This window comes from Gorilla gorilla, chromosome 9, assembly GCF_029281585.2.
Source record: "Gorilla gorilla gorilla isolate KB3781 chromosome 9, NHGRI_mGorGor1-v2.1_pri, whole genome shotgun sequence".
NCBI lineage: Eukaryota > Metazoa > Chordata > Mammalia > Primates > Hominidae > Gorilla > Gorilla gorilla.
Genome location: NC_073233.2, coordinates 90,591,211 through 91,076,773, shown reverse-complemented (window position 1 = coordinate 91,076,773; position 485,563 = coordinate 90,591,211). Strand labels below are relative to the sequence as shown.

Genomic DNA, 485,563 nt, shown 5'->3' with positions numbered 1-485,563 from the left:
TAAGGAAAAGAATAAACTTCTTGACTAATATACTTATAAAATTCATTAATTCCCCCTTCACTAGTAAATAATAAATACCTGACTTAGGATTCCAAAATAGGTCTTGAATTTTTCTGCAGGAGCTCCTCAAAGTCTCTGAATTCCCACAACCTTTTATTAGATCACTTATCCCATTGTATTATAATTATCTGTTAAACAATTTTTCCTCACCCCTAAAGGACCCTGAGCTTCTGGAAGGTAGGGACTGTATCTTAAAATCTTGGCATTTCTGATGTCTAGAATATTTCATTTAAGAGAAGGGCTTAGTAACTGTTGTGTGGGTGGTTGATGCGTTGACTGTCAGGCAGGTGAACTAATAGGCTGAAGATAAAGTTTTTCACTGTTGGAAGTGAATTTGGGATTAGTCATCCTAATTCCCTCACTTTTAGAGATGGGGCAACTGAGTCAGCCGCGGTGGCTCACGCCTGTAATTCTAGCACTTTGGGAGGCCAAGGTGGGCAGATCACCTGAAGTCAGGGATTTGAGACCAGCCTGGCCAACATGGCGAAACCCCATCGCTACTAAAAATACAAAAATTAGCCAGGCATGGTAGCAGGAGCCTGTAATCCCAGCTGTTTGGGAGGCTGAGGCAGGAGAATCCCTTGAACCTGGGAGGCGGAGGTTGCAGTGAGCTGAGATCGCGCAATTGCACTCCAGCCTGGGGGACAAGAGCAAAACTCCGCCTCAAAGAAAAAACAAAACAAGACATGGGGCAGCTGAGGCCTTTTGTATACCAGGCATTTATCGAGTTACTCATGTGGGCCAGTTTCTGTGATAAATGATTTGCAGATAATACCCAACTTAATCTGTATTGTTATTTTTATTTTTACAGATGAAGAAACAGCTCAGATTTGACCAAGATCACACAAGTAGGAGTTGAGGAATTGGAACCCACTATGACTGACTCCAAATTAATATAGTGTTTATAGCCACTTACATAATAATGGTAAAGGTTTTATTTTTTTCACTATACAATATGTAGTAGATAAATTTACTGAGGAAATGAGACAGCACGTGACAAATCCTTAAAGGATACACACATGACAGGAAGGATTAGAAGAGGAAACAGAAACAGGTAACAGAGAAGCAGAAAAAGTAAAATCTCCCAAAATAAAAATAGAAGGAATTAAAAATAAAAGCAGATTCCGGGTGCAGTGGCTCATGCCCAGCACTTTGGGAGGCCGAGGCAGGTGAATCACTTGAGGTCAGGAGTTTGAGACCAGCCTCGCCAACATGATGAAACCCCGTTTCTACTAGAAATAAAAAAATTAGCCGGGTGTAGTGGCATGCACCTGTAGTTCTGGTTACTTGGGAAGCTAAGGCAGAAGAATCACTTGAACCCGAGAGGCAGAGATTGCAGTGAGCCAAGATCATGCCATTGCACTCCAGCCTGGGTGACAGAGCAAGATTATAAAGTCTTCTCAATAAAATCATCTCAAAAATAATAAAAATAAAAGCAGAAGTTAATGAAATAGCAAATAAAATTGATGATAGTAATTAGCTGGTGTTTGAAAAGAACAGTAAGTAGAAACTCAACAAATCTGAGGAAGAAAAGGAAAGAAAATGGTATTGGAAACAAAGGAACCCATGGACGGAGGATGGCTTGAGCCCAGGAGGTTGAGGTTGCAGTGAGCCATGATTGCACCACTGCACTCCAGCCTGGTCAACAGAGCTAGACACTGTCTCAGAAAAAAAAAAAAGAAACAAGCCGGGCATGGTGGTCATGCCTGTAATCCCAGCACTTTGGGAGACCAAGGCAGGTGGATCATGAGGTCAAGAGATCGAGACCATCCCAGCCAGCATGGTGAAGCCCCATCTCTACTAAAAAATACAAAAATTAGCTGGGCGTGGTGGCAGGCGCCTGTAGTCCCAGCTACTTGGGAGGCTGGGGCAGGAGAATTGCTTGAACCCAGGAGGTGGAGGTTGCAGTAAGCCGAGATCGCGCCTCTGCACTCCAGCTTGGTGACAGAGTGAGAGTCCGTCTCAGGGAAAAAAAAAAGGGCAAAGGGACATATTACAAAGGAGACTGTGAAAATCAGAAACAAATTATTTTGTATAATATTATACATGTTGAGCACCCCTTATCCAAAATCTGAGATTTTCAGTCCTTATCCAAAATCTGAAATCCTTATCCAAAATCTGAGTGGCTGAGATCACGCCACTGCACTCCAGCCTGGGCAACACAGCGAGACTCTGTCTCAAAAGCAATAAAGTGAGTGTGGTCCAGAAGAGATTAAGAAGCTAAGAAAAGCACACTGGTTTTAGCAAGAAGTCATTGATAATAAGAGTAATTTTAATAAAAAAGCTAAGATGCAATATCCAGACTGCACGGGATTTCAAGGTAAGTGCCTGACTATGGAAGAAATTTCTTTTTTTTTTGAGACAGAGTCTCGCTGTGTCACCCAGGCTGGAGTGCAGTGGCGCAGTCTTGGCTTACTGCAAGCTCTGCCTCCTGGGTTCACTCCATTCTGCCTCAGCCTCTCCGAGTAGCTGGGACTACAGGCGTGCGCCACCACGCCTGGCTAATTTTTTTATTTTTAGTAGAGACGGGGTTTCACCGTGGTCTCGATCTCCTGACCTCGTGATCCGCCCGCCTCGTCCTCCCAAAGTGCTGGGATTACAAGCGTGAGCCACCGCGCCCGGCCTGGAAGAAGTTTGTTAAGTGAAACGGGGTTCAGAATACATCCTGGAGTGGTCATCTCAGTATTCTAGAGAACTGGAACCTTTTGTGAGTAGGAAGGTATGATTCCAGTTAGTAAATATGACTAGTCCTCCACTTCTACCTCAGTTTTTCTAAAGTGGGGTGATAAAGCAGGATATCATAAATCAGCTTTTTACATCTTGTTTCAGAGAAGGGAGCAGGGCCAACCCCAGGCAAAAACAAAAAACGAAGTGGATATTGGTGACAGTCTGTACTCCTTTCTGCCTATGTGCCATTTTCTGTTATTTCCCAGTCATTCTTGTTCTTCTTTTGGTGCTCACTCCCAAATCTTCACAGGGGTACTCCATGGGTACCTTTTGGCTCTTATTTAGCTACTCTTCCTCACCTGCTCAACACAATGCCCATTATCTCTGGGAGCTGACCCCATTTAGGATTAGGAAAAAACTTCCCAATTCTACAAGAGTGCAGGTCTTTCTTGATAATAGTCTTTATTTTCCATTTCTACCTCCAGTTTACCTCTTTAGGCAGCTACATTTTTCCACCTGCAGCATGGTTAGATGCCTCCTCGGATTTTCCTGAATATTTTGTGTAAACCTCCATTAGGTTGCTTACTTGGTACTAAATTGTAAGGTCAGTCATATAAAAAATATGTATATACTAAGCTGTTATATGAGAATTTTAATTTTTTATATGTAATTCCTTATTTTTCTTCCCAAAGCTTTTTATTTTTAGCTGAATTGCAATGAGATTGCTTTCTATTTTCCAAAGCATCAAAGTTGGACATTTTCAGTGGGAAAATTACACTAAAACCAGGAGGATATAAACTTAATGAAATCTTTAGATTTTAGGAAACACATGCTTTTCCTTTTACTTGTTCTCTCAAACTTCAATTTAAAAGAAAATGTTCCATCATCTCTGAGGCTTCCTTTAGTTTTCCTTACTGCACTTTACAGTGTTAGATTACTACTTCTAGCTAACAGTGTTATGTATTGACTCTTTTTCTGTCTTTGGGGATGCTGTTGATGTTGATTTCTGAATTATTTACCAGATCTGGCTGTTCATTAGAAAAAACTATGGAGCTTAAATACTAGAAGTGCCCCTGAATGAGAATCAACTAAATGAGACTCTCCAGAGATTAGGAATCTCTTAATATTCACTAATTCTAAGCCAGGTGTAGTGGTGTGCACCTGTAATCTAGTTACTTGGGAGGCTGAGGTGGGAGACTGGCTTGATCCCAGGAGTTCGAGGCCAGCCTGGACAACCTGGTAAGGCCCCATCTCTAAATTTAGTATTAAAAATTGTTTTAAATTCACTATAATTCTAATGCACAGCCAAATATGGGGCAGATCTGGATCACTGCCTTACATCTGGCCTTCTACCTCAAAAGAGAAAATAAGAATTGAACTCAAACCCAACTGTAAATACTAGTGGCCATCTTGGAGAACACTGGCCCACCTCCATTCCAAAGCTAATCCTCCCTGTGCTTTTATTTTTTTTGCAGACAGTGTCCCTCTAGTTTTTCATATATTTGGTAGAGACAGAGTTTCACCATGTTGCCCAGGCTGGTCTTGAACTCCTACACTCAAGCAATCTACCCACTTCATCCTCCCAAAGTGCTGGAATTACAGGCATGAGCCACTGTGCCCAGCCCCTCCTGTGCTATTGTTGATACTATCTTGTTACAACCTTGAGACTGGTATACCGGTCATCTCCATCTTCAACCCATTTTTCCACTGAGCTCCTCTTAACATGCTAATGCCTCTCCTATTTGTCTAACTACAATTCAATCTCTGGAGTTAAGCTTTATTAAAAAAAATAGCTTTTAATATTTTGTTACCTCTCATCCACACTACCCATTGCACCAGGTGTTGGCACCCATACTCAGCTGTTCTTAGGTCAACAGTTACAGAGTATTTCTGTCTTACATATTTTCTTGACTTCATTTTGTTGACTACCTTGTCCATTGAAATTTTCTTCCTGCACACACCTGTAATCCCAGCACTCTGGGAGGCCAAGGCGGGCAGATCACTTAAGGTCAGGAGTTCGAGACCAGCCTGGCCAACATGGTGAAACCCCGCCTCTACTCAAAATATAAAAATTAGCCAGGCATGGTGGCGGGCACCTGTAATCCCAGCTACTTGGGAGGCTGAGACAGGAGAATCACTTGAACCCAGGAGGCGGAGGTTGCAGTGAGCCAAGATTGTGCCACTGCACTGAGCCGAGATTGTGCCACTGCACTGATCCAGCCTGAGCGACATAGCAAGACTGTCTCAAAAAAAGAAAAAAAAAAATTTTCCCATTGCTGGTTTTCCCATTTTCTTTCTGACCTTCCCACCTACCAGTCTTTGTTCCCCCATCCTTGACCCTCTTCTCCATGTGGATACCATTGATACACTTTTAGGTTTGAATGTCACCTTCCTTTTAGAATGTTCCATACCTTTAAGCATTTGATAAAAGCTATGGTGGTTTCCCCAGAAAAATGTTCAACAGGAAGTTTTGCCTACATTTTTGGATTCACAGACCTCAGTTCCTATGGCAGTGTTCATATACGTAAGTTCAGCTGTCACCTGTTTACAACTCAAATCCAATGGCTACCAGTTTTCCCACTGGACCTCTCTGGATTTAGCAATCTCTAAAATTGTATTCACTTGATTCTTAAAAAAATAAAAAAGCTTAAATGCAGATAGGATGTCAACTCTGTTTAAAATTTCTAGTGGCTGCTCTGGTCATCAGTTTAATAAAAATTCCTTAGCATGACCAAGAAGGCTCTTCACTACTTAAAAATAAAGGCCGGGCACGTGGCTCATGCCTGTAATCCCAGCACTCTGGGAGGCCAAGGCAGTAGGATCACTTGAGCCCAGGAATTCGAAACCAGCATGGACTACAGTGAGACTCCATTTCTACTAAAAAAATTAATGGCTCATCATAATCTCCTATTCAAAACTACTGAGTTTTAACCATAAGAAGTCAATTTTTGAAAACACAAAAGTGTTTCAAGCCTTTACATTTGCTGTTCATTTTCCAAAGATACCCTTCCCATCAGTATGGACTCCACTCCTGGTTATCCTCCAAGACTCAAATGTCACCACTTTTGTAGAATCTTCCTTAGCCACCTTCCAGTAGTTTGGTGTGCTTATTTCTATCCTAACAAACAATTTGGGGGTATCTTTTAAAATTGCAGAAATTGTATGGAATTAGAGGAAACAAAGCCACGTTCAAATTCTTATAAAAATTTTAAAGTGAGTGGCTTAATTTCATCTGTAAACTGGGGACACCATCTACCATGTAGTTATTATATGTGAATACCATAGAAAATACATGTAGAAAGTGCTAGTGCCTGCCACATACTATGTGCTCAATAAAACTCAGTGTTTTATATGCCTATCTCCAATAAATGGCAGAAAAGACTAACCTGTCTCAAAGAGTGCCTGGCTCATAGCAAGTACCATGTTCATGTTTCAAAAAACAGATGAAAGACAACAAGAAAGTCACATTCTAAAGCTTTTCAAGAAATAAAGAAGTACAAACAAAGTTTCTTCATCATTCTATTTATTACATGTATGAATATTAACATCTCATGGTGTCCATCTAAGTCAAAACCAACAAAAGAAAAAAGTTAACCATATCTCAAGCAAACATTCTTACAGATTCCCATTACTTAAAATAGAAATATGTTCATCTGCATTAAATCATTTGACAATTTGAAAAAGTCTTTAAAAAAAAATCACCTTTAGTACTTAAATATATTTGTTAATTGTTTGATGGCATCAGTGTCCAAGTTCAAGAATAAAACTTGCATCATTAGATATTTTCAAAAGTGAACATCTGGATGGTTCTCTATACCTGGAGATGTGTTTGTGTATATATATATATATATATCTGCAAAATATGTCCTATTTTGTCTTTAAAATTTTTTCAAAATCTGGCTTTTCTATTTGAGAAAAGCCCTACGGTGCTCTCTCGGAACCCCCTTTTGAAGGATGAAACTTCAAACTTGCTTCTTTAATCAGTGGGAGGCTACTAGAAAAAAAATCTTATGTTGAGGTTGCTGTTCAATTCCATTTTTACCCAATAAAAAGTACAGAAACTATTTGATGGTGTGCATAAATATTACACTCCATGAATAGCAAAAATATTTTTTATTTATAATTTACAGTTGCACAGTGAAAAATCGTACATTTTTACACATACAATTTCATTTTGTTAAATTTGCACACATCTACAGAACTTTCACACAACAAGCACCTGAAACTCTGCAGGCAGTAGGAAATGCAAATACTAAAATGTATTTATTAACCAAATGATAGCTGAAGGCCCTGCCTCAGCCAGACAATTTATATAGATATGTCTATATATACATAAAAAAATTCTTCACCTTCTAGACCCAACAGCAGCTTTTTTAAAAAAAAGAAAAACATACCTTTCTCATTTTATTTAAACTGACTCGACTGTGTCATTTTCTGTTTTAATTTCAGAGGGTGTTGCTATGCTTTCCTCTGTACAAGCTGGTGGTGTATCAATTCGTTCTTCCTTAACTTTGGGACTTTCACAGGGTTCCTGCAATTCGTTTTTGACAATGTTCAACATAATATTCAAGGGGTTTTCAACTGGTGTCTTGCTGGGAGATGGTGTACAATCAAATGAAGATGTCTACAAAATGAAAGGCCCTATGAGTACTGATAAAAGTTCAAAATCCTCACATTAAATAACATTTAGTCTTGTAAGACCCTTGTACAGACAAGAAAACACACACACAACCAAATGCAAATGAAACACGTGCCTCCCAACAAAATGTGCCATAAAAACAACCAAAAATAAAATATATATTGCACGTTCAATATGTACTCAGCAGTGAGTTAAGCAGTTAACAGCTAAGTTGTAGGACATTATACAGCCAAAAAAAGTTGATTAGACATGCTTCTACATTTTAATCTCTACATAGATGTTAAACTCATACATATATCTTGGGACTTGTTACTACCCTAATTTCAAATAGTCTGAGGATTTTTTAAATCCCCACAAGCCATCACCCTCAACACTAGTCTTCTGACAACCTAAATAAACCTTCCAAATTGCCTCCAACCCATTATCTCTAAAAACCTATTTATTCCATTACTTGATTTTAAAAACAGACTACAAATATGACCATTTGAACTTTTTTTTTTTTTTTTTTTTTTTTTGAGACAGAGCTCACTCTTGTCGCACAGGTTGCAGTGCAGTGGCATGAACTCAGCTCACTGCAACCTCCACCTCCTGGATTCAAACAATTCTGCCTCAGCCTCACAAGCAGGTGGGACTATAGGCACCCGCCACCACACCTGGCTAATTTTTGTATTTTTAGTAGAGACAGGGTTTCACCATGTTGGCCAGGCTGGTCTCGAACTCCTGACCTCAGGTGATCCACTCGCCTCGGCCTCCCAAAGTGCTGGGATTACAGGCGTGAGCCACCACGCCCAGCCGACCATTTGAACTTTTAAGGTCAACGACTGGTATCATTTTTAGATTCCGTATGTGATCATTAAAAAGTATACCTATTTTGGCCGAGCACGGTGGCTCACGCCTATAATCCTAGCACTTTGGGAGGCCAAGGTGGGTGGATCACTTGAGGTCAGGAGTTCAAGACCAGCCTGACCAACGTGGTGAAACCCTGTCTCTACTAAAAATGCAAAATTAGCCAGGTGTGGTGGTGCACGCCTGTAATCCCAGCTACTTGGGAAGCAGGGGCAGGAGAATCCCTTGAACCCAAGGAGGTGGAGGTTGCAGTGAGCCGAGATTGCGCCATTGTACTCCAGCCTGGGCAACAAGAGCGAAACTTTGTCTCAAAACAAAACAACAAAAAGAAATATACCTATTTAGATGGCTGAATAGAGATGTAAGAAAAAAAATAGTAGTAAATGCTACCCATAGCTCTAGAAACGTATCCCCATCAGGATCCTTATCTTCACTTTTCCTCACATTTCTTTGGGCCTAGTGGACTAGTAAAAGATACCATGATTCAAGTGAATAAAATGCAAGGAATGATAAATTTCAAAATTTTAATTGTTTGCGTTATCACAGAAAATGATATTCATATATGTCAATTCTGTCAATCTGGCACCAATTTTTACTGAACAACCTAAATGCTATATCAAAAAACAAAAACAGTTCAATATATTAAGTTTAAAATAACAATATTGCTCTGATGCAAAAAAAACTGAAAAGTAAAATTTATTAATGCAAATGAGAATACAGTAACCAAAAAGAACTTACATTTTGATAATCTTCATAACATGATGGATGATAAATCTGAAGCAAAAAGAAAAAAAGTAAATATGTGCATATTCATTTCTAATGGGCTATTCTGATATTTCTTTTTAACTTTAAACCAGAAGATAGTCTTTGGAAAGAAGACAAAAATTATTTGGTCCCAAAATGGATAAAACCAAATTTTCATCCTTATGCTTAAAGAGTCTGAAAAACTGACTTCCCTTGGCCCATTTAAGTATCTAGCCTAACTTGCTTTGTTTTCAGCACAGTATAGTTTGATGATGAAATATAAATCCACAATCAAAATAGTGTGGGCAGACAGAAAAACGACTAACTAGATTCAGAAGACCTAGTCCTGGGTCTGTCACTAACTAATAGTGCAACCTCCCGTGTAAAGTGTACAGAACCGGGTGACTGCTAAGATCCCTTCTAATTCAAACATTCTATTACTAAAGTCCAATACCTTTTTTATTAAGACCAAAAATCAAACAAAAACTATTATGAACCCCCTCCTTTCAAAGTAATGTGTTAACCCAACAAAAAAATACTAATCTTAACACTTCCTTATAAAGAAATGAAAATTACCTTTCCATCTACTCTAATAGCATTTTTCAAATGCCATTCCTCCTCTTCTTCATCCCAGTATTGTTCAAATTGTTCTTGACAGATTTCACAACTCTAAAATAGAATCATATAAAATGAAATTTACATAATAGACCATATTTAACCCCATTAAGTAAAAATATACAAACACTGTTAAGTGGAGTAAAGAATTTATGAGTGTTCCAAAAGTTTGAATAATGTCCAATATACAGTATGATTCAAAATACATTTACGGGATTCTGTCAATCTTTCCAGCAAAAAGAGTAAACATTTCACTGCTTTTGGCCACTGTAGTTATGAAACTCAAAGCTAGATTTTAAGAGTAAAATTGAAGAGTAGAGCTTTCAAGAAGTCTTAAAATCATTAAAACAGGGATATAAATATAGTGATGTGTTTATGAGTATTTACTTAAAGGAAGTGAGGGACACTCCCACTGTGAGAAAACTTAAACGTTCTTCTCTCACCTCAACTGCTCCAGCTGGTCCAGCAGGTACACTTTGGAACTCTTTTTCTTTAGCAGCCTCTTGAGTTTTGAGCACAACTTCTTCATGCACCTTTTCAAAAAACTGGCTCTTTGCCCGTTCTTCCAGATCAGCTATCTCCTCAAATTCTATCCAGTCCTTAAAAGGAGTTGATTTTTAAAAGATTATTCCATTTATTTCTAAATTTTTACTGTGTATCTTCAATATAATGCCATTTAAAGGTAGGGGTATACTATTTTCTACATTATGCTCTAATATTATTTAAAATTATACTTTGAAACATATAACTAATAACAACATGAAACAACTAATAATTAAGATCTTTTCCATTAACTCTATAGTTACAACTACTAATTCAAAAAAGACAAGCTTCAAGTATATATATATATATATTTTTTTTTTTACAAAAAACAGTCCTAGAGCCTTGGAATTTTAGAGCTAGAACAAGCCTGTAGGCTACACTCTAATCTTAATTAAAAAAAAAAAAAAACATTCCCTTCAAAATTCATTTTTTAAAAAATGTGTTTATATTCCAGGGGTCAAAGCCTTGGACTTTTAGAGCTAGAACAAGCCTGTATGCTATACTCTAATCTTAATTTAAAAAAAAAAAACTCTTCAAAATTCATTTTTTTAAAAATCTGTTTATATTCTAGGGGTTTTATTCAGGAAATTTAAATGTTAGATTCCAGCAGTTATTAAAATTATTAACTTATTTAATTAAAATTAAATTTTAATAATTAAATTATTTAATTAAAATTAAATTTTAATAATTATTAAAATTAATATACTTTTAGAATGATATAATTTAAGCCTAAAAGATACTATGGAGGCACATGGGTTACTTACTGTTAAACTGTAGTACCAACGTCTATGAGTGACTTTTCTGCTAACATCCTTTTCAGTTCTATTTTGCCGATAATGCCAGTCCAAATGATCTGCATAAACATCTGTCTGTGATGTTGTAAACCTCATTCCACAAGAGTAACACTGAATACCAGTGTACAGTCGATTTATAACACTGTCATAACGTCTATTTTGAAAAAGAAATAATCTTTAGTGTTGATAATATGGCTTAATGGCCTTTAAAAGCCAATTACAAATATTTCAATTTTCCATATCGTAACAATGGTGAAACCAAGAGCTGGCTGAAACAGTTAATACCCAAAGATCAGTATTATTCTCTAACAATGTGATTGACCCTCTTTACCTTAACTTTGGTGACTTTTGGAACATGGAGCCTGTCTTCTTATTGATAGCCCTGACTCAGTTATTTACTTCCTTTTAGCTAAAAATGAAATGATCCTGTGCTAGCTAAGAAGGCAATAGTTAGCTTATTCTAGTTTGGAGTCAAGTCAAGATGGACATGGCAGAACAGTTAAATTTCACCTCTCTAGATCTTTGGCATTCTGAATAATTCAACTTCTCCACTCTGGTGTAACAGTGAAAAAAGTACAGAAGAAATAATAATAGTATGGATAACTAAAGAGAAAACTTAGAATACCATTGGGAAACAATAATTAGTTTGCTGTGGTCAACAAATAATTAGTTTTTTAAATTCTGGGCTCCCTATTTGGGAAGAAACAGGTATATATAGAAGACCAAGTAAGTGAACAAACAGAGCAGTTATTAACTCCAAGAAAAAAAAAAAATAGCCGGGCGCAGTGGCTCACGCCTGTAATCCCAGCACTTTGGGAGGCCAAGGTGGGCAGATCACGAGGTCAGGAGCTCGAGACCAACCTGACCAGCGTGGTAAAACCCTGTCCCTACTAAAAATACAAAAATTAGCTGGGTGTGGTGGCACATGCCTGTAATCCCAGCTACTTAGGAGGCTGAGGCAGGAGAATCACTTGAATCGGGAGGCGGAGGATGCAGTGAGCCAAGATCATGCCACTGCACTCCAGCCTGGGCCACAGAGTGAGACTCCATCTCAAAAAAAAAAAAAAAAAGTAGAATAAAGCAAATAACAGAACACTGGTACTTTGTTACAGCAACAAAATAAACATCTAGTCACAATATTAATATTGAATAATAAAAAATAGTCTTATAACTACATGGAGGGGAGTTAGTAGGACACTACAAGAGCTAGCTAAATCCACCCCCCCACCCCTGTTTTTTTTGGAGATGGAGTCTCGCGCTCTGTCACCCAGGATGCAGTGCAGTGGCCCGATCTCAGCTCACTAAAGCCTCCGCCTCCTGGGTTCAAGCAATTCTCCCCACCTCAGCCTCCCGAGTAGCTAGGATTACAAGTGCCCACTACCACGCCCAGCTAATTTTAGTATTTCTAATAGAGACAGGTTCTAGTAGAGACACGTTACCATGTTGGCAAAGTGAGCCACCGCGCCCAGCCGATTTTTTTTAAATTGTAAATGCTGGACTATGAAAATCTCATTGCTGAACCTCAAAAATGTTAAGAATATCAATACAGAAAAAATGATGATAAACAAAATGAAACTAAACAGGAATACATGAATTATCAATACCTAATATTTAAACTCCCTAAGTTTTCTGTATCACAGATTAAAAAATGAAAATTTTGAGGGACCAGGTGTGGTGGCTCACACCTGTAATCCCAGCACTTTGGGAGGCCAAGGCAGGTGGATCACTGGAGGTTAGGAGTTCGAGACTAGCCTCGCCAACATGGTGAAACCCCATCTCTACTAAAAATACAAAAATTAGCCGGGTATGGTGGTGCACACCTGTAATCCCAGGAGAATCACTTGAACCTGGGAGGCAGAGGTTGCAGTGAATCAGGATCACGCCACTGAACTCCAGCCTGGGCAGCAGAGTAAGACTTTTGGGGGTGGCCTTTGGCCCAAATACTTGTACAGCAGACATATTTTAAAAGACGATTTAAAAATAGGCTTCCCAAAGACTATGTTATGTATATTTTACCACATTAAAAAAAAAAAAAAAGACTTCCAAAATGTTAAAACAGTAAAAGGGATAAAGGGAAAGGGAAAGCACTAATAGTAACAATGTCCACTATAACAGTGTTATTAAAGTCACTGCCTCTTTATCTTAAAGAAAATTAGATTACATACTGTTTCAATTCTTCAACTGTAAAATTAGTAAGATCTGGAACATCTTGATCTTCATTTTGATCTTCCTCCTCTTCAGGGGGAGGCTGAGCAGTTACTTCACTTACTTCTTCAATTAAGAAGAGACATACAAATTTCTTAATACCATTCTCCATGTATTCTCTACAGAGGAACACTATAGTATTATAAGCAAATAGAGAAATCCACCTAGTCCATTCAGTGCTTCTGATCTCAAGTTTACTGGCCAAGGAACCTAATACAATTTTTTATTTTGATATGTGATGTTAACTCTGATCTCTTAAAAGTCATCTATAATAAAAGTCATTTATTTCATCAATATTCAAAACCTTTTCAAAAGTTAATCTAACATACAATTACTGGTAAAAAGCCTGCACATTAGGTATGTTAGTTAACTGAAACACATGTCCACTACAAGGTAGTTCAATCTTAGGAAATCTAAAAGAATTTCATTATAAACTGAAAATCAAAAATAAAAGCTATACCCAGGAATTCAATTATTTTAAGGACCTTTATCATAACTTATATCATTATATTACATCATACATCTCAAAAACTTAATGAAGCTTTGTGTAAATTTAAGTATAAAATCACACTTACGTGTTGTAGCTGAATCAGTTTGGGACAATTTGAGAATTCCTGTTTTTAGCAATTTTGAAAACAATTCATTTACATCCACCTGACTGAGATGATTATCAGGATATGCCTTAGGGAGGGCTCCTAACAAAAAAAAAAAAAGAAAGAAAAAAAACCACTTTTGAAGTTAATGTAGAACTTAAAGATGTAAATTATACTAAGCATTTTTCAAAGTTTTCTTCAAGATGTCCTGCCAACAGTAAATTTGACAAAATCTAATTTATAAGTTTAATTTCAAAAGCCCCTAAGATTATCTTTTCATTTAGGTCTACAAGTCAGCATGACTTGAGAATATATTCTTTTTTCCTTCTTTTTTTTTTGTTTATTATACTTTTAAGTTCTAGGGTACATGTGCACAACGTGCAGGTTTGTTACATAGGTATACATGTGCCATGTTGATTTGCTGCACCAATCAACTCGTCATTTACACTAGGTATTTCTCCTAATGCTATCCTTCCCCCAGACCCCCCACCCCCCGACTGGTCCTGGTGTGTGATGTTCCCTGCCCTGTGTCCAAGTGTTCTCATTGTTCAATTCCTACCTACAAGTGAGAACATGCAGTGTTTGTTTTTCTGCCCTTGTGATAGTTTGCTTAGAATGATGGTTTCCTGCTTCATCCATGTCCCTGCAAAGGACATGAACTCATCCTTTTTTATGGCTGCAAAGTATTCCATGGTGTATATGTGCCACACTTTCTTAATCCAGTCTATCATTGATGGACATTTGGGTTGGTTCCAAGTCTTTGCTATTGTGAATAGTGCCACAATAAACATACGTGTGCACGTGTCTTTATAAAAGCATGATTTATAATCCTTTGGGTATATACCCAGCAATGGGATTGCTGGGTCAAATGGTATTTCTAGTTCTAGATGCTTGAGGAATCACCACACTGGAGTTGAGAATATACTCTAAAACAAATGCTGACAACACTGAAAACAATGACCCTTTATGCTCCCTTCTCCCAAGCAATGCAGCACCACCTCATCTCCAACTTTCCACCTTTCTAATTCTCTCTTCCTCATCTTCTAAGTACACTGAAAAAAGTAGTTTTATATAGATGAAATAGTTTATTACCTCTTAGTACTAAGCCTAAGTGGAAGTACTCCTGACCTCAATGCTCCCTGACGTAACAGGAGAACTGAAACAGGGAGATGAATCAGATGGCTCAGAGTATACCTGCTCCTATGACCTTTGCTAAAAAGCATACTGCCCTTGCAAAGCAGCTCAAGCTATTGCTGAAAAGGTGTCATGGTTACTAAAGCTTCAATAACTTGAATAAATAAGATAAGCCTAACAATCTTGTTCTTCTTGATAAGGAATCCTCATTGGTGAGGAATCATTCCAGTCTCATATTTTTCCAAGCACTATTCTAATAATTGTGATTCTTTTTTTGTTTTTATTTTTGTTTTGAGACGGAGTCTCGCCCTGTTGCCCAGGCTGGAGTGCAGGGGCGCGATCTCAGCTCACTGCAAGCTCCACCTCCTGGGTTCATGCCATTCTCCTGCCTCAGCCTCCAGAGCAGCTGGACTACAGGTGCCTGCCACCACACCCAGCTAATTTCTTTTTGTATTTTTAGTAGAGACGGGGTTTCACCGTGTTAGCCAGGATGGTCTTGATCTCCTGACCCCATGATCTGCCTGCCTCAGCCTCCCAAAAGTGCTGAGATTACAGGCATGAGCCACAGTGCCCGGCCATAATTGTGATTCTTTAACTCAACTATGAAAACAGTATTTTAGGCCAGGTGCAGCGGCTCACACCTGTAATCCCAGCACTTTGGGAGGGTGATGCAGGTGGATCACCTGAGGTCAGGAGTTTGAGACCAGCCTGGCCAATATGGTGAAACCCTGTCTCTACTAAAAATACAAAAATTAGCTGGTTGTGGTAGCCCATGCCTGTAATCCAGATACTCAGGAGGCTGAGGCATAAGAATCATTTGAAACCGGGAGGCAGAGGTTGCAGTGAGCCAAGATCACCCCACTGTACTCCAGCCTGGACAAAAGAGCAAGAAGACCCTATCTCAAAAAAAAAGAAAACAATATTTTAATGTATTTGTATGTCACTATGATGCATCTCACTACACCTATACAGAAAAGTTCTGAACCACTAAAAATTCCTCTTAATGGCAGAAATTCAATTTGCATCCACATACAGATAATCCCTACCTTAACCACTGTATACACTTATCATACTGCCTTATATATCGTAGGCTAATTAATGTCTGTTCAAACTAAATGTCTGAATACATGAATGAAGAGATCAACTTCAATAATCAATTACAGTAACATTTAACTCACTAGTTTAACCTTTACTTTCCTTTAAATTAGCTATTTATATGCCTAAGATGCAAAATTAGCTATTCACATGTCTGAGGGCAGCCAAGTCTAGTAACCAAGAGCATAAACTGTGGAACTAGACTCCTGGGATTTTAACCAGAAATTCCACTTTCTAGTTGTGTGACTAATCAAGTTCCTTATCTATGCCTCAGTTTCCCGTGCCTGTAAAAAGGGTAATAATAGTTCCTACCTAAGATTGTTATGAGGTTAAATGAATTAATATTTGTAAGGAACTGAGGTATTTGGCATTATTATGTGTTTTTTGTTAAACCAAAAAAAAAAAATCAATAGCCTTTCTACATTATAAAGCTCTTTGAGGCCGAGTGTGGTGGCTCACGCCTATAAACCCAACACTTTGGGAGGCTGAGGTGGGAGGATTGCTTGAGTTCAGGTGTTTGAGACCAGCCTGGGCTACATAGTGAGCACCCTCTTTAAAAAAAAAGAAAAAAAAAAAAAAACTTTAAAAATAAAAATAAAGCTCTTTGAAGGATGAACCTTATTAAATTCATCCTAGCATACTGCCTAGCATACAGCAGATGACTAATATGTCTGAAAAATGAACATGGGTATATTTCCTACTAGAAAAGGGATTTTACACTTTCAAATTAGAGAAGGAAACTTGAGAGAAGCTAAATATAGCACACTGAAAACTGTTGACACATCTTTTAAAAGTAAGAAGAACTTGAAGAATGAAGACACACCTAATGTCCCATTCAATACCCCCAAACAAGGGGAATAATTGTAATTTCCTCTGTGACACTGCTATGTCCTGTACACATACACATATAACCCAAGGTTGTAAAAGCAAAACAAGGCTGGGCACAGTGGCTCATACCTGTAGTCCCAGCACTTTGGGAGGTCAAGGCAGGTGGATCACCTGAGGTCAGGATTCAAGCCACCCTGACCAATATGGTGAAACTCTGCCTCTATTAAAAATACAAAAATTAGCCAGGTGTAGTGGCATGTGCCTGTAGTCCCAGCTATTGGGGAGGCTGAGCCCGGGAGAACTGCTTGAACCCGGGAGGCAGAGGTTGCAGTGAGCTGAGATCATGCCACTGCACTCCAGCCTGGGTGACAAGAGCAAGACTCATCTCAAAAAAAAAAGAAAGAAACAAGAAAATTTGTAGTTTCTGTAGAGCGTCTCATGCCACTAACCCCAATATAACAAATCCTCTGCTCAACAATAAAAACTGAGTTCTAAAGGAAAATACATTAATATAGCAGTTGACGAGTTACAAAGTACTTTTGCATATACTATATCATTTGATTCTCTAAAAAAAAAAAAAACAACAAAACAGACAAATACTGATACTACAATATCATGTTTTTTTTTGGTTTTTGGTTTTTTTTGAGACAGAGTCTCACTCTGTCACCAGGCCTAAGTGCAGTGGCATGATCTTGGCTCACTGCAACCTCCACCTCCTGGGTTCAAGCAATTCTCCTGCCTCAGCCTCCTGAGTAGCTGGGACTACAAGCACGCACCACCACACCCAGCTAATTTTTGTATTTTTAGTAGAGATGAGGTTTCACCATGTTGGCCAGGATGGTCTCCATCTCTTGACCTTGTGATCCACCTGCCTCGGGCTCCCAGAGTGCTGGGATTATAGGCGTGAGCCACCAAGCCCGGCCCATATGCTGTTTACAGAGGGAAAAAACTGAACCTCAGGGGAGATACTTGCTTAAAGCCTGCGCATTTATAAAGTAACAGAGTAGAGATTCCAACCCTGGTCTTCTGGGCTTTAGATCCCAAATTCTTTCCTTCTCTTTTCATTATAGTAACAAAATAATAATAATAACAAATATTAATTAGTCATAATTGTCCATGTAGAAATTAAAAATTAAAAGCTTCCAAATTCATTGAATTTCTTGACACAATTTAAGGACTAATGTATAAAAAAGAGCTTGGCTAGGATTTCCTAATTACTTCAGAAGTTTTGGAAAACTCCATAAATTTATTGTAAACTGATTAACTCAATACTACAGTAAAGCATGTTTCTGAAACAGCTGTTTCAATGATTCAGAAATGAAAGCAAGTATCACTAATGTATATACTTCCCACTTACCACATATTAAAACTAAAATTCATTTTGCCGGGCATGGTGGCTCACACCTGCCATCTCAGCACTTTGGGAGGCTGAGGCGGGCAGATCACTTGAGGTCAGGAGCTCGAGACCAGCCTGGCCAAGATGGTGAAACCCCATCTCTAGTAAAAATACAAAAGTTAGCCCAGTCTGGTGGCGCACGCCTGTAGTCCCAGCTACTTGGGAGGTTGAGACAGGAGAATCGCTTGAACCCCGGAGGCAGAGGCTGCAGTGAGGCAATATGACACTACTGCACTCCAGACTGGGTAAGAGAGCAAGATTCTGCCTCATAAATAAATAAATAAATAAAACTAAAATCCATTTTAAAAGTCCTTTTATCTAGTACTAAGCATCACCCCATAGTAACAAAGATGCTTATCAGTGAACCTGGCTAGGAAAGCCGCTTTTTGCTATTTGAGTGCCCATAAAAACATAAAAATTAATCAACTTTATTAATGCAGTATCCTCAGTATTCACTGAGATTTCTGAGGTCTGTCATTTATTTCATTCTATCTCAACACAAATGACATACCTTCCCTCCCACTCCCAGTTTCCACCCAATAGGTTTCCTTCCCTTTGTTTAGTGGACTACAAGTCCCCGCTAACCATCTCTAGCTGTAAATAGGGTCAGTATGAATACACATCCACAATGTAAATAAACTTAGAAAAGGAACAAAAATATGTCAGCCAGATTAAATTTCTCTAAATTAAATATACCTTTGCAAAATTGTCATTTCCTAAAATTCACAAAGTTAGCTATTCAACAAAACAATAATCATTTGTCTTTTGAAAAACAAAGTTCAGAAAGTACATACCTGAAGGATTCTGAACAAATCCAGGATTTTGTGGATGAACTGGTAAAAACTGTTGTCCTTGACCAAAAGCTACTGGCTGAGCAACACCACTCAGAACCTTTAAGAAAAACCTTAATTTTAAGAACATGCTTTCTATATTTCAAGTAAAACTTTTAACATCCTAATTACATAAAAATATTCATAGATGTCACAAGGCCTGGCTTATAAATAAAGATTTAGAAAGGTAACTTGGCTGCATCACTTCACTTCTAGGTCTTCTACAAACAGGAACAATAAAACCTTCCCTTATCTGTTTCACAGAGGTATAAGTTACTGAGAATGGGTTAAAACTTCTTTGAAAAGTTTAAGGTACCTACTAGAGAGGCAAAGTAGCCCCCCAAAAAGGAAAATGTAAGATACCGTGCAAACATAAGGTAACTAGCTGTGTTACTTTACACAAGTCACTTTACCTTGCTGGTGCTTTCCCTTATTTTACAAATAGAAGAACTGACATAATGCAATATGATCTATACACAATCACAAGGGCTAGTTAGGAGCAAAACTGAGGCCAGAACTCCTAACCCTTGCCACTTTTCCACAGATATCAAAAGCCTGTTTTAATTAGCAATCTGAATTACCAAGCAGGTAAGCATCTTGCTTGGCCATCATCTTTGCACATGGTTATAGCCACATTACAAAGTAATCTTGTAAAAGGTCTTGTAAAAGATGTCAAAGGGAATGTTAAAAAACAGAATAGTCATGGAGCAAGAACTATACTGGCATACAAATACAGCATTTGCAGTCCAGAGGGAGGCAGGACTTCTACATATTGCTGGTATGTGAATAAATATCCATTTATAATCCTTGTTCAGTATACATGTGGACTTTTGGTAGTGAGTACACATAATAAAAACCCCACCGATTCTGTGTAATGTAGAAACAAGACTAAGTAAGTACCATTCTAGAGTATCTGTCAATAACAGTATCATTTCTTTCAAGGATATACAGTAGAGTAAATCTAGGCACACCAACTGTTTTTTCGTACCATTAGAGATGAACAGAAGGACTACTTTCTATCAATAATGTTCCTAATGTACTTTTAAAATCTTTCTTATTTTGTATTTTCTTCCATGCAATCTCACTACTATAAAATAAATCTGTCACAGTAAGAAAATGTCAGCACCTGGAAAAGAAGTAAAACTCAGCCTAGGAGAATTTCAGCACGCAAGCAAAAGTAGTCATTCAAAACCAACCGACCGAATTAATCACAAATTGTAAACATACTGCCTTAAAGTTATTTCAGCATGCATTTTAAAATGTATACAGAACAAGTGTGAAAGAATACCAACAGGTAACTGTGCATGTTTCGTAACCAGAGTGTATTTGGAAGGCTATTTGCTATGTTGTCATTAATATCAAACAATTGTGTTTAACTGAAGTGACTGGAAAGGTGATAAAAAGTAGGAAAAAAGGACCAAAAAAAAAGAATTGTAGACTGTGAAAGCAGGGACAAAATTTGATCTTCTTATTTAACTCAGGTTAAGGAAATTCTTGGTCAAAGAACAGTTCAATCAGTTCTATGGCTACCTTAAAGCATATCAGGGCTCAACAGTTCTGCAATGTAGAGGTCTATGAAACACAATTGTATAATATCTCAAAAGCTTTAAAGCAAAAAAAAAGAAAAAACAGAGCTGGAGGTGGGGGTTTGATTGAGATATTTCCCTAGATCCTGAAAGAGCTAAAATCAATTTTGGATTTAAGTTGCAAATTTCATCCCCAAGAGATGCTCATCCCACTTCCTTAGCATGTGGCTTTAGAGTACATTAAAAACTTCTTTCCAATCTACACAATAAACTATGTCCTGAAAACCTTCCTAGAAACATTAAAAAATGGTTAACTTATCTGCATACAACGCAATTTTAGAATAACAGACTTACCTGTTGAGATGCCTGAATATTTCCTACTGTCATTGGAGCAGGTATATTGCCAAAGTTTCCAAACTGAGAACTCTGAAGATTTTTTTCATCAAAATAGTGTCCAGAAGCTCTGTTAAGTGGATTAGAGAAACTCTGGTTTCCAGGGCCATGTGGTCCATTAAAATTTGGTCCTTGAGGTGAATCAAATATTTGTTCATGTCTTTGGAACTGTAGTCCTTGGGATGGGGCATTAAAAGCATTGCCAGGTGGATCATTATATGGACCAGTCTGATTGAAAGATACTGATTCAAGCCTTTGTGAAGGATGATTGTCAAATCTTGTGCCTTGAAGACCAAGAGGAATATCAAACCTTGATGCTTGCTGATGTTGTGGACCATCAAATCTTTGAGGTACACCGTCAAATCTGGGTTGAACCTGCTGTCCAGGTGGTCCATCAAACCTCTGAGGGCCTGGCTGACCAGGAGTCCTTTCAAATCTAGGACCTGGCTGACCATGTAATCCATCAAATCTTGGCAAGAGTGACGGCTGACCTGGCTGCCCATCAAACCTTAAAGCATGACAACCTTCAAATCTTGGACCACCTTGACCCAGAGGCCCTTCAATTCTCAGGCCACCTCCTGGTACAGAAGGACCCTCAAACCTCATTCCACCTCCTTGTTGGACTAAAGGGCCTTCAAACCTGATACCAACCCCTGGTTGACCATGTGGACCCTCAAACCTAAGGTTCCCACCAAGTTGATTATGTTGTCCCTCAAATCTCAGACCAGCTACTGACTGACCATGGGGGCCCTCAAACCTCATTCCAACCCCTTGCTGTAGCAAAGGGCCCTCAAATCTGATTCCACCTCCTGGCTGACCATGAGGTCCATCAAACCTAATCGCAGCCCCTGATGGACCATGACCCCCCTCAAATCTAAGTCCACCTACAGGCTGACCTCGGGGATTATCAAATCTAAGTCCACCCACAGGCTGACCATGAGGTCCCTCAAACCTTAGACCACCCACAGGTTGACCACGATGTCCCTCAAACCTCAGACCACCCACAGGCTGGCCTCCTGGTCCCTCAAATCGCAAACCACCTGGAGATCCCTCAAACCTCAGACCAGGGGAACCTTCAAACCTAAAACCACCTCCTCCTGCTTGACCAATTGGGCCCTCAAACCGCAGAGGTGTCCCCACTGGTCCTGGAGGACCTTCAAATCTCAAAGGACACCCACCTCCTAGCTGACCTTGTGGTCCCTCAAATCTCAAAGGGCCTCCTCCCCCCATTTGTCCTGGTGACCCATCAAACCGAAGAGAAGCTGGTGTGGGAGGTCCATCAATTCGAGGGCTTAATTTATTAGGTCCTTCAAAAATCATCTTCGTTGGGCCATCTCTTGCTACTGATGGCCTACTAGGTCCATCAAATAACGGTCTGTCTTCAGCTAAAGCTGTAAGTCGCTGATTTGTATCCAGGCCGGCAAATCTTGATGCTGGACTATCTACAAATGGTTTATCTGAATCTTCATATCGAGGTCGCTTAAGTGGAAAACGATCATTGAATGGAGATCTCTGCTCTTCTCGCACACCTTTTAAAAAGGAAAAAAATTATTTTCACTAAATCTAAAGTTATCTTAAAATCTTCTATTTTCGTATGAATGTTTATCCAAAGATGTAACTATCTCACTACATTAGAGGGGCAGGAGAGACCGACAGCATAAAGCAGCAGATAAGAGGATGCCCTCTAGAGTCAGACACACCTGAGTAACAAAAAAATTCCCATCCTATCAACATACTAATTATTTCATTTTGAGAGCAAGTTATTTAACCTCTCTTTTATTTCCTATCTGTAAAATAGGGAGAATATACACTTCATTGTGTTGTTGTGAGGATTAAATCAAATTACATATTAAAAAAACCTAATGAAGTACCTGACACACAACTGGCCTTAGAAATATTAGCTCCCTTCCCTTCCCTTTCCTTAAAGGGAAAAAACATAACAAAATAAATGGGAAAAAAATGGTAATCTGAACAGTCACAAAAATCCATCCCCACTTAGCTTGTTCATTTTCCCTTCACTGCTGTGTGATTCAATAGGCATAATCTGATTTAACTTTTTCTACCTTTAGCAGAGACTTGCTCGTCATGTCTTCTCCGGCCCTCATGGGGTGAAAGATTCTCAGCATAAGTACGACTCCCAGATATAGGAGAAAGACGTCTTGCTCTTTCACTAAATTGTTCTTTTCTGTCAAACTGTGCTCCACTATTCCTACTTGCATGTTTACTTTTGGATGGCTCACATTCTATTCCAGACAACAAGGCATCAGTCAAAGGGTAGTCAAAAATATCAGGATCTAAGAGATCAAGTCTTGGAAATGAATGCTGAACCTGTGTCCTTTTCAGTTTTGCTTTATGTTCATAGTAGGTTAATTCAGCATCAGATAAGAGAGGTTTCTTTTTTAATCCACCTTTATTTTCTTCTGTAGGACTATCCCGTACATTGCATCTATGTTTACCTTCTTGATACTGAAATAGCTGTCGAATTTGATGCACAACAACAAGGAAGTCATCCTGTGTAATTTCACCAGATGCTAAACGTTCACTCGTCTGTATAGGGGTGATAAAAGGAAATAAAATATTTTAAATATAAAAAAATACCAAAAAAATAGACGATAGATAATGATGACTACATGGGATTAATCATAGTAACTACCTTTTGAAGTAATTCTCTTTTGCTTGCAAGAGTTAACTCTTTAGGAATCTGAAGATTGGCATCTACACTTAATCGATGCTGTTGCTGCTTTGGGGCTCGAGGTGATAAAATTCCTTTAGTGCTTGACCAGCTCTCCCTATGCCTCAGATGAGGAGGTTTACTATGTTCATCAACCTGTTGTAAGCTGAAACCATAAAAGCAGTATGTTACATTGAAATGTTTTTTTAAAAAATAATCAGGACCATATTTAAAGATTCTTTTCAAAGGATATGGTTAAAATGGGCATATGTAACCACAAAAAGTAATTAAATGATTAAGAGCACAAAATATGAAATCAGCAAAAACAGATATGAATTCTGATTCTTGCATGTCCTGGACTGCAGCCTTAGGTAGATTAGTTAACCTTTCTAAACTTCAGTTTCCTTATCTGTAAAATAGAAATAATAGTATTTAACCCACAGAGATGTAAGAATTAGATGGAAAAAAAGTACTAATAGCACCTAATAAACATTTTCCGATTTTTAAATTAACACTATCTTTTGAAACATATACACTACTACACTTGACTTAAAATGTTAACATCATACCTTTTATTTTCTTCCCAACCAGATTTCCATCTTTTGGCAGACTTGGAACTTTGCCAGTTTTCTACATTCTCCTTTGGTTCAGTGCCTGACTTTGTAGAATGCTGATTTGTAGTTTCTTGTGGTCGCTCCTCTTCAGTCTTTTTCATTCGCCTTGGATCCCGAATATCCTGTTTAGTACTTCTCTTAGCATTTCTGTCTTCCCTAGAAGGTGGTGTAAACTCTTCCATATGTGACTGCTTAGCTCCAGATTGGCGAATCTTTCCAGCTTTAGGTGTCGATGTTGGAGACATACTTCTTTGCCTTCGTTTGGGTGACCGCCTATCTCTTCTCTTTGGGGAATGTATAATTGGTGACCTAGACTTGGGTGATCGAGATCTTGATCGCTTTCTAGTACTCGATCTCCCTGGTTTTGTCCCCTGTTTTTCTGACTCTTCTGTTATTGTATCCTGTTTTTGTACAATGCCATTTATGATTTTATTTCTACTTCCAGCCAGTCTGTGTTCGGATGACTTCATGTGCTCATCTTTATCCTTTTTTTCTGCAGTTTTTCTCTTCTCTTTCACATCATCATCTTTGCCATCGGTCTTATCCTGAAGATGTTTTTTTAATCTTGGATCTCTCTTGTTCATATCAGACAACCTCATACTTTCCGATTCTTGATTTTTCAAGTCTTTTGTGTGAGATAATTTGTTTTTCAAAGGTGAGGGTGATTTCGATTTCGACTTCGATTTAGAATCTAATTGGTCAAGTTCTTTCTTGGTTATTTTTTCACCTGATTTACTTTTTTCTTGCTTGGATGAATTTAGTTTTTCAGAGGGTATAGTTTTACTTGTCTTAGTATCAGACTGGTTTAATGTGTTCATTAGAAATTCTTTCCTGTGACTCTGATCTTTTCCATGAGAATGTTGGCTTATCCTGTTCAGACGAGGATCCCGGTTAGTTCCTTTTAAATCCTGAATTTGTAAGGATGGTCCTGGACGGCTTTTCTCAGATTGCACAGGAACCTGATGAGGAGCTTTAACTGCCATAGGGGGAATCTGTGAAACATGTAATTTGGATGGTGCAGATCCAGGACCTAAATTGGATGTTTCCTGCTGAACACTAAGAGAAACTGCCTAAAACACAAAATAAATGTTCATGTTACTGTAAAACATGCGGATTGTCAAGAAATTGCAAACAACTGAAGAAGATAATGCTTTATTCAATAAATATATTTACTCAGTACTACATTTAAATTGTACACTTATAATGTATAAATTGAGATTACAATGAAAAGAAAAAGTCCATGATTTAAGTTGCCCATTATTTCTTACTAGTATTTTTTGAGACTTTATAATATAATCTCTAAATAGAATGAAAAAAAATTGTTTCTCTTCCTTATTGTTCAGGAATCTGAGCCATACTGCTCCTAAGAAATTGCTAAATCACTACACTCCGGCTGCACAAGAATCAGAGTCATTTCAGCTAAATTCTAAGTCCTAAAATTTAGTTTCTCCCAAAGTGGTGCTATTAATGAACTTATAAAATTCTGCCTTCCTGCACCTCATTGTCGAATAAGCTCAGATGCTAAGCAAAATAACTTAGTATAAAGTCATTTATGTGTAGAAAGATATAATCTTCCTGGCCTCCTTAATTTTGTCATTTCTGTTCAGGAAGCATAAGCTCATAAAACATTAAAGACTATGCAAAAATATTTGCCACAACATGCCTACTATCTTGGGACTGAAATATTAAGTCCACATAATGTAATGATTAAACAAAATTAAGATGCTATTTTATAAGATAGCAATCTAACAGAAAACTACCTGGAGGAAATAGTGTAGTTTTGTAGTTTTTGGGGGGTTTTCTTGAGACAGGATCTTGCTCTGTCAATCAGGGTAGAGTGCAGTGAAGCAATCATAGCACACTGCAGCCACAAGTGATCCTTCCAACTCAGCCTCTCGAGTAGCTGGGATCACAAGCATGCACTACCCCACCTGGCTAATTTTTTTTTTTTGGGTAGGGCCTCACTATGTTGCCCAGGCTGGCCTCAAACTCCTAAACTCAAGAGATCCTCCCACCTCGGACTTCCCAAGTGTTGGGATTACAGGCACGATCCACTGCGCCTGGCCTATGCAGTTTTTAATCAAGTGAATTTTACAATAAAGATATAATAGTCTAATAAATATACTGATTTGTAAAATAAAAGTGAAAAAAGAGTACACTATTAATAAAAGTAACATGTTAATAAAATTCAAACATAAACATTACTTCCCTATTGTTAGACAGGTTTAAAATATTTAAAATGAGAATCTCCCTTACTTACCAACTGTGCCTTAGCTTGCTCTAGCTCAAGCTCCAGCTTTTTCTGCTGAAGTTCTAACAACTGTTTTTGCTTTGCCAGTAACTGTTGCCTTATTAGTTGTTCTTGTGTAAGATTCTTTTGTATATCAGGAACAATTGGAGGAGTGGAGATGCTAGGGGAACTGACCACTGTACCAGGTGTTGAAGGCTCCTCGGGCTATAAGAAAAGACAATTTGTTTAAGAAAAACATATCAGCTAAAACGGAAGCTAGGGAGTAAAAATTATCAGCTTAACTCTTAATATTATCCAAATTCCTATCACACAGAAGACTTATCAGAAATTTATAACCCAAAATAAATGTTACATAATACCTAAACAAGGTGAATATATTTCTAAATAAAAATTCCAAACATATACGCACTATTTTTTTTTTTTCAAATTGAACCAATTCACTACAGAGTATTCTATTTTGGCTTTCTGGCAGTAAGTTCTGTAGAAGAATTCAAAATGTGATACTTAAAAGTATGTTACTTACTATTCATATTAAAACTTACCGATTTATTTAAAAATTTAGGATTCACGTGGATGCTAGACGTATTCACATTGGGGGGTAGAGGTTTAATAGGCCAAGCAGGATCTAATGAATTGACTCTCACATCCAGGGCATAAAGTTTCTTCAAAGGGAATATTTCATCCCATGTAGAACGTAACTTAAATAAACTTTTCCTAGTATTTTCATCCACCTAGAACAACAGAACAATTCTATGGCTTGTTAAGTTACTATAGAATATTTTATATATTAAATATAAGTTATATAAATCTGCTCTACTTCACATATAGAACTGTACTACCCATTGGTAAGTATATACAATAGTAATAATTTATTAAAGGTGCATTTCTCCTTCAAAAACAAAGTAATTAAAACCATTTTCACCTAGCCTTCATGCAAGCAACCAACCAGTTGAGCCTTTCTATATACAAAACGTTTCCACATCTTAGAGCTTAGTATAATATTCCTAATGTTACTCTTTCTCTGGGAAAAAAAAATATAAGACAACTAGAAAATATAAAACTAAAAAATATAAAACAACTATAAAAATTGATTACCCGATGGCTTAAATGTTTTAAATTATTTACATAGTAGTACAAAGTTAAAATTAAAGCAAAACTATCTCACTAACCAATGCTCAGCAATACTATATATGGTTGGGTACATAGGAACAAGATATTGTGGTGTGGAAAGCACTTTAACAACTGAAATTCACAAAATCTTAACCACTGATAAGCCTTAGTTTTAAATAACTTATCTGTTCAGGTTTGTGATGGCGTAAAAATGTTTAGAAAATTTGCCATTGCCAGGCACAGTGGCTCACACCTGTAATTCCAACACTTTGAGAGGCCGAGGCAGGTGGATCACCTGAGGGAGTTCAAGACCAGCCTGACCAACAATGGTGAAACCCCGTCTTTACTAAAAATACAAAATTAGCCAGGCATGATGGCTCATGCCTGTAATCCCAGCTACTCGGGAGGCCGAGGCAGGAGAATCACTTGAATCCGGGAGGCGGAGGTTGCAGTGAGCCGAGATTGCGCCATTGCACTCCAGCTTGGGCAACAAGAGCAAAACTCCATCTCAAAACAAAAAAAAGAAAAAGAAAGAAAATTCGCCATCAAGAAACCTAGGACTTGGGAAAACTGAGTTAGATTTTCAACATTAGGATAGACAGTAAAGCCTTAACTATATTCATAAGTCTTCAGATAATAATGTATTTATTACAAGGTCATTTTAATCAACTGTCATGTTAATGCCCAGTTAGATTCAGTAAAGGTATGCTACCAAACACCCAAGTGAATTTGAACATACTGAAACCGAAACCAAGAGGTTGGTTAAGCTTCTCCTTAAGACTACAGCCTCTGGTTAGCAGTATTCAGCAAATGTCTACAATATTCTATTAACAAGCATTTTAATGCTATATGATATAGAGCTTTCCAAATTTCTTCTGCATACACTATTTCTCTAAGAACTTAAAAACATTTCTCAAATAGCAACTACTTATTTTCTAATAAACATGTAAAATCTAATACCGAATAGTTCTTCCAAAAAAAATTCCAATTCTACAAATCTGACAACTGACACACAGGTGTTCATCTACTAAAATATAATAACTACCACCAAATATTGACGTTAGGAAACAATCTTTAAACCTAAGTATCTCATAAATGCCTTTTTGTTCAATGTGAAAGATATAGCCTGACAGGCAGAGAATTACCTCAGCAAATCCCTTGTCTTCCTCAACATAATACTGCTTTAACCAAACCACCATGTTACAGTGTTATGGAAGAAATTTACAATCTCTAGATATGAAAAATAAGCCTAATTTCTGAACACTAAGGTAGGGGGAAAAGTATTTCCAGAATAACCAACAGCAATTAACTGGTCCACCATTCACACATACCAACAACATTCACCTAAAACATACTTGAACAATGTAACAAAAGTAAACATTTCCAGAAAACAAAACAAAAAAACACAGAAGTTTCAGGAACCAATCACAGGTTGAAACACTGAGGGATTATGCTTTTTACCCCCCCAAGAGAACAGTCAACATCCTAACACCAGAAATGTAAACAATGAAATTTTAATTACTCTTAACAATTTCAGATCTTTTTGCCTGGTTTATAAGTGATGAAACAGATGTTCAAATGAACACACTCAATTTTTTTAAAAAGCACAATTCTAAAAGCAAATCCATCTATTCTTAAATGGATAATGTAAACCCCTGGAATCTGTTCTAAAAATCTAACATAAAACATTAACTTCAGCCTCTTTCTTTGAAATGGTACTAACGATAAATGTCCAAAAGTATAAAACATTTCACCACCCAAGAAAACCCAACACAAAGCAAATATTTATTTAATCAGGAACACATTTTTTAGAAAAAACGCAAATGTTTCTAAATGCATATGTACCTTTTCAAACACACAAATAAATGTTGCAACTAGATTTTTAGTAAAGGCAGTGAGATACTCTCTTCCAACGTTTTTCACAATAGAATCCATAAGGTACATAACAGGAAGCTTCTCTGAGGAAGGAGCCTGAATAAAAAGAAACTGAGAAGTTTAGTATAATGAATTACCACCAAATCGTTATTTAAAAATGAGTTTTTAAACCTACAATACAGACCTCTATTTTTGTTGATACTAAATATTTTTGAAGTAATCTTTATGAAACTTAAGTGTTCAATCAAGCTCTCAACTCTTACAATCCTTAGTTGAGCACAAAAAAGCTCAGAATTACCAGGATGAACAACAGCTGTAATCCCTAATATACTCATTTAACACTCAATGAAATTTCAAGTTCATGTGGTAAAAAGACCTGTGTTTTAAGTGACAAAAATAAAGAGGAGGCGAGGGAAAATTACTTTATATAATCCAAGTGTCAGTTTTGTGACCCATATTAACTTACAATGGTGTGCCTACACTCAAAGCAGTTTTTAGACCTCTTGTAGAAACTAATTTCCATGGGCATATTTTATATGTTCAAGTCTATGAAGCTTTTGTTACCTGTAAAATCACTAGGATTACTTCTCTATAATCCAAATGAACAAAAATTAAAAACACTTCACCTAGGAAGTCAATGGCAAAACACTGAAACTTGCACACGAACATGCAGGGAGTTGCAAGTTTGTTACTCAGACAAGAAAAACTGGATAGAGCAGCCGCCGAATCATGTAAATCAGGTTGAACTTGACTCTGGAAACCAGGATTTGTCCTGAAGATTTTCTTCACAGCCTGGACTCTCCGCCGAGATATTTTCCTCTGACATGCACAAACCAAGGGTTATAAATTTGTGCAGAGCCAGTGTGGTGATGCTGATACAGATGGCCCTTTCCAAAGTAAAGAAATGTTGCCCCAGTTCAACTGCAATGCCTACCCACCACTGGCTTTTAGAAGGCACAGCAAGCTTCCAGAAAGCATCAGCAGGTTCACAGACTTGTTGAGGAGCGTTAAGACACACCATAATAGTTTTAACTCTGACTCCAAAGGAGCACCCATCATTTAAAAAAAAAAAAAAAGACAAAACAAAAAAAACAAACTTAGGTTATCCCCATTTACCCACCCCACGTGTATAGGAATCTTAACCCTAAGTAACACTTACCCATAGCTGCCTGAAGCTAGGGTAGGCTCACAGTTCTGGAGTACACAATGCCATCATATATAAGAAAACCAATTGCCCATACAAGTGTGTGGAAATGCTCTTGCTTCTGATAACACCTTTACAACCAAAAGTTGGCTAAGGGAAGCTTTGAATAACTTTGTATGAAAAATTTCTTTTAAGGTACTGTCTAATAAAAGGGTTCACCCACTGCATGTGGGTCAACTATATTAAGTACGAACACGTCAAATGGTTTACTGCTGTGTCTTTACCTTACCATGTCATGTTTTACACCATTTTAGTCATTATTGTGCTTATGAAGATAAACAGGCTCTCTTAAACACCAAAGTCTGTTAAGTAGGCTAATTTTTTATTGTACAAGTGAAGTCCTTTTATGTATTATTTTTCGCTACTGCTCTCTCTTGGGAGGAGTCAAATTAAGTGTGAATCCTTTAAGTTTAGTAACGCAGAGAAACTAAAGAATAAGGACACAAACATTCACCTCCAAAACACAAAACCAGGCCAGTTTGCTACCAAATAACGGAAATCCCTCCCCTCACCCTCGATCCCAACCCAGATTAAGATAGATCCCCCAAAGTGACTTTTACATCTTTTCCTCAATCTGGCTTTACAAAAATAACCAGGAAACGTGTGCCCCCAAAATTTCAGCTGTCTTTTACCAGCAAATAGCCCATCTATTTTCATCACTGTGTAGCGATATACAAACACAAGTTTTATGTGGTCACTATATTCAGCATTTAGTTTTCGGTTCTCGAAGGTCTTCCGGATCCATTAAAACCCAGCAAGGAAACTGTTCTTTGAGTGACAACCTGAGCTGCTAAATATTAGGCGCTGTGGAATATTAAATCCCAAGATACGAGGTAATTAGATTTTAAAAATCAATGTTTTTGCCTTAAAAACACAAGTGCTTTAAGGCATTTAATGTCAAGTTAAGCCTTCAACAAGGCAAAAACTAAGTTTTCATGTCCAAGATGTTGGTGGTATCAATAAAAAGCATGTTGAGTATGAGGAATGCTTCCTTTTTAAATCTCATACTTAAAAAAAAAAAAGCTGTTTTACATACACTTTCACAGGAAAAAGTGAACGAAAACTTGTATCTTAGCTGTCAGACTGAGCATGATAAACTTGTTGAGGCCCTTAAAAGGAAAAAGGAAAAAAACCCTTCCTTTTCGTCCTCTTTAAATTATGAAAGGACCACCTGAAACCGTGTATCTTGTGAAGAGGTTTACCCAAAAGAGTGGATGGAACCTAAAGAAGAATGAACCCAAGTCACTTAAAGACTTTTGTTTAAAACACACAACCACGTAGATAAAAATAAGTCTTGGAAACAGATTCTACACCTTACAAAGGTAAATAAAAAAGACAAATACATATTTTATATGTTTTATTCACAAATTTTATAATACCAGTCACACATTTCAAAACCATTTATTAGAGTCAGACCACTCAAGTTTTACACTAGACAGAAACCGTCTCTAAACAATATATTGGTGGTTGTTGTTAAAGTGGCCTTTAAAAAGGGGTTCACTCTGCTAAAAGGAGGCTCATCCTGATAATTGCAATCACTAACAACTAGAAAAAACTAAACCATGAGTACAAGCTTGAAAAATAAAATGTAGCACTGGGACGCTATTAAAACTCATTGTAACTAAGTTTAACAGTAACTTTACTTAAATGACATATCGCTCCCATATGAATCCACAGAAGAGGAGGACTACAGGGAAATATAAGGTGGCAGAGGACCACTTCTGTCAAGGGGTAAAGAAAAACACTCCTTCGCTATCAGGGAAGGGAGAAAAAGAGAAAAGGAAGAGGAGGAGGGACTGAACTTTTCAGAGAAACTGCAAGTACTTGTTACCCTCTGGGCCAGTTCTCCACCTACAGGTTGGATAAGATCTCCTCCCCCCACCCAAACCCCACCCTCAACCCCACTTGCCCCTATTTTAGGACAAATTAGACCCTCCAATAGGAGAATAAAAGTTTTATCTAGCCGCCCCCACCCCAAAATGGGGCTGACGGGAGTGAGCAGCTGCCTGGCTGGCAGGGAATGGATTCTCCTCTCTTCCCTTTCGCATCATGTGCTTTTCAGGCGCCATGTTGGGCTCCTAACAGGCGGCTGCTCCACTCGGGGCCAAATCCCTATTCCCACCCACCAACAGCTCGCTCCCAGGTCCCCCTTCACCTCCTTCCAACCCACAGAACACAATTACCAAAAAGGGTGCTTGGGGAAAATGGGAGACCCACTCTCCCACTTCCCAGGGGATTAAAATGGCTTATGTTAACTCTTACTTCCCCAAACCACAAACTGCCTTTAAGTCTCCCCCACCCCAAAGGGCTCTCTATTCAAAGCGTGTGTGTGTCGGGATATACAATGCGGTGGCCTAAAAAGGGAGTTGGAAAGCGGAAGTGGGACTCCACCCTTTATCCTCCCCACTCCCTCCCCCGCAGAGGCCCATGCTCGAAGCCTGGGCCAAAGACCAAGCCTGAGTTGGAGGGGGGGTGGGGGGGTTGGAGAGAAGGAACACTGTCCCCCTTGGGATGGAAGCGAGACCTGGGATGAGGCTGACACTAAAATCAGGGAGTATTAGAAGTAATAGGAGGCTGCGGGGTGTATAAAAACCTTGGCGGTTTGGGCCTCGATGAGAGAGACGATCTCCTTGGCGAAGGGCAGGTTCTCCTCGGCTAGAATGGTCAGCATATTGATGTGCGGCTTGCTATTGAAGGTCAGGTCTTCGAGCGATGACTGATAATCCCGACAGGCGTCCTCCCGGGCCCCCGCAGCACCGGCCTCGGCCGGCGTCTGCTCTGACATTGCGCCGCGGCCCCCCTCCGAGGTCCGCTGCAGCTGAAGCTGAAGCCGCTCTGGATACCCCGCCTCCCTTCCGACTCCTCTTCCTCTCCCCGGCTCTCTCGCGGCTCCGGCTTCACCACATGCTGACCGCGGAGGGGGGATGGGGGACGACACAGGGGGAACCTCGGGTATGAAACGCCGCCGTCTCGCGGGTGATCTCCGTCCACTTCCAGCCGCCACAGAAGCTTCTTTCTCCACAGACACAAAATGGCGGCGGCAGTGGCGGCTCCAGCTCCGAAAATGTCTGTGTTCCCAACCGCTGCGTCGTGCGAAATGAACTAGGGGAGGGGAAATGTGCGGTAAAAGGGCGGGGCCGCTGATAAAACCAGGCGTGATTGGCTGGCCCGGCAACGTCACGAGCCCCGCCCCCGGCCCTTCCGCAGGACGTCCTGGCACCGCCTTCTTCTCCGGCCTCTACCCGGACTTTCGCAACATCTACTGCTCGGAGGCGCACTGGAAAAGACGGCCCTTCTCATTGGCCGATTCATAAGGGACTGTTCGGTCATTTGTTACCATAACAACCCATTCAGGGAAGCCAATAGGCCTGGGAAGGCAGTTCCCGCGGCCCAACCCAACCACTTTAAGAAGAAGATTCAGCCGTCCCCTCTTCGTCCCTCCCTCTAGCTTCCCAGCCACTGAGCGGGCCTGTCAATCATCTTTCCTCCCGCCTGCCCCGTAGCTGCTACCGACGGTGGGGGGTGGAGGGAGCGGAGGCTTTCTGCCGCCGCACCCCCTCTCCCTTCGCGGCTCAGGTGCTCTGGAGAGCCAGGGCGGGTCCAGCTGCCCCTTTGGGAACTGGGAAGTGGGAGGGAGGTGCCGAATTTACCCTGAACTTCGGAAAGCACTGCTGGAGAGTTTATTCCAGCACGCCGCTTCCCACACACACAAAAATACCTAGGCGAGCTTGCCTGACTTGCATCCCCAGGAAAATGCCTTTTATTTAGAGGTTAAGTGTGAAAGGCTTTTTCCTTGGGGGTTTGGAGGAACTCTTTAAGGAGCCCACTCTGAGCTCTAGGAAGAGTTTTTCACAACAGCCACACCCAGCTGGACCGTAATATCTCCACTGTGAATCTGCATTTCAGAACCTCCTTAGCATACACTATTTGGGGCACGTAGGAAAACACACACGCGCATGCACTTTTGTTTTAAACTTGTGGGGCTGTCTTCCCAGGTTGGAAATGATGCTCGCAAAACACACAAAGCTTTCAAATAGTTCACCGTGGAGCTGCGACATAACACAAACCAAACGTAATTTTTTCATTGAGTAGCGATATTGACCTAAACATAAGCTTTTAAAATGTGTCAATTACGGGCTGGGCGCGGTGGCTCACGCCTGTAATCCCAGCACTTTGGGAGGCCGAGGCGGGCGGATCACGAGATCAAGAGATCGAGACCATCCTGGCCAACATGGTGAAACCCCGTCTCTACTAAAAATACAAAAATTAGCTGGGCGTGGTGGCGTGCGCCTATAGTAGTCCCAGCTACTCGGGAGGCAGAGGCAGGAGAACCGCTTGAACCCGGGAGGTGGAGGTTGCAGTGAGCCGAGATCACGCCACTGTACTCCAGGCTGGTGACAGCGAGAGTCCGTCTCAAAAAAAAAAAAGTGTCAATTACCTAAAATTGCTTTTCCATTGCCTTCCGTAGGCTACTAGGCATTTGAGAGAGAATTTGTTGCTCCCCAGAAGAAATTGCTCTTAAAAAATAAACTTAGCCGGGTATGGTGGCGGCCGCCTGTAATTCCAGCTACTTGGGAGGCTAAGGCAGGATCACTTGAACTCGGGAGGCAGAGGTTGCAGTGAGCCGAGATCGCACCACCGCACTCCAGCCTGGGCGACAGACTCTCTCAAAAAATAAACAAACAAACAAACTACTCTTTACTTGTCCCATATAAAGTAACATTTTCATTTCTTCCTTTTGTTTCTTTGAGTTTTTTAGCATCTTTATTGTTGTATAATTGAAACATAATGAACCGCATAAAGTGCGCTGCAAAGGTTAAGTTTTGACATGTATTTTCCATTTTTTTCTTAGCATGATATCACACATGAATGAAAAGTAAAACCTGGGGAGGAAAACTGGTCTTCCCTCATTTGAAGCTAAGAAGTATTGTTGAATAAGTATTTATAATCTCAATAATTTCACACTATTGTTAGTGGTGCTATTTAGATATACTAGAAAGTTTCAACTAATAACGTCCAAAGGTTTTATTTTCTGGAGGGAAATGACCAGGGTGAAATAGTCCTCTGTTCATTTTCTTTTCATTTTAAAGGTGAATTTCATTATAGAAATGTCTGCCTTTTACAGTTTTTAACTTTCTTTTAACAGCAGAGTGAACTTCTAAAAAAAAAAAAAAAGGCTCCAAAGCTCTGATTTGGCTTTTATTGTATCCCTCACAGACTATATACAGAGTAAACAATTAAATATATTAGCACATAAATCAACAAACTTATGTCCCCACAAATGACATGGAAAACTCAAGAGACTAGCAATCTTATTCAAATCATGTGCTGTACTGTAACAAGCATATTTTTTCTTTAAATACTCAGGACAGGGCACAAACTAGATAACTGGAATTTTAAATACAAATAAGTGCACAAAACTTCTCTCATAGATTTTCACTACCAGTTCTTTCATCAGAATATGCAACGAATTTACTTTCCACCAACATTAAGCCCCGGTTATTTCCTATCTCTATGCTAGGTGCAGTGGTGAACAAGACAGCCCCTTGGCCATACCTTCATGAAATGTATACCTCAATCATAACCTCATGTAGTAATGTGAAAAAGTACTACGTTTGTCCAGGAACCAGTGGTATCCCAGAACTATTTTCAATAATCAAATCCACTAATTATTGTGTTTCTGCAGAATATGAAGCATTTCCATTGTTTTTGAGGAAAATAACTTTACCCTTCCCTTGGTTCACAGAGTATTTACAAGAGGAGTTAATTCCTCCTTTAAAAAAATCTCTCAGCCTGGGAGTGGTAATAATTATCAAAAAATAAATTAATTAAATTTTTAATTTAATTTAAATTTTAGAAACCTCTGTTGTATCTAATCAATAACTCTTCTCATGTGAATTTTTTATATCATTAGAAAGAAATGTGGATACTAAACACAAAAGTAGAAAGGACATAGGCCAGGTGCCATGGCTTATGCCTGTAATCCCAGCACTTTGGGAGGCCCAGGAGGGCAGATCGCTTGAGCTCAGGAGTTCAAGACCAGCCTGGCAAACATGGCAAAACCCCGTCTTCTACCAAAAATACAAAAAATTAGCTGGGTGTGGTGGTGTATGCCTGTAATCCCAGCTACTCCTTTAAAATTTATAGACTGAGCGCCGTGGCTCACGCTTGTAATCCCAGCACTCTGGGAGGCTGAGGTGGGAGGATCACTTGGGTCCCAGAGGATGCACTGAGCTGAGATCATGCTACTGCCCTCCAGCCTGGGCAACAGAGCCAGACTGCGTCTCAAAAAAAAAAAAAAGGAAATAAAAATTGAAAGCCAATCCCTTTAAAATCAAATAGTTATCGAGCACTGTCAGCAGGTAGAATTTCCCCCTTTTATGTGTAAACCCAGTGTATGTAGATAATATGCAGCAATAATATTTACCTGTTATATATGTATATACATTTATTTATTCTTGCTAGAAATATGTAGTTTACTTATATAAACTTTTTTTATTTTTGGAGACAGGGTCTCACTCTGTCACCCAGCCTGGAGAGTGCAGTGGTGCAATCTCAGGTCACCGCAACCTCCGCCTCCAGAGCTCAAGGGATCCTCCCACCTCAGCCTCCTGAGTAGCTGGGACCACAGGCCTGCACCACTACAACCCAGCTAGTTTTTTGTATTTTTGATAGAAGATGGGGTTTCGGCATGTTGTCCAGGCTGGTCTTGAACTCCTGGGCTGAAGCAATCCTCCCACTTTGGCCTCCCAAAGTGTTGGGATTATAGGAGTGAGCCACTGCTCACTGCAACATTATTATTTACATGTTTTATTACCACAAAAGCAATGCATGCTTATTTTAAAGAATTCAAACACAAGTACACAAAGAAAAAATGAAAATTCCATCTCTCTGCCCTTGGCCATAAGGTAACCACTGCTCACAGTTTAATATCCGTCTTTCCATGCCTTTTTCAATGAACGTACACATAAACACAATATGTAAAGCTTTTTTTTTGTTTCTTTAATTTCACCACCTTTCTGACTGGGAAGTGTAAATCTTTCTATGTTTTCTTTTTACAAAAATATAATACACATGTGCATATATATCTATTTAATATTAATTACTTGCATTTACTTATTTATTTATTTATTTATTTTGAGATGGAGTCTTGCTCTGTCACCCAGGCTGGAGTGCAGTGGCACAATTTCGACTCACTGCAACCTCCGCCTTCTGGGTTCAAGCAATTCTCCTGCCTCAGCCTCCTGAGTAGCAGGGATTACAGGTGCCCACCATCACTCCCAGCTAATTTTTGTATTTTTAATAGAGAATGGGTTTCACCATGTTGGCCGTGTTGGTCTCAAAGAACTCCTGACCTCAGGTGATCCATCTGCCTCAGCCTCCCAAAACACTGGGATTACAGGAATGAGCCACAGTGCCCGTCCTAACTTGCATTTTAAACTCAAGGTGTCACATTCATCCTTTCATGTGCATGGACTTCCTTTAAAGAACAGTCGAGATGCTGTATAATTCAAAGCATTTGTTTTTAAAGTCTGTGGCTTAGAAAGATAGCTACTGCAAGAATCAAGCCATTCTAATGTTGGCTCTAAACCAGGCTCTAAAATTGGCATGTAGTAGATATTCTATGAATATATGTTGACTGATCCAGGCCCTGATTTCAATTTCACCTTGCTTGTCCATTGTTATCCTCCAACAGTATGAATAGACAAATGCAACATTAGTTGAGAACTTAGGGTGGAGGTTGAACTTGGTATTATGGAGTTTAGAGATAGTGATTATCAGGAAAGGACCCTGGCTCATAATTCAAATGCGTGATAACCAAATTCCAAAAACCAGATGAAGAAAGCAAAAGAACAAGCAGCAAATGAATACTAACCTCCAAAACATGAATTCATAACTAATTGTATACATAATAATCTGCATTATTATATATTATTATCTGGGGTCTCTCTCTAGAAATAGAGAATAAAAAGTCTAAGCTAATAGAAAACTTCCAAAAATATTATTTCATAAATTTTATTTATAAAATGTATAGTATTCTCTGGAATATATATATGTGTGTGTGTGTGTGTGTGTGTGTGTATTTGTATACACTTATTCAGAGAAAGAAAGAGAATAAAAGATATTCTTGGGAAAAAAGTTGCTTCTGTTCGTTCTTTCATTTGTTCATTCAGTGTGGCCCATGCTCTCAAGGAGCTCATGGTCAACTGGGTGAGATAAGAAATTAAACCAGGGTGGGGCACCGTGACTCACGCCTGTCATCCCAGCACCTTGGGAGGCCTAGGCAGGCAGATCACTTGAGGTCAGGCAAATATATAACATATAACAGGTAAATATTATTTGCCAACATGGCAAAACCCCATCTGTACTAAAAATACAAAAAAAATTAGCCGGGCACGGTGGTGAACGCCTGTAATTCCAGCTACTTGGAGGCTGAGGCAGGAGAATCACTTGAACCCGAACTTAAGAGGCAGAGGTTGCAGTGAGCTGAGATCACGCCACCTGCACTCCAGCACTCCAGCCTGGGCAACAGAGCACGACTCATCTCAAAAAAAAAAAAAGAGTTGTCTGCTTTGTGTGCCTAAGTAAAATGTAATGTTGCTTAATGAAGGGTGACAGAGTGGAAGTGTCATGGGGAAAAAGCAAATGTACTGTATATCATATATTTGGTGGGGGTTGTAAGATTGTTTATTTTACACGCTGCCATGGTTTGAATCTCTATTTTTTGTTGTTGCTTCTTCTTTGTCAAATATGTTATTTTGACGTATGGGTTTGCTTATAAAGTTTATTCTAAAACTTATGTGAATTAGTTGTTTTTGTTTCTTTTGAGACAGAGTCTTGCTCTGTCACACAGGCTGGAGTACAATGGCGTGATATCAGCTCACTGCCAACTTCTGCCTCCCAGGTTCAAGCGATTCTCCTGCCTCAGGCTCCCAAGTAGCTGGGACTACAGGCGCGTGCTACGACACCCAGCTAATTTTTGTATTTTTAGTAGAGACGGGTTTCCACCATGTTGGCCAGGCTGGTCTCAAACTCCTGACCTGAAGTGATCCTCCCACCTTGGCCTCCCAAAGTGCTGGGATTACAGGCGTGAGCCACCTTGCCAGGCCTAAAAATTATGTGAATTAGTTATAACTGCATTATATTCTAAAATTCATTTCCTGGCTGGGCAAGGAGACCCCATCTCTATTAAAAAAAAAAAAGTTTAAAAAAGGAAAAAAAAGTAAAATTCATTTCCCAAATTGGTGGTGGTTTCTGTGAGTCAAAATAAAAGAGCTCATTCTCATTGCATAAGTGGTTTTCTGCTACTGGTTTTTGCTTGAGAGGCCTGGTTCATCCGCTTTCTCCAGAACTGTCCTGTGCCAGGAAATAACTTAAGCCAAGGCAAGCATAGAGCCTGTTATCAGACAAGAGAGTTAAACCAAAGGGATGTATACGTGGATTATTACATGGAGAAACCATAATCAGAATAGTGGTTTAAAGCATGAAGTCTGATGAAATAATTGATTGTCTCTGCAGCAGCTTCTTAGCCTCATGACTCTTAGAAAGTTATTTAACTTCTGTAAGCTTCTGTTTTCCCATATTTAAAAAGAAAATAATGACAACTCTCACCTCGTAATGTTGTTATAAAGACAGAATGAGATATCATACTCTATTGTGAGACTTTACCATTGTATATTTGACCCAGCAATCCCACTAAAGACAGATTTACTCAAACACAGGGAAATAAAATAAAATAATGAAGAAACTGTACTACTGTAGAGCAATCTTTAAGATATATTTCATTTCAACTATACCACAAGGCAACCATTAAAAAAAAAATTCATTGAAAGAATAAGTAAAAAAATAAAGGCAAGATACAGAACTGTTTATATGATATTCCAGCACTGCATTAACTAAAAAAAATTCAAGGAAAAAGAATATATACATATAAATATGTATTTGTATGTACATGTAATATCACTGGAAGAATATAAAAAAGAGCTGGTAACAATAATTGCCTGTGGACCAGGCAATCAGAAGACAGGCAAGAAGAAATCTTTTCAGTTAATTCTCTTTTTAGTGTTTTAAACTTTTTACCTTAAGAGGCTGGGCACGGTGGCTCACGCCTGTAATCCCAGCACTTTGGGAGGAAGAGGCCAGCGGATCACCTGAGGTCAGGAGTTCAAGACCAGCCCGACCAATATGGTGAAACCCTGTCTCTAATAAAAAAATACAAAAATTAGCCAGGTGTGGTGGCACACGCCTGTAGTAGTCCCAGCTACTCAGGAGTCTGAGGCAGGAGAATCACTTGAACTCTGCAGGCAGAGGTTGCAGTAAAAAAAAAAAAAAAAAAAAAAAAAAAAAAAAAAAAAAAACTTTCTGCCTCGTGAAAGTATTAACAAATCTTAAAAATAATTTGTTTTTAAATCAAGAGATTATATATGTATACATTTATGCTTTCCACATGCCTGGTAGATGTTCAGTTAATATAATGCCTTTTGATTCTGAGATAAAACCATTATTTCAAAAGCCTTTTTAACAATAGGAAAAATGTAAAACAATTGAGAGAAACTTTTATCCTGAATGCATACTTATTAAACTGCCTTAGAATTAAATACACAAAATCCAAACATCCTGATTATTGCAGTTATTTTAAATCTTTTATTAGAATGATCATAATAATTGTGGAGATAGCCAAATATGGCTCTAAAAATAATGTCCAAGTCAATCAGGCAGTAAATATGAGCTATCTAGTCAATCCAATAGAGCCAGATCAGCATAAACTTTTAAAAAATGTTTTATAAGGGCTGGTGCAGTGGTTCATGCCTGTAATCCCAGCACTTTGAGATGCCAAGGCAGGCAGATCACTTGAGATCAGGAGTTCATGACCATCCTGGCCAACATGGTGAAACCCCATCTCTACTAAAAATACAAAAATTAGCCAGGCGTGGTAGCAGGCGCCTGTAATCCCAGCTGTTCCGGAGGCTGAGGCGGGAGAATCGCTTGAACCTGGGAGGTGGAGTTTGCAGTGAGCTGAGATTGCACCACTGCACTCCAGCGTGGAGGAGAGTGACACTCCGTCTCAAAAACAAAACAAAACAAAAGCAAAATGTTTAATAAGAACAATTGATTTGAAAGTTTTTGCTGCCTATCAATCAAGTTTAAACTCTCAATAGCTTATAGCCACAAATATTTATTTCCCCTCTCATAGTTCTATAGATTGGCTGTGGCTCTGCTATGCTTGGCTGGAATCCACTGGGCTTGACTTCAGACTGCTGATTAGGTTCAAAGCTGCTCTACATATTTCCTCATTCTCCTTGGACCAGTGGCTACTGCAGACATGTTCTTCTCATGAAGGGTCACTGGAGTCTAAGAAAGTAAGCAGAAACGTAAGATGCCCCTTGAGATGTTGGCCTGGAACTGGCACAATTGTCACTTTGGCCCACATCTCATTGACCAAAACAAGTTACAAGGCCAAGTACATCATTAGTTGGGAGGAGGAGATGTATCCTCTGCTTAGTCATATGAAATACATTGAAGAGTTATGTGGTAAGGATATAGATGGAGAATGCTAATACAGGAAGGTCATGAAGCATTGGAATAATAATTCAATCTATCACATCATTTTAAAAGAGCTAAGAGTGGTCCTTACTGGCTCAAGAACAATGGCTCTGGGTATATGCAGCCCAAGACAAAATCTCTGGTCCATAAACAACTTCATTCTGCTGAGCTGGTAACCCCAGTTTCCTTGGATTCGTAAATAGAGAGACAATGAAGTAAATCAAAACCATATAGGGATCATCTGTATGTATTTGGTATTTAAAGTCCTTATTGGAGGAGAAGGGAACAAGAAAGTGGCAGGAGTAGGGGTTTGTGGCCAGGGTAAGCTGCCACTTTGCTCTGTCACCCAGGCTGACTCTTCAGCCTTTCAACCTTGTTGAGTATGTCAGCTCAAGCTGCTGTTGCCCCCACACACTGAGTCATCCTGGAAGACGGGAAGATCCAGCAGCAGGATTTTGGCTCAGCGTGTGACAGAGCATAAAATTGAAACCCTCTATTATACATAAAATCTGTATTTCCCTCGAGACATTTGAAACCAAAGATGAGATGGAACTAAGTAAAGATGCAGCCCATTCCTGACCAGTTAAACTATTGATTTAATCAAAGTGATGAGCTCCTTAGATTCTTGACAGAAAAAAAAGGCATGTCCTGGGTCGGGGGTAGGAGGGTGTTAAATTATATACTTCAGTGCATAATTTGGTTGGCTGGTGGCATGTTTTGTTTTGTTTTGTTTTGTTTTGTTTTGTTTTGTTTTGTTTTGAGACAGGTTCTCTCGCTATGTTGCTCAGGCTGGTCTCCAACTCCTTGTCTCAAGTGAGCTTCCTGCCTCAGCCTGCCAAGTAGTTAGGACTACAGGCACATATTGAGTCTATGTTTTTTTAAACAATATCTTGCAGGCAGAAATTAAAAATTAAAAAATTTAAGATGACACAGGCAACGTGACTAAAAATCAAAGGAGAAAGAAAGGTCAATAAAAGCAAATGACCCAGATGGATTAGTGTACAAGGACATTAATAAACTACTATAAATGTATTCAAGGAATTTGAGAAGATATAAATGAATGAATAGAAAGAGAAACAATTTCAACAGAGAAATGAATCTCTAAAGCAAGAAAAAAGAACCAAATGGAAATCTCAGAAATAAAATAAAAAAATCTAAAGTTAAAAATGTAATTCAGTAAACTTCTGGTAATTATATCCTAGTCACCTTGATTACATAAGTGAGATAGTTTGACATAACTGATAGAAACTTGATAAACATCTTGATCTCATCAGCAGCACGTTAACATTCTAGCTCTGTAGTGAATCCTTTGCTCAGAGAATTTGCTTCCTTTTCTTTCTCTTGGTGCATATTTTACCTTTTACCAAAAGTCTGTTTTGGACTCATGACCTTTACATCTTCACTATCTAGAACACTTAAGAGGTATTTCTATAACAATGAAGCAAATACATGCATTTATTTTTTAAATGGTTTTTATGTTTATAGATTAACCCAGAAAAAATCAGCTGCTCTGTGATCACAGAGGAGCCAGGATTTTCATATGTTTCTATTTATTCACTTCATTTGTAATCAAAGAAAGATTCTGTTTGCAGGTTTCTATGGTCTTATTTGTACCATCCATGAAATGTTTTTACTCCTCCTGTTACAAATCAAAGGCCTCAACAACCAAAGACTCTAAGAACTTGCTACCTCTGAATCAGAATTGTCACACCATACCTCAGATAATCTGTATCTCCAATGATACTTTCAGAGACTCTTGTTGTATTTGAGATAGGTGGTGTTTAAATAAATTGAGTATTATATTAATTTAGGCATGTCTTCTTAAAAAGTACTATTTACAATTTTAGATAACTTTGCATTTTAGATAATCTGACACTTGACCTTCCAATTCACAATTAAAAATATGTAACTGAGTAATTGATTTTAGGCTTATAAAATAATTTTACTGTTTATAAATAGTATTCCAATATTTAAAAGAACTTAAGAACTTAGAAAGGTTTTGCTTATAAGGCCAACCATTTAAAGTGCTTAAAAGCAAATAAAATGGGCTGGGCGCACTGGCTCACGCCTGTAACTTTGGGAGGCCGAGGCAAGCAGATCACGAGGTCAGGAGATCGAGACCATCCTGGCTAACACGGTGAAACCCCGTCTCTACTAAAAATACAAAAACAAAAGTAGCTGGGTGTGGTGGTGGGTGCCCGTAGTCCAGATACTCGGGAGGCTGAGGCAGGAGAATGGCATGAACCTAGGAGGCAGAGCTTGCAGTGAGCAGAGATCGCGCCCCTACACTCCAGCCTGGAGGACAGAGTGAGACTCTGTCTCAAAAAAAAAAAAAGAAAAAGAGAAAATGTATTGAATTTATAAATGCAATTTAAGTGTTTAAAGAAACTCAATTAATTAAGTTGAAAAAAGGTTTGTTTGATAAAGATTTATTTATTCAAATTTAGTTGATTGAACATTAATAAGGTAAATTTAAATATTTTACAATATAATAATAATAATAAAATAATTAGCTTTATTTTAATTCAAAGTCCTTCAATTGTCATCTTAATATATGGAATATTAATTTTTTAAAACTCATGAAAAGTCTTTCCTATTTATAAAAACAATTCTAGGGCCAGGTGCAGTGGCTCATGCCTGTAATCTCAGCACTTTGGGAGGCTGAGGCAAGCGGATCACTTGAGGTCAGGAGTTCGAGACCAGCCAGGCCAAAATGGCAAAACCCCATCTCTACTAAAAATACAAAAATTAGCCAGGCGTGGTGGTGCACACTTGTAATCCCAGCTACTTGGGAGACTGAGGCAGGAGAATCACTTGAACCTGGGAGGTGGAGGTTGTAGTGAGCCAAGACCATGCCATTGCACTCCAGCCTGGGCGACAGAGCAAGCAAGATTTCATCTCAAAAAAAAAAAAAAAAAAAAAAATTCTAGAACAGTTTAAAAATTCTCATTAACAAAATCCTTTGTTGAGTCAGATTAGGTAATACAAGTTATAGGTATCTCTTATTATTTGAAAAGAATATATCAATTTTTTTTTGTTTAAATACAACAATAATCAGCATGTTAAATAATCCAAGCTTCAGATACATTCCTGACAACCTGATATTCTTCACTTGAAACCATCAAAGAACTTGGAGGCTATGTAGTGTACTGTGGGTTCCTATTTCTTTATTCTGCAGCCAGAGCCGTCATTCTAAATATCTGCGGCAAAAACTTAAAAAAATTTTTTTTTTAATTTTTATCCCACACTACACTGTGGCAAAAACTTAAACCCCTCTACAGCTTCCCATTGTCCCCAGTATCAAGTCCTAAATCCCACAAGGTACTACTTACTCTGGCCCTTACCTATCCCTTAAATCTCAGGAAGCCAGTCTTCCTTGGTTCTCTCTCTATTCCAGCCACATTAGCCTCTTTTTTGCTAGGGCTTTAGCAATGCCATTTCCTCTGCTTGGACTGTTTCCCTCCAGCATTCCCTCCCTGAAACATATACTTGATTATTGTCACTTTCCCAAAGAGGATTTTCCTGATACTCCAGACTTAGTGAGGGACCCCTGGGTTTAAGTTTTTGAAAAAACTTAAAAGAAATCACTTCTCTTTGTCATAGGTTGTTTAGGCAACCTTAACCCCTCCCTTCTGAAGTAAAATATATTTCATTTGTTTATAGTATTTTGCTATTATAAACAATGACCCAACTAACACCTTTGTACATTAATCTACTACAACAGATACTGTGGGTGCCCCACTGATAGTCCCTTGGCACTCACTGTTTCCTTAAACATAGTGAAATCTTTACTTCGACCACCTGTGACTATGCCTTAGGCTTTCTCAGTGGTAGGAGAGAGCTTGGTCCACAGGTGGGTAAGGCATTAACAACCCCCTCTCCCCAGCAGCCCACCATCCAATGATGAATAGGAATTTGTAAATATCCCAACTTCCTTGGGTAAGGCACCGCTGAGGCAATTTTTTTTTTTTTTTTTTTTTTTTTTTTTGAGCCAGAGTTTTCCTCTTGTCATCCAGGCTGGAGTGCAATGGCGCGATCTCGGCTCACTGCAACCTCCACCTCCCGGGTTCAAGTGATTCTCCTGCCTCAGCTTCCTGAGTAGCTGGGATAACAGGCACCTGCCATCACACCCAGCTAATTTTTTGTATTTTTAGTAGAGACAGGGTTTCACCATGCTGGTCCGGCTGGCCTTGAACTCCTGACCTCAGGTGATCCACCCGCCTCAGCCTCCCAAATTGCTCGGATTACAGGCATGAGCCACCGCGCCCGGCCTGAGACAAATTTTATATAGTCTCCTTGAGTGGGATTGAGCCTCAGTTTCCCACATTAGTAACCTTGCATTGTGTATGGTCTTCCTTCCTTTCACTTTCTCATTTCCCTACTCCTTCACCAGTGATTCTGGGGTCACTGTCCAAATAAACTACTTATACTCAATGCCTTGTCTCAGCGACTGTTTCAGGAAGAACCCAGCCTAAAACACTGTATTTGCCTATTTAGAGTCACTCAATAATTACAAAGGTGGAATTGCTAGTTCAAGAGTTAAGCATTTTAAATTTTGATATATGCCAAATGGCTGTCTAAAAAGTTGGTGTAAGAGGCTGGACACAGTGACTTATGCCTGTAATCTCAACACTTTGGGAGGCCAAGGCAAGAGGATCGCTTGAGTACAGGAGTTCGAGACTTGTGTGGGCAATATAGTGAGACCTTGTATCTACAAAAAATTAAAAAATTAGCCAGGTGTAGTGGTGTGCACCTGTGGTCCCAGCTACTCGAGAGGCTGAGGCAGGAGGATTGCTTGAGCCTGGGAGGTCAAGGCTGCAGTGAGCCATGATTATGCCCCTGCACTCCAACCTGGGCAACAGAGCAAGATCTTGTGTCAAAAAAAAAAAAAAGTTGGTATAAGAAATGCCTATTTTGCAAGGACTACAACATTTTTATTATTTGGATGTATATTCTATTTTATTTCATATGGGATTTGAGACACATTTCTAGGGTTGATCAACTGTTAGCCAAATTACTACTAGCATCTTTTGGTAAACTGTTGAGAGAACAAGGGCTTTGAAGTCACAGAAACCCAGGTTAGAGTTCCACGTCTTACTTTTTAATTATGTGTTAATATGACTTCTTAACTATGTGACCTTGGCAAGTTATTAATATCTCTAAGCATGAGTTTCTTTATGTCTAAAACAAGCAAAACAAACAAACAAAAAGCAATATCATACATTATTTGAGGAATAAATGTGATGATATATTTTAAAAGCAAATAGTGAAACTTACTATAGTGCCTGGCAAGCAGTTAGAGCCCAAAACATGGTAATTATTATTGTAGCAAAAGAACAATGACATTCATATTCATGTCCCATAGTACTAAGGACAGTAACTAGGACCTAGAAAAAGCTCAAATGTTATTGAACTGAATTACCTAGTCTACACAGTTATTGTAGAGGTCAAATGACAGAATGTGTATAAAAGTATTTCAAAAAAACAGAAAATATTGGAGAAATGTGGTGCTACCTCTCCCCTACCAATGAGTCAAAGCCTCAGTTTTTATTTTTCAGGAACAGTTGGCTAGATATGTGTCCCTCTTCCTGTTCCTCTCTAAAATCAATATTTTGAGGCATTTTTAGACTTCACTGTGTGAAACTACCATTTCTCCACCTATCCTGCTTGCAGCTGCCCCACTTACCTGTCAGGGGCAACTGCCTTCAGTGTGGAATCTTACTGCCAATCATCCTCAATCAAGCTCCTCTAAGCCAGTGGGTTCGTGCCACAGGTAGTCATATTGAAGCCAAGAGTATACAGTTTTGATTTGGATATTTTGAGACAGTCTAAATTTCAAATATTCTGATATTTTATTTTATTTTATTTTATTTTATTTCTTTTTGAGACAGAGTCTTGCTCTGTGGCCCAGGCTGGAGTGCAGTAGTGTAATCTCTGCTCACCTCAACCTCCTCCTCCCAGGTTCAAGCAATTCTCTTGCCTCAGCCTCCCAAGTAGCTGGGATTACAGGCATGCAGCAACACACCTGGCTAATTTTTGTATTTTTAGTAGAGACGAGGTTTCACCATGTTGGCCAGGCTGGTCCCAAACTCCTGGTTTTAAGTGATCCACCCACCTCGGCCTCCCAAAGTGCTGGAATTACAGGCATGAGCCATCGTGCCTGGCCTATTCTGATATTTGAAACCGATTTTTGTGAATTCTTATAATCCTTTTCATATAAATTTACTATTATCAATGTATTCGTTCTATCCTTGCATTTTTGTTGAATACCTATTATGGGATAAGCACTGTTACAATGTTGAACAAGACAGACATGATCCTTGTCCTCAAGAAGCAAGCTATAGATGTGGTTTAATTTTTATGTTTTTGTAAGACTTTCTATATGAATAAATTCACAAACGGGAAAAAAGTTTTTCAAAGCTAGTGTCCAGATTTTTCATTTGTAAAAATATGGCCACTTTAGCTGTGGAGCGACACAAAGAACAGTCCTCTCAGAAAATAGAGGAGGAAGAAAGAGAATTTTACTTTAAAACCAGGCACTTTACTTAAATTATCTAATTAAATCATAACAACTTGTGAAGAAAATGTTCTTGTCTCCATTTTAAGAAGAACTGAGAATTAGGCTAATAGTCTTGCCAAAGTCTACCACTAACAAATGCCATTACTAAAATTAGAACCCAGTGTTTCCTGGTTCCCCAACCCAAGCTTTTTCTCCAACTCCATTCTACCCCAAAGCAAGCAACCAACTATTAAGCCAGATAAGTTTTATGAAATGTTACTTACAATGGGTGGGATACAAAAGAACATGGTTCTTAAACACGAGGGCCTGACATCTGGTTGAGACACAAAAATAACATGAACTAAGCTAAGTGACTTCAAACATATTAAGAGTTCCTGGGAAATACACATGGGTATATTGAATAGTTCAAGGAAGTTTTCATAGAAAATACATAAATTGCCCTAAATTCTCCCAGGCATCTCTATTTCCCATCCCACTAGGTGATTTCTCTGATCACATTGTATTCCATTTGTTTTCTTGTCTTTCTTCTCTCCAAGAATGTGAATTCTGTGAGGTCAGAAACCATGTTTGTGTATCATTAACCTTGTGGCCCCATAATCTAATGCAATGCCTACTTCATAATAGATAGTAGGAGTTTGAGAAAAGTTGAACTAAAGTGAGATGTCACTTGAGAACTGGGTATGAAAGCATGATTTAAGATTAACAAGAGAAGAGCATTCCAGGTGGCAGCACTAGTGGAGGAAAGAAATGAGGAAGTAAGATCGAATGTGGTATGTGTGGTAGTAGTAATCTGGATGGAGCAGAGGTAGAAGTCTGAAAAATTGAAGGCCATAGCTATTCCAGTGTTGATGGGGCCACCTGTGAGCTGGAAGGGAAGACTTCCCAGTCCAGAAGGCAAACTTGAGATCTTATAGGCCCCATAAGGGAAATGGGAAAAGGTAGCCACAACCATCGTGAGAACAGAAGCTGTAGGAGCACTGGAGAAACTTGCAAAGTGCTCATGATCTCCCAACAACAACACAGATTCTGTGTACAGCCAGCCCAGAGGAATCAGACTATGGCAACTGCTTCATCAGTGCTGCTAGACTGCATTCCAGGGCTGAGTTAATGATCCCATATTTCCATTTGAACCTACATATAGCTCTGGGTGAGGTCCGAGAAAACATCCCTGAGTGCTAAGGGTAGCAATTAGAAAGCACCCCTCCTGGCCGGGCGTGGTGGCTCACGCTTGTAATCCCAGCACTTTGGGAGGCCAAGGTGGGCAGATCACGAGGTCAGGAGATTGAGACCATCCTGGCCAACATGGTGAAACTCTGTCTCTACTAAAATACAAAAAATTAGCCGGGCATGGTGGTGCATGCCTGTAGTCCCAGCTACTTGGGAGGCTGAGGCAAGGGAATCACTTGAAACCTGGAGGCAGAGGTTGCAGTGAGCCGAGATCGTGCCACTGCACTCCAGCCTGGTGACAGGCCAAGACTCCATCTCAAAAAAAAAAAAAAAAGAAAAAAGAAAGCACCTCTTCCATTGCAATCTTCCCCTGTCTCTTCACACACCCTTCCCACTAAATCATGACTGCCCCTCAGAACTCAGAATCCATTGACTGAGTTGTTAAATTCTTTAGCCTACTAGAGCAAATCAAAGTAAGACTCAAAAGATCAGAGCAAAACAAAATGAGTGTGATGATGCTGTTTCTTTCTTTCTTTTTCTTTTTCTTTCTTTCTTTTCTTTTCTTTTTCTTTTTTTTTTTTTGAGATGTAGTCTTGCTCTGTTGCCCAGTCTGGAGTACAGTGGCTTGATCTTGGCTTACTGCAACCTCCGCCTCCCGAGTTCAAGTGATTCTGCTGCCTCAGTCTCCCAAGTAGCTGGGGTTACAGGCACCCGCCACCATGCCTGGGTAATTTTCATATTTTTAATAGAGAAGGGATTTAGCTATGTTGGACAGGCTGGTCTCAAACTCCTGACCTCAAGTGATCTGCCCGCCTTGGCCTCCCAAAGTGCTGGGATTACAGGCATGAACCACTGCGGCCGGCTATGTCTCTTATCATACTCTGAAGAGACACAATTTTGAGAGGCTGAGAGGAGGAGTCTTCCACATGCTGGAGCCATTTAGCCCAAGTTTCAAGCACAAAAAGGCCTCAGATTTTGGCTGTTGTTTGGCGTAGAATTTTCAAAGGGTAGGGAAAGGCCTTATTGTAAATATTAATACTAAATACATATGAATCCCTATGACAAGCTATGTCAAAGGGAAGAAGACTGATTTCAAAATTTGAAAGCTGCTCCAGCTTCACAGAGGCTCTTTCAAGATCTAAGAATAGAGAGCAGACCAAAACTACTGCATATTTATCTATGTGCCTCGAGAACTGGGAGAATTTTACGGAGATTATTGCTGTCTTAAAAAGGACAAACTCTCCACTTGGACAGTTTTAAATTTGTTCTTGCCTAATAGTATAGTTTACAAAAAGAGCTTTTGTCCACAGTTGTTGACTTGAGCTTCACAACAGCCCTGTGAGGTCTTTATGTCCCAATTTATAGATGTGGCGTCAGATGCTCAAAGAGGCTACGGTTGCTGGGTAGGAAGCTCCAGGACTGGGACCAGAATCCAGGTTGTCCTTCTCCTGGTGCAGCGCAGCTTGAGGTTTTATTTCCCACTAAACATGTAATCCAAAAGTGCCTTTACAGTTTTTATTTCCCACTAGCAGATTCAAATCACATCCTCAGATCTGTGATCTTACTAAGAACTTGGCAAACATACACTGAGTCTGACCATTAGCCAGGCATTAGGCTAGGTCCTAAGAACACAGAGTTAAGTAAGTCATTTACTTTACCCTTCAGGTCCCAGAATCCAGTCTAAGAGGCAGACATACAAACAATTAGTTGTAATGCAGCACGCTAAGTGCTATAATTCAATTAAGAATTGGATATAGAGTTGAGTAAAGAAAGATCGGCTCTACTTGTGGTGACTGGGGTAGAGTCTCCTGGAGAAGGTGATGATTAAGGGAAAACTTTAGAAATAAGTAGTAGTGTGTCTGGTGGGCAAGGGGGAAAAGACATTCTTGGCAATATGAACAGTTCATGCAAAGGCACAGAAGTATGAGACAGTATGATTTCAGTATTTCATTATACACTAATGGGTGCAAAAGTTATACTTTCTAATGTGACTCTTTTGAATCAGCAGTGCCCACTTCTTGCAGTGCAAACTGCAGTTTGCAGTTCCTGGCACCATTCATTTATTTAGAAAATATTTACTGAACCCCTACTATACGGTGAGCACTGTTCAAGGAGCTGGGGATAAAAAAAGCCAAGAAAAGTCCCTGTCCTTAAAAAGTCTAGTGGGAAGAAACAGGAAATAAAAAAAAAATAATAGTACGTTAGGGGTTGATAAGGGTTTTGTAAACAGGTGGCTGCCACCACCACAGAGAATATCAGCTCTGGAAATACATTATTCAAGATTAGTTTGGCTACACATAACAGAAAAATCCAATACAGGAGAGACTTACACAATGCAGAATTTATTTCTCATGTAAAAGAAGTCTTGAGATAGATGGTTATGGCAAGTTATCAGACTATCAGAGGCCCAAGCCCCTTCTCTCTAGTCCACATCCTTAACAGATGACTTTAATCCTTATGTTCCAGGACAGATGCTGGAACTCCAGGAATCCTATCATCATCTAGACAGCAGGATGGAGAAACAAAGAAGGGTGGGCCTTCTTCCTTTTAAAGAGATGTAAGAATCGGCCGGGCGCGGTGGCTCACACCTGTAATCCCAGAACTTTGGGAGGCTGAGGTGGGCAGATCATGAGGTCAGGAGTTTAAGACCAGACTGGTCCACATGGAATACAAAAATTAGCCGGGCGTGGTGGTGCACGCCTGTAATCCTAGCTACTCAGTAGGCTGAGGCAGGAGAATTGCTTGAACCCAGGAGGCGGAGGTTGCAGTGAGCTGAGACCACGCCACTGCACTCCAGCCTGAGTGCAGAGAGATACACCGTCTCAGAAAAAAAAAAAAAAAAAGAGAGAGATGTAAGAATCATATATCATTTCTACTTACTTGTGGCCCTACCTAGCTACAAGGGAAACTTGAAGAATAGGGTTTTTCTTTGTTATCATTTTTTGTTATTATTATTTTTTAAGATGGGTAGCAACGGGCCCAGCTAAAAATGAACATTCTGTTACACCTTATGTTTTGCATCTAGTCCTCTTTCTGCCTCACAGGTCTTCCTCCTCTGTATTCCTTCTTTAATTATCCTATGCCTTCTCCCTGCCTGGTGCTAATTATACTATTTTGACTCTTTCTGATTTGGGTTCTACCTATCCAAAAGACAACACTTCACTTCCAACCTCTTGATCTAGAACTAAACACTCACTGACTCCGAAACTGTCCTCATGGGGTGAGCTCCCACTTTGATCTATTTCTATCCTGGAAACAAGACAGTCCAAACTTCATAGAAATTCACAAAATCTCAAGTGTAGAGAGCTCATGAATAATGATGAAAATTTACTTTAAAGATCAGCATTCTTCAATTTCAGACTAATGACTAATTTCAGAATTTTGGTCATCATTTTGCATTTTTACTATTTTATTTCGAATCTGCTATTAATTGGAGTGTCCTGCTGGTCTTTTTTTTAGATAGTTTAATTCCAGGTGTCAGCTAATAATAATTTTAAAAACCCATAAATACTTCCTCAGGCTTAACAATCACTGTCTTGGTGTTCCCTGCTGAAGGTACTGATAATGAATCCAATAAATAAGTCCTGGAAACAGGGAGGCCAACCCAGGCACAATATCTGATTATCAGATAAATATCAATGCATATGGGGTAACCACAAATCCTAGGAGAAAAACTTTGGATGCTAAGCAAAGATCGAGCATTTCTGAGAGTTTTCTCTTTTATGGTTGTTTTTTGTGGGCAGTCTGTGTAGTCAGTAGCTACAACTTCCACCACCAAAGCTGTTCATTTTTTCTAAAAGTAATACAATCATTTAAGGTTAACAAATCCTAAGATCATAATTATTTTATTTCTATAGAGAAACCACCATTAAAACTTCAGTATTTATACGCTTAGACCAGAATTAGTAGAATTAGTTTCAATATGGTCCCAACCACTTTGTGTGACTTCAGGCAAGTTACCTCACCTCCTAAGCCTCAATTTTCCAAATAAAATAATAGTAATAATAATCATATAATCCTATATCAGATGTGTCTCCATTTTTTATTTAGATGGATGGCTTCCGTAGGTGTATTAGGCCAAAGTATCCAAAAAGAAGGTAAAAAGTCCAAATGACAATAAACAAGAAGGGAATATAAAGCTAAATTAACTTATTCAGCAAGATAACTCATTGAGAACCTGGGTGTACATTATGCAATCAATTTATCTTTAGTGATACACCCCGTAGGTGCTTTGCACAATGTGGACTACATTGTAACGAGGGTCTTCTCTACATAGAACCACCAGTTCACCTGGCATATTGGTTTACAAATGCAGATTTCTGGGTTCCACCCTGGATATTTTGACTCAGTTGGTTAAGAAGACAACTTTGGAATCTATATTTTAAAAGTGTATCCAAAAGATAAAAAAAAAACTTTTCTGGGGTAACTTTTAAAAATTATTTTGCATTATAGCTTTGTTTTGTTTTCTAATTTTCCACGTTGACCATGTACAGTATTAATTTTTTGAAAGGGAAAAGAAAAACCGATATTTTATTTTTATTAAAAATAAAGCTTTCAGGGCACAAAAAGGCAAACATCACATGTTCTCACTTATTTTCGGGATCTAAAAATGAAAACAATTGAACTCACGGACATAGACTGTAGAAGAATGGTTACCAGAGGCTGGGAAGGGTACTGGGGGCTGGGTGGGTTAGGTGGGCATGGTTAATGGGTAAAAATAGATAAATAAGAAGAGTGAATAAGACCTACTATACAATAGCACAACAGGGTGACTATGGTCAATAATAACTTAACTGTGTATTTTAAAATAACTAAAAGAATGTAATTGGATTGTTTGTAACACAAGTGATAAGTGCTTGAGGGGATGGGTACCGCATTCTCCATGATGTGTTTATTTCACCTTGCATGCCTGTTTCAAAACATTTCATATACATCTACTATGTACCCACAAAAATTAAATTTTTTAAAAAATATATTTTTAAAAAATTATTAATTAAATAAAGCTTCCAGGTTATGTTCTGGAAGAATAGTTTTTGGCTATGTCCAGTGTAGAGTTTAATTGACTCCCTCATTCTCTTAGGTGCTAGAGCAAACTTACTCTTTGAGAATACTTTGAGTTACTTTTTGAGTAACTCAAAAAGTAACTTTGAGTTACTTTTTGAGAATACTCTGTAGCCATATCTACAGGGTACACTTTTGGTCTCTCCCCTCTCAGATTAATCTCAATCAACTGACAGGTTTGACATTATTTTCTGAAAATTGCAAGATCAGATCAAGACTTGGGCCCCAGTGGGTCATTTCACCATTAATCTAAAAGCATTAAATGACTAAGGTCGGTTTAAAGTAGATAAAATAGGGGAAAGGTAGAGGTATTAAGTTTCTCGATTAAATGAAACAGATAAGAATAATACATAATGTGTATAAATTAGTGTTTTCCAAAATACTTACTTAGAAATTATAATTTAACTTATTAACTATAAAAAGTATATATACTTCCAATTATAAGTTAGTACACACACATTAAATACAATTTGGAAAATACTGAAAAGAACAAATTGATTGGTTGCCTATAGACTACAAACCAAAAACAACCACTGTTGCATTTCAGTTCTTTCTTTTTTTTAACCGTCAAGCTAGACGTTTTTATTTTCCTAGGGTATACAAATAGAATTACTACAACCATCCACACAGTCTATTATTTCTTTTTTTAATTTTTTTTTTTTTTTTTTTTTTGAGACGGAGTCTCGCTCTGTCGCCCAGGCTAGAGTGCTGGAGTGCAGTGGTGCGATCTTGGCTCACTGCAAGCTCCGCCTCCCGGGTTCACGCCATTCTCCTGCCTCAGTCTCCCAAGTAGCAGGGACTACAGGCGCCCGCCACTGCGCCCGGCTAATTTTTTGTAGTTTTAGTAGAGACGGGGTTTCACTGTATTAGCCAAAATGGTCTCGATCTCCTGACCTCGTGATCCACCCGCCTTGGCCTCCCAAAGTGCTGGAATTACAGACGTGAGCCACCGCACCCGGCCCACACAGTCTATGATTTCTAAACATTTAAATATCAATGGTTTCTGGAAGATGCTGTTATCCTTCATAGTTCATTGAAAGTTCACATCCCTTCTGTGAAAGCCAAACTTTTCTTCGACCTATAAAATTGTCTTTTCAGAAGTCTCATGGGATGTTTTGTTTGCTTCTCCATATTGATCCTTAATGTGATAGATTTCATTTTCTTTCTTCCTTTTTTTTTTTTTTTGTGAGACGGAGTCTCGCTCTGTCGCTCTGTTGCCCAGGCTGGAGTGCAGTGGCGCAGTCTCGGCTCACTGCAACCTCCAACTCCCGGGTTCAAGCAATTCTCTACCTCAGCCTTCCGAGTAGCTGGGATTACAGGCACCCGCCACCTCGCCAGGTTAATTTTTTGTATTTTTAGTAGAGACGGGCTTTCACCATCAAGACCAGGCTGGTCTTGAACTCCTGACCTCGTGATCCACCTGCCTCGACCTCCCAAAGTGCTGGGATTACAGGCATAAGCCACCGCACCCGGCCACATAGATTTCATTTTCTAGTTGAACAACAGTCTGTTCAATCTCATAATTCTTACTGACCAGGGATACCCAATTTGACTCCATTTCTCTCAATTTAGATCCAGCGAGTTGCATGTTCTTTCTCTGCCCGTTAAACTCTTGAATATGTTTTCTTACCTTCTGAAGTTCTTTCTGTGAGTGTTCAATCATACGAACTAGATTTTCATTGTAAACTTTCTAGGCATTATATCCATGCTGTGACATTAGTTCCAGATTCTCAGTTCTAACTGCTTGCTGCTTTAACTGGGAAATAAAATTGTTTACACATTCTTACCATGCAGCAGTGTCATTTTTTTGACGGGAGAAAGGGGCTGGAAGCTCATATCATTTCATACTGAGCAATTCAATTGGTTGTCGAGCAGCCAGTCTTGCAAATTCATTTCTCATTATGTCAGTCATTATAATGGATTATTTTCCTTCCCCTAATTCTTCTCTGGGTTAAATGCTGTCTAGAATTTCAAATGCAGAATAATTCGGGGCTGTTAGGCAGCTCAGGTAGCTCTTAGTAGGTGAGTTTGCTCTTCCACAAGCACCTCAGCAGCTTTCCACACACCAGGGGCTTCATAACCTTGATCAAAATAAGGCAACGCCTCCACCACAACCTCTCCGGCCACCAAACTTGTGCCTGCCATTCTGGGGACCTTATGTTGGCCTATGTTTTCTCCATTTCAGTTATTTCCATCCAATTTTTAATAATATACATAACATCACATAAAATGTTATTTTATTTTTCTTACTGCTACTTTTTTTTTCTCTTTATGGAGCTATAACTGGCAAATACAAATTGTATATATTACGCTGGGCGTGGTGGTTCACGCCTGTAATCCCAGAACTTGAGGAGGCTGAGGTGGGCGGATCACTTGAGGTCAGGAGTTCGAGACCAGCCTGGCTAACATGATGAAACCCCATCTCTACTAAAACACAAAAAATTAGCCAAGGGTGGTGGCGTATGCCTGTAGTCCCAGCTACTCGGGAGGCTGAGGCACGAGAATCACTTGAACCTGGGAGGCAGAGGTTGCAGTGAGCTGAGATCATACTACTGCACTCCAACCTGGGCAACAAAGTGAGAATCCAACTCCAAAGATAAATAAATAAATATTGTGTATATTAATATTATACAATGTGGTATAAGTTGTTTTGATATGTATATACACTGAAATGATTGCCACAATTAAGCTAATTAATGTGTTCATCATGTTGCATTGTTACAATTTTGTTTTTGGTGCTAAGAAAATTTAAGATATACTCTTTTAGTGAGTTTCATGCACACGATACAATATTATTAACGATAGTTATTATGCTGGACTTATTAATCCAGACCTTATTCATCCTGTTTAACTGAAATTTTGTTCACTTTGATGAACATTTTCCCACTTCTCTCACCCCCAGCATTCTCCTCTCTCCTTCTATGAATTTAAACTCTTTCAACTCCACATAAAAATGAGATCATGCAGTACTTGCCTTTTGTGCCTGACTTATTTCACTTAGCATAATGTCCTCCAGGTTAATCCATATTCTTGAACATGACAGGACTTCCTTCATTTTGAGGAGTGAGTAATATTCCATTATGTATAGCACATTTTCTTTATTCGTTCTTTGTCCCTCTGTTGATGGATACGTAAGTTGATTCCATATATTGGCTATTGAAAATAACACTGCAATGAACATGTATATATATATCTTTTCGACATACTGATTTCATTTCCTTTGGATGTATATCCAAAAGTGAGATTGCTGAATCATATGGTAGCTCTATTTTTAATTTTTTGGGGAAATTTCATGCTTTTCTTCTACAATGGCTATACCAATTTGTATATATATATAAAATATTTTTTTTCCAGCCTGGGTGACAGAATGAGATACTCTGTCTCAAAAAAAAAAAAAACTTTTATCAGATAAATGGTTTGAAAATATCTTCTGCCATTCTGTAGGTTGTCTCTTCACTCTGTTGATCATTTTCTTTGGTGAGCAGTATAATTTGTGCTGTATAGTTTGATGCAATTGTATTTATCTGATAAAAGGATTTTTGGTTGTTTTTGCTTTTGTTATTTGTTTTTTGTTTTTGTTTTTTTGTTTTTGTCTTTAGTAGAGATGGGGTTTCCCCATGTTGGTCAGGCTGGTCTTGAGCTCCTGACCTCAGGTGATCTGCCTGCCTTGGCCTCCCAAAGTGCTGGAATTACAGGCATAAGCCACCATGCCTGGCCTATTTTATTTTATTTTTTGAGACAGGGTCTTGCTTTGTCACCCAGGCTGGAGTGCAGTGGCACTATCTCGGCTCACTGCAAACCCTGCCCCAAGAGCTCAAGTGATCCTCCCACCTCAGCCTCTGGAATAGGTGGGATTACAAGTGTGTGCCACCACATCTGGCTAATTTTTATATTTTAGTAGAGACAAGATTTCACCACGTTGCCCAGGCTGGTCTCGAACTCCTGACCTCAAATGATCTGCCTGCCTCGGCCTCCCAAAGTATTGGGATTACAGGCATGAACCACTGCGCCTGGCCTGGTTTTGAGTTGCCTTTTGTATATGGTATGAGATAAAGGCTTCAGCCTCCCAAAGTGCTGAGATTACAGGTGTGAGCTACCCTGCCTGGCCTCTGTCTTTGACTTTTGAGAATTTCACCATAATGTGCCTTGGTGAAGATCTCCCTTAGTTGAACTCATTTTGTTCATGAATTGTTTTCCTAATAATCATTTAGTTATCTGTGTTCTCTTATAGCTCCTTGAGCTTCTTTAAGATGATTATTTTGAATTCTTACAAATTTTCAAATAATTACAAATTATTTTGATATACAAATTCATGAAGTTTGCGTATCCCAATTTATTTTTTATTTATTTTTACGTTTATATTTTGAGATGGAATCTTGCTTTTGTCACCCAGGCTGGAGTGCAGTGGCGCGATCTGGGCTCACTGCAACCTCTGCCTCCCGGCTTCAAGGAATTCTCCTGCCTCAGCCTCCTAAGTAGCTGGGATTAAAGGCACCCCCGACCGTGCCTAGCTAATTTTTGTATTTTTAGTAGAGACGGGGCTTCACCATCTCTACTACCATCTTGGCCAGGCTGGTCTCGAACTCCTGACCTCAGACGATCCGCCTGCCTCGGCCTCCCAAAGTGCTAGGATTACAGGCATGAGCCACCATGCCTGGCCGTGTATCTCAATTTTTTAAGGTCAGTTATTAGTGCTTTAATTTTTTTTACCTTTGGTGGTGTCATGTTTCCCTGATTATTATTTTGTGATTCTGGAAGGACCATCTGATGAGTTCAAGGCTTACTTCTGAAGTCCTCAGATGGGCTGATCTGGTGTCTGGGTCTGCAGAGGTGAATCTGCAACCCCGGTCTGTGGATACAGTCCTTAATCCTGAGTCCATGGAGATGGCCTGGCACTGGGGTTCACTGGTGTGGTCTTGGTGACTGGGTCTGCTGGAGAGGGCCTGGAGCCTGAGTCTGCAGGAATAGGCCTAGAGCCTGTGTCCACAGGGGCTGACAGGAAGCCTGGGTCCATTGGAGTTAACCTGGCCCTGCGATGGGTCTTGAGCATGAGTCTGCTGGGGAGTGTGCTGGTGCTAAGGCAGGCCTGGTGTCTGGGTTCTCAAGGTGGGCCTGGTCTACAAGGGCTAGCCTGGTGCTCGGACAGGTGTGGAACCTGAGTCTGCAGAGCTGGATCTGGGTCCTGGGTCCATGGGGGTGGTCCATGGGAGTGATCCCAGAGCCTGGGTCTGCTGGAACTTGGGGCCACAGGTGCCAGCCTGGTGGCTAGGGCCATGGGGGGCTGGTGGCATGGCATTGGGGCAGTCCTGGAGCCTGGGTCTGTGGGGCTGGTCTGGAGGCTTAGTCTGTGGGGGCCAGCCTAAAGCCTGGGGATGTGGGGGCCAGCCTAGTGTTGGGTGAGCTTGGGTCTTTGGGATGTGGGGTCTTGCCTGGAGCCCAGGGATACAGGGGATGGCCTAGAGTCTGGATCCATAGGGACCAGCCAACCACAAGGGTTCAATGAGGAGGGCCTGGCGCTGTGGTTCATGGTGAAATGGGTGTTCACTCCTCTTCCTCCCTCAGAAGGCTTGGAAGACAGATAATGTGGGTAATGTAAAACTGTCCTTCCTACCCTCTTTAATGCATCTTTTCTTATTTCTGTGTTCCACCTACATACTGTCATCTCTTACCTGAATTCCTTAGCTCTTATGAAAGTATTTTTGCATGTAGATAGCTATGTAAATTAGTGTTTCTGCAAGGAGACAGGCACTAAAATCTCCTATTCTGCCAGCTAGCTGACATCACTCCCAAAACCATACTGTATTTTAAATGTTCCTCTATGGTCTTAAAATTTTATTAATTTATACTCTGGGAAAGTGATTTACAAATATTTCACCATCAAGTACATTTTTTGGTACACATAGACCCTATCCTTCCCATCATGGATCCCAAATTTTGAAAAGTATTGTCAGCAAAGCTATATTAATTCATAATTGTTTCATTATTTTTTAAATAGTCAAGAACATTTGTGAGTGCCCATCAGAGCTAATCTGTCACTCTGAGTTGATCACCACAGCCCCTAAGTTAACACATGACTTAGGCTGTACAGCCCCATTTGAGGTTGAAGTTTGTTCTGAAACCTCCTTTACCACTTCTACAGATCCCTTAAATATCCAGGAACCCCATGTTATGACTTAATGTTTAGAAGAAAGGGTTTGCTAAGCCAAAGTATACTTACCCAGAACCCTGTCAAAATTATCTCTAAGTCTAAATAGATGATATCTACATTAATAAGCATTCAGAATCCATTTGTTTTCTTGATATAAACTTGATCTTCATCTTAGAACTGGATAATTTACTCATTTAAAATATGCCTTAAGATGGAATCATTCCGGGTTTATTTTTGGATAGCACGTAGGTTCTCTTTAAAAATATAAATTCAGCTGGGCATGGTGGCTCACCCCTGTAATCCCAGCATTTTGGGAGGCTGAGGTGAGCAGATCACTTGAGGCCAGGAGTTCAAGACTAGCCTGACCAACATGGTGAAACCCCGTCTCTACTGAAAATACAAAAATTAGCCGGATTGGGTGGCGCATCCCTGGAATCCCAGCTACTTGGGTGTCTGAGGCACTAGAATCACTTGAACCAGGAAGGCGGAGGTTGTAGTGAACTGAGATCGGGCCACTGCATCCCAGCCTGGGTGACAGAGTGAGACTCTGTCTCAATAAATAAATAAATAAATTCATGGCCGGGTATGGTAGTCACACCTATGATCTCAGCATTTTGGGAGGTCAAGACAGGAGAATCGCTTGAGGCCCTGAGTTTGAGATCAGCCTGAGTAACATGGTGAAACCTTGTCTTTACTTTAAGAAAAGTTAGTGTCCATAATGGTTTGAATAAGGAGCACCAACATCAGTGGTGTCAACAATATTCCTAGCCACATTCTCGAATGTGCTAATGGGACACTCACAGTAAAACCTAACCAGCAGGGTGAAATGTTGGTAATACTGAAACAGGGTTAAATACAGTTGAGGTCCAGGGCTTTTACAATTCATCTTTTTATAGCAGTCTGAATCTTCAGAGTGTTTTGGTATCATTAATTTTGATGGATAGAGCCACAGACTGGCTGGAACAAAATGTTTTCTGCCCATTATCATATCCTCAAATCGGAGCTACTAACTTGTTGTCCTGAAGACTTACTCTAAATGTTCTAAGAGAAACTGTTATTGCCAGAGTTACACCCCTGATTGTTGGTTGAGAACGCAGAGTGCTTCCAAAAATTTTTTTTTTTTTTTTGGAAACGTAGTTTCACTCTTGTTGCCCAGGCTGGACTGCAGTGGTGCAATCTCAGCTCACCGCAACCTCCGCCTCCCAGGTTCAAGCGATTCTCCTGCTTCAGCCTTCCAAGTAGCAGGGATTACAGGAATGTGCCACCTTGCCCAGCTAATTTTTGTATTTTTAGTAGAGATGGGGTTTCACCATGTTCCTCAGGCTGGTCTTGAACTCCTGACCTCAAATGATCCACCTGCCTCGCTCTCCCAAAGTGCTGGAATTACAGGCATGAGCCACCGCTCCTGGCCCTTCCAAATTTCTTTGTTTTTGAGTCAGAGTCTCGCTATGTTGCCCAGGCTGGAGTGCAGTGGCAAAATCTTGGCTCACTGCAAGCTCTGCCTCCTGGGTTCACGCCATTCTCCTCCCTCAGCCTCCCAAGTAGCTGGGTCTACAAGCATCTGCCACCACACCCGGCTAATTTTTTGTATTTTTAGTAGAGACGGGGTTTCACTGTGTTAGCCAGAATGGTCTCGATCTCCGGATCTCGTGATCTGCCCGCCTCCACCTCCCAAAGTGCTGGGATTACAGGCGTGAGCCACCGCACCCGGTCTTTTTCCCTGTTTTCTTTGCACCAAACTGTATCTGAGTTTTAGACTGTGCAAAGCAGCCAACTGTTTTTATCAAAGACTAGGTAAGATGTGCTTTTCTGGGATGTGTGGCGGTTATTCTTTGCTTTGGAAAAAGAAATTAGAGGAGATATTAGAAAATATTTATTGAGTTCCTACTCTGTGCAGGACATGAGTGAGAATAATATGATGTGGTTGGTTATGAGCATGGACACTGGTACCTAATTGTATGGGCTGTACCTCTTACTAACTACAAGACCTATAGGGATGTCAGTTTCCTCATCCTAAAATTGGGGTTATGGCCGGGCATGGTGGTTCATGCCTATAATCCCAGCACTTTGGGAGGCCAAGGTGGGAGGATCGCTTCAGCCCAGGAGTTTGAGATCAGCCTGGGTGACATAGCAAGACTCCATCTCTACAAAAAATCAAAAAATTAGCCAGGCGTGATGGTGCACGCCTGTGGTCCCAATACTCAGGAGGCTGAGGTGGGAGGGTTGCTTGAGCCTGGGAGGTAGAAGCTAAAATTAGCCATGATCATTCCATTGTACTCTAGCCTGGGTGACAGAGCAAAATCCTGCCTCAAAAAAAAAAAAAAGATATAAATAAAGTTATAATAGTACCAGTTATAAAGATTAAATAAGACCGTCTTTGCAAAATTCCTTTAGTGGAGTATATGACACATTTTATGTACTACATGCTTAATAAATTAGTTTTGATTATGTTTAGTGTTTATGTAGATCTTGATTTTTCCCACTGGATTATAAATCTCCTAAGAAATGAATGAACCTCCTAAAGGGAAGGGGAAATTCACATTTCTCTTTATGTTAGATAGTATCCCTACATCTACTCTGTGTTAGATTGTTTCTTATATACTTTATACACTTTTAACTCCCATCTTTTGTTATAGATGTTATCAACCTTTTATAGACAAAGAAGCTAAATCCCAGAGAGGATAGGTGAATTGACTAAGGTTGTATAGCATTGCAGACAGAATTCACATCTGGTCTAACGCCAAGCCCCATAATTATAGACCTTAATAGTTATAAAGATATGGAGGGGAGAATCCAGTGCTTGTTGCATAATCACCTTCCTCTGTTGTTATAATCTCTTAGCAACTGTCCTAAAGTGTTTAGTGCGTGTTTCCCAAATATTAAAAAGACATATATTCAATATGGGTTATAAGTAAAAAAGTATTCATTCTACTTTCCAAAAGCAAATATAGATTTATGTCAGAGAAAAGGAACAATTAATAATTATATTTTCAGGGAGGAGGGCAAAGGAGTAGAAGGGACAAAAGGGGAAAAGAAGAGGAAGGGAAGGGAAGCTATTTTGCTGACCTGAAATACTATTAATTTAATTTACAACACTGATGAACATGAACATGCAAGAAGCCTCATAAGAAACACAGAATTAGCTTCTGCCTGGAGGAAAGAGAAGGTCAGCAGACAAATAGGTCACAGATTACCAGGAAACTCTGACGTTAATAGACTCAGGTGCCGTCAAGCATAGGAAGCATTCCAAAGACAGATGAGTTTCAATCAAAATATTAATAAAATAAAGAGTAACAGTAAGGAGAAAAGGGAGCCCATTGTCATTGCTGGTGAACTTCAGATAAGTCTGACAAACCAGCAGCTTTTGGAACTGAGTTTTATTTTTATGTATTTATTTTTAAGACGGTCTTGCTCTGTCACTCCAGCTGGAGTGCAATCACGGCTCACTGTAGCCTCAAATTCCTGGGTTCAAGCAATCCTCCTGCCTCAGTTTCCCAAGTTGCTGGAAACTACAGGCACATGCGGCCATGCCTGAAAAATGCTATTCAAAGAACTTGTGAAAGATTGGTCCATAAGAAACAGAGTGTGATAAGAAGAAAGGGAATGAATAGGACAGTTGTGGAACAGACAGGAGGAAAGGAAAAGGGGGAGGAGAAAATGGGGTTAGTGAAGAAGAATATCAAAGGTAAAGAAAAAATCAGTGCCAGTGTGGTGGCTCACGCCTATAATCCTAGCACTTTGGGAGGCTGAGGTGGGTGGATCACCTGAGGTCTGGAGTTCGAGATGAGCCTGGCCAACATGGTGAGTCTCTACTAAAAATACAATAAAATTAGCTGGGCATGGTGACGGGTGCCTGTAATCCCAGCTACTTGGGAGGCTGAAGCACAAGAATTGCTTGAACCCAGGAGGTGAAGGTGGCAGTGAGCCGAAATTAGGCCAATGTCCTCCAGCCTGGGCGACAGAGCGAGACTCCAGCTCAAATAATAATAATAATAACAATAATAATAATAATAATCCGACCATCTAGCAGATATTTTAATTTTGTATCTACTACATGCAAAAGACTGAAACTATATGCTCTCTGAGGATACAACAAAATAATAACAAATAACACCACTTTTTGAATGTTTACAAAGTGCCAGGTATTGTAATAACAGGTTACATACTTTTTTCTATTTTAACAGCTCACTGAGGTGAGGATCCCAGACTTGAGAAGTCAATTGCAGCTAGTTAGAGGCAATGAGGGATTTCTAAACCAGGCCTATCTGGTTAAGAAAAATGCACTTTCCTTCTCCTCCTGCCTTATCCTCCCTTCAATTTTCATAAGATTTTGAAAAGTGCATATACATATTGTGTTAATTATTAAGAAGGATACATATTTATTATAGGAAAATTGGAAAACACTGTTAACAAAGTAAACAATTAGTAAGGTTTTCCTAATCTATGCTATTTTAAAGAAGTATAAGAGGCCGGGCATGGTGGCTCATGCCTATAATGCCAGCACTTTGGGAGGCCAAGGCAGGCAGATGACCTGAAGTCAGGAGTTCGAGACCAGCCTGTACGACATGGTGAAACCCCGTCTCTAATAAAAATACAAAAATTAGCTGGGCATAGTGGCGTACACCTGTAATCCCAGCTACTTGGGAGACTGAGGCAGAAGAATCGCTTGAACCTGGGAGGCAGATGTTGCAGTAAGCCGAGATCCCACCACTGCACTCCGGTCTGGGCAACAGAGTGAGAGTCTGTGTCAAAAAAAAAAAAGAAAAGAAAAGAAGTGTAAGAAAGAGCACTGCTAAAGCATGTAAGAAAAATCCTGTTCTTTCACTCTCATCAACATGGAGTATCAATCTTTAAAAAATGTCTGATGAAAGAAAAAGGAAACTCATTCTTTTAATTTAAAACACGCACTAAACTCACAAAACTACCGAGGTTTTGTGGTTTCTCATGTTTTTGGCCTCTTCTGCTTCATGTGTGTGTCACACAAATATACCTGCTCTTCATTTTCTTTTGGAATGTCTGTTTCTTACTAATTTGCAAATTACATTAAGAATATTAACATTGTCTATTATAGGTAGCGATTTTTTTTCTAGTTGTTTTTGTTCTGTTTACAGTACTTTTTGACATAAGGAATCTTTTCATTCTTGTGTCATCAAATCTACTAAACTTTTCCCTTTGCATTTTCCTCTTTTGTTTTCTTCTCTTTGAAAAGGCTTTCTCCACCCCAAGATTGGCTATATTATCTTCTAATAAGCTGGGTTTTGAAGGAGGTAAGGGACATGGATTGGCCCAGAGGAGGAGGGAAGGGAGTTGAGTATTCAAGGCAGGAGCAATGATGGGGCTCGTGCAGCCAGATGTAGGGATGAGGCCCAGATCTGAGCAAATAGAAATTGGACTGTATCAGTCTATGGAAGACAGATAAGGCAAAGAAAATAGAAGGGCTGGGGTATCTTGAAGCCTCAGCTATGGAGCCTGGTATTGATTTGTTAAATAGAAAATCAAGATTTATGCCAGCTTTCCCCAAAGGGAAATCCCAGATGGGAAAAGGAGACTATATAAGGATACATTTGCTAGGAGGTGTACAGATGCAGGAAGCCAGAAGAGCTAAGACACTGTTGCTGCAATCTAGGCCTCAGGTGATGACATATTAAATGGGCAGGACAGGCTGGAGAAATGGAATGAAAGAGGAAGAGGCAGATATGAGAAGTATTTCTGTAGGGAAAACAACAGAAAATAAATAACTGCAATAAAAACAAACCCAGGACTTTGTAACTGAGTACACTAAGAAGCATGCAAAGGAGAGAGTTTTAAATGTGTCTGATGTTTGGAGAAGTAGGTAAGATTTCTATGTTTCAATGGCAGCAGCTGGGTGATCTGGAAGGATAAACTGTGTCAGGAGCAATGCAAAGGAGGAAATCTATGTTTAGTGTTTGGATGCTCTTAATTTGGGCTCGGTGGAATATACACAAATATCTATCCCTCAGCTGAGAGGAGAAAGAGCAGCTCACTAGTTGAATCAAGGAAACTTCAAATCCAGGAGAAAAACTGAGGTACTTGATTCTCCCTTCCCCAGCACATTACTCTGAGCAAGGCCTGTACTTGAAGAAGATAAAGCAGCTTTCTGTCTCCTTAGGTGTTTTGGAACTGACTAATTAATGAGCACAGGGCCTAGGCTGGGTGTGGTGGCTTACACCTGCAATCCCAGCACTTTGGGAGGCCAAAGTGGGTGTATCATGTGAGCCCAGGAGTTCAAGACCAGCCTGGGCAACAAAGTGAGACCCCATCTCTATAAATAAATAAATAAATAAATATCACAGAGCCTAAAAGGTGTAGTTATGAGAAATGACAACTTCTATGTTAGTGTCAATACTTGTGGTGAGATCCTGTAAATAAGGTTGCCACATAAAATGCACTGTAACATTTGAATTTCAGATAAGCAATGAAAATTTTTTTGGTGTAAATATAACTCAAATGTTGAATGGGACATATTTATACCTTTACAATTTTTATTCATTGTTTATCTAAAATTCATTTTAACCTTGGTGTCCTATATTTTTATTTGCTAAATCGGGCAACCATTCCTATAAAGGGAGATTCCAAAAGTCTCCAAGAGTATGGCAGTTAGTACCAGTGCTTGGTGGAAGTTGAGAAGTGGAAAACACAGCAGGAAATTTCAACTTTCCAGAGAAGAGAAGATGCCAGTGAAGCAGGAGGAAGAGAGGATAAATACGACACAGATAAATTAACCAATTTGTGTTTCTTCAGCATCTGCTATGCATTCTGCTAGGTACTTTGGGGGCTTGACTCAAGGAGATTACACTGAGTTGTAAATTAATTCCTATAGGCAGTCATTGTACAAATATGTATTGTGAACACCCTATGTGAACATACTATGTGCTAGGTTCAGGCTTTGGTACTAAATTGTCAAATAAAGAAGATAGTGCTGGAGCCTCCAAAAAAAAAAAGGGGACACTAGACTAACTCAAGTAAAACATTCAAAGAACAATTTGAGGTGAAACCTATTTGGAAACTAAAAATGTGCCTTCTGCAGAGCATGCTGTTTCACCCCTGTAATCCCAACAGCTTGGGAGGCTGAAGCAGGATGTTCACTTGAGGCCAGGAATTTGAGGATATAGTGAGTTATGATTGCAATACTGTATTTCAGCCTGGGTGACGAAGAGGGACCTTGTCTCAAAAAAAAAAAAAAATGTGTGCCTTTTAAGAGCAACTGGGTGGACTTGCAAGATGTGTCTCCTCTAAATCTGTGGCTTTGCTTAGCTTCAAGAAGCAGCCATAATTCAAAGGAACTGGCAATCAACTGAGGGTCACACATTAATTAAAGAATGGAGGGTTTTAGCCAAGCCTTGAGTCACTCTGAAGCTTTTTTGCATGACAGCACACTGCTGCTGTAAGAAATAGCTCATGAAACATGCTAATTATTTGCAATGGTATGAGGATGAAAAGTCTGCTCTCACTACTGAGCAAAAGCATTCTTCCTCTAGACCCTCTTTTTCCTTCAAGTTCTTGAATCCCTTAGAAAAGATTTCTTATGTGAAAATGTTGAGGGTACAGGTGAGCTTTTCTGATCAGGGTGAGAGATGGTGAAAGTTTCCTTGCTTGACTGGCCTGGGACAGCTGACTTTGAACTTTTTTTGTGTCAGAGTTCTCCTTTATGACCCCTTCTACCCTGAAATGTCAGTGGCCTGGCATCTGAGATAAGTGTGGCTGTTAGGTCATGAGACCTTTGCAGCCCATCTGATGGGAAACCTGGCACCTTATCTTACAGGACTATATATACTTTCTTAGGGCAAGACTGTTACAGGGCCAGAGACCAAAGGACTCACTACGGTTAAAAGTGTCACAATTTATAAAGGGCTATATATAACCCACGTTATTTCTCTTATTACTCAGAAAAATCCTGGGACTCATTTTCAGATGGGGAATCCAAATCTCAGAGATGATATGTGATTAGTTCAAGTACATATAGCCTGAAAGTGTCAGGGTCAGAACTGGGGGCCTAGATTCTTCTAATCCTAGATCTCATGCTGTCCCCACATCACAGGTGCTTGTCTTCTAGGCAATTCCTTGTAAACATAGCAATAAAACACTGCTTCTGGCAACTGTCTGGAAACTCTGGTGGATAAGAGAAATTATTGTCAAGGGATTTGGCCTCTCTTTCTGTTCTTTCTCTGATAATAGAAACTATCATTGGCTGAGTGTGGTAGCTCATGCCATAATCCCACCACTTTGGGAGGCCAAGACAGGAGGATTGCTTGAGGCTAGGAGTTTCAGACCAGCCTGAGACCTTGTTTCTTTAAAAATAAAAATAAAAAAGCAGAAAAAAAGATTATTTACTGCGGACATTCTGTGTACTATGCATCATTGTGATAAGTACTTAACAGTAACCATCTAATCTTACAATCGTGTGTGTGAGTGTGTATGTGTGTGTGTGTAGTTGTATATGTGTATGACTTGCTCAGCCTCACCTACGAGTAATTGACTGGGCCAGAATTCTAGCATTCTAGCCTAGGATTGTCTGACCCTAAAGCCACTATTACAGACTTTCATTTTCTCCCTTCTAGACTAATGTTTCTCTCTTTGAAATGCACAAACATGCTTTCATGTTTAAATTTTTACATTTCTTTCCTATATGTTTTCTTCTGTTGCAGACATAAAACAGTTCAAAACTATGATCCCTAAGAGGACTCTCAAATTTATTTTACAAAATAAAATCCAAACTTAAGGATTCTTTTGGGGATCATTGTTTTGTACTCTTCTATGTCTGTGGCCAAGAAAATCATTTGCAAATGTGTTTTTAGGGTCATGTTTATATTCCTGTTGTAGGTCAAGATATGTTTGTTTAAACTAAGGTCTCCAAAGCTTAACCATTGATTTATTCAGACTTTAAACATGTTTCTTTCTAAAGCAACATGAGACCTGCTCATCCACAGGAATGTTACAGTCTTTCTAGTGCCCAACTTTAATAGTCTACCACAGTTTCTCAATTAGATGTGGATGGCACATTTTTTTGAACTTTGGATATAATTTTCAGGGTTGACATCTCAAGGAAGGCTCAGGTTTTTGTTTACATCCTCTCATCTTCCAATGAAGACCTTCTGTGGATTTTCCTGAAGCTTTAAGGTGAGGAATGAAGTAGCAATGAAGATAGGGCGACGGGAGCAGAAATGAGTGTGGGTGCAGCTCCTGACTGGGAACATCCAGACCAGAGCTCCTGGGTGCTCACCCCTCCATTTATTTGATTAACAAGTACTTACTGAACAACTGCAGTGCCTACATACTAGCTGTACAGGAACTCTGACCATTTCCTCCTAACAGATAAGGACAGACAGACAAGTTAACAGGCTGTTTTCAGTTTCTTCTTCCTACACAAAATGCTTGCAAAGAATAGAGGGTCAGTACTCCTGATCTGCAGGTTGGAGACTGTTGAATTTCTTTTTAAGCTCGCCTATGGGTTTTTACTATTTGCTTGGTGATGTACTAAATATTTTTATGTTTTTTGTTTGTTCATTTGTTTGTTTGTTTTGTTTTTCTTTTTGTTTTTGAGATGGAGTCTTGCTGTGTCACCCAGACTGGAGTGCAGTGGCACAATCTTGGCTCACTGCAACCTCCGCCTCCCATGTTCAATGATTCTCCTGCCTCAGCCTCCCAAGTAGCTGGGACTACAGGTGCGTGCCACCATGCCCAGCTAATTTTTGTATCTTTAGTAGAGATGGGGTTTCGCTATGTTGGCCAGGCTGGTCTCAAACCCCTGACCTCAAGCGATCCACTCGTCTTGGCCTCCCAAAGTGCTGGGATTACAGGCATTAGCCACCGCACCCTGCTGTACTGAATATTTTTATATTCATCATCCAAGATTCTGTTTCTTTCCCTGTAAAATAGAAGTAGCTACCTCATGGGTTTATATTAATGAGATGATGATAATAATAGCTACAATTAGTTGACAGGAACCTTGTGTCAGGCATCGCAGTAGGCATGGCAATTACTTCGTTTAATCCTTATGAAAATCATGAGGTGAGTACCCTTGTTAGCCACATTTTGCAGATGAGCACACTGAGGGTCAGACAGATTAAGAAAATAGCCCAAGCCCATAAGGAAAATAAGTGACAAGTTTGGACTCTAATCTAGGTTGGTCAGAGGTTGAAGTCATGTACTGAACTACTGAGCCATGGTGACTTCATAAGAAAAGTATAAAAGTTTCGAATGCACTGTTTGGCAATGGCTGCTGTCTGTTGTTTATCTGAAACCCATTTTGCAACACTATAGATAAATGGGCTTTAAAATAAAAATTAAACTTTTTCTCTGTTAAACAACATGGATAGGTCCATTCTTGACCAAACAAACAGAAAAACAAGGCCATCTTTAGGGGCTTAGAAACCGAAAGTGAATACATTTCCACTTCATGTTTCCTCTTTGCTTTCAATAATTCTTTTTTTTTTTTTTTTTTTTTGGAGACAGAATCTCGCTGTCACCCAGGCTGGAGTGCAGTGGCGTGATGTCGGCTCACTGCAACCTCCGACTCCCGGGTTCAAGTGATTCTCCTGCCTCAGCCTTCTGAGTAGCTGGGATTACAGTCGCGTGCCACCACGCCCAGCTAGTTTTTGTATTTTTAGTAGAGACGGGGTTTTGCCATGTTGGCCAGACTGGTGCTTTCATTAATTCTTGTTTATTTATTGTTATTTTTTTTTTCTGGTTAAAAATAGGTCTTGGTGACCTTTGGAAGTGACCTTGAAGGGGAAAAATTCGCTTAAGGGCTACGTATAGCCTGAACTGAAGGTGAGAAGGGCAGAGAGTGGGAAGATAATGAATATTTATTTATTTATGTATTTATTTTAAAATTCTGGCCTTTATCCAGATGAAGAATTAATATTTATTAAGCTCCTCTACATGCTTGTCATCTTAAGTATGTTATTCACTCATTTTGCTCAACAAGATTTATTGTTGCTGGAGGCTGGATGTGGTGGCTCATGTCTATAAATCCAGCACTTTGGGAGACCAAGGTGGGAGGATCACTTGAGACCAGGACTTGAGACCAGCCAGGGCGAAAGAGTGAGACCCTATCTGTACCAAAAAAAATTTTTTTTGAGACAGAGTCTCGCTCTGTTGCCCAGGCTGGAAGTGCAGTGGCATGATCTCTGCTCACTGCAACCTCTGCCCCCGGTTCAAGTGATTCTCCTGCCTCAGCCTCCCAAGTGGCTGGGACTACAGGGGCGTGCCACCACACCTGGCTATTTTTTTGTACTTTTAGTAGTGGGATTTCACTATGTTGGCCAGACTGGTCCCAAACCCCTGACCTCAGGGGATCCACCCACCTTGGCCTCCCAAAGTGCTGGGATTACAGACATGAGCCACCGTGCCCAGCCAAGAAATTTTAAAAAAAAGTAATCGAGCATGGTGACACATGCCTGTAGTTACAGCTACTTGGGAGGCTGAGGTGGGGGGATGGCTTGAACCCAGGAGTTTGAGGCTACAGTAAGCCATGATTGTGCTACTACATCCCAGCCTGGGCAACAGAGCAAGACCCTATCTCTAAAAAAAATAAAAATAAAAAAAAAAGGTTTATTGTCCCTGGAACTGTGCTGATGATGGCCTACCAAATTTTCACAAGACTATTGCAAAATGAGGACACAAAGCCTTGAAGAAGTTAAGTAATTTGCCCAAGGTCATGTGACTGGTTGTTGACAGAAGCTAGTTTTAAACTCAGGTTAATCTGCTTTCTATCTGTGCTATTTCCATTACACCTTTCTGCTTTGTCCAAGTGATCCTAGGAAAGGAATTCGCCAGATTCTAAGTTGCTAAGCCCAAAGATTGAGTCTAAATTGATAGACTCACCTCCCCACTGTTCTTCCATTGGCTGACTCATGCTTTCAGAGAAGCTGGGAAATTAGGGGAGACCAATAAAAGAGTGCCTTTCTTGCAGATTCAGGAAACTAAATGTTGCTTTAAGCACTGTTCTAGAAAATTCCCAGTAACTTTGGAGTGTCCTTTAAGAGCTCTTAATGCTCTGGAAAGTCTCTCAATACCAGTTTTCCAGAGGCTGGATGCTTTGCCGTTGAGTGTAGTGTTTGCAGCACATCGCAGAGGCAGGTCACTAGAGCTAGTGGGGACACATACATCACTGACATGTGATGGGAATCCTCCAGGGGGCAAACAGGCGGGGGCCAGCTTCTGCTCTGAGCAGTCTAAATGGAGCTAGAAACAAGAGCCATCTAGTAAAACATTTCACAGGATAAAGTGCAGAGTCTGTTTCACACTTAGCCCTGTCAGTTCTGTGGAGAGGCAAGTATTTGTAGAAAGTTTTGAATTCTTCTCTCATGCCCTGGAAAACCAAACACCATCAAAGCAAACAGCCTGCTCCTGAATTCTGCGGCTGTAGTTTTTACACTCACCATCCTGTTTTTTCTTTCTTAAATTGCTTCGTGTGATGAGGACACAAATCAAAATAGTCTACCTTTTAGAAAAGATGGCAGATTGTGGCATTTACATCTCATAAGTATCTGATTGCTTAAAGAAAATCATCTAACTGTTCAAGTCAATAAACTTTTACTGAACACTTGTCATGCGCTAGTCATTGTGATAGTGACGATGATGAAGTGATGTATGGTTCTTCTTTTCAAGAAGCTTTCAGTCTAGTGGTGAAAGAGCACAGACATGAATGATACTTGGAATACAATGGGATCTCTTTTACAGCTGAGATACTTTCCAGGCAGGCTGCAGGGAGTTGGTGCCAGATAGTCCTGGATTCATAATCCCTATTGCTTCTAACAATACCAGGATCTCAACCAGATACTCAATCTCATCCATCATCAATTTGCCTCTCTGTTAGAGATAAACAATGCCACCTCATAGGACTGTTTTGAGATGCAATAGACATCAGAATTGATATATGAGATTTACCAGACTCATATCATCAAGGTGATCTGCCATAACTTGCTTAACCATTGCTCTGTGCCTGATGAAAAAACTTTGCCAGAGTAGTCTCTCTACCACTCTGAATCCCTTGTCCCTTGCTCACCTCCTCAATGGCAACCACTCCCCTTAACCCCTGTATATCACTCCAGAGATATTTTAATATTTAATGTATATGTATATATTTTTTAAAATTTTATAAAAATTATACTACATACACTGCTCTGCACTTCACTTTTAAACTTTATTTCAGAGATCTTTCCGTATCAGCACACGCACATCACTTTTTTTTTTTTTTTGAGACAGTTTCCGTCCGATGCCCAGGCTGGAGTGCAGTGGCGTGATCTCGGCTCACTGCAGTCTCCGTCATTTGGACTCAAGTGAGTCTTGTGCCTCAGACTCCTGAGTAGCTGGGATCACAGGTGTGCGTCACCACATCCAGCTAATTTTTGTATTTTTAGTAGAGACAGGGTTTCACCATATTGCCCAGGCTGTTCTTGGAACTCCTGGCTTCAAGTGATCTGCCTGCCTCGGCCTCCCAAAGTGCTGGGATTACAGATGTGAACCAGTGCACCCAGCCTGCATTATTCTTTTTAATGGCTCCGTAGGATTACATTTTATGGATACACTGCAGTTTACATAACCATTACCCTGTTGATAGACATTTTGGCTATTTCCCATCTTTTGGGATGCTTATGTTATGATACTGCAATGAATATTCTTTGTATATATCTTTGCATGTGTATTTCTGTAGGATAAATTAAAAATGCTGGGTCAAACTTTTGGTCATTCTTGATAAATATTAAGAAATTATTCTCTAGGCCAAACGTGGTGGCTCATGCCTATAATCCCAGCACTTTGGGAGGCTGAAGCGAGGGCAGATGGCTTGAGGCCAGGGGTTTGAGACCAGTCTGGCCAACATGGCAAAACCTTGTCTCTACTAAAAATACAAAAATTAGCCAGGCGTGGTGGTATACACATGTGATTCCAGCTACTCGGGAGGCTGAAGCACGAGAATTGCTTGAAACTGGGAGGCAGAGGTTGCCGTGAGGTGAGATCAGGCCATTGCACTATAGCCTGGGTGACAGAGTGAGACCCTGTCTCAAAAAAAAAAAAAAAAAAAAATCTGTTATCTAAAATGATGGTTCCAATTTGTCCTCCTATAAACTTTGAGAATGTTTCCCCACATCCTGGCCAAAATAATTTATGGTCAAACTTGTTGATCTTTGCCAAACTGATGAAAGCTAATATCTTAGTTTTAATTTGCACATCCCTTATTTTAAGTGAACATCTTTTTCATGTGTTTTAAAATCAGTTATAGACTGGGCACGGTGGCACACGCCTGTAATCCCAGCACTTTGGGAGAGCAAGGTGGGTGGATCACCTAAGGTCAGGAGTTCAAAACCAGCCTGGCCAACATGATGAAACCCCATCTCTACTAAAAATATAAAAATTAGCCAGGTGTGGTGGCACACACCTGTAATCCCAGCTACTTGGGAAGCTGAGGCACGAGAATCTCTTAAACCCGGGAGGTGGAGGCTGCAGCGAGCCAATATTGTGCCACTGCACTCCAGCCTGGGTGACAGTGCAAGACTTCGTCTCAAATAAAATAAAAAGTCAGTTATAGATCTTTTGTTCAGAAAGTTTGCTATAACCTAATCCAATCACAGAAAACGTCAGAAGCTGATAGAACGGGGTGGTAAACATGGAACATGCTGTTTGACTACGGAGATGCAAGATGAAGGAGACAAGATCCCTGCAATATAAAGATTGGTCATTAAAATTATTGAGGCAAGAAATGTTGACTCATAATCAGAACTGTGTTTTGAGAAGCTCTGGACAGTGTGGAAGATGGAATGGAAGTGGCAAGACTAGAGGGAGTGAAAAAAATTAGTTAAAAGGTCGTTGCAATCCTGAACTGAGGATTCAGGAAAGAATGAAAATTATGAAACCAATTGGAAAAGCATTGCAGAAGCCAAATCAAAAGAACTTGATGACACAATAAATGTCGGGTAAGGAGAGAGAGAAATTACTTAGGCAAATGAATGGCTTAAAAAGAAAGGGAATACATGGTAGGGAATTTGCTCTCTGACATTACTAAACACCTACTAAGTAAGGGTTTATGTTAGTTATATATACATTTATGTATATGGAAATCAAATGAGTGAAAATAAACACATTGCATTTATCCAATTTCACAGCATCTTTATTAGGGAAATACTATAATCTATTTAAGTATGAAAAAATTAGAAAAGTAACATGTGCAAGATAAAAAAAACTATTAGATTTCTCCAAAACATTCATATCAGAATGCAAAGTCAGACATCTCTGATAGGATAACCAATGATTTTTATTTTATTTTATTTTATTTTAGAGGCAGGGTCTCACTATGTTGCCCAGGCTGGTCTTGAATTCCTGGGCTCAAGTGATCCTCTCACCTCAGCCTCCTAAAGTGCTGAGATAATAGGTATGAGCCACCACACCTGGCCACCAATGCTGTTTATGCTAGTTCAAATTACCTAGATTTAAAGAAAACATTCAGGGAGAAAAATTATCTTACGTCATGCAGGATGCAAAATGCCCACAACACTTGCACCAGGAATTATTCCCCGAGCTATCAGATCATCAGTTTAATTTAAACATGGCAATTCTCAGAGGAACCCATTATAACTCACAGCTGTCTCTAATTCTGAATTGACCAGGGTTACCCTCTTTATAGAAAAATCACTCTTCTCCCCTTGTCATTTTTCTGCAACTCATTTGGGAAAACACATCAAATTGTATTAAGACTTTTGATACTGTAAATTTAGTCCTATTCAAACGCTGCATTAAAATGCCTTATCAAGAAGATAATATCTTCATTAAATATATTGATGGTTAAATAGGATGAGGATTTTGAACACATGATTAACATAACTATTAATACTTTGGAAGAGTAGTGGACTGTTGCCCATTTTAAAAAAAGATTGATTATTTGGAAATGGATATTATAATCGTGTCTGTAAAAGCAGACTTTGTATCATCGCCTATCTTGGATAAATCAAATATTTCTATTTCACTTGTAACATTTATCAACATTTATCAGCTTCCTTCCATATGTGTTATTAGTTTTATTCCCAGGCTTTTCAGTCGACAAATACTTTTGTAATGGTAATCAGCTAGTGTTTGCTGAGCCTAGCAAGGTAATTGATTACATAGTTGTTTAGTATATTGTTTCCAAAGCTAGTCATACACTTGATATAATAAATTCCTAAAAAGACAGGTTTTTTTTTTTAGGTTGAGCCTGGTGGCTAATGCCTGTAATCCCAGCACTTTGGGAAGCTGAGATGGGAAGACTGCTTGAACCCAGGAGTTCTGTGCTACAGAAGGCCATGATCCAACCACTGCACTTCAGTGGGAACAGAGCGAGACCTTGTCTCTAATAATAAAAAAAAAAGTACACATTAAACCAAAATGAAAGTATGAATTGATACCATCATTGCTTGGCCACTTTCTGGCAGACTGGAGTTGAAGGCTGTGAGTCAGTCATTAAGGCACATGAAGAAATTAATGAAGACCATCCAGTGGAAATTCATGAATATTTGTCAATGCTTGAGAATTACACCGGTGCTGTGGATAATATGCTAAAGACCATGATGTCTGTTTCTTGAAATGAGTTGTTGCAGAAGTTGGACCCACTTAAACAAGTGAAAGTGGATTTAGTTTCTATGCACACATTAAATTTAAAGTTTTGAGTTTATTTGGCAACTCAAGGAGTTAATACTAAGAAACAGCTAGTAAAGCAGGAAGGAATTGGAAAGAATCAGAATATACATGAACACAGTCAAGGAAATAACAGAAAAAGGCTGGCAAGCTGGACAGAGGTACATCTTCAACATTTGTAAAAAATGACCTCTGGGAACTGAAACCTAAAAATGCATCATAAAACTGTAGGGACTAAACTCTCCGGTTACTTAATAAGTTAGTAAAAGCTGGGTACAGTGGATCATACCCGTAATCCTAGCATTTTGGAAGGCTGTGATCCCAGCACTTTGGGATTGCTTGAGCCTAGGAGTTTGAGACCATCCTGGTTAACATGATGAGACTCTGTCTCTACAAAAATTAGCTGGGCGTGGTGGTGCACGCCTGTAATTCCAGCTATTTGGGAGGCTGAGGCACAACAGTTGCTTGAACCTGGAGGTTGCAGTGAATGGAGACTGTGCCACTACACTCTAGCCTGGGTAACAGGGTGAGACCCTGTCTCAAAAAACCAAAAAAAAGTTGTCAATAGAGGCCTAGCACAGTGGCTCACGCGTGTAATCCCAGCCTTTGGGAGGCTGAGGCAGGAGAATCACTTGAACCCAGGAGTTCAAGACTGGCCTGGACAACATAAGGAGACCCTGTGTCTACAAAAAATGGAGAAAATTAGCCAGACATGATGGCACGTGCCTGTAGTCCCAGCTGCTGGAGAGGCTGAGGCAGGAGGATCAGCTGAGCCTTGGAAATCAAGGCTGCAGTGAGCTTTGATGGTGCCATTGCACTCCAGCCTGGGAAACAGAGTGAGACCCTGTCTCAAAAGACAAAACAAAAAACAAGAAACAAACAAAAAGCTGTCAATAAACAAAAAAGTAAACATTTAATTTTTGGTTTTGATGTATACATATTCAAAAAGTATGTCTTTTTTTCACAAAATAAATAATTATGTGGCAGTGCAAGGTTTAAATGTCTACTGTATTGAATTCATATGTAAATTTGCAGTTTAAATTTTTGTTTGTTTGTTTTTGAGACAGGGTCTGGTTCTGTCACCCAGACTGGAGTGCAGTGGCATGAGCATGGCTCACTGCAACCTCGACCTCCTTGGTTTAATTAATCCTCCTATCTCAGCCTCCCAGATAGCTTGGGCTAAAGGCACATGCCACCATGCCCAGCTAATTTTTGTATTTATGTATTTAATTTTTTGGTAGAGATGCGGGTTTCACCATATATTGCCCAGGCTGGTCTCCAACTCCTGGGCTCAAGCGATCCGCCTGCGTTGGCCTCCCAAAGTGCTAGGATTACAGGCATGAGCCACTGGTCCCAGTTACTTGAGAGGCTGAAGTGGAAGGATCTCTTGATCCCAGGAGGTTTAAGGCTGCATTCAGCCATGTTTGTGCCACTGCACTTCAGTCTGGGCAACAGAGTCAGATTCTGTCTCAAAAAAGAAAAAACAAAACAAAAGCAAAAACAAAAACAAACCAAAACAAACAAACAAAAAACCCAAAATTAACTCACAGAAACGTTAATAAGCAACATTCAAGCTAACAATGACCAGTTTGGAAACATAATGAAGAAAATAACTTTATCAACAATACCAACAAAAAAGATAAATGTCTAGAAATAAATTGATAAGAAGTGCACAAGATCTATATTAAAGTGTTAAGTGACACAAACAATTTAAACCATTAGAAAGGTTGCTAAGCCTGAGCCACATTGCCCAGCCAGGAAAGAGACTTTCCAAAAGAGTTGTCCATTTCTATGAGCTTCTCCAGAGAAGGGAGTGAATCTTCATTACTTCCCCAGAGAAGGGAGTGGATCTTCATTATCCATGTTTTCTAGGGTCCCTCACAGTAGCTGACAAAGAGCAGAGTTTGTGGAGTGAATTGAATAAATTGAATGGCTGACATGGGAGGTAGTGAGTTCTCTACCACTGGAAGTAGCCAGGAAATTGTAGTGAAACTGAGAATGCATCGGGTTAGAGACTCTTGATTATATTTACGGTCTCTTCTAATAAACTATGATTCTTACATTCTAAGATTTCCAAGAAGTTTCCAAATCTTTAGAATAATATGATTAACCTTTCTCTGCCACATATTTGACCTCCAAAATATATCTCCCATCTCCCTACTTCTCTCTACCTCTACTGCCACTCTCTTAGCTCAAGATACCATCTTTTGTTACTGGACACCTAAATGATTTTCTTGATTCCACCTTTGCAGCCAATGTAATCTTTTGATGTTGTAATCAGATTAGATTTAAGCAGGAGGGCTCTCCTGCTTAAAATCTCTTAATAGAAATCAGTGAAATAAAAAACAGGCAGGAAGAAGTAAATTACATGTTGTTTAAAAATTATATAAATTGCTTACCTGAGAAAAACAAGAGAATCAACTGAAAAACTATTATAAACAAGAAGAGAATTTAGTTCAGTGGTTGGATTACAGAATTAACTCACAGAATGACTGGTCTCAGTGGCTCATGCCTGTAATCCCAGCACTTTGGGAGGCCAAGGCAGGAGGATTGCTTAAGCCCAGGAATTTGAGACTAGCCTGGGCAATATAGTGAGACCTCATCTTTATAAAAATTAAAACAAAAAAATTTGCTAGGCATGGTGGTGCACGCCTGTGGTCCCAGCTACTTGGGAGGCTGAAGTGTGAGGATCTCTTAAGCCCAGGAGGTTAAAGCTACATTCAGCCATGTTTGTACCACTATACTTCAGTCTGGGCAATAGAGTGAGATCCTGTCTCAAAAAAAAAAAAAAAAAGCAAAAGCAAAAACAAAATAAACCAAAACAAACAAAAAAACCAAAATTAACTCACAGAAAGGTTAATAAGCAACATTCAAGCAAACAATGACCAGTTTGGAGACATAATGAAGAAAATAGCTTTATTAACAATACCGACAAAAAAGATAAATGTCTAGAAATAAATTGATATATGCACAAGATCTATATTAAAGTATTAAGTGACACAAACAATTTGAACCATTAGAAAGGTAGCCCTTGGACAGGTGCAGTGGCTCACTTTGGGAGGCCGAGACGGGCAGATCACCTGAGGTCCAGAGTTCGAGACCAGCTTGCCCAACATAGCAAAACTGTCTCTACTAAAAATGCAAAAATTAGTGGGATGTGGTAGTGCATGCCTATAGTCCCAGCTACTCAGGAGGCTGAGGCAGGAGAATCACTTGAACCTGGGAGGCGGAGGTTGCAGTGAGCTGAGATTGTACCACTGCACTCCGGCCTGGGTAACAGAGTGAGACTCTGCCAAAAAAGAAAAGAAAAGAAAAGAAAAGAAAAGAAACAGAGAAAAAGATAGGAAGGCTCAACTTTTTTTTTTTCTGAGGCAGGGTCTCACTTTGTCACCCAGGCTGGAGTGCAATGGCACAATCTCAGTTCACTGCAGCCTTGACCTCCTGCCTCAGCCTCCCAAAGTGCTAGGATTACAGGTGTGAGTCACTGCACCTATCCGGAAAGCTCAACTTTATAAATAGAATCTATAACTTAAGCTCTCCTAATAAAAATCTAAATAGAATTTTGTCTTGGAATTAGATAAGCTGATTCCCAAATTTATATGAAAAATTAAATAAGAATAGAAATATATATTCCAAAAATAAATAAGAAGATCTACCAAATATTAAAACATTTTAAAGTTACAATAACTAAAAGAGAAAAGAGTTCAGCGATCCAAAAAAACCCCACAAAAATGAAATCAAATACACATAGGAATTTAATCTATTATAAAGGTCTCATTTCAAATTATTGAGGAAAGATGGTTTATTTAATAACTGTTACATAAAAATCAGGATATCCATCTGGGAAAAAAATTAGCTTAGAGCCACACTGCATACTCAATGCTCAAAATAAACTCCAGATAAATAAATTATTTAATCATTATTTTTAAAGTACTTATAGAAAAGAGGAGACATTTTATAATGTCAGAGTGAGGAAGAGGAAGAAATAATCTGGCATTATTTACCAATGATATAGTTACATACATAGAAAATCCAAAAGAATCTACAGATAAATTATTAGAATTAAAAAGTGAATTTAAGAAGGTTGCTGGATAAAGGACCAGTATGCAAATCAGATATATTTCTACATACCAACAATAAACAGTTAGAAAACTTTTTTAAAAAGATACAATTCCCACAGCATCTGAAGTTTCAAATAGGAATAAGTTCACACAAAGAAAAAGTACACAACCTGTACACAGAAAACTATAAATCTTACTGAGAGAAATTAAGGAAGAACTCAAGTTGTCTCTGCAGCCTGTTCCCAGAAGTGCTGCTGCTTGTCGTGAGCATATGGCTTCGAGGTTATGCCACAGAGTTGGAGTGCTGCCCTTGCAGACTCTGAGGGCCCATGGTTCCAGTGGGTGGCCTTGATGTGGTCCATGGCATCTGAAGGTGTTGTTCCTACTGATGATGATGTGTCTGGACTGGAGATGTAGGTCATAATGGCTGCATGAAAGGGACTGGACCCATAGAATACACTCCTCCAAAAGGAAGCTTCTGGCACCAAAGAAGACCCTTATTTAGTCTCCTCCATCACCAACAAGTGAATAGTGGGCTGCATCTGTGAAGAGTACAACAGTGCTGTCCTCCAGTTTTTGGCTGCACAAAGGTGAGACGCAGCAATGCCCTAACTGTGAAATCCATTACCATCTGGTGCCCCGCCAGTTGACCCACTGAGACTGCACTAAATTGCTCAAAATGTGCTGTAAAGTTTCTTCTTTCCAATAAAGACTAGACATTGAATTGGCTCCTTCTCCCCCCAACCCACCTGAAAAAAAAAGAAGAACAACTAAATTAAGGAGAGGCTGTACCATATTCATGGATTGGAAGACCCAATGACACTAAAGATACTGCTTCATCTCAGATTATCTACAGATTCAATGCAATTCCAATCCAAATTCCAAGAGGACTTGGTTTATAAGACTCCATAAGGTGATTCTCAAATTTATAGAAACATGGAAAGGACCCAGAATGGAAAATAAACTTTTGAAAAGGAACAAGGTAGGAGTAATTGTCCCATTGAATATCAAGACTTATAAAGCTATAGCAATTAAGTCAGTATGGTAATGTTGCAAGGATAGAAAATACTAAGCCCAGAAATGAACTTCCATAAGGACATCTAATTTATGACAAAAATGACACTTCAGAACAGTAGGAAAAAGTTTTTCAATAAATGATGCTGGGTTATTAGATATCCAAGTGCTAAAAATGAAAAGATAATACAAAAACTCCAGGTGTACTATATTCCTAAATACGAAGGATAGAACAACACACCTTATAGGAGATAACACAGGAGCGTATCCACCTCGAGACGATGAAAAGTTCCTACACATAACCCAAAAAAGCACAATAAAGGAAAAGACTGATAACTTGACTACATGAAAATGAAGAGCTTTATTCATCAAGAGATAGCATTAGGAAAATGAAAAAGCAAACCAGAGTGAGAGAAGATATATGCAACACATATAATCTACTAGGACTCATATCCCTAGTATACAAGAAAAACAGCTACAAATCATAAGAAAAAGTCTAAAAAATCTAATTTTATAAGTGGGCAAACGTCTTGAACAGGCACTTTATAAAAGAAGATATCCAAATGGCCAATGAATGTCAGTATTCAGGGAAATGTTAATTAAAACAACAATGAAATATGACTGTGCACCCACTCAAGAGGACAGACAATCCCAATTGTTGGTGAAGACGTGGAGCAACAGCTCTCATACATTGCTAATGGGAAGGTAAATTGGTATAACCAATCGGGAAAACTCTCTGTATTAGCTATGGAAGTTGAATATATACATTCCTACAACCCAGCAATTCTACTCCTAGGAATGTACTGGATAAGAATGCATGAATATGTGCATCAGGAGACATAAACAAGCATATTTATAGCAGCACTCAGCATTATTCATAGCAGCAAAAAACTGGAAACAACTAACATCATTATAAACAGTAGAATGAATAAATAAAAGCTGGCATATTTTTACAACAGAACACTACAGTGGAACAATAAACACACAACATATTAAGCTAAAGAAGTCAAATATAAAATAATATTACTACATAAATGATTTGATTCTTAAAGTTCAAAAACAAGCAAAAATTAAACTGTCATGTTTAGAAACTTATGTGGTAAAATTAGAAAGAAAAGCAAGAAGTTATTACCATAAATTCAGGATGGCGGTTATGTGTTGATGGGAGTGAGGGGGCACAAGGGGACTATGAGGATGCTACCTTTTTTTTTTTTTTTTTTTTTTACAAACCCCTGTGTTGAGGGCTGACTGAATAGCTCAGAGCGAGGGAGCTGCTCAGCTATGTACGAAACCCCAACCCAAAACCTCATTTCTTGATATTGGTGGTGGTTACATGTGCTTGTTTTTGATCATTTGTTGACTTATATATTTTTGTCTGGTCAATTTTTCTGTATATGCATTACACTTAGCAATTTGAAAAAAATTTTTAAAATCCTCTCTCTGGAGAGACAGCAAATATGGCAAAATGTCAACAATTGCTGCAATAAGATGAAGGGTATATGAGTATTCTACTATTCTCCAACTTTTCTGTACATTTGAACATTTTTTTTAAAGTTGGAGAAAAACCTCTTTTGATCTAAATTCTCCTGTGGCCGGTGACCCATTTCAAATCCCTTACCCTTCCAGCAAATTCCTTGAAAGTGTTGTCTACACTCTGAATCTCCAGTTTCTTTTCTCCAACTCTCTCCTGAACATATTCCTACCCAGGTTTCGTCTCCACTATTAGCAGTGAAACTGCTCTTCTCAAGGTCATCGATAACTTCCCCATGGCTAAATCAAATGAACATGTGTTGGGCCGGGCACTGTGGCTCGTTCCTGTAATCCCAGCAGTTTGGGAGGCTGAGGTGGGCGGATCACTTGAGGTCAGGAGTTGGAGACCAGCCTGGCCAACATGTCAAAACCCCATCTCAACTAAAAATACAAAAATTAGCTGGGTGTGGGGGCACACGCCTGTAATCCCAGCTACCAGGGAAGCTGAGGCAAGAGAATTGCTTGAACCTGGTAGGTGGAGGTTGCAGTGAGCTGAGATCGTGCCACTGCACTCCAGCCTGGGTGACAGAGTGAGACTCTGTCTCAAAAAACAAACAAATAAAAAACAGATGATCATGTTTCAGTCCTCATCTTTATTTACCATCTGCAGCATTTTACATGGTTGCTTTCTCTTCTCCCTGAAATATTTTCCAGCTTTCAGGACATGTGCCTAATTTTTCTTTTACTTTTCCCAATGGTCCTTGTCATTCTCCTTTCCTGGTCTTCTCCCTGACCTTTAAATATTAAAGTGGCCCAGGATTTTGCTCCTGGGCAGCACATGGACACCTCAAACCTTTACTTAAATGTAAGTTTTTCAGTGAAGCCTTATCTGGCCACTCTTACCTAAAATTACAGTCCTACACTTCTTAACTCCTTTCCTTGGTTTGTTATAGTCTCCTTAGCACTATCTAAAATTACTATTTTACTTATTTATTTTGTTTATTTCCTATCTTCCCCACTAGAATATAACTTTCAAGAGGGAAAGATTGTTATGTTTTGTTACTGCTCCATGTCCAGCATCTAGAATAGTGCCTGGCACATATTAGGCACTCAATTAGTGTTTGTTGAATGCATAATGAGTTGTACGTAAAGTAAAATCTATAGTCCTAGTTTACAAAACCCTGCTTAACTTGTCTTCTGCCAACCTCTCTACTCTCCTTTCATTTCTCTAAACCTATCAAGCTCTTCTCCAACTCAGAGGCCTTGCATTTAACCTTTCCCCTGCTGAGAAACCTCTTTCCTGGCTCTTCACATAACTGGCTTCTCATTCTTCAGGACTCAGTTTAAATATTCTCTCCTCAGAAAGGTCCACTCTGACCACCCCATCTCTCTTTGCATCCCTCTCTGCCCAATTACACTATCCAGATACAGTTTCTTTATAGTACTTGTCACAATTTTCTTGTTCCTTATTTGATGACATGTTTTTTGGTCTGCCTATCCTGGTGGAATGTAAGTCTGCCGGTCTTTCTCAGCGATATATCCCCAAGATCTAGCACAGGCCTGGAACATAGTTGTTGCTCAATAAATGGCTATTAAATGAATGAATAAAGGCATATGTAAATAAATGAGCAAAACAACTTTCTCAGTGCTTAGGGCAGGGTTTGAATATACATAAAGAACCAATGCCATCACTCTGTATCCAGAAGAAGACAAAGGGGATTTGTTCTGATGCATCAAGAGCCCAAGAATGAAATATTCAGCATTCCTTTAGAGCCAACTGCCTTGCAAGATTCTTTTTCCCTCTAAATAGTCTGAACAGTTACTGAGGTATAAAGAGCAAATGTGGAAATAGTCCACCTGCACCAAATGGATGCGTTTGATGTGCTAATCAGAGATGGCCTGAAATGCTTGGTTATGGACAATTAAGGACAGCTGGCCTTTGAGATCCTTTAATGTGTGCTTGAAGCAATAATGGCTGTGTGGGAAGAGAAGTGGGAAGGTGGCTTCCTAGTTAGGGACAAAGTACATGGTGTATTCTACCCACTTCTCCATTTATTATTATTATTATTATTATGTGTACAAGAGCAGGTTTTACAGCAAATTAAGGTCAAGCTTAAAAGGAAAAAGAAGACACAAAAGATAAAAATGCAATGTGGAGGCCAGGCGCGGTGGCTCACGCCTGTAATTCCAGCACTTTCGGAAGCCAAGGTGGGCAGATCACCTGAGGTCAGGAGTTCGAGACCACCCTGACCAAAATGGAGAAACCCTGCCTCTACTAAAAATACAAAATTAGCTGGGCGTGGCGGTGCATGCCTGTAATCCCAGCTACTTGGGAGGCTGAAGCAGGAGAATCGCTTGAACCCGGAAAGTGGAGGTTACGGTGAGCCAAGATCGCAGCATTGCACTCCAGCCTAGGCAGGAGTTAAACTCTGCCTCAAAAAAACAAACAAAAAAGCAATGTGGAGTGCAGAAGTTGTAGAGGCAGAGCACCCCTATATTGCTTTTGTGAGAAGGAGGATCCATTAGGGGCCAGGCATTTCACTTACATGAACCCACTGAATCTTTATAATAACCCATCATAGAATGTATGTGTGTCATTCCCATTTAACAGATGAGGGAATGGAGGTTTAGAGATGTGAAGGATCTGTCCAAGTTCACACAGAAAGTGAGTAGCAACCTCTTTGAAATCCTGATCTCTCTGATGCCAGAGCTTGTGCTTTTTCCACCATACCTGATACTCTGCCCCCCTCTTCCTCCCAATGAACAGCCCAGAACCCCCATACTATGAAACCTAAGATGATTGCCACAGTTTCCTCTGCAATGCCATCTTGTGACATATTTCTTTCCATACTAGCATAGTGCCTGGAACATAGCTGGCTCTTCAATAAAAGAATCTATTGAATAAAATAATGAAAGAATGAACAAATGAACAAAGAAGATATTTTAAACAATGTGACTTTCCTTGTGAATCACGTACTGAGAGTCGAAACACTTAGTTCCTAGGGGTCTTTCTCCCCACTGCAGTTCACCAGGAACGGATGTTTCTTCAAGAATAGCACAAAGACCTGGCAAAAGAAGGCTATAGTCATTCTGGTGTTGTGTCTCCTCTGTCCTGCTTTGGGGAGCACTCTGGTTGTAAAGCCCACAGGGTTATCTTCTGATGGTGTAGTAGTTGTCAATAGCAATAGCTAGCACTTATTGAACACATGCCATGGGCTAAGCACAGTGGTGAACCCTTTTAAAAAATTTTATTTAATTCTCTCTTTTTTTTTTTTTTTTTTTTTGAGACGGAGTCTTACTCTGTCGCCCAGGCTGGAATGCAGTGACACGATCTTGGCTCACTGCAACCTTCGCCTGCCGGGTTCAAGCAGTTCTCTTGCCTCAGCCTCCCAAGTAGCTGGGACTACAGGTGCACACCACCACGCCCGGCTAATTTTTTGTATTTTAGTAGAGACAAGGTTTCACCGTGTTGCCCAGGCTGGTCTCGAACTCCTGAGCTCAGGCAATCCACCTGCCTCCGCCTCCCAAAGTGCTAGGATTACAGTCGTGAGCCACTGCGCCTGGCTAATTCTCTTTTTTCTTTACTTTATTTAATCCTCCAAAGCCTGAGAGAGAGGCACGTCTATTGTCTGTTTCACAGGTAAGAGAAGGGAGGTTTTGGCTTGTCTAAAAATAGCAACTGCCAATTTGTAAGACAAATACTGTAAAGCCTCTTCTCTCTTTTTTCTCTTCTTTCCTTTCCTTCTTAAGACGTAAAAATATAATCCCTACAGAAACTCATTCTTTGAAAATAGAGGCACCAGCAAAAGGTTTGTGCAGTCATCCAAAATTCAGGAATCCATAAGACATTGTATTTTCCCTGGTGAATGTGGTAGGACAGGACTGCTCTCAGAAAGAAATATTGCTTTTATAGATGAGAATGCATTGAATTTTATATCAAAGAGCCTAGTTTGAGTCCTAGCTCCATGAGTGACTGTGGGTACTGGCCGGCATTAACCTTGAAGAGCCTTAGCTTTCTCGCATATGAAATGGAGATAATACAAATTCTTTCCCCATAAGATTCTACTAAGGGTCAAAAGAAATAATATGATTTGGATAGAGTGAACCAGTCTACAAATGCGGTCTATTCTTCTTCTGTCTAGAGAACTCTCTAAGATCAGGGTCCACCATGCAGCCCCAGTAGAGTGTTCCTTGCCATCCCCGCTACTAAAAGTAACCTTGTGTCCAGGACTGGATACAACAGTGCTGAGATTAACAGCAGCTGCTTCTGAACAGTTTTTAGTTCTTCCTTTTTTTTTTTTTTTTTTTTTTTGAGATGGAGTCTCGCTCAGGCTGGAGTGCAGTGGCGCGATCTCAGCTCGCTGCAAGCTCCGCCTCCTGGGTTCACGCCATTCTCCTGCCTCAGCCTCCCGAGTAGCTGGGACTACAGGCGCCCACCACCACGCCCGGCTAATTTTTGTATTTTTAGTAGAGACGGGGTTTCACCGTGTTAGCCAGGATGGTCTCGATTTCCTGACCTCGTGATCCGCCCGCCTCAGCCTCCCAAAGTGCTGGGATTACAAGAGTGAGCCACCGAGTTCTTCCTTCTTATACTGACATTTGTTTGTAGCTGACTGATCCTCCACGTGGAAGAACGGGAGGCAGGAAGTTTTCTGAAGCACAGGACTTGGGTTCCAGGTAGGGTACTATATCCAGAGCAATAAAAAGTAGGGTGAGGCTGGGTGCGGTGGCTCACGCCTGTAATCCCAGCACTTTGGGAGGCCGAGGCGGGCGGATCACGAGGTCAGGAGATCGAGACCATCCTGGCTAACACAGTGAAACCCCGTCTCTACTAAAAAATACAAAAAATTAGCCGGGCGTGGTGGCGGGCGCCTGTAGTCCCAGCTACGCGGGAGGCTGAGGCAGGAGAATGGCGTGAACCCGGGAGGCGGAGCTTGCAGTGAGCCGAGATCGCGCCACTGCACTCCAGCCTGGGCGACAGAGCGAGACTCCGTCTCAAAAAAAAAAAAAAAAGTAGGGTGAAGGAGACAGTGAGTCTGAACATGGCATATTTCTCCATTGACTTATGTCTTCTTTAATGTCTCTGAACAAAGTTTCAGTCTTCCCTCTAGAGATATATACATCTTTTGTTAGAGTCCTAGGTACTTGATATTTTTAATGCTATGATAAATTTTCTATCTTTAAAACTTTAAAAAACTATTTGTAGCTGATATATAAAAATGCAATTGATTTTTCCATATTTCCTTGTATTCAATAAACTTTCTAAGTTTCTAATAAGTCTAATAATGTATATATAGTGGTTTTTAGATTTTGATTCTTCCTTTTCAATCCTTAATACTTTTTATTTATATGTATTTTGTTTTACTGAGCTGGCTAGGACCTCCAGGACAATGGTAAGTAAAGAAGTCTCTTATTCTTGGTCTCAGAAAGAATTTTTTTTCTTTTTTTTTTTTGAGACGGAGTCTCGCTGTGTCGCCCAGGCTGGAGTGAAGAGGCGCAATCTCAGCTCACTGCAACCTCCACCTCTTGAGTTCAAGTGATTCTCGTGCCTCAGCTTCCTGAGTAGCCGGGGTTACAGGCATGCACCACTACGCCTGGCTAAGTTTTTTATGAAAAGGAAATTTTTCATTCTTTATTAAGTATAATGATATACTTTTAAGAGATACTCTTTATCAATTAAAAAAGCTCTGCTTTTTTAGCCGTATTTTTATGGATACCCATTATCAGTTTAAGAAATCTACACTCAATTTGCCAAGAGTTTTATTTTTAATGAATAAATGTCAAACAATTTTTTTTCTATATCTATTGAAATGACCCTATGTGTTTATGCCTTCAACCAGTTAAGGTGTAAATTACAGTTTTTTGTTTTTTTTTTTTTTTTTTTTTTGAGGCAGAGTCTCGCTCTGTCGCCCAGGCTGGAATGCAGTGGCACGATCTTGGCTCCCTGCAACCTCCTCCTCTCCGGGTTCCAGCGATTCTCATGCCTCAGCCACCCGATTAGCTGGGACTACAGGCGCCCGCCACCACGTCCGGCTAATTTTTTATATTTTCAGTAGAGACGGGGTTTCGCCATGTTGGCCAGGCTGGTCTCCAACTCCTGACCCCAGGTGATCTGCCCGCCTGGACCTCGCAAAGTGCTGGGATTACAGGCGTGAGCCACAGTGCCTGGCTGTAAATTACATTTTTAATTTTTAAAAATATTAAATGAAACTTGTATTTCTGATATACTTGGTTATGATATATACTTTGAATTTGGTTTGCTAGTATTTTATTTATGATCTTTGTACCCAGGTTCAAAAGTAACAACAGTCTATATATCTCATTTACTTTGCAAAGTGAGTTTTACCATCTCCATTTTATTTGTGACGTCAAAGAGGTTGAATAACTTGCCAAGGTCATGTATACCTAATTGGTGGCTATGCCAGGCCTGGAAGTCAGGTCTGTCTAAACATGAAGTTGGCTTGTGTCCTCTTAATGAATAAATGTCAAACAATTTTTTCTCTGCATCTATTGAAATGACCCTATGTGTTTATGCCTTTAATCAGTTAGGGTGTAAATTACATTTTTTGTTGTTGTTGTTGAGGTGGAGTCTCACTCTGTCACCCAGGCTGGAGTGCAATGGCACCATCTTGGCTCCCTGAAACCGCCACATAGCTTCCATGAACATTTATATTTATTAAGTCTTCAAAACTCACTGCCCAGGTCCTGAATGTTTCCAAAGCATAGGATTGTGGCTGTGGGTGGTGGCTAACACCTCTAATCCCAGCACTTTTGGAGGCCAAGGCAGGTGGATTGCTTAAGGCCAGGAGTTCAAGAGCAGCCTGGGCAACATAGTGAAACCCTGTCTCAAAAAAAAAAAAAAAAAAGTCATAGGATTGAGGGAAGTAGCATGATAAGCATGATAGCAACAGACAGTCTGGAGAGGCTGTGTTGATGATCTGATTCATCAAAGTCAACAATAAATAATTCATCTGCATTTGAGCAAAAAATACGAACCAAGAGCCTAATTAGCTATCCAGGCAATTCCATAGAAATCAATTTTGCAAGTAAGTATGAAAAATAGAAAAACATAGTAATATATTCTAGTTGAAAAATATGCCATGAGATCATTTAGTTTACCAAGGGTAATCCAAATAACAGGAATATAATGAGTCAAGCTAAAAATATGGCTCCAGCTAAGTACTGTATGTCCTGAAAATTTGTTAGAGTAAAGGAAACAATGGGTTACATTCAGGCCGACTTGAGGAAAAAATCTTAAAAACACTTCAGCTCTTTGATCTGAATAAACAGAAAACATTGTTAAGGTAGAGGAAGGATTCCCAAGGCAGTGTAAAAAAATGCATTCATACTTGTTGTTCTTTTTTTTTTTTTTTTTAACTCAGAGGAATGTGTTGAACTGATTTAGTAGGCTGTGGAGCATGAGATACTAAAGGGGTCATGTCTCCATTCATTGAGGAGTCCCCAGTGGTGTCTGCAAAAAGCTTTGGAAAGCAGAGTGTAAATCTGTGATTCTTGACATTTTTCACACTTTACCCAAAGGACTTTTACAGACACTTGCTCATAAGTTATCTCATGAAGGTAATCTTCATCTTCCTTAAGTTAATGATGCTTATCGCCCGTTTTATTTTCCATTATCTAGCAGACACTGTAAAGAATTTATCTCTCCCTTTTCTGGGTTCTTGTCAAACCTTGCTGTATTAGTCAGGGTACACTAACTCTTGCAACAAACAATTCTCACATCTTAATGATTTAACACAATAAGAGTTTATTTCTGGCTCACATCACAGTTCAATGCACGTTGGAAGTAGTGGGAGGAGAGAAGAGCTCTGTGCACCTAATGGTTCTGCTGAATCCTCCGGCAGATGAAGGAAGAATGAGAGCACGAAGAACGGAAAGGAAAGCTTTATGGGCCAGGGCTGGAGGTGGTATTGATCATTTCTTTCCATATTTCAATGGCTAGAACACAGTAATGTGGCTGCACCTAACTGCAAAGGAGGCCAGGAAATATAGTCCTGTGTGCTAAGGAGGAAAAGGAAAATGCTTTGGTAAACTGCTTAGCCTCTAGTCACTGGTAAATTGAGGATTAAATAAACGCTTGTAAAGAGTTTAGCTCAGCATCTCTATGCACATAGTGAGGAGTCAATATGACCATGATACACTCTTCTTCTCAGTGAAGTAGGTATAGCATTAATCATTCTCACTTTGGAGATGGGAAACAGGCTCCAATAGGTCGTTACTTTCCCAAAATTGCACGGTTAGCAAACAGCAGAGCTGGGATTAAATCTAAGTCAATTTTCTTAAAAAGTAGAATGTATTTTGTGTGTGCGTGGTTTTTTAAAAATAAAATTTTAAAGGCCGGGTGCGGTGGCTCACGCCTGTAATCCCAGCACTTTGGGAGGCCGAGGCGGGTGGATCACGAGGTCAGGAGATCGAGACCATCCTGGCTAACACGGTGAAACCCCGTCTCTACTAAAAATACAAAAAAAAAAAAAAAAAAATTAGCCAGGCGTGGTGGTGGGCGCCTGTAGTCCCAGCTACTCGGGAGGCTGAGGCAGGAGAATGGAGTGAACCTGGGAGGCGGAGCTTGCAGTGAGCCGAGATCCCGCCACTGCACTCCAACCTGGGGGACAGAGTGAGACTCCATCTCAAAAAAATAAAATAAAAATTTAAAATCTTTTTTCTTACTTTTGTGGAGGTGCATATCTTGGTAGAATGTTTCTTGAAGGCACTTGACAAATGTAGATTCTGCCTTTGTATGGACAGGCCATACTCTCAAAGGTTCAGATATACTTAGCTCTTCTGATTTCCTGGAATATCATGTTGTACCTTTCTCATGTCACTCATAAGTGAATCTGGGCCAAGCACTGCTAAAAATTGGATTGTTTATTCCCACTTTATGGCCACAGGTCTTGTTGCTGAGACTACTGATCTCCAAAGTGGAATGTGCTCACTCTAGAGGTATACAAGATAATTCACTGAAGTGTGGTAAGAATTTTCATAGCTTCTACTTACGTTTATCATGAGAAAATTAAGCCCTATTAATCCATATGGATTGAGGTTGGCATCCCCACATTGTCTCTATATTTGATGCTCACATCAGATGAGATACAAATGGAGTTTCTTTCTTTGAGCATTAGTGACATATTGTGGTTCAAAAGGGGATTTACGGATTTTTAAAATCTAACTTTAACAAAATGAAATATTACAAAGTGAATAATTGGTTTTAAAAAATTGCTGGGAAAAAGAAAACCCTGTGAATTGAAGATGATACATAGGATCCCCCACTCTCAAATGGCAGAACCGACACTTTTACTTAGTATGATCCCTTCATCAGTCACATTATGAAGTTAAATACAATGATTAACAAAATCTGACCAGCTGACTCAAAACATCCAAAACTATTAAAAAATCTATTTGAAATACAGTATTAATTTGTATCCACTTAATAACAAGATACAGAAACCTAAGTATATATTTTCCCTGAGATAAAAGTTTATTCATTTTCATTGTATTCCTTCAAAATTTTTATTTACATTTCATAATGTATATTTTATATTAGCCCAATAGTGGATGTGTATAACTTATAAAGTAATATACATATATTGGGGGTATATGCTCAAATTAAGTGTACTTAATTTGAGATTATTGATTTAGACAAACAACTCCATCTTTCTCCAGTTGAGAGTTCTAGCCTGTGAACACAGCAGTGATTAGTACCTAATGATCATGCAGTTAAGAACTGGTTGCTATTATTACTATTAGGTTTGGTTCTAAAGCCCAAGAAGGTACAGATGATTCGGATGCAGACATATCATTTATATAGAACCCCCACCATTTTGCCTCAAGTAAACAACATAATCTGTCTCTCTGGAGACAGTTTCTTTGTTTGCAGCTATAAAATTTGCTGCAGTTGTAATGCTGGATCTAAGAGGCTGTCATATTGACTTGAGGAATTCCAGAAAGGCCTCCCTGTAACCCTTTTCTTCTAGTGTGACTTAGGGAAACCCAGAAAGAACTCCCTTAACTCCTCCACCAGCAAAGACTTCCTTCCTCATTCTCACCTGAAGCCCCATTATTAGCATTTATTCCTGTGAAGGGGACTACCTTTGCTTCACGCCCAGAGTTCACCTATTCCATTCTGTTCTCCCAAGCACCTAGTGTAAAACTCAACAACAGCACTTTGACTGTAGGTACAGTCCTTCCTCCATAACTGTGGGGAGTTGGTTCCAGGACTCCCCTCTTTTTTTTTTTTTTTTTGAGACAATCTCTGGCTCTGTTGCCCAGGCTGGAGTAGAGTGGTGCTATCATAGCTGACTGTAACCTCAAACTCTTTCCCCTTGAAATCTGCAGATGTTCAAGTCCCTTATATAAAATGGCATAACAGCCTGGGCACCACAGTGAGACCCCATCTCTACAAAAAAAATTAAAAATTAAAAATTAGCTGGATGTGATGGCACATGCCTGTAGTCTCAGCTACTTGGGAGGCTGAAGCAGGAAGATCACTCAAGTTCAGGAAAGAGTTCGAGGTTACAGTCAGCTATGATAGCACCACTCTACTCCAGCCTGGGCAACAGAGCCAGAGACTGTCTCAAAAAAAAAAAAAAAAAAAAAAAGGTATAATATTTGCATATAACATATGACATCCTCTTGTATACTTTATTATTATTATTACTTTTGAGACAGGGTCTTACTCTGTCACCCAGGCTGGAGTGCAGTGGCGTGATTACAGCTTACTGCAGCCTCGATCTCTGAGGCTCAAGTGATTCTCCCACCTCACTCTCCCGAGTAGCTGGGACCACAGGCATGCACCAACACACCTGGCTAATTTTTGTATTTTTTGTAGAGACAGGGTTTCATCTTGTTGCTCAGGCTGGTCTCAAACTCCTGGGCTCAAGGGATCCACCCACCTTGGCCTCCCAAAAAGCTGGGATTACAGGCATAAGCCACTGTGTCCAGACTCTCTTGTATACTTTAAACCATCTCTACATTACTTATAATACCTAATACAATGTAAAAGCTATGTAAGTAGTTGTTATACTATATTTTAAAATTTGTATTTTTTAGTTGTTTTATTATTTTTTTTCCCCAATATTTTAAATCCATTTTTGGTTGAATCCATGGATGCAGAACGTGAGGCCAGATGGGCCAGCTGTACTTGTTTATGTGTCTGCCTGCCTGCTGAATACCATGCTTCCGTGGGGATAAATGCTACCTTATTCATAGGCTTCAGAATTAGACAGTGCTGACTATATGATCTTAGGCATGTTGCTAATCCTCTCTTGGCCCATGATCTCATCTATAACATAGGAAAATACTTCATAGAGCTGTTGTGAGCATCAAATGAGACAATATTTTTTAAAAAGTTTGGCTCATTTAGGTGTTCAACAAAAATTATTGCTATTTTCTCCATCCATCTACCCAACACAATAATAAATGCCTTTTGAATGCCTGTTAAGTGAAAACATGATGAATCAATTTATTTTGTTTAAGTGCTGAGATCATCTTATAAAATAGAAGTTTTCAATGAATAATGACTATTGGATAGGAAAGTATTTGAAGGAAAAATTTAAAAAATGAATAATGACTAATGTTTCAAGAGTGTTTACTACATCTCAGGTACTGTGGTATACATTTTTGTTTAATCCTCATGACAACCATATGAAGTAGGTACTCTATAACTAAAATCCCTATTTCACGAACAAGAAAACTGAGGTCTAGTAATTTATCTACAGCTGAGTGGTGAAGTCAAGATTAGATTTCAGTTCTATCTGACTCTAGGACCCATATACTTAACTGTTGTTGTGTTGCAGAATACTTAAGGTTTAAATACTCAGTTTTCAGCCCTGCTTAGGGCTGGCTCTGTGTTTTATTGCCAAACTCAAAACAAGCTGTATATATTTGGATTAGAGCAAACATTGCCTAGGGCTTTCACAAACACCTCATGGAGACCATACTGTTCCCTCCCCCACAATACTGTGCCTTCGGAAAAGCAATGTGCTTAGTAGCACCAGGAATCAGATCCTTTGAAGTATACAGCCCATGAAATCAACCTGCCTGGACTTTGGCCCATCTGCCAGCTCTGAGTCAGCTGGCAGGAAAAAGGGCCAGAGGCTCAGATGTAATCAGTTCCTAAACAGGCCCAACTGCACCACCTCCACCTTCTTCAGCCTCTCTTATCCTTCCAACCTGATTTCACCACAAGAAACCTGTTTGTGAGGGAGGGCACCACATCTCTCAGAAGTGGTCCAGTGTTTCCCCATTAATGCCTCCCGCATTAACTCCCTGCCATGGACAGCCATACTTAGATCATAAACAACAGAAAAGATTAATGCTAATTAATTCTGGAGGCACTGGCAGTCTATTGGAATAGAGTGCAGACTTTGGAGTCAAATCAGCCAGGGTTCAAAGTCCCAGCTTTCCAATAGTGCTGGGCAAATTGTATAATCTCTAAATTTCAGTTTTCTTATTGACAAATTAGGGAACAAGAATATTACCAGTATTTTAAGGAGTTGTTATAAAGATTAAATGAGAAATATGAATGATGTGCATGTAATGCCCTTGGAACAGTGCCTTTGCTCATAGTAAGCATTCAAATGTTAGCTACAAATGGTGTGGCTTGTGGCAAGTGAACAATGGAGATTCTATCACTCTCCATCCAGAAAGTTTATGTAAAAATTTAAGAGCCCCTGGTGCATAGTAAGTACTCAAAACATTAATCCATTTGATCAACGAACTCCCTGTTTCCCACTTTAATAATAATAGTAAACAACTGGAGTTTCTAACATCACAAACCTAGGTGAGAGTCAGTTTTCCAGTCATGTATAAAAGGGAAACCAGTATTGAAGATTAGGCAAGCATCCAAATAGCTGTTCTGGCTAGACTATATTAGGCCTAAAGATTCTATAGCAAGGTAGGACGGGCGTGGTGGCTCACACCTGTAATCCCAGCACCTTGGGAGGCCGAGGCGGGCAGATCACGAGGTCAGGAGATCAAGACCATCCTGGCTAACATGGGAAAACCCCGTCTCTACTAAAAATACAAAAAAAAAAAAAAAAAATTAGCTGGGTGTGGTGGTGGGCACCTGTAATCCCAGCTACTCGGGAGGTTGAGGCAGGAGAATGGCATGAACCCAGGAGGCAGAGCTTGCAGTAAGCGGAGCTTGCGCCACTGCACTCCAGACTGGGCGACAGAGCTAGACTCCATCTAAAAAAAAAAAAGATTCTATAGCAAGGTAAGGACCAGGTGGATACTTAGACAACTTTGTAATTTACACAGCACTTAGTTTTCCTTTCACCAATTTGACCTTCACAACTTTATGGGGTAGTTCTCATATCATATTTGGAATTTTTAAAGAATACTTGTTTTACATGTCATTCTCCTCCACTAAAAGACAAGAAAAATTTTTTCCTCATCTTCTTCTATCCAGATAAAATTTCACATACAAAGACAATGGTCTAGCAGAGTTTAAAGTGAGTTTTTTTTCTTTTTCTTCTTCTTGAGACGGAGTCTCACTCTGTTGCCCAGGCTGGAGTGCAGTGGTGTGATCTTGATTCACTGCAACCTCGGCTCACTGCAACCTCTGCCTCTCAGGTTCAAGTGATTCTCATGCTTCAGCCTCCCGAGCAGCTGGAATTACAGGTGTGTGCCACCATGCCAGGCTAATTTTTGTATTTTTAGTAGAGACGGGGCTTGTCATGTTGGCCAGGCTGGTCTCCAACTCCTGACCTCAGGTGATCCACCTGCCTCGGCCTCCCAAAGTGCTGGGATTACAGGCCTGAGCAACCACGCTTGGCCTCAAAGTGAGTTCTGAATGGGGAGAGGTACAAAAAGAAATAGGAATCATTCCACCTAGAAAGCCAGACATATGCTACCCATGAGATAATTTATCTGTGAAATCGCATAATTTGTACTTCAAAAGACTAAAAAAGATAAAGTATATAATGCTGATCTTTTGGTTGTAGTACATATTAATGAACCTAAAAGCAAATTGGATGGAATTTCCACTCATAAAAAGGAAGACTGAACATGACCATTTGTTAATGGTCAAGAGGCATGGTGTGATTTTCTCAAGTCTACAAAGGACCAATAAAGCATGGCAGAACCATATAGCACTATAAATTAATGGAACTATACTTTTAGTCTACCTGGATACCCAGAGATGTTTCCAGGGCTGAGTTCTTGGGTCATGTGAATGGATTACAGAGGGGCTGCAAACAGTTTAAAATCATGGGTTTTACACAAATATAGACGTGGGAATGGTTAGAGTGAGGGGAGGGACTTGGCTGTTTCCTTTTGTGTGTGGCAGGGGAGGGAGGTAACATCCTGGATGTAGCCATAGCTTTTATAAAATTTTTATAAGTCCATGGATCCAAAACATTAAGAAACACTACTATATGCATGATAAAAATCCCTACTTATTCAATAAACATTCACCAAACACTTACTACATAGAGACATTATGCTGTCTTTGTCCTCATAATGGAGGATAACATGCAAAACAAAAATTCTGAATAATTCCAGTGATTTACGGCATGAAGTCATTTTTTTCTTCTTGCTGTCAATACAAGCAGACTCCCTTTGTGATGTCTTTCTACCTGCTTATCTCAATGATCTAAAGAAGATCCATGTTATAAAGTGTCTAACACATAGTAGATCCTCAAATGTTAGTTCCTTGCCTTTCACTTATCAATTTAAAGCCACATTTATCTTCTCCCCTTCTTCCTCTCTCTAGTGTTTAATTTTTATTGAAATGAGATCCTGCTGTAGGAATATGTTATCCAGAGTCAGAGCAGGAGGCATGGTGTGATTTTACCATATCTATGCACCTATAAAGTACAGCAGCAGTACAAAAGCCCTTAAATAACGTAGGTTAAATATCAAACGTTTTGACATATAAAAGGTACTGAATGAATAGTGGCTAATAAAAATAAACAACAAAAAAATCAAATCAGAAGAACAGCAGCTGCAGACTCAAAGGAAGTGTGAATAGAAAAAACACTGGTAAGTTTTCACAGGTTTCATAGTCATGAAATATGAAAACTACAAGGAAGTTTAGAGTATGTAAGTCATTCTATACATGAGAAGACTGAGGGTCATACAGCTCTATCCACTTGAAGCCAATTCAGATCAGGCTTAACTTTGCTATGCAGCTTCTGACATCAAACTACATGAAATCTGAAGAGATCATAATGCTTGCTAGAATTCGGTTATTAATATCCCAAATGTGTCTCTCTAGTTAAAACTAGAGGACAAAACCTTAGGGGAAAAAAACCAACACATACACACACGAGTTTTGCTTCTAGCTGGAGAACTCTGAAATGGACCTTGGTATATACTCAGTCCAACCTTACTATTTTACAGATTATGAAATTGAGGCCCAGAAAGGGGTAGTGACTTTTTTTTTTCTTTAGATGGAGTTTTCGCATTTGTCGCCCAGGCTGGAGTGCAATGGCACCATCTCGGCTCACTGCGACCTCTGCCTCCTGGTTTCAAGCAATTCTCCTGCCTCAGCCTCCCGAGTAGCTGGGATTACAGGCACCCACCACCATGCCTGGCTAATTTTTTTTTATTTTTAGTAGAGACGGGGTTTCACCTCAGGTGATCCACCTGCCTCAGCCTTCCAAAGTGTTGAGATTACAGCCATGAGCCACTGCGCCCGGCTGGGGAAGCGACTTTTGAAGAGTAAATTACTTATTCTGTATAAGTTCAGTACAGAATCCCAGGTCTGTAGCTCCCGATGAAGATAGATCATTTTTTACATGAAGGTCACCCCTCTACAGGACTCATCTCTTTCTTTGGTGCCCTCTATCTTTGAGAATCTAGGTCTCTTATATTACTCAGAACACACTACCCATATCCATCCTTCCATGCACATTGTTCCATCTCAGGCCCTAATCTCCTCCTTAAGCCTTCAATCCCATCCTCTATCTAATCAAACACACACACCCTTTAGCTTTTCTGAGTCCTAATTCTTTTTCTTTCTTTTATTTTTTGAGACAAGATCTCGCTATGTGCTCAGTCTGGTCTTGAACTCCTGAGCTCAGGCCTCAGCCTCCTGGGTAGCCGGGACTACTGGCTTATGCCACAATGCCAGGTGGAGTCCTAATTCTCTTCAACAAACTACAAGCTAAGGTACTAATGATCAATAATGGTATAATTTAGCATTTCCTTGCTTATATTTCTACAAGGCTATTTGAAATGGCACTGTCTTAACCCAAAAAGGCATACTTTTTGAATAAGGAATAACTATATGAAACATTTAAAGCGTTTTTTTGTTTTTGTTTTTAGACAGAGTGTCACTCTGTAGCCCACTCACAGGGCGGAGTGCAGTGGTGTGATCTCGGCTGATTGCAATCGCCACCTCCCGGGTTCAAGCAATTCTCCTGCCTCAGCCTCCCTAGTAGCTGGGACTACTGGTGCACTCCAGGCACACTGGCCCAAACGTTACTTTTTGAAAAATAACCATTTTTAATCACAAAAATTATAAATGAGACAGCTCAAGAGGATTTTTTTTGAGGTGATAGAATTGTTTAGTATCTCAATTATGGTGGTGGTTATATGATTCTTTGCATTTGTCAAAACTCATAGAATTGTATACCAATATGTAAATTTAAAAATTAACAATACTTTTTTAAAAGAGGAAGAAAGTAATTGCATAGTCTACTGATGCCCCTTAGTTTTCCTGCCCAGAGGCAATCACAATGCAATACTGGTCTTCTAAAGAATCAGCTGGGTGTGGTGGCTCACACCTGTAATCCCAGCGCTTTGGGAAGCCAAGCCAGGAAGACTGGTGGAGCTCAGGAGTTTGAGACCAGCCTGGACAACATGGCAAAACCCTGTCTCTACAAAAACTTAGCCAGGCATGGTGGTACGCATCTGTAGTCCCAACTACTCAGGAGGCTGAGGTGGGAGGATCACTTCAGCCTGGGAGGCAGGGGCTGCAGTGAGCCAAGATTGCACCACTGCACTCCAGCCTGGGTGACAGAGCCAGGCCCTGTCTCAAAAAGAAAAGAATTCTTTTTAACAGGAGAAAAAGCATACAAAATTTTTTTTTATTGATACATACATGATAGATGTATATAATTTGGGGTACATGCGACAATTTTATACATTTATGTAATTTGTAAAGATCAAATCAGTGTACTAAGAATGACATTGTAATGCTAGAAATGTAGTCACTGAGGCAGACTTATTGGACAGATGTTTTTGGGAATGACGACTTTTTAGTCCTTGTAAGCTGATAAATCCACTATTCTATTCAAGGTAAGGTTGGCACTTATTGGGGCAAATGAAAATGAGAAAATTAGGGAGTAAGGTCTGGAGAAGATAAGTAAGAATTAACAGACACTAAAATTTTAACATTCAGGGACTAGAGCCAAAACAATAAATACATTTAAAAACAAAGATTGCATAAGAACAAAAATGTGATTGTTTTCAAAGGTTACAGATTTTACTCCAAGGCTGTGCTGAAAAAGCATCCTGCTTGATAGCCTACCTGGAATCAAATATTCTCTCCCCTTCCTACTAATATTACTCATATGTCTAATTCAATTTCTATACAGTTCTTAGTGTTTTTTCAGTTATATGTCATTCATGCCAACATATCCATTTTACCCATTTAATTGATACTGAATGATTACTAAATGTAAAATTAATAGTTCTGGCATTTTATTGCCATTACAATATTTATATTATTCTACTGTAGCTTTTTTGGCTTGCAGATCTATTTTCCACCTCTCCCCGCCAAAACTGTTAGACTCATATTGGCATATCTGTGTTTATTTATCTTGGAATCCCTAGAACCTACCTTGTATATTATCTGACACCTAGTGGATACCGAATGAATATTTGCTGAAGAAACAAAAGCCCTGTTTTAAGCAGAAGGAAATGTGAATACAAATATGGTTGAGCTCCTGTTTTTAAAAGAACTTACAACTTGCTGGTCATGTACAGTCAATATAATTAGTAGGCCACACACATAGGTGGGTAAATAGAGGACAGAGGGTAGAGAAAGACTGAATGTAGTCCGATTACATGGAAACAACTTATCTTAACATTCCATTACAAACATTAGTGCTAGGGTATGTAACAGGAGACCCTTTACTGTCCTTTCATAGACCTGTGCTGATGATAGAAAACCTTACTGGGTGACAGGAAAATAGATTGGATAGATATAGCATATCTAAAAATGTTCTAATTGTATTTTATTTTTAAAGAAACTGAGGATGAAACAGCCATTGACAAGACTGCATATTCTTGGAATCTGTTATCATAAAGAACAACGTCCTAAAGGAAAACAATTTATTTCACTAAAAAACAAGTCTGACTGGGTGCGGTGGCCAGCACTTTGGGCCGAGGTGGGCGGAACACTTGAGGCCAGGAGTTCAAGACCAGCCTGGCCAACATGGGGAAACCCTGTCTGCACCAAAAATACAAAATTAGCTGAGTGTGGTGGCGCAGTGCGTAGTCCTGGCTACTCCAGAGGCTGAGGCAGGAGAATGACTTGAACCTGGGAGGCAGAGGTTGCAGTGAGCCGAGATCGCACCACTGCACTCCAGCCTGAGCAACAGAGCAAACTCCATCTCAAACAAACAAACAAACAAACAAACAGAAGAAAATCCCCTAGTCTTTCTGGAGATATTTCATAGGCTTCTTTCAGAAGATAAACTTAAGTGTTAACAGTAATGGCTTTATGGTCATAGCATTAACTACACGATGACATAAAGCTCAACCATCAATACATAATGTTTTATTCTCCAATACTATGGTCCTCTCCTGATCCTTTCACACACTAGTTCTGATGTACTGAGAATTGAGGACTCCAATTCAGTTTCCTGTTGAGGCGAGGTAGGATTTCATCAAGAAATGTTTTATTTCCTTGATTGTCTGAAACAGTGCACTTTGCTAGTGCAAAATCTGTCACAAAAGAATTGGATAAGTGGGAGTGGGGTGTAAATTGTTAAAGGACTAAGCAATCCATCAGAGTTTTATAATTTAACAACTTACTTATCCATTAAGCAATTATTTCATGCCTACTGCTTATGTGCCAAGCAGAAGAAAACAGCATATTACCTACTGGTAACAATAACATGTGGCTGCCAAGGCAGCTTAGTGGTTTATGAGCCAGTCATTTTGCAGCATTGTGCTAAAAGGGAGGGAGAGTTAGAAGGTAAAATCAAGTCGCTTCTTACATGTTATCATCAGCTTTTGGGGAGCATCGTGAATTTTTTTTATTTTTTATTTTTAGTTGAGAGACAAGGTCTTGCTCTGTAGCCCAAGTTGGAGTGCAGTGGCATGATCATGGCTCACTGCAGCCTCAACCTCTTGGGCTCAAGCGATCCCCTCACCTTAGCCTCCCCAGTAGCTAGGACTACCAGCACGTGCCACCACAACCAGCTAATTTTTAAATTTATTGTCGAGATAAGGTCTCCCTATGTTGTCCAAGCTGGTCACAAGCTCCTGGGCTTAAGCAATCCTCCTGCCTTGGCTTCTCAAAGTGCTAGGATTACAGGCATGAAAATGTTCATTCATTTGTTCTGTTGTGTACCAAGTGTAGTGGATATAGTCAAGCTTGGATATTAAAACCTATACATTCAGGTATTAATAAAGGAGCTACGTCCTCCCCCAACCTCATCCCTGATGAAACAAATGAAAATTTAGTAATTTTGAAAAAGTATCTTAGTCTTCACCATGAGAAAAATGAGATCTTCCTTAAATTCACCTTATAGTGTAAATATTTTGATTTTAAATTATATAGGGTAAGGCATCAAATTTTTCACTGCTTAGGTGTCTACAGATTTCAGTCGGGCTTTGGATACAACAGTGAAGAAGACAAGCTCCTATTAAAAAATTTTAACCAGGGTTCTTAATTAGGAGTTTATAGATTAATTAAAGGGGTCCATTACATCTCTCTTTTATTTTGAGACAGGGTCGGGCTCTGTTGCCCAGGCTGGAGTGCAGTGGCGTGATCTCAGCTCACAGCAATCTTCGCCTCCCTGGTTCAAGTGATTCTTCTGCCTCAGCCTTGTGAGTAGCTGGGACTACAGCAGGCCACCATGCCAGGCTAATTTTTTTTTTATTTTTAGTAGAGACAGGGCTTCATCATGTTGGCCAGGCTGGTCTCGAACTCGTGGGCTCAAATGATCTGCCCACTTTGGCCTCCCAAAGTGCTAGGATTACAGGCATGAGCCACCATGCCTGGCATCTATTTTCAATAACTTCTAATAAAATGTAAACATAGCCAACCAATCACAGTAGTTAGCAGTAAATGTGACTGTCACAATTAAACTGATTATTTCCATATCACATTACAATTGCTGCAGATAAGTTGAAATATTTATGCTCACCACACTACTGTGTTGAAATTATAGTAGGGCCACTGCTAGATCTTATTCATTAATAAATTTTCTATATTTATATTTCTATATCAAATTTTTTTGGTAACTATTTCAATATTCTTGGATCCTTTTGTAATTCAATGTACTATACTTTATATGTTTAAAGGCTTTTTTAAAAAAAAGCGGTCCATAGACTTCACTAGATTGACAAAGAGGTTCATGACACCAAAAAAGTTAAGAGTAAAATGGTTTAGACGGCCATAGCCATCTGTACCTCTAGGGGCCTTATACTTCATATTTACTCAACACATACTTACAGAATGAAATAATTTAAAGTTGGTTGAAATTGTGCCCCCCAAATATTAACACTTTGGTTGTCTATAATAGAGTACTGTAGAGTTGCTTCTTATTCAAAAGCTTCCTTTTTTTTTTTTTTTTGAGACAGTCTTGCTCTGTCACCAGGCTGGAGTACAGTGGCGCAATCTTGGCTCACTGTACTGCAACCTCCGCCTCCTGGGTTCAAGCGATTCCCCTGCCTCAGCCTCCCGAGCAGCTGGGACTACAAGCGCATGCCAGCATGCCTGGCTAAGTTTTTGTATTTTAGTAGAGATGGAGTTTCACCATGTTGGCCAGGATGGTCTCGATCTCCTGATCTCCTGATCCGCCTGCCTCGGCCTCCCAAAGTGCTGGGATTACAGGTGTGAGCCACCACACCTGGCCATTCAAAAACTTTTCTAAAAAAATCAAATACTTTAGAGCAAGTTTTTTCCACCTTGCGGCCCAGGACAGCTTTGAATGCAGCCCAACACAAATTCATAAACTTTGCTAAAACATTGCTTTTGTGATTCTTTTTAAAAACTCATCAGCTATCATTAGTGTTAGTGTATTTTATGTGTGGCCCAAGATAATTCTTCCAATGTGGCCCAAGGAAGCCAGAAGATTGGCTGCCCCTGATTTAGATGAAACATAGAATGGATCATAGTTTATTTCCCCAAAAGAACTTTATTATACGTCTTTCTAGATAAGCAATACTTGCTCATGTGGCTGGACTATATTCTTTACTGAATATCATTTTAAAACCATTTTAAAATATATTTTTTGAGACAGGGTCTAACTCTGACACCAAGGCTGGAATGCAGTGGTGTGATCTTGGCTTACTCCAACCTCCACCTCCTAGGCTCAAGCGATCCTCCCACTTCAGACTTCCCAGTAGCCAGGACCACAGGCACACACCACAATGCCTCTACTTTTTTTTATTTTATTTTTATTTTTGGTAGAGACAGGGTTTCGCCATGTTGCCCAGGCTGATCTCGAACTCCTGAGCTCAAGCAATCCACTCACCTCAGCCTCCCAGAGTGTTGGGATTACAGGCATGAGGTGCCACACCTGGCTCCCCAAAATATATATTTTTAAGAGACAGGCTCTCACAATGTTGCCCAGGCTGGTCTCGAACTCCTGGGCTCAGGCAACCCTCCCACATTGGCCTCCCAAAGTGTTGGCATTATAGGCGTGAGCCACCACACCTGGCCTCTTTGTTGAATAACTATGTACATGCAAACATTAAAAATTTTGGCAGGCCGGGCGCGGTGGCTCACACCTGTAATCCCAGCACTTTGGGAGGCCGAGTCGGGTGGATCACGAGGTCAGGAGATCGATACTATCCTGTCTAACACGGTGAAAACCCGTCTCCAGTAAAAATACAAAAAATTAGCCAGGCGTGGTGGCAGGCGCCTGTAGTCCCAGCTACTCCGGAGGCTGAGGCAGGAGAATGGCGAGAGCCCGGGAGGCGGAGCATGCAGCACGCACCCCGTCTCTACTAAAAAAAAAATACAAAAAATTAGCCGGGTGTGGTGGCCCATGCCTGTAATCCCAGCTACTCAGGAGGCTGAGGCAGGAGAACGGCGTGAACTCGGGAGGCGGAGCTTGCAGTGAGCCGAGATCGAGCCACTGCACTCCAGCCTGGGGGACACAGCGAGACTCTGTCTCAAAAACACAAAACATTGAAAAAAAAATTTTTGTTATCTGTCTTGGAATTGCAGCAAGAATAAGGGGTACTGGAGCACAATTTAAATAACAGTGATTTAGGAACTATTTACCTTGGTGCTTTCAAATAAAATTAGGAATTGGATTAGGTGGAAAAATAAACTAGTAGCTTATTAAAAATGCAGATTTTAAAAATCATACATTGTGATGGTTAATACTAAGTGTCAGCTTGATTGAAGGATGCAAAATACTGATCCTGGGTTTGTCTGTAAGGGTGTTGCCAAACGAGATTAACATTTGAGTTAGTGGGCTGGGGAAGGCCCACCCACTCTCAATCTGGTGGGCACAGTCTAATCAACTACCAGCATAGGTAGAATATAAGCACGCAGAAAAACGTGAAGAGGAGAGACTGGACTAGCCTCCCAGCTTCCATCCTTCTCCCACGCTGGATGCTTCCTGCCCTCAGACACTGGACCCCCAAGTTCTTCAGTTTTCAGACTCAGACTCTGGCTCTCTCTTTTCCTCAAGCTTGCAGCCAGCCTACTGTGCGACCTTGTATCATGTAAGTTAATACTCAACAAACTTAATAAATATATGTGTGTATATATATGTATCTCCTATTAGTTCTGTCCCTCCAGGGAACCCTAATACATACATTGTATAGAAAAAAATGCAGATTCCTAGAACCCTCAGATTTTTAAGCAGTATATTCTGGTTGGGAAACCAGAATCTGCATTTAGCATATATCCCAGGAAACTCTGATGTTGGAAGTTTGCAGACCATGCTATGGAACTAATATTACAGAAAACCTTGTATTTGGTGCTCTGTTAAATGTTACCTCCTTTTAAAGATATGGAAGGCTCCAAAACCTAAATTTGCCAAAGTAGACATAGTTGCTAACTATCAGAGCAAGAATTCAGAACCCACAACTGACTCTAAAGCAATTCTTAGCTATGCCTTTGGACTTCTTACAGTTCTAACACTCTTTAACCGGGCCACAGTGCTTGTACTTACTTCAGGTATTTGCAGATCAAATCTTGAAAATGGTTATATTGGCTGGGTGCGGTGGCTCACACCTGTAACCCCAGCACTTTGGGGGGCCGAGGCGGGCAGACCACAAGGTCAGGAGTTCGAGACCAGCCTGGCCAACATAGTGAAACCCCGTCTCTGCTACTCGGGAGGGTGGGGTGGGGGAACTGCCTGAATCCAGGAGGCGGAGGTTGCAGTGAGCTGAGACCGAGCCATTGCACTCCAGCCTGGGTGACAGAGTGAGACTGTCTCTAAATAAATAAATAAATAAATAAATAGAAAATGGTTATATTACTCAGATAATACTTACCTTATCTCAATTTTTAAACTGTCAGTGATAGAAGTAGACAGCTGAAGTTTATATACACATATGCAATATTTGGTATATATAGTATCATTTACTAAGACAGGTATTTTGGTAAAGTTAAAACTGAGGGGATATTGCTTTATAACACCTGAGGTACAGAAAATCATACTTCTCATGATAAAGAGTGGCTTTTTTATAGATGTATTTTCAGTGAATCCTAGTTAAAAAAAATCTTTTTAGCCTCAAATAAAGTGATCTCACATGTGATAGTACTTAATCTATCCATTTAATTCTTATAGCAACCTAGCGAGGAAGATTTTATCCCTACTTCACAGACAAAACTGAGGCAGAGTTAAATAACTTGCTTATAGTCAAAAGTGATTGGCCGAAGTGTCATTTTAATCCTAGCTGACCGGCTCTGAAGTCTACATTCTAAGTTGCTACACCATATTACCTTTTGGGTACTTATTAAGCATTTTTCATATATTTCCTTAATTTTTATTTAATCTCAGAATGATGAACATGCTTAAAATCATGTAATGTGTTTAGATTCAAACGCAAGATTTTTGTTGCTAAACCCGAACTCTTAATGACTAACAACTTCCCATGATCATGGAGTAACGACCTTAGGTGGCTTTATTAATCATAATGCATAGTAGTATAAATACCATGTGATAGGCTGTATTTCTATTTTGACTTTAACTAGTACACAAATATTTTAATAGAATGTCCCTACCAGGGTTCTAAGATGAATGAATTACTTTCCAGTTATCTGTAAACTGTTAAATGCATTTTAAGTGAACTCTGTCTACCGCAGTACCAAGCTATTCTCTAAAAATTTAGTGTTATCTCAAACAAGGGACTATACATAGCTTTTGTGTTTCTACTTAGGTTTAGGCACGTTAAATGGACCTCTATGAAGTTGCATCTCTTACCTGACTGAGCATATATTAAGTTAAAATTAACATTAGGTTACAGGTGTGTCAAATAGCTCTCTAAATCTGGGTATAATATGGGCCCATGACAATAAACAATTACCATTAAACATTATTTTCATACCTCTCCCTCCCTCCAGCGATAGAAGATTGCTGGACCCAAAGTTTTACATTCAGCAGGAACAGGCAGGCACTGGCTTGGACACAAAATTAGGTTTTAGCCTAAATTTTTGATATTTGGGGAGTCGCACTGGATGTATGGGACTCTGCACTTAAGTTCAAAATGTGTTAACTTGTGGCAGAGTAACAGAATTAGCAGGTCACATTTTGTTTTTTCTTTGAAATGCCTCGGGTTATTTCTTCTGGTGCACATCTTGAGAGCAAATTAAATCACATTTGGACATACCAGGTTACAGTGCCAGGCTCTAGTAACAAACAACTTCTTTTGACTTTTATTATACTGAATCCCTACCTGTCTTGGTTACTCCCTTCTTTTAACTGAAACAGGGCCTTACTCTTACCCAGGCTGGAACACAATGGCACCACTGCAACCTACGACTCCTGGGCTCAAGTGATCCTCCTGCCTCAGCCTCCTGAGTAGCTAAGACTACAGGCACATGCCGCCATGCTCAGCTTTTTCTTTTTTTTTTCCCTGAGATGGAGCCTCGTCCTGTTGCCCAGGATGGGGTACAGTGGCACGATCTCAGCTCACTGCCTCTGCCTCCTGGGTTTTAAGTGATTCTCCTGCCTCAGCCTCCTGAGTAGCTGGGATTACAAGCACCTGCCACCAAGCCCAGCTAATTTTTGCATTTTTAGTAGAGATGGGTTTTCACCATGTTGGCCAGGTTGGTCTTGAACTTCTGACCTCAAGTGATTCACCTGCCTCGGCCTCCCAAAGTGCTGGGGTTATTGGTGTGAGACACCATGCTTGTTCAACTGCTCCCTTTTTACTGACTTCTTTCCATTTATTCTGCCAGTTAAATTTCTCAAGACATAAAGCAGCTTATTTACTGAATTTGATTTATGTTACTGGGTAATGGAATGAGAAGGACTTCAGGTCATGGACATTAGAGTTCGTAACTCTCAGAATTCGGTTACTTTTTATGGAGGGCTTTGTTGCCTTAAGGTGTCAGTTTCTTTCCTTGTGCATTTTTCTGTATTGATACAATTAAACCATCTTCATGTAAGTAATCTAATCAACTCAATTATCTCAGATTTCTCTTCCTCCAGGTAATGTGTATTGATAAACATAGCTGGGCAACAACACAGACAAATCCTGTTCACATTTAACATTCTGGTTCAACTGAGCATCAGTTTTCTCTAACAGTGGTGGTGGTGAGCATCCTAGTTAGGTTTGGCAAGGAAGTATTAATGATACAGGTGTGAAAAGCAAACACCATCTTTCAGAACCACGTTAATTTCTCAAAAGAAGCAGAGACATTATCATTGCCATGTGTTTTTGGAATTAAGAATCATAAATATGCACTATTCTTGGGAGTACAAGTTTGGTTAAATAGGCAGCTATGAAAAACCTGGCAAACAGGAGCTATAGGAAAGAAAAATAATCAAACAAAAATCAATTATTATGTAGAAGAAAATTACAAAAGTACTTCAGAGCTCTTCTCCCTTCCTCCTGACTGGATTTCAGGGCAGGGCAGAATTTTGTGTCCTTGAATTCCTTTAAAAAGTTATCAGACTGAGGTACAGTAAGATTTTGGCCCTTAAGTAGGGAAATTTAAATATGCTTATGCCTCTTCTCCTATCTTAAATCCTTACAATCCTGCCCTCTCTAACCCATTATTTCTTGCCTTTTTCAGAGCCAAACTTCTTAAAAGTTTAAGTACCTACTTCTTTTCTCATTCCCATTCGTTCACTTGTCAAACCTCTGAAATCTGGCTTCTCCTCACTACATTAGTTCAGTTTATCTGGAAAATGAGACAATCCAGCAACTCTTCACAGGGAAATACACGGCCAGTTGAAAAGTAACAAAATTTGCCTATAAATTGTCTCAAGAGCAGCAAGAAACAGAAGCAAAACAATTTTAGAAAGACACATAAACATGAATACTGAAAATGGAACAGTCATAGGACTGAAACTCAAGAAAGAAGCATAATGCCCAACATTAAAGATATGCAGAGTAAACAGCTGAAATGGAGACTCTTGCATTTAGACTGCCAAATATAAAAACAAATAAATGTAAACAGTTTCTCACCAAAATAACACTTTAAACTGTTGAGACTGCATAAATGTACCATACTACTGTTAGTATTCCATAGAAATAGCACATGACCAGTATGTCATTTAGATCACATATGGAACATGCTAGTTAGCTGCAGTATTTTAATTGCAATGAAAGCACTCTGTAAGTATCTCTGCAATAGTATACTTTATACATTACCACTTAAAGGCAAAAACAAAATTCTTCAGTTGTTTTATTTCAGGATATTTAAAAACTTAAGTTTTCCTGGTTTTCCTATATAAAATACAAAACATTCACAAGGAAATGGCAGAATATGCTAATAATTGAGCCAAGAGAATACATACTGTGCAGTTTTACAGGGACAAGTACTAAGTAACTATAGAAGCTATCACTTAATACCATATAAATGGCTAGAAGCCCCAGTATATGCCTGTAGTCCTAGTTACTTGAGTGGCTGAGGCAGGATTGCTCGAACCCAGGAGTCTGTGGCTGTCATTTGCTATGATCATGCTTGTGAATAGCCACTGCACTCCACATGGCTAGACCCCATCTCAAATAAATAAATAAATAAAATGGCTAAAAGTTTGGTCGGAGAGGGTAGGGAAGGAGGAAAGCTGTTTTATTTTGGCTCAGTCTTAAAAAAAAATGTATCACTTAGGTACCTCAAGGATTACAGTTACTGAATTTTATCTTCTGGTGCTGGAGCAGCTCGTCTCCAAGGTATTCAGTTTGATAAGCACCTATGTGTTATATTCATGAAATCAGGAGTTAGGTGTAAGAAAGTGACTTTGATGAACATTCCTTAAGTTTTAACCTTTAAGCAACTTTATGTATAGGGAGCACCCTCAGATTCTACATCAAATAAGGCTTCATGAATACATGAATACTTCATGAATACATAACTGCATACAGCTGAACATCTCTGCATGTTTGAATTTCCTTAAGTGGCTATATTCATGAACATATTTACACTCGGCAAGTTTATCTTCATATATTTATCCTTGCAAAGAAACATTTTCGGCTGGGCACGGTGGCTCACACCTGTAATCCCAGCACTTTGGGAGGCCGAGGCGGATGGATCACGAGGTCAGGAGTTTGAGACCAGCCTGACCAACATGATGAAACCCGTCTCTAATAAAAATACAAAAATTAGCTGGGCATGGTGGCATGCGCCTGTAAATCCCAGCTAGTCAGGAGACTGAGGCAAGAGTAGTCACTTGAACCCAGGAGCGGAGATAGCAGTGAGTCGAGATCGTACCACTGTACTCCAGCCTGGGCAACAGACTCCATCTCAAAAAAAAAAACAACAAAAGTTTTCTAGTGCTCCCTTAATTATCCAAACCTGTAAAAAATTGAGAAATAAAGTTAACAGAGGACTCTCTTTTCCTGTTAATCATTACTATGGACATTTGGATTTCAAATCTTGACCTTGGGATATTTACTGCATTTATCTTCAGCAGCATATTAAGCAGCTAAAATTATGTAAATTTGTTTCAAACTCAAGTTGGGTTACTAAGATTAAAAAGCACACTTTTTATTTTCCTGAGTATTGTTAACTAAAAGTAAAAATAAAAGTTTTCTCATTGTCCAGAATGAATTAAAGATTTTCCCTAGAGGACAGGCATAGTGGCTCACTCCTATAATCCCAGCACTTTGGGAGGCAGAGGCAGACGGATCACTTGAGGTCAAGAGTTCCAGACCAGCCTGGCCAACATGGTGAAATCCCGTCTCTACTAAACATACAAAAATTAGCCGGGTGTGGTAGTGCCTGCCTGTAGTCCCAGCTACTTGGGAGGCTGAGGCAGAAGAATTGCTTGAACCTGGGAGGCGGAGGTTACAGTGAGTCGAGATCGCGCCACTGCACTCCAGCCTGGGCAACAGAGCAAGGCTCTGTCTCCAAAAAAAAAAAAAAAAAAAAAAAAATGTAATCTGTTAGATCTGTTAGCAAGATTATATGATTATATAATGGTACACTTGATGGGAATTAGGAACATACCGATATATTCCTGTATGAACTCAAGTCACTTAACCAGACCACTTCCTAAGCTGTAAAGAGGAAGCTTTGAATATTAAATGCTTATCTGAAACCATTTGGAAAAGCAAAGTTTATTAATACCACTCTGAAGTATCTGAAGCTCATACTCAATTATTTAAATTAGGAACTTAAGCTCCTCTATTAAAAGGAAAATGTGTATTTTCTTGTTGAAACATAAAATATAAAGCACATTTCATGTGTACTACTGTCTTAAAAATTGAGAGTCCAACATTAAAATTAAACAAGTATTGAACTGCATTATACAAGAAATCAAAATCCTAGAGTATCATGACAAAAAAAATCCACTGTTTAAAGAGTAAAGAGAAACAGTGGTGAGCTTGCTGTATCATTAAAGACACTGAACAGGTAAGATAATTGGATTCTAATTCTGCCCTGCCTTTTGCCATCGATGTACAGTGTGACCACTGGCAATTTTTAATTTCATTGTGTGCATGCCCATTTCCTTATCTGTAAAACATGGGCTGAGGAATTTGTAAGATTTCTCAGCTCTAAAAAGGGGTCTCTGTGACCTAAAAGATACTCTATTATAATATCATTTGTTCAAAGATCATAAATATTAACATTAATAACTTAAAAATTCAAGACTTAGGGCAAGAAAATTTTTATTTTCAGAAAATTCTAAACAATATATTGTCTCTAGATACTTCAGCTTTTAAGTTTCTGCATAACTATCATAATTTTACCACAGCATTGAGCTCTTACTAGGTGTCTCTTAACATTAGACTTTCTTAATATTAGGCTAAACCCTCATTCTAAGAAATATACAGGTTAGTCAGGATATCATGGTTGGTCCCTTTTTTTTTTTTTTTTTTTAAACGGGAGTTTTGCTCTTATTGCCCGGGCTAGAGTGCATTAGCACAATCTCGGATCACTGCAACCTCCACCTTCCAGTTTCAAGCGATTCTCCTGCCTCAGCCTCCCAAGTCGCTGGGATTACAGGCACCCGCCACCACACCCAGTTAATTTTTTGTATGTTTCGTAGAGACAGGGTTTCACCATGTTGGTCAGGCTGGTCTCGAACTGCTGACCTCGTGATCCACCCACCTCGGCCCCAAAGTGCTGGGATTACAGGCGTGAGCCACCGTGCTTGGCCCGGTTGGTCCTCTTAAGGCTAAAACTGATCTCATCTCCTCTCACTCCCTTCTCCCTCCCACAATTGCCATGTGTAAACAGTTCACCAGGTAAATTCCTTATCTACACATTTTCAGAATTCATTCATGGGTATAATTAGCAATAAACCTAAAATCTTTCTCAAAGCTTTTGTTATTGTGTGACTTACTGCAAAAATACAAACACAGGATGTAGAGGACTACTCCACCCAACTCTTGTAGACTCACCTATAGTTTTAAAAACACAATACTTGGTTCTAACCCTGGAGATTTCAACAGGGATGGGAAGGTAACAGCCATATACTTTTAGAGCTGTATAGGTTATCCTGACACCTCTACTGAAAAAAACCCTTGCTCTAACAGCAACTGGCTTCATACTCTTAAATGAGCTACCTATAATTTTAATACAAATCAATGTCCTAATTCTCTTTATTATTTTTTTGAGATAGGGTCTTGCTCTGTTGCCCAGGCTGGAGTACAGTGGCTCAATTTCTGCTCACTGCCACCTCCACCTCCCCAGTTCAAGCGATTCTCCTGCCTCAGCCACCCTAGTAGCTGGTATTACAGGCACACGCTACCACACCTGGCTAACTTTTCTATTTCTTGGAGATGGGGTTTTGCCATGTTGGCCAGGCTGGTCTTGAACTCCTGGCCCCAAGTGATGTGCCCATCTCGGCCTCCCAAAGTGCTAGGATTACAGGTGTCAGCCACTGTGCCTGGCCCTAATTCTTTTTTGAGAGATGAAAAGCTTTACCTCCTCTAGATATTCCTAATTCCACTTTAACAATATTTTCCTAAGCTCTGGTGTTTCTATGGGACACTGTTATTTTTTCAGAAGCTGGCCTCCCCAACTCCTCAAATATCAATTTTATAAATAAAATTTATAATGAGTGCAGGATTTTTTCATCTTTATGGTCAGATGTCCATTAGATACAAGGATAGAAAAACTTCAAACTACCCAAACACATGACAAATTATAGAAATCACTGTATTCTACAGGTATCACTTTTCAAACACAAGCTTTCTTTCTTTTTTAAAAACAGACATAGTCTCACTGTTGTCCAGATTGGAGTACAGTGACACAATCATAGCTCACTGCAGCCTCAAACTAATGGGATCAAGTGATCCTCCTGCCTCAGCCTCCCAAGTAGCTAAGCCTACAGGCATGCACTACCATGCCCAGCTCACACAGAAGGTTTCTGAGTAATCTGTTGCTCTTTTTCCCTCCAATTTGTCTTCCATATAACTTAAACCGACAAGGCTATGGCTTACATAAAGAAATATATTATAAATCAACAAGACTCATGATACGTTTACATAAGACATGAGAATACACCTGAATCACCAACCGGGAAAAATGATTGAAGAGCTTGAAATTAAGCCTAAGTGTAAATCTCTGTTAAGCTTACAACATTACAATAGTTAAATCGAAGGTTAGAAAGAAAATGGTAGACATTGTTCCTTTTCCTGTACTTACCACCATTACTTAGAGAAGTTTCTGAATAACAACAACTTTGAGCCTTTTTCATTGTTGTATTCATGGATGACACCAACACATACTACTTCTGCTTAAAAATCAAACTCATTCATCTTGACTTGTTCCCAGAAACATGACACAGAAGATCATTTTTCGAAAAAGTATTTTTGTAATTACCATCTGCATACACCTGAGAGACTGTTTCTAACATGTTTTGGTCATTTTTAATCATTCTATCTGCCTTTCTTTGCTATAAGGATCTATTTTTAATTTTATTCACTCCTAACGTAGAGGGGAAGTGCATACCTTCAATGACGCAAAGTAACTAGTTAATGTTGTTTCAGAAAAATGTGCAAAAGGGAAGGGAGGAAACAGCACAAAGTGTATCAGTATTTTTACACATCAGACACCTTCAGGAAGAAAGGACATTTCTCATCTTAGTGTGACAGACTCTGAAAAAGAACACACAGCACTGTTTCAGTGACACAAGAAAAAAAGTACAGTTCATTTTGAGATACTGTGCAAAATCACTCAAAAGACAATTAACTTTGGTTTCAGTCACTTAGTAAAAAAAAAAATTTATCCATGACCGATGTTACTCTGGAATCTATTGCCAGACGTCAGAAGGCCTATCATCAATAATATCCCACCCCTCCCGCCTTTTCTGAGACACGGGCTTGCTGTCGCCCAGGCTGGAGCACAGTGGTAGGATCAAGGCTCACTGCAGCCTCAACATCCCGGGCTCAAGCGATCCTCCCACCTCAGCCTCTAGTGTAGCTGCAACTACAGGGGTACACCACCATGCCCAGCTAATTTTTTTGTTTAATGTTTTTGTAGAGACGGTACGGGGTCTCCGCATGTTGCCCAGGCTGGGGTTGAACTCCTAGAATCACGCTATCTCCCAGCGTCTGCCCCCAAAGTGCTGGGATTAAAGGCGTGAGCGACCGCACCTGGCCAATATCCCCTTTGAACATCTGCTTTCGCTGGTTGGTAAAAAAGTGTCATTTTAAATTTAGTGTTACTCCTTCAGGCTATTCCTTTTTTCTTCTTACTTGCAGGGCCAAAGCAACGTCTCTTTCCACTTTGGCCACCTTCCAACAACGATTTCTTCGGACACCTTTGTTAATCATTCCTGTATGAAAAATCAGTGAATCTGAAGCTTTGGGGAGAGTGAAAGGGGGTTGGAAAACAAACGGCAAAACAAAAATGCATTTCGGAGGACTACCCCAACTCTGTGGGTGGAAGTGGGCTTCTCCGAATAAAGGCGAGGGTCGCCGCCTCGGGTCCTCGCACCTCAACAAAAGACACCAACTCTCTCAACTGTACTGTTAACAGATCTAAATGATACTCCAAGCCCAAAAGTAAACCGACTCTCTCAATCTCTTAGCTAAAAAATGGAGAAGGAAGCGTAGGGCCCCATGCAACCCCTTCAGGAGCTGAGACCGAGGCTCACTGGGCCTCTGGATGCCGCTTCCAGTCGGTCCCGCCCTACATCAGTCCCCAGCATGGCCTCCACCCTCTGGTTCCCAGGTTCGTGCCCGCGGCTATCCGACCAGGTCGTCCTCCACCTCACCGTCCCCACTGAACCACCACTTGACTCCTGCGCACCCCTAAAACCTCTGCCCGGCTCCGCGGAATCGTCCCAGTACTCCTAACATGGCGGCCGAGTCCCCTTTGCTCCTTCACTCTGGGCGCGTCCCACTTGGAGCATTTTGGGCATTGTAGTTTCGGGGATTGCCTGGGTATCCCTCCCGGACGTAAGAAGACTACAGTTCCCAGAAAGCGCCGCTCCCGAGCATGGCTATTGGGGACGTTTGGACAGAGGGATGATGTCATTGCAAAAGCCCCACTGCATTCATTGTGCTACGGTCTCTCCACCCCCTGCTGCTGCTGGGCTTGCGATTGCCGCTCGCTCCAGCTGAGCTAAGTGTAGCAGCAGCACCAGGGCAGGGACTGACTCCAGCCCTTGGACTCAGGACATCGCAGACCTTCCCTTGCGTGCGTGACTCATTCGCACATCCATTTCTGTTTATGCCTGGGGTGGGGAGAAAAATCCCAAACCAGGTGAGTTGAAGTGATTTATTCAAATGCTTCTACCAAGTTATTCCTCCTGCTTAGTTCTCAAGGCTTTCTTTTGGGAAGCTGTGAGCGGTGGGGAGGTGGGGGGGATTGGGGAGAGGCTTGCAGGCACTGCTAAGGGGAAAAGCTCTGTGCCATTTGGGTCACTGCAAAGAACAACTCCAGCAACCTTCCTCCGCCAGAGGACGGGTGCCTGCCAATTCCCTAGTCGCAACTCCTCTCAACCTTTTTGAGGCGGAGAGAGGGGGCTGGGCTGGGAAGGATGTTGGGGAGTGCTCTTGGAAAATCTGAGGAAGGCAGAGGTGGGGGACTGCAGTCCTGTCACACACGGCCCGAGAGCTGAGGTTTGAGTGGGAAGGGGTGATGCGTGGGGAGAAATGGAGACAGTGATTTAATGTGGTCGCACTACTTTAGAACATTTGAATGTCGCTTGGACGAGCACTAGTTATTAATTTTTAAGATGAACGTGCTTAAGTTTTGTAGGGCTTTATTTTATGTGTGTATGTCTATGTGGTTTGTCTCGCCTTTTCTGCTGATTTGAGGTGACAGTGTCCTTTAATGGTGCACTCCGTGCCAGTCAGAAACATTTCACGTGTCTGGCGAAGGTTCTTTGAGGCTGCTGGAAGCAGCGTTTTTGTTAAATGTTTTCCGTTCTCCGACTGCTGGATTCAAGATTGTTTGGAAGTGGAGCCGACAGATTTGTGCTTGTGTGTTTTAAATTACATTGCATAGGCTCTTTGCCACTGACAGTGGTACCATAATGAGCTGCTGTTTCCTGAGGCATAGTCACTACTCACAAATAACGGTTTGAAGAGATCGATTAGGGAAGAGGGGTTCATTTTAACACATTAGAGAAAGGGAAAGTTAGAAGCGCTGTTAACCTTCATTTGCCATTACTGAAAGGTGCCCATGGAAGAGTGATTTTGGTTGTTTTGTTATTGTTGTTTTTTTAAACGAACTGACATTTAACAGGAGAGAAAGCATTCTGATTTACATGATGCTCTTGTAAGAGTTATAGGGATGATTAGGGCAATAGATATGTTACTTTGAGATAAACAGCTGGCTGGCTCCACAACAGATGGGGCCAGTCTTGGCTGAGAGATCTACACCCTTGGAAATGAATGGGCCTGGGGTCAACCACACCCCCTCTTGGAATGTCAAAAGAAGGAGAAATGCCAGAGTATTTGCTTAACTCTAGAATGCTAAACCTTTTCCTAGCTGAGTCAGACATGGGGGAGAGTCTTTACTGGCTGTCTTCTGCTGCTAAGCCAATTTTGTTCATTTTAAATTCAGATCCTTAGGTCTCCAAAGTTGTAGCTGTGTGATATTTCATTAAATGCTGCTTGATGCTGAATGCAAAGGACAGTCCATTGTATGGGCTTTGTAGTAGAGTGATTTATTGGGATGCCAATGAGCAGCTTTTGGATTTGGGAAAAGATCAACAGTTAGCCTTTGCCTCTACATCTCTCTGTTGATGACGCTCTGCTCTTCTGGACACCCTACCCTTCTCTCCTGTACTTTCATTTCTTCCCCCCGCCCCACCCCATCCCACCCACATCTCTTGAAATTCTGTTTATTTCCCTATCTCTCCATTTGCAGTTTACATTTTTCCTTTCTGTTTTAAAACCCCTCCTTTATCACCGGCATATCACATCTCTTTCTCTTCAATCTTAGAACACACTCCCTGGTCCTCCACTTCACCTAGGAACTCCTGGGTGGATGTAGACTATGTGAATATTTTTGCAGAATCCTCTTTGAAGAGAATTTCTTTGCCTTTTCTTTTTCTTGCAGTCTGTGCTTGGCAGGATGAGCAGCAATGAGCCTGACCCCTGGTCTGGTTTGTAGTTCCTGTGACAGACATAATTTAGCCCCAGCAGCATGTGAACAATGAAATGCTGCAGTTGGGCTCATGCCACTTTTCCTTTCACTGGCACCTGCCTATGGATTAGCAAGGTTTTTAAATGACCTACATGAAATGTTCTCATAATTCCCAAGGAATAAGTAGTCTTCAAGTGGCTTGCCTTATATAATACATTTTTTTTTCCTTATCCTTGCTGCAGCTGGTGGTGGGAAGGCTGATCTTTCCCCCCTCTTTCTTCCTGTTCCCTGTGGATTGCTGAGTAGCAATCCAGGTGGCCAAACTGCCCATTTAGTTTTTTGAAGATACTTGGAGGACAACAGTTCCCCACCCACCCTGGTTGTTTCTTCTCCTCTGTGCAGGAAAGAAGTTTGTTATTTTATACTCTTCTCTTAATGGGAAGAGTGTGATAGTGGCTGTATTTGTTTATGTAACAGCAGTGCTCCTCTAGGTGTGGAAAGTCTAACTGCTATCCATCTGGAGGCAACTAGTGTAACAGGCAGATTCAGAAGCTGTCCTCTTAGACCTTTTATGCACCATCTTCTCATTCCTAATTTTCTTCTTCTGAAATACTTCCTTACTCACCAAAGTTTCTTTTATTGTCCTAGGGAGGAGAAATGGGCTGAATGTAGTGTTAGATTTGGCCTCATCACTGCTGTCTCTGGGACCTTAAATAACTATTCATTTCTTTCTGCTTCGGTTTACTTATTTGCAAAGGGATAATGATCCTTGCTCTTTGGTTTACTGATGTTATAGCCCTCTATAATCTGGCCCCAACCTATAATTCTGACAATTTATATTGATTGAGCAGCTACCATGTGCTAAGCACTGTGGATACATCAGTGAAAACAAATGCTTTCTCTGACCTCATGGAGCTTATATTCTAATAGGGGATATACTTAATAAATAATTGCAAGTGTGATGAATGCCATTTCCAAAAGGGTTGGGTAGGAGTGCCTGACATGGTACTTTCCCCTTGTCTAGGGTTATCAGGAAAGGTTTCCTATAGGAAGTGACACTTCAAGAGACTTGGAGGGTAAACGGAAGTAGTAATTCAGGATGGCAGTGGGAGATGCTTATAGTGGGACAAAGGTTTCTGGCAGAGGGAAATTCATGTTCAAAGTTCAAAGGGAAGAGTGGTGAACCTGAGGATTTGAAAGGAAGTTAGAGACAGAGCAAGAGGAGAAAGACTAGAATGAAGAATGAGGCTGGAGAGGTGGGCAGAGGCTAGAGAGTAGGCAGTTCTTTGAGCTACAGGTGTATTTTGGTCTTTATCCTAAGGGTAATGAGAACCTAGCCTGGCTTTAAAAAACTAGATGAATGGCATATGTAGGAGGATATTAAAATATTATCCTGGCTGTTAAGTAGAGGAGATTGAAGGAAAGACTTGGTCAGAGTGAATGTGTAGAGACCAAGTAGCAAATAATTTTTGTTGTCTGTATGAGGGATGATGGTGCTTAGATCTAGGGTGGTGACAGAGGGTTTAGAGAGACACTAAGTTTTTTTTTTTTTTTTTTTTTTTTTTTTTTTTTTTTTTTTTTTTTTTTTGAGACAGAGTTTTGCTCTTGTTGCCCTTGCTGGAGTACAATGGCGCAATCTCGGCTCATTGCAACCTCCGCCTCCCAGGTTCAAGCAATTCTCCTGCCTCAGCCTCCCTAATGTCTGGGATTACAGGTGCCCGCCACCATGCTCAGCTAACTTTTGTATTTTTTTTTTTTTTTTTGAGACAGAGTCTCACTCTGTCGCCCAGGCTGAAGTACAGTGGCATGATCACAGCTCACTGCAGCCTCCATCTCTGGATTCAAGCGATTCTTCTGCCTCAGCCTCCCAAGTAGTTGGGATTACAGGCACCCACCACTCCCAGCTAATTTTTATATATTTAGTAGAGATAGGGTCTCACCATGTTGGCCAGGCTGGTCTCTCAAACTCCTGACCTCAAATGATCCACCCGCCTCAGCCTCCCAAAGTGCTGGGACTACAGGCGTGAGCCACCGCATCTGGCAACTTTTGTATTTTTAGTAGAGACGGGGTTTCACCATGTTGGCCAGGCTGGTCTCGAACTCCTGACCTCAGGTGATCCACCTGCCTCTGCCTCCCAAAGTTCTGGGATTACAAGCATGAGCCACCATGCCCGGCCGACACTAACTTTGAAAATTGTAATTGATAAGATTTGTTGATTGATTGGATGGGGGGATAGGGAGAAAAGGGAGTCATGAAATGACTTGAGTTTTTTTCTTGAGCAACTGGGGATGACGTTTTCAGAGAAAGAGAACACTGAATGGGAACCAGGTCTTTTTGTTTTCCGAAGGGAGGACCTTTGGACATGCTGAGTTTGAGGTTCCTGGAAGACATCTAAGATCTTTCACTGTTGCTGTCCATGTGTAGGATGTGGCATGATGGAGTAGAAGAGAGCTCTGGACGAGGCTTTCTCACACTGGGCACTACTTATTTATTAGCTGTATGATGTTGGACATATCACATTTTTTTTTCTGAGCTTTAGTTTCCTCATCTGTACAATGTATTTATTCCAATAATTTATACTTATCCCCAGCAAGGAAAACAACAGTATACTCAATTTACTTATTTGTTATAACAGTTTTCCATGCACCATGCTAGGAAAACAACATTGAATAAGATACTGTTTACTTTGGAGGAATTCACTCGGGTGAGGGAGACAAACGTAAATAATCACGTACAAAGAGGTACTTTGGCAATACTAGGCTGGGGGGTAGGGGTGATGGGTGTGGGAGGCATCCACACCTTTGATCCTAGACATGAAGGCAAGCAAAAGCGCTCCAGACTGTGTTTCCAGGCACCCAACAGAATGCCTCACACAAATTAGGGACTCTAAATGTTGGTAGAGTGAGTGAATTAACCTAAGTCACTAAGGGCCTATTCAAAAGCAGGAAATATCAACACATTGGAAGAGGACTATTAGTAATAATACAGATGCCAAATGTAAAATGCTTTTAAGAGACCCATTAAAATGTATTCTAGGCCAGGCACAGTGGCTCACGCCTGTAATCCCCACACTTTGGGTGGCTGAGGTGGGTGGATCACCTGAGGTCAGGAGTTCAAGGCCAGCGTGGCCAACATGGTGAAACTAAAAATACTAAAGTCTCTACTAAAAATACAAAATTAGGCGGGGGTGTAGTGGTGCATGCCTGTAGTCCCAGCTACTCAGGAGGCTGAGGCAGGAGAATCACTTCAACCCAGGAGGCGGAAGCTGCTGTGAGCCGAGATTGTGCCATTGCACTCTACTCTGGGCCACAGAGTGAGACTCTGTCTCAAAACAAAAAAAGTATTCTTGACACTTTCAGCTTTTGAGATATTTTGTGATCACTTTTAGGGAAATTCAGAAATATTTCAGATCTGGTTTCTTTTTGGGCTGAACTTCCTTTATTCAAGTCAGTTTCTCAAAAAAATCATTCTAATTGCACAGAGTTCCCTGAATCAATGGGTCTCAGACTTTTGAATTATATAGATTAGTAAAATTACAAAAAATAAAATTGAATGTACTGTGAACAATAGTTATTCTTCTGTAGTAAATTGAAAATGCCTCCTCACTTTTATCTCATAGAAAATATATTTAGCTTTATGAAAAATTGTCTACATTGGGTTTTCTCATTTTGTTGCAGAAATGAAACATCAGAATAGTATAATAATTTAGGGAACCATTGCCCTATTTTCTTGGCTGTGGTGGAAATGTGATCCATCTCCAAATAAGGGCATTCCAAGTATGGAGGAATTTAATATGGACCACAGTTAATTTATTTTTAGTTTTTTCCCTATAGGAAGCCAACTTTTGAGAACTAGGTAGGCCTCCTCAAGATTAGCCTAACATAGCAGTTCTTAATTCATGCCTGAAAGGTCCTCAGGAAGACCATGAACCTTTGAGATCATGTTAAATTGTATACATATACATATTTATGTGCTGGAGTTCATATGTACATGCACATATTTTTGTGTCAGTACGCGTGTGTCCTTGAGCAAATTACTTAATCTCTTTGAGCCTCTGTTTCTTTGTAAGGTTGTTGTGAGGTTCACATGATGAGATCATGTGTTTTAAATGTCTGACACTATGCTTGGTATAGCTGGTGCTCATGGTAGCTGTTTTTAACATTATTTATCCTTTTAAACATTTTATTTATTGGGTGGTGCTTGTTTAGTATCCACAGCGACAAAATGAGGAAAAAGATAATTTAGTGTAACTACACAACCTGATTCAATGGGAAGTACACAACATCACTGATGTAGAATTTTTGCCGGAAATGCTTAACTTAAATCTAACCATGGGGCTGGGCATAGTAGCTCACATCTGGAATCCTAGCACTTTGGGAGGTCACGGCAGGAAGATTACTTGAGCCCAGGAGTTCAAGACCACCCTGGGCAACATAGGGAGACTCTGTCTTTTCCTTTCCTTTCCTTTCCTTTCCATTCCTTTCCTTTTCTCTGTTTCCTTTCTCTCTTTCTTTCCAGAGCCTCACTCTGTTGCCTAGGCTAGAGTGCAGTCGTGTGATCACAGCTCACTGCAACCTCTACCTCCTAGGCTCAAGGGATCCTCCCATCTCAGCCTCCTGAGTAGTGGGGACCACAGGTGTGCACCACCATGCCTGACTAAATTAAAAATTTTTTTTGTAGAGACAAACTGTCACTATGTTGCCCAGGCTAGTCTTGAACTCCTGGGCTCAAGTGGTCCTCCCATTTTAGCCTCCCAAAGTGTGAGCCACTGTGCCCAGCTCTTGTCTCTATTAAAAGAAAAAAAAAATCTAACCATAAATAAATAATCAGACAAATCCAGATTGTGGGACATACTGCAAAATAACTGGCTTATGATCTTCAAAAATGTCACGCATGAAAGACAACAAAAATGGAAGGTATGAGGGACGATCTATATTAAGGGAGACTAAAGAGATATGACAACCAAATGGAACATGTAATCCTAGATTGGATCCTGGACTTAAAAAAAAAAGCTACAAAAGACATTTTCAGGATAATTGGGGAAATTTGAATGGGAGCTACATATTAGATAATCAGTAACAATGTTAGTTTTCTTGGATGTGATAATGATTCCATTTGTTTAACCTGACACGTTGTAGATATTGGTATATGATCAGCTGGCATTCCTGAATGTCTTCAGGAATGTCATAGCAAAGCTAGAACACATCAAGGGCTGCTTCAGGAGGTAGTGATTTTCCTGGTCATTTCAAGTATTTAATCAGCCTATGGGCTGGGATACCACTTTTTGGGACATTGTAAGTGTTGTTTTATATCCTTTCTAAATACAATCCTGTATTCTGTGACTGGAAACTTCTACAGCTGGCACTCTATGCGTGACATTACTAGAGGGAGCAATGCAGGAGGAACATTAGCTGTTCCCAAATCGAAGGGAAAAGGTACCTAAATTTATATCTCAAATTTGTTTTTTGATTCTAGAATTGACATAAGATTGGCTGGGCGCAGTGGCTTATGCTTGTAATCCCAACACTTTGGGAGGCTGAGACAGGTGAATTGCTTGAGTCTAGGACTTTGAGACCAGCCTGGGCAACATGGTGAAACTCTGTCTCTACAAAAAATACGAAGATATTTTTGTATTTTTTAGCTGGGTGTGGTGGCGCACACCTGTGTCCCAGCTACAGGGAAGGGTGCGGCTGAGGCAGGAGGATCCCTTAAGCCCCAGAGGTCAAGGCTGCAGTGAGCCCTGATCATGAGACCTTGTCTTAAAAAAAGAAAAGAAAGAAATAACATAAGATTAATTAAAATTCATTACAGAAAAACACATGGACTGCATAGGGAAAGTCCTCTTTAATTCTACCCACAAAGATAATCAACTGTTAGATTTTGATGTGTATTCTTCTGTCATTTTTTCCCATATGTGTACTAGCAATATTATTATAACACATGTAATTCTGCTTGTTCTCTTTTGCTTAATATATTTTGGGCATTTCCCCCATGTATTTGCATATTGCTCCAACTTACCTGTTTTAATGGTTGTTGGGAACTGTGCTACAGTGAGCCTTTGAGTACCTCATTTTGTTATGAATTTGTGGGAATATTTCTGTAAGATATCTTTCAGGGGGCAGAAATGCTGAGTCCAAGGGCACTAGCATTGCCCCCTGTTTTAAATTCTTGTCAGCAATGTTGAGAGGGCTAACTCTACATACCTGTGCCAAGTCCATTAGCCACTTGGGCTGAACTCTTTTACTAAGGGAAGCTAGTTGCGAAGGGTGAACAGAACGGGGGCAAAAATTGAACTACGGAGTTCCTGCTGGTTTTTGTCATGGTGATAATAAAGGTTGATGTGTAAATAATGTAGAAATCCCTGGAAAAGAGAAATACTTTATCCCTGCCTGCAACACAGTACAGTGTTTAAAAAGTGAACTGAAACAATAAAGCAGTCAAGAGTTTTCCCCAGAGAATTCTGCAGAAAAATTTTATTTTCTAGTTACGGTTAGTTAACTTCACTAAAATGTGGACGTCATCAACCTTGAAATGAAAATATCTTCTGCTCACTTCCTCTACATCTCAGTCATGCAACCACATTGCAAAGAGAATTTAAGCTCCACTTTTAAAATATCTGAAGCAGGTGGTTAAAAGGCCCGAGTGTTCATTTTTCTGAATTTCAGTAGAAGCAATCAAAGGGCAGATTTTTGGCATTTTTCTTTAGAGAAGCAGGTGTGAGCTTAGGAGTGGCCATCAGTGAGTCACTTTGCCCTAACAGGAACCCTGGGGAAGAGATTGTGAGGATCGCAGCCATGAATTATTTTCACTCTTTAGCCACTGTGGCTGGGTGAAGCAAACAAAAAATTTGAGCCGTTTGCTACGTGGACAACTTATCTTCTTTTTTTTTTTTTTTTTTTGAGACAGAGTCCCACTCTGTCACCCAGGCTGGAGTGCAGTGGCGCAGTCTTGGCTCACTGCAACCTCCAACTCCTGGATTCAAGCGATTCTCTTGCCTCAGCCTACCGAGCAGCTGGGATTACAGGTGCCCACCACCACGCCTAGCTAATTTTTTTGTATTTTTAGTAGAGATGGGGTTCCGCCTTGTTGGCCAGGCTGGTCTCAAACTCCTGACCTCAGGCGATCCGCCCACTTCAGCCTCTCAAAGTGCTGGGATTACAGGTGTGAGCCACCATGCCTGGCCGAGCCTCAGTTTCTTTATCTATAAAATGGGGATTATTGTGGGGCTCAAAGGAGATGTTGTGTATAAAAGGACTTTGGCAAATTTATGTGCACATAAATATATGCTGTTGTCAAAGGGTTCATGTCTCAAACTCTCAAACTGAGCAAGTTCATACTAGTCTTTCCTTTAACTCCAGTGGCCTTTGTAGGCTGAATGACTTTTTAAAAGGAATTCTGTCTCATGTTGACTAATTGTTACTTCTTCATCCAGTGTTTGTGTGCTAAATGCAAGGTCCTGTGCTGGGTATTCTGATAGGAAAACAAAGGTGGAACCATCTGAGTGCTTTCCTTGTTCACCACTTTTATTGTAGGAAACTAATATCTTTTAATGAGAGTCTTCTATAAAAGATGCTCTACAAAGTTGTATTGTGGATGCTGTCTTATTATCTCAATTCTAGGCAGTAGAATTTAGCTCAATTTTTTACATACAAATGAGGAACCAATTTTCAGTAAGGTTAAGTAAACTTGTTTTGTTTTTCGACATGACCTAGCCCTCCCCTCCCTCTCTGAAAAATGCAGATGTAGACCCTAGGTAGGCTTTCTGAAACCAAAACTATACTGTTTCTGTAGCTGCTTCCTGTTCTTGCTTTGCCTTCTGATTGAAAATATAAGCTTCATGAAGCCAGGACCGTCTGGTGGCATTTACTTTCATATGGTTCATGTTATTTTCAGGCACGGGGGAAGAGTTTTCTGTAGACCTTTTGTTCACTGGAGCCATAATGTGAACTGTCATAGCATCTACTGGGTGCCAGGTGGTTTATGTTTTATTTGATTCTTTTTCCAACTTAATTCGAAACCTTTCAAACCTTTAGAGCAATTGCAAAAATAGTACAGTGAAGCCAGGCACAGTGGTGCACACTGGTAGTCCCAGCTACTCAGGAACAGGAACAATGCTTGAGCCCAGGAATTCAAGAGCAGCCTGGGCAACGTTGTAAGATCCCATCTTTAAAAAAAAAAAAAGAAAAGAAAGAAAAAAATCCCACCTAAAAAAACAAAAAACAAACGAAAAACATTCCATGTACCTTTTATCTGGATTAATTTGCTTTTGTCTTTACACACATACACACACACGTGTGCACACACACAGATACTTTTTCTAAACCACTTGAAAGTAAGTTGCAGATATCGCCATGCCTTGTCTCTAGGCCCTTAAGCATATATCCCCTAAGAACAAGGACATTCTCCCATGTAATCACAATACCATTACATGGAAACAATCATATTTTTCTGATTTCCTCAGTCATTCCAATGTCCTTTATAACTTTTAAAAAATTTTTCTGATCCAGAGTCTTATCAAGACTACTTACACAATACAGTTGTGTTCTTTAGTTTCCTTTAATGTAGCATATTACCTGTATTAGTCAGTGTTCTCCAGAGACAGAACCAATAGGATGGATGGATGGATTGATGGATGGATAGACAGAGAGAGAGGGAGAGAGAGAGAGAGAGAGAGAGGTGGGAAGAGATTTGTTAGGGCGATAGGCTCGTGTGATTATGGAGGTTGAGAAGTCCCATGACAGGCTGTCTATGAGCTGGAGACCCTGGGATGCTGGTAGCTTAGTTCAGTCCAAGTTGGAAAGTCCTTGGAACTGGGGAAGCTGACAGTGGAACTCTCAGTCTGAGGCTGAAGACCCAGAGACTGGGGGGCTGCTGGTGTTAAGTCCTGGAGTCCAAAGGCCAGGTAGCCTGGAGTTGTTGTCCGAGGACAGGAGAGGAAGAGTGTAGTGTATTTCAGCTCCAGCAGACAGCTTGACATATTCGCCTTTTCTCTGCTTTTGTTTTCTCCAGGCCCCCAGCAGACTGAATGGTGCCCACCAACACTGGTGGTGGATCTTCCACACCTGGTCCACTGAGACATGCTTATCTCCTCTGGAAACAGTCTTGCAGACACACCCCCAAATAATGCTTTAGTAGGTTTCTAGGTATTTCTTAATCTAATCAAGTTGACACCTAAAATTAACCACCACAGTACCCTTGCCTTTTTTGCCTTTTATGATATTGAAATTTTTGAAGATTCCAAGTTTGTTGTCTGTGAATTGGATTTGTCTGATTGTTTTCTCATTATTAGATTCAAGTTAAACACTTGTGGTGAGAATTCTTCATAGGCAATGTTCTATCCCTCCCCGTGCATCATAGGTGACACCTAATGTCAGTTTGTAACATCACTGGTGACATGAGGTTTGATCATTTGGTTGAGGTGGTATTGCCAGATCTCTCCATTGAAAGGGCACCCTTTTCCCTTTGTAATTAATAAAATTATCTGTGAGGTGATATCTTGAGATTGTTTGAGTATCCTGTTCCTCAATAACTTTAATTCAAAAGTTTTAACATCTATCGATAATCCTGGCCTCGGTCAATTGGTATTCATGAAGGGATGATTTTCTAATTCTCTTTCCTTCTGTATTTATCATATGATAGATTAGCTTTCAGCCCCCAACCCCCCTGCCGCCCTGCTTTTTTTTTTTTTATGAGACGGAGTTTTGCTTTTGTTGCCCAGGTTGGATGGAGTGCAGTGGCGCAATCTCGGCTCACGGCAACCTCCGCCTCCCGGGTTCAAGCAATTCTCCTGCCTCAGCCTCCGGAGTAGCTGGGATTACAGGTGTGTACCACCATGCCCGGCTAATTTTTGTAAAGATGGGGTTTCACAGTGTTGGTCAGGCTGGTCTCGAATTCCTGACTTCAAGCGATCTGCCCGTCTCGGCCTCCCAAAGTGCTGGGATTACAGGCATGAGCCACTGTGTCTGGCCCCAACCACCCCGCCCCCGCTTTTTTGTTAATATCACTTGGACCCATGATTTCTTTTTCTCACAATGTGTTATAATCTATTACTAATCTTCTTGCCTTTTTTCCCCCTCAACCTTATGCTTTCTGATATTCAAATTGTCCCAAATGTAGCTATTGTGAGCCTATCTTATTTATTTGGCCCCAAAAGCAATCTGATAAAGTAGGTGAGATTTTGCACTTACAAGTGAGTAAATGAAGGCTCAGAAACTACAGGTAACTTTCCCAAGGTCATATACCTAGTTAGCAGAGGTGGCCAGATGAAAACCCAGTTTTGATTAACTTAAGCTGGTCCTGCTACTTGGTTCCTGCTACTCCATACTGCATCCTGTTGGACCATGAACAGAATGTCACTTGCTGAAACCAAGTTAAAAAGAAAGCACAATCCTTGCATCATTGTTGCTAATAGCAAATAATTGGAAACCACCTTAAATGTGTATCAGTAGGGAACTGGTTAAATAAATGGGTGTGTAAACACAAGGGAAAACTATGAAACTGCAAACAAGAATTAGGGTGTTCTCTAAGTTCAGATATGGAAAAATCTCCAAGGATATATTAAAAGAAAGAAGGAAGGTGCAGAACAGTATATATTTGTGAACTAAGTTGAGGATAAGAAAATATATTCGATTTTGCACACAGAAACCCTGGAAAGAGGCCAGGCACGGTGGCTCACACCTGTAATCCCAGCATTTTGGGAGGTCAAGGCAGGCAGGTCATTTGAGCCCAGGAGTTTGAGACCAGTTTAGGCATCATGGCAAAATCCCAGATCTACAAAAATACAAAAATTAGCTAGGCATGGTGTCATGTGCCTGTAGTCCCAGCTACTTGGGAGGCTGAGGCAGGAGGATCACTTGAGCCTGGAAGGCAGAGGTTTCAGTGAGCCAAGATCGTGCCATTGCACTCCAACCTGGGCGACAGAGTGAAACTGTCTCAAAAAGACATTGGAGAAGGCTGCTTTAGCCATTGGTGGCTGGTCAGGAGACAGAGGGATGCTTTAAAAAGATCCCAAGTGTGGGAGCCTACAAACTGGAGTTTGAATTTGTGTCATGGCATTTTCATGCTACACAATCTTGGGCAAGTCATAACTGCTCTGAGACTCAGGTTCTTCATCTATAATAGGGGATGTCTAGTCTCAAAATGTTTCTTCACAAGGTACTTATTACAAGGAAAATAGTTACAAGGAAATTACAAGTTACAAGGAAAATAGTAACTTCACAGTGGAGAAACATGGCAGACACCACTTTAAGTGATCAAAGTTTACACCAGTGATGGGACAAATCAACGTCTGAGAAGTTCACAGTATCACTCGTGTGGCATTCCTGCCAAAAATACAGAACCTGATCTAATCAGAAATAGCTAAGGAAATATCTGATAAACCAAAATTGAGAAACATTCTACATAATATTTTTTTCTGTATTTTTCAAAAAAGTAAAGGTCATGAAAAACAAAGACTGAGGAATGGTTCTAGATTAAAAGTGACTAAAGACACATTAAAAACTAAATGTAACATATGATCCTGGATTGGATATTAGAGAAATTTTATTTTATTTTTTGCCATAAAGGCCATTATTTGGTCAATTGGTGAAGTTTGAATAAGGGTTGAGATTAGATAATAGTATAGGATGAATGTTAATTTCCTGATTTTGATAATTATACCATGGAAACACAAGGACTGTCCTTGTTTTCTAGGAAATACTAAGTATTTCAGGGTAAAGAAATGTCCATTACAGAGGGAGAATGATAAAGAAAATGTAAAGCATTTAAGTAATCTGGGTGAAGGGTAATTAGTAGTTTTCTTGAAGCTTTTTGTAAGTCTGAAATTAATTAAAAATAAAGAGGTAAAGATGGTGAGAGGGGAGATGCCAATACTTAGAGCACAGGGTTTGTTGCAAGGGTAAAACAAGGCTCAGGTCTCAGCGTGGTGCCTGTCACCTGGTGTGCTTCCCAGTACAGGCTGGCATTGTAGGGTGGGCAAAGCCGACAGTAGCTCTTAGCCATCATGTGGGAGCCAAATTAAAATTGGCCTGTGGCATATGGTGACAGTATTGTTCTGAATCCACAATTGGAATTCATGGTCTGACGAATACTTTTCTCTCTTATTTATAAATTCATTTAATTGCAAAGTTTCTAAAAGTACACACATCAAATCACATTTAGTTATCCACTTAACAAATCATCTCAGTATAGTGTTAAATTTATATGAAGTTGTGATTGTCCTAGGAAAGCTAGGGGTAATGGTCCCTTTCCATCTGGGCCATTTTGGGGCCACTACTAGCATTTGGGCAACTATCTCTTACCTTTTCTTCCCTTTCCTCTCCCTCAACCCAACGCCCAGTTTCTGATTTTGTTGCAGAGAACTATTTTAATTAGCCATGTTAAATGTTAATTGTTTTGGCAGACAAAAGAAACTTGAATAAGATTTTCCTTCCAAAACTCAAGAACTTTGCTTTCTAAGAGTTAACATTGGAAAGAATGTTTCTGGCCTGGAAAATTTAGGTAGCAACCTGAAAAGGAATTCATGTCCTACAGGAATTGGAAGTTGGGTAGAGAGCTCAATTTCTTTTGAGAGAGATTAAAATATATACTTCTGTCTGAAATAGTAATAAAAATCTATTTTTTCATCTTTTTGCTAACAGCCTCAAAATATGAATGATTAAATTCAAAATAGATTTAGCACTAAAAAAAAAAAACCCTCAAGTGATCCGGATTTTAAAACATTTCTGAGATATCAGACAGACTATTTTGCTGAGTAAGAAGATCCTTAGTGTAACATTTAAGCCTGTCCCTTTGAAGTGACAAAATTTCTACCTTCTGAGGAGCTATAGCTGTATAACTCAAGATTCCAAATTCAATGATACAAATCTGTACTTACTGTTACTGCTGTGGAACTGTCCTTTTTTGACTATTACCTGCCACAGATTGTTTGGTCTTAGAATTCTGCATGCTTTTTGCTTTTAAAATTATGGTCAGGAAGCAAAATGGCATGTTTGCAAACATAGTAAGTTATTTTCTTTCTGTAACTTTATAATAATAATATTGGCAAACTTTTTTTTAGTTGATGACCTGCCAAGCACTGTGTTAACATGTTATATCATTTAATTTTGGCAAAAATCACATGAGAAAACTGAATCTCTGAAAACTTAAGTAGCATGCCTAAGATCGTATGACTAGCTAAGGGGCAGATCCAGGACCAGAAATCAAGACTGTCTTACTGCAGAGTCTGTGCTGTGTGATTTTTCTGCTGGACAATTTGCAATTTTATGTGGAAGATGATTCATTTTTTCACCTTATAATCTTGAAAGCTGAGTCCTTTTTTACTTGATAAGTATTTATTGAGAGCCCATCACATGTCAGGCACCTTGAGAACTATAGAGATGGTTGAAACACATCTTTATGATTAAGGCATTCACCTAGCAGCATTATTCACCATAGCCAAAAGATGGAAGCAACCCAAGTGCCCATTGATGGATGAATGGATAAACAAAATGTGGTATTTACATACAGTGGAATATTACTCAGCTTTAAAAAGGAAGGAAGTTGTGACACATGCCACCACATGGATGACCTTGAAGACCTTATGCTAAGTGAAATAAAAGCCAGTCACAAAAAAACACATTTTGTATGATTTCAATTATATGAGATATTTAGAGTAGTCAGATACAAAGAAATATAAAGTAAAATGGTGGTTACCAGGAGCTGGGGGCAGGAGAGAAGTGGGAAGCTGTTTAGTGGGTGTAGAGTTTCAGTTTTAGAAGATCAAAAAGTTCTATAGATTGGTTGCACATCAGTGTGAATATACTTCATGTTATTGAACTGTACACTTAGAAATTGTTAAGATGGTAAGTTTTATGTTATGTATATCTAAAAAACCAAACAGATACACCTTATGTCTTAGTCCATTTGTGCTACTATAGCAAAATATCTGAGACTGAGTAATTTGTAAACAACAGAAATTTATTTCTTACAGTTCTGGAGGCTGGAAAGTCCAAGATCCAGGCGCCAGCAGGCTTGGTGTCTGCCGAAGGATACTCTCTGCTTTTCTACTCTTGTGCCCTTTGGATGGTGCCTTGTTCCTGCATCCTCCAAAGGATGTGTGGTCACATGGTGGAAGGCACAGAAGGACAACTCACCCCTTCAAGCCCTTTTTGTAAGGTGCTAATCCCTTCATAAGCATGGAGCGCTCATGGCCTAATTACCTCCTAAAGTTCCCACCTCTAAATACAGATGCATTGGAGATTAAATTTCAACATGAATTTTGAAAAGGACACAAACCATTCAAATCATAGCACTCCTTTACTACTTGGTAGAAAGTGATCAGTGAGACAGGAAGGACTGAGAAGTAATAAGTGTTAGAAATGGCTTCCAAGACAGGGTAGATCTGGCTGTGCAGCAGAAGATGGATAAAATTTGTGTGTCAATGAGGAAGGTGAGAAGGGCAACTCAGGGGAAGGGAACAGTCAGCAAAGTTATAGACATGCTTTAAAGTCCAGTCCTTGCAAGGAACAAATCTCCAAGTTCATGGTTCTATAATTGTGGGTGTCCCAGCCATCTTTGTTGTGGTCAGAGACCTGAAAGCAAAGTCTAAACCAGGTTCATGAAGTTGTGGTGTGCTGGACAGGTACTCATTCATGATTCGTTCAGTAAACATTTACATAGTGCCAGGTGCTATGCTAGGCACTTTATGTATGGTGGCAGATTTAATAACCCTAACAACTTTGGAGCTATTAATAGCTCCAATTAACAGATGCAGATGCAGATGCAGATACAGAAATTGTGACTCAGAGAGAGGAAGTAACCTGTCCAAAATCACATGACGGGTAGGTGGCAGGAGTAAGACTTTTCCTATAGAGCCCATGCTGTGTCCACTAAGCCACACGCTTCTTCTTGCAGGTGAGTGCCAGGTGATGTCTGCTTTTGAACTACAGTCAAAATGGCACCTGGCCACCACCACTTGCCATCTTCTTGCTGCTTTTGAGGATACCTTACATTTCTGAGGCTCAGCTTTCTTTTCTTTTTTCTTTTTTGTTTTTGAGACAAGGTCTTGTTCTGTTGCCCAGGCTGGAGTGCAGTGGCATGATCACGACTCACTGCAGCCTTAACCTCCCATGCTCAATCAATCTGCCCACCTCAGCCTCCTGAGTAGCTGGGGCTACAGGTGCACACCCCCACATCTGGCTGATTTTTGTATTTTTTTTTTTTCATAGACACAGGGTCTCATTCTATTGCCCAGGGGGGTCTCAAACTCTTGGGCTCAAGTGATCCTTCCTCCTTGGCCTCTCCAGTAACTAGGACTACAGAGGTGTGCCACCATGCGTGGCCTCAACTTTCTTTTTTGTTGTTGTTGTTAATGTTGTTTTTCCTAGCCACCTAGATGACCAGGGACAGGCTCAGCTTTCTTGTCTGTGAAATGAAGGCCTGTATTAGACCAGGTTATTTCTAAAGTTTCTCCCAGATCTAAAAACCTAATTTATTCATTCATCAAGCACAAGTTTTATATCTATTATATGCCAGATACTGTGCTCATGGGTAGTAGCAATCAAGATTTGACAGCACACTGTTTTTGACTATAAGGAGATTGTAGGCTAAAGAAAGAGATGTAAAAGAGATGATTATCATACAGTATGGTCATAATGCTGGCAGTGTACGTAGAGATAACTATTGGAGCATAGAGGAGGGGCACCTGACCCTGTCTAGGATGAGAGGATGTTAAGAAGAAATGACTCCAGGAAGATAATGAAGAAGACCACAAGAACCTCATCCTTCCTGTTGTCCCTATGGTCATAAGCATGTTATTTATTTATTTATTTACAGAGTCTCCCTCTGTCTGTCACCCAGGCTGGAGTGTAGTGGAATAGTCTCGGCTCACTGCAACCTCTGCCTCCCAGGTTCAAGTGTTTCTCCTGCCTCAACCTCCTGAGTAGCTGGGATTACAGGCGTATGCTATCACTCCTGGTTAATTTTTGTATTTTTAGTAGAGACGGGGTTTCGTCATGTTGGCCATGCTGATCTCAGGCTCCTGACCTCAAGTGATCCACTCACCTTGGTCTCGCAAAGTGCTGGGATTACAGGCATGAACCATAACACTTGGCCACTTATTTATTAAAGTCATTAAAGCTTTGGCAAACTTTTTATTTTAAGTCTTATGGAAAATTTAGTCATATATGACAGTTAAGTTCCCAGCAATATGTCAAATATCTATAAGGTTTAGAATCTCTTCCAGATTAGAGAAAGATTATAAGGTTAAAAAGGGACCTGTGGGTTAGATTTTTTTTTTTGAAGGCATTTAGGAAGCATAGAGCAGATTAGTAAGAAACTCAAGGGTCCAGAGTTATTGGAGATGCTCACAACTAAAGTCACAGATGGTTATGCTTCGAAAAAGCAAGTGAAATTGCCAAAACACTGGGTAATATATGTGATTTTCTCAAAATTACTAAGTACCGCTGAGTTACTAAGGATTAGAATTACTAAATATACAATTTCAATACTAGGAAATTGAAGTGGAGGTTGAGGGGCAAAAGTTAGGCACTAACCATTAATTGAGCAGCTGTGCTCTGCCCTTTGCATTTATAATTTTATTTGATCCTCCCCACAATCCTGTAATATAGGTGTTCTTATCCTGGCTTTATAAGTACAAAAACTGAGGCTCAAAGAGGTTGTGACTTGCTTAAGGTCACAGCTGGAAGGAGACTAAACAGTGGTTTAAGGCTCCTTCCTCTACTTCATGCTCCTTCAAAACACTAGAGTTTCTATTTCTGGAGGAACCACCCAGGGTGCAGGGCATAGACGCCTCCCTTCCATCTATGGAGCCCAGGGGATTCATGATAGTTAGGGGAGGCCAGCTCTTCAACTTTTCTAACACACTGAAGGACAGCTCCAGTTCCCTGTGTCTTCTCTCTGAGGTGGTAGATCACCAAGTCACAGGGAAAGTTTTTTTACTAAAACATTAATATATTAATATTGCCTTGCACCTCACTTTCTCTTTTTCCAGGCAATGTATGAGTGTTTGATCTTGGCAATTTGTCTTTTAGAAGTGGCTCATAAAAATCATCTGAGAGAATGCTGATTGAGGTCAGCTACGTTTGTATTGGATCCCTTCTCCCTCCCCAACAAAGGAAAACTTCAGCTCATTTGCTCCAGATTCTGTCTTTGCAGTTCTGAGAGACCTTGTCAACTGGTTCTTAGAGGCCTTGAACTATAAGATTATGACAGGATCACATGGAAGGCTCAGCACTTCTAATCTGCTGCCTCAGGCTCCTTCTGCTCTCATGGTCCCCTGTGGGCACAGTGTCTTGTCAGGGAATGTTTTCCCAGCTGGCTTTGGAGGCAGGCCAGACATCTCTCTCAGGCCCTTTAGCCCTTGCTGTTAAGTTCCCACACATGGCTGCATGCAACATGGAAAACTAGCTTCCAACATGGGTTGATGAATTATGGCAGTGGGGAAAAGTCTCCTCTAGCCAGGCCATTTCTCTTCCCTGGTATTCCATAGTTTGGGCTATAGCGAAATGGATAGAGGATCCGAGGTCAGGAGATCAGAGCTTAAGTCTTGGCTCAAGTCACAAATCCTGGGGCTGTGAGCACTTGATCTGTTTGAGCCTGTTTTTATTGCTGAAAAGGAAGGACTGATGACAATCCCAGCTTCATGCTGCTGTTCTGAGTCACATAACTCAATATATAGTATAAATGGGCTTTATAACAAGCCTGTAGCATGTTTTACAGATGCCAGAGCTTGTTCTTAAAGACCAAATTTGGCTCAAAGAGAAATGTTTCTGGAAATTGAGCAGGAGGCCTGCTCTGTCATCACTGGTCTCCAGTTCCTGGCAAACCTGATTATTGCTCAAGGAGGCATTTGTGGCATCATTCTCCTGTTTATTTTTGTAATCTCATTTATAGTATTGTAAATGCTACCAGAAGCTTTGGTGATTGTTGAATATTTATCTTTGAAAACTCTAGCCAGGGTTGTACACTCATACCCAGAACTATTTACCCCAGAGTAATTATTTGAATTCTTAGAGCTATGTGTGATTCATTTTCCAATAAATTCTGGGACAGCAGAGCTGGCTATGTATGATAAATGAGGTGTATCTCACTTGCTAGATGAGAACTCCTGAGGGTATCTTAGTAGGTAAACCGTACGTCAGGGCTATTACAACTTCATACATGCTTCTGAGAATGAAATGAGGGTGGGGAAGAGGTGTTTTTTTTTTGTTTTTTTTTTTTTTTTTTTTTTTTACTGTAAGTGCTTTGTGAGTTTAAAGCTAGAAGCCCTTGGAAAGTGAAAAGGGTCTTTCGTGGACTCTCATCAGTTTGTTGGAATTATTACCCTGTTCTGACAAATTTTCTAGGTGTTCCCAAGACACTTAGGGATCGTTGCTTACTTCCACCTTCTTGCCGCTTCAAATGATAGCTCTTCATTCTTCCTGGCTGTGTTAGAACTCTTTAAGTTATGGACGGAAGCAACCCAACTCTAATTGGGGTAAAGAGAGAATGTGTGGGAAGGATACTGAGGTATCTTATGTAACCATGAAAAGAACAGGTACAGCCAGAACCAGGAGGTTTTAGAGCAGGTAACTTCCCTACCAGCCCCCAAATTTCAGTGGCTCAATAAAAATGAAGTTTATTTCTTGTGTGTACAGCAGTTCAACATGGTTATTCCTGGCTAGGCTGCCTTTAATGTTTCGGGCACCCAGGCTCCTTCCATCTTGTGACTCCTCTGTTCTGAGAGCTTTCTCCTTTTAACCTGCAGATGGAGAAGGAGATGGAAGGATCTCACATGGAAGGATTCCATGGGCCAGGTCTGAAAGTGGCTTATATCACTTCTGTCCTCAATCTATCGATTATAATTTAGTTTGTGACCCCATAATTTAGTTGTGACCCAGTAACAACTGAGAAAGGCCTGTCTGCCCAGGAAGAAAACAAAATAGGTTTGGTGAGCACCTAGCTAGTTTGAACCACACAGGGACTCAAAAGCTGTTAAGAGACAGAGTCTCGCTTTGTTGCCCAGGCTGCAGTACAGTGGTGCGATCTCGGTTCACTGCAACCTTTCCAACCCTTATTACCACAGCCACAGCAAATGATTGCATTTCATGGAATCTGTGTCACCATCATTTCTAACATGTACAACTATTTTATGTACCACTGAGAAAAAGAAAATGAGGTTCCTAATAAACTATCACAAAATGCTAAGATGCCGTTATAAAATGCATCCTAGTTTCCAACCAGTCAAAAATGTAAGAAAAAGTATTTTTAGAATTGATGAAGGATCATATTTATCACTTTAAAACAAAGCTCTATAATTTCATGCCTTGGTAAACTGCTCATTTAGTTTTTTCAGTCCATTTAAAAAAATACTTGCAGGCCAGGTAACAATGAATAAAACAAATTCAGCTTCTGCCTTCTTAACTCTTACTGCCTCTCCCCTTTTCATTTTCAGCGATCCCCTCTCCTCCTTTTCCATCATCCTGTTGTTATGAAGTACCTGTTGTGTGCCAGACAGTCTGTTGAACAATAGGGCTCAAGAAGGAATATGATGGTTCTTATAGAACCTCAAGGTTCTTACAGTGTGGGTAGTAAGGGGAGCGGGGTGTTGAGAGACAATCATGCAAACAAATGAGTAAATAAAGGGATTCGGGTCCTGTTATTAAAGTCTTTTTTTTTTTTTTTTTTTTTTTTTAAGACATGGTCTTGCTCTGTTGCCCAGGTTGGAGTGCAGTGGCTCAATCATGTCTCAGGACAGCCTCAACCTCCCAGGCTCAAGTAGTCCTCAGCCTCCTAAGTAACTGAGGCTACAGGCATGCACCACCATGCCCAGCTAATTTTAATTTTTTATTTTTGGTAGAGATGAGGTCTCCGTATGTTGCCCAGAATGGTCTCAAACTCTTAGGCTCAAGTGATCCTCCCACTGTAGCCTCCCAAAGCACTGGGATTATAGGCGTGAGCCACCATGCCTGGCCCCATTATTAAAATCTCTATAGGGTACTGTGGGCCCCAAAAGGAAGGGGAATGGCCAATTCTACTTTGAGGAGTGAGAATAGTTGTACCATTCTTATTCTTACTGTTAAAATGATTATACACTATTAAAAGAGTAATAGTCTCTTTGGATAATTGATGTGTAGTTATTTCCAAAGATGCCTGATAATAATCGATAAGTAGGCCAAGGTGTTTTCCAAAGCCTATTTGAATCATCTCAAATTTTCTATTGAACTTTACATTCAAAAGGCACATGTTCCAGCCTGGGCAACATAGTGAGACCCTGTCTCTACAAAGAATTAAAAAAAAAATTAACCAGGCATGGTGGCATATACCTTGTAGTCCCAGCTACTTGGGAAGCTGAAATGAGAAGATTGCTTGAGCCCAGCAGGTTGAGGCTGTAGTGAGCTATGATCACGCCACTGTACCCCAGCCTGGGCAACAGAGTGAGACCCTGTCTCAAAAAAAAAAAACAAAAACTGCCCCCTGCACCCCCCGCCTCCACCCCCCAAAAAAACCAGGCACATGTTGGCCTCCTTTTTTTTTTTTTTTTTTTTTGATATGGAGTCTCGCTTTGTTGCCAGGCTGGAGTGCAGTGGCTTAATCTCGGCTCACTGCAACCTCCGCCTCCCGGGTTCAAGCGATTCTCCTGCCTCAACCTCCCGAGACGCTGGGACTACAGGTGCATGCCATGACACCAAGCTAATTTTTGTATTTTTAGTAGAGACGGGGGTTTCACCATGTTGGCCAGGATAGTCTTGATCTCTTGACCTCATGATCCGCCTGCCTTGGCCTCCCAAAGTGCTGGGATCACAGGTGTGAGCCACCGTGCCCAGCATCTTTTTGCAAACGTTAATAAATAGTTTGCAAGGACTTTTATAGTTACAAAACAAGGCGATATCAGATTTATCTTATTGTAGAGGCAGTCTGCCCTTCTTTACATTAATTATCTACCTACTTTAAAAAGTTTCTTTTTAACCATGTGGTTCTTTTTCGAGCTTGAGTGGATGCTCCAGCTCACATACTCCAGCAGGGAAAAGGGCAGAGCATCTAAGAAGGGTGGAGTACAGCCACTCAGGGCCATGCTGGGGCCCAGCAGCAGGGCTTACAGCAATGGGATTTGGAGAGACGGTGGGTGAGGCTGTTTGGGCCTGGCATCAGCGAGCAGCCACGACAGGACCTTTCCTTAGAGGTCGCAGAGCTCAGACAGCATGAACCTAATGCAGGCTCCTTACCTGTCAAACAAGGATGCAGGCTAACATTAAACTCATTTTGATTGGCTAGACAACCCCAAGGTTGGGAAGTAAAGAGATTTTTTTTGAGGTTCATAGAAAGGTCAGCAGAGGGGCCAATGTTTGCCTACCTCCTCTGGCTATTGGAAAAAGAAAAAGCTTACCTACTGAGTCAGGGAAAGAATCCAAATTTAAACTGTCTCTCTTCTGGTGTATGAAGAGCTTAGAATTGAGCATTATAATATTCAGGATTTTTTTTTTTTTTTTGAGACAGTGTCTCACTGTTCCCCAGGCTGAGTGCAGTGGTGTTATCACGGCTCACTGCAGCCTTGACTTCCTGGGCTCAAGTGATTCTCCCACCTCAGCCTCCTGGGCAGCTGGGACTACAGGCATGTGCCACCACATTTGGCTAATTTCTTACTTTTTTAGGATTTCACTATGTTGCCCAGGCTGGTCTCGAACTCCTGGTCTTTAGCGATCCTCCTACCTCAGCCTCTAAGTGCTGGGATTAGAGGTGGGATTTTTTTTCTTTTTAAACCTTCTAGGCCAGCATATCTAGAGCAGGGTGCCTGGGGAGAGGGTGAGATTTGTGACTCCATGTCATTACTGGGCATACGGGGCCTTGTGGAGAGAAGCGAGCATCATTTTATTTTTTGTAGAGACAGGGTCTTGCTGTGTTGCTCAGGCCGATCTCAAACTCCTGGCCTCAAGCCATCCTCTTATCTCCCAAAGTGTTGGGATTACAGGTATGAGCCAGCATGCCCAGCCCCAAGTTGCTTCTTTAGAGGAAAGGAGAAAAGGCAGAATCTCTAGATCAACTTTGTGATTTATACGTAACAGTATGACAATGAAATGTGTGGTTGGGGTGTATTGTACTTGTAAATGGAGATGCTCTACTGAGGGATGGTGGAAAAGCACCCTCAGCCCTTTTCAGAACTCATTGTTAGCAATCAAAAAGAGGAAGACTGAAAGAAAAAAAAACATCCTTTGAATCAGCAAGAGGTTTATACATAGCAGTGATTTATGGGTGAACAGAGGAGGAACATTAAAAGAATAATTGCTGGCTGTTTATTTTGGGAAAGTATGTGTGGTCAAGAGTAGAGGCAGGGAGCTTTATTTTTTCTTTTACCTTGCTCTATCTTCTATTAGTGTTAATAGGATCATATATTCAAGACTTTCCTTGGCTTGTTGCCCTGACATAAATATTTGAATTCCTTGTTTTGGTATCATGTATTTTTAACAACAATAGAGGGAAAAAGAAATAATGTTGTGAGCTAAATTATTCTATATGCCTTATTGTGGATGGAATTTATTCTCTTGGGTCCATGGCTATTAAGATGATCAGTTTAGATGATCTGTGTTTCTGATAGCTCTTTCTAGATAGCTTTATAATTTGCCCAAGGGGTTTGTTCAGGGGATGGTTACATGTACTTTTTTATTTGGTGGAACAAGGTGAGTTTTAATCCTGGTTATCTGAGCTCCAGGCTTTCCATGTGCCACCGTCATCCAAAAGGCCAATAGAGTAGATTGTTCCTCTCATTGTGGCGTCCATCCTGGGGGCATTTATTAGGCAGTCACTGGATACACATTGACCCAACTTGCCCCCTTGGTAGAGGATTTAGTTCTTAGGGTTGCTGCTGCAGAATTCACTTATTCAGTTAGCAAATTGTAGTTGAGTTCCTGTTGTGCCTTTGGTATTGTTTCAGACTTGGTACTGCTCTGCGTGAAGAGCCGGAATCAGACAATTCAAGGAAACCCAGCAGAATTAGAATGTTAAAATGTCAGGGTTTAAAGGGACTTTAGAGATAATCTAATCCAGAGGCAGCAAGCTGTTTCTATTAAAAGGTCCAGAAAGTAAATATATTAGGCTTTGGGGGCCACATATGATCTCTGATGCATATTGTTCTTTGTTTTTGCAATCATTAAAAAATGTAAAAATTGTTTGGGTGCTGTGACTCACAGCTGTAATCCCAGCACTTTGGCAGGCCAAGTGGGGAGGTTCACTTGAAGCCAGGAGTTCGAGACCAGCTTGGGCAACAAAGTGAGACCCCTATTTCTACAAAATAAAAATAAATTAGCTGGGTATGGTGGTACACACCTGTAGTTGTAGCTACTCAGGAGACTAAGGTGGGGAGATGGCTTGAACCCAGGAGTTCAGGGATGCAGTGAGCTATGATCACGCCACTGCACTGAAGCCTGGGCAATAGAGTGAGACCCTGTCTCTTAAAAAGAAAAAAAGTAAAAATTATTCTAAGCTGGGGGTAGAGATATAGGCTGGATTTGGCCTATGAGCCATAGTTTGCCAACCCCTGATCTAATAGATTCCCTTCATTTTACCAATGAGGAAACTGAAGGCCAAAGGGTGGAATACCCCTCCAGCCCTTTTTCTAAGTGGTGACACTTAGAAAAGGATCCCTAGAGGTCAGGCCTACACCTCAGAGTGTCCACTCACCTTGCATATGTATAGCTTTGGTCCCGAGGGAAGTATGAATCTTAATTTTAAGACACTGGGTGCCTATCACTTTCCAGGACGGTGTTTGGGATTAAGGATACACAATTTGGTACAACAAAGCCTTAGCTCTCAGTCAGCTTAGTATATCCCATATATGCCTGGGTAAGTAATGAGGTTAAAGGAAGTAAAATGAAAGATTCAGACAACTACTGAAGAAAGGTGATTTATTTGGCAGTTGCTTTGTTTCACCAGTTTATCTGAGCAGTGTTATTGAGACATATATGAAACCATGTAAGATCAATCATAGAGCCTTTTAATATTCCAGAGCTTGAAGAGATTTTAGGATCACTTAGCTATAACCTCTCATTTAACAAATGAAGAGCATGAAACCCAGAGATTTTAAATTACTTACTCTGGGTCACACAGTTAATTATTAGAATCTCAGGGTGGACTTTAGATAGCTAGTATAACCACTCAGATAATAACAAAGATTAATAATCATAGCCAACATTTACCTAAAGTTACTATAATATGTATAGTCATATATGTAATCTCAGTTCTGACAGTAACTCAATGTAATAGGTTTACCATACCCATTTTACAGCTGAGGAGACAAAACTTGTACAGGTTAAGTCAATTTTGTCCAAAGCCACCAAGCCAATAAGTGGTAGAGTCAGGATCTAGGCTCAAGTGCTTAACCGTGGCAAGGCTGTTTATTGCAGTTTGACTAAGTGCTTGTATTGTGCTTCTCCATTCATTTGCGACTTCCTGGTGGGCAGTGGGTATGCCCTTTTAATCTGTGTTTTCCTACTCTGGGCTTGGCATATACAATTTGTTCAATAAATGTTTACAGAGCTGGGTGTAGTAGCTCATGCCTGTAATCCCAGCACTTTGGGAGGTCAGGGCAGGAGGGTCGTTTTAGCTCAGGAGTTCGAGACCAGCTTGGGCAAGATGGCAAGATCTTATCTCTAGGAAAAATTATATATATATGGGCACAGTTGTGGATGCCTGTAGTTTCAGTTGCTTGGGAGGCTGGGTGACAAAGCGAGACCTCGTCTCTATAAAAAAAAAATGTTTACAGAATAAATGAATAAATGAGTAATCCACCCTTCTTTAAACAGTTGACACTTCCGGTGATGAGTCAATGGGAGTTCAGTGTCTGTGTTAGACCATGTCTAGGTCTGCTGACGGCTAGTCCTTTCATGAGATAGGCTAATGTGCAGATTTCGGCTAGGAAAGCCTATTGCCCTGCAGTTGTTTTTACAGTGCCCCTGAACATTTTTGAGAATTAATGTATACAGTAAAATTCTCTTTGAACATCAAAGATTCCTTGAAGACCTGATAGCCTGCTTGGTTTCTCTGAATCTGAGAAGTTTGTAGAGATAACTGGAAGATTCTCTCTGTATGTGGTACCTGCCTTTTGCACAGCCATTTTAATTTAAAGCTATAGTTTCAAACTATATTCTGAAGCATCCTGGGGTTTGTGGGCTAAAAAATCAAGGAATTCTGTAAGAAAAATGAGGCGTGGATTTGGCTTTGAGCCCAATGATGCCTAAAACAAATTCTTTGCTGCATTTATTTTTCAGTTCTGATGAACGAGAACAACCAACTCATTAAATGTACAGTACCTGGCAATATTTTCTTCTCTTTCTTATATAAGTTGAATGTTTTTCTCATCTGACAATGGTAATACATGGGATTGCTCTACTGGACTTTTTCGAAGTCAAAGATCTTTGAACAGACTTGTAGTGATATTTCTGAAAAAAAAATCTTCCTACCTGGATTACTGTTTTTTATATAGAGAATGGGCTTTGTTTGCCATTCACTCTAAGTGGAATTTTTCTATATGGCATAATAAAGCTGAAGTCCTTAGATTTTAGTTCAGAAAGCCATATCCTTTGAACCTAGGCCTCTGGGTTTGTTCACATAAGTCAATATACAGCGTTAATAATTGCTGCATACCACTTGAGGGAAAATCCAAATTAAATAAAGAAGGCTTTCATTAGGTTGTGAATAAACAGATTTTGGTTATATTGGTAAGATTCTTTAGGGATTTTCAGGGGGTAGAGATGAATACAAGATACCCTTCTCATTTGCAGGTGTTTGAGAAATCTCTTAAAATAGAGAAACACAGGAATATTTGTTTTCCAACAAAAAATAATTCAAAGACCTGCCCATGTTTCTTGCCAAAGCTTTGTTCTTTTCAAGTCCCATCCAACCCTACACAAATTTTTCTTCTGATTATATTAGGAAGAAAACCTTAATGGCTGCTTGCTGTTAACATCTACCTTTAAACATTTCTTAACTATTAATGAGTCTTTCATTTAACTATATCATAATATAACCCTGGTTTACTGCACTTTATATCTACTTCCCTCCCCACTCAGCAGTAGTAGTGTTTCCTCCAGTAAAAAGGGTCAGGGGTTGGGAGATGGAAAGGATCTGTTCACTGCACGGTAGCTTGCTGTGTTATGGGGTAAATAGAGGTGTGTGGTTTTTTTTCTATCTAATTTTTTATTTTGAAAAATTTGAAACAAACATATTAATACAAAGGACAACCAAAAAACCCTTTACTTAGGTTTACCAATTGCTAACATTTTGCCACATGTGATTTATCTTTCTTTATAAATGCATATTTACACTAGGGGGTAGGGCAGACATCATGATCCTTTATCTCTAAATATATCAGTAGTCTCCTAAGTATAAGGGGGATATTCTTCTTCACAATACCATTATCATGCCTTAGAAATTTAACATTGATTCCATTATGTCATCTAATAGAGTCCATATTTAAATTTTGCCTTTGATCAGCTAGCTGATAAACAAATCATGTCAAAACTTAGTGGCTTAAAACAGCCACAGTTTATTAGTGCTCATAATTCCACGGGCCAGTTGGGTGGTTCTTCTGATGTGGATTAGGCTCAGCTGATCAACTGGGCTCCTTTATACCTCTGGAGTCAGCTGCTGGACTGACTAGGAGCTGGCTGGTCTAAGTCGGCCTCAGTTTGGATGGCTTTTCTTTGCTCTAGAGGGGTCTAGAACAGGCTAGAACAGGCTTGTTTCCATGGCTTATGGGAAGGTTCTAAGAGCGTGGAAGAGTGCAAAGCCTTTTAAGGCCTAGGCTTGGAATTGGCACAGCATCACTTCTGCGATCTTTTGGTCAAAGCAAGTCACACGCTCCTCTTGATGGGAATAACTGCAAAGTCATATTGCTCAAGGGCATGGATACAGGGGCATGAACAATCACAGCCATTTTTGCAATCTATCATACCCCTATTGTCCAAATACCGTTAATAATAATGTTAATGTTGTAATGTTAATCATTATAACTGTCGGTTTGTTTTTAATCCAGGATCCAAACAAGATTACACATTAAGTGTAGTTGTTTTACCTCTTTTGTCTTTAAATCTATAGGAGTCTCCCTGCTTATTTGTGTTTTATGATATTTTTAAGATTCCAGGTCTGTTTTCTTAACAATATCTCACAATCTGAATTTGTATAATTATTTCTGCATGATTATATACAGGTTAAATATTTTGGGCAAGAATTCTAAAGCTGAGGTTGTATATTTCCCATATCATCACAAAAGGAGGCACATAATTTTAGTTTGTCCAGATCATTAGTGATGCTAAGTGGAATCACTGGCTAAAGTGGGGGCTGCCAGATTTTGCAGTCATGAAGTTGCCATTTCCTAGAGAAAGATTTGTGGGTTTTTTTGTTTTTGTTTTTTTTGGAGATGGAGTCTCGCTCTGTTGCCCAGGCTGGAGTGCAGTGGTGCGATCTTGGCTCACTGCAACCTCTGCCTCCTGGGTTCAAACAATTCTCCTGCCTCAGCCTCCCGAGTAGCTAGGATTACAGGTGTGTGCCACCACACCCAGCTAATTTTGTATGTTTTTTTAGTAGAGATGGGGTTTCACCGTATTGCCCAGGCTGGTCTTGAACTCCCGAGCTCAGGCAATCCACCCACCTTGGCCTCCCAAAGTGCTAGGATTACAGGCATGAGCCACTGCAACTGGCCTAGATTTGTTTTAAGTCTCGACATTTGGTGTTAGCATCCTTCCAATCACATCAACGTATATTCATTAGATCTATTGTATATCTAGTCTGATTTAGTGCTATGGGGATCTAAAAGAATGGTAAGGCGTGTTCCCTGCCTGAAGGAATATATAGTTTTCTTGAGTTACTCTTTAAAAACTGAACAAATAGTAGAGGAGTGGTGATTCTAAGTTAAAAACTAATTTTTTTTTTTTTTTTTTGAGACAGAGTCTCACTCTGTTGCCCAGGCTGGAGTGCAGTGGTCACTGCAACCTCCATCTCCCGGGTTCAAGCGATTCTCCTGCCTCAGCCTCCTGAGTAGCTGAGATTACAGGCATGTGCCACCACACCTGTCTAATTTTTGTATTTTTACTAGAGGCAGTGTTTCACCATGTTGGCCAGGCTGGTCTCACACTTCTAGCCTCAAGTGAAATCTACCCAGCTCAGCCTCCTAAAGTGCTGGGATTATAGGCATGAGCCACTGCACATGGCCTAGGTTAAAAACTTTTTTTAAAAAGTTTTAAAGTTAAAAAGTTTATAAAAACTTTTTTTTTTAGCTTAATAAAATTCACAAACTGAACACATCAGGGTAACCAGTATCCAGATTAAGAAACAGAACATAACCAACATCTCAGTAAGACTGATTTTTCTGCAGCCAATTAAGCCGACCTAGTTCCTTTCCTCTTTGGGGCCTGGTGTTCAATAGCTGCAAATGGCAGCTTCCTTGGTAGTGTATGCAGCCTGTTTCTTGTATGGGTTGCTCTAAGGGACCTTGGAGACAGCCCTTTCTAATATATGTTTATGTCTCTGACCTTGTACTGTCCCCAGTGTAGGCTCCAGACAGTGGAGGTGCCTTTGGAAAGCCTCAAGGAGCCTTGATCAGGGTTCATACTGGCCAAGTTGTCTTGTCTATCCACATCAAGCTATAGAACCAGGAGCATGTGACTGAGGCCCTCCACAGGGCCAAGTTCAAGTTCCCTGGTCACCAGAAGATCCACATCTGAAAGAAGTGGGGCGTTTCAAAGTTCGATGCAGATTTTTTTTTTTTTTTTTTTGAGACAGAGTTTCACTCTGTCTCCCAGGCTGGAGTACAGTGGTGTGATCTCAGCTCACTGCAACCTCCACCTCCTGGGTTCAAGCAGTACTCCTGCCTTAGCCTCCTGAGTAGCTGGGACTACAGGCACATGCAACCACGCCCAGCTAATTTTTGTATTTTTTTGGTAGAGATGCGGTTTCACCATGCTGGCCAGGGTCGTCTCAAACTCCTGGCCTCAAGTCATTTGCCCACTTTGGCCTCCCAAAGTACTGGGATTACAGGTGTGAGCCACCATGCCCAGCCAGTGCAGATGAATTTGAAGACATGGTGGCTCTGGTATGAGAAGTGGCTCATCCCAGATGGCTGTGGGGTCAAATACACCTCCAGTCTGGGCAAGTGGCAGGCCCTGCATTCACGAAGGCTTCCACTGTGCTGCTCCCTCCTAATGCCCACCAGTAAATCCTACTTCCTGTCCAGAAAAAGAAGATTCTGATTTTTAACTGTGTAGAACTTACATCCAAATGGTGGTTGTCCTTTTCAATGCCAAGTTAGGAGTGATCCAAGAAAATCAATATTATTTTAAGTTCAAAATAGTGTTATTCAATTTTTTTTTTTTTTTTTTTTTTTTGAGATAGAGTTTCTCTCTTGTTGCCCAGGCTGGAGTGCCAATGGCGCACTCTCGGCTCACTGCAACCTCCGCCTCCCAGGTTCAAGCGATTCTCCTGCCTCAGCCTCCTGAGTAGCTGGAATTACAGGTGTCCACCACCACACCCAGCTAATTTTGTATTTTTAGTAGAGATAGGCTTTCTCCATGTTGGTCAGGCTAGTCTCGAACTCCCGACCTCATCAGGTGATCCACCCAACTCGGCCTCCCAAAGTGCTGGGATTACAGGCCTGAGCCACTGCACCCAGCCCAAAATAGTGTTATTCAATGTGATCACTCTCTGTACTGTATTCAAGGTTGATTCAGAGTAACTTTTCACCATGTCCATTTGTCAAAATCTCTTTTCTTTCATTTCTGTCTTAGAGCAGAAGGTGACTTATTTCCCAAGGGTAGCCTTTCACTTGTGTGTTGTATCCTATTCCCTCTTGACGTGCTGGAGTCTGGTCCTCCTGTTTCTTTCTTACATCTTCTCCATGTATCTTCTGTCTTCAACTTTTCCTTTTCTTTTGGCTCCTGCTTCTCACCTTATACTCTTATTAACAGTCTTGCTGCTTCTCCTCATCAGACTACTTACTTTACTTACCCTTTCCCTCCTTTTACTGCCAAACTTTTTAAAAGACTGCCTCCTCTTCCTCTTTAACCCATTCATCCAGTTGCCCTTTGAAACTTGGTTTCTTTCCCCACAGTTCCAGAGAAGTCCATTGACAAACTCCTACTTATTAAGTCGGCCATTTTTTCAGCCTTTCTTCTTTTTGATTTCTGCTTCCTGTGGAAGTCTTACTCAACTTTTCTTTGAGACCGCCTCCTTTCTCAGCTTCCATTGTTGTGTGCTCTTGGTTATCTGCCTACTGCTCAGAGCTCTCCTCTAAGAGTTTTGACTTCCCCAAGAATTTTGACTTCCCCAGGCTGGAGTACAGTGGCATGATCTCGGCTAGCTGAAGCCTCAACATTCCAGGCTCAAGTGATCCTCCCACCTCAGCCTCCCAAGTAGCTGGGAACACAGACACACGCCACCACATCTGACTAATTTTTGTATTTTTTGAAGAGATGGAGTTTTGCCATGTTGCCCAGGCTGGTCTCAAACTCCTGAGCTCAAGTTATCTGCCTGCCTTGGCATCCCAATGTGCTGGGACTACAGTCAGGAGCCACTGCGCTTAGCTGAGAATGGCATTTCTTGGGACTTTTTATCATGGACTAAGTGTTGTTATGTTGGCAGTTTATTTGCAGTTTGCAGATTGTGGTGTTAATGGCAAACTCTCAATTAAATTTATGGACATTTTCTGTAACCCTAGCTTCTTGATATTGTGCCTAGCAGGAACTCAAGAAATATTCATTGGAATCATTCATTCATTCAGTTATTTATTTATATATTCAATAAATATTTACTAAATGACTAGTTGGTAAAATGAATTGTTTGTTAATTCAACAGTAGGTAACTTTCTTTCAAATTATCTAAATATGGTTTTCTTTGTCTTTTTCTTTCAACTTTGTCGAAGTTTGTTTTTTCCTAATTTGCGCAATTACTAATTATATGACTCTTGGATAAGTTACTTTACCTTTAGAAATCAATTTTCTGATTTTTACAATGGAATAATAATAGTGGCTACTTTCTGGGTTGTTGTAAGGATTGGATTTTTTTAAATGCACATAGCACATGCCTAGCATATAGTTATGGATCTGTAGTAATAGATGTTAGCTATTTTTCTTCTTCTTTTTTTTATTTTTTTTTATTTTTTTTGAGATGGAGTTTCTCTCTTGTCTCCCAGGCTGGAATGCAGTGGTGCGATCTTGGCTCACTGCAACCTCTGCCTCCCAGGTTCAAGTGATTCTCCTGCCTTAGCCTCTCAAGTAGCTGGGATTATAGGTGCCCGCCACCATGCCTGGCTAATTTTTGTATTTTTAGTAGAGACAGGGTTTCACCGTGTTGGCCAGGCTGGTCTTGATCTCCCGACCTCAGGTGATCTGCCTGCCTTGGCCTCCCAAAGTGCTGGGATTACAGGTGTGCGCCACTGCACCCAGCCTCATTATTTTTCTTAATAGAATGTATCAGGCATAAGGCTTTGGTCCTCACAGTAAACATCTTGAGGTAGGCATTGCTTTCCCCGTATTTCAAAGAAATAAACTGAGATTCAGAGGATTTAAATAATTTGCCAGAGGACACAGCGCTAATCAATTGCAGATATGGGATATCCAGTTCCATAGCATATGCCTTTCACCTACACCAAAAAGCCTTTCAGCATCTTGTTTGACACTTAGAAATGAACTAGGAGTCACTTTATAGCGACTAAAATTAGCTAACGTTGTTCTCATTTGCCTTCTGAGAGGTAGGACATACCAAGGGAGTTCTGTCCTGTTGGAGAAACTCCAGTCCTGAAGGTTAGATTAATTAAGATTTTATCTTAAAACCACAGAATTCCAGAGTTTAGAAGGATTTTATGTAGCATTTTCCCTATTCAATTACTGAATTCTCTCTCTAACCCTCTAGTCAAGGAGTCATCTGTTTTCTTCTTTAACGCTTCCAATGACAGAGAAGTCATCATTCACCCTCTCCCACTTCCAAGGCAGCTTATTTCACTCTGACCACGAGACAGCCTTCCTTATGTCAGACTGAATTCCTTTCCTGTCTGTCTTCCGCACGTTGGTCCCAGTTTGGCAGTGATGGCCACATGAAGTAAGTGGAACCCCTGTTTCCTAAGGCATCCTTTCAGATTCTTGCACTTTACTCTCTATCATAACCCCCAAACACTTTATCTTCACCAGAGTAGCAGCTTCAGGCCTTTAATTCCTAGCTTCCCCTTGAACAAACACAACTGGGGTCCACTTTTTTTTTCTTCTTAGTGTGATATAGTTGGCTATCTCACGAGCATTTTGCTTCTCCTCCAGTCTCTCTTAATATGTGGTACCACTCTCTACCCAGTTGTTCAAGCTAGAAACCCAGGAGTTTGTTCCCTTCACCATTCACATACCATTCATCAGCAAGTATTTTCATTATTTTTTAAAAAATTCATTCGGCTGGGTCCAGTGGCTCACACCTGTAATCCCAGCACTTTGGGAGGCCGAGGTGAGTGGATCACGTGAGGTCAGGAGTTCAAGACCAGCCCGGCCAACATGGCGAAACCCTGTCTCTACTAAAAATACAAAAATTAGCCAGGCATGGTATGGTGGTGGGCGCCTGTAATCCCAGCTACTAGGGAGGCTGAGGCAGGAGAATTGCTTGAACCCTGGAGGCAGAGGTTGCAGTAAGCCGAGATCACACCACTGTAGTCCAGCCTGGGTGACAGAATAAGACTTTGTCTCAAAAAAAAAAAATTCGTTTGTCTTTTTATTTAAAATTGTAATTAAATTTCAAAGTTTTTATTTATTTATTTTTTAAAAAACACTTAGTATCACCTCAAGTATTTTCTTTCTTATTCCCAAATATAAAATCCTCTCCCCTACCGTTATCTTGGTCCAGGCCACCATTATCTCTCCCCTATTCTTGAGTCTTGCCCACTCCCTACACTCACTTCTCCACACAGCAACCAGAATTATCTCTTTAAAGCACAAATCAGATTACACTATTTCCCTGATTAAAACTCTTCTTTGATCTCCCATTGCCCTTTGGACAAAATTCAAAGTGTTTTCCATGGTCAACAAGGCCCTGTGTCATCTCAACCGTTCTTTTTTCCCTGTTGCTCACCCAGCCTTGGTCCCTGTTCTCCTTTATGTTCCTTGGACACGCCAAGCCTTTTCTGGTAGCCAACACTTGCACTTCTTGTATCTATTGCCTGCGCTCTTTTCCTAGCTTTGCAAATGCCTGGCTCATTCTCATCTTTCAGGTCTCAGCTCACATCTCACTTTCTCAGAGAGGCCTGATCCCATCAGTCCTCTAAGGCCCCATCTCATCATTCTGTAATTATCTATCTGCATTGTCATCTATCCTCATGAGAACAGTAGTTCTTTGGTAACTGGACCTACCTTACGTTAACAGTTGTATCCTCTGTAGGTGTCACAGTAGCTGGCTCATAGAAGGTGCTCAATAACTATCTGAGGAATAAATGAATGGACTCATAATTGACTGAAAGGGTGTTGGAGTCATATTAAAAATGAATTTGAGGCCAGGCCTGGTGGCTCATGCCTGTAATCCCAGCACTTTGGGAGGCCGAGGCAGGAAGATCACTTGAGGTCAGGAGTTCGAGACCAGCTCTGGCCAACATAATAAAACCTTGTCTCCATTAAAAATACAAAAATTAGCTGGGCATGGTGGTGCCTGCCTGTATTCCCAACTACTGTGGAGGCTGAAGCAGGAGAATTGTGTGAACCTGGGAGGTGGAGGTCGCAGTGAGCCAAGATTGCGCCACTGCACTCCAGCCTGGGAGGTGGAGTGAGACTCCATCTCAAAAAAAAAAAAAAAAGAATTTGAACCTGAGCTTTGCCACTTCCTGTGTGACTTTGGGCAAATTATGCTATCTTTCTGGGCTTTAGTTGCCTCATCTGTATAATAGCAGTTCTATCTACCTTACAGAATGTTGTGCAGGTCAGTTAAGATATTGGCTGTGAATGTACCCACCACAGTACCTGATACATATTAAGTATTCAGTCCTCCACCAGTCAAAGCCTGGCACTTAATTCTGAACATGCATAGAAGAGTTCTATCAAGTTTCAGCCTCATTAATGGAACTGTTTGTGTGTTGTGCCTGTGTGTGTGTGATCCATAAGATGCCTGTGACTTCCCGCAAGTAACACTTGCCTGGCTGGAAAGACAGTTCTAACCCAGGGTGTCAGCTGTTGCACTGAGTGATACTCAATCTGATTACCCAGGGGTGCCAAGCACAGAGCCTTCACTGGAGAGCTGAACACAGACCCTAAAATTAAATTATCAAACCTAAGATCGTGTGGCCCAGTCTGGTTGTCAAGATAGATGCTGTGTCTAGACAGTCATCTCCCTTGGGAAATCACAGTTGCTTAAAAAGGAGGCATGTGGTCTCCTGTTAAGAATACAAAACAGGCCTGTGAGCTGTTGAGGAAGAGGTTGCTGCTTGAGGTTGCATGGGCCTATGGAGCAGGGCCTGGGGAAAGAAGCTGTCTGCTTCTATACTCATGTGAGTCTCTGGATCATGGTGGTGGCCTTCTCCTTCACTCATGTCGGGACAACTGAGTCCATGGTGCATGGGAAGGTAGAGACATAGCTATCACCTTCCCCAGAGCCAGTGATACTGTGCCTCCACTGAAGATTGCTGGGAGGAATTGAAAGGCAAGTCTGGAATATGCATTACCTGCTGGGGAGGGGAGCAGAAATCTTGCTGCAACTTGCGTGCTTGGCATGATGATCTAGGTGGCTCCCTTCTGAATGCTGTTAGGATGAGTGTTTTAAGGTGAGCGCTCTAGAATTAGATAGACCTGGGTTCCAATCCTGGTGATGCAGTGACCTTGATCAAATTATTGAATGTCTGAGCCATAGTTTGCTCATTATTAAATGGAGGTAATAATGACCTGTATCTTATCTAGTTGCTGTGAGGATTAGATGATACGGTGCATGTAAAAATATTAGCTTAGTGCCTGGCACATAGCCAGTGGTCAATAAATGATCATTCTTTTTATTAGTCAGGATTTTGAGTTTAGTATTTCTTTTTCTTTCTTTTCTTTTTATTTTTTTCTGCTCTCTGTGAACAAAAAGTTTGATACTTCTGATGAGCCTCACCCACACTGAACTTTCAGTCTTGCTTCCCCTCTTGCTAACTGTGTTCCTTGGACAAGTTATGGAACCTCTCTGAGTCAATGTTCTTATCTGTTACATGCAGTTTACAGTTCCCATCTCACAGTGAGGATGAAATGAGATCAGAGCACCTGATACATAGTAAGTGCTCAAAATACTTATTTCCTCCCACCTTGGTTCTGGAGTATCTGAAATACGGCCCCTTTAAGCTTGTTAAGATTCCTCACTAGCCTTGTATGCAGCTGTGGGCAGAGAGCTTTGGCAGAAGGAGACTTTTTGTTTTTTTTTAAATGACTGTTTCATAATCTGTTGGCTCAAATCTGCTGCTGCCACACCCTGTGCCTCTCAGGGTCCCTGGGTCCTGTTGCAGTTATCATATGCCTCACCTTTAACTTAAATGACTCTGCGAAGTGGCTGCTATGGAAGGATTTACTGAGTGCAAAATGGATTTTCTTCCCTGCTCTTTGGGGCAAAGCTGGCTCAGAGATTCTTAGCTGCAGGGGGAGGGGCTGGCAGGCCTGAACCGCAGTTGGACTTAGCAGCCAGGGGTTTTCTGGTTTTCATTAAAATTCTCTGGCTGTCTTTCGGGATAGCTCCATTGGATATGACTGTGCACTGGAGCCGGTTGTGCTGTTCTCTCAGCTCTACACACCCATCAAATCACAGTGCCCCTGAGGACGAGAGAAAATTGAAGGTAGGCAATAGCCTGGCTGAGGGGTCTTGCTCAGCAATCTTTGTGGTAAGTGGCCTCCGTTTATAACTGCAGAGCTTGAGTTTTGCAAAGTCTTAAATACAGATGGGGAGGCAGACATGGCTGAGCTGGGAATGGGTTGCAGAGAGAATCCTGTTAACAGCTTGCTTTTGAGGATGGACTTGCTCTTGAGGACAGATGGAGGTTTCCTGGCAGCTGTCGAGGTCCCCAAGTGTTACATTAATGAAAATGGCCTGATCTGATTATTCTTTTTTGTTTTTGTTTGTTTGTTTGTTTTTCATTTGATCTGATCATTCTTTGGAGGTACTTGATACCCTCATTTGCCCAAGGGGCTTGAGGTTGGGTGATGCAGTTTTCTGAGGGTGACAGGCTGAATTAAAGAGGATTGAGATATTTTTTTATTTATTATTGTTTTCTTAATTCCCAATGTGATAGCAGAGGATTTAGTTTTGAATGTTAATTTCTGGTGGCTGAAGGAATCTCACTTGAGACTGAAACTTGAGCCTGCAAACCTAGGTTCAAATCATGACTCTGTTATTAACTTGCCTTATGACCTTGGGCAAGTTACTTTCCTGGATTTCAGCTTCACAGTGTGGTTGTAGGGATTAAGTGAGATAAATTATGTAAAGCTCTTGGCATATGGAGTGTTCTCAACAAATGGGAGATGTTATTAGAAATTGGCCTAAATTTGACCTGTCACTCCAGCTTGCCAAGATATATTTTAATTCTGTAATATAAAACGTTTGTTCCACATCCCTCCCAGCTTTGTGTCATTTAAGAACTTGAGGCAGGCCGGGCTCAGTGGCTGACACCTGTAATCCCAGCACTTTGGGAAGCCAAGGTGAGCAGATCACCTGAGGTCAGGAGTTCGAGACCAGCCTGACCAACATGGTGAAACCCCGTCTCTACTAAAAATACAAAAATTAGCTGGGTGTGGTAGCATGTGCCTGTAATCCTAGCTACTCCGGAGGCTGAGGCAGGAGAATCACTTGAACCCGGAAAGCAGAGGTTGTAGTGAGCTGAGGTCATGCCGTTGCATTCCAGCCTGAGTGACAGAGCGAGACTCTGTCTCAAAAAAAAAAAAAAAAAAAAAAAAAGAATTTGAGGCAAACATGTTCCCTAGGGCAAGCTGAAACTCCTCTCCCTGGAAAAATACATCAAAACCATATTATTATGTTCCTCAGTGAGATGCTTAAGATGTCGGGTATTTCATATCTAGGTAACTTAGAAAAAATGGATTTTTCCTATCATTCTTGATTGATAGATTATGAGAAAGCCATTTTAATTAATATTGGGTATAAATGTTCCCTGATGTTACTCCCAAGAGAGCATGATTAAGGTTCCTATTTGCCTTTAGAGTAAACTCTTTTTCCATTCTTTTCTCCTTTTACTCTACTCTTCAAACCCTGTGTTCTAGCTATGGTGGACTGCTTACATAAAAATAATTAATGCGAAACATACAATGCATATGAAAGAATGTTTTAAATACATATTTACAGTTTAAAGAAGAACATAAAAGTTGTGGCCAGATGCAGTAGCACATGTTTGCAATTCCAGCTACTCAGGTGGCTGAGGTTGGAGGATTGCTTGAGGCCAGGAGTTCAAGACCAGCCTGGGCAAAATAGTGAGATGCTGTCTCAAAAAATAAAAGAAAGAAAATTGTGAATTTGCCATCCAATTTATCAGATGGAATATTATTTGTATCCTAGAAGCTGTTTGTCTACTCTCTGCCCTGAAATCATACCCCCTTTCCTCCTCACCAGACATAATGATTATCCTGACTTTTGTGTTCATCGTTCTCTTACTTTTCTGTACAGTTTAACCACCTGTGTTTGTATTACTAAAACAAATGTTGTTTTTTAAAAAACCAAGAAGCAAGCACAAACCTAGCAAGCTTTGTTACTGTTAGATCTAAACTCTGGGTCATCATATAGCTTTAGATTCCCAGGGGGTTTAAAAGGCTCTAATGGGGAAGTCAGTGGGCAAGGATGTGAGTGAGTCCTAGGAAATAAGGATCACTACTATTGAGACATCTGACAGGGTTGTAGTGTGGGCACACACTGGACATATGGAATATGGTCACAAAGAGTGGACGGCTCTGTCTTTTCTACTTCCAGTCTTTCTTTGGCCTCCTTTCAGCTCTGAAGGGGTAGGTCAAAGCAAAACTCTTCTGTAGGATGAAGTGAACGTCACCAACTAACCCAAACAAATAGTGTGGAGATGAGCAGGTACTTCATCAGCACATGGTCAAGACAAATAGAGGCAGAAAAGAACCTCGACCAAGTTTACCTATGCATTTTTTGTCAGGTTAAAAAGAGAATATGCAGGCCGGGCCTGGTGGCTCACACCTGTAATCCCAGCACTTTGGGAGGCCAAGGCAGGCGGATCATCTGAAGTTGGGAGTTCGAGACCAGTCTGACCAAAATGGAGAAACCCCATCTCTCCTAAAAATATAAAATTAGCCAGGTGTGGTGGCACATGCCTATAATCCCAGCTACTCTGGAGGCTGAGGCAGGAGAATCGCTTGAACCTGGGAAACGGAGGTTGTGGTGTGCCGAGATTGCACCATTGCACTCCAGCCTGGCCAAGAAGAGCGAAACTCCATCTCAAAAAAAAAAAAAAAAAAAATTGAATACGCAGCACCACTTACGGAATATTCTTACCCAAATGTTGACTCCTAAAATCTCATCAAGTCTCTAGAGCTAACTTTAATATATTGGAAAGATGGGGGAAAGGATGACAAGTTGAATTACACTCTAAGGAAACAAACAGAAAAATTTAGAATGTAGAACATTCTGTCAGACAACCGACTTGGCTTCCGCAACAAGTCAATGACATGAAAAAAATAATAAAGTGACTTAAGAATTATAACCAGATGTCATGTGTGAACCTTGTTTTGATTCGGATAGTCTATGTGTTAGTTTGCTAGGCCTGCCATAACAAAATACCACACACTGGGTGGCTTAAGCAACAGAAATTAGTATTTTCACAGTTCTGGAGGCTAGGAGTCCAAGATCAAGGTGCTAGCAGGATTGGTTTCCTCTGAGGCCTCTCTCCTTGGCTTGCAGATGGCTGCCCTCTTGCCACCTCCTTGCATGGTCATTTCTCTATATATGCACACTCCCAGTGTCCTGCTACATGTCCTATTCTCCTCTTTCTATAAGGATACCAGTTAGATTGGATTAGGGCCCACCCTAACAATCTCATTTTAACTTAATTACCTCTTTAACGGCTCTATCTCCAAATACATGAACAGTCACATTCTAAGGTACTGGGAATTAGGGCTTCAACATATGTATGAACTTGTGGGGGGACATAATTTAGTTTAATTGCAAAGAGACTTTTTTTTTTTTGAGGTGGAGTCTTGCTGTGTTGCCCAGGCTGAAGTGCAATGGCATGATCTCAGCTCACTGCAACCTCTGCCTCCCGGGTTCAAGCAATTCTCCTGCCTCAGCCTCCTGAGTAGCTGGGATTACAGGTGCGTGCCACCATGCCTAGCTAACTTTTGTTTTTTAGTGGAGATGGGGTTTCACCATGTTGGCCAGGCTAGTCTCGAACTCCTGGCCTCAGGTGTTCTGCCCACTTCGGCCTCCTAAAGTGCTGGGATTATAGGCGTGAGCTACCACACGTAGCCAAAAAAAGACTTTTTTTTGAGACAGGGTCTTGCTTTGTCTCTCAGGCTGGAGTACAGTGGCATGAACACGGCTCAACATAGCCTTGACCTCCTGAGATCAAGCAGTCCTCCCACCTCAGGCTCCCAAGAAGCTGGGACTACAGGTGTATACCACCACACCCAACTAATTTTTTTTTTTTTTTTTGAAGAGATGAGGTCTCACCATGTTACCCAGGCTGCTCTTGAACTCCTGGTCTCAAGCGATCCTCCTGCTTTGGCCTCCCAAAATGCTGGGATTATAAGCATGAGCCACCACACCTGGCATTGAAAAGACATTTAAAAAATTTTTTTAAATGGCTTTTGGGTTATAAGTGGTTTTTGGTTACATGGATAAATTCTACAGTGGTGAATTCTGAGATTTTAGTGCACCTGTCAACCAAACAGTGTACACCCTACTCAGTATGTAGTCTTTTATCCCTCACTCCCCTTGCCCCCTCCTTCCCCAGGTCACAAATTTCATTATATTGCTCTGTATTGTTTTTGTGTCCTCATAGCTTAGTTCCCACTTAAGTAAGAAAATAAGGTATCTGGTTTTCCATTCCTGAGTTACTTCACTTAGAATAATGGCTTCCAGCTCAATCCAAGTTGCTGCAAAAGACATTATTCTATTCCTTTTTATGGCTGAGTAGTATTCTATGGTGGATATATACCACATTTTCTTTACCCACTCATTGGTTGATGGGCACTTAGGTTGGTTCCATATCTTTGCAATTGTGAATTGTGCTGCTACAAGTATGCATGTAGATGTGTGTAAAAAGACATTTTTGAGATGATATCAAGGAATTACTGTTACTTTTATTCAGGTGTGATAATAGTAGTATAATGTAAGAAGATGAATAATATAGAGATGAGTTCTGAGGTACATAGGAATAAAATGATATGATGTAGAATTTGTTTAAAAATATTTAAACAGCCTGGATGCTAAGGTTCATACCTGTAATCCCAGCACTTTGGGAGACTGAGGCAGGTGGTTTGCTGCATCCCAGAGGTTGAGGCTGCAGTGAGCCATGATGACACCACTGCACTCCAGCCTGGGCAACAGAGCAAGACCCTGTCTCAAAATAATAATAATAATAATAAAATATTTAAGCAAAGAAAAAAATAGGGCGGGAAAGGGATAGATTAAGTTAACGTGTCAAAATCTTGGTAAGTGTTGAACTTTGGTAATGGGTGTTGGGGGGTCTGCTTTTATGTATATTTGAAAACTTTATAATCATATATTTAAAATATTTGAACACAACATAAAAGAGGGTTTAATGGCAGTGGGGTTGTTGGTGATGGCTGTCTTCAATGTGTCTGTCTCTTGAGTTATACTTCTTTATTCTGGTTGGCTACTTCCTGTGGTAGTCATGTTGGCGTCCTCTGTTGCTTGTCTTTGGACTAGATCTCTTGATGTTTCTTGTATACCACTTGGTGAAGGACATCCTCCAGGAGTTTTTTGTTTGTTTGTTTTTGAGAAAGGGTCTCACTCAGTTGCCCAGGCTGGAGTGCAGTGAAGTGAAACAGCTCATTGTAGCCTCGAACTCTTGGGCTCAAGTGATCCTCTCAAGTACCTGGGACCACAGGTGCATGCCACCATGCCTGGCTAACTTTTTCACTTTTTGTGGAGATAGGGTCTCGCCATGTTGGTCAGGCTGCTCCCAAACTGCTGTGCTTAAGCAATCTTGCTGTCTTAGCCTCCCAAAGTAGGAGCTTCTTATAAAACGGTGCATGGAATATGAATTTCTGGGTCTTGTATACTTTAAAGTATCTTTCTTCTATTCTCATGCTTTATTGGTAGTTTATTTGGGTATTGCATTCTAAGTTGAAAATCATTTTCCTTCAGATTTTAAAGGCATTGCTTTATTGTCTTTTTATTGTTGCTGTAGAGAAGTTGGAAGGGTTCTGATTTCTGATTCTTTATATATAACCTATTTGTCTTTCCCTCCTCTCTGACAGTTTGTAAAATCTTCTCTTTGTCTGCAGTTTTCTGAAGTTTCACAGTGTGCTTTGTGTGCTGGGCCCTTTCAACCTGGCAACCTGCATCCTTCATTCCTCTGAAATTTTATTGAATTATATTGTTATGATTTTTCTGTTTTCTGCTCTTTCCTGGGAATTTCTCTTATTTGAATATAGGACCCCTCCTGTATTGGACCTTTAGAATATTCTTAACTTCTCTCTGCTGTTTCCATATCTTTGTCTTTTGATTTTATTCTTTAGAAGATTTTGATTTTATCGTTCAGTCCTTTTATTGAAGATTTAAAAAAAGTCTGCTATTATGTTGTCAATGTCTAAGAGCTCTTTTTGTTCTCTGTGTTTCCTTTATATAGCATCCTATTTTTGTTTCATGGATGTAGTTTTATTTCATTTTTGTGAGAATATTAATGGTATTTCCGCCCTTGCATATTATCTGTTTCCTTCAAGTCACTTTTTTTTTGTGTTTGCCATGGTCTGTATCTTTATTAGAGGCTTTCCCAAGATGTCACTCTAAAATATGATCTTTGGCTGTGTTGCTCCTGATTAAGAGGGGGAGGAAAAAAGCTGTCAAGACCTTGACATTATGCTAAGTGAAAGAAGTCACTCACAAAAGACCACAGAGTGTAGGATTTCATTTATATGAAATGGCCAGAATGGACAAATCTATAGAGACAAAAAAATAGATTAGTAGTTACTTGCGGCTGGGGAGTGGGGGGAATGCAGAGCGACTACTAATGTGTGTAGGATTTTCATTGGGGGAATGGAAAATGTTCTAAAATTGATTGTGGTGATGGTTGTACAACTCTGTAAATATGCTAAAAACCATTGAAATGTACATTTTATTTTTTCATTTAGTTCCTAGAGAAAATTGTATATTTTAAAAGGGTGAATTATATGGTATGTGACATAAAGCTCTTTTTAAAAAGTACTGTCAGGAAACTCTGAATACAGAATGGAGATAATTAGCTCTGAGCCTCACGGTAGGGTGATCTGGATGGGCTGTTTGTTGGGCTCCCCTGATGTTACCATCTTCAGGTTTTCCCTTGGGTACATTCACCAGCAAAGAGTCTTTCACTCTTCTTCGGATGGTGGGGTTCTATCTGACTATGTTTTGGTACTCAGGAGAAGAAACATGGGAACCTTTGCACTCTACCTTCTGTAGACATAGTGCCTTATCTATGATATGTTTCCCCCTCATCCACGCTGGATACTGCCAGGCCAAAGACACTCTTACTTTTTATTATGGGGAATGCTAAAGATTTACAAAAGTAGGGAGGGCAATACAGTGAATTCCCATGTACCCATCATTCAGGTTCACTAGTTTTCACTTGATGGATATTTTAGTTTGCTTTGTATCCCGCAATCCCCTTCCTCAGATTATTTCAAGCAAATACTGGATATTTCTGTTTTCTGCTCCCCAGAGACAGGCCTTTGGAGTTTTGTTAATGAGGAGGGGGAATCTAGGTATCTAACTCCTTGAGTAGCCTTCTCTCTTGTGTTCTTTATTCTAGCATCCTATACACCTGCTCTAGGAGTACAAGGTACTGTCAGTTCCTGTGTTTTTTAAGGATTCTGTGGTTTAAATCAGCTGAATTCCACATTTTCTGAGTATGCTAAGTCAATTACTACTTGTTCATCTGCTTCCCAAGCTTCCAAAATTTGACACCATTGTCTTCTCTTATCTTCTCTGTACTTATAAGGTTTTTTTAATAAAAAGAAAGCACTTTACTGAATTTTTGTGGGGTTTTTGGAATAAGTGAAATTAGATGCAGTAGTTCAGTGTGACACCTTCTCCAGATTGGCTGCTCTTTTTTTTCTTTTCAATCTTGCCCTATCCTATTGTTAGTCCATTTTTGCATTACTACAAAGAAATACTTGAAGCTGGGAAAATTATAAAGAAAGGAAATCTAACTGGCTCACAGTTTTACAGGCTTTACAGGAAGCATGGTGCTGGCCTCTGCTTCTGGTGAGACCTCAGAAAGCTTACAGTCGTGACAGAAGGTGACCGGGAGCCAGAATGTTACATGTGAGAGTGGAAACAAGAGAGAGTGAGGACAGAGGTGCCATACTCTTAACCAGATCTCACATGAACTACCAGAGCCAGAATTCACTCATCACCAAGGGGATGGTGCTAACCATTCATGATGGATCTATGCCATGATCCAAACACCTCACACCAGGCCACACCTCCAACACTGAGAATTACATTTCAACATGAGATTTGAAGGGGACAGATATCCAAATCATATCACGTATCCTATTCTACTCAGCCCTATGGCCTTATTTTTTTTTATGTATGTGTGTATGTGTATCTATATCTATGTCTTTTTTTTGAGACAGGGTCTTGCTGTGTAGCCTAGGTGGGAGTGCAGTGGCATGATCAGAGGTCACTGTGGCCTCAACCTCCCAGGCTCAAGTGATCCTCCCATCTCAGTCTCCCTTGTAGCTAGGGCTACAGGTACACACCACCACACCTGGCTAATTTTTTAATTTTCTTGAAGAGATGGGGGTCTCACTATGTTTCCTAGGCTGGTCTCAAACTCCTGGGCTCAAGCAATCCTCCCACCTTGGCTTCCCAAAGTGCTGGGATTATAGATGTGAGTCACCATGCCTGGCCTTGTATCTATATCTATATCATCTATCTATATCTGTTTATCTATACCTATGTATATATTTTATTTGCCTGGAAAACTCCTTTTCAATTTTTTAAGAACAAAGAGGAATTTTTCCTTATTTTAACATGCTTCTCTTTTGACCTTAAGCCCAGGCAAAGGTAAGGAGTCCAAGCTTCTGTGTACTCCCCTCTTAATATAGAAGTGTTTGCTTGCACTTTGCTGCATTACAGTTTGTTTACCTATCTGTCCTGGCTTGTGAAGTAACAACTATACGTTATTTTTCTTTGTATCATGAGCACAGTGCCTCACTCCCAGTAAACATGTTAACTCTCAGACTGGATAATTCAGCATTGTAATTTCAGGAGTGGGGATGAGCTGCAGTGCCCCTTTCCTTCTTGTCTTTTACAAGCACAACTGTTTGGTAAATATAAAGGAGCAAAACATGCCCTGAGGGCTTGTTGTTATGCAATGTTGTTCCCTTTGCTTTCAAGTCTGGTGTTTTTTACACAGTCAGCAGGTTGCAGAGGGAGTGAGGGCAGCTATAACAGTGTAAACATCCTAACAAAGAATGAATGGACTCAGTCAGAGATGTGTTGTTTCCTTCGTTTGATTAAAAGGCTTATGGTCTACACTGTGCTTCACAATGAGAAATTTCTTAGTTCTGCAGCATCTTCCATTGCTTTTTCTCTTCTGACAAAATGTCAGGAGAATTTTAAAAAATTGCTGATTTTGTTGTTAAAAAATCAGATATGAAGGTATTATCAATGTGAAGTCCTGGTAAAATGCAAATGGATAGCTTTGAAAGGGTAACATTTAACCTGTTGTTTCTTAAAGTGTGTTCTCCAAGTTGCTATACATCTTCCTCCAGGGGAAAAGAAATAGGGAACTTACTAGCGTTCAAACAAACTTGGGATGCTCGGTTAAACGGAATTAAATAGGGTTTCCTACTTCAAGACACCTCAGATCTTGAAAGATGCTATAACTCTCTCCTCCAGGAGGAAAGAAATAGGGAATTAACTAGTAGTCAAACAAACTTGGGATGCTGAGTTCAACACAGTTAAGTAGGGTTCTTTACTTCATGCTTGTTACTGTGCATTGCAGATCTCCTAGAGGGGTACATAGTAGGCAGCATTTTCTAAATTTACTTTACTTTTCATCTGAGTAACAGTAGCATTTCAGTGTTGTGTTTTGTGGAACACACACAATTCTGGAAACAGCCTCTTAGCTTAAATCCATCCTTTGTGGTCTTGTTCAAATGCCACTTCCTCTAAGGCTTTTCTGTCTACCCCCAGAGATATACAATGTTTTCCTTCTTTGAACTGTACTGCCTTCACTTGTCTAATTGTCTCCTCACCCTTCCCCTACCCTATAAGAGGTCATACATTTTTTGTACATGTTATATCACTTTCCACTGCATCAGGGACATTGCCTTCCATAAAACTGCTCAAGAAATGTTTGCAGTACTGCATTGGTTCCTTAGTTGAGTCATCCTAGAGTCCAGAGGGCACTGGCAGGGTGGGGAAGCCTGAGGCAGATCTGGAGTTTGAGACCCTCACTATTTTGGCATGTAGATGGGTGGGGAGCTTACTCGCTGTGTCCTTGCTGGACACAGGGCCAGTGTAAGAAGTTGGTCCTGAAGGGCAGAATTGGAAAGCGAAAAACAAGAGATGCTGACATTATAAATCAAATGTGCTGAAGGCCTATTGTATGCCTGTGGTAAGCTTTGAATACTTAAACTTAACGCTAACCTTGCAAGTTGGTGATATTCTTCTGATTCTCTAGATGAGAAAATGGGGCATCAGAAAGGCAAAGCAGAAGTAAGTACTGGGGCTACAAAGATGAATAAAATCCAGTCCTTCACCAAGAGGCCCCGGGATATGGAGTAGATAGTCTTATGAGTAAATAATTGTGAGCAGTGGGGTAACTGCACGGATTAAACTCGAGGTATTGTGGGAGAACCAAATAGGAGACTCTGACCTCTGTATGGGAGATGGGAGGGAAGGCATGGCAGGTGGTGAATCCAAGAAAGCTTTCAGAAGGAGAGTGATGCCTGAGCAAGGCGGAATAAGAATGCATGGGCTGAAGCATGGAGGTGAGACGTATCACGGGGAATTCACTGTTACTGGGCTATAAAATGTGAGTTTGGTGAGAACTGAGGCTGGCAAAATTGAGAGGATATTATAAACAGATTGAAGAGTTCTGGACTTGATTTTGAAATGGGAAGCCATTGTAGGGTTTTCAGTAGAAGAGCAACAAGCCAGCACGTGTTTTGGATATGTATTAGCCAAGGTGGAAGTGAATCTGAGCTGGGTAGGACCTGAGGCAGGGCCATCAGCTGGGGCTCTCAGCACTGGTGCAGGGGAGATAGGACGAAGTCTGACCCACGGCAGTAGCACGAGTAGAAGAGAGGAGGAGACTGGTTTGATAAATATTCAGCAGGGAAATCAGCAAGACAGGAGCAGACAAGAGTCAAATACAACCCTCAGGCTTTGTGCTTGTGCATGCCTCTTCTTCCCTTAACCAACATTTCAAGTCTGCCCTTATCTGAGTGCTGACCTTAAGCAAATCCTATGTGAAATGTAGGTTTATGAACAATTAATTAGGAGACAGTGTTTTATGGGGAGATTGTGACATGAGATTTCTTTAAATACTATTGCTTTCAGAGCATTTATATGTTGTGTATCTCAGAATTCTTATTTTTCTAACTTCAGGAACAAATCTATTGGGTAAAGCAGTGGTTCCCAAGCTAGATTATCACCAGAATCAACTGAGAATATTTTCCCCCAACTATTAGAAAAATTTTAATCATACTGAGAATTTGAAAGAGTAACAAATTGAACACCCAAATACCCACCAACTAAATTAAACAATTGTTAACATTTTGTCTTATTTCTCATGTTTGTGTGTATGTGTATATATACACATACATACATATGCATATATACATATATGCTGGACCATTTCAAAGTTGCAGATGTTATAACACTTCACCTGAAACTCTCATTTCAGTATGTGTTTTCTAAGAATAAAGACATTTGATACAACATAAAATTGTATCTAAAACAAAAAACAAAATGATCATCTGATATCAGGCCATGTTCATATTTCCCCAGTTGTGACCAGGGGGTATTTTTACTTCATTATTATTATTTTTTAAATTGCCCATTACTAATGAAAGAAACATTTTGTAGTACTCTAGATTTCACTTCTGATTCTGGTCAGTTTTTCTTTTTTTTATTTAAAAGTTGTCTTTATTTTAAAATTATAAAATAAAGGATACTTATTTAAAAATTCAAGCAATGCAAAAATATCTAATAAAAATATCTAAAGTAAAAATTGGAAGACCTTTCTCCATTATTGGAAGTTAATGGAACAGACTTTCTTAATCAGAATATCTAGGGAAGGGATCTAGCAGTTTTATTTTTAAGAAGCTCTTTGGACCAAGTGCGGTGGCTCACACCTGTAATACCAACACTTTGGGAAGCTGAGGCAGGAGGATCACTTGAGGCCAGGAGTTCAAGACCAGCCTGGGCAATATAGTGAGACCATGTCTCTAGAAAAATTTAAAAATTAGCTGAGTGTGGTGGCATGTGCTTGTAGTCCCAGCTACAAGGGAGGCTGAGGTGAGACAATCACCTGAGCCTGGCAGGTCCAGGCTTCACTGGCCATGTGATCGTGCCACTGGATTCCAGCCTGGGCAACAGAGCAAGGCCCTGTTCCCTGTCTCCCCCACCCCTTCACCCCCACCCCTAATAAGAAGAAGCTCTTTGGGTGAGTTTAATGCAGTTCAAATGGTACCAGCATTTAGGAAACACTGGTCTATTGTAAGGCATACCTACAGCCGTGATTTTCACTTGTGATCAAACGAAGAAGTACTTAATTAAGTGCCTATGATGCATTGAGCTATGTTCTAGGAATGTGGATTATCTAATGAAATACATAAAATATATGATCTGTCTTCAAGAACATCTTGTTGGAGAGATAAAACTGACATTCACAAATCATTAGGAGGAAGGGAATTAATATTTATAGAGCACTTCCAATAGGCCAGGTACTGTGACAGATGCTTTACAAAAATATCTCATTTAAATCTCACAACAGCCCTTGAGGTAGTGACATGGGATCTTTGGGGCGTTGCTTTTCTGGCTGGAAACCTGTGGCTAGTTGCGCCTTTGCCCTAGTTTTGCTCAGGCCTTCTGGGCTTGTTCCGCCCACTCGGCCTGGCAGGCTGTGCTCAGCTCATGCTACCGGGCTGGATCCCATGCCTCCAAGGGAGACTGGAGTCAGGCGTGGAGCAGACAGAGGTGTGTGAGTGAGCATGGAGTCTGGCCTCTGCACAGCCAGACATCCCAGCTGCTGCTGCCGGGCGGGCAGCTCAAGGTGCTTGCATGGGCGCTAGCTCTCTGTGAGGCTGCAGCGGGACCAGGTGCGCTGCAAGCAGCTTTCCCAGCTGGCACTGGGGAATGAGGTGGTGCCCGGAAGCTTGGAGGCGCCAGGAACCACAGGGCCCGGAAGAGGGAGTCACAGCCCTGGATCAGGGAGCTCCCAGGTCTGGGCTTCCTGGAGGGCCACAGCTCGTCTCTCCTCTTCACTCATAACCTGGTGAGCAAGGGACATGTTTCAATCCTGTTTGTGTTACAGCAACTCTTTTAGCCTCACCATTCAGTGAGTCTCAAGTTCTTGTCCTATGACCAGGAAGAATGAGGTACACAGACAGGCGGAAGGGTAAGCAAGACAGAGAGGAGCTTTATTGAGCAATAGAACAGCTCAGAGAAGACCCGCAGTGAGCAGCTCCTCTCCATGGCCAGGATGTCCTGATGAGTGTTTAACTCCTAGCGGAGAGGATAGCTCCTCTCTGCAGGCAGGTTGTCCCAACAAGTGTTCAGTTCTCAGCAGAGAGGGTAGCTCCTGCTATCAGCAGAGAAGGTAACTCCTCTCTGCAGCTGGTCATCCTGTCATCTGCAGCTCTTGGCAGAGAGGAAGTGGCTCCTCTCTGCGGGCAGGTCATCCCATTGTCTGCAGCTCTCAGCAGAGAGGAGCCCCTAGAGTTGGTGGCTCCTCTCTGTAGCTCTCAGCAGAGAGGAGGCCATAAAGTGAGTGGCTCCACTCTACAAGCAGGTTGTCCCATTGTCTGCAGCTCTCAGCAGAGAAGGTAGCTCCTCTCCACAACTGGTTGTCCCATCCTCCCTCTGTTCCGTGGTCTGACTGAACCCAGGGCTTTTATGGGTCTTAGAGGGGAAGAAGTGCATGCAATTGGTCCATGGGTGGCCATGGGCAGGCTGAAAAAGGCACCACAAATCTCCACCCTGGTTTGTGGGACTCGCAGCCCAGCTCCCAGGCTTCAGGCTCCCCTGGCCTAAAGGTGGGGTCTCAACAGGGACTCACCCCCTTCTGTCCAGGAGCTTGTCTGCCTCCTGCCTCAGTTGTGGCAACAGGCACAACAGGCTGCTCGTGCCAACCGGCAAGTGCAGGCCAGCGCAGAGCTGCCCTCAGCCCCCACCTTGGCTTTTTCCCATGTTTGTCGGTGCCTAAAGTCCGGAGGGGGCTGAGGCAACAGAGTCCTAGCATGAGCACACCCAGCCAGGCTGTGACAGTGCCCGAGCTTGGCCCCAACCCTGCTCTGAGATTAGAGCAGGCATAAGGAGTGGGGGAGAGGCCAGGCAGTGGGAGCAGGCACCTCTGAGCCTGCACAGGCAAGCGGGGGCCTTCCTGGACCCCCAAGAGTACAAGGATGCCTGGGTCTGCAGCCGTGGTTTGAGTGGCTGTAGCTGTGCCCGAGAGGGTGGGGCTTCTACCTGCTCCGTGGAGTGGGAAGCCTGGGTCTGCAGCCATGGTTTGTGTAGCTGCAGTGGCACCTGGGTAGCTCCCTCCCCAGTTTAGAAGGGGTGGAGCTCTTGCTTGTCCCTGGCTCTTGCCAGCTCCATGGAACATGCAGTCCTGGCCACGCCTTCCAGCTGTAGCCAGCATGATGGCAGTGGCTGCTCCAGACAGCTCACCACTGTCATCAGTAGGCAGTATTATTCCCATTTTCTAGTTAGGGGAACTGAGTCTCAGGGAATGACTTGCCCAAAGTCATTCAGCCTGTAAGAGATGGAACAGAGCCATAATTTTAACCCAAATCTATCTGAATCATTCCATTAAGCTACCTCTCATGGTAACAATAGCCAACAATTGTATTGAATTTCCTACTGAAAAAAAGTACTCTTGCTCCCACTCTGATATTTGAATCAGAGAATGATTATAAGACCAAATACGATCAAGAGCTAAATTTGTGTGTACTAGTAACTTAGTGTTCTAAAGGTTCAGAGATGGAGAGATGAGGGAGGACTTCGTGGGGGAGATGGCATGTCTGCTGCCCTGAAGGAAGAAGCAAACTAGAACAGTTAATGGGAAGCTAGGTGAGAGAAAGATGGGGCAGGGGAGTGGGGGTTTGTGTTGCCACATGGTAAAACATGGTAGGCATGGAAAACAGGTGACAAGAGGCCACTTCCTAGCCACTTGCTTCCTGAGATAGCCAGGCAAAAGGGAAAGAAACAAAATGACCTGTACCTTAATTTCCATCTTCACTTTTGCTGAACATAAATACATAGTTGTTATTTTTAAAAAAAAAAACCTTTTGGCCTGGTGTGGTGGCTCATGCCTGTAATCCCAGCACTTTGGGAGGCTGAGGTGGACGGATCACTTGAGGTCAGGAGTTCGAGACCAGCCTGGCCAATGGGCAAAACCCCCATCTCTACTAAAAATACAAAAATTACTGGGCATGGTGGCACATGCCTGTAATTCCAGCTACTCAGGAGGCTGAGGCATGAGAATCACTTGAACCTGGGAGGTGGATGTTGCAGTGAGCCGAGATCGTGCCACTGCATTCCAGCCTGGGTGACGGAGTGAGACTCTGTCTCAAAACAAAACAAAACAAAACAAAAAGCACAAAAAAACTTTTTACACTCAAATAAAGCCAAATACTTACAGCTAACTGATCTTCAACAAAGCGAACAAAATATAAAGTGGGGAGAGGACACCTTGACAAATGCTGCTGGGATAATTGGCCAGTGACATGTAGAAGAATGAAACTGGATCTTATACAAAAATCAACTCAAGATGAATCAAAGACTTAAGTCTAAGACCTGAAATCATTAAAATTCTAGACAATATCATCAGTAAAACTCTTCTAGATGTTGGCTTAGGCAAAGAGTTCATAGCCAAGAACCCAAAAGCAAATGTAGCAAAAACAAAATAAATAGATGGGACCTAATTAAACTAAAAAGCTTCTGCACAGCAAAAGAAATTATCAGCAGAGTAAACAAACAACCCACAGAGTGGGAGAAAATACTCACAAACTATGCATCTGACAAAAGACTAATATCCAGAATCTACAAGGAACTCAAACAAATCAGCAAGAAAAAGAACAAATTAATCTTATCAAAAAGTGGTCAAAGGACATAAATAGACAATTCTGAAAAGAAGATATACAAATGGTCAATAAACATGAAAAAGTGCTCAACATCAGTAATTATCAGGGAAATGCAAATTAAAACCACAATGAGATACCACCTTACTCCTCCGAGAATGGCCATAATTAAAAAATCAAAAAATAGTAAATGTTGGTGCAGATGTGGTGAAAGGAAACACTTTTTTTTTTTTTTGAGGTGGAGTCTTGCTCTGCAGCCAGCCTAGAGTGCAGTGGCACAATCTTGGCTCACTGCAACCTCCGCCTCCCAGGTTCAAGTGATTCTCCTGCCTCAGCCTCCCGAGTAGCTGGGACTACAGGCGCATGCCACCATACCCAGCTAATTTTTGTATTTTTAGTACAGACAGGGTTTCACTATGTTGGCCAGGATGGTCTCAATCTCCTGACCTTGTGATCCACCTGCCTTGGCCTCCCAAAGTTCTGGGATTACAGGCGTGAGCCACCATGCCCAGTGGAAAATGGAACACTTTTACACTGCTGGTAAGAATGTAAACTAGTGCAACCACTATGGAAAACTGTACAGAGGTTCCTTAAAGAACTAAAAGTAGAACTACCATTTGATCCAGCAATGCCACTACTGGGTGTCTACCCAGAGGAAAGTAAGTCATTATATGAAAAAGACACTTGCACACACATGTTTATAGCAGCACAATTCACACTTGTAAAAACATGGAACCAGCTTAAATGCCCATCAACCAATGAGCAGATAAAGAAAATATGGTATATATACACCATGATATACTACTTAGTCATAAAAAGCAATGAAATAATGGCACTTGCAGCAAGCCGGATGGAGTTGGAGATCATTATTCTAAGTGAAATAATTCAGGAATGGAAAATTAAATATCTTATGTTCTCACTTGTAAGTGGGAGCTAAGCTATGAGGATGCAAAGGCATAAGAATGACATGGACTTTGGGGACTTGGGGGGAAAGGTGGGAGGGGGCTGAGGGATAAAAGACTACACATTGGGTACAGTGTACACTGCCTGGGTGATGGGTGCACCAAAATCTCAGAAATTATCACTAAAGATCTTAGCCATGTAACAAAAAGCCACCTGTTCCCCAAAAACTATTTAAATAAAAAAAATTTTAAAAAGAAATAAAAATCTCTTTGCTACATTATTATTATTATTTTGATACAGGGTCTCACTCCTGTTGCCAAGGCTGGAGTGCACTGGAACTATCACGGCTCACTGCACCCTCTACTTCCCAGGCTCAAATGATATTCCCACTTCATCCTCTAGTAGCTGGGACTACGGGAGCACGCCAACATGCCCAGCTAATTTTTGTGTTTTTTGTGGGGACGTAGTTTTGTCATGTTACTCAGGCTGTTCTCGAACTCCTGGGCTGAAGTAATCTGCCCAACTCAGCCTCCCAAAGTGCTAGGATTACAGGTGTGAGCCACCGTGCCCAGCTTCGATACCTTATTAAGTCACTGAAGAGTTTAGCCCCTCAAGTTTTTCCACTTACATTGCACTGTGATTTTTCCATGTCCCCATCCTCCCCTCCAAGTCATTCTGAACATGAAAGGGCAACCATTGAGGGTCCTTCAGCTAGTAGGACTCCAGCCAGATGTGCACACATGAATGACATTTGAGTGAAAATGCAACAATAGAAGTCTGTATGAGGAACAGAGGTTGCTTACATAGAAGTGAGAAGGGGGTGTGTGTTTGCATTGGTGCTCCCAAGTTCTCTGAAGCTTCCTTCCGACTCTGTTCTGATTATCTTCAGAGCCTGGAGTTGGGACCTTTTGCAAATGCTGTTGTATATATTACGGTCAATTGTGTAGAAAGAGGATGCACTTGCAAATCAAAACACCTGGATTAGTGTCCTGGCTTCACTGCCTACCAATGTATTTGTTAGCCTTGGGCACATTTTTAACTTTTTAAGATTAAGTCTTATAGATCTTTGTAATTTGTAATTAGGCCCCCTGTCTCTGCCATCATTAAATTTATCTAATCACTGGATTATTTTCAGTAACAAATAAATATGCTGTAATATTTCTTATCTGAAAAGAAACCAACCTTCCCAAATTCCCACAACCTTTTAAAATTTTGTCTCTTAAATATTGCAAAATAAATTTATTTTTTAACTTAAAAATCTGTTGACATTATATCCCCTGTAGCTATCTCCTAGTTTCTCTGTTTCTTTTCTCAGAAACACTTACATAAGTTGTCCATAGTTTTGGTCTGACTTTCTCCTCCACTCCCCCGATTCTAATCTCTTTCTCTCATTTCATCAGGACCGTCCTTGTCTCTGTCAACCAGTGGCCTTCATGTTGCCAAATCTAAGGCCACTTCGTTGTTTTTTTGTTTGTTTGTTTTATTTTGTTTTGAGACAGAGTCTCACTCTGTTGCCCAGGCTGGAGTACAGTGGCATGATCAGAGCTCACTGCATCCTCAACCTCCCTGGCTCAAGCGATCCTCCTGCCTCAGCCTCCTCAGTAGCTGGGACTACAGACACGTGCCACCACGACCAGCTAATTTTTGTATTTTTTGTAGAGATAGGGTTTCGTCATGTTGCCCAAGCTGGTCTCAAACTGCTGGTCTCAAGGGATCTGCCTGCCTCATTCTCCCAAAGTGTTGAGATTACAGGCATGAGCTACCATGCCCAACCCATCTCTTTGTTTTAATCTTAGTTATTCTCTTAGCAGCATTTGACAAGACTGATCACCATTTTCTTTGACACTCTACTTCTTGATTCTCTTCCTACCTCTCTGAGCTTTCTTCAGTCACCTTCTTCCCTCAATCTCTAAATGGTGATATGCCCAGGTTCTGAAATGGCCCTCTTCTCTATTTATCCACTCTCCATAGATATCCTCTGATAATTCAATGGCTTTAAATAACATCCATTTGCTAGTGACCCTCACGTTTGTATCTTTAGCCTCAGACTCTCTCTCTGGAACTTCAGATTCATGTCCACATAGATGTCTGAGAGTCCTTACATTTCCTAACATGGCCAAAAGAGGACTCTTGATTCAGCTCCACTCCAATCTCGCTGTTTTCCCAATCTTCCCAACTTCACAAAGTGGTGCCATTATCCCCCCATGTGTTCAAGTCAAATATCTAGGTGTTACTTTTCATTTCTTTCTTTCTTTCCCATCCTCTTTCCAATCCTTTAGCAAGTTCTATCTTCTCTATCTTCAAAAACACTCCAAAATTTATACCCTTCTCTCCATCTCCACTACCAGCACCCTGGTCCAAGCCATATGATCTCTCACCTAGACTATTTGCAGTAGCCTCCTAACTAGTCTGTTTGTTTCTACTGGTATCCACACCATCACACCCTCCATTATAGAGACTAGAAAAAATTTTTAAAATGTTAATTGGTTTGTGTCACATTTCTTAAAAGCCTCTGCGTGGCCTTACATTGAACTCAGAATGAAATCCAAACTCCTTGCCCTGGCTTTCCAAGCTCTATGTGACCTGTCCCACAGCAGTCTCCCAGTTCTCTTCTTGTTGACCATGTGCTCATCCTCAGTGTCCCTTCTTTCAGTTCCTTGAACATGCCAAGCTCATTGTCACATAGGGCCCCTGTACTTGCTGATCTCTACGCCTGAAATGTACTTCTTCCATTCTTCATGTGCTTGACTCGCCCCTTCCTTCCTTCCTCTTTTTCTTCCTTTCCTTTCCTTTCCCTTCTCTCTTCCTTCCTTCCTTCCTGCCTCCCTCCCCCCTCTCTTTCTTTCTTTCTCTTTCTCTCTTTCTCTTTCATTCTTTCTCTTTCTCTCTTTCTTATTTCTTTTTCTCCTTGCCTCCCTCCTTCCTTCCTTCCTTCCTCTTTCTTTTTCTTTCTTTCTTTCTTTTCTTTCTTTCTTTGTCTCTCTCTCTCTCTCTGCCTCTGCCTCTGCCTCTCTCTTTCTTTTCTTCTGTCTCCCCCTGTCTCTCTTTCCTTTCAAAAGGAAAGAGGTCTTAGTCTGTTGCCTTGATTGGAGTGCACTGGTATCATCAAAGCTCACTGCAGCCTTGACCTCCTGGGCACAAGGGACCCATCTGCCTCAGCCTCTGAGTAGCTGGGACTACAGGTGTGTACCACCACATCCAGCTAATTTTTAAATTTTTTGTAGAGATGAGGTCTCACTGTGTTGTCCAGTCTGGTCTTAAACTCCTGGTCTCAAGTGTTCCTTCTGCCTCAGCCTCCCAGAGTGCTGGGATTACAGGTGTGAACCACCAAGCCTGGTCTGGCTCTTTCTTATTCAATTCTCATCTTAAATATACCCACTTCAGGGAGAACTTCTGTGACAGCTATCCAGTCTTTTCCTCCTGTTTTAATTCTCTACTAGCACTTATCACTGTCTGGTACTTTTCTTGTTTATTTATGTATATGCTTATTTTCCCATTCATTCATTCATTGCTCTATTTTTATGCTGTATGAGGGGGGACCTTGTCTTCTTGTTCATCATGGTATCCCCTGCTTCTGGATATGTGACTTGCACATAGTAGATGCTCAGTACAAATGTATGAAATGAGTGAATGTTTTTCTCACATGTAAAATGTAGAGGCCAACACTTATGTCTCAGAGTTGTTGAGGACTTGCATTATCTAATTTGATAATGCAGGTAAAGTGGATAGGTCTGTGCCTAGCACATTGTTTTTATAGAAACTATTATTTTCTAAGTATCTGGCTTATTGTAGACATTCAATAAAGGTTAGTTCTCTTTCTTTATTTCTTGCAGTCTGGATCTCCTGCAGTATTTTATATTTAATTGACCTGCACTTTGGGTCCTCCAATGCACACAGAGACACTGCATTGTAGCAAGATTTGACTTTCTCTTGGGAAATTATAGTTTTCTTCTCTTTGGTTATATGATCTTTGCCAATTAACTCTCCTTAAGATCAAATTGCTTTGGGGTTTGATTTCCTCATCGTAGTGTTTAGTTTCTCTGAAAAGCACTCTCAGCTTTTGTGTGTACTGATCAGTTTTTCTTTTGCATTTATTTAATATTTAGTCTACTGAAATGTCAGGCAATGAGAATACAGATAGGAATTTGCAGGAGCCTCTGTCCTTAAGGCCTAGTGGAGGAAACAGGATACATAAACCAACAAGAATAATAAAGTGTCTGGCCAGGCGCAGTGGCTTATGCCTGTAATCCCAGCACTTTGGGAGGCCGAGGCAGGCGAATCACTTGAGGTCAGGAGTTTGAGACCAGCCTGGCCAACGTGGTGAAACCCCTGTCTCTACTAAAAATACAAAAATTAGCCAGGCATGGTAGTGCATGCCTATAATTCCAACTACTAGGGAGGCTGAGGCAGGAGAATTTCTTGAACCCAGGAGGCGGAGGTTGCAGTGAGCCGAAATCACACCATTGCACTCCAGCCTGGGCAACAGAGTGAGACTCTGTCTCAAAATAATAGAAATAAAAATGAAAATAAATTTTAAAAAAAGTGTCTATGGAGAAACTCTGCAGAACATAGAGGAGGCACAAAGTAGACAGTGACCAATTCACAGGGAGGGTGATTTGGTTTGAGAGATAATTGGTTGTTTACCACCCAATAAAGAGAAATGAGCCCTGTGAGTAAAGGTGTGAAGGGATGAACCTGTCTAGGGGCCCATGCTCTGGGAACTTGGCAAGACTGCGTGATCATAGCGGTAGTCATAGTGGTAACAGGTCATGAGAAGCAAAGCCTGAAAGATACGAGGTGCTGGGCTGTGGAGGGCTCTGCATGCCCTGCTGGAGAATTTGAACTTTCGCCCAACAATAACAATAACAGTAGCAGCACCTAACATTTACTGAGCACTTCCTCTTTGCCAGGCCCTCTTCTTTGTACTTTATTGTATTAATTCCTTTAATCTGCACAACAGTCCTGTGGGGTAAGTACTGTTATTATCCCTATTTGTAAATAAATACACATAGGATAGGTATTGAATTTGTTCTTAAAAATAATAATAAATAAATAAATGTAGGCACCAAGAGGACAAGGAACTTGCCCAGGGTCACCCAACTCGTAAAGAGTATTCAGAGCATTCAGAAAGAGCAGTCTGAGGATTCAGACTCAGGCAGTGTGGCTCCAAAGTTTGCCCTCTTAACCAGGGCACTGTACTACTTCTTACAGACAACTTTGTGGGGGCAGCCAGAGCCCTGGAAGAGTTTTAAGTGTGGGAATGACATGATTAGATTAGTTCTTTGGAGAGGCTGCAGTGGAGTCGCATTGCATCTTGTACAAGTGTTCATTTCTAAAAGCATTGAAGGCAAAAAATGCCAAGTTCCATTTCTTCTTGCCTCTGAGTGAGGTTTGCTATGCTAGTGGTGGCGTACCACATCTTAGGCAGTCCAACACAGCAGCTTTTTTCCTCTATCCTTAGAACAGAGGACAGAGTCTTTGGAAGACATGCATATAATAGATGAATCATCAGTTTGTGTTGAGGGACTCTGTTGTTTGAAAAGCACAAAAGTATCACACTCCTGCAGAAACTGAGCCCCTCAGTGGTGACAATAGACTCAGCCTCCCCTCATTTAGTGCATGTCCAAGCCTGTGCATTGCTTAGATAGTGTTTTTCCCTGCCCTTGTTTCTCTCTCTAGAGAAGTCCATAGTGATATGGGTGCGCGTTAGGCCTGTGATGGTCTGCATTGCATTTGGCAGCAGAATGGAAGAAGGACAGCCTGCAAGTGGGGAGGCAGGAAGAAGGCAGGGAAAACAAGCAGAACATAGCAGCTGCTGCCCAGCTACCAGAGTCTGGCCTTGGTGAAGGGCAGGGCAGGAGGCCAGGAGAGTAAGAGTATGAGAAATGTAAAGAAAGTTAAATATTCTGGACCTAATGACCAATTGAATTGGTTTCCTTCAACTTTCTTCTGATCTGAAAACTTAGTACATCATTGTATCTTTTTGTTTTCAGTCTGTTAAATGCCTTTCTAATTCCAACTACATTATTCAGTCTTCCAGCTTTAATACACAGTACTCGCCATGTTCTTGGCTTATGGCTACTGAAATAGACCTAAGAGTCATCTACAGGTGTTAGGAACCTTGATTGGTCCATTTATTTTGTCATAGTGGTACAATATTCTCTTTTTTACTTACAAACTGACATTATGTGGGGTCTCTTGATAGCCACCATTATGTTATAGTACAAGATTTATATTAAGTTCTCTGGTTTCTCAAAATTGAAATGATTTTGTAACTGCTTTAAAGAAATGTTGATGCGATTACAACAACGATCAAAACAAAACCAAACCAGCCAGTACATAGGAAAAAGAAACTAGGAGAAACACATCAAAATGTTGACAATGATTGCATTTGTATTGGCAATTTTATTTTTCCCTTTTCTGTGTTTTCAAAGTTCTGAAAATGTGTCTGTGGTACATACAAAATGTTAACAACTTGTTTTTTAAAAAATAACAAACTTCAAAAATAAAAGGTCTCTGTAATCTCATAATTCTAGCATAACACATTTTTACTTTTGAAATGCCCTTGTTGATAAACATGTGTATTTTTCATAGCTGCAGTCCTGACAAATGCAGCTTTGCAAATTCTTTTCATTTTACAGCCTATTGTCAACATTATTTCATTTTTCTACACAGTTTTCATAATTGGCATTTCTAATGGCTGCCTTGCATTCCATGGTGTTGATGTTCTATATGGAACTTTCCTTTGGACATTTTGATTGTTTCTAGTTCTTTACTGTTTTAGATAAGAGGTAATGAGTATTTTTGTTCATTTGGCATTTTTGGTTCGTTCAGTTGTTTCCCTAAAGTGAATTCTCAGCAGTGAGCTAACTGCATGAAAGGTTTGGATTCTTTTATGGCTTTTGGTATGTGCCAAGTAAGACCCTGCCTTCTGGAAGAGCCCATTGAATGTGGATGGTCACTGGCTTCATATATGTGTACCTGTCCCATGTTTCCCTCCCCACTATTGAGCCCCTAAGATATTTTAATAATGTGCATTGGAAAAGATATAAATATAAAAAAAAGGAAATAAGCTATTCATAATCTCACCACCCAGAGGTAAGAATTTTAAAAATTTATTTCCTTCTAAGTATTTATTTATTTATTTTTGTTTTTTAGAGACAGGATTTCACTCTGTCTGGAGTGCAATGGCGTGATCACAGTTCACAGTAATGCCTAACTTCTAGGCTCAAGAGATCTTCCCACATCAGCCTCCTGAGTAGCTAGGAGCATAGACATATGACACCACACCTGGCTAATTTTTAAATTTCTTGTAGAGGTTGGGTCTTGCTGTGTTGCCTGGGCTGGTCTCAAACTCCTGGCCTCAAGCGATCCTTCCTTCTTGCCCTCCCAAAGCACTGGGATAACAGGCACAAGCCACCACGCCCAGTCCAAGTATTTATTTCATAATGCTGTATCATGTGGCTTCTCTGTTAGCCCTTCTCTATTGGTATATAGAGGTTTTACTTCTCCCTCCATCTTGGGGGTCATCTTAGCCAGATGTGGTGGCCCACACCTGTAATCCCGGCACTTTGAAACTCCAAGGCAGGAGGATCACTTGAGGGCAGGAGTTCAAGACCAGCCTGGACAACATAGTGAGACCACATCTCTACAGAAAGTAAAAGTAAGTAAATAAGTAAATCTTTGTGCACATTTAGGAAGCATTCTGTAGGAAAATTCCCAGAAGCAGAATTTTCCTCTTGCTGGGTTGAAGTGTGTGGACCTTGCGAAGGCTTTTGATGAGTATTGAAAGGCTTTTGATGAGTATTGAAAAGTTGCTATTGAGGAAAGTTGTGCCTCTTTCTACTTCACCTGTTAATGTTTGGATGCCATTCCTGCCTTCAGTAGGTTAACACCAGTGGCCATTTATTTATCTGTTTATCTTGAAATAAGTTTGGACCTCTCTGGTCTTTTGTTATTTGTTTTTATTTTATTTTATTTTATTTTATTTATTTTTGGTGTTTTTGGCTCCCTGGGCATGTTGTTCCTGGGATTAAAATCCCAGAATTTATATTTTCTTTAGGATTTCCCTCAGGTTCCATCTGTTGCTAAATTTTACACATCCACATCTTCCACCCAGCTCTCAAACTGTACCCTGCAGCATGGTTACAGAATTCTTGATTTCACAGACTTTTTGAAATCTGGAACTCTTTGAAAGAGACTACTTATTTTGGCTTAAAAATTTCCCCGTTTTTGGCCGGGCGCGGTGGCTCACACCTGTAATTCCAGCACTTTGGGAGGCCGAGGTGGGCAGATTGCCTGAGGTCAGAAGTTTGAGAACAGCCTGGCCAACATGGTGAAACCCAGTCTCTACTAAAAATATGAAAATTAGCCAGGCATGGTGGCGGGTGCCTGTAATCCCAGCTACTTGGGAGGCTGAGACAGAATTGCTTGAACCCGGGGCGTGGAGGTTGCAGTGAGCTGGGATCTCACCATTGTACTTCAGCCTGGGTGATGAGAAACTCTGCTCAAAAAAAAAAAAAAAAGTTTCCCGCTTTTTGGCCATTTCTTTAATAAATACTTGTTGAATTCAAGTTTAAGGAGCTCAGGGTTCATTGTTATGTGATGGAGTCTAATGTATATGGGAATTGAAGAGAGGTGAATTTGGGCCAGATTATGAAGAACCTTGTTACACCATCCTACCCAAGGAGTTGAACTGCATCCTCAAGGCTGATAATTAGTTGGCACTTTTGGGAAAACACTTCGTAGACTGGCCGCAGGGAACCTGGTTAGAAGTCCACAGTAGGCTGGGTGGGGGAGAGCTGACTAGTCCCTGAGCCATGTTGGTGCAGTAGGGACAGGGGTTAAGCAGGGGTGTATTCAAGCAGGCCTTGGTGACAGATAGGTTATGGTATGCTATGTGAGTGTGTGTGCATGTGTGTGCGTCCATCCCTGTTGAGGGAAAATTTGTACCCTATCTTCTGCATAAGAATTTGCCATGATACAGGAGTTTGCCAAGATAATGCACTGGAAAACACTTAGGAAACTAAAAGTGCTCTATAGATGTAAAAACATATTGATAGTAACAGTATGTAAGAAATTCTGCCCAATGGGGTTGATTCAAGGATGCAATAATGGCCTGGTGTGTGTAAAGCTCTAGACAAGTAGTCATTCTTTTGCTTGACACAGGACCTGTCACAAACTTGGGAGAGTTCTTTTTTTGTCTTCATCTATTCAGGTTGCTGAGCATGTGGACACTTGCTTCCCTCTCACTTTTTCTCCTGCTTCCAGTGAGGAGGGAATCTGAACAGCTGAGGGAGGGGTCCAGCCTGGTGTGACAGTCTTCCAACAGGAAGAAGACATCTCTGTTCCTGGTAGGCCTCTGATCTCCGGGGCAGAGGACCATCAGGGGAAAGACTTGAGCCCAGTTCTGAGCCGTGGCCCTGACCTCTGGCTGCCTGGCCAGGCTGCTTTGTGTGTTCAGCCCGGTGGGAGGAGACTGAATAAGCCGATAAGAAGGTTCTTCCGGTCCAGCCAAGCAGGCGCAGGGAAGCTTCTGCAGAGGAAAGATTAAACACGGTCCCTGATTTAGAGAATACAAGGGGGAAGGCAATGGGGCAAAGCCCAGACCTCTTTGCAGTGGTATTGTTTATTGTTGGAGGAGGACAACAGAGGGAGCCCCACCTGCTTGTGCAGAAGACAGAAACAGCAAGTTGGGTCTGCAAGTGCCTTTTTTAGGGCAGTTTAACAAACATGTTTTGCAGACAGAAGTCTCCAACTTGGAAGGGGGTCGATGAGTGGGAAGGGTATCCTTTTTCTTCCCGCAGGAAACAAAGCAGGAGTATTTCCAGGCACATCTGAGCCTCTTTGTCAAGCACCTGCTCCCAGGTGCTGTGGTACGAAACAAATTAGCCCCGCCTGGGGAGTTAACTGAGTGGGTCCTAAGCGGTGGCCTCTTCCCTTCTCTTCTCACCTATATGTGGAAAACCAAATCTGTGCTTAGTGTAGGGATGCTCCCCATGGCCAGCTTCTCACTATGGCAGAAAGAGCACCAGAAGATAATTCAGGTGTTTGCTTGGGTTAATGCTGATGAAATGCTGCTTTGTGGAATCATTCTCATGTTTGGAATCCCAAATCCGTTTTGTATTTCTAGGAATTAGGAAAATATCAAACATAATATATGAAGAATAAAATAAAATATTTGATTGTCTTGATTTTTGAAAATAGTATTATGGAGGTCTCAGGCCTGCTTTATTTTTCATTTTCATTTTTACTTTTTGCATATCTTAAAAAGTATTCTAAGGGCTGCTTCTGAGCTCCTTCCTCCTAACTCCAACCCCAATCCATGGCATGTGTTCATGCCAGCCACCCCTGTCAGTTTTGTCTGTGGCCTTGCCCAATAGAGATTTATAATTTGCAGATCTTATTTGTCCTGGCAGCAGCTCTGATTTGGAGTCAGGGGACCTGTGTTTGCTCTTCCGGCTCTGTTGCTTACATGCTGTGTGGCCTGAGGCAAGTCACTATCTTGGTTTCAAATCTCATTTCTGTAAAATGGGGAGAAAAAGATGAGCTCCTTCTGCTTGCTCAGAAATGTTCTGTGTCAGAGTGAAGTGAGAGTAATTTCTAAGCTGTAAGAATGTGTGAGAGTTTTGTTTTTATTCATGACACAAGCAAGCTATTGTTTGATCCATTGGTTTTGGCTGCCATACTGTGGATACTTTGTTTTGAGGGAAGTTGGTCTGAAAGAATGAATCCTCCTTGTAGAGACTCACTATGCTGAGACATGGTTTAGAGAAAGCAGTGATACACACAATGAACTGGAAAAGCAACTCCAGAGTCTGGGTGGGACATTCCTTCCTGGGGTCCCTGTCCCATGAAGGGGTGCAGCTGGGCAAAGAGAAAGACACAAAGATTGAAACAGAGTACCCCAAATAGATTTTTTTTTAAACAGGGCCTCTCTCCCTGTATTAGGAAAACTGTCTTGCTTTTGAAGCACTACTATAGACTGAATAAAAAGGCAGAGTATAATTTAAGAGTTGGAGGTTATCTTCTTTCCTAGAAAGAGCTAAATATTATAGCCTCCCCAGGGGCAACTACTGTTGCCAGTTTCTTTTGTGCCATTCCAAAAATATCTTGTGCCTATACAGATATAGAATCATATGCCCCCGCCCTTTCTTCATACTGTAAACACACCATTCTTTGCCTTGCTTCTTTCATTCAATACATCTTGCAGATATCCATAGCAGGCTGTGTGGTGGTCCATTGTTGTATGGCTACCTTAATCTATATAACCATTTTCTGCTAATGGACTTTTAGGTTGTTTTTATAATTGCTATTCCAAATACTGTTGTAATAAATATCCTACTACATGTGCCTTTGTGAGTATAAATGTGATAGATTCCTAGAAGTGCAATTGCTGGGTCAGAGGGTTTGTAATAGCGTTTTTAGCTTTAAATCAATAGTGCTCTCCATAGAGGTTGCATTGATTTACCTCCCACCAGTAGTATACAAGTGCCCCATTTCTCCATAGTGTCACCAGTACAGGATAAACTTGGCCAATCTGAGATGAATGGCCTCTTATTATAACTACATATAGTTAAAATGATAATTTATTAGTTTAAATTTACTATAGTTTGAATTTACTTTTGTGAGTAAGGTTGATCAGTTTTTTTAAAAAAATATGTAAGTGCTATTTTTATTCCTTTCTTGTGAATTATCTGCTCATGTCCTTAGCCTATTTTTTCTAGTCGGTTATTGAATTTTTCTTATTCATTTTGTAGGAACTTTTTATGCATGTAATCAATTAGACCTTAATAATATATATTGCAGTCAGTTCTTCATTTTTATTGTTTTGCCATACAGAATTTTTGAAACATTTAGTGAAATTTCTCAGCCTTTTTACTTTATAGCCTTGATTTTGAGTAATTCTTAGAAAGCCTTCTCTACTTTAATATTGTATATATGTATATATATAATGTTTTCTTCTAGTACTTTTATGCCTTCAGTTTTTTAGATCCAAACTTTGAATCCATCCAGAATTTATTTTAGTATAAGGAGTGAGACAGACCTCCAACTTAATTTTTTTCCACAAAGACCTGGGTTTTGAATCCAGGCACTTTTACTCATTAGCTGTTTGATTTTTGAACTAATTAATCTCTCTGAACCTCAGTTTTCTTATCTGTATAATGGGAATATTAATACCCATTTGATGGCCTACTGAAAAGATTAAATAAGATTACATGTGGAAAACATTTAGCACCGTTCCTAGCACACAGTGTGTTCAAATCATGGTCCAAATGGCCAGGAACCTGGGGACACATAGTGTGTTCTGGCAGAGGAGAAATTCTAGGTAGCCAGGATACAGACGCCACCTTGTGACTCACTAGTGTGTCAGAGTAAGTAAGTCACTTCATTACCTAAACCCTCAGTTTCCTCACTTGCAGAATGAATGATTAGAGCTTTCTCTTGAGGTTGTTGGGAGGTCCAGATTAGATAATGTCTGTGAAAGAATTTTGTAAGCTATAAAGGGCAATGTAAAAATGCTGGAGTTTACAGTCTGGTGAATAAGGAGCAGCCACAGCACAGGTGGGTGTTTGACATTTGTGGCCAAGGAGAATAATTAACTTGCAATAACATGAAATTAGCAGCTGATGTAAAGCAAGTGAGCTTGTAGCAGTTGATTATAGTAATGGTTAGTAATTGCCTCCTAGTGATTAAGCAATAATGAGCTTCCAGGGACAGAACCTTGTTAGGCGGAAAGATGGATGAAAGGCTTTCAATTCAGTGTACACTTACTGAACACAGCAGTGGGACAAGCAGAGACAGGTGTCTTGTTGAGGTACAGTCTTTGTCCTTAAGGATAGTAGGGGGTGAGAGACACATAAAGCATGGCTCCTTCCGTGGGCCAGACACACATGCGGGGATACACTTGGAGGAAGGTCCACAGTGCTCTGGGATCATCAAAGAGGGTGAGACTCACCTGCTGAGCCCCCTGTGCCAGTCTGAACCCACCCTCCAGAGTCTGACCCAGATTCTAAAGAACCCCTATGATGCCTTCTTGAAATTTTACTTGCCCTTTTTTATTCCTCTGGTTGTTTTGGATTTATCAGGGATATCTTGTTTCTCATGCCCTGCCCATCGCCCTCCACAGCTTCTGGGCAAGCATGGTGTTATGCCTAGGGCCTCTATTTCTACTGTGACCTGAGTACTCAGATGGGATGTCCAGTTCATTTTGAATTTCAGGTAAACAACAAACTTTAAAATATGTCTCATGCAATATTTGGAACAAATTTATATTAAAGTGTATTTGTTGCCATCTGACCATCTGAAACTGAAATTTGACATGGTCAGGGTGATATGACCTGGATTTCATATTATTTATTTTTTAAAAACTATATCTGGCAACCCTACCTGGGCAGCTCTTATTTCAAATGCTATAAAATATAATAGTGTTTACTACACTAATGTTTCATGGAGCCCTAGTAGCAAGGCATATATAAAAGGTGTTTTATATGAGAAAAGAATTCTCAGCTAAAATCATGTTTGGTAAATCCTGTATTAAATGAAGTTAACTGGCCTTCATTATGGGAATTTTCAGAACATTTTAAAACTCCAAGATTAGGTGATAGTATTTAGTATTTCTCAAAGTTATGTTACTGTGAAGCTATCCTCTACATCCCCCACTTACTGAGTATCTAGGGTTATATGACCAAACGTTGAATGAATTTTGAGGGTCTCTGGTAATCGGTTCTATTTGCAGACCATGAGTTCTGATTTTGGGTTTTGGGAAAATACCATTCTATAGAAAAAATTTATATAATTCTATGATGCTGTTTTTTTTTAAATTAACAAATTTGTAATAAAATATACACATAGACACGAGTGTATATAAAGAAAAAGACTAGAGCCAGGCGTGGTGGCTCATGCCTATAATCCCAGCACTTTGGGAGGCTGAGGTGCGTGGATCACCTGAGGCTGGGAGTTTGAGACCAGTCTGACCAACATGGAGAAACCCCGTCTCTACTAAAAACACAAATTACCCAGGCATGGTGGCGCATGCCTGTAATCCCAGCTACTGGGGAGGCTGAGGCAGGAGAATTGCTTGAACCCAGGAGGCAGAGGTTGCGGTGAGCCGAGATCGCGCCATTGCACTCCAGCCTGGGCAACAGGAGCAAAATTCCGTCTGAAAAAAAGAAAAAAGAAAAAGACTAGGAGGATATATACCAGAATGCTAACTGTAATTATTCCCCAGAGAAGGTCTGGGTAGGGAAAGAGATGATAGATGATTTTCTTTTCCTTTTTGCTTGTCTGTATTTTCTGCAATCAGTATATATGACTTTTGTCAGAATGGTGGGAAAAACCATTTATATATTTTTAAAAGGAGTACCTTTCCATATATTATCTTATTTGCCTCTCACGCAACTTACTGGTATAGATTCTAATATCATCCCCATTTTATGGATAAGGAAACCACACAGTGCTCTTTAACAGATCCAGGCCCTCTTGCTTCATCGCCTATGCTGCCTCTTTGATATGGAAGCATAACCACACTTGCTGTTGTGGGAAGGGGCCTTGTTGCCTGTTTACCCAGCCCCTCCATTTACAGACCAAGTCAAGGCCCAAAGGACCTGCCTGAGACACACAGTTTTTGAATAAGGACAAGTCACCAAAATATTTTAGGGGACTAGGGTTTGGAGGTGTGTCAGAAAGTTGGGGCGAAGACCTGGCCTCTGACTTTATCTGTTATATTGAGCCCCAAAGGGAAAGAGGAAAAATGCACAGGTGTGCAACAGTGAATACAGGCTTTTTTAAGGCCACTTATTCATTTATTTATTGACAGAGTCCCACTCTGTTGCTCAGGGTGGAATGCAGCAGTGTGATCATGAGTCAGTGCAACCTTGAACTCCTGGGCTCAAATGATCCTCCTGCCTCAGCCTCCCAAAGTGCTAGGGTTACAGGTGTGAGCCACCACGCCTGGTAAAGGCCACTTTTAAAGAATGGTTTAAATGTTGCCAAATTCACATTGCTTAGAGTGGTTTTTGTTTTTCTTTTTAAGCTTTTCATACTAGATTTCTTTTCCTGTATCTTTTTAAAATTCATTTTTTCATCTTGCTTATCTATTTTTCCAGTTTGAATCTTACCCATATATCCATTTATTTACAACTATTGTGGTGACGATGATATTGGGGATCTTGCTTGCTCATCTGTGCTCCTGTTTATATTCCCTATGCCTGGTACTTAGTTACAGGGATGAATGATGACTGAATTGTGAGAGTGATGCAGCTAAAGTGTGACTTCAGGTCCTGAAAGAATCCTGGGCTGGAGGGCACGGTGAGGAGCAGCGCTTGTGTAATCTGAAGTCAGTGTCTGGCTCCATCAGTGTGGGTGTGTTGCTTCCGGAGCAGGGAGATTCTAGAACACTGTAGTTCAAAGGGCCTGGGGACTCATTCAACTGAGCCTCTAGCCCTCATGACAGAGAGACAATGTCAATTACAAGGCAGGGGGTAGCAGCATCCTGTTGCAGAAAGAACTAGGCTTTGGGGTCAGATGGATCTAGGTTTGAATCCTGTTCCTGAGACTAACTAGCTGTGTGATTTTAGGATGATATCTCTGTCTCAGCTTCCTCTTCTGCAAGTTAGGGATAATAATATGAGTACTTACATCATAGAGTTATGAGGATTAAATGAGCAAATACATGTAGAAGAGTACCCAGGACATAAAAAGCACTGAATAAGTGCCAGCTGTTATCAATGTTAACAATAATAGAATATAAAATACTGCAGTAGTGTTTGGTAGTAGCATATCTTGTGGCATGTCTACTCCCCATATGAGGCATGACTTTTGTTGTCAATTTAGGGCTGGGTGTAAATGCTTCTGAATGGGTTTCCCTTATTCAGGGGGAAACGCTGTCTCATCACATGGGGATTGGTGATGCCTGGGCTGTTACTTTATGTACCAAACAGAAGGGCTTCGTCAAAGAGTAGAAGTTTGCAGATAATCTTGTGATCTTTTCATTCAGTAATGTGTTTTCCATTAGAAGCAAAACAGTAACTACAACAGATAACCTGGAGTTTACAGTCCAGCTTTACCCATAGACAGCCTGCATTATTAAAGACCAATTTTTACCCAGAGGTCCATTTAAAAAACATGCAACGTCTTGGCGTGGTGGCTCATGCCTGTAATCCCAGCACTTTGGAAGGCTGAGTGGAAGGACTGATTGAGGCCAGGAGTTCAGGACAAGCCCTGGGTAACATAGTGAGACCCTGTCTCTACAAAAAAATTTAAAAAATTAGCTGGGCACAGTGGCTTGTGTCTGTAATCCCAGCTACTTGGGAGGCTGAGGCAGGAGGATCACTTGATCCATGATCGCGCCACTGCACTCTAGTGTGGGCAACAGAGCAAGATCCTGTCTCAAAAACAAAAGAAAGCAAAACAAACAAACAAAAACACATTCAACAGAGCATTAGAGTAATTTCTTATAGAAAGGGGTAGTGTCTTAACTTATTCTGTAGCTTGCTCCAGGTGATAACCACATGAGATAATGTTCACCATGACAAAGCCTTTTTTTTCACCTTCTTTTTCTAAAGGTGCATAATTTGGGCACCGTTAACTTTCTTTAAGAGCCCTGTTTCTAAAGTCTTTACTTTTGACATTCTCCTCTGGATTTCCTGCTTTGGTTCTTTGACCTCCAGCAAAGATGTAGAAATGAGTGTGTGTCAAACAATCTAGGCACAGAAAAAGAATGCAGTCCAGTCCTGTGTTTCCTGTTTCTTATGGGCTTATGAAAGCAGAGAGTTGTGGTCCACAGAGCCTCATGCCTTCCTGCTGTCCGTGTGCCTTTCCGTGAGTTTTATTATTTTTCTTTCTAATAGCGTTATTGAATTTTAGTTTACATATCATGTCCCTGAGTGTTTATCAGGAGTTTGACTTTGATTCTTATTTAAACTTCTACAGGGTGGTAGAGTTTTATATTTGAAGCCAGAGGGGAAGAGGAAAGGGTGATCACATTGATTAAGTGCTTGCCTTCATCATGTAATTCATCCATCTTTCTTGAGCTTTTGCTCTGAGCCAGCATTGTGAAAGGCACTTGGGTAGTGGTTCAAGGACATGAATGTGACAGCCAGATTATCTGGGTATGAATCTCAGCTCCACTAGTTATCAGCTGTGGGACCTTACGACTGCTTTTTTAACTTCTCTTGTGTCTCAGCAGCCCCCTCTACCAAATTAGGATACTAATAGTATAGCGTCCCCCTCATAGGGTTGTTTTGAGATTAAATGACTTAATAATATTGAATGAGATGATGATGATGATGGGGAGGGGTTAGGATCTGGACTCAACCTGACACCTCATTACTCTCATGCTGCTCACAGTCATGAGTGTACATGTGTGTAGGGCTGAGGTGCTGAGGGATGGGGCCAGAGTGTGAGATATGTGAATAATTAATTACAGGTAGCATGGTGAGTTTACAGCAGGAAAGGAGGAGGGCATTGTGGGAGCCTAGAGCAGGGAGGCCCAGGACCTTCGTAGGTCAGAGGAGCAGACTGGAGGAAGTCATGTTGAAGCTGGGATCTCGGGGAGGCTTGGGGTGGTGGGGGAGGGTGCGAGGTTCAGTTGTGTTTTGTGTTCTAGGCAGATGGAACAATATATGTGAAGGTCTAAGGAGAAAAGCAATCCCATGGTATTTAAGTAACTGAGGACATCCAGTGAGCCTAGAATGTGGATTATGAGGAGAGTGGTAGGAGACAGAGCTGGCAGTGACAGCAGGAACCAGATCATGGAAAATTTGAGAATCCTTTTAAGGAGTTTGGGTGACAAAGAGCCAGGTACTGTCCTTAGGGGCTCCCATTCATTCTTTCATGCATCACAGTTCTGTGGTATAGGTGTTATTGGCCCCATTTTGTTGATGGGGAAGCTGAGGCTTTGAAAAATTGTCATTTGCCCAAAGGCACAGGCTTAGAAGGTCAGTGCAGCCAGGGTATGAACCTTGGTCTCTCTGGCTCCATTTTTTATGATACCATATGCCTTTGGAACATGAAATCTGGTGCTTAGCTTTATGATTTCAGGCCACCCTCTTAATTTCCTTTAACCTCAGTTCACTAATCTGTAAAACAGATAATGTGTTAGTAAATACAAACCTTATATACTTGTAGAAACAAATGGAAATACACATAAAGGGCCAAGTATAATGCTACCACTGCTTATGGACCCAGATTCTTGTACAGAGAAATGTTTTTCCTTCACAGGCCCAATGAACTGGGATGGAACCCCATGAGCTTGGTTGTCTTGGGGTTGGTTGTTGGCTTGGTTGTCAGTCATTTTTCCAAGGATTAATTGAAATCTACACAGACATCATCTTTGCACACAGGGAATTTACTCCCCTGGCTACTTGACAGGTTCAGCTAATTGGGCTCTCCTCTCTGCCCTACAAGCCTGCAGGCATTTGAGCTCCAAGTCTGCTGGTAGGAGTGACCCTGACGCTTTCCTATCTCCCAGCACCCTTCCCCTCATGAACTCCCTAACTGCCCATTTCCTCTGTCTCCAGAGTCTATTGGGTCTGTTCTGCCTACACCTTAAGAAAAGAGCTCCACTCTTGCACTGTTGGCGCAAATTGTTATTTAGCTTTTTTTTTTTTTTTCATTATTTAACTTTTCTCATGTTGGTCTTGAGGGGAGACATTGTCTCTTCTCTGTATTTCCTGTGGTGATAACAGAATACTATAGTAGGCACCGAGTAGATTACAATTGCTTTTACCAGGATAGGGCTTTATGTGTATCAAGGTTGGTTTTTTTTTTTTTTTAGACAGAGTCTCACTCTGTCACCCAGGCTGGAGTGCGGTGGTGTGATCTCGGCTCACTGCAACCTCTGCCTCCCAGGTTCAAGCAATTCTTGTGCCTCAGCCTCCTGAGTAGCTGGGATTACAGGGGCACGCCACCACACCTGGGTAATTTTTGTATAAGGTTCTTTTGTAAGTTTTTAAAAATCTTCACAGCAGTCCACTGAAGTAGACAGAGCATTCTTTTAGTATGCCCTTTTAGTCACAGTCTTTCTAGCGCAGTTGGAGAAACTAAGGCCTACACATAAGCAACATGCCCATTAATTAATTTTTTATTTCTATAGGATAGACATTTACAAAGTGTAACTCTGTCCCAGGGGCTAGGAAATAGAGCTGACAGGCATAATCCCATCCCTTAAGGATGAGGCAGATATTTGAACAAACAATTGTATACGGCAAGTGAAGTTTTAGGACAGAGGAGTGTTGAAAGTGTTTAACTTTATTTGGGGAAGATCAGTGAAAGATTCAAAGAGAAAGAGTTGCTGGCATTGGACCTTCAAGGACTTCAAGGTGCAGAAGGGGTGGAAGGGAGGGCATCCCAGGCAGAAGAAATGGCACATACCAAAGCCCAGAGGAGTGAACAGACAGGCACTTTGGGAGGCCCTGTAGCATCAGCATGGCTGGCAGGAGATGTATAGGAGGTAGAGGGGAAAGATGGCTATGCCTACCATTTGTAAGACCCTAAGACTTCCAGAAGCAGGAGACTAAAAGGGCCCTTTATAGTTCCTTCCTCTTCATTCAGTCTCCGCATCACTAGCACTTCTTTCCAGAGTCATACACATTCCATAAACGTCCTTTAAGCTCTGGATGGGCTCGCTATTGTCCTTGCTTTTTTGCACCCCAGCTTGCCTGCACAGAGGTTTGTCATCTCCTTTTCATGCTGAAAGAAAACAGATTTATCACAGGAGGAAACTGCGACATGATAGCTTGGAAGAATAAAGGTTACCAGGTGAAAGGACATCTGCGTCATTTATTCTCTGTGGCATGAGGTAGCTGAGAAGGAATAAAGTCCGTCTGTGACCAAACACCTGTGTTTCTGTCTAGCTGGCAGGGTCACCGGAGGGGAGCTTTAAATTGCTCTTTAAATGAGTCAGACCTGTTCCCCCGGAGAGAAGGCTGGTGCAGCTTGAGCTCTGTGGGCAAGTCTGACTGGGCCTTTCTCACTTTTGCCTGTGTTTGCCTTGCAGCTGTGTAAATGAGTATGGAAGATTATGATTTCCTGTTCAAAATTGTTTTAATTGGCAACGCTGGTGTGGGGAAGACGTGCCTCGTCCGAAGATTCACACAGGTAAGGGAACTCGTAAGGGAACTCGTAAGCCCAGGGTTGGGTTTGTCAGTCTAGCCTGAGGGGTTGGGGGAATCTGTCGAGATGGATGACCAGTTTCAATGCCAGGGTCTTAGCTGTGAGTTCCTGATGCACCCTTTGAAAGCTGCATCTGCTTTGTAGCCAAGACAAGGGGTTTTTAAACCACCTCACGGGAGCATGGCCCTGGGAGTCTCCACCAACCCTCCCATGCCTCTTCTTGCTTCCTTTAATGACAAAGGCAAGTGGTTTTGCTGTCAGTGTGCAGTATCAAAACTAAATTATTGGATAAAAGGAAGTTACTAATTAATAATCCCCAGGTGGAAACAAATGAATCTGGACGTCAAACTGAACCTAAATTTTTTAAAACTCTAATACAAATTAAACCAGTCAAACTCTGCCTATGCCCCCTTACATCCTCCCAGGAAACTTGAGTGAATCATTTTCATTTAGGACCAAATAAGCCAATTTTCTAAACCTTTTCAGTAGGAATGAAATGAAAATAGTGAAGAATTATCTGAACTGAATTGAATGGTCTCTCTGGGTTGAATTCAATTCTTATCATATGATCTAAGTACAAGTTCCCTTTGGGACTGCCCTTTTGAGAATCACTGCTGGAGATTATATACTGCTTTTATATAGAAGTCATTCCGAAGTTGACCTTTTTTGTGTGTTTTCCCCTGAAAAATATGAATGATACCCTTTGTAGGACCATTACATACATATCTTGAATTTTCATAAAGTACTTGTTCAGCAAGTTGGAACTTGCTCCTCTATCTAACGCATAGGATAACCTGGTGCTGTGGAAAGAGCACTGGCTTGGGAGTTGAGCCATGGGTCTTAGTCCTGGTTCTGCCCCTGGCTTGCTCTGTGAGCCTGGGTAAGTTACCTCCCTTTCCTGGGACTGCCTGTTGCACATCAGGGGCTGGGTGAGCTCCAAGGCCCCTTCCAGCTCTGACAGTCTGTGGTTTTGTGGAAAACGGAAGAGGCAGATTGAATAACAAACAGCTAGAGGGCCCAGAGCCACTTTGGAAATGTCAGGGTTTTTCCCATGATAAGTGAATAGAACCCATGCTTTTTACTAAGCCGTGGCCTGGTGAAATCAAAAGTAACAAGCTAATAGGCATCTGGGCTCAGTCAACCGCCATGGAGATATATTGGAAACTCCAGCTGGTTTTACTTCTACCTAACATTAGTCATATTTTCTGCTTTTGACAAAAGGATAAGACTGCAGAGATGTAGTAAAGTTTTCAGTCCCTTTATCAAAAGTTTCCTTGACCTTGTCTTAGTATTGAAAGGTCGCTTAGAGATTATTCAACCCACCTCTCTCACTTTATAGATGAAAGGTCAGATCTAGAGGGGCTAAATGCCTGCTTAGGATCTTATATTGTGAGATTAGATAGAGTGGCAAGGCTAGGATTAGAACCCGGGTTCCAGGTTCTCAGCCTGATAATTTCTGTCTCCTATACATTCTAACTTCTGAGACCATTCTCTTTAAAAGCACAAACTCTGTCATTAGATGTGAAAATGTCTCCATTTTCAACAGTAATTTTTTGCCAACAAGCTCTTTTTTCTTCTTTCTTATTTGTCTTTTATGTCTACGTTTTACCCCTCCCAGCCCCTCAACTCCACCATAAACTCATATTTCAGAGGCAAGATTATGTTTGTTTTTGTTATTTAGCAGACAGTTAAAATGAACTGGATCTAGCTGTTTTTTAGGCACAGAGGTTGGGGAACAAAATGGTAGGTGAAACATTGGGAAGAATTTGTTTAACTTCTTGGCATTTGTTGAGGTGCAAAACATCTGGAGCTATAAACTTGAAGCTTGACAGCTTTTGTATCTGAGCCAAGCCAAAATTGAAGAAAATTGATTCAATATTTGAAAGTAAAGTTATGAATGTTTATATTTACATCTTTTGCAAACATGCAGTAGAACATTTTCTTTTGGTTTGAAGTTCAGTCTTTTAAGCTAAAACTTTAAATAATTCTTAATTAAAGATATCTGAGTCATAGTTGCCAGAACTAATAACGTCCATTTTACTTTAATTTCTGGAAATTCTGGAATATAAGTGAAGAGGGAAGAGAAACTGGGTGAAGAGTTCTTTCTTGACAGAATTTCTTGCTACTCCCAACTCCCTCCCTAAGTGTATAGGAAATATTATGTAATAGTAAATTGCATAAATTATACTTGTACCTTTGTTAAAATCTCATCTTTCTGGTTAAGTTTCCAGTTTGAAGTAAAGCATTTTGTTTGTTTGTTTTAAAATGGCTTACATCAGCCTCAAACTCATTGAATTTGAGGCCCAGAGAGGGTGAGTGGTTTGTTTGAGGTTACACAGAGATCCTAAGGCTGCTGCCTCCTGGTTTAGTGCTGTTTCTACCCTACTGTCTCCTTGATGACTTAATTTTCTTAGATTATCTTCCCAGTGTCTTTGGCTTTGATCCCATGTAATTACACATGCATGGTACATTGTACTGAGGAAAACAGTGATCACCCTGGGGCAAAGGAAAATTCAGAAGCTTCAGGAGATCCAAAAAGACAGATCCCAAAACTGTCTTATTCCCGCTTCTCATGCTGAGTTCTTATTTGTTTTTTCATATTGTTGCCCATTCCTGTGGCTGTCCATGCTCAAGACTGATAACTAGTTTTAAGTATCCTTGATTTTATCTTTTAGAAAGAACCTATCCATTTTGCCCTGACCCTTCCAATTCTGATCTCATCACTGTGGTCGCATGCCCTTCAATCTTATCTTCGTGTCTGATTTTTCTTTTTCATTCTTAAAATCAGGTTCCCCTGCTCTTTCTCAATTTTCTCCTCCACCTGTCTTTATCTCCTTTTCTCTGTCCTCCTGTCTCTTTCCTCTTCTTTCAGCATTTCTCTCTCCCACTTTCTCCCTCCTTTCTCTTTCCCTCAAGACATACATACAGAGTTGCACAGGGCTCCCTTGAGAGTAACCAGAGTTCTCTTTTCTACCAGTCAACTCAGCTGAAGGAAGGACCCCGGTGATGGGTGTTGCTGGGGGAGAGGAGAAAGAATTTCATTTAATGGAAATATTTGCTTAGCTGTTCTTTTCTATTATTTCTTCTTCAGGGTCTTTTCCCCCCAGGTCAAGGAGCCACAATTGGAGTTGATTTTATGATTAAGACAGTGGAGATTAATGGTGAAAAAGTAAAGGTAAGGTGCTAAATATTCACTAAGGTTGTCAGGTGCTATGTGAGAGGTTAGGGGAAGTAGTGCTTTCATAACCATTTATTAAATCTCCTAATTGAAACCCACATTGAAACAATGCACTCAGCCATAACAGCTTATTTCCAGAGTTCTTCTAGTCTTTTTTATGGGGGAAGGAAGGAATTTTGGATGATGTGTTTACAGATTAGAAGACAGAAAATGGCTAAGGCAAGTTTGTCCTGTCTCCTGTCATGTCACAAGTGACATAAAGATAAGGAAGAAATTTCTTTTTGGATCTCTTGAGCTGGGCCAATAAGCAGGTGCTACCTCCTCTAAACAGCAGCCCCATGAAAGAGCCTCCCGATTTCTACATTTCATTATGAATCACTTATTTAAATTATCCTGTCTCCTATCATATCCTTGTCTCTAAAAAGGAAAGACACTAAATGAGGAGTATGGGAAAGGATACATGCTCTCTAGCCCCTGCTTCCTGCCCCTCCAGCCTTTGTGGCTTCTGGATGGTTTGGTACTTGGAAGAAGTATGGTGTGTCCAGGAACAGGACAAAGGAGAGAATGTTTATTGAGTACCTACAATCTGTCAGTGCCTCTGCTGGGTGCTTTTACATATGTTATATTTAGTTTAGTCCTTACTGTAAACCTGTGGGGTAAGTGGTATTATCCTCGTTTTACTGGCTTCAGAGAGGTTAAATAACTTACTTATCCATGGCTACACATAGATAAGTATAGGAAGGGGGACAGGCAGGATTTGAACCCATTTCACCAACCAGTACACCCCACTGCCTTTCTGGGGTCTCCTCTGCCATGAAAGAAGAAGGGAAGAAAGGCACACTAGGCCTATCACCTGGAGCAAGGAAAGGAGGAAGGTGATGGAAAGAAATGTGAAGGGAGACTAAATCACCTGGAAGGAGGATAAATATACTGATGTTTGGCACTGTGCTCTACCTGCCGTCAGAGTTACTGAAGTTCCACAGTTGGCTCTTCAGAGCTGGGTCTTATGGAAAGAAGTGATAGCCAAGGCCGGGTACAGTGGCTCACGCCTATAATCCCAATACTTTGGGAGGCCAGGAGTTGAAGACATAGCGAGACTCCATGTCTTCAAAAGATAAAAAATTGTCTGGTCATGGTGGCATGCGCCTGTAGTCCCAGCTACTCGGGAAGCTGAGTGAGAGCATTGTTTGAGCCTGGGAAGTTGAGTCTGCAGCGAGCCATGATTGTGCCATTGCACTCCAGCCTGGGTGACAGAATGAGACCGTGTGTGTGTGTGTGTGTGTGTGTGTGTGTGTGTGTGTGTGTGTTGGTGACAGAGAGAGAGAAAGAGAGAGAGAGAGAAGGCTGGGGGAGGGATGGAAAGAAGGAAGGAAAGGAAGGATAGCCCAGCCATCAGCGGCACAATGAAAACTGGCGTCTTAGAGTTCTACCTTGATTCCCAACCTAAGCATCCTATGTTTGGGTCCATTTATTTGCGTCCTTCTCCCATACGTACATGCTCTCCTTCCTTTGAGTGCCTTGGGAAGAGCAGAGAAGCTCCATAATGCTCTTCAGCATTTTCTAGATACTTGCCATCACAGAGAAGTGTTTAGGAGGAGGTCCTTGAATGGGGGCCAAAAGCTCTCTCAGTGTCTCTTCCAGCCCTGACTCCTTAAAATAGCTCATACTGCAGAGACATCCACACCAAATACAGCAGTGAATGGGGAGCTGGAGCACTGGAAGATAAAAGCAGGGTATGAAATCCACATAAATGCTAACTAAAAAGTGAACAAAAATAGTGTAGGGGGTGGGAAGAAGGAGCTAGGCTGTGGGGACAGGAAAGAGAGACAGGAGTGTGCTCAGGAGGCATTGATGGGAGGAGCCTTTTGTAGCTTTCTGTTGTCCTAGTGGAGGGGAGGTAGTTACCCAAGGAGTTGGGTAAAGATAACTACTATTTCATGCATTTTGCTTCCAGATATTTGGGTTTTCCATTCATATATATATGAGTTCATTTATTTGATTTAGTGCCTACTACCTTCCAGGCACTGGCCATAAATAAGGGTGAATAAGGAATGGTTCCTGCTGTTAAAGAACAGGCTTATTTTTCTTTCCTGAATTCCCAGGCATAAATATTCCATTTATTCTACTTTCTGCAAACCTTATTTTAAAAAGTGCTTATTACACTGCAAAAATTGATATTTTTATAACATCTGACTCCACCATAAGGCCACAGGCTCCCCAAGAGCAAGGTTTGTGTCTTACTCATATTTGTATTCACGGCACACTTTCTGTCCCCAGTACCTCTTCAGGCTTCTAGAACTTTATCTATAAAAAGTGACAGTTGGCTCATCTCCCAAATCCAGTCCAAATCAACTTGCCTGTGATTCTTTCAAGCCCAATATATAAAATAAAGATACAGGGTGGCCCTCTTCAACCACATGAATTTACGAGCCTCATTAACATGTAGGCATATGAGGAACAACTTCTTTAATCCTTTCTTAGAAGAGGGCAGAACTGCATAGTTGTCTTATTGTCATCTTTTTTTTTTTTTTTTTTTTTTTTTTTTTTTTTGAGAAAGGGTCTTGCTCTGTTGCCTAGGCTGGAGTGCAGTGGTGCAATCACAGCTCACTGCAGCCTCGACCTCCTAGGCTCAAGTGATCCTCTCACCTCAGCCTCCCAAGTAGCTGGGACTACAGGTGTGTGCCACCATGCCCAGCTATTCATTTTTATTTTTATTTTTTGTAGAGATGGGATCTCACTATGTTGCCATGTTGATCACTCCTGGGCTGAAGTAATCCTTCTGCCTCAGCCTCCCAAAGTGCTGGGATTACAGGCATGAGATACCACATCCAGCCTGTCATCCTTCTTCTTTAACATTTACCGAGTATCTTTTCTCAAATGTTAAAGTGTCTTTTTGCTAGTAGTTTGCAGGCTTTCCCAGAGCCTCATAAAGTCAGTGGATAAGAGAATCCACCAGTGATTTGTATGGCATCACCTGCTTGGTGAGTGGCAGGACCACTCTCCTGACACCCTCATCAGTGTCCTCTACAAGTATCATTCTTTCCAGGATGGCTCCCAGGATTGAAGGCAGGGAATCCAAGGTATTAGATTCTTGTAGCTATTAAGGCAAGTAAGCGCCAAATCAGTAAAAACAAAATTAATGAAGAGGCCCTTCTCTTAAAAGGGTCTGCATTATGAAGGTGATCTCTGGTAGAAAATATAATTAAAACATATATAGACCACTGAACTGTATGCTTAAAAGTGGTTAAAATGATAAATTTTATGTATGTTTTAGCAGAATAAAAAAATGGAAAAAAACAGAACTTTCTCATATATATTTTAGTCTATTATAAATTAATGAGTAATAAGCAAAACTCTAAGCTCAATTTAAACCATTTTAGCCTTAGGAGATTAATCATAATAGAAATAGAAGATTTGCTGTATCTCTTTCCAATCAGATCTATGTTGATAGATAGGAGAGTCATGAAAGTATTTATATGTATTTGTTTCTTCAACCATCTGTCCATCCATTCATTCCTCCATCCTGTGTTGTAGTAAATGTTTTGTGCCAAGCACTGTGGTGGTAAAGCATCCCTGCCCCTTAGGAACTTACTATCATCTAGCTCCATCTGTGAAATCTTCTTTAATACCCTACTAATCTGTTAAGTAGAATGACCAGTTCCTCCCTTGTGATTCCACAATCCTTTGTTCATTTAGTTAGCCATCATTCAAATGTTTCTACCACGTGCTGTGTGCTGTGTTAGGAAGGTACTGGGGGTGTAAGGTCAAATAAAAGACAGCCTTTGCTCTCAAAGAACTCAGTAGTAGAGTAGTAAACCAATGATTGCAGTACATTATTATGACGGTGAGGCAATGGAGTTTAAGTAGTGGTGCAGACAAGAGAGTAGACAAACAATGTAGCCACATGCTGAAGGTGAGAGTGGTTAGAAAGCCCATGGCTGCAGTATTGAAAACATATTGACAGGCATGAGACTAACAGCAGGAGACGCTCTCTTTCTTTTTAATAGAACATCTTGTATTCTGCTATAGTTAATTAACTGTGTGTGTCCTTTCTATAGACTGTGAGCTGTTTGAAATCAGCATTGATTTTATTCATCTTTATATCCTCCCTGTGTTTTATTCATCTTTATATACTCCATGTGCCTAGCACAGTACCTTGCATATATTAATGTCCTATAGATGCCGAAAGGCACAAATGAATTGCAGAGAATGGTGAAACCAAGTTGAGTGATAAAGGCAGTAGAATATGAATATCCTCAATAATCAACTGTCAGCTAGAAACAGGCAGCCCCCTATGAGAAGGTAACATATCTTGGCATGCTCATACAATCACTGTTCTAGAAAATATTTCAGTGACTTTAACCCTCGAAGCTGTTCTCAAGATGTGGGAACACACTGATTTCTAATACTGAACAGTACCTAAATCGCAATCACAAGTGTTTTAGGGGCTCGGTGCAGCTTTAAAACAATAGCCCATTATTCTAAGACACATCCTGGCAGAGGGGAACCACGTCCCTAGGTTTGAGGCAGAGAAGAGAAATAGCCTTTGTCCCAGCAAAAACCGTAACATCTGTACAGTGGCCTTTAGCATACACAGGCTTTCGTGTGTATCATCGAAGAGCAGCTGCAACTGCAGATCAAAGGAGAGCCTTTGTGTGCTGCTGATTCATGGCAGGGACTACGGGTCACTCAGCAGTCTCCTTAGCTAAGCTAGTATGAGCAGAGGGTGACACCAATGGATTCATCCTCTTTGGATACAGATGCACATTTTAGTTAGTCTTTGGTGGCAACAGCAGCATGAGAGCATGGAATGAGTCCTCAACTGGAAATAGAAGGCCTGGATGCCATGTCCTAGCTTTGTGAATAACCAGTTAGTTAAGGGACAGTTTCCATTAATACGGGGAGGTGTACACTTGCCTACCTCACTGGGTTGTTGTAAAGATTAAATGAGACCTTCAATAAATATTTGAGCACCTCCTATTTGCCAAGTGCTCTATTTGCTCTAAATGGACCCTGACGTCTCCCTCATGAAGCTTTCAGTTTAGTGGGAAAGATGGCTATTAAACAAATTATTACAAATAAATGATTCAGGCATGTCAGGTGCCATGAGGGAGAATGACAGGATGTATTGCAAGAGAGACTGTGTGGGGTGGGGGGGTGGGGAACCTAGCCTAATCTGAAGGTTCTGGAAAGCCTTCCTGAGGAAGCAATCTTATGTCCCTGGACATGAATACACCTGTGACCTGTGAAATTCATGCAATTAGAAGGAAAGATTATTGTTTTTGTTGATGTTCTTATTTCTCAAGGCCTTGTGTTTTGTTCTACACTTAGCAGCCACTCTGGAGAATAATTCGTTTTCAGTAGTTGTCTACTCTGTGCAGGGAAATTGACAAGTATTGTCTTCTTCTTTGTTATTAGAATTATTAGTTATTAGGACTTAGAACTGGTAGATAACTGCAGAAAAAGTGAACCTTCAGCAGGTTGTGTGTTATTAACCGCTTTTTATAAAGAAATAATCAAAGCCCAAAGAGATTAAGTGGCTTGGCCAAGGTCATAGAATTTAAGAGACCTGAAGGAAAATTATATTGTTGTCTGCCATGGCATGATTCCTGTTTTCTTTAACAAAGATAATACCTTAATACATCCATTTGAATTTTGAACTGGAAAAGTGGTGAGGTTGGCTCTCCCTCCAGTTGCTGATTAAATGCCAACATTCACAGCTTGCCCTGTATCATGCCTTTTGTAATATGGCATTGTGATTAAGAACGTGGACTCTGGGACCACAATGCCTGGTTGAATTGGTTCTGGGACATATTGGCTATGAGATGCTGAACAAGTTAATTAATCTTACTGTGCCTCAGTTTATTCATGCAAGAAATGGGTATTATGATAGTATCTACCTCATAGGGTTATTGTGAGGAATAAGTGAGTTGCCACAGGTAAAATGCTTAGAATAGAGCTTGGCACATAATAAATGCTTGACGAATTTCCTATATGTATTTTTTTAAGAATGAAAAGGAAACTCTTAACAAAGAAAAAACAAAACAAAACAAAATAAGCCCCTATCCCTAACCAGAAACACACCCAACAAATTTTTTTTTTTTTAATTTTCAGTGCCTTTTTTTTTTTTTTTTTTTTAGGGCAGAAAATAACCATGAAATTGTTTGGGTAAAGATGTTCCCATTTTCAAACTAAAGCAAGGCAAAGCTTTTTTTTTCCTTTTTTTCTCCAACCTGATCCTTCTCCACCTGATTCTTATCTTATGCCTTTACAGCTACAGATCTGGGACACAGCAGGTCAAGAGAGATTTCGGTCCATTACCCAGAGTTACTACCGAAGCGCCAATGCCTTGATCCTCACCTATGACATTACCTGTGAGGAATCCTTCCGTTGCCTTCCTGAGTGGCTGCGGGAGATAGAACAATATGCCAGCAACAAGGTCATCACTGTGTTAGTGGGTAAGTAAGGGCTAACGAGGAGGGAAATTGATTTGTGGGCATTAGAGGATTTATAATGACATAAAGCTTATACATTGGTGCCTTCCAAGAATATAGTCTTTAGCTAATAATGCAAGCAGTCAACCTTCAGTTCTTCTGCAACTGAAGAGAAAATGAAATAGGTCCTATCCCATGGTGATGGTTTAGAAAAATAAAGTAGAAAACATTTTCTATCAATGTAGGCTCTAGGGAAGAAGTTGGATGGCCATGAAAGTTATGTGAGCTGCTAAAAATTTAAAAAGTCTAATTACAAGATGAAAGAAATGGCTGTTCTAGATGAAAAATGTATCTTTTAAGTTGATAAGGAATTCATTATTGAAGCAATTGTTTATTGCCTAAAAGGTGGATTTTGGTAATTTTTTCCCCCTTCCTAACATTTAGGCTGATTTGAGAAATTCTATGTTTCAGAAAGAATCTGCTAAGGGCAATGCTGTAGTTTGTTTCATCTTGTAGGAGAATAAAACCTCTATTTAGTATGGGGGGAAAGCACAAAACAACCCTTGATTTTCTATCATGACTGATATATGCATTGAAATGGACCAGGTCATTAAAAACTTCTCTGTTTGTAGTGGAAAAGTGTTAGTAACCATTTGATCATTAACATATTTTCTTCCTAGAAAGGAACGTTGCTATATAGTCTAGCAATACCTGAATTAGGGAAATTTGAGTAGAGATCCTTAGAAGCATTGTTAAGTTACAAATTATGGTTAATAATAAGCTCAGTAAACACTTTAGAATAGTGTTATAATTGGTATATATATGCCAGGAATGATACGAGGAACTTTATGTGTCATGATCCCTGATTTACAGATCAGGAAACCACGGCTCAAAGAGGTGAAGTTCTTTTCCCAAGGTCACATAGCATGTAAGATCAACTCCAAGCCCTGTAGTTGTCCTGCTGTAATATGTTACGTTGTAACAAATTGCTGGACTTTTCCTTCAGGCTGCTGGATGAAGCATCTGTGTTTCTATGAGCTAGTGCTCCCTGTAAAACCCTTTTGGACAATGTTGAACCTTTGCCATAAAGCATTTGAGAGGTCTGCATTTGTACCTTCTGTTTTACAGAAAGCCTTTGGGAACTTGAGTCAAAGCATTACTACTTGGGATTTTATCTAAGGAAGTTAAATGAAGATTTGAGGGGAGACAGTTAGTTCAATATGAAAGAGGAATTGGCTTAAAAAACAATTTTACTATGGAAAATTTCAAACATAAATAAGAGTAGAGAAACAGTATAGTGAATCCCCTTCTACACATCTCCCAGCTTTCACAGTTACCAACTCATGACCAATCTTATTTTCTCTTCCCTAGCAATGCTGTCCACCTTCTCCCTCAGATTATTTTGAAGCAAATCTCAGAGGTTGTATTAATTCATGTTTCAATATCTGTGTATATCTCTAATAGATTTTTAAAAAGAAAACCTAACCTCAGTGGCATTTTTACACCTGAAATATGTTAACAATTCCTTAGTATCCTTAAAAACTTAGACAGTGTTCAAATTTCCCTGATCGACTCATGATTTTTTTTCGTTTGTTTGTTCAAATTAAGATCCAAATAAGGTCCAGAAGCCGGGCATGGTGGCTCACACCTGTAATCTCAGTGTTCTGGGAAGCTGAGGCAGGAGGATTGCTTGAGCCCAGCAGTTCTGACCAGCCTGGGCAATGTAGCGAGATTAGCCAGGCATGATGGCATCTACCTGTGGTCCCACCTACTCAGGAAGCTGAAGCAGGAGGATCACCTGAGCCCAGAAGTTGAAGGCTGCAGGGAGCTATGATCACACCACTGCATTCAGCCTGGGTGACAGAGCCAGACTCTTGTCAAAAAAAAAAAAAAAAACCAAAAGCCAAGTAAGGTCCATATGTTGTAATTGACAGCTACGTCTTTTTATCCTTTTTTATGAAGTTTCCACTCTCATTTTTTGTCTCTCTTAGAAGTTTTTGCTAATGCATTTGTTTGACCTATAGGCTTTACAAGTCTAAATTTTGTTTTATCGCCCCTAAGGTATCATTTGATATCACCTCCATCACCTATATTTCTTGCAGATTTATAGATAAGTCTGGAGGCCTGATGAGAGTCAGGATTTTTTTGGTTTTCTTTTTAGACAAAACACTACATATATCATACTCTGAGGGGTAGTTCTCATAGAACAGGCAGGAAGAATGCTTGATTCTTTTTTGTTCACCACTTTTCAAGGTAATAAGCTGGTTCTCCAGTATCTTCTAAAAGTTATTGATATCTGTTTATATTTGTAATATTATTATAAATTTATAGATTTAAATAAATTTGATGGGCTGGGCATGGTGGCTCATGCCTGTAATCCCAACACTTTGGGAGGCTGAGGCGGGTGGATCACTTGAGGTCGGGAGTTTGAGACCAGCCTGGGCAACATGGTGAAACCCCATCTCTACTAAAATATACAAAAAATTAGCCGAGCATGCCTGTAATCCCAGCGGGAGGCCAAGGCAGGAGAATCTCTTGAACCTGGAAGACACAGGTTACAGTGAGCCGAGATTGCACCACTGCACTCCAGCCTGGGCAACAGAGTGAGACTCTGTCTCAAAAACTAACTAAATAAGTAAATTTGACATATTTCAGTCCCTTGCAATTATTATTATTGATGCTCCCATTGTTCCGACTTTGCCAGTGGGAGCTTCTTCAAATGGGCTCCTGAGTCCTTTTGACATGACTCCAGGAATGTTGGATAATTTTTTTGCTTTCTGGTATGACAAGTGTTCCAGCCACATCTTGTGCATTTCCTGCCCCAGACCTAGAATTAGCCATTTCTTCAAGAAGTGCTTTCTTTTCAATGGGAAGTCATATTTAGAGGCCACAACCTAGGTGTTAGGAGCCCTCCTGATTGGCCATTGTTTTTAGGCCTTTCAGTGGACAGAGCTTGTGTGTATGTGTGCATGTGTGTGGTGGATTCTGTAGTATCCTCAAGAGAGTTTTCCTATTAGGTTCTGCTAGCGTTCCGACTCACAAGACTACCGTAGACCACGCATGGCATCGTGTTCACTTAGAAGGACACAGGACAGGAAATACAGCTTGACAGCAGATCAGCATCCGGCAACCCTCTTCAGTGGAAGTAATCCCAGTAGCAGTCCACGTAATTTTCCAGGACCTCCTACCCAGTCCACAACCCCCAGACGATTCTAGTATGAGGGAACAAGGCTCATGTCAAACAAATGGAGGATCTGCCTTGGCCTAGCAGCCTCAATACCCCATAGGAGACTAAATCTATTATAACAATTCCACAGTCATAACTTCCAGGGTCTCTTCAAATGAAGTCACCACATTCAGGGAAGCTCAAAGTTATGGCTTTCCATTAGGTATTCATAATTCTTAGATAGAATTCCCAGGCCAGAAGTCATTTATCAATCAGGGGTCATTTTTACCATAAGCGGTGTTGCCAGATAATACAATTGACACACCTTTGTCAGGTTTCCTGGAGAATTTGAGGTAGGTGGAAAACTTTTTAAAGATAAAATACATCATGAATTATTCATACTGATACTTCTATTTATAATTCAGGACTGCAGAAATTTTACTTAACCACATTAATTTTATATTTATATTTCCTTTTTCCTATGCCAAAAGTCCCAGTTCCCAATGGTACCAGCATAATTACTCATTTGCTTTATCCCATAATACACAGCTAGCAACCTCAGAATAATAATACCAACAGTACCACCAAAAAGATGATTACTGAAACAGTTCAAGATTGTTTCCTTCAATTCTTTTTGTCCTTAGGCTATATACCACTGGGGTTGCACTGTTAAATTACTGTATCTTAAGCACCTTGAAATAGTTACTCTGTTGGCCCGGCTTGGTGGCTCAGTTGCGTGTAATCCCAGCACTTCTGGAGGCCGAGGCAGGTGGATCGCTTAAGCTCACAAGTTCAAGACCAGCCTGGACGTGGCGAAACTCTGTCTCTGCAAAAAATAAAAATAAAAAAATTAGCTGGGCATGGTAGTGCCTGCCTGTAGTCCCAGCTACTTGGGAGGCTGAGGTGGGAGAAGATGGCTTGAGCCCAGGAGGTGGAGGTTGCAGCAAGTCAGGATCGTGCCACTGCCCTCCAGCCTGGGTAATAGAGCCAGACCTTGTCTCAGTTAAAAGAAAAAAAGGGTTACGGTCTGTGTGGTTATTCCACACATGATGAACATGTTCATTTGTTTAATTTTGCTCTCAGTTTTTAGGGATTGCTTTTTAAATTTAATTTTGAAATTAATTGTATAATTATATAAAGCATTTTTAAGTTCCTAAAGTAAAATCTACAAAACAAAGTGTATTCAGAGAGGTCTGGTTTCTATTCCTTTCACCTCAACCCTGTTCCTTTCATAGGTAACCATTTTCTTTTAAATTAAGATTTTGGTCTATTCTTCTATTAAAAAAATAAATAAAATGTGTGTATAATATATGTATTCATATCCTTCCCTTTTTGTTGGATAGACAGTTGCATATTGTATATGCTTTTTTTTTCTGCTTCGCTTTTTTTTTGGTTAACAGTATATCCCAGTGTTTCCATTACATGGCAATATATAGAAATACTCCTAATTGATTTTTATAGCAGCAAATACTCCATTGGGTGGATATGCCGTACTTTATTCAGTCAGTGCCCTACTGATGGACATTTGGGTTGTCTCCAGTTCTTGCCATTATGAATGGCACTCATTTTTTATTTATTTTTTTTGAGACAGAGTCTCACTCTGTCACCCAAGCTAGAGTGCAGTGGCATGATCTCGACTCACTGCAACCTCTGCCTCTGGGGTTCAAGCGATTCTTCTGCCTCAGCCTCCCAAGTAGCTGGGACTACAAGCGCGTGCCACCACACCCGGCTAGTTTTTGTATTTTTAGTAGAGACGGGGTTTCACCATATTGGCCAGGCTAGTCTCGAACTCCTGACCTGGTGATCCACCCGCCTTGGCCTCCTAAAGTGCTGGGATTACAGGTGTGAGCCACTGCGCCCAGCCGGCACTCATATTTTAAAGTAAACATTTCAGTAATCACAGTCACATTTGTTTTGTTTTACTCGCCCATCTGTCTGGCTTGACTTCAGATCTGGAGTTGAATTTTGATGCTTCTCAGCCTGCAAAAAGTCAAATGCTGATTCTTTATTTGATTTTACTACTGTTATAGGCAACAAGATTGACCTGGCTGAAAGGAGAGAGGTTTCCCAGCAGCGAGCTGAAGAATTCTCAGAAGCTCAGGACATGTATTATCTGGAGACTTCAGCCAAGGAATCTGATAATGTGGAGAAACTCTTCCTTGACTTAGCATGCCGACTCATCAGTGAAGCCAGACAGAACACACTTGTGAACAATGTATCCTCACCCTTACCTGGAGAAGGGAAAAGCATCAGCTATTTGACTTGTTGTAATTTCAACTAAAGGCTGAGGCACGGAGAAGAAAAGGAATCAGCAACTGCCCTGATGGGCCATGAGATGCTGGGGAGATCTGGCGATGACTGTGGCTCCCGCTCTCTGACCTTCTGATTCCTGTGGGCTCCTGAGCTTACAAAGCATGGCAGGCCAAGGGCCTCGACCACAGGCCAGCATTAGCAGAACATATAATGGTTTCACCCTTTTCCAGTCTGGAGTTGGAGCAAGGAGAAAATTGCACTAGGCACTCCATGATCTGCAGAGCATGTTGCTTTTGTTTTTTTAAAAAGCAAGTAAAAGCGCATTCCTAAACAGAGTCCAGGGGGAAATGTACTGTAGGGATCCCTCCTGCACATCAGTGGGTGCATGTGGGAGCTGTTCTTTAGGGCTTCGGTGGTAATCATCTGGGGGCCCTGGTTTTCTTGTCTACCAGATAAACCAAAACTGGGAAGGCCAAGTACAGTCTCTGTGGTGCGTATTGACGACCCCATGGAGATTTTGAAAAGTGTTATTTCTCTTGTCCACAGGCACTTTCAAGAACTTTGGGATGTAAAAATGAAATGAAACCTTTACCCATGACCAACAGTAACAATCATTGTTTTAATAATATATACAAGCTCCATAACTCCTTTTGGTGCTAATGATTCCGCTATTTCACAGACCAAACGTTTTAGTACATTAATGTCCTTAAATGTGTTATATAGAAATAAAAAAATGGGGGAAGTCCATGAATCAGCACTCTTTCTCAAAGTCTCATTACTACCTTTTTAAAGGTGGATTTTTGGGAAAAGAGAATACTTTTCCTTTTATGTTCCCCTCTGAATCTCTACCACTTTCTTCTCTTGTCTCTCCAGCCCTTTATGTAAATGAAAACGTTTGCAAAATGAAAAAAATAAATAAACAAATGGTTGATGATATTCTAATATAAAAACTTAGCTCTAACACATTTTGAGTAGTATGAGGAAACAGACCAGATATGACCAAAATACTGTGGATTAAGGGACTGTAGTGCAGGGCTCCTAGCAGAGCACAGTCCTTGATAGTAGGTCACATCTTTTACTTCCTGGTACTCTCCATCTTGGACAGACCAAGGCTTAGGATTTTGTAGATTTTTTAGTATGATAAGTGAGAATAGCAACAGATGAAAAGTCTCACGACCCATTTTTATATCTTCGATGATAACCTTAGAAAAATTCTGCTCGTGGAAGCAGATTGAACTGTCATTTATCCCCTCCTTCTTGTAATAATGTTACCTTCAGATGCTTAACCATACGTTCTTTCTTTTTTCTTTCTCTTTTCCTCTCTATTTTTCTGGTCTCTCCTTTTCTTCTTCCCTCCCTCCCTCCCTCCTTCCCTCCCTCCCTCCCTCCTTCCCTCCCATCCTTATATGCATGTGTTACTGCAAATCTCCAATTCAAATGGAGGTGTATATGCCTTTACTTAGCCAATTTAAAAACAGGACTCAAAATGGGAGATGTGCTGCTGAATATGTGTTTCTTTTTCTTCAGTGCCATACTTTGATAGCTTCCAATTTGTTCACTGATATAAATGCAAATTGGGAAAATAATTAAACCTGTATGCTGTTGATGCTGTCAGATGTTTCTGTAGCTTGCTGCTTAGCATAACTGAGGGATGAGTAATGGAATAAGGATATGATGTGTAATTCCACTGTTGCTGTAGATGGTGACAATCTCAATTCTGATATGTTGATGTTTGAAAGCTATTTAATTGTAAAGAAATGAGTCATGTAGAGACATGATGTGGATAAAGCATTTCTGGCATTTCTCTAGCAGGTTCTAGATTGACCAGTGTCTTGCACATGAGATTATGCATATTTTTTAAGGGGCTGATACTTTTGGTTGGCTTCACTGTTTTTCCTGATCCTGTGGGAAAGAGAAAGGCATCCCAGAAGTTTGACTTGTTTTTCTTTTAGAATCTGTCTCTGCAGGAAAGAAAAGTCATTTTAATAAAAACCAAAATAATTTATAATAATTGTTGCCTTTCCCTCCCCATCCTCTCCACTAAGCCAGCAACTAAATGTATTCAGAAAACAAGTTAATCAAGGAGGGCAGAAGAATTTTTTTTAAACTGTAAGGAAATGTTCCTAAGTTTAGATTTATTACCTGTCATTTAGGGCAAAAATCCAGTGTCCCCAGCACATGATGACCCAACTTTGTCTCACGGTTGCAAGTGTGTTGAAAATAAAGTTGCTTTGTGAACCTAGAGGAAATGGCTGTGTTAGATTGGACTGATTTAGTTGCAAAATAATACCTTTTAGGGTCACACTTGTATTATTCCCTAGGGTTTAGCCTTCTCTATATACCCTTGGCCAGACTCAGAAGGGGATTAAAAAGCTCTGGTCTTGGCCTCTGTCTTCCTTGTTGCTCCTCCCAGCCTTTCCATAACTTACCCATCCACAGCCCATCAGCAGGAACACATGAGAATGTGGGACTTTGTTTCTTTTTTTCGTAGTTGTATGAATTCCAGATTAGGCCTTATGGATACTTGTCTACTAATATATCTGAAGTTTGAAAACAATCCCTGACAATATTGTAGGTGCAATAAATATTAGTCAAATAAACATTTAAGTGCCAAGGTGGGGTGGTGGTGGTGGGGGGAGCTTTTTTTGATTAAACAGAAATTCCTTCAAGTAGAACTTGAGAAAGGACACTAAATACAGTCATCTTAACCTAGGCCAGGACCTAAATTTATTGGTTTGCCTAACAGTCTTATTGTCATGGCAATATTTGCTAAGATGAGCCTTCTTTAGATAAAAATGAACTCTCATTTAGTGGTGGATGAAAAAAGAGGAATTGCTTTATCATATAGTTTAATTTGGCTCGGTCTACTAAGACCACCAGGGTTGATGTATTCCTCCATTTTTGGTGTGATCTTTTTCTTCATTCAATAAAGTTATTAAATATATGGCAAAACTTTTTTCAGTTTCCAGTGAAAATGCATGATACTCATGTCATGGAGTCAGGCTTGGGAAAATCTAGGAAATAATAGTTTGCTGATAATGATATTTTCTTATGGCTTTGTATAGACTACATCCTCAAAGGATTTTGTGCTTCTTTGCCCATAGAAGGCTTTTTCTCCCTTTGTGTGCTTTTATTAAATCTGTTGCATTATATTAATATTTTTTGAATTTACAGGGCCAATTATCTTTTTGGTGGATTACTTAGATTAGGCCATCGGCTCTTCCTGGCCTTTCTTTTTCTCGGTCTTTTAATCATTTCACGTTTTTATCTCTCCCTGAGTAAAGTGGCAAGAAAACTAAAAATGAAAGTTAAATGGGTTGATTTGACAATGTGTCAAGTTCTGATTTAGAGTTTATAAGGAAGGTAGAAACGATTGGCCAAAATAAGATATTTGGATGAGGATTATTTAAGCCGTTTAGATTTGGCCAGAGATGCCAGATTTAGCAAAGGACTGGGTTCTTATCTTCTTTCATTCATGAATATATGCCTTGGGAGGACACTGGTGATTCCCACAGAATTAGGCCAATGATTTGCCACATTACCCTTTAAGCTAGCCCATAATTCCACCGGATCCCACACCAAGTTTCAGTTCATGACTCATACTGAATAAATATCAGTTGTAAATGATGTTTGAATTGGTCTTCCTACTAAAGTGAAACATCTTCTTTTAAGCCAAGCCACATGAATGAAATAGCACAATCAGAAAAAAATCTTTTTTTTTTTTTTTTTTTTTTTTTGCATATCAGACCAATGGCCTTCTCCACTAAGCCAGCAACTAAAGGTATTCAGAAAACAAGTTAATCAAGGTGAGCAGAACTTTTTGAACTGTGAGGAAATGTTCCTAAGTTTAGATTTATTACCTGTCATTTAGGGCAAAAATCTAATGTCTTTTTTATTTCTTAATCTTGTAGAACTCTGTATTTCATAGTAATGAGTACTTAGGGATCATTGCTCTATTAGCCTCTGGGAGAGATCTTCTAGAGTTTGCCATTCCTTTTTTTCCATAATTTTTTGTTGTTGTTTTAACTGCAACTGGTTACTTTTCTCAACCATGGTCCTGACATGTTTATACTATGATACTTTTGAGACTTCGCTAAAGAATTAAAAGCTGTGAAACAACATTTGCTTCTCATCCTTCAGACAAAATGTGTTCCATTTAAGCAGCATGGTTAAACACTAATTTTGGGATAAGGGAGGGATATGTTTTCTTTACTTTCTTTTTGGATTTCATTTCTGTGGCATGAGCCTATTTGTGTTTGGAAGGAAAGATGCCTTCCTTTACATTCTTCACACTGGTAATTTTTTCATACCGAATTAAGAAATTATCATCCCTTCAAAACACAGATTAATATAGCAACATTAGAGTAAGGGAGATGGCATTTCATCTCCTCTCCTCAGTCCCTTGATGTTGGAATGTTATCATTTCCAGGAGCCATACTTTGAAATTAAAAACAAATTGAGGCATTACCAGTCTGATGAAGGAATTTTAAATGCAAGACATTTAAAGAATACTTGAAGGATTTGGGGAGACTTAGGTTAGGAAAAAGAGGGGAATACAATTAGTGCATTAGAACAAGATGCTCTGTGGTTCAGAGGGGTGGAATGAGGCCTACTGAATGAGGCCGTAGGGACACAGATTTGGGTTCCACTTCAGGGCGACCATTCTCAAAAAGTTGGTTCACTATGGGACAGTCTGCCTCAGGTAATAGCCTCTGTCAAGAGGCAAAGATGTGGAGAGGATCCAATTGGTTGGAGATTGGAGCAGGTGACCTATTAACCTAAATTCCATGTTGTATGTAGTACTTTGCCTCTCATAACATGTTCAATTAAATATCTGTTAATTCATAGCTAATGATTTTTTTAATGGGGCCTCGTTCTTCTGCCACAAGTGCATCCCACCTTCATCTTTCAGGGAAGAGGTTGGTTGCACGTTGTTAGGCCAAGAGACTGGCCCTCCATTATGCCCTATGCTGGACTTGCTTTGTCGGTCCATTCATTGATGTCCTGTTGAATCAAAAGGTATTGTTTTAGTAGAAGTTACATGAAGTATATTCATTTATCACTTGCCAAACATAGGCCTTGCTCTGTTTAATAAATAATGGGTGTCTCCTTCAAGATTTTAGGATAGGCCTTTTTAACAGAGCAGAATCTTCTGTTAAAGTTCTCACAAACAGACCAACTCTCAAGAGAGATGGGCTGGTGGGTCACTGACATAAAGCAGTCCACAAGATCTATTTTAGAAAAGTATCAATGACATTTCCTTAGTTGGTTTGATTCTCTTGAGAATACATGAGTTTAAAAGAACTGAGGTCAAATTGCTTTATGTGGAAAGCAATAAAAACAAGTATTTTTGACTTGAAAATTAGAGGTAACTGTAAGCAATTTTTGCTATTGAAGCCTATGGCCCAAATTATTCCACCTGCAGAATAACTTTCACCCTTGCAAGGCTGATAGACGGCTCTTCATTGTTCTTTTTTTTTGGTTTTGTTTTGTTTTTCTAAGTCATTGGTCTTAAATCTGTATGGTGACAAATCTATTTGAGTTTGATTGAGACTTTCTTGGACTCCTTTGGACAAGAGGTCAGAGCACAAAGGCTAGTCACCACTTCTTTGACTTCTTGAGGTATGAGCCAAAATTTTACTTTTCCATTGATTTAAAGCAGAATTTTTGGAGATGCTGTGTTCCAGTTCCTGACGGAATCGGTGGTGGTTGCTGACTTTGACACTTCAGAGAGTGATGTGGGGAATTATATAGAAGGGGAAACACTAGTTTAGGTGTGAGGAGTTCTAGTATGCCACAAATTAGCCGAGACTTTAGACGAAGCACAATATTTGAGCATCAATCTTCTCATCTATGAGATAGACCTGTCAGGATTATTGTGAAAATTAGATGAGATAAGTTGAAAGTACAGTGCTTGGTAAACAGTTAGCACTCAAATATTAGTTCTTTTTCACCTTTATTAAGAGCAGACTTTGAATGGTCTGATGCCAAGTGTAGATCCTTAAGAGACAAAACAAAGAAACTTTCCTGGCTTCAAAGAAAAGAACTCCATTTCTGAAAGGGTGCCTTAAAAGGAATTCATTTGTCTGATCCATCCTTTTGCCTTTGGGCATTACTACTGTCACCCTCCATTTCTTTACAAACCTCAGGCAAGGTGGTCTCTCTCTCTCTCCCAATAGGCAATTCCAGGATTGTAAACTCATTATCAGGAAGCTTAATCTTAGAACTAAAATACCTCACAGAGCAATTTAAACCTCTTTCTTCTTGTTCCTATTCTTCATGGGAAGAAAACTGGGTTGATCCCTATCTTCTTTTTAAGGAGCCACATTTGCCATTTATTATTGCTCTTTTGCCTATTTAAAAAAATAACAGTCAGAAAAAAATGATTATTAAAATGATAATCATTATTTACTTAGTGAATGTCAGGATAGGTATTTATTACTCTTAGCTTCTTATTGGTATCAGATGTAGATCACGGTCTTACTGTTGATTAACTCTTCAGTTATATATACATACTTTGATTCTTTAGTTACATAATTGATAACAAAGTGTGCTTCTGAAGAATTATTCTGGCTGTATGGCTCTTGTTTCCTCCCCTTGGTAAAAATGGAGTCATGAATCTCAGTTTTGTGATCTGCTTTTAATTTCATATATGACATTATTTGATGTACATAATTACCAACATCCAAAAGCGTTTCTTCCCCTTTCTACGTGTGCACTAAATTCTAAAACAAAAATTAGAATACAAAATGCCTAATAAAGAAAAAATTCATATACAGAAAAGCAAAAGATAATCTACTTTGTTAAGATAATTTGTCACTAGCTGGTTGAATAATGCAGTTTTTGTTTAAGGTTACACATTTATGCCTGGATTAAATAACAATAGTAAAACTTGACAAGTCTTTTGAAAAACAGCTGCTAAACATATTGCTTTCTGGAATGTAATCATTAGCAACAAATGTTCTCTTATTCTATACAATTGCAGAATGCTAGTGGAACTTTCTTGTAGGTTATTTGACAATGAATGTTAATTGATTTATTTTTTAAAAATGTAAAATCCTCTTATCCCTTTAAGGTCGGTTTAGGCTTTCATGTCCCTGTGGTAGAAAATTTCAAATGCTGGCTTCTAATTTCTACTCACTGAAGTGTCTTCCAGACATACCAGATGGTTGGAGCTCCTTTGATAGTATATAAGGGAGCTACATAAATGTATTTGAACTAACTTGTGAGCAAAATTTCTGTTTTCAGCAAAAAAAAAAAAAAAAAGAAAAAACAACAAACTCTGCTCAAAATTTCAGATAATACAGGAGTAAAAAGAGGTTTTTGATAATCTGAAGGGAAAAGTGTGCCCCATATATCTTGTACACACTTTTAATGCATGACTTTTAGTATAGAGATGAAATAAAATGCAAAATATATAATTCTGGAGATCTCAGCAGCTAGTTAAAATATTTAGAGAAGCTGCTTTATGAAGACTTAGAGAATCCTTGATCTCCCCCACCTTTCCTATCACTCCATTGAAACATGGATCTTTAATATTAATACATACATAGTTTTAACTAATAAACAGGTTAATCACTGAGTTTTATGAACTCGATTCTTGATATTTGGCTATTGGTTTTAAGCATAGGATATCAGTATTATTTGTATACAGCGGTATATAAAATCTAACCAAGTTCAACATAAGAATAGTACTTGATTTTAAATGTTAATATGCAAATATTAACAGTATACTATATCATATTTTATGTGTTCATATATTGATCTTTTTACTTAACAAAAAGCCTGTTAGAAATATAACCCACTGATGACCCGAGTCCAATTAGCTGAAAACCTTCTGTAGAAAGGTGATTGTATGAAAAATTCAATCAACATTAATAAAGGGAAGTGGGGAGGGAATACAAACTTGAACAAAATATTCTTAAATGAAGTTGCATCTCTTTTTAAAATTAAGATATCATTCATGCACCATACGGTTTACCCTATTAAGGTGTAAACTTCAATGTTTTTAATCATATTCACTAAGTTGTGCAACATCACCACTCCCTAACTTCAGAACACTTTCATCACCTCCAAAAGAAACCCCATACCATTTGCAATCACTCCTCCTCCTCCTTCCCCCAGCATCCGGCAACCACTAATCTACTTTCTGTCTCCATGAATTTGCCTATCCTGGACATTTCATATAGTCAAACAATATGTGGCCTTTTGTGTCTGGCTTCTCTAAGTAATCATAATGTTTTCAAAGCTCATCCATGTTGTAGCATAAATCAGTACATTGTTTTCATGTTTAAATAATATTCCATTGCATGTATATGCCACATTTTATTTGTCCATTTATCATTTGATGGACATTTGGGTTTTTTCCACCTTTTGATTATAATAATGCTGCTGTGAACATTTATGTAAAAGTTTTTTGTATGGGTGTATGTTTTCACATCTTTCTTAAAAAGCAATTAGTCTGACAAATCAAATCAAATCATTTATGTTTATTTAAGTAGAACCTCTTGCAATCCTGTTTGGAGACTGCAACTTACGATCTTAGTTTAATTGATCAATTAGGAGACCCCTGAATAAAGACTAACTCCCCAATACATCCATAAGAATTTTTCTATGAGCCTGTCATTTAGATGTGATAATCAATCAATTTCATGAAGACTGTTTCAGTCTTGTAGAAATTGAGTTGCCATCACATAGAGGATTTCTTGTCCTCTGCATTGTTTAAAGGACAACTACAAATCATGCTGGATAAGAGTACTCATTCAATCTTTTAGGATTCAATGAAGTAGCATTTTAAATATGTAAGTTATTTTATATATTGTCTGTCTTTTAAAATTGGACTTTGCTTCTTGAAAAAAGTTTGTCAAATCACCAAACCATATGACTGTCCATTCATTGTAGCCTATGTTTTCTATTATTAAGAAATAATTCATACTGAGAGTAAAAGAAAAAGAATGTATTTTGTGTGCAAAGGATGAATGTATTAAAAACTTTTTATTTGTAACAATTTTTTAAAAAAACTAAATGGAAATTGCTTTCCCATGTACTTGTATATAAATAAACATTTCCTGTTGCCCACATTTGGAGAATCATATGCCATCAAAATATGTAAAAAGCAAACAAACTTTTAAGTGTACTAATGTCTTTCAGCACGGTGCAAAATGTGCCCTGGATCTGGGGGATCTGGAGACCTGAGTTAAATGTTGATTTTCTAACTGGCTAACTTTGGACAAGTCATTTAACATTTTGCACTATGGTTTTCTACTTTATAAAACAAGGGGCTAGATTAGATAATCTTTAAGGCCTCCTCCGATTATAAACACTAAACGAGACTACTCTGCTATTTCAGGATGTGAAAATTACATGCTAATTATTTCTATTGGTGAGAAAGATCCTTTATCCTATCATATATATTGGAAGGAGTATTACACTGAGAACTAGGAACCACAAATTCTAGTCCCAGTTCTGACATTGAGAAGCCATAAATTCTAGTCCCAGTCAGTGTGACTTTAGGTTAGTCACTTCATTTTAAACTTTATTTTTCCCAACTACCAAAATGTGGACACTAGATTAGATAGCTTCAAGGTCCCTTCCAGCTAAAACACATTACATGATATTACTAGAGATTTTCTACACAATTAGTAATGAGACTACTCATCACTAGCAGGACATTCATTTCTTCACCCATCCATTTATTCACCATTTATTGAACATATACCATAGGGCAGGCACAAGAGTCTGCCTTTTAGATGCCCCCATCTCCACTGCAGAAGTCATACATTTGTACCTTTTCTTGAAATTCATTTCCACTCCAATCCTTACCTCTCACCCTCTGCCTTGGGCGTGCATTTCAGAGATGAATGTCCTGGACTAAGAGTACAGTAGGTCATGAAACATGATAGAGTTAACAGTATGACAAAGGGGTCAAACCTTTGACCTTGGGCTCTCTGGCATAGTGTTCTTTAATTGAACATAGGCAAACTGTAACCCTTTCTGCCACTATTATTTGGTATTTATAAAGTATTGGGCTTTGAATATCATCTGCTATAATTTTGTTATTGTCCTATGTCAGCTTATCTGCAGTTGGTAAGAGGCTCTTAATTTTGCTATTTTAGCACCTTCACTAAAAGAATGTGTTTGCAGAAATTTCTTTTCTAAATTCGCACGTGTCATGGTTTTTACGTGTTCCATTATTAATATTAGTTTGAACCACATGGAATTGGCATTCTTATAAGTCAAAAACAGCCAGATACTTGCAATTTTGTATCATTCTCATATTGTGTCTCAAATTGGTGGGTTCTTGGTCTTACTGACTTCAAGAATGAAACCACGGACCCTTGCGGTGAGTGTTACAGTTCTTAAAGGCGCCGTGTCCGGAGTTTGTTTCTTCTGGTGGGTTCGTGGTCTAGCTGGCTCAGGAGTGAAGCTGCACACCTTTGAAGTGAGTGTTACAGCTCATAAAAGCAGTGTGGACCAAAAAAGCGAGCAGCAGCAAGATTTATTGCAAAGAGCCAAAAAACAAAACCTCCAAAGTGTGGAAGGTAACCTCACCAGATTGCCACTGCGGCCTCCTGCAGCCTGCTTTTATTCTCTTACCTGGCCCCACCCACATCCTGCTGATTGGTCCATTTTACAGAGAGCCGATTGGTCTGTTTTACAGAGAGCTGATTGGTCCATTTTGACAGGGTGCTGATTGGTGCGTTTACAATCCCTGAGCTGGACACAAAAGTTCTCCAGGTCCCCACTAGATTAGCTAAATACATAGTGCCAATTGGTATATTCACAATCCCTTATCTAGACTTAAAGGTTCTCCAAGTCCCCACCAGATCAGCTAGACACAGAGCACTGATTGGTGCATTTACAAACCTTGAGCTAGACACAGTGCTGATTGGTGCATTTACAATCCCTTAGCTAGACATAAAGGTTCTCCAAGTCCCCACCAGATTAGCTAGATACAGAGTGCTGATTGGTGCATCCACAAACCCTGAGCTAGACACGGTGCTGATTGGTGTGTTTACAATCCCCCAGCTAGGCATAAAGGTTCTAGACTCAGGTCCCCACTAGACTCAGGAGCCCAGCTGGCTTCACCCAGTGGATCTGCCACCGGGGCGCAGGTGGAGCTGCCTTACAGTCCCGCGCCGTGCGCCCGCCCGGACTCCTCAGCCCTTGGGCGGTCGATGGGACCGGGCGCCTTGGAGCATGGGGCGGCGCTGGTAAGGGAGGCTCAGGACGCGCAGGAGCCCACGGCGGTGAGGGGGAGAGTCAGGCAAGGCGGGCTGCCGCTCCCGAGCCCTGCCCCGCGGGGAGGCAGCTAAGGCCCGGCGAAAAATGGAGCGCAGCGCCGGTGGGCCAGCACTGCTGGGGGACCCGGCGCACCCTCCGCAGCTGCTGGCCCGGGTGCTAAGCCCCTTACTGCACGGGCCGGCAGGGCCGGCAGGGCCGGTAGGCCGCTCCCAGTGCGGAGCCCGCCAAGTCCACGCCCACCCGGAACTCTAGCTGGCACGCAAGCGCCGCGTGCAGCCCCGGTTCCCGCCTGTGCTTCTCCCTCCACACCTCCCCGCAAGCCCAGGGAGCCGGCTCCAGCCTCGGCCAGCCCAGAGAAGGGCTCCCATGGTGCAGCGGCGGTCTGAAGGGCTCCTCAAGCGCGGCCAGAATGGACGCCGAGGCCGAGGAGGCACCGAGAGCGAGCGACGCTGCGCGGGCTGCCAGCATGCTGTCACCTCTCAATATGATCTTGTAAGTCATAGCAGCAAAGACTGGCAGGCAAATGCCACTTTAAGTTTTTTCATTCTGCTTTGTTTTAACCACTAAGGGAATTTGGACAAGTTAGTTTGCCTTGCACATTGGTTTTTCCACTAGTTAAATGGGACAAATTGCAAACTTGCATATAATTTTAAAATGCTCATTCATATAAAAATCATTACAGATCACTGAAAAAAAGCATAAATACAGTTTATTCCTAAAATATCAAAATGTTTAGATCATTGTGCTTCTCACATGGGCAGTGTAATACTACAGATACACAATTCTTTGGCAAACTGGAAATCAGTATTTTGAAAAACACTGAGGATCACTATTACTAATTGACTCAGTTATTCCATGTCTGCTACCTGGCAGACTATAATTGATATATGCTATCTATATACCTCAAAACGCATCTGCAACTGAGAGATGAAACCTCGAGCTATAGTTAAACCATAATCACATGGGTGTACTTTCGGCCAGGTGCTCACATCTGAATAGTTCAAGACCTGTAGTACATTTCAGGAGCTGAAATATCTTATTTCCATTACTTGCAAGAAACCACATGTTAATAATATAAGACATCTTATCTGTATTTTCATGCCTGGAATTTATTCGGGCCATAGAATGGTTACATTTTCACATCTAGATCAAAATAAGCTTGGAGAAACAGTGTTTCTGACTTTGATCTCAGAGATGAACCCACAAGAATTAAAAACTGTATGAGGCCTGACATTCTACAAAGTTTACTGATGCTCATATTTGTATTTAATCTTCATTGTAACCCTGTGAAGTACTTTCAGCTCCTGAAGTACAATGCATACAGATTTTGAGGCAAGGCAAAGATTAAGACACTGCTTTGAACATGGAAATATTCTGGGCAAAGGGAATGAAGAGTACAAAGGCTTTAGGCCAAAGTACCTATATTATTTTGGACAAGTTACTTAACCTGTTTTCACCTCGGTTTTCTCATTTGTTAAATGAGGATCTCAATGCTTGTCTTCATTTATTTGTCAGTTACCTATTATTATGTGCCAGGTAGTGTTCTAGTGACTGGAACTATAGCAGTGAACAAAATAAAAAAAAGGTACTTTTGTGGAATTTGCATCATAGCATGGGAGGGCTAGAAAATAAAGAAATGTATAGTACATCAAGTGGCGATAATTACTATGAAGAAAATAAGGCCAGGCATGGTGGCTCACACCTGTAATCCCAGCACTTTTGGAGGCCAAGGTGGGCAGATTGCTTGGGCCCAGGAGTTCAAGACCAGCCTGGTCAATATGGCGAAATCCCTTCTCTACAAAATACAAAAAATTAGCTGGCATGCTGGTGCACGCCTGTAGTCCCAGCTACTCAGGAGGCTGAGGTGGAAGGATCGCTTGAGGAGGAGGTCAAGGCTGCAGTGAGCAGTGATTGTGCCATGGCACTCCAGCCTGAGTGAGGGTGAGAAAGAAAAAACAAACCAGGGAAAGGTCATGATGGTGGAGTGTTGCTAATTTATGTATGGTGGTCAAGGGAAGGCTGCATTGATAATGTGTCATTTGAAAATAGACCTGAAAGAAGTGAGGGAGGGAACAGTATACAAATCTTGATGAAACGTGTTCTAGGCAGAGGGAACAGAATGTGCACAGACATTAAGGCAAAAGAATTCCTGGTTCTCTAGGAGCATCAGGGATTCTGGTATGGGTGAAACAAAATCAATGATGGGGCAAGGATAGATGAGATTTGAGGGGGATACTGGCGTAGATCACAGCACCTTGGAGGCCATTGCAAGGACTTTGGTTTTCACCTAGAGTAAAATGGCAGCCCTTGGAGGGTTTTGAGTAGAGGAGCAATTTGGATTTATATTTTAACATGGTCATTCTGCTGCCCTGTGAGAATAGATTATAAAGGGGCAAAGGCAGAAGAAATGAAACCATCTAGGGAGACTACTGGTACACTGCAGGTGAGAAAAGGTGACTTGTACCATAGGAGTAAGTTTGGAGATTGTGGGAAGTGCTCTTGATTCTGGCTATATCTTATTTAACTTTGTATTATATTATAGAAAATGTCAACATAGATAAAAGCAAAATAGTGTAATGATACTTTATGTACACATAATTATCAATTCATGGTCAATAATTGCAACAATTATCAACTCACGGTCAATAATTGCAATAATTATCAACTCATGGTCAATTTTATTTTATCTGTATTCCCCCCATTTTCTCCATTCTGTATTATTTTGAAGCAAGGCCCATACATCATACAATTTTTTTCTTAATTTTTAAATTTCAATTTAAGAACTTTTTTTTAGAGATGGGGGTCTTGCTTTATTGCCCAGGCTGGTCTTGAACTCCTGGCCTCAAGCAGTCCTCCCACCTTGGCCTCCAAAAGTGCTGGGATTACAAATATGAGCGCCTGCACCTGACTCATCATACAACTTCATCCAGAAATATTCCAGTATGTATCATTAAAGGACAAGAGTTTTAAAAACAACCATAATATCGTTATTGTATCTGAAAAGTTTTAAATATATCTTTAATATCCTCAAGCATGGATTCTGTATTTTTTTAAAAAAGATAGAAACTATAGGTCTATTTATTTTTTTTTTTTAGAGACAGGATGTCTTTCTGTTGCCCAGGCTGGAGTGCAGTGGCACAATCACAGCTCACTGCAGCCCTGAACTCTTATGCTCAAGCAATTCTGCTACCTCAGTCTCCCAAAATGCTGGAATTACAGACCTGAGCCACTGTGCCAGGTCTGGGTTTATTTTTTTTTTGTAAGATAATGCTAATAATTTGGACACTGACAGCTGTTTTACTAATCGATGGGCCATTACGAGCAGAATTATTTGGCTTTAGAAAATTGTGCAACGCAAACACAAAAACAAACACCCAACCATGTGGTGGTTGGGCACAGTGGCACATGCCTGTAATCTCAGCATTTTGGGAGGACGAGGCAGGCAGATCGCTTGAGCCCAGGAGTTCAAAACCAGTCTGCATAACATGGTAGAACTCCATTTCTATAAAAAAAAAAAAAAAGCCTGACATGGTGGTGTGTGCCTGTTGCCCCAGCTACTCAAGAGGCTGTGGTGGGAGGATCACTTGAGCCCAGGAAGTCGAGGCTGCAGTGAGCCTGTGATTGCACTACTGCACTCCATCCTGGGCAATAAGTGAGACTGTCTCAAAAACAACAACAACAACAACAAAAACACATGGTGAGGGCTGGGCATGGTGGCTTGAGCCTATAATCCCAGTACTTTGGGAGGCTGAGGCGGTAGGGTCACTTAAGACCAAGAGTTCAAGACCAGAAGACCAGACTGGGCTACATAGTGGGGCCCCATCTCTACAAAAAAACCCCCACAACTTTTTAATTAACCAGGCGTGGCAGCATGTGCCTGTAGTCCCAGCTACTTGGGAGGCTGAGGTAGGAGGATCACTTGAGCCCAGAAGTTTGTACCTGTAGTAAGCTATGATTGTGCTACTGTACTTCAGCCTGGGCAACAGAGCAAGATCCTATCTCAAGAACAAAATGTGGTAAAATACTGACATATGTGGCATGCTGGTTAGGATTATTTGGCTATACGTAATTTTTGAAATCTGAGACAACAAAATAAGATTTTTGTCTGTTTGCTTGTTTTTTGTCATCATGTGAAAGTCTAGAGGTTGTTAGCCTGGAACTAGTATTGTGGTTTCATAATATTGTCCACGCAACATTTCCATTTTTATCTCTCTGGCCAGGACTTGGCCTGCAAGGGAGCATGGAAAATATATTCTTTCAATAGGGAATAATGCTACCCTGAGTAAAATAGGTGTTTTGTTACAGAGAAGGAAGCAGAGAATGACTATTTGAGTAGGAAGTCAACAATTTTTGCCTTAACATTTGTGGGAAGAACATGGTTTTATAGACAAAAAACTGAATTCTAATTCTACCATATACTGATTGTGACCTTGAACAAGTTATTTTGCCTCTGTGCCTCAGTTTTTTCTTTTTTTTTTTTTTTGAGACGGAGTCCCGCTCTTTTTTTTTTTTTTTTTTTTATACTTTAAGTTTTAGGGTACATGTGCACATTGTGCAGGTTAGTTACATATGTATACATGTGGCATGCTGGTGCGCTGCACCCACTAACTCGTCATCTAGCATTAGGTATATCTCCCAATGCTATCCCTCCCCCCTCCCCCCACCCCACCACAGTCCCCAGAGTGTGATGTTCCCCTTCCTGTGTCCATGTGATCTCATTGTTCAATTCCCACCTATGAGTGAGAATATGCGGTGTTTGGTTTTTTGTTCTTGCAATAGTTTACTGAGAATGATGGTTTCCAATTTCATCCATGTCCCTACAAAGGACATGAACTCATCATTTTTTATGGCTGCATAGTATTCCATGGTGTATATGTGCCACATTTTCTTAATCCAGTCTATCATTGTTGGACATTTGGGTTGGTTCCAAGTCTTTGCTATTGTGAATAATGCCGCAATAAACATACGTGTGCATGTGTCTTTATAGCAGCATGATTTATAGTCCTTTGGGTATATACCCAGTAATGGGATGGCTGGGTCAAATGGTATTTCTAGTTCTAGATCCCTGAGGAATCGCCACACTGACTTCCACAATGGTTGAACTAGTTTACAGTCCCACCAACAGTGTAAAAGTGTTCCTATTTCTCCACATCCTCTCCAGCACCTGTTGTTTCCTGACTTTTTAATGATTGCCATTCTAACTGGTGTGAGATGATATCTCATAGTGGTTTTGATTTGCATTTCTCTGATGGCCAGTGATGATGAGCATTTTTTCATGTGTTTTTTGGCTGCATAAATGTGTCCTCTAATTAAACTAAAGAGCTTCTGCACAGCAAAAGAAACTACCATCAGAGTGAACAGGCAACCTACAACATGGGAGAAAATTTTCGCAACCTACTCATCTGACAAAGGGCTAATATCCAGAATCTACAATGAACTCAAACAAATTTACAAGAAAAAAACAAACAACCCCATCAAAAAGTGGGCAAAGGACATGAACAGACACTTCTCAAAAGGAGTCCCGCTCCTTAGCCCAGGCCGGAGTGCAGTGGCACAATCTCGGCTCACTGCAAGCTCCGCCTCCCAGGTTCACAACATTCTCCTGCCTCAGCCTCCCGAGTAGCTGGGACTACAGGCGCCCGCCACCGCGCCCGGCTAATTTTTTGTATTTTTAGTAGAGACGGGGTTTCACCCTGTTAGCCAAGATGGTCTCAATCTCCTGACCTTGTGATCCGGCCGCCTCGGCCTCCCAAAGTGCTGGGATTACAGGCGTAAGCCACCACGCCTGGCCAACCTCAGTTTTTTCTTGTGTAAGATTGAGCTAATACTGCTGACCATGCAGTGTTCAGAGGATTAAATGAAATGATACAGGGCATTCCCAGGTGTTTGCAGTGGAAGTGGGAAACCTGTAGGGTATGGTCCAGCTGTGCTGCACAGAGGCAAGCAGGACCAGGGAACAGTTCTGAAGTAAATTCTTAAACTTCGGCTACTCATTCAAATTGATATTTAAAATGAGAGAACTTCTGCCCAGCCACTGAGTGTCAATATTTGTACGTGCAAAATCATCTTTAGGGGTGGCAAGAAGGCTGACTAGACACAGCTAAGTGGAACAGCTCCCACCGAGGGACTGAGATGACTGGCATGCTCCTAATAGATCTTCAGAGGGAAGGCACCAAGAGTGAACAGAGGAAAGACCCAGAAGCTGAGCTGAAGGAGGAGAAAGCTGGGAACCCTGCATGGTCTACTGTGCACTGGAACTTGTTCCTGGCCCACAATGGCTCCAGAGGAATGGGTGAGTTGAACTGACAAGGAGCAACCACAGGCCTCTGGAACCCTGGCAGGAGACCCCTCAAGCACCATGGACACTTGAGTTGGCAAATGCAAAAGAATTGAAATCATAACAAACAATCTCTCAGGCCACAGCACAATCAAATTAGAAACCAAGACTAAGAAATTTACTCAAAACCATCCAATTACATGGAAATTGAATAACCTGCTCCTGAATGACTTTTGGGTAAATAACAAAATTAAGGCAGAAATCAGGAAGTTCTTTGAAGCTAATGAGAACAAAGATACAACATACCAGAATCCCTGGGACACTGGGACACGCAGTGTTAAAAGGGAAATTTATAGCACTAAATGCCCACATCAAAAACTTAGAAAGATCTTAAGTTAACAACCTAACATCACAACTAAAAGAATTAGAGAACCAAGAACAAAGCTAGCAGAAGAAAAGAAATAAACAAAATCAGAGCTGAATTGAAGGGGATTGAGACATAAAAAAACATTCAAAAGATCAATGAATCCAGTAGATTTTTTTTTGAAAAAAAAATATATATACCACTAACTAGACTAATAAAGAATAAAAGAGAGAAGATTCAACTAAACACAATTGGAAATAACAAGGGGGATATTACCACTGACCCCACAGAAATACAAACAATCATCAGAGAATATTATGAACACCTTTATGTACATAAACTAGAAAATCTAGAAGAAATGAATAAACTCCTGAATACATACACCCTCCCAAGACTGAACCAGGAAGAAATTAAATTCCTGAACAGATCAATAATGAGCTCTGAAATTGATTCAGTAATAAATAGCCTACCAACAAAAAAACCCCAGGACCAGATGGATTCACAGCTGAAATCTACCAGATATACAAAGAAAAGCTTGTACCATTCCTGCTGAAACTACTCCAAAAATTGAGGAGAAGGGACTCCTCTTTAACTCATTCTACAAGGCCAGCATCATCCTGACACCAAAACCTGGCAGAGACACAACAACAAAAAGGAAAGCTTCAGGCCAACATCCTTGATGAACATCGATGCAAAAATCCTCAACAAAATACTGGTAAATTGAATCCAGCAGCACACCAAAAAGCTTATCCACAACGATCCAGTAGGCTTTATCCCTGGATGCAAGTTTAATTTAACATACACAAATCAATAAATATGATTCATCATATAAACAGAAGACAAAAGCAGCATGATTATCTCAATAAACTAGGTATCCAAGGAACATTCCTCAAAATAATAAATGCCATCTATGAAAAACCCACAGCCAATATCATACTGAATGGGCAAAAACTGGAAGCATTCCCCTTGAAAACTGGCACAAGACAAGGATGCCCTCTCTCACCACTCTTATTCAACACAGTATTGGAAGTCCTGGCCACGGCAATCAGGCGAGAGAAAGAAAGAAAGGGCATCCAAACAGGAAGAGAGGAAGTCAAACTATCCCTGTTTGCAGATGACATGATTCTGATCTAGAAAACCCCATAGTCTCCACCCAAAAGCTCCTTAACTTCAACAAAGTCTCAGGATACAAAATGACGGTGCAAAAATCACTTACATTCTTACATACCAAAAACAGTCAAGCCGAGATCCAAATCAGGAATGCAATCCCATTCACAACTGCCACAAAAATAAAATAAAATAAATACCTAGGAATACAGGTAAACAGGGGGGTGAAAGATCTCTACAAGGAGAACTACAAAACACTGCTCAAAGAAATCAGAGATGGCACAAACAAATGGAAAAACATTCCATGTTCATGGATAGGAAGAATCGATATTGTTAAAATGGCCATACTACCCAAAGCAATTTATAGACTCAAGGCTATTCCTATTAAACTACCACTAACATTCTTCACGAACTAGGAAAAACTATTTTAAAATTCATATGGAATTTAAAAAAGCTCTGATGCCTGTAATCTCAGCTACTTGGGAGGCTGAGGCAGGAGAATCATTTGAACCCAGGAGGCAGAGGTTGCAGAGAGCTGAGATCATGCCATTGCACGCCAGCCTGGTGACAAAGCTGGAAAAAAAAAAAAAAAAAGGCCAGGTGCAGTGGCTCATGCCTGTAATGCCAGTACTTTAGGAGGCCAAGGTGGGTGGATCTCTTGAGGTCAGGAGTTTGAGACCAGCCTGGCCAACATTGTGAAACCCCATCTCTCCTAAAAATACAAAATAGCCGGGCATGGTGGTGTGCACCTGTAATTCCAGCTACTTGGGAGGCTGAGGCGGGAGAATCACTTGAACCCAGGAGGCAGAGGTTGTAGTGAGCTAAGATCACACCACTGCATTCCAGTCTGAGTGACAGAGTGAGACTCTGTCTCAAGAAAAAAAAAAAAAAGAGAGCTTGAATAGCCAAGGCAATACTAAGCAAAAAGAACAAAGCTGGAAGCATCATGCTATTAATAACTGACTTCAAACTAAACTATAGGGCTACAGTAATCAAAACAGCATGGTGCTGGTACAAAAAACAGACACATAAACCAATGAAACAGAATAGAAAACCCAGAAGTAAGGCTGCTCACCTACAAATATCTGATCTTTGACAAAGCTAACAAAAACAAGCACTGGGGAAAGGATTCCCTATTGAATAAGTGGTGCTGGATAACTGGCCAGCTATATGCAGATGATTGAAACTGGACCCCTTCCTTATACCATGTACAAAAATTAACTCAAGATGGATTAAAGAATTAAATGTAAAACCGAAAACTATAAAAACCCTGGAAGACAATGTAAGCAATACCTTTCTGAACATAGGAATGAGCAAAGATCTCATGGTGAAAACACCAAAAACAATTGCAACAAAAGCAAAATTGACAAATGGGATCTAATTAAACTAAAGAGCTTCTGCACAGCAAAGGAAACTATCAACAGTGCACAGACAACCTACTGAATGGGAGAAAATTTTTGCAAACTATGTATCTGACAAAGGCCTAATATTCAGCATCTATGAGGAACTTAAGCAAATTCACAAGAAAAAGACAACCCCATGAAAAAGTGGGCAAAGGACATGACCAGACATGTTCCAAAAGAAGACATACATGTGGCCAACGATCATATGAAAAAAAGCTCATCACCACTGATCATTAGAGAAATGCAAATCAAAACCACAATGAGATACCATCTTACACCAGTCAGAATGGCAATTAAAAAGTCAAAAAATAACAGATGCTGGTGAGGGTGCAGAGAAAAAGGAACACTTATACACTGTTGGGAGTGTAAATTAGTTCAATGATTGTGGAAAATAGTGTGGCAAGTCCTCAAATATCTAAAGACAGAAATACTATTCAACTCAGCAATCCCATTAGTGGGTATACACCCAAAGGAATATAAATCATTCTATTATGAAGACACAGGCATATGCTCATTGCAACACTATTCACAATACCAAAGACATGGAATCAACCTAAATGCCCATCAATGATAGACTGCATAAAGAAAATGTGGTATATGTATACCAAGGAATACTATGCAGCCATAAAAAAGAATGAGCTCAACTAGCTGGGCATGGTGGTATGTGCCTGTAGTTTCAGCTATTTGGGAGGCTGAGGTGGGAGGATGACTTGAATCCAGGAGACAGAGGTTGCAGTGAGCTGAGATTGCACCACTACACTCCATCCTGGGTGACAGAGCCAGACCCTGTCTTAAAATAAAAAAGAATGAGATTGTGTCATGTCCTTTGCAGGAACATGGATAGAGCTGGAGGCCATTATCCTTAACAAACTAATGCGGGAACAGAAAACCAAATATGGCATGTTCCCACTTATAAGTGGGAGCTAAGTGATAAGAACACATGGACACACGGAGGGGAACAACACACACTGGGGCCTATTGGAGGGTGGAAGGTGGGAGGAGGGAGAGGATCAGGAAAAATAACTAATGGGTACTATGCTTAATACCTGGGTGACAAAATAATCTGTACAAAAACCCCCCATGACACAAGTTTACCTATGTAAAGAACCTGCACAAGTACCCCTGAACTTAAAATAAAAGTTAAATAAATAAAAAAACAAAAAATACAGGGTAAATGCCATAGTGTCTGGTACATAATAGGCATACAGTAAATGATGAGTAATATTACATGTATAAAATAAAACGTTAATTATCTAGCAGGCCATTGAGAGATGGTGTCTAGTTAATTAGGCTGAATGGCTACTCAGTTACAGGTTTAATATCAGAGTCACCATATCCACTTCCCTGTGTTATATAAGAAAGAAATACTCCAAGATAAAGGAAGAGTTGTAAGATATTGTCAGTGGCATTTATCGACCCTAATTAACTTAATCATGTCCATTCAGCTTGTTCAAGTTTATATTTGTTCAAATGCTTTCAATCAATCTGCCTTCATCTGTTACCGGCCCAACTGAAAGCCCTGAGACAAGTAATCTCTTTAAGCCCTGCTGAAATATAGCTATTTTGCCAAACATACAATACCCTAAGCTTGGATCTTGAAAAAGGTGATAAATACTTCTCCAGCAACTGCTGGTTTTGGGGCCTCTGTTTAGACATCTTGCATAATATTTTTTTCATGATTCTTTTGGTTGGTTGATTTTGCAATTATTGAAGTCGTAATCAATAACAAGTATATACAGCACCTGGATCTGATTACAGGCACTGTTGTATCCATTAACCCAGCTCTGAGCCCTTGCAGTTACTTTCACCAAATGAAAGGCTGCTGGGCAGCCCTGTGTTTTACAATGTCATGTTATCATTTCCCACTCAAGGCAGGCAAGGGGTGGACAAACAGCTTGTCTTGGCACAGCTGGTGCCTCTAGTTAGCAGAAAATGCTTCAGACTGTGAAGGAGCTGTACGGAATGGCCAAGTGGTCATGCACTTTGGCTTGGCACATAAAGGGATCTTATTAGAGGAAAGGTGTGATTTTTTTTTTTACAGGTGAATTTATGTTTCTCCCTTGGAGGCAACTTTCTCTAATCACATCACAAATTAGGCTGAAAAGCAAGTGATAGATCAGAGAAAACCACTGCAGGATACCTAACCTATGCTTGACCTTAAGTTATTCAAGTAGTGGCAGACATTGATCAACAGGAAGGAAGGTGTTTCACCGAGAAATGTCTAGCTTGAGAGATGAGGGTTCATGCAGCATTCTCCTTTAGCCTCATGAGTGGCAGTGCAGAGTACTGGAAAAATTAGAACTCTGGTTCTGCCACTTATTAGTGACGTGGTCTTAGCCTTGAGGAAGTTACTCGACCTCTGTAAACTCAGTTTACAAAGTTTACAAAAATATTTTCCTCAATCCTCATAGGTTACTTATAAGGAATAAATGAGCAAGTATATAAAATATCTAAGAGATGGCTCAGAGGGAGAGGCTCCACATATTAGAGTCTTTTGCTTCCCTCTGTATAATGCACATATTCCTTTTTTTCAAAAAATTGATCTTTAAACATCTTTAATATGAACTAAAACATGAATACAGAAAAAGTGTATTATGTAATGGAACTATTATAAACACCCTTGCATTTGTGTCAGGAAATAGAACTTTGCCAGCCACCCCAGAATCTCTTCTTTCCACCTCAAAGTAACCGCTATTTTCACTTTCATAGTCATCAAGGAAGTGATGCACCCAAATGTGTATCTCAAGGCACTTAAGTTTAATCTTGCCCATTCAAAAAAAAAAAAACTAATATACATTTTAAATAATTTTAGTATATATCTCTTTCTTTCCCTTACAGTAATCTGTGGAAGAATGTGAACTGTTTGACCTGCAGTTTCTCACAGTCTGGATTTTGCTGATTTTATATTTATGGTGGAGGTCTGCATGTTCTGTCAGTTGTATATTTTTCATATTGACAGCTGGATGCAGAGGGAGTATACTCATGTTTAATCCCTTTGGGAAGATTATAGGAAGTGGTATCTTCTTCCATCAGAAAGCAGATATCTTCTTGTCTCTCTTTGGAATGTTAGCAACCATTGACGCTCATTGAGTGCATCCATTATTTGTCGGGGGTTACAAAATGGTAATATTCCATTTCTACCACTTAATAAATGCATTAATTAAAATATTTTTATAAAGAGAACTTCCCTTCACCTATTTGGTTATCCAATGGTACAATTCATGAGAGAAAAGCAAGATAAATTTTTAATTTTTTTCCCTTTTTACCAGTTATCAACATAATAAATTGGTTCTCTATCATTATCTGAAGGTGATTAGTGTTTTTTTAATTGTTCAAAACTGAAAAATATTAAATGTCAGGTTTTTGTTTTGCCTTGTTTTTTTTAAGAGATGAGGTCTTACTTTGTCACCCAGGCAGAAGTGCAGTGGCATGATCATAGCTCACTGCCATATCGAACTCTTGGGCTCAAGGGATCCTCCTGCCTCAGCCTCTCAAGTAGCTGAGATTAAAGACTTGTGCAATTGTGCCTGGCTAACATTTTCATTTTCATTTTTTGTAGAGGTGGGGTCTTGCCATCTTGTCCAGGCCAGTCTTGAACTCCTGGGCTCAGTTTTTTTTTTCTTTTTTTTGGAAACAGGGTCTTGCTATGTGCCCAAGCCTCCAAACTCCTGACTCAAGTGATCCTCTTACCTCAGCCTCCCAGGTAGCTGGGATTACGGGTGCATTCCACCACATTTGGCTTTGAAGGTGACTAGTTTTTAAAATATTATAAACTTTTGAAATATACTTATGTATTTATAAAAATACTATATACACTACCTCTAATTTTTAAAACATTTTTTATATTCTTCCAGTAATATTCTGTGCATACTAAATTATTTGTGTATCTTGACAGATATTTGTTTTACTATTTTGCTATTGCAAACAATGCTTTATGGAATATTTTTCTTTTATACTTTCTCATATATGAGTGTATTTGTGAGATAAATTCCTGGAAGTGGGATTGCTGCTTTTAAAAGAGCACATCAATTTAAAATTTTCATAAATAATGCCAATTTATTTTCCACATAATTAATACCAATTACATTCTCATTGTCTTAATCCATTTTGGGCTGCTGTAACAAAAAAAATCTGAGACTAGGTAATTTATATCTATGATAAATAAAATAAAATTTATTTCTCATAATTCTGGAGGCTGGTAAGTCCAAGATCAAGGTGCTCACATCTGGTTTCTGGTGAGGGCCTTTTTGCTGCATCCTCACATGATGAAAGGACAAGTTGGAAAGCTAGCTAAATGCTACGTGAAGCCTCTTTTATATGTGCCTTAATTCTATTGATGAGGGAGGAACCCCATGGCCTAATCACCTCCTACAGATCCCACCTCTTAATACTATCACATTGGCAACACCTGAATTTTGGAGGAAACACATTCAAATCATAGCACCAATTGACACTGTATCAGTAGTAAGGCATTCTTTCAAAAAAATACTTTCAATTGGGTGGGGATGTAGGGCATAAGAGGTCAGAAAAGAAAGCTTGAATTCTTTTTGGCTGAAGGAGAATTTTTTATTATCTTTCTGTACAGAAAACTCAACAGTGTGCATTTAACTAAGCTTAGTGGCATGTTTTTTAGCCTTTGTCTTTTCTGGCTTGGCATTGTAAGCCACAGATTTTGGACCCAGGATGTTGCCTCCCCATTGATGGTGGATCTCATTATATCTGTCATTGTAATTGATCCTGAAGCTCCCAAAGTTTAGCTAAAGCTCCTTTGTTTTTCCATTTAACCTGTGTGAAGGTGACAATGATGCAGGTCCTCCTGTGGACTAAACTTCCCGGCCTTGCCTTCTCTTTGATAATGCAGTAAGGGACCCCCATTTTACAACACAGGGCTGTCAGGAAGACAACCAGCTTGATGGGATCCATATCATGTGCAGTCAGCACCAGCTGAGACTTCTTGTTCGCCATTGAGTTGGTGACAGTATTAACCCCTGCTTGAAGGACAGGTGATCTCTTAGTGGGGATGTCTTCATTGCTGGCAGCATTCCTGTCAGCATGGGCCAACAGTTCCTGCTTCTTCTCTTGCTTTGTCACTGGTCTGTACTCGTGGGCCAGCTTAAGAAGCTGAGTAGCTGTTTGGAGGTCCAAGGCCTGGTTAAACTGGTTAATCACAAGAGGCACTTCCAGTGACCTACAGAGGATAGTTCTTTGCTGCTGCAACCTAATATAGTGAGGCCATTTGACAAAGTGAGTGAGATCCCTTTGGGGTAGATGTCCTGTCCAGTGCTAAAATTCTTAGGCCTTTTCTCAAACAGGGGAGATTCACCACTTTCTTGGCTTCCTGCTTCTTCATGACAGCAGGGGCCCCGGCCATCTTCTTCCTCTTGGTCTTATTTTGTTTTAGCATCTTGGGTGGCTAGAGAAGAGACAACAGAAAGCTTAAATTTTAACAGAGGGAGAAAGACGGGAAAGATCATGGTGAAAGTGAGGAATTGAAATTGAGTAAAGATATTACAACTATAAAGCAGGTGGAAATTCAAAATGGTATATGAATAATGAAGGGGCAGAAGGAAGCAAACAGAAAATGCTGGTACTGGCAGGTGTGGTACTGTGGGAGGAGCACTGAACTTGACAGCAAGTACCATGTTCACAGTCATTATCTTATTTAATTCTCATAGTAGCCTTAAGAGATATTATTTCTTTTTTTGCAGATAAGAAAGTAGAGGCCATGGAGATACAATATCTACTTCACGGGATTTTATGTGAGTTAAATGATGTAATGTATGTGATACCACCTAATAGCATATGAGATTCTTGAGGGCATAATTATCTTCAACCTAGTACAGTGCCAGGTACAATCTGGAACTGCAATTTGCTGAATATTTTTAATAAATGAAAGAAGCTGGCACAGGGCCTACCACATAAGTATGTGCTCAACAATGAACGGTTATTGACTCTAAAGATTAGCAGAAAGTGGGGTGGCTGGCAAGATGGCCAAATAGGAACAGCTCTGGTCTGCAGCTCCCAGGGAGATCAACACAGAAGGTGGGTGATTTCTGCATTTCCAACTGAGGTACCATGTTCATCTCATTGGGACTGGTTGGACAGTGGGTGCAGCCCATGGAGGGTGAGCTGAAGCAGCGTGGGGCATTGCCTCACCCGGGAAGCAAAAGGGGTCAGGGGATTTCTCTCCCCCAGTCAAGGGAAGCCATGAGAGACTGTACCAGGAGGAACGGTGCACTCTGGCCCAGATACTGCACTTTTCCCATGGTCTTCACAACCAGCAGACCAGAGATTCCCTCAGGTGCCTGCGCCACCAGGGCCCTAGATTTCAAACACAAAACTGGACAGCTGTTTGGGCACACAGTGAACTAGCTGTAGGAGTTTCTTTTTTTCATACACCAGTGGCACCTGGAACACCAGCGAGATGGAACCATTCACTTCCCTGGAAAGGGGGCTGAAGCCAGGGATCCAAGTAGTCTGGCTTGGCAGGTCGCATGCCCACAGAGCCCAGCAAGCTAAGATCCACTGGCTTGAAATTCTCGCTGCTAGCACAGCAGTCTGAGGTCGCCCAGAGATGCTTGAGCTTGGTTGGGGGAGGGGCGCCCACCATTGCTGAGGCTTGAGTAGGTGGTTTTACCCTCACAGTGTAAACAAAGCCTCCAGGAAGTTCAAACTGGGCAGAGCCCACCACAGCTCAGCAAGCCTGCTGGGGCCAGACTTCCTCTCTAGATTCCTCCTCTCTGGGCAGGGCATCTCTGAAAAAAAGGCAGCAGACCCACTCAGGGACTTATAGATAAAACCCTCATCTCTCTGGGAAAGAGCACCTGGGGGAAAGGATGGCTGTGGGCACAGCTTCAGCAGACTTAAACGTCCCTGCCTGGCAGCTCTAAAGAGAGCAGCAGATCTCCCAGCACAGCATTCAAGCTTTGAAAAGGGACAGACTGCCTCCTCAAGTGGGTCCTTGAGCTCTGTGTATCCTGATTGGGAGACACCTCCCAGTAGGGGCTGACAGACACCTCATACGGGAGAGCTCTTGCTGGCATCTGGCGGGTGTCTCTCTGGGACAAAGCTTCCAGAGGAAGGAACAGGCAGCAATCTTTGTTGTTCTGCAGCCTCCACTGGTAATACCCAGACAAATAGGGTCTGGAGTGGACCTCCAGCAAACTCCAGCAGACCTGCAGCAGAGGGGCCTGACTGTTAGAAGGAGAACTAACAAACAGAAAGGAATAGTATCAACATCAAAAAAAAGGATGTCCACTTAGAGAACCCATCCAAAGGTCACCAACATCAAAGACCAAAGTTAGATAAATCAATGAAGATGGGGAAAAAACAGCATAAAAAGGCTGAAAATTACAAAAATCAGAGTGCCTCTTCTCCTCCAAAGGATCACAACTCCTTGCCAGCAAAGAGAACAAAACCATCCAGAACAAAACTGGACGGAGAATGAGTTTGAAGAATTGACAGAAGTAGGCTTCAGAAGGTGGGTAATAACAAACTCCTCCAAGCTGAAGGAGCATGTTCTAACTCAATGCAAGGAAGCTAAGAACCTTGAAAAAAGGTTAGAAAAATTGCTAACTAGAATAACCAGTTTAGAGAAGAACATAAATGACCTGATGGAGCTGAAAAACACAGCACGAGAACTTTGTGAAGCATATGAAAGTATCAATAGCCAAATCAATCAAGTGGAAGAAAGGATATCAGAGAATGAAGATCAATTTGATGAAATAAAGCAAGAAGATAAGATTAGAGAAAGAAGGGTGAAAAGAGATGAACAAAGCCTCTAAGAAATATGGGACTATGTGAAAAGACCAAATCTACGTTTGATTGTTATATCTGAAAGTAACAGGGAGAATGGAACCAAGTTGGAAAACACTCTTCAGGATATTATCCAGGAGAACTTCCCAAACCTAGCAAGGCAGGCCAATGTTCAAATTCAGGAAATACAGAGAACACCACAAAGATACTCCTCAAGAAGAGCAACCCCAAGACACATAATCATCAGATTCACCAAGGTTGAAATGAAGGAAAAAATTGTTAAGGGAAGCCAGAGAGAAAGGTTGGGTAACCCACAAAGGGAAGCCCATCAGACTAACAGTGGATCTCTCAGCAGAAACCCTACAAGCCAGAAGAGAGTGAGGGCCAATATTCAACATTCTTAAAGAAAAGAATTTCTAACCCAGAATTTCATATCCAGCCAAACTAAACTTTATAAGTGAAAGAGAAATAAAATCCTTTACAGACAAACAAATGCTGAGAGATTTTGTCACCACCAGGCCTACCTTACAAGAGCTCCTGAAGGAAGCACTAAATATGAAAAGGAAAAACCAGTACCAGCCACTGCAAAAACATACCAAATTGTAAAGACCATCGACACTATGAAGAAACTGCATCAACTAATGGGCAAAATAATCATCTAGAATCAGAATGACAGGATCAAATTCACACATTACAATATTAACCTTAAATGTAAATGGGCTAAATGCCCCAATTAAAGGACACAGACTGGCAAATTGGATAAAGAGTCAAGACCCATTGGTGTGCTGCATTCAGGAGACCCATCTCACATGCAAAACACACATAGACTCAAAATAAAGGGATGGAGGAAGATCTACCAAGCAAATGGAAAGCAAAAAAAAGCAGGGGTTGAAATCCTGGTCTCTTATAAAACAGACTTTAAACCAACAAAGATCAAAAGAGAGAAAGAAGGCCATTACATAATGGTATAGGGATCAATTCAACAAGAAGAGCTAACTCCTAAATATATATGCACCCAATACATGAGCACCTAGATTCATAAAGCAAGTTCTTAGAGACATACAAAGAGACTTAGACTCCCACACAAGAATAATAATGGCAGACTTTAACACTCCACTGTCAATATTAGACAGATCAATAAGACAGAAACTTAACAAAGATATCTAGGACTTGAACTCAGCTCTGGACCAAGCAGACATAATAGACATCTACAGAACTCTCCACCCCATATCAAAAGAATATCCATTCTTCTCAGCACATCACACTTATTCTAAAATTGACCACATAATTGGAAATAAAACACTCCTCAGCAAATATAAAAGAACAGAAATCACAACAAACTGTCTCTCAGACCACAGCGCAATCAAACTAGAACTCAAGATTGAGAAACTCACTCAAAATTGCACAACTACATGTAAACAGGAGCAGGAAACAACCTGCTCCTGAATGACTACTGGGTAAATAATGAAATGAAGGCAGAAATAAAGATGTTCTTTGAAACCAATCAGAACAAAGACACAACGTACCAGAATCTCTGGGATGCATTTAAAGCAGTGTGTAGAGGGAAATTTATAGAACTAAATGGCCACAAGAGAAAGCAGGAAAGATCTAAAATCGACACCCTAACATCACAATTAAAACAACTAGAGAAGCAACAGCAAACAAATTCAAAAGCTAGCAGAAGACAAGAAATAACTAAGATCAGAGCAGAACTGAAGGAGACAGAGAAACAAAAAACCCTTCAAAAAAATCAGTGAATCCAGGCGCTGGTTTTTTGAAAAAATCAACAAAACAGACCGTTAGTAAAACTAATAAAGAAGAAAAGAGAGAAGAATCAAATAGATGCAATAAAAAATGATAAAGGGGATCTCACCACTGATCCCACAGAAATACAGCTACCATCAGGGTATACTATAAACACCTCTATGCAAATAAACTAGAAAATCTAGAAGAAATGGATACATTCCTGGACACATACATCCTCCCAAGACTAAACCAGGAAGAAGTTGAATCTCTGAATAGACCAATAACAGGTTCTGAAATTGAGGCAGTAATTAATAGCTTACCAGTCAAAAAAAGTCCAGGACCAGACGAATTCACAGCTGAATCCCACCAGAGGTACAAAGAGGAGCTGGTACCATTCCTTCTGAAACTATTCCAATCAATAAAAAAAACGGGAATCCTCCCTAACTCATTTTATGAGGCCAGCATCATCCTGATATCAAAGCCTGGCAGAGACACAACAAAAAAAGAGAATTTTAGGCCAATATCCATGAACGAACATGGATTAGAAAATCCTGAATAAAATACTGGTGAACTGAATCCAGCAGCACATCAAAAAGCTTATCCACTACAATCAAGTTGTCTTCATCCCTGGGATGCAAGGCTGGTTCAACATATGCAAATCAGTAAACATAATGCATCACATAAACAGAACCAATGACAAAACCACATGATTATCTCAATAGATGCAGAAAAGACCTTTGACAAAATTCAACAGCCTTTCATGCAAAAAACTCTCAATAAACTAGGTATTGATGGAACGTATCTCATAATAATAAGAGCTATTTATGACAAACCCACAGCCAATATCATACTGAATGTGCAAACACTGGAAGTATTCCCTTTGAAAACCAGCACAAGACAGGGATGCCCTCTCTCACCACTCCTATTCAACATAGTGTTGGAAGTTCTGGCCAGGACAATCAGGCAGGAGAAAGAAATAAGCATATCCAATTAGGAAAAGAGGAAGTCAAATTGTCTCTGTTGGCAAATGACATGATTGTATATTTAGAAAACCCCATCGCCTCAGCCCAAAATCTTCTTAAGCTGATAAGTAACTTCAGCAAAGTCTCAGGATGCAAAATCAATGTGCAAAAATCACAAGCATTCCTATACACCAATAACAAACGCAGAGCCAAATCATGAATGAACTCCCATCACAATTGCTTCAAAGAGAATAAAATACCTAGGAATCCAACTGACAAGGCATGTGAAGGACCTCTTCAAGGAGAACTACAGACCACTGCTCAGTGAAATAAAAGAGGACACAAACAACTGGAAGAACATTCCATGCTCATGGTTAAGAAGAATCAATATCATAAAAATGGCCATGCTGCCCAAGGTAATTTATAGATTCAATGCTATTCCCTTTAAATACCACTGACTTTCTTCACAGAATTGGAAAAAACTACTTTAAATTTCATATGGAACCAAAAAAGAGCCTGCATAGCCAAGACAATCCTAAGCAAGAAGAACAAAGCTGGAGGCATCACACTACCTGATTTCAAACTAGACTACAAGGCTACAGTAACCAAAGCAGCATGGTACTGGTACCAAAAACAGAGATATAGACCAATGGAACAGAACAGAGGCCTCAGAAATAACACCACACCTCTACAACCATCTGCTCTTTGACAAAGCTGACAAAAACAAGAAATGGGGAAAGGATTCCCTATTTAATAAGTGGTGCTGGGAAAACTGGCTAGCCATATGTAGAAAGCTGAAACTGGATCCCTTCCTTACACCTTATACAAAAATTAACTCAAGATGGGTTAAAGACTTAAACGTTAGACCTAAAACCATAAAAAGCCTAGAAGAAAACCTAGGCAATACCATTCAGGACATAGGCATGGGGAAACACTTCATGACTAAAACACCAAAAGCAATGGCAACAAAAGCCAAAATTGACACATGGGATCTAATTAAACTAAAGAGCTTCTGCACAGCAAAAGAAATTATCATCAGAGTGAACAGGCAACCTACAGAATGGGAGAAAATTTGTGCAATCTATCCATCTGACAAAGGGCTAATATCCAGAATCTACAAGGAACTTAAATTTACAAGAAAAAAACAACCCCATCAAAAAGTGTGTGAAGGATATGAATAGACACTTCTCAAAAGAAGACATTTATTCAGCCAACAGACATATGAAAAAATGGTCATCATCACTGGTCATCAGAGAAATGCAAATCAAAATCACAATGAGATACCATCTCATGCCAGTTAGAATGGTGATCACTAAAAAGTCAGGAAACAACAGATGCTGGAGAGAATGTGGAGAAATAGGAATGCTTTTACACTGTTGGTGGGAGTGTACATTAGTTCAACCACTGTGGAAGTCAGTGTGGTGATTCCTCAAGGATCTAGAACTAGAAATACCATTTGACCCAGCAATCCCATTACTGGGTATATACCCAAAGGATTATAAATCATTCTACTATAAAGACACATGCACATGTATGTTTATTGCGGCACTATTCACAATAGCAAAGACTTGGAACCAACTCAAATGTCCATCAATAATAGACTGGATAAAGAAAATGTGGCACATATACACCATGGAATATTATGCAGCCATAAAAAAGGATGAGGTCATGTCCTTTGTAGGGACATGGATGAAGCTGGAAACCATCATTCTCAGCAAAATACCACAAAAACAGAAAACCAAACACCACATGTTCTCACTCATAAGTGGGAGTTCAACAATGAGAACACATGGACACACAGAGTGGAACATCACACACCAAGGCCTGTTGGGGGTGGAGGTCTGGGGGAGGAATAGCATCAGGAGAAATACCTAATGTAAATGACGAGTTGATGGGTGCAACAAACCAACATGGCTCATGTATATCTATGTAACAAACCTGCACATTGTGCACATGTACCTTAGAACTTAAAGTATAAAAATTAAAAAAAGAAAAAAGAAACCTATCAAGACTTTTAATTACTATAATTATCATACACAAGTATAAAACAGCTATGTTTACTTTGCTTAAAGCAGTAACAGATAAACTTGAAAATGTCTGCAGGAAATAGAAAATTTAAGACAGAGCAGATTTGAAAAAGAATATATCCAACTTTTAGAAATAAAATATATAATTTTTAAATGTACACAATGAACAATCAAATATATAGAAATTAAATATATATAATTTCTTTTGAAAAAGAGTTTTGCTCTGTCGCCTAGGCTGGAGAACAGTGGCACAATCTTAACTCACTGCAACTTCCACCTACTGGGCTCAAGCCATCCTCCCACCTCAGCCTCTCATGTAGTTGGGATCACAGGCATGCGTCACCATGCCCAGCTAATTTTTGTATTTTTTGTAGAGACTGGGTTTCACCATGTTGCCCAGGCTGGTCTGAAGCTCCTGGGCTCAAGCAATCCACCTGCCTCAGCCTCCCAAAGTGCTGAGATTACAGGATGAACCAACGCACCTGACCTAAGATATGTAATTTTATATATAAAATAAAAAATACAAGAAAATATTTAAAACAAAAACTCAATGGATAGGTAGAAAAGTAAATTAGACATACATGAAGAGATGAAAAGAAATCACATGGAATGAAGCATAAACAGATATAAAGATGAAAAATATCAAGGAAATGCTAAAGAGACATGGAAGATAGAGTGAAAACATATAATATTTACTTGTAATTCTAGAATGAGAGAAAAGAGAGAATGGGGTAGATGCAGTATTTTACAAGATTATGGCTAAGAATTTTTCAGAATTGATGAAAGGCGCTAATCTACAAATTCAATAAACAATGAATTTCAAGAAAGATGAATAAAAAGAAATCCATATCACAACACATGATTAGTAGAACTAAGTAACACTAAAAAAAATTCAGCTCACTTTCAAAAGCAAAAGGCAGTTAGATAGAAAGCTGGCTTCCTAACAGCAATGAGAGTCAGAGGACAGGGGATTGGCATTGTGGTTGGAAAGAAAGTAACTCCCAACCTAGACTTCTGCATCCAGATAAAATATCTTTTAAGATTGAAGCCCAAATAAAAACATTTTCAGACAAATGAATAAGTAAGCAAGCAAAGAAACAAAAATTGAGTTTGCACAACATGGCACATGTATACATATGTAACAAACCTGCACGTTGTGCACATGTACCCTAGAACTTAAAGTAAAAATATATATATATATATATATATATATAGCAAAAAAAAAGATACTATCTTAAATAAGCTCCTAATATAACTCAGTAATCACTATAAAAAATTGAGTTTGTCACTAAGAGAACTTCAACAAAAGAAATTCTAAAAGATATATTTCAGGCCAAAGGAAAATGATATAAGGTCTGAGATGAAAGATACATCAAAGAGTAAAGAAAATAGTAAATATGTGAGTAAATCTGAAAGAAAGAAAAAGAAAAATGGTAGAAATTGGTATTCTTTGGAGTTAAAAAATGTAGAATTACATGACAAACATAATTCAAGAGAAGAGTAAATGGAATAAAATAATTTAAGGTCTTTGGGAAAAGACTGTAAGTATTGATTAGCTTTATACTTTGATAAGCTAAGTTTGCATGTTGTAATTCCTAAGGTAAAATCAAAAGAAATAGCATTTGACTTTCAAACCTAGGAGAAAAACCAACAACAAATAATAAAAGTAACAGAAAAAGAAAAGGAGAAGAAACATTGAAAATAGACAAATAGAACAGGACAAATAGAAAATATGAAATAAGATAATAAACATAAACACAAATATATTTTAATTATTACATTATTAATGGACTAAATGTTCCAGTTAGAGGACAAAGATTGTCAAACTGGACAATAAAACAAAGCCCAACTATAGGTTTACAAAATAAACATCGAAGACATAAAGATATAGAAAGATTGAAAAAAGAGTAGTGGGACCTCTCACAAACACTAACTAAAATAAAGCTAATGTAGTATAGTCATAATAATTAGATTTTAGGACAAAAAGCATTAGTAGTGATGTAAAGAAACTTTTATGATGAAATCAGGAAGACGTAAGATTGAATTTGTGCCTAATAACATGACCTCAAAATAAATTAAAATGGACAGAACTAAAAGGAGAAATAAACACATTGACAGTCATAGAGGGAGAGTTTATTTGATGTGTGTGTGTGTGTGTTTGCAGAACAATTGTTGCCTAGAGATGGAGATTTTAACATCTCTCTTTCAGTAATTGATAGAACAAGGGGAAAAATCAGTACAGATATAGATGATTCAAACAGTATAATTAATATATCTAACATATGCACAAAAAATACTCTGACCATAATGTAATTTAGGTACAAACATTCCCAAAGACATAACTAGAAAAAAACCCTTTCTGTTTAGAAATTAAGAAACACATTTTAAAATAATTCATGCATCAAAGAAACCACATGAAAATTATAAAACATTTTGAACTGAATGAAAATAAACATTAACATACAAGTTTGGTCTCAGGAAGAAATTTAGACAGAAGATAGACTTTGGATTAAACAGCCTATAAGTGGTGACTGTAGATAAGCAGATGAATTCAACCAGTGAGTACATGTAGAAAAAGGCCAATTCTAGAACATTAAAATCTTTTACTTCTTTAAAATTGATGCATAATAGATGTACTTTTTTTGGGCAACATGTGGCAATTTAATACATTCATATATTTTGTAAAGATCAAATCAATATAATTGGGATATCCATCACCTTAAATATTTGTCTTTTCTTTATGCTAGAACAATTTCAATTCTCTTCTAGCTGTTTTGAAATATACAATGGATTACTATAAACTATAGTCACTCTGCTGATCTGTCTAACACTAGGTCTTATTTCTTCTATCAAGCTGTATATTTGCACCCATTAACCAACTTCTGTTCATCCTCCTTCCCCCTTTCCCCTCTCAGCCTCTGGTAACCACCAATCTATTCTCCATTTTCATGAGATCCACTTTTTAAGCTATTACATATGGATGAGATATTTGCCTTTCTGTGCTTGGGTTATTTTACTGAACATAATGGCCTTCAATTCCATCCATGTTGCTGCAAATGACATCATTTCATTCTTTTTTTATAGCTGAATAGTAGTCCATTATGTATATGTACCACATTTTCTTTATCCATTCATCCATTGCTGGGCCCTTAGGTTGATTCCATATTTTGGCTATTGTGAATAGTGCTGCAATAAACATGGGAGTGCAGATGTCTTTTGGACACATTGATTTTTTTTTTTTTTTTGGCTATATACCAAGTAGTGGAATTGCTGGATCATATGGTAGTTGTATTTTCAGTTTTTTGAGGCACCTCCCACCAACAGTGTATGAGGGTTCCCCTTTCTCCAGATCCTTGCTGGCATCTGTTATTGCCTGTCTTTTAGATAAAAGCCATTTTAACCGGGGTGAGCTATCTCCTTATAGTTTTAATTTGCATTTCTCTAAGATTAGTGATGTTGAGCATGTTTTCATATACCTGTTAGCCATTTATAGGTCTTCTTTTGAGCAGTCTACTCAGATCTTTTGCCTTTTTTTTTTTTTGCTGAGATGTTTGAGCTCCTTATATAATCTGATTATTAATCCCTTGTCAGATGGGTAGTTTGCAATTTTTTTTTCCTATTCTGTGGATTGTCTCTTCACTTTGTTGTTTTTTGTTTTTGTTTTTCTCTATGGAAGCTTTTCAGCTTGATGTAATCCCATTTATCTATTTTTGTTTTGGTTGCCTGTGATTTTGAGGTCTTACCCCAAAAATCTTTGCCAAGATCAATTTTCTGGAGCATTTCTCCAATGTTTTCTTCTAGTATTTTCATAGTTTGTGGTCTTAAGTTTACGTCTTTAATCCATTTTTTTTCGTGGTATGGTGAGAAATTAGGTGTCTAGTTTCATTCTTCTGCATCTGTTGTCCAGTTTTCCCAGCACCATATATTGATGAGACTGCCCTTTTCCAATTGTATGTTCTTGGTGTCTTTGTGGAAAATGAGCTACTGTAAATGCATAGATTTATATCTGGGTTCTCTATTCTGTTCTATCAGTCTACTTGTCTGTTTTTATGTCAGTACTGATGGCAGTGGTGGCCTGTCTAGAGTGGCCACTGCCATAACACTGGCTGCAGTTGGGAAGGCATGGCTGGGACTGCATGCTCCATGGAGCTGCAGGAGCTGGGAACAGGCAGAAGCCTCACTCCCTTGTGAGTTGACAGGGCAGGAGCTTCGTGCTCCCAGGGTACAGCTGCAGTTGCCCAGCCGTAGCTATGGACCCAGGCATCCCTGTGCTTTTGGGGGCTGGGAGCAGGCAGGAACCCTGCCCTCCCAGGTGCAGCTGCTGCCACCCAAACTGCAGCTGTGGACCTGGACATCCCTGTGCTCTTGGGGGCCCAGGAAAGTCCCCCTGCTCCTGCAAACTCAGAAATGCCTGCTTCTGCTGCCTGGCCTCTCCCTGCTCCTGGTGCCTGCTCAAATCTTGGAACAAAGTTAAGGCTGAGCCCAGGGGCTGTCATAACCCACCTGGGTATGTGCATGCTTGGGGCTGTGCTGACATGCTAGCTCCCTGCCACCTTGGCCACCTCTGGACTTTGGGCCAGAGCATGGGAGGGAGGCTGAGGGGGAGGTGAGGGCAGCTCAGTACTGACTTGCAGGGTCCCCCCTGGCATGAAGAGCCTGGGTGCCATGAACAGTGGCAGAAGGCAGACAGGATCTGGGGCAGAAAGGGGCAGGTCCCCAGTGAAGCCTCACTTTCAAGCTGGGGAAGGCCTGAAGCCTGGGGGTTGGGCTGCCAGTCCCACATACCAAAGTCGGAACTTATAGTGCTTTTTCCAGGTCCTCCCATGGCTGCCTATGGACCATTCAGCATGCACTTTCTCCTCTCTGAAGTCCATAAAAACCCCATACTCAGCCAGGCTCAGGGAGACGACAGGATGACTAGTCGCAGAGAGGAGCTCCTCACCCCAGGGTCTCTTCTCTGCTGAGAGCTGAAGAGACGTCAGGACAACCAGCTGTAGAAAGGAGCTACTGATACAGTTTGGCTGTGCCCCCACCCAAATCTCATCTTGAATTGTAGCTCTCATAATTCCCATATATTGTGGGAGGGACCCAGTGGGAGATAATTGAATCATGGGGGTGGTTTCCCCCATACTGTTTTCATGGTAGTGAATAAGTCTGATGAGATCTGATGGTTTTATAAGGGGAAACCCCTTTCACTTGGCTCTCATTCTGTCTTGCCACCACCATGTAAGAGGTGTCTTTCACCTTCCACCATGATTGTGAGGCCTCCCCAGCCACATGGAACTGTAAGTCCATTAAACCTATTTTTCTTTATAAATTACCCAGTCTTGGGTATGTCTTTATCAGTAATGTGAGAACACATGAATACAGTAAGTTGGTACTGGGAGTGGGGCGCTGCTGTAATGATACCCCAAAATGTGGAAGCGACTTTGGAACTGGGTAACGGCAGAGGTTGGAACAGTTTGGAAGGCTCAGAAGAAGACAGGAAAATGTGGGAAAGTTTGGAACCTCCTAGAGACTTGTTGAATGGCTTTGCCCAAAATGCTGATAATGATATAGACAATGAAATCCAGGCTGAGGTGGTCTCAAATGGAGATGAGGAACTTGTTGGCAATTGGAGTAGAGGTGACTCTTGCTGTGTTTTAGCAAAGAGATTGGCAGCATTTTGCCCCTGCCCTAGAGATTTCTGGAACTTTGAACTTGAGAGAGATGATCTAGGGTATCTGGAAGAATAAATTTCTAAGCAGCAAAGCACTCAAGAGGTGATTTGGGTGCTGTTAAAAGCATTCAGTTTTAAAAGAGAAACAAAGCATAAAAGTTCAGAAAATTTGCAGCCTGACCATGCAACAGAAAAGAAAAACCCATTTTCCGAGGATAAAGTCAAGCTGGCTCCAGAAATTTTCATAAGTAACAAGGAGCCCAATGTTACTCCCCAAGACAATGGGAAAAATGTCTCTAAGGCATGTCAGAGGTCTTCACGGCAGCCCCTCCCATCACAGGCTCGGAGGCCTAGGAGGAAAAAACAATGGTTTTGTGGACAGGACCCAGGGTACCCCTGCTGTGTGCAGCCTAGGAACTTAGTGCCCTGTGTTCCAGCTACTCTGGCCATGACTAAAAGGGATGAAGGTACAGCTTGGGCCATGGCTTCAGACAGTGCAAACCCCAAGCCTTGGCAGCTTCCATGTGGTGTTGAACCTGTGGGTGCACAGAAGTCATAATCATGGTTTGAGAACTTCCACTTAGATTTCAGAGGATGTATGGAAATGCTTGGATGTCCAGGCCAGGGGTGTGCTGCAGGGTGGAGCCCTAATGGGGAACCTCTGCTAGGGCAGTGCAGAAGGGAAAGATGGGGTTGAAGCCCCCACACAGAGTCTTCACTGGGGCACTGCCTAGTGGAACTGTGAGAAGAGGGCTACCATCCTCCAGACCCCAGAATGGTAGATCCACCAACAGCTTGCACTGTGTGCCTGGAAAAGCCACAGACACTCAACACAAGCCTGTGAAAGCAGCCAGGAGGGCTGCTGTACCCTGCAAAGCCACAGGGGTGGAGCTGCTTAAGACCATGGAACCCACCTCTTGTATCAGCATGACCTGAATATGAGACATGGAGTCAAAGGAGATCATTTTAGAGCTTTCAGATTTGACTGCCCCACTGAATTTTGGACTTGCATGGGGCCTGTAGCCCTTTGTCTTTGCCAATTTCTCCCATTTGGAATGGCTGTATTTACCCAATGCCTGTACTCTCATTGTATCTAGGAAGTAACATGCTTTGGGATTTTATAGGCTCATAGGTGGAAGGGACTTGCCTTGTCTCAGATGAGACTTTGGACTATGGACTTTTAGATTAATGCTGAAATGAGTTAAGACTGGGGGACTGTTGGGAAGGTATGATTGGTTTTGAAATGTGATAACATGAGATTTGGGAGGGGCCAGGTGTGGAATGATATGGTTTGGGTGGGGACACACCCAAATTTCATCTTGAATTGTATCTCCTAGAATTCCCACATATTGTGGGAGGGACTTGGTGGGAGATAATTAAATAATGGGGGCAGTTTCCCCCATACTATTCTCTCATGGTTTTATAAGGGAAAACCCCTTTCACTTGGCTCTCATTCTCTCTTGCTGCTGCCATGTAAGACATGCCTTTAGCCTTCCACCATGATTGTGAGGCCTCCCCAGCCATGTGGAACTGTGATTCCATTAAATCTCTTTTTCTGTATAAATTACCCAGTCTTGGGTATGTCTTTATCAGCAGTGTGAGAACAGACTAATATAGCTACCACTCCAGGATCTCCTCTCTGCTGAGAGCTGAGCAGATGTTGGGGCAACCAACTGCAGAGAGGAACTACCCATTACAGGGTCTCCTCTCTGCTGAGAGCTGAACACTCATCAGGACACCATGGCTGTGGAGAGAAGTTATCTACTGTGAGTCTCCTCTGGGCTGTTCTATCACTCAGTAAAGCTCCTATTCGCCTTGCCCACCCTCCACTTGTCTGTGTACCTTATTCTTCCTGGGTGCAGGACAAGAACTCAGGACCCACCAAATGGCGGGGATGAAAGAGCTCTAACATAAACAGGGCTGATACATGCCCCTTGCTCACCATATTGCAGGGACAAAAAAGAAAGAAAAGCTGCAGCCCTTTGGGGATCCCAGACCTAGTATCTCCTTAAGCCAGGGCTGTGACATCCTCTTTGGGGCTCTGCAGTTCCTGGCATCTCCAAGCTTCTGGGCCCCACCACATTCCCCAATGTCAGCTGTGGAAGTAGCTTGTGGGATGACTGGTTCAGCCACAGCCTTGCAGAGAGCTGGTGCTTGTGCTGGTTCCTGGAGCTGCCCATCCTGCTGCAGTTAGCATGCCTGGCTGTGCGCAGTGGCTGGACCTCATGCTCACTCGCTCACTCACACACCCCCTGCTGCTCCTTTCACCCTTGACAGGCATGGGATCCAAGCTGGTAGCATGAACCAAGTGCAGTCTGCCAAGCTGAAAGGGCCCAGTGTTCCTGAGAAAAACTCTGGCAAAGGCACCATTGGCCACAGAGGTTTCTGGTTGGTGAAGCAACACCCCAAGGATCCCATAAGAGTACCATGCTGATTTCGCTACTATAGCTTTGCAGTAAATTTTGAAGTCAGGAAGTGTGATGAGCTGAAAGGTTTTTTTGTTGTTGTTGTTCAGGATTGCTTTGGCTATTTGGGGTCTTCCATGGTTCCATATAAACTTTAGGATTTTTTTTCTATTTCTTTGAAGAATGTCATTGGTATTTTGATAGGGATTGTATTGAATCTGTAAATTGCATTGGGTGGTACTGTCAGTTTAACAACATTAATTCTTCCAACCCATAAGCATGGAATAGCTTTCCTTTTTTTGTGGTCTCTTCAATTTTTTTCATCAATGTTTTATAGTTTTCCTTGCATGGATTGTTAGCTTCTTTGTTTAAATTGATTCCTAGATATTTTCTATTCTTTGTAGCTATTGTAAAAGAGATTGCTTTCTTGATTCCTATTTCAGATTGTTTGCTCGTGGCATATATAAATCCTATTGATTTTTGTATGTTGACTTTGTATCTTGCAACTTTACTGAATGTTTATCAGTTCTAGTAGTTTTTTTTTTTTTAAGTCTTTAGGTTTTATTTCTTTCTCTTGCGTTAGTGTTGTGGTCAGGACTTCCAGTACTATGTTGAGTGGAAATGGTGAAAATGGGCATCCTCTTCTTGTTACAGACTTCAGAGGAAAGGCCTTTAATTTTTCCCCTTTTAGTACAATGTTAGCTGTGGGTTTGTCATATGTGGCCTTTATTTTGAGGTATGTTCCTTCTATACTCAGTTTGATGAGGATTTTTTTATATAAAGGACATGAATTTTATCAAATGCTTTTTGGCATCTATTGAAATAATCACAGTTTTTGTTCTTGGTTCTATTAATGTGATATGTCATGTTTATTGATTTGTGTATATTGAGCCATCCTTGAATCACTGTGATAAATTCTACTTGATTTAAATGTGTTCTTAAATCAGGTTTGCTAGTATTTTGTTGAGGATTTTTGCATCTATGTTCATCAGTGATATTGGCCTGGAGTTTTATCTTTGTGTCCTTATCTGGTTTGGTATCAGCATAACACTGGCCTTGTAGAATGAATTTGGAAGTATTCCCTCTTCTTCAATTTTTATTTTTTGAAGAGTTTGAGTAGTATTTGTAGTTGTTCTTTTTAAAATGCTTGGTAGAATTCAGCAATGAAGCTCTTGGTTCTGGGCTTTTCTTTGATGGTAGACTTTTTATTACAGCTTTGATCTCATTACTTTTTATTGGTTTGTTGAGGTTTTCTATATTTTTCATGATTCAGTCCTGGTAGGTTGTATATGTCCAGGAATTTACCCATTTCTTCTTGGTTTTCCAGTTTGTTGGTGTGTAGTTGTTCATAATAGTCTGATTCTCTGTATTTCTGTGGTCTCTGTTGCCTTCTGTTTCTAATATTATTTGTCTGGTTCTTCTTTCTCTCTCTTTTTTGTTGTTAGTGATATGGTATGGATCTGTGTCCCCACCAAATCTCATGTTGAATTGTAATCTCCAGTATTGGAGGTAGGGACTGGTGGGAGGTGATTGGATCATGGGGGTGGATCTTTCATGAGTAGTTTACCACCATCCGCTTGGTGCTGTTCTCGTGATGGTGAGTTATCATGAGATCTGGTTGTTTAAAAGTGTGTAGCACTCCTGCCCCCTACTCTTGCTCCTGCTCCCACCATGTTTGCCTTCTGCCTTAAGCAAAAGCTCCCTGAGGCCTCCCCAGAAGCAGATGCTGTCATGCTTCCTGTAAAGTCTGAGAACGGTGGGCCAATTAAGCCTCTTTTCTTACAGATTACCCAGGCTCACATATTTCTTTATAGCAGTGTGAGAATGGACTAATACAATTAGTCTAGCTAAAGGTTTGTTGGTTTTGTTTCTTTTCAAAAAACCATTTTTTTAATTGATCTTTTGGGCTTTCTTTAAGTCTCAATTTCATTTATTTCTGCTCTGATCTTTATTCTTTCCTTCTACTAATTTTAGGTTTGTTCTTGCTTTCCTAGTTCCTTTAGGTACATCATTAAGTCATTTATTTGAGTCTTTTGACTTTTTTTCATACAGGTGTTTATTGCTATAAACTTCTTAGTACTGCTTTTGCTATGTCCCATAGATTTTCATATATTGTATACCCACTTTCATTTGTATACCCACCATCACTTTAAGTTTCTTTTTTTTTGAGACAGAGTCTCACTCTATTGCCCAGGCTGGAGTGCAATGGCGTGATCTCAGCTCGCTGCAACCTCTGCCTCCCGGGTTCAAGCAATTCTCCTGCCTCAGCCTCCTGAGTAGCTGGGATTATAGGCATGCGCCACCACACCTGGCTAATTTTTGTATTTTCAATAGAGACAAGGTTTGACCATGTTGGCCAGGCTGGTCTTGAACTCCTGACCTCGTGATCTGCCCACCTTGGTCTCCCAAAGTGCTGGGATTACAGGCATGAGCCACCGTGCCTGGCCTAAAATTTCTTTCTTAATTTCTTTATTGACCTGTCGGTTGTTCAGGAGAATGTTTAATTTCCATGGAAATTAATTTTGTAAAGTTTCTGAGGTTCCTCTTGATATTGATTTCTTGTTTAATTCCATTGTGGTGAGAAAAGATACTTAATATGGTTTTTACCTTTTTTTGAATTTGTTCAGACTTGTTTGGTGGCTTAAGACATGGTCTATTCTTGAGAGTGTTTTATGTGATGTTGAAAAGTATGTGTATTCTGCAGCACCTGGGTGAAATGTTCAGTATGTGTCAGATAGGCCTTATTAGGTGTTTTCCGTCTAGATGATCTGTTCATTCCTGAGAATGGGGTATTAAAGTCCTCTACTATTATTTTTAGAGACAGTGTCTCACTCCGTTGCCTAGGCTGGAGTGCAGTGGTGTGGTAGCTCACAGTAACCGTGAACTCCAGTGGTAGCTCACTGTAACCATGAACTCCTGGGCTCAAGTGATCCTCCTACCTAAGCCTCCCAAGAAGCTGGGGCTACAGGTGCACACCACCATGGCCAGCTAACTTTTACAATTTTTTCTGGAGATGGGATCTTTTTTGGAGATGGGGTTTTGGAGATGGGGTTGACCAGGCTGGTCATGAACTCCTGGCTTCAGGTGATCCTCTACTTCAGCCTCCCAAAGCACTGAGATTGTAGGCATAAGCCACTGTGCCCAGCCCCTTACTATTATTGCATTACAGTTTATCTTTCCTTTAGCTCTATTAATGTTTGCTTTATATACTTGAAAGTTCTGATGTTGGGTGCATAGATATTTTTAAAGGTTATATCCTCTTGCTGAATTGACCTATTCATCATTATGTAGTGATTTTTTTTGGTCTCTTTTAACGTTCCTTGATTTGTCTTCTATTTTATCTAAGTATAGCTACTCTTGTTCTTTTTTTGGCTTTCAGTTGCATGGAATATCTTTTTCCACCCATTCACTTTTAATCTACATATGTCTTTATAGGTGAAGTGGGTTTCCTGTAGTTAGCCCTTGTTTCTCTATCCATTCAGACACTCTGTAAGAGGCACCATCATTGGGCTGGGCATGGCAGCTCAACCCTGTAATCCCGGCATGTTGGGAGGTTGAGGTGGGAGGATTACTTGAGCCCAGTAGTTCGAGAGCAGCCTGGACAACACAGGGAGACTCTGTCTTCAACAAAATATTTAAAAAATTGGCCAGGAAAGGTGGCTCATGCCTGTAATTTCAGCATTTTGGGTGGCCAAGGCAGGCAGATTACTTGAGCTCAGGAGTTCGAGACCAGCCTGGGCAACACAGCGAGACTCTGTCTCTACAAATAATAATAAATAAAATTAGCTGGGCATGGTGGTGCACACTTGTAGTCCCAGCTACTCAAGAGACTGAGGTGGGAGGATTGCTTGAGCCCAGGAGGTGGAGGTTGCAGTAAGCCAGGACTGTGCCACTGCACTCCAGCCTGGGTAACAGAGTGAGATCCTGCCAAAACAAAAAACAAAAAACAAAACAAAAAAAGGCACTATCTTTTTAAAACAGGCAAATAAGGAGGCACAAAAGGACAATAAGGAGGGATGATAAGAAAGTACCTCTGAGGCCTGGGTGAGAGGGGATCCTGTCACAGCCCTCTACGTTTCAGGGAGACTAAGGCTTTGGAATGCCTTCCTCAAGTTTCCTTCTAAATTCTCCTCTAGCGCCTGGTAGAAGTCCACCCTGAGCCTGGACCCGGTCCCACGTGGGAGCTAGTTGCCAGAAGTGCCTCCCTTGAAATTTTCTAAGTCTCACTTTTGTGCTTGTGACAGTGCCATTTATCCCATTTGAGGTATTCTCCAACCCTCTACATCATGTTTGGTGTGTACCAAATGTCCTGAGGAGCTTGGGACTTGCGCCTATGAAATCAAACCTGGGTCATTCCCATTGGCTGAGGCAATAGTGCTTTCATAAGATAGTACAAGATTGGGCTGCCAGAATGGTGCTGACATATTTTTAGGTGACTCTCAAATTCATTTAGGTGACACTCACAAGTTCAGGGTTGTGGCTACCAAAGGTCACCACTGGTCCTTGGGATTGAGTTCTGTGTGTAGGCCTGTGCATTGGCTCTCCCTGGTCTGTGAGGGTAGTGGCAGCTGTTATTTACCCTGTCTGCCTCCAGCCACTGACACCAGGAAGGTCACCCTTCCCCCTTCTGCAGGCCATGCCTATCTCCTCTGAGGCCTTTTAAGACTGTTGGTCCACAATGCCAGTGGGCACTTCCAATCAATGTCCTCTCATTTCCAGTTGATAGTGACACTGTGATTTCCAGATTAGGCGTTAAGCCATGCTGATGGAGGAATAGATATTCTTTGCACAAATGGAACCGCTCTTGTTGCTCCAACCACAGAGCAAGGATAGGCTCTTGCCTATCCTTCCAGGGTGCAGCCAACATTGAAAGAGATCACAGTATAGGAGTGCAGTAATTGCAGCCTAAAATGTTCAAAAGACTGCATGGTTGGGAAGCAATATTTAGTACAAATGGTAAATAGGACCAAAAAATGGATTATTATTTATTTTCCTGCACACTCTGGGTAGGACTTGCTTTTCGGTAATCACCAGCAAAGTACAGTAACAACCTTTGAGAGATCACTGGAAACCAGTATTCACAGTAGCACAACGGATGCTGCATCATAGAGGAACTAGCATTAAACAAATGACATTAGGTAACTGCTGAGGCAAGATCTATATAGCTCAACAAAATCAGTTTCTGAAGTCATGACATTGTAAATACTAACAGCATCGTTACTCTTTTATCACAGAGGGAGGTATGAAATTAGCCAGGAATAGTACATCTGACAAAAAGAACACAGACTATTTCCTAGTCCCAAAGACTAGGAAACAGTCTAGAAAGAATTAAGAATCTTTGTATGAAATGATTGGACAATAAATATGCACCAGTTTTTTTTGAGACAGGGTCGCCCAGGCTGGAATGCAATGGCCCAATCTCAGTTCACTGCAAGCTGCACCTCTTGGGTGCACCTTAGCCTCCCAAGTAGCTGGGACTACAGGCGTGTGCCACCACACCTGGCTAATTTTTTGTAGAGATGAGGTTTTGCCATGTTGCCCAGGCTGGTCTTGAATTCCTAGACTCAAGCAAGCCTGCTGCCTCAGCCTCCCAAAGTGCTGGGATTACAGGCATAAGCTACCAGACTTGGCTTGTTTTTCTTTCCATAGGAAAAATAAAAATTCTTGAGTCTGTAGTGATAGAAGGAAAAGCAAACTAATTTACCACCACTGACTCTTTACTCTTAAAAAGGAAAAATAAAGTATATTTAACATCGAGATCCGGTGGGCAACATTTTAACCAAGCAATCTAACTTAGCATTACTAATAGTGGAACAACTTGATATTGTGTCTCCTCATGTGTTACAACATAAAGTACACAACATGAGTCATGAAATATCCCTGCCAAAACCTGAATCACATCTAGTCTTTAGGCCTAATTTTCAGGAAATGTGGGGACTGGGGTGGGGTAGAGAAACAATGTACTGATAGTATAAGGAAGCAAACATACCAGTCGAGAATGTGGGACATTCTACAGAACAGTGGTTTGATGTTTTTTTTTCCATAAAGTTACTATTATGTGAAATAAGAGGTGAGGTTCTAGAAAAAGAGACAAGCAAACACTATGGATGAACCTTGATGAAATTCTGGTTAAATAACAATTATAATTTGGGGACAAGTAGAAAAATTTGATTATGGGCTGAATATTAGATATTGGGGATTACTGTTATCTTTCCTTGGTGTGATAATGATACTGTGGCTATGTAGAGAGAAGCCTTTAAGAAAATTTGCACTGAAGAATTTAGGGGTGAAATGTCCTGTCTGCAGCTTACCTTTAAATGGTTTAGCAAAGCAAAACTGTATCTATGTAGACACACAGAAACCAAACACACACACACAAAGGCAAAATGTTTAAAATGATTGAATCTAAATGGTATGTACGGATACCGTATCATTCCGTATCATTGTGCTATTCTTTCAACTTTTTTTTTTTTTTTGAGACAGAGCCTCACTCTGTCGCCCAGGCTGGAGTGCAGTGGCGAGATCTTGACTCACTGCAACCTCCGCCTCCCAGGTTCAAGTGATTCTCGTGTCTCAGCCTCCTGAGTAGCTGGGATTACAGGCATGCATCACCATGCCTGGCTAATTTTTGTATTTTTAGTAGAGACAGGGTTTCACCGTGTTGGCCAGGCTGATCTCGAACTACTGACCTTAGGTGATTTGCCCACCTCAGCCTCCCAAAGTGTTGGGATTACAGGCATGAGCCACTGCGTCTGGCCACTTTCAACTTTTCTGTTTGCAAATTTTCAAAATAAAAAATTGTGGAGAGGGAGAGACACAGTAGGGCAAGAAGGTGAAAATATAGGGGGAATATTTGGTATAAGACCTCAAAGATGGGTGTAATAGATCAATAGTCTAAATGGAAAGATTAGCACTTAGATGGTATTTTCTGAGACTAGAGGAAAGCAGCTGTGGGTGAGTACAGATAGACATGTGGGTAGGTATGGGTGTGAGAAGTTGAGAAAATATCAAGTGATCTCAATATTGTCCATGAAGTAGGAGGCAAGGAGAGTAGCAGTTGCTTTGTGGCATGAAGAAAGTGTTGTTTTGGAATGGTTGCTGTGGGGAATGGCAAAGAAAGCTGACCAGGGATATGTGAAAGATTTCACAGGGTGCAGCAGAGCTGCTGCTAAGACTTGAGTGTCTGAAAATTGCTTTTCATTTTTGTTCCTATTAGCACCCCAAGCTTACCTCCTATCATAGAACCTACCAGATTCTAATTACCTGATTATTCCAATAGCTCATGAGTTTGAGGGAAGGAGCTTGATTTTTATCTTCAGTTTCCAGCACTAAGCACGGCCTTTGGCATGTAGAGTAGGCATTCAGTGTATACGTATTAAATAAAATAGCAACAGTTTCACATACAACTTCTAAATAGCTTTTTTTCTTAAAACGTTTCTTCTTACCCTCAGCTCACTGATGAGTTAGCTGCTTTTCTTCCATGCTCCCATAGCAACGTAAATGTTTGTCATGCCCATTACAAACCCATATCATTGCATCTTCTGCACTGTATTGAAATTACCTGTTTATCTGTCTTATCCAGCAGACTAACATATTTTAAGATCAGTGATCTTGTAGCTTTCTATCCCAAACTCAGCACACTCATTGGCCTATAATATAGCTGGCATTTTCTGGTCTGAGCTGAACAATTAAAAAAGACTAAGTTTTGGTTTGCAAAGGCTTTATTTCTGGATGTATATGTGATTTTAACAAACATTAATGCTTTCAAAAACAATCTTAACAATATTATTAAAGTACAATAAACAGTATAAGATAAAGTGCTCAATTACCTAATCATAGTATTCTAGATAAAACCCTGGGGAAAACAATGGCTTTATATTTTAAAAGGCACAGTAGCACCCAGCAGAGTCCTCTTTTCAATTTGCTTCTCTCCAAGTGTTCAAAATGTAAAGAATGCTTTCCATACCCCCGAAGGCAAACATTTCCAAACATATTTAAAAGTTCAGGAATTGGGTTCAGGTGACTTTTTATGAAAACAATTCAGGTGACCAAGCACTTCGAGTTTCACACACTGAAGGTGGGCCTTTTTCTGAAAATGGAAGGCAACATTTGACTTCTGAACAAGAATCAGGTCCAAGAATAGGGTGCAGCTGAGGTGCTGCTAAGACTTGAATGTCTGGACATTTGGAAATCCAGCCTGAACTTTTACAGTTATATTTATGAGTTTTCTTTTTTGTAACAACTGCTGCAAGCATATTCTTTAATTTCTTCTTAATTAAACCTTTATTGGTTCCTTGTCTAATATGTTTCAGTTTCTTTCTTGGTAACTCTTGTTGATCAGGGAAATGATGGGCAGCAAGGCATTTCCCTAGACCTATGGCTTGGAATCCAAGCATATCTGAAGGAAATATTTTTTGTGTGGTAGGAGGGACCCATTCATCACTATCAGTTTCATGGCACTCAGCAAAAGGGTAGTGATTGAAAATGTCTGGTTGTGAAATACCAGATACAATAGGGCTTCTGATTTTCTGGCTAGGTGTTTTTATATTTTTTGGACAGCTTGGGCTGGCTTGCTGTTTGTCATTTTCAGGGAAAATCCTTATTTTTTCATAGCTACCATCAAGATCTGAATAAAATACAGGTTTTTTGAAAGCTCTGTTTATCCCATGAATTCTTGTTTGGTGGAACCCTGAAATTGGAGTTGACTGTGAACACGGAACAAAGTCTTGACTATTTTCAAAATTATATTCTGAATCTGATTGAAAATGAGGTGTTGGAGAGCATGTTCTTGAACGCCTAGAGTCAGATAGGCTTTGCAGGGATAATTTTTGTGAAGGCTGGATGAAGTCTTCAGAAAGTGATCTCAGTGAAAAATCAGACTCTGAAGGGTGACTTTCTGCCAAAGATGTTCCCCATTGTAACAAAATATCCTGTGATTTTTTGGTAATCTCAGTTGCAATGTCCATTTCTTTAGCAATATCATCAAAGAGATCAGCAGAGGCATCATAGCTACCTTCATAACCAATAGAATAGCTCTGTGTTACGTTGTTATTGATATGTCCCCAAGGCATTTCTTTCAATGTATTTGTACTTCTATTTGGACTATTGCAAAGAGTTTCTAAAGGATATGTAAGTTTCCTGCAAATTGTAAAACTGTCATCTTGGTTCTTGGACCACCTACAATATTGTTTATTTTCTAATTTGCAAAGATCAGAGACATCATTATACTTCCTATAACACAGAGTTGTCAACTTTTCATTCATTTCTGAAACTGATATTTCTCCACATCCATTCAAATATTTGTTATTTAGACTAGAATGGTCACTCTCCCTGCGTGGTGAGATTCTGATAGTCTTCTTAAGAGTAACTATTGTTTCTAAATCTTTTGAAGATGAAGACAGAGCTGACAGGTAAGGATTCGGTAAAAAATATTCTGACATACCTCTTCCATTATGATTTACAGAGACAGCCTCTACTTTGTTATCTGGTTGTGACTCCTTTTCAACACTAGGACTTAGATTTCCTTTACAGTTGAAAAGGAAGTCATCTTTGCTACAGTTTGCTTTGACTATTACTTGTGATGATCTTAAAGCTATAGGTGGTGTATGCAGGGCTCCAGTAGTTCTCTGGGGAGTCACAGATAACCTGCTGTGGTCTGCATGAAATTTATCAATGTCATTATCTACATGATGTTTCCTACTACTGACATCTGCCTGGGTTACAGCAATCTCACTTTCAAGAACTGCCAGAAACTTGTTCAGGCTTTCAGAGAATGGCAGATCATCCCAAATTTGAGGGTCACCATCCTGGGAACTGCTGGCTGTCTCTTCAAGTCTGAGTAACGAAGGTGGACAACATGCAGATCTCTTTTGAAGGCTATTCGGGGTATCTATACCATGATGCTGAAAACATGGTAGCTCATGCTGGGACCTATTTTTAATTTCCACTGCACTGTGGAAGGATTTTGTATTACTTGACTCAAGGGGCTCTCGCATTTCCAAAGAGAATAAATTAGAGTCATTAACTCCAATTTCATGATGACTGCTGTGAACTGCACTCAGCTCCTTAGCTTGTAAGCCAAGTTCTTTACCCAACTTTTCTGCTGTACTCTTTTTATCCATATATGAAACAAGGCTCCATGAATCCTGAATGGGATCATGGCAGCTACTGGAACCAGTGGCCTCTGCAATGGAGATGGACTTTCTGTTCTGCTGAAGAGTACCAAAGGCCTTACTTTGTTCTGAAGCTGAAAAATCATCATTATCTGTTAGTTGTGAAACAATGCAAGTGAATTCAAGTGACGGCTGCCAGAATTTTGAAAAAGTATCCTTGCTGCAGGACTTGAAAAAATCAGAAGTGCTGTCAGAAGTATATATGCTGCTGAGATCACTATTTGAGTGATCTAAAGCAAGTAAGTGATTGTTAGGTGCCTGAGAGTCACACTGAAGTTTCCTGAAATTAAAAGTCTGCAAAAGTTGATGGAAGTAGTCAATGACGGTAAAGCCTGCAATACCTGGGTCTGGTAGAACAATCTGGCAAGCCACTAGTGCTTTGGCTTTTCTTTTGTGGTCAGAGCATTGCTGTAAGAAGTTACTGGCATCTGAACCTTGTCCAGGTTGGTTTTCAAAATTCTGTGAAAGAAGCAAAGAAATTTAAGTAAGAATAAAATTGTCTTCCATTTACTTAAACATGAAACAGAAATTTAGCCAGGCACAGTGGCTCATGCCTGTAATCCCAGCACTTTGAGAGGCCGAGGCAGGCAGATCACTTGAGCCTCAAGAGTTTGAGACCAGACTGGGCAACATGGTAAAACCTCTCCTCTAAAAAAAATACCCCCACAAAAATTAGCTGGGCATGGTGGCGTGTGCCTGTAGTCTCAGCTACTCAGGAGGCTGGGGTGGGAGGATCACCAGAGCCTAGGGAGGTCAAGGCTGCAGTGAGCCATGATCTTGGTACTGCAGTCCAGCCTGGGTGACAGAGTGAGATTCTGTCTCAAAAATAAAATAAAATAAACAGATTTAAAAGGTTAAAACAGATACAACTATTACCTCCATCCCCCAATTCCAATTTCGATTCTGTTAGTTTTATAGGCAAAGTAGCATATGTAAGAGAATATAAACCTTAGAGTAAAGAGCTTGTTTAAACTGATTTGAAGAAATCCTAGTTCCCACATTTATTAATAGTGTTGAGACTTTGGACAATTTATTTAACCTGAGTCTTCTCCTTTATGAAATAAAAATAAAAATGCAGGATTACTGTTTAGTAATAAAATGGAAAACTGCACAGTGCTTAGAAAATAGTAGTGGCTCAATAAATGGCAACTATCATAGTTCTCATTAGCTAAGGAAAGAGAGGAGGGGAGGGGAGGGGAAAAAGGGGAGGAGGAAAAAGAAGAGAGGAGAGAAAAGGACTGTCTATGATTTTAACAAAGTAAAGCTCTGTAGCCGTTGATTCTACCTTCCCTTTGGATTTTTCTCACTCTTCTGTTGTGGAGTCCTCTTTTAAAACCCTGATTCCAGTGTGGAAAAAAATGTCTCTTTGTTCCCTTTAGCATAGATGAGACAGAAAACTATTACTCCTTCAAAGTCAAAGGAGTAACTTCTTCTTCTTTTTTTTTTTTTAACTTCTTCTACAGTCACTTTTATATTTAAGACCATCTTTCTTAATCTAGTTTTAGTATTCTTATCAATACTCAGATACTTTGCCTTCAGTGTTCCATTATTCTCTTTTTATAGAAGACAGAATTAAAAAGCTAGAGAATTGGTGGAAGTTTTACTATAGAATTTGAACAAAATCCGGAGGGCAAAATAAATACTAAATACCAAAAACAAATATCTAACATTTCTAAATATATAATAAATTTATATTTTTAAGCTCTGAAAGGATTTGAAGTAGGCTCCCCTGACTTTTGAAAGAGGAAGTTGTCACACATGGTGTTTTAACAGACCACCTATAGGCTATTTTTACATAGTTTAAAGTGTTTCTACAGGCCTTCACATGTACAGAACTCCTAACAACTATTTAGAAAATTCACATAATTCATTACAATGGAAATGTTAACAGATTATTAAAAAGAAAGCTAGTCTCAATTACCGTCACTCCAAAAATAAAGCTTTGTCCAACAAAGCAAGTTTCAACTGCTTTAGTTAATAGATTCTGAGTTGTATCATTGTCCAGTGTTTCTGGAATTTTATTAGGATCCTGAATGTACCTTGATTGGAAAAAAAGTAAAAAATGTGAAGAAATGAACTTCGAAATTTTAACTTGCCATAAAGTCAGAGACACAATTAATTTGAAAATGCAGCATGAACCTTTTATAGAGGAAAAGAAGTGACTTTAAGAGCCAGGCAGTTTGTTCTCTCTAGTTTCTCATAGCACAGAAAAATCAACAAAACCAATTGATCAAGTGTGAGTAAAGTAGTTACCTGCCTAACCATCAGGCCCGGCAATGATTATAAGGAAAAATAAAAGTGGCAGTGGGAATAGTGGTGGCATCTCTAGCTCTTCACTTGAAAGCAGGAAAAAGTCTTCCCTTTTCTCTGATAAGCCTGGTTGTGGTCCCTTTATTGTCTCAAGCACAAAAACGTGGACATAGATTTCTTGCATGTGATTAGGGGAGGAGGGCAGAAGACTGAGGGGGAAGAAAAGCTTTTTTTTTTTTTTTTTTTGAGACAGAGTCTCGCTCTGTCTCCCAGGCTGGAGTGCAGTGGTGCAATCTTGGCTCACTACAAGCTCTGCCTCCCGGGTTCATGCCATTCTCCTGCCTCAGCCTCCCGGCGTAGCTGGGACTACAGGCGCCCACCACCACGCCCGGCTAATTTTTTGTATTTTTAGTAGAGACGGGGTTTCACCGTGTTAGCCAGGATGGTCCCCATTTCCTGACCTTGTGATCTGCCCGCCTCGGCCTCCCAAAGTGCTGGGATTACAGGCGTGAGCTACCGCGCCCGGCCAAGAAAAGCTTTAATTGCTTATTCTTATATTCTCAGGACAATGTCGTAAAAGGTCAAACTATGGAAATTAAATTGCAATACAGATAAAAAATAAAATTTCAATTTCTGAAATGCAAATATTCCCTCAAATAGATTCTCCTACCTCAGGGGAACCTAACTGTTTCAATGCTAACCTCAATTTGGATAATTCTTCAATTTGAAATGATGTTACTTTCTTAGCCTCTATTTCTGTAACTTGGATTAGAGATTTATAACTTAATATTCTAATTACAGATTAATGACCCTAAATAAAAGGAGACTGTTTTAATATCATCATAGTATGTATTCAGGAAATAAACATCTTTCTTACTTGCTTGTCTTTTAAAGGAATTGACAATCTGGGGTTGAATGATTATCTTTCTACAAAAATGCATATTGCCTTATAAACTTGTATCTTCAAATTCTAAGGGCAGTCAGGAAAAAGGATGTTTTAAGTATTCTTACCTGTGCAAACCAGTGGCAGTAAGACCAAAAAATGTATCTAAGCAACTTCCAAATACAGTAATAACAAACAATTTGTTTGATTCTGCAACTTTTAAGGAAAGTTTGTATCTGTAATTGGCATTTCCAGATTCACCAGTAGAGCCACATTTTGGACAATTAGACCTAGAAAAGTGGTGGAAAAAAGTGTGGAGATGTTCATTAAATGTTTTTCATATGATGAAAAATCCAGAACAGTAAAAATTTAAAATAACATTTTGTGTATAAATGCTCCTACACAACTCAAATTCTTCTTAAACTCTTTCAGATCAACTTATTTTAAATTTCTCTAGTCAGAATAGTTAGCGTTACTGATTTAAATTAAACAGCCCCAAGTTGATAGAAATACATACCAAATTGATGGAAAACTAAAGGAGAACTGTGCATGAAAGAGAGGACGAAAAGGCCGGGCGCGGTGGCTCACACCTGTAATCCCAGCACTTTGGGAGGCCGAGGCGGGTGGGTCACCAGGTCAGGAGATTGAGACCATCCTGGCTAACACGGTAAAACCCCGTCTCTACTAAAAATACATAAAAATTAGATGGGTGTGGTGGTGGGCACCTGTAATCCCAGCTACTTGGGAGGCTGAGGCAGCAGAATGATGTGAACCCGGGAGGTGGATCTTGCAGTCAGCCAAGATCGCACCACTGCACTACAGCCTGGGGGGCAGAGTGACATTCCGTCTCAAAAAAAAAAAGAGGACAAAAAATAATCTCAAAATATTTAATACCTATTTATACACAAAGCACTTAATTGCATTTTTCTCATCATAATGAAAATTACTTTCTTTAATGCATTAGACTATGTTGATAACTTATCAGATTATAAAATTGCATATGAAAACCATGCAATGTAACTTGTTTTTTTAAGACAGTATGTAATGGTGGCTAAAGGCTTTCTAGTCAAAAAGTACACATCTACATGGCAGTGTAACTCTATTGCCATGTACTCATTGTCTGACAGTTACTAAATTCTTGAGTTCCTCATCTATGAAGTCCAGGGCTGAAGAAGGATTAAAATAGACAAGGGTCTAGTGCAAATACTGTGAAATTAGTGTTAGTCTGCTTCTCCCTCATAATTATATCAAGTATTGTGATAATTACTGTCACTTGTACTGTTAACTTCTCTTCTAGTTTGCAATGTATTATAACTCTGATTTCTATCTTTCATGTTCTTAATGTCCACCCCTCTTTATTTTAACAGACAGAATAGTCTAAAAAATTTTTTGAAATACAACAAGCACCTAAAAACATTTTATGGTAATGGCTAATACTAGAATTTTGTTTTTTCTTTAGATTGCTAAAGATCTTAAAAAAGAGTGGCAAAAGGCAAACAGAAAGCAAGGTGAAAGATGGTTGTATAAATTTGATTGTTGCCAGATAGCCACTAGGGGGAGTCTAAAATCTGTAGCTCTCAAAGTGACTCACCTTTATTAGATCTGTGCTGTTATTCTTCTGCCATACTAAGGATAGATCTATACCAACCCATTCATATAATCCTATACAAATCTGCTAGAGTTTGTGCTGTAGGTTAGCCATAGAATGAATTAAAGGTAATTGACTCACTAGGGGATAAAACTCCATTAGTACCAAACTCTAGGGAAATGAACTGTTTAAAATATATATTGGAATTTCTTTGAAGGCTATGCAATAATAATGCATACAGGTTTAATGTAAAATTCCTAGCAAAACTTAGACTAATATGCATTAGCATTCAGTTTACAAATGTTTTCAACATACATTATTTCATTTTTATAGGTAAAATTTACAAATGGGGAAATTAGTTTGAATTTTTATCTGAGATGACAAAGTTGGTAAATATATGACCCAAACCCAAGACTGCGAACTCGTATCATGAAGTTCTGATATTATGATATGATAACAGTGGGACCAAATGGTTAAAATAAAGAACTGCTTGCAATGACAGTATCAATAATAGCCTCAAAAAACTATGTCTATTAGTGTTCATGCATTTACATATTAAACTATATATATTTTTATAAAGTACATATGTATAATGAAGATATTTATTTATATAGTTTTCTTTAATCCTTTTAGGAACGATGCTGGATTAAAATAAATGTTAGTGTGGTGTAATACAGATTAGAGCTTCTCAAACATTAATATGTATACAAATCATCCAGAGATCTTGTTAAAATGAAGATTCTGATTCAGAAAGTCTGGGATGAGGCCCAAGATCCTGCATTTTTAATAAGCTCCCAGGTGATACTGATGCAGATGTACCTTAGGCCATACTTTGAGAAACAAGGATATAGACAACATATTCACATCACCATCCCGATTTAACTTCTAGAGGCACCCATATTTCTAAAATGTCATTTGCTACAGAATAGCAGTTTTCAAACTTTTTGGTTTCACACTCCTTTAATACTCTTAAAAAGTTATTGAGAATATCAAAGAGTTTTGTTTATGTGAATAGTATCTATTTTTTTTATTCAAAAATATTTACTTGGGCCAGGCGTGATGGCTCACACCTGTAATCCCAGCACTTTGGGAGGCTGTGGCGGGCAGACCACTCAAGCTCAGGAGTTCGAGTCCAGACTGGGAAACATGGCAAAACTGTGTCTCTACAAAAAATACAAAAATTAACGAACGTGGTGGCATGCGCCTGTAGTCCCAGCTACTTAGGAAGCTGAGATGGGAGGATTGCTTGAGCTCAGGTGGCAGAGGTTGTGGTGAGCTGAGATTGTGCCATTGAACTCCAGTCTGGAGGTGACAGAGCCAGACCCTGTCTCAAAAAAAAAAAAAAAAATTTACTTACCAAAGATTGAATATATTCAAGGTATACAACATGGTGATTTGAAATATGTCTACACTGTATAATGATTACCATAGTCAAGTTTTTTTTTTTTTTTTTGAGACAGTGTCTCGCTATTGGCCAGGCTGGAGTGCAGTGGTGCAATCTTGGCTCACTGCAACCTCCACCTCTTGGGTTCAGGTGATTCTCCTGCCTCAGCCTCCCGATTAGCTGGGACTGCAGGTGCCCGCCACGACACCCAGCTAATTTTTTGTATTTTTAGTAGAGGCAGGGTTTCACCGTGTTAGCCAGGATGGTCTCGATCTCCTGACCTCATGATCCGCCCACCTTGGCCTCCCAAAGTGCTGGGATTACAGGTGTGAGCCACTGCACCTGGCTACCATAGTCGAATTATTTAACACATCATCCATTACCACTCAAGCTGTACATTAGATCCATAGAACTTGTTCATCTTATATCTGTCTATATTTCTTTTTTGGTTTGTTTTCAGACAGGGTCTCACTCTGCTGCCCAGGCTGGAGTACAGTGGTGCTATCATAGCTTACTGTAACTTCAAACTCCTGGGCTCAAGAGATCCTCCTGCCTCAGCCTTCTGAGTAGCTGGGACCACAGGCACATGCCACCATATGTGGCTAATTTTAAATTTTTTTGTAGAGATGGGGGTCTCACTGTGTTGCCCAGACTAGGCTTGAACTCTTAGGCTTAAGTGATTCTCTTGTCTCGGCCTCCCAGAGTGTTGGGATTACAGGCGTGAGCCATCACACCTGGCTTCTATCTACATTTCTCATAAAACGAGAAATTAAATGAAAGTGAGAAATTAAAACTGAGAAATCAAAAAAATATTCATTAAAAACAGACCCTTTACATGCTTAACACAAAAAACATACTTTTATGAAAAATAGTTATGTTTTTCAAATTTTAAAAATTAGTAAGAAGAGACCAGCATTGTTTTACATTTTGTAAATCTCTTTAATGTCTGGTTTCATAAAAAGACAGCTGGATTCTCATATCTGCTTCTCTGCTCAATCTGTTGTGATAGTACGTGTTATGTAGCCTCTGGGAAACTCCATTATGCACTCATGAGAGACTGAAAGTGAAAAGGCAAATAATGCCTTAGAATTATGAAAATAGATTTGAGTTCAAGGAGCCTCTGAAAGGATCTATCTGAAATAATAGCTGTAATTTGCTATCTTTTTTGTTTGATCCCAGTTAAAAAAACACCAAGTTTCATTTGTTTATTTTTTTATTTTTATTCATTTATTTTTTTGAGACAAGGTCTTGCTTTGTTGCCCAGGCTGGAGTGCAACGGTATCATCTTGGCTCACTGAAGCCTTGACCGCTCGGGCTCAAGCGATCCTCCCACCTCAGACTCTTGAGCAGCTGGGACTACAGGCACATGCCACGATGCCTGCCTAATTTTGTTTATTTTTGGTAGAGGATAGGTTTCACCATGTTGCCCAGGCTGGTCTCAAAATCCTGGACTCAAGCAATCCTCCCATCTTGGCCTCCCAAATGCTTGGATTGCAGGCATGAGCTACTATGCCCAGCCTCATTTGTTTATTTTTCTAGCGTACTTATATTTAGCCCAGATGTAGAAGAACTGGTGAGATAAGTAATCCTTAATGTTTTCTTAGTCTTGAAAACCTTAAAAAATCTGATGAAAGCAATGGACTCACTCTCTCCCCACAAAAAACAGATATGAACACAATATTCTACATATCTTAGGGACTGGAGGAGTCATACATACCTATAATGTATCCACAGATTCCAGCTTAAGAATATCCTGACTATATGATTATATAACATCCCTTTCCAAGTTTATAGACCCAGATTAAATACACACAAAGTAATGAGACATATTTTAAAAAACATATCTCTTAATGCTTCCACATATCACTTCCCCCACAAAATAAGAAAACTATGATCTATATGTGTGAAATTAAATTTGACTTGCTTAAGTAAATGATATAAACTTTTTGGGTAGTTGGGAATGGGGGAGAGGATAGGTAGCCTCTGAGTGATGAGTCCTATTTTAAGATAGGAAAAGAAAGTTATTAGTGTTAGAGATGGATTTCTAGGCTAAAAGGAATTATGGGTCCCATTAGTCACCCAGAAGGGCAATTTCTATGTAGATAGCTTGTCTGGATAAATAAATCCCTTCTCCAGCTTATAATCTGGGGAGAGTACAGACATACACTATTGTGTGTGTATGTGTAGTTACTGCTTCATATGAAGGACCGAAGTAACTTTGTACACATTTTTTTTTATAGATGTATGTCTATGTTTGTATATTTACATAATGAAACCCCCTTTCAAATGAAATTTAACTTGGAACACTAATATAAGGATGAGAATAGAGATCTTGTTGAAACTAACGTGGGGGCCCTGGAGTCTTACCTACTACTCAGCACTGGGTACTATTACTACTCTAATCCCATCTCCCTCCATAAGCACTTCCATGGAGCCCCAAGGCTCTGCAGAATACCTATAGATTGAAAACTACATTCAATCTACTGATCTGATCTTGGAGGTTAAGAAAGTTAATTCCATAAAGCACAAAATACTTATAATGATTATAGTCACTAAAAATTTCAGGTTCAAAGAAAATATTTAGGGACGTCTCTCTGTTCTTCAGCATCTCTAAGATCTTCTGCAAAGGCAAGAGCATGGAACTCCTCTGTCATAAGCTTGCAGTGCTATAGCAATGGGGAAATGAACATGAGGAATTTCTGTTTCCTATGTTGGCTTACAACTGATTCCAAGTAAGAAAAAGGGAAAGCAAAAACAACAGTAGGAAAGATAAGCACCAGGATTTAGATCATCATGGCGGATGGGAGGCAGGATTAGATTGCAGCTCCAACTCGGATGGACAAAGCAGCATGTTGGGGCTCGCACTATGAATTTTAGCTCCAGAACAACTGCAAGAACAAACCAGGAATCCCAAGAGGACCCACAGACCCTCTGAAGGAAGTGGACTGCTCCTGCAGGACCTGGGAGACACCCCAAATACTGTGTGGTATTCAGGGCCGAGACACCCATAAACGATTCACATCACAGGACTCTGTGCAGACAAACCCTGAATACCAACCCGGAGCCAGATAGACTGGCTAGATGGCTAGACCCAGAAGAGAGATAACAATCACTGCAGCTCGGCTCATAGGAAGCTACATCCATAGGAAAAGTGGGGAGAGTATCACATCAAGGGAACATCCTGTGGGACAAAAGAATCTGAACAACAGCCTTCAGCCCTAGACCTTGCCTCTCTGACAGAGCCTACCCAAATAAGAAGGAACCAGAAAACCAACTCTGGTAATATGACAAAACAAGGCTCTTTAACACCTCCAAAAAAAATCACACTAGCTCACCAGCAATGGATCCAAACCAATAAGAAATCCCTGATTTACCTGAAAAAGAATTCAGCGAGGCACCAGAGAAAAGCGAAGCCTAACGCAAGGAAATCCAAAAAACAATACGAGAAGTGAAGGGAGAAACATTCAAGGAAATAGCATAAAGAAAAACAATCAAAACTTCAGGAAACACTGGACACACTTACAAAAATGCAAAATGCTCTGGAAAGTCTCAGCAATAGAATTGAACAAATAGAAGAAAGAAATTCACAGCTTGAAGACAAGGTCTTCAAATTAACCCAATCCAACAAACACAAAGAAAAAAGAATAAGAAATTATGAACCAAGCATCCAAGAAGTCTGGGATTATGTTAAACAGCCAAACCTAAGAATAATCGGTGTTCCTGAGGAATAAGAGAAATCTAAAAGTTTGGAAAACATATTTGGGTGAATAATTGAGGAAACCTTCCCCGGCCTTGCTAGAGACCTAGGCATCTAAATACAAGAAACATAAAGAGCATCTGGGAAATTCATCACAAAAAGATCATCACCTAGGCACATTGTCATCAGGTTATCTAAAGTTAAGACAAAGGAAAGAATCTTAAAGAGTTGTGAGACAGAAGCACCAGGTAATCTATAAAGGAAAACCTATCAGATTAACAGCAGATTTCTTTGCAGAAACCCTACAAGCTAGAAGGGATTAGGGCCCTATCTTAAGCCTCCTCATGCAAAGCAATTATCAGCCAAGAATTTTGTACCGAGTGAAACTAAACATCATATATGAAGGAAAGATACAGTCTTTCTCAGACAAACAAATGCTGAGAGAATCTGCTACTACCAAACCACCATTACAAGAACTGCTAGGCCGGGCGCAGTGGCTCACGCCTGTAATCCTAGCCCTTTGGGAGGCTGAGGCGGGTGGATCACCTGAGGTCAGGAGTTTGAGACCAGCCTGGCCAACATGGTGAAACCCTGTCTCTACTAAAAATACAAAAATTAGCTGGACGTGGTGGTGGGTGCCTGTAATCCCAGCTACTCGGGAGGCTGAGGCAGGAGAATTGCTTGAACCTGGGGGGGCGGAGGGTGCAGTGAGACGAGATTGCACCACTTCACTCCAGCCTGGGCGAAAAAGCGAAACTCCGTCTCAAAAAAAAAAAAAAAAAAGAAAAAAAGTGTGAAAAGGAGCTCTAAATCTTGAAACAAATCCTGGAAACACATCAAAAACAGAATCTCTTAAAAGCATAAATCATGAAGGACCTATAAAACAAAAACAATTTAAAAAGCAAAAACAAAAAAAACAAGGTACACAGGCAACAAATACCACAATGAATGCAATGGTACCTCAAATCTCAATACTAACATCGAATGTAAATGGCATAAATGTTCCACTTAAAAGATACAGAATAGCAGAATGGATAAGAACTCACCAACCATCTGCCGCCTTCAGGAGACTCACCTAACACATAAGGACTCACATAAACATCAAGTAAAGGAGTGGAAAAAGGCAGTTTGTGCAAATGGACACCAAGAGCAAGCAGGAGTAGCTATTTTTACATTAGACAAAAACTTTAAAGCAAAAGCAGTTAAAAGAGACAAAGGACATTATATAATGATAAAAGGCCTTGTCCAACAGAGAAATATCACAATCCTAAACATTTATGCACCTAACACTGGAGCTCCCAAATTTATAAAACAATTACTAATAGACCTAAGAAATGTGATAGACAGCAACACAATAATAGTGGAGGACTTCAATACTACACTGACAGCACTAGACAGGTCATCAAGACAAAGTCAACAAAGAAAAAATGGATTTAAACTATGCCTGGAACAAATGAACTTAACAGATAATATACAGAGCATTTCATGTAACAACCGCAGATTACACATTCTATTCAACAGCACATGGAACTTTCTCCAAGATAGACCATGTGATAAGCCAGAAAACAAGCCTTAATAAATTTAAGAAAATTGAAATCATATCAAGCACTCTCTCAGGCCACAGTGGAATAAACTGGAAATCAACTCCAAAAGGAACCTTCAAAACCATGCCAATACATGGAAATTAAATAACCTGCTCCTGAATGATCCTTGGATCAAAAATGAAATCAAGATGGAAATTTAAAAATTCTTCAAACTGAATGGCAATAATGACACAACCTATCAAAACCTCTGGGATGCAGCAAAGGCAGTGCTAAAAGGAAAGGTCATAGTCCTAAATGCCTACATCAAAAAGACTGAAAGAACACAAACTGACATTCTAAGGTCACACCTCAAGGAACTAGAGAAACAAGAACAAACCAAACCGAAACCTAGCAGAAGAAGGGAAATAACCAAGATCAAAGCAGAACTAAATGTAATTGAAACAAAAACAAATACAAAAGATACATGAAACCAAAAGCTGGCTCTTTGAAAAGATAAATAAAATTGATAGACCGTTAGCAAGATTAACCAAGAAGAGAGAAAATCCAAATAACCTCATTAAGAAACAAAACGGGACATATTACAACTGACACCACTGAGACACAAAAGATCATTCAAGACTACTACAAACACCTTTACACAAGCTAGAAAACCTAGAAGAGATGGATAAATTCCTGGAAAAATACAACCCTCCTAGCTTAAATCAGGAAGAATTAGATACCCTGAACAGACCAATAATAAGCAGCAAGATTGAAATGGGAATTAAAAAATTACCAACAAAAGGCCAGGCGTGGTGCCTCACGCCTGTAATCCCAGCGCTTTGGGAGGCTGAGGTGGGCGGATCACGAGGTCAGGAGATCGAGACCATCCTGGCTAACACTGTGAAACCCTGTCTACTAAAAATACAAAAGATTAGCTGGGCATGGTGGTGGGCACCAGTAGTCCCAGCTACTCAGGAGGCTGAGGCAGAATGGCGTGAAGAGAGGTAGAGCTTGCAGTGCGCCGAGATCGCGCCACTGCACTCCAGCCTGGGCAACAGAGTGAGACTCCGTCTCAAAAAAAACCAACGAAAAAAAGTCTGGGACCAGATGGATTCACAGCAGAATTCTACCAGACATTCAAAGAAGAATTGGTACCAATCCTTTTGACGCTATTCTATGATATAAAGAGGGAACCCTCCCTAATTCATTCTATGAAGGCGGCATCACCCTAATACCCAAATCAGGAAAGGACATAAGCAAAAAAGAAAACTACTGCCCGATATCCTTGATGAACATAGACGCTAAAATCCTTAACAAAATACTAGCTAACTGAATCCAACAACATATCAAAAAGATAATCCACCATGATTAAGTGGGTTTCATACCAGGGATGTAGGGACAGTTTAACACAGATAAGTCAATAAATGTGATCTACCACATAAACAGAATTTTAAAAACAAAAATCACATGATCATCTCAATGGATGCAGAAAAAACATTCAACAAAATCCAGCATCCATTTATGATTAAAACTCTCAGCAAAAGTGGCATACAAGGGACATACCTCAATGTAATAAAAGCCATCTATGACAAACCCACAGCCAACATAACAATGAATGGGGAAAAGTTGAAAGCATTCCCTCTGAGAATTGGAACAAGACAAGGATGCCCACTCTCACCATTCTTCTTCAACATACTACTGGAAGTCCTAGACAATGCAATCAGACAAGAGAAAGAAAGAAAGGGTATCTAAATCAGTAAAGAGGAAGTCAAACTGTCACTGTTTGCTGACAATATGATTGTTTACCTCGAAAACCCTAAAGACTCCTCCAGAAAGCTGCTAGAACTGATAAAAGAATTCAGCCAAGTTTCTGGATACAAGATTAATGTACACAAATCAGTAGCTCTTCTATACACTAACAGCAACCAAGTGGAGAGTCAAATCAAGAATTTAACTCCTTTTACAACAGCTACAAAAACACAAAAACAAACAAAAAAAAACCACACAAAAAAACAAATTTAGGAAGATACCTAACCAAGGAGGCAAAAGACCTCTACAAGAAAAACTACAAAACATTGCTGAAAGAAATCATAGACAACACAATGAGTGGAAACACATCCCATGCTCGTGGATAGGTAGAATCAATATTGTGAAAATGATCATGCTGCCAAAAGCAATCTACAAATTCAGTGCAATCCCTACCACCATCATTCTTCACAGAATTAGAAAAAACAATTTTAAAATGCATATGGAACCAAAATATGGCCTGCACAGCCAAAGCAAGACTAAGCAAAAAGAACAAACCTGGAGGCATCGCATTACCTGATTTCAAACTATACTATAAGGCCATCGTCACCAAAACACCATGGTACTGGTATAAAAATAGGCATATAGGCCAATGGAACAGAATAGAGAACCCAGAAATGAACTCAAATACTTACAGCCAACTGATCTTTGACAAAGTGAACAATAGTGGGGAAAGGACACCCTTTTCAACAAATGGTGCTGGGATCATTGGCTAGCCACATGTAGGAGAATGAATCTTATATAAAAGCAACTCAAGATGGATTAAGGACTTAAATCTAAGACCTGAAACTATAAAAATTCTAGAAGATAACGTTGGAAAAACCCTTCTAGACATTGGCGTACCCAAAAGCAAATGCAATAAAAACAAATAGCTGGGACTTAATTAAACTAAAGAGCTTTTGCATGGCCAAAGAACAGTCAGCAGAGTGAACAGACAACCCACAGAGTGGGAGAAAATCTTCACAATCTATACATCTGACAAAGGACTAACATCCAGAATCTACAATGAACTCAAACAAATCAGTAAGAAAAAAACAAGCAATCCCATCAAACAGTAGGCTAAGGACATGAATAGACAATTCTCAAATGGCCAAGAAAACACATGAAAAAATGCTCAACATCACTAATGACCAGGGAAATACAAATCAAAATCACAATGCAATACCACCTTCTTCCTGCAAGAATGGCCATAATCAAAAAATCAAAAACCAGTAGATGTTGGTGTGGATGCAGCAATCAGAGAACACTTCTACATTGCTGGTAGAAATGTGAACTAGTACAGCCACTATGGAAAACAGTGTGGAGATTCCTTAAAGAACTAAAAGTAGAACTACCATTTGGATCCAGCAATCCCACTGCTGGGTATCTACTCAGAGGAAAATAAGTCATTATATGCAAAAGATACTTGCACACTCATGTTTATAGCAGCCCAGTTCACAATTGCAAAATCGTGGAACCAACCCAAATGTCCATCAATCAATGAGTGGATAAAGAAACTGTGGTATATATACACGATGAACTACTACTCAGCCATAAAAAGGAATGAATTAATGGCATTTGCAGTGACCTGGATGAGACTGGAGACTGTTATTCTAAGTGAAGTAACTCAGGAATGGAAAACCAAACGCCATATGTTCTCAGTGATATGTGGGAGCTAAGCTATGAGGATGCAAAAGCATAAGAATGATACAATGGACTATGGGGACTTGGGGGGAAGGGTGGGAGGGAGTGAGAGATAAAAGACTACAAATAGGGTGCAGTGTATACTGCTCGGGTGATGGGTGCAGCAAAATCTCACAAAGCACCACTGAAGAACTTACTCATGTAGCCAAATACCACCTGTACCCCAATAACCTATGGGAAAAAAAAGATAAGCACCAGAAATTATGGAAATAGTTTTAAAAAATTTTTGTGTCAATGTAGTATATGCAGAAAACAGGTTGTATTTCCATGGACTATGTGCCATGGGTTTTATATTCCAAAAGGGTCCAGTCACAAGTCCTTTCCCAGGGCATTTTAAGTTCTAAGAAAGAAAGGGGAAGATGTCATTCTGAATACAAACTTCGCTGCTAATTTGGAAGTAATATGGTGACTATGAAGGTAGAGAGAATTCAGATTGTTTAGGCTTGAATATGTTTCTGCCCCTAACTAGCTGGCTGTGTGATGATTTGCGGGAAGTTACTTAACTTTCCCAAGCTTCAGTTGTCTCCTTTAAAGGTTGGCATTAACAATAGCATTCACTTCATAGGGCTATTGTATTAAAAGATATAATGCCCACAAAGTTCCTAGCACAGTGCCTACTGTACAGCAAACACTTACTAATGTTATCTACTGGTATTACCCGTCTAAATAACAATGGCATTATTGTTCAACCTAAATTTTTGTTGCAGATTATCTTTAAAATAAATGACTGGAAAGAAAGAGTTTTAAAAATATTTTATATCTATATATTACTGATAATGTGTCAGACAATGTTCTAGGCATGTTATGTATATTAACCTATTTGATCCTTACAAGAACCTTATTAGGCAGATATTACTTTCCCCATTTTGAGGCTCAGATAATTAAAGTGACTTGCCCAAGGCCACACAGCTATAATGGCAGGGTTGCGATTTGAATCCAGGCAGTCAGCTCCAGAGAATTATGCTTTTAATCATGATAACATACTGCAATAAGGTAAAGTATACTTATAATAGATTATAATAATAATAGCTACCACTTTGGAAATTCTAATATATGTTATATATTCTACTAGAACATTTCTGTGCATTATCTCTAACTTTACAATGATCCCATATTGTGGGTACCATGATCCCACCTTACAAATGAGTAATTAGACTCACAGAAGTTAACTATCTTGCCCTAGGTCACATAGCTAATGAGAGCCAGAGCCTACATGAAACTCTGTTGTGTTCTCTGAAGCTTGAAATTGTTCCATTACAGTAAGTCCTCATTTAATGTTAGTGATAGGTTCTTGGATACTGTGACTTTAAGCAAAACTACTTATAGCAGATTCTCAAACAACATCATTATAACGTTGATGAGAAAAAAATTTGTTTCATTATACATCATTTTGCTTAAAGTTGCGGTGTCTAAGAATCCAACAACATTAAGTAAGGACTGTATACCGCACTGCTTCTAAGTACAGATTTTGATGAAAGGCAAATAGCCCATGGGTTTTAGTTGTTTCAGATGACAGGCAAGAACCTGAAAAGGGGTGAACCTAAGACAATCTAAACACTATCATGCTATCACTTATTCATTCATTTAACCAACATTTGTTGAACACTTTCTATGAACTAAGCCCTAGGATGGATGCCAAGGATTTAATGATGAATAACACAAACTGGGTCTTTCTCTTAGAGCTAACAAATGAGTACTTGAGAGAGTGGCTTAATAAAGGAACAGTATGATAACTACTTCAAGGATTACTTAGAGTCTAGATATGAGTTAGAACTGCCAATCCTTTTCTGCCTCCCCATTCGATGCTAACTAGACAAAAAGACTAGTTAAGAATATTGCTGGCACACTACTCTTTCTTACATAGTTCTAGTTACTTACTAGGTATTCTTGTCCTCTCTTCGATGCAGAGAGACAGTGTTCTGGAGAAACTTCAAACCTAACCTCTCGTTTCTACTCTATAAAGATCAGAGGAAGACCTTAGGCTCTCAGGTATAGTTGGCTTGCATCTGAGCACCATGATAAAGAATTATATGCCTAACACCTTTCTAGTTGCTAAAGGATAGAAATTACTATAACATAGTCCCTGGTCTCAAGGAATTTATTTATTTATATTAAAAACTATTCTACTGATCATGCAAAAATAAACAAACAATAAACACAAGTCTCCTATATTATTCCCAGGGATATCCCAGAAATGGGCTAAGTTTTGTACCCAGTATTGGAACTTACTCTCTGAGAAGTTATTTTTCTTCAATGAGGCAAGTATTTAGCAAAGGACTTGACAGTAACTTAAAACTTTTCTCTAGTAATAGAGGATTAGCAGTGAAATCTGTTCTGGGATTTACAGAAGAACCAACCCCTGAGAGAATCTAATGTCCTTGTTTGGTAAATCTGGTCCTTGCCCTTGAGCCATAGGAAATCTACAGTGTGCATTTGTATTTCCTCTCTCACACTTACAGACTTTACTTTTACCTTTTGGAGACCAGGATTATCCTAGAGAAGCACTTCTGACATGATGGATATATAAAACTTGAATTCTGGAGAGCAAGTACTGAGGCTAGAAGAAATTTTCGTCTTCTATTCATGTGTTCACACCGTGGTCTGCAAAACAAAATAGCCATTGAGATGACTGGCAAATCTTTCATTGCAGTGCATATTCTTTTCTTAGGAAAACCACTTAACCTCTACTGCAAAGCTAATAGATGTCATTTGTTTCACTTTCAAAGTGAAGGTGGTATCAATGTATTGGAAAATTAATTCTTTTTCTCCTTAAAATATTAATAGGAAGAAAATCACATTTAAAACAGAGTAGTTTAAGAAAATTCTTGTATCCTGTTTCTTAATAAATGCTCTATCCCAGTAATTCAGGAAAGATGTCATTTAGCTTCTTCACACCTTTAAAAGAAGATACACAACTTGTGTCTGCCATCAATACAAAGGAAACTACAGGTTGAGCATCTTGAATCTGAAAGTCCAAAACCCAAAATCTGAAATGTTTTGAGTGCCACCATGATGGCACAAATCAAAATTCCACACATAAGTACTTAACACAAACTTTGTTTCATGCACTAAATTATTAAAAGTATTGTGGCCGGGTGCGGTGGCTCATGCCTATAATCCCAGCACTTTGGGAGGCCAAGGCAGGCGGATCACCTGAGGTCAGGAGTTCGAGACCAGCCTGGCCAACATGGTGAAACCCCATCTCTACTAAATACAAAAAGTAGCCGAGCATGGTGGTGGGTGCCTGTAATCCCAGCTACTCAGGAGGCTGCGGCAGGAGAATTGCTTGAACCCAGGAGGCAGAGGTTGCAGTGAGCCGAGATTGCACCATGGCACTTCAGCCTGGGCAACAAGAGCAAAACTCCATCTAAAAAAGAAAAAAAAAAGTATTGTATAAAATTACCTTCAGGCTATGTGTATAAGATGTATATAAAACATAAACAAATTTTATGTTTAGACTTGGGTCCCATTCCTGCATCTCATTAATTATGTGCAAATATTCAAAAATCCAAAATTCACAAGACTTCTGGACCCAAACATTTCAGATAAGGTATATTCAATGTGTACATGAACTTACATGCATCTTTTAAAGAACCTAAATTGGTGGAAATTGTTCTTTTTTAGCTGAAATATCACTTTATTAGATTTCAGTGTGCTCATTTGATACATCTTGAAGAGAAAAAAAGACTTCAGATTTTGTAAACAGAAAAAGCGAAATGTTACATGTCAAATGATAGCTCAAAGTGTTTTAATATCCTTGTATAAAACACATCAGGAAGGCCAAGTGTGGTGGCTTATGTCTGTAATCTCAGCACTTTCAGAGACTGAGGTGGGGGGATTGCTTGAGCCCAGGAGTTCAAGACTAGCCTGGGAAACATAGGGAGACACTGTCTCTACAAAAAATATAAGAGAATTAGCTGAGTGTGGTGGCACATACCTGTAATACCAGCTGCTTGGGAGGCTAAGGCAGGATGATCAAGGCCATAGTGAGCTATGATGATGCCATGGCACTCCAGCCTGGGTGACAGAGCAAGACCCTATCTCCAAATAAACAAAATCAGAGAAGTCAAATAATAAAATACAGACACACCTCATTTTATTATGCTTCACTTTATTATGCTTCACAGATATTACATTTTTTTTTACAAATTGAAGGTTTATAGCAACCCTGTCTCAAGCAAGTCCACTTTTTCAGCGGCATGTGCTCACCTTCCATCTCACATTTTGGTAATTCTCACAATATTTCAAAAGTTTTCATTTTTATTATATCTGATGGTGACTTGCGATCAGTGATGTTTGATGTTACTATTGTAATTGTTTTGGGGTGCCACAAACTATACCTATATAAGATGAATTTAATCTATAAATGTGTGTCTGACTGCCCCACCATCTCTCTCCCTCTTGTTGGGTCTCCCTATTCTGAGACACAACAATATTGAAATTAGGCCAGTTATTAACCCTACAATGACCTCTAAGTGTTCAGGTGAAAGGAAGAGTCACATGTCTCTCACTTTAAAATAAAAGACAGAAACAAAAATTAAGGTTAGTGAGGAAAGCATGTTGATAGCCGAGACAGACCAAAAGTTAGGCTTCTTGTGCTAAATAGCCAAGTTATGAATGTAAAGGAAATGTTATTGAAGGAAATTAAAAGTGCTACTCCAGTGAACACATAAGTAAGAATGTAAAACAGCCTTTTTGTTGATATGGAGAAAATTTTAGTGGTCTGGATAGAAGATCAAACAAGCCACAACATTCCCTTAAATCGAAGCCTAATCCAGAGTAATACCCTAATGATCTTCAATTCTATGAAGGCTGAGAGAGTTGAGGAAGCTGCAGAAAAAAATGCTTGAAGCTAGCAGAGGCTGGTTCTTGAAGTTTAGGAAAAGAAGCCACCTCCAAAACATAAAACATAACTTGCTGCAAGGTAAAGCAGCAAGCGCTGATGTAGAAGCTGCAGAAAGTTATCCAAAAGATCTAGTTAAGATAAGTAGATCTTAACTAGTTGATGATGGTGGCTACACTAAACAACAGATTTTAAATGTAGACACAACAGCCTTATATGGGAGGAAAATGACATCTAGGACTTTCATAGCTAGAGAAGTCAGTGCCTGGCTTCAAGGCTTCAAAGAACAGGCTAACTCTCTTGTTAGGGGCGAATGCAGCTGGTGTCTTGATACTGACACCAGTGCTCATTTGCCATTCCAAAAATCCTGCGGCCCTTAAGGATTATGCTGAATCTACTCTGCTTGTGCTCTAGAAATGGAAGAAGAAAGCCTGGATAACAGCACATCTGTTTATAGCATGATTTACTGAATATTTTAAGCCCACTGTTGAGACCTACTGCTCAGAAAAAAAAGATTCCTTTCAAAATATTAATGCTCATTGACAACGCACCTGGTCACCCAAGAGCTCTGATGAGATGCACAAGGAGATTGATATTGTTTTCATACCTGTTAACACATCCATTCTCTACCCATGGATCAGTGAGTCACTTTGACTTTCAAGTCTTATTATTTCAGAAACACATTGCCTAAGGCCATAGCTGCCATAGATAATGCTTATTCTGATGGATCTGGGCAAAGTAAGTTGAAAATCTTCTGGAAAGGTTTCACCATGCTAGAAGCTAATAAGAACATTCATGATTTATGGGAGGAAGTCAAAATATCCACACTAATTGGAGTTTGGAAGAAGCTGATTCCAGTCCTCATGGATGACTTTGAGGGGTTCAAGCCTTCAGTGGAGGAAGTGACTGCAGATGTGGTGGAATAGCAAGAGATCTAGAATTAAAAAGTGGAGCCTGAAGATGTGACTCAATTGCTGCAATCTCATGATAAGGCATGAACTTATGATGAGTTGCTTTTTACAGATAAACAAAGAGAGTAGTTTCTTGATACGGAATCTACTCCTGGTGAGGATGCTGTGAACATTGTTGAAATTACAACAAAGAATTTAGAATATTCCATAAGCTTAGTTGATAAGCAGTGGCAGGGTTTGAGAAGATTGACTCCAATTCTGAAAGAAGTTCTACTGTGAGTAAAACGCTATCAAACAGCATTACATGGTACAGAAAAATCTTTTGTGAAAGGAATAATCAATGCAGCAAACTTCAATGTTGTCTTATTTTAAGAAATTGCCACTGCAACCCCAACCTTCAGCAACCACCACCTCAAGCAGTCAGCAACCATCAACACTGAGGCAAGACCCTCCACCACAAAAAATTATGACTCATTGAAGGCTCAGATGATCATTAACATTTTTTAATAATAAAGTGTTTTTTAATTAAGATGTATTTTTTAGACATAATGCTATTGCATACTTAGACTATAGTATAGTGTAAACATTTTATTAATATATGCACTGGGAAGCCAAAAAATTTGTGTGACTTGCTTTACTGCAATATTTGCTTTATTGCAGTGGTCAGAAACACAACCCACAATATCTCCAAGGTATGCCTGTAGCAATGTTCTCCTCTTTATACTTTCTTTTTAAAAATTCAGCCTGGGCAACACGGTGAGACCTCATCTCTCCAAAAAACAAAAAAAATTAGTCAGGCGTGGTAGTATGAGCTTGTGGTCCCAGCTACTTGGGAGGCTGAGGTGGGAGGATCACTTGAGCCCAGAAGGTAAAGACTGCAGTGAGCTGTATTCATGGCACTGCACTCCAGCCTGGGTGAAAGAGTGAGACTTGTTCTCAAAAAAAAAAAAAAAAAAAAAAAAAAGAGAGAGAGAGAGAGAAAAAATTAAAAGCTTGATCTGTGGCAGGGTGTGGTAGCTCACGCCTATAATCCCAGCACTTTGGGAGGCCGAGGTAGGCACATCACCTGAGGTCAAGAGTTTGAGATCAGTCTCACCAAAATGGTGAAACCCCATCTCTATCAAAAATATAAAAAATTAGCCTGGTGTGCACCTGTAATCCCAGCTACTCAGGATGCTGAGGCAGAATCGCTTGAACCTGGGAGGCAGAGGTTGCAGTGAGCCGAGATCATGCCACTGCACTCCAGCCTGGGCCACAGAGTGAGGCTCTGTCTCAAAAAAAAAAAAAAAAAAAAAAAGGTTGGTTTGTTTACTAATTTTTTAAATGGATTAGCATAACATAAAACATATAACATAAAATACATGCCTTACAACAAAGGTCTTTGTAACTGTTTGAGATAAAGCTGTATTAAGAAACTTTCATTTTTAAACACATGGCAAAAACTTTCAATTCTGAAATGGTTGATGCTGTTTTTGACACTGGCATCAGCAAACTCTGACAAAGTGGAGGTCACTGGTTTTAAAATAATAAAATCTTTTCGGTATAGTACTCTGTAAAGATGATGACAAACAGAAATGTGACTATGGAAGGGAGATGTTAAAGTGATACTAATTCTGATAGTCAATCAAAATAACATTTCTATAAAAATAAAATCTTGCCACTCCAGGTAATAAGATGGAAATTTACAGATGAAAGATAAATAATTTACATAAATCACTAATCTGTATTATTGAAGGGAGCACAGAAAAGAGAACGCTAATCCTAATTTTTTGCTATCCTTGTTGGGACTCATATATACATTAGTAAGGTTCTGCCAAAGCCGATTATGTATTCCTAGATTTGGTTGTCACCTTAGGCTACATGGCAATCTCAAAGGACATGGTAGGGTAGGTAATACAGGATACAAAGGAAAGGCAGAAAGAAGGGTCAAAGAAAATTGCCATTATAAGTGCTAAAACCTCAAATTCCTTGCCATTGCAACTGTCAAAAGACAAAATTACAACAATTTTGTGAAAGATCTTAATTGGCTTTATTTATGATTCTGTCAGATGTGTTTGAACAAAAAAGCAACTCCATCTTGTCTAGAGGCTGGGTAAAATGAAGCTGAGACATACTGGGCTGAATTCCCAGACGGTTAAGGCATTCTAAGTCATAGGATAAGATATGAGGTCGGCACAAAATACAGGTTATAAAGACCTCGCTGATAAAACAGGTTGCAGTAAAGAAGCCTGCTAAAACCCACCAAAACTAAGATGGTGATGAGAGTGACCTCTGGTTGTCCTCACTGCTACACTGCCACCAGCGCCATGACAGTTTACAAACGCCATGGCAACGTCAGGAAGTTACCCTATATGGTCTAAAAGGGGGAGGCACAAATAATCCACCCCTTGTTTAGCACATCATCAAGAAATAGCCATAAAAATGGGCAGCCAGCAGCCCTCGGGGCTGTTCTATGTCTTTTATTCCTTTACTTTCCTAATAAACTTGCTCTCAGTTTATGGACTTGCCCTGAATTCTTTCTTGTGCAAGATCGAAGAAGCCTCTCTGGGGGTCTGAATTGGGACCTCTTTCCTGTAACAATTCTAGAATCGGGAAATACTTTATTCCATAAAATAGAGTGAGTGACCCAAGGGGCTGAGCAGAGAAGTTCAGTTTTACAGAAAGAGAAGGGCTGAAGAAAGTAGAAACAAAGAACAAAAAGCAGCTTGGTCATTTCAAAGTTACTTTCCTCCTAAAGTGGGAACAGAGGAACAGAAAAATACAGGAATAACTGGTTAACATAAGGCTACTTTTTGTTGTAAGCATCAAAGGCAGAGCGAAGTTCGTTGTTATGACAATTGAAACTGGCACATGTGGGAAATTTGGTTATTTCTCTCTTCTGAGTTCTAGGAAGGTCAGATAACAATGTAGTTTTGATTTGGTGAGGTGGAACTTTAAGTATAAATGACTCTATTTTGATTTTTAGTCTGGTCCACTGGGGCCTAGTGCAGGAGCTTAGTCCAAAACAAAGGCCTCCTATAACTTTTAGTTAACATAACAAATGATGTTATGTCAACAAAGGCATTGTCCTCCACATTCTAAAATCCAATTTAGTGTAGGGTTTAGTATGGAGGTACATCTACCTGTGAGTTAGGGGAGCTAAAAGAGCATAAAGCTCACTCCTGAACATGCTGTCTCTTACCTGCTTAAAATCCTGCTATTTAGAATGAAGCCTCAATATCTCACAATGGTCTGTGCAGCCCTGGGTCATGTAGATCTTGCCAATCCCTGACCTCACTTTGTACCTCTCCTCCTCAATCACTGTATTTCAAGCTATGCTGGCCTTCTTTCTGCTCCTCAAGCACACCAAACGATTTCCCTTCTCAGACTTTTGTGCTTACTGTTTTCTTTGGCTAGGATATTCTTCCCTTAGGTCTTGGAATAGTTGGTTCTTTATCGTCCTTCAATCTGTAACTCTAATGTTATCCCTTCAGAGAGCCCCACTTTAGCTCAAGTAGAATCCTCCTTCCTCTTAGTTTCTATGGCATCACCTGTTTTATCCTTCATGGTACTAACCCTGCTGGATAGTCATCCTATGTATGTCTTTGCTTACTTATTTTTGTTCATCTACCCATCACTAGCCTAAGTTTCATAAAGACGGGGACCTAGTCCAGCCTGTTCTCTACTGTAACCCCAGTGCTTAGAACAGTGCTCAGTACACAGTAAGTTCACAATAAATATTTATTGAATAGGGCCAGGTGTGGTGGGTCAGGCCTATAATCCCAGCACTTTGGGAGGCCAAGGTGGGAGGATTGCTTGAGCCCACCAGTTTAGACCAGCATGGGCAACACAGCAAGAACTCATCTCTACAAATAATAAAAAATATTAGCTGGGCATGGTGGTGCATGCTTGTAGTTCCAGCTACTCAGGAGGCTGAGGTGGGAGGGTCACTTGAGCCTGGGAGATTGAGGCTGCAGTGCGCGGTATTGCGCCACTGCACTCCAGCCTGCGCAACAAAGACTAGTCTCAAAACAAAATTTATTGCATGAATGAAGAACTATAAGCAGAATTTTGCAATTCAAGAAAACTTTTACAACAGAGTAGGCATACGCCATACGATACCAGAATTTTCTTCCTATTTCATTTGAAGTTCCCCTAAAAAGTCTTTCTTTATTAACAAAGAGAATGGCTTTTCTTTTTGTCTACACCATATACTATTGTACCTCTGTAGTCCTACCATTTGTTTTGTCTATTGTAGTGTATTGTCTATTTGGTTTTATTCTCCCTAATGCCTATTCTCTTAACTTTCTTTTTGCTCTTTATGTGCTAGTAATTTATGCCAAGGGAAACAATCTGAGTTGCGTTCCTTGCTTCCCCACCCCCACAATATGTTTCACATTTCTATGCCTTTGCTTTTTTCCATTCTTCTCTCTAAAATGCTCTTTCATTCTCTTGGTAATGCTTATTCTTCTTTAAGATCCTTCTTAGAAGTCTTCTTTTCTAGGACGTTTTCCCAGAAGTTAAATTACTCTTTAATTCATCACATGCCACATTATATTAAATTTATCTGTTCAATATGGCTTGTTTTTCCTGGACTCAGAGTAAGATCGTAGAAGGACTATCTGTTTATATCTTCAGTGCCAAGCTCAGAAATTGTCAATCTGAACTTCAGATATTAATCTTCATGATTTGCATTTCCTCTTCCCAAGCCACAATTTTGTCACATAGCGTTAAATATAAAACACAATTTTACCAAATCATAAAATTATCTTCTATTTGTATACGAAGTACACAGCCTAGTTTCATATATAGTACCATATTTCATACTTATTTTAATCATTACTTACATCTTATCCTCACTTCTAATTTTTTTACTTCTGTTCATATTGTGAGCAGAGACTATTTTCTTTAGGGCTCTAAAACAGAATTTTATATTGTACCACAATATGGGCATTCATCAAATCATGTTCTTTACACAATTGTTATTCAAACTTTAGGAAATGTAATAAACTTGTAACATGACTCGTACACTGGGCTAAGTGAAAATAAGATACTGTCTGTCCTAAAAAAAAATTGCTAATTGGGCAGACAACTCACTAATAAATGAAAAACTTAAATAAGCAGGAAATTTTGGATTCATTTCTAAATTAATTGTGCCAGTACTTATTACTATACTTTTAAAGGAAGGTTGGTTACATTGTCTTTATTTAAGGGTTTATTGCCCTCTAGTGGATCAAATAAGTAAGTCTAAAAATCTATATAAACAGCAAATTTGAGAACTGTAATGAAAGGGATCATTAGTATTTTTACTATTTGTATTTCACCTGGTGAACCCCAGAAAATGGCAAAAAGGCTTCCCATTTATTGTCTGTTGGACAATAATAGAATAAGATCATTTCAGACAGTTACTGTTAATTAATTTCCTTTGGTGTTTTCGTAATATTTCCTTCATACTTGCCACCTAGTTTATTTTTGTATTTATTTATTTATTTACCTAGACTCTGGGGGTGTTTTTATACTTTGTTTTATTTCTCTGTCTCTCTCTACTGCTTGACTTGCAGTATAGTGGATGCATGTCTGATGAATAATTGAATGAAACATCAGGAATAAGTAAATACTAAAATTAGGAAGATATGATGATACACTTGGGAACAATTTCATATGTGGTATCTTTTGCAGTTTATCTTTCTTTTCACATTTATTGGGAAGGATGATGATATAGTATTACATTTCTTTCAGCTCCATCACAGCAAACCATATCCCAATTTAATATGCGAACATATTTATTTATTCATCAGTTATTAGTTGTGCAGCTGCTAAATGCTAGGTGGGGATAGTGTGATTGATGGACAAACAGACAAGGTCCCTACCTAGTCACCAGACTTACAGTCTAGTGTAAGAGACAGACATTAAAATAATCACACAAAAAATTTAACTGCAATTCTGGCAAATTCTATTTTGGAAATGCATAGTGCCATGAGAAAATATAACGGGGACTAATTTAGTTTTTGATGGGAGGAATGGGGAAAGAGAAGAGGATAGTTAGGAAAGTATATAATCTTATTTTTAAGAAGTATTTTCTCAGGGTGGTAGTGTTAAGGGCGATTTTTATTTTCTTTATATATTTAAGATATTTTCTAAGTGTATCGCTTTTATAATTAGAAAAAATCAATAAATACAATCTAAGTGTATTGCTTTTATAATTAGAAAAAAATCAATAAATACAATAAAAATGCTGGATAGGGACATTAGCAATAATATACAAAGAAAATCTTGCTTTCTTTAAATCTCTCACACATAAAAGTAGAAATAAGGAGGGTAGAAAGAGGGACAAAAGTGTAAGTGCTGGGGCAGAACTAATTAAGGCCTCAGTTGGCCTTTGATTTTTCAAAGGGCACATACCAGGGATTACCTAGGTCAATGTCCAGGAATGAAGGCTCCAATAGACTTATGCTTATTAAAATATGTGGGGTCCATGTGGACACACTATAGTACATATCTAATTTACCATGGGATATTCTGGAATACTTGCTTTCTCTCCTTTTAGACAATCCATATGGGGAGCTAAACTGTAATCCAAAGATGTTCTACTAATTTACCTTGAAAAATTACCATCACAAGGAAGGGACATATCAGAAGCCCATATTTGTATATTTGGTATAACTACATATTATACTAAAATTATAAACAGAAAGTTGCTTGAAGAAGAGCTGTTTGGTGAATCAACTATTTAATGGAATCAAGCTAATGCCTGATGCATTTTTCATTCTAGAGATGGTTTTGTCAGTGGTACCAGATATATAAACTCATTGATTACAACCTCTGCATCCCATTTTCATACTAGACAAGTATTTCTCAAACTTTATCATACATCAAAATCACCCAGAAGGCTTGATAAAACAGATTGCTGGGCTCCAACTCCAGAGTTTGATTCAGTAAGTCTGGGATAAGGGCCTGAGAATCTGCATTTTAAGTTCCCAGGTAATGGCCAAATTGCCCACACTTGAAAACCAGTAGCCTAGTCATTGAGACTATCTCATGGTGCGTGTAACACTTGTGATAAACATGGTTATAGTTAAATCCCCAAGGCCTGACAGCATCTTAGTCTCATTTGGATGATTTTGCAATTCTTTGCTCTAATCCATTATTTGGTGATCTTTCAGCTTAACTACCTCATAATCAAGTTCTCAGAAGGCAACTTAATCATTTATGAAAAACCGTGCCCATACATGCACATACCAACACATCTTTTTTTCTTCTTCGGGCTAGACTAGAAGATCTAGAAAAACTGGGTTAGATTAGAAAATCTAAACTAATTCTTATTCTATGTTAGATCCTAGAGAAAAAGTTCAATTAAGTATTTAGTGTAAACTGGCATCTGGGGATGGGGCTGAAGAGAACATAAAAGTATAAGATGTGAATCCTATCTTAAAGTTCATAATCCAGTTTGAGTTCATTTGACTGCTTTACAGTTTGCAAAGTGCTTTTGCATCATTATCTGATCCACTCAGAGAAGTTAATCAGGTCTGGAACTCATGCCTTCTGGTGAGTAGCTTACCAGTCTTTCTAGTCCATTACTCTCTTTGCTCAAGCTTCACACTTGAAAGAAACTATGTGTATTTGCTTCAAGACTGTGCCCAAAGGATGAAATTACTCCTTTAAAAAACTAGTTCCACTTCTAATGGCATAAAGAAAAGAAAGTATGACTGACTTTTCTCCGTTTCTTCGTTCCTCTCCAAACCGTTCTTGCCTTGCATGAAAATCTTTGTCACCTTGTAATTCTCCAATTTTCTGTTTCATATTTTACAGGCCAAGAGGCCTCAGCTATGGGAAGGGTGGCTGTTTTGAATTGTTTTCTTAACACTGTCTAATGGTCTCCTCCAAGGGCACATACTTGTTTAATTTTTCTAAAGGCAGTCATAATAAGTCCCTAAAAAATAATTTAGTAACATTGACACGAAAATTCTAGAAAAGTAAGAGAGGCAGGCAGGAGAGTGAAAATTAAGCAAAAAAACAAAGAGACAAAATCTTCAGTGAAAGGAGAAATACTGATGAAAAATGCTTTAAAAACATGAACCAGGAAAATCTTAGTACAATACAGTTTTTCCATTGATATCATTTATGAGACATTTATTACAGGGATGGAGAAGGTAACATCTCAGTAAATGGTACTACTCACTAACCAGTAACTCAGACCAGATACCTAGGAGTCATTTGTCATTCCTCCCTTTCCTTCATATCCCACATCACACTCATCAGAAGGTACTTGAATCTACTTCCATACCTAGAAACCATCATTCACTTTTCCCTCATATATTCTGCCATCATCCTAATCCAAATCACCATTATCTCCTGTTTATGGTGCTGGATTAACCTCCTAACCATGATCCGGTCTCTGCCCATCTTTCCAGACTCATCTCATACAACTGTCCTTTCTAAATATATTCCAGCAATATTGGTCTTTCCTTAGATTCTTGAACATTAACATGTCAAGCTCTTTCCTGCCTCAGGACGTTTGCACAACCTGTTCACTCTGTTTAGAATGTTTTTCTTTCCCTCTTTTGCATGGTTGGATCACACTCATCTTTTAGGCATCAGTATCAACTCCTTGGAAAGGTCTTCTTAGACCAATCTAATTCACATAGTTTCCTTGTAAATTCTCCTTAATTCCATCCATAAAAGGTAAGTTCCATTAGAACAGGAATCTACCTTGTTCATCACTGGATCTCAGTACCTAGCAGTTCTTGGCACAGACGAAAGAAGCATTTAACTATCTGCAGAATAAACAAATAATTACTTGGTTCTCTGTGATCCAGTCCTGTGGGGTCAGGAAAGGGTTTCTGATTTAAAAGGCTTTGCAAACTGACTAAGAATTAGCCAGGTCAGGGACAGGGTCAGAAGACGGTTTGGGGTGAGAAGGATGATAGTGCACTTCAGGAACACAAAAGACATTCTATATGGCTGGAGCGGTGGAAAACCACTAGGGCTGAAGAGCCAGGCAAAAGTCGGATAGGAAAGAGTCCTTAAGTCATGTTAAAGAGTTTGGGCTTAAACCTGAGGGCAAATAGGAGAGACTGAAAGGTTTTCAATGGGGAGTGCCTCGGTCAAATATGAACTTTATCAGCCCAGCAATGTGGAGACTGGACTGGAAGGTAGCAAGATTGAAAGCAGGAGAACCAGCTGGGGCGGGGGGGGGGGGGGGGGGAGAGGGGGGGGGTTACTGTCACAGCTATGTAGCAGTCATAGGGTCGAACCAAAATAATGTCAGTAAAAAACGGAGAGAAGTGAACAGATCTGAGATATTCAAGAGGCTGGTAGGGACTGGCTGGATGTGAAAAGGAAGAAAACTTTCAAGCTCTGGTTTAAGCACATGGCTCAGTTAAAGTATGTTCCTTCTAAGCCATCATAGCATTTTGGAAGATCTCCTTTCAGCACGTACTACTCTGCACAGTGGCCCGCTGAATACGTATTTGCACATTACAGAAGCAAGAGTCGCGCCTTTTCCTCTCTATTTCCGATTCTAAAAGCTCACTCCGAGTCTAGCTCGATGGCACTGTAAGTGTTCAATAAACGTTCGTTAGGTGATTGCAAAAGCACTGAGTCTAAAATAAAATAACTGACGTTTATATTGTTACCCTCATGGCTGCCCGTTTACAGAGAACCACTTGTGAAAAAACAAGCGCCGGGCTCTGGGTGGGTCTCATTCATAATGAAGTTAAGAGCCTCCTTAGGAGTCTCCGGCTCTTGGGCTTCCGGAGAACCCCTTTACCTAGCTCACCTGGGGGAGAAGACCAGGAGCGGGCCCAGGCGACGCACAGTGACTCCGACCGGCCAAACTCAGTAGCACGCCGGCAGCCTTCCAATCGAATCTCCCGCGTCCTTTTCCGCCGGAAGTAACGCTTTGGCTCTGATTACTCAGAGCCAATCAGAAGAAGGCGCCGCAGAGGGTGGAGCTTAGCAAGGAAATCCTACAAGCATCTGGGAACGACCATTTTCGTCAAACTGCGGGTAGAGTCTTTCTCCCCGACAGGTGGATCAGTAGTACAGTCCGTAAAATTGGTTTTGGAGCTTCGCTGAACCTCCTGGGGGTAGGGATCCCGGGGAAGTGTGGAGTGAGCCGCAGCGCCCTGGGGTCTGGCGGGGTGACTGAAAGAGGGAATGGAAGCTGGATGAAGAGGGTTGAGGGAGCTTTGGAAGCCAGACCCGGCGCTGTCCTAGGGGCTAGCACTACCCACGGGCGGAGGGAGGAAGGGGGCGGTGGCAGGAGGCAGGAGGGGGGTGGAGCGCGGAGTGGGTTTTCGGGTGCCGGAGAAGAAAGGGGGCGTTATTTGAAAGAAGGGACCGGGACCTGACGGGATTTAGGGGCGATGTGGACCCGGGGCGACCTGTGTAATGGGTGGGTTGTGCGAGCAACACAGTTTTGGGGTGACCCAAGAACGGAGTATCATAGGGAGTGCTTAGGCTCCATGATGGAGGTGGGTGCAAGGAGCACAGTCTTTGGACCTGGACCCAGCGGTCTGCGACGACGTGCTCCGCTCACTGCTGAGTGATCGAGTGCAAGTTCCCGCACCTCTCTGAGCCTCAGTTTCCACATCTGTAGATGGGAATAACAATCATATACGACGCACAAGATTGCTGTGACGATTTAGTTAGAGGAGATGATACGTGTGCCTCCCTGCCTCGTGATACACTGGCCTGTAGTGAACCTTCAATAAATTGTCATGGTAGCTGTTATTGCCATTATGTAGGATTTGCGGAAGGCAGGAGGTGTCGCAATGGAATTGAGGCGGCCAGGGCAGGGTTTGCTGGTGATGATAATGGTAGGGATATTGGGTGACCTGAAGGACAGGTGGGCTTCGGGGGCGCTATAGATAAAGCATGGGCTACAGCGATGAGGTAGGAAGAGGCCCTAGCATGATAAGGGCAGACTTGGGGTGTGACCGCAGTGAAGGTGAGTGCTAAGAAGCAGATGGCACGAGAGGAAAGTGGAGTGGAGGCCGTGTCCTCGGGGATGGGGGCGAAGTGGCTGTGGTGACCTGGCTTGGGCGGCGTCTCTGAGGAGCTGGCTGGCTTTGGGTTTCCCCTGGGAGGAGCTGTTTTGCGGCGGGCGGAGCTGCAGGCTGGGCAGGGCTTAGCCTGTGCGCTTCTGCTGGCCTCTTTTTCGCCCTCCCACCCGCACTGCAGTCTCCAGCCTGAGCCATGGGCCGCCGAGCCCTCCTGCTCCTGCTTCTGTCTTTTCTGGCGCCCTGGGCCACCATAGCCCTCCGGCCGGCCTTAAGGGCCCTCGGCAGCCTACACTTGCCAACCAACCCCACATCCCTCCCGGCTGTAGCCAAGAACTATTCGGTTCTCTACTTCCAACAGAAGGTAAGGGGGAGCGGGGGCTTCGCCGTCCCAGGCCCAACTGCCGGGAACCGTGACCCTCAGAGCCCGGGCAACGGAGCCTACCTCGAAATTCACACCCCTTGGTGCCTAGGATCTGTTCGGTTTTTGGCTTACATCTTCCAGAAGGTGGTCCCAAATCCCAGTTCTGTTTAAATTTTCTCCTCCCATTACCAATAATTTGGTAGTAGTTTTGGCTGCATACTCTTGATTCAGGCTTTTCTGTAATTGGACACGACAGTCACTTCAACTCCCTCTGCTCCCAGAGGGTGCCCCAATCCGAACTCCCTTGACCTTCCCTCAAATTCAAATTATTAAATGCCAGCTCTGGTACCTAGTCTGCGGTGATAGTCATGCTTTGCCCCAAGGCAGCCCTAAATACAAATTCTAATATCTTTACCTGTTAGAAAATATTGGATAGTTATCCATCCTAAAAGCCAGCCTCTCATAAGGGGTCAGCTTAGAGCTGATTTTGTAGCCCTGTTATTAAGAATTGTTGACAGTCCCTATTCCCCATAAGACTGAATGTATGTAGCCTATGCTTGTAAAAGGAGTTGTAGGAGTTTGTGGTGGGGGTGGGGATTAGCCTTTCTGTGGTCTGTAACGTGAAATTAGAGGTTTTTGGGCTTGATGCCTTTGTGCTTGGCTGCAGCATGAGGCATTCCCCCACAGGTCTTGATGGAAAAGTACACCCTCTGTGAAATGACAAGGAATCCTTACAGTTCAGCATTTCTGAAAGCCTGTGTAAAAGTAGGAAAAGATTTGGAAAAGGTTGGGATTAGAAAGAGTGCAAGGGGCTGATGCTTGGCTTTAGGAGTCAGATAGAACTGGATTCCACCCTGCTAGCTCTGTGACCTTGGGCAGGTTACAGTACTTCTGTGAGCCTAGTTCGTTGATCTCTTGGGGTTTGTGGTGATGGTTGAATGAGAGCAGATAACGTACTCTTAGCAGAGTATCTGGCTTCAAGTAGGCACTCATATAATATGTGGTTATAGACCTATGTGAAATTTTGTTGTTGTTAATTGTGTAGAGACAAGGCTCACTATGTTGCCCAGGCTAGTCTTGAACTTGTGGGCTCAATAATCCTTCTGCATCAGCCTCCCAAAGTGTTGGGATTACAGGCGTGAGCCACTGAGCCCAGCCCTTATGTGAATTTGGAATGGGAATTTGTGGTAGAGGGATGTCATAGACTTCCAGAATAACTTAGAAATAATTTAAAAATTTTTTTATTTTTAAAAATAGAGATGGGATTTTGTCATCTTGCCTAGGCTGGTCTTGAACTCCTGGGCTCAAGCGATGCCCCTGTCTTGGCCTCCCAAAGGGCTGGGATTGCAGGCGTGTGCCACTGTGTCCCCAGCCAAGAAACAATTTTTAACCCAGACATTTGAGTTCAAGTTTATGAGGAAGAGAAAACATTTTAATTTTAGCAGGGGTACTAGGAAATAATCTTTTTTCTCAGGCAACTCCCTTAAATTAATTCTCTAGGGCATAATTCCCTCATTTGTAAATTAGGAGGGTTGGGACAAGGACCAATGTGTTTTACACTTTACTGAGGAAAATTAAGGGCTCTTTGGGGAGCTGTTTCAGAGGGAAAGTGGATGAAGGCTGAAGTGGAGGCCAAATTAGGTGCTCTAGTACCCTCTCTTGGATCTCTTTCAGCTTTTACCTGTTTTATATGCTGGGATTTTATATACAACTATTTGCAGAACTCAACTGCTAAAGTAAAACGGAGGGGAGGACTATTGGAATGGAAGATCTCTAAAATCCAATTGGGATTGATGAAAAAGAGAACTATCAGCAGAAAAGAAGAGAGTGAAAGAATGAAAGGGTGGAAGGGAACAAATGAGTTGTTAGTACCTTAGTTCCTAATTTATGTTCCTTTACTGTAGATTCTTTTCTTGGCCACTACACTCCTTAGAAATATAATTCAACACTGTTTCTTTTTCCATTTTTGATGATATGCAAAGTCCAGCTTTACTCAGCCACATTTTGTCCACTGGCTTATATTTAATTTATATTTTAGGGTACAGATTCCACATATGTATTTATTACCATAATAATAATTTTTCTTCTGTCAATTCCAATTGAGTTTTATTTCATTTTCTGAGGAAAACTTTTACATATGTATTTATTGCATAATTATAATTATACTAGTTGCCAATTTCTGAACCATTGATTTTTAGTTAGGACTATGTGTGAACTCAACTTTAATTTTTTAAGTTAGAGCACATGAAATACTTTGATGCCTTCTAGTAATAAACTTATTATTAAAACTGTAAGGCTTAGTTTTTTATTCAAGGTTTAATTTTTATTAAACTTTATAATGATTTACCTGTGGTTATATCTGCCCCAGTGACCAAGCTGGACCCAGCTGTCCTATGTATATAAAGGATGTGGTTTTATGGAGTGGTCTCTAAAAAGGCTTAGCCCATGGTCTTATCCCTCCCCTGCTTAGAAATTCTTCATAACTCTGATTGCAGGATAAAGGCCAAACACCTTGGCATGGGAATCCATTGTTCCCTACTATGTAACCCGAGCTGGTCATTCCAACTTTATATTCTGCCATAATTCCCCATCCCAGCTCCCATTTTAGCAACCTAACAGACTCAAGTGACTTTTACTGTGTCAGAAATTCTGTCTGGAATACCATCCCTCTTCTCCACTATTTAAACTCATAATTCTATTCCAGCAGAAATGTCTCACCTCTTCTGCGAATCTTTGACTTCTTTAAGGAAATTTAGTTGGTCTTTTTTCATCCTGCACATTTACTATATTGTATGTGTCCCTCCAGCTCGTTAGTACTCTACAATACCTAGAAGAGCCTATAAAAAAGTATAAAGCACAAAATAAATAGTTGTTGAAAGAGTGAATGCATGATTATTCAAAAAGAACCTAAACAAAGCAAAGGCTACCATCTAATTGTCACAAATCATTTTTTTATTTTTCTTTTTATCTTTTACTTTAATTCTTTACTAATTATTTTTTCCTCCTTTTTCAAGGTCTTCAAATATTGAGTTAGGTAGGACTATTTGATTTCTTTTACCTGAAATAACTGAATTAGGAGACCAGAGAGAGGATAGTACATCACTTGGGCACATCGAGGCTCTGGGTACATGTGTAGTATGTGTGGTATCAGTGTCATAAAGGGCTCTCTGGAATATGTGGCTTGTGGTTACAATGTTGCATGCTTATTACCTTGTACCTCCCACCTGAGCTCCTCAGGCTAGAATGTGAGTCCCGAATCACACATTTTAGTGTGTGATGTAGTGAAGAGGGAGAATGGGTCCTGTCAGGTCATCATTTTTCTCAGTGGTAAAATTGGGAGCAATATCTATTGTATTAGGGTGTGTGTCTGTGTGTTTCTCTCTCTACAAGAGAGATTTTTATTAAGGAATTGGCTCATGCAATTGTGGAGGCTTAGTAAGTCCAAAATCTTCAGGGTAGGTTGGAGGCTGGAAACCCAGGGAGGAGTTGCAGTTTGGATGCACAGGCATTCTGCTGGCAGAATTTCTTCTTGCTTAGGGGAAGTCAGTCTTTTTTTTTTTTTTTTTTTTGAGTTGGAGTCTCGCTCTGTTGCCCAGGCTGGGGTGCAGTGGTGAGATCTTGGCTCACTGCAACGTCTGCCTCCTGGGTTCAAGTGATTCCCCTGCCTTAGCCTCCTGAGTAGCTACGATTACAGGTGTCCGCCACCACGCCTGGCTAATTTTTGCAGTTTTTAAAATACAGACAGGGTTTTACCATGTTGGCCAGGCTGGTCTTGAATTCCTGACCTCAAGTGATCCACCCGCCTTGGCCTCCCAAAGTGAGGGGAAGTCAAACTTTGTTCTATTAAGGCCTTAAACTGATTAGATAAGGCCCACCCAAATTATGGAGGGTAAAGTCCACTGATTTAAAGTCCGCTGATATAAATGTTAATCTCATCCAAAAAATACCTTCACAAAAACATCTAGAATGATATTTGACTAAATAGCCGGGCACCATGGCCTATAAAGTTGGCACATAAAATTAATCATCACATCCACCAAGGTTGTTGTCAGAGTTCAGTGTCGTAACAAATGAAAGCCACATGGATGGTGCATAAAACATGGTAGGAATTTAAACAACTTAATGGAACAAGTGCTAGTTCCTTCACAACTCTGTCCTGAAAATACACTCTCATCCAAATGCATGACAATAGTGGTAATGCCTCTTCTGAAAACTTAGTACCCAGCTATTCCTATTTAACTGCTGATCATTGTTTCTGTTACAAGTCTGTGTGTTGGCCCAGCATTGAGCTCATGGTCACTGACTTCTGCAGCTCCTTCCTCATTTGCTGTGAGGGGATCACATCAGTGGGCTAAGCTATTTAAATTTATGTATATCCTTTATAGTTCCACTTTCAATTCCTGTTCTAGGTTCCCCTTTCCCACCTTTGTCACAGTGGCCCTGATGTCTAGTAAAATGTTATGTCTAGCTATGTTAGGCACCTTGTAGGGCATGTTGATAAAGATCTTTCTCTTCTTCCTTTAAATTTTTCTTCCCCTTTCTCCTCTTCTTATCTGTTCATCTATTGATGGACTTTCCCTTAGGCCTGGAGTGTCCTGTCAGAAATATTGTGTGAATACAGAACTGATTTATGTGTTTGGTGACACAGAATCATTTTTAGAAGGGGCCTTAGAGATCATGTAGCCTTCCCCTTAGATATGATGGATTGACCTTGATCTAAATTATAGAGGGTCAGAAACTTGATAGAGCTTGAACAGGAGGGTGGTTAAAAGCACAGCTTTTAGTGCTGGGTGTGGTGGCTCACACCTGTAATCCTAGCATTTTGAGAGGCTAGGAGGATCACTTGAGGGCAGGAGCTAGAGACCAGGTTGGGCAACATAGTGAGACCCTGTCTCTACAAAAAATAAAAAACAACTATAGCAAAACCTAAAGCATACCATTTAGAGGCAAACAGGTTTGAGAACAAGTTCTGTTTCTGCCACTACCTGAGTAAGTTACTCAGAGGCAGCCCCTATTTTCATAATCAGCAAAATGGAGATAATTATATTACCTATCCCATAAGTTTGTTGTAAAAAGAGGTGGTATGTATAAAGTGCATATTTAGCACAGTGCATAACAGTTAGTAAACAATAAATGATAAACATTATTTTTATCTTGCAGTTTCCTAATGTGCATGGCTTTAATTAACCCCTTCACTTTTTTAAAATCAATAGGATTAAAATAATCAATACTTTAATAGACTTGTGGCCTAGGAATTAACCTTTTTTCTTGCTTAAAATCATTCTTTTCACACAAGATTCTGTACATAAAAAGAAGCATATGAAACTATTTCTATTTTTCTTTCTATGCTATTTTAAGTGTTGATAAAGTGTTGGGGGGAAATATGGTAATGAATTTACCCTTTTAGGTTTTTGGAAGTACCTTCTTCTCTTGATAACAATAGTAAATCTAACACTGTCTTTCTGATAGCTGAGTTTTAAATTTCTTACTAGCTAATGCTAAAATCTAATTTCAATAAAAATTAACTTTAGGTTTTTCACTGTCTTGTTTATATTCCTCTGTCAGCATATTGCAGGAACTTTCTGCTTTAGAGAATTTAGACTTTTAAAACATTTTCAAAGTTTGGGTTCTAGGATCAGCCCTGCCACTAACTCACATCATACTTTTGGGCAAGTTGCCTAACCCTCTAGATCTCATTGTACTAATTTGTAAGATAAATGGATTGGATCTGCTGATCTCTGATATACCTATAATTCTGTTCACTGAGTGCCTCCTGTTTATAGGGCACTGCATTAGGAACAGTGGGAATGTGGGTACAAGTTTTGTTTTTTGCCATAACATTAATTGCCTTTGGTGAATTGGACCTAAACAACTTTACTATCTTGACTTTGAATAAGACACAGACCCATAACATATAAGGCGTTTTTAAATTAAAAAGTAATCACCTCTTCAATTGGTACAATATTTATAATATTGCATAGTTGATTTATATTATAATATAATAAAACATTGTGTTTATGATTTTAAAGTTTGCTTGGTTGTGGGTCTATTGGAGAAGAAAGGAGAATCATAGGTAAGGAGAATACCTTGATGGTAGATCTTATTTGTCTTCATTCCTAGTGCCTTGGATGGTACTTCTTTTTATTTTTTTATATGGTTCTGACAGGATATGGTACTTCTTAATAAAGATATTATGAATTGAAAAAATTGACCATAAATTAAAATGAGTAAGGAGTAAGAGATGAAAGTAAAATTACATATGTAGTGTAATGTGTCTAATGCATTATTAATGATAGTAATTTACTACCATTTATTGAAAGCTTCAAATACCGTAAATATTATCCTAAGTACTTAATAGAGATTCACTTATTTAGTCCCTATTACTGTTCTGTGAGGTAGATGCTATTATTCCATTTTGTAGGCAAGAGAACTATCCTTTTTGTTTGTTTGTTTTTAGACAGGATCTTGCTCTGTCACTCAGGCTGGAGTGCAGCCATGTGATCATAGCTCACTACAGCCTTGAACCTCTGGGCTCAAGTGATCCTCCCACCTCAGCATCCTGGGTAGCTGGGACTACAGGTGTACACCACAATGCCTGGCTAATTTTTTTAATCTTTTTGTAGAGATGGGATCTCGTTATGTTGCCCAGGCTGGTCTTGAACTCTTGTCCTCAAGCAGTCCTCTTACCTTGGTCTCCCAAAGTGCTAGGATTACAGGCAGGAGCCATCAAACTCGGCGAGCAAGAGAACTATCATATAGAGAGGTTAAATTATTATACTGAGCTATACTACTTATCTGTACAATTTTGTTTTTCTGAAATTAAACTCTGATGAATTTCTAGTGCTGAAATGAATGCCATTACCTTGCTTGTATTATCCAGGATAAGTTAGGTTTTGCTGCTATAGTAAAATTTATGAATTTCGGTCACTTAACCTAACAAAATGTATGACCCTTACTGTCATAAACTTCCAATTGAATGAGCAGGGGGCTGTGCTCCTGCTTTCACTCAAGAGACTAAGTGGCTGATCGGGGTTTCCTTTTTAGCATATGCTTTCATGAACACTTAGCAGTGGAAAAAGAACATGGAAGATCTCATATGAATGCTCCAAAATGGAAATTACTTACGTCACTTCTTCTCACAATTCCTTGGCTAGAACTGGTTAAATGACTGTACCCAATCACAGGGTAGGGAGACAGAAAGTATTGGCTTTGTAGTGCCTAGACAGAGAGACAGCACTAATGACTACCATACTCAATCAGTCACTTACCCACCCACCTACCTACCTACTCAGTGCTGATCCGGTGTCTTTTATATGTCAGGCACTGGGCTAGGTCCTGGCCAGGCATAGATGACTATATCCTGAAGGAGTTCAAATTGTACTTGATGACCATTCCAATTGCATATACTCAAACTGATATCCAAACAACATGGAAAACACTGAAAATTTTGTAATGTCTTGGCATTCATCTGACTCCAACACACAGATTACTTCAAGAAATAGCCCTGAAGTGAGGCGAATTTTTAAAATGTTTTCTTGCTTAACTTGTCATCATTATAATAGTTTACTGACCTGTTGTGTATGTACATTAAAGCACATGATAAAAAGGAACTTATTTATTGATACCATCATTCAGTAATTAAAAATAATTGTTTTGCCTAGCTTTATTATAATAAAAGAAACAAAATTGATATATAGATTTTTGTAATCTTAAGTGTGCTTTGGTAAGTGTTGAGTAATTGTTAATTAAAAAGAATAATTCTGTATTGAAAATTTTTATTATCTATTTAACAATATGTATGTAATGGGATAATTTATAAAAATATTTTTTTCTTTCTGGTTCACAATTTTAAAAACCCTAGGTATTGTTTATGAGAAGTGAATGAATGAACATTTATTGATTATCTACTCTGAGCTCAATATTATGCTAAACTCTTTTACATCTCTTTTTAATTATTATTAATATAATCGCTTTTTGAAATAGATGGTTTAATTGAAGCTCATAGAGGTTAAGTGTCTTAAGCTATTAAAGGACAATATTGTGAGTCATGTTTTTATCTGTTTCTTTCAAGATCTATGATCTTTCATTGACATCATGATGTCTGTGTAATCTAAGCAGTAGTAACAAAACCGATGTCTCTGTGTCCACTTATTAGTTCATATTCAGCTTTTACAACAATCCTGTGAGGTACATATTCTCACTAGTAGATTCACTTCTAAAAGTGAAGTGAAGTTCAGAAATATCAAAGGAAGAAACATCCAAAATATCCCATTTGTAAATATCCTGGTTTTTCAGTCCCAAATTGTAAATAACTTGTGGTATGTCTATAAAATGGAATATTGTTAAGACCGAAAAATTATGGTCTTAAAGTATTCTGACAATGTGATAAAATGTTTATGCATTAATAATAAATGAAAAAAGCAAAATAGAAAATGAATGTTCAATGTCTGTCTAAATTCATTTACCTAATTTTTTATTAGGTGCCTACTATATTCGAGGCACTGGGGAAAGAGCATTCTAGGCATGGGGAAAAACATTCTAGGCACAGGGAATGTCTAGGCAGGGAAGGTCAAGTGCAAAAACCCTGAGGTAGGTGTGTGCTCAAGTGGGAGGAACTGTAGGGAGGATGGTATGTCTGGAGGGACATGCCCCAGGGAGAGAGTAATAGAGGAGGACAGAAAGGAGGTTCAGGGAGCCAGATAATGCGGGGACATCTGGGCCATTGTAAGGAATTTGGCCGTTAATCAGAATAAGATGAGAAGCCTTTGGAGCTTTAGGGGCAGAAGAATGACTCTGATTAATAAATCTTAAGAAACACTTTGGCTATTGTGTTGAGAATAGACTATGTAGGGGAAAGGGGGAAAACAGAAAGACCAGGTTGTTGCAAAATTTCAGATTAGAGACGATGGTGGCTTGGATTAGTGTGGTAGTGGTGGAGGCTGAGAAGTGCTCAGATTCTGGATATTTTTGAAGGTGTAGCTGAGAGGTATAGTTGATCAATTAGATGTAGGTTGTGAGATAAAGAATTGAAGATGACTCCAAGGTTTTTGGCCTGAGCAGTTAGAAGGTAGGAGTTGTCATTTACCAAGAAGGGGAAAGCTGCAGAAGGAGTAGGTTTGGGGAAGGAAGGAGAAGAGGAACTTGGTTTCAGAAATGGTATTGTGTCACGAATTTAGAAGAAAGGTGGGGCAAGTAACACAAATTTGAAGCTGTTAGTATACAGATGGTATGTAAAACCATGAGATTGGAAGAGAGCAACAAAGGAGTTAGTGAAGATGATCTTTTCTTTTAAAGATGATATTCTCAACACTGCATATTTAGAAGTCAGGGAAATGGGGAACCAGTTAAGGAGACTGAGAAGGAACAGTTGGAGGAGGAAAACCAGGAGGGTATGATACCCTGATTACTTAATGAAAAAAGCATTTCCATAAGAAGGTAACCAGTAGTGCCTAAATAAATGACTGGGAATTGGCCACTTGATTTAGCAATGTGGAGGTTATGGTGACCTTGACAGCAATTTCCTCAGAGGGTGAGTGGAGGCGAAAGCCTCATTGGAGTGGATGCAAGAGAGTGGGAGAAGCTGAACTGAGACCACGAGTGGTAATCTTTTGGGGAATTTTGCTGTGAAGGGGAGCAGAAATATGGTGTGGTAGATGGAGGGGAAGAGGGTTCCCATTTTTAAGATGGGAGAAATAATCGAATGTATGATAAGGGAAATGAGCCGAGAGAGTGAGAAAGTGACGGAACAAGAAAGAAATAGAATTGGTAGTGGGATATCTTAGGCAAGAGGAAATGGGATCTAATGAAAAAACAAGAGCATGAACAGTTTGACCATAGTCAAACTGGGTTAGGCACATCATATAGGCACAGATGAAGGTAAGAAGGTGGTATGGTAGTGAGAGCTTGTGTGCTGTTTTTCAGAACGCTTCTCTTTTCCCAGCAAAATAAGATGGAAGGTCATCAGCCGAGAGTGAGAAAGGGAGAGAACAGAAATGCTCCTCTAGCAGAGAAGGAAAGTAAATGCACTAGGGGCATATGGTTTGATTGCAGGGCAGCTTTTCTAACTTTGTAAGGCCATTTGATGTAACTGTTATGTAAGTTAGTAAGGCCATTTGATGTGGCTGTATGTTTCTCTAGGTACATTCAGTTTCTTGGGTATGGCTGTGGAGTTGGTGAATTGCACTTTTGCCAAGTGAGAACAAAAAGGTGAGAGAGGCCTGGGTAGTGAGAATTGCATGCAAGGGAGTGATTACAGCCCCTTTTTGCAGCCCCTATTACCGCCTCCCCTGACTACTAGAAGAGTAAACCAGTTGGTCTTCCTAGCTTCCTGCAGTTTCCCCCTCCGGTACAGCTCCCATGGGTTGTCACATAAATCACCACTCCTCCAGTTGAATCACTGTTCTTTTCAGAAACTGCAACTCTTTATTGTTTGCTTTATTAAGAACAAAATCCTGTAGCATTTAAGGCCTTTCAATCTATGGCCCTAACTGCCTTTCCATTTTGCTTATCTATTCACCACATATGCCCATTCCTTTCCTGTCTATGCGTTAATCCACATTGTTCCCTTTGCCTGGAATCTCTCTCTCCCATGGGCCTTACCTCTTTTATCAATCCCATTGCATTTTTTAACCCCTACCTCTAACACTGCCTCCTCCAGGAGCTGTTTTTTTCTTCTGCTTCTGCTGCTCCTGCTGCTGCGTCTTCTGCTGCTGCTTCTGCAGCTTCCTCTGCTGCTTCTGCCTCTGCCTCCTCCAGGAGCTGTCATCCTTCTCCTTCTTCTCGCTTCCTCTTCCTCTTCTTTCTTTCTCTTCCTCCCCCTCCTTCCTCCATCCCTCCTCCTTCTCGTTCTTCTTCTTCCTCTTTTTTATTTTGTTGGTTTTTTTTGAGACAGAGTCTTGCTCTGTCACCCAGGCTGGAGTGCAGTGCTGTGATCATAGCTCACTGCAGACTTGGCCTCAAACTCCTGGGCTCAGGTGAACCTCCTGCCTCAGGCTCTTGAGTAGCTGAGACTAAAGGCATGTGCCACCATGCCTGGCTATTTTTTTTTTAAAAAAGAAATGGGGTCTTGCTATGTTGACCAGGCTGGTCTTGAACTTCTGGCCTCAAGTGATCTTTCCACCAGTACCTCACAAAGTGTTGGGATTACAGGTGGGAGCCACTGCACCCAGCCCATTTTTAAATCTCCTGGACAGTGTGTGATTGGTCAAATCTTTTTTTGTACTTTTATGGCACATGTCTTATTCTAGCCTTGTGTTATATATAATCTTTTATACTCCTCTCTTATTCTACATTTAAAGCAGGAATCCTGTCTTGTAAACATCCATACTCCTCCATAGCACATGTGACATTGTTTTTCCTAGAGTATTGTTTTCACAAATCTGATGAATCTCTATCTTTTCCCCTCCTTCTCTCCCATTTTTCTACACACTGAGGTAAGGAAGGTGTGTGTATATGGAGGACGGGAAGGTTAAGGAAACTTGGATCCTAGCTGTCTCACATCCTTTGGAGAGCACGATAGAATGTCAGATAAAGACAGACCTACCTGTTTTAATTTTCTTATTTTGGGGTCTGGAAGCTGTGGCTAGAAGTTTGTGCTTTTCCTTCTCCCAACATATCTACAGAGAAAGGATTAAGGGAGGGAATGCTGCATTTCTTGTTTTTTCTTTGTTTTGTGTATGGGCGAGGGCTGGGATGGAGAATGAACACAACAAGAGGAATGTCTCCTTACAGGCTACTTCTGTGGTAATTGTGTACCACCTGTATTTATTATTAGAGTGTTAAAGTAAGCTTTTTATGATTTCGGTTTTTCATTTGCAAGTGGAAGCCAGTTAACTGTGTATATTTGTAAATCCTTACTTTCTATGGCATACATGTTAGTTCAGGTTGCCCTGTGGTGCTGCGGCTGGAGAGAAGCAGCAGCTGTGTCTCTGTCAAGCCCACGATGCTGTCTTTCCTGCTGCTCATATGGTGCAGATTGACCACATGGGTTAGGAGAAAACAGATTTGTTAAAGGCAGATTTCCTTAGAAGCTTTCTCTGAGCAGCCCTGCAATTTGGTTATACGGTATGTATGGGCAGAAAGGTGCGATACTTTTTCTCACCCATCATAAGGGTCATGGTCAATGCTCCTATAGTAAAATACAGTTTAACAAGAGAAAAGCATAACAAGTGTATTTAAGCACAGTTTTATGTGATATGGGAGTCTTCAGAAATGAAGACCCAAAAAACTCAGGGGAAACTCTTCATTTTTAGGCTTACGTTTGATGAAGAATGGACAGTCCTGTAGAAAAGTGATGGAACAAAAAGGGAAAGATCCTAGTGGTAATAGTCTGAATGGGGAAACTCAGCAAGGTCTATCTGTTCTGATTCTTCTTGGTCTCTGTGTGGCATTCTTTCCTCCTGGATGTAGTGTCAGACCCCTTTTGGAATGAAGGTCTTAAGATCAACTATGGGACAAGGTAGGTCAGATAATTTCTTTGTAGCCAGCTCCTATACAGAAAGGAAGGGGAAGGTTAGATTTAATATTTTTAGGCTTCATGGCTGGCTTTCGGGAAGAAGGGCCCTAGTTTCTATGACCTGCCTTGGGGGAGAAAGAGGAGCAGGAGAGAGAAAGGCAGAAGAGGGAAAGAGACTTTGCTTCTGAGACTCTTCCAGTGTTCTTCAGTTCAAAGTACTCCCAAGGAACAATACTTTGATAACAGTAAGTATCACTCTATGATAGTTGACATAGTATCAATACTTTGGGGTATTGTTTTCTGAGCCCCAACAGATAACAATGAAGTATCACTCTATGATAGTTGATATAATATCTAACAGTTACACAGTAAAACAGCACAGTCATACATTCATTTAAAAATATTTGTTGAACTCTTCCTTTGTGCCATACTCCGAGTTAATAGCTAGGGATAAATGGAGAGCAAACATAGGCCTCATGCAGCTTACAGTTTAGTGAGAAAGAAGATAGTCACAAGTAATTATAGGTGTGATGTATGCTTTAAGGAAGTATGAGATGTCTATAATGGGGTCCTAAGTCTGGAGTATTAGGGAATCCTATAGATGGCAATGATGTTAAAGGAGAGACCAGAAAGATGATTAGGAGTGAACTAGAAGAAGGGAGATGATAAAGATTTCTGTCAAGGTGGAAGGTATATCATGTACAAGATCCTAAGGTAGGAAAGACCAGGCTGTGTTGGAGGAACTGAAAAGAGGTCAGTAAGACTGAGATGGGAGGGTCAAAGATGATGACCTTGGAGGTGGGCTTCCAACACTGTGAGGTCAGTATTGTCATTATGTCCATTTACATACACACGGTGTGGATATTCCTTCTCTGTAGCTTTCATTGACTTTAAGAGCATAGCTTGGTGTTGAGATGGTGTGGGACAGAACACAGTTGATCAGAGTATGGTTGTTTTGTATTCATCTTGTGATGGCACTGAATAAATGCATATTTATCTTTTACCCTGTAGGGAGTTACTACAATTTTATAGAGGAAAAAGGGCTCAGAGGCTGAAGTGATTTATGCATGATTGCACAGCTGATAAGTGATAGAGCCAGGATTTAAACCTGGCTCTGTCAACATCACAGCCCTTGTACCATGTTGCCTCATATTTCAGAAATAGACAGAAGGTTTTACAACTCATGGCTTATATTTAATTCATGTAGTTCAACCAAGCATGTTGGTTCACACCTGTAATTCCAGCACTTTGAGAGGCTGAGGTAGGAGGATCACTTGAGACCAGGAGTTTGAGACTAGCATGAGCAGGAAAGCAAGACCCTGTCTTTAAAAAAATACAAAAATTAGCCAGGCATGGTGGTGTGCACCTGTGGTCTCAGCTACTTGGGAGGCTGAGGCAGGAGGATCACTTGAGCCTAGGAGGTCAAGGCTGCAGAGAGCTATGATTGCACCACTGTACTCCAGCATGGGCGACAGAATGAGACCCTGTCAAAAAGTTTAAGAATTAAAAAAATTCAGGAAGTTCATGGCTGATTTAGAGATATTAACCCATATTAGACAGTAATAAAGTTGAAGAATAAGCAGAATTTTAATTCTCCTAACACCAGGTTGGGTAATTTTGGACAGCAAAAATATAATGGAGATTTCAATTATACAGAACTTTCTTCTGACTTTGACTTTGTGTTACAGAAAGAAGAGCTTTAAATTAATGGGAACTATGTTGGCATCAGAAGGGGACTATGAAAACTTCTAAAATAACTCTATGAGTTATTTTGGATAGCTCTATATATTCATTGAGTGAAGGATGTTAAGAGACCTCCATTGACTATCACAAAAAGGTCCTATCCAAGGGAATAAAGGAAGATACATCTTTGGTGAGGCAGGAGTGAAGTCACTACTATAGAACTTTCTCTCCTGAAGCTTGGTGCTCAGTCCATGAGCAAATTATCCATTTTAAGCTTTCCCAACAGCTTGAGTATAAAATTTGGCTTGGAATGAGTTATAGAGTTTGTGTAAAAGTCTCTAATCCATGCTGCATGGACTGGTCACTGCCATGTATTCATCTTTCACTCTTGGAAGAGTGGAAGGTCCTTGCATGTCCCTCTCTTGCATTCTGCTTTTGAAAGTCTACCAGCTCTTAGACTAGGGAGTCAAATCTGATTAACTGTACCTAAGTATTTTGTTTTCTTTAAAAGCCTGGAGACTGGTCTTATTTTTAACATGTTGTTTAGAATAAAAATACATTCTTCTATTTAATAAAGTGTATAATTTAAAAGGATATTAGACTGAAAATTTAAGCTAGTCTCCTTAACCACATTAATGAGAAGCCTGGCTGTTTGGACCATGATTGTAGTTGTATTATTCTGCCATCTAAGGGGAAATAAATAGTCCCTTGAGATGTGGGTTTATAATCTTCAGCATATGGAACAATGAAAGTGATGTCACAGGTTATTTAAAAAATAAAATATCCAAAGCACTCATGTTATATTTCTGCAATATGTACCATTCCTCATAGCTCAGTTATTTATACAATGAGGAATGTGTATTAAATATATATTACACATGTCACAGCATTGGTGACTATAACTGAACAGAAAGGAAAAAGAAAAACATGTCATATACCAGGCCACATCATATTTGGTGTATAAGAGGTTCTTACTGTCACCAAGACACTACCCTGTTTCTGTTATCTGTTCCAAGATAGCTGCCATTAAAAAAGTAATTTTACTTTGCAAGTCATGGTTTCTTAAGTGACCACTCAGAACAAATTGCTAAAGTTTTATATCATATTTTTTCTTTCACAAGACAATATTGAGCACTGATGACATATATTGTTTGAGCTGGGAGGTGTGTGCTAGTAATACCTTGCAAAATATATTAGTAATAAATCAAGCCCTTACTTCCTGCAGGCCCTTGCTGCTGGGCAGTTGCACATATGTATTATCCAACTAAATCATTACAAGACTCCTCTGGTAGGTGTTATTTTTTTCATTCTGCATTTGAGAAAACAAGCTGAAAGCCATGAACTTGGTTAAGTAGCTAATAAATGGCCAAGATGGCACTGAAAGTCAGGTCTGTCTGCAAATTCCCTTCTTTTTCCACTACATCAGAACATTTGTGGTCTTCAGAAGGAGGGAAAAAAGGGTTTTAAAAGGTGCCTTGGTACAGATTAAATTTTATTAGTGCAAAAGTATGTGTGTTTATAGTTTAAGACTTGACACAACTGGATTTTTTGTAGTTGTTGAGACAGGGTCTCACTCCCAGGTGGGAGTGCAGTGGTGTGATCATGGCTCACTGCAGCCTCGACATCCCGGGCCCAATCAATTCTCCCATCTCAGCTTCCTGAGTAGCTTGACTACAGGTATGACCATTATGCCTGGCTAATTTTTGTATTTTTTTGTAGAGATGGGGTTTCTACAGGTTGCCCAGGTTGGTCTCGAATTCCTGGGCTCAAGTGATCCTCCTACTCAGCCTCCCAAAGTTCTGGGATTACAGGCCTGAGCCACTGTGCCCAGCACAAATGATATTTTTGATAAGTTTTCCTGATGGCATATGACCAGCATGTTTGGCCAGCATCATTGTGATTGAATAATCTAATTTAAACCAGGAACTACAACCCGAACAATGGCCGTGATTCAGCAGATAGGAAAGTAAGGAAGTACTTGTTATGATTTGTCAGTGAATTTATATTTTTATGCAGCTTGAACTGTGGGTCACGCTGCAGACACTGTCCTTTAAAACTGTCGGAAATCTCTGCCTCTTCCTGAGCACTGATGGCCTCTTCCTTTGAGGGAGCAGCTCATACAACAATTTTGGAAAGCAGCGGTGATGACTCCCTTCTCTTTGGCGTTGAGTGGTTCCTTCCTCTTGAACAATTGGCTCTAGATGACAGTGACCAGTGCAGACTAAAACAGGCTATGGTTTGCCTTTTTATGTAGTCTAATTTCTAAAAAAACAACAACCCTTTAAAAGAGATGGGAATTTACACTTACGAACCACCCTTCTGTGATTTCATTAAGCAACCTTGGGTCACACTCATCTGTGCATCTGAGAGGCCTGCAGCAGCACCAAGTCTCATCTTTGCTTACACACATCTAACAAGTGCAGTCAACACTAATTGATGTTGTGAATTTATTTTTACGTGCTTTATTTTTAAATTCCAAACTGACTGACCCCTGCCTCCCAGGAGATCTTGAATGCCCATCCCTTGCTTAGCTAGTGTAGGCTTAGACAATGCAAATATATTTTAGGATCAACCTTTAAAAACATAATCAGAGAAATAAATCTGCCAGAAAAACTCTAATATTTATTATTTATTGTTATTTATTATTGACACTGTGTGCCAGACATTACATATTTGTCATTTCATTATTTTGTACACAGTATATTGGGTTGTGGCTTACATAGTGCTGCTGTCTGTCAGCTTGGAATGGTTTGTCTTCCTCCTTTCTCTCCCTAGCAAACTCCTGTTCATCTTTCACTGCTCAGGTCTTGTATCACCTCTTGTTAGGAACTGCTTTGCCTCCCTCCCGTGGGCTGGGTAACTGACTACTATCCTCTTTGTGCCTCTTATTGCACTTATAGCTAATTCGATGCTGCTACTCTGGATCACATTGCTTTATTTATTTATATGTTGGTATCCTATTGGACTGTGAGCAGCCTGAGTTCTAGGACTCCACCCATCAGTGTATCTCAGTGTATGCCTTCATCAGCTCTTCAGACAAATAACTGGCTCAAGCTGAAGTTATTCTTCTACCATTAGTGCTTGGTTTTGTCAACAGTCTGCCAGTATTGTACTACCAATATGGCATAGACACTGGCAAGTGGGAACAGAAGCTAGTCATGGAGTTGAGGCCTTTTGAAGTATCATGGTTCTTTAGGTCTGGAGATCTAAAAAAGGGTCTGTGGCAGTAGGGCTGTGTGTGTGTGTGTGTGTGTGTGTGTGTGTGTGTGTGTGTGTGTTACACAGGTAGTTTTTCTCCAACTCATATGGAAATATTTCAGTATTTTAAGAACTGGCTCAATATCAGCTTTGGTCCTCCCAGGTAGTGAGTGCCTACAGAATGGGATTCTGTCTGTACTGCTTAGTGTCCCTAATATGGATATCTCAGTGCAACTCAGGTGTCCAAAACAGGTTTAACTTCTACAGCAAATGTTAATGTTATTACATAACACTTCTTTTAAAAACTTCTCTGAATTTTTCACATTACTGTTAATAGTACTGCAGTTGACCCTGGAACAACATGGGTTTGAACTGCACGTGTCCACTTATAAACATTTTTTTTCAATACATCTCTTCTGTCTCCCCTTTCACCTCCTCCACTTCTTCTGCCTCTGCCACCCCTGAGACAGCAAGACCAACCCCTCCTCTTTCTCCTCCTCCTGTTCAGCCTTCTCAAAGTGAAGATGAGGATAGAGACCTTTGTGATGATCCACTTTCACTTAATGAATAATAAATATATTTTCTCTTCCTTAAGATTTACTTAATAACATTTTTACCTAGCTTATTTTATTGTAGGAGTACAGAATATAATACATATATAAAATATGTGTTAATTGACTCTATGTTATCAGTAAGGCTTCTGGTCAATAGTATGTTCTATTAAGTTTTTGGGAGTCAAAGGTTATAGGCAGATTTTTGACCGTTTGTGGGTTGCGGAGGGTGGGTCAGTGCCCCTAATCACCCTGTTGTTCAAGGGTCAGTTGCACTCTCCTGTTCACATGGGATAGAAAACTTTGGAATTTTCTGATTCTCTCACCTTCACATCCAAACCAAAATCCAGTCAATCACCAAGACCTTAACAAGATTCCATCCTCGTTTCTGCCCCTTCTTTGCTTTCCCAGGGTTAACAGTTTGTACCATATAATTCCAGGCTAACTTATTATAATACCCCCTTCAGTCCCTCTGTTCTTTTAGCTTCAGCCCAGGCCAGCTGGCACCATGTTTTTTTTCTCCTCTCCTCTTGCCCAATCCAGGCTTTATAGGGCCCTGCTTAAACCCCACATCTTCAGAGAAACCTTCCCCGCTGACTTAGCCCAGCAGGGGCTGTCCTACCCCCAGGTGCCCTAGTCCTTACTGTCTGTAGCATTTGGATGTTACCTGTGCTCTACTTTGTGAGGCTGCCTGAACTGTAATTACATCTTCAGATGACATTGAACGGGTGGTTGTCCCTCAAGTAGAGAGCACACACGGCCATTAAGTGAGAATTAATACACTCACTGGGGCATAATGGTTCAGGTCACTTAGATTTTTAAGATTTCTTAATAGAAATAATTTCAAATTCTGTAACTTGGTTGCTGAATAGCATGAAATTTTGTTAAAGAAAAATACTATGACCCACTAAATGAATTCCTAACCTACAAATGGATCACAACCTCCATTTTATAAAACCCTGATCTAGACCACAAAGGCCTTAAAAAGAAGAATGTTTCTCTCATAATGGAAAGGTAAGACCTCGAAGCAAAAGCATTTAGTATGGTATAAAGTGTTTCAAGAGAGGCATAAAGCATGCAAGTCTAGAGGAGGGAAAATTGCGCGGTGAAAATGACTTCCAATTGTAGGAAGATGATTCTGTTTGTGGGAGAAGGCACTTGGCAGTGGCTTAGCAGTTTATAGGTTTTCCCTTGAAAGTTAAGTCATTCCTTGCAGAGGGTTTTTTTTGTTTTTTTTGTTTTTTTTTTTTGCCTCCATAAGGGCAGATGGGAAAAACACACATTTCCTCCTCTCTAGTTTTCCTTAGGCTTTTATTTATTCACCATTTTGTTTTCCTTCTCAATATTTTTGCTCTTGCATAATAGCAGGGCTTGTTGAGCTTTTCTGATTTGGACTGTGTTTCTAAACACTAAAATGAGCAAAGTGAGGAGGTTCCAAGATGGCCGAATAGGAACAGCTCCAGTCTACAGCTTCCAGCATGAATGATGCAGAAGATGGGTGATTTCTGCATTTCCAACTGAGGTTCATCTCACTGGAGCTTGTCAGACAGTGGGTGCAGCCCATGGAGCAGGGCGGGCCATTGCCTCACCTGGGAAGTGCAAGGGATCAGGGAATTCCCTTTCCTAGCCAAGGAAAGCCATGACAGACGGTACCTGGAAAATCGGGACACTCCCACCCTAATACTGTGCTTTTCCAATGGTCTTAGCAAATGGCACACCAGGAGATTATATCCTGTGCCTGGCTCAGAGGGTCCCACACCCACACTGCCTCGCTCACTGCTAGCACAGCAGTCTGAGATCCAACTGCAAGGTGGCAAAGAGGCTGGGGGAGGGGCGTCCGCCATTGCTGAGGCTTGTGTAGGTAAACAAAGTGGCTGGGAAGCTCGAACTGGGTGGAGCCCACTGCAGCTCAAGGAGGCCTGCCTGCCTCTGTAGACTCCACCTCTGGGGGCAGGGCATAGCTGAACAAAAGGCAGCAGAAACTTCTGCAGACTTAAATGTTCCCTGTCTGACAGCTTTGAAGGGAGTAGTGGTTCTCCCAGCATGGAGTTTGAGATCTGAGAATGGACAGACTGCCTCCTTAAGTGGGTCCCTGACCCCTGAGTAGCCTAACTGGGAGACACTTCCCAGTAAGGGTCGACTGACATCTCATACAACTGGGTGCCCCTCTGAGACAAAGCTTCCAGAGGAAGGATCAGGCAGCAACGTTTGCCATTCTGCAATATTTGCTGTTTTGCAGCCTCCGCTGGTGATACCAGGCAAACAGGGTCTGGAAGGGACCTCCAGCAAACTCCAACAGACCTGCAGCTGAGGATCCCGACTGTTAGAAGGAAAACTAACAAACAGAAAGGACATCCACACCAAAACCCCATCTGTACGTCACCATCATCAAAGACCAAAGGTAGATAAAACCACAAAGATGGGGAGAAACCAGAGCAGAAAAGCTGAAAATTCTAAAAATCAGAGTGCCTCTTCTCCTCCAAAGGAATGCAGCTCCTCACCAGCAACAGAACAAAGTTGGATGGAGAATGACTTTGACGAGTTGAGAGAAGAAGGCTTCAGATGATTGGCAATAACAAACTTCTCCGAGCTAAAGGAGGATGTTCGAACCCATCGCAAAGAAGCTAACAACCTGGAAAAAAGATTAGATGAATGGCTAACTAGAATAAACAGCATAGAGAAGACCTTAAATGACATGATGGAGCTGAAAACCATGGCAGGAGAACTACGTGATGCATGCACAAGCTTCAGCAGCTGATTCAATCAAGTGGAAGAAAGGGTATCAGTGATTGAAGATCAAATGAATGAAATGAAGTGAGAAGAGAAGTTTAGAGAAAAAAGAGTAAAAAGAAACGAACAAAGCCTTCAAGAAATATGGGACTATGTGAAAAGACCAAATCTATGTCTGATTGGTGTACCTGAAAGTGACGGGGAGAATGGAACCAAGTTGGAAAACACTCTTCAGGATATTATCCAGGAGAACTTCCCCAACCTAGCAAGGCAGGCCAACATTCAAATTCAGGAAATACAGAGAACATCACAAAGATACTCCTCAAGAAGAGCAACTCCAAGACACATAATTGTCAGATTCACCAAAGTTGAAATGAAGGAAAAAATATTAAGGGCAGCCGGAGAGAAAGGTTGGGTAACCCACAAAGGGAAGCCCATCAGACTAACAGCGGATCTCTTGGCAGAAACTCTACAAGAGTGGGAGCCAATACTCAACCTTCTTAAAGAAAAGAATTTTCAACCCAGAATTTCATATCCAGCCAAACTAAGCTTCATAAGTGAAGGAGAAATAAAATCCTTTATAGACAAGCAAATGCTGAGTCACCACCAGGCCTGCCCTACAAGAGTTCCTGAAGGAAGCACTAAACATGGAAAGGAACAACCGGTACTAGCCACTGCAAAAACATGCTGAATTATAAAGACCCTCAGTGCTAGGAAGAAACTGCATCAACTAATGAGCAAAATAACCAGCTAACATCATAATGACAATGGGGAAGAAGCAAAAGTGGAAACCCTGATAAACCCATCAGATCTCATGAGATTTATTCACTATCATGAGAATAGCATGGGAACAACCCCCATGATTCAATTACCTCCCCATTTGTCCCTCCCACAACATGTGGGAATTCTGGGAGATACAATTCAAGTTGAGATTTGGGTGGGGACACAGCCAAACCATGTCATACCACTCCTGGCCCCACCAAATTTCATGTCCTCACATTTCAAAACCAATCATGCCTTCCTAGCAATCCCCCAAAGTCTTAACTCATTTCAGCATTAACCCAAAAGTCCACAGTCCAATGTCTCACCTGAGACAAGGCAAGTCCCTTCTGCTTATGAGCCTAGAAAATCAAAAGCAAGTTAGTTACTTCCTAGATACAATGTGGGTACAGGTATTGGGTAAATACAGCCATTCCAAATGGGAGAAATTGGCCAAAACAAAGGGGTTACATGCCCCATGCAAGTCCAAAATCCAGTGGGCAGTCAAATTTTAAAGCTCCAGAATGATCTCCTTTGACTCCAGGTCTCACATCCAGGTCACACTGATGCAAGAGGTGGGTTCCCATGGTCTTGGGCAGCTTCACCCCTGTGGCTTTGCAGGGTACAGCCTCCCTCTCAGTTGCTTTCACTGGCTGGCATTGAGTGTCTGTGGCTTTTCCAGGCTCACGGTACAAGCTGTCAGTGGGTCTACCATTCTGGGATCTGGAGGATGGTGGCCCTCTTCTCACAGCTCCACTAGGCATCGCCCCAGTAGAGACTCCATGTGGGGGCTCTGACTCCACATTCCCTTCTACACTGTCCTAGCAGAGGTTCTCCATGAGGGCTCCACCCCTGCAGCAAACTTTTGCCTGGGCATCCAGGCATTTCCATGCATCTTCTGAAATCTAGGCAGAGGATCCCAAACCTCAATTCTTGACTTCTGTGCACCTGCAGGCTCAACACCATGTGGAAGCTGCTAAGGCTTAGGGCTCCCACCCTCTGAAGTCACAGCCTAAGCTCTATGTTGGCCCCTTTAAGCCGTGACTGGAGTGGCTAGGACACAGGGCACCCAGTCCCTAGGCTGCACACAGCATGGGGACCCTGGGCTCAGCCTACAAAACCACTTTTTCCTCCTGGGGCTCCAGGCCTGTGATGGGAGGGGCTGCCGTGTGGTCTCTGACATGGCCTGGAGACATTTTCCCCATGGTCTTGGGGATTAACATTAGGCTCCTTGCTACTTATGCAATTTCTGCAGCTGGCTTGAATTTCTCCTCAGAAAATAGGTTTTTCTTTTCTACTGCATCATCAGGCTACAAATTTTCTGAACTTTTATGCTGTTTCCCTTTTAAAATGGAATGCTTTTAACAGCACCCAAGTCACATTTTGCATGCTTTGCTGCTTAGAAATTTGTTCCGCCAGATACCCTAAATCATCTCTTTCAAGTTCAAAACTCCACAAATCTCTAGGGTGGGGCAAAATGCCACCAGTCTCTTTACTAAAACATAGCAAGAGTCACCTTTGTTTCAGTTCCCAAGAAGTTCCTCATCTCCATCTCAGACCACCTCAGCCTGGACCTTGTTGTTCATATCACTATCAGCATTTTTGTCAAAGCCATTCAACAAGTCTCTAGGAGGTTCCAAACTTTCCCACATTTTCCTATCTTATTCTCAGCCCTCCAAACTGTTCCAACCTCTGCCTGTTACCCAGTTCCAAATTTGCTTCCACATTTTCGGGTATCCTTTCAGCAATGCCCCACTCTACTGGTACCAATTTACTGTATTAGTTCGTTTTCATGCAGCTGACAAAGACATACCCGGGACTGGGAAGAAAAAGAGGTTTAATTTGACTTACAGTTCCACAGGGCTGGGGAGGCCTCAGAATCATGGCAGGAGGTGAAAGGCGCTTCTTACATGGTGGCGGCAAGAGAAAATGAGGAAGAAGCAAAAGTGGAAACCCCTGATAAACCTATCAGATCTTGTAAGACTTATTCACTATCATGAGACTTGCACAGGAAAGACTGGCCCCCATGATTCAATAACCTCCCCCGGGTCTCTCCCACAACACGTGGGAGTTCTGGGAGATACAATTCAAGTTGAGATTTGGGTGGGGACACAGCAAAACTATATCACGTGCCAAATGCAAAAATACACATATGGTTGTAATGTACTTTTGTGTGTGTTTTGTTTAATACCACAGTATAAAGTTATTGATGGTTATCAGTCATTGGGAGTACTTTTTGAGCCTTTGCTATGGTCAGGGACTTGTACACACACCACTTTGAATCCTTGCAACCTTGTAAGGAAGTTATTAGTTTTCCCTTTTATAGATGAAGTAACTGAGGTACTGAGATATGAAGGAGTTTTCTGGAAATCACCTAGCTAGAAAGTGGCACAATCAGCATTTCAACGTGGGACTTTCAGGCTATAGAGCTGGGGTCTTTCCACTGTGCTGAGCCAACCTTCAAAACAGTGACAGCACAGTGGTGGTGACTGTTCTGGAAGCTGTCATAGGATCAGAGAAGGAGCATTCTCCTTTGGGCCTGGGGTTGTCCTAGAAAACTTTGTAGAGGGGACAGCACTTGAACGAACATTTTGAGGACAAGGTAGTAATTTTTTTTTGTAATGATGCGAGAGAGGAATGCATTCCAGGCAGGAGGAAATCCATGTAGAGAAGCCTGGAGACTTGAGAAAGCGTACGTCCAGAGCATTTCTGGAATATGAAGTGGGAGAGGGCCATGTGGTAGAAGACGAGGCTGGTAAAGAGGTGAGCAGGGTGCCAGGACAGACATTATCAGCTTCTCTTGAGTTTGCCTTCGCTACGGCCTTGTGTACCACTGGTTAGTTGGGTTGTGCCTCCTCTTTGCTGCCATAACAATCACCCTGTTCTCACCCACATTCACAATGTGCATTCCTTATATAGAAATAATTTCTTTGCTTGCTTGTCTCCTCTGGTAGACTGTGGCCGCTTTCATAGCAAAAAATAAGGCTTTTTATCCTTGTATCCAGTATAGCCAGGCACACAGAGTAAGTACTCAGGAAATGGTGGAACGATGAAAGAGCCTTGTCTTTGCTGAGGAGGCTCAGTATTAATTATAGTCACCTATGTGTTTACAGCTTTTCTACCTTTCAAGGTTGAGTTGGATTTTAACTGAGTAATTGTAGGATCTGTTCACATTTCCTGAGGCTAACACATCTCTGATAGAAAGAAAACAGTCTTGCTGGTAGCCCCACAGGCCTAAAGCAGAGTTAACTGGTGTAGTCTAAGTTCGGGTGAGGTCACTTGGTCTTCAGATGTCACATCACACTTCTCAGTTCTTCCAGTTCAACTCAGGAGTCATTGATGTAGCAAGGCCTGTGCACATTGTGTTTTGCACTTTGTGGGTACAGAGATTAGCCAGAAAGGGAGAGGCAGTAAGGCATGGTGGGGAAAACACAGCCTCTCTACTCCATAGGGTTCCTCTGAAGAACAATTGAGATTATTTACATGTAGTCCTAGTTCAGCCCTTACACTATTCACAGGGGCAGGAAGAAATAACACACATGGTGTGTTCAACAGATTCTAACTTTTTTTATACAGGTTTTTTTTTTATTACAGTTTTACAGTTTATAACAGTATGGTGGTTATAAGACATGTATGTATAAATAACTACTGTGCAAGGGTACATTTGAAAAGATTATAATATGGCTAAAATACCATGAAAGCACAAAGAAGGCAGGAATGCTTCATGAAGGGAGTGGCGTTGAATAGAACCCCCAGGACATTTCACAGGGTAGACGGCTGTGTGGATTAAAGGCTTAACTATTGCCTGCTCCAGGACTTCTTTTTTGACCACCCTATTCTATTAGAAGTCGATCTGCCTCTTTTATTCTCTATCAGAATAAAACCTGTACAACTAGTTTCCTTTTTTTTTTTTTTTTTTTTTTGAGACAGGGTCTCACTTTGTTGCCCAGGCTGGAGTCCAGTGGTGTGATCACAGTTCATTGCAGCGTTGAACTCCTGGGCTCAGGTGATCCTCCCACTTCATCTTCCTGAGTGGCTGGTACTACAGGTGCATGCCATTATGCCATGCTAATTTTTGTATTTTTTGAAGAGATGGGGTTTTGCCATGTTGCCCAGGCTGGTCTCGAACTCCTTGGCTCAAGTGATCTGCCAGCCTTGGCCTCCCAAAGTCCTGGGATCACGGGTGTGAGCCACCGCACCCAGGTAAAACTTGTACAATTAGTTTCTAAGTTCTTATTTGTGTATTTGCTTGTTTGTTTTTTGTTTCCTGTTGTCTGTCACCAGACTATAAGCCCTGTGCAGGCAGTGACCATTTCTAGCTTGTTCACTGTTGTTATACTCTAGTACTTATCCCATGGTAGGCACTCAAGAAATACTTACACATCCCACTAACTCTGGGAAGTTGTTGATTATCTAGTGTTGTGGTGGCAAAACCACCTGAAAGTAATCAAAGGAAGCCACTTGGTTACATTTGAACTTGTTGTTATTGTTCTGAGCTTTTTGGTTTCTGCTGAGGATATCCTTTTCCCTTCCTTTATCTTTTTTATAGCGCCATTATCATTTAGACCAGATGAATGTGCAAAACAATGAGTAGTCTGTAGAGTGTATCTTTAAGATAATGATAAAAAGTCCCTGGAGGACATTTTATAGTGAAATCAGGACTGCAAATTTGATGTTGGAGTTTCCAGGGAGGAAAAAACTTAGACATTACTTTCCTCAGCTGCTTCCTTTGGTGGATGCTATTCATGTGGGGATTTTGTAAAGTTTAATTTTCCAGAGTGCTTTAACATTATGTATTTTTCAATGTGATAAAAAAATTTATTTTAAAGCAGTCTCTGAAAAGAGGTTGTAGGTTTTCTGTTTCAGTGGTTCTCATGGTATCATTCACAGAAGATTCTCCATGGAAGAAGAAGAGTTGTATTTTAGCATTATGTTGTAATACTATGTTTGTATGTGCTTTTTCTTTTTTAAACATGTAGTTTATTAATTCATCAGAGGTAACCAGTGAAGATTGTGGCTGCTGATGTCTTTTATCTCACCAGGGTGGAACAGGACCTAAACATTTGAGAACAATTAGTTTATTACCTTCTATCAATTTCTTTAATAGGTTTTGGAGAAAAGGGTAGCAATAGAATATGCTTTATTGACTTCTATTAAATGCTGGGGGGAGCCTGATGGCCTTGGAACTGTTTTGCCAATTTAGTGGGGCATTTCGTGTTTAAAATGCCCACAGTCAGGGCCACTGCAGAATCTGTTATAAATGGGCTATAGTGGTGACTACAGCTGTTCAAAAGACTTCCTTTTGTTGACTGTTGTTAAACGAATACTGCTGATGTCATATATTGAGTCCTTCTTCACTGAGATCTTTCTGGGGTGTATTATGACTTTGGAAATTAAACATTGTCATATATGTTAAATATGTAGCAATTTAAGAGAGACATACCTTGGCTTGAAGCCTGGCTTGTTCTCATAATCATGTGCCATGTGAACCTTTCAATAGCCTTCTACTTATTCTTCTCACTTTCTTTTTTTTTTTTAAAAAAAAAAAACAGATCAGAATAAGTTTTAAAACTCTTGAAGGCTTCCAATTGCCTTTAAATTAAGTTCAGACTCCCTATCATAGCCCACTTAGCGCTAAGCCTCATCCAGTACCATTCTCTCTCTTGTTCACCACTGATCTTATCTCTGTTTCTACATTAAGCTCTTTCTGGCCTCTGGCTCTTTGTATTTTCTGTTTCTTCTTTCTAGAGTTCTTTCTTTGTCTGGCTCCTTCAGGCTTCGGTTCCATTGCCACCTCCATAGAGAGGCCTTCTGTATTAGTTTCTTAGGGCTGCAGAGTATCACAAACTAGGAGGCTTAAAACAATAGAAGTTTATCCTCTCACTTCCAGAGGCCAGAAGTCCAAAGTCAGGGTGTCAGCAGGATTGGTTACTTCTTGGGGACTCCGAGGGAGAGCCTGGTCCGGGCTCCGGGGAAGAGTCTGCTCTGTGTCCCTCGCTAAGCTTCTGCTGGCTGTTGGCAGTCCTTGGCATTCTTTTGCTGGAAGCTGCTTGACTCCAGTCTCTGCTTCCATTGTCACATGGCCATTTTGCTTTTGTGCATCTGTGTCTTAACATGGCATTCTTCTCTCTGTGCCTCTTTGTCTCTTCTTTTCTTATAAGAACACCAGTCATATTGGATTAAGAGCCCACCCCTCTCCAGCATGTCCTCATCTTAACTAATGACATCTGCAATGATCCTATTTCTAAATAAAGTCACATTCTGAGGTTCTAGGAAGGACATAAATTTTGGGGGGATGCTATTCAACCCAGTATACCTACATGACTTTCAATTTAAAGTAGGCTGTGTTATTGGAGCTATACAGTAGTCCTCCCTTCTTCATGGGGGATACGTTTCAAGACCCCCAGTAGATGCCAGAGTTGTCGGTTAGTAATGAACCCTATATATAGTATGTTTTTTCCTATACATACATACCTATGATAAAGTTTTATTTATAAATTAGGCACAATAAGAGATTAACAACAATAATGAATAATAAACAACTATGACACATTATGTGAACGCGTAGTCTCTTTCTCTCTCTCAAAATATCTTGTTGTACTGTACTCACCTATTTTCTGACCATGGTTGATGGGTAACTGAAACTGCAGAAAGCAAAACTATGGATAAGGTCTATAAGCATACTCATCGGTTATTTATTCCTGGCCAGTGATGAGCAAGGCACTTTATTAGACCACGTTACATATTGTACTCAGCTCTGGGCACACCATCTGTAAGAGGGAATGTTAATTAATCCAGTGTGAGCAGGGTTAGGAGGACTTTAGAATATAGTGTCATATGGGAAATAGTAAGAACTGGGGTTGCTCAGTTGGAGAACAGAAGATTTATGAGGTCATCACAGTTCTTTGCAGGAGGAGTAGTAATATGTAAGATTGGATTGTGAGTTACATAGATCACAGGTCTGAACTCCTGTTCATGAGAAACATGGTTTTTGCCTTTTTTGGAGGTTGAGGGGTCTTTGTCCTTTTACATTATACCACCAGATACCAGCCTCTATCTCTCAGAAGATGTGATGTAGTTATAACAGTGGTATCAGGAGAATATTTTGCATGTATAGAAGAAACATTCAGAACAGGCCAGGTGCGATGGCTTATGCCTATAATCCCAGCACTTTGGGAGGGCAAGGCGGGTGGATCACTTGAGTTCAGGAGTTCAAGACCAGCCTGGGCAACATGGCAAAACCCCATCTCTACTAAAAATACAAAAAGTAGCAGGGAATGGTGGGGCACGCCCATAGTCCCAGCTACTCAGAGGCTGAGGCAGGAGAATTGCTTGAACCCAGGAGACGAAGTTTGCACGAGCCAAGATCATGCCACTGCACTCCAGCCTGGGCGACAGAGTCAGATTCTGTTTCAAAAAAAAAAAAAAAGAGAAACATTTAGAACAATAGACTATAAAGGAAGAAAATCAGTAACACATCATCTTATGTTTAACAAAGCAGAAGAATATAAACTTTCAAGGCCTTGATGATATGCAGCCTTACATTATTTTTATGAGATTATTATTGAAATGCTTATATATCATATATATGAGTTCTGGCAAGATTATTTACTCCTTAAAATAGAATAAATACAGCATAGTTTAGATTACCTTGCAAATCAGCAAGCAGATTGTGGCAGCATTTGTCCATGGTGGACAGGACCTCATAGCTCTGGTTATATTCAGGCTGCATGAAGACAGGAATGACCTTAATTCTCTTGCCCCCTGTCCTCTCACAACCCCTTTATGACATTCTCATCCTAGTTTTATCCAACCATTGAACTCTGCTCCTGCTCCTGGGTTGTAAATATCTGCTAAGCGGCAGATTATTGTGCCTACCAATTCAGTCTCCAACCTCAGGAGCTTTATGGAGGCCTAGGCATCAGTTTTTTCTTCCATGCTGAACTTTTACCTCTGTCTTTAAATCATTGCCATCCTGGGCTCTCTTTTACTATCTCTTTTAATAGATTACTCTGTCCCTTTACTTCATTGACTAAAAACTAAGGTGTTATATGAGAGGCATTTTAACTAGAATCCTTTTAGTTTCCTCCCTCGGTAATTAGAAAGATAACTCTTGCATCCATCTGTTTCCCAGTGGAGAAGGGGTTCCCAAGTCAGATCTTTCTGTTGGTGCTATTGACCCCATTCCCTCCTTCCTTCCCAGGATCTCGCTGCATCACATATCCCTCACTTACCTAGAGTCTCAACTATTCCCTCCAATTACTTTTTGTCCTAGGGTATTATACCTCTTCCCTGTTTCTTCCTTCTTAAAACTCTGTTGTTGGAAACACATATTTTACACATTGATCAAATCAACATTTTGCAGCACATGTGGGTTCACCAAACACTAGTATGCTGCTGAACGAGCTGCTATGTTGTACATTTTACAGAAAGCTGTTTCTCAGGTAAAGTTATTGTGTCCTGGCTGACAGCCATGACTTTGAAGTCCTTTCCAGTCTTAAAAACTTTGACTTATAACCTTGTCACCAAGATCAATTATATTTTAGGTAATATGCTTCGGTAAAATGCTGATTAGTCCTTCTCCTGCACTCCCTGCAATGTTGGCCTTCTGTCCATATTATTTGTAGTTATATAGAACTGTTTCTTCACCCAGCAGAAGGCATGCATTTCCTGCTTCCTCAGCAGCCCAAAATGTTATGTGGTGCTCTTAGATTTAAGGCTTGGGTTCTCCATTAGGCATGTGATTTGTCACTGGGCAAAAGGCACATCCAACTACAGTGTTGTGCAACTCTTCCAAAGCTGGGAACAGACCCACCCAATAAATGAACCTGCACAAACTTACTTGACCTTCTTGGGAACTTTGCTTTCCATTCTCATTTTTGTTTTTATACCAACTGCAGAGCCACGATGCATGCATGCATTCATTTACTCTCTATATATTCATTGGTCTTCTACTACATGCCAGGCCTTATTCCAGTCACTGTGTGCTCAGAAGTGGACAAAACAGAGAAAAGTCCCTGCCTATTTGAGTCTATTTCCAGTGGATGTTTTTCATTCACTGTTGGTTTAGAGAAACGATCTTGGATTTCAGCTAGGTTTCTTTCCTCCCTTTCTCCCTCTCTTCCTTCTTTCCTTCCTCCTTTCCCTTCCCTTCCTTCCCTTTCTTCTGTCTCTCTATACCGCTTTATTTCCCTCCTTCCTTTCTTCCTTCTTTCTTTTCTTCTTTTCTTCTTTTTTTTTTTTTTGAGATGGAGTCTCGCTCTGTCGCCCAGGCTGGAGTGCAGTGGCATGATCATAGTTCACTGTAACCTTGAACTTCTGGGCTCAAGGGATCCTCTGATCTCAGCGTCCTGAGTAGCTAGGACTATAGGCATGTACCACCACACCCAGCTAATATTTTTATTTTTTGTAGAGACAGGGTCTTGCTATGTTGCCCAGGCTGGTCTTGAACTCCTGGGCTCAAGTGATCCTACCACCTTGGCCTCCTGAAGTGTTGGAATTACAGGTGTGAGCCAGTGCACCTGGCCTAGGTTTTTCTTTTTCCTTATTTATTTATTTATTTTTTGAGACAGAGTCTTGCTCTGTCACCCAGGTGGGAATGCAGTGGTGTGATCTTGGCTTACCGCAACCTCTGCCTCCCAGGTTCAAGTGATTCTTGGGCCTCAGCCTCCCAAGTAGCTGAGATTATAGGCGTGTATCACCATGCTTGGCTAATTTTTTGTATTTTTGTAGAGAAGAGGTTTTGCCATGTTGGCCAGGCTGGTCTCGAACTCCTGGCCTCAATTTGATCCTCCCGCCTCAGCCTCCCAAAGCGCTGGGATTAAAGGTGTGAGCCATTGTGGCAGCCCAGTGAGTCTAATCTCATCTCCCATGTCTTCCCCTCATAAACCTCTTGCCGTAAAACAACAGTTCCTGAATTTATGCTCATTCTGTATAGCTCATCATAGCCTTGCACATGTTTTTCTTCCTTTGCTTGAAATGCTCTTTTGTACCTGAAAAAAAAAATTCTTCTCTGTGTTTCAGCTCAGATATTACCTCCTTGGTGCAGCCCTCTGTAATTTCCTCAGGCAGGGTGGTGGCTTTGGCTTCTGAGCTCCCACAGTGCTTTGTATACAGAACTTAACCACACCACTGCTTGGTTGTTTACTAGCACATTAATCATTTCTGTTAGATTCTCCAGAACTTGAGAAATGGAATTGTATCTTAGTTTTTTTCTTAATACCTGCCTTTTAGTGAGCACTCAATAAGTATTTTTAAATGAAAGAAAAATTTAATATTAATGTGATTTAGTGCAATATAATTTACATATGCCTGTATAGTGAAATAGAAATATAAACATGTATCTTGTAAAATAATATATATCTTCAATGAGATTTTAAATGTTTATCAATCTGCTTTTGAATTATCTTATTATACATACAGAACAATGCATTATCCTAACTCCAGAATCCCCTCATTCTCTTTTACAGTCAGTTTTCCCCTGCACTGGTAACCAATATCCTGGTTTCTGACAGCACAGATTTTGAATCCTGACTTTAAAAAGAAGGGGGATGATTGTTGTTTCAATCATGTGAACATGTAATATATTTATTTAGAAATGAAAGATTTAAAATAATTGGCCTCTGTGTCTGTTTTTTATCCAAGAGTTTGGACTTGAGATCTAAGTTCCCTTTCTGTCCTAAGATTTTATGAAACTTAATTTAAAACTTAACAAACCGCGTGTGGTGGTGTGCGCCTTTAGTTACAGCTACTCTCGAGCTTAGGAAGGAGGATCGCCTGAGCCCAGGAGTTCGAGGCTGCAGTGAGCTATGATCTGGCCACTCTACTTTGCCTGGGCTACAGAGGGGAGACCCCGTCTCTTAGAGAACAAACAAAAAAAAGTAATGGTCTTTCCGACTTTACTACTTATATAAGGGCGCCCTCTGGTGGTGTATCATTTCCTAAAATTTATATGCAGTGCTTGATTACAGCAGCACTTTATCTCTAATTTGGGAGCTTGAGCTGTGGCCGGGTAATTCTTTTAGTACAAAGCTTCCTGAAGCCATGGGAAGGCATTGATTATGTGGTGCTTTCACAGAGCTGTTTGGTTACTAAGCACAATTTTTTTTCCACATAGATAGATGCTGTTGTGATATTTATTTATACCATTATTGAATTTATAATAGCTTCTCATATTTTCTCAAGCACTGGCTACTAATATATAACACATCTGTGATAATTTTAACATTAAGAAGGGAACCTCATAATCAGAAACACAAGAACCACTTACTTAGAAGATTTAAACTGCATCAGTTGAACAATTATCTATGGCCGGGCGTGGTGGCTCATGCCTGTAATCCCAGCACTTTGGGAGGCCGAGGCAGGTGGATCACTTGAGGTCAGGAGTTTGAGACCAGCCTGGCCAACATGGTGAAACCCTGTCTCTACTAAAAGTACAAAAATTATCCGGGTGTGGTGGTGGGCACCTGTAATCCCAGCCACTTGGGAGGCTGAGGCAGGATAATTGCTTGAACTCGGGAGGTGGAGGTTGCAGTGAGCCAAGATCACGCCCCTGCACTCCAGCCTGGGTGACAGAGCAAGACTCCAGCTCAAAAAAAAAAAAAAATTAAAAACAATTATCTGTAAAGTATCTGCCATGTACAAGGGCACTGTGGTAGCTATTGTGTTCTTGCCTTTCAAACCATCTGAGTATAGGAGGCTGGGGCACTAAATTTTCCTCATGATGGACTCTCCTATTATCACTTATTTGCTTCCCTTTCTCATTTACCATTTTCTCTTTAAATAAATTTATTTCTAAGAGTCTCATTTTTAAGATTAGGGGCATGTTAGGAAAAAAAAAGCATAGGAGTCAGGGAATGCAGTTCTGTCTCCTGGTTAACACTTATAGAAGTATGTGTAAAGAGGAGCAGTGTCTTATTACATACGAAGATGATTGCCTTTGAAGCATATCTCTGAGAGGACTTCCACCCTTTTTGTTAAGATGGAAGCTCGACCCTCTAAGGTTGGCAATGACGAGAGCATCTTTGTGGGAAGGGAGGACTGTACCTTCTTGGACTCACCTTCCTCTTGGAGGGACTTGTAAACATTTCCTTTGCTACCACCACACTCACTGGGGGATACCGTTTCCTCTTTAATTCTTTAAGTCAAATTTAATCTCCAATACTTTCTGGTATCTTCATTGTATGGATGAGTAAAGGTAGAACATTTAAGCAGGGTTTTTTGAAAGGCCTTGACATAATAAAGAAGAAATAAACCAGGAGTCATCCAAGAGCCAGAGATCTGACTCATAAGATGTGGCTTGCTCTCTGATCTTGTCCTAGCTCTAGGGTGCCCATGTGTGAGGGACAACTTAGTAGGAATCCACTCCTAGACATCCATCCTTCTCCAACTGTAGATCTAGGGCTTGTCTAAACTCCACCTTCCTTCCACATTTTAGTCCTTCTTTGGGAACCTGTGTTCTTCTAACATAAAAGTGTCCATCCTTTCAGGGCATATCAAGCTTGCCCAGAAAGCTGTCAGTCTCCATTGAAGAACTCTAATGGAATGTAACCCCACAATCCCCAAATTAATATAAGACACACACATCAAATGGAAGAAAGAGGGTCTTATTTTATTTTAGATCTCTGCATTAGGGTTGGAAACCAGAGCACATGAAAAACTCCTTTAAGGTGCTTTGATTTATTGGAGGTATAAGTTAATTTTTTTGGTCATGTATATCTCTGGGTATACTTTTTGTATCTTTAGTAAAATTTTAGTTAACTGTTATTAGATGTCTGGGTGCCTGAATAAATCCAACTGCATACTGAATTTTCTAAAACTGAAGGCTGCCAAGAAGGAGCCAATGTGATTTTGGTTTTATCAGTGGCCTAATGGAGTTAGCAATAGTAGTGTAGTAACAATTATTGTCAGGTCAGTGAAAAGACCAACATTCCACATATTCTGCAATGTAACTGTTAGTAAATGGCTGGGAGATTTGTCCTTCATTTTGCAAATTTAGGAGAAAGATACTCACTCCAAGTGTCGCCTACCGAGGGTTGAAGTTTATAGTCAGCTTTATCTGCATGAGCGTGTTATAATGCAAGGAGTATAAAGATCTGGGTTTTCTTGGAGGCGGGATTGGGTAGGGGTTAAAAGCACATGAAAAGAATTACATTTGATTCCTAATTATTAGTTACATTACCTTGGGCAAGCTATCTGACCTCTCTGAGCATCAGCCTTATTATTTTAAAACTGGGTGATGAAAGTGGCCCCAGAGGGTAACTGCCGAGATGGTGAAGGGATCTGTGTAAAGCAACAGCACTGTGGCAGACACGTGGTAGGTGCTCTGTGTTATTCCCTCCCATCCCCACCTCTCCCACCCCCGCTGTCCCCAAGTTGCCATCAAAACTAACAGATGTAATGTTGCTACTGATTTTTCTGGATGCGAACTTTATTCTTGAGTGGTTTTAAAGTCCAAATAATTACTTTTATACAATAAACATCATTTAAAGGATGGTCTCTTTTCTTCTTGCCTACCCATTCTCACAGATCTGTTTCTCCTCCACATGGTAAAGTGGGGAAGCATGTTTTGAAATTTCTTGGACCATAAAAAAAAATTATAAAAAAAAAAATGAAATTTCTAGGACCATGTGCTAGAAAGAACTGCTGTGCATGACTAGAGAGGTTTGTTTCCTTTCCGAGGTCATACTGTGTTGTCTTTACCGTGCTATTATTTATTTTAATTGGTTCAATAAACCAAATTGCAAAAATAAAGTTCTAGCTCTGCCTCTGCCTTGTGACCATGGCTAAGTCATGTGACCTCTTCAAGCCTAAGGGATTTCTTCAGTTGAGCAGCACAGATGGAATGGTTTCTAAGGCCCTTGTCACCTTTTCATGTTGTAATTCATAAAATCTTTATTCAGGAGCCCAGAACAGGGAGTGGCACGTGGGTCCCACTTCTCAACAGCAGAGGGCATGCTGCCCCTAGTGTGCCTGGCCATTAGGTGTTGAAAACTGTCTAGTTATCTAGCCAGAAGTTGATATCCTTGATGATAGGAAGGAGCCAAGGAAATTCTGTAAATTCACGTTGTGCAAAGGACGTTTCACTACATATTTCCAGTTGTTTAGCACCTAGGTGAAACACTCAGAAAATAGGAGATTTTGACATTCTAAGGTCCTGTAATTCTGTGAAGAACTTAATCTGTCTCCCATCTAAGTACTCCGTGCTTAGGATTGGTGTGCCAATGGGATAGAGAGGAGAACTAACATCTTTTAAGCATGTATATATCTGGAACTATGCCTGGTACATTAGGTGCATTTTCCCTATCCTCACAGAAATCCTTTGAATTGTATGTGGTTATCCTTATTTTATACAGGAAGATACTAATGTTCAGAGAGGTTAAGTAATTTGCCCGAGGCTTCACAGTTAGAAGAGATTCAAGTTCAGGTCTTTTAACTCCGAAGTCTGCTTTCTTGCCAGGGTTCCTCTCTCTTTTCCCCAGTCTTAACAATCAAGGCTGATTGCTAGGAGCAGGAGTACCTTGGGCACGGCCACACAAGGGAATTTGGCTTTCTCTGGTTCTGAAGTTCTTGTGGCCCTTGTGATTCTAGATGGAAGTGTTTCTCTGGCAAGAACTTTATATCAGTTATATTTAGCATGACATATACAAACACATACCCATGTTTTCAAATTTGAAAATTTTAGACTGGATTATTAATGTTTTTCTTTGTGGGATGCTTTTAAAGGCTACGGCAATATCTCAGTTTACATGAAGACTCAGTTCTGTAGTCAGTGGGTGAGGTGAAAATCATTAGGGCAAAATTATCTTCAAGAATCTCATGGGAAGGCATCTTGTTAGAGAGCCATGAGCTTCCTTTCTTTAAGTCCAACACAGTCAGTCTTTCCTCCCTTGTTGAAACCTGCTGAGCTTCGAAAGGTGTTCCTGTGGTGGTTTCTCATGTTGAGTTTCAAATGATACAGTTAGCTTATATTTGGGGGTATGTTCAGTGGTAATTCAAATCTTTAGACACCAGAGTCTCATTCAGCATGATGAGATACTTACAGTATTTCAGGTATTCTGAAACCTAGAACAAGAGAAGGAATAACAAATTAATGTCTATTTTGGTGCTTATTCTAACTCAGTGGTTTTCAAAACTTTACAGAATCACCTGTACGGCTTGTTAAAGCACAGTTTATTGGGTTTTACCCTCATGGTTTCTGATTCTGTAGGTCTGGGATTCAGCCAAAGGGATTGCATTTTCAACAAGTTCCCAGGTGAAGCTGATACTGCTGGTCTGGGGACCTCACATGGAGAACCACTGTACTAATTGAATGGAAGCAGGTGGAATCACTTATCCGTCTTCCTTTCACTGTCTGCCTGCCTTTCTTGCCCTTTCGTTTTTAGGCTGAGTGGATATAGTTAAAGTAGCTTAAGTTAAATTCAGGGATTGCAGCTCAGCCAACTCTTTATCCCATTGCTTAGCTTAGTACTTGGCCCAACATAGGAGTTCAATAGATTCTTGTTGAGTGAATGATTGAGTAAATTAACATGTATAATGGAAGGGTTTATAGCACATGGACATCATTATTTACATACCTCGTCCATAAAAACTGCTTATTTTCCTGAAAAGTAGACAGTCTTTAGATTAGAATATCATATTTTAGGACTACATATGGTGATGATCATAGATACCAGGAAGTTTGCAGTTAGGTAAAGTTTTGAGACGCTTGTGTTTTGGGACCTGTGGTATGAATGGGAGCTGTGTGTGTAGATAGAGCTGGGTGCAGGAAGTCCCATCTGTTTTAAAATGACCTAGGCAAATCTTACAGGGTCTGGTTTAGGTCAGAACTAAGCACTGTTCCTGGGAGACTGGAGCAGCGCTGGAACAGCCTATGTCTGATCCAGACTGGGTGCTGCATTCTCATTTCTGTCTTTCCAAAGCACTGAGGAATTTAGCCCCCATGATGCTAAAGGCTCAGTGAGACTCTGTACTGCAGGGTAAATCTGTAAATTCAGATTGTTGTACATGAATCTTACCATGTTATAGTATTTGATAATTACATTTTAAATAGTAAGTTAAAAAATCTCAAAGGGTAAAAAAAAAATCTCAAAAATATATTTAAAATTCAGTTTAAGAAATCATTTTCTTATGTAGCCAAAACAATATGAACACTTTTGACAAAATGAACAAGTCTTTAGGTCAAATTGAGTATTCCTTTTCTGAAATGCTTAGGACCAGAAGCATTTCAGATTTTGGATTTTTTTTTTTTGGATTTTTTTTTGATTTTGTAATAGTCATATTATGGTTACTGATTGAATATACCTAATCTGAAAATCCAAAATTTGAAATACTCTAATGAGCCTTTCCCTTTAGTATCATGTTGGTGCTCAAAAGTTTCAGATTTGGAGCATTTGGATTTTGGATTTTTGGATTAGGGATGCTCAACCTGTATCATTTAATAACTAGTCCATATTAAAATTACACATTTGTCCCTACATCATTGTGTATATCTTGTTTGTTCAAACTAGGATCCAATCCAGGGTCATGTATTATGTCTGGTTATTATGTTCCTTAAAATTCATTTAATCTAAAATAGTCCTTTCTCATGATATTGCCTTGTCAATTGTCTTGTAAAATGTTCTACCTTCACTATCTGTTGTCCCTTTGAAATATCTTCAACTTGCTCTTTTACCTTTATATTTCCTGGAACCTGGAAATTAGATCTAAAGGCTGGATTAAGATAAAATGAAACATTTTCGGCAGGAATACATCATAGGTGATATGTGCTTCATGTTGTGCCACATGAGGAGATACATAATCCGTGCGTGCTCTACCATTGATGATACTAAGAAAATTGATTACTAGATTAAAGTGATGGCAGCCTGATCCTTCCATTGTAGTTATGTTTTCCCCTTGTGACAAGAGAGTATTCTCTATCATATTTCTTTGATACTATATGAATGTTCATTTTCATATTATTCATTTTCCTAATGCTTTTAACACCAATTGATAATTCTTGCCTAAATCAGTAACTTTACAGAACTGTCATATTCTAATTCTGTCATTCCTTCTACATTAGCTGACATTTGACTAAACACAGCTCTTCTTTATTAACTGGGACTATTCGCAGCCATCAAATACAGTTCTGTTGGACAGGGAGGTTAAATGTTGAATTTTTTACTTTTTAATTCCCAATTTCAGAGTAAGGAGTTGATTCAATAGACAACTTAAATGGTGGCAAATGAACCTTTTCCTTTCTTTCCTTTTTAGAAATATTTTTGTGGACTAATGGAGTTTCATGAATTGAATGTTTCAATTAACTACAGTCATTATTCTTTTTATGTTTAATTTGTTTTTGTTTTACATTCAATTTATTAAAATGATTGCCAGTGATAGTTCCTTGTGGTTGGTTCCTATCTTCTTTAAATATAACTCTCCATTAATTGTGAGCACTTTCTTGCTTCCTTGCACAGCAAAATGCATAAGCTTATCTTGCAGCTTCCTTGTCCCAAATGTCAATCAGCCACTTCACTAATAAGCCCTAATTTCTTTTGGTGGGAATGATATAGACATGAAAATCTTGTAACTTAGAATATCTATGGTGTGCTGGGGTGACAAGGTTTATGGACCTTTTCAGTAGTCTATTTAGTTCATGAATTTTTAATATTGAAAGTTTGTACAATGAAAATTCAGATAGTAAGGGAAAACTGTATTTTGAAAAATAATGGTATGTATTATATACTTAAAAATTGCTAAGGGAGTAGATTTTAAGTGGTCTTATCACAAAAAATGATAAATATGTGAGGTAATGCTTATGTTAATTAGCTCAATTTAGCCATTCTACAGCGTATACATAATTTCAGAACATCGTGTTGTATACACCATACGTAAAATTTTATTTGCCAATTAAAAATGCATTAAAAATTAAAAAAGGGTTCACATTGTATTTACAATTCAATTTTAACATTATGTTTTTAAGTAGCTATTTGATTTTATAATTGTATTTTTTCTTTTACATTGAAAATCTTGACTACCAATAGCAAATATTACTTTATTTTATAATATAAGGAAATGATTTCAAAATAATAATATCGATATTACTATTAATAATAAAACAGTGAAGTTTAACATTTCTTGTGATTATTTTTGTAGTAGAGATTGATTTTAATGGAAGAATTAATTACCTTTATGTTGATCTCATTTTATTACTTTCCTTTGAAATATGTTTTGTTTGTTTTGTTTTTATCACAGGTTGATCATTTTGGATTTAATACTGTGAAAACTTTTAATCAGCGGTACCTAGTAGCTGATAAATACTGGAAGAAAAATGGTGGATCAATACTTTTCTACACTGGTAATGAAGGGGACATTATCTGGTTTTGTAATAACACGGTATGTGCAGATTCATGAAATTCCAGTGCTCAATTTGACTTTTATTATGATAACCTGGAAGAAATGTTTTGCAATATGTATGACCAAACATTACTGTTCTTAATTGTAAAGTTCTGTAAAAAATAACAAAAAAATTAACACACTAATAATAGAAAAATAGCAAAAGCACATGAATAGGAAGTTCATAAAAGAATTAAATACAGATATCCAATAAGTCTGCATATTCAGCTTTAAAGAATTACAAATGAAAAGAATAATGTACAATTTTTGGAGAATTTAATTATTTTATTTTATTGTATTTTTCATGGACTGCCTGAACATCCCAGATAATTGAATTTTGCAAGTTTTTTGTTTTTGTTTTGCTTTGTTTTGTTTTTAAAATCTCAGCTTGTTTCTAGAGTGAACCAGCATATAAGGGAAATGGATAAGAATGTTACTGTGTATAGTTTATTTTGATTATGGTCTCTAGAAGGTAAAAACAAGGGCAGGAATTTTTGTATGTTTAGTGTTATATTGTCAGTGTCCAGGACATATAGAAGGTGATAAACATCTGTTAAATGAATGAATGAATAAAACCTAAACAAAGCCAATGCAAATGAGAAAAAAATATACAAATAGGAATGGGAAAAGGTAAAGTTGTAGCTACATTTTAGTTTAGCTTTCCTGTTCTACCATTTTCTTTTATTTGTGAGGGTTAAAAGTAGTATATAGCCTGTTAGCTTGCTTCCCTCACTATATTTTCTATCACCTTTTATAATGCCGAAATCCATTAACAAAACTTAATTTGGAAAGATATGTGAAAGGAAGAAATGCTCCTTTTCAATGTGTCAGTGCTGTGACTAGAAAATGTCAACTTTCTACCAAAAAGCTAGTTGTGAACTACCTTAAAGTGGGGAATGAATTATGTATTATCCCTAATGCCAATGTCTGGCACAATGCCTGGTAGTCAGGAGGTCTCAGTAAATGTTTGTTTAACTGGTGTATGAATTTAAAGTAAAGATATGAACCCAATTACATTGTTATTGCATTTCTCATTTCTGATTATTTCCTTAGGAATGTTAAGAACCTAAGTAATTTAGTTGAAATAAAATACTTCCCAGAGAAATGAGATCCTAGGATGCCTATTTCTTTTAGGTCAGTGACAAGAGAAATCAGGACCTCCTTTCCATTAGATTCCCGTTCTGTTATTCTGTGAAACAGCAGAGGCTGCCTTGTGTCTTTTCTCCTTTTGGTGTGACTTTCATTTTATGTGAAGGCCACAGGGTAACTTATCCTGTCCAGTGATTTTTCCAGTTTCCATTCTCTTGTATTATAGGCAGGTAGCTGTTCCTGCCTCCACTAGGCACTACTCTGACAGGCACTGTGGCAGAACTTAAGGTTTGCTGGGGTATCTCTGTTCTCGAAAGTGGTGGAAAGGAAGAGATATTCAGTGTAGGAACAGTTCTGAAGAACTGACTAGAGGCAGATCATAGAAGAGCAGATCCTGGCCCATCCCCAGCCCCAGAGACCTTCCTTTACATACCAAAATGTTCCAATGCACATTCACTGCTGGACATTAATTTATTGAGAGGCAGCATCACACAGTGGTCGAGAGTGAAGGCTTCAGTCAGATAGACAAGGTTTGAATGCTGATTTTGCCACTTTGCTGTGTGACTTTAGGTAAGTTTCTTGTTCTGCGCCTCAGTTTTCTCATCTGTTAAATGGATACAGTAATAATGGTTCATAGAGTTGTGTAGAGACTTGAAGATTAAGGGACTTGCAAGCACATAATGTTAAAAGATGTTGATATATTACATTGACCTCTTTTGAAAAATAAGAATACTCCTGAAATAGATCACTTATTACTTTGTGAACTAGTTCAATGAAATTGCCTCCTCTCAAAGCCTGAAATCAACTGCACAGAGGTCTGGACGTTGTAATGGATGATCTTTACTCTTAAGATACTCACGGTCTGGTGTGTGACATACATGTAAGCAAATTTTGCAGAACAGTACCAGGGACCTATACCTAGCACAGTGGTGTTGAGAAGGGGGAGTGATCAGCACTGCCAAGGTGGGGCAGGTAGAGGTGGGCATGCTTGAGCTGGGTGTTTGCAAGATCTGTAGATAAATGGCAGGGAATGAGTAGATCCTTAAGAGAAAGTGGGGGTTATTGAAACCGTCACAAATATCTGGTTAAATTCTCTATCCTTACATGCATATAACTCTTCTAATTGTTCATTTATTGATCAAAACAAAAACACTTGAGGTTCTTAGTCTTTGTTAGGGAGCAGGAACTCACTAAAAAGCAACAATGTGCACTAGGAATGACGAGTAGTTTTAATCTGTGCTAAATCTAAATCTAATTGATTGATGTTGACTACCTAGAATGCTTTGTTGAGAAAAGATTCTGAGGCCACAACTGAGTAAGTGAAAAAATGAAGTGACTGGCTAATGACCAGATATAGATGGTTCTAGCAAGGAGATCTAACAGCTCTTGATGATGGTGCTCGGGAGCCAGACACCTGTTTGAATCTTGGCAATGCCGCTTACTAGCTGTGTGAATGTTGAAAGTTATTTAAACTCTTGTGCCTCAATGTTCTTGTCTATAAAATGGGGGTAATCAAAGTGCCTATTTCATAGATTGCTGTGATAATTAAGTGAATTAATTCATATGAAATGCTTAGAACAGTGCCTGACACATTATAAACACTTAGTTATTATTAGCCATTGTGAGCTACTATTTATTTTCCAATAAAGAAGATTAATTGAAACCCCCTAGGGAGTTTAGTATGCTTGTTTGTTTTGTTTTCTCTTTTATGTTGTCAATGCCTATGAGTAGACAGCTTCTTTAGATATCTTTAGCTCTTTCCTAGAAGATTTGGCAAACAGTGCAATTTGTAGACTTTTTTTTTTTTTTTTTTTTTTCTTTTTTTTTGAGACGGAGGCTCGCTCTGTCGCCCAGGCTGGAGTGCAGTGGCGCTATCTCGGCTCACTGCAAGCTTCGCCTCCCAGGTTCATGCCATTTTCCTGCCTCAGCCTCCCGAGTAGCTGGGACTACAGGCGCCTGCCACCACGCCTGGCTAATTTTTTGTATTTTTAGTAGAGACAGGGTTTCACCGTGATCTCGATCTCCTGACCTCGTGATCCGCCCACCTCGGCCTCCCAAAGTGTTGGGATTACAGGCGTGAGCGACTGCGCCTGGCCCATTTTTTTTTAAAGTTGAAATTACCTTTTATTTTTATTTAATTTGTTTTCTCTCCATCGTGTTTTTTTTTCTTGACTTTTATTTTAGGTTCAGGGGGTACATGTGCAGGTTTGTTAACTTGGGTAAATTGTGTGTTGCTGAGATTTGGTGTATGAATGATCCCATCACCTAGGTAGTAAGCATAGTACCTGATACGTAGTTGTTGAACTCATGCCCCACACCCACACTCCCTGCACTATTAGCCCCTCTAGTAGTCATGCAGTGTCTATTGTTCCCCTCTTTGTGTCCATGTGTATTAAGTGTTTAGCTCCTGCTTATAAGTGAGAACATGCAGTGTTTGGTTTCCTGTTGCTCTATTAGGTCACTTAGGATAATGGCCTCCAGCTACATCCATGTTACTGCAAAGGTTATTATTTTGTTCTTTTTAATGGCTATGTAGTATTCTATGGTGTATATAGACCACATTGTCTTTATCCAGTCCACTGTTGAAGGGTATCTAGGTTGATTCTGTGTCTTTGATATTGCAAACAGTGCTAAGATGAACATACAAGTGCATGTGTCTTTTTGGTAGAATGGTTTATTTTTATTTTAAATTTTTATTTAGTTTTTAATTTTATTTTTTGTAGAGAAAAGGGTTTCACTATGTTGCCCAGGCTGGTCTCAAACTCCTGGACTCAAGTAATCAACCTGTCTTGGCCTCCCAAAGTGCTGGGATTACAGGCATGAGCCGCCACACCTGGCCTATTTTTCTTTAGGTATATACCCAGTAGTGAGGATTGGTGCGTTGAATGGTAGTTCTATTTCAAGTTCTTTGGGAAATCTCCAAACTGCTTTCTGTAGTGGCTGAACTAATTTATATCCTACTAACAGTTTATAAGCATTCCCCTTTCTCCACAACCTCACCAACATCTGTTATTTTTTGACTGTTTTTTAATAATAGCCATCCTAACTGGTATGAGATGGTATCTCATTGTGGTTTTCATTTGCATTTCTCTGATGATAATGATGTTGAGCCTTTGTTCATGTTTGTTGGCCTTGTGTATGTCTTCTTTTGAAAAGTATCTGTTCATGTCTTTTGCCCACTTTTTAATGGGGTTGTTTGTTTTTTCTTGTAAATTTATTTACTTATTTATTTTATTGTTATTATTTTTTGAACAGAGTCTCGCTCTGTTGCCCAGGCTCGAGTGCAGTGGCATGATCTGGGCTCGCTGCAAGCTCCGCCTCCCGGGTTCACGCCATTCTACTGCCTCAGTCTCCCGAGTAGCTGGCACTACAGGTGCCCGCCACCACACCCGGCTAAGTTTTTTGCATTTTTAGTAGAGACGGGGTTTCACCGTGTTAGCCAGGATGGTCTCGATCTCCTGACCTTGTGATCCGCCCACCTCAGCCTCCCAAAGTGCTGGGATTACAGGCGTGAGCCACCATGCCCGGCCCTTTTCTTGTAAATTTAAGTTCCTTATAGATTCTAGATATTAGACCTTTGTCAGATGCATAGTTTGCAAATATTTTCTCTCATTCTGTAGGTGGTCTGTTTACTCTGTTGATAGTTTCTTTTGCTGTGCAGAAGCTCTTTAGTTTAATTAGGTCCCACTTGTCAGCTTTTGTTTTTGTTGCAATTGCTTTTTGGGACTTAGTCATAAATTCTTTGCCAAGGCTGATGTCCAGAATGGTATTTCCTCGGTTTTCTTCTGGGGTTTTTGGGCTTTTTATAGTTTTCAGTTTTACATTTAAGTCTTTTATCCATTTTGAGTTGATTTTTGTATATGGTGAAAGGAAGGGGTCCAGTTTCAATCTTCTGCATATGGCTAGCCAGTTATCCCAGCACCATTTATTGAATACGGAGTCCTTTTCCCGTTGCTTGTTATTGTTGACTTTATTTAAGATCAGGTTGTTGCAAGCATGTGGCTTTATTTTTGGATTCTCTATCCTGTTACATTGGTCTGCATGCCTATTTTTGTACCAGTACCTGATGTTTTGGTTATTGTAGCCTTGCAGTATAGTTTGAAGTCAGGTAGTGTGATGCCTCTGGCTTTGTTTTTCTTGCTTAGGATTGCTTTGGTGATTCAAGTTTTTTTTTTGTTTGTTTTTTTGTTTGTTTTTTTGTTGTTGTTTTATATGGATTTCAAAAGAGTTTTTTTTCCTAACTCTGTGAAAAATGATGTTGGTAATTTGATAGCAATAGTATTGAATCTGTAAATTGCTTTGGGGAGTATGGCCATTTTAACAATATTGATTCTTCCTAAGTATGAACATGGAATGTCTTTCCATTTCTTTGTGTTGTTTCTGATGCCTTTCAGCAGTGGTTTGTAATTCTCATTGTAGAGATGATTCACTTCCTTGGTTAGCTGTATTCCTGGATATTTCATTCTTTTTGTGGCTATTGTAAATGGGATTGTGTTTTTGATTTGGCTGTTAGCTTGATTGTTATTGGTGTATAGACATGCTACTGATTTTTATACATTAAATTTGATAATGAAACTTTGCTGAAGTTGTTTTGTCACTTCTAGAAGTCTTTTGGTGGAGTCTGTGGGGTTTCTAGGTATAGCATCATATCATTTGTGAAAAGAGATAGTTTGACATCCTCTCTTCCTGTTTGGATGCCTTTTATTTCTTTCTCTTGCCTGATTGCACTGGCTATAACTTCCAGTGCTGTGTTGAATAAGAGTGCTGAGACAGAGCATGCTTGCCTTGTCTTAGTTCTCAAGGGGAATGCTTACAGCTTTTGCCCATTCAGTATGATGTTGGCTATGGGTTTGTCATAGATGGCTTTTATTATGTTGCGGTATGTTCCTTCAGTACCTACTTTATTGAGAATTTTTACCATGAAGGGGTGTTGAATTTTGTCGAAGACGTTTTCTGCATCTATTGAGATGATCATGTGGTTTTATTTTTTAGTTCTGTTTATGTGGTGAATTCTGTTTATTGATCTGTGTATGTTGAACCATCCTTGCATCCAGGAATAAAGCCTATATGATTCTGGTAAATTAACTTCTTGATGCTGCTGGATTTTGGTTTGCTAGCTTTGTTAAGGGTTTTTGCATCTATTTTCGTCAGGGATATTGGCCCGAAGTTTTCTTGTTTCATTGTGTCCCTGCCAGGTTTTGTATCATGATGCTAGCTTCATAGAATGAGTTAGGGAAGAGGCCCTCGTCCTTATTTAAAAATAATTTCAGTAGGATTTGTACTGGCTCTTTGTACGTGAAGACCATTTTAGACATAATGTTGATGCTAGGGCTAGAGTGTCAGGATAAAAAGACGTGGATGACTAGTGGATGAGCAACCTGGGATTATTTTTAATTGTTTCACTCATAGAGTGTGAGATTGATATGCAACAATAAGACATCAATTATGTCATTTATTTGTGGAACAAACATAAATTGTGCAACTTTGTAGAGTGCTCTTTTTGGTCTGGCTTAACATCTATTCCATATGGTTTGCCGAAAGGTTCAGTGACTTTTTTTCACATCCTGATTTTATCCTGTGATTTTGTAAACTCTTCTTAGGGGTTCATGTGGGATGTGGCTGAGGAACTGAAAGCTATGTTGGTGTTTGCTGAACATCGATACTATGGAGAGTCTCTCCCCTTTGGTGACAACTCATTCAAGGTAAAGATACTTTTTACTTAAAAGTTACAAGCTTTTTCTTTTCAATTTAGAATAGTTTCTAAATTACATGCCCCACTGTGAGATAACTTAAATTTGAAATGCCTAAAAGCTCAATAGTTTATATTTAATAGTTTCTTTTTAGATACAATTTGAACAGACTGAGTTTTTTTTTTTTTTAGCCATTTTATTATAATTCTTAATGTTAATCAGTTTTTAACTCTGTGTGCCTCAGAAAGTTAAATTTTACTCTGTGGCTGCAGAGACAGTACAGGGAGCTTTTTATTATTTCAAAAATATCAGTAAACAATTCCGCTTTATAAATCGTACACTTAAATTATTGAGCCTGCCACTGGAAAAAATATAATGAGCATAACAAATTTATCTGATAAGATGTTTTTAATAAAATAAAATCAATAAAATAAGGACAAATAAGCTGTATGATGCATTAAGGCCAACTGGCCCCTTGGATTCCCTTTCAGCCTTTCCTGTTCTCACAGGAGCTTTGGCCTTTGTCACAGACTCTACCTAATAAACCAGGACACTTTTTCTTCAACTGAGTCATTCATGTACTACTACACTTGTGACTTTGGCTATATTAATTTGCCACGTGTACTATTATTTACTTAATATTTTTCTTTAATCAGCTCACTTTTTAAACTTAGCATTATCTTAACCAAGGGCTCTGTGTACTGGTTATTCTTTACAAATTACACTAAAATGAAGCAATAAATGTTCCATTAAAAATGTTGTGTGCTTCCTAATACCACCAGTGTATACATATGCTTTTGAGAACTCTCAGCTAGAAGGACTTGGGGCCAGTCCTTTACTAGGCTGCCTGTTTTGAAAGGAGTTTTTATTTTTAAAAAGGATATTTTACTATCTCATATTATAAATAAATACATGAGTAAAAATAAGTAAAAATGTTGTGTTATAAATAGAAAGTGGGATGATTTGCTGATATTTGTTGAGCTGTATGGGAAATTCTATTCTTTAGCTTGGTATTTTGCGTAAATATCTGATTAAGGGACTTGACAAGTCCTGAAACCACTGGGAAGCAGTTAGTTTGTTGTAGATAGAACATAACTTCCTCTCCTAGGTTTCTATAAATGATACTGTGTTAGCAAAATGGAGCCAGGGGCTCTTTTTGATATACTTCTTTCCCTTTGTGTGCTCACAGAATGTGTCAGTAGCATGAGGGATATTATAGATATTATGCAAGGATTAGAAAAAAAAATGCACTCAACTGTACAGAGTGCCATAAAAACTGGAAGTCAAGGATAGTGACAGACAGGGAGAGAGGAGGTAAGAAGGCATACATCTTGGAAGAGGGGGGAAAGCTAAAGGAGTAGGTGGCGTATATAGGAGATAGGAAAGATGGGATCTATGTGATTCAGTAATATGCCAGATGATGGAAGAAATCAGGATGGTGAGACCAAAGCATGAAAGTCAAACAGGGTAGCCTAATAGAGGTATGTAGCTGTATTCGTTGTCTAGTAAAGATGTACCTCAAACCTTATGGCTTAAAACAGCAATAAACATCTATTACCTTACAGTTTCCATGGGTGAAGAATCAGGAGTGGTTTAGCTAGGTGGTTCTGTTTCAGGGGGTCTCATGAGGTTAGGATGTCAGCTGGTGCTGCAGTCATCTGAAGTCTTGACTGGGGCTGGAGAGCCTCTCATATGGAGGATTACTCACATACGAGATAAAACTGGTGCTGGATGTTGACAAGAGGCTGCAGTTAAGGGTCTACTTGAGTTCATTACAAGGCAGCTAATTTCCCTCAAAGTTGGCAGTGCGGGAGAGCAAGGTGGAAGCTGCAGTGTTTTTTTAATGACCTAACCTTGGTAGTCACATATCATTATTTCTACCCCATTCTATTCATTAGAACCAAGTCATTAAATCCCATCTGAGTTCAAAGGGAGTGGAATTAAGCTTCACCTTTTAAAGGAATGAGTGTCAAGAATTTGCAGACATATTTTAAAAGACCTTCTTAGCCTTCTCAGCTCAGCAGGACACTGGGCTTCACCTTCTGCAGTAGGGAAATTGTCTTCATGTAGAGAGCAGGATGTTTATGAAACTTAACATTATGAGTTTTCCTTTTCTCAAAGATCAATGTCTCATGTTGCCTGTTTTCCAATACCTGAAAATAGTTTTTTTTTCTTTCCAATTTTATAATTGTTTAAAATAGGCAGGCTACTTTGTTTCAGTTGTTGATATGGCCGAGGTCATATATAATCTTTCTGGTGAAGAAGGGTGAGTTTTATTTTTACTGGTGATTCTTACCTCAATTGTCCACTAGATTTAGTTTATATTTGCCTGTGTGGCAGACATTTTAAATGTGCCAAGATTTAAAACAAAAGTTATAACAGTTATCTATTAAGCTTAGTTTATATTTGATCACATTTGCTGTTAAATTTTACCTACAATTTGTTTCTATTGTTTCTACAACCTACTTGCATACAAAATACATTATGTTCTTCCACAAACTTAAAATCATTTTCATGAGTTTGAATCCACACAGCTATTGCTTTGACTAGGCATTTTAGCTCAATTGCCTAGAAATTCTATTTAGAGAAAAGCTTATCTGACACTGGCTCTCTTCTGGATCCATGCTATTCCTAAGCTGCTGTTATGTGCACATTTATACCCGTGTTCTTTGTTATATTTCTTTAGGATTCCAGACACTTGAATTTCCTGACATCAGAACAAGCTCTGGCTGATTTTGCGGAGTTAATCAAACACTTGAAAAGAACAATCCCAGGAGCTGAAAATCAACCTGTCATTGCCATAGGAGGCTCCTATGGTGGCATGCTTGCAGCCTGGTTTAGGATGAAATATCCTCATATGGTAGTTGGGTAAGTGCATTTGTACTGGACATGAACGTTTCTTAATGATTATCAAGGGAAACTTAGAGATTCATTTTGGGTAAAACATGTTCCATTCCATTACCCTGAGGTTTCTGGCTTCTGTCTCATTAACAGCTGTGTTATTTTTCTCAATATTTTTATTATGTTTCAACTTTAAAACTTGATTTAGATGACATATATATATAATATATATATATATATATTTTCTTTTCTTTTTTCTTTCTTTGATTTTCTTGCCATTTAGAGCTCTTGCAGCTTCTGCCCCTATCTGGCAGTTTGAGGATTTAGTACCTTGTGGTGTATTTATGAAGATCGTAACTACAGATTTTAGGAAAAGCGGTCCACATTGTTCAGAGAGCATCCGCAGGTCCTGGGATGCCATTAATCGACTCTCAAATACTGGTAAGCTTTAATTAAGAGAATGGAATTGTGTGTGTTTTTAACCTTTCATTTGTTAAATTCAGTAGTTGTCACTTTTTAAGTAAACATTTTGTTAAAGCATAATGTACATACAGAAAATTATACAAATCAAAATCAAATCAAAATGCGTAGCTTGATGAATTTTCACAAAGCAAGGACACAGTATAATTAGCATTTAAATCAGTAAAGGGCATTGTCAGCATCTCAGAAATCTCCTCGTGCCTTTTCAGTCACTACCTCCATACCTACCCAGCAAAAACATCCTCACTTCTAGAACCATAGATTGATTTTTACTTGTTCTTAAATGTTTTAGTAATTGGAATTACATAGCATGTCTTTTTTGTGTCTACTGTCTTTTGCTTAGCGCTGTTTGATAGATACATCCATTTGTTTTACTAAGTTGTAGTTTATGTATTCTTGTTGTTCTATAGTGTTCCTATTTATTCATTTTAACAGTATATTAAAAAGGGAGAATAATTCTGAATACTAATTCTGGTAAACTCTATGAGGATAGGCAACTTGTCTGTCATGGGATTCTCCAGTTGCTCTGAAAATATCCTGGGAGAAGGGGTATAAAAGATTGAGTTTTCTAAAATACTATGTGAAGAATAAATGATCTGTAAAGCCATCTGTTGACAAGTACTTTTTAGATTCCAACAGTGTGATTCTATTCCCAGGCAGTGGTTTGCAGTGGCTTACTGGAGCCCTTCACTTATGCAGCCCATTAACTTCTCAGGACATCCAACATTTGAAAGACTGGATCTCTGAAACCTGGGTGAATCTGGCAATGGTGGACTATCCTTATGCCTCTAACTTTTTACAGCCTTTGCCTGCTTGGCCTATCAAGGTAATAGGAAAATGTCCTGTCATCATTTTTTAATAACACACTTCTCTTTTTTTTTTAATGTGCATACTCTGACTTTCTGCCTCAGAGAAAGTCCCAGTGACAAAGGGGCTCTGGAGTTTGTCAAACTTGAGCTGGAATCCTGGGTTCTGCTACTTTCTGATTATGTGGGCTTGGACATGTTACCTAGCTTTTCTGAGCCTCAGTTTCCTCATTTGAAAAATGGAGATAGAATTCATTGATTATAGAGTTGTATGAATTAGAAATAATACCTAAAGTTGCTGTTAATAGAATAATTACTATGTGCCAAATCCTGGGCTGTGTACTTTGCATGTATAATATATTTAATCTTTGTGATATATGTGTAACTTCCATCTATGTAATACATGGTTGATGCTTAATAAATGGCAGTCATTATCATAGCACCATGATCTAGTCAGCTGCGAAAGCATTGTAGGTGCTACCCTCAGTGTGAAGAGTGACCCCATGCAGCACAGTAGAGTGGAAAGAACATCAAATTTGATTCTGAAAGTGAGGTTTTGGTCCAGAACTGCTGCTTCACTTACCAACTGTGTGATCTTAGGCAAGGTGCTTTTCTTTCCCCATCCCCTGTCTTCCTCTGTAGAAGGGAATATCAGTACTTACATACCAAATAGGGTTGTGCTGAGAATCTAATAAAATGTTGGATGTGAAACACTTTGGAAAGTATAAGGACACATTACAGTATAAATTTTAAGGTTCTTTTCATGTCAAAATTATTTATTGTGTATGTTCATTTTAAGCATTTCTTTGTAAAGAGCTTTCCTTTTAGTTTTAAAAACAAAGGCTGGCCAACTTAATGGTTAAATTTAGAGAATATAACCAACTCTTCAGCTAGAATGAGTGTTGGAAGTGAAAATAGAATTGGCGATATAGAGCCGGGTTTCAAATGCACTTTTAATTTAACCACCCCTTTGAATTATTACATGTATACCTTGCTTAAAAATTTGTAACTTAAACAAGTTCATTTGCTATTATTTTTCTTCATTTAAAAAGTAGAATGACCAGTGAGTGTATTGCATGTAGCAGGCCAGAGGTAAGTATATATTGAATTAGAATGAATTTCAACAATACAAAGTTGTTGAAAAGAGCAGATCATGTTTTATGTTAGAAAACCTAAATCAATAGGCCTGGCATGGTCGCTCATCCCTGTAATCCCTGCACTTTGGGAGGCCGAGGTGGGAGGATTGCTTGAGGCTAGAAGTTTGAGACCCACCTGGGCAACATAGTGAGACCTCATCTCTACTAAAAATCAAAAAAATTAGCAGGGCATAGGGGTGCCTGCCTGTAGTTCCAGCTACTTGGGAGGCTGAGGTGGGATGATTGCCTGGGGCTGCAGTGAGCTGTGATCATGCCACTGTACTCCAGCCTGGGCAACAGACCTAGATCCTGCCACAAAAAAAAGAAAAGTAAAGAAAAGAAAACCTGGATCAAAATGATAGGGAAAAACTAAATCTAAACTAGTTCATCTCCATAAACATCTATGTGCTAATAATACTTTATCTGTCCATATTACTTTCCTATTTACAAAGCGCTTTCACGTTTGCTGTCTCACTAAATTCTTTTAAAAGTACTGTGTAGAAAAAGAGGTATAATCCAAGATTTATGGAGAAGAAATTAAAGCTCAACTAAGCGGTGGTAGAAGTAGGATTTGAACTTGGGTCTTCACTGTTCAGAGCCTCTGATCATCTACTGCATTGCACTGGGTTAGGAGGAAACTTGACTGAGGGTTGAGGGGACCATTGCTCACAGGGTGACATCTATCAGATTTAACTCTATATCTATCTGTGTACAAGGTGAGAATTACATTTGTATCTTTATTCTCACTTGAAGAATGAATGAGTTGTCAGATGATAAAAACATGTGGGGAATTCTCTTCATTATTTAGAACAGAGGTTGAGAAACTTTCTCCATTCAAAGGGCTATATTTTTAGGCTTTGCGAGCCATATGGTTTCTGTCACAATTACTCAACTCTGCAGTTGTAACATGAAAGTAGCCATAGGTAATACATAAACAAATGAGGGTGGCTGTCTCCAATAATAACTTATTTGTAAAAGTAGGCAGTGGGCTGGATTTGGCCTGGGGTTTGTACTTTGCTAACCACTTATCTAGAAAAAGGCTGGAGAAATATAGCTGTTTAATGTTAGTTGGTGTACCACAATTTGGAATAGTGAGCAGTCTAACTGGTTTTCTCTCTACCTCTTTAATGTTCATTTTGGGATATTTTGCTGTTCAGTCTTACATGTGAATAAATATTTTATCCTTTGTTCTTCTAAATAATTACTCAAAACCAGCAGAGTATACCTCAAATATTTTGTCATCTATTTTTGATTTACTGCAATCCTTTTATGCTTTATATATATGCATTATAAAAGTTTATTTTTAAGGTAAGATATCTTTAGGTCTTTCCCTCACAGTCACCCTTTACTTCTTTTATCCAGGATTAATTCTTGTCATTCTCTTCAGTTATTTCTTACTGACATTATCCTTTCTTTTGACAGATCAAGGAATTCTTGATTGCTTGTATTTATGGTTCTGTTTCCAGCCTGCACCCCACCAGAAGTAATCTTATCTCTTGCCCCTTGCTTGAGAAATTCCATTGCCTGTTTCCAATTTCATCCTATAGTTAGTTACCCATCTGATTTTCAGAATTTTTCCACTACGTCTCCCTCCCAAACTTGTAGCTTCAGATCACTTTCTTTCACTGTTCATTCTATTTCTCCTTTTTTGACCCCCCTCTGTGTTCTCCCAACCCACTAATCCCTGGAACACTACCCAGTTGGGGACTGCTCTTTCACTTGGATAGTTCCATTTAACCAGAACTCCTCCTCCCTCTGATACACTTCCTCCTTTTTAAAGGGCTGACAAACAGGCATCCTTTTCTGAGTCTGTAACTCAGGCTTAGGATGGTGAGATAATATGTAACAGTTAGGTTATGAAAAAAAGCAGGTGATTTCCAATTCTGTCTGGGACCTTGTACAGTTCTGAAGGATCCATGGGCAGTGACTAAATGCCATTTTCCGTGTCAATTCAAGTATCATTCCTTTTAATTTGTCTTTGGGCTTTGCACACTCAGACTCCATTTGCTTTTGTTTACTGTTAACAGAAGCTGCAACATTCATGCAGAAATAATCATGGACTTGGCTGGTAGAACACAAGGAAGAAGAGAAAAGGGAAACAGAAAACCTCTCTGTCATTTGACTGTTCTGTCAGCATGAAAACTACTAGGTTTCTTCTCAGCTTAAAGAGCAACTTTAAAGGATGCTGTAATTTGTTAATTTTGGAATCACATTTCAGCTGATAACTTCTCAAATATTTCAGCATAGGCTTCTGTGCATGTAGATAGATATAGTGAAATAATGACATAAGATGGAAAAATCTCTTCCGTTTGTCTTGGTGTTTGGTAATGTATGCGACCTCTCTGGGTGGTTTAAGCGGTTTAGGTGCATTCTATGAAAAGGGAGCTTTTAATGACAAAACTAATGTGATTATCTGAGTGAGTGTGAGAGGGGTATTGAAGCCTTAGAGAAAGAAAATCTGTTAGAAAAGCTGAATGTATCTGCTTAATCCTTTCTCTAATGTGGATGGACCATGCTCTGAGAGGAGACTGGTCTTTTTTTTTCCCTCAACATATCTTCTTTCCTTCCTCTGTTAAAAAATTTTCTTTGACCCCCTTTTCCTTCTCCTATTTAAATGTGTACTCTCATAGGTAGGAACACTTAAAACTTTTAAACAAATCATTATCTTTACTTTGTCTGGTGCATGTGGGATTAAAGGGCAGAACTGAAATACTTGGTTGCAGATCTGATTAGTTTGGTAGTAAGGTTGCATGAATGTTCTATTTTCTCAACTATTTCTATACACTTTAAAACTGGAATGAGTAAAATGGACTTTCGAATGCTCTTTCTGTTTCCTGAATGTTCATCTTTATTCTAGGAAATGCCGTATCACTCTACTATTTTACAGTTTTTTTTTTTACTATTACATACTTTTAACGTTTTATGATTTCATATTGCCACAAAATTCATTCTAAGTTTTTGCCAAAACAAATAAACCTAGAAAAATATAAAGATGATCAAAGAATTAGAAAAATTGTTTTAAAAAATTAAGCATGAGACAGCAGGTGTATTTAAGCATTGTTTGTGTTGTTATTTTTCTTTTAGCTTTTAGTTGAATACATGCAATATAGTTACAGTGGTTGGAAGCTCCAGAGAGTCTGCATTTGTGTTTTTTTCTTTTCTTTTCTTTCTTTCTTTCTTTTTTTTTTTTTGAGACGGAGCCTCGCTCTGTCTCCCAGGCTGGAGTGCAATGGCATGATCTCGGCTCACTGCAACCTCTGCCTCCCGGGTTCAAGCGATTCTCCTGCCTTAGCCTCCCAAGTAGCTGGGATCACAGGCGCACCACTGTGCCTAATTTTTGTATTTTTAGTAGAGACGGGGTTTCACCATGTTGGCCAGGCTGGTTTCGAACTCCTGATCTCAGGTGATCCACCCGCCTCAGCCTCCCAAAGTGCTGGGATTACAGGTGTGAGCCACCGTGCCCGGCCTCTTTCTTTCTTTCTTTCTTTTATTTTTTTAAGAGAGAAGGTCTCATTCAGTCACACAGGCTGGAGTGCAATGGCATGATTATAGCTCACTGCAGCCTCGAACTCCTGGGCTCAAGGGATCCTCCTGCTTAAACCTCCTGAGTAACTGGGATTACTAGAGTCTATATTCGAATCCCAGTTCTGCCACTTCCTTGCTGTGTGGTTTTGGGCAAGTTTCTTAACCTGGTTTTGAACTCCTGATCTCAGGCGATCCACCCGCCTCGGCCTCCCAAAGTGCTGGGATTACAGGCATGAGCCACCATGCCCAGCCTCTTTCTTTCTTTCTTTTATTTATTTTTTTAAGAGAGAAGGTCTCATTCTGTCACCCAGGCTGGAGTGCAATGGTATGATTATAGCTCACTGCAGCCTTGAACTCCTGGGCTCAAGGGATCCTCCTGCTTAAGCCTCCTGAGTAACTGGGATTACTAGATTCTGTATTTGAATCCCAGTTCTGTCACTTCCTTGCTGTGTGGTTTTGGGCAAGTTTCTTAACCTCTCTGTGCTGTAGTTTCCTCATTTGCAAAATGTGTATAATAACAATTGTAATGCTTATTAGGGTTGTTATGAGTATTTCATAGCATCTGGTATAAAGTAAAAGCACTAAATTGATGCTAGTTATAAATAATAATAGCTATTATTATTATGTAATATTGAGAAACCAGATGATTATACCAGGACTTTGTGGTTGACATCTGGGTTGAGACCTATATTCATAGTGCTTTTTTTTTTTTTTCCCCACATCAGACAGGTAATGTGCTGATAGCATAACCAGGTTTGAGGGTGGTCCATTTCACACGTGAGCATGAAAACCCAATCATACGCTTCTTGCATTCATGGTTTTTAAATTGTGTATCTGTAGCCAGACCTCTGAGCTTGTTTTCTCTTCTGTGAAATGGGAATGATCATTACATGGTGCTCTCTTGGTTATTGTGAGGAAAGAACCTGCCCTGCCATCAAAGAATATTCAGTAGTTGTACTAGCAACCTCAGTCCCAGCTATTCACATTTCAGCGCATTTACAGCATGTGTAGGAATGACACGCCTTGTGTAGAAATTGTTTAGAAGAAGCCGTTTGCTAGGGCTCACAAAATAAATAGAAAGTAAGTTCAGGGATACCTGGGTGTTGAGTATTTTGGACAGAGATGGTTGGCCAAGACTCTTTCCTTGTTGTCTGATTATATCACAGCCTCTATGTAAACAATGAACAGGCCAAGTGCTTGCTTTTATCACATCAGTAATATCTGCACATTATCAGGGTTAAGCTAAAGTATTATATGAGGTTGAGACAAAATTGTTGATATTTGACTGTTTTTGACTTATAAATGTGAGAATTTCATATGGTTCAATTTAATATTTATGTATTTTATGCATCCTACAGTTATTTGATAAAAGTATGTGAATATCTCCTTTTAAACTACTCGTCTTTTTTTTTTTTTAAGAGATGGAGTCTCACTCTGTCACCCAAGCTACAGTGCAGTGGTGTGATCATAGCACTGGAGCCTAGAACTCCTGACTGAAGCAGTCCTCCCACCTCAGCTTCCTGAGTAGCTGAGACTATAGGCACGTGCCATCACACCTGGTTAAGTTTTAATGTTTTGTAAAGATGAGGTCTTGATATATTGCCCAGGCTGGTCTTGCACTCCTGGCCTCAAGTGGTCCTACTGCCTGGGCCTCCCAAATTGCTGGGATTACAGGCGTGAACCACTGTGCCTGGCATTGAGTTACTCTAGTCTTTAAATAAGGATGGGAATAGTGCCGAGGTCTGGCTAATATGACTTCAGTATTTTTTTGAAACTTCATTCACTCTGCTACCAAAATTGTTAAGGAAGTGCAAAGAGATATTAGAGATTCTGTTTTTTAATGGTAGAGGATGATGCTTGGACTCACAAAATCTTTGAGTTAGAAAGGAAATTTAGAATTACCTAAAATAAAATTTCCATAGTAAATTTGCAAATATTTTGCAAAAAAATTTTAAGTGACATTTTTCAGGCTTTCTATCTAGCATAGTAGTAGAATTAAAAATCAGCACTTCCTTTCTATAAGGCAGTTTGACAGGATGTACCAAGGGCCTTAAACATGTTGATCTCTTTTGAACCAGTAATTTAAGAATTTATCTCAAGAAAACAATTAAGAATATAGGAAAGATTTAGCCCCAAGGGTATTTATTGTAGCCTTATTTGTAATGATGAAAGGTGGGAAATGACCCAATTTTAGGGTTGCTTCAGCTGTTTTTCAGCTCCCCATCCCGATTGCTCTCTTCTAGATTTTCTAATGTTGGTCGGTGCCCTTCGTAAGTTGTGTACAAAGCTGGATCCAGTACTCCAAGGGTGATCTGACCTCACAGAGCACAGTGCCTGGGGAGTGCCCTTAATCTGGACTTGGAATTCCATCATACAGAGGCCAAGTCTCTGACCATGATGTTCTCTCTGTGTAACTGGGGCTGCTGAAACCCAAGTATTGTCAGCCAGTGCCGGTCTCCAGCCATGCTTGTGTCTTTTAAGAAGTGACAGTAACTGCTATTTGTGGAGATGGCTATTCATAGGGACTCCTTTTCTTTGCCTGACAGAGGCCCAGTGTTCTAAGCTCTAAGAGGGGCTCTGATGCCAGCATGTGAGTCACACTCACTTGCTACTGTTCTTTTCCAGAGTTTTGGGCCACTTGTTGCTGCACATCACTACCTCCTCTCCCCCTGCCCAGCTTGCATTGTCGCCCTTCCCCATCTACCATGCTGTGCTTGAACATAAGGCGCTTCTCTGCATTCCGTGTGTCTACTTTGTAGTTGTGTGCTGCATTTTGAAAGAGCTGAATCGGTGTCCAGGTTCAGGAAAGAATGCTGATCAACTGTTGGCAATAGATGGTTTAATATATCTTATGATTGTTTCTTGATTTCCATATTGTCTTGAGTTATTTCTTATTGACATATTTCCTAGGAATGTTTTCTGAGAAAAGTGCCATGCAAATGTTAGGTATTTTTTTGACTTACCATGAAAAATCGAGAGTTGCCAAAATAAACACTATTTTGACTTTTAATTAGCTTTCGGTTTAGCTCAATTCTCTCTTCATGTACATCCTAAACCCTGGTATTCCTTATTCTTATGACCTCACAGTTACTTTTGAAAGATATATCCAATATTTGAACATCTTAATTTCTGACTTTTCTCACATTCAGCAGTTCTGAAAACTTTTGGCAATGATGCACACTCCATCTTCCTTTGGAAAGTCATATTACATTTGAGCATGTTAAAGGTTCTGAGAAATCATCTGAGATTATATAATAATAACAACCAGTCAGGAAAACTGTTCACATTTGCTAATATACAGTTTCTCAAAACTATCTGGCTAGGAAACATTTTTCCACAAAGTACCAATAAACATTCCATGGAAATATTGTGGTGCAGAATATATTTGGGGAGAGGCATTGAATTTTCCTGAAAATTCATTTTTTCTTTTACAGTTTTCCTTTTTTTTTTTTTTTTCCGCTGGCAGCTGGTGCCAGGCAGAACTGTGATGAAGGGCTGGGTTTGGTTGCATCCTTTCTCAGTACCCTCCTTTCCTGACTGGGAGCATGTCCCCAGCCCAGGCCTTGTTATTCCTGCTACCCAGAATCTCTCTCCCTGAGGTGGGGTGACTGGGCTCCTTTCCTGGCTTCTTCTCTGGACTAGTCCTTTTTTTGTCAGGACTAGTCTATTATATATATAATCTTTTCCGTATGAAATGGGAAAGGGCCAGATTACTGAATTCATGTCAGAGTCAACAGAGATTCAAGCTTACTGGGTTTGCCTTGCCACTGGGACTATTTGTAGTTTTACAGGTGGACACTTCCTAAGCTGTGTGTCATAATGGATAAGATGTATATTTCATAACCAGAGACAGCTGGGAACAAATCTAGGCCCTATTATTTACCAACTGAGTGACCTTGAAGATGACTTAACCTAAGAATCAGGTTTTTTTTTTCATGTAAAATAATGGACAATCATCTATCTGATAGGGTTCTTTGAAGATTACATGGTGTACCGGTTGGAAACCCAGGGCTTAATAATTACTAGCTGTTGTTGTTGTTAGTATTATTCAGCTATGATTCCATTGCCTGTTATTTTTCTCCAACATTTTATTATGAAAAATTTGAAACATATGGAAAAGTTAAAATAATTGGACAATGAACACTCATGAACCTAACATCTAAATTCAATAAATAATATTTTATTATATTTGATTTGTCACATATATATTCACCTATCCATCACTTCATCTATCTTTTAATTTATCCTATTTTAAAATGAATTTTAAAATAAATTGCAGACATCTTCCTCTTACATACTTCAGCTTTATTATCATTAACAAGAGTTCAATATTTGTGTACGATTCTTCTTCTGGTGTTGGAGGGGTGAAATCTAGATACCATGAAATACACAAATTATATCATTTTTCATGTAACCCTATTAAGATATAGAATATTTCTGTACCCAAGAAAGTTTGCACTGGCTCTGTTTAGTCAGTCCTCACCTTTACTCCTAACCCTGAATATTGTCTGATTTTTAGAGCTAGGATTCCAGGCATTTTTTATAGGATAGTGATAGGAATATTTGGGAGCTGGGAGTTGCAGCATATGCTTTTTATCACATGACAGATGCTGGAACTTGGTATAGTTTTTCCATATGAGATTTTATAAATTTTGCATTTTTATAAAAGTATAGTAATTCATTCAGCAAACATTTACTTACCAGATACCTTGCTAAGTACTGAGGGAGACATTCTGAAATCAAGTGAGTGAAGTAGAGCATTACAGGGGCTGTGATAAAAATAGGTACAGGGTATAATGGAGGCACCAAGAAGGGAGAGGTTTAATTCTTCCCAACTTGGAAACATAGGCAAGGATGGCCTTAAGAGGAGGTAATATTTGAGTTGAGTGTTGTAAAAGATGAGTTGGTGTTCAAAGGCATTAGTGGAGTGGGAGAGGAGTTGGAAAACAGTGTTTCAGGGTGAGAAAGGGCAAAGGGGAAGGAGCCTGGTGTGGTGGGGAATGGTTTTCCTAGGCTGGAGCAAAGGCAGCAAAGAGGAAGCTAAGATGGTAGATGGAGAGGACTTTGCATACCATGCAAATGACTTCGGTTTATTTCTATAGCCTAAGGAGTAATTGAAGAGGTTTATTCATTTATGGAGGGGATTAAACCCAAGAGAGAAATTAAACACTGCAGTTAGTAGCTTAAGAATATTTTATGATCAGATCAAAATCATATTTCTTCTTTGTGTTATTAAACTGTCATTTTATATTCATATTCTGACTCTTTCCCCATTTATCTTTCTAAAATGACAGGTAGTGTGCCAGTATTTGAAAAATCCCAATGTATCTGATTCACTGCTGCTGCAGAATATTTTCCAAGCTCTGAATGTATATTACAATTATTCGGGCCAGGTAAAATGCCTGAATATTTCAGAGACAGCAACTAGCAGTCTGGGAACACTGGGTTGGAGCTATCAGGTAAATATGTATAATTTCCCCAAGTGGAACTTACTTTTCACTGATACAGTTGTGCTGTAAAAAAAAATCAGGCTACACAAGATTTTGTCACCTAACCTGGATCCAGTTTTGGGCTCTGTTACCTTATGCTGTGATACTATGGACAAGTTTTCTTGTTCATTCATTTGTTCATTTAATAATCACCAAATATATATTGAGTTCTTACATGTGTCAGGCACTCCTCTAGGTTTCAAAGATACAAAGATAAATAGTACATGATCAAATCTAGTGTAGTAAAAAAGTAAGTAATTAGTATTTCAATAGATCTTGCTAAGTCCTACAAAGGAAGCATTTTATAGACATATAAAAGAAAGGGAGTCTAATTTGTCCTTCATCTGCCCAATGAGACTAATAATAATAAACTTTCCTTGCAGAGTTGTTTTGAGGGTTAAATGTGATAATAAATGTGAAATCAAGCAGTTTGCTATGAAGGGATATAATCCTGACTTCCATGACTTCTTGGCCAAGTCTTTTTAAGAATAATGAGAGATTATATGGCGCAGAAGTAAAGAACAGGGAGTTGAAGCTGCCTTGCCTGAGTTCAAACCCTGCCTTCACTACTTACCAGCATTATGACTTTGTGTAATTTATTTAACCTCTTTTTGCCTCATTTTTCTAATTGGATTCTCTCTTGGTTTGCTTCTTAGGCCTGCACAGAAGTAGTCATGCCCTTTTGTACTAATGGTGTCGATGACATGTTTGAACCTCACTCATGGAACTTAAAGGAACTTTCTGATGACTGTTTTCAACAGTGGGGTGTGAGACCAAGGCCCTCCTGGATCACTACTATGTATGGAGGCAAAAACATTAGTTCACACACAAACATTGTTTTCAGGTGAGTTTTTGCTGTCCAAAGATAAACTTCAGTTGGTGGAACATTTGTAGAATATCTGAAAAAACAGAACCAGGGAAATGCTGGACAATATAACAACATAGAATACAACAGTGCTACCTGTCATGTTTTCCTATGCCTTGAAAGATAGGATGCTGAGAAGAGATAGGTTTTTTGCTCTATTACCAATGTGCTTTATGAAAGTCTTAAAAATCAACAGCAACAAAATTTTTTAAATATTAAAAAAACTCTCCAGCACAAATAAAGCATCATCTGTTGTTCTTAATTTGTCTTATTATTGTTATGTTGTTGTTGATGGTAATAAAAAATTTTCAGTATTCATCACTTTTGAAGTGCCCACTTCATTCTGTTCCAAGTACTAAATGAGGCACTTTAAATAAATTACCTGGTTAAATCCTCACAACAACCCTGTGAAGTAGTTTTTATAGCCCCTTTTTTACTGTGAAGGAAACTGAAGGTCACTGTGTTCAATCACTTGCCAAAGCTCATCCAGCTTTGTTTTAGTTACTAAGTGATAAAGCCAGCTTTCTATCATGGCCTGACTACAAATCCCATGTTTGTTTTTCTACATTACACTGTTCCTTAAGAAGTCACACAGTTGCCACTGGTTCACATTAGAGTTAATTGAGCAGACTCTATGTGTATCTGACTGGGACTTCAAAATTTCTGTGTTTTGAGTTGAACATTAGGTTGTCAGCTATTAAAATAGCAACGAGTTAATCAAGAATTTCCCCAAGTCTATATAGAAATAGGAGATACCACTACATACCTGTTAACCAGAGCTATTTTTAAAATTGTAAATGTCATTCTTTTAGAAGTTCTTTTATTTGTTTTAGTTTTTATTTTTTGAAAAAAAAATCTGTTAAAACTTTATCTTGCATTTTACAGAAGTCTATGAATGATTTGTAAAAGGCACCTCCTTACCCCATGTCACATTTCTCTGACAGTTGTTAAAGTAGGCAATGGATATATCACCAGCTTGAGCATCGCCATCTTGCAAGGATTTCAGACCAACCAACTACTCACCAAAGAACTTGGCAGCTTTTTAATCTCGTTTTTAATACAATGGTAGATCCACTCTGATGGCATACTTATCCAGCCAAATCTCCACAACACAATTTGCAAAGTTAGTGATTAGCAAATTGGTTAGCTTTGGCATGGAGCTGTGCTTATTTGCCCATGACAGCCTGGTGTTGATACTGGCAACAGAACATTGAGAAGGACAACTTTCACACTGTAAGAAATAGAGTCGGATGCCCTTCTGCAGGATTGTGTCTGGTGATTGGCATGTGTGACATCACCTTGACAATTCCTTGATGTATCAAGGGCTAGTTTCCTCCAGCCCTTTTATGAGGCACTACTCTGTTCATAAGGGTGGAGCCCCATAACTTAAATGACATATTCCTTGATATATCTCCTCAAGACATTTTCTGTTTCTATGGGAATCTTCCTTTGATTACAAGTTGGTTATTACCATCTGTAGAACCACTTGTACCCAATGCAGCCAACAAAAATGCAAGGAGGCTGGATGCAGTGGCTCACTCCTGTAATCCCAGCACTTTGGGAGGCCAGGGCAAATGGCTTGCTTGAGCCCAGGAGTTTGAGACCATTCTGGGAAACATGGTGAAACCCCATCTCTACAAAATATACAAAAATTAGTTGGCATGATGGCATGTGCCTGCAGTCTCAGCTACTCAGGAGGCTGAGGTGGCAGGATGGCTTGAGCCCAGGAGGTGGAGGTTATAGTGAGCTGAGATTGCACCACTACACTCTAGCCTGGGCAATAGAGCCAGATCTTGTCTCAAAAAACAAACAAACAAAAACCCCCCCAAAAACCATAAAAACAAAACAAAAAAAAAATGAAAAAAATGCAAGGGGACATTTGGGCTGTTGATGTAATAGTTTACAGATATCCATAAAGTTGATGAAAGGAGTTTTCTTGGTTCCTACTTGGACGACCTGTAGAGGTTTCATGGTGAATTTCCTTTTCTTTCAAGCAACTGTGTCTGGATTCTTTCCCCTTATAATGTTGAACACATGATCCAGTAGCTCCTCATATGTGCAGTCTCTTTCTGACCTACCTCGCAGGGCCTATCTGATTACTGAATGAGACAGCATCGTCTTTTTTGCTGTCTTCATCTTCTAGAGCTGTGTCTTTTTTTTTTTTTTTTTTTTTTTTGAGATGGAGTCTCACTCTGTCACCCAGGCTGGAGTGCAGTGGCACAATCTCTGTTCACTGCAACCTCTGCCTCCTGGGTTCACACCATTCTCCTGCCTCAGCCTCCCAAGTAGCTGGAACTACAGGCTCCCACCACCACGCCCAGCTAATTTTTTGTATTTTTAGTAGAGATGGGGTTTCAACCATGTTAGCCAGGATGGTCTCGATTTCCTGACCTTGTGATCCACCTGACTCGGACTCCCAAAATGCTGGGATTACAGGCATGAGCCACCACGCCCGGCTAGAGCTGTGTCTTTAGTATTCCATCCTCATCTGGGAACTTGACATTCTTCTTTTTATTGCCAAGCATAATGTCAAGGGCCTCCCCTGATTCATCTGGTTCTTGAACATCACTTTCAATCTTAAGATCCTTTACAACTTCTTCAGCTTTATCAGTATCAAATGTCTTTTTTTTCTCCTTTTTCTTCTGATTAAAGAAGTTCAAGTCACCTAGAACATCAGAAATGTCTTTTCTCCTACCGTCGTCTTCATCGGCTTCTACATCATTGTCCTCAGCTGGTTCTGGTTCCACTTCTTGGGCTGGTTTTTCTCTGTTTGTGTATCCCCTTCCTCATCTAACATAAAGGGATTCTTCTTTTTCTTCTTGCTCATAGTAGGATCAAAAACTGTCTCATCCCCGGACGTGGCTGTGGCTCAAGTGGGCTCAGCACATGGGAACTCGGACAGCCCAGCCCCAGGCCCCTGGCAGCATTGCTGCTCCTGCCAGTACCTCTCCGACCACTGTGCTCTACAAATTCTTTTAAATAAGTCAAATTTGGCCTTTGGTACATAGCCAAAAGCTTTTAGGGATGAGGAGAGCTGTTTGCCTGGAAGTTGACTCTGAGTTTAGGCTAGTGGCACTGCCCACTTTGCAAAAAAAGGCCTCTTATTAGACTTATTAGACTCATTCTATTTTCTTTTTTAATTTTTAATTTTAATTTTTAAATTCTGGGGTACATGTGTAGGATGTGCAGGTTTGTTACATAGGTAAACGTGCACCATGGTGGTTTGCTGCACCTATCAACCCATCACCTAGATGTTAAATCCAGCACGCATTAGCTATTTTTCTTTTTCTTTTGAGATAGAGTTTTGCTCTTGTCGCCCAGGCTGGAGTGCAATGGCATGATCTTGGCTCACTGCAACCTCCGCCTCCTGGATTCAAGCCATTCTCTTGCCTCAGCTTCCCAAGTAGCTGGAACTACAGCTCACCTGGCTAATTTTTGTATTTTTAGTAGAGATGGGGTTTCACCACGCTGGCCAGGCTGGTCCCAAACTCCTGACCTCAGGTGATCCGCCTGCCTCGGCCTCCCAAAGTGCTGGGATTACAGGCATGAGCCACTGTGCCTGGCCTTAGCTGTTTTTCTTAATGCTCTCTTTCCCCCCACTCCACCCACTGACAGGCCCCAGTGTGTGTTGTTCCCCTCACTGTATCCATGTGTTCTCATTGTTCAGCTCCCACTTATAAATGAGAACATGCAGTGTTTGGTTTTCTGTTCCTGCATTAGTTTGCTGAGGTTAATGGCTTCCAGCTCCATCCATGTCCCTACAAAGGACATGATCTCATTCCTTTTTATGGCTGCATAGTATTCCACCCAGCAGGATACCTGTCCCCAAATAAAAGGCAAGACACTTTAATGGAAAACGTAAAACTGCTTTTTGTTTAATTTCCTTATGTTGTATTCCTTGTTCTCAACAGGATTCTTCAAAACTATACTCCAGCTCAGTCTTATAAAGTGACAGTTAAACAAATAAGTCTGCTTAGGATGTTTAAGGAAATTGTGCCAAATTTATGGTATTTGAAATAGGAAAACTTGAAAGAACTGAGAGGGTTGAAAAAGACCTAAATATAAGCCTTTGGGTTTGTCTTAGTCCACTAGCACTGCTATAGCAAAACACCTGAGACTGGGTAATATATAAACAGCACAAATGTATCGCTCACAGTTACGGAGGCTGGGAAGCCCAAGATGAGGATGCTGGCAGGTTTGGTGTCTGGTGACGGCCCAGTCTCTGCTTTCAAGATGGCACCTTAAGGCAGCACCCTTACATGGCCGGAGGTGGAAGGGCAAGAAGCTCATTTCCTCCAGTCCTTTTACAAGTATATTAGTTATCCATTTGCTTTTTTATGTTATCTTTCTCAGATTGTCAAAGCGATGATGATGATCATCATCATCATCACTATCATCATCATCATTGGAGAAGGGGGCATATTTTGTGAGAAAAGTAAGTGGGTAGGAATTAGAGCTCCATGTAAGAAACTTTTAGCTCAGTGTAAGAAAGGACTTTCAAGAAGAGCTATACAAAGGTAGAATGAGCTGTCTTGAGTAAAATTACTTAAGCTTTTTTGATTCTCAGTTTTATCCTTTGTGAAGTGAGAATAATAATACCACTCACCCCATAAAGTTGTTGTGATGCATTAAAAGAGTTAGCCCATCAAAGTACTTGGCCCAGATCTGGCAAATATCTATGCTCAAAAAATATTTGTTGAATGAATAAATGAAAGTACACTCTTCACCTTGCCCTTTATGTTCTAGCCACAGAACATAAAGGGAGTATATACCCAGGAATGGGATTGCTGGGTCAAATGGCTCTAGATCCTGGAGGAATTGCCACACTGTCTTCCACAATGATTGAACTAATTTACACTCCCACCAACAGTGTAAAAATGTTCCTATTTCCCCACACCCTCTCCAGTATCTGTTGTTTCCTGACTTTTTAATAATCGCCATCCTAACTGGCATGAAATGGTCCCTGAATGTCCTTTCTCATCCTCTTTTTCCTTTTTCCTTAAGATTCATACCTTCTCCAAGAAATATTCCATAAGGGAGGATAGGTTTCCACTTCCCCCTTACTTCTACTAGCACCTGTAAATACCGCTTATCACTCCATGTGGTAGTTACCTGTTTGCGTTTCTATCTGCCCCATGAGATTGTGAATTTATCACTGGCAGGGACTTCATCTTAATCATCTCTGTATCTTTAGCATCTGCTACAGTGACTGGCGCATAATGAATGCTCAATAAATGTGCCTGTTGTTGATAAGGATGATGAATGAAATACACAGCTCAGGAAGGCTTCAGAAGCATGTGAAAGTTTAAAGGCAAGACTGTGTAAAGATGCTGGTTTATCTTTTAGCAGTGGCAAGTCTACTTCTACAAAGAAATCTTTTTCTATAGTTTGGTAGGTATGAGAAATACAATGCAAAAATTAAGTAATTAAAAAATTCAAAATTCTCATACTTTTCTGAAGAAAGAGCACTCCCAAAGTAAAAGAACAGCCATAGGTGTGTCTGTTCTGTGTACTTCATGACCACTAGCTGTGAAACATTTCTGGTTGCTGAGTAAGAAGGTGTCCAAGCATAGACATGGGCAAAGACTTCATGACTAAAACACCAAAAGCAATGGCAACAAAAGCCAAAATTGACAAATGGGATCTAATTAAACTAAAGACTTCTGCACAGCAAAATAAATTATCATCAGAGTGAACAGGCAACCTACAGAATAGGAGAAAATTTTTGCAATCTGTCCATCTAACAAAGGGCTAATATCTAGAATCTACAAGGAACTTAAACAAATGTACAAGAGAAAAACAAATAACCCCATCAGAAAGTGGGCAAAGGATATGAACAGACACTTCTCAAAAGAAGATATTTATGCGGCCAACAAACATATGAAAAAAAGCTCATCATCACTGATCATTAGAGAAATGCAACTCAAAACCACAATGAGACACCATTTCACACCAGTTAGAATGGCGATTATTAAAAAGTCAGGAAACAACAGATACTGGAGAGGGTGTGGGGAAATAGGAAGATTTTTATACTGTTGGTGGGAGTGTAAATTAGTTCAACTATTGTGGAAGACTGTGGCAATTCCTCCAGGATCTAGAGCCATTTGACCCAGCAATCCCATTCCTAGGTATATATTCAAAGGATTAAAAATCATTCTAAAAAGACACATGCAGATGTATGTTTATTGCAGCACTAGTCACAATAGCAGAGACTTGGAACTAACCCAAATACCCATCAATGATTAACTAGATAAAGAAAATGTGACACATATACACCATGGAATACTATGTAGCCATAAAAAGGATGAGTTCATGTCCTTTGCATGGCCATGGATGAAGCTGGAAACCATCATTCTCAGCAAACTAACACAGGAACAGAAAATCAAACACCATGTGTTCTCACTCATAAGTGTGAGCTGAACAATGAGAACACATGGACTCAGGGAGGGGAACATAACACACTGGGGCCTGTTGGGTGGTGAGGGTTGGGGAGGGATAGCATTAGGAGAAATACCTAATGTAGATGACGGGTTGATGCGTGCAGCAAACCACCATGGCACGTGTATACCTATGTAACAAACTTGCACATTCTGCACATGTATCTCAGAACTTAAAGTATAATTAAAAAAAAAAGAAAGTGTCCAAGGAGCCCTGTGGAAGGTATCTTAATCTTTGTTTCCAGGCCTCTCCTTAGGCTGCCTCACATGAATCCAAGTGTGATTGCTTTTCCGGTTGGGAAGTTTAATCTTTAACTGTTGGATTGGAGATTTTTCTGTTAAGGCTTTGAAGTCGGGTAGACCTTGATGCCATTTTTCTTCTTCCCTGAATTAGCTGCATGGCCTTGGGCAAATTGCCAATTCATATTAGTTAGGAATAATAATGAGTACCTAACAGGGTTATTTCAAGGAACAAATTATTGTGGAAGTAAGCAACAGAGATTTTGTCTGTTTTGTTGACTGTGGAGTCCCGTGCCCAATCAGTGCCTGATATATAATAGGCACTCAGTAAACATTTGTTTACCTGTTAATAGTCTCATTACAGCAATTCTTTTTTTATTCCACAATTGTTTTTTGGGGGGAGTTTTATTGTCTTTCCCAACTTGTAGGCATTATTTTACCAATAGTCATTCTCAGTTATTTTAGTAATAATCCAAAAGGGAGTCCCTGAGGAGCTGGTTAGTTTAACATAATTTCTCAGGCAAATTAATTGTTGCCAGTGACTAAGTGAAGCTCCCTGTTGGGGGAATTTTACCCAGGCATCTAGATCCTCTCATGAAAGCCAGGATTTTTTTTTTTTTTTTTGTAGATTTTCCAATGACTGGTTTAGCTTTCACATGTCTAGGACCAAGAAATTCAAGTCCATGTGCATCTTAGGTCTCTCAGCAACTCCAAACACTGTTGCTAAGCCACTAGGCTATTTCAGATGACCTTTTAAATCAAATGCAGTTTGCTTATTATGTGGCTGTTGGGATAGCTTCTTTGTTTTGCAAATAATGGAGAGTTTCCTATCTGGGTTGGGCTTGTCAATTTGGAATAATGATAAAGGCGATTTGTTAATTTAAGAGAATCCAACTCCTTATGTAGTTTACTTTAAAAGTTTACCTGGTAGTTGAAAACTAAGGCTTCTATTTTACATGAGTGTTCCTTTTTGTTTTTAATAAAACCAAAAAAGTACACTTCTGGAGTGTAGTTTTTTTTTTTTTTTTTTTTTTGAGATGGAGTCTTGCTCTGTCACCCAGGCTGGATTGCAGTGGCATGATCTGGGCTCACTGCAACCTCTACCTCCCGGGTTCAAGCCATTCTCCTGCCTCAGCCTCCCAAGTAGCTGGGACTACATGCATGCCCCACCACGCCCGGCTAATTGTTGTATTTTTAGTAGAGGCAGGGTTTCACCATATTGGGCAGGCTGGTCTTGAACTCCTTACCTCAACTGATCCATCCACCTCGGCCTCCCAAAGTGCTGGGATTATAGGTGTGAGCCACCGTGCCTGGCCAGGACAGGCAATTTTAGATTGTATTACAAACACACATATACTTAATGTACCTAAATTTTTTTTCTCATATAATTTGTACATTTACATTTTCATGATTCATTTACCTCTTGGTGGTGGTAATACTTATTATGCTTACAGAGTATGGTAATAACTATAATGACATCACACATTTGTGTAGTATTTATAGTTTATTTATTTTCACATATATTATTTGACTTGGGCCTCACAGTAGTTCTCTGAGAGAAGGGTATTATCTTTCTTAAAAAACATTTTTTTTCTATAATCCAGTGAGAATTGAGGTTCACAGGGGTCAGTAACTTACCCAAAGTCATGCAGCTAGTAAAAATATACAACGTAGATCTACTGAATTAATTAATTGTTCTTTCCACTATTAACACACAGCTGAAGGTTAGTCTCTTTATATTTCTATTAATCATTTATATCAACTTTTCTTTCCCACGTAAAAAGTACCAAAGTGATTTACAACATGTTTATGAACTTGCATACGTGTATTTATAGATGTCTATGATGGGCATCCAGTATGAGGCCACAGACAACTAGACACTTTTTAAGTTCATTCAGTAAATTTTTTGGGCCTCCTTTTGTAAGCCAGGTCTGCTTCTAGGAACTTGGAGATGTAGAAATAAACAATATGGACAAAAATCTCAGCTCTCATGGAGTTCTAGTTTGAGAGATAGGAAATGAAACAAGATAGAACTTATAAATATGTTAGAAGGATATGAGTGACAAGGAGAAAAAAGTAAACCGGGGAAGGGGACTATAAAATGTCATAGGGAGGGAAAACAGTTGAAATTTTTTATTAGAGTGACCAGGGAAGACTTCATCAAGGGGTGACTTTTAAAAAATGATATAGAGGAAGTAAAGGAGCTAGCCATGAGGTTGGTGGGGTAAGAGGATTAACCAAAGGCAAAGGCCTTCAAAGAGAAGTGTCCCCAGCACGTTCTTCTTCACGTGGAGTAAGGTCAGTGTGGCTGGAGTGGAGTTAGTAAGTGAAAGAGTAATAGAAGGTGAAATCAGGGAGGGAGCAGAGGGCCCGAATCATGTAGAAACTTGTTGGTTCTAGTAAGGACTTAGGTTTTTACTGTGAATGAGATGGGAAAACTTGGAGCATTTTGAGAAAAGGAATGACATTATCTGGTTAGGTTTTAACAGGATCAAGTTGCCTGCTCTATTGATATTAAATTATAGGGAGACAAGAGTAGAGGCAGGAAGATCAGTTAAAAGGCTATTATAGTAACTCAGGCTAGAGATAATGGTGACTTGGATCCGGGTTGTGCAGTGGAGGTAATACAAAATGGTCAGATTATGGATATATTTGAAGATATAGATGACAGGATTTGTTGACAGATTGTGTGTTAAACAATGAGAAAATTAAAGAGTGAAACCAAAAAGATTAAAGAGTGACATCAAACTTTTTGGCCTGAACAATGAAAAGGATAGACTTCCCATTGACAGAGATTGGAGAAGATGGCAGGAGGAGCTGGTTGGCATTTGGGGAGCATCAGGAACTGCCAAGTGTCTAATTTGACTTCCATGTAAAAATGTCAAGTACACCATTGAACTTTGGTTCTGAAGTTTAGGGGAACAATCCTGGCTAGATACATTATTTGGTAGTCATCTGTATATAGGTTGTACTTATAGCTGAGAAATTTTTTGATGATTTTGCAAATTATGGGAATTATTTTCATGTATTTGATAATGTGGGCTTGAAGACTTTTTATTTCAGGCTTTGTAAACAATACCAGCAAAGTGGAGTTTGCATTAAACAAATATCAGGACACACATAAAATGTTCTAGAACTGATTTCAAGTGGTGGGTATAGATATGCCGAGAGGTACCATTCAAGGGGAAAGTGATCTAATACATGCCATGGGTGGAATACTCAGATCCAGGTATTTCAGTGACAGTTTTTTTCCTAAGGAATCTGTTTCAATGAGATTAGGTAGATGAGAGGCAGACCTGGGACTGGAACCAAAGTGTGTCTGATCCCAAAGCTTATGCTTTTCTTACTTTGCAGCACACAAGAGAGTGTAAGCTGTCGACTTCCAACAGCAGTCATGGTTCCACTGAAATGCAACATAGTGTAAAATTAAGCATTGGACTAGGGTTTTTAGAACTGTGTTTGAATCTCAGATTTGCCAAATCAAATGATTTTGGCAGCCTTTTAACCTCTTTGGGCATTAGTTTTCTCTTTTATAAAAGAATTGTAATTAAACCTACTTCATAGGGTTGTTACAATGAACAAATGTGAAAGGCTTTGTAAACACGAATGCAATCTATGCATAATATGTTATACTAGGGAAAAATTTGATTTAAATAGCATCAAGAATAAAATGCTTTGGAATAAATTTAACAAAAGAAGTGCAAGATATATACATTGGAAACAAAGACGTTAAAAATTGCTTCCTTTAAATGGAAAGACATCTCATGTTTATGTATTAGAAGAATTAATACTATTAAGATGACTATACTTCTCAAGTTGATCCACAGATTCAATGTGATCTCTGTCAAATTTCCAGCTGGACTTTTTTTAAAAAAAAATGGAAATTGACAAACTGATCCTGAAATTCATATAGGAATATATGGGACCCAGAATAGCCAAAACAATCTTGAAAAGGAAGAACGAACTTGAAGAACTCACACTTCCTGATTTCAAACTTATTACAAAGCTACAGTCAATACAGTGTGATACTGGCATAAGGATAGACATATAGACAAGTGGAAGAGAATCGAGTGTCCAGAAGTCAAACCTTATATGTATGGCATATTGATTTTTAACAAAAGTAGCAAGACAATTCATTGAGAAAAGAATAGTTTTTTCAACAAATGATGCTGGGAAAACTGGAGATCCGCATGCAGAAGAATGAGGTTGGCTCCCTATTTCATACTATAACAAAAAAGTCAACTCAGAATAGATCAAAGGCTTAAATGTAAGAGCTAAAATGATAAATCTCATAGAGGAAAACATAGGAATAAATCTTCATGACTGTGGGTTAGACACCAGTTTCTTGGATACCATACCAAAAACATAAACAATGAGAAAAAATAGATAAATCGACTTCATGAAAATGAAAAACTTGTGCTGCAAATGATACTATCAAGAAAGTTAGAAGATAGTCTACAGAATGGGAGAAAATATTTGCAAGTCATATATTTGATAAGGGACTTGTATCTAGAATAGATAAGGCTTTGTAAACAATACCAGCAAAACAGAGTTTGCATTAAACAAATATTAGGACACACATAAAAATGTTCTATAAGTAATTTCAAGTGGTATGTGGGTAAAGATATGCCAAGAGTGCCATGCAAGGGGAAAATGATCTAATGCTTGCAATGGGCTGAGTACTTAGATCCAGGTATTTCAGTGCCAGTTTTTTCCCTAAGGAATCTGTTTCCATGAGATTAGGTAGATGAGAGGCAGACCTGAAATTGGAACCAAAGTGTGTCTGATCCCAAAGCTCATGCTTTTCTTACTCTACAACACACAAGTTAAGAGAGTGTGAGCTCTCACTCAAAAATAAAAAGATATATAACCCTAGTTAAAAAATGAACAAAGATATGACTAAGCATTTTCCCAAAGAAGATATAAAAATGGCCAATCAGCACATAAGATGTTTAAATACCATCAGTCTCTTGGGAAATGCAAATTAAAACCACAGTGAAATACCATTTAATACTTACTAGCCTAGGATGTCTAAAATAGACAGATAATAATAAGTGTTGAAGATGTAGAGAAAGTGGAACCCTCAAATGTTGCTACTGGGAATATAAAATGGTGTAGTCCCTTTGGAAAGTAGTCTGGTAGCTAATCAATAGGTTGTTACTATATATCCTAGAAATTCCTAAGTGTATGCCTAAGAGAAGTGAAATCATGCATCCACACAAAAACTTGTATGTGAATGTTCAAAGGAGCAATACTCATTGGCCAAAAAGTGGAAACAATACAAACGTGCATCAAATGATGAAGAGATAAATAAAATATGATGTATCCATAAATGAAATATTATTTGGCAATAAAAAGGAACATGTACTGATTCATGCCACAACATGGGTGAAACTTGAAAACATTACACTGAGTGAAAGAGATCAGTTACAAAAGACCGCCTACTATTTAATTCCATTTGTATGAAATGTCCAGAATAGGCAAATCTATAGATTCAGAAAATAGATTCATGGTTTCCTGAGGCTGAGAGCAAGGCAGGAAGATGGGGAGTGACTGCTAATGAGTATGGGTTTCTATTTGGGGTGATGAAAATGTTCTAAAATGGATCGTGGTGCTGGTTGCACAACTCTGAGTATACTAAAAACCATTGAATTATGTGCTTTAGATGGACGAATTCTGTGGTAGATGAATTATATCTCAACAAAACTATTCAGAAATATTATTAGGGATGCTGTCTGTGGTTGTATTGGATTTTTTACTCAGTGAAACTAGATACTCAGTTTCAGTGACTGATTCTCTTTACATTATTCTGAATTGTGTTGTGTGAACCAGCTGAGACTAAAAACCTAGTAGCATTTCCTTAACTTTAAAGCTAATGTAAAATGAAGATTTTTGTGTAATGCCCAAATTTTCAGATTCCAGATCCTGGTGACCTTTTTTAGATCTACCATCCTGTTTCCCAAAGTACTGTACTGTATTGGATAAAAAATGCAGCCTTCTCCTTCCCTCCCTCCCTCCCTACCTCCCTTTCTTCTTTCTTCCCTTTCTTCTTTCCTCCCTTTCTCCCTTCTTCCCTCCCTCGAGAAGACGGAGTTTCACCAATTGCCCAGGCTTGTTTTGAACTCCTGGGCTTAAGCGATTCACCATCTTGGCCTCCCAAAGAGCAAAGATTACAGGCATGAGCCACTGCGCCTGGCCTGTTATCTCCATTTTACAGATGAGGAAACTGAGTCAGGTAACTTGCATTATATAACTTTTGAATAATGAAATCAGGATTGAAATTCAGGTTTCTAAATTTCATATCCCAGTACAGTCTAGCTTGATTTGTGGGAACACCTCCTTCAATTATCTCTGGTTCTTTTTTTGCACCTGGTTGCATGAATATTGCAAAACTCCAGTATGAAGTATCTCTCCATATGATAAATTAGATCCTCAGATCAAATCCCCCAGGTTACAAGTTTATAATTTTAGGTGTTAAACATATAATAGGTTTCTTCTAGCTTATCTGAGTGTTAACACGAAAAACTAACAACTTTATTTTTTCTTCTTTTTTTCACTTGCAGCAATGGTGAACTAGACCCCTGGTCAGGAGGTGGAGTAACTAAGGATATCACAGACACTCTGGTTGCAGTCACCATCTCAGAGGGGGCCCACCACTTAGATCTCCGCACCAAGAATGCCTTAGATCCTACGTCTGTGCTGTTAGCCCGCTCCTTGGAAGTTAGACATATGAAGAATTGGATCAGAGATTTCTATGACAGTGCGGGAAAGCAGCACTGAGAAACTTTTGATTGTTTTCAATTTCTTCTTTTATGTTCACACCACCACATTCCCATTCACTTTGATTTTCTACATGTAATTACCTTCTTTTGTTTATCATTAGATTTGATGGGGCCAAGGTTGAGATAGAATAGAGGGTGATGACGGTAAGAGCAAGTGTCCCATGAATGTGATTTCCTGGGTTCTCACTGTCTTTGCAGCACGTCTAGGAAGAATCTTCTTGATAGCTCTCCCACACCATCAGTGGCCCTCATAACTGGAGTAGAGTTCCTGATTGCTTTTCATAAGAGGGAGAGTTACTTTCTTTGTATCTCTGCAAGCAGAGATTTCTCTTTGGTTTTGAGGTTGAAGTGTCTTTGGCCCATTTGTAAGTCCCCATCCCTACCCTACACAAAGTAAAAGCAGAAGATAGATAAAAAATGATGTAATTGCAGCTGGTAGGATGTCTGGTGCCAATCCAGGAAGTGAGAGCCATTTCTTTTGTACTGGATTTAATGACTTTGAACTGTGCTGTAAATAAATAATACAGCTGGACCTTATACCTGTGTGTTGCTTCTGAAGCTCACTTCGACTCCGGCTGATGGGAATGCTGTGTGCACTGGGCTTAGCTGTTTTTGGAAAGTCCTTTAATTTTTTCTCCTCCACTTGGCAGCTTTTCTTAGTTCTGGGATGTTGGCCACTGTGGTACTGCCAGTAAGAAATCTGGCCTTTTTCTGCTCCATTTCTCTTTGTTTCTAAGGTCAGTTTTAATTTGGTTGAATTCTGCCAGTTTAGGAAAATGACTCTGTTTTGTCTTTTTAAATCTGAGCAAGCTTTATGCTGTAGTCACTAATTATATTTCAGTAAGAAGCCTTTAAAAATTGATGAATCAGCTATTCCAAAAGTAGAATATAGTAATATTCAGCTTTTAAATTTTTAAAATTTTATTTTCTGATAGTTGTTACTGCTGTCATTAAAACCAGAAGTGTTAGACACTAACAGGCAGGTGCACAAGAACTTTTCTGTATGACTTCCAAAAGACAAGCTGACTAATTCATGCAGGCAGCATATTTGACATTAATAAATGGCCAAGCCATTCCTATTTCCAAGGGGTTGGCTTCTTTCAAGCAGTTCTTACACTGAGACCTTTCTTCAGAGAGCTTTTCTAGGATAACAAATAGGGTTGGATCAAAACCTTTCAGGGACACAGAGAGACAGAGAGAGAGAGACTAACAGTTTCTACTCTGTTGAAAGATTTCTTCCTCCTTGTTTCTTTTCATTTTCTCTCAATAATTTTTTTTTCTTCACCCTGCCTTGGGAACATTTTCCGCTTTTAAAAAACTGTACCTTGAGCTTGATCATTTTTATGGCATTTTTTTTTTAAGGGCATATATAGAGTTCATTCTTGGGATGGAAAGCTGAAATATTTCCTTTACTTTCCCTGGCATCTGGGAGATACAGGAAAATCTTTGTCCTATTTTGGGAGCCTTCAGTTCTCATTGTAATGAGTTGTCTATCAAAGCATTTGGTAACTATTTTGTTTCAGCATCAGAGAACAATCGATTTGGGTGGGAATTTAAGGGCCAAAACAATACTAGTTTTTATTCTTTGTCAACTAAGAAATTATATAATGCAGGGTTTATGGGCTTAATAGAGGATATTCTTACACTTTTACGATTTTAGGGTTTTTCCCTTGTGTAGAATCTTTAAAATACTTTGCCATTTTATTTGATGTTGATTATTTGGATGAGTTACATTATTCTGAAGAAACAAACTGCAAAAAATAGAATTTTTTGGCAAGCATAATTGTATCCTATTACTGTATGCATTTTAGGAATATAGATAGCAGCCTTAATTGAAGTGAGTATAATTATAATATGCTAAGGTTTAATTTTAACATGAAAAAGAATTGGAGTGTCAGATAAGACTTATTATTTAAAGCATCCCTCTAATAAAACTGCACTTTTTACTGACAGGGAAAGAGAGACATGGAGACTTGAGTGCTTTCTATTTTTATTTTTTTCAGCTCCCAAGAGCTTAGAAAGAATTGGGTGCTTTTTATTTTCTGTTTTTGTTACTTTAACTGCCTGGAGTCAATGGGTAGAACTAAAGAAACTTAGGAGAACCTTCATAAGGAATCTGTAGCGCCAAGAGGTTATCCAGAGGAGCCAGTGTCTAAGCCAGCATAGTAGAGGGCGAAGGCCCCTGAGATATCCAGTTCAACTGCATCATTTTGTAAGGGATAGAATTGTAGCTTAGAGAGAAGGAACTTATCTAAGGCCTCACAGCTCCTTTTTGGCAAAACTGGGGCAGAACTGGGGCTCCTTTTTGGCAGATTTTGTTTGCTTCATTTTACTGGTACAGTTTTATTTTTGTTTGGATTCAAGCAACAAAAGCCCACAAAACCAGCTTAAGGAAAAGAAATGTTTTGAAACTGCCAGATCAGCTCCAGGACTTGGGTTACCAGGAATCATAGGGAACTAGAACTAGGGTCTGGAAAGTCGTTAAAAATCAGTACTGCTGTGTTCTGTTTCACTTTCAACAGAGGTGACCCATTGTCAGACTGTGGTTTGGATTTGTTCGTCAGATGTCTACAGTTCGATAGGCAGTCTAAAGCGTGCATCAGAATTACCCAAAAGGGCTTGTAAAAATGCTGATTGCTGAGCCCCATCCCAGAGTTTCTAACATGTCTTGGGGTGGATCTTGGGAAGGTGCATTTCTAACAAGTTCCCAGGTGATGCTGGAGCATCACACTTTGAGAGCCCCTAGTTGAAAGAATCTGGAATTTGAATTTGAATTCAGTTATCTTACTTCTGTCATCCTGCCTGACTCATTTGAGTGTGGGAGCCCTGCCTAATGCATCTCTTCCCATGACTGCTTTATTCTCCCTCTACAGACCAGCTTACTTTTCTCTACTCGCACAAGGCCCATAATGACTTCTTAGAATGGTGTCCTCGACCCTCTGAGGGAGCAATACCTCACAAATGCACAACTCTCAGGTGGTTAGGAAAGAACAGGGCCATGAAAACATGGTTACAAAGGTGTACTTCTTAGGATTGGGGAAGCAGTTCAGGCAACTCAATCACACAACATCTATCACACAGTGTTTCTTGGAGCACAGGTATCCAACAAAATGCCAATAACTTGTGTAGTAGAAAGACTTATACCTATAGTTGAGCAAATGTGGAAAATAATGGGACAAATGAAGTTAAATAGTTGCTTTGTTTATCTGTAAATAGTATGTGACTCTCCGAAATGGTGATTGAGAATACAACTTTTTTTTTGGAGACGGAGTCTCGCTCTGTTGCCCAGGCTGGAGTGCAGTGGCGCGATCTCGGCTCACTGCAAGCTCCGCCTCCCAGGTTCACGCCATTCTCCTGCCTCAGCCCCCAGAGTAGCTGGGACTACAGGTGCCCACCACCACACCCGGCTAATTTTTTGTTTTTTGGTTTTTTTTTTAGTAGAGACGGGGTTTCACCGTGTTAGCAAGGATGATCTCGATTTCCTGACCTCGTGATCCGCCCGCCTCGGCCTCCCAAAGTGTTGGAATTACAGGCGTGAGCCACCGCGCCTGGCCAGCTTTTTCTATTCTTAACAGAGCATCTCCTAGGCATAAGGCATTGGTCTAAAACCTGAAAAATGCAATGGCGAAAAAGCAAACACAGCACCTAATTTAATAAGGTTTGTGTTCTGCTGGGAGAAAGACACAAAATGTCAAGTTATACAATGAATTGGTACAATTATAAATGTTACGAAGAGTTGAGGTTATTAGGACATTAATTGTAATCTAATAGGAAAATAGAGATTAATTGCTAAATGTTCTAATCTAATGGCCCCAACTCCTCATAACACTAAATGTTAAATGTTTAGCATTTAGACAATGTAAGGTAGTCTGGGGGAATAGCAGTGCCTTTTTGAGATGTTACATTTTAGCTGTGATCTAAACGATGAATGGGAACTGTACTAGGAAGAGGAGTGGAGCAAATGACACGTGCCAAAGCCCTGAGTGTAGCATATTCAAGGAACTGAAAGAAGGCCCCTGCAATGGGAAGGCAAACAACCACAGAGAATGTGACATAAGATGAATATGGAGACATGGGCAGGGGGAATGCTCATTCAAGTAGAATTATACAGATGAAAAACCTCTGATGGGCTTTAATCGGGGGAGTGACACGAACAGATTTTCATTTAAGAGGACTACTCTGGCTATAGAGTAGAGTAGGCATTGTAGGGGACAAGCAAGTAAGGTAGGAGACCCCAGTCACAGTTGTCAAGTTAAGAGAAGAAGGTAGGTTTGACTAGAGTGGTAGAGATGGAGATGAGGAGAAGTGGAACAATTGGAGAAAGATTTAGTAAGGAAAGTCAATGGAATTTGACTCAGTGTGTGCTGGAGAGTCATGGTGAGTAGATGGCAATCAGAGCATGAGCTCAAGGAGCTAGTGTTTGAGAAACATACTTCAGGAGCTCATAGTGTACTGTCCTTAACCTGATACTTTTTAAAGAAATACCCAAACATCCTAATTCCTCTGCATAGGACTCCACTGATCCAAGACACCACTTGAGCCCCACTACAGCCTTTCCTTAAATTACCTCTCTGGACTCATTTCCCATTTTTACTGCCACCCTTCACTTTCCTAATAACCCTGCACTTCAGGTATACCAAACTCCTCATAATTCTGAAATACTGCTCTTCTGTCTAAAATTCCTTTCTCAGCACCAACCTCCAATATTTTTTTTACTGGTAAACTGCTGTGCATCATTTAAAGCCTGGAACAATTTGACTACCTTCCCTCTGAAGTCTTTCCCAGCTTTCCTAAAGGAAGTAATTCCTTGTCTATGCTCTCACAGAACCAGGCTTACACTTAGTGTGTCTGCTAGAATGTAAACTCCACCAAGGTGGGGATTGTCTGTCTTCTTTTCTAGCACTGTAAACAGTACCTGACCACCTCTAAGTTGGTATACATATCCTAAGTTATAATATTTTGCTTAGTGTTCTCATCCTGTTTTTAGGAAAACCAAGCTCTCTGAAGACAAGGACTATATCTTATTCCTTCTAATGATCAGCATCTAGCACAGGTCCTGGCAGGCAGGACTCAGTAGGCCCTCCATACATTTATATTTAATGAATACATTTTAGGACAGAGAGATCAAGATTTCTATTGATCTCTTTCTATAGCCATGTAGCTTTCAGAGCTCTGATGTGCCCATGTAACCTTGTGCCCTTGGCTTCCCTGGATTTTGGAAAGGGGATCTCCAGTACTCAGTACCTCTGAAACTTGGACTTTCTGATTTACCCTCACTTGAACTGCATGTGCCAGGCTCCCTCTTCCACTCTATCAGGCTGGAACTCTCTGTCAAGGTAGTTGAATGTAATTTTGCCTTGATGTTAGGTGGGAACAGAACATTGAACACAGCCATTCAAGGAGTCAAAGAATGGGTTGGGGCAGGGTGTGGTAGCGTACACCTATAACCCCAGCACTTTGGAAGGCCAAGGCAGGAGGATCACTTGAGCCCAGGAGTTCCAAACCAGCCTGGGCCATATCATGTATTGCCTTGCAAAAAATTTCTTTAAAAAAATTAGTTGAGCATGGTGGTGCATGCCTGCAGTCCCAGCTACCCAAGAGGCTGAAGTGGGAGGATCACTTGAACCTGGGAGGTCAAGGCTGCTGTGGGCCATGATCATGCCACTGCACTCCAGCCTGGGCAACAGAGAGAGACCCTGTCTTAAAAAAAAAAAAAGTAAAAAAAAAAAAAAGAAAAAAAAAGGGATGTGGTGGGGTGGGGGGTTGGTGCCAATAAACTTTGCTATCTTTAGTAATGGGAATGGAAAGATAGAATCTTCCAACAGCAGACCTGGAAAGCAATCTTGGGATCATTTATCTCTTTGTGTTTGTTTAATGTGGCTAACATCTTTAACAAGAAACTCAAATGTGAAAGTTACTTGCCTAAGGTTGAGGTATTGCTTCTCACAAGAGGGCATTAGCTGTGGGGTTCTGCCTGCAGACCCTGGCCTAAATGACAGATGAATAAAATGTACACTGACACACAGATATTCTGTTTTGCCAGTCCTGCTGAGTGCCCGACTGCCTGCACACCAAGAGAGGTTTGTTACTGTGGCCAGCCCTGAGCAGCTCGCACTTCAGGCATTTATTTAGTATACAGTTAACAACAGAAGCTTTGAGTCCACACACTTGTGGATAATTAACATGGTTAACAGAGTAGTTCCACGAATGATTAAAGCTCAGGTACTGCGGTTTAAAATAAATACCATTAGGGGGCAATATTCCTGGTAGACCTCCACACCGCCTTGGAGAGGGCCATCTGGTTCAAAGGTTAGTTAATGCAGGTAAGGTAAACCGACTTAAATGGGGAAGCCTCTGTTGTCCCTACTATTTACCCTATGACCTAATGCTGTAAGGTAAGAACTGGCTGCCTTCAGCCTGTTCAACTATTAGAAGCTATGTAACCTTTCGGCCTTCCAAAAAGGTTCGTGACTATTCCCTATGACTTTCCCTAATATTTCCCTTTAATATTTCTGCCACCATCCTGAGTGAATCCCAACACAAAGTCATACAGCTCAACATGTTTATTAGTTATTCATGTATTTTTGTCACACTTTGTTCTGAAAGGATTTCAGATGATCTAAAGGTACACACTGAGGCTGAGCGTGGTGGCTCATGCCTGTAATCCCAGCACTTTGGGAGGCTGAGGCCGGAGGATCACGAGGTCAGGAGATCGAGACCATTCTGGCTAACATGGTGAAGCCTCATCTCTACTAAAAATACAAAAAATTAACCAGGCATGGTGGCACGCGCCTGTAGTCCCAGCTACTCGAGAGGCTGAGGCAGGAGAATTGCTTGAACCTGGGAGGCAGAGGTTGCAGTGAGCCGAGATCGCGCCACTGCACTCCAGCCTGGGTGACAGAGCAAGACTCCATCTCAAAAAAAAAAAAAACCCACAAAAAACAAACAAACAAACAAAAAAACAGATATACATTGAACACAGCACAAGTGGGACATAAGAGATTTAAAGGGGTTAGAGATGTAAAATGGATCTAGGAATGGAAACCATAAGGCGGGATTTATCAACTGGATTCTGCAGGATGCTGTTAAGGCCAGATGTTAGCAGATGTTACATAAAAAAGGGATACCATGAGCAAAAGTATTTGAACATGGGCAATGGTTGAAACAAGTTTAAACAGATTATCTTTATTACCAAATCTCTCAAACCTTTAATACGCTATAAACATTGTGAAACAATAAAAAAACTTTCCAAAACTAAGGTTTTTTTTCCCAAAACTTATTTGATCCAGAACCCTTTTTCATGTAACATTTCACTCATTGTGAATTAACAAGAATGTGACATTTCTCAAATTTATTTGATCTGAAACTCTTTAAATGCAACATTTGAGAAACTAGTGCTCTGCTGAACACCTGTTGGGAAATACTGCCATAGAAGTCTACATATTTTCTGAAGATGAGGGCTAAGAAAATCTGGCTCTAAGCTTTCTAGCAGAAAACAAAAATAAAAGCAGTTAAACAGTTTACTCTGTGCAGCAGATAAAAACAGACCAATTAATCTGGAGAAGCCCATGTGGGAACTTACTGGAAGAACCTCAGAAATGGGAAAAGTATGAGTAAGAGCTCTAATCTCTCTTCACATATTTATAGATTTCATTGTATTCATACTTGTACAATCTTTCAGTATAAACGAAAGTCATAACACCAGAGTATAACAATGATTTTACAGTGAACAAAGGAACTATATTACAGGTATACACATTTTTGCTAATCTGGTTTAATTTAGAAATAGATTATACTATTTGGAGGAACACTCTCAGCCAAAATTTTGCTAGATAGATGTTTCTTGGCCAGTTTAAATGTCTTAGTAGATAGTTGAACAGGGGGAAGGAATAATGTGTGGTAACACAAATGAAGTAGATTCAAAAATGAGCTCAGACACCAAATATACTCTCATCCTACTTGGCTTAGAGGTGAACTAGACTCCTCAGCGATGGGAGGCAGGGTCAAGACAAGCAACCAGGAGCTTCTTCCAATACAGAGAGGTTGACATCTTTACTAAATTTCCTCTATTCATTTGGCGGAGTGGTGTTAACTGTTTTTCTTTGTTTTGTAACTCCTAAAATGTAGAGGTGCATAGCTAAAGAAAGAAAGGTTAAAAAAAACTGTCAATCAATAACTCCAAGATACTAAACTCTAAATGAAGCTGTGTGCTAAGGAGATATAGAAAGTGCCATGACACGCACATGTATACATATGTAACAAACCTGCATGTTGTGCACATGTACCCTAGAACTTAAAGTATAATAAAAGAAAAAAATAGGAAGTGCCATGACACTGATAATGTACAGTAAGTGTCCTTGAATAAATTTACAGAAGTGGAAGAAGCCAGATGATTTGATAAATGGCCTCTCATCATCAAAGAACTATCAGATTATTCCTATTTCAGAAGTCTCCTTTACGGTTAACAGAAGACATTTCATATGTTACCATATGATGTCAGTTCATTTGGTCAACCTACCTCCCTTCAAAATGGAAGGTAAAATATAAATCAGTAAAACACCCATCTGCTTTACCTTCAAGGAGCTTACATTCAGATATACCATCTCTTCCGTCTCCTTTTCTGATGCCACAGAACCCTCACCTGAGTTTGTTCTTTAGATCTAAAACAGTGATTCTCAATTTGTAGCAATTTTGCCTCCTAGAGGACAGCTGGCAATGCTGGAGATGGTTTTAGTTGTCACAGCTGGGGTGGGGGCGTGCCAGCGACATCCCTGATACAGACCAGGGATGATGCTGAACATCTTACAATGCACAGGACGGCTCCCCCGTAACAAAGAATTAACTGGCCCCAAGTGGCAATAGTGTCGATGTTAACTAAGTCGAACCTAAATTTTTCCCATCATAATTTGAGACCCTTTCCTCAAGTTTTACCCTGCATACGAAATGAAAAACTGATTGTTAACTCAATAGCCTCACACTTTATCCTCTAAACAGCACAATAGCACAATGTCTAGTGTAGACATTAATCTGCAAATTTAATAAACTTAATTTTGGGGACTGATTCTTGAGATACTTCCTCTTTTCTAGGCCAAATAACCCCAATTCTTTGGATTGTTTGTTTACTTATCATTCATTCACTCAAACATTTATTCAACGGCAACTTTGTGAAGGTATAGTGTTAAGGAGTTTAACTGTTTAAAGGTAAAGCTCAGTGTTCTCAAGGAGCTCAAGGCTCATGGGGAAAGACAGTCACAGTGTCAGATGATTACACACATTGGGCTAAGAATCTGTGTTGCATTCAGGATGCTGTGGGAGTGTGAATGCAGATGTGATGAACTCCTCCTAAAGTTCTGAGGAAGGCTTTAAAGGAGAAGCAACATTCAAACTGCGATTTGAGGGATGAGAGTTTGCAGTATGGTTGGGGACTTGAGGGAAAGACAGTAAAAGCACTATTCATTGAGAAAAAGTTGCTAAGCACTCATTATATGCCAGTAGTTAGGCACCACACATTACTGTGAAAAATCAAAGCAAAACAAACCCCAAAACACGAAGCTTCTATCATGAGGCCTATTTAAAAAAGAAACAAATAAAATCTCCCCTTTAATGCTTGAATCATACTTTATAGACCTCAGAACTCTTCTGCTTACCTTTTCTCATTTTAGTCCCACAAACACCCTGAGTGAGAGGAGAAATACGTATTGTCTCAATTTTATAAATGAGGACCATGAGGCAAGATAAATGAAGTGACTCCCTTCTCTCCCCAACCATGACCACAGATCTAGTAAGTGGTAGTTGCCTGATTCCAAGTCCTGTGCTTTTCTACTCTTTTTCAGTTCCAAATGCAATTTCCTGTGGCAGAGAGGCAAGCACACTCCTTTCTACCCCCTCCTTGCCCTTGCTGTCTTCATCTCATTCTAAACTGTTTTCTGCCAGCCTCAATGCTGAAGTTGTTTTCCAGTCTTCCCAGTTCTGATTGCAGAGGGACTATCCAGGGAAGGAAGGAGTGAGGGTTGCTGTGCAGCCACTGACCATTTGGCAAAATCATTTCTACCTTAATTTCCCAAATTTTTTGAGGAAAAAGGAAAACTGAGATGTGGGACAGAAAATCCCTTTTGTTTGTCTTGGTGTTTGATAATGTATGCAACCTCTCTGGGTGGTTTAAGCGGTTTAGGTACTTTCTATAAAAGGGATCTTTTAATGACAAAACTAATGTGATTATCTGAGTGAGTGTGAGAGGCGTATTCAAGGCTTAAAGAAAATCTGTTAGAATAGCTGAATGTATCTGCTTAATCCTTTCTCTAATGTGGCTGAACAATGCTCTGGGAAGCCATTGGTCCGTTCTTTCTCCTAGTAAATGCCTGCCTCCAGAGGTAGGGACTGTTTGCAGCTTTTGATACCCGTATGCTTCACCTTCTCAGCTGCACAAAAGCACAGGAAAAGCTGAAGGAGTCTGAAGCACTGACAGAAAGCAATGTCCCCTCTGAATGCTGAGGGCTAAATGTACAGCACATGGCATGCTATCTCCAGGGCATCCTGAGAAGCAAGGACTGTGGTCACCATTGGGCATGGCATCTCAGAGAAGGGTCCCCCTTCCCGGCACCTGCTTTCATTAGGTGCTGGGTGTCAGATCACTTATCGATGTTTAAAATCTTACACCTGAGATTTAAGAGTGACCAGCCTGATCAACATGGTGAAACCCTGTCTCTACTAAAAAATACAAAATTATCTGGGCATGGTGGTGCATGCCTATAATCCCAGCTACTTGGGAGGCTGAGGCAGGAGAATTGCTTGAACCTGGGAGGTGGAGGTTGCAGTGAGCCGAGATCGTGCCATTGCACTCCAGCCTGGGCAACAAGAGCGAAACTCCATCTCAAAAAAAAAAAAAAAAAAAAAAAAAAAAGAGTGGTTTAGCTATTCCTCTTTGGGGGCAAGATAAACATAAGAGGGGATAAAAGTGATACAGGTTTGAGTTCTGCAACCTCCTCTGTAACTTTGGCCCAAAACCAAATTCTTCTGGTCCTCTGCTCTCTCATTTGTGAACTAGAGATAATAATACTTGACATATTAATTCATGTGAGAATCAAAATAAAAATGGGAACATGAATACAAAAGTGCCCCAGCCAATCTGGAATATTATCACATAACATGTTGCACACTTTTTATTTTTATTTTAAAGTTCTAAATCTTGTTCTTTGAAGAATACTCTTCTAGATGTATAATTGACTACTTACATACTGGGCGTTATGCACAGTTCTGGAGATACAGATAGTAGTAAGTCAGTCTCTGACTTCTAAGAAGGTCACAAGTTATAGGGAGGCAGAAATGTAAGGTGCAGCTAAAAATGTGTATTAGAAATGATTAATTCTAACTTGGGAAAATTAATAATAATAGCTAAGACTCATATTGTGCATATTATTTGCTTGGAGGTGAGCCAAATGCTTTGCTTGAGTTACCTCATTCAATCCCAACAGCCCCAGGAGGTAGGAACTGCTATCATCCCATTCACAGATGAGGAGGCTGAGGCTCAGTCAGATCAAGTAAGTCACGTTCCCATAGTATCACAGCTGGCACTTGGTGGGCCAAATTAGAGTCCTGGGTCTGCTTGACTTCCCAGTCCAAACTCTTCCCCATTGCTTGGTGCTCTATCCCAAGTTAAAAGAGACATCCTAAAAGATGTGGCCACAGGTGGGTTTCAACACAGAATTGGAAGTTTGCTAGGTACACAGAGGAGAAAGGGCATTCTGAGCAGAGGGAATGGCACAGGTAAAAGCATTTTGGCCAGGAAAGCATTTGTGCAGAGAGGAACTGGAAGCAGTTTGTAGTTAGCAGTGGAGTGGGGACAGGTTAGAGGAATAAGCAGGGGCCCGACTATGATCTCCTTTATGGCCCCTTTGTGAAAAAAAAAGTATTTCTATTTTAATTAATTATTTTGTTTATATATCCCGTTTGTCAAAAAGATTTTGCAGCAAAGTGGGAACTGTTGTAATGGTACAGGGTTACAAAATATACTTCAAATTTTAGAATCAGAAAACTTTAAGGATGGAAGGCACTTAAAAGATCAAATTCATTCTATGCAAGAGGAAATCAAAACTGAATGCACGTAAATGTCTCAATCAAGGTTACAAAGGAGTTTAACCAGCCAAACCAGAATATTTGCGTTTTTTAGATGAATTATGGAGTTAAAGTAAACATTAAATGAGAATTACGGAATTATCTTCAGATGCATTTATAGAAATTGGTGAGTTGAAAAGAGGGAGAGATGCAGTTGGTAATTCCATGAAATGAGAAGGAAGTTCTGCTGAAGCTGTAGGTTTCCCATTGAGAATGCTTGTGACAACTCTGTGGAGAACGCTGCTGGGTATCTAAGTGGGTGCCTTGGCTGGGTTAAAGCTGGGAATCAGGTCTGCCTGGAAAGTAGAATTTATTGATATCTTTCTATGTCAGTTTATTAATTTTCATTGGCTACTTAAATGGGGGCCTGGTACAGATGTGGCCTGGTTCTTGTTCTCACCAAGCTCATGATCTGAAAGACGTAACAGACAAGAAAACAGGTAATTGCAACAAACTGGGATTAGTCATGTAATATGGAATAGGATGCTTTGGGAGCCCAGAGGAGTGAGCAACCAAATGGGTTAGGAAAAGCTTCCTGGGGAGAGTAATGTCTAAGAAAGACTTGAAAGGTGAGTGAAAGTGGGGTAAAAGGGAGAACAAATAGTGCTCTAGGCAAAGGAAACAGTTTGTGCAAATGCTCCAAGAAGACCACAGCATTTGGGAAAATTAACTTGAATGCACTTTCCCATTTGATAGTCTTGGCATGGAGTGTGTAAGTTGGGAGTGACATGAGAGTTTTTTCTCTACCCTTTCCTTCTCCAATATGCAAATATATATATGCAGTTTATTAGAGAACGTCACAACTCTGATAAAAAAGATTGAAATGCATTTGGGAATGCCACAGAGAGCAGGTGCTGACATGCTGGAACTCACTAAATGATTGCACAAAACAAAAACTCCAATATTCCTCTTTCCCATGTCACTACAGCCATCCCACTGACCTGAGAACCAGTCTCCCCAAAGTGACTACTTCTCACCCTAAGATGGAAAACAAAAAGGAATGAAATCAATGCTCTGAATGTAAACTAGACAGAGTGCAGCAGGAGGGGAGAGCAATAAAGTGAGCAGGCCTGAGTGATGGTGGTAGCCAGCTGGATTCTCAGGTCACAGAGTAATTTACTCACTGGTCCTAGGCCACTGGCTAATTATCCAGACAGCCCTGATGCTGGTGCGAAGCCTCCTGCTGTTCATGTTATTAATACCAGCAGCAACCAGCGGGCGTTGGTGGGAGCAGAGGAGCAGACCGAGTTGTTAGACTGCTGAGCGAATGCAGAGGCATCTGCCTGGTCCCTCTGAGTTGGACCTCACCAGGAAAACTGACCCAGCGCCAGCATTCAGCTCTCGGCTCAGCCACTGCATGGGCCCCAGGGAGAGGCTCTCCAAGGATGGCCGAGAGCTTGGGCAGAGGAAGAAGTCACCCAAGTCATGGAGTTTGACCAGCTTGTGTCAAAGAACCTCTGCCTGTTTCCCCCTTGGAGCTGACTGGAAAGTGATTTTGAAGCCTATCCAGAATAACTTAATACCCATGGAGTAATGTCAAACACTCCTCTTTGACATGGCGTGGGAATTAGACTTCACTGCACTCAAATGGGGCCAGGGAAGGTTATGGTGTTTGTTTTAGGGTTTAATAATTTAGGAGATTGACCTTAGGTTACCCTGAAGGGATTTCAGGGGCCAGTGGGGATGGAGGTGGGGTTCTCTTGTCTCATACCCCACTTTAAAATACGAAAACATATGTAAAGTCCCCAGCGCATAGTAGACATTTTCAATCAATGTAAGTGCACTGCCCTCTTTCCCCTATAACATTTTCCAGTAAACGACCTCTATCTGACTGATCTTTCATCTTTTCCCTCTAGGACAGTAGTTCTCAACCAGGAGCAATTTTGCTTCATAGGTGACATTGCAATGACTGGAGACTATTTTCATTGTCACAACTGGGGGCAGTGGGACATTGCTGGCATTTGGTGGAAGAGGCCAGGGATGCTGCTAAAAATCCTACAATGCACAGAACAACCCTCCACAACAAAGATTTATCAAGTCCAAATATCAATAATGCTGAGGTTGAGAAATCCTACTCTAGAAGATTCTGTACATTGTAGCCTGAGTAATCCCTGTAAATACAAATCTTGTCATTTGCTTGCTTAAAAAAACCCCAATGGTTTAGTTATCATAAATAATGCATTCCAAATTATTTACTCAATACAGAGCACCTGTTCTGTGGCAGGCACTGTGTTATGGTGTGAGATTGCACAAGTACATCTATATAGACCCCGACCTTGAAGAGATGGTTACAAAACACTGGCTTCCTGTCATCTCCAGGGTAAAGTCCAATCAACTGAGGGTAGAGATGGGGTATAGAAGAATGAAAAATAAGAACTTTGTTTTAGGACATGAGGTGCTGGTTTGGTGGTGGGCCATTCAGGTAGATTGGGCAGAAAGGACAAGAACCAGTACATTAGATGTGGAAGAACTTTCTACACCAAAAAGAGGGGGAATATGTGTGTTTCTAATTTCAGTAAATAGAACTCCCAGCTTCACAGTTTCCAAGCCAGGAACCCATGCTTTCTTCTTAACCCTTTTCTCTTTCCTAAGCTTTCTATTCTGAATACCACAAAGGAATTATGCCCCAATGGTGTGAAGCATCCATTGTGTAAAAGTATCCAATGGTGTGAAGTATCCAATGGTGTGAAGTATCCATTGTGTAAAATATACCCAATGGTGTAAAGTTACCATTACTTTACACCATTGTGTGTGTAATGGATTAACATCTCACCATTGCATCTAGAAATGGTATTAGCTATATAACATTGTTATGAGAATTTTTTAAGAAGTCATTCATGATATTTTTTATAGAATTTAATTTTCTCAAGAGACCATTACTAAGAAAGACTGCCAAACATTGTGTCTCTATGGCTTGTGTTTTAATTGAACTCTTAACATTATTATCTTTAAAATATCTCTTTTCTTTTCTTTTTAAATAACAATCCCTCATGATTACCATTTGTTTTGAGACAAGGTCTCACTCTGTAGCCCAGGCTGGAGTGCAGTGGTGCCATTACGGCTCACTGTAAAGCTTCATTAAAAAAGTTTGAAACACCTGCAAACTTCCAAAAAAGTTACATATGCAGATTTTTTAAACTTAAACACTTGAGAGTAAGCTGCTGACATAATGTCCCGTTGCCTCCAAATACTTTAGTGCCAATTCTGACAATTCTCCATAACAAAAATATATCATCAAAATCAGGAAATTAATATTGGCATATTATTACCATCCAATCCTCAGATCCCATTAGTTACCCCAGTTGCTCCAATAATATGCTTTATAGCCAGAAGTTATAATTCAGAATCAAGCTTCGAATTTAGTTGTTATCACTTCTTCAATATGGACCAGTTTCTCAGACTTTCCTTAATTTTCATGACATTGAAACTCTTGATAATTACTGGCCAGTTATTTTGTAGAACATCTTTCTGTTTGGGTCTGCATCAAGTTTCCTCATGGTTAGATTCAGGTTATGCATATCTAGCAGGAATGATGCTGTGTTTTCACAGCATCTTATTAGATGATGCATGATTTCAATTTGTCCTGCTACCGATGATGTTTACTTTAATCATTTGATTATCTCTGCCAGGATTGTCCAGTTAAATTTACTCATTTTTAACTTTGTAATAAATAAGTATTTTATGGGTAGGGACTTTGAAAATATGTAAATAATGTGTTTCCCTTTGAACTTCTCATTTATTCATTTATTTATTTTATTCAATGGATTATACTTTGTTACTATTTTTATTTTGCTGCTCAAATTTTCTTTGATTTGGTCAGTAGGAACCCCTTTAAGCTGAATTCTCTGTCCTTTTGATGTGGTCCCATCGTTCTCTGAGTCCTCCTGTGTCTTTTAGCATGATATTCTAGGCTTATCTTGTAATTTCTCTACCCCAGCCCTGAAATCAGCCATTTCTCCAAGGAGCCCTGGTTTCTTTCACTAGAGAGTGGTATTTTAGAAACCACACATTGGTACAAATTGTGCTCATAGCTAGTGAAGTGTTGCTGATCTCAGACCCTCTCAGGGGATAGAGTTAGGAATGATATATATCTTTCCATAATTATACATATATATTTATTTCTACATCTATCACTATATATTGAAAACCATGATGCTTCCAATTTCAGTCCAGTATCACAGGGTTCCTGCTAGTTTTATTCCTTTCCATAATTATAATTCTCTTTTCTAACAATGAGGAACCAGCTCTCAATATACTTAATATATTTACTTATTTGATCAATCTCCCCACATGTAACCAGTCTTCCATCAATGACACCAACCTTTCTTAGCATGTATTACTTCTCACTCTACTTGGGTGGAAGCCTCCTGTCTTAATCTGTTTGGGCTGCTGTAACAAAATGCATAGACTGAGTAGCTAATAAACAACAAAAATTTATTTCACACAGTACTAGTGACTGAAAAATCCAGTGACTGGTCAGGACCCAGCCTTTTCATTAATAAATGGTGCCTTTTGTCTGTGTCCTCAGATGGTATAAGATGGATGGTTGTTTTCTTCTTTCCCTACTATCACACAGACCTTATGGTTGCTTTCCTTCCTTCTTGCCTATATCATCCTAGGTGTGCTACATATTTAGTTTTCCCTTTAATTTCCCTCAAAGCATCATTAAGAAAAGTTATGTCTGGCATACTTTCATAAAGGTTTGTGTAACAAAAGGGGTTACAGCATGTGCGTGTAACAACTGACAGCTTTCATTGATGTAAATATCAACGGACCATTTCTTGCTCTATGGATTTCTGGCTAGAAATATTTTCCAGCTCACTGTCATGCTTTCTGGCATCATTTCTCTTCAACTTTCCCCCTAACCTCCTAGCTTCTAGCCTCCTTCTTGTACATTCCTGCTACTTATACACAGTTATTCAATTCTCTCTGTATTTTTACGTTCTCCTTTCTGCCATGACTTGCATTTAAATGTGTAATTGTTGTAGTTTATTCAGCATCTAGATATTTCTTAAAGTACATAGTCTATCATGCTGTCAGTAATTTATGTCTCTGTTTTTGTCTCTTATGTTCTTACAATATTGCTTTATGGAGTTACACATTACAGTCAGTAAAATGCACAATCTGAAGGGAATAGATCAGTACATTTTTTTACATAGATAAAAACTTATGTGACCATCATCCAGAAAAAGATTAGAACATTTTCATGACTCCAGAAAGTTTCCTTATGTCTCTTTCTGGGTGATGCCACCCCCTTCCAGAGGTAACCACTATATTGATTTCCATTACCATAGATCTGTTTTGCCTGTTATTGAACTTCACATAAATGGAATTATACAGAATGCACTTTTGTTTCTAGTTTATTTTGCTCAACAAAACTTTGAGATCCATTCTTGTTTTCACTTGTTAGTAGTTCATATTATTGAGTAGGTATAATTCATTGTATAAACACAAAACAATTTCCTCCTCCTTCTCCTCCTTTTCCTCCTCCTTCTCCTTCTCCTCCTTCTCCTCATGCTCCTCCTCCTCCTCCTCCTCCTTCTTCTTCTCCTTCTTCTGCTTCTGCTTCCTCTTCCTCTTCTTCTCTTCTTCTTCTTCCTTTTTGGTTTGCCAAACTTTTTTTTAGTATTCCGTAGTTGTTTAACACACACTTAAAAGATCTTATTTGGGGGAGGTAAAAGGGGAGGTTCTTGCAGATACCCAAGGAAATGTCAGAAAGGTAAAATGGCCAGCATTATCCATTTGCTTTTTTGGGTTTACTGGGTGAACAGCACTTTCCGTAATAGGCACCTGATTTCAGGTTTTTTATATTGAGAACATTGAGATTTCAGTTGGAAATATATATCATATATTATAAGTAGCATACCCCAACCACCCTCTAATAGCTAGCTTGTTTGTATGGGCAGAACGATTCGTCTTTCCATATTTTAGATGGCTAGATGTCTTGTGGAGATCTTAAGAATTGCTTGCCTTGTTTATTGGGAAAAATCCAATAAGAAGTGGCCTTTAGGGACACTTTTACTTGGAAAGTTACAACACTAGTACAACAAGTCTTAACACATTTAACATTTGCTTGTTGAAAAGCAACGTCATAAAGTCAAATAAAATTAAACAATGTTTTACTTTTTTCCCCACAAGAACATAAAAATTATGGAAGGAAACTTAACAGGGAATTTAAAAAAGGTAACACAATTTTTCCTTTTAGTAGTCCTTGGGTAGTTATGACAGAATAGTTTCCACTTTTTGTTTGTTTCTTTGAACTGGGATTTTGTTCCAAAGTTTTGCTTGTTTCTAGTACCTGCTTCTGCCTCCCCCTCTATCAGACTGGCTTCCTCCATGGCCACCACCTTGGTGCTCTGTGGCTTGAACTGCTGTAGGAATCACGTGGAGGAGGGTGCCCCCTTTCCATAGAAGGAGGAAGCCCGCTTTCTTGTCTGCCAACCCGATCACGACCACTTGAGTAGAGATCACTTCAGTGGCTAAGTAACTGTCTGACTTCCACCATATCCATCACGTGAGCTGCTGTAATCATCATAGCGACTGCTTCCACCGTAAGCTGGCAGGGGCCATCGTGTATGTCCAGCACTACTTGAGTTACCATAACTCTCATATGAATCTCTGTAGGAACCTCCATTTGGATGATCTGAATAGTCAAGATCACGACCATATCCCTCTCTATCGCCATAGCCTCTTGATGGATAGTCATCACGTGAACTGGAATGACCATAGTCACGGTAAGTATAATCTTGTGGTGGTGGTGTATAATCTCTTGTATCACGAGAACTTGGGTAATCTTTGCTGGAATAGCTGTCTTTAGTAGAATACACATCATCTCTTGGGGACAAATAAATATCTCTGTGAGACGGCAGCGGTTCCCTTCGAGGTGGACCTCCGTAACTATCTCTTCCACGTGATACAGGAGCTCTTCCTCCCATTCCACTGCTGCTGCAAACTGGTCCTGAAAGTGCAGATCTCTTAGGAGGAGGACCCGCACTTCTTAATGGGGGTCCTCTTTTTACTGGGAGTAATCCCCTGGAAGAACTCATGTTAAAATTCATGGACTATCCGCCATCATACATGTGTCCTCCCCGTGAGGGAGGTCTCCTGGTTCCTCCACTTCCTCCTCTTCCACCTCTAAGACCTCTTGGAGGGCCTCTACTTCTTGGAGGTGGAGGGGTCCACGTCTACCACTTTCAAATGATGGTTTGGTGGTTTGTTCCACCTTGATGGCTTTTCCATCTAGTGACTTTCCATACACGTCTCTGGCTGCATCCTTATCGTCTCCTGGGCTATCAAAGGTGACAAAAGCAAATCCTCTTTATCTGTTCGTTTCATCAAGAGTACTTCCACTATTCGTCCATATTTGCCAAATACTACTTCAAGACTTTTCTCACTTGTTTCCGTATTAAGCCCACAAATGAAGAGCTTTCCTGGGCGATCTACTTCAACCATTTTTTGTTTGTTTGTTTTTGTTTGCCGGTGAGTCAGAGGGGTAACAATGGGTTCAAGCTTCAACAAGCTTGCAGACAGGGGCTTCCTAGCAGCTCAGCACCAGTGGTGGCTGCCCGGTCCAAGGACTGAACCTTGAAGTCGCTAGCACTACTGCACAACAAAAACAATTTCTTCTTTGTCTATTCTTCTGTAGCTAGACATCTGGGTTATTTAAAGTTTCGGCTATTATAAATAAAGCTCTTATGAGTATTACATTACAAAACTTTTTGTGAATATTTGTACATGTTTATTTTAGGCATATACCTAAGAGTGGAATTGCTTGGTAGATATATGTTTATGTTTATGATAATTGTTAGACCAATTTCTAAAATTGGCTTAAAATTGTAGAGTTCCACTCACAATGCATGAAGGTTCAAATTACTCTATCTCCTTGATTACTTTTTGTGGCCAATCTTTTTTTAAAATTTGGCCATTCTGGTGGGTGTGTAATGGCATCTCATTTTGGTTTCATTTTTATTTTTTTGAAAAGCGTATGTTTTTAGTTTTTATGAAGTTGGATTTATTATTTTTTGTGTGAGAAAGAAAGTGACTTTTGTGTCTTAACTAAAACACTTTTGCCCACTCCAAGGTCATGAAAATACTCTCTACGTTTTCTTCTAGGATCTTTATAGTTTTAGCTTTCACATTTAGGTATGTGACACAGATTTAATTACTCATTTATGTGCTGTGAGGTAGGGGTTAAGGTTAATTTTTATAAGTTTCAAACATATGTAAAAATATAATAGTATGATGAGCCCCCAAGTACCCATCACTCTGCTTTGATAATTATCATGGCCAATATTGTTAGATATATTCTCCTCACCCACTTTCCTTAACTCAAACTGAATTATTAGTAAGAAAATTTCTGATATCATACTTTTCATCATTACTATTTCAGTATATATCTCTAAGAGATAAGGAGTGTTTAAAAAACAATGCAACCACAACACTCCTATTATATCTAAGCAAGTAACCATAATTCCTCAATATCATCAAATATAGAATGATTTTCCACATTTTCCCAGTTGTCTCATAAATTTAAAAAATTATTTTATTTTATGTTATTTTTTTGAGATGGAGTTTCACTCTTGTTGCCCAGGCTGTAGTGCAATGGTGTGATCTCGGCTCACTGCAAACTCTGCCTCCTGATTCAAGCAATTCTCCTGCCTCAGCCTCCCAAGTAGCTGGGATTACAGGCATGTGCCACCGTACCCAGCTAATTTTATTGTATTTTTTAGTAGAGATGGGGTTTCACTATGTTGGTCAGGCTGGTCTCGAACTCCTGACCTCAGGTGATCCACCCACCTTGGCCTCCCAAAGTGTTGGGATTACAGACATGAGCCACCGTGCCTGGCTAAAAATTAGTTTATTTTTAAAACTAAGCTATGATCCAAGTGATTTCTTTTTATTGATTTGGTTGCAAAGTCTTGCAAGTATAATTTAGTAAATAGACTTCTACCCTTTACAAATTATTTGTTGAAGAAATGTTGACATTTTTTCCCCTATAGTTTCCCATGCTCCACATTTTGCTGTTTGAATCTCTTTCGTGTGATTTAAAATGTTCCCTCTCTTCTGAAATTGCTGCGAACTGATGATTAAATCAACACTCCCCAAGGGGCTCAAAGACACATCAAAATTGCTCAGGACCTGTGAATTCACTGGCTAGGAGAAATGGCAACAAGTTTGATCTCCTCTAAATTAATGTTTCCAATTTCTCTTCTTCCTTTCTTACAGAATACAAAGGGAGAAATCCTCTCATTCTGAGTAGCTCCATTCTTCCCCTGTTGGCCTCCTGGGTCAAGTGGGTCAAATATTCCTTTCTGTTCAGAGGTCCCTTGGTGCAGTAGGGCCCTTTCTGCTCCACACTGTGGCATAATTTGGTATACTCACTTACCTGGATTAGGAACCTGAGCTACCTCTTCCTTCAGGTACAGAGATCTTGGTGCAGTGACACCCCCTCTACTCCATGCCTGGATTTATCTCCAGGCATTCAGCACACCCACTGTTTAGGTGTTTAGGCCACCCCTCCTTTCTTGGGTGGAACACTTGGGGAAGCAGAAGTTTCTCCACTCCATACTCAGGCACAACTCTAGGTGCTTGGTGGCTGCATTCTGGACTTTACTTTGGAGCCAGTGCTTACACCTGCCACTGGGGGATGAATAGGTGGGCCTGCCCAATTTGGCGGGCCAAGCTTGGTCTCTCCTGGAACTGAGCAGGGAGCTCAGACCACTGTGCATTCCACAGGATGGTCTATTGCCTGAGGCAACAGGGAGCATCTTATGGCAAACAAAGATCAAGCAGATACCCATTTACCTCAGCTGCACCTGGCTGTTACCCATAAGCATCACCCACAGACTGAGGATGAACTGCACAAGCCAAAATATAATTTGCTGACATAAGCACACAGCAGTGGGGAACTAGATTAGCTTCCTGAGGCCTCTGCTACACGAGCCATGCAGGAGGCAGAGAGCCTGCTCATCTGCCCAGTACATTGCTAGTACAGCCAGCATTTAAGAAAGCTACTGTACAAAAGCTATCTATAACTAAGAAAACTACACAAAGTCTTTGCCACTGGAAGCACCCAGAACCAAAGCCAAAGGACTCAATACCATAAAAATTGTAGTCAAATCCTTGAGAGAGAGAAAAATATCTCATCCCAATGAAAGTAAATTCAAAAATAAGCAGAAGAGATAGCTTACCCAGATGAGAAGGAACCAGAAGAACAGTTCTGAAAGTATTTAAAGATAGTGTTATAACCCCCCGCAAAGGACCACACTAACTCTTTAGCAATGGATATTAACCAAAATAAAATTTTTGAGATACCAGATAAAGAATTCAAAATATTGATTTTAAAAACATCCAGTGAAGAGAAAGTTGAAAACACACACACACAGAGACACACACAAACACACACACACGCACACACAAAATCAGAAAAACAATTCAGAATATGAAAGAAGAGACAGATATTATTAAGAAAACCAAACAGAAGTTCTGGATTACAGGGGCTAACCTAGGAGTTTTATATTTTCCTGTGTGAAATACTGTTGAAAGCTGCAACAATAGGCTTGGCCAAGCAGAAGAAAGGATTTCAGAGCTGGAAGACAGGTCTTTCAAATCAACCCAGTCAGACAAATATAAAGAAAAACAAATTTTACAAAATGAACAGAGCCTTCAAGAAATATGAGACTATGCATATGGCTCAAACCTACAAGTTATAGATATTTCAGAAGGAGAAGGGGGAAAATTACAAGTATGGAAAGGCCTATTGGAGGGAATAATTCAGGAACACTTCTCTGGTCTTGCTAGAGATATATAGAGCCAAATACAAGAAGCTCAAACCTCTTGAAGATACATTGCAAGAAGAACCTCGCGAAAGCACATACTCATCAGACTATTAAAGTTAGCATGAAGGAAAAAACCCTAAAAGAGGAAAGAGAGAAGCATCTAATCACCTATAAGGGAAATCCCATCAGACTAACAGTGGACTTCTCAGCTATAAGAGACTGGAATCCTATTTTCAGTCTTTGTAAAGAAAAGAAATGCCAGCCAAGAAATTTTTTATCTTGCTAAACTAAGCTTCATAAATGAAGGAGAAATAAAAAGTCTTTCCCAGACAAACACTAAGGGAATTTCTCACCACCAGACCAACCCTTCAAGAAATGCTCAAGGGAGTCCTAAACATAGAAATGAAAAGGTGATACTTGTCATCATAAAAGCACAGGAAAATATAAAACTCCTAGGTCTTATAAAGCAGCTACACAATGAAGACTGCAAAGCAACAGAGTAACAATTAACACTTAACAGGAACAAAACCTTACATATCAATACTAACCCAAATGTAAATGGACAAAATTCTCCACTTAAAAGATATATGCTAGGGAAATGGATTTAAAAAAGCAAAATCCAACCATATTCTGCATACAAGAAACCAACCTAACTGGTAAAGACATTTACAGACTCAAACCAAAGGGGTAGAAAAAGATATTCCATGCAAACAGAAACAAAAAATGAGCAGAAGTAGCTATAATTATATCAGATTAAACAGACTTTAAATCAACAACCATAAAACAGACTTTAAATCAACAACCATAAAAAAGATAAAGGAGGTCATTATATAAAGACAAAAAGATCAATCCAACAAGAATATATAACAATTCTAAGTATATGTGCACCCAACACCAGAGTACCCAGATACCACTAGATCTAAGAAACAAATACTACTAGGTCTAAGAGAAGATATAGGCACCAATACAATAATACTGGAGGATTCAATATCCCTCTGACAGTACTAGACAGATCATTGAGACAGAAAATCAGTACAGAAACTCTGGACTTAAACTGGATTCTAGACTGTACAGTTTTAACAGACACTTGTAGAACATTCTACCCTACAAACACAGAATATACATTCTTCTCATCTGCACATGGAACATTCTCAAAGACTGAACATATGCTAGGCCACAAGGCTAGTTTCAACAAATTTTAAGAAACTGGAATTATATCAAGTACTTTCTCAGGTCACAGGAGAATAAAACTAGAAATGAACACAAAGAGGAACAGTCAAAACTATAAAAATACATGGAAATTAAATAATCAGCTCCTGATTGATTGTTGGGTCAATGATGAAATTAAGGCAGAAATAAAAATATTTTTTGAAACAAAATAGAGACACAACCTATCAAAACCTCTGGGATACAGCAAAAGTAGTGCTAAGAGCGAAGTTTGTAGCATTAAATGCCTACATCAAAAAGGTAGAAAGATCTTAAATTAACAACTTAATATTGCATCTCAAGGAAATAGAAAAACAAGAACAAACCGCACACACATTTAGTAGAAGAAAAGAAATAACAAAGATGAGAGCAGAACTAAATGTAACTGAGACCAAAAAATAATACAAAGGATCAATAAAATGAAAACTTGGTTATTTGAAAGGCTGAATGTGGGGGCTAACACCTGTAATCCCAGCACTTTGGGATGATGAGGCAGGAGATCCACTTGAGCCCAGGAGCTTGATACCAGTCTGGGCAACATACTGAGACCCTGTCTCTACAAAAAAATTTTAAAAAATAAAAAGTTGGATATGGTGGCACACCCCTGGACTCTCGCTACTTGGGGGGATGAGGTGGGAAGATCACTTGAGTCTGGGAGGTTAAGGCTGCAGTGAGCCATGATTGTGTCACTGCACTCCAGCCTGGGTGACAGAGAAAGACCCTGTCTTTAAAAAACAAGCAAACAAACACACAAACAAAAAAACAGAACAAAAGATAAACAAAAGTGATAGACCACTACTAGGTTAACTTATTAAAAAAGGGAATATTCAAATAAGCACAATCAGAAATGACAAAGATGTCATTATAATTGGTACAATAGAAATAGAAAAGATCATGAGAGACTACTCTGAGCATCTCTATGTGTGCAAACTGGAAAATCTAGAGGAAATGGATACCTTCCTGGAAACAGAAACCTCCCAAGATTGAACCAGGAAGAAATAGAAATCCTGAACCCACCAATAATGAGTAGCGTAATTGAATCGGTAATAAAAAATCTTCCAAAACTACAAAAAAGGCCCAAGACCAGACAGATTCACAGTTGAATCCTTTTTTTTTTTCCTATTCGGCCCAAACAAATGTCTACACAGGCCAGTTACACCAGATGTACAAGGAAGAACTGATACTAATCCTACTAAAACTGTTCCAAAAAGATCAAGAAGGAGGGAACCCTCCCTAACTTATTATATGAAGCTAGCATCATCCTGATACCAAAGCCAGGCAAGGACATATCAAAAAAGAAATCTAGAGACCAATATCCCTGATGAACATAGATGTCAAAATCCTCAGCAAAACACTAGCACATTGTATCCAACAGCAGATCAAAAAGATAATACACTATGGTCAAGTGGGTTTTATTCCAGGGATGCAAGGTTGGTTCAACATACATAAATCAATAAATGTGATTCACCACATAAACAGAATTAAAAACAAAAACCATATGATCACATTGACAGATGCACAAAAAGCATTAAAAAAACCAGCATCCTTTCATGATAAAAACGATTACCAAACTAAGCATAGAAGAAATATACGTCAAAATAATAAAGGCCATATATGACAAACCCACAAGCAACATCCTACTGAACAGAGAAAACTTGAAAGCATTGCCCCTAAGAACTGGAACAAGACAAAGATGCCTACTTTCACCACTTGTATTCAACATAGTACTAGAAATCCTAGCTAGAGCCATCAGGCAAGAGAAAGAAATGAAAAGCATCAGAATTGGAAAAGAGGATGTCAAATTATCTCTGTTACATGATGATGTACTCTTACACCTATAAAATCTTAAAGACTCCTCCAAAAGATTCCTAGATTTTGTAAGTAACTTCGCTGAAGTTTGAGGATACAAAAATCAAACTACAGAAATTAGTAGCATTTCTACACATCAATGATGATAAAGCTGAGAACCGAATCAAGAATGCAATCCCATTTACAATAGCTATGAAAAATATGTAGGAATACATTTAACCAAGGAGTTGAAAGATCTGTACAAGGAGAACTACAAAACACTGATGAAAGAAATCATATGTGACAAAAACAAATGGAAAAACATCCCACGCTCATGGATGATCTCCTCCAAACTATTTTTCCTGATTTCTCTTCTTCCTTTTTGACAGAATAAAAAGGGGAGAAACCTTCCTATTTTGAGTATCTCCATTCTTCCCATTAGCCTTTAAAAATTTTGACCTATTTAATGCTGTTAATTGGAAGAATCAAATCTTGATTGGAAGAATAGAAAATCTTCCAACAACAACAACAAAAGCCCAAGACCAGACAGGTTCACAGTTGAATCCTTTTTTTCCCCTATACTTTGTGCACACCTCTTTTGGCTTTGTAACATCACAATGTGATTATGTGTTTTTTATGTTTGTTGTTTTCACTGGGCAGGGATACTGACCCCCCTCTGCCTTTCTAAACTATTATTTATTGATTATCTTCTATGTCCCAGTTACTGCATAAGAATTTAACATAAGGAATCTCATTTCATCGCTTCTTCAGCAACATCTGGAAACAGGTATGATGATCTCCACTTTAGAGGTGAGGATTCAGAGAACACAGATTTGAAGCGACTTGCTGAGTTGTGAGTCGAACATTTACCTCTTTATATTTGCATCAGCCAGCCTCGGGACCAGGCATGTGGCAGATGTTCAATGCTGAGTTACGACTAATATTATGAAGGTAAACCTCAGTGCAGACACCATCTATTCTAGGAATCCTCTGTAGCCTATTTTTGCTGATATTGCCTCCTCTTTGTTGCACACGAACCTGGAACAGTCCTCTATTATCACACTTCTCACACTGACTTTGATCAAGTCAGTTTTCTAACTGTGTGGAGTGGACTATATGGATTTTGCATATATGTATCTTCTGGCAGGAGTGGGAAGCTGGACTGCTGAGCTGGCTCTGGAGAGATGCTCCCAGAGTACCCAGGACTGAGGCAGTTAATTTGCCCCATTGGTGAGGAGGAAATTTCTTGTAAAAGCTAGCTCCCCTCAGAACAAAGTGGCCTTTTATTTTTTAGCTTTGGAATGGAGCCTAGCTGTCCATGGAAACAAAGAGAGGAGAGAATCACTGAACCAGTCTTGCACATAAAAAACCTACCATGCCTGTCTTTGAAGTCTCCTTTATGTCATTTAGAAAACTTTGGATTATAGGAGTGTTTTTTCCTCCTTTTTTTCCTCAGTTCCTCACCCACCCCAATTTTTTTTTTTTCAGAGAAAAGAGAGAACTGGGTATAAGAGAACCTTTCTTTGAAACAGGGCAGAAGTCATTAATTAAGGTTCCCATTCATTCCTGCTGACACTTGCTCATCAATCAGATTTCGTCTTAGCATTCTGATGACCTTGCTGACCTTGGTCCTCCATGCTGTCTGCTAGACAGAATTGAGACTCAGACCACACACCAGAACTGAGGGAATGGGCTCTGACTCTCGGCTTCCTGAGATGGAGGAGAAAGGGTCTGGGGACAAAGCTGGCTGGTCCGGAGCTCTTCTGGCTGAGGTGAAGGTGAATAAAGAAGACATTTTCTTTGCGGAAGCAAGTGTTGCTTACTTCACACAAGCAGTGATCTATAGCTGCCCTTTTTTTTTTTCCCCAGAACCCAGGGCCAGCCATGGAGCTTGGAGCCCAGCCAGCTGAGCCCAGGAAACAAGGCTAGCAATTTCTCTCTGCCAACTCAGCACTGCTGAAAGAAGTTAACAGCTCTAGTCTTCTCTCAGAAAAGTGCAGGAAACTGTTCTGGAGATGGGGGTGGCATCTGGGACTAGTCAGCCTAAGGTGTGGGACTTTTATTTCATTACTTGTGCCTTTATTCATTCATTAAATATACATTTACCTGGCAGCCACTATGTACTAGGCAAATTTTATGTTATGTATAGTTTATCACAATTTAAAAAAAGAATTAAAAAATTATGTGTGTAGATAAACTTGGAAACACAAAAAACACTTGCTACATTACTGGGGGTAGTAAGGTTGTGTGTAAATTTCTTCTACATGTCTGGTGCTAGCAAGTATTTGCAAAGCATAAAAACCTTAAAGAAAAAAATGGACAAAAAACTAAAACAGATTTTTCTAGAAAAAACCTATATACACAAATGGTTAACAAATACATGAAAAGATATTCAATATCATTAGCCATTAGGAAAATGCAAATCAAAATCATATGATACTACTTCAAACACATAAGATGGCTATGATAACAAAATGACAAAAAGTGGAAAATAGCATATGCTAGCAAAGGTGGGGGAAAATCAAAACTTTCATACGTGACTGGTGAGAATATATTAATAAGATGGTGCAACTGCTTTGGAATTACCGAAAAGGAGAAGAGATTTTCTGGAATGATGCCTTTTTAACTAAGGGAGTGGGGACGGCATCTCATATACAAGTGGACAGGTTGGCCTGAAGTAGGAGTAAAGACAATCCATTCACAGTAATGAGAAGGAAGGAGGTGAATGTGGGCACAGACAAATGCATTAGGTCAAATGTAGTGATACAACTTCTGAAAGTTCTATATGACTGTTGCTATTTCCTCAATGAAGAAAGTGGAAGAGTGAATGGATCTGGAAGATGATTCCTGAGCAGTTACAAGGGCCTGCTTGAGCTTAAAGTAATGGACTTAAAATCAGACTGGTCAGCATGGTTGTGTGTTGATCTTCAGCCAGGTTCAGCTGCTCAGGTGTAGGCTGGGAGTGAAGAGGTGAATCTCACTGAGGTTGGAGCTTTTCAAGAAGAGTATAATAAAGCAAGAAAGGGAAAATATAGTTGAAGAGAGAAATTATGATGATGAGAATATGCTCTAAGCTAGATATGGAGGGGAAGAGAGTGAAGCCTCCACAGGTACTGATAGTTGGGGCGGGGGGGCGGGGGGTGGTGAAAAGGAGTGGTATCTGTAGATTGGAGGTCTCTGTGGGGTCAAAAACTTGCTGGAATTGGGACACTCAAACTGGAAAGATAAGAGGGGGGATGATCAGAGAGTGGGTTGCTTGAAACTCAAATTAGGTAAAATTTGAAAGTATTGGGAATAATAAGGTGCAGTACATGACCATGGGAATGATGGCTAGACGAGGGTGTGAGACAATGGAGGAGATGAGGTCAATGAATACATGAGCCAAGATACAGGGAAGAAGAGCTGCATGATTATTTAAATTATGTCTCAGTGAAATTATTGATTTAAACTAAATGAGAGCAAAAGCGAGATATAATCTTCAAGAAATGAAGGAGCATGACTTAGAGGTCAGTAGATGACAGCAATGAAGTGGGAATAGGGGATTGTATAGCCTGGTGATGTGATTAAAAGCAGAGTGTTAAGGCAGAGGGGTGAAGTGGTCAACAAGCATCAAGATGGGCAAGGAAAACTTTTACCCCCACCAGGGATCTGTGTGGTACAAGGAGTTTGGAGATAAAACAGCAACCACTTGAGAGGGTTTCTGGAGAAGCAATGCCCTCCTGGGAGAGTCAGATTTCTGTTAGACCAAGAAGGCCAAGGGAGAGTACAAGATTGAAGATGTATGGGATTTGCTGATAACTGGCTCTGATTTCCAGGGGGATATAGCGGAAGGGTTTCCTCAGACATCTCCCCAGGTAGATGGCATCAGAAAAGTGAATATAGCAAGCCAAATGGGGATAAGAGCCCAGAGGACAAGGAAGCTCCACACTCTTTTTGGTGTCTGACTTAAGTAGATGTAAACGGCATATGAGGTAACCCTGATGGTCTCCAGGCAGGAGGGGTGTAGGCTGTGAGTGCTGGAGGGACAGGGAGGAGAGAGAGTGAGGGTCCTGTCAGGGGCACAGAACTCAAAAGAGGGGTGGTCTTTTCTGGATCAACCCAAACTCTGAGGCACTCTTCTTACTTATATGGCACAAGGTGCTCTGAGGCTTTCTCCTGACTCGATTGGTGGATGTTTCTGGTGAAACTGGGCTGCAGTTACTTGTTTAAAACCATCTGTTGACATTTATTCCAGACCTGCTTTGGCTCCCCTTATGAACCAGGATGTTGGAAAGTAGCCTGGCAGGCTCACTCCTAAATTTGGCCTTTAAAATTGTGAATAACTCAGTTTGGTTGAAGATAATCACAGGATTACTAATAGATCATTTGTGGCAGGATGTAAGTCAGTCAGGATATCCTTGATTCTGGGATGTCTGGCAAAGCGCTGGGAGTAAGAGCTCATTGAATCCTAGTGTGCTTTTTGGGCCAGGTCTGCTAGTGGTGTATACTATACACCTTTCTAAAAGTGTATTGGGCATCATACTTTTTGGACTATTCAGATTATTTTTAATATATTATAAATCTTGCTGCTTTGTAGCTCTTCACTCAATGACTCAATGTCATCATCTGTCACTGCAAGAGTAGATACCACCATAGCAAAATGTCCATTACTCAGAATTCAGCTTCACCCTTGAATTCTTCCATGAATTTCTAGTAAAACAACGGTTTTGAGATCAGACATTTTTGACAGAAAAGATTGATTTTTTTCCTTTTTTATTTTTTTTTTGAGATGGTGTTATTGCTCTGTTGCCAATGCTGGTCTCAAAGTCCCGTATTCAAGCAGTCTTCCTGCCTCAGCCTACCAAGTAGCGACAGGGATGCACCATTTTGCCCGGCCAAGATTGATTTTTTAAAGTCTTAAGCTATCTTTACATACCAAAAGCATTGCTTGAATTTCTATTTATTTATTTTTGAATTTTTCATCAAGTTCATTTAAATGTAGCTAGTGATTTTTAGTTTTTGTTTTGTTCTGTTTTGTTTTGTTTTGTTTTGAGACAGGATCTAGCTCTGTCACCCAGGCTGGAGTGCAGTGATGCAATCACAGCTCACTGCAGGCTTGACCTCTTGGGCTCAAGAGATCCTCCTATCTCAGCCTCCCAAGTAGTTGGGACTACAGGCATGTGCTACCACGCACAGCTAATTTTTTATTTTTTGTGGAGACAGGGTCTCACTATGTTGCCCTGGCTGGTCTGGAACTCCTGGGCTCAAGCAATCCTCCTGCCTTGGCTTCCCAAAGTGGTGGGATTACAGGCATGAGTCACTGCACTGGCCTGGACTTTTTTATTACAATCTATGGTAACAAATATATTTTTTGTTATCACTCAACACACACACACACACACACACAGACACACATACACACATTCATGTAAAATTGTAATAAAAATTTCAGATGCCCTCTGATTGACACTTTTTATTGTGTTTTAGATTTTATTTCTAAAAATCTGGTCTTGGCCCGCTAAATTGATTTTATGACACATTAGTAAAGTATAATTTTAAAAATTACTATAAACCATAATACAAGGAATGCTCAGGGTACATAGGAAAAGGCTCTGACTCATGAGAAATAACTAGAGAAATCCCACCTCTTCTGGCATTGTTAATCTTAGAAGGAGGAGAGAGAGCATGGTAGGGTAAGACAGATGAACACCAGCGTCCTCATTTTCCCCTCTTTTTAGGGTATAACTTTGAGGTGTGTGTGTATATGTGTTTGTGTGAGGGATGTGTATGTGTGTGTGTGTTTATGTGTGTGCACCGTGGAAGTCTTCAGAGAGGCATAAGACAACTGAAGGCATTAGAAATACTGGCCTGGGTCCAGGGCTTAGGGACGCAGCAAGCCTCTAGAAGAAGTTGTGCATTCTGGTTAGCACTGAGCCTAAGCTGAGGCAGAAGCTGTACAGTGCAGCAGTGGCTGAGAAGTGGCCTAGATAGATAGTGTAAGATAGTACTGCTGATTGCCCTGGTCTGTGCAGGATGCACAGGGAATTCCAAAGTTTCTGCTTGGTTTGGTGATGGGGCTCAGAAGTGCCAAGGAGATTAGTGGACTAGCCGAGCTGGGCTTGAGATAAAGAAAAGATCACATAGAGGCCAGGTGCAGTGGCACACACCTGTAACCCCAGCACTTTGCGAGGCAGAGGCAAGTGGATCATTGAGGCTAGGAGTTCAAGACTAACCTGGCCAACATGGCAAAACCCTGTCTCTACTAAAAATACAAACATTAGCCAGGCATGGTGGCACATGCCTATAATCCCAGCTACTCGGGTGGCTGAGGCAAGAGTACCACTTGAACCGGGAGGCAGAGGCTGCAGTGAGCTGAGACTGCGCCACTGCACTCCAGTCTGGGAGACAGAGCAAGATGCTGTCTCAAAAAAAAAAAAAGAAGGAAGTAAAGATCACATAGGAGTTTTGCAACCCAGCCAAATGACTAGTACTAAGAATTTCAAAAGCAGTAGATACAGTATGATAACCGTAAAAGATATGATGGAATCAGCAACACCTCATCGTGTACCAGTCTAGAGGCCAAATGAGAGTACAACATAAGGAACTTTCTGGAGAAATGTGAGGACCCTGCTCTTCAACTGCGGCAAGTCCAGGTAAGCTCCTCCTCACTGACCCAAATGCCATTTCTAGGTGGATCAGAGGAAGGGAGAGAAAGTCAAAAGAGCATTGACCCCAAAGACACCAACATACACAAAAGAGACTGTTAAACATGAAGAGAAAGAGATACCATGAATTGAAAAATTTGTCTTCTCTCTCCTGTAAGTTTTGAGGATAATTGGAGCAATTAAAGAAAATATGAAATAGTAGTTTGTTAAATTGCACCCTCGTTACAGGAGTACTAATTTCAAGATATTTTGTCTTAGTGACCTGGACAAGCATAATCATGCTTATCTCCACCTACCAACTGGGAAGTTTAGACAGCTTACCAATCACCCCAACTCAGAAGGTATGTGCCATTGGCCTGATATCACTGATAAGAGTGCACAAACAAAAACATAAGGTAATGTGCCCAAGGCCCCGTAGCTGGTAATTGCTTATCTGTCTTCAGGCCTAGGTGATTTCCTCTCCACCTTGCAGTCTTCTTCGGTGGTCTAATTAGGCTATTGTCCCAGGCAACATGACAATTGGCAGTCACTGATTCCTTTGCTTTGTCCTAGGTCATACATAGGACAAAACAGAAAACAGGCAGATGATAATTTGATAAATACACTCAAAACCAGACTCTAGAGAGCCTTTAGATGCTCTTAATACTCACTTATGTTTAGTGCTTTATAGTTCACAAACCTTGTCACATTTCTTAGTTGACCTTTATGAAAATCTTGAAGCAGATGTTCCTGTTATTCTCTCTCCACAGAAGAAGAAGCCAGGTCTTAGGAGGCCCAGGTAAATTTCTGAAAGGCACAGTGAAGGAGTGGAACAGAAACCCTCAGCCAGATCCTTTTACTCCTAGAGAAACGCACATCCACAGACTCTGCTGCGCTATTTAGGTCAAGGACAGGAAGATACTGGCAAAATGTTCTGTTATGTTACTGTCTTCTCTGCAAGTGGGCTACAGGCCCCTTGGCTCTCCCTCACATTCCCCTTCTTGTCCTCTGACTGGTGCTTGTCTTTGTGTGTCTAGCTGTGCTGTTCAGGACAAGTGGAGTCTGAATTTTTGACAGGTGATAAATGGCTATGGTTTCATTTCCCTCCCTCCGGTCTGAGGGTTGGCAAGCACTGCAGCTGGGAAGCAGCTGCCCAGAGCTGGGGTGTGGTGGGAGGGGGCCTCCGGAGGATGCCTGGCTACAGGCTGATGCGGTTACACAGGGTCCTGCCTCCACAGCCTTTGAAAGAAGGTCTTGCGTGAACTCAGACCTGTCTTACCATCTGGTTAGGTATCTTTTCCTCTCTGGTTTTAAGGAGTCAAGAGGTAGTTAAGGGATAAAGGACAAATGTTTCCCTGGTGACTAGAGACCTATCTTGGAGGCCTGAATAAACTGGCTTCCACATAAATGAAAAAACAAAAAGCTCTAAATGAATTGTGAACAGAAGAACTGATGTGTCTCTTATCAGTCTGCTGCCTGTAGACTTTGGCTGAGAGATAATCACCATGGTTAGTGAGGATCCTGGAAGCCAGTTATTATTCATTCCTAACTGTGTTCTCCCACCATTGTTTTGGCATAATAAAACCCTAAAGAATATGAAATCCCCAGCACTCTGCAGCATCGTGCCTTCTCTTTATGAACCATAACTTCCTCATCCTTTTCCCAGTTCTCCCAATCTGCTTGCACCCCCACCCCTACCAAGTGCAAGGGACAAGGAGGGGGCTGAGCAGGTGGCATTCTGAACCTCACACCTTCACTTCCATCAGAAGAGCTCTGCTCTCATCTGCTTTATGAAATGACCTACTGGGCACCATTTACTCCTAAGGTTTCCTCTGTGGAAAGGTGAAAACTGCCTGCTGTCAGATGTTCACCATCTTTAGCTACAACAGACAGGGTTGGGGAAGAGAGTGAGGTGGGTGGATTCAGGCTTCCTGCTCTCCACTTACTGTATAAGTAGGCACAAATAATTGTTGGTGCTTACCATATGTTTTTCCCTCCAACTGTGACACAAGAAGGAAGGTGAGGAAGCCCTGGCACATCCTGTGTGTTCAGGTGTCTGAAACGTAACTAGCTGCCTTTTCTTGATCAGCCTGGTGTCTCATGTCCTCCTGCCTCAGCCTCCTGAGTAGATGGGACTACAGGCTTGCACCACTACACCTGGCTAGCATTTTATTATTTGCAGACACAGAGTCTAGCGATGTTGCCCAGGCTGGTCTTGAACTCCCGGTCTCAAGTGATCCTTTTGCCTCTGCCCCACAAAATGGTGGTATTACAGGCATGAGCCACCATGCCTGGCCCCTTGCTAGATCTTGATGGACAAATTCTAGGAAGTTTCCTGCCTGAATTCTTGTTAGGAGGAGATAAACAGGAATGTGAACACTTAAGGAAAGCCCAGAGAAAATAGTAAAATCTCTATTAGGATTGAGAGACTGGCCTATACATAGAATTATTAACAGGCACTGGGCCAAGTGCTGGAACCCAGAGGTGATCAAGACCCAGTCTTTGCCTTCATGGTGCTCACAGGCCAGATGCTCTTCATGGAAGAGAAGGCAACTTCCAAAGCAAATAGTTCCAATACAGTTTGCTCAGTGTTGTAATAGATCGCATATCAAAATCCATAGGAAGGAGAGAGTAATTGCTGAACGGTAAGCTTCATGAAGGTAAACATCCTGTCTATCTTATTCATTACTATTTACCTAGGACCTCGCAGGATGCCTGGAACATAATAGCTATTTATATGTATTTGTTAAATGGAATTGATTCATTTACTCCAGGTATATCAAATGGTTTGACTCATTGCTGTGATTATTCATTCATTTATTTAGTCATTTATTCACTCCTTAAATAGTACTAGCTATTCATAGGTAGTAAGCAACTTATTGTCATTTAATTTGAATATAAAGTTATATTCAAATAATAGTAGGGGGAATTTTGATTAAATACAAGTAAAAAAGTAATGGCCTTGGACAAACCTTAGGGAATAGCTGACAAGTAATGAAAACACCTACCCTTTATTGCAGAATGATAGTGTGCCAGGTTTCTCATAAGGGGAATAGTATTCTATTTCTAATGCAGACTGAAAAAGTTTACACAGCTGACATAACTTACCCAGCTCATATAATGGGATGCAAACCGAAGTCTCTGCCTGACTCCAAGTCATTCCCTTGGAGTCAGGCAGGATCATTCCCTACTCTACTCTACCTCTGCCATGGGGTATGAAACTTTAAAGTCAGGCCCTGGAGAAGTGACTGGAGCTGGACTCAGGGAGGGCTCAGGTTGGAGGAATGAAGCTCTCTGTAGGGGAGACCTGACCTCTGACCTCTGAGGGGGATAGCCAAGAATTTGATTTAATCCAGACTGGTATCAGGTGGCCAGAATTTTTACCTGGGAACCAGAACCACTCATGATACAGCAGCAAGGGTTCTTGGCAGTGATGATACTTAGACAATAGAGAATGGGGGTAAGGCAGGGACAGGATTTGAAGTAGGATTAGAGCTAGCATCAGGTTGGGAGGTGGTGGTAAGAGAATTGGGATGGGGCAGAGACTCCTCAGCAAAGCTGGGAGGGCCTTAGGACCCAGATCAAGCAGGCTGGGTTCAAAGAACTAAAGTAAACCAAGACATTGCTGAACTAAATTAAAAGTTGCTTTTAAGGGGACAGCTCTCATTTTAATCCTTTTGCCGATGTATTAACAACATAGCTGCCGTGTGGTGCGGTATGAAGAGTTTTGGACTTCAGTCACCTTTACCCATAGTTGCTGGCTCTGAAGGTTTCTTCAGGTGACTTAATCTCCCTGGATTTCATTTTCCCCATCTTAAGTGTGAGGATTTTGACACTTGCTTCACTCTGTGGTTCTGAGGATCATATGAGAGAGTTTGTGAAGTAGCACACTGTCAGGATGCTGAGGCTTTATAACCACTGAAGTCGTATTCTTATGTTCTATGTCTCTCACAGAACCAGGGCTTGAAACTATGTGAGTGGATGCTGGTTTTGAAGGCAGAGCTGGTGGAATGGTACACGTCAGTGATTGTAGGGCAACAGGGGCATCGATTAAAAATGGACCTTCTTAAGGTGGGGGGTGGTGGGGCTTAATTGAAAGTAACAAGAAATGCTCATAAAACAGCTCTTTATGCAGACAGGAGCCAGTTTTTGCCTTGTTGCTAAGGTCCCGATTGTTTCCTGGCTGTGTTTTGTGTGTCTGTGTCAGGCCATTCTGTGGGCTCCTTTCAGGAAGTTGGTGATATTGGCCTGCAGATAATTAGATCAGTGTCATCACTTTCACTGCCCCCCTTTTTATTCTGCTGGGACAATTTGCATGAAAATAGAAGCGGGTGATATTCCTTTCCCATTAATAAGGCTCAGTCTCTTACTTGGGGGGGCTATCCACATATAGGGGATTTGGAAAAAAATCCCAAATCTACATATAAGTGAGCCTTTTTTTAAAAAGGCCTTAAAGACCCAAATGTTCAGCCCAACCATCCCCTTCCCAAAATGGCTTTAAAAAAGGTTCCCCCATAAGGTAGAAGATCTTCATCTGGGATGCAGGTTTTTCAAGAGAAATGTTTAGGAGGCCTGTATTCTGCAGTGAAATTTACTCTGATGTTAATAAATATATATTAGTTTTTACAGGTCTTCTCTCAGCTTACAGCTTATCAAAGAACTAGAGCCATTAGAAATCTTACTTTGCAACAATGAAGTTTGGGAGGAAGATTCACATATTTCTCATTAATTCGCTATAAAGCAGTGGAGATGCAGTAGAAAGGATAGGTTTAGGCATCAATCAACTAGATTTAAATATTTACTCCACCATCTACTGGTGGTATGACCTCAATAACCCTGTTTTCTCATCCATAAAATGGGAACGACAGACTTACCTTGCTATTTTCCTTCTCATATACAAACATGCAAATGATATATAAAAGGCCTAACAAGGCAAGAGGCATGTATTAAGTGCTCATTGGATTTATTTTTACTTCTTTTTTTTTTTTTTTTTTTTGAGACGGTGTCTTGCTCTGTCACCCAGGCTGGAGTGCAGTGGCGAGATCTCGGCTCACTGCAAACTTCGCCTCCTGGGTTCAAGCAATTCTCCTGCCTCAGCCTCCCAAGTAGCTGGAATTACAGGTGCCCACCACCACACCCGGCTAAGTTTTTGTATTTTTAGTAGAGATGGGGTTTCACCATGTTGGCCAGGCTGGTCTCGAACTCCTGACCTCATGATCTGCCTCCCTCGGCCTCCCAAAGTGCTGGGATTACACGCGTGAGCCACTGTGCCTGGCCTATTTTTGCTTCTTGTTTCTTTGTAATCTTCCTTCTCTCATATTTCTTAATAATTAATGAAGAGATGGTATCATTCAGGCACCAGACTTCCTGGATCAATGGATTTTACACTAACTGCTTCTAGCACATGTGAAATCCATGACATGGGGTAGTTTGTTTTTGATGTAGATCAAAAGGCAGATGTTAGCTTGTTTTTTGTCTATTAAATGTAAGAAATTTGCCTCCGGAAAGAGCTCCCATCCAGAAAATTCTCTCATCCAGAAAATGTTATGGGCAATTTTTTTTTGAAAGGAGTATGAGAGGAGTGTGGAGAGGGAGAGGAGGAGGGGAAAAGAGAGGCTTTATTTTTTTTATGATTACTTTTCCGGTGCTAAGAGAAGGAAGAAAAAAAAGTTTTCTGAGTTATTTATGAAGCTACGTTTATTTTTTAGGCCAGGATAGATATTCGAGATGTTATTTTATGTTTTTTTCCTCTACATTTTCCCCATTTCCTTCCCTGCTTTGAGCAGGTAGCTAGTCTTTATGCTCCTTTGCCCGAGGATTTGTGGTAAGATAGAGAGTAGGGGCTACCCACATCTTCCTTTCCTGACTTTTCTCCACCAAAAGTCCAAGCCTGCTGAAGAAATCTTGCTGGATGTCCTGAGGGGTAGAAGTGAGGGATAGCGCCCTTTGAGAAGCATCAAGCAAGAGACTGGGTAAGGGATAAAGATTTGTGAGTCCCTTGAATGATGACTCTTTCTCTGCTCTTTAGCGGTACCACCCAGGAGATGCAGAACTTTAGTGGAATCTCTAACCCTGTCCAAGGTTCCCATGCTATAATTAATTTTAAAAAGTAGCTAACATTTACACCTGCTATAATTCATTTATTTCTCACATAAACTCTGTGGGTTAAGTATTATCATTCTCCCCATTTTATAGATTAGAAAACTGAGGTTCAGCCAGGCAGAGACAGAATTTAAACCTGGGGGATTTGGATTTGGTCCCTGAGCCTATTTTTCTAACTATATTTTTCTGTAATTCTGTACTTCTGGGCCAGAACTGGCCTGCAGATTATGCAAGACTGCATATCAGCAAGAATGACCTATGACTGAGCATATCTCAAAGTCTTGATGCCATGTAAGACCCCAGAACCTTGTAACACCTGGGGAAGGGGTAATCCCAAGAATGGTTGAGGTATAACTTCCTGTCTATAGAGCTGGATGGGAATCTTAGTGTTGAAGTGAAAATGATTAAAAATAAATTTTAAAATGAGTATGTTGTTTTCTCTGTTGTTGTTTATACATTGAGATTCTTATCTGCTAAAAACTGATAAAATTTGGCAAAGGAGTGAAAAAAAAGTATTTATATAATCTCACCTAAAATATTAACATTAGTAACTCAAATTAATTGAGTGCTTACATATGCCATGAGACATAATTTTTTTTTAAAACGTATATAGATTTTGGGGATACAAGTGCAGTTTTGTTACATGGATATATTGCATAGTGGTGAAATCTGGGCTCTTAGTATAGCCATTACCTGAATAGTGCACACTGTACTCCTCAAGTAATTTCTCATCCCTCACCCCCCTCCCACTCTTCTCAGTCTCCAGTGTCCATTATTCCACGTGTATGAATTATTTCACTCCTGCTTATAACTCCAGTGTCTATGCCCACGTATATGAATTATTTCACTCCCACTTATAACTAAGAACATGCAATGTTTCATTTTCTGTTTCTGAGTTATTTCACTTAAGATAATTGCTTCCAGTTCCATCCATGTTGCTGCAAAAGACATGATTTTGTTCTTCTTATGCTTGAGTAGTATTCCATTGCATATATATATATATATACACCACATTTTAAAAATCCAATCATCCACTGATGGATACTTGGGTTGATTCCATATCTTTGCGATTGTGAATAGTACTGAGATAAACATACCTATGCAGGCATCTTTTTAATATAATGATTTATTTTCCCTTGGGTAGATACCCAGTGGTAGTATTGCCAGATCAAATGGTAGTTCTATTTTTAGTTCTTTTAGAAATCTCCATATTTTTTTCATAGAGGTTGTACTAATTTATTTAATCCTACAGTCTTATGTGGACAGTATTAAGGTCCTAGGGAAATTAAATAACTAGTCCAAGCACAGACCATCACGAAGTTGTGGAGTTAGGATTCAGATCCAGGATAATGTGATTTGAAAGCCATTGCTCTTTTCCAGTATGAAGCATCTAATGCTTCCACACTACCACCACTAGGTAGAAACATCCTCAATGAAATAATACAGGTTTAATTTATGAACATATTAAAAAGCGAATACATCGTAAAACACGTAGTTCAATTGCAGAAATACTAGGAAAATCCAATATTAGTAAATATGATAATAAAATCATCACATATAAATCATCTTGATAAAAGTTAAAAAGTAATTTGAAATGAATTATATACCATGGTTAACTGGAATTTATTCCAGGTATTCAAAACTGATTTAACATTTTAAAAATCAATTAATGTAATTTTTCACATCAACAGACTAGAGAAGAAAAATTATAGAATTTTTCAAATGTAGAGAAAGCATTTGACAAAATCCAACACCCATTCATTATATACATTCTCAGAAAACTAGGAATAGACAGAAACTTCAAGTCTGAGAACAAAATAAGGATGTCTCCCTCACCATTCCTATTCAACTTCACATTGGAAGTCCTAGCTAATGCAATAAAATAAGAAAAGGATTTAAAAGGGATATGGATTGAAAAGGAAGAAGTATAACTATGCTTGTGGATGATATAATTATCTATTTGGAAAATTCTAAAGAACCAACAAAAAATCCTGGAACCACTAAGTGATTATAGTGAGTTTGCAGGAAAAAAGATTAATATCAAAAACTCAATTGCTTTTCTATCTAATGGCAATGCGCAATTAACATTTTAAATTAAAAACACGACTTTTTTATTATCACTAAAAATGACATAGTTATAAACTTAACAAAATATGTATAATGCTTATATGAGGAAAACTATACAACTGTTAAAAAAATCAAAGAAAACAAAAATGAAAAGATATTCCATGTTCCCGGACAGCAAGAAAATATTATTAAAATGTCAGTTCTTCCCATATAGATTTAACATAATCCCAATCAAAATCACAGTAATTTATTTCATGGATATTGGTAAACAGATTCTGAAGTTTATATAGAAAGGAAAAAGAACCAGAATATACAACACAATATGGAAAAAAAAAAAATAAAGTCAGAGGATTGGCACTCTATGGCTTCAAGACTTACTATTGAGCCATAGTGATGAAAACATTGACAAAGTAATAGACAAATAGATCAGTGGAACATAATGGAGAGGCCAGAAATAGACCCATGCAAATATAGTTCAACAGGACTTTGACAAAGGAGCAAAGGCAATTCAATGGAGAAAAGGCTTTTCAATAAATAGTGCTGGAACAACTGGACATCACCATGCCAAAAACCAAAATAAACAAAACAAAACTTAGACACAGATTTTATACCTTTCACAAAAATGAACTCAAAATGAATCATAGACCTAAACATGACACAAAAAACTATACAACTTCCAGAAGACAACATGGGAGAAAATCTAGGTGACCTTGGGTTTGATGATGACTTTTTAGATATAGTACCAAAAGTATGATCCATGAAAGAAAAAGTTGATAATTTAGACTTCATTAAAATTAAAGACTTCTCTGTGGAAGATAATATTAAGAAAATTTAAAGAAAAGCCACAGACTGGGAGAAGATATTTGCAGAACACATATCTGATAAAGGACTTACACCCAAAATATACAAAACACCCTTAAAACTTAACAATAAACAACCAACCCAATTGTGTTAAAACAACCCAATTACAAAGTGAGCAAAAGATCTGAACTGAAGCACCTCCAAAGAGAATATACAGTTTGCAAATAAGCATATGAACAAATGCCCAACATCATATGTTATTACGTAATTGCAAATTAAGACACCAATACACACCTATTAGAATGGCTAAAATCTAAAACACTGACAACACGAAGTGGTGAAAATATGTGACAACAGGAATCCTCATTCATTGCTGGCGGAAATGCAAAATAGTAGAGCTATTTTGGAAGATAGTCTATCAGTTTCTAACAAAGTTAAAATAGGCTTACCATATGATTCAGCAATTTCACTTCTTGGTATTTACCCAGATGAGTTGAAAATTTATCCACACAGAAATTTGCACATGAATGCTTATAGCAGTTTTATTCTTGATTGTCAAAAATTGGAAGCAACTAAGATATCCTTCAATGGGTGAATGGATAAACATACTGTGTACAATGGAATATTATTCAGTGATAAAAGAAATGAACTATAAAACTGTAAAAAGACATGGAGGAAACTTATATGTATATTGCTAAGTGAAAGAAACCAATCTGAAAACCTACTTACTATATGATTCCAACTATTTGACATTCTGGCAAAGACAAAATTATAGAGACAGTAAAAGGATCAATGGTTGTGTTACTGGTTGAAGGTAGTTGTTCAGGTTCTTGGCATTTTGAACAAAGAATTGGACAAAATGCGCAAACAAAGCAAGGCAGCAAAAGCAGAGATTTATTCTAAAAGAAAGTACACTCCTCAGGGTGGCGGTGGGCTCAAGCAAGTGGCTCAAGAGTGTCGGTTACAGATTTTTCTGGGATTTAAATACCATCTAGAGGTTTCCCATTGGTTCACTCTATGCAAACGCAGTAGTGGCCCGTCACCAGTCTGATTGGTTGTAGGAGGGGACCAATCAGAGTGAAGAGTAGGCCCATGACCAGTCTGATTGGTTATGGGAAGGGACCATTTAGAGATATTGTCATTTTTCATCTGCCACCCAGAAAAAGGAGGGGTTGAAAAGGAAGTAGCCTCTGATGTCCAGTCAGCATGAATCGGCCTTAGGTTCCCTGCCTCCAGACCCTATTCTCCTGCCTCAGTTGGTAGAGGTTTGGAGAAAAGGGACAAATAATTGTAACACAGGGCATTTTTAGGTCAGTGAAACTATTTTGTGTAACACTGGAACGGTGGATACATGGCATTAAGCATTTGTCAAAATTAATAAAACTGTACAACCCAAAAAATGAACCCTATGGTAAACTATAAACCTTAGTTAATAATAATGAATCAATATTGGCTTATCAGTTGTAACAAATAGCACAAATGCAAGATATTAATCATAAGAGAAACCATGTGTGCATGGGGAGGGTTTTCATGGGAAATCTCAGTTTCTGTATAATTTTTCTGTAAGCCTAAAACAACTCTAAAAAATAAAGTCTATTAAAAATCGTTATTAATAAAATTCAATATCTATTCCTGTTTAAGTGTCTTTGTTTTATCAATGAAAGGTTACGTTTTGAATGTGACAAATTCTACCTATCTTTAGCCACCAGTCAACAATTACTCTATCATTTCTTCTCTCCTCTTTACTATAAAATTTCCTGAAAGTGTTGGCTATACTCACTCCACTTTCTCGTCTTCTAGTCTATCCTAATTCTTCACGATCATAATGAAACCACTCTTGTTTACCAGTAACAATTGCTGTCCTGTGTCAAAAACCGAATGGTTGATCTCAGCCAGCATCTTTCTTGATCTCTCAACAGAATGCAACAGTTTTGTCTCCATGACACTACATTCTTCTCATTTTCTCCTACCTCATTGGCTACTCATGACCAGCTTCTTTTGCTGGCTCTTTCTCTTCATTCTGAATTCTAAATGTTGAGGTGCTATTAGACTCTTCCTTCCCTATATGATCTCATTTAGTATCATGGCTTTCTTTACATAACTTTTACATATTGATGTCCTGGGTTTTATCTCTGGCCCTGATCTCTTCTCTGAGCTCTAAACTCATGAACCCAACAATCTTCACTTTGATTCTAAGAGGCAGGTCCATCACATATAGTTTTAGGTGCACACACACACACACATATACATACACACATATATACATATATATGTCTCAGAATCAATACACATCTCAACATGAAAAAATATATATAACTTAGGGAGGCCAAAGCAGGAGGATTACTTGAGGCCAGGAGTTCAAGACCAGCCTAGGCAACATAGTGAGACTCTGTCTGTACAAAAATTTAAATATATATATATATTTATGTATCTATATATAAGTCTATATATAGATATCTATAAGATATATCTATATCTATATATAAGTCTATATATAGATATCTATAAGATATATCTATATCTATATATAAGTCTATATATATATATATATATATATATATATATAAATGTAGATGGCACTCCATTGAATCCCCTAGAGTTGTGCAACACATCATCCTTAAATTCGGTATTTTAAAATTAAAATTTAAATTTAAAATTTAATTAAAATTTAAAATTAACATGGCCAAAAGAGAACATTTTCCTCAAGTTCATTCTTACTCCAGCCTTTCCCAACTGAGTACAAGGCACCATCTTCACTCCCTGTACTACAGAGGCTAGAAACTATACATTTACTGAACTTTCTTGCCATAGGGTTCTAGGTATGATTGAAGTTCTGACAATAAGATGCATTTACTTAAGACTTGGAAGGTGGAGGCCAATCATCTATGATGGTGATGGCTAATGTGTTGGCCCTGGCAGACATGGGATTTGCAACCATCAGTCTATGTTTCCCCATGAGGAACAAGAATGCCATTATGGAACACCAGTCAGAGTGGGGACTAGGGAGATCAGGTGAGAAATCACATTTTGGTCGCATGTGCCTGTAGTCCCAGCTATTTGGGAGGCTCCTGGGAGAATTGCTTGAGCCTGGGAGGTCGAGGCTGTAGTGAGCCGAGATCATCACGCCACTGCACTCCAGCCTGGGTGACACAGGAAGACCCAGTTTCAAAACAAAAAACAAAAAACAAAACAAACAAACAAACAAAAAGTCATCAGAGATATTGGCCTCTAGTTTTCCTTTTTTAACATGTTTTTTATTTTTTACGTATTTTTTGAGAGGGAGTCTTGCTCTGTTGCCCAGGCTGGAGTGTGGTGGCACAATCTTGGCTCACTGCAACCTCCATCTCCCAGGTTCAAGTAATTCTGTTGCCTCAGCTTCCTGAGTAGCCAGGACTACAGGCACCCACCACCATGACAGCTAATTTTTGTATTTTTAGTAGAGACTGGATTTTGCCATGTTGGCCAGCCTGGTCTTGAATTCCTGATCTCAGGTGATCCACCCACTTCAGCCTCCCCAAATGCTGGGATTACAGGTGTCAGCCACTGCACTTGACCTTTTAATGTGTTTTTTTTGGCTTTAATAACAAAGTCATATTGGCCTTGTAGAATGAGTTTGGAAGTAGTCCCTCCTCCTCTATTTTTCGGAAGAGTTTGAGTAGGATTGGTGTTAGTTCTTCTTTAAATGTTTGGTAGAATTCAGCAGTAAAACCATTGCGTCCTGGGCTTTTCTTTACTGGGAGACTTCTTATTATAGCTTTGATGTCATTACTTGTTATTGGTCTGTTCAGGTTTTGGATTTCTTCATGGTTTAATCTTGGTGTGTTGCATATGTCTAGGATATGCCCATTTTTTCTAGATTTCCCAATGTAACGACATAGAATTTGTCATAGTAACCACTAATGATCCTTTGAATTTCTTCAGTATCAGTTATAATATCTCCTTTTTCATCTCTGATTTTATTTATTTTGACCTTCCCTCTTCTTAGTCTGGCCAATGCTTTGTAAATTTTGCTTAACTTTTCAAGAAAACCATTTTTGTTTGATTTATTTTTTTGTATTGTTTTCTTCATTTCAATTTCACTTATTTCTTCTCTGATCTTTATTATTTCTTTTCTTCTACTAATTTTGTGTTTGGTTTGCTCTTGCTTTTCTAGTTATTTAAGATGTATTGTTAGGTTGTTTATTTGCAGTTTTTCTTCTTTTTTGATGTGGGCACTTATAGCTGTAAATATTCCTTTTAGTACTGCTTTTGCTGTATCCCACAGGTTTTGGTCTGTTGTCTTTCCACTATCATTTGTTTCAAGAAAATTTTCCACTTCCTTTTTTATTACTTCATTGGCTCACTGGTCATTCAGGAGCATATGGTTTAATTTCCATGTATTTTTATAGTTTCCAAAATTCCTCTTGTTATTATAGCTTTATTCCATCATGGTCAGAGAAAATGCTTAATATTATTTCAATTGTTTGAATGTTTTAAGACTTGTTTTATGACCTAACATATGGTCTATCCGTGAGGATAATCTTTGTGCTGAGGAAAAGATATTCTGCAGCTGTTGGATGAAATGTTGTGTAAATATCTATTAGGTCCATTTGGTATATAGTGCAGATTAAGTCCAATGTTTCTTTGTTGATTTTCTGTCTGGAAGACCTTTCCGATGCTGAAAGTGGGGTGTTAGAGTCTCCAGCTATTATTATATTGGAGTCTGTCTCTCTCTTGAGCTCTAATAATATTTGTTTTATATATATGGGTGCTTCAGTGTTGGATGCATATATATAAAATTGTTATATCCTTTTTAGCAATTCAGACCCCTTTATCATTATATAGTGACCTCCTTTGTCTCTTATTATAGTTTTTGTCTTGAAATTTATTTTGTTTGATGTAAGTATAGCTACTTCTGCTCTTTTTTGGTTTCTATTGGCATGGAATATATTTTTCCATCCTTTTGTTTTCAGTCTGTGTATTTCTTTATATGTGAAGTGTCTATTTTGTAGGCAACAGATTATTGGGTCTTGTTTGTTTTTAATCCATTCAGTTTCTCTATGTCTTTTGACTGAAAAGTTTAGTCAATTCCATTCAATGTTATTATTGATAAGTAAAAATGTACTTTTGTCATTTTGTTATTTGTTTTCTGGTTGTTTTGTGGCCTTCTCTTCCTTCTTTCTTTCCATCCTGTTTTCCTTTTAGTGAAGAGAGTTTTCTCTGGTGATATGATTTAATTACTTGCTTTTTATTTTTTGTGTATTTGTTGTATGTTTTTTGGTTTGAGATTACCATGAGGCTTGCAAATACTATCTCATAACCCATTATTGTAAGCTGATAACAACTTAATCCTATTTTCATAAACAAACAAGCAAAAAGGAAACTAATAAAAATTCTGTGTCTTAATTTTGTTGCCCTACTTTTTAAATATTTGTTGTTTCTGTCTACATCTTATTGTACTGTCTATGTCTTGAAAGTTGTTGTATTATTTTTTATTGGTTCATCATTTAGTACTTCTATTTAAGATTAGTTTACACACCACAACTACAGTGTGATAATATTCTGTGTTTCTGTGTACTTACTATTACCAGTGAGTTTTGTATCTTCAGATGATTTCTTATTTTTCATTAATGTCATTTTCTTTCTGATTGAGGTACTCTTATTAGCATTTTTTGTAGGACAGGCCTGGTGTTAATGAAATCCCTCAGCTTTTGTTTGTCTGGGAAAATCTTTATTTTTCCTTCATGTTTGGAGAATATTTTCACCGGATATACTATTGTAGGGTAAAAGTTTCCATCCTTCAGCACTTTAAATATGTCATGCCACTCTCTCCTGGTCTGTAGAGTTTCCACTGAAAGTCTGCTGCCACATGTTTTGGCACTCTATTGTATGTTATTTGTTTCCTTTCTCTTGCTTCTTTTAGGATTCTTTCTTTATCTTTGACCTTTGGGAGTTTGATTATTAAATGCCTTGAGGTAGTCTTCTTTGGATTAAATCTGCTTGGTGTTCTATAACCTTCCTGTATTTGGATGTTAATATCTTTCTCAAGGTTTGGGAAGTTCTCTGTTATTATCCCTTTAAATAACTTTCTACCACTAACTCTTTTTCTATCTCCTCTTTAAGGCCAATAACTCTTAGATTTGCCCTTTTGAGACTATTTTCTAGATCCCGTAGGTGTGCTTCATTGGTTTTTATTCTTTTTCTTTTTGTCTTCTCTGACTGTACATTTTCAAATAGCCTGTCTTCAAGCTCACTAATTCTTCTGCTTGATCAGTTCTGCTATTAAAAGACTCTCATACATTCTTCAATATGTCAACTGCATTTTCAGCTCCAGAATATCTGCTTGATTCTTTTTAATTACTTCAGTCTCTGTTAAATTTGCCTGATTGAATTCTGAATTCCTTCTCTGTGTTTTCTTGAATTTCTTTTGAGTTTACTCAAAACAGATTTTGAATTCTCTGTCTGAAGGGTCACATATCTGTGTTTCTCCAGGATTGATCCCTGCTGCCTTATTTAGTTCACATGGAGAGGTCATGTTTTTCTGTTTATCAATTATTGATATCTTTAGATGTTCATCTGTGTTGGACATTGAAGAGTCAAGTATTTATTGTAGTTTTCTCAGTCTGGGCTTGTTTGTACCCATCCTTCTTGGTAAGGTTTTCCAGATATTCAAAAGGATTTGGTTGTTGTGATCCAACCCGTGACTGCTTTAGGGGGCACCACAAGTCCAGTAACACTGTGGTTCTTGCAGACTTGTAGAAGTACTGCCTTGATGGTCTTGGATAAGATCCAGAATTCTCTGGATTACCAGACAGAGACTCTTGTTCTCTTCTATTACTTTCCCCAAACAAACAGAGTCTGTCTCTCTGTCTATTTTGAGCCACATGGAACTGGGAGTGGAGTGACTCAAGCACCCCTGTGGTCACCACTAATGGGACTGTGCTGGATTAGACCTAAAGCCAGCACAATACTGGGTCTTTCCCAAGGCCCGCTGTAATCATTCCCTAGCTATGGCCTATGTTTGCTCAAGGCCCTGGGGCTCTACAATCAACAGGCGGCAAAGCCAGCCAGGCCTGTGTTCTTCCCTTCAGGGTGGTGAGCACTGCGAGGCTCCAGGTGGGTCCAGAGGTGATGTCTGGGAGTGAGAGAGAGAAGTGCCGTCTGGAAGTGATTAGAGTCAAAAACCTTAGAAGTCTACCTGGTGTTTTATTGTATTGCAGTTGAGCCGGCACTCAAACTACAAGACACAGTCCTTCCCACTCTTCCCTTTTCTTCCCAAAGGCAGAGGAGCCTCACCTGTAGCCACTGCCATCACAGGTGCATGGGGAGTACTGCCAGACTACCACTGATGTTCTCTTAAGACCTGAGGGTGCTTCAGTCAGCTTGTGGTGAATGCTGCCTGGCCTAGGACTCACTCTTCAGGTCAGTGGGCTCCCTTCTGGCCCAGGGCAGGTCCAGAAATGCCATCCAAGAGCCAAGATTTCCCTCTGGCTAGGGCTGGTTTATTGCTCCCTCTGTGGGTGGGCATCAGCTGAATTTGTTCTGGTTTTATTTTCTGTTATAATAGGGCAGCTCTGAGTTCAATGTCTCAGAATTGCTGCTCTCTCCCTCCCCCTAGTGCCCAGAGATGTGTTCCACATCATACCACTGCAGCTGGGTGATGGGTGAGGGGTTGGTATTGATGATTCAAGACTGTTCTTTTTTTTTTTTTTTTCTGACTCTTCAGTGCCTCTTTCAGTGATATGAAGTTGAAACCAGGTACTGTGAGTGCCCACCTGATTTTTGGTTCTTATGAAGGTGCTTGTTTTGTATAGATAGCTGTTAAATTAGTGTCCTTATGGGGAGGATGATTGGTGGAGACTTCTAGTCTGTAATCTTGCTCCTCTAATACTTTCATGTTCAATATTTTTAGAAACTGCCAAACTGTTTTCTGAAGTGGCTGCACCATTTTGTATTCTCACCAGAAATGTGTGAGTGTTTCAATTCTCCACATTCTTACTGACACTTGTTATTGTCTTTCTTTTTTATTTTAGCTATCCCAGCAAATATAAAGTCACAACTCGTTGCTGTTTTATTTGTACCAATGAAGTTGAATATCTTTTCCTATGCTTATTGGCCATTTGTATATATTCTTTGGAGAACTGCCTATTCAAATCACTTGCCCATTTTAAAACTGTGTTGCCTTTTTATTTTGAATTGTAAGAGTTAGTATATATTCTGGATACAAATATCTTTTCAGATATATGATTTTCAAATTTTTTTTCCCATTCGTGGGTTGTCTTTCTACTTTATTGATATTATTGTTTGCAGTAACATGTTTTAAATTTTAATGAAGCTCACTCTATTTTTTTCTATCTCTTGTGCTTTTGGTGTCATATCTAAAGATAGACATACAGATTAATAGAATAGAATTGAAAGTCCAGAAATAAACCATTATGCTTATGGTCAATTGGTATTTGTAAAAAGTGCCAAGACAATTCAATTGAAAAAGAAAAATAAATGGTGTGGGATAACTGGATATCCACAGGCAAAAGAAGGAAGTTGAGCCCTGAACTCACACCATATACAAAAATTAACTCAACTGGAGAATAACTCCAAATATAAGAGTCAAAACTAGAAAACTCTTAGAAACAAAAATAAGTATTTGTAATCATGGATAATTTTAAGGGAATTGATTTTTCAGATCCTTAGCTTCATATTTTAAATTTTGGAGTCCTAAAATACATCTGCTTAAGAATGTGCCTGTGTGTCCAGCTGCTCTTCTGGTACTTTACAGATTCTGTTAAGGTATGCTGAATTCAGGCAGATGAGAAAAGAAAAGTGATATCCTGACCTTACCCTAACACTTTTCACAAATAAGAACAAACAACTATGTAATGAGCCACAGTCCAGAAAACACTTTGTAATTTGAGATAAACCATGAAACAACACTTTATCTTTTCTTAAACTAATTAATAGTTTTGCTTAGCATTAATTCCTATCATAGATGAAGGATGAAGGATTTGGTTTATTTCTTCTAAGTTATTGACTTCCACTTAGAAAACAACTACATGGCTCACTGCTTGCAATGCTGACCTTAGCAGTTGTGTAGCACCCCTTGCATATACAATAATCACATGAGAAGCTACTGTTTTTCTTTCAATGACAATAATGGACAAAACAACACTAACTTTGTTCTTTTTGTCTGTAAATATTGCTATAGTTTTTATACAGTGCATGCATTCTTTTGGAAGCTGGCCCCTTTGCAAGCAACTTCTCTCAGCATTCAAATTTGTCTCTGAATCTTTGTTATAGAGTGAGGCGGTGGGAATAGTGACAATTTTTGTCTAATGATTATACCTTTTATCTGATTATTTAAAAAGTATATTGCCTTTGAGAGGAATCTGGAAAGAAAGCAAAGTGAGAGGTTGGTAAAAAATACCAATGCCAAACAAGTCTTTAAAAAATACATTTAAATGTAAGAAATTCTTTTTAACCATTCTAAAAACTAATACCTAGGGTTGTATCATTAGAGAAAAGAAAAGCTCCTCTGAACAGCTAATGAAGTAGACATTACATTATATAGGTAGGTGATGCTGATTGCTTTAAATGCAATTGGAATGTGTGCTGAGGCTGCCAAAATTTTCAAGCTACAGTGGATCAAATCCATGGATGAATTTTTCATGATTGCTTTCCAAATCAGTATGTTTCATTTATTATTGTAGTTAAAACCAGTTTTATCATAAAATTATTTTAATTATAGCTAATTCTCATCTCATGTCCTTATATAGAAGTTTAAAGTTTTCTACTTCCTATTTATAAAAAAAAGAATTTAAAAATTCGATGTGCCAGAATTACTAGGTTTTGAAGATATACCTGTACTCTCCAATATGGTAGTGACATGTGGTTTTTGAGCACTTAAAATGTGGCTGGTCTACCTTCCTTACACCATATACAAAATTAACTCCAGATGGATTAAATACTTAAATGTAAAACCAAAACCTATAAAAACTCTGGATGACAACCTAGGCAATACCATTCAGGACACAGGCACAGGCAAAGCTTTCATGATGAAGACACCAAGAGCAATTGCCACAAAAGCAAAATTGACAGATGGGATCTAATCAAACTAAAGAGCTTCTGCACAGCAAAATAAACTATTAAACAGACAACCTACAGAATGGGGGAAATTTTTTGCAAACTATGCATCTGACAAAGGTCTAATATGTATCATCTATATTAAAACACAGGCAAAGGACATGAACAGACACTTTTCAAAAGAAGACATACACGTGACCAAAAATCATATGAAAAAAAGCTCAACATCACTGATCATTAGAGAAATGCAAATCAAAACCACAATGAGATACTATCTCACACCAGTCAGAATGGCTATTATGAAAAAGTAAAAAAATAACAGATGCTGGTAAGGTTGTGGAAAAAAAGGAACACTTATACATTGTTGGTGGGAGTGTAAATTAGTTCAACCATTGTGGAAGACAGTGGGGCAATTCCTCAAAGTCCTAAAGACAGAAATACCATTTGACCCAACAATCGCATTACTAGGTACATACCCCCAAAATATAAATTGTTCTATTATTAAGACACATGTACGTGTATGTTCATTGCAGCACTACCCACAATAGCAAAGACATGGCGTCAACCTAAATGCCCATCAATAATAGACTGGATAAGGAAAATGTGGTACATATACATCATGGAATACTATGAAGCCATAAAAAAGAATGAGATCATGTCCTTTGCAGTGACATGGATGAAGCTGGAGGCCATTATCCTTAGCAAACTAATGCAGGAACAGAAAATGAAACACCACATGTTCTCACTTGTAAGTAGGAGCTAAATGATGGAAACACATGGACACAGAGGGGAACAACACACACCGGGACCTATCAGAGGGTGAAGGGTGGGAGGAGGGAGGGAGAGGATCAGGAAAAATAGCTTACAGGTACTAGGTTTAATACCTAGGTGATGAAACAATGTGTACAACTAACCCCCATGATCCAAGTTTACTTATGTAACAATCCTGCACATATGCCCCTGGTCTTAAAAGTTAAGAAAAAAGTAAAGAAAAGAAACGTGGCTGGTCTAAACTGAGATGTACTCTGAGTGTAAAACACACACTATATTTTGAAACTTAGGACAAAAAAGTAAAAATCACTATTTTTTACATGGATTGCATTCTGCGCAATGAAAATAATTTTGGTATATTAGTTTAAATAAAATATGTTCTTAAAATTTTTTTTCTGTTTCTTTTTCCTTTTAAAAATGTGGCTAGAAAACCTAAAACTACATATGTGCCTTGCATTTGTGGCTTGTATTATAACTTTTATTGTATAATGCCCATATATATGTTTATCTTCCATTAAATGTGAGAACATGTTTGATCATATATGTGTAGTCTAGAGCAGAAATCTTCAAAAGTTTTGCTTGCGTATCCTTAAAGGAATTTTATTTTATTTATTTTATCTATTTATTTTCATGCAGGGACTCGCTCTGCTGCTCAGGCTGGAATGCAGTGGCATGACCAAGACCATGCCTGGCTAATTTTTATTTATTTATTTATTTTTGTAGAGATGAGGTCTCACTTTGTTGTACAGGCTTGTCTTGAATTATTTCCTGGCCTCAAGCTATCACACCCACCTTGGCCTCCCAAAGTGCTGGGATTATAAGCTGTGAGCCACCTCACCTGGCCTCTCCCTAAAGGAATTTTAAACAGCTTCGTATCCCCTCACATATTTTCAAGTTGACATCTGCCATTTTCATATACGTTTAAATATTGCAAGGAATGTATTTTTAAAATACATTACAAATATTGACGTTTTAAAAAAGAAACTATTTTATGACTCTGAAATGAATCCATGCAAATTTTTATGAAACTCATGTATTTTGAAATAGCATTGGCTGGGCACAGGTGGCTCACGCTAATAATCCCAGCACTTTGGGAGGAGGTGAGGCAGGCAGGCCACCTGAGGTCAGGAGTTCGAGATCAGCCTGGCCAACATGGTGAAACTTAGTCTCTACTAAAAATACAAAAATTAGCTGGGCGTGGTGGTGGGTGCCGGTAATCCCAGCTACTCAGAAGGCCGAGGCAGGAGAATCACTTGAACCCAGGAGGCAGAGGTTGCAGTGAACTGAGACCATGCCACTGCACTCCAGCCTGGGTGACAGAACAAGACTCCGTCTCAAAAAAAAAAAAAAAAAAAGGAAAAGAAAAGAAAAAAGAAACTTACTTATCATCCATGTAAAAAAAAAAAAAAATGAACGGCCGGGCGCGGTGGCTCACGCCTGTAATCTCAGCACTTTGGGAGGCCGAGGCAGGTGGATCACGCGGTCAGGAGATCGAGACCATCCTGGCTAATGCGGTAAACCAAAAAAAATTAGCCAGGCGTGGTGGTGGGCGCCTGCAGTCCGAGCTACTAGGGAGGCTGAAGCAGGAGAATGGCGTCAACCCAGGAGGCGGAGCTTGCAGTGAGCCGAGATCAGCCACTGCTCTCCAGCCTGGGAGACAGCGAGACTCCACCTCAAAAAAATAAATAAATAAATAAAATAAAATAAAATAAAATAAATGAACAAGCTCTCTTTCAGTATTTGAAAATTTTGTATTCATCTTTTTTCTTATTTCTTTTCCAATGCCTTAAAATAATTTTATTCTTAAGTAAAATATTGAAAGTCTCTTTGTAGATTATCCTATCATAGTTTTTTGCAACAAATGTATATATTCATGTGTATGTATAAATATTATAAAATTTCTTATGACCATAATGACGACAAAGCTTCAAAGTATCAAAACCTTTCTTTTTGCTTTATCATTTCTATTATTAACTGATCAAATCAACATAAATATTAAGCAACTTAATTAATGATTATTAAAGATAAGAGATAAAGTCATATTTGTAAATGCATTTCTTAATGAGATGGGTGGGATGGTGGACTTCACAGTGCCTTGATTGAAGGGCTTGTAACATGATCTCTTCATTTTGATGCCCTTGACATTTTACACTTTATGACAATACACTGTCTTAAGATTTGAGATTAATCATCTCCATTTTTATTATTATTATATTATTATTTATTTCAAAATAATCACAAATTTACCAAAGAGTTGAGATACAATACAAAGATTTTTTTGTGGGTATAAACCATTTGAGAGTAAGTTATGACATGATGTCTCATCACTCCCAAATACTTTAGTGTAACTTTCTTGTGAGGAAGGCCATTCTTGTACATAAGCACAGTACAAGAGTTAATATTGGGAAATTAACATTGGTACATTATTACTATATATTTCTTAGATCCTATTCAAGTTACACCAGAATTTGCCCCTTATCACTCCTTGCATTTAGGTGTCCTGTCTCTTTTGTGTTATTCATTTTAGAACAGTTCCTTAGTCTTTCCTTCTTTCATGACTTTGGCAATTTGAAGATTATAGGCCAGCTACTTTGTAGAATGTTCCTTGATTTGGGTTCGTCTAATATTTTCTCATGTTAGATTCAGATTATGCATTTTAGGCAGAAATATTTCAGAGACGTTTCTGTATTCTCAATGCATTCTTATATCAATGATATAAGATTTCAATCTCTCCCTTGATTGATAATGTTTACGCTGATCACTTAAGTTGTACCCTCTGTCAAGTTACATATCCACTGTAAAATTACTCTTACACTTTACACAAAATACATATTTGTGGAAAGGTATTTTAAAGCTTTGTAAATATTCAATTTCTTAACAAACCTTTAATTTAGTCATATACCTATGAGTGTCTGTTTGGATTTATGGTATTCGATTTTATTTAACGGATTTTTGTCGTTGTTGTTGAGACAGAGTCTCGCTCTTGTCGCCCAGGCATGCAATGGTGTGATCTCGGCTCACTGCAACCTCCGCCTCCCGGGTTCAAGCGATTCTCCTGCCTCAACCTCGCAAGTAGCTGGCATTACAGGTGCCGGCCGCCACACCTGGCTAATTTTTTTGTATTTTTAGTAGAGACCGGGTTTCACCATATTGGCCAGACTGGTCTCTAACTCCTGACCTCAGGTGATCTGCCCACCTCAGCCTCCCAAAGTGTTGGGATTACAGGCATGAGCCATCACACTTGGCCTTATTGAATGGATTATAATACATCATGATCATTATTTATTTTGATGCTCAAGTTGTTCTCTATTTAGCCAGTGGCAACCTCCTCAAGCTGGCTTCTGAGTCCTTTGGACAAATCTTCATCATTTTTTGAGCATGTCTCTTCTGGCACAAAAGATGTTCCAGGCTCATTTTGTGCTTTCCCTCATCAGTATTAAAATCAGCCAGTTATCCAAGGAGTCAAGATCTAAGTGCCAGGTGTGCTCACTACTATTGGGCTACTGCTGTTTCCAGACTCTCTTAGTGGACAGGACCAGGGAACACACATTTATGTCTATATTTCTACATATGTCTGCATGTATTGAAAACCAAAAGTTCATAGCAAAGCCTCCAATTCTAATCCAATACAGCAGGGACTATTTTAGTTTCTTTCCCCTACATTTCAATATTTTTACCTGTCTTCTCTGAAAGGGAGAATCTTGGCTCTTTTTATCCTTAATATGTTTAATTTTTGATCCATCTCCCTGTATAAAGCCAATTTCCCATCTCTGTCTCCTACATGAATGACCTTTTCCACCTTCTTCAACACTGTATGCTGGGCCTCCCCTCTCCATGGATGCCTGCCTTACTTGCTTGGACAAATCATGTCATTCCCCATTCCTCATTGTGCTCTGGCTCTGACACTCCACAGTGAGCTCCAGTCCAATGAACTTCCTTCTTGCCAACATCAGGCTGCCTCCCAGGCTTAATACCTCTCACCCTGCTTGGGCTCTGACACCTGACCATGGACCACTACAGCTCCCCTTCTTCATCCTGACCCATTGTTGCACTGCCAAGACAGACTTCTACTTTGCTCTGCCTTACCTAAATGCTTTAGAAGTGAATTGTTCAGGAAGAGAAGGGAAAGGAAATAAAGAGAAAGGGAAAGGAAATAAAGAGAAAGGGAAAAGGATTGGGAAAAGGATTAGGAAAAGGGGGAAAGAAAAAGAGAAGGGCTATGCCTTGCTTTTTTAAAAAATAAAAGGAAGACAATCATGAGAGCCTAGGACAGGAAATGAGCCTCTACTATCAATTTTAGGAAAGAACCCATATGGAATTTAGGATATGGATATATATCTTGTTAGAGCTACAAGTATCTGAGTACTCTTGAAGAATCTTTTCACATCCTTAGGTGTATGTAACACACTAGTTTGAAGACCACTGATAGCTAAAGTAAGTAAATGAAAAATATAAACACCTAGGAAGACACTTCCTACCTCAGAATTCTGGAAAACAGGCCCCCAAGCCTTCTAATTACCATAATTTTTTTACCCTAACCTCTGCAAGTCTACTCCTTGCCCCTCTGTCCTTCTTTCATCCAGGTCACCTGTCTAGAAGCATAGTGCTGTCCATCCACAGCTTCTCTGTGTGCTAGAATCTACTGACTTGGCCCTTTCTTCAACTTCCTCCTCCCCCAACTTTAAAACTGACCTCCTTTATAGATGGGGCCTCCAGGAGTTCTTCCTTTGCCTTTGCTGGGGGATAGGTTTTTAGTGATCTGTGGTACCTCTGGTTAGAGCTTTTCCCTTCAGGGACTCAGGGCTTGGAGTTCTGAGGTGGGCTGGATTAGAGGACACATTGAAGTGAAGTTGGAAGGAGACTTGAGCTGGGACTTTATATGTAGCATATCTAGGAAAGAAATCTGTTTGGCAGCACTAAGTTCCACATAGCACTATTAAGAGGTAAGTGTTTTATCACCACCATTTTACATAATGAAACTAACATTCTTTACTGAAGTAACTTGGCCAAGATCATAAATCTAAGAGCAGAGAACTAGGCAGATTTATTTCACATAAATTAATAATTAACAACTTCAATTAAACCTGAGACACTGTCTGGCAATTATATTAGGTTCCTTTAGAATGCTCCTTTACCCACTTTCCATAATGGCTTCTCATATTTTTTTCTCTTTCTTCTGTCAATAATAAAATCAGATGAAACTAGAATTTTTTCTTTTTTTTTGGGAGACTGGAGTTTCATTATTACTCAAGTCAGTCTCCTTGAGCATTTGGGGATCAGATCAGAGTTTTTAAGGACAGCTTGGTGGGTGGGGGAAAGCCAGTGAGCCGGGAGTGCTGATTGGTCAGATCAGAGATGAAATCATAGGGAGTCCAAGCTATCTTCTTGTGCTGAGTCAGTTTATTGATCTGGGTGGTGCCAGCTGAAAACTAGAAATTTTTAAAAAGTGTATTGTGCATACAACAGAACAGTTCACAAACCAGGAGACCTCAAACTGAAAGTGGTAGGAAGCTCTGTTTATAAGTTAAAGTGCAGGCATAAAGTATACATGAATCGGCATATTTATCTTTATTATAATTGGGTATCATAAATCTATATTTCTCTTAGGGCAAGTGGGGCTGCATAAGCTCATTTGTCCATAGTCGTTGTTTTAATTTTTTTAATTTGATTTTTAAATGTGCATATTTCTGTGGTACAATTTGATGTTTCCATGAATATATATGTTGTAAAATAATTAAATCAGGGTACTTAGTTTACCTATCATCTCATGCGTTTATCATGTCTTTGTGGTAAGCACATTAAAAAGCCTCTCTTCTAGCTATTTGTAATATATAATACCTTTCTGTTAACTATTGTCACTCTACTGGGCAATAGACATCAGAACTTATTGCTCCTATTGAATTGTAGCTTGTACCTGTTGATCAACCTCTCCCCATCCTCCCCTCATTTGCTCCCCTCCTCAGCCTCAGGTATCCACTGTTACACTGTTCCACTCTCTGCTTCTATGATGTAAACTTTTATTTTTAATATTCCACATATGAGTTAGATCATGTGGTATTTGTATTTCTGTGTCTGGCTTATTTCACATAACATGATGTCCTTAGGTCTATCTATGTGATTGCAAATGATAAGATTTCATCCTTTTATGGCTGAATAGCATTCCATTGTGTGTATATACCAGATTTTTCTTTATCTATTCATCCATTCTTGGAGACTTATTTTGATTCTATATCTTGGCTATTGTAAACAGTGCTGCAATGAACATGGGAGTGCAGATATCTCTTTGAAATACTGATTTCATTTCCCATACAATCCATAGTGTGATTGGTGGGTCAGATGGTAGTTCTATTTTTAACCTAATCTGGTTTATCTCTTTATATATTTTAAACATATATTATTTATTTTTTATTTGTTCTTTTGTTATTTTTGATACATAATAGTTGTACATATTTATGGGGTACAGCATGATATTTCCAAACATGTATACAATGTGTAATGATCAAATCAGGGCAATTAGTATATCCATCCTCTCAAATCTTTATTATTTCTTTGTACTGGTAATATTAAAAATCCTCTCTTCTAGCTATTTAAAAATATACAATAAATTGTTTATTATAGTCACCCTACGGTGCTGTAAAACACTAGAACTAATTCTTTCTAACTGTAACCTTGTATCTATTAACCAACCTCTCCCCATGTCCCTACCCCTTACCCTTCCCAGCTTCTAGCAACAAATATTCTGCTGTCTACTTCTATAAGATCAACTTTTTAACCCCCCACATATGGGTAAGAACATGTGGTATTTATCTTTAGGTGCCTGACTTATTTCAAGTAACGTAATGTCCTCCAGGTGCATCCAAATTGCCACAAATAACTGGATTTCATTTTTTCTTATGGCTAAATAGTATTCCATCATGTATATATACCATATTTTCTTTATCCTTTTGTCCGTTGATGAACAATTAAGTTTTTTCCATATTTTGGCTATTGTGACTGGTGCTTCAATAAAAACAGTAGGTGGTTTTCCCCTCACAGTGTAAACGAAGCTACCAGGAAGTTCGAACTGGGCGGAGCCCACTGCAGTGCAGCAAAGCCGCTGTAGCCAAACTGCCTCTCTAGATTCCTCCTCTCTGAGCAGGGCATCTCTGAAAGAAAAACAGAAGGCCCAGTCCGTCAGGGGCTTATAGATAAAACTCCCGGCCAGGCGCAGTGGCTCACACCTGTAATCCCAGCACACTGGAAGGCCCGAGGTGGGTGGATCATGAGGTCAGGAGTTCAAGACCAGCTTGGCCAAGATGGTGAAACCCCATCTCTACTAAAAATACAAAAAATTAGCCGGGCATGGTGGCACGTGCCTGTAATCCCAGCTACTCTGGAGGCTGAAGCAGAGAATTGCTTAAACCTGGAGGGGCAGAGGTTGCAGTGAGCCGAGATCGTGCCACTGCACTCCAGCCTGGGTGACAGAGTGAGACTCCGTCTCAAAAACAAAAAACAAACAAACAAAACCAAACAAACAAAAAGAAAAACAAACAAAAAAAAAACACCTCCCGTCTCCCTGGGACAGAGCACCTGGGGGAAGGGGTTGCTGTGGGCACAGCTTCAGCAGACTTAAATGTTCCTGCCTGTCGACTCTGAAGACAGCAGTGGATCTCCCAGCACAGTGCTCGAGCTCTGCTAAGAGACAGACTGCCTCCTCAAGTGGGTCCCTGACCCCAGTGCCTCCTGACTGGGAGACACCTCCCAGCAGGGGTCAACAGACACTTCATACAGGAGAGCTCTGGCTGGCATCTGGCAGGTGCCCCTCTGGGATGAAGTTTCCAGAGGAAGGAACAGGCAGCAGTTTTTGCTGTTCTGCAGCCTCTGCTGGTGATACCCAGGAAAACAGGGTCTGGAGTGGACCTCCAGCAAACTCCAGCAGACCTGCAGCAGAGAGGCCTGTTAGAAGGAAAACTAACAAACAGAAAGCAATAGCATCAACATCAACAAAAAGGACATCCACACAGAAACCCCATCTGAGAGATCTGCATCACCAGCATCAAAGACCAAAGGTAGATAAATCCATGAAGATGAGGAAAAACCTGCGCAAAAAGGCTGAAAATTCCAAAAACTAGAATGCCTCTTCTCCTTCAAAGGATCACACCTCCTTGCCAGCAAGGGAACAAAACAGGGCAGAGAATAAGTTTGACGAATTGACAGAAGTAGGCTTTAGAAGGTGGGTAATAACAAACTCCTCTGAGCTAAAGGAGCATGTTTTAACCCAATGCAAGGAAACTAAGAACCTTGAAAAAAGGTTAGATGAATTGCTAACTAGAATAACCAGTTTAGAGAAGAACATAAATGACCGGATGGAGCTGAAAAACACAGCACGAGAACGTTGTGAAACTTACACAAGTATCAATAGCCAAATTGATCAAGCAGAAGAAAGGATATCAGAGATTGAAGATCAACTTACTGAAATAAAGTGAGAAGACAAGATTAGAGAAAAAAGAATGAAAAGGAACAAACAAAGCCTCCAAGAAATATGGGACTATGTGAAAAGAACAAACCTATGTTTGATTGGTGTACCTGAAAGTGACGGGGAGAATGGAACCAAGTTGGAAAACACTTTGCAGGATATTACCCAGGAGAACTTCCCCAACCTAGCAAGACAGGCCAACATTCAAATTCGGGAAATACAGAGAACACCACAAAGATACTCTTTGAGAAAGCAACCCCAAGTCACGTAATTGTCAGATTCACCATGGTTGAAATGAAGGAAAAAACGTTAAGGGGAGCCAGAGAGAAAGGTTGGGTTACCCACAAAGGGAAGCCCATCAGACTAATAGCAGATCTCTCTGCAGAAACCCTGCAGGCCAGAAGAGAGTGGGGGCCAATATTCAACATTCTTAAAGAAAATAATTCGCAACCCAGAATTTCATATCCAACCAAACTAAGCTTCATAAGCTAAGGAGAAATAAAATCCATTACAGACAAGCAAATGCTGAGAGATTTTGTCACCACCAGGCCTGCCTTACAAGAGCTCCTGAAGGAAGCACTAAACATGGAAAGGAAAAACCAGTACGGCCACTGTAAACATACCAAATAGTAGATGATCGACACTATGAAGAAACTGCATCAACTAACAGGCAAAATAACCAGCTGGAATCATAATGACAGGATCAGACTCACACATAACAATATTTTTTTTTGAGGAGGAATTATTTAATTATTTAGTGCACTGACCCAGTTGGATTAACATCCAAAGGACTGAGCTTGAACAAAGAGTCAAGCTACCTTTTAAGCATTTCATGGGGCAGGGGGAGACAGAAGCTAGAAACAAAGACAGTTAGTCAATTAAGACATGCATTACATCATTTCTTACTTTTCAAGGAACAACATGTTTTACGACTTGAGATTATCTGTCTAGTGACCTTGCAGCTTCACAGCTAGAGACACAGTCTTCACAATGCCTGGGAAAGGAAGAGAGAAGGTTTACTAGCCACAGAAAAACAGGCAGTTAATTTTTAAGGACTCCAGCTCTTTCTCTTCTTTAGGGGGAATTGGGTTTTCTTACACACAACTGAGTTTTTGCTTACACATTCTTTTTTTTTACTTTTTATTTTATTATACTTTAAGTTTTAGGGTGCATGTGAAAAACATGCAGGTTTGTTACATATGTATACATGTGCCATGTTGGTGTGCTGCACCCAGTAACTCGTCATTTAGCATTAGGTATATGTCCTAATGCTATCCCTCCACCCTCCCCCGACCCCACAACAGGCCCCAGTGTGTGATGTTCCCCTTCCTGTGTCCATGTGTTCTCATTGTTCAATTCCCATCTATGAGTGAGAACATGCGGTGTTTGGTTTTTTGTCCTTGTGATAGTTTGCTGAGAATGATGGTTTCCAGCATCATCCATGTCCCTACAAAGACGTGAACTGATCATTTTTTATGGCTGCATAGTATTCCAGGCTGCATATCTACAACCATCTGATCTTTGACAAACCTGACAAAAACAAGAAATGGGGAAAGGATTCCCTATTTAATAAATGGTGCTGGGAAAACTTGGTAGCCATATGTAGAAAGCTGAAACTGGATCCCTTCCTTACACCTTAAACAAAAATTAATTCAGGATGGATTAAAGACTTAAATGTTAGACCTAAAACCATAAAAACCCTAGAGGGAAACCTAGGCAATACCATTCAGGACATAGGCATGGGCAAGGACTTCATGTCTAAAACACCAAAAGCAATGGCAACCAAAGCCAAAATAGACAAATGGGATCTAATTAAACCAAAGAGCTTCTGCACAACAAAAGAATGAACAGGCAACCTACAGAATGGGAGAAAATGTTTTCAATCTATCCATCTGACAAAGGGCTAATATCCAGGATCTACAAGGGACTTAAACAAATTTACAAGAAAAAAATAACCCCATCAAAAGTGGGCAAAGGATATGAACAGACACTTCTCAAAAGAAGACATTTATGTGGCCAGCAAACATATGAAAAAAAACTCATCATCACTGATCATTAGAGAAATGCAACTCAAAACCACAATGAGATACCATCTCACACCAGTTAGAATGGTGATCATTAAAAAGTCAGGAAACAACAGATGCTGGAGAGGATGTGGAGAAATAGGAACGCTTTTTACACTGTTGGTGGGAGTGTAAATTAGTTCAAGCATTGTGGAATACAGTGTGGCAATTCTTCAGGGATCTAGAACCAGAAATACCATTTGACACAGCAGTCCAATTACTGGGTATATACCCAAAGGATTATAAATCATTCTACTATAAAGATACATGCACATGTATGTGCACTGCAGCATTATTTACAATAGCAAAGACTTGGAACCAACCCAAATGCCCATCAGTGATAGACTGGATAAAGAAAATGTGGCATATATACACCATGGAATACTATGCAGCCATAAAAATATGAAATGAGTTTATGTCCTTTGCAGGGACATGGATGAAGCTGGAAACCATCATTCTCAGCAAACTAACACAGGGACACAAAATCAAACACCGCAAGTTCTCACTCATAATTGTGAGTTGAACGATGAGAACACATGGACACAGGGAGGGGAACATCACACACTGGGGCCTGTCGGGGGGTGGGGGGCTAGGGGAGGGATACCATTAGCAGAAATATCTAATATAGATGACAGGTTGATGTGTGCAGCAAACCACCACGGCCTGTGCGTACTTATGTAACAAACCTGCACGTCCCGCACATGTATCCCAGAACTTAAAGTATAATGAAAAAAAAAAAAAACTATTGCTGATTTCGATTTGTGTCTATGTTCCTGAAGGATATTGGTCTATTTTCTTTTCTTCTAATGTCTTTCTCTGGTTTTGGTATCAGGATAATTCTGGCCTCATAAAATAATTTGGGATGTGATCCTTTCTCTTTTACATTCTGAAAGCAATTACAGAATCAATGTTGTTTCTTCTTTAAATGGTGGATATAATTTAACAGTGAAATTCTGATTCTGGAGATTTCTTTTTCAGACAATTTAAAGTTATAGACTTAATTTCTATAATAGCTATAGGGCTTCCTCTTCTTGAGTGAGTTTTGATTGTGATTTTTGAGGGCTTCATCCATTTCATCTAAATTATTAAATGTATGTGCATAGAATTGTTTGTGGTGTTTTCTTATTATCCTTTTAATATCTGTGGAATTTGTAGATATATCATCTCTTTCATTTCTTGTATTAGTAATTTGTGTCTTCTCTCATTTTAATCTGTCACTATTGTTAGAGGTTCATAAAGTTTATTAATATTTTCAAGGAAACCACTTTTGGTTTCAATGACTTTCTATTCTCCAGTTTTCAATTTTGTTGAATTTTGTTTTTATAAATATGTTTTCTTCTGCTTGTTTTGGGCTTATTTTGATCCTATTTTTCTAATTTTTTTAAAGATGGAAGCTTAGATGATTGACTTGAGAACTTTCTTCTTCTTTAGAGTAAGTTACTTTCCCCACAGCTCCTCTCTCTCCACAATCTATGTTCCTGGTATTTTTCCATTTCCAGGATCTCTTTTCCAGCCCTCTGCCAGCTGGGCTTTATTTATCTTGCTCTGCTATGGCTGCGCCCACTTCCAGGTTCAAGTGGCAGAAGAACAGAAAGAAAAAGAAAGCAACTGAGTTTGTCACACTCTCTTAGGAACATAGTTGCTCTGACTGGGAAGGAAAATTCTCCCATCCTTCAAAATTTTACTTGCCTGCAAGTCCTCTACCACTGCTGCCACTCACCTTGATGCTACCATCACTACTGCAAGACTGCTTGGGGATTAGGGCATGAGAGAATTAAAAAAAAAAAAAAAGGAAAGAAAAAAAGGGATTCCTCAATACTCTCACTGAGTAAGATGCTCCTTGAGACAGAATAGAATAATTTTTCTAGTGCTCTCCATCCATGACACTGTGTACTTCTTATTTTCAGGCCATGAGTCCAGTCTGGAGAATATTGGAGGTAAAAAATGGTGAACGCACTGCCATTTGGTGGTATTTCAGATTCTGGTCTTCCTTAATCTACCTACTACTATTTTCTCTTCAGGGTCCTCATTGCTGCCTTGTGTATTCTGTGCGGGTTTAATAGTTACCTTCAGTGGGAGAGGCAGAGTGAAGTGTGTTTACTCCATCTTATCCAGATCTATAACTTTCAAATATATTTTATTTCACAGTTTGTTAGTGTGATATAAAACTTTATTTAGACATTCGGTATGTGGGCCTTCATGCATGTGTACACTTGCCTCAGGCCCTGCAAATGTAGGAGCAGGCATGGTTGTGAAGATTTAATGAAAGGGAATAAGTAGAGAGAACAGTATGTGTTTGCAAAATATCTATCAGATATTGGACACCAAGGAAACAATATTTATTATCTGGTGTTTGTAATCATCTCTACAAAATACCTGAGATAAAACACCTAATTAATGTTGGATTATCTTCAGTTCAGGGAACTCACTGCCTTCTGAGATGGCCGATCTCATGCTTAGATAGTTCTGTGGTGAATTTCTTCATTATATTGGTTTAAGATTTATTTTCTTCTAGCTTTTTATTCATGGCTTCCAGCTAAAGTATTTGCTTTTTGAAATAATAAGTCTAATCTCTTTCTCAAATGCAGTACTTTAATTATTCAAAGAAAGTTGTTTCTAATTTTCCCTGGGCTAACATTCTCTTTCCATTGTCTCTCATTCCTTTCCCCCTCCACCGCTGCTTTTCTTATCTTCCCTTTCTTCTCTCCTTTCTTTTACATCAGTCACAAGTATTTATTAAATCTCTACCTGTTGTAATATCTGTCAGGCACTCAGGATACCTTCTTTCCTTTCCTCAGAAAGATTATACACTGTTTAAAATAAAGGGCTTTTTTTTTCACTCTATGCTATAAGAATGTTTATGGAAGCATCCTTTCTCTCATGGTTTAATTTTGATCATCCTCCTTCTCCCATTTGTTTTTCTGTATACAAGCTATAACATACCAACAATCTCCTTAACTTGTGGTCTGACCGTAGACCAATCAGTGCAGATCTGGAAAGTCCTCTTATCTCCCATTTTATAAGGCTAAATGTCTTTTGAATAGGTTGATGATTATTTATGTAGGGATAAGTCATGACTGGAAGAGTGCATTTGAATGGCTGATGCCATATGCAGAAGGTGGACTGGTCATATATGCATTTTCTAATGAGTATTCTCCCCACAGCTAAATGTCAAACTGTAATTAAGTGCACAGAATTCACACAGAATGGCATAACTATTCTAGAGTCTGGCAATTTTTAATGTAAGATGAATAAAACTTTATGTGTTGCTCTGATGAAGAGGAAGACTCTGATAACCATTAGGGTAGATTTGGACATAGTCTCTCCCAGAAGTTGTCACAAGCAGCAGTTTTGCTATAAATCCAGAATTTTATGTTGTGGAGGGCCCATGATTTATACTGGTCAACTGTGACTCATTTATGGTAGATAGATGAAGGATAAAACAATACTATTTAGTGGATCATCATAGTTACTATTAAAAATAAAGACATGCATGTACGATTTTTTCAATTTTAGAGTATTTTCAAGGTGACTTTAAATTGCCTGATGCTGCATCCTAGAAACTAAATCGATGGCTTAGAATTCAAAAAATGAAGTGGGTTCTAGAAAGAGAGCATACAGTTTCTTAGGAAGGAAGTTTTGCTTTTTCGATAGAGCTTTGCAACTGAAAATTTGTATTTGGATTCCAGTGACCCTGAACAATGAGGGTGGAAGTGGGTCTTTATTTTTTTCACGCTGCTTTTTAGATTTCTCCTTAAATTCTCTGTGATAACTGACTGTCATTTTTGATGTTAAAAACATTCTTAAAGATGAAAGCCAGAAAAGACCTTGACTAGGGTAATGAAATCTGTAATACACCCTGGAACAGACTATATAAAGATTTGAAGACAGATGAACTACAGAGAGGCATGTTAAGAAGAATTCCCAGCTCATGGCAGCTTAGTGGAGAAAAGCTAAGATCACCATATGGTTATTTTTTCTGCCAAAGCACAGTGGCTTTTGCTTCTTGCACATACGAGTTATTGGAAATCATAGCATTTCAGCATATACTAGTGAAAGTTCTATCTCACCATGCTAAGAAGTTATAACTTAGAAGAGGAAGTTGAAGAGAAAATTCTTCAGAGGATTTACACCTACTTGTGAAAATCTAAAATCTAAAAGAGAGGCTACTGAGTCAGATTTCAGAGCAAAATACTCACATCAAATATAGCTCTGATTTGTAGTGTATGAAGAAAGAACTGGATTTCCTCTGAGAGATATTTCTTATCCCTGACTGAAACAGCAGAGAAACTGAAAAGAATGGCCTTTGGTCCTTCAAATGTTCAAAGAATGAAAGTGAAAGCCTAGTCTTAAACAAAATATTAAAAAGAAATTTTTTTAACCAATACTTCTTGTGGCATGTAACAGAGTCTCCTCCTATTTCCTTCTTAAAATTAGATCATTCCTCCGTATCCTCTAAGAGCCTAAGATTCACTTTGGGATGACTCTGGTGAACAAAAAGCAAGCACTACCTCAAGCCTGCATTCTGAGCTTTTATGTCTCATTGCCTGTCACAGGGAAGCTTCCTGGACATTTTAGATTTTTTTATAAACTGCAATTCAATAAAAATGAAGATTTTCCTTTTAGGTCACCATTTCTTCTGGCAGACTGAGCCTAAAGTGCACTTTATTTCCCTTTAATTTAACAGCTCCAGCAGCTTTTCCAGTTAAATCGACTGTTCATTATTGAGCCCCATTTAGGAAGGGGCTGTGCAGTGCAGTTTAATGAATCCTTGGCACAAAGCTCCCTTTCAGGACTGGGAAAGAATAGGGGCTGTTCAGGCCCTGTAGGGCTGTATGTCAAAGCCAGCCCATAATGCCTGTCAGCCAAGGGCAGAAATTCCCACTGATATAAGAATGTGCAAGAAATCAACTTTCACCACCGACGAGCAGATTAAGACACGATCAGGAAATGAGACTGTAGGTTTAGAACAGTGACACCTGTTTGAAGAGAGCGATTTTCCCATCCCTTGATCACTGAGTGGCTGGAGTGGGGGCTGGGTGAAGCTGCAGCACAGCCAAGCCCTCAAAGCCCTCCAGGTCCTCTGAGAGGGGAAGGAAAGACAGTGGGTGGGGGCATCTTTGAGCTAAACTCCATGCAAAGTGCCTTAACATGCTTTTTCTACTTTAATTCTTACAACAAGCTATGAGGATTATTTGCATATGACAGGGGAGGAAACTGAAGCTCAGGTGCTTTCATTTCTGGTTCAAGGTTACACTGCTAATTGGCCACTAAATGGCAACGATGGGATGCAGCATAGACCTGTTTGGCTCTAGGATGTCTGTCTTTTCCAGAGCTCTGAACTGAGGTTCATCAAATAAATTTGATCCTTTAGAAATAACTGTACTTTAAAATTCTTAATTGCGCGGGGTATGCATTGAATGTGTATGTGTTGGGCACATGTGATATGTTGGGAATATCGGCACATGAGACATAGCATGATAGTATGAGGAGTGGTAGTTAAGGTACTGCCTTTACTGCTAGACCGGCCCAGGTTTGAATCTCAGCTCTGATAATGTTTATGTCTCTCAGACCTTGGGAAACTTTGGGAAAGTCCCTCTCACTAAGCCTTGGTTGTGTTATTCTTTCTCCCAACCCTGCCCCAGCCACACAGAGATCAAGGATGGTGGCTACGGTTACTCTGGTATTGCTAAGTACTCTTTGAAAGTTAAAATGGTCCAAAAGGTTTCTACAGAAGGGAGTCCTAGATGCCTTTGTGTTACATTAGTACCATGAGATTCTGAGTCCTCAAGGTGGGTGTGTGTATTGGTTTTCTTCCAGTATCATGGGGCAGATCAAGACTGTGGAAGTACGTTTTCAAAAAGGTGAAATCATGACTCTCAAGCAAATATAATATGGACCACATGTAAAAAATTGTTTAACTCATTAATTAGTAAGAGAATCACTGAAATGTTAGGACTGGTTCAAAGAACATTTAAGAAGTCAGATATATATATATATGAAATGTTAGGAAAGTTCACTAGTTACAAAGAACTGAGATATATATCATCGTGGTCATCTGTTCCATGGACAGAAATTATTTGCATATCTACCAGAAAAAACTCTACCAAGTAAAAAATAATTGTACTAAATCTAATAGCAAGTAGTGAGAAGAATGAAATACATTCCTCTAGACAATCTTTGGCTGTTCTTTTTTCCTGTATAACATTGAAAGAATGTGGAACTAAACTTCCTGCCTCCGTTCCAAGTTTTGGGTAATTTTTCTGGTAACCCCCATATTTTATATGTAAATTTGGACCATCTAAAGAAAAGAAGTAATTTGTGTACATTATAGGGTTAGTGGCAAAGGCAGAAGTAAAACTCAGGTCTGCTGTCTCCTCTACATGGCTGTGAGACCACGTAGCAACCCTGTTTCTTTAAGCTAACGTTTCCACTAGAGACCAGAGTGAGAGGACTTTCACTTTTCTGAGTGTAAAGAGTGAAGGGATACGCATTTTCCAGGGCAGTTTTAAACCAGTTTCAACTAAATTTAATAAGTATGCCAGTTGATCCACGTCATTAAGGTAGAATTTCGGAAGTCAACCTCAGAGTTTACTTCTTGCTAATAGCATATGGGTGATTTGGTTGCTTAGACAGGGCTCCCTGGAAACAGACCTTGAAACGGAGAGTTGTGTGCAGAAGGTTGATTGAGAAGGACTCTTAAAGGATGCATATGTACGAAGTGAGGAAGTCAAGATTGGATGAAAAGAGAAACTGACTTGTCATCAGCCTGAGCTAATCCCATGGGAAGCTCTGGAGCTGGAATGCCCTTTGGGGCCCGACTCAAGTTGAGGAAAGAGAGGTTTTGCTTTTGTATCCCTGCATCAGCCAGTCATTGGTCTCTGGTGCGCCTGGGAAGGGGTATGAACTTGGCTAATCCAGTTTCCTTCAGCACAGGTTCAATGCTTGGTGAGGGGGCCAGATGTAAGCCATTAGTAGCCAGCCAGCTCAGCAGCTAGGGGACGGGTTAATCAGCCCCTAGGTGGGATCTGCGCAGAGCTTCATGGTATCCACTACATTTGGCTTTTATTACATTTATTTTATTTTACATTATTTTACATTATTTTATTTTACATTATTTTATTACATTTGGCTTATTATTTTATTAAGAATATCTGTAATAAAAATATAACAACTCAAGGGTCACCACCAATGGATGAGTAGTGAATGTCAGGAGCACTATGTTGAGAGGGGTTCTAGGCTCATCTGGGCTCAGTGGAAAGAGTGTGAAGATTGATAAGTGATGTCCATACAAGAGAGTGGAAAGTGAGGTTACATTTCTTCTTGAATTTGATAGTGGTGAAGGGTGACTACATCACACAGTTTGCCGTGAACCATCCTGGTTTATGCCTAGGCTTCCAGGGTAATTCTAAATGATGTTACCTTGTATTCAAAAATTTCCTTGTTCAGAAGCTCGATTTTATGGACATCCTAACTAAGAGGTTCTTTTCTCTGCATCCCAGTGGAATAAGTAGCCTAGTATCTTTGGTGCATTTAGGATTTCAAAGAACACTGGCAGAGAGAATTTCCTTCAGCAACTTCTGCTTCTAACTTAGCAGCACAAAACTCCCTTTAGGCAGAGATCTACCATTCCTGGCAATCTTCCTAGAATGGGTAAGGAGGAGGTGGAATGTGGAGACGTGAGGCAAAGTACAGGGAGAAAAAAACAGATTACAATCACAAAGAATTATTCTGTCACATGGTAAAGCAGAACTTTGCAGATATATCCATCTCTGGCCTGGCTGAAGAGGGTTGACCCTGTACTTAAAATCAGACACTCAGAAAGTTGGAAGGAAAGGTAGAGATCATCTATTCATTTTATAGATGGAATATAGTCCAAAGTTACACTCTAGGTACTTGTGGAGTGGGGATTAGGACTCTGGTTCCTTAAGCCTCCCAGGCTAATGCTTCTTCCACTGGACCAGCACTTATTTGTCTTCTGTTCTCAAAAAAGAAATTAGTAGGATCTGTAGCAGTGACAACAACATGGAGGCAGCAATTTGGCCTCAGTTAAAAGAGAAAAATTGCTCACAGACCTGGGAGGATTTGGCAGAGAGGTTGGCAAGAAAATTGCTATATGCAAGAGGATGGGGAATTATTTTTTCCTGTGTAAACAGAGGATGGCTTCAGGTTGGGGGCCAGAGTCCCCTCTTGTGCCAGGAAAGTGATAAATGCTAAAAAGTGCTACCAAGAACAAGGCAATGTGCCACACACCATGGAATAGAAAGATAAATACACTCCTCTGCTCAGAAATCTCCAATGGCTCACCATATAAGATCAAGTCTAAGCTCCTTTCCATCAAGCATTCAAGCCACCCTTTCCAGTGTTCTCCCCCTCTACTCCCTGCCTCTCACCTCACATTCCAAACATATAGTACTATTTAAGCTACCCTGAAATTTTTCAAGAATTTATTTTTTTAAAAGCAGTTTTAGGTTTACAGCATAATTAAGACAAAAAGTTCAGAGATTTTTCATATATTCCCAGCCCCTACACATACATAGCCTCCGCCATTATCAACATCCCCCACCAGAGTGGTGCATTTGCTATAATTGATGAACCTACATTGATACATCATAATTGTCCAAAGTCAATGGTTTACATTAGGGTTCACTCTTGCTGTTGTACATTTTATAAGTTTAGACAAATTAATGACATGTATCCATCATTATGCTACGATACAGAGTATTTTTACTGCCCTAAAAAACCTCTGTGCTCCACATTTTCATCCATCCCTGCCCTCCAATACCTAACAAACACTGAGGGTTTTACTATTCTCATAGCTTTACCTTTTCCAGAATGTCATATAGTTGGAATCATACAGTATGCAACCTTTTCAGATTCTTTTCTTTCACTTAGTAATATGCATTTAAGTTTCCTTCATGTCTTTTCATGGCTTGATAGCTCATTTATTTTTAGTGATAAATAATATTCCATTGTCTGGTTGTACTGTGGTTTATCAATTCACCAACTAAGGGACATCTTGGTTTCTTCCAAGTTTTGGCAATTATAATTAAAGTTGCTATAAACATCCATGTGCAGGTTTTTGGTTGGAAATAAATTTCCAGCTTTTTTGGGGTAAATATCAAGGAGACCAATTGTTCCATTGTATGGTAAGAGTGTGTTTAGTTTTGTAAGAGACCTCCAAACTGTCTTCCAAAGTGGCTGTAATATTTTGCATTCCTACCAGCCATGAATGAATTCCAGTTGCTCCACATTCTTGTTAGCATTTGGCATGGTCAGTGTTCTGGATTTTGGCCATTGTAATAGATGGGTAAGTGCTACCTCATTGTTGTTTTAATTTCTGTTTCCCTGATAACATATGATGTCAAGGATCTTTTCATGTGCTTATTTGCCATCTGTATAACTTCTTTGGTGAGGTGTTTGTTCAAGTATTTTGCTCATTTGGATTGTTCATTTTCATGTAGTGAGTTTTATAAGTTTTTCGTGTATTTTGGATAACAGTCCTTTATCAGATGTGTCTTTTGCAAATGTTTACTCACAAGCTACGGCTTGTTTTCTCATTGTTTTGACATTGTCTTTCACAAAACAAAAGTTTTTAATTTTAACTAAGTCTAGCTTACCAATTATTTTTCTTATGATCATGCCTTTAATTTTGTATCTAAAAAGTCATCTTCATACCCAAGGTCATCCAGATTTTTTCCTGTGTTGTCTTCTAAGAGTCTTATAGTTTTGCATTTAGTTCTATGATTCATTGTTGAGTTATTTTTTGTAAATGATGTAAGGTCTCTGTCTATATGCATTTTTCTGCATGTGGATGTCTAATTGTTTCAGAACCATTCAGTGAAAAGACTGTCTGTCTCCATTGTATTGTTTTTGCTCCTTTGTCAAAGACCAGTTGCCTATATTTGCACGGGTCTATTTCTGAGCTCTCTATACCGTTCCATTGATCTCTTTGTCTATTTTTTTCAGCTAATACCACACTGTATTAGTTAATGTAGCTCCATGTTAAATCTTGAAGTTAGATAGTGTCAGTTTTTCAACTTTGTTATTCTCACCCAATATTATGTTGCTACCCTGCAATTTTAAATCTCCATATTTTGGTCCATGAGGATGCTTTTTAGGATGCCCTTTTTCGTTTTTCTGTCTATAAAAACTCTCCTTATCTTTTTAGGCCCAATGTAATGGCATCTTCTTATGGAGCTTTCTTGACATTTCTCATACACAATGAGTTATTCCTTTTTGTGTGCTCCAGTGACAATTTGCTTGTGCCTCTATAAAACACTATCTTGAGGGCAGAAAATATGTCTATGCCTATTCTCCATGTTTAGTAAACAGTGTAACTGGGATATAGTAGGTGTTCAGTAAATGTCTGCTGAATGAATAAATAAATAACATGATGAATAGACCATTGGAAATATATCTATCTTCTTAGGACCAGGAGTCAATCATGTGTGTATCCTTGTTGCTTCGAATGGTGCCAAGCACATAGTAAGCCCCCAACAGATATTTAATAAGTGACGAAGATAGACAAGTACACAAATAGCTGATACAAGGCACACTGGGCCTGGCAATAGGGGATTTGGTTTTGCAGCTAAAGCCATTTGACCTTTGGCAAGCTACCTAAACTCTTCACAGTTTAGGATTCTTCAGTAAAATGGGGATGATATTTCCTACTTGAAAGGATTATTGTAAGGATTAAATAAATAATGTATGCAAGTGCTCAGCACTGCTTCAAATTTAAGGTGGGATCTCAATAAGTGCTTAAGTGAATAAATGGATGAATGGAGAAGTGCTATAAAAGAAATAAAGGTAAAATATCAAAGGAACTTGAGGAAGAGAGATGTGACAGCCCGAATTGGAGATAATGAGGACTTGGGAGGGCTTTCTGAAAGAGGTTAATATTCAATGTGGGCTTTAAAAGCAGGATAGGATCTTCAGAAAGTGCAGTGGAACCAATGACTCCCCGATTCAGTCTTATAGAAATATAATCGAACAGATTTTCTGCTGTCTCAAATGCTGCACCCAACAAAAGTCAATTTAATAACACTGAGGAAAGATCAAGTGTAATATAGTAAAATTAGCCATAGGCAGGGGAGTTTAATTTCAGATTCTCTTTGCATAATAGCGGTTTTGAGGAACTGGAGTAGGGGGATTGAAACATAGGTGTGGTATCCTAAGACTTGAAAGCACTCCTTTAACTAATTTCCTCCCTTGATGCGGTCAGGAAGTACTTTCCGGAAAGAACAGGCAGGTTTAATGCAATTATGTGGTGTTGGCCCTCCCCAGCTTGGCGATGTGCTAGGCAACTCCAGCTGGCCTCACAGAAGAGAAAGTAAACTTCAGCTGCCCCTCAGGCCATTGTTTTAGCACTCTGCAGAGTAGTGTTGCAGCGGCTGATCCGAGCTGCTTAAGCTGTTTAATTGAATGAATTCAACCTCATATAATAGGATCTAGGTCTTTAAGCATTTCTGTCTGGTGCACCGGATATTGGGCTGCTTAAGTTACCCAGCTTCACTAAGGCCCTGGGTTTTTCTGGTGTTCATACTTGTCACATTTTGGTGCAAACCTCTGTGCAAGCCTTATGCTGTATGGACTGATGATTCACATATTCATTCAACTTGAGTCTAGTGTTTCTTAGAGGGGTCAGCTATCAAGTATTTTAATGAAGTCTGGGAAAAGAGATTCCATGTAGACAGACTTCTGTAATTTTCCTCATTTCAGGAAAAGGAGGGGGCATAATCATTATTTGGAAATAGAATCCCTCAGCTCTGTCTTGGTCTTATGTGCTTGGGCCTGCAGCAGACTGGTCACGTAATGGGGCAGGCACTGAATATATTCTAACAGAAGAGGGGGGAAAAAAACAACTGAAAAACAGGTTAATCTTCGGCCTTACTCTCTATCAATCCACCCTCTGTACAGACCCCAACTGAGATTTCTTTTTCTTTTACTTATGTAGCATTTACTGACATAGACATGATATATCCTAAGTGTACAGTTCCATGAGTTTTGACAAATGCTCACGCCCCCACAGCCCAGTCAAGATATATGATATTTCCATCACTACAGAAAGCTCCCTGTGCCCACTTTCAGTCAATTCCAGCCCCTGTAGGCAACCATGATTCTGATTTCCAGCATCATAATTTAGTTTTCCGGTTCAAAATCTCATATAAATGGGATCATGCAGTACGTACTCTTTTATATCTGGCTTATTTGGCCCAACATTATGTTTTCAAGATTTGTCCATGTTCTTGCATCTATAGTTTGTACCTTTTTACTACTGAATACTCTTCCATTCCATGTATCTACCACATAGAATGCTCTTTCTAAAATAAAGAAATGATCAGGCCAGGTGCAGTGGCTCACGCCTGTAATCCCAGCACTTTGGGAGGCCGAGGTGGGCAGATCACCTGAGATCAGGAGTTCAAGACCAGCCTGGCTAACATGGTGAAACCCTGTTTCTACTAAAAATACAAAAAATTAGCTGGACATGGTGGTGTGCACCTGTAATCCCAGCTACTCAGGAGGCTGAGGCAGAAGAATGGCTTGGACCCCAGAGGCGGAGGTTGCAATGAGCTGAGATCGCGCTATTGCACTATAGCTTGGGCAACAGGAGTGAAACTCAGTTTCAAAAAAAAAAAAAAAAAAAAAAAAGAAAAGAAAAGAAAAAAGAAATGACCATGTGCTTAAAATCCTTCATCATTCCCCCATTGTTTATATAATAATGCCAAATTTATTTTTTAATTTTTAATTTTGTTGTGGGTACACAGTTGATGTGTATATTTGTTGGGAACAGGCCCCCCAAAATCTGGCCATAAACTGGCCCCAAAACTGGCCATGAACAAAATCTCTGCAGCACTGTGACATGTTCACGATGCCCATGATGCTCATGCTGGAACGTTGTGGGTTTACCGGAATGAGGGCAAGGAACACCTGGCCCACCCAGGGCGGAAAACTGCTTAAAAGCGTTCTTAAACCACAAAAAATAGCATGAGCGATCTGTGCCTTAAGGACATGCTCCTGCTGCAGATACCCATCTCTTTATTTTGGCAGATCCCTTTGTTTCCCATAAGGAATACTTTTAGTTAATCTATAATCTATAGAAACAATGCTTATCACTGGCTTGCTGTTAATAAATACTTGAGTAAATCTCTGTTCGAGGCTGTCAGCTCTGAAGGCTGTGAGACCCCTGATTTCCCACTCCACATCTCTATATTTCTGTGTGTGTGTCTTTAATTCCTCTAGCACTACTGGGTTAGAGTCTCCTCGACCGAGCTGGTCTCAGCATATATTTATGGAGTACATGAGATGTTTTGATACAGGCATGCAGTGAGTAATAATCACATCATGGAGAATGGGGTATCCATCCCCTCAAGCATTTATCCTTTGTGTTAAAAACAATCCAATTACACTCTTTTTGTTATTTTAAAATGTACAATTAAATTATTACTGACTATAGTCACCCTGTTGTGCTGTCAAATAGTAGGTCTTACCATTCTTTCTGGCTATTTTTTTTGTGCCCATTAAACATTTCCCCCACCCCACCACTACCCTTCCCAGCCTCTGGTAACCATCCTTTCATTCCATCTCCATGAGTTCAATTGCTGTGATTTTTAGGTCCCACAAATAAGTGAGAACATGTGATGTTTGTCTTTCTGGGCCTGACTTATTTTAGTTAACATCATAATCTCCACTTCCATCCATGTTGTTGCAAATGACAGGATCTCATTCTTTTTTATGGCTGAATAGGACTCCATTGTGTATATGTACCATATTTTGTTTATCCATTCATCAGTTGATGGACACTCAAGTTGTTTCCGAATATTAGCTATTGTGAACAGTGCTGCAACAAACATAGGAGTGCCGATATCACTTCAATATACTGACTTCCTTTCTTTTGGGCATATACTCAGCAGTGGGATTGCTGGATCGTATTGTAGCTCAATTTTCAGTTTTTTGAGGAACCTCCAAACTGTTGTCTATAGTAGTTGTGCTAATTTACACTCCCACCAACAGTGTACAAGGGTTCCCTTTTCTTCTTATTCTCACCAGCATTTGTTATTGCCTGTCTTTTGGATAAAAGCCATTTTAACTAGTGTAAAATGATATCTTACTGTAGTTTTGATATGCATTTATCTGATGGTCAATGATGTTGAGCACCTTTTCAGATGCCAGTTTGCCATTTGTATGTCTTCTTTTGAGAAATGTCTATTCAAATATTTTGCCCATTTTTTGATCAGATTATTAAATTTTTTTCTATAGAGTTGTTGGAGCGCCTTATGTATTTTGGTTATGAGTCCCTTGTCTGATGGGCAGTTTGCAATGTTTTCTCCCATTCTGTGGGTTGTCTCTTCACTTTGTAAATTGTTTTCTTTGCTGTGCAGAAGTTTTTTAACTTAATGTGAACCCATTTGTCTGGTTTTGCTGTGATTGCCTGTGCTTGTGGGTTATTACTCAAGAAATTTTTGCCCAGACCAATGTCCTGGAGATTTCTCCCAATGTTTCATTGTAGTAGTTTCATAGTTTGAGGTCTTAGATGTAAGTCTTTAGGCCGGGCGTGGTGGCTCATACCTGTAATACCAGAACTTTGGGAGGCTAAGGAGGGTGGGTCACTTGAGGTCAGAAGCTCGAGGCCAGCCTGGCCAACTCAGTGAAACCCCGCCTCTACTAGTAATACAAAAATTAGCCGGGCGTGATGGCACATGCCTGTAATCCCTGCTACGTGGGAGGCTGAGACACAAGAATTGCTTGAACCTGGGAGATGGAGGTTGCAGTGACCTGAGATTGTGCCACTGCACTCCAGCCTGGGTGACAGAGCAAGCGAAACTCTGCCTCAAAAAAAAAAAAAAAAAAAAGAAAAATGAAAAAAAAATTTAAGTCCTTAATCCATTTTAATTTGATTTTTATATGTGGCAAGAGATAGGGGTCTAGTTTCATTCTTCTGTATGTGGATATCCAGTTTTCCCAGCACAATTTATTGAAAAGACTGTCTCTTCACCATTGTATATTCTTGGAATGTTTGTCAAAAATGAGTTCACTGTAGATGTATGGATTTGTTTCTGAGTTCTCTATTCTGTTCCATTGGTCTGTGTGTCTGTTTTTATACCAGTGCCATGTGCTTTTGATTACCATGGCTCTGTAGTATCATTTGGAGTCAGGTATTGTGATTCCTCCAGATTTGTTCTTTTTGCTTAGGATAGCTTTGGAATCACTCTTTTGTGACTTCATATGAATTTTAGGATAATTTTTTTCTATTTCTGTGAAGAATGTAATTATTATTTTGATAGGGATTGCATTGAATCTGTAGATTGTTTTGGGTAGTATGGACATTTTAACACTATTGATTCTTTCAATCCGTGAACAGGGAATATCTTTGCATTTTGTGATGTCTTCTTCAATTACTTTCATTAGTGTTTTATAGTTTTTATTATAGTTATCTTTCAATGCTTTGGTTAATTCCTAGGTATTCAATTTTATTTGTGGCTACAGTAAGTGGGATTACTTTTGTGTGTGTGTGTGTGTGTGTGTGTGTGTGTTTTGCAAGTGTTTATAATTTTTTAACGTGCATTTTAAGTTCAGGGGTACATGTGCAGGATGTGCCGGTTTGTTACATAGGTAAACTTGTGTCATAGGGGTTTGTTGTACAGATTATGTCATCACCCATGTATTAAGCCTAGTACCCATTAGTTATTTTCCTGATTCTCTCCCTCCTCCCCACTTCTACCCTCCAATAGGCCCCAGTTGTGTTGTTCCCCTCTATGTGTCTGTGTGTTCTCATCATTCAGCTCCCACTTATAAGTGAGAACATGCTGTATTTGGTTTTCTGTTCCTGTGTTAGTTTGCCAAGGATAATGGCTCCAGCTCCTTCCATGTCCCTGCAAAAGACATGGTCTTTCTCTCTCTCTTTTTTTTTACTGCTGCATAGTACTCCATGGTGTATATGTACCACATGTTCTTTATCCAGTCTATCATTGATGGGCATTTAGGTTGATTCCATGTCTTATAAGGATTACATTTTTAAATTTGTTTTTCAGATTTTTCACTGTTGGCATATGGAAATGCTACAGATTTTTGTATGTTAATTTTGTATCCTGCAACTTTACTGAATTTGTTTATGAGTTCTAATAGTTTTTCAGTGGAGTCTTTAGGTTTTTCCAAATATAAGATCATACAGTCTGCAACATGGATAATTTGACCTCTTCCTTTCCTATTTGGATGTCCTTTATTTCTCTCCCTTGTCTGATTGCTGTAGCCAGGACTTCCAGTACTGTGTTGAATAAAAGTGGTGCAAGTGGACATCCTTGTAATGTTACAGATCTTAGAGGAAAGATTTTCATATTCGGTATGATACTAGCTGTGAGTCTGTCATATATGGCTTTTATTATGTTGAGGTATGTTCCTTCTATACTCAGTTTTTTTAGGGTTTTTATTATGAAGGGATGCTGAATTTTATCAAATGCTTTTTCAGCATGAATTGAAATGATCATATGGTTTTTACCCTTCATTCTATTGATATGCTGTATCAATCAGTATGATTGATTTGCATATGTTGAACCATCCTTGCATCCCAGGGATAAATCCCACTTGGTCATGATGAATGATCTTTTTAATGTATTGTTGAATTCAGTTTGTTAGTATTTTATTGAGGGTTTTTCATCAATATTTATCAGAAGTATTGGCCTGTAGTTTTCTTTTTTTGATGTGTCTTTGTCTGGTTTTGGTATCACGGTAATACTGAATGCCAAAAAGTTTTAGTATGGCATTCAAGCCCTTTCTCATCTGACCCTGGCCACCTCTCCTGCCACTTCCATCCATGCAAACCATATTCTAGGGGAGCATCTCACTCTTCTGCTAATGCATTCTGTCTCCTACCCCTGTGTCTTCTGTGACCTGGCTGTATTTTCACCTGAAATGCCCTTTCCCCTTTTTCCCCCATGGCAGTTTCCTCTCCAGCCTTCAAGCCTGTGTGAAGTTTTCTCTCATCTTTTAGCCAGATTCTCCTCTATTGTCTGTGTTGCCACAATCCCTTATACTTTTTCAGTTACAGACTGGACTTTGTGGTCTTGAAAATGGGATAATGCCTAACTTCTCTTGGCCATTGCAATATCAGAACAGTGCTGCACTCTGTGAATAGAGGATTTTAAGATGGCAAATTGATAATTTCATTGGTTTAGTTAATGAATTGGTTGTTCAGCATTATGTAGGACAGCTTTAACAGCCCACATGAACCAGGGACTCTTCACAGCCCATGAAATTGCCTGGAAGAAAAAGTGCAAATAGTTGCCTGACTTCCACCTCATTAGAGATCTAGTGTCCATCCCTGATCATCTTTGTCAAAGTTTTACATGTGGGAATCTTTTTTTTTTTAGACAAGGTCTCGCTCTGTCACCCAGGCTGGAGTGCAGTGGTGCGATCATAGCTCACTTCAGCCTCGATCCTCCAGCTTCAAGCCATCCTCCCGGCTCAGCCTCCCAAGTAGTTGGGACTACAGGTGTGCACCACCATGCCAGGCTATTTTTTCTTTCTTTTTTAGCAGAAACTAGGTCTTGCTAAGTTGCCCAGGCTTATATGGGAACCTCTTAGTGGAAACTCAGCATACATATGGACCACCATTTTTAAAAAAAGATGTAATTCACATGCCATAAAATTCACTGTTTTTCAAGTGTGCAATTCAGTGTTTTTTTTTAAATTATATTCATGAAGTTGTACAACCATTACCACTAATTCTGGAACATTTTTTATCAACCCTAAAAGAAATCCCATATCCATTAATATAGACCTCTAGTTTTAGGCAAGTGAAATAAAATAAAAAAAAAAAGAATCAGAATTTAGCAAGAAAAAACAGCTTTAAAAAAGTAATTAAAAATTTTATCTTACTCAGAGTAATGAAATCATATGCAGTCTTTTGCCATGTGTGTGTATCCAGATCAAAACAGAATGCTTCAGAAGTAGACTCCATAACTGAGCAATTTTTCTTATTCTCTGTACTCTCTATTTATATTAACTTAGAAGTCCTAACTCTCAATTATAGGTTATTGGAAATGAGAGCAAATGTTTTGTGGTTCTGTTAGACAGTTCTGGATATTTGGATCAAACAAGGCATCTTGTTGATTATACACTCAACAGTCATCAAATTGATATTGATTTAATGATTATTTTATTATTCTGTACACGCTTTCCACAGTTCATCTATATTTTACTGAAATTTTTGTATAGTTTTTTGTTTTGCCTGAAATAAATAATTTTCTTTGGGGGGTACTTAGTTTTCCATATACATTTCATTAATTCTTCCCTAAACAATTTAATAGAAGGATAGCATCTTCTTATGGAATTTAGAATGCTTTTGATTGCAGGTAGCATCATGTCCAACCTAAACAAAATAGGTTTTAAAGAAGATTTCCTCACTGATAAAGAAGTCTGTAGCTAGGGCTTTTTGTGGTTGGTTAATTCAGTGACAATTACAATGTCATTATGAATACAGGTGCTTTTCACATTTCTGTTTTGCCAGCCACAGCATGTTGATTTTTTGTTTCCAGGCTTGACCTCTCATGATCATAAGATGACTATTATAGCTCCAAGTATCACTTCCATACACCAAAGGCAGGAAGAGGAACACTTCTTCTTCCCTCTTCCTTTTCTCTCCCTTTATTTCTTTTTTCTTATATATAGGTAAGGAGAGACTTTCCTAAAATTCTAAGATAGACTTAATGTCCCATTGATCGAGATTGGATCTGATGTCCACGGTCTTGCTAAAAGGAAAGTACAATTGCCCATCATTTTTAGCCTCCACTGAAGGAGATGGACTCTGTTGTGTAAGAATAAAAATGGGATAGTTGTGGGTAAGCAACAAGAGTATATACCACTTCCTATCATTATGATCAAATACATAAGGAAATATGTCACTTCCATTTATTTTTCTTGGAGTCACCCTTCCTCGAGCACTACATTCTCCTGTTCCAATTTGGAGTGATTGTCACTAGGCTTGCCATATGGCTATTGTCCTGATGTTTCTCTTTATCATTGTCTGGGGAATTCTCTTTGCTTCTTTTCCACAATAGATCTCCTGTTTCCTGGATACCCTTTTCTTCTATTTTCTTCATGGAGCATGTTATTCAATGGCTCCCTGAGAAAAGTTTCCTGAGAGGAAATTTCATAATATATTGCATGTCTTAAAATGTTATTCTGGGCCAGGTGCGATGGCTTATGCCTATAATCCCAGCACTTTGGGAGGCCGAGCCAGATGGATGACTTGAGCTCAGGAGTTCGAGACCAGCCTCTGCAACATAGCAAAACCCCGTCTTTACAAAAATCACAAAAATTAGCCAGACATTGTGGCATGCACCTGTAGTCCCAGCTACTTGGGGGTGCTAAGGTAGGAGGATCCATTAAGCCCAGGAAGTAGAGTCTCTGAATTGCATTTGCAACCACTGCACTCTAGCCTGGATGACAAAGTGCGACCCTGTCTCAAAACAAACAAACAATAAACAAGTAAACAAAAATGTTATTCTATCCTCATGTTTGATTGAGCATTGGATTTACTACAGAATTCTAAGTAAGAAATAATTTTCTCTCAGATTTTTAAGGGCATTGCCTCGTTGTTTTCCAAGTTCCAGTGCTGTTAATGAGAGGTATGGTATTATTCTGATTCTTTTCTAGTTTGTTTTTATTTTTTGTACATGATGTTTATTTCTCTCTGGAATCTTTCAGGTCTTATCCTTATTCCTTGATGTTCTAAACATTTATAATAATGTGCTTTGGTGTCTTTTTTTCATTAAGTTTGCTAGGCATTCAGTGAGTTCTTTTAATTTGGAAATGCATTTTCTTCAGTTCTACAAAATTTCCGTGCTTTATTTTTTTGACAATGTTTTTCGCCTCCACTTTGTTCTTTTTTTCTGGAATTCCTACAAGGTTAATGTTGAACATCTCTTTTGCACCAACTTAATATTTCATTCGGATTTTCTTAGTCTCGCCTAACATCCTTTTTCTGCTCCAGGATCCCGTTCAGGATACCACATTACATTTAGTCATCATGTCTTAGGCTCCTCTTGGCTGTGAGGGTTTCTCAAACTTTCCATGTTTTTGATGACCTTAGTAGTGTTGAGGAGGATTGGTCAGGTATTTTGTAGAATGCCTCTCCACTGGAATTTGTCTGATGTTCTAATGATTAGATGGGAGTAATAGGTTTTTGGAAAGGCCAGAGAAATAAAATTTCACTTTCATCATATACTATTAAGGATATCATCAACATAACATCGCTATTGCTATTAATCTTGATCACCTGGCTGAATGGTGCTTGTCAGATTTCTCTACTGCAAAGTCATTATTTTCTCTCATTTTATAATGTACTCTTTGGAAGGAAGTCATCATGCACAGATCACATTTAAGGAGTGGGGAGTTATGATTCACCCTCTTAAGAGCAGAGTATCTAAGTTACTTGAAATTTTTTTTGCATGGGAGATGTTCTATTTTCTCTCATGTATTTATTCCATCATTTGTCTGTATTAGTATGGACACATTTATTTATTTTATCTTTGGCTTATAATTCTGTAGCCCATTATTTATTCTGTGGCTCAGATTGTCCCAGTTTTGGTCATTAAGGAGTTCTTTTAGTTGGCTCCTGTATCCCTTTGACATACCCTCATTGTTTTCTGATTTGAGCACTTCCTTGCTTCCTTGAACTATTAGATGTTTCAGGATCATCTTGTATATTCCCTGCCCCAGTCCAGAATCAACCAGTTATCCTAGGAGCTCTAGCTCTTTTTTATTGGAGAATGGTATTAGGAAACAATATTTGAGCATTAGGTTGTCATCCTGCTTTTAATTTGTGTTATCTTATTGCATTTTATGTACCCTTATAAGTGGCCTAAAATTCCTTTTGAAATAAAGCAGAATAAAATAAATAAATAAATAAGATTCACTTTAAAAAGTAGATCTGAAACTTAAACCCAGATATTTTCTCTCCAGATCTTATTTTCCTTTGGCATAAACCAAACCCAATATCTCTCAAGAGATACAGAAAGGCAGAGACATACTTTAGAGTTTAATGTTGATTATGCATTTGTGGCTTGGTATTCAGTATCTTTAATAATTCTAGCCCAGTTAGTATTGTCTCCCACTATTTTCCTATAAACATAAACACAAACACAAACACAGAAGTACTTATTAATTACTGAAAATGCCATCCATATTCTTTGAAAAATTAACATTTTTGACTAAACATGTGATAGATATAAATAAGTAATATATGAAATGATTCTCTTTGCAAGAAATTTTTTAAAATCCTAAGGACAAATATCATTTCTAAGCCTCCATGTGGCCTATATGTCTTATTTATGTTATATACTTTGGGAAATTCTTCTCTTCCTGAGAGTTGATTCAAATACCACATTATCCATGTCTCCTTCCCAATTTCCTTGATCTGAGTGAATTTCTCTTTCTGTTGAACCCACAATGATTCATTCACACCTTATTTTATAAGGCTTTGCATTCTATTGAAGATGAGTCTGCATTGTCTATAAGATTATGAATTTCTTGAGGATAGGATCTGACTTTATGCATCTCTGTGTTCCCCCCAAATTATTACCACTTCCTGACGCATAATCTGTACTTAATAAATGTTTATTAAGTAAATGAAAGGACAAATAAAATATAAATTAGTATATGCCTTATTTTCAGAACTACACCAATAGTGTAAAAGGAGCAACAGACTAGGAGTTAGTAAATCTTGATTTTACATTGAAATTATTCATTGTAGCACTATCTATAATATAAAAGGTCTGTAAAACCTCCAAGTAAGTTAATCAAAACAGGACTAGTTGAATAAACTATAGTAGGTCCATTCAATGGAATACTACACACTGTAAAAAATAAAAAAAAGGGAAGGAAGATATATCGTTAAGTGAAAAGAACAAGTTAGAGGAAAGTTTGTATAATGAAAATATAACTGAGTTAATGAATTATAGGCCTGAACCCAAACAAAACAAAACAACAATGATTAACTCTAGGAGGTGAGGAGAAAATTGTGGAGGTAACTATGGTAGAGGTTAGCCCTTCCTGAATATATCTTGTGACACAGTTTTGACTTTGAAACCATGTAAACTGTAGAAAAATTATAAAACAAAATTAAAGATTTATAAAGCTATTTTCATAAAAAGCAAAGTAAAACAAGTGAATCTGATTGTGCATTGAGGGGGTGGCATAACAAGAGGTAATTTTTTTATTTTTTGATGGAGTCGTGCTCTGTTGCCCAGGCTGGAGTGCAGTGGCACGATCTCGGCTCACTGCAGCCTCTGCCTCCCGGGTTCAAGCGATTCTCCTGCCTCAGCCTCCCAAGTAGCTGGGACTATAGGCGTGCGCTGCCACTCCCAGCTAATTTTTTGTATTTTTGGTAGAGACAGGGTTTCACTATGTTGGCCAGGCAGGTCTCGAACTCCTGACCTCATGATCTACCCCCCCCTCGGCCTCCCAAAGTGCTGGGATTACAGGCGTGAGCCACCGTGCCCAGCCAACCAGAGATAGGTTTTTAAAGTGAATTTGAAACATAGTAATTGGACTGTTCATCCCTATTGGGATAGGTTTTGAAGACAAAAAATGTGAATGACAAAGAAAAAGGAATTAAACTGTTTGTAGTAGTTGTGTTGTTTGTAAGAATATTGGCATTGTTATTCCAAAACTATTGCACATATTGTAGCACATATATAAAACAGCATAAAAAAGAATATGAATCTGATCAAGCCTCTACAACTATTTCTCATTTACAGGAAACACATGGACCATAGAAACATGTTAGGTGGCATCATAGAGACAGATGCAACCAACCAGGTACAGAACGTGGGAAAGTTGACAAGATAAAGATGCAGTTTCTTCAACAAACAAATCACAAAGAAAACAAAACAGTAAGTGTATGTGGTTATATATTAAAAGAGATTTAAGAGACATACCAAACAAATTATTTGTCTTTTCTTCCATTAAGGGGTAAATTCTAATTTCCCTTCCTTTGAATCTGAGCTGGCCTTAATGACTTGCCTGACCAATAGAAAGTTGTGAAAGTGACCTTCTGGGAATTCTTGGGCTAGGTCATAAGAAGCCTGGCAGGTGCCACATGGGCCTCTTGCAGCACTGCCTCCAGTATTCCTGAGGCTCCACATAAGAAGTCTGAGTACTCTTAGACCAACATACTGGACAGGCCAGTATGTGTAGGTGCAGGTGCAGTCATGTGAATGATGCCATGTTGAATCCTCCAGGCCAGCCATTGTCAACGTCACATGAACCAGGAGGATCACCTAGCCAGCTCTTGCTCAAATTACTTACCCATATTATTGTGAGATGTAATAAAATGGTTGTTGATTTAAGCCACTAAGTTTTGGAGTAATTTGTTATATAACTATAGATAACCAGAATAACATCTAATATTTTAAGACATAAATTAAAATCTAGTGTTAGTAGAATCTGGTTTGCAGGGGAAAATGATAAGAAAGAAAACAAGAGACATTTGTGAGGGTGCACAATTTGTAAGGTAACACTCTGTTGTGATGATGATAATGATACTTTGTAAGTCGTGCGGTAAAATTCAGGAATTAATTTGCTTTATTTGAGATTTAAAAAATAATGAATGACAGGAAATTGGTTTGGGAAGGGAGAGAAAAACAGATGCATAATTATTTCTTTCATTGTGAATGTACATTCCTGACATCTCTGAGGGCTAAGATTGTCCTGCAGGGAATATGATTAAAGTTACAAAAGAGGAAAACAAAATAAATAAGTCAGCTTTTGATCCTGCTGCTATATTTACCCACAAGAAAGGAGGCAGCTCTCAGGTGGGCTTTTGTCTAAGTAATGTCCTGAAATCCAAGTGTAAAAGAACAATATGAAATCTCAATTCTCCCAAACGGTTTGGGGCGAGTTCAGCCCTTGAGCCCCTGGGGGACTTGGTTCCCAAGGAGACTAATCCCACTTGCACAGCATTAAGCGTCACTGGGGTGAAAGAGCTCTAGTTTGGAGTTCTGCAGAGAGCCCCTACTGCAGGCTGGAGCCGGGTCCCTCTGCTCCATAGGAAGTGAAATGTATTGATGTCAAAGCCACTCAAATGAATGTGCTCACTCAGGGAGTAGGAGGAGGGACTGATGGGCTTGGCAAGAGCTGGCTACTAACTTTACTGAAACCAATTTTATTCCAGATAGGGCTCTTCCTCAAAGGAAAGGAGATCAAGGGAAAAAGCAGCCAAGGCCTTGAGGCTGGGTCTATATGTACAATTTAGTTGGACAGTGGAAGCTCTAAGGATTTATTTTGGTCTCAGGTATAGAATTACTTCAAGCAGAAGCTGTTCTTTGTTGCCCTATTGCCTACATTTTCCCATAAACACCACTGCTTTCATTTAGCCATGCCTCTGCCCAGGCTGTTCTCTCTGCCATAGATATTGTGTGTTTGCTTTACACAGTCAGATATATCATTTAAGTCTTAGCTCAAATGCTGCATGTCTATGCAGCCTTCTCCAACTCCTGTGGGCAGACTTGAGGGTCCTTTTACTTCCATTGGACATGTATCACATTATATTACAATGGCTTGTTTGCATGTTTGTCTTTCCACCCAAAGGGTAGAAATCATGGCTTCTTATCTCTGTATCCCCAGTACTAGCATAGCGCTGAGCACATTGTGGGTGTCAATATCTTTCTGTTGGAAAAAATCAGTGACTGGATGGATATTTATTTGTAAGGATCAATTTTGTGAATCAGGCTATAGAACTTCTAAGCCATGAATTTCAGCTCCATGGTTTACAAAAACTTCAATTTCCATTATCTTATTGATTTTCACAATAGCCCTATCAAATAGGATTACGTTATTATTCCCCATTTATGGATGGGAACATCGAGGTCCTGAAGGTTAAGTGACTTTTCCATAGGCAGTCAGATAATAAAGGCAAGACTGGACTCCAGTGTCAGTCTCCGGCTCCAGTTTTAGCACTCTCTTTTCATTGTCTTTTTGTAAGTTTCTACAACCCCCAAGTATAGCTACTCTCTTGCATTTGAAAATAGTCACTCACTTTGCTGAGGGAAAGGACAAATGATGCTGGTTTCATAGGGTAATGTGTTGGTAAGGAATGGGTGGGGCCTAAGGAATCAAGAACATGGACATTTGTTGAACTGCTATTTTGTGTGAGGTGCTTTTATATATACCATCTCACAACAACCTTGAGGAGTTGAGATTATCTCCACTGTGCAGGTGAGAAAAGTAAGATTCAGAGGCATTACTTGCCTGTTACGTCATGTAATTCTCACCCTGAGAACAATTATGACCATTCCCTTTTTTCAGATAAGGAGTTTGAGCCTTTGGAAGATGAACTGACTTGTCCAAGCAGTTCAATAGCAATAGGCAGGGCCAGAATTTGAACCTGGCCTCATCTAACTTCAAATCAACTTTGATGTGCAGAACTCCAATAGAAATGAAGAAAGACTTTTACATATGAAGCTTTTCATATTCCATTTATTTCGAATATGATTTTAGGATTTAGATAACCCTGGGGATTAAGAGTTTTTTCAGAATAAGATGTCGATTAAATGTAGAGTACTGTGCAATTGGTGTCCAAGGACTTGTAAGAGTGCTCAGTTGACAGAAGGTGAAAAAAAAAGTTAGTGCTTTTGGCTGCCAGACCTGGAAGCCTATGGAATGGCCCTGTTGGAAAGGGGATGGGCAGTGCTGACATCCATATCTGGAGTGGAAGAAGCACAAATCAGTGACAGGTCTGCACAATTTTCTGAATGCGAATACCACCAAGAGTAAAACAGACAGTTAGGCCATGGAGGACAAAATGCTGTGTGTAACTCAAATGAAAAGTCCATGATAATTGAGCCAATTTGAATTTAAAATAAAAAGTTTGGCTCAGCTATGTGGGTTTGGGAAGTGGCTACTTCATCTTCTAAATGAAAAATGTTCATCTGGCCTTTTTTCTTTCTTTCTTTTTTATTACACTTTAAGTTCTAGGGTGCATGTGCACAATGTGCTGGTTTGTTACGTATGTATACACGTGCCATGCTGGTGTGCTGCACCCATTAACTTGTCATTTACATTAGGTATATCTCCTGATGCTATCCCTCCCCCCTCCCCCCACCCCATGACAGGCCCTGGTGTGTGATGTTCCCCACCCTGTGTCCAAGTGTTCTCATTGTTCAATTCCCACCTATGCAGTGTTTGGTTTTCTGTCCTTGCGATAGTTTGCTGAGAATGATGGTTTTCAGCTTCATCCATGTCCCTACAAAGGACATGAACTCATTCTTTTTATGGCTGCATAGTATTCCATGGTGTATATGTGCCACATTTTCTTAATCCAGTCTATAATTGATGGACATTTGGGTTGGTTCTAAGTCTTTGCTATTGTGAATACTGCCACAGTAAACATACGTGTGCATGTGTCTTTATAGCAGCATGATTTACAATCCTTTGGGTATATACCCAGTAATGGGATGGCTGGTTCAAATGATATTTCTTGTTCTAGATCCTTGAGGAATCGCCACACTGTCTTCCACAATGGTTGAACTAGTTTACAGTCCCACCAACAGTGTAAAAGTGTTCCTATTTCTCCACATGCTCTCCAGCACCTGTTGTTTCCTGACTTTTTAATGATCGTCATTCTAACTGGTGTGAGATGGTATCTCATTGCGGTTTTGATTTGTATTTCTCTGATGGCCCATCTGGCCTTTTTTCTTTGGTAAGGCTGTGCCTTCATGGTGTTCAAAAATGGTTTTGCTACATCTACAAAGTGAGGCTTAATAAAAAGAGTTTTGAAAGAGATGGTCTATGTCTCTCCTATGCAAGCTCTGTATCGAAACTAGAGTAACTTATTTAGAGAACACTTTATCACACACACAGTGTTTTCATATAGAGACAGTCCCCAACTTATGATGGTTCAACTTTATGATTTTCCAACTTGAATCAGTGTATTACATGCATTTCAACCTACAATATTTTCAACTTACAATGTGTTTATCAGGATGTTGTTGCTCTATCACAAATTGAGAAGCATCTGTGATCTCACTTAATGCTCATGAACACCCTATGATCCAGAAGACACATAAGGGATATAGTCACCTTTTTGTGTTTCAGAGAAGTAAGGGTGAATACTCATCCAGGCTATGGAATAATGTATCATTTAAATATCACAAGTGCCCTGTGGGGAGGGCAACTTTACCTGCATTTAACATGAGTAAGCTAAACAGAGAGAGAGTATGCTGGTTTGTCTAAAGCCATGCACTCAGCAGAGCAAGGATTTCAACCTAAGTCATGAGGTTGTTGAGTGGTGGCTAAGACCAGAACCCAAGCTTTTTCTGAATCTCTTGTGAAAATGACCTTATTGCTCATTTTCTCTATCTATCCCAAAGAGGATTGCCCAGGTGAAATTAGTTTTAAGTGAACTTCATAATGATCCCTGAAATGCAATGAAAATTCCAGGGATAACCTAAATGGTATGACAGGTAGGGGAGAGGTTCCAATCCATCTTTTATTCTAACATGCTGAGAGTTTTATACACACACAGTGTTCTCAAGTAACAGGGGGCTTAGCCAGATCGACTCCTTTCTCCATTGCCTCCTGCTATGTATTAATAAAAGATGGGCCACTGCTGGCCTCAATTTACTGTTAGCCAATTGTTACTCGTAACAATCAAGTGGCAAACAGTCAAGAAGAAAGAGCACTGGGCTTGAGAATCCTGGGAAAACTCAGGTTAGAATCTTAGGATCAGGTCTAGAGCTTTAAGAAATACTCATTTTCCTTCCCCATCTTAATAGATGAGAAAGGCAAGGGCAAGAGAGGACGCAAGTATTGTCAAGGGCTTAGGAATGGCTTTGGAGACAGAATGGGCTAGATCTGACTTTGGCCAACTCACTGAACCTCCCTGAGGTGCAGTGTCCACGTTTGTTGAATGGCGATAACATGTAATTCACAGGGCTGTTGTTCAAGGATTAAATGAGATAATAGATGGACAGCGCCTGGCAGAAGCAAGCGCCCAGAAGCTGGTGGGTGTTGTTATACAGCTGGACTGAAACCCACGTCTCTAGACTCCTGCCTTCTTGCCTCAGGAGAGGCACCACCGCAAGTACCTGCAGAAGCCTATCAAGCGCTGCAGCGGCCTCATGGGCCTGAGCTGGAGTTTGAGGACCAGCCATCTCTTCCTCACCCCTTGCGGTTAGAGGAGTCAAGAGAAACGCCGCGGGGCAAAGGGAAACGAAGGGGTTAAGGCGTTGAGCTTCAGAAAGCTCAGAAAACTAAAGCGACCCCCCACTCCTCCAAGCCAGGCTAAGTAAGCCCCTCCCCTCCACCACAGGGGCGGTCGCCGCGCGCTCCCTCCCTCCGCCCCTTGCTTACAAGACCTAATGAGCTCCCCCGGGAGGCAGCGCAGCAAGCCAGGCCCGGAGCTAGTAGGCTGCGCCGCGCGCGCCGCGCTGGGGCGGGAGCTGGGCCTGGGCGGCGGGCAGGAGCTGGCGGGGGCGCACGGGCAGCGCTGCGGACAGCCCGGGAGCCGCGGCGATGGCGGTGCAGGCGGCGCTCCTCAGCACGCACCCTTTCGTGCCCTTCGGCTTCGGGGGCTCCCCGGACGGGCTAGGGGGCGCCTTCGGAGCCCTGGACAAGGGCTGCTGTTTCGAGGACGATGAGACCGGGGCTCCGGCGGGTGCGCTGCTGTCGGGAGCCGAAGGAGGGGACGTGCGCGAGGCCACCCGCGATCTACTCAGCTTCATTGACTCGGCGTCCAGCAACATCAAGCTGGCGCTGGACAAGCCGGGCAAGTCGAAGCGGAAGGTGAACCACCGCAAGTACCTGCAGAAGCAGATCAAGCGCTGCAGCGGCCTCATGGGCGCCGCGCCCCCCGGCCCGCCCTCCCCGAGCGCCGCCGACACGCCAGCCAAACGGCCGCTGGCCGCCCCTAGCGCCCCGACAGTCGCGGCCCCGGCCCACGGCAAGGCTGCCCCCCGGCGGGAGGCGTCGCAGGCCGCCGCGGCCGCCAGCTTGCAAAGCCGAAGTCTGGCCGCGCTCTTCGACTCGCTGCGCCACGTCCCCGGGGGTGCCGAGCCGGCGGGGGGTGAGGTGGCTGCGCCGGCGGCCGGGCTAGGAGGTGCGGGCACTGGGGGCGCCGGAGGGGACGTGGCAGGCCCCGCGGGGGCCACGGCGATCCCAGGGGCCAGGAAGGTCCCGCTGCGGGCACGCAATCTGCCTCCGTCCTTTTTCACGGAGCCGTCCCGGGCAGGCGGCGGCGGGTGTGGCCCGTCGGGGCCGGACGTGAGCTTGGGCGACCTGGAGAAGGGCGCGGAGGCCGTGGAGCTCTTTGAGCTGCTGGGGCCCGACTATGGCGCCGGCACGGAGGCGGCAGTCTTGCTTGCCGCGGAGCCTCTCGACGTGTTCCCCGCCGGAGCCTCCGTACTGCGGGGACCCCCGGAGCTGGAGCCCGGCCTCTTTGAGCCGCCGCCGGCAGTGGTGGGAAACCTACTGTACCCCGAGCCCTGGAGCGTCCCGAGCTGCCCCCCGACCAAAAAGTCCCCTCTGACTGCCCCCCGCGGCGGCTTGACCTTGAACGAGCCCTTGCGCCCCCTGTACCCCGCCGCTGCGGATTCTCCCGGCGGGGAGGACGGGCCGGGCCATTTGGCCTCTTTCGCCCCCTTCTTTCCAGACTGCGCCCTGCCCCCGCCGCCGCCGCCCCATCAGGTGTCCTACGATTACAGCGCGGGCTACAGCCGCACCGCCTATTCCAGCCTTTGGAGATCCGACGGGGTTTGGGAAGGGGCGCCGGGGGAGGAGGGGGCGCACCGGGACTGACTTCGAGGCACGCTTCCCTTCATTAGAGACGGCTGTGGAGAGCGCCGCGCCTCCGTGGGTTTCTCCTAAATCTAAAGAACGATGGGAAAATGCACGTGGAGATGAAACCGGATTTTTAAAAATTCAATTAATAAAAGCAACTTCAGAAAAAAGAGATGAAGACGAGTTGGGGATTGTTTAATCACAACCTCAAGTGTTAAAACAAAAACAAACACGTTGGTAGGTTCTTACTGGACCAGAGGAGTCAAGAAACCAAGACGGTTTGGGGTATGGGGTGGGGACGGCAAAAGGGGTAAGAGCTGGCTTCTGTAGCCACCTGTCCCTTCTATTTTTCAGTGAAGGTCAGTGTATTTAGTGTAATTACCCCTTCTAAACAGTGTCCTAGTCCCTCCCTTCCCTCTCCTTGAGTGCATTTTGAATTAAAGCCTATATTGAAAAGAATGGGGGTGAGACTTACTGATTTGGGTGTTTTCTTACAGGACGGTTTTCCGTCTGGTCGCTTAGCTTTGTTAGGTGAGCCTGTGGCTGAGGGAGGAGGCCGGTGGTCCACTGCTGACCTCCTGTGCTGGTCCTTGGGTAGGGTTCTCTTCTGTCACCGTTTAACTCTTTCTTCTGCCCGCTTCCTGCTTCCATCTCCTTCCACCCTTATCACAGTCCCAGTGCTTACTTTCCTTCTTTCTTTGCCTGGCCTCTCATTATTCTATTTCTTTCGGCCGGCTTTTCTTGCACATCTCTTTGGTAGGAGACTTAAATCTGGCAAACCTGGGTTCCATTTCTCTCCTGTCTTTTCCCCATTTTCCAGCCACTTTGGGAGGGAGAGAGTGGGCAAACTGTAACCTCTTTGTATCAAGTTTCCTGATCTGAGAGGGTGAAGACGGTAATGTTCTTCTACTCCACAACTGGTTGGGTAGCTCAGAGGGAAATAAGTAAAATGTCTTGAGGCTGTGGCAGTGCTTGATTGGTTCTCCTGTGTATATATAAATGGTTTCTACACACGGAAACGGAGTTGTGAGTCCCATGCCTTTTTTGGCGGGGGGCTATCTACTTGCCTGGTGATTGCCCTTTCCTTTACAAGCTGTACATCCTCTTTACCATCCCTCCTCCTCTCCTTCCACAGCTCCCCCTCCACCTCTGTTGGTTTCTGCCTCCCTGTGTTTCCTCAGTCCTTATACCCACACCCTCCCCACGGAAGGGCATAAAGAAAGGTGTGAAGTTTCCAAAGGAGTTTCTGTTCCCTGAATAGCAGGTCTGATGAATCTGAAGGGGCTCTGCAGGGAGGAGTATGATCTGTTGTCCGAGGGAGATTTGGGGAAAAAAATATTTTTACCAGCCATGAATGTGGCAGAGAGGACACATGGCACCATCAGGATGGTTAAGTGGCAGGGGAGGAAAGACTGGTGGGAAGTGAGCAGCTGGAGGGAAAAGAGGAGCCCTTGGTGCTGCAGAACTGCGGGGAGAAAGGCATGAAGAGAGCAACGCCCAGAACATCTGAGCGAGAGGCTGCCTTCTGATGATGCTGCAAAGGAGAGCTGCTTGGCTTCAAGGCACCCAGGATTGATTGCAGGAATATCTGGATGTGAGTTAGTTGAAAACCGAGTGTTACCGCAAGAGGTGTAAAAATCCAGATTCATGTTTGCACACATCAAAAGTATTGTGATATTTTCATAAAAGAATTTCTGGAAAAAATGAGTATTAACCAATGGTAGATGCAACTTTAAATGCTATCAGTAAGTCATTTTCTTCTGAATAAAGCCTTTCTTAAGAAAGCACCACAGGAAATAGAACGAGTACTGTTAATGATGAAAAGAACTTTTGCAACTCCAGAAAGCTAATGTCTATTGAATTTCTTCCAAAGTGGTTAAAGGTGATTAATTCCATTGTGCTAACAGAATATTACTTAATAACGATTTAATTTGTCTAAACTGTTGTGAATACAATCCAGGATACACTTGCACGGTAGGAAAACATTAATAACCCTGTGACTGTTACTAAGACTATAGTGTCATTGTAATATTTCTTAATTCTCCTCTCCTTTCTTACCTAGTGTAGTAAAACAGGTTATCTCTCTCCTACTGTTTTGCTTGCTATACCTTTAATTAATAATAATATCAACATTGTCTGTTTCCGCATCCCAGGCATTTAAGCTAACTCACTGAGCCTCTTAATATTGCCATGATGTAGGTGCTTGATACTGTTTGGCTCTGTGTCCCTAGCCAAATATCATCTCTAATTGTAATTCTCACATGTCGAGGGAGGTCCTGGTGGAAGGTGATTGGATCATGGGGGTGGTTTCCTCCATGCTGTTCTTGTGATAGTGAGGGAGTTCTCATGAGATCTGATGGTTATAAAGTGTGGCACTTCCTTGCTATCTCTCTCTCCTGCCACCATGTAAGACGTGCCTTCCTGCTGCTTCACCTTCTGCCATGATTGTAAGTTTCATGAGGCCTCCCAGCCATGTGGAACTGTGAGTCAATTAAACCTCTTTCATTTATAAATTACCCAGTCTCAGGTAGTATCTTTATAGCAGTGTGAGAACAGACTAATACAGTACTGTCATTATCCCTATTTGAAAACTGAGGCTCAGGTAAGATAAACAGCTTGTCAACAGCAAGTGGTGGATCCAAGATCCAGATATACAAGTGTCCTAATACCAAGACCTGCCTGTTACTTGCCAGGCTCTCCTGTGCTTTGTACATGTGTGTGGTTTCCAGTTCCCTGTATTACGGTACTAGCAGGTTTTTTCAACTTCAGCACTATTGACATTTTGGGTGTCATAATTCTTTGCTGTGGGAGCTATCCTGTGCATTGTAGAGTGTTTAGCAGCATCCCTGGCCTCTACCCATTCGAAGCCAGTAGCACTGCCTTAGTTGTGACAATAGAAAAATATCCCTATTACCTCATGTCTCCCTGGGAGGAAAAATTACTGCCAGTTGAGAACCACTATGCTAGAGAAATGTATACAGAAAGTGTCTGTGGGGTGTTTGGTGCTTTCATATACATTATTTCCTTTGTTTCCTACAGAGGCCTGTGCTTCGGTGTTATTATCTTCATTGTTATAGGTGACAAATAAGAAAGGCCAAGGGGAGGGGCTAAATCAACTTAGGTGCATCTCATCTCTGCTGATTTACCTGCAGCAAACGAGTAACTTAACCAAATTGAAGCATGGTTTATGCATTGGAAAAACTGGATAATGATCGATCACAAAGCGTTATTGTGATTTGGCATAGGGTATATATAAATATCCTCTAAGAGGAAGGGGGCAGTACTTAGTAGCAGACAGCCAAGGCTTGGCATTATGTCAAGGTTCCAATCCATCCTGTTACTCAGGTCCCTATGTAGCCCTATTCCTCCCCACTTTGCCTTCCAGTCTGGGCACATAATGTGTCTGACCATGCCACTTACTGTAGTACAGTAAGTACTGCCCATTAGTAATCGTTTTGCCAAGGACTGAAATTATTGTTCCCTCTGTTATATCAGTTTCTGCTGAAAGCTGTTAGAATCTTTTTTAAAAAAAAAAACTCTTGCTTCGCCACATCCCTGCCCATAGAGAATTCTTTTTTTTTTTTTTTTTTTTTTTAAGACAGTGTCTCACTCTTGTCACCCAGGCTGGAGTGCAGTGGCGTGATCTCGGCTCACTGCAACCTCCGCCTCCCAGGTTCAAGCAATTCTCCTGCCTCAGCCTCCTGAGTAGCTGGAATTACAGGCATGTGCCGCCATGCCTGGCTAATTTTTGTATTTTTAGCAGAGACGGGGTTTCACCATGTTGGCCTGGCTGGTCTTGAACTCCTGACCTCAAGTGATCCACCCGCCTCAGCCTCCCAAAGTGCTGGGATTGCAGGCATGAGCCACCATGCCTGGCCAAGAATTCTTTTTAAGTGCAATGGTAGGTATTTTTCAAGACTAGAAATATGCTATAATGTGCGTGTAGTTGTATGGCTTTGGACAGGCTGGGTATCCTAACCTGGTAATAATAATTATGCTTGCATGCCTCATAGTCATGATCCTCCATCTCAGCTGGGTGTTCCTTGGTACCTGGAATGTGTTTTACTGTCTTCCTATATCCTCCTCATGTCCCAAACCTTTGCGCATCTCCATTCAAGCCTCCACCCTATCCCTTCTCTCACTCCCAGGTCCTGACAAGATGGAAACCATGTGTTGTGACACCCTTCCATTTCCCACCCCACTTTTCCACACAATTTCTCTCTTCAGCAAGCAGGACCTTCTCTTGCCCTCATGGTTCAGGATCCTGCCCCTCCTGCCTCATGAGGACAAGCTGTTGCTCCATCTTCTCCTTATTAGCCATATCTTCAGCCTCATCCTTGCTCCCCACTTTTTTCTCTCATGCTAGAAATAAACGTTTAGCATGATTTTTAAAAGAAAGAACAAAGTAAACGTTTAGCATGATTTTTAAAAGAAAGAACAAAGAGGAATAAGTAAGTGAAAAGCTCTCTCAGCCCTGTATCCCTCCCTAGATATTTCTCCGTCATCTTTTCGTAAGAGTCAACTCTCTGAAAAAGAAGCTACACTTTTTGCTTCTACCTCACCTGCTACATAAACCTTAACTATTTTGAGTCTTAGGGTGACCAACCATTCCAGTTTGCTTGAGACTGTTTCAGTTTTAGCGCTGAAGTTCCACATAACAAGAAATCCCTTAGTTCTAGGCAAATGCCATTTCTGCCCTACCATTTCCCAGGAATTTCTCTCGTGGAAGCTTCAATTACCAAACATGGGGTCTTCAGACTTCAGGTTTTTTGTTGTTGTTGTTGTTGTTGTTGTTGTTTTGAGACAGAGTCTCGCTCTGTCGCCCAGGCTGGAGTGCAGTGGTGTGATCTCGACTCACTGCAAGCTCTGCCTCCTGGGTTCACGCCATTCTCCTGCCTCAGCCTCCCGAGTAGCTGGGACTACAGGCGCCCGCCACCACGCCCGGCTAATTTCTTTTTTTGTATTTTTAGTAGAGAGGGGGTTTCACTGTGTAAGCCAGGATGGCTATGATCTCCTGACCTTGTGATCCACCCGCCTCGGCCTGTAATCCCAAAGTGCTGGGATTACAGGCGTGAGCCACCGCGCCCGGCCAGACTTCAGTTTTTTTGACTTCTGTGCCACATTTAAACAGTTGGGCTCTGTCTCCCTAAAACTCTCCTCTTTGAGTTTTTGGTACCTCATTTGCTTTTGGTTTTCCTCATAACTTCCTGGCCATGCCTTCTTCCTCATTGATGTGACCTTGTACATTGGTGTGACCCAGGGTTCCCTCACTTCTGTCCTGTATTCTTTGCCCTCCATACATTCTTTCTGGGTGTTAGTGTCTTTTCCCAAGGGATTAGTTATTCTTAATGTTTCAGTGACCCTCAAATCTATACCTGCAACCTTGGCTTCTTTCTTCTGTTCCAGACCCATTACTTGCCTCTTTCCTAGATAGAGTCTCTTGGGAGCTCATAAGCTCCTCAAACTTTGTGCCCAAAATCGAACACATGCACAAACTGACTAGCCAAAGTCAACCTCGCCATACTCTTTTAGCCTGTCCCATTCTGTTCAAATAGTTACCAAGACCTATTTCATATTACCTTCTATGCCAGTGTGTTTTAAATACTTTTATCCATGACCTTCAGAAAAACTTCACTGGACATTATGTGTCAATATATTCATAACCATGTTTATATAAATGCATATTCAGACAAACATCCCCATATTGAATAGTGGAAATATTATTATATTATAATCTATATTAATACTCAATTATGTTTTCATATATAATTGAAAATTTTTTACAGAGCCCAGATTCTTTCTAAGAAGCTATATGTTACACCAATAGTTTATTTTCCGTTTGTTAATAAAACCTGGCTATTATTCATTAAGCTGATTTCATGGCTCACTGATAGGTTGGGTCTGCAGTTTGAAAGACACTGTTCTAAGCAACTCTCGTCTTGTCTCCTCTACTCCTTTACAATGCCACTTCCTTAGTTTGGGCCTTCATTACCCCTCACCTAATCTAGTACCATGATCGCCTAATGACCTCCTTGTCTCTGGTCTCACAATCCTCTCAACCATTCTTCCCATTGCTCGCTGAGGTAATATTTCTAAAAAGCAATTCTGGTGTCTTCACTTCTTTGCTTAAAATCCTTCAATGGCTCCCTGTTACTTCTAGGGTAAAGACTTTGCTTAGAAATGTGGCTTCAGCCAGCCTCTCTTTTCTCATTTACCACTCTCCTAATAGTACCTGTGTTCCAGAAATTTTGTACTAATTGTAGGTGCTTTAATGCTCAATATCCATGTTACCTTCATAAATTCACTCCTTGACTTTCTCTGCTTGCTAATTTTTACTGAGCCTCTCATTCTTAGCCCAAGTGTCACCTTCTGTTTTAAGCTCCCTGAATCAATTAAGCACCTTTACTTTGGAATCTTCTATCATACTAAAAGACCTCAGGTTCTGAGAGCAGTTAATCACACTGTTATACTAGTCATTTGTTATTCCTCTGCCTCCTTTACTGGAGGCAGGTACTTGCCTCTGCTTTCTTATCATTTCTTGGAATCTGGCAATAGTAATGTGTAACCCATGATGACTGGATGAATTTTATGGAACTTTAGAATTAAATAAGGGACTTTCCACTCACCTTGTCACTTGAGCTTCACCCCAAATGTCAAATGGTCATATAATCATATGCTCCCATTTGTTAAGGACCTATTATACAAAGAGACCCCCTTTTGTGTGGGAACCTTAATTGCAGCAGGAATTATGTATATGGCAAAAATAACCATACCAGTATTTTTATCAAGCCAAAGGGCAGAGTTATTTTTCTTGAAGCAGCGCATGTTATGGAAAGCATAGATGATATTGGTGACATGCTTTGATCATTTGTTCTGCCCATAAAGTGTGACCAGAATGTTCCTCTGTGAGATGAACCACTAGAAGCCCTTCCCTCAGTGAGTCTAAAATTGAGTTGGGCAATTAAGATACAGATATATGAAATGTTCAGTGTCAATCAATATGGGAGTAAAGGAACAATATAATGCACTTTGGGAGGCCGAGGCAGGTGGATCACTTGAGATGAGGAGTTTGAGACCAGCCTGGCCAACATGGCGAAACCCCATCTCTACTAAAAATACAAAAATTAGCTGGGCATGGTGGCACGTACCTGTAATTCCAGCTACTTGGGAGGCTGAGGCATGAGAATCGCTTGAACCTGGGAGGTGGAAGTTGCAGTGAATGCCACTGCACTCCAGCCTGGGTGACAGAGTGAGACTCTGTCTCAAAAAAAAAAAAAAAAAAGAAACTATAAGAAAATAATCTAAGAGATGTCACAAAACACTAGAGAGTCTAGAGAGTTTAATTGCTAAATGAATGGCATAGGCAGCTTTATTTCCATTTTCAAAAGGTGAAGATCCTAGAAACACTCTAAGTTGAAAAAAATCATGTTTACTTTTCCATAGAATGTGATGACAGAGAGAATGAATGAATGAATATGTGATTAGATTCCTGGCACAGGGCTCAAGATCCATTTATTACCTCTAAGAAATGTTGTGGGTTGAATTGTGGTCCCCCTCAAAAGATAGTTGAGGTCTTAACTCCCAGTATCTCAGAATATGATCTTATTTGGAAATGGGGTCTTTACAGAGGTAATCAAGTTAAAATGAAGTCACTAGGGTGGGGGATAATCCGATATGATTGGCATCCTTATAAAAAGGGAAAATTTAGACACATACACAAAGGGAAGACAGTGTGAGGACACACAGGGAGAAGACGGCCATGTGACTAGGGCAATGCATCTTCAAGCCAAGGTATGGCCAGGATTGCCGGCGACCACCTGATGGCTGGAAAAGCGAAGGAAGGAATCGCCTCTAGAGCTCTCAGAGAACTGTTGGTCCTGCTGACACCTTGAGTTTGGACTTCTTGTCTCTAGACCTGTGAGACAACAAATTTATAGTATTTTAAGCCACTCAGTTTTTGTGTTCTTACAGCAGTCCTAGGCAATTAAAAATACAGCAAATAATGAAGATCAACACAAATACAAATTAATCCTATTTTTTGTGCCACACAAGGCTTCTTGTGCTTAAAAAGGACCTATGTAACCTTAACCACATTTATTTTATTTTAGTGAATACCAGGAAAGGGGCTCGGTACAGATGTAACAAAACCTCTAAAAGCTGCCTGTAATTTGAGGGGTGGACTCTTGGCAGCAAGAATGCTGGAGAGCCAAATGAGCAATTCCATTCCTGCCCAGGCTTAGGTAATTATGAGGCATATCTGGCAGAGTTTGAGTGTAGCTACTTCTTAAGCTCTCTGAGGCTACTGTCGAACCTTATCACATCCAACTCCACTCAGCTGCAAATACTCATCACCTGGCCAGTAAGAGCCTGTCCTAACAGTGCATGGGGAATCTGTTCCTCAGTAAGAGGTGGGTCTAAAGGCCAACTTGGTATCCAGCAGTGGAGGGTGGGCGGGCGGGGGGAGGGGGGCGGGGAAGCTGGCAAGCAACTGTGTGCTCTAGATGGTGCAATTTTCCCCTGTCCCCTTTATGTGTGCTGTGTATGACACGGCTGCTGCCCTGGTTTCCACTGAGGTTCGGCTGAGTTTGGAGCTCTCATGGGATGCTGGGATCACTTAGCTGGGGCCTGGAACCCTTCTTCTTCCCTAGGGTTCAAGCTTGTGTGTGCAGCCACTGTGTGCCTCCTGTTTACTATTGTACCCCCAGAGACTACTTGTGTCTGACATACAGGAACTAAAATATTTGTCATATGAATGGACAGTTGTCTTTGCTATCGGCAAGATCCTATCCTTTCTTGCTGCCAGATTCACTGTGAGCTCAGGATACTGCTTCAAGGGAATCAAACATGCCTTGGAACTAGAGTACTGCCTCTCATGTGGCTCCCTTTCATGGAGTCCAACAACTCTGAGTGCCTCCCCTGCCCCTCCTCTTTGCAAATGCATGTTCCAGTCTAGCTTAAAACAGGCCCAAGTCCCACTTGCCTCTAGGACCTCATGACTAATTAGCTTTTCAGGCTCCCAGCCTTAATCATATCTTTAGTCTTGTTTGGGTTTCTTTATACCATCCACCTCACAAAAGACCCCATCTTTCATTTCTCAGAAGGAGTATTTGTTAAAGTCAGAAATTGCTGGAGTTGTTAAAAACACACAAAATTAGCTACATGAGTCATGGTTCTATTTGTTTGGTAACAGTATGAAAATAACTTTATTTTTCTCAAGATAGAAAATAGTAATAAAGAAATGTCAGCCTATCTTAATGGAAAGACCTCTCAACAAAACTAAATAATTTATGTGCTCACATGCCATTTCCATCAAGCCTGTGTGGCCAAGGCTGCTGGTTTATGACATGCAAAGTCAGAATGCATTCTCTGGTGGGAGCAGGACTGGAAGAATGCATAGAATTTGGTGAACAACTTGGACAGAGGAGGCATTTCTGGTGAGGGAAACTGCCTGGGTGAGGGGATTCATTTATAAAACATTAATTTAATTGTTTATTCAAACAACTTTATAGAGCTTCTCTTTTGTGCCCATCATGCATAAGGTGTGAATATGCAGAGATGAACATAATACAGGTCCTAACTTCGAGTGGTACCTAACTTTGTGGGACAGAGAGACAACCAACATGTAATTATAGCACTGTGTGATAGGTGCTGGACCCAGGGCATAAATGAGGTCCTAGGGGAACAAGGAGAAGCTCATAACTCTGTGAGATGCTCCAACGAGTGATGTTATCTTTCTTTCATTTCACACTTTTTTATTAAGCCACCCACTTAGGGCAGGTATGGTGCTAAGCGCTGGAGATATCATGATTGGAAAGATGGGCAAGGAAATGGACATGGTGTTTGATAAAAGTACAAGAGACTGGGCATATGTGCTATGGGGAAAGGACTAATAGGCATTTGCAGAAATTTGATGTGGTCCAGGGTTGGCAAATGTATGGCAGGAACTACTCCTTACTCCTGTAGTCATGCCAGACATTGTTAATTCAACAGGGCACTCTTGCCTTCAGAGCATGAATTCAGTTCTATTTACTACCATATGCCTAGGTTAAAACCCATTTTCCATCTGGCATTTATTTAGTCAGTGCCACAAAACAGATCCAATGCTTGAGGATTGACTCACACTGTCCAAATTCAGAAGAGATTACAGTTTATAAACTGTAAGTCCTCTTGCTAACATTCAGTGAGAAACATAATCAGTTTACTCCTGACCAGGAAAGACCTTAGGATCTACCTATACAGATGGCATGCAAATGAGAATAGCATGCAGTGAGCAGGGACTTGGAACAGGAGAGGTAGTATAACTTGTGCAAACAACTCAACAATTTGGGGGCAGCAATGACTAGGTTTCTCTTACGTTCACACAACGGCTCAAGCACCTACCTGTCTTTTTTGTATAGAGCCTTAGTATCTCTCCCTACAGTCTTCCCCTCTCCCCAGGGTGTGCCATAACCCTGGAGGTTTATCCAGTCCAACAGATAAGTCAAAACAGGGGACTCAGGCTGGCTTTGTTCTTCAAGTGAGTCTAGGACTGGGGTCGGTAAATCTGCTACTATCATTGTTTGTCATGCACCAGAGGATTGTATAGATCATCACTGTGCGAGCGAGCATGGCCAAGGAGTTGAGTGGAAACTGAAGTCCAGCTCATGCTTACTCTAGTGTCACCAAGCCGTGCATCCAAGGAAGGGGAAGGCTTTTTGAAAACAAATTTGCACAAAGACACTATAAAGCTGGTGGTGGCCCTGAGTCACCACTGAAAACTGGTCCTACCCAGAACAGACTTGGTGGTGCCAGCAGCTCCCATTTGCTGCAGAGGCCCCATGTGCATTGTGGGAAGATGATCTTCTCCTTTGGGGCTAGGCCCTAGGAGCACTGGGTCAGGGCTGGTTTTGGCACCTGCGCCTCTGGGACCCAGCACCATCAGCACATCTCTTCTTTTTCTGCGATATACTTGGGTCATCAGTTTTTTTCTTTTAAATGGGGCTCCTTGATTCTAAGGGAGGCCCTGTCGGTGTTCACAATTTATTTCCTGTTCCTGCCTATATGATTCTAGCTGGCAAATTTTCTTACTAAACAAGAGCTCCCTACTGTCTAGTAGTGGCTGCTGTTGGTGGGTCCTGGCTACATTGGAAAAGAGGTTTGAAGGTTGGGAGTATCTTTGGCGTCATTGGAGTTAGACAGAGCTTACTGTTAATTGCTGCTTTTCCCTTTTAGCTGCATGCCCTAAACCAGAGCTTTAACTTCCTCTCCTGTCAGATGGCAATAATGATATGGCACAGGGTTGTGGCTGTGTTAGATGTCATATGTAAAGCCCCCAGCATTATACAAAGACCCTCTTTGAATAAGAAGCCTCAGGAGAGAGCTGAAAAAGAGCCTTGAACTTCCTGGTCCCTCTTTTGCATCCAATGAGGAAGAGCTCTGGGTGCCCTGGGATTTTCATCTCAGGATTTAAAAGGTACTGGAACCACTGGCATTGAAAACATCCTACCCCTCCACAATGATCCGGAATCCGTGACTAACTGGCCCCTTCATATGAGCTGGTTTGTAAAGGAGCAATGGCAGAGTGAGCCTTTACCCCAGAAGACAAAACAATACCCCCACACAAAGGACTCGCAGCAGCCTGGCAGGAATGGTGCATCTTCCCAGCGAGTTTGGAGTATCTGGTTCTTCTCCTGGAGGGGAGCGGGCCTCCCTCCGAGGGCCCAGTGGTGGGTGGTCAGCTTTGTGCTATGCGAGTACCAGGACCCCCAAGATCTGGATGCAGAGTGCTGCTCAGAATCCAATCTCTTAATCAATTTTGCCCATAGCAACAGGATTTCAGTGCATGGCAGGGGATAAAGTGGCCCAGAGGAACTCAGGACATATTTGAACAGTAGCCCAGAACTTGGATGGTATCTGAATCACATTGGCACAGGTCTGGGTCATGGGTTGCTGCCAGAACATCGTAAGAAAAGCCAATCTTGTCCACATAATGGCAAGAGGAAACAGGAAGCGCTGCAGCATGACTTTATTATCCTTTCTCTGAGCAGGGCCACCGTTCAGCTGGAAGGACCTTACCTTTGTTCCTACAGGTTTCTACAGGTTACACACCAACTGCTGAGAGCAAGTTGAATGACAGTAAAAGGTGGTGAAACAACAACACAACAGCAGCAGCTACAAGAGCCGCCTTGGACCTGGAATTGGCACACTGCAGTGGTCACCGGCCCAGACTGAACCGGTTTAAATTTCACTTCTGCCTTTTCTAACTGATGCCATTTTGTAGACTTACCGAACCTTTCTAAGCATCAGTTTTCTCATCTGGAAAGTGGGAATAACAATATTCCCTGCTTTTCAGGGTTAGTGTGAGAATTAGAAATCAGGTAGGTAGCTACTGCTGAGGGCCAGGCATATAGCAGGTTCCCAGGTACTGGTAGATACTGTTATTTCTAAGACCTGGATGTAACCAATGCTGATGCTCACTAGTGCTGGATAGGACAGTCACATCATCTTTTCTGAGTATCAGTGTTCATTCTCATCTCTAGAATGGGGACATGTGATGTTTCCACATGGTGGTTGTGAAGATGAACTGAAATATAAACAGCCTCCAGCATAGCATTTGCCAAATGCAAGGCCTTAGTAAATGTCAGTAGGATCTGAAAATCCAGTGGTTGGAGAATAAAATCTCCCCTTTAGCTATGAATTTATTTCCATTTCATCTGGAGTCTGAGGAAGATCCAAGTCCTGTTATTTATTTAACTGTATTTGACTGTGTTTAATACTTGTAGCTGACTTTTAGGTCACTTTGATATTTCCTCTGAGTGAGATTTTCATCTTCCTTTGGCTAAGAGGCAAGTTTCAAACAGAAGAGCAAACCGTGGACTTCTAGTGCTGGATCTTATTTTGGAGAACAGAATTGTCCTCAGTGCTGCCTGTGCATCTGAATCTCCTGGGACAAGAGGACTTGAAAAACAGCCCAGTTCTTCCCCAGACTCACAGATATGACTGATGCAGCTGGGCCTGGGGTGAGCACAGTTGGAAGCCACTGCTCTGTCCAGATGCTTCTCACAGAGGCGCCAAGGACTGGCCACACATTCTCTTACCTGCTTGCTCCTCAGTCTCCGTCAATGCCTTTATGTTTCTGTTCTCTTTATTCACGTAGTTGACAAAATGTACAACGAAAGCTGCAAAAGACAGAGCTAATCTTGACATTGGCGAAAATTATGGTTTCATGTTTAAAGAAACTATAGAAGAGATAAAAGAAGTCTTTTCTAAATTTAAAAAGAATTTAAATATTTATACTTTGTATGTGACCATAAGTGGAGAGAATTGGCCCTTTTGTTCCAGAAAAGTAACTGGTGTTAAGCCTGAAAATCTAATTTCAACGGGGAGATCTGGAAAGGAGAGTTATAGCATGAATGCTGCCAAGATGAACAGATTGCTTCAACCTCACTAGATTTTAGCATTTTTCCCCCCTCTATAGAATGAAGATAGTGATGGCAATGCTTGTCTTGCTTTCATATGCTGTTGTGAGAAACGAGGAAGCCAAAGCACTGGCAGTGTTTTACAAAATGCAAAGCACGAAACCATGAAAAGGAGAACTGGCCTCGTGACCTCATTGGGCAAGTTATTTGACATTTTAGTCCCTTAGTTTCACCATCTGCAAAGTGGGACCCATAATGCCTAATGCTGGTCTGACTGCGATGTTATGGGGACAAAAGTAGACGGTGTTTGTAAAGGCACTTGGAAAAGCAGGACACCTGTATTAAATTAAAGTAGCAGTGTATTTTCTATTTAACAGACAATAAAACAGGTACCGTGAGGCCACATTCCACTGAGCATTCTGAGCAGAGCTGCGCCTCTGGCCAAGCCTTCTGGGCTCAGTGTCTCTGCTTCCAACGGACTTCCCCATGCTCTGCTTAACAGCACTGACTTCTCTTTTATCTTGGTTGCCAATCTTCCCGAGGTGGAGGCAGGCCCAGGTCCATTCTTGGGGTGAGGCTAGGAAGAATAGGGCCATTTATATCTCTGCTCAGATGACTGGAGAATCCTTTCAAACTGCTTGGCTGAAAAGCATCTCAGAACAAAAACTTGGGGAATCCAAAGGCCTAAAGAGCCATCTAGTGGTTGCACATACAAACGACGCTGGCTTTTGCCAGTAACTTCACTGGAACAGAGAAAATGGAAAGGGATTTTATTTTTTTCCTCTCCTAAATTTGTGCCTGCCCTGGCAACCATAGAAAAGGATTGATGTAAGTGTCCACTGTCCCTGCTTGTAACCCTGGACTTCAGAGTGATTTTGGAGGAAAACTGGGAACCTCTACAGACTTGAGCTGCTACAAAGCCTTGGTTTCCTTTCTCAGCTCCTGGCTTGCAGTTAGTTGTGTCCATGTGACTGAGTCTTTTTTTTTTTTGTTTTGAGATGGAGTCTCACTCTTGTCGCCCAGGCTGGCGTGCAGTGCCACGATCTCGGCTCACTGCAACCTCCATCTCCCAGCTTCCAGCGATTCTCCTGCTTCAGCCTCCTGAGTAGCTGGGATTAGAGGCGCCCGCCACCATGCCTGGCTAATTTTTGTATTTTTAGTAGAGACAGGGTTTCACTGCGTTGGCCAGGCTGGTCTCAAACTCCTGACCTCAAGTGATCCTCCTGCCTCTGCCTCCCAAAGTGCTGAGATTACCATGTCCAGCCTGTGACTGAGTCTTAGGTGATGGAATGTGAGCGAAAGTGATACACATCACTTGTGAGTCTGGTCCATAGAACTCTCTACATAGAAATCTCCAAGTCATTTGTCCTTTTGTGGTGTGATGCAGATGAGCATGGCAGTTTTGGGATTCATGTGTTGAAGATGGAATCACAAGATGCAAGGAATCTGGGTCTTCAAGTCACCACTTGGAGGAGAGCTACCTGTCCATGAAGAACACCTCTTTTGGACTTTCCATAGCAAGAAGTAAACCTCTAAGTGTCTTTGAGCTATTATGCATCTTTGTGTTTGTTTGTTTGTTATACCATTTAGGGTTACCTTAACGAATATAGTTGTTGTTAGTCAAGTTAACTATGAAAATCAGAGACAGATTTACCGTGAAGCCAATGAAGCTCTAGCTTCAGGGATCTTCATTTGCGTAGGCCCTTTCCAAGGTCCAAGGTGTGCATGTGAGGAAGTGGGTTGGGGGGTGGGGGGGAGTCCCCTGGCAATGTGTTCTCATGGTTATGTTTTGTGAAATTTGCAAAAGTAAGATATTTTCAACTGCATGCAATTGGTTAGGTGTGCTGCCTCTTTCCTTGTCAACTTCCGCTCCATCACATTTTACTCTGTGTTGGATGGCGTTGGGGAAGCATGGACATTTTGGGGACCCAGCTCAGGGAAGTTGAGTGGGGATACATTTAGTCTGAGTGTAGTTGTTGCATTGTTGTGGTTTTCTGTCTCTTTCATGCAGAGTTATTGCTAGCTGTTCTGGTATAAGAATGGTTTCCAGGGATAGTACTATGCCCACTGTGCAGCTGTGAAAACATGACGCAAGGTCAGAGGTTGTACTATAATAGAATCTGTTCAGGGTGCCTGGTTCAGGGAAAATGTGAGCAGAGGGGAGAAACAAGGCTTGAAATGTATGGAGTCAGAAACTAGTCTATAGAAATTTCTTCTAATCCATTCTGATGTGTAAAATTGTAAGCAGAGAATTTAGTTCTTATTGATGCTTTGTCAAAATTGAATTTCATTCCTGTCAGGACACACTTGGTAATTTTTAAAACCATATACAATTTTAAATATACTTTATATTTTATCTCCTTTTTTCGTGGGACTAGCTTAGTTGATAAAGCTTGAATACAGCATTTACATTGAATTTCCAAAAGATATTCTGGAATGTCTTAATAGAAAAAGGAGAAATTATGGATTTTTGATTTGGACCTTCTTTGACACTTTAAATTTAGCTATTAAAGAACAGAGAGAAAATTCAGATAAAAGTAATGGAATATTAAAGAAAAGCAATTAATAAGAGATAAAAATAAGAAAAGATCTGACTTTAAGAAGTGAGTTGTAACAAAAAATTCTTCAGATAGTACCCAGCACAGTAATTCATTAGAGGAAAAGATAAACTGCAAATAGAAATAGTTAGTAGGCTCTTGGATTACTTGGTAATCCATTTACTGAAGAGGAGTAAATCATATGCACACATCAGAAATGATTTCAATTTCTTGCTGATTTGTTGTAAAATTCAGACCCGTAAAGCTCACAATACGCCACTATGGCAAGAACATCAACAACAAACTGGTTAATGAGTGTAATCAACTCAAGAATGATTTAAGACTAGCCACTACATAAGAAAATTTGAAATACAGTGAAATCTTACCGTTCAAATATGAAAGAATTGATAGACCTCTTCCCACATATAACAACAATTCTAAAAATTTATATGGCACAGCCAATTACAAATTGTGAAGGTGAGAAACACTTTCTTAAACTATTAATCACCCATGCTAAAGGAAAGACAAATAATTTTAAAAATCAATCACTCATGCTAGAGGTAAGACCATTTTATATTCTCTCTATTGAAAATGTTATACAGCCATTGTCATCATATGAAGGGGCAGTTACAGGCAACATAGTCAAAAGTCCAAGAGAAAAAGCAATTAATAAAAATACAATTGTGCACTGCATAACATTTCAGTTAGTGTCAGACTGCATCTAGGACAGTGGTCCCGTAAGATTATAATATTGTATTTTTACTGTACTTTTCTATGTTTAGATATACAAGTGCCATGGTGTTACAATTGCCTACAGTGTTCAGTATAGTAACATGTTGTACAGATTTGTAGCCTAGGAGCAAAAGGTTGGACCATATGGTATAGGAATGTAGTAGGATATACCAACTAGGTTTATGTAGCACACTCTATGTTTGCAGAATGACAAAATCACCTAAAGACACATTTCTCAAAATGTATCCCTGTGTTAAGTGACACGTGATTGTATTTACTTTTCAGTATTTTGAATTTTGGGATGTTTATGGTACCTGATAGATTTTATAATTTATTACTTTTTTCATTTTAAACTAGTATTTAGTTTTGTAATTAATTTTGTGCTCTTTTTGTAGTCATTTCTTGAGCTCACCCCTAAAACTGTGTAAACTTCATGTTCACAAAATCCAGGTTTGCTCTTGGGACTGGAACATATCCATGGCTGGCAGTGAGGCTGAAGTTTCTCGGGAGACTAACTTCAGTGGCCTGATGAATGGGCGGCCTCGGCAGGAGGATGGAGGGCAGGAGAAAACAGTTTGATTTGCCCATTTCCCTGCCTCCCCAGCACTGGCTTCTAATTCTGGCAACAGCTGTGTCCTCTTTGGCTGTACAATGGTGTTTTATTGCTGCCTAACAAATCACCACGTTTAGTGGCCTAAAACAACACTCATTTATTAGTTCGCAGTTCTGTAGGTTAGAAGCCCTGGTGGGCTCAACTGGCTTCTCTGCTCTGGGCCTCAGAGGCCTGAAATCAAGGTGTTTGTAGAGCTGGTTCTTATCTGGAGGCTCACGTGGAGGTGAGGATCTACTTCCAAGTTCATTCAGGCTGGAGGAATGCAGTTCTTGTGGTTGTCGGACTGAGATTTGCATTTCTTGGCTGGCTGTCAGCTGCAAGGAAGCTCCACACTGCTCCTGGAAGCTGCCTCTATTCCTTCCCACATGGCCCTCTCTTTATCTTCAATGGACCAGAAACGTCACATCAAGTCTGTCTCACAATTTGAATCTTTCTGTCATCTCCTCCCACTTTCCTCTTCTGTTACCAGCTGGAGAATGTTATTTGCTTTTAAGTGCTCGTGTGATTTGAGTGATGTACTTGGATAATCTCCCTTATTGGTAAAGGCCATTAGTGAGATATAACATAACACAATGACGGAAGGATTCCTCATCACACTCAAAGGGTGGGGACGGGTTTTGGACTCCTGGGGACATTCTCAGGAATTCTGCCTGCAGCAGGCTGCGTTTCCTGTTTGGTAGCTTAGCAGTTCCAGCTCCGTCCAGGGTCTCTAACACTGCTTCTTCCCTGGCTTCCTCGTGCCCGGGCGTGGTAAAGGCGTCTTGCTGTTTCTAGGCGCTGGGTCTTCACCACCCCTCATTGGCTCCCTTACCTCCGTCCACACATCTGTAAGTAGTATTTTTTTTGTGAAACTCTCTTTGGTTTCTCCCTTGGAGCATGTCATCAGTTTTTGGCTAAGACTGTGACTGATAGAACTGGGAAAATATATTTTGGTGAGAAGCCATAATTTTGTGTTCTCTTTATCCCTTGAGAAGATGTTAGATCTTAGGCCTGAGGCACTTACAAGGGAAAATAAGGAATTTCGCATCCATGGCCTGTGAGAGTGCGAATGTATTGTTTCAAAGGTGCTGAGAACGGAATCTGGTAATTATATCAGACAGCGTGATTCAGACTGGTGAGCACTGGGTGTGGGCTCAGATTTCTTATGTTCAAAACCTGACTCCTTCATTTATCAGCTGTGTGGACTTGGACAAGATGCTTAACCTCTATAAGTTGTAGCTTCCTCATCGGAAAAAGAGGGATGTTAAGGATATCTCCCTTATTGGTGGACTAAATCCGTGCAAAGCACTTCGCAGTGACTGGTGCATAGCAGGCACGTAGTCAATGATGTTGTTGTTATTGGTATTATTTGATATCGAGGGCTACTTTGATGAAGAGTTGCTCTCTCACTGATTTGCCAGTACCAGGCTTGGTTAAAACAAAATTAGCCTGTTTCGTCTTTAAGCTGTTTGCTCTTCGTCGTTCTTGCTCTGTGTTCTGATCATTATATAGAGATTCTGAAATTCTGCTATAACAAAGAGATATTTTGTATTTCTTTCACTCTTCCGTTTTTACTTATTTTTGAGGATATAGAAACACTTATTTACCTAAATTCAATGCAATCTGCGGTGGGGCCCACCCTGGATGTTTGTACATCTTTTAAAGCAAATTACGATAGGAAGAGAAAATACTCAAAGATTACAAAGGAAGCTTACCACCTCCCTTGCTTTTCCTAATTTATGATTCAGAGAAGCCCCCGCTCTATGAGGAGAGTTCCCACTAAGTGAGTAGTTTTGCCAGTCTAAGACTAATAGAAGCCTTTAGAATCCCTGACCGGCAGCATCAGTATCACCAAGGAATTTGATAAAAATGCAAATTTTGGAGCCTGCCCCGGATCTAAAATAGAAATTATGAGAGTGGACCCAGCAATTTGTCTTCTAGCAAGCCCTCCAGGAGATTCAGATGAACTCAGAGTCTGCGAACCCCAGCATTGACACAGGATTCAGCCTTACTTCAGTGTATTAAACTACCTTGCCCTTGGGAAAAATCAAATGCTATAACCTGTCCACCTTACCCGTCTGGCCACTCTTACATTCTCCTTCAAATGCTCCATTCACAAAACCTTCTTTTCTTTTTTTAGGTTGGAACTTCAATGCAGAGGGTTGAAGTAATCATATTCTTCAGTTGAAGGTACATTGTCATCACTGGTCTCTGCAAGTCTCTTTTCTTTTATATATGTATACATATATTCATCTGTTCATTCATTTGTTAATTCCATTTTCATTCCTCATTCTCCACCCCACCGTGTGTGTTTAATATGTATCTTCTTGGTATGTACTCTTGTAAAATGCATATTGTTTTGTGTATGTGTATTTTTGTTCACATAAGTGGTCCTGTGTTATGTATCTTGTTTCATCCATTCTTTCCACCACTCATCACTGTATTTTAGAGACCCATTTGAGTTGCTCTGTGCTCATCTTATCTACTATGTCTGACTGCTCTGCTCCAAGGTAGACACCTACTATGTTTTACCCAGTGGACACCCACATTGCCTCCAACTCCCTGTCTCCACAAATAATGCTGTGATGAACTTCCAGCCCGAGGATCAGCAGCCTAAACTAGTCTGAGGAGGCACAGCTATCTGCTAACATAGAGGGTCTCACTCAACAGAAGTCTGTTTGCTCAGGGGGTCTGAGGAACCTCCTAAAAAGCTTCTATCCCTAGGGAAAAAGACGCCAAGCTGAATAAACTTGACCCAGCAAGGAGGACTTGGTAGTGTCTTCTCTTTCAGTTTGTCTCCTCATGTAGTTCCCACTGGTTCTGGGTCTATGTTCCTTGGAAAGAAAGAAGTGGGTGGGAAGAGGAGAGAGGCTGTGGACCTCACATGCTAGTTGCCCGGCTTTGTTCCTGAGCACAGGTGAGATATGTTCTGCGGATTCTTAGAAAGACTCTGCAGTTACTTTGCGGGAATTGAGTTTGCATATACAGATGGAAGAGAGAAAGTGTGGAATTTGGATTTTGACGGTCACTGTGACCCCGTCCTCACTCACAAACAGGATTTGAAGCTTAGGACAATGCAAGCTTCATGCAAAGAACCAGAAGGGTGGAGCAGTTGTAAACTCTGGGTTATCACACAATATACCAGACACTGAGTTGGTGTTAATATTATGTGGCAGACCTTGTGCTTCTCTCACAATCTGGAAGGGGATACACAGAACTCTAGTGCAAGGCTGACCTTGAACATGGATTTTGTTAGGGGATTCAGTCCCCAGTGATATAGTTTTGCAACACTGGGAGGATAAATTGAGATCTATATTTATCAATATGGCTTAATCATGGCAGAAAGACCCAATAAAAGTTGCTTTATGTGCCTGGGCTAGAATGGTTAATAAAAGAATCATTGCAGCCATCTGCCCATTAAAAAGTAGGACAGAGGATGCTTAGTATGTCTTTATTGTTGCCCCAGGACTGTGATCTCCGTGTAGTTTTCAGAGAAACAATTCCATTCTGGAATATACTTCAATGGGCTTTTAATTCCCTAATTAAATCACTCTTCTGGATTATACAAATACATGTTCTAGGATAAAATGTTTTATGAGATTTTCCTTTAATAAATCCCACTGCGATCTAACTGAAGCCTAATTAGCCTCTTTAATTGGCATGTTCTATGTGAGAAGGCTCAAGCCAACTGCTGATACTAGAGCTTCCTCACTCTGTTAAGAGCTTCAGTCCCTGGTTTTTGGCAGTTTTTATTTACCCAGACAGATGGTGGATGGACCCATTATCTCAATAACTTGTGTAATTAGAAGAAGAGGAAGAATCAATATTCTTGTTCAAAGAATGACCTAAAGCTCTACCTGGCATTCACTTCATTCTTGCTAAAAGCAAGAGTATTAATTAGCTCTCCAGAAAGTGACTTTATGAATTAAATGAGTTTTGTTACCATATTTGTAGCCATCATGATATAACTTGGGGTCACTCATGCAAAGCTTAATTTGCATGAAAGTGTGGGTGTCTGTGGGACATCTTAATCTGTGGGACACCAAGTCTACCTTTGCCAGGCCCCATTCATATAGCAGTTCCCTGTCAAATCATCTTTGACCTCCACTATACGGTGTGCTATAAGAGGTAATATGGTGTAGTGAAAAGATTCTGGGTTTTAAAATGGCACTTAAATTTATATCCCATTTCCACCAATAGTTAGCTTTGTGTTGTGAAAATTCCTTAGCTTTTCTGAACCTCAGTCTCCTGAGCTACACGAAAGAGATAAAACAGCCCAGGTGCAGTGGCTCACACCTGTAATCCCAGCACTTTGGGAGGCCGAGGCTGGTGGATCACCTGAGGTCAGGAGTTTGAGACCAGCATGGCCAACATGGCGAAACCCCATCTCTACTAAAAATACACAAATTAGCCAGATGTGTAATCCCTGTAGTCCCAGCTACTGTACTGTAGCTGTAGTCCCAGCTACTTGGGAGGCTGAGGCAGGAGAATCACTTGAACCCGGGAGGTGGAGATTGTAGTGAGCCAAGATCGTGCCACTGAACTCCAGCCTGGGTGACAGAGCGAGGCCGCATCTCAAAAAAAAAAGAGAGATAAAATATTCTAAACAGTGTTATTGTGAGGATAAATTCTGATATGCTAGATAATGAATATCAGATATGAATTGTAGAAAATGTAATATTTTCATCTGTGCTCTTCTAAGCACATGACCTGAACCTCTGCTGAGCATTTACTTCATTCTGTCTTGTATTACGATCAATTTTTTTTAATTATACTTTAAGTTTTAGGGTACATGTGCACATTGTGCAGGTTAGTTACATATGTATACATGTACCATGCTGGTGCGCTGCACCCACTAACTTGTCATCTAGCGTTAGGTATATCTCCCAGTGCTATCCCTCCCCCCTGCCCCCACCCCACCACAGTCCCCAGAGTGTGATATTCCCCTTCCTGTGTCCATGTGATCTCATTGTTCAATTCCCACCTATGAGTGAGAATATGCGGTGTTTGGTTTTTTGTTCTTGCGATAGTTTACTGAGAATGATGATTTCCAATTTCATCCATGTCCCTACAAAGGACATGAACTCATCATTTTTTATGGCTGCATAGTATTCCATGGTGTATATGTGCCACATTTTCTTAATCCAGTCTATCATTGTTGGACATTTGGGTTGGTTCCAAGTCTTTGCTATTGTGAATAATGCCGCAATAAACATACGTGTGCATGTGTCTTTATAGCAGCATGATTTATAGTCCTTTGGGTATATACCCAGTAATGGGATGGCTGGGTCAAATGGTATTTCTAGTTCTAGATCCCTGAGGAATCGCCACACTGACTTCCACAATGGTTGAACTAGTTTACAGTCCCACCAACAGTGTAAAAGTGTTCCTATTTCTCCACATCCTCTCCAGCACCTGTTGTTTCCTGACTTTTTAATGATTGCCATTCTAACTGGTGTGAGATGGTATCTCATTGTGGTTTTGATTTGCATTTCTCTGATGGCCAGTGATCATGAGCATTTTTTCATGTGTTTTTTGGCTGCATAAATGTCTTCTTTTGAGAAGTGTCTGTTCATGTCCTTCGCCCACTTTTTGATGGGGTTGTTTGTTTTTTTCTTGTAAATTTGTTTGAGTTCATTGTAGATCCCGGATATTAGCCGTTTGTCAGATGAGTAGGTTGTGAAAATTTTCTCCCATTTTGTAGGTTGCCTGTTCACTCTGATGGTAGTTTCTTTTGCTGTGCAGAAGCTCTTTAGTTTAATTAGATCCCATTTGTCAATTTTGGCTTTTGTTGCCATTGCTTTTGGTGTTTTAGACATGAAGTCCTTGCCCATGCCTATGTCCTGAATGGTACTGTCTAGGTTTTCTTCTAGGGTTTTTATGGTTTTAGGTCTAACGTTTAAGTCTTTAATCCATCTTGAATTAATTTTTGTATAAGGTGTAAGGAAGGGATCCAGTTTCAGCTTTCTACATATGGCTAGCCAGTTTTCCCAGCACCATTTATTAAATAGGGAATCCTTTCCCCATTGCTTGTTTTTCTCAGGTTTGTCAAAGATCAGATAGTTGTAGATATGCGGTGTTATTTCTGAGGGCTCTGTTCTGTTCCATTGATCTATATCTCTGTTTTGGTACCAGTACCATGCTGTTTTGGTTACTGTAGCCTTGTAGCATAGTTTGAAGTCAGGTAGCATGATGCCTCCAGCTTTGTTCTTTTGGCTTAGGATTGCCTTGGTGATGAGGGCTCTTTTTTGGTTCCATATGAACTTTAAAGTAGTTTTTTCCAATTCTGTGAAGAAAGTCATTGGTAGCTTTATGGGGATGGCATTGAATCTGTAAATTACCTTGGGCAGTATGGCCATTTTCACAATATTGATTCTTCCTACCCATGAGCATGGAATGTTCTTCCATTTGTTTGTATCCTCTTTTATTTCCTTGAGCAGTGGTTTGTAGTTCTCCTTGAAGAGGTCCTTCACATCCCTTGTAAGTTGGATTCCTAGGTATTTTATTCTCTTTGAAGCAATTGTGAATGGGAGTTCACTCATGATTTGGCTCTCTGTTTGTCTGTTGTTGGTGTACAAGAATGCTTGTGATTTTTGCACATTGATTTTGTATCCTGAGACTTTGCTGAAGTTGCTTATCAGCTTAAGGAGATTTTGGGCTGAGACAATGGGGTTTTCTAGATATACAATCATGTCATCTGCAAACAGGGACAATTTGACTTCCTCTTTTCCTAATTGAATACCCTTTATTTCCTTCTCCTGCCTAATTGCCCTGGCCAGAACTTCCAACACTATGTTGAATAGGAGTGGTGAGAGAGGGCATCCCTGTCTTGTGCCAGTTTTCAAAGGGAATGCTTCCAGTTTTTGCCCATTCAGTATGATATTGGCTGTGAGTTTGTCATAGATAGCTCTTATTATTTTGAAATACGTCCCATCAATACCTAATTTATTGAGAGTTTTTAGCATGAAGGGTTGTTGAATTTTGTCAAAGGCCTTTTCTGCATCTATTGAGATAATCATGTGGTTTTTGTCTTTGGCTCTGTTTATATGCTGGATTACATTTATTGATTTCTGTATGTTGAACCAGCCTTGCATCCCAGGGATGAAGTCCACTTGATCATGGTGGATAAGCTTTTTGATGTGCTGCTGGATTCGTTTTGCCAGTATTTTATTGAGGATTTTTGCATCAATGTTCATCAAGGATATTGGTCTAAAATTCTCTTTTTTGGTTGTGTCTCTGCCAGGCTTTGGTATCAGAATGATGCTGGCCTCATAAAATGAGTTAGGGAGGATTCCCTCTTTTTCTATTGATTGGAATAGTTTCAGAAGGAATGGTACCAGTTCCTCCTTGTACCTCTGGTAGAATTCGGCTATGAATCCATCTGGTCCTGGACTCTTTTTGGTTGGTAAACTATTGATTATTGCCACAATTTCAGATCCTGTTATTGGTCTATTCGGAGATTCAACTTCTTCCTGGTTTAGTCTTGGGAGAGTGTATGTGTTGAGGAATTTATCCATTTCTTCTAGATTTTCTAGTTTATTTGCGTAGAGGTGTTTGTAGTATTCTCTGATGGTAGTTTGTATTTCTGTGGGATCGGTGGTGATATCCCCTTTATCATTTTTTATTGCGTCTATTTGATTCTTCTCTCTTTTTTTCTTTATTAGTCTTGCTAGCGGTCTATCAATTTTGTTGATCCTTTCAAAAAACCAGCTCCTGGATTCATTAATTTTTTGAAGGGTTTTTTGTGTCTCTATTTCCTTCAGTTCTGCTCTGATTTTAGTTATTTCTTGCCTTCTGCTAGCTTTTGAATGTGTTTGCTCTTGCTTTTCTAGTTCTTTTAATTGTGATGTTTGGGTGTCAATTCTGGATCTTTCCTGCTTTCTCTTGTGGGCATTTAGTGCTATAAATTTCCCTCTACACACTGCTTTGAATGCGTCCCAGAGATTCTGGTATGTTGTGTCTTTGTTCTCATTGGTTTCAAAGAACATCTTTATTTCTGCCTTCATTTCGTTATGTACCCAGTAGTCATTCAGGAGCAGGTTGTTCAGTTTCCATGTAGTTGAGCAGTTTTGAGTGAGATTCTTAATCCTGAGTTCTAGTTTGATTGCACTGTGGTCTGAGAGATAGTTTGTTATAATTTCTGTTCTTTTACATTTGCTGAGGACAGCTTTACTTCCAAGTATGTGGTCAATTTTGGAATAAGTGTGGTGTGGTGCTGAAAAAAATGTATATTCTGTTGATTTGGGGTGGAGAGTTCTGTAGATAGATGTCTATTAGGTCCACTTGGTGCAGAGCTGAGTTCAATTCCTGGGTATCCTTGTTGACTTTCTGTCTCGTTGATCTGTCTAATGTTGACAGTGGGGTGTTAAAGTCTCCCATTATTAATGTGTGGGAGTCTAAGTCTCTTTGTAGGTCACTCAGGACTTGCTTTATGAACCTGGGTGCTCCTGTATTGGGTGCATATATATTTAGGATAGTTAGCTCTTCTTGTTGAATTGATCCCTTTACCATTATGTAATGGCCTTCTTTGTCTCTTTTGATCTTTGTTGGTTTAAAGTCTGTTTTATCAGAGACTAGGATTGCAACCCCTGCCTTTTTTTGTTTTCCATTTGCTTGGTAGATCTTCCTCCATCCTTTTATTTTGAGCCTATGTGTGTCTCTGCACGTGAGATGGGTTTCCTGAATACAGCACACTGATGGGTCTTGACTCTTTATCCAATTTGCCAGTCTGTGTCTTTTAATTGGAGCATTTAGTCCATCTACATTTAAAGTTAATATTGTTATGTGTGAATTTGATCCTGTCATTATGATGTTAGCTGGTTATTTTGCTCGTTAGTTGATGCAGTTTCTTCCTAGTCTCTATGGTCTTTACATTTTGGCATGATTTTGCAGCGGCTAGTACTGGTTTTTCCTTTCCACGTTTAGCCCTTCCTTCAGGAGCTCTTTTAGGGCAGGCCTGGTGGTGACAAAATCTCTCAGCATTTGCTTGTCTGTAAAGTATTTTATTTCTCCTTCACTTATGAAGCTTAGTTTGGCTGGATATGAAATTCTGGGTTGAAAATTCTTTTCTTTAAGAATGTTGAATATTGGCCCCCACTCTCTTCTGGCTTGTAGGGTTTCTGCCGAGAGATCCGCTGTTAGTCTGATGGGTTTCCCTTTGAGGGTAACCCGACCTTTCTCTCTGGCTGCCCTTAACATTTTTTCCTTCATTTCAACTTTGGTGAATCTGACAATTATGTGTCTTGGAGTTGCTCTTCTCGAGGAGTATCTTTGTGGCGTTCTCTGTATTTCCTGAATCTGAACGTTGGCCTGCCTTGCTAGATTGGGGAAGTTCTCTTGGATAATATCCTGCAGAGTGTTTTCCAACTTGGTTCCATTCTCCCCATCACTTTCAGGTACACCAATCAGACGTAGATTTGGTCTTTTCACATAGTCCCATATTTCTTGGAGGCTTTGCTCATTTCCTTTTATTCTTTTTTCTCTAAATTTCCCTTCTCACTTCATTTCATTCATTTCATCTTCCATCACTGATACCCTTTCTTCCAGTTGATCGCATTGGCTCCTGAGGCTTCTGCATTCTTCACGTAGTTCTCGAGCCTTGGTTTTCAGCTCCATCAGCTCCTTTAAGCACTTCTCTGTATTGGTTATTCTAGTTATACATTCTTCTAAATTTTTTTCAAAGTTTTCAACTTCTTTGCCTTTGGTTTGAATGTCCTCCCGTAGCCCAGAGTAATTTGATCGTCTGAAGCCTTCTTCTCTCAGCTCGTCAAAGTCATTCTCCATCCAGCTTTGTTCCATTGCTGGTGAGGAACTGCGTTCCTTTGGAGGAGGAGAGGCACTCTGCGTTTTAGAGTTTCCAGTTTTTCTGTTCTGTTTTTTTCCCCATCTTTGTGGTTTTATCTACTTTTGGTCTTTGATGCTGGTGATGTACAGATGGGTTTTTGGTGTGGATGTCCTTTCTGTTTGTTAGTTTTCCTTCTAACAGACAGGACCCTCAGCTGCAGGTCTGTTGGAATACCCTGCGGTGTGAGGTGTCAGTGTGCCCCTGCTGGGGGGTGCCTCCCAGTTAGGCTGCTCGGGGGTCAGGGGTCAGGGACCCACTTGAGGAGGCAGTCTGCCGGTTCTCAGATCTCCAGCTGTGTGCTGGGAGAACCACTGCTCTCTTCAAAGCTGTCAGACAGGGACATTTAAGTCTGCAGAGGTTACTGCTGTCTTTTTGTTTGTCTGTGCCCTGTCCCCAGAGGTGGAGCCTACAGAGGCAGGCAGGCCTCCTTGAGCTGTGGTGGGCTCCACCCAGTTCGAGCTTCCTGGCTGCTTTGTTTACCTAAGCAAGCCTGGGCAATGGCGGGCGCCCCTCCCCCAGCCTCGCTGCCTCCTTGCAGTTTGATCTCAGACTGCTGTGCTAGCAATCAGGGAGACTCCGTGGGCGTAGGACCCTCCGAGCCAAGTGCGGGATATAATCTCGTGGTGCGCCGTTT

At 40.1% G+C, this 485,563-nt stretch overlaps 5 protein-coding genes, 2 long non-coding RNA genes, 2 other non-coding genes and 2 pseudogenes across 44 annotated transcripts; 4 read left to right on the top strand and 7 right to left on the bottom strand.

Annotated features, from left to right (window-relative positions):
* Positions 1 to 6,233: 6,233 nt before the first annotated feature.
* PCF11 (PCF11 cleavage and polyadenylation factor subunit) lies at positions 6,234 to 33,900 on the bottom strand. Of its 8 annotated transcripts, none has more exons than XM_055355568.2 (16): positions 33,227 to 33,900; positions 29,400 to 29,525; positions 26,987 to 27,175; positions 26,454 to 26,648; positions 24,149 to 25,263; positions 23,562 to 23,745; positions 22,972 to 23,455; positions 20,870 to 22,437; positions 18,954 to 19,050; positions 13,689 to 13,808; positions 13,074 to 13,245; positions 10,879 to 11,062; positions 10,015 to 10,170; positions 9,533 to 9,625; positions 8,951 to 8,986; positions 6,234 to 7,351 (listed from the first exon to the last, which is right to left on the bottom strand). In XM_055355568.2, exons 1-16 carry the CDS (start codon positions 33,416 to 33,418, stop codon positions 7,136 to 7,138), a joined length of 5,127 nt encoding a protein of 1,708 aa, XP_055211543.2. In that variant the 5' UTR covers positions 33,419 to 33,900; the 3' UTR covers positions 6,234 to 7,135. The 8 variants fall into 8 exon arrangements, with proteins under 8 accessions (XP_055211543.2, XP_018892446.4, XP_018892447.4 ...); XM_019036901.4 differs by having other exon boundaries at positions 13,074 to 13,179; XM_019036902.4 differs by having other exon boundaries at positions 13,074 to 13,176.
* Positions 33,901 to 53,004: 19,104 nt separating this feature from the next.
* LOC115936240 (pre-mRNA-splicing factor SPF27-like) lies at positions 53,005 to 57,070 on the bottom strand (annotated as a pseudogene).
* Positions 57,071 to 95,695: 38,625 nt separating this feature from the next.
* On the bottom strand, positions 95,696 to 117,426 carry LOC101153775 (uncharacterized). The gene is made up of 4 exons (XR_010129170.1): positions 117,285 to 117,426; positions 116,627 to 116,808; positions 115,983 to 116,128; positions 95,696 to 98,050 (listed from the first exon to the last, which is right to left on the bottom strand). It is a non-coding gene; the product is annotated as an uncharacterized lncRNA (long non-coding RNA).
* On the top strand, positions 117,265 to 210,021 carry RAB30 (RAB30, member RAS oncogene family). Of its 20 annotated transcripts, none has more exons than XM_063693435.1 (8): positions 117,534 to 117,740; positions 129,293 to 129,394; positions 133,544 to 133,723; positions 155,250 to 155,350; positions 191,923 to 192,023; positions 195,130 to 195,213; positions 201,491 to 201,674; positions 206,847 to 210,021. In XM_063693435.1, exons 5-8 carry the CDS (start codon positions 191,931 to 191,933, stop codon positions 207,095 to 207,097), a joined length of 612 nt encoding a protein of 203 aa, XP_063549505.1. In that variant the 5' UTR covers positions 117,534 to 117,740; positions 129,293 to 129,394; positions 133,544 to 133,723; positions 155,250 to 155,350; positions 191,923 to 191,930; the 3' UTR covers positions 207,098 to 210,021. The 20 variants fall into 20 exon arrangements, with proteins under 20 accessions (XP_004051946.1, XP_063549518.1, XP_063549502.1 ...); XM_063693444.1 differs by lacking the exon at positions 155,250 to 155,350 and adding an exon at positions 128,584 to 128,705; XM_063693433.1 differs by lacking the exons at positions 129,293 to 129,394; positions 155,250 to 155,350 and adding exons at positions 128,584 to 128,705; positions 179,082 to 179,586 and having other exon boundaries at positions 117,535 to 117,740.
* On the top strand, positions 147,911 to 148,045 carry LOC115936368 (small nucleolar RNA SNORA70). Its single transcript, XR_004071860.1, has one exon. It is a non-coding gene; the product is annotated as a small nucleolar RNA SNORA70 (small nucleolar RNA).
* Positions 210,022 to 218,131: 8,110 nt separating the features above from the next.
* Positions 218,132 to 365,768, top strand: PRCP (prolylcarboxypeptidase). 8 transcript variants are annotated; one of them, XM_055355558.1, is made up of 9 exons: positions 218,132 to 218,805; positions 329,711 to 329,851; positions 336,541 to 336,642; positions 339,317 to 339,498; positions 339,755 to 339,912; positions 340,608 to 340,777; positions 350,713 to 350,877; positions 351,564 to 351,751; positions 365,013 to 365,768. In XM_055355558.1, exons 1-9 carry the CDS (start codon positions 218,680 to 218,682, stop codon positions 365,227 to 365,229), a joined length of 1,449 nt encoding a protein of 482 aa, XP_055211533.1. In that variant the 5' UTR covers positions 218,132 to 218,679; the 3' UTR covers positions 365,230 to 365,768. The 8 variants fall into 8 exon arrangements, with proteins under 8 accessions (XP_055211533.1, XP_018892781.1, XP_018892782.1 ...); XM_019037236.3 differs by lacking the exon at positions 218,132 to 218,805 and adding an exon at positions 288,647 to 288,745; XM_019037237.4 differs by lacking the exon at positions 218,132 to 218,805 and adding an exon at positions 288,703 to 288,825.
* Positions 255,722 to 288,681, bottom strand: DDIAS (DNA damage induced apoptosis suppressor). Of its 3 annotated transcripts, none has more exons than XM_019037235.4 (6): positions 288,516 to 288,681; positions 276,942 to 277,041; positions 275,477 to 275,605; positions 261,452 to 261,613; positions 260,112 to 260,229; positions 255,722 to 258,649 (listed from the first exon to the last, which is right to left on the bottom strand). In XM_019037235.4, the coding sequence occupies exons 3-6, from the start codon at positions 275,587 to 275,589 to the stop codon at positions 256,046 to 256,048; spliced, it is 2,997 nt and encodes a 998-aa protein (XP_018892780.3). In that variant the 5' UTR covers positions 275,590 to 275,605; positions 276,942 to 277,041; positions 288,516 to 288,681; the 3' UTR covers positions 255,722 to 256,045. The 3 variants fall into 3 exon arrangements, with proteins under 3 accessions (XP_018892780.3, XP_063549498.1, XP_055211532.1); XM_063693428.1 differs by having other exon boundaries at positions 276,942 to 277,045; positions 288,516 to 288,623; XM_055355557.1 differs by lacking the exons at positions 276,942 to 277,041; positions 288,516 to 288,681 and adding an exon at positions 275,900 to 276,371.
* LOC115936410 (small nucleolar RNA U13) lies at positions 346,138 to 346,238 on the bottom strand. The gene has a single exon (XR_004071897.1). It is a non-coding gene; the product is annotated as a small nucleolar RNA U13 (small nucleolar RNA).
* Positions 365,769 to 383,633: 17,865 nt separating the features above from the next.
* LOC101125145 (RNA-binding motif protein, X chromosome-like) lies at positions 383,634 to 384,794 on the bottom strand (annotated as a pseudogene).
* A 13,375-nt stretch (positions 384,795 to 398,169) lies between these two features.
* Positions 398,170 to 408,607, bottom strand: LOC129525397 (uncharacterized). The gene is made up of 3 exons (XR_008669675.1): positions 408,553 to 408,607; positions 398,438 to 398,544; positions 398,170 to 398,306 (listed from the first exon to the last, which is right to left on the bottom strand). It is a non-coding gene; the product is annotated as an uncharacterized lncRNA (long non-coding RNA).
* A 47,784-nt stretch (positions 408,608 to 456,391) lies between these two features.
* Positions 456,392 to 458,286, top strand: FAM181B (family with sequence similarity 181 member B). The gene has a single exon (XM_004051892.5). The coding sequence runs from the start codon at positions 456,565 to 456,567 to the stop codon at positions 457,843 to 457,845; it is 1,281 nt and encodes a 426-aa protein (XP_004051940.2). The 5' UTR covers positions 456,392 to 456,564; the 3' UTR covers positions 457,846 to 458,286.
* The last annotated feature ends 27,277 nt before the right edge of the window (positions 458,287 to 485,563 follow it).

Coding starts and splice junctions, on each gene's coding strand:
- PCF11 (XM_055355568.2), bottom strand. CDS start 33,418: ATGTCAGAGCAGACGCCGGCCGAGGCCGGTGCTGCGGGGGCCCGGGAG. Junction 26,649..26,986: donor CTAAATTTTTAAATAAATCG/GTAAGTTTTAAT, acceptor CTTTTCTTATAG/CCCGAGGAGCCTTCAACACC. Junction 19,051..20,869: donor ATATTCAGGCATCTCAACAG/GTAAGTCTGTTA, acceptor TTTTTCTTAAAG/GTTCTGAGTGGTGTTGCTCA.
- RAB30 (XM_004051898.5), top strand. CDS start 191,931: ATGAGTATGGAAGATTATGATTTCCTGTTCAAAATTGTTTTAATTGGC. Junction 195,214..201,490: donor TTAATGGTGAAAAAGTAAAG/GTAAGGTGCTAA, acceptor ATGCCTTTACAG/CTACAGATCTGGGACACAGC. Junction 201,675..206,846: donor GGTCATCACTGTGTTAGTGG/GTAAGTAAGGGC, acceptor CTACTGTTATAG/GCAACAAGATTGACCTGGCT.
- DDIAS (XM_019037235.4), bottom strand. CDS start 275,589: ATGAATAGAAGACGAAAATTTCTTCTAGCCTCAGTACTTGCTCTCCAG. Junction 261,614..275,476: donor ATAATCCTGGTCTCCAAAAG/GTAAAAGTAAAG, acceptor CCACTTTTCTAG/GTCTAATTGTCCAAAATGTG. Junction 260,230..261,451: donor ACTGCCACTGGTTTGCACAG/GTAAGAATACTT, acceptor TTTCCAATCAAG/GTACATTCAGGATCCTAATA.
- PRCP (XM_055355560.2), top strand. CDS start 289,937: ATGGGCCGCCGAGCCCTCCTGCTCCTGCTTCTGTCTTTTCTGGCGCCC. Junction 339,499..339,754: donor TATCCTCATATGGTAGTTGG/GTAAGTGCATTT, acceptor CTTGCCATTTAG/AGCTCTTGCAGCTTCTGCCC. Junction 339,913..340,607: donor TAATCGACTCTCAAATACTG/GTAAGCTTTAAT, acceptor TTCTATTCCCAG/GCAGTGGTTTGCAGTGGCTT.
- FAM181B (XM_004051892.5), top strand. CDS start 456,565: ATGGCGGTGCAGGCGGCGCTCCTCAGCACGCACCCTTTCGTGCCCTTC.